A 535,828-nucleotide genomic window follows, 5' to 3' on the forward strand; every position below is an offset into this window, starting at 1 on the left:
CTCCTCTGACCCCTTCTTACTTCCCAACTGGTCCCCTCCCTACTTCCAGCTCTTATGATCTATCTACCAGGTTCTCTGTGCTGCCATATGGGCATTGGAAGTAACATATAGATGCCTCATTTAGGGCTGAGAGGTTTATTTGATTGGCTTTTTATTTTCTTTTGAGTCAGCTATGTAGTTCTGGCTTATCTAGCTAGAACTTGCTATGTAAGCCTATCTAAGGCTAAAATCAAACTCACAGCAATCCTCCTGCCTCTCCCTCCCAAGAACTAAGGTTACAGGCTTATCCCAGGATAGCTAAGCCTCCTTTTTTACAACTTCTTTACCAAGGGTCTATAAACATGGCTCAGCAGGTAAGAGCACTTGCTGCTCTTCCAAAGTACCCATGTTTCATTCCCAGATCCCACATGATGGTTCACAATTGTCTTTAACTCCAGTTCCAGAGGATCTGACACCTTCTTTTGGCCTCACTGGATACATGTATGTACTTGCTGCACAGCCAAAATGCCTAAACATACACACACACAGAGAAAGAGAGAGAGAGAGACACTAATAATAATAATAATAATAGTAATAGTAATAATAAATCTTTAAAAAAGAAAACAAAGACCTTTCTCATTAAAGTTTGTGGATATGTTCTTGTTTAAAGGCAGTTGAAGAGACCTGGTAGGCAATCGCGGTGTTGGGCATTTGACTTGATCCAACTACAGGGTAAATATGCCATAACATACTATTGCTTGGTCAATTGTCAAGTTAGAACAAAACAACACATTCAAAACAATATTGCAAAAGCTGTGCAGGCATTTCAGGCTTGTGACCTCCACTGAGCTGACCGATCCTACTGCCAGACATCTGGCTGTCTGCTTTTCTAACTTTGCACTCCTAGAGCTCTCTGTATAATATATATCACATGTCACAGAGATCTGGCCTCTAAAAAGTGTTCACTTTTACATAAAAATAAATAAAATATAGCTTCTGTGTTCAAGAGATTTATGGTTCTCCTGTAGGAAGCCTGGTTTAAATGCACAGCAATACAAAGGTACAGGAACTGTTCCTAAGTAGACTGCACCACCGGTTTTAAATTAAGGCCTGAAATAAGAATGTACAGGGAACAGTGGGCAAAGACTTGCTATGCTATACATCCAAGAGAGTGGATTACACCAACAGCTGCTGCATACCTCTTGTGGGTCTTGTGTGTGAAAGCCTTATTCCTTACCTGTAGCTTTCCAGGAGCATGGATGAACTAGGTACCTGAAAGGGATACTGGAGATGAAAAGGACTGGTGGGTGAGAGAGAGATGAAGCCAAGACAAGGTTTCTGATCAAGGCTCAAAGTGTAATTTTCAGCTCTGTATATATATAGGCAAACCCCACAGACCCATCATTTGTTTCAGCTGGATTGAGTTGCAAAGCAAGCCCATCAGGTGGTCAACTCCTCAAAGCAGGAAGTGGCAAATGCAGTGAGGCAAGGGCACAGACTCCAGCTAGGTTGTAAAATCATCTGGGATTTATTTGGTCTACTCAAGGCTGGGGAACGAGCACACTTACCCTACCTTATTCCTACAGGTGGAAGAAAGGAAGAGAAGGGCAAGCTCAGGAGACTCAAGCCTCTTCTGAAAAGAGAGGAAGCTACAGTAGAGCTGTAGCAGTTTCAGTTTGCCAAGCTCAGATAACTAAGTAAAATCCTTTGATATAGTCGGGGTATATGTACTGTCTGTGAGAGCGGAACATACTGTTAGAGGGTCATCCAGGGGTCACAGACCCAGAGTGTGGGTTGTGTGCCCTCTAATCAACTCAAGTTGATCATGATAAATGATGGGAAGGCTTAACCCAGACCCTTTCCATCACTCCAACAACTTTCATTTCAAAAGAAACACAATGGCTTTTATCTGAAGAAGAGAAACTGTAAGTTTTCATGCTTAGTCTGGGGAAGCAGAGTTGGAAGTATTTTCTCCAGCTTATTGTGCCATGGAGGTAAATGGTCCCACGACAACATGGCTTACTTGACAGCTATCTATGTGCTTGTGACCCTAAGCATCATGTCACAATTCTACTCAGAATTGTGTGTCCTATCTGGTGTGATGCGACATATACATTGACACCAAGAGAAATACAAAAGGTACACTTGCTCAATCTCAGAGCAAGGTACAAATGGGTCAAGAGCATTTCTCAAAGTTTGTGAGGTGTTATAGGAAAAAAGTCTTAAGGCTCAAACATCTAGAATAAAGACTGAAGTGCAGCAAACAGAATTTACTGCAGAATTTGCATGGTCTAGCACATGTTGCAAATGTATTAGAACAATGTGGCAGACAGATTTCCTAACATTTGACTCATAGAAGCCAGTCTTTCTCCTCTCTATGGCACCTCAGAGGATCCTGTTCACTATGTACTAAAGCTCTCAGATACCAGAGGAACAGAGCTATTAAGTGATCTTCAAAGTCCTTAAAGGAAAAGAAATAATGGTTAAGAAAGAGGAGACTATCAACCTCACTTCCTCTGACCATATTCAACCAAAGCAATTTGACCTCCCTCCCTCCCTCCCTCCCTCTCTCCCTCCCTCCCTCCTTCCCTCCCCTCTCTCCCTCCCTCCCTCTCTCCCTCCCTCTGTTCCTTCCTCTTGCTCTTTCTTTTTCTTCCTTTCTTTGTTTCTCTTTTTCTCTTTATTTTTTAACCCTTCTACAAAATAGTAATTTTTGGTCACTGTAAAATCAGTATTATCTTACCTCTTTGTCTCCCTCCAGAGCAGTGGTTCTCAACCTTCCTGATGCTGTGACCCTTAATACATGCAGTTCCTCATGTTATGGTAACCCGCAAGCATAAAATCATTTCATTGTTACTTCATAACTGTAATTTTGCTACTATTATAAATTGTAATGTAAACCTTTTGTATGCAGAATATCTGGTATGTAATCCCTAAAGAGATTGTGATATAGAGGTTTAGAAACACTGCTCTAGAACACCTGGTGGGAATAAGGGTCCTGTACTATTGATGTTCTAAGATAAAGGAGATTGAAGAACATTTTGAATGTACTGGATGTGGCTCTGAGCCTGAATTTGGTAGGTGGAGACAGGAGGACCAGGAGGAGTTTAAGACTATCTTCAACCTAGATACCTGAGCTAAGTAAGACCTTATCTCAGAAAATAATTGAAATAAAAAATAAAACCGTAAAGAACTTGGACATTTCTATTTAAAAGGAGAGAGATGAAGACCAAACCAGATGGAGATAGATGATTCCCTGGCTTTCTAAATGGTCCTCAAGGTTTTCAAAGTTACTATGTAAAGCCTTCCTGACCATAGTAACTACACCATGTGGATTGGTGTCTAATTCTCTTTCATGCCTCAGTGCCACAGGATTTACCAGGACTCCTCACACACTTAGGAATGTGTTTCCAGCCCTCTTGCTGTGTCCCCACTGAAATAGAGTTGCCCCTGTTTATCTGTCCAGCAGTCATGGATTAACTGGGTTACCTGAAGAGGGGGCTAGAAATGTAAAAGACAGGTGGGAGAGCTAGATAAAGCCAAGACAAAGTTTCTGATCAAGGCTCAAGGTTTAATATTCAGCACTGTGTATATATACATAAAGCCCACAGACCCATCCTTTGTTTCAGCTAGTTTGAGTTGCAAAGCAAGTTTGGCAGGTAGTCAACTCCTCAAAGCTCCTGTAGGAAACTCCAAATTTAGGAAGGCCAGGCGACTCCAGCTAGATGTTTGTTTAGCCTATCAAGGCTGGGGGATAGGCAGGAGCTCAAGATTTACTTGTTTTCTATAATTCTGTCTAGGGTATAGGGTGGCTAAGCAGCTGTGCCTGTCTTAGGTCAGTGTCTATATTGCTCCTTCTTACCCCTCAGAGAGAACTAACATAGTTTTTGATGTATGTCTCTGGCTTCAGTTGATAGCAGCTCACAAACAACCTGTCCCTAGCTCCTGGCCTTCAAAAGCACATGCTTTCCCATTCAGATCAAAGCCACGAAGGACATATGAATATGTCTGGGCATGTTCCACAATACCTTGTCCTTTAGGACAATAAGGAATCCCAGTAATATGGGTAATATTAAATTGTCTATAAAACATCTCAAATGCTTGACTGTAATAGCTAGTTTCATTATCTGTTTTAATCTGAATTGGAACACCAAGCATAGAAAAATAATGCAGGCAACAAATAATTACATTTTTAGTTGCTTTTTCTATTAAGGTAGTTGCAACTAGAAAGTCTGAAAAGTTATCAATAGTCACATGTGCCTATTTTAATTTTCTAAAATCAGAAGTATAAGTAACATTTACTTGCAATAATTGATTAGGTATAAGTCCTTGAGGATTAACACCATTATGTGGTACAGGTAGAAACTGAGGACATTGAGGACAAGTCTTTACAATTTGATGTGCACATTCTCTAGATATACCAAATTGTTGTCTCAAGCTATTACTATTTTGATGATGTAAATAATGAGATTGTATGGCCAATTGTTCCTGTGTAAGGCCTATAATCTGCCTGGTATACAAATCTTCTGTAGCATTGCCCTAAGAAGTCTGTCCAGGCAATCCACTATGAGCTTTTAAGTATCCAAAGACAATTCTTTAAAGGAACAGTACTTTCTCTTAACTTGAACCATATTTGCATATATAATTGCAAAATTTGAGAATTAGAAGTATCTAAAAAAGGTTCAATTTCAAGCAATTGTAAGCCATGAGCTATGTATTACCTAACAGTATACAAATTAAAACCTTGATTTTTCAACATTTCAAAAACAACAGCTACAGTACACAATTCAATTATCTGTGCTGAAGCAGGGAGAAGTCAAGAGAATAAACATGTGATCTAATTATGTATACTGCCTTCCCATTAGATAAGCCATCTCTAAGTACAGTAAGCATTATCTCTATTGATTATATACACAAACTTACAGGAAATACAAAAGCATTCATAGAAGCAAATTGTAACAACTTGTGTTTTAGACAATGATTATCAATTTTGCCTAAAAAGTTTTCTGTGCAATAACCAACTTAATTGCTGACATGGGGGGGAAGAGAACTTGATGTATCCATAACTATGGATGTGTCCAGTAGGAGACAGAGAGGAAGAAGGACATCTCCTGATTTCCTCCTGTCCCTAGGAGACTTCTGAAATTCGTTTTCTTTCTCTTTTGCTAACGAGTCCCAGACAGGTGACAACTGCTTTTCTGAAACCTATTCTCTCTCTCTTTCTTTTTCTTCCTCATGTCATTTGTATATTTACCATTCCTACTTGGGAACCATGCACAGCCTAAATCTACTTGAGCTAAGAATTGTTCTAACATTTGGTTTTGTTTTGGCTTGTTTTTTTTTTTTTTGTTGTTGTTGTTGTTATCATTTTCCTTTTTAAAAAAACAAAACAAAACAAACAAACTAACTAACTAACAAACAAACAAAACGCTCCTCTACTCTATGCAGCTTGTGGCAATGGACAAATGCCTATATGGAATTCCCCTGTCCCAATTGTGCTGTCTCCCCCTAGGTGAATTCAGCACACCTACTCAGCTTAGCCTGTTTCCTTTCTTTCTTCTTCTTTTTTTTTTTTGTAATTAGGTATTTTCTTTATTTACATTTCAAATGTTATCCCCTTTCCTAGTTTCCTCTCCAAAAATTCTCTATCCTCTCCCCCATCCCCCCTGCTCCCCAACCCACCTACTCCCACTTCCTGACCCAGGCATTCCCCTATACTGACTGGGGCACAGAACCTTCACAGAACAAAGGGCCTCTCCCCTCATCGATGACCGACTAGGCCATCCTCTGCTACATATGCAGGTAGAGCCACGAGTCCCACCATGTGTTTTCTTTGATTGGTGGTTTAGTCCCAGGGAGCTCTGGGGTTACTGGTTAGTTCATATTGTTGTTCCTCCTAGGGGGCTGCAAAGCCCATCAGCTCCTTGGGTACTTTCTCTAGCTCCTTCACTAGGGACCCTGTGCTCCATCTAATGGATGACTGTGAGTATCACTTCTGTATTAGTCAGGTACTGGTAGAACCTCTCAGGAGACAGTTATATCAGGCTCCTGTCAGCAAGCTCTTGTTGGCATCCACAATAGTGTCTGGGTTTGGTGGTTTTTTATGGTGTGAATCCCCAGGTGGGGCAGTTTCTGGATGGTCATTCCTTCAGTCTCTGCTCTGAATTTTGTTTCTGTAACTCCTTCCATGGGTATTTTGTTCCTCCTTGTAAGAAGGATCACACTTCCTGTAAAAACAGTCTCCAAAAAAATAAAATTTATTGCTAGCACTAACACTAATGCTGTAAGTTGCTTATCACAGTGCAGGATACTGTTACTTCTTCTGTTTTCTGCAGAGCCCCACCTAGTCAGTATTTCTCAGTTGATCCCTGCCCCCTGTTTTCAGTGCTCTGATTCAGGCACCACCTGTAGTTGTCCAGCAGCCATGGATTACTGGGTAACCTGAAATGGGGCTGGAAATGAAAAAGGACAGTGTGAGAGAAAGATGAAGCCAACACAAAGTGTCCGATCAAGGCTCAAGGTTTAATATTCAGCACTGAGTTTATATAGGGAAAGCCCACAGACCCATCCTTTGTTTCAGTTGGATTGAGTTTCAAAGCAAGATCAGCTGGTGGTCAACTCCTGTAGGAAATTGCAAATTCAACTCCAGCTAGGGTGTAAAACCACCTGGGGTTTGTATAGCCTACTCAAGGTTGGGGGAAGGGCATACCCCTGGATGGTTCAGGATGGAATCTCTCAGCTTACAAGTGAGACCACCACTGCTTTCACACACAGCTTATGCTAGTAATGTCAGCCCAAATCTATTCTATTTAAGATATCATTTTATGTGTATAGGTGTGCCCTCAAGTATATCTCTGAACCATGTGTGTGCAATGCCATCAGTGGCCAGAACAAGGCAATAAGTGCCGTGGAATTGAAGTAATGATAATTGTGAGCTGTCATGTGAGTGGTGGGAGTGGAGCTCAAATCCTCTGGAAGAGCAGCCAGTGCTCCTAACCTCTGAGCCATCTCTCCAGCCTCACTGCCCTCCATAAGAAGGAATACTAGAAATCAAAGGGGAAGTCAACGATGCAGACTCTTGTAGAAAATACTGAATTCAAAATAGAGAGTCACTGGATGTTATGATTACCAAGCAGTCATCCAAAAGCAATAAAAAGACATTTCCAACTATCCAAAGGTAGTGTGTGGCTATTCCTGGTTGTCAACATGCCTATATTTGGAATGAACTACAATCCAGAATTGGAAGGCTCACCAGTGACCCTTCTCTGGAGGCTGGGAGATAGAAGTTTCTGATCTGGATCTTGGTATGGAGATCTTGAGGCATAGTGGCTATGGATTCCAGAAGATTAAATCTCCGCATTCAAGGTCGTCTGGGATTAAAGGTGTGGTGGAACACAGCTTTAATCTGGGCTACACCTTCTGCTGGAGACCATATAAGGACATTGGAAGAAGGGAGTCTCGCTCTTGCTCCCTCGACTGCTTGCCATGTGGGACTGAGTAACTGCTAGATCCTTGGACTTCCATTCACAGATACTACTGAACCATTGTTGGTAATTGGACTGCAGACTGTAAGTCATCAATAAATTCCTTTACAATATAGAGACTACCCATAAGTTCTGTGACTCTAGAGAACCCTAACTAATACAGGTAGTGTCTTGTGAAAAAGAAGATGATTTCTTCAATTAAATAGGCAGACATTCTCTGAGGAAACTTTGGTATTTCTAAGGATCCTGGAAGAGCCCAGAACAATGAACAATCTGATACTGTTTGAGAAAGAAGTGACTCCCGGGGCTTCAAAGCACTGCAGGATATCTGACTTAAGAAGTTGACCATTTAGAGACTATTAATTTTTTAATTAGAGAAACAATATACATTCAATATTGACACTTTGAAAAATCAGAAAATAAATCACACTTTTAAATTTGTTTGTTTGTTTGTTTGTTTGTTTTTCAATATAGGGGTTCTCTCTGTAGTCCTGGCTGTCCTTGAACTCACTCTGCAGACCAGGCTGGCCTTGAATTTATAGATTTGCCTGTCTCTGCCTCCTGAGTGTTTAAAACATATTACCACCACTATGAGAGGAAAACACATGCTCTTTCCACTGAAGATCCTTATGTATTAGCCCACTGAAAGGCAGTGAAAGCAGCACAAACAATGAGTCACATTTCACACCTGAGAAACTCAAACAAGGGAAGGAACCTGATAGGGGACATTCTAGATTCACCTACCACAAATTATTTCTTTTATATAGCTTTAGTTGTCCTGAAACTCACTGTATAGACAAGGCTGGCCTCAAATTCATATATGTCTGCCTGCCTCTGCCTCCTGGGGCCTGGGATTATAGGCATGTACCATCACAGGCTGCACAAACTTTGTTCTAAATCTGTTATAAAGGTAAACATGAAATAAAGTAGATACATCTTTTCTGAATCTTCCTTTACCTCTTTTATAGAAATGCCATCGTCTTATTTCCTTCGAGCTTCCAAAACATGCCATTGTGCCTTCCTTTGTAGGAAATGCTCTTGGTAAGGGAATGTTCACTGTTCAATTTCTCCATCAGCAAGGCAAAGGACACACCTCTGTAAGCCACCAAAAACCTTCTAAAGGATTTCCTGTAAGCTGATGACTTGGAGCCAGTCCTTAAAGGAACCTGGCTATCCCAGGCTGTGCTCCTCACTGGGCAGAAAGACTTATTAAAAATAGGGTATTACCTGCAGCATTAAGGCACAATGAGAAAGGAGAGGGGGGGTCATTGTACATGATGTATGTGATGTGTCTGTTTGTAAAGCTCTCACTCCCCACAGAAGTGAATTTATTCCAGCAGTTTTCACTTGAGTTTGTGGATTGTTTCTCCAAGAGCATTCTGGTCTTAACACAAAGAGTGTGTTTCTACACAATAGTTTTTGAGATGATATCCTTAAAGCGAACATTGAGCATAATAACCATGAGGTTTTGGTGAGCTCTGATAGGAAGTACAGAAGAACTGGTTAAGAAGAACAGGCCACTGTAGTGACCCACAATTCCTAGCCAGAGTTTTAGCAGAAAATCCTGGGTATCTGTATCATCAGTGAACTCGGGGCTGGAACATCCCTCTAACGTGCAGTGCTGAACTACATCTCCTCACACTGAGACTCTCATTTTCTGTACTGGTGGCAGCTGTCTTGTATAAAAATGAGGAAGAAAAACTTGCAGATGGAAATTGTTAAAGAACTAGTGGGCTCGAGGGATTGGTCAGCATTTAAAAGCACTTGTTACATGGTCATGAGGACCAAAGTTCAGATCCCAGCACATACATAACAAGTCAGATATCTCCCCCACACCTGTCATCTCTGCTCTAAGCATCAAGGAGACAGGAGGGCCTTCAAGTTTGTTGGCTTCCAGCCTAGTCAAGAGACCATGAGTCTCAGGTTCAAGAGGCCTTGCCTCAGAGAAATAGGTAGAGTGATAGCAAAGGGTACCTGATTACTTCCTACACATGGACAGACATACACACTTGTATAGGCATGTGCTCACGCACACACACACACACACACACACACACACACACACACACACACTTGCACAGGCAAAGACACTCATCATTTTAAAAATTCACTGGACTAGAGACATGTCTCAGCAGTTAAGAACACTGACTGCTCTTCCAAGAGGACCTAGCACCTTTGATTTCTAGTATTCACTGTAGCTAACAACCATCTGTAATTTCAGGTCCAGGGATCCAAATCCCTCCTCTGCTATCTGTTGACCACATATATTGTGAATTTATAATATAGGAAAAACACTCATACATGTAAAATAAAGAATGAAAAAATATAAGAGACCAGCATATCAGAGAAAATATGGAAGTGTCTTTCTGAGTGTGGCTTATCTCAGTCAACACGATAATTTCCACTGTTCATCGCTTTCCTGAAAATGTCATCATTTCGTTTTCTTTTATGATTGCATAAAATTCTGCTGGTCATGTAGTGATCCACTGTATCCATCTGTTGTTGATAGACATCAGGCTGAACCCACTTCCTGGCTCTCCTGTATAGATCAGCAGTAAGTATGGCTGAGCAGGTATCTCTGCAGCGTGTCTTTAGAGCATAGACCCTTGCATGCTGTAGCTGGGGAATACAGTAGGCCTGTCTTCACTGCTTTCTATTTTCCACAGTGATTCCACAAGTTAGTATTGACACAGGTGGTGAATACAAGTTCCCCTTTCCATTCACCATTATCCTCAAATCCTTGACAGCATTAGTTTTTGTCACTTGTTTTCTTCATGACAGGCCTGCTGACTGGGAAAAGAAACAACTTTTATGACAGCCTTAGCTATCAGGGAAATGTAATTAAAACAACTTTTAGGATCTCTGAGTTGTATCCCACCCCCACTACTGAGTGAGTGCCAAGAGAGTCAGGACTACATAGAGACCCTGTCTCAAAAACAAAACAAGAAAACCCAAACAAATGAAACGCCCCCCCCCTCTCCCCCACTCAACAGCTTAAGACTGCATCTCACCCAGGTCACTGTGGCTAGCACCAAGAAAGCACGGACCACAAATGCTAGTGAGGATCCAGGGAAAGCCCAAGCCTTGTTTCCTACTGGCAGGAGTGTAAGCTGGCATGGCCACATTGAAATCAGTGTGGCAGTTTCTCCACAATCTACCATCTGATCCAGCTATCCCACTGTTGAGCACATTCCTGTTCATTCATAGATGACTGAATATGGGACACCTTTGCACAAAGGAGTTCCATTCAGATGGAAAGAAGTCAAGTTTTCCAGAAATTGTTGAAACTGGACAGAATCTTAAGTGAAGTACCCCAGGCTCAGTGAGACAAGGGTCATATGCTCTCTGACATGTAGACATTAGCTTCAAATGTTAAGTGTGAGGACTTGTGTTAGTGTATGTGAGTAGAGAACAAGAGACAGAAAATGGCCACCAGAAAAGAGGCTTTGAGGGAGAGAGTGCTAGAAAGGACTCTGTCCCAGGAGAGTGCTGTTGTCAACAGGGAACCTCTCTAGAGCATGGGGAGTCTGTGGTGCTGACTAGAAACCAATAGAAGTCTTAGATGACAGAGCCCTGTCATGGTGTTCTGATTGCACATAGGCCTCCATATTTGGCTGAGTCACCCTGCTCCCAGGCAGAAAAGCTGTGGCTATGTCTGGAGCATGTGACTGGAGAGGTTGGAAATGGCAGGGAGAAAGTGACCACAGAAAAGAGGGCAGGAACATGCAATGGCCCACAGGGTTGGTGGTGGTGTTTGGTTGGTTTGGTTTTTGCTTTTGTTTTTGGAGACAGGGTCTCAGATATTCAAGTTAGCCTCAAACTCACAGGGTAGCATAGGATGGTTTCACACTCTCCATCCTCTTGTCTCTACCTCAAGATACTAGGATTATGGGATGCTCTGTCCATGCAGTGCTAGGCACTGGACCCAGGATTCTGTACATGGTAGGCAAGCACTGCCAACTGAGCTACATTCCAAGCCCTCACATGCCTGTTGTAACTCTAGACCATCATGCCTGCTCTAATCTATTGCATGGATCCAAGTCTTATTAGGCTTGGAGAATGAGCTCCTGATTGGAACCCACAGTTCCAGTCCTGCCTCCCAACAGTCACATTCTGCACAACAGAGTGTGCATCTTAGGTTGTATCTGCCTCTGATCAACACTCTTCCTCTGAGCACTGCCAGGAAACCATTGCTTCTTAACCTCTCTAAGCAAGGGTCTGAACTTCATGGATTCCTGCCAGTTACACAGTTGGTTCTGTCTGATGACGGCCAGGGAGACACTGTCTGTAGAAAACACACATGGGTCCCCCTTGTGTTACTATTCTTTCTGTCCCCTGCAATTCTCTTCAGGAAGCTTGACTTCTGAATTTCCTTCTGGTTATGTTCTGCTGGTAATTAGATAATTTAGCACACATTGAGAGCCCTGTTCCTCCATTGTTAGGTTTGCTATGCTTGATGGTAAATCTAACCATGACCTACCGGGAGAGTTAAAGTAATTTTAAGATCTACACCAGACCTGAAAGTTTCTTGAGCAGACAAAAACTTGTTTCTTACCACGTCTTAAAAATAGCCTTAGGCAACGAAAGTATTAGTAAAAATGTAAAAGTTTTTTGTGAGTTCAAAACCAGCCTGGTCTACAAAGTAAGCTCCAGGACAGACAGAGCTACATAGTGAGACCCTTAGGCTGTACCCAATTTCACCTGAAATCAGTAGATTATGTCAACCTCTAAATTTTCCCAAATGTAGCATTCGTGTGAAAAGTGCAGATTCTGCCAAGGACCAGCCTCAGGTTGGTGATGGGTTCTGAGACAAGGAGTGTCTGAGAGCAGCAAAAACAAACCACTCGAAGTCAAATTGTGGGTCTAAGCTGGCATCCTATGTTCTGCTGGAGACATCTTTCTAGCCTGCTTTCTCTCTGTTCTGCTTTTTTTCTCTCAGATCTACTTTTTCTGAATATCTCTGGACAGCTCTCTAAGTTTCCTTTTGATTATACTATGATTCAGCATCCTGTGACCCCAGGACATTTATTCTTAGGAAACAGCAAGAACATATTTTCTTTTAACATTGCAAAAGAATTCAGACATCTGCCTGCCTCTGACAAGCAGAGATGGTAAACTAGCTAGGTGAGACCTGAAATTTCTAGTCCTAAAATTAACATTTCTACTCCCACTTAGGCCTTGACTTGTTGTGTCCCAGGCTGACCTTCAACTCAGGAATGTGCCTGCATTTGTTTCTTTCTGACAACCTGGTTTGTAGAGTAGTTGCCTCTGTTCCTTCACATTCATGAAGCCCCTCTTATAATCCATATCACATCCTTAATTTTCACATCGTTGAGAAATTATATATTTTCAAACTCATTTTTAAAAATTCTTTCCACAGTCTGTAAGGCTGTACTGAAGGTGCCAGACTGGACCATTCTGCTAAGACATTAGCCAAACCTTTGCCACCCGGACTCATGCTACCTCAGATCCTTATGCAGTCATTAAGGTTAATAGGGAGGACATTGCTTGAAGGAACATGAAAATATGTACATTATTATACAAACAAACCTTATGCCATGGCAGTCCACATCTGCTGGTCCTGTATCAGGGGCAGGAATCCTGTCATTCTGTCTCCACCAAGGCCATGCCAGACTCAGCAAGGTTCCACACCAACCCAGAATGGAAGATTCCACAACAAATCCATTTGCTGTTTCCAGTGGAGTGGCTTCCCTGCATCCCTGACTGTGGTCCATTGAGAGCAGGAAGAACCACCACTACCCAGTGGGGAGGAGAGACCAAGTATTGCATCTGGGAGCCCAGAAAGGAACAGCAAAATGGAAACTGGGGATCCAGACTGAAAGTCAGACATATGGAACTGAGGATGTCACCCCTCTGTTTCATTCTGCATCTGACACTGCAGGAAGGCTCACAGCCACATCTGGTGATACAGGGTTGCCCATGTCCTTAAAGGAATGGCACCTCCCTGTCTGAAACTAATTCCTGACTATAGTTCTGTCTCTGTCCACAGGAGTCAGGGCAGGACCTCTCATTATTCATCTCTTTTCTATATAGATTCAAGTTCCCCTATCTTGGAACCTGTCCTTGCTGGTTTGTGTTGAATGATCTCACAATTGACCTCTAAGGACAGCTATACAAGGAGAGGGCAAGGGATAGCCTCACTGAGAGATCCCAGTTCCCTGGTTTCCTCTGCCAGTCACTTCTTTCCCACAGAGAAACTTCAGGGAAGATGTTGTGTGGGAACATTCTGGAAAGATGCTGATCTCTTCTCAGATTCATTTGTTCCCAGGCACTGCGTAGATGCCTCAGTTGGTATGAGGTCATGCCTCTACACACACACACACACACACACACACACACACACACACACACACACACACACACACTTCTGTGTGTGTGTCTCTTCTGCTTCCTCTCTCTGTGACCCTGTCAGAAACAGAGATACCAGAGATCTAGATTTGTGTGCAAAAGTGTTTATTGATTAGAAACTTTTTGTTCAGCTAAATTAAAGGGAGTCAGCAACAGGTTTCATGAGGACAGATGCTGACATGCAGTGCAAACAGAGGACTCGGTTCTTCCCAACTATGATCTTGGCAGTAGCCGATGAATGAAGGTACAAAGTGCTGGCACTGGAGCTAAAATATCCCATCCAAGTGAACTGGAACCACTGGATACATGGGACTGTCCTGAGGAGTTCTGGGGTCACAGGCAACTGTGTAGTACTTCATTGATCTTGTTGTTCGGTATCTGCAGTTGGAATAATGACTGGCCGGAGTTGTGAGTATACAGATAGTTACTTGTACCCGATTTGAACTATCATGACAATTTCTACTTATCCCATTTTTGCAGATCTTACGTGGATTATGACACACACGGACAACATTAGCAAAAGTTGTATGAAGAAAAGTATTTATGTCTTTACACACTCCTGTGTAACTGTTAACGGCCCGCATTGCATCATCACATCGGGGATAGGCTCTGTTATAGATATGCTGGATGTCAAACCACCGGGAGGGGGTCAATGGCTGGCATGAGGCAAGCATTAGGACATGTCCCAGCAGCAGCAGGAGACAAAGTCGAGACTCAAGTTGCTCCAGACCCATGTTTCCTGTGAGAACAGAAGAGAAGCGGCTATTCCCACCCTAACTCTGTTTTCCCTATCTCTTCCTGAAGGCCCTCTGTTGTCACTTGGGTCCACAGTGTCACATTTTCTGGACACTGTCCCATCATTTGCCACCCTGTCCCAGACCTAGACAGTCAGTGTCTTACCCAGTCTGCTTTGTGGCTCCCGTGGAACTGAGCGCTGGCTGTCCTGGAAATCAGGGATAATGGGTGAGTTCCACTTGGGCCCATAGATATAGAGCAGGCTCTGTGGGTGGAGCTGGTGGCTCAGAGTCTTCAACATGCAGAACCCACACATTGGTACATTGCCTGCTGATGCAACCAGCCTTCTATTTCTTCACTTGGTCAAGCCATGGTGCTACTGTTTCCATTTTGAGGAATCAAATCCAAGTCCTTTTATGCAATGCAGTTTGAAGTCTGAATCTGAACTCTACATAGAAATCTCTGTATTGCCTGTTGATTGGCTGCACACTTATGACTGTTCTCGGTAATGGACAGACCAAGTTTTCTACTAGCCTGTCTACACATTTATTAACCAAGCCAGGATCATAAGAGATATTGACATTTCTATCCTTGATCTTTAAAATTTTATGATGTTGTAGTGTGCAGAGATGGCTAAGTGGATAAGAGCACTTGATGCTCTCCCAGAGGACCCAACGTTGGTTTCAGCACCTATGCTGGGTGGCTTACAACTGCCTGCAACTGCATTTCAGGACATCTGACGTCGTCTAATAGCATCTGTTGGCATGTTCACACACATGTGCACAGACACACAGAGACACATAGGTGAAAATAAGTCTTAGGGATCGGTGAGATGTCAGTGCTTAAGAGAGCTTCCCCTCTTCCAGATTCCTTCCCTTCGAGAGGACCCTAGTATGCCACCCAGAGGCCACACTGCATAGTATTTTTCTGATTGTTTCCTGTATAAGATTCATTTCTACATTTCCAACTACCCACATTTGCCTCCAGAACTAGTATTATTTTTTTTTTCCATTTTTTATTAGGTATTTAGCTCATTTACATTTCCAATGCTATACCAAAAGTCCCCCATATCCACCCACCCCCACTCCCCTGCCCACCCACTCCCCCTTTTTGGCCCTGGTGTTCCCCTGTACTGGGGCATATAAAGTTTGCAAGTCCAATGGGCCTCTCTTTCCAGTGATGGCTGACTAGGCCATCTTTTGATACATATGCAGCTAAAGACAAGAGCTCCGGGGTACTGCTTAGTACATATTATTGTTCCACCTATAGGGTTGCAGTTCCCTTTAGCTCCTTGGCTACTTTCTCTAGCTCCTCCATTGGGAGCCCTGTGATCCATCCATTAGCTGACTGTGAGCATCCACTTCTGTGTTTGCTAGGCTCCGGCATAGTATCAAAAGAGACAGCTACATCTGGGTCCTTTCGATAAAATCTTGCTAGGGTATGCAATGGTGTCAGCGTTTGGATGCTGATTATGGGGTGGATCCCTGGATATGGCAGTCTCTATGTGGTCCATCCTTTCATCTCAGCTCCAAACTTTGTCTCTGTAACTCCTTCCATGGGTGTTTTGTTCCCAATTCTAAGGAGGGGCATAGTGCCCACACTTCAGTCTTCATTCTTCTTGAGTTTCATGTGTTTAGCAAATTATAACTTATATCTTGGGTATCCTAGGTTTGGGGCTAATATCCACTTATCAGTGAGTACATATTGTGTGAGTTTCTTTGTGAATGTGATACCTCACTCAGGATGATGCCCTCCAGGTCCATCCATTTGGCTAGGAATTTCATAAATTCATTCTTTTTAATAGCTGAGTAGTACTCCATTGTGTAGATGTACCACATTTTCTGTATCCATTCCTCTGTTGAGGGGCATCTGGGTTCTTTCCAGCTTCTGGCTATTATAAATAAGGCTGCTATGAACATAGTGGAGCATGTGTCCTTCTTACCAGTTGGGGCATCTTCAATGCCCAGGAGAGGTATTGCTGGATCCTCCGCTAGTACTATGTCCAGTTTTCTGAGGAACCGCCAGACTGATTTCCAGAGTGGTTGTACAAGCCTGCACTCCCACCAACAATGGAGGAGTGTTCCTCTTTCTCCACATCCACGCCAGCGTCTGCTGTCACCTGAATTTTTGATCTTAGCCATTCTGACTGGTGTGAGGTGGAATCTCAGGGTTGTTTTGATTTGCATTTCCCTGATGATTAAGGATGTTGAACATTTTTTCAGGTGCTTCTCTGCCATTCGGTATTCCTCAGGTGAGAATTCTTTGTTCAGTTCTGAGCCCCATTTTTTAATGGGGTTATTTGATTTTCTGAAGTCCACCTTCTTGAGTTCTTTATATATGTTGGATATTAGTCCCCTATCTGATTTAGGATAGGTAAAGATCCTTTCCCAATCTGTTGGTGGTCTTTTTGTCTTATTGACGGTGTCTTTTGCCTTGCAGAAACTTTGGAGTTTCATTAGGTCCCATTTGTCAATTCTCGATCTTACAGCACAAGCCATTGCTGTTCTGTTCAGGAATTTTTCCCCTGTGCCCATATCTTCAAGGCTTTTCCCCACTTTCTCCTCTATAAGTTTCAGTGTCTCTGGTTTTATGTGAAGTTCCTTGATCCACTTAGATTTGACCTTAGTACAAGGAGATAAGTATGGATCGATTCGCATTCTTCTACATGATAACAACCAGTTGTGCCAGCACCAATTGTTGAAAATGCTGTCTTTCTTCCACTGGATGGTTTTAGCTCCCTTGTCGAAGATCAAGTGACCATAGGTGTGTGGGTTCATTTCTGGGTCTTCAATTCTATTCCATTGGTCTACTTGTCTGTCTTTATACCAGTACCATGCAGTTTTTATCACAATTGCTCTGTAGTAAAGCTTTAGGTCTGGCATGGTGATTCCGCCAGAAGTTCTTTTATCCTTGAGAAGACTTTTTGCTATCCTAGGTTTTTTGTTATTCCAGACAAATTTGCAAATTGCTCCTTCCAATTCGTTGAAGAATTGAGTTGGAATTTTGATGGGGATTGCATTGAATCTGTAGATTGCTTTTGGCAAGATAGCCATTTTTACAATGTTGATCCTGCCAATCCATGAGCATGGGAGATCTTTCCATCTTCTGAGATCTTCCTTAATTTCTTTCTTCAGAGATTTGAAGTTTTTATCATACAGATCTTTCACTTCCTTAGTTAGAGTCACGCCAAGATATTTTATATTATTTGTGACTATTGAGAAGGGTGTTGTTTCCCTAATTTCTTTCTCAGCCTGTTTATTCTTTGTATAGAGAAAGGCCATTGACTTGTTTGAGTTTATTTTATATCCAGCTACTTCACCGAAGCTGTTTATCAGGTTTAGGAGTTCTCTGGTAGAATTTTTAGGGTCACTTATATATACTATCATATCATCTGCAAAAAGTGATATTTTGACTTCCTCTTTTCCAATTTGTATCCCCTTGATCTCCTTTTGTTGTCGAATTGCTCTGGCTAATACTTCAAGTACTATGTTGAAAAGGTAGGGAGAAAGTGGGCAGCCTTGTCTAGTCCCTGATTTTAGTGGGATTGCTTCCAGCTTCTCTCCATTTACTTTGATGTTGGCTACTGGTTTGCTGTAGATTGCTTTTATCATGTTTAGGTATGGGCCTTGAATTCCTGATCTTTCCAAAACTTTTATCATGAATGGGTGTTGGATCTTGTCAAATGCTTTTTCTGCATCTAACGAGATGATCATGTGGTTTTTGTCTTTGAGTTTCAGAACTAGTGTTATTAGACTAGTTTTAAACCATGAACCTTTCGGAGAACACTACTTTATCTAAGATACCAGATTTATTATAAGACAATGTTGAAAAAGATATAAAAACATAATGGAATTTTTATTTCTGTTTTTCTTTGTGCTGGGGTTTGACTCTGGAGCTATGTGCATTCTAGAGAAATGATCTGCCACTGAGCTACATCCACAGTGACACATAGATAGAGAGTTTTGGCTTCAACGGGTTAAATGCCTCTCTAAGTTTTTTGTTATCACAACCTCCCTTGCATTCTGATATAGTGACACATCTCCAGACTTGCTCACACTTCTGTTGTTAAGTACAGCCAGAGTTATATCCTGTTGCATTCTGCCAGTGGCTCACATGCGTGGGTTCTAGTCTGGAAAGGCATCTTGGAAACCTGGAAAGGGGTCGGGGAGGGGGGGTCGACTTGGCGGTGCACGAGAGAGACGGAACCAAGACAACAGTCTGATCAAGGTTCAATTTTACTATTTCCAATACTCGGTTATGAAGCAGGGAAAGGGGCCCTTTCCTGCCAAATCATCCTGGAGTAAAGTTTCAGGTGACCAAGTGGTAGCTCCGAATAGCTAGGCCACAGGCAGTAGACGTGGGAGTGGCAGAGCGATAGGGTGGCAGGCTCCACCTATAAACCACAGTGAGTATTTTACTGTCCCAACTGATAGATGTCTTTTTGGGGCAGACTCCATTGGTGAGAGATTGTGTCCAAAACTTGGAATTTCTTCAACCCTGGGATCCTATTGCAATGACTACTCTTGACCTACTGACTGACAGATACCCAGTACCAATGTAGTATTTGACACAGCTCTGCCCAGTGCTCGGGCTGTCTATGGAAATGACTGCACAACTTTTATAAAATAGTAACAGGAACCTGTTTTTTAGGGACTGATCTTTTGGGGGTGCTAAGGAGTGTTGAGTAGGGTGTCACTCTGGAGCCTGGGTTTGGTTTGAACTTGCTTAGAAACCCAGATTAGATTCAAATTTTTCTGTCCTGCCACAGGCTCCAAGTTCTAGAGTCCCAGACTTGCACTTCCAGACCCAGCTTATGAGCCAGGTTGTAAGCAGCCTGTGCTGCTGTGAGTGGATGCTCAGTTTAGGAAGTAAGACTCAGCAGGAAGAAGCTAGGATGCTGTGGCCTTGTCCTTGAAGGATGTTTTGGGGCGCTGTGCCCTTTCCTATACTTCCTTCTGCCTTGAACAGTTTTGCTTTAGTGCACACTTCTCATCATGGGCTTTTCTCGACCACAGACCCCCAAAAGAAAGCTACCTGACAGGATGATATCTTTGGCACCAGAATCAAATGAATCTCTGTTTCTTTCAAACCATCTATTTGTCTCAGGTATTAATCACGTATTGGAAAGCTGATTTGTAGCAGGATACAAGTTAATTTAACTCTGATTTATATACAAAAGCTCAATGGCCATAGTTATGGGCAAGTCTCTGTCAGGGTTTTATTGTTGTGAAGAGACAGCATGACCAAGTCAATTCTTATAACAGAAAATATTTATTTTGGGCTGGCTTCCAGTTTCAGAAGTTCACTCCATTATCTTCCTGGAGGTAAACATTGCAGTGCACCAGAAGACATGGTGCTGGAGTTTTCAAATAGGAAAGGAATAATAACGGAATATACATGTATAGTCCATGATGTTCTCACTAATAACGGCATACACACTCATAGTCCATGGAGTTCTAATACGTTACAGATACCCAGTAACAAACAGTGTTTTGTTCAGTTGTTGTGGGGTAGACTAGGTAAACCAGAGAAGATTAGGACACTGAATTAATCTCAAAGAATGTTTTTATTAACCTGCCAGCAACTGCACTCGGTGTTGTGGGTCCCAGTGAAGTCCTGAGCCTTTCTCAGGATAAACTTTTAAGGATTTAAAAAAAAAAAAAGGAAAGAAAAAAAAAAAAAAGAAACTATCATCACAAGAGAGTTATAAGTGGGTATTAGCCATAAAGTACAGGGTACCCAAGCTACAATCCATAGACCCAAAGATGCTAAATGTCAAGGAGGGCAAAAGGGAGGATGCTTGAATCTTTCTCAAAAAGGAAAATAAAATAGATATTGGAAGTGGGAGCTAGGAAGGAAGTGGAGGCAGGCATATGTAGAGAGAGTAGGGGAAAGAGAAGGGAAGTCAGCAGTCTGGGGTGGGGGCAATCTCTAAGACATGCCAGAGACCTGGATTTGGAGCAAGGCCCCAGAAGGTCTATGGGGGCAAGAATCCTAGCAGTGGAGAATATGGATCCTGAAGTAGTCATTTCCTGTAGCCAGGCAGGACTCCCAGTGGAAGGATAAGGACAGCAATCCACCCACAAAACCTTTTTACCCAAATTCAATCCACCTACAATATGTATAGGGACAAAGATAGAGCAGAGACAGAGGAATGACCAAGCAATGACTGCCCCAAACTGAGACCCATCCCATGGGCAAGAACCAGTCCCTGACACTATTGATGATATTTTGTTATGTTTGCAGACAGGAGCCTGGCATAATTGTCCTCTGAGTGTCTCCACCTAGCAGCCAATGGAAAGAGATGCAGAGACCCACAGCCAAACATTAGATAGAGGTCAGGTAGTCTTGTAGGGGGAAGGACTGAGGGACCCAAAGAGGTAGGGGGAAGGACTGAGGGACCCAAAGAGGACAGCAACTCTACAGGAAGGCCAACAGAGTCAACTACCCTGGACCCTGGAGGGGTCCCAGAGACTGAATCAACAAAGGGTGAGCATGGACTGGACCTAGTTCCTCTGCACATATGTAGAAGATAAGAACTTGGTCTTGATGCAGGTCCCTTAAGTACAAGAGGGGGTGGCTCTTGCTAAATCTGTTGCCTGCCTGTTAGTGGGTCCTGTTCCCCTGAATGGACCTCCTACTCTGGCCTCAGTAGAAGAGGATGAACCTAGTCCTGCAGCAGCTTGATGTGCCAGGGAAAGGGATATGGGGAGTAGGGGAAGTGATAACTACAGGGGGCATCCCCTTCTCAAAGGAGAAGGGGAGGGTGGAGTGGGGGAGGATCCACATGAGAGGATACTAAGAGGAGAAGGGGGACTAATATTGAGATGTAAACCAAATAAACAACTTTAATAAAAATAAAAATTAAAAATTAAAAAGAAATTCTGAGTTGGCATTCTTCAGTTAAAAAGAACAGTTAGCCCGAGGTGAAACTACATAAGCAAAAAAGCAAGATTAGTGCACTTAGAGACTTCCCCAGAGCTGTGGGCTTTGATGGATTGTATCTTTGTTTTTGTTTTGGGAGGTGGTGCTGTCTATGTGCTGAGTTTTATGGCCTGAATGGTATTTCAAGTCATTCATGGCAAGGTCTGGGGTCTACCAAGTTCTGGCAGCCTGTTCCATAAAGACCTTTTCATTGTTGTGTGAAGACAATTAAAAAATCATCCTTAGATCACTGTCATGTTTAATTAGCATTCTGATTACCTTCAATACAAACACTGTGCTGCAATTTTTGTATAGTTTGGATATTTTTGGATAGTCTGCCACCCCCCCACACACACACCTTGCATCAAATAATATTGATGGATGACATGGCAAGTACTGTGTAGTAAATCTATAAAATAATTCTTGAATGAGGATGTTGTCTATTAACCAGAAGCATTAATGGTGATATTGAAAAGGTTAGTTCAGGACCTTTTTCAAAATTCCACCAGACCCTTCTCCTCAGGAAGGGGAAGGCTAATTAAACTTCTGCAGGAAGGACTGGTCCTGCAGGTGGGGGAGGCCTAGACCAGGTAAACACATTCCATTGGACAAATCCTGCCACCTCATTCCCCAGAAACCAATCAATTTAAAAGTCACACTGTTCTGCAAATCACATTTTGCTTAATGACTGCTGCTCTGAAAAACTGTATAAAGACTGACCAAACTGGCTGGAGGTGGAGGTGAGGGGTTGTCATCTCTCCTTTAGGTGTAGGATGGCCCCAATGAGTTGGAACAATAATAAATTCCTCTTGCTTTTTGCATCGATCCCAGGCTCTGTGTGGTTCACTCAGGGGGTCCTCGGTAAGCTAAGACCTGCCAGAATCTTACAGTATCACTATGGGTGTCACTATGGATCATAATGAGGAGTCTAGGGAGAGGGATGTAGCTCCACTGGTCCTTACCAGGTATGCACAATCTCCAGCATCCCACAAAGCTGACTGTGGTGGTCCACACCTCTAACCACAGGATTCATGATGTTGAGGGAGAAGAATCAAAGCTCAGGGTCACTCTCAACTACTCTTGGTTACACACTGACTTCCAGACCAATCTGGGCTGGAAGTGAGAGAGAACCAGTGGATACTTGAGAGGGAGAATGGATATGTCTCAAATTGGTTCCAAGTTGAATATTTTTAATAAGCAGAGAAAGCCCTTAGTCTTGCAACTGTCATGTATTCAAGGAAAGCCCATTATTCTCCCCAAAATAAGCAAGGACACCAACAGAAAGGATCATCTCTTCTTTGGCACCAAAAGATCAGGACCGCCATGTGGCATTGTATCTGTAGTTGGTATGAGTACAAATCTCTTAGCAAACCTGGGGAGATAAAAGACAAATATAAGATATATACACAATGCAGGTCACCAGATAACTGTGCTGGCCTGCGAAGTATTTGAAAGTCACAGAGATTCATCACCAGAAAAACTAGGCAAACTAACACACTCCATCAATCACAGTTCAGAAGAAGTTCCCTAACTTTCATATAAGCCATATAGGAAAGGCTATGGCAAGCAGCTAAGGGGTTTGTTGTTGTTGTTCTTGTTGTTTTCATTCTGTTTTGTTTTGTTTTGCAGATGGCCCATCGTTTGTGTGGCTGCCATGGGTGTGCTCTGTGAGACCAGGACCCCATAGACTTCATCCCAGGATTGCTTCTCACTGCTGTGATGCCTTTCCTGGCACTGTTACATAGCCTAATGATTCCTGGGCATCAGCCCACCCCACTGGGCAGATTTCCTGCAGATCACTGTGAAGATGTACTTTCATATAATAATACTGTTGAGATGAATTAATGACCTTATAGAATTCCAGATGTGATTCAAATAACTTTGGGAAGAAAATTTTAGGAGATGGTTTTAGTTGTTTTGCCAGAAAGGTACAATTATATCAGAATCATGAATATAATGTGCCCACTCCTCATAGAATAAGTAAAGACTGCATAATAAAGAGTACAATGAGCTTTCATAAATTGAACTAAGAAGAGAAATAGGATTAGAACAAGATAATGATCAAGGAAAAACATTCATTTAAGGTCAGGTTCAAGAATGAGGCCAGAGGTGTGCACCATAATAGAATGAGGTCATGTGAAACTGTTGCTTTAAACTTATAAAATGAAATTGCTTTAAACTTACTATCAGCATTCCTTTTGTATAATATTTTATCTGTGAATTAATTTTATAAAGAACTTTTGTCTAAGAAGCTATAAAAAGGCTGAGAGAAAACATAAAGTGTGGCTTTGGGGCTCTGCTCCATTTACCAAATGTATGGTGTAGTATGTATATGTAATATATATGTTTGTCTATATTCATGCACACATATACACATTTAGATATATGTTTATGTATATAAGTATGCATGTGCACTTGTGAAATTTATAAAACATGTGGTTGATCCCGACCAAGTGAGTGTGTGTGTGTGAGTGTGTGTGTGTGAGTGTGAGTGTGTGTGTGTGTGTGTGTGTGTGTGTGTGTATGTATGTGTGTGTGAGTGTGTATATGTGTGTGTATGTGTGCATGACCTTCTTACTATTCTTTTCTTTCGCGACAGTCACTTAAGAGTTACAAGAATTCAAAGTTTCTCCCTGGGCACTCTTGTCAGACCCAAATAATTAAATTCTGCTACCATTAGCACTATCAGTACAAAGCCTGTAAATTGCCTGCTGCTATCAGAGGCAGCAGGTGAGGGTATTGGCTGCTCTCAGAAACATCAGGGTGAGGGTATCAGCTGCTATTAGCACAGACCCCAATGGCCATTGCCATCCCTTGCTGCCTTCCTCACTTTACCTGGATGTCAAGCTGGCATTCAACATAATTTCTATTGTAACTACTTCACCTGTCTGTGGTTGAAACTAGAATGCTAAAAAGGAAGTGGCCATGTCCTAGAAATAGAAATACTAATAGAACAGATAACTAAGAATAGAAAAGTAGGCGAGCCACTTCAGCAGAGAGAGGTGTCAGGAGGTATCAAAAGTATAGCTGAAGCTGAAGGGGCAGTTTAAGGACCATACTCTGAAGTGAGGTTATCAAACCTTCCCATGTAGCCTATTTAGACAGGATCATGAATCTAGGAATGAAGGAGTATACGCAGTCTGTCCCACTTATCAGCTGCCCTGCTGCGGCTACAAGAACTTCATTCCCGGGAGAAGTTTGGTTGGATTCTTGATTCTTTATTCCAGAAAAGCTCTTTCCTGTGCAGCCAAACTGTAAAACTGGTTACACCAGCAAACACTCACAACCTACTCCTTCTCTGCCTTTGTACAGTGCCGCGGTGTAAGTCTGAAGGGAAAAAGATCAACACTAAAACGTCTGGGTTTGTGATGGCAATAATAAGCTCAGAAATCTGCTCTTTGGGAGTTAGAGCATGTTTATGCTTCTGTTCTGTACGCCATGTGGGCTGGAACCAGGTGAACGTGCGCCCCCTGCCGGCCAATGCAGAAACTCCTGGGAGGTGGAGTGGCCTGGTTCTCCTGCTGTCCCAGGCTGCATACTAAAGGTTTTGTTATGAGGGGCAGGGACATAGAAGCAGAAGGTAGGGCAGAAAGACCCTGAGAGCAGAACACAGACAGCACGACCAGAGCGGGGAGTGGAACTAGCATGGCCCCTGGTCATTCCCAGGAAAGACTTTCTAGATCATGTTATTTGAAGCAGGCAGACACCTTTGGCTTGAATCCAAATAAAAAGTCAGGGAAGAAAGAAACTCTTTCCTGCCTGCTTGTCCCCATGCTCACTGGCAAGGTCTTCTATCCTGTTGCTAAAACATTCCTTTGACACTCTAACAATCAACTTCTTACAGTTTCTAACGTAGACGGATCTCCAGGAATACTTTAGGCTTCCAGCTTCGATTGGGGCTGCTGAGACTGTTGTGGTTTATTTAAAAGAGAGCAGAATATGTCTGTAGAGCCAGGTATGGGGCCGTGGGAGGAGGTGCCTCTGTGGGCCCATGCTGAGGCATCCCTTCCCCCTGAGGGGCCAGCCATACAACAGGTATAGAGTAGAATAGAGTTTATTTGGGGAATGGGAGTTGAGAAAGGAGTACAGACAGAGAAAGACAGGGAGAGAGAGAGAGAGAGAGAGAGAGAGAGAGAGAGAGAGAGAGAGAGAGAGAGACAGACAGACAGACCCAGACCCAGACCCAGACCCAGACCCAGACCCAGACCCAGACCCAGACCCAGACCCAGACCCAGACACAGACACAGACACAGACACAGACCCAGACACAGATAGAGAGAGAAGAGTCGCAGCCAGCCAGGAACATGTGGAGAGAGGGGGTAAGGGGAAGCGGAGAGGAAAGAAAGGGTCAGGGAGAGAAGACAGTCAGAGAGAATAAGAGATCAAGGAGTGGACAAGCAGCCTCTTTTATAGTAAGCCAGGCCTATCATGCTATTTCCTGGTAACTTCTGGGCAGAGCCTAGAAGGAATGCTAACAGAGACATGCAGGCTTGTAGACTTGACCGTCTCTCGGGTTCTCTGCCTCTCCAATGCAAGACAGATATTTGTCGAAATACCCAGACTAATGTACCCTGTTAGCCAATAACTTGTGTTTGTGTGTGTGTGTGTCCTTTAGTGAACACTAGCAGAATACGTAGAAACCAACCTATCCACACATGGACTAATGCAATCAAAAAGATACTTAACGAGTGACCACAAGAAGACAGAGAACACTAGTGTTGAGGATTTGTCTACACATCCTCATTTTTGAAATGAGAGATAAAGGGCTGGAGGCCAGACTCAAACTCTGTCATGAGATACTGTCAGAGAGAGAGAGAGAGAGAGAGAGAGAGAGAGAGAGAGAGAGAGAGAGAGAGAGAGAGAGAGAGAGAGAGATTGAGAAAGAAACTGTTTCTTAAAGGCTTTAGCTTTTTGAACATTTGCCATTATCTCCTTCATAAATCCTTCCTAATACATTGATGAGAGAACTAAGACTGCTTGTTTCTCCTTAACTGCTTGTTAGCTCCCCTAATCAACAAGTTGTCAGAGTGGTCTCAGTTTGCCCCATGGTGCAATACCCAAGTTCTCTGCATCTCAAACAACAGATAGAAAATGATGCTTGTTATTGTGCAATAAGGGTTCCTTTCTACAGGTTGGTGGTCTCCCTAATAAAGGAATTTTAAAATATACTCAGAAGAATGCTTATTTTACTAGAATTTAGAAGAAAACCCACAGAGAAGGCTGTCAAGCTGGCCATCCCAACAGCCACTAAGAAAAAAATGAGGAAGACAAGAAAGTCTTGCCTTTAAATTACCAGAGAGCTGGAAAGAGCTGAGTTCTTGACCACCGCTGAAGTCCAGAGTCTTAGATGCTGATGAGGGACTGAGCTGCCCTCTTCCTGCAGCTTCTAGTTAGTTGGTCCTGGAGGATGACTTGAGGGAGTACCCTCTTCAGGATGGAAGCCTTAGGTGTGGAGCTCCACCTCATCTGTCCCTGCTGATCTCTGAAGGCAGTCTTTGTTCTCCAACCAATGAGAGCTGGGAGCTAGACATTCAGGCTTCCTCCTCTGCAGAAAGCAGGAGTTGGAGGGAGCGAAGGGCAAGCAAGCTCCTTCCCACTGGAATGCAGAGATTAGCTTTGAGATCTTCCTTCGTTGTGTTTTTTTTTTATTTCCTGATCTATCACATTATGTGTTCTGAGTTCCAAGCCCAGACCACCTGGGCTCTAATGGGCTCATTGTGAGGTACAAATAAGGTGGTTTTTTTTTTTAATGAAAAAAAATCAGAAAAGAGCTGTGGAGTCTCTTCTAGAAAAACACTGAGCCCACCCCAGTTATTGAAAGTTCACTGCCAGGTCAGCTAATCTGGTGGCAGGTCTGTTTCTCACAGGTAGGGGAGTTGGTAAGAAAGTTTCTGACCAGGCTCCAGGCTGAAGAGATGGTTCAACTTCTAAAAACACTGGCTGCTCCTCCAAAGGACCCAGATTTGAATCCTCTGCATCCACATGGCAGCTAGCAAGTCAGGGACTGTGGTTCCAGAAGGATCTATCATCCTCTTCTGGCTCTTATGGGCACTACACATGAGGAAGATAGATGCAAGCAAAACATACTCCCATATATATAAATATACATGTATATGTGTACATACATATATACATACTTTTAAAGTTTCTGTCTGTTCTAGTTGGCAGGTGAGTTTTGCAAGACTTTCATGCTTTCTTCCTCTGGGGGATTTCAGACGGGTGGGTGGGTTTCTTTTGCCTGCACCATTTGTGGCTCCTTTTCTCTGACACTTGAGTACAGCAGCTTTCAGAAAACTCAGTGTGGGATTGGTGAGGGAGGTGGCACCTACACTTAACAAACAAGTCTTACACCATCAGCACTTGTGGAGGCACACACCCTACTGACCCTGCTATAGCGACAGGAAGCACATCACATTGTCCCTTTCCTGGTGACCATGTTAGACATGGCAGCCAAATAAATATTTTCCATTATAAGAATTGACTTGGTCATAGTTGCTCTTTACAACAATAAAACCCTAAGACAGAGACTTGCCCGTAAGTATGGACATTGATGGATTAGGTCTTTGTTTTCATTTTTAGTAGCTGGTGCTGTCTGCATGCTGAATTTTACAGCCTGGAGGGAACTTTCTTTATGGAGTCAGTTATGCTAAGATCTGGAGGCCTACTAAGGTCTGTGGCCCTGTTGAATTATCAGCAAACTTGTGAGATGACTTTATGAGGTGCAACATGAGGCCTTTAGAGAATATTCCTAGAAACACTGAGGGCATCATTTTAGCCCTCAGTGGCAAAGCTGTGGGCATCACAGAAACCTGGGAAAGGGGTAATGATAATGAGAGACAGAACTCTGATGACTCTTCATGAAAGAACAACTTTTATTTGCCAACTGCTGTTGATAAATTATCTAGCTCGTTACTAGACAATCATTGCAAGCAGAGCTTGAGCAAACAGTATCTCTGTCTCCTTCTCTGAGATTTCCTTCTGCACTTCCCTGCCTTTTGTGGTCTTTTTGTGCTCTGCAGGATAACCTTCCAGGACTTAGATCTTGTACCTGCAGTGTCCCCTCAGTCAAGGGATCACATCTAGATTGCTGTTTGAGAAAGGCAGTACAGACCACTTGGACCCCAACAATTCTGGCTCTGGAAGAATTGAATGGAAGGTTCAGTGCTTATGTACATGGAATTGCATTTTTTACACTGACCTAAAGAGTCAATGTAATTCCAATTAAAATCCCAACCAAAGGGGCAGACTTCCAGGCTGAGGCCAGAGTATCACACCATCCATTCTATATGCAACCAGTACATGGGGTGTGACAGGCACCCCTCAATGAGTACTCCAAGAACACATTTAGTGGTGTCAATCATGGCTCCAGGAGTGAAGACATGCTATATCAGACCATAGACAACAACGTGGTTCCAATCATGCACAGCAAGTATGGAGTGGTAGGGGAGGTAGAGCTCCATAGTGTCCACCTGAAGTCACATACATGAGTCACTCTGCAGAATCCTAAGTGTGCAAAGGAGTTGCAGTGTTTTCTGCTATATGCATAAAGGAACATAAAGTGGAGTGGGGTTTATGAGTAGGTTTTCCTATTGGCTCAGTTTTTTGATGTTAGGGATGCTCTATTTCCATGGGGAAAAACTCCAGGTGTTTTCTTATGTGACTGACTCTTTGTGGTCATCTCAGTCAGATGTTGTGGTTACATGTTCTAGAGCAGGTACAGAAATAGGTAGGGAGTGGCTCAACTCCTGCCATTCTCAATGTCTCTGAGTTTCCCCAAGTCTGAGCTCACTCCGTCTTACCAGTTCTTCTGTCTGGTGGTATGGCCTACATGCCCTATACTGTATGGCCACATTGTCTGCATAGGAGGTCCCTCTACAGTTATGGTATATTTGCAGAAACCAGATCAAAAGCTTCAAGATTGGCTTTTGCTCAATAGCCTCTCAAAGAAATACACAGGAGTTACCATACCATGAAAGAGAAGACCTTAGAACCCCTATATCAAATATAATTTGAGCATTTGTAAATAAATCAGAGTTGATCTTGTGTGTGAACTCACTGGAGGGTCCCAAGGTTCCCAAAGGACTCTCCATGCTGCAGGCACCCTAGCACACCCAGGATCTTGAGATTACTGGTGAGTGGAACACAACATCTGTTCCAAAAAACCCAGAGGGTCTTCTACTAGCAGGAACAGGGACAAAGGAAACCTGTCCGACCAGTGGCTGGGGTTCATTCCGGTCTGCACCAGCCCTGCACCATATTGGGCATGAACTCAGTGGGCCCTAGCACACCCAGGATCTTGGGATCACTGGTGAGTGGAACACAACATCTGCTCCAAAAAATCCTGGAGGGTCTTGTGCCAGCAGGAAGAGGGACAAAGGAAACCTGTTGACCAGGGGCTGGGGTTCATTCTTGTTGGCACCAGCCCTTCGCCATCTTGGGCACAAACTCAGCAGGCCCTAGTACAACCAGGATCTTGGGATCACTGAGACAAGTCTACACAGGGGAGCACATGGGCAGCAGAAGCAACACAGCTTATTGGGCAGGGTCCCTTCGGGCCTTCATTCAGGCCAGGAGGTAGAGCTGAGACCCAAACTCCTGGGCACCTTCCCCACCAGAGGAGAGTTGGCCTCCAGAGAGGAATCTGATCTCAGGACTCAGGAGGTGAATCTGAGCTCCACACTTCTGTGCACACTTCAAGAGGAGAGCTTGCCTGCAGAGAGTGCTCTGACCACTGGGACTCAGGAAAGAGTTGGACTCTCAGGAATGCTGACAGAGGCTAAAGAATCACAGGAGTAACAACCTCTAGCCAGAGACAGCTAGACCATCTAACACCAGAGATTACCAGATGGTGAAAGGCAAATGTAAGAATCTTACTAACATAAACCAAGACCACACGGCATCATCAGAACCCAGTATGCTCACCACAGCGAGTCCTGGATACCCCAACACACCAAAAAGCAAGATTTGGATTTAAAATCACATCTCATGATGCTGGTAGAGGAGTTTAAGAAGGGCATTCATAACTCACTTAAAGAAATATAGGAGAACACTACTAAACAGGTAGAAGTCCTTAAAAAGGAAGCACAAAAATCCCCTAAAGAATTACAGAAAAACACAACCAAACAGGTGGTGGAATTGAACAAAACAATCCAGGATCTAGAAAGGGAAGTAGAAACAATGAAGAAAACCCAAAGGGAGACAACTCTGGAGATAGAAACCCTAGGAAAGAAATCAAGAACCATAGATGTGAGCATTAGCAACAGAATACAAGAGATGGAAGAGAGAATCTCAGGTACAGAAGATTCCTTAGAGAACATCGACACAACAATCAAAGAAAATGGAAAATGCAAAAGGATTCTAATCCAAAACATTCAGGAAATCCAGGACACAATAAGAAGACCAAACCTACAGATAATAGGAGTAGATGAGAATGAAGAATTTCAACTCAAAGGTCCAGCAAATATCTTCAACAAAATTATAGAAGAAAACTTCCTTAACCTAAAGAAAGAGATGCCCATGAATATACAAGAAACCTACAGAACTCCAAATAGACTGGACCAGAAAAGAAATTCCTCCTGATACATAATAATTAGAACAACAAATGCACTAAATAAAGACAGAATATCAAAAGCAGTAAGGGAAAAAGGTCAAGTAACATATAAAGGCAGCCCTATCAGAATTACACAAGACTTTTCACCAGAGACAATGAAAGCCAGAAGATCCTGGACAGATGTTATACAGACACTAAGAGAACACAAATGCCAGCCCAGGCTATTATACCCCGCAAAACTCTCAATTACCATAGATGGAGAAACCAAAGTATTCCATGACAAAACCAAATTCATACAATATCTTTCCACGAATCCAGGCCTTCAAAGAATAATAAAGGGAAAACACGAACACAAAGATGGAAACTACACCCTAGAAAAAGTAAGAAAGTAATCCTTCAACAAACCTAAAAGAAGACAGCCACAAGAAAAGAATCTCAACTTTAACAACAAAAATAACAGGAAGCAAGAATTTCTTCTCTTTAATATCTCTTAATATCAATGGACTCAACTTCCCAACAAAAAGACATAGACTAACAGACTGGCTACACAAACAGGACCCACCATTTTGCTGCTTACAGAAAACCCACCTCATGGAAAAAGACATACACTACCTTAGAGTGAAAGGTTGGAAGACAATTTTCCAAGCAAATGGTCCAAAGAAACAAATTGGAGTAGCCATTCAACTATTGAATAAAATTGACTTCCATCCCAAAGTTATAAAAAAGAGACAAGGAGGGGCACTTCATACTCATCAAAGGTAAAATCTTCCAAGATGAACTCTCAATTCTGAATATCTATGCTCCAAATACAAGGGCAGCCACATTCATTAAAGAAACTTTAGTAAAGCTCAAAGTACACATTGCACCTCACATAATAATAGTGGAAGACTTCAACACCCCACTCTCATCAATGGACAGATCCTGAAAATAGAAACTAAACAGAGACACAGTGAAACTAACAGAAGTTTTGAAAGAAATGGATTTAACAGATATCTACTGAACATTTTATCCTAAAACAATAGGATATACCTTCTTCTCAGCATCTCATGGTACCTCCTCCAAAATTGGCCATATAATCTGTCACAAAACAGGCCTCATGAGATACAAAAATATTGAAATTATCCATTGCATCCTATCAGATCACCACGGACTAAGGCTGATCTTCAATATAGCATAAATAATAGAAAGCTAAAAATACATGGAAATTGAGCAACACTCTACTCAATGAAACATTGATCAAGGATTAAATAAAGAAAGTAATGAAAGAGTTTGTAGAGTTTAATGAAAATGAAGCCACAACATACCCAAACTTATGGGACACAATGAAAGCAGTCTTAAGAGGAAAATTCATAGCACTGAGTGCCAAAAAACAACAACAGCAACAACAAAAAAACCCAAACCAACAACAACCCCCCCAAAACAAACAAACAAACAAACAAACAAAACCAGAGATAGCATACACTAGCAGTTTGAAGACAGCATACCTAGAAGCTCTAGAACGAAAGAAAGGAAGCAAATTCACCCAAGAGGAGTAGATTCTTGCAGGAAATAATCAAACTTAGGGCTGAAATCATCCAAGTGGAAACAAAAAGAACTATTCAAAAATCAACCAACCAGGAGCTGGTTATTTGAGAAAATCAACAAGATAGGTAGACCCTTAGCCAGACTAACTAGAGGCACAGGAACAGTATCCTAATTAACAAAATCAGAAATGAAAAAGGAGACATAACAACACAACCTGAGGAAGTCCAAAACATCATCAGCTCCTACTACAAAAGGCTATACTCAACAAAACTGGAAAACCTGGATGAAATGGACAATTTCCTAGACAAATACCAGGTACCAAAGTTAAATCAGGAACAGATTAACCATCTAAACAGTCCTATATTCCCTAAAGAAATAGAAGCAGTCATTAATAGTCTCCCAACCAAAAGAGCCCAGGACCAGATGGGTTTAGTGCAGAGTTCTATCAGACCTTCAAAGAAGACCTAATTCTAACTCTCCTCAAACTATTCCACAAAAGAGAAACAGAACACACTTTACCCAATTCATTCTATGAAGCCACAATTACTCTGATACCTAAACCACACAAAGATTCAACAAAGAAAGAGAACTTCAGACCAATTTCCCTTATGAATATCGATGCAGAAATACTCAATAAAAATCCTCGCAAACCGAATCCAAGAGCACATCAAAACAATCATCCATCATGACCAAGTAGGCTTCATCCCCAATATGCAGGGATGGTTTAATATACAGAAATCCATTAATGTAATCAACTATATAAACAAACTCAAAGACAAAAATCAAATGATCATCTCATTAGATGCTGAGAAAGCATTTGATAAAATCCCACACCCCTTCATGATAAAAGTCATGGAAAGATTAGGAATTCAGTGCCCATATCTAAACATAATAAAATCAATATACAGTAAACCAGTAGCCAACCTCAAAGTAAATGGAGAGAAACTCGAAGCAATCCCACTAAAATCAGGGACTAGACAAGGCTGCCCACTTTCTCCCTACCTATTCAATATAGTACTTGAACTCCTAGCCAGAGAAATTCGACAACAAAAGGAGGTCAAGGGGATACAAATTGGAAAGGAAGAAGTCAAAATATCACTATTTGCAGATGATATGATAGTATATATAAGTGACCCTAAAAACCCCACCAGAGAACTCCTAAACCTGATAAATAGCTTCAGTGAAGTAGCTGGATATAAAATTAAATAAAAAAAAAATCAATGGCTTTTCTCTACACAAAGAATAAACAGGCTGAGAAAGAAATTCGGGAAACAACACCCTTCAAGTCACAAGTAATATAAAAATACTTTGGCGTGACTCTAACTAAGGAAGGGAAAGATCTGTATGATAAGAACTTCAAATCTCTGAAGAGAGAAATCAAAAAAGATCTCAGAAGATGGAAAGATCTCTCATGCTCATGGATTGGCAGGATTAATATAGTCAAAATGGCTATCTTGCTGAAAGCAATCTACAGATTCAATGCAATGCCCATCAAAATTCCAACTCAATTCTCCAATGAGTTAGAAAGGGCAATTTGCAAATTCATCTGGAAAACAAAAAACCTAGGATAGGAAAAACTGTTCTCAACAATTAAAGAACCTATGGTGGAATCACCATTCCTGACCTGAAGCTGTACTACAGAGCAATTGTGAAAAAAACTGCATGGTACTGTTAAGCGACAGACAGGTAGATCAATGGAATAGAATTGAAGACCCAGAAATGAACCCAAATACCTATGGTCACTTGATCTTTGACAATGGAGCTAAAACCATCTAGTGGAAAAAAGATAGCACTTTTAACAAAATGTGCTGGCACAACTGGCGGTTATCATGTAGAAGAATGTGAATTGATTCATTCCTATCTCCTTGTACAAAGCTCAAGCCTAAGTGGATCAAGGAACTCCACATAAAACCAGAGACACTGAAACTTATAGAGGAGAAAGTGGGGAGAAGCCTCGAAGATATGGGCACAGGGGAAAAATTGCTGAATAGAACAGCAATGGCTTGTGCTGTAAGATCGAGAATCGACAAATGGGACCTCATAAAATTGCAAAGCTTCTGCAAGGCAAAAGACACCGTCAATAAGACAAAAAGGTCACCAACAGGTTGGGAAAGAATCTTTACCTATCCTAAATCAGATAGTGGACTAATATCCAATATATACAAAGAGCTCAAGAAGCTGGACCCCAGAAAAACAAATAACCCCATTAAAAATGGGGCTCAGAGCTAAACTAAGAATTCTCACCTGAGGAATACCAAATGGCAGAGAAGCACCTGAAAAAATGTTCAGCATCCTTAATCATCAGGGAAATGCAAATTGAAACAACCCTGAGATTCCACCTCACACCAGTCAGAGTGGCCAAGATAAAAAACTGAGGTGACAGCAGATGCTGATGAGGATGTAGAGAAAGAGGAACACTCCTCCATTGTTGGTGGGATTGCAAACTTGTACAACCACTCTGGAAATCAGTCTGGCGGTTCCTCAAAAAATTGGACATAGTACTACCGGAGGATCCTACAATACCTCTCCTGGGCATATATCCAGAAGATGTTCCACCCAGTAAGAAGGACACATGCTCCACTATGTTCATAGCAGCCTTATTTATAATAGCCGGAAGCTGGAAAGAACCCAGATGCCCCCTCAACAGAGGAATGGATACAGAAAATGTGGTATATTTAGACAATGGAGTACTACTCAGCTATTAAAAACAATGAATTTATGAAATTCTTAGTCAAATGTATGCATCTGGTGGATATCATCCTGAGTGAGGTAACCCAATCACAAAAGAACACACATGATATGCACTCACTGATAAGTGGATATTAGCCCAGAAACTTAGAATACCCAAGATACAAGTTGCAAAACACATGAAACTCAAGAAGAAGGCAGACCAAAGTGTGGACACTTCGTTCCTCCTTATAATAGGGAACAAAATACCCATGGAAGGAGTTACAGAGACAAAGTTTGGAGCAGAGCCTGAAGGAATGACCATCCAGGGACTGCCCCACCCCGGGATCCATTCCATAAACAATCACCAAGCCCAGACACTATTGCATATTCCAGAAAGATTTTGCTGACAGGACCCTGATATAGCTGTCTCTTTTGAGACTATGCCAGTGCCCTGCAAATACAGAAGTGGCTGCACACAGACATCCATTGGACAGAGCACAAGGTCCCCAATGAAGGAGCCAGAGAAATACCCAGGGAGCTGAAGGGGACTGAAGCCCAATAGGAGGAACATCAATATGAACTAACCAGTACCCCCAGAGCTCCTTGGAACTATACCATCAATCAAAGAAAACACATGGTGGAACTTGTGGCTCTAGCTATATATGTAGCAGAGGATGACCTAGTTGATCATCAATGGGAGGAGATGCCCTTGGTCCTGTGAAGGTTCTATGCCCCAGTATAGGCGAATACCAGGACCAGGAATGGGAGTAGGTGGGTGCTACACCCACTCCAGTAGTGACTTGAGTGACAGGCCTAGAAACCTGGACGCAGTCCTGAGGCGAAAAGTTCATGGAAATTTAGTCTCCAGTATAGGGGAATGCCAGGACCAGGAATGGGAGTGGTGGTGGGGGAGCAGGGGGAGAGGGAAGGGGATAGGAGGTTTTCGAAGGGGAAACTAGGAAAGGGGATAACATTTGAAATGTAAATAAAGAAAATATCTAATAAAAAATAAAAAAAAATAGCACATACCAAACTATGCAAGAAATTAAATTCTACACAGTTGCCTGTGAGAACAGAACTCCACAGGACACTCCCATCTATCCAGTGGTTCCAGTTCACTTGGATGGGACATTTTAGCTCCAGTGCCAGCACTTTGTACCTTCGCTCATCTGCTACTGCCAAGATCATAGTAGTGAAGAATCAATTCCTCTGCCTGAGCTACATATCAGCACCTGTCCTCATGAAACCTGTCCCTGACTCCCTTTAACTTAGCTGAACAGACCTTTTGTAGTCAATAAACACTTTTCCATACTCATGTAAATCTCTGTTTTCTCTGTGTCTGACAAGGGTGGGGAGAGAGGAAGGGGAAGAGACCCACACATGTGTGTGTGTGTGTGTGTGTGTGTGTGTGTGTGTGTGTGTGTGTGTGTGTTGAAGCAGGGCCTCATACAAATTGAGGCATCTTCTCTGTCCCTGGAAACAAATGGACCTGAGAAGAGTAGGGAATCTTTCCAGAAAGTTCCCACATGACATCTTCCCTGAAGTTTCGCTGTGGGAAAGAAGTGGCTGGCAGAGGAGACCAGGGAATTGGGATCTCTCTGTGAGGCTATCCCTTGCCCTCTCCCTGCATAGCTGTCCTTAGAGATCAATTGTGAGAACATTCAACACAAACCAGGACAGATTCCAAGATAAGGGAACTGGAATCTGCACAGGAAAGAGATGAATAATGAGAGAGCCTGCCCTGGGGTTACAGATGATCGTTAGCTACTTGGGAACTAGGAATGAAACAAGCAGGTCCTCTGCAAGAGCGGTCAGTGTTCTTAACTGCTGAGATATCTCTTCACCTCAATGAATTTTTAAAAGTGGTGTGTGTGTGTGTGTGTGTGCATGTGTGTGTACTTATATGTAACCATACATGGATTTAGATGAAAAGCAAAAATGAAATCTAAAGGAAAGTATAAAATAGGGGAGTAGAAGACATGGAATAGGAAAGCAGAAGTTGGGACTGTCTGAAACCAGAGAACCAGCCACACAGGGTGAGGAAGTGCAAGACAGGTCAGAGATGCAGAGGAATGAAGGAGAAATTATGATTACACAAGTGAGTGAAATGTCCATGATGAACACCACTACTTTACACAGACAAGAAGCAGGAAGTGGATCTTCAAACTGTGCTTTCTGGGGTGGCCCATCCGTCTGAGAAGACAGAGGCTCAGCATCCTGCTGCTGTGTCTTCCTGTCTCCTTTAGCTAACAGATTCCATAGGAAATGGAGACAGGGACATTTCATCTCATTTTATCCATGAGACCATTCTTGTCTCTGAGATAGGTGTTGGCACTTTTCTCTGTATAGCTAGCATGGCTTATGCTCTCCCACACTATCACCTCCCTGAGAAGATTATGTTACAGGCAATGATTGATTCTGGACAGGGGGTGATGGCGTTTCAGGGGGGTTGGAGGTTTGTTTGTTCATTTGTTTGTTTATTGTCCAGGCTTTTGTTTGATGTTTTATTTTAATGCTTTACATTTATTGTGTTGGTGGGGGCACACATACCATAGCACGTATGTGGAAGACATGGATGTGGTGGTCATGTATGTGGGTATCAAAGGAGAACTTACAGAATCTTGTTCCCTTCTTCCACCACATGGACTCTGCAGCTCAAACTCGGCTCATCAGCAGTGCTGTTATTTGCTGAGCCAATTCTCTGGTCCATTAAGAGAAGTTTGAGAGCCTTCCTTGGATCACAGGTGGGGGGTTATTCCTCTGTCTCCTCAAGTGGAATCTCTGCTTTGAGGCCGCTGAATTTAGCTTGAAACTATAACCCCAGCTGTTAACATCAGGCAATTAGACAATCATTGGGGTTCTCAGAACCACCTGGTAGGGTCCCTTCCACAGAGGATCCAACTGTTCTGTGGATTTTACCAGGAGAACCCAGATCCATTTAGACTGAGTGTGTACAACTTTGTTCCCATACTCTTGTAGGGTTATTGGACTTGCCCAACGTTCATAGTGTATTGTACTAAATCATCTGATTGACCTCAGAGTCTAACCCAGAACTCATGTGAGGAAAAGCTATACAACAACCAAGGACTATACTTGGTGTCAGTTTGTGGACTCTCCTGGGGGCAACAAGAACAGATTCACTCATTTATCAGAGGTGTCATGGCAAAGTTTTGCTAGAATCGATTTAAGAGCTTGGTTAATCCTTTCAATACCACCTGAGCTTTGGGTCTTTCAATCAGAGTTCAGGTAATATTTTATCCCAAGAGCTGTGAATATAAATTGAGTCACATGTGGTGTAAATTAAGGTTAATCTGTGAGTCTTAAATGACCAGGAGAGACCAAACCTTGGGACAATGTCCTTTAGGGAAACATATTTGACTCCTCTGTAATCGTTTCAACCCCAGTTGCTAAAGATTTTACCCAGTACAAGGTGTGTACAAACACTAACACATATTTGAAGCTGCCCCAAGGAGACAAAAGAGTACATTCTACCTCCCAGTCCTCACTGGGATAGGAGCACGTCCTCTGCGTTGCTCCAAGATGTGTAAAGAATGAGGGCAGCAGCATTGTGAAGACCATAGCCCTGATATTCTTGCTTTACTGTCGGTAAGTCTCTACCCAAGAACAGTCAAGTTACCTTTTACAAAGTGACATCCCTCCCTGGATGGAATGAATCATGTATTCCTTGATTTTTCTTAACGACAGGACCTAGAGAGGAAAGTTGTTTCCCACATTGATCCATGGCCAGTTTCTGTTGCCCCCTTTTCATGGCAGACTGATGTACATATAGGTTTTATATCATCTGTCTTTGGAAGAAGGATCAGTATTCTCATGAGGATCTATCTGCAATGCTGTCTTCTTTGCTTTTCTCTGGGCTGGAATATTTCCTTGGGAAACATTTCGACAGCGTCCAAAAGATTTAAAATCTTTTTTGTTTGTGTTTGCTTATGTTTTATAGGTCAGATGTTGGCTGATAACTGTTACATAGGTTCTAGGAATCAAATTCAGGTTGCCAGATATAAATAGCAAGGGCCTTTGCTGGCTGATCCACCACCTCACTCCACCCTCACCCTTATCTCCATATTCCTTAGTAGCAGGATTCACATTGTTAAGGCCTAGGCAAAATAGCAAGGCCAAGATGTAATGTTAAGGCCTGAGTAAAAATGTTAAGGGCTAGGTAACTGTTTCTTGGATAGCCTGTTATTTTGTGCTGTTACTAATATTATAAGGAAACTTTCTCATGTGTTGCTTCTGCTGTTATTAGGAAACTTTCTAATGCCAAGTTGATTACATATTCTTTTCTGTTCTGTGTCCTTGGAAATCATGATAAATTTCAATAGAACTGCATTGTCTAGGTACCCACAATAAGCTTGAACCTGAACCAACCACTCAACAACAGCACTTCCTGCACTTGTGTATAAATCCTTATGGTATTTGCTTTCATAAGTTGCCCCTGGGATGGACCCAATCATAAGAGAGACATCTGCATCTATTTAGATTAAAGCTTCCATTTTGAGTAAGGGTCAAGTAAAGTTTAAGTTGCCAGGACCTTCCTAGGAGCTGGCATCCTACTTGGTACAAAGAGATGTGTATATGGGTAACTGTCATCCTGGTTGGCAAGTTAAGACATGAAGGTAGACAAATCCCACCCTGGTTGACAAGTTAAGACATAAATGTTAGACAAGGCAAGTCCCTTGCCATAGTTGAATACTCCAACCAAGAGAAACAGGACAAGTATACAACAAAGACATGTTCTGCACAGGGTCCCCAATGGAGGAGCTAGAGAAAGTGTCCAAGGAGCTGAAGGGGTCTGTAACCCTATAGGAGGAACAGCAATATGAACTAACCAGTATCCCCTGAGCTCATGTCTCTAGCTGCATATATGTAGCAGAAGATGGCCTAATCGGCCATCATTGGGAGGAGAGGCCCGTGGTCTTGCAAAGATTATATGCCCCCAAAAAGGGGAATGCCAGGGTCAGGAAGCGGGAGTGGGTAGATTGGAGACCAGGGCGGGGGGGGGTGGTGGTGTTGGAGGGTATAAGGGACTCTCGGGATAGCATTTGAATTGTAAATGAAGAAAATATCTAATAAAAAATTGTTTAAATAAAAAAAGAAAGACCAAAAAAAAAAAAAAAAAGACACGATCCTAAGGGAAGCCCCATCCCTAAATCCTGATTGGTGAAAACTTTGGCACAGATACTTGTAATCTCAGGCTTAAAAAGCCCAACAGGATCTTGACTCAATGTCACAGTCTGCTCCCAAGTCCCACCTGAGTCTCTGATCTATCAGCCTTGGGGTGTGGTGTTCGATAAACCATTCCTGTTTGCTGAGATCCACCAGTGTTTGAGTGGTGTGTGTGACTATTCTCAGACCCCAACACAAACATTTGAGTCATGGTGTCATTTTACACTCTAAAACTTGCCATGACTTGTGGGGCAGTGAGCTGTGCACAGACAACCTGGTCCCAGAGTGAGCACAGGCCTTGAACCCTGGTGACCTGGTAGGTGATGACTTTCACCTACATGGGACAGCAATTGTTCAGCCACACCTCCTAGGCCCCTGGCTCCTACCACAGCCACAACCTCCCGCAGTCCTCCTGCAGGGAGGTGTGTGCCCATCAGTCACATAGGCAATGCCCCAAGCTCCTGGTATTCTGTATGAACTCCACCCCGACAGTTACCTGGCCATATCCAGGTATGCTCCTCTCCTCAATTACTTGGAAAGAGCCAGGTAGACCTGCCCACTCTAAAAGGGGATATTTGCCCCCTCCTCCCTCTCTTACCCTCTTACTCTTTTACTCTCCGCTCTCTCTTATTCTTGCTTTCTGCTTGCTCCTCTTCTTCCTATCCTCTTCAGCTTTCTCTCCACGTGGCCAGAGCCGGCCTCCCTGATTCCTTGCTCTCTTTCTCTCTCTGCCTTTCTAAAATAAATGCCTTAAAACCATGGACTGCCTCTTCTCATTGGGACCCGACTTGCTGTAGCAATGGAGAAGGGGAAAACCCTCATAGAAGCATGATAAAGGGGGATGACATGGGGGGTTGCAGAGGGGAAACCTGGAAAGAGGTTAAGATTTGAAAATCAAATAAATACAATATTTAATTTAAAAAAGGAGTAAATTGGTGATAGGGGGTAAAAAAAATAATTTGGAGTCATCTTAAGAACACACCTAAAATCTCTAGGATGAAAAGAAGCAAACACATTGAAGAGGAGTAAATAGCAGGAAATACTCAAACTCTGGGCTGAAACCAACCAAATAGAAACAAAGAGCAAGATACAAAGAAGCAAAGAATCCCAGAGTTGAAAACCAACAAGATAGATAAACAGTTAGCCAAACTAAATAAAGGGCACAAAGATAGTACCAAAATTAAGAAAATCAGAAATGGAAAGGAAGACATAACAACAGAAACTGAGGAGTTTAAAAACTCAGCCTGTCTGACTAGAAAAGCCTATGCTCAACCAACCTGGAAAATGTAGATGCAATTGATGATATTATTTTACTTTATTTTAAGATTATTTTTGAATATGAGTGCTCTGCTGCATATACACCCACATGCCAGAAGAGGGCATCAGACCCCATTATAGATATTTGTGAGCCACCCTGTGGTTGCTGGGAACTGGACTCGGGAGCTCTGGAGGAGAACCCAGATCTCCCAACTGCTGAGCCATCTTTCTAGCCCAATACCACATACCAAACTTAAATCAAGATAAGTAAACTATATAAAAGTCCCATAACCCCTACAGAAACAGTCATTAGATCCTCCCAACCCTCCCCCCCCCAAAAAAAAAAAACAGCAAAAATGAGAGCATTGACTCTCTAATCTGGAATGAGTCTGCACAATTATGTTTCAGATTTTAAAGATGGGTGCTTTAGCTTAAACCCCTAGCAATTCCAGATACCTCGAAACCTTTTCATCTACAGGTCCATGAAAGAAATGTTAGTGCAAGTAGTGTGGAACTACATATTTTAGGCTCATGGTAACACTGTGTAGAAGCCCTGTCCAGGTGACTGGATCCTGTTTCCTCAGGTTGTTCCACTGGTCTAAGAGCTATGTTGGCTACCACTATTTTAGCGAAAGAAGCAGGGAAGTTATGTCTGGGTCAGCATCTCATACTTACATCACCCCATGCAGTGAAGGTTCTTCTCAAAAGAACACCAGAACCCTGGCTGATAAAGGCATGTGTAGCAGGTCCATTTCCTGGACTATCCTGGAATCTAGATTGAAAACCCAGCTGTCATCAGTCCTGCTACATTCTTGCTAGATGATGACACACAGAAACTCATCAGTAATTGTTTGAGGAAACAAACATGATGAAACAGATATGTCTCTGTAACTCATGTACCCATGGAAGGAGTTACAGAGACAAAGTTCAGAGCTGAGATTTTGCTGACCGGACCCTGATATAGCTGACTCTTGTCAAGCTATGCCAGTGCCTGGCAAATACAGAAGTGGATGCTCACAGTCATCTATTGGAACACAGGTCCCCCAATGGAGGAGCTAGAGAAAGTACCCAAGGAGCTGAAGGGGTCTGCAGTCCTATAGGAGGAACAACAGTATGAATGAACCAATACCCTCAGAGCTCGTGTCTCCAGCTGCATATGTAGCAGAAGATGGACTAGTTGGCCATCATTGGGAGGAGAGGCCCTTGGTCTTGGGAAGGTTATATGTACAGGGCCATGAGGCAGGAGTGTGTGGGTTGGGGATCAGGGTAGGGGAGGTTATAGAGGACTTTCCAGATAGCATTTGTATTGTAAATTATGAAAATATCTTTAAAAAAATCAAAAAAAGAGAAAGAGATCTGTCTATACCTAACAGACACCCCCAAATCCCATGAAGTCTTTCAGTTCTGAGGCAATGCTCTACATGGTTGGAAACATCATCATTAAACATGGATCCAGGGACACAGGGGCTTCAGCAGAAATTGCAACTGAAATGATTTGGACCCAAGACATATAGAACAAATACGTGGTGAAAAAGAAGACCTGTTATCTCATACCAGGAATGTCACAATGCTTTAGTTACTGCACATGTGAATGTTATGATCTATAGAGAAGGAGGGCTCATCACTGCTGGCAGAAAGAACATTAAAAACAAAGAGGAATTCTTGGCTTTCCTGGAAACTCTTTGCCATCCTCCATGAGTTTCTTGGTTCCAATGCTTAGGACATCAACTTAAAAACTCCCTTGAGGCCATGAGTCACCAGGGAATTGACTTGGCTGCCCAAAAATTGGCCCAAAGACCAGTGAGGTCTACTGACATTCTGGTGAAATAATGTGACTCACTGCTGCCTGAGAATCCATAGTATAACCAAGGGGATGTAGGGGGTATAAAAATATCCAAAGGGTAGAAGATCCAAGATAATGGTGGTGGAAGCCAAAGGGAAGGATCATTCTGCCAGCAAATATTGGTAGGGTTCTGAAAAGTAACTTTCACCAGGCTGCCAGACCGGGGTCCAGTATACTTTCTAAGTTGCCCAGAAAAAGGTATGTTATAACTAGACTTGACAGCCTGGCCCAATTTATCTAAGCAATATGTCAGATTTATAGTAAAATAAATGTAAAGACAGTTACTTTTCTCAGAAGTGGGCACATATAACCGGCCAAACTATGGTAAATTGTGAGAAACTGACTTCACTGATATGTGGCCTGCTAGGGGAGGATAAGAGTCTATGCTTGTTTTTAGTGATGCCTTATTTGTGTAGGTATAAGTTTTATCCACTAGTCTAAAAAGTCTCAAAGAGTAGCTCAAAAGGTCTTCCAGGTACTGGACCAACAATTTTACCACTTGCTTGGAATTTTGTCAGACCATAGCAGAGCATTCATAGCCAAACCTTGTCAATTAACAATAAATGATTAAGAATAGATGAGATACTTCATTGTATATGCAGACCTCAGAGTTCTGGTCCTGTGCAAATGAAGAATAGTTCATTAATGGAAACAGTACAAATCTCTCAGTAGATTCCAGGGAAGGGTGGATGGGCCTCCTTCTTACTTTGGCCTTTTGTACCCAATACATGGAGGAATTCATCCCTATAGTATTTGTTTAGAATGCCTCCCCCATTGCTTCCCAATATCAAAGATGACCAGTTAACCAAACTATAACTATTTCTTTTTCATTGTCCAGGTCCTCCTGTTTCCATAAAGGCTATTCATCAACTCTTTGAGAGACATAGTGGACTTCTGACTTTTCCACCATCACCCTAGCCAACTCTGAGCCATGTCATAGTGATACTACTTGGCTGAAAAGGGTAGCCAATGACAACACAATGAATTTGAAAAAGACTTACATGATTTTTCCACTCTTACACCTGAGAGGTTAAATGCCATTTGACCATGCATTCAGCAGACCCACATCAAGAAGCTAGAAGCCACAGATGACAATGCCAAACAGAGACAGTCCTGAAATTTTGGCCCCATTAAAATTGAGGTTTCACCAGACCTGAGCCCTTTCCATTCCCTATCTGCTGTATTGAGCATTAGTTATCATGTGAATACAGAATCATAGAGCAACCCCCAACAGCCTCAGAGCTAGAACTAGGAATGGAAGAAGGTAGACATTGGAGAAGAGAGAGCTAATGGGACTACAGAGCAGCAATCCAAGACCCCTGTTGACCTTTGCTCACAGATGCCTACTTTGTCTGGTTGTTTTGGATAAAGGGAGAATGTGGGATTTTAGCTTTTGAAGAAGGGACATAAACTTTACAATTTGATATTCCCCCTGTATCTGAGTTCCTCTATTGCCAAGTACAAGGGAGTTTTCATTATAAAAAACATCAGATTGTAAAACAGAGATTTCTTGAAAGCAGATGTCTCAATATATTGAAACAATGTCTCCTCTCAAGATATGTGCACACAAAAAATATAATTCAACATGCAGAAAATTAAATGTGCAGTAGAATGAGTTTGGCCTTTGAGAAAAAGGGCAACCTGGGGAATTGGGACTGTATGTTACAGGAATAGACTCCAGAAGTAGATTTATATTGGAGAGCATGCAAGGATCCTAGAGCTTCAGGTCTTAACAAAGATGAGCTACCCATGCTTAGGCTCTAAGAAACTCTCCCCATCCTAACCACTTGACTTGTAGTGAAGCTGAGAGAAATCTCTAGCTTTGGAAGTAGAAGGTGCCAAGGGGTATCCCCTGGATAAAAATAGAGAGTCCCCCCTTTTTTGCAATGAAAACTCCCTTGTTCATGGCAATAGAGGAACTCAGGTACAAGGGGAATATCAAACTGTACAGGTACCTCAGAAACTGGTCTATATGGGGCAAGCTGGTAAGCAGGTGCACCATGGTAGTTCCCAGTGACATCATCAGTAGTAACATCTATGGACAATCTCTTGTATCCAGGAGGACCCTTAAACCTTCTGTGATGTCACCATTGTTGCGGTGACACCAACTGCCTGTGGTATATTCCTTTAGAGCCTATCGGATTCACAAGCAGGCATGTTGTCCATGCTGCTCACGCTATTTCAGAGGGAAGATACAATACACACAGAGACCAGACTAAGGCAGAAGGATGCCAGCCTTCTGACATGTTGGGAAATGGGAAGAAAGAAAAGATCCTGGGGAAGGCACAATGAGTACTGGGCAAGGGTTGGGGGGGGGCTACATTGAGGACGTGGGCTTGAGCTGGTCCTTCCAGGAATAGGGCTTATGGTCTGGATCCTCAACATTCTTCCTTGGCAGACCCAGAGACAAGAATTTATGATGATTAGTTTTGCTGAGAGCCAGGAATTGAGAGACCTGCACTTGCTTTGCTGAGAGATTTTAATTTCATCCCAAGTGGCAAAATATACCAGGATGAAGCTCTGTGAGGAGAACAAAGTGTTGACCTCAGGATAGAGTGTTGAAGCACTTCATCCTGTTAGAGTTTCCAGTAGGTTACATGAGGATGTGATGCCAAGAACAGAATGGGATATTCCCCTGCTCATGAATCAAGGTCTCTGACATTTTGGCATTAAACACACAGGATGTGGACTGATTCACAATCGGTGGTTAGTGTAGTAGTGTGTGAGTTCTCATTACACATTTTAAGAATCCTGGACAGATTTTGGCTTATGGGAGATGTTAGGTGCTGGTGTTTATGGTCAATCTTTTAGTGCTAAGTAATAAAGACTACATTGTTAGATAACAACTGACAGTGCCTTCCAATTCTTCTTGCATGGGAGAGCTTATGCATTTCAGGGCTAGGGGAGTTACAATAGGGATGGAGGTATATGGTTAATGATGGTGATTGGGGACAGGGATCTAGCTGAGGAGCACAGCTTGAAGATAGCTTTCCTGATCTTTCAGGGATTCTCGGTGTCTCTAGATTTTCCTCTTGCTCAGACTTCTGTGTGGGACTAAGCATGATATCTCCATTCCCTGCCCTATTATCTCTACAAGTTTACTAGTGTTTATCAACCTACATGGTCTTTTGGAAAGGCATCACCCCAACTCTCCACCACCAATAAGCAGGAGCAGAGAATGAAGAGGATGAAGAAGTTCAAAAGGATCTCCAGAAGATCAAAAATGAGAGAGCCGAACTCCAGGGAATCCTGGCCAATTACACTAACAAGGAGCCAGAGGTAGAGGAGCCGTAGGAGCCGTAGGAGCCGTAGGAGCCAGAGGAGCCAGAGGAGCCAGAGGAGCCAGAGGAGCCAGAGGAGCCAGAGGAGCCAGAGGAGCCAGAGGAGCCAGAGGAGCCAGAGGAGCCAGAGCAGCCAGAGCAGCCAGAGCAGCCAGAGCAGCCAGAGGAGCCAGAGGAGCCAGAGCAGCCAGAGCAGCCAGAGCAGCCAGAGGAGCCAGAGGAGCCAGAGGAGCCAGAGGAGCCAGAGGAGCCAGAGGAGCCAGAGGAGCCAGAGGAGCCAGAGCAGCCAGAGCAGCCAGAGCAGCCAGAGCAGCCAGAGCAGCCAGAGCAGCCAGAGCAGCCAGAGCAGCCAGAGCAGCCAGAGCAGCCAGAGCAGCCAGAGCAGCCAGAGCAGCCAGAGCAGCCAGAGCAGCCAGAGCAGCCAGAGGAGCCAGAGCAGCCAGAACTGGAGCCAGAGTCAGAGCCAGAGCCAGAGCCAGAGCTGAGTGGAGCAGTCAGACTTGGAAAGTCAAACTGCTTCTAGCCTATGCTCTCTGTTTTCATTCCTTTGTGTTTGCTGCCTTCTCTGCTCAAACATGTTTTCACCTCACTTTGCCACCTAAAACTCTTCTTTTGCTTAAATGGAACTTCAAAACTTTTATAAAGCCAGTTCCCAGCTTCTCTTTGGAAGCTAGTTCAAGGTTCCTTCTACTTGGCTCCAAATGCTTGCAACACACAGTCTTTAGAAAACAGCTATGGCTGTGTCACTGTTGAGCCTAGATTACAGTAAGAAGGCTTTTTCTATACACTAAGACAAATCATTGAAGAACAAAATCTAAACAGTCAACAGAACCACCATGAACCTTGATTGTCATTAGTCTGACACAGTATAATCCATGCCTTCAAATTTGTTAGTGTAAATACATCCCCAACACAAACTGAACCTTCCCTGTGCTTCTTGTTCTAAAGCTTCCTGAAGACCCTCAGATGTGTGTCACAGTGAGGGATCCCCTATTTGAGGGTTTGAAAAATGATGCACATGAAATCCTTGTTTTTTTACTCAGGCACCTGGAATGCTAAGGTGACTTGGCTTTTATATATTGAGGTCACAGGATGAGAAGCAAGTCTTGGTTACAGGATGTTCTAAAAAGAGTCCAAAGTAAATACCTAAGGTAGCCAACATATTCCAAACCAAAGGTCACCCAAGACTATTGAATGGTTTTGATGAGTGGTGACAACCACTTTTCACGACTAATGCACTAATGTGCATCTCAAGGCTGCCAAAAAGTGACTGGTTCAATGTGAGTGGGAAAGAGCAGGAATGGTGGGGCCACCTCTATGTAAACACTGGGGGCCATACAGCTGCAAAAGCATCTCCTGCAGGAGGATCTAACTGAGGACTGTCTGTAACACCAGCATTCCTGCATGAGGACCTAATTGAGAATTGCCTGAGAGACCAAGGATTGCTAGTGCAAACAGTGCCAGCCAATCAGGAATTGCTGTTTAAAAGAGATGCTTTCTTGGGCCCATTAGGGGTGTGGGTGGAGGGTATTAAAGAAGCTTACAGCAGTGCTCAAATAAACTTGCTGCGGCAGCGTTTCTCACTTGCTCCTGGAGTCTGTGTCGTTGACTCTGTGCCAACTCACCCCCAACCCCTAAAGTTGGGAGGAGAGCTGTCCAGGGCACAAGCAACAGAAGAGGACTCAAACTGAATGAATGAACGAGACAACGTTTTGGTGTTCAAGTTCATAGTATATGCCTAGGCTATCTCATTTAATCATTTGGAAACTCAGAGGCAAAGACACATGCTTTCATCACCCTCCCCATCCTTCCTATGTCCCCTCATTCCATCTGAATACCCTTATGCTCTGTCATGGTAGAGCTAACCTTGTGAGTGGATGCTGTGATGGTTAAATCACAACTCCCCCATTTCTCTGACTCACGCTCCTGCATTCAAAACCAACTTTCTAGGTGAGTTTGTTTATTGAAAAATGTTTTTTATTGCAATGTTTTTTATTGTATTTTTAAATGTGGTTGTTACACAGAATAAAAAATTCTAGCAACACTAAAAATAAAAGGACAAAAATAAGTGGAGTCCTGGCCACTGAACTGTTGACAATTAGTGTTTCTTCTTCATGAAGGTAGTATGGCTGATTGAATGACTCATGACCTTCCTACCTTGATATTGGCCATGACTATTGAGTGGCTGTGTGATCCACACGTTGCTATTGAACAGGAGATAGATGATGTATAAATGCACAAACCAGGATGGTTATGGGATGAGAAAAAGAGATCCAGGTCCCCAGGCTTTAAAGGATAAACAAAAGAAGCTGGGGAGCATTAGGATTTGAAGTAAAACTCACAGACTCCATCTGGCTTTGGATGTAGCTGGGCCAAGGTCCTGTAATAGTACTTTATTCTCTGACAGATTTTGGAAGATAACAGTAACTGAAGAATTTATGGATGAAGACAGACAAGAGGGATCTGTGGAGATATACCTCCCACATGATTAGAGAGGTAGTTTAATCCCATCAGGAAGAAGTTAAATGATTCTGTGACAGAGACTCCATCTTGTAGTCAGAAATGGTATCTTTTCTTCCTGATAGCCCATGGCTTTTCTTGAGTCACTGAGATGGGTAAACAAGATAGGCATTTGTTTCACAGGCCTAATGACGCATATTGTCTTGGCAGAGCCCACTGAACTGTGGAAGGAGGTAACCAACTCCTCATTTACCCTCTGACTTTAACAGGCGCACATTCACACATGCGCTTGTATTCACACATGAACACCACACACACACACACACACACACACACACACACACACACACACACACACACAAGCACAGAACAAAATAAAAATATGAACAATATCCAGATGTTTCAGTGGCCATATAGACTATGGACTATGACAAAAGCTGCTGTCTGGCCTCTCCAGTATGTCTGTGACAGAAACAGCTTGACTATAGGAATGACAGAGGACCATATCACATTTCATGAGCTCACTACACTCTGGATTTTCCAGCTCAAGCACTGTCTCCAAACCCTGTGCACACTGGGGACTGTAGAAGCATAAACGTCTATACTCAAACAATTGGCAATGGCCACTGTCCTTTAATTACCACCAGGAATGGTCCTGCTTCATCTTCTAACTACTAGTTATCTTTAAGGAGGTTCAGCCAGGAGAAAGCTGTTGAGATTAGCACTCACAGTCTGTGCCTCCATTGAGTGTGGGAGCAGCTATTCCAGCAGACAGCATCCAGCAGCAGCAGTGAGCAGTACTAGTTTTTTTCTGAGGGTAGATGCAGCCATTTGCCTGCTATCTGGAGTCCAGTTTTGATACAGTTGATGGAGTCTCCTAGTCAACAGGAGGCAAATTTGAAAGCTTCATTTTCCAATGGAAGAAATGGTTTTCTGAGGTGTCAAGTTCAAGGGTTTAAAAAAGTGCCTATCTATATTAGCTCATGCCCAGGTGGCAGGCCAGGAGTGTCCCTAGCTTTATAAATCCTGTTTTCACACAGGACACATTGCTTGAATTGGTTGCCAAACCTTGGGCTGGCATCAAGCCAGAACAGCACAGAAACAGATGGGAGCTGGGCCTTGGGCTGAAGGACAGCACAGAGATGGAACATTGCTACTTAGGAAGCTCTGAAGGAGTGCACACATGATGTCACCATAGCAACAGTAAGATAACCTTGTGGTTCTAGGTACTCATGCAATCAGAGGCTGTTGTGTCCTTGTCGTGGCATGCTTCTGTATGTAGACCCCCTCACTGACTGCCTGCTACCATGTTCCAGAATCGCATGAAATCCTGTCCCATCTATGGGGCAAAGAGCTAAAAGTCATGCTCAGATCCTGTTAAGAGAGATTTTGCATGAGAGGAACATGTCTTGTGGTACCTGAGTTGGAGGTTGTGACCTCAGTGGCCTTAGCTGCTAAATATGTTAACTAACATTGGACCTCAATAGCCTTGGCATGCTGGCCAGGAAAGTGTCTAGGGTATCATAAGTGTGGTGAGGGGACTTGGAGGGGTCTGGTCATAGCCTAGCATTGGTAGTAGGGGGGTATGGTTTCAAACCCTCACTCTGTCCACTGCTGGATGCATTATCTGGAATTGGGTTTTATCCTTCTCCATGAAGTGGGACTGGAAATTACAGGTTACCTTCCTGCTATTCACCTGCACAGAAACAGGTAGGAAATATATGATAGCCCTGACACAGGGTAAGCTGGGGACACAGGATACAGTATTGTCTGTCCTGACATTACATTGTACACATAAAGGACTGTATTTGGGGACATTTGGGCTGTAGGATGCCATTCAAAGCCTGTTTCAGTGCTCACTGACTCAATGAGTTGCATTGGAAAAGGCATTCCTGTGTATAGGATGTATCCTGGAATACAATGTGTTTGTCTTCCAGGGACCATAAGGATTGTGGGATAAATTGCTCATCGAAAATCTCCAATGATGCATTAAGCAATATCTTTCCCACGATAAGACATTCTATCCCCAATATGTGCTTATCTCTACTCATGAGAGCTTCCTGGTACTACTCTCCATAGCACTTTTGCTTTTCATAGCTGAATTACATTGTGCATATGTACCACAATTTCTTTATCCATTCTCCAGTTGAGAGACATCTAGGTTGTTTCCAGTTTCTGGATATTATGAATAAAATTGCTATGAAGATAGCTGAGCAAGTGTCTTTGTGGGATGGTGGAGAATCTATTGGGTATACACCCAGGAGTGGTATAGCTGGGTCTTGAAGTAGCACTATTCCCAGTCTTCTGCAAAATGACAAATTGTTTTCCAGAGTGTTTGTACAAGTGTTTATACCATTGCTGGTGGGAGTGTTCCTCTTGCTCCACATCCTCACCAACATGTGGTATGTCTTGAGATTTTGATCTTAGGCATTCTGACTGGTGTAAGAAGGAATCTCACAGTTGTTTTGATTTGCAATTCACTGATAACTAAGGATGTTGAACACTTCTTCAGGTACTTTGCAGCCAGTCAAGGTTCTTCTGTTGAGAATTCTCTGTTCAGTTCTGTGCCCCACTTTCTAATTAGATATTTTCTTTATTTACATTTCAAATGTTATCCTTTTTCCTGGTCACAGCCCAAATAAAAGGCAGAGAATCCAGACCCCTTACCCCTTCTTCTTCTCTTCCTCCCCCTCCTCCTTTTTCTTCACCCCTTCTTCCTTTTCTCTTCCCTGCCCCCCCCCCCAATAAACCCTATTCTCATGGAGCTGTGCTGGCCTGGTCTGCTCTGTCTGGGTATGAGCAGCCTTCTAATACAACATAGCCTTGGGTTGTTTTGGTTGGGAAACTTTTAAGAATGCTTCTAATTCCATAGGGGTTAAAGGGATGTTTAAACAGTTTACCTGATCTTGATTTAACTTTGGTAAGTCATATCTGTCTAGAAAATTGTCCATTATGTTAAGATTTTCCAATGTTGTAGAGTACAGTTGTTTGAAGCAAGACCTAATGATTCTTTGATTTCCTCAGAGTCCATTGTTCTGTCTCACGTCTCATTTCTGATTTTATTTATTTGGGTACTGTAGCTCAGTTGTTTAGTTTGTTTGGCTAGGAGATTGTCTATCTTGTTGACTTTCTCAAAGAACCAGCTCATGGTTTCCTTGCTTCTTTGTGTCATTTCTTTGTTTTTAAATAATAGATTTCAGCCCCAATTTTGATTATTTCCTGCCTTCTACTCCTCTTTGGTGTGCTTGTTTCTCTTTTTTTCCTAGAGCTTTCAGGTGTACTTTTAAATTGCTGGTATGAGAACTCTCTAATTTCTTTATGAAGGCACTTAGTGCTCCAAATTGGCCTCCTATCACTGCTTTCCTTGGGTCCCATTAGTTTGGGTGTGTTGTGCTTTCATTTTCATCGAATTCTAGAAAGTCTTTAATTAATTAATTACCGGTTCCAGAGATCATTGAGTAGAGAGTTGTTTAATTTCCATGAGTATGTAGGTTTCTGTTTTTTCTGTTGTTGTTAAAGTCCAGCTTTGATCCATGGTACTCTGACAAGATACAAGGCATTATTTCAATTTTCTTGTGTCTGTTGAGGCTTGCTTTGTGGCCAACAATATGGTTAATTTTGGAGCAGGATCTATAAGGTGCTGAGAAGAAAGCATATTCTTTTCTGTTTGGATGAAATATTCTGTAGATGTCTGTTAGGTCCATTTGATTCAATCTTTTAGTTTTATGTTTCTCTGTTTAGTTTTTGTCTGGATGTCCTGTCAGTTAGTGAGAGAGGGCTGTTGAAGTCTCCCACTATTACTGCTAGAGAGTCAAGGTGTGATTTAAGCTTTAGCAATGTTTCTTTTACAAATGTGGGTTCACTTGTGTTTGGGGTATAGATGCTCAGAATTGAGATATCATCTTGCTAGATTTTCCCTTTAAAGAGTATGAGCTGTCATTCCTTGTGTTTTTTATTTTGCTGGAAAGTCTATTTTATTTGATATTATAATGGCTATGCCAGCTTGCTTCTTTGGTCCATTTGCTTGGAAAATCTTTTTCAAACCTTTACTTTGAGGTAATGTCTATCTTTACTACTGAGCTGTATTTCTTGTATAAGCAGAATGATGGATCCTGTTTCCTCATCCATACTGTTAGGTTGTGTGTTTTTATTTGGGAATTGAGTCCATTTATGTTGAGAGATATTAATGTCCTGTTATTTTGATGGTGGTGGTGGTGGTGGTGGTGGTGGTGGTGGTGGTGGTGGTGGTGGTGGTGTGTGTGGTTCCCTTTATTTTGCTAGTATGGAATTACTTATTTCTTGTGTTTTCTTGGATGTAACTATCCTCCTTGGGCTGGACTTTCCTTCTAGTATTTTCTGTTGGACTGGACTTGTGGGTAGATATTGCTTAAATTTGAATTTGTCTTAAAATACCTTGTTTTCTCCATCTCTGGTGATTGAGAGTTTTGTTGAGTATAGTAGTCTAGGCTGGCACCTGTGGATTTTTAGAGGTTCCAAGATATCTGTCCAGACTCTTCTAGATTTTCTAGACAATGTTAAGATGTAGGGTTATTCTGATAAGTCTGCTTTTGTATGATACTTAGACTTTATCTCTTGCTACGTTTAATGTCCTGCCTTTGTTCTGTTGATTTTGTGTTTTGATTATTATGCAATGGGAGGTTTTTCTTTTCTGGTGCAATCTAATTGGTGTTCTATAAGCTTCTTGTGTGTTTATAAGCATCTCTTCTTCAGGTTGGGAAAATTTCTTCTAAGGTTTTGTTGAAATTATTTTCTGGGCCTTGAATCTGGAACTCTTCACCTTCTTCTATTCCTATTACTCTTAGGTTAGGTCTTTCCATGGTATCACAGATTTCCTGGATATATTGTTTCAGGAATTTTTTAGATTTAACATTTTCTTTGACTGATGTATCAATTTCTTTTACTGTATCTTTTATGCCTGAGATTCTCTATACAGTCTCCTGTGTTCTGTCAGTGATACTTTTGTCTGTGGTTCCTGTTCTTTTCCCTAAGTTTTCCATTTCCAGGATTCCTTCTATTTTCTTTTATTTTCTTTATGTTTGTACTTCCGTTTTCAGTTCTTGAACTGTTTAGTTACTTCTTTCACCTGTTCAATTGTATTTTTCTGTATATTTTTATGGGGGTTTAATTTGTTTCTTCTTTAGAGACCTTTTCCTGCTTGATTGTATTTTCCTGTATTTCTTTAAGCGATTCATTCATTTCTTCTTTAAAGGCCTCTGCCATCTTTATAAAATTGTATTTAAGATCATTTTCTTGTGCTTTGGTTGTGTTAGGATATCCAGGGCTTGCTGTAGTGGGGTAGCTGTACTCTGGAGGTGTCAAATGCCCTGGCTTTTGTTGACTGTATTCTTTTGAGGGCCTTTTGCTATCTGGATAGCTTTGGTCCCTGAATGTTCCTGTTGTAATAGGTATTGAGAGTAGACTTAACATCTATGGTTCTTGTATGGCAGGCTTCTGATGGGTGTCCTTGTGTTGTATGGTTCTGTGTGAGCAGATCTGTATGGTTCTGGTTCTGCAGGTCTTATGAAGGTGGGCATGGAAGTAGTGGGAGAATGGAGGTCTACTAGTGATAGCAGACTGCCCAAGGCAGCTTGCAGTGCTCCTGAGGACTCAATGAGCAGGGAAGGTGTGTGTGTGTGTGTGTGTGTGTGTGTTTGTGTATCTAACCTGTATGGTTCAGGATCTGCTTGTCTGATGAAGGTGGGTGGAGGGGTGGCAGGAGAGTGGAGGTCTGAAGGAGAGAGCAGAGTGCCCAGGGCAGCAGGTCAGGACCAGTTTTGGCATGCAAACTCAAAAGCCTGGGTTCTTTTGGACACTGTCCTGCCAAGAGCACCCTTGAAATTCATGTTTCTCTTCTGCTTTTGAATTTCCATGGCCATAACAATTCCCATGATATGTGTCTACCCTCACCCTTCTTTAAACACATTTCCTTTTATTCTGTGCCTTTAAGAAGCTCTTTCCTACCACAAGACAATTGCATAGGCATTTTGATTAGATAAAACACCTTTTTCCTTACTTCAACTCTGCCGAGAGCCACCTAGGAGAGGCTAAAAACTATCAGGTCAGTTTTCTGAAATGATTTCACTATGGCTTAAAATCCATGATGGATTTGCTTCTCTTGGCAAGGCTGCAAAGAATTTCCTTTTAGGAAAGATTCCTGCTATTGATATGATCTTCCTGTTATTATTAAATATATAACACACCACTTTGAGCAGATAACTGCAGATCCATGAAGATGTACTGTCTTGTAGTGATACTATTAAGACAAATAGATGATTCTATAGAATTTCTTTTTTTTGTGATATCCTTATTTTATTTACTCACTAAGTTAACAAAAGGATCATTTAAGATGATGAGTTAATGAAATATTGTAATTCCCTTTTCTTAGTTTCCATTTTTAATGTATCTACTAATGACCTTTAGGTTTTAAATGTAGGGATTTTCAGATTCAATGAAAATGAAGACACTTGTTCTCAAAAATGTCAAACTCCGGAGAAACGCCAGTTTTTAGGTCATAAAACACATCTGGCTTCTGGTCACTGGGAATTAAATGCACACAGCTGCACACTAGCACAAACTTTTGAAGCCACTGTGAAGGAGACTAACAAGCTTTTCATGTCTGTTTATGCCATCAGTATGCTTAATAAATAAGAAATAAATTTCACATGCTTTTGTGTGAAAATTATAAAAGAGACTTTAGTTCTGACACTAATTCTATACACTTCGCACTGTAACATATTAACTAAACTCAACAGAAGAGTGCCCTTCACCAATGTGCCTTCAACCATTTAATATGTCTGATATTGTTATACTTTTTTCCATTTTTTATTAGGTATTTAGCTCATTTACATTTCCAATGCTATACCAAAAGTCCCCCATACCTACCCACCCCCACTCCCCCTTTTTGGCCCTGGCATTACCCTGTACTGGGGCATATAAAGTTTGCGTGTCCAATGGGCCTCTCTTTGCATTGATGGCCGACTAGGCCATCTTTTGATACATATGCAGCTAGAGTCAAGAGCTCCAGGGTACTGGTTAGTTCATAATGTTGTTGCACCTATAAGGTTGCAGATCCCTTTAGTTCCTTGGCTACTTTCTCTAGCTCCTCCATTGGGAGCCCTGTGATCCATCCATTAGCTGACTGTGAGCATCCACTTCTGTGTTTATAGAATTTCTGACTTGATTCAAATAATTTTTAGAAAGCAAGTTTTTAGAGATGGTCTTAGTTGCTAGAAAGATGCATTAAAGCTAGAATCGAAAATAGAATGTGCCCACTCCTCATGATAATAAGTAAGTAAAGGCTACATAGTAAGAAATTCAATGAGCTTTCATAATCACACTAAAAAGAGAAATAGAGTTGGGACAATTTTGTGTTCAAGGGAAAAATTTAGGTCCAAGGATAAAGTCACAGGTATCACTATGATAAGACAAGGTCGTGTAAAAACTATTGCTCTGAACTTTCAATGAGTATATTATAATGAAACACTGCTTAGGACTTAATATTAACATTCTTTCCTAACTCCAATTCAATGTAGCATTTTATCTCTGAGGTAATTTCTAAAGAACGTTTTGTCTAAGAAGGTATAAAACAACCAGAGAAAAGAAATAAAGTTGTTGGTTGAATGGTTTGGCTTGGGGAGTTCTTCCCCATCCATCCATCCATCCATCCATCCATCCATCCATCCATCCATACAAATATGTATGTGTGTGTGTCTACATGTTAGTCTTACACGCGTTCTCGCGACCGGCTAGGAAGAACGCAACAAACTGGAATCTTCTGCGGCAAAGATTTATTGCTTACATCTTCAGGAGCCAGAGAGCAAGAGAGCAAGAGAGAGAATGGCGAAACCCTGTCCCTTTTTAAGGAGAATTATCCTCCGCCTAGGACGTGTCACTCCCTGATTGGCTGCAGCCCATCGGCCGAGTTGTCGTCACGGGGAAGGCAGAGCACATGGGGTGGAGAACTACCCTTGGCACATGCGCAGATTATTTGTTTACCACTTAGAACACAGGATGTCAGCGCCATCTTGTAACGGCGAATGTGAGGGCGGCTCCCCACAGATCCCCCTTTTCTTTTAATAAGAGCAATAGGCCACCCATATTAATGAGAGTGGAGATAGAGGTCAAATCCCCAGTGTGCAGGTAAAGGAGCCATACACATAACCTCCTCCCAGACTCATCACCCAGAGGGGTCCTGGTCTGGTCCCGTGTCGTTTTTCCTGGGGAGAAGGACACTTGAACACTCAACCTTCTTGAAAGATGACATGTCTCCCTAGAATAGGCTCATATATGCCGCAGAGCCCTTCTACTGCAGTGCTTAGCCGTGCAACTCTCTCGGGCTGCTGAAGCACACTCACTCTATCCCGTGCAATGAGACTAGCCTCGTGGGGTGCAAGAGCTGAATGGCCAGCGACCTATTGCTTAAGCATAGATATATCAGGGGAAGCACCATGTTCTAGTACTTCAAGTGCCTGGGCAATAACGACCTTGTCTCTCCTAGTTTGGGCCTTAAGCTTATAGACCAACCAAAGAAGCAACACTAATCCACAGCAAAGTGTATCTCCAAATAATCCCACCCATACCCATTCTTTAAAGAAGGAAAATGCTGAGGAGATCCAATTGGGTAATCCTTTGGTCAGGGACAGGTCCAAGCGCGTGGAGTTGACCTGAATGATGGCAAGTCTCAATTCCCAAAGGGTCTGTTCAAATTCAGCCGTCCAATTCTGTAACATATACTGAGAAAGACTTTTTGACAAATTAGCTGCCCTAGTAAATTTCTCATACTGAATGGAAGTAATGCACAATCCCGGAAACTTTTGTTCACATCCCAGCTGAGCTATTTGCCATAATACATCTAGTTGTTCCTGGACAAGATCTATGAGTTGATTAACCAGCATGAGACCTCCCTGTATCTTGACATTAGCTGAGGCCTGTTTATCTATGACTGTGGTCACCGAGGCTGACAATGTGTTAATGGTGTCAGTCGTCTGTCTAGACAGAGCCAAGGCTGTCTGAATCAAGGCCAAACCCAGTTCCTTGTTACTGGTAAAAAAGCAGGGGAATACTTGAGCATTATACATCACCGGCATTGGGAGTGGAAATGTCGACATTATCTCCCAACGCTGCTCTCTCTTTGTTATTGTCGCCCTGGACATCACCAAGACGAGGGACATCAGTATTCCCTTGGTCAGTCTGGATTTTTCGGGTGAGTCTTTCTGGTATCCAAAATGGGTTGTCTTCATTCTGTGGAAAAACACAAACAGCTCCCCTGGATCTTATCAAAATAGGATCCGGGCCATACCATTTATTATCAAGGACATGTTTCCATTTAACCATCTCATTGGGTCTATCTGGCTCTGAACAATGACGTTCAGTCGCAGTATGGCCATGAGCATCAAGATTTAAAAAATTGAGTGTAAAGAGTGCCATAGACACAGACACTCTTGGTACTCGGGGTAGAGCCTCGACTCCTCTTTTCTGTTTTATTAGATAGGATTTGAGGGTGCGATGTGCACGCTCAACAATACCCTGTCCTTGAGGGTTGTATGGAAGTCCAGTCAGGTGGGTCACGTCCATCTGACGGCAGAACTGCTGGAATTTTTGAGATGTATAAGCTGGTCCATTATCAGTCTTAAGGAGTTTGGATTTCCCCCAAGCACTCCATGCCTCAAGGCAATGTTGAATCACATGTGAGGCCTTTTCTCCAGTTAACGGAGAGGCAAACATGATGCCAGAACATGTGTCAATGGACACATGGAGATATTGAAGTTTTCCAAAGGAAGAAACATGTGTAACATCCATTTGCCAGACCTGTAGAGGTCGAATACCGCGTGGGTTAATTCCCACATGAGGAACTGGCAAGAACTCACAGCAGCTTTGACATTGAGTAACAATGTCACGGGCTTCTTTTCTTGTTAAGGAGAAACGACTGCGTAATGTTTCAGCCGTCACATGAAAATTGTTATGAAAATTTCTTGCAGCCTCTACCGGGGATGATAGGGCAGCAGCCACCACTTTAGTGGCCTTATCTGCCAAATCATTTCCCAGAGCCATGGGGCCAGGTAGGCCTGAATGGGCTCTAACATGAGTAATATAAACAGGAAATCTTCTAGATAACAAAACTAATTGTATCTGCTGAAAAATATTGGCAACTTTACTGGAAGGCTTAATCACTCCAGCCACTTCTAAAAGATTTACTGCATTAACCACATAACAGGAATCTGACACAATATTAAGGGGTTCTAAAAAGGTTTTTAAAACTTCTAAAACCACTAAACATTCTACCACTTGAGGTGAATTTTCATTATATTGTTTGGATACCACTTTACCATTAGCCACATAGGCACCTATGCCAGTTTTTGATCCATCAGTATATACCACAATCCCATTTTTAAGTGGGTTTCTTACCGTTATTTGTGGAAACACAACAGATTGATTTTGGGCAAACTGTAAAATTGGATGTTTTGGATAATGGTTATCTATTTGTCCTGAAAAGGAGGTAACTAAAACTGCCCAATCATTAGATGTGGCTGCCAAGGTTTGAACCTGTGCAGCGGTATAAGGTACAATTAAAAGATATGGACTTCGTCCAAAGTGGGTGATTGCTGCTTTTAGGCCTTTAAGGGCAAGCTGTGCAATTGCATCAGGATACCAATCTATTATTTTAGCTGGGGATACATTTGGATGGATCCACAACAATGGCCCATTCTGCCACAAAACTGCGGTTGGCAATTGTGCTGTCTTAAAGACACACAAACTGAAAGGCTGCGAATCCTCAATACGTTGTAATTGTGCATTCTGTAAGGCATTTCCCACTTTTTGTAAGGCCTGGTTAGCAGCTAGAGTAAGAGCCCTAGGGGAGGGGATATGAGGATCTCCTTCTAAAATACCAAACAAAGGCCTTAACTCAGCGGAAGGAATCTTCAAAAAAGGTCTGAGCCAATTAATATCTCCCAACAGCTTTTGAAAATCATTTAAGGTATGGAGGTGATCTCTTCTTATCTCTACCTTTTGGGGCACAATCTTATCTGGGGACACCACAGAGCCCAAGAATTGTCCTGTATCAGAAATTTGGACTTTTTCTGTGGCTATCTGTAAACCCCACTGACTTAAAGTTTTAAGTAGAAAAGGATATGCCTTTTGTAGCATGGTAAGGTTTTTATGGCACAGGAGGATGTCATCCATGTAAAGGAGCAAAATTAAAGAGGGGAATTGTTCCCTCACTGACAAAAGAGCTTCTTGCACATAAAGTTGGCACATTGTAGGACTATTGGACATTCCCTGTGTTAAGACCTTCCATTGATACCTCTTATCAGGTTCCATGTGATTAATAGAGGGGATGGTAAAGGCAAATCTGGGCCTATCCCTTGGACACAAAGGTATAGAAAAGAAACAATCTTTAATATCTATAATAATTAAATTCCAGTCACGTGGTAAGGCGGAAAGTACAGGGAGACCCCTCTGTACCGGGCCAAATAAGTTCATTTGCTCATTAATGGCTCTGAGGTCATGGAGCAGTCTCCACTTTCCTGACTTTTTCTTAATTACAAAAATTGGAGTATTGCAAGGTGAGGTAGATGGTTCAATATGGCCTAGTTTTAATTGTTCCTCTACCAGTTGAATCACAGCTTCCAGTTTTTCAGAGGATAGGGGCCATTGAGGAACCCACACTGGATCCCCTGTTTTCCATGGTATGGGTCGTGCTGCCCCAATGGCCCCTAGGGAAAACCCAGACCCTGTCTGTCTTGGTTTCCATTAGGTGAGATGGGCTCTATCCTTCCCTGTTCTTGATGTCCTAACCCTTTTCCTTCTTTATAACCCATCTTTGCCATGATATTTTTTTGCTTTAGCTGAATACCCTCTCGATGGGGCATTTTCATTGGACAAAACAAGGCCCAAATGCTGCATAAGATCCCTTCCCCAGAGGTTAACCGGGAGTGGGAGCACATAAGGTATGAATTTCCCTTGCTGCCCTTCAGAGGATTCCCACGTCAAGGCAATGGAGCTTATAGTGGGACATGATTGATATCCTAGGCCCTGTAATGAATGAGATGACTCTGTGGTGGGCCATGCTTTGGGCCACCAATGTATAGAGATTATACTTTTATCTGCTCCGGTATCAAGGATGCCTTCAAACTCTTTTCCGTTGATCTTAAGGTGGAGCTTAGGTCTATCATTCAAAGATACAACCAAATAGGCAGAATCATTTCCGGAGGTCCTGCTCCTTCAAAGACCGGAAATGCCTGTTGTATTTTCCTTTGTTCCTCCTTTGGAATGAATGAGTCTGTGCATTGCCTCTCTGTCCATTGCCTCTCTGCGCAGGGCTGACGCACTACACAGGGCGGGGGCTCCGCATAGGGCGGAAGTGCACTATGACCTAGAAGCCGACTGCCTGGAGGCTGAGCAGCATGCTGGCCTTCGCCAGCCGCTTTTGGCTTTTTCCTTAACTGATTAGCTAGCATTTTATCTGGCTGGTACCCTTTTCTCTCATAATGAGCTGCTTCCTCCTCCAAGTCTGTTTCTTCAGAGGAGAATTCTTCATCTGATTCAGAGCTACTAAGAGCTGGCTCCTTGAGCTCATCTAGTGATGAGTATAGGCTCCTTCTCCTAGAGACCTCCGCTAATTGATCTTTTTTCTTTTCTTTTTTCTTTTCCTTCCTTCTAATCTCTCCCCAGGTATTCTTACCTGACCTAAACTTTTCCTCGGGTTCAAGACCCGTGGAAAGGCCTGTATAGTTATTTTGTGTACCATATTTCCTCTTTGCTCCTACTCTCTCTCCCCGCTTTACTTCTGATAGATTGCCCTGAATTTCATCCAGAATTTTCAGCCCTTCCTTAACCACTTGATAACATGTGAAAAGGAACAAAAAGGTCCTAACACTAGAGAAAGTTCAAGGCCAAACATACCTTGTAAAGCTATTTCACACTTTACTTCTGATAGACTGTCTTGAATTTCGTTAGAAAGTTCAAGACCAGACTTACCTTGTAAAGCTATACTTATGGGTATCCTGTTCCCCAGCTGAAGAGTTCTGAATTCACGCAGTTGAATCCTTCTCAACAGTCTGTGTTGCGGGAACACTTCATTACCACCGTTCCCCAGCTGAGGAGTTCTGAATCCAGGCTGGATCCTTCTCAACAGTCTGTTTTACGGGAACACTTCATTACCATGACCCGCAGTTCTGGTTCCGGAATGAGGGATCTTCCTTGCACCGGTGATGGTAACCGTCCTGGGTTTTCTTGTCCCGGGTTTTCTCGTCCCAGGTCTTCTCGTCCCGGGTCTCAGCACCAACTCTTACATGCGTTCTCGAGACCAGCTAGGAAGAACGCAACAAACTGGAATCTTCTGCGGCAAAGCTTTATTGCTTACATCTTCAGGAGCCAGAGAGCAAGAGAGCAAGAGAGAGAATGGCGAAACCCCGTCCCTTTTTAAGGAGAATTATCCTCCGCCTAGGACGTGTCACTCCCTGATTGGTTGCAGCCCATCGGCCGAGTTGTCGTCACGGGGAAGGCAGAGCACATGGGGTGGAGAACTACCCTTGGCACATGCGCAGATTATTTGTTTACCACTTAGAACACAGGATGTCAGCGCCATCTTGTAACGGCGAATGTGAGGGCGGCTCCCCACATGTTAGCACTTGTCTCTGTTGTCACTTGTGGCATACATATTTTGAGACAGAATCTCACTGTACAGCTCTTGATTTTGCTTCAATCTGTCTCCCGAGGGCTTAGATCAAAGTGGATGACACCATGCCAGGTTTCACTATATATTTAATTGGATGTTTTCTTTGATTTCTTTTTTTGTGTTGGGAGATGGTGTGTTTGTGTGTGGCCATCATACACATGTCAGTGTCCTGGAACATACGGAGTAGGGGGAGCTGACTGAGGACTCTACCCAGTAGGACTCAATCCAGAACACTCTTTACAGTGTTCCGGATTCTAGTGTTTACTCTCACTCTCACCTGGCTTTCCCTACTTTCATTTTTAATGTGGGCATTAGAAATTACACTTGGGTCATTGTGCATACAAGGAAAACCATTTATGGACCAAGCTATCTCCTTGCCTACCTCTACTCATTCTTCTACTAAAAAAAAATCTGCTATGTGATACAGTTAGTTATTGCTCTAAGCTACGAGGAATGGTTTGGTTTTAAAACACCCATAGACTCTGTGTCTTCTAGAATATATCATGAGGATCAGAAAGGCAGAGGAGACCTTGGCTCATCAGTGTATTCAAGGAAAACGAGGAGTCTTGCACAGATCATCATACTTAGCAGTGCAGGAGAGCAAATGCTACATTCAGTGCACACTTAGGATGTGCGGGGCTGTGGGTGTGGGGGAAAAAGGGGGAGAGAACTCGATTCTCAACAGAGTTCCCCTGCTGTGGACGGGTGGAGGCAGGAGGACTGCTGCATGCTTTCCATGTGTCCCCAAGTGGGTTGTCTGGCTGTGTTAAGCCACTGACCCCAGCTCGGCGGGTGGTGGACAAAGGGCAGTCCTAGGCACCAGGTTCCCAGCATTGGGCATCTTATACATGGATGGACACCGCAGGCGGCACTGAGCCCTGGGGGAGGGCAGAGGGAGAGTGCTTGGTCCAGTCTGGTCAGGTCCGTGGCTGCAGTGTAGGAAGGCCTTCTGGAGGGAGGTTAGACATGGCTCATTAGGAGAAAGTCTATTCCATCATTCAAGCACGGCGGGTCTTGATGAGCGGAGACAGTTCATGGTTTTAGAGTTTTATTGTAGAAAGGCAGGGAGAAAGCGAGAAGCTAGAAAGAGAAAGACCGGCCATGGTCATGTGGAGAGAGGGGGAAAGGGAAAGAGAGAGAAGGAGGGCTAGAGAGTAAGAAAGGTGAGAGCTTAAAGAGAGCAAGGAGGGGCCAAGCAGCCCCCCTTGTAGTGGGCTGGGCTATCAGGTAACTGTGGGGAGGATCATACCTGGCTATAGTCAGGTAACTGGAGGTGGAGTCTAGCCAGAATGCCAGAAGCTTGGAACATTGTCTGCATGACTGATAGTCACAGGATTATGGAGTTGGGGGCTCTGTGGTGTCAGGCACCTGGCTCTGGGAATGTGGCTCACTTTTCTGTCCCTTGTAGAGTTCTCTACTGGGTCACTGGAACAAGCCCCATTCAACCAAAATAGGCTGCCTATCACAGTCCCACAAGGATGGGCTATGGGTTACAATGACTCAAGTAAAAGTAGTTTAAAAATCCAAATAACACCTGAGAGATATGCGTTCCTTTCATAATTTTGCAAACTAGGTTCAATACAACATGTTATTATTATAAAAATTAACGAAACAGTACATTCTACTTTGTAAGCTGCTCAGGCTTACATTTCATGTTCATTTAACTCTTGGGAAACACTTTCACTTAGTCATCTGCAGAGCTACCATCTGCTGTTCATCCTGATATATGAACAGTGAGACTCTAAAGTCATTTGATATCATTGGGCAGGCAACCTTTGAAAGGCTTAGGACATCTCACTTTACCCCCATTCCCTAAAAACACCAGCACATAATTAAGTTACGGTTTTGAGTTATAAGGCTCCTTGTTTGATTATATTCCTGTTTATATTGTTCCCTAAATAATTGCATTTCTGTATTCATGGTGTTCGCCATGATGTGGAGTAAATCTATGCTTCTTGATAGTGCGTGGAGTGCCTGGGCTGTTTTCTTGTTAATTTGCGGAATATTGTAGATTTCTGCCTTGATGGGAGCGACTACTGCTTCTGCTACTCCTCCTCCCATCAAGCCTCCGAATAATGCTCTGGCCATGAAACCTCCTACAGCCAGTTCCTGTAGGTGTCTTCTGTCGAATTTATTTGGGCTGCTGTATTGATATGATATGGTGTCTATTTCTCCACACTATAACTTAGGAGGTTTAAAGGCTTGTAATGAGATGGAAATCTGGATCTTCCTGATTCTAGGAGTCAATATTATTTCGACTGGTAAGGTTGTGTCCGGTATTACAAATGGGGCTTCTTTGACTGGAAGTGGTCCAGGTGATGGATTTAACTATCCTGGTAGGTAATGAACTGTCACGAATCTTATGCTGGTTTTATTAATACCTGCACAGCCTGTTGTAATGTTAAATCCTCCTCTGTCTACCAAGCCAGGAGTATTGTGTGAGTGGTTTGATTAGTGGGCAGTCTTGTAGTGACATGAGTAAGTATAAGATCTTTTGCCAGTCATCTGAGCCTGTCAGCATAGGGCTTGCTTTTTGGCTTTTGTGCTGTCCAATCTGACATTTGCCAGTCTTGATATTGGGGGTGTGGTAATATGTAGCTAAAATAATATGGTAAGCCTGAATGATATATGGTTCTTGCATTGTTATGTTTGATTCCCCAAGTTTTCCACCATTGTATAGTCCTTTCTGGTGCCTTGAAAGGCACTATTTGGGTGTTAGGCTGCTGAGGTTATAATAGCAGCCAACCGCTGGTATATTTGTTGCTGTTAAACTGGGTTTCTCCTATCCAATGTTATTAAACCCCATGTAGTTAAAACTAGGGATTGTTATGCTGTCCATCCTTAGAATACCAACTGGGGTGCTGCCCCAAACTTTGTGGATGCCTTCCTTTCTGGAAAATTAACTGTGGTTCTGTTTCCTATTGTATCCCATGGTATAGGGAAATCCATTTGTGTGCTGTTTACTGCTGTGTCACAGATATACCTGACTGTTTTATATTCTTCCTTCTTATCACACGTGGTCATATAGTGATTTTGATTGTAGTAGGTAATGTTTTGTAATACTACTGTAAAGTATGTTTCTACTGGATTTACGTTTATGTTTTCCAAAGTCTCCGCCTGTCATGGATATATTTCTCCTAATCATTGGTAGTCCCCCCAAATGGGTATTGGTTTCTTTATATTTCCATACTTCCTTTATTTGTACTATTCCTGTAATGCTAGCTCCTTGATCCCAGAGTGTCATGAGTGAGGTATGCTAATAACCTCTAGCCTCCTTAAATAACGGTAGGAATGCTGCCATATTTCATTTGAGGGGTGTGTGTAACATATGCCTTATGTATATGGAGTCCTACTTCTTCTGATTTCCTGTGCTTGGTTAATACTTTATGTCTTTCTTCCTCTGGTCTTGTAGACCAAGAGTTTCTGCTGAAACAGTTCCAGGTGATGCCTGGCATTCCGTTGGTGTCATTTTCTTTACTCCATCCTGATATCCATGAATATCCCTAGCTACCAAGAAGCATTCATGTGTTGACTTTGGCATTGTGCATAAGGGTGTTGGTGTTTGTTCATGTATCTGCCATGGTTGTGGTAGGATGCTGGTTAGTACTAGTGGTTGTCTATAATGTTCCATCTCCAGGGCCATGCATGATACCTAGTCTTCCCAAGTGGGCCATTGCTGTGTTTCTATTCTGGTGGCGGCTCATCTTTTTTTTTTTTTTTTTTTTTTTTTTGGTTTTTTGGTTTTTTGGTTTTTCGAGACAGGTTTTCTCTGTATAGCCCTGGCTGTCCTGGAACTCACTATGTAGACTAGGCTGCCTACCTCTGCCTCCCGAGTGCTGGGATTAAAAGCATGCGCCACCACGCCCAGCTCCTGGTGGCCCATCTTAATTCAGGGTAATAGCTTAGCTTGCCAAACCACAGTAGGTTCAGGAAGCCTGCTACACAGAGCCAATTTGTCTGGTTCCATGTCCTCTGGAGTTCTAGGTACAAATGGTCATATAATTCCCCAGGCATCTATTTCCCCATGGTTTAGGTAGAGGGGTTATGCCACACTTAAGTAGGTAAGGTGCAGCAAATTCTGTACATTGGGTCCAGCTCATATTTGGACCGGGTTTACAAGGTTGTGTTGTTGTAGGTGAGGAGGCCTCTTTTGCTTCTTCCTCTCCAGGCTCATATTCACCATATTCATAACCAGTTCTTCCCATGTTAATGTTGTAAGGTTAAACCACCTGCCCTCTGCTTCACCTTCTAACCCTGTGTGTATCAAAGTGCTTGTATATAATTTAGGAAAGGCTGAATTTATAGCTAAATCACAATCAAATGTAGACTCCATTCCTATAGTGGTTGTTCTGTAGACTCCTTTAACTCTGCCTAATGTTGGATGGACTATACCAGTAATTATTAAAGAGTGCTCTGACAGTAGAGGCATTGGAGCACACTTTGTTAAAGTGGCATTTTGTGGGGTTTTGTTCATATCTATTATAACTATCTTTTTGATCTAACATATAATTTTTGTTAGGGTGGTATGGTGCTACCTGATGTCTGTCTGAGGCTATCGCAGCCCTGGTAAAATTATACAGAGACTAGCACAAAATCTTGACATAATGTGGAATTCCACCTGGCCTATAACCCAACAGCAGCAGGCAGTATTGAAAGATTCAATGGATTAAAGTCAAATTAATGGCACAGAAAGACAATCCTCTCTTAGATTAAATGCACAAGTAATTCAAGCAGTAAGCATCCTTGGTCCATAATCTGTGTATCCTTAGTTGGTGTGTTGTCCATACCCTATCATCTGTCTACCATCTGGGTATTTTGTATAATGAGTCTAGAACTTTAGGTCTATAGGTGGGCCATGGTATTTGTGGTTTGGGGGTGATAGCAGGCATATTAATACTCCCAGTGCTGTTATCAGTGACTCTAGGTATACCAATTCTAGGGTGTTTAACATCAAATGAGAATGTGACATAGAGCATGGTAAGCATAGCCAATGGGTGCCCCATGGGTAGGAACATGCATAGCACTATTCCACCAACTGCTCCAAAAAGTGAATAGCCAACAATCCACTAATAAGAGATCATAGGGTTAGTAATAACAATGTTCTTTCCAATTTCTTCCTGCCACAGTATTTAGCCAGCAAATGGTAGAGTTGGCTATGAGGCTAGTAGTAGCATGATTGTGTATTTGGTCACAGAAGTGTCCACAGCTTTCCCAGTATGAAGATATTCACATGGGTTTCCCACCTCTTTTATCTGCACATGTATAGCACAGAAGTGAGGTGCAGTTCCCAGTCCCACTTCATGCACAAGGAAGAAGCCCCTTCCTACATCATGTTGCCATCAGTGGGAAGAGTGAGGATTTGAACCCATGTCCTCCCATTCATAGTGCCAAGCTCTGAACAGACACCTCCAAGTTCCTCACCATGTTCGTGATGCCTGTGACATTTCCCTGTCCTTCATGCCTATATATCCATGTACAAGGTGTTGGTTAGCCTATTTAGCAACCAAGAGAGCTGTGATTGGAGCTAAGCAATAGGCCCAAGGTTATCACCACCAACACCAGCACTCCCAGTCTGTGTTCTTCAGATGTGAAAACCCCTCCAAACAAGATTTCAGCACAGCCTTTGATTCTCTGTCCCATTTTGGAAAAGGCCTAGCAGATTTTTATGCCTGAGTTCACAAAATCACAAGGACACAATGCTTTTTGCTTTGGTCACTTCATGTTCAGGACAGGCCCTCAAAGTGAGCTAAATTGCAGTGTCCCATCTCCATGCTCTTCCCCAGCCTGAGGTGTAGCTCCCACCTGTTTTTGTGCTGTCCAGGCTTGGCATAGACCCAGGCCTTAGTGGCCAACTTAAACAATGGGGCCTGTGGAAAACAGGATTTATAAGCCTAGGGACAGCCTGTCCTGCTGGCTGACCTTTCCTGATGTAGGTGGAAAGACATAAGCTCTGGGTTTCTAACCTCTGTGACCATGCCAGCAACAGATTAGCATGAAGAAAACATATTTTCTGGATGCAAGATGAATTCTTTGTCACAGGTCGCTTTAACTCCTCGCTGATTGGCATAAATACCCCTCTACCCATGTAGGAGGTGGATCTTCACAGAATCCACTTGTTTGTCTTCATCTGTAAAATGTTCAGTTACAAAGTTCTGGCAAAGTCCATCAGAAAATGAAACTAATAAAATTTTTTTTCTATAAAACAGTGAAAAAAGTGAGGAAGTGAAAAAATTATCATTTCAGGACTTGTGTCTTGTATCCAGCCATACTCTAAGGCCTAAGGAGTCTATGAGTCATAATCTCAAATCCCAATTCACCTAAGCTCTTTGCTTTATTCTCTTATCCCAGGGGAACTGGATTCCACTGCTATCCTGGCATGTTCATTTGTACATCTCTTGCCCCTTGTCCAGTGGTAACACGTGGGTCACACAGTTGCACTGTAAACCTGGTTGATTTCACAGGAGGAAGGATGTGAGGCATTCAGCCAGCTCTGTAGGCTCCGTAAAGCAGCAGCACACCCCACAGCAGCACAGTGGCCGCGAACACTCTTATTTCCCTCCTTTTACTTTTAGTGTTGCTAGAATTCTCTACTCTGAGGAGAAAATAGCTTTTGTGGAGCATTAGCAAAATCATCTAGGAAGCTGGTTTAAAATAAAGGTGCTTGAGTCAGCAACATGTGGAGGGATGTCATGATTGCCCCCTCACTGCACCCCTCACAGAAGCTGGCTCTTCCCAGGAGTGGTGGCTAGGGCTCTTGGATACAAGGTGGGTGCATAGAAAGGGTGGTCAGAGTGACCTGAGAGCCACAACTCTACCCCACTTACTGCGTGACTATACCTGGTGTCTTCCCCTCTCTGAGTTTTCAAATGACTAATGGACTAACATAGGCACACACTAGCAGCCTTCCCAACACAACATTCTCTCATTCGTCCATTCTGGGTCTTCTTTGCAGACAATACTGAATTGACACATCTTGGCAGCCTCAGGTTTCTCAACTCAGGAATCAGTCTTGGCAGAAGTTCCTCTCCATCCACCACTGTAACTTAAGTATTCTGAGTGACCTTTGGGTTGGAATATCTTGGCTAACCTTAGATATTTTCTTTGGGTCTCTTTAGAACATCCCGGAAATGGGACTTGATTCTCATCCTGGGACCACAATATAAGGCCACAGTCACCCCAGAATCCCAGGAGATCGTGCAGAGAAACAAGGATCTCGTGTGCATCCTTCTTCAAAGCAGTGAGTAGTGACTCCACTAAACTGAGTTCCCATCTTTAGGCTTCAGGAGGCTTTGGGGCAAGAAGTAGAGGGAAGGCGCTGTTTGTGTTAGGAACGTTTTGACTGTTAACAAATTTGAAGACATAGATGATATTGAGTCAGACTAACAAGAACCAAGACTCACATGGGTTCTGTTTACAGTTCAGACTTTATATGTCAATGACTTGTCTTAGTGTGTAGAGAAAGGCTTCCTACTGGAATCTAGGCTCAAAAATGACATAAGACATAGCTCTAAGGACAGCGTTGTCCCAAGGTTGGGGGAGACAGTGGGGAACCTAGAATTGGTTTCTAGGGAGGGGTCTGAAGTTGGCTTCATGGAAGGCATGAAGTTTCACTGAGGCAAGAGAACAGATTTAGGTGGCAAAGCGAAGGGCAAACGTGTTTCAAGCACAGAAGGCAGCAAACACATAGGCCCTTAGCATAGAGAGCATAGGCTGGAGTCAGCTTGGCTTTCCACATCCCAGGTCCTTCTCTCCCTGGCTGTGTCTCTGCATTCCCTATCCTGCCTGCTCATCTCTAGAACAAGTTGACTGTTTCTTCTCAGTTACACTTGTATGTAGTTATTATGTTTACAATATATGCAATCTAATTATGCTTAAATTCACTGTAATCCTTAAGGTGTTTGATGTGGTATTTTCCTACATATTTAGTTCCTTTCTTTCTCCATCCCCTGCTGTTCTTCCCCCACTTCAACCATTTTCTAGTCTCTACTTCATTTATCTTACTTTCATGTCATATGTATTCTGTGCTCTCTCTCTCTCTCTCTCTCTCTCTCTCTCTCTCTCTCTCTCTCTCTCTCTGTGTGTGTGTGTGTGTGTTTCTTCCTATCTCTCCCTTAAAGTTTCTACTTCTTCTCTCATGGTCTCCTGAATTTATCCCCCCCCCATTCAGATAAGTAGGAACCTCTCATAAATGTATACATTCACATATATACATATTCACATTGCAGCTGTTTTGGACTTGTCAGAAAATAAGTTATTTTTTCTTTCTGGATGGGGTTAATTTTGCTAAAAACAATGAGTTCTACTTCAACTCATTTCTTGAAATATCATGCTTTTGATTTTCTTTACGGATGAATAAAATTCCATTGAGCACTTGGTCTTTCTTTCTTTCTTTATCCACTCCTGAGAGTGGGCATCTCTGCTGGCCCCATTCCTTACCTATTGTGAACAGAAGCACATGTGTAGGCAGGTGAGTGTGAAAGTGACGCATGTTAACTGTGTATTTTTGTTTCTTCTTCCTTCTATGACCCTCCAGGTGTCAGAATCAAACATGTTCCACCTTGGGCATCTTATTGTCTTATGCAGCTTGTGCGTTGGGACCTCAAGTCCACTTTCTGAGGCTATCCACAGTATCCTGAAGAACATGGACTCTCTGAATTCTCTCTTAGCAAGTGAGTCAATAAAGGTGCTGCTGGGTGATCACAGGAGTAACAAAGGAATTACTAAACCTGCAATTGCAGAGGCGGCTGCAAGGTGGCAATGTTGTCCTTTAAGGGTGGTTCCCTAAGAAATGTGCAGCTATTGAGTTTCTGCCTCACTCAGAATCACTTTAGATATAAACACTGCAATAAGGTTATATCCTAATAGAGACTTGCCAATACACACACAGGATACATCCATTAAACTGAGATTTAAAATTTTATTAACGTTTGGAACTTAAAATATGGTAGCTGTTGACAAGTATTTCCTTGTACCACTTCTTCTAGCAGTCTGTGGGAGCTTGTCTCCCAGTACTCCTTTCCTGCAAGCACTGCCCTGGACACCTTTAACAGCTTTGAGATTACCAGAGATGCGAGAGATGTAATTCCTTTTCCTTTGCCTTCCTCTGTCTACTCATTCTTCACATTGTCACTGATGCTTAATATAACTAAAGTGCTGTGTCAAAAATTCTTAACATATATTTCTGAAAGAATGTTTCTTTTTTTCTTCTTGATATGTGTTGACTCGTGGAAACGAAGGACATAAGTTCAGCTAGCTTGGATGTCCATAAACCCCACACTGTCTATTTAGTGGCTCCTATGTCCTATGTTATAGAGGAAGTGGGATAACTGAGAAGCAGTTGTTAGAGGAACAGGAAAGCTCTGTGCATGCTCCCTTCAAGCCTGGTCCATGTTAAGGAAACTTTCAAAGATGAAGAAAGGAGAAACCCACCATTCTATAGCCAGGGAAAAGAAGCAGAAAGAAAAGGATGGCAAGTTCAATGTTACCTAGGGAGTCATATAGTGAATGTAGTCATTTAAACAATGCTAGCTAAGTTGGCCTTCTCTGGATCATTATATTAAGTAGAGACTGTCCATCTCAGAGCCTAATTGCAATATTGTGACTACACATTTTTACTAAAAGTGTTTTAAATATTTTATTTTTATGTTTGTGCACATCTCTGTGCATATGTCTTTATGTGTGCCCCCAGACACCAGAAGATGGTGTCAGATTTTATGGAGTTACAGATCGTTGTGAGCTATCTTAAAGGGGTGATGGGAACTGAATTCTAGTCTTCTGTAAGAACAGCAAGCACTCTTAACTGCTAAACCATCTTGCCATTCTCACTACTGCCTTGAAACAAACAAACAAACAAACAAACAAACGTGTGTGTGTGTGTGTGTGCGCACGCGCCTGTATCAGCTTTAAAGGAAGAAATGAAATGATTTTGATATTAGTTAAAAATACTCAATATAGAGCAGGAAAGCAGTCTAAAAGAAACAAAGGCTAGTCTTTGCAGATTTATAATTTCAGCAGCCAAAGCTGGACAATGTATAAGATGTCACAATTCTGTTCGTCGCCTTTCCCACTGGCCCCATGAGCTGCAGTGGCTCCAGCATAGACCCTGAAGTGGTGCCGGCCTGCGCCCCCCGGTGTTGGCACCTGGACTGGAGTCCACTACTGTGGGCAGCACAGGCAGGGGAGGCAGCAGAGCTGTGTGGGCCAACTTCGGTGGCAGCAGGTGGCAAGGCTCCCCACACCCCCAGGGAGCAATGTTTAATGGGGTTTACACCCTACCCAGCACAGCCAACGAGAAGTGAAGCCCGTAGTGATCAGCACACCTCTAGTGGACTTCCTGATGCAGTTGGAGTATTACACACCTACAATCCCTGACGCAGTGACTGGTTACTACCTGAACCGCGCTGGCTTTGAAGCTTCAGACCCACGCGTAATTCGGCTCATCTCACTAACTCCCCAGAAATTCGTCTCAGATACTGTCAATGATGCCCTACAGCACTGCAAAATGAAGGGCACAGCCTCTGGCAGCTCCCAGAGCAATAGCAAGGATCGCAAGTACACACTAACCATGGAGGACTTGATCCCGCCTTCAGCGAGTGTGGCATCAATGTGAGGAAGCCGCACTACTTTACCTGAGCCATGCAACCCAGATGTAGTTGTCTTTCCGTCTGTCCCCACACAAGCCTATTTTCATAATAAACTTTATTGTGACAACAACAACAACAACAACAAAAGATACACAATTCTAATCTAAAATGTTTTACACCCAAAGAAATGAAACAAGTTACAAAACGTGGAGAAAAGAGCAGGCAGAACTGAGTTACAATCGATATTTTTAAAGGTTGACGCCTTTGGAAAATAAGAGATTATTGTACTGTTTCATTTTGTTTGGCCCTTAGTTGTAATTTCTTTGTTTCACAGTTGAGCTATTTTCTACACAAACACTCCTACAAATTCATACATGCTGTTTGGCACATGCCAATCATTCCCAGGTTGTTTTCCATGATCTTCTGTTGGGACAATTCCAATCTCCTACTTCAATGTAAATTATTGTTTTCTGGGACCTATTCCAAATCGTCATTTTGGGATCCTTATTTCCTACTTTCGTTGATTGGAGCAATATTTTACCTCTATGTTGTTTATCTTTGCTGCAGATTTTCTGATTTTAACATTACCTTCCCAACTCTTGATGGAGTTTCTCAAATTCACAGGAGATCAACAGACTCTCAAGTCGACACTGACACAGGTATACACAGTCAACTTCAACTGCTTGGCCAACTGATCATTTGTATTGTTGATAAATGCTCAACATATATTACTAAGAAGTCATCCTGGAAACTGTGCATGGACCCAGATGTGTAGACACATGTCCTAACCTTAAGAGTTTAGATTCCTCTTCTGTACAATGGAGACTGTGGCAATCCCCCCCACCCCCACCCCTGCTGACTGAGTTGTTGCAGAGACTGGATGACACAGTGAGGGAAATTGACTTCTCTAGAACTAGGAACATGAGAGGCCATTACCTAGTGGTTCAGGACACTATCTGATGACTGTTTTTTACAGATATCCTTCAAAACCGGAGTCTGACTATAAGGTCACTTCAGGAAACCATAGCTTGGTCATTAGCCAAGGACAGGATTCTAGAAGGTTTGAAAACACTGGATTTGGGTACATTAATCCCAAAGTTAAGGTGAGTCAGTGCTTCTTTGCTCTCAGAAAAGGGACTACTCCTCTGAGGAGATGAATTCAATTTCAGAGGTAGATGGATAAGCCTCTCGTTCCCCACAGAGATGAAGAGTTCTAAGACAAGGCTCATTAGAACTTGACTAAGACTGAGGCTGAGCTACAGGGCCAGTGTGAATACTTCATACATCTGGGTTCCGAGGTGAAAGCTCCATTTGTCCTCATCTACACCTGCATCTTGGTACCTAAAGCCTTCCTCTAAGAAAACACATTTCTTCTTCAAGTACAGCTCAGAGTAAAAGTCTAAGTTCCTTCAAGGGACAGAAAGCTGGAATTCTTACCCTTAAGCCCCAAGCTCTGGCTTCACAGACTTTTGAATCACACGGTCCTGGGTTCAAGGTCTATCTTTGCTGCTTTTTGTTTCCCTCCCTCAGTCCACTGCATCTGAGAGTGTAGAGGCTCACATTCTGAGTGTAGTGATGACACAGGGCAAGGTTGGAGAGGCATGGTTGCTCCAGAGTGAAATAACAAGGAGACAATTGTGTTTTTGGGCAGGTTGCAAATCAAGGAACCCAGAATTTTGGAGCCGAAACTTGACCTGTCTTCCAGTGGTGATGATATTACCCTAAGGATGCCTGTGGTTTTGGTTGTATCTGTAAGGGTGCTGTAAGTTGAGTCACTTGGACTTATGGGGTCGGGTGGAATATGGCCAGTATTGAGTAGTCACTTAATTTCTAGTAACTACCTGACTTCTGCCCTCAGTTTGCTAACATGTAAACGAGAGGGACCTCCAAGGCCTAAAATACCAATATTTAAAACATTCTAGTGAAGCCTGGCCATATTAAAGTCTCTTTCAAAAAATGTCCTATGCAAAATACATTTGTGTATGTGGTACACATGTGTACTCATGTGTATATAGTTTCACATGTATCTGTAGAGGTAAGAGGCCAACATTAAGTATTTGCCCCAATCACTTACCACACTATTTTTTTGAGATAGAGTCTCTCAAAGAATCTGGATATTGTAGATATCCATTTGACTTCCTAGATAATAAATACAAAAATTTAAAGTTGTTTTTATTTATTTAAAATGAGAGCTAGAGGTAAGTGACAGTCAAGAACCTGTAGCAAAATTATTTCTAGAGACAGGGAGTGCCATTCGGAGAGATCGCTTGCCCAGCATGTGTGACATTCAGGCTCCTATCATCCGCACTTGGTTGTGTAGGGAGTATTGTACAAATTGGATGGACTTTTGAAGGCATGTGTTGATACCTGGGGTAATTACTTAACCTCTCTATGCTGAGGATTTCTTGTGTATTTATCTTCTAGTACTGTTGCAATGATTAAACACATTAAACCAGGTACAATATTTTAAGTGACTGCCCACGGGTAATTTGTGTTACAAAATGTTAGAACTTATTTTCATTATTAGTATCTTCTCAAATAGCAATCTCACATGTGGTAAACATGTTTGCCCCAGAGAAGTCCTATACAAATATGTAACATGTTGACATTAACTAGACATTACTGATATTGCCCATGGATACCCTGCACAGTGTCCACACAAATAGATTACAATCAGTGCAACCGGAAACCTTCTGGACTTGTGTCTGGTGTGACTCTGTTTTCTTCAGGCCATCTCTTACCTCCATGGCTGAAATTACTATTTCCATGGAAATCATATCTTCATTCCTTACTCAAAATGATGCCAAGTCTGACCTTCCTGTCTTGGCCATGCAGCAATGTTCAAGTGATATGGACAAAATCTCCATTTCCATTTGGGGCAGGTAAGGCTCATCCATCCAAGAAGATCTGGGCTTTCAGGGAGGCTATAGGACCTCTGACATTTTTCCCATTCATATACCTGGGAAGTACCCTGCTGGAACACAGAATAAGATAAGCCCCAAGTATCCTCTCTGTTAACACTGTCAGCTCTCTCACTCTAAATCTTCATCTTTATCTCTTGAGTTTGCTCATCTATGCATTTGAGCAGTAGGGATCCAAATTCAAGGCACGAGGAAACACACAGGTAAGCTGAGAGCCTGGAATATGCTAAGGGCTCAAAACTGTAAGATCCACACTGACTCCAGGAACTATTCCTTTCCATTGCTGAGGTAGGAGAATGGACCTCTTCAGCCATAATCATGCATTTAGCTATGGTGCCTTTCAGCTGTGTCAGTGTGCCTAGTGCCTGTGAAGATGTTAACACTACATAGACATGGAGGTGGGAGGCACTCATAAAATTGAAAGGTAGTATGGACTCTGATGGTCTTTAATTACTGGCTGCTTTGGGGAAAATTCAGCAGTGGGATCTTGACATCCTTATCCTGTCATTTCCCTCGCTGAGCCCTGTTGATCCTCAACATTTGCCTCTTTAATTGTATGTTTAATAAAGCAGGTTTGGCTCAGGTGTAGGGTTGGGGAGGTGATACTACCAGTTTCTGGGAGAGGAAACATGGCCTACAAGTCCAGAATTGGGGCTGGGGAGCCTTAGGAATAGAGGGATAGAGTCTGTCTTGACAACCCATCTTAAGGCCACTCATCTTCCCTCTATCAAAAATCTGATCTAAAATCAAAGACAGGACCACAGGTTTGACATGCAAATTTAAAGGCCTCAGGTCCTGTAGATAATGCCCTGCCAACCTCAACCAGGAAATTAAGGCTTCTCCACTGAGCCTGAATCCTCATGGTCATGTAGACTCTTGTGATATAGCTCTGCCCTCACCCCTCAGTTAAACACATTGCTTATTTTTCTGTGCCTTAGCCAGGCTTTTCCTACCACAGAACCTCTTTTGGGTAGTATGATTACATAAGACACCTTTGTCCTTACTCCAACTCAATGTACCTTTCCGTCTTTCAAGCTCTTTGCTAGACGCTTTATCTTTTTAAATAAGAATGTACTCTTAAACATCAGAGTACTTGTCTCTGTTTGTAATAGTGTGTATCCATATTTTGAGACAGGGTGTCATTGTACAGCCCTGGTTAGCTTCAGTCTTAGAGATCTACTTGGGAAAGAGATCTCCTGAGGGCTGGGACCAAAGCATGTGACAGCATATCTGATATCACACTGGATATTTAATTGGACATTTTCTTTGCTTAGTTTGTGTTGGGGGATGGGGGTTTATGTGTGGGCACACAAGCACATGTGTCAGTGTTCTGGGACTCACTAAGTAGTCTAAGCTGGCTGCAGAGTCTACCCATCTAAGTCTACAGCACTATGGATTACAAGTGTTTACTCTTCACCTGAATTTCCCTTCTTGTTCTTTTTTTTTCATATTGGCACTAGAGATGAAACTCAGGTCTTCATGCTTATAAGGAATAAACTATCAGTTCAAAATTATCAGTTATAGACCAGATTATCTTCTTGCCCACAATGTTTCATCATTCTAGTCAAAAGTCTGCTATGTTCAGGCAGGTGTTGTTCTGAGGCCTGGGCAATGATTTGGTGAACATCACCACCACCACCACCACCACCAAGTCTTTCTGTCTCCTAAAACCTATCCTGAGACAAAAACAGGCAGAAAAGTATTTGGTCCATCAGTGAATACATGGAAAAATGAGAAGTCCTATCCAGATCATCATACTTAAAAGGACACTAGGAGAACAAACCCTCCCTTTAGTGTACACTCACACAGGAGGTGACAGCAGGATGAGAGTTGGAAGGGGGCCACCTCAGTGAGATTTGTTTATGAAGGAAGTTAAAATCTTAATGATTTTTTTTCCCAGTGCCTGGTGGTCAGCCTGGTGTATCAGGACTCTGTTGAGCACTGAGGCACCGAGGAAGCAGCTACTTAGGCATGAGATGCTGAGATGCCCAGAGATGGCTCGTCCTGTCACCCTGACAAGCTGGACTAAGATCGTAGAGCAGGGTCACTAACCTGCAGAGGACTCTCTGGCTCATACTTACCTCTTAACCACACTTTGCAAACCCCTTACCATTTCCAGACAAAACCCCACTATCATTGGATTTCTGAACTTTGTATCTAACTTGGTGAAAGAGGCAGTTGTGGGAAGCCGCCCTCACATTCGCCGTTACAAGATGGCGCTGACATCCTGTGTTCTAAGTGGTAAACAAATAATCTGCGCATGTGCCAAGGGTAGTTTTCCACCCCATGTGCTCTGCCTTCCCCGTGATGACAACTCGGCCGATGGGCTGCAGCCAATCAGGGAGCGACACATCCTAGGCAGAGGATGATTCTCCTTAAAAGGGACGGGGTTTCGCCATTCTCTCTCTTGCTCTGGCTCTTGCTTCTTGCTCCTGAAGGTGTAAGCAATAAAGCTTTGCTGCAGAAGATTCCGGTTTGTTGCGTTCTTCCTGGCCGGTCGTGAATGCGTGTAAGAGTTGGTGCCGAAACCCGGGATGAGAAGACCTGGGACGAGAAATCCTGGGACTAGAAAACCTGGGACGGTTACCACCACCGGCGCAAGGAAGATCCCTCATTCCGGAACCAGAACTGCGGGTCACGGTCATAAAGGTTCCCATAAAACAGACTGTTGAGAAGGATCCAGCCTGGATTCAGAACTCCTCAGCTGGGGAACGGTGGTAATGAAGTGTTCCCGTAAAACAGACTGTTGAGAAGGATTCAACTGCGTGAATTCAGAACTCTTCAGCTGGGGAATGGTGGTAATGAAGTGTTCCCGCAACACAGACTGTTGAGAAGGATTCAACTGCGTGAATTCAGAACTCTTCAGCTGGGGAACAGGGTACCCATAAGTATAGCTTTACAAGGTAAGTCTGGTCTTGAACTTTCTAACGAAATTCAAGACAGTCTATCAGAAGTAAAGTGGGAAATAGCTTTACAAGGTATGTCTGGCCTTGAACTTTCTAATGAAATTCAAGACAGTCTATCAGAAGTAAAGTGGGAAATAGCTTTACAAGGTATGTTTGGCCTTGAACTTTTTCTAGTGTTAGGAGCCTTTTTGTTCCTTTTCACATGTTATCAAGTGGTTAAGGCAGGGCTGAAAATTCTGGATGAAATTCAAGACAATCTATCAGAAGTAAAGCGGGGAGAGAGAGTAGGAGCAAAGAGGAAATATGGTACACAAAATAAGTATACAGGCCTTTCCAAGGGTCTTGAACCCAAGGAAAAGTTTAGGTCAGGTAAGAATACCTGGGGAGAGATTAGAAGGAAGGAGAAGGAAAAAGAAAAGAAAAAAGATCAATTAGCGGAGGTTTCTAGGAGAAGGAGCCTATACTCATCACTAGATGAGCTCAAGGAGCCAGTTCTTAATAGTTCTGAATCAGATGAAAAGGCTATTAGGGCCTGGAAGGCACTCTCCCGAGCAGGTGAGGCCACTGGACAACTAACAAAGATCGTCCAGGGACCTCAGGAGTCCTCAGATTTTGTGGCCTCTGACAGAGGCAGCAGAGCGTATTTTTGGAGATTCAGAGCAAGCCGCACCTCTGGTAGAATAGCTTATTTATGAGCAAGCCACGCAGGAATGCAGAACGGCCATAGCCCCAAGAAAGAACAAAGGTTTACAAGACTGGCTCAGGGTTTGTCGGGAGCTTGGGGGACCCCTCATTATGCGTTACTTCCATTCAGTATGAGAAATTTTACTAGGGCAGCTAATTTGTTAAAAAGTCTTTCTCAGTATATGTTACAGAATTGGACGGCTGAATTTGAACAGACCCTTCGGGAATTGAGAATTGCCATTATTCAGGTCAACTCCACGCGCTTGGACCTGTCCCTGATCAAAGGATTACCCAATTGGATCTCCTCAGCATTTTCCTTCTTTAAAGAATGGGTATGGGTGGGATTATTTGGAGATACACTTTGCTGTGGATTAGTGTTGCTTCTTTGGTTGGTCTGTAAGCTTAAGGCCCAAACTAGGAGAGACAAGGTGGTTATTGCCCAGGCACTTGCAGCTCTAGAATATGGTGTTTCCCCTGATATATCTATGCTTAAGCAATAGGTCGCTGGCCATTCAGCTCTTGCACCCCACGAGGCTAGTCTCATTGCACGGGATAGAGTGAGTGTGCTTCAGCAGCCCAAGAGAGTTGCACGGCTAAGCACTGCAGTAGAAGGGCTCTGCGGCATATATGAGCCTATTCTAGGGAGACATGTCATCTTTCAAGAAGGTTGAGTGTCCAAGTGTCCTTCTCCCCAGGTAAAACGACACGGGACCAGACCAGGACCCCTCTGGGTGATGAGCCTGGGAGGAGGTTATGTGTACGGCTCCTTTACCTGCACACTGGGGATTTGACCTCTATCTCCACTCTCATTAATATGGGTGGCCTATTGCTCTTATTAAAAGAAAAGGGGGATCTGTGGGAAGCCGCCCTCACATTCGCCGTTGCAAGATGGCGCTGACATCCTGTGTTCTAAGTGGTAAACAAATAATCTGCGCATGTGCCAAGGGTAGTTTTCCACCCCATGTGCTCTGCCTTCCCTGTGATGACAACTCGGCCGATGGGCTGCAGCCAATCAGGGAACGACACGTCCTAGGCAGAGGATGATTCTCCTTAAAAGGGACGGGGTTTCGCCATTCTCTCTCTTGCTCTGGCTCTTGCTTCTTGCTCCTGAAGATGTAAGCAATAAAGCTTTGCCGCAGAAGATTCCGGTTTGTTGTGTTCTTCCTGGCCGGTCGTGAATGCGTGTAAGAGGCAGTGTCCACCCTGGTGATATCCCAAGTAAGTTCACAGCCCTTGGCACACAGAGATAGGCCTGATGGAGGCAGGAGAGGTATCTGTAGGTGTGGCCATATACTCAGGATGCCTTTTCCTGTGAGGTGCAAATTTCAATTTGGGAGGTCTGCATGCTCCTCCTCTTCCTCAGTAGCTTCGCAGTACAGAGAGGAGGCAGCAATCACAGATAAGGCCTTGAGCTCCTTACCGTAAATGCAAAACGTGTACCCTTTAAGTCCATGTTTTCTGTCAACACACTGTTACTGCAATGACAGTGCTTAAGCATCTGTGAATGAGAACCCATCAGGAGCTTGGAATCTCACCCTTGCCCGAAGGCTTAAGACTTCTGAGGAGCTTAATGTTCCAAAGTCTAGGGTTTTTAAGAATCAGGGTTTTTAAGAGTCTCTGATGGTAGGGTTTTGGATGTGAGCTTTCCAGATTCTGAACTTGTGACATCCTTAGTTGCTGGGTTCTCAGTAGCCTGTTAAAGCTCTGATTCAGACTGCTACAACTCCACAGCTTTATTTTGCTAAGGTTAACTGTTCTGGGGTCCTGGAAATGAACCCCTCTGTCATGGGAGGGTGGGTAGTATATTGTCAGAGAAGTCTCATCTGTTTTCTTTCTCCCCCACCCCTTTCTCCTTCTCCCACCTACTCTCTGCCTCTCAGATATGTCCAGAGCTCCACAGTGTCCTCAGCAACTAGGGTGTAAATGATCCTCAGGACTTCCTCTGCAAGTCACAGCCTGGGGTTGGAGTGCCTTCTATTGGCCAAGACATCACTATGGGAGTGCCTCAGGTAGGGACTTTGCAAGCTGACCAAGGCAGGTCTCTGGCTGCTCCTCCTTCCATTAGGGGCATCATTTGAACCTTTAACTTCACATGCTTCCTGGGGCAACAGGACTCAGGCACATATGGTGTCAGGCCCTGGAGGTGGGCCCTTCTATGTATAAGTCCTTCTAATAGTCCTTCTGTCTTATTGGATCCCCACAAGTGTCTGCCTAGTTCAGAACTATCATTATCTACTTTCAGGTGAACAGCAATATACTTGAGGTCACACAGATGACAAAGTGACAGACTGCATGGAGATTATAGGTTGGATGGGCCTCTGTTATATTTCCTATGGCAAAGACTGAGGCTGTTCTTGACTTTGTCCTTTTAGCCAATCAGCTGGAGAAACCAGAGGCAATCTCTACCTGAAGAGGCCGGACAGAAGGAGGATGCCATTACGCCCCCTGCTGGTATGGAAAGTGTCTTAGTTACCTTTCCATTGTCATGAAAAACAAAACAAAAAACAAAAAACAAAAAAACAGCATGACCAAAGGAAATTATAAAAGGAAGCATTTCATGTCAGACTCACAGTCTCAGAGGGTTAGGGTCCATGACCATCAATGTAAAGAGTATGGCAGCAAGCAGGCATGTCACTGGGCAGGAACTGAGAGCTTGGACTTTTGAAAACTCTGAGTGAATCCCTAGTAACTCACCTCCTCCAACACAGCTCCCTAGTAACACATCTTCTCCAACACAGCTCCCTAGTAACACACCTCCTCCAACACAGTTCCCTAGTAACTCACCTCCTCCAACACAGCTCCCTAGTAACACACCTCCTCCAACACAGCTCCCTAGTAACTCACCTCCTCCAACACAGCTCCCTAGTAACACAGCTTCTCCAACACAGCCATACACGAGCTAATCCTCCCCCAAACAGTTCCTCTGACTGCAACCCAAGTATTCAATATTGGAGCCTATAGTGGCAGTTCTTATTTAAACCCCACATGTAGGCTCTTCACCCTGTGCACAGCAGCCTGTCAGGAAGCCAGGGCTTGTCTTCCTTCTGTCACCGAAAGTACCCGAGACCTGATTCTGACCCAAGGTAAAAGCTGATTTCACATCCACTCCAAACCCTGTACCTGGATATTTTTCCATTAATTATTTTATTCATTTTATACCCAGTTGCTGCCCACATTCTCTTTCCCTATCCCTCATCTCCGTCTCCTCTGAGAAGTTGGGGTTCCCCTATATATTCTCCCTCCCAAGCAAATCAAGTCTCTGCAGGCTAGGTGCACCCGCTCATAACAAGGCCTGACAAGGCATCTCAGTTAGGGGAACAAAGACAGGCAGCAGCTTTTGAGACAGCCCTCATTCCCATTGTTGTGGGACCCACGTGAAGACTCATCTTTATACCTCTGCTACACTTGTACTGGGAGCCTCACTAAATGACTTTACTGCGAGTGTTTGAATGAGACTTAAGTTTGTGCATAGACAGTTGACCATGAGCTGCACCCTCCTTTTGACTTGTGCATTGTTTCCACTCAATCTTTTCCTATCTAACATCGCTCCAGAAGAAGGGACAAGGAGGGGTCAGGGCCAAGTACCAGAGAAACACCACAAATCCAGAGATGCTTATTTTCATGCCCTAAGCCATTCTGTGCAATGTAGGAATGAGTGGAGACAATGGGGAAGAGAAGTCTCCGTCCCATCTGTCCAGTGAGGGCTAGGTCCGACTGCTTCAGTGACATCTAATATGCTGACCACTAGTGTTCTTATTACAGGTTGCTGCACACTGGTCCATCTTATTGCCTGTAGCATCTCCCTGTAGGATTCTTCTATCATCCATACAATCTGTGCCCAACCCCACATGAAGAGATTACACCGGACTCCCTTCTCTCAGCTATTCCCATACTTGTTATCTCCACCCCAGCAATAAAATCATAACAGCAACATTGGTGTGTAGCTGCCTCAATCCTTACATTGGGTGAGACTGCAACTGAGTGGCAGACAAAGATAAAACATTGAACAGTGTGTTAATAATATCTCACAAGTTTTCTTTTCTTTTTTTTTTTTGTTTTTTTGTTAGGTTCCTGTGGTTTCTTTTTTTTTTAATTAGGCATTTATTTCATTTACATTTCCAATGCTATTCCAAAAGTCCCCCAGACACTCCCCCACCCACTCCCACACCCTCCCACTCCCACTTCTTGGCCCTGGCGTTCCCCTGTACTGGGGCATATAAAGTTTGCATGACCAATGGGCCTCTCTTTCCAGTGATGGCCTACTAGGTCATCTTTTGTTACACATGCAGCTGGAGTCAAGAGCTCCAGGGTACTGATTAGTTCATAATGTTGTTGCACCTATAGGGTTGCAGATCCCTTTATCTCCTTGGATACTTTCTGTAGCTCCTTCACTGGGGGCTCTGTGATCCATCCAATAGCTGACTGTGAGTATCCACTTCTGTGTTTGCCAGGCCCCAGGATAGTCTCATAAGGGACAGCAATATCTGGGTCCTTTCAGCAAAATCTTGCTAGTGTATGCAATGGTGTCAGCGTTTGGAAGCTGATTATGGGATGGATCCCTGAATTTGGCAGTCTCTAAATGGTCAATCCTTTTGTCTCAGCTCCAAACTTTGTCTCTGTAACTCCTTCCATGGGTGTTTTGTTCCCAATTCTAAGAAGGGGCAAAGTGTCCACACTTTGGTCTTCATTCTTCTTCAGTTTCATGTGTTTTGCAAATTGTATCTTATATCTTGGGTATTCTAAGTTTCTGAGCTAATATCCATTTATCAGTGAGTACATATTGTGTGAGTTCTTTTGTGATTGGGTTACCTCACTCAGTATGATGCCCTCCAGGTCCATCCATTTGCCTATGAATTTCATAAATTCATTCTTTTTAATAGCTGAGTAGTACTCCATTGTGTAAATGTACCACATTTTCTGTATCCATTCCTCTGTTTAGGGGCATCTGGGATCTTTCCAGCTTCTGGCTATTATAAATAAGGCTGCTATGAACATAGTGGAACATGTGTCCTTCTTACTAGTTGGGACATCTGGATATATGCCCAGGAGAGGTATTGTGGGATCTTCCAGTAGTACTATGTCCAATTTTCTGAGGAAACACCAGACTGATTTCCAGAGTGGTTGTACAAGTTTGCAATCCCACCAACAGTGGAGGAGTGTTCCTCTTTCTCCACATCCTCGCCAGCATCTGATGTCACCTGAATTTTTGATCTTAGCCATTCTGACTGGTGTGAGGTGGAATCTCAGTGTTGTTTTGATTTGCATTTCCCTGATGATTAAGGATGTTGAACATTTTTTCAGGTGTTTCTCAGCCATTCGGTATTCCTCAGGTGAGAATTCTTTGTTTAGCTCTGAGCCCCATTTTTTAATGGGGTTATTTGATGTACTGGAGTCCACCTTATTGAGTTCTTTATATATATTGGATATTAGTCCCCTATCTGATTTAGAATAGATAAAGATCCTTTCCCAATCTGTTGGTGGCCTTTTTGTCTTATTGACAGTGTCTTTTGCCTTGCAGAAGCTTTCCAATTTTATGAGGTCCTATTTGTCAATTCTCGATCTTACAGCAAAAGCCATTGCTGTTCTATTCAGGAATTTTTTTCACCTGTACCCATATCTTCAAGGCTTTTCCCTACTTTTTCCTCTATAAGTTTCAGTGTCTCTGGTTTTATGTGGAGTTCCTTAACCCACTTAGATTTTACCTTAGAACAAGGAGATAGGAATGGATCAATTTGCATTCTTCTACATGATAACAGCCGTTGTGCCAGCACCATTTGTTGAAAATGCTGTCTTTATTCCACTGTATGGTTTTTGCTTCCTTGTCAAAGATCAAGTGACCTTAGGTGTGTGGGTTCATTTCTGGGTCTTCAATTCTATTCCATTGGCCTACTTGTCTGTCGTTATACCAGTACCATGCAGTTTTATCACAATTGCTCTGTAGTAAAGCTTTAGGTCAGGCATGGTGATTCCACCGAAGGTTTTTTTTTTTTCTTGAGCAGAGTTTTTGCTATCCTAGGTTTTTTGTTACCCCAGATGAATTTGCAGATTGCCCTTTCTAATTCATTGAAGAACTGAGTTGGAATTTTGATTGGGATTGCATTGAATCTGTAGATTGCTTTTGGCAAGATAGCCATTTTTACTATATTGATCCTGCCAATCCATGAACATTGGAGATCTTTCCATCTTTGGAGATCTTTAATTTCTTTCTTCAGAGACTTGAAGTTCTTATCATACAGATCTTTCACTTCCTTAGTTAGAGTCACACCAAGATATTTTATATTATTTGTGACTATTGAGAAGGGTGTTGTTTCCCTAATTTTTTTCTCAGCCTGTTTATCCTTTGTGTACAGAAAGGCCATTGACTTGTTTGAGTTAATTTTATATCCAGCTATTTCATTGAAGCTGTTTATCAGGTTTAGGCATTCTCTGGTGGAATTTTTAGGGTCACTTATATATACTATCATATCATCTGCAAAAAGTGATATTTTGACTTCTTCCTTTCCAATTTGCATCCCCTTGATATCCTTTTGTTGTCGAATTGCTCTGGCTAGGACTTCAAGTACAATGTTGAATAGGTAGAGAGAAATTAGGCAGCCTTGTCTAGTCCCTGATTTTAGTGGGATTGCTTCCAGCTTCTCTCCATTTACTTTGATGTTGACTACTGGTTTGCTGTAGATTGCTTTTATCATGTTTAGGTATGGGCCTTGAATTCCTGATCTTTCCAAGACTTTTATCATGAATGGGTGTTGGATTTTGACAAATGCTTTCTCATCATCTAACGAGATGATCATATGGTTTTTGTCTTTGAGTTTGTTTATATACTGGATTACGTTGATGGATTTCTGTATATTGAACCATCCCTGCATCACTGGGATGAAACCTACTTGGTCAGGATGGATGATTGTTTTGATGGGTTCTTGGATTCAGTTAGCAAGAACTTTATTGAGGACTTTTGCGTTGATATTCTTGAGGGAAATTGGTCTGAAGTTCTCTATCTTTGTTGGATCTTTTTGTGGTTTAGGTATCAGAGTAATTGTGGCTTCATAGAATGAGTTGGGTAGAGTACCTTCCGTTTCTACTTTGTGGAATAGTTTGTGAAGAACTAGAATTAAATCTTCTTTAAGGTCTGATAGAACTCTGTACTAAACCCATCTGGTCCTGGGCTTTTTTTTTTTTTTTGGTTGGGAGACTATTAATGACTGCTTCTATTTCTTTAGGAAATATAGGACTGTTTAGATCATTAACCTGATATTGATTTTACTTTGGTACCTGGTATCTGTCTAGTAATTTGTCCATTTCATCCAGGTTCTCCAGTTTTGTTGAGTATAGCCTTTTGTAGAAGGATCTGATGGTGTTTTGGATTTCTTCAGGATCTGTTGTTATGTCACCCTTTTCATTTCTGATTTTGTTAATTAGGATGCTTTCCCTGTGCCCTGTAGTGAGTCTGGCTAAGGGTTTATCTATCTTGTTGATTTTTCTCAAAGAACCAGCTCCACATTTGGTTCATTCTTTGAATAGTTCTTCTTGTTTCTACTTGGTTGATTTTGCCCCTGAGTTTGATTATTTCCTGCTGTCTACTCCTCTTGGGTGAATTTGCTTCCTTTTGTTCTAGAGCTTTTAGGTGTGTTGCCAAGCTGCTAATGTGTGCTCTCTAGTTTCTTTTTGGAGGCCCTCAGAGCTATGAGTTTTCCTCTTAGAAATGCTTTCATTGTGTCCCATAAGTTTGGGTATGTTGTGGCTTCATTTTCATTAAACTCTAAAAAGTCTTTAATTTCTTTCTTTATTCCTTCTTTAAACAAGGTATCATTGAGAAGAGTGTTGTTCAGTTTCCACGTGAATGTTGGCTTTCCATTATTTATGTTGTTATTGAAGATCATCCTTAGTCCATGGTGGTCTGATAGGATGCATGGAACAATTTCAATATTTTTGTATCTGTTGAGGAGGCCTGTTTTGTGACCAATTATATGGTCAATTTTGGAGAAGGTACCATTTGGTGCTGAGAAGAAGGTATATCCTTTTGTTTTAGGATAAAATGTTCTGTAGATATCTGTTAAGTCTATTTGTTTCATAACTTCTGTTAGTTTCACTGTGTCCCTGTTTAGTTTCTGTTTCCACCATCTGTCCATTGATGATAGTGGTGTTTTGAAGTCTCCCACTATTATTGTGCGAGGTGCAATGTGTGGTTTGAGCTTTACTAAAGTTTCTTTAAAGAATGTGGCTGCCCTTGTATTTGGAGCATAGATATTCAGAATTGAGAGTTTCTCTTGTAAGATTTTACCTTTGATGAGTATGAAGTGCCTCTCCTTGTCTTTTTTTTTGATGACTTTGTGTGTGAAGTCGATTTTATTCGATATTAGAATGGCTACTCCAGCTTGCTTCTTCAGACCATTTTCTTGGAAAATTGTATTCCAGCCTTTCACTCTGTGGTCATGTCTGCCTTTTTCCCTGAGATGTTTTTCCTGTAAGCAGCAAAATGGTGGGTCCTGTTTGGGTAGCCAGTCTGTTAGTCTATGTCTTTTTATTGGGGAGTTGAGTCCATTGATATTAAGAGATATTAAGGAAAAGTAATTGTTGCTTCCTATTATTTTTGTTGTTAAAGTTAGCATTCTGTTCTTGTGACTGTCTTATTTTAGGTTTGTTGAGGGATTACCTTTATGCTTTTTCTAGGACGTGGTTTCCGTCCTGGTATTGTTTTTTTTTTTTTTTTTCTGTTATTATCCTTTGAAGGGCGGGATTCGTGGAAAGATAATGTGTGAATTTGGTTCTTTCGTGGAATACTTTTGTTTCTCCATCTAAGGTAATTGAAAGTTTGACTGGATTCTGGGCTGGCATTTGTGTTCTCTTAGTGTCTGTATAATATTAGTCCAAGATCTTCTGGCTTTCATAGTCTCTGGTGAAAAATCTGGTGTAATTCTGATAGGCTTGCCTTTATATGTTACTTGACCTTTTTCCCTTACTGCTTTTAGTAGTCTATCTTTATTTTGTGCATTTGTTGTTCTGATTATTATGTGTCTGGAGGAATTTCTTTTTTGGTCCAGTCTATTTGGACTTCTGTAGGCTTCTTGTATGTTCATGGGCATCTCTTTCTTTAGGTTTGGGAAGTTTTCTTCTATAATTTTGTTGAAAATATTTGCTGGCTCTTTGAGTTGAAAATCTTCATTCTCATCTACTCCTATTATCCATAGGTTTTGGTCTTCTCATTGTGTCCTGGATTTCCTGAATGTTTTGAGTTAGGATCTTTTTGCATTTTCCATTTTCTTTGATTGTTGTGCCGATGTTCTCTATGGAACCTTCTGCACCTGAGATTCTCTCTTCCATCTCTTGTTGTCTGATGGTGATGCTTGCATCTATGGTTCCAGATTTCTTTCCTAGTATTTCTATCTCCACTGTTGCCTCACTTTGGGTTTTCTTTATTGTGTCTACTTCCCTTTTTAGGTCGTGGATGGTTTTATTCAATTCCATCACCTGTTTGGTCGTGTTTTCCTGAAATACTTTAAGGGATTTTTGTGCTTCCTCTTTAAGGTCTTCTACCTGTTTAGCAGTTTTCTCCTGTATTTCTTTAAGTGAGTTATTAAAGTCCTTCTTGATGTCTTCTACCATCATCATGAGATATGCTTTTAAATCCGGGTCTAGTTTCAGATGTGTTGGGGTGCCCTGGAGTGGGCCAGATGGGAATGTTGGGTTCTGATGATGGTGAGTGGCCTTGGTTTCTGTTAGTAAGATTCTTATGTTTATCTTTCGCCATCTGGTAATTTTTGGAGTTAGTTGTTATAGTTGTTTCTGGTTAGAGATTGTTCCTCTCATGATTCTGTTAACCTCTATCAGCAGACCTGGGAGACTAGATCTCTCCTCTGAGTTTCAGTGGTCAGAGCACTCTCTGCAGGCAAGCTTTCCTCTTACAGGGAAGGTGCACAGATATCTGGTATTCGGACCTCCCTCCTGGCCAAAGATGAAGGCCCAAAACAGGACCTGTCCCAGAAGCTGTGATGCTTCAGCCTGTCACAGAAGCTGTTAGCTTCTGTAGTCCACACTCTCACCTGTGCAGAGTAGTCTCGGTGGAGTCCAGGAACCAAGATGTCTCCCGCAGATGCTCAGGCAAAGCCCTCCTGGGCCGGGTGGACACCTATCCTCCTGCAGGGAAGGTGCCTGGATGTCTGGAGCCCAAAAAGGGGGCTGCCTCAGAAGCTCTGTGGCTCCCGCCTGTCCCAGAAGCTGTTAGCTTCTGTAGCCCACACTCTCACCTGTGCAAATTAGTCTTGCTGGAGTCCCAGAATCAAGATGTCTCCTGCAGATGCTCTTTCTTTTCTTTTATGGTTATATAATATAACAAAATAAAATATATAAGGTGATACCAAAACTTTAACTTTGAATTGGGACAGGAATAAGACAAAAGAAAAAGGGCCCAAGAAAAAGCATGTGATCATACACCCACTCACTCCCAAACTAGGGAATTTCAGAAAAACAATAAACTAGAAGCCATATGATACATCTAGAGTGTCTGGTGGTTACCTGTGCAGGCCTCTGTGAGTTCACAGGAGCTCTTCTGGTGATGATTTAGATTACATAGCTGGATTTTGATTCTTGGCAGGTTCCTCTTTCTCCCACCATTCTCCATGCTTTCCCTTTCATCTGTAGCTATTCTTTGCTACGTTGTGGGTTCTTCTTTCTTTTACCATTTTGCACACCTTCAAGCCCTTAACACTATACAGAATAGAAGAAAGGATAGAGGTGAGAGAGGAAAGGGAAGACATCCTTGAATCTAATTTCTTTTTGATTGTTTCCTCTTTGAGCACTACTGCTAAGAAACCTCAACCAAGCCCTGAGATTGACCAACAACAACCCACCCCATCTCTCAGGGACCTAGCATTTTTATACCCTCTGAAAAGTTCCCAGAATTCCAAATGTCTCCCAGTTATAGAAACTTTCTGCAGCTGGCAAAATCATGCCTCAGCCAGAGCACAAAGCAAATCATTGTCAGCTTCTGTGGTTAGTCTGAAACAGCCTCATATCACTTGGGATTAAAATGATAATATATTCTTATAATGTTTCTGTGTTTTTGTTTGTTTTTTGTTTTGCTTTTAAGAAACAAAATTTCTCACTACAGGAGGGCCTTGCTTTGCTGGTATACTTAATCACCTCTGGTTCTAAAATTCTTTCTGTCTCCTCTTCTGTGCTGATCCCTGAGCTCTGTTGGGAGAAATTTGATGGAGACATCCCATTTAAGGCTGAGTGTACAGCTTTTTTTTTCTGCACAGAGTTTTTTAAACAAGGGGAGAATGGCTAACAGCTAATGAACCCCACCACCAACCCACACAAATACAATTGTGTGTTGGCACCTACTGCTTGCCACACAGGCAGTGGAACAGGGTTATGCTGATACACAACCTCACTCAGAGCCTTGTCATGTGTCCTTAAGGGTCTGGAGGACTGGTGCAGAATGATGACCACCATATTGGATAAGATTCAGGAGAATAGACAGGCAGACTTGGGTCTGGACTACAGAAATCTTAGTCTTCATGGGGAGGTCAGGGCTACTGGTGATGTCGGTGAGTCCTATTTCTACGCTTGGCATGGAGGCTGCAACTGAAGAGGTCTTAATACTTCACTACTTTCTGATGCCAAGAGGAAGAAGCCATGGCTCATAGAGATAAAGTGATTCATCCAGGTCCTGTACTGAGCGAGGGTCTCAGCCAGGATTACACTGGCCCTCCTCTAACCTTTATGTGTTTGGTTTAAAAAGCTCGATCTGAGCTTCGCTGCCACGAGACTCCCAGGCATGAGCTCACTCTCAGTCACCGACCAAAACTACAGAAGGATTGCTCTCTTCATTGGCTTAAATAACATTGAGGTGTGTGACTTTCACTTGAATTATTTAATTTCTTATGTACACTATAAGAGACATGAGGAAGTTCTTTTGGGGCAAAATTTGAAGACAGTCTACCTTAGGTAGCCTTTTTCTGGAGAAGTTCATAATACAGAGACAATAACTGTTTTGCTAGTCCACAGTGTCCTGCCAGGGTTCCTATGTTTGATTCTGCGATTCTCCTGCCCCCATGGACTCAAAGGTTTGAACGTTGAGTCTCATCCTGGTAAGACTGCATTGGAAACTTAAACCATGAGACAGGAAGACCTAGTAGGAGAGGTTTGTAAACTAAAATAGAAAGGAACTGAGATTCGGGTGGGTTGTCTGATCTCATGGTCAGCAAGGGCAAAATAACTTTGGTGTTGGAACCTATCATAGTCCCAATTAACCTTGTATGACATTTGAATAAATTAGCTGTTGTCAGTCTTTTCCAAGAAAGCTGAACTTCTCAGATCCTTCATCAATGAAGGCTTAGCATCTTGGTGAGCTTCTCTCTCTACTGTGGGACCTATGACTAAGCCTCATACACACTGAAACACAGAATAAAAATGAAAATATAAGGAATACACAGATGTTTTGTAGGCCATATAGATTGTGGACTATGGCCAGTGCTGGTGTCTTGGCTATAGGCCTGACAGATGACTGTCTCACCCTGCTGAGCTCACCCCACTCAGAATTTTTGAGCCCAAGCTTTACCTCAAAGCACTGTGGCTCATGGGCACAACTCTTTACATGTAGACTGAAGAAGCATGAACTCCTGTAAGCAGACAATGAGCAATGACCACTGTGATGGTTTGTATCTGCTTGGCCCAGAGAGTGGCACTATTAGAAGGTGTGGCCATGTTAGAGTAGTTGTGGCCATGTTGGAGTAGCTGTGTCACTGTGAGTGTGGGGTTTAAGACCCTCATCCTAGCTGCCTGGAAGCTAGTATTCTGCTAGAAGCTTTTAGATAAAGATGTAGAACTCTCAGCTCTGCCTGTACCATGCCTGTCTAGATGCTGCCATGCTCCCACCTTGATGATAATGGACTAAACCTCTGAACTAGTAAGACAGCCTCAATTAAGTGTTGTCCTTATAATAGTTGCCTTGCTTACAGTGTCTGTTCACAGCAATAAAACCTTAACTAGGACAACCATTGTCCTTTGTTTACCACCAGGAACTGTCTTGCTTGATCTTGTTCATCTCCCAGTGACCTTGGAGGAAGTACAGACAGGAAGAAGCTTTGTTGAGGTGACAACACAGAGTCTATGTCCCCACTGGACATGAGAGCAGCTCTTCCAGCATACAGCTTCCAGGGGCACCAGTGAGCAGTATGATGGTCTTTCTGAGGGTGCCTACTGTCAGACCTTCAGGTTAGGTATACTTGGTTGAACCTGATAGTCTTCAAGAGACAGGTTTGAGAACCTAGTTTTCCAGTGGGATAAAACATACTTCTCAGAGGCTCACAACTGTCAAGGTCACACAGAGGGAGAACCTCAGTGCCTAGGTATTTCCATCTGTAGTAGGCCATGGCCAGCTTACAGACCAAGACTGTCCTTAGGCTTGTATATCCTGTTCTCCGCAGGCCCCATTGTTTGAAGTTATCACTGAGCCTAAGCCCCATGTCAAGTCAGAATGGCACAGAAACAGGTGGGAGCTGGGTTTTGGGTTGAGGGACAGCACAGAGATGGACTACGGCTTTGTAGGAAACCCTCAATGCCTGTCCTCAACACAAGGAAAGAATAGCAAAGGATGTTATGACCTTGTGATAGTGGGAGCCCATGCAGTCAGAGCCTGCTGCAGCTTTGTCACAAATTGGTGTTATGTTTAAACCCCTTAAGTGGCTCCTAACACCATGACTAACTAACCCATAACAATCTTAGTCCCAATTATTTGGCACAGAGTTAAGGGCCATGTTGAAATTTTGTTCAGAGGGGTTTTTACACCCCAGGGCAAAGCCTTGTGATGCCAAAGATGGAGGTGGTGACCTCACTTTCTTTTTTTTCTTTGTGTGTGTGTGTGTGTGTGTGTGTGTGTGTGTGTGTGTGTGTGTGTGTTGTAAAATGATGTGGGAGAGTCTCCGTTTTTACAATAAAATATCAGACAACTCGTTGTTACTAAACCTACATTCTCTGGTCTATTTTTGGATTGTAAAAAACTGATCTTTTGGTTTTCTTGGGTCTACTTGTTCATCTAACTCTTTTCAACTCAAAAGCTTACTTATTGGTAGCAAAGATCCCAATATTATTCACTAAAAATATTTCCAGTGGTGACTCCAGAAACTCCAGCAAATTATTTGATTCAAGAACAATCTATTGTCACTACATATTAGACTTTCCTGGATATTCATATCAATAATTATGTGTATGGCCTTTTGTGCCTAGTTTAATCTCATTTTAAGCCTAATTTTTTATTAGATATTTTCTTCATTTACATTTCAAATGCTACCCCCAAAGCCCCTTATACCTTCCTCCCCGCCCTGTTCCCCAATCTACCCACTCCCTCTTCTGGGCCCTGGCATTCCCCTGTACTGAGGAATATGATCTTCGCAAGACCAAGGGCCTCTTCTCTCATTGATGGCCGACTAGGCCATCCTCTGTTACATATGCAATTAGAGACACAGCTCTGCCTAATTTTTAAGTGTATTTATTCAATTACATACTTTACAAACATATTTCTTTTTTTTCCTTATTTTAAATTGGGTATTTATTTCATTTACATTTCCATTGCTATCCCAAAAGTCCCCCACACACTCCTCCACCCACTCCCTTACCCACCCACTCCCATTTCTTAGCCCTGGCGTTCCCCTGTACTGAGGCATATAAAGTTTGCACGACCAATGGGCCTCTCTTTCCAGTGATGGCCGACTAGGCCATCTTCTGATTCATATGCAGATAGAGACACGAGCTCTGGGGGGCAGGGGATATTGGTTAGTTCATATTGTTGTTCCACCTATAGGATTGCAGATCCCTTCAGCTGCTTGGTTACTTTCTCTAGCTCCTCCATTGGGGGCCCTGTGGTCCATCCAATAGATGACTGTGAGTATCCACTTCTGTGTTTGCCAGGCCCCGGCATAGTATCACAAGAGACAGCCATATCTGGGTCCTTTCAGCAAAATCTTGCTAGTGTATGCAATGGTGTCAGCTTTTGGAAGCTGATTATGGGATGGATCCCCGCATATGGCAGTCTCTAGATGGTCAATCCTTTCGTCTCAGCTCCAAACTTTGTCTCTGTAACTCCTTCCATGGGTGTTTTGTTCCCAATTCTAAGAAGGGGCAAAGTGTCCACACTTTGGTCTTCATTCTTCTTGAGTTTCATGCATTTAGCAAATTGTATGTTATATCTTGGGTATTCTAAATTTCTGGGCTAATATCCACTTATCAGTACATATTGTGTGAGTTCTTTTGTGATTGGGTTACCTCACTCAGGATGATGCCCTCCAGATCCGTCCATTTGGCTAGGAATTTCATAAATTCATTCTTTTCAATAGCTGAGTAGTACTCCATTGTGTAAATGTACCACATTTTCTGTATCCATTCCTCTGTTGAGGGGCATCTGGGTTCTTTCCAGCTTCCGGCTATTATAAATAAGGCTGGAATGAACATAGTGGAGCATGTGTCCTTCTTACCGGTTGGGACATCTTCTGGATATATGCCCAGGAGAGGTATTGCGGGATCCTCCGGTAGTACTATGTCCACCACTCTGGAAATCAGTCTGGTGGTTCCTCAAAAAAATTGGACGTCACTTTCTTAACCTGCCTAAAAGTTTAACTAACATCTTATACCTGGATAGTCTTTTCATGATGGGCAGGGAAGTGTTTGGTACAACATGAGGGTTGTGTCTAAATTTCGAGTAGTCAGGTAAAAGTCTGTCATTTGGGACTCCAGGAACACAATTTCAAATGCTCACCCCTCACACAGTTAACTGCATCACTTAGGATGTGATTGCTTCCTTCTTGGTGAAGCCAGACTGGGAAATGTACCTTATTTGCAATGTCACACACACAGAAAGCAGCTGGAAAACGCATGTGAATATCCTCACACTGTGCAGGCTGTGGAAGCAGGTGACAGTAATGTGTGCCATTATATTACATAGCAACACATCAAGGAATTTTTTTTGGGAGAGGTCGGGCTACCAGAAGCCATCCCAGGTCTGTGATAACTGCTCTAAGTGACCTTCGAGGGAGACTACCTCTCTATGCATAGTCAGTCATCTGGCATGGACAGTAACTGTCAGTCGGGGTCAAAGGTAGGGCCATAAGTGTCATGGGATGAATTTCTCATTGAAAATCTCCATTGAGGCATTAAGGATTAGTCCAAGGCTAGAACTTTCAATACAGAGCATGTGCTGATCCCCAGTCATGACAGCTTCCTGGTCTCACTGTCCTAAGCACTGAAGCAATGAGCTGGTATTTGTTCCCAAACACAACTCAGCTTCCTGTTTGGAAAAGGCTACTGAGACCAAACAGGCTCCGCAATGTGGATGAAGGTCAAACAGGAACCAGGCTGGGATGGAGCTTACATGCTGTGCTTCCTAGATTTCCCTTTCCCATAAGGTGAGAAGCAGTACCCAGAACTTACCCACAGTACAGCAATACAGGCTTGCATCAGATCCCACCAAAGGGAATGTTGTTTTTCACTTGGACAAGTTCCATATCACAGAGTTCCACCCTAAAGAGCAAAGTCTTTTTATTTATTTATTTATTTATTTATTTATTTATTTATTTATTTATTTAATTTTGGGGAAGAGGGAACAGTAGTGAGGGAGTGAGAGCTAAAGAGTAGGAGCTGTAGATGAGAGAGAGAGAGAGAGAGAGAGAGAGAGAGAGAGCCAGAGCCAGAGCCAGAGCCAGAGCCAGAGCCAGAGCCGGATTGAGAAAGCAATGGATTTACCCAGTTCTCACATTTAAACTACATGCTGCAAAAATTTTGAATATAAGAAGGGCAAAAGTAGGAAAACACATTGAAGCACCTGCCATGCTATTACAGCTAAAATAGCTATTAGCAAAAATGTGTAACCTTAATCTCTGAAGTTTCTATCTAACTTCCAGTAATATTGACTCTTTCAGGTGACATATTATTTGCATACTTAAAACAATGTCCCTTGAGGATGGGAAAAAGTCTCACAGTGAAAAGCCTTTACTTCTGCTCAGAGAGCAAGGATTTGATTCCCAGGCCCCAAATGGAAACTCATAATCTCCTATAACTCCAGCCCTAGGGGATTGAAAGCTACCTCTGAGCACTTTAGGGACAGAAACACACACAATACACATAAATTCATCCAAGCAAAGACATAACATTAATAAATATTAAAAAAAAAACAGAACACAAAACATTTGCTCTAAACACTGACATTGAAACTGGGTTACACACAACACTTCAGGCCTTGGCCTGGAAAATGGGAACTAAGAAAAAGTCTTGGCCACTCTCATTTGGGATTTGCTACTTCTCGTTCAGAGGAGTGTTCCTTGAGAATGTAGTGAAAGTTTTCAGAGAAACCAGAAAGTAAGTCTAGAAAGAGTTCTTGGTAGCTCTGGCTCCTGTATGCTGATGTGTCTTGCTTTTTCATCTTTGTCACTAGAACTGGCATGTGAACCACAGTTGGGGACAAGCATTTCTTCAAGAAAAGGAGCGTGAGAGAAAATAGAAAGCAAGGTGATGTGAAGGAGAGAGGAAGGAGATATAGAGAGGCAATGGAAGAATAAAGGAAGGGTATGAGGGAGAAAGGGGATTCTGAAGGAAGAACAAAGAGAAGGGACAATAGAATGGGAAAATGAGGAAGGAGAAATGAAGCAAGAGACAAGGGGACTGGGGACAGATGTATCCTGATAGTGTAGATACAGAAGTCTGGACCTCACCTTTCCTGGACTCCCCACTTCTACACAAGTCCCTGGTAGTTTATTGCCCTTGGCTGACTTCTTAGCTGCTGGCCACAGGGACAATGTGCTAGGCAACCCATAGTTAATTGAACTAATCTGTGTTCCTGGATGACTCCCAAGATTTGGCCTATAATCCGTGCTTTGTACCATGTCAACTCCCATGTCCTTCCTTTGTGCATCCAAATGTTCCTTTCTTTAGTTGTTCATCCCCATATGTCTTGCACTGGAACCTGATTGTTTTGGTATGTGTGTTCTCTTGATGCTGAATGCTGTGTTGGAGTCAATGATGATTTCATCTTCTTACACCTGGGGGCCTTATAGAACATCCAATAAGGCCTAATTATCAGCTCATCACTGAAGGGAAGCTTGTTAGCCATGACCTAGCACAATGCTTTAATGGAGAAGAAGCTGAATGGTTGAGAGAGGTGGTTGTCTAGAGGAAAACAGCCAGGCAGAAAGACAAATGCTATATAAAGTCACAGGCATATCTGAAAAGTGAAAGCACTCCAATACACAGAGAAGAAAATGGAGTTCACCAGGTATGATGAAAAAAATGATGCTCACTAGCATTCTGGCAACTTATGATTTTTCACTTGATTCTAAGATCTTTTTTTTACTTTGTCACAGAATGCACTATCCTGTCTCTCAGTATTTGGGTAGTTGATTTCTAATTTCCTTCAGTTCTGATGTGATAGGATGAGTGACATTAGTCCTATTATCTTATAAAGCCTCACCTTGCTGCTTAGAACACTGTCTATTTTAAAGAAGACTCTACGGACTTCGCAGAAAATATACATACTATGTCTCAGTTTATTAGAATATTATACAGCGACCCATTTGTTTTATTTGATTTATGGGGCAGTTTGGCTCTTCAGTTGCTTTGTTGATGTTTTACTTTTTGTGACCCAGTTAAAGGAAGAAGGAGGATATTGATATCACTCCATGTTTTCCTGTTAAAATACATCTAACATTTTGTGACCATTTATATTTATATAAAATTGAGAACCCCCACATTGGTGCACTTATATGAGCTAGATTGCCTAGTGAAATATTTCTTCATACATAGTATATTTGATTTATCCTTTATAAATAATTCTGACCTGAAGTGTACTTTGTCATATATCAGAGTACTATGCCATCTGTTTTAGCTTCCACTCACCTGAAAGGTTGATTCCACTCTTTGAGTCTTTGTCTATGGGTATATTCACTAGTGAGTGTGTTTTCTTTAAGAAAATAGACAATTTGATGTATACATGTTTTGTCCAGTCAACTAGTCTGTATCTCTTTCAGGGATTGAACTCAAAGATTAATTGATTTCACACTCTTACTGAGTAGGATGGAAACCATGGAACAGCCCTGCCTCTCCTGCCTATTTATCTTGGGGTAGCTGTATACTATCTTTGGTGCTGAACTACCCAGCCCAGGAAAATGTTTCTAGCAGCTGAACCAAGAAATGTCTTTAATCTTGGCCAGCTTCAAGACAAATATATGTGAAGCATTTCCCTGGTTCCATCCTGGCCACAAGGTGTTTCTTGCTTTTTTGTATTTAATTATATTTACTTACTCACTTCACATCCTGCTCACTGCCCGCTTCAGGTTACCCCTTCCAAATCCTTCCCCTATCTCCCTCCCCCTTTTCCTCTGTGTGGGTGGGCCCCTCTGGGTATACCCCAACCCTAGCACTTCAAGTCTCTGCTAGGCTAGGCACTTTCTCTCTCAGTGAGTCCAGAAAAGGCAGCCCAGCTAGAAGAACTTATCCCACACACAGGTAACAGCTTTTGGGATATCCCACTTTGCAGTTGTTCGGGACCCCCCAAAAGACCAAGTTGCACATCTGCTACATATGTGCAGGGAGGCCTAGATCCAGCCTCTGTATGTTCTTTGGTTGGTGGTTCAGACTCTGAGAGCCCCAAGGGTCCAGATTAGCTGACTTTTGGTTTTCCTGTGGAGTTCAAATCCCCTTCGAGAGCTTCAATCCTTCCTCCTACTCTTCCCTAAGAGTTCCCAAGCTTCATCCACTGTTTGGCTATGGGTTTCTGTATCTGTCTGAGTCATCTGCTGGGTAGAGCCTCTCAGAGAACAACATGCTCCTATCTGCATTCATAACAGAGTATCATTAATAGCATTAGGGACTGGTGCTTGCCCATGGGATGGGTCTCAAGTTGGACTGGTTATTGGTTGGCCATTCCCTCAGTCTCTGCTTCATTCCCCCAAGCCTGTATTTCTTGTAGACAGGATAAATTTTGGGTTAAAAGTGTTGTGAGCAGATTGGTGTCCTTATTGCTCCTTTGGGGTTCCATATCCCTGATGTAGTGAGTAACCGAAAAGTCACCCCCATTGATTCTTGGAAGGCTCTCTTATCCCAGGTCTCTATATCCTTGTGAAGAAGATCCAAACATCCCCTATCAGTTGCAGATTTCCATTAATTTTCATCGTTATCTAACCATCTCTACTGTCCATCCCCACACCTGATCCTGAATCTCCCATTCTCCTCACTATCTTCTATCCCTCCTAGTTCACTCCTTCTATCTCCCTCTTGTGACTATTTTATTCCTCCTTCTAAGTGAGATTCAAGAGTTTGTGTTTGGGCCTTCCTTCTTGTTTTCTTCTTTGGGTCTGTGGAGTGTAACATGGTACCTATGCTTTATGGCCAATACACACTTCTAAGTGAGTACATGCCATACATGTCCTTTTGGGACTGGGTTACCTCACTCAGGATGTTATTCTCAAGTTCCATTCACTTATCTGCAAAGAGCATGTCTTGGTTTTTAATAGCTGAATGGCATCCCATTCTGTAGATGTAACGCAATTTATCCATTCTTCAGTTAAGGGAATCTAAGCTGTTTCCAGTTTCTGGCCATTATGAATAAAGCTGATATGAACATAATTAAGCAAGTGTCTCTGTGGTATAGTGGGGCATCTTTGAGGTATATGCTCAGGGGTGGTATATCTGGGTCTTCAGGTAGAATTACTCCAAGTTTTCTGAGCAACTGTCAAATTGATTTCCAAAATGTTTGTACAAGTTTGCACTTCTACTTGAAGTGAAGAAGTGCTCCCCTTGTTTCACATCCTTGCCAGCATTTGCTATCTCTTGATGGGTATAAGATGGAACCTCAGAGTTGTTTTGATTTTTGTTTCCCTGCTGAGTAAGGATGTTGAACATTTCTTTAAGGTTCCTGTTGCGAATTCTCTGTTTAGTTCTGTACTCTATTTTTTAATTGGGTTAGCTGGGTTGCCGGTGTCTAAATTCTTGAGATCTTAGTAAAATTTTGATATTAGTCCTCTGTCAGATGTAAGGTTGGTGAATACCCTTTTCCAATCTGAGGCTGCTGATTCGTCCTATTGGCAGTGTCCTTTGCCTTACAGAAGCTTTGTAGTTTCATGATGTCCCATGTATAAACTGTTGTTCTTAGAGCCTGAGCCTTTGATGTTCTCAGGAATTTGTCTCCTGTACCAATGCATCCAAGGGTATTTCCAACTTTCTCTTCTATAAGATTTAGTGTATCCAGTTTTATGCTTAAGTTCTTGATCCACTTGGACTTGAGTTTCATACAGAGTGATAAATATCTATTTTCACTGTTCTACATGTAGATGTCCAGTTAGTCTAGCACCATTTATTGATGATGGTTTCCGTCTTTGTAATTTTTTTCTGTTATTATCCTTTGAAGGGCTGAATTCGTGGAAAGATAATGTGTGAATTTGCTTTTGTTGTGGAATACTTTGGTTTCTCCATCTATGGTAATTGAAAGTTTGGCTGGGCATAGTACCCTGGCATTTGTGTTCTCTTAGTGTCTGTATAACATCTGTCCAGGATCTTCTGGCTTTCATAGTCTCTGGTGAAAAATCTGGTGATGACTTTAAGAAGTAAAAATCCTAGAGCTTTGCTTTAAAGGACGCGGACCTCCTGTTTCAAGGCATACAGGATATAACTTGAGCCCTCACTTTGGTTCAAAAACAAGGACAGGCAGTCACATTCTGTGCCTACTGCTTGGGTCATGATCTTGTTAGTCACTCACCAGTAGAACTGATTTTCTTTAGTCAGCTCCTTGCACTTGTACAAGGCCTCACTGATACCCTGGGGCACTCTATTCAGGTCAGTCATCACCTGATCATGTTGCATCTTGATTATGAAAGTCTCAAAGTTGATCCTGTGAGAGGGAATGGCCCAAGGAGCAAATAATCCCATGAACTAAGGATACATGGATCATGTCAATTCAAGCTGAATCGTGGACTATCACAACCCATATATGCCACGACCTATCCCCTTGTTACTGGTTCCACTTGGAGCTTATTAAAATTATTACTCTTCTTATGGGGTCAGTAGAGCCAGGGAAGTAAAGGCAAAGAGCTGACCTGATTTATATCCCTGAAGGGACTTGAAAGAATAGACTATCTCTCCAAGAACTTTCCAGGAACCTGTACCACAGGCCTGGGTCCTCTTTAAGCTTGTGATGACACATCTGTTTGTAGGCAAGAAACTGTCAATCCTTGCTTCTATTGCTACATAAATTCCCAAAGGACATAATCAGTATCTACAGGGAAAAGCCTTTATAGCATACACCAGGAGTTTCCAGTGTGCACCTAAGGTGAGCACCAGAGGTCATGGGCTGAGCTGCTCAAAGTGAGGTACTATGGATTCATCAATACTATTGCCTGGAAATTGTTTCATGCAAAATCTCAGGCCCCATCATACTACACAGATCTCCAGTTCTTAAGTGGAACATATACACACATACACACAAACACAGAAATAGACACACACACACACACACCACATAATCAAAGATAATCAAAATGCCAAATAAACACACTGATATGGAATTATTTGAGAGTATAATGGATACAATTTGATAAAAGCAGTGATGAACTGATGCCAATCCAGTCATACTGAGAGGCAGTATGTGGAACCAGGTGTCTCCAACTGTTGACAGGATCAATTGAACCCAAATTACCTTCAGGACAATTGCAAACATGATTGGCCATAAACAAAGAGTACTTTGCATCTCCCACAAACCAACACCTGTAGAGGATTCTTTCAATGCAGGATTAGGATTCACACACTACTACCCTTATCCGCAGACTGTCTTTCATACCACAGGCTCTGGTTTACTTTTGGAGGAATCAAAAGTGTCTGAGTCACATATCACTACTATCAGAACTTGAAGTTCTGTGTTGAAAATCCAATCAGCAAAATTAATTTGGATATTCAGACAGCCTGGAGTTGTAGCCACCTGTGGTATGAGGGAATCTGGGCTTAACAGGGATGGCCCAAGATAGTCAGCAAAGAACTGGGCATAATGACTACCTGTTGTTCAAATCCTTGTTAGTGTAATTGGCCAGGGTTCCCTGGAATTAATCTCTCTCATTTTTGATCTTCTGGAGATCCCTTTGAGCTTCTTCATCCTCTTCATTCTCTGCTCCTGCTTACTGGTGGTGGAGGGTTGGGGTGATGTCTTTCCAACAGACCATGTAGGTTGATAAACACTGGTAAACTTGTAGAGATAATATAGTACAGGGAAAGTGAAACCATGCTTAGTCCACACAGAAGTCTGAGCAATTGGAAAATCTAGAGATACACAGAATCCCTGAAAGAGTAGGAAAGCTATCTTCAAGCTGGGCTCCTCAGGTAGATCCCTGTTCCCAACCACCATCATTAACCATTTTCCTCCCCCCTCCCTATTGCAATTTCCCTAGATCTGAAATGCATAAGCTCCCCCCTACAAGAAGAATTGGAGGGCATTGTCAGCTCTTATTGGACAATATAGTCCGTACTACTTAGCACAATAAAGAGTGACCATAAACACCAGCACCTAACATCTCCCGTTAGCCTGTCCATGCTTCTTAAAAGGCATGATGAGAGCTCACAGATTACTATACTAACCCCAGACTGTGAATCAGTCCACATCTTGTGTGTTCAATTCCAAAGTGTCTGGGACCTTGAGTCATGAGCATGGGAATATCCCACTCTGTTATTGGCATCACATCCTCATGTAACCTACTGGAAATTCTAACAGGACGAAGTGCTTCAACACTCTATCCTGAGAGAAACACTTTGTTATCCTCACAGAGATTCCTGGTATAATTTTCCAGTCAGGATAAAATTAAAAGCTCTCATCAAAGCAAGTGTTGTTTTCTCAAATCATAAGCCCTATTCCTGGAAGGACCAGCTCAAGCCAACGTCCTCCATGTACCTCCCCAACCTTTGCCCAGGACTCATTGTGACTTACCCATCAACATTTCTTTCTTCCCATTTCCCAACATGACAGAATGCTGGCCTCCTTCTGCCTAAGTCTTGACTCTGTGTGTATTATATTTTCCCTCTGAAATAGCATGAGAAGCATGGATAACCTGCCTGCTTGTGAACCCAATAGGCTCTGAAGGAATATACCACAGGCAGTTGGTGTCAAGCAACAATGGTGACATCACAGAAGATTCAAGGCTTCTCCTGGATACAAGAGATTGTCCATGGATGTGACTACTGATGATACCACTGGGAACTACTATGGCCCACGTTCTTACCAGCTTGCCCCATTTAGACGAGTTCCTGAGGTGCATGTACAATTAGATATTCCCCCTGTACCTGAGTTCCCCTTTTCCCAAGAACAAGGGGTTTTCATACATTAAAAAAAAGGGGGGGGACTCTCTTTTGACCCAGGTAAGACCAGTTGGCACCTTCTCCTTCCAAAGCTAGAGATTTCTCACTACTTTACTACAAGTCAAGTGCTTAGGATGGGGAGAGCTTGTTAGTGCCGTAGCATAGGTGGCTTATCTTTGGTAGGACCTGATACTCTAGGATCATTGCATGAGGTAGATTGTTATCCAATATACATCTACTTCTGGGGTCCATTCATGTAACATACAGTCCAATTCCCCAGATTGCCCTGTTTCCCAGAGGCCAAATTCATTCTTCTGTACCTTTAATGTTGCAAATGTTGTATTATATTTTTTAGTGTGCACATACCTTGAGAGGATATATTGTGTCAATGTATTGAGACATGTGCTTATACAAAATCTCTGATTTACAATCTGAATTTTTTGCAATGAAAACTCCCTTGCACTTGGCAATAGAGGAACTCAGATACTGGGGACTCACAAATATCTATATCAGGATCTGATGCCCTCTTCTGGCATGTGGGTGTATATGCAGCAGAGCACTCATACATTCAAAAATATTTTTAAAAAATAAAATAATATAATCCATTCCATCTACATTTTCCAGGTTTGTTGAGCATAGGCTTTTCTAGTCAGACAAGCTGAGCTTTTAATTTCCTTAGTTTCTTTTGTTATGTCTCCCTTTTCATTTCTGAACTTCTTAATTTTGGTACTTTGTGTCCTTTAGTTAGTTTGGCTAAGGGTTTATCTATCTTGTTGATTTTCTCAGAAAAACTAGCTCTAGGTTTCTTTGATTCTTTGTATCTTGCTTTTTGTTTCTATTTGGTTGACTTCAGCCCTGAGTTTGAGTATTTTCTGCCATTTATTCCTCTTAAATGTGTTTGCTTCTTTTCATCCTAGAGGTTTTAGGTGTGCTCTTAAGGTGCTGTTGACTCCTTATTAAGATGACCCCAAATTCTTCCTATCACCAATTTACTCTTTTTTCTTTAATTGGATATTTTATTTATTTGATTTTCAAATCGTATCCCCTTTCCAGGTTTCCCCTCTGCAAACAGCCTATGCCATTCCCCTTATCATGCTTCTATGAGGGTGTTCTCCCACCCAACTACCACTCCCGCCTCACTACCATTGTATTCCTCTACATTGGGGCATCAAGCCTCCATAATATGAAGTGCCTCCCCTCCCACTGATGCCAGATGAAGCCTCTTCAGCTATTTCCGTTCTTCCCCTAACTCCTCCATTGGGAGTCCCTGTGCTCAGTCTGATGGTTGATTGTGAGCATCGGCATCTGTATTGTTCAAGATCTGGCAGAGCATCTCAGGAGACAGCTGTATCACTCTATCTCCTCTCAGCAAGCAGTTCTTGGCATCTACAATAGTGACTGTCTTTGGTGACGGCATGTTAGATGGATGCCCAAGTTGGGTAGTCTCTTTATGGCCTTTCCTTCAGTCTCTGCTTCATTCTTTGTCTCTGTCTTTCTTTAGACAGGAGCAATTCTGGGTTACAATTTTAGAGATGGGTGGTTAGCCCTTTCCCTCAACTGGGGAACCATGCCTAACCTCTGGATATTGTCTCAACAGGTTTTTCCTTCAGTTTGTGTGGTATTTCAGCTAATGTCATTCCGGTGGAGGTACTGGTAAGCTTTTGCTTTCTTGTCATCTGGTACTTTCTGGTTGCTACCCCCAGTTCCCCAAGGCACTCAGTGCTGACAATTTTCCTGATAACACTGCTTTCCTTGTGTCCCAAATGATGGAGTATGCTGCTTCTTTGTTTTCATTGAATCATAGAAAGTCTTTCTTTCCTGACCAAGTTATCACTGAGTAGATAGTTTTTCTGTTTCCATGAATATGTGGGCTTTGTGTTGTTCTTGTTGTTATTGAAGACCAGTCTTAGTTCCTGGTGATATGATAAAATACATGCTATTCTCTCAATCTTCTTTTATCTGTTAAGGATTACTTTGGGTCTGATTATATAGTCAGTTTTATAGACTGTTCCACAGTGTTTTTATAAGAATCTATCCTTTTTAAAATTGGGAGTGAAATGTTCTGTGGATATCTGCTAAATTCAATTGGTTCACAATTTCTTTTACTTACACCGTGTCTGTCTTTAATTGCTGTTTGGGTCACATGTTCACTGGTGAGTGTAGAGAGTTGAAAAATGCCATTATTATGTGTGGTTCAACCTGTGTTTTGAGATTTAGCAATGTATCTTTTACAAATCTGGGTGCCGTTGCACTTAAGCATAGGAGTTCAGAATTGAGGCTTCCTTTCGGATGATGAGTATGAAGTGTCCTTTCTCATCTCTTTTGATAACTTTTGGTTGAAAGTCTACTTCTTGAACTTTAGAATGTCTTCTTCAACTTGGTTCTTTTAGACCATTTGCTTGCAAAAGTTTTTTGCAGCACTTTACTCTGAAGGAATGTATTGGTTTGACACTGAGGTGTGTTTCTTGCCTGCAGCAAAATGCTGGATATTGTTTATGCGGTGTGACAGGAGATGATGAACAGAGAGAATTCTATAAAATGCATTGTTTACATTTGTGACAATGTTGCAATGAGCACAAAATAGATGCTATAACAGCCTATGTAATAATATATGGCAGTACATAATATTATACAAAAGCTTGAGGCCTGAGTTCAGAGTCCTATCACACCTATCTAAAGCTTCTCATGGAGTCATGCACCTGTAATAACAGCAGTGGGGGGGGCACCTAGGCAAATCCCTGAGTACAGTGGGTAGTGTAGCCAATTGCTGAGGTCCCTGATCAGTGAGAGACCTCTTCTTGAAAATTACAATGTTAATGTGTTGGAGGCAGATACCCAGTAGCAACCTCTGACCTCAACTTGTATGCACAACCCCACACCTCCTAAAAGAAAATTGTCATGAAGCATTACTGACTAATGTATTGATGTCATCCCTTGTAAACTTAGTATGCTTCATCATGTCTTCGGCTTCCACTCTATTCAAACAACTTTCTGACAGTTCATTGCTTGGTGTCTTCTCTCCAAAAGTTGGATTCTGCAGAGAAAATTGAATTATTTCGTTATTTTTTTTAATCATCTTCTTACACTCCAGATTTAATCCCCTTCACGGTCTACTATCTGACTCTTCCCCACCCATACCTTCATCCAGACCCCGTCTCTACCTGGATGTTCCCACGCCATCCACAACTGTCACCCCACTAGCTCTACCCTCCCTTAGGCCTCCAGTCTTTTAAGGGTTAGGTGTATCTTCTCTGACTGAACTTCGACCTGGTAGTCCTTTGCTGTATATGTGTTTGTGTCATAAACGCTGATGTATGCTGCCTGGTTGGTGGTTCAGGGTCTGACAGGTCTCTGGGATCCAGGTTAATTGTGTCTGCTGGTCCTGCCACAGGGTCACCCTGGCCCTCAGCATACGTGTTCTTTTGGGTCCGTGTTACCTCATAGTCTGAGTAGTTCGACCCATGTACATGCAAATCTCAGGATGTCCTTGTGCTTAGTAGCTTAGTAGTATTCCACTGTGTAAATGAACCATATTTTCTATATCCATTCTTCTGTTGTTGGACATCTGTGTTTTCTCCAGCATCTGGGTATCACAAACAAGGCTTCTATGAACATAGTGGAATGTGTAGCCCCTTGGTATGGTGGGGCATATTTTGGGTTTATACCCAAGAGTGATAAAGCTGGATCTTCAGGCAGATATATTTTCAATTTTCTGAGGAAGCTCCAAATTGATTTTCTGAGTGGTTTTTTTTTTTACAAGTTTCCAATACCACCAGAAATGGAGCAATGTTTCTTTTTCTCCACATCCTTGCCAACATGTACTGTCAGTGTAGGTTAAGATCTTAGCATTTCAGATGGATGTAACCTGTAATCTTAGGGTCATTTTGATTTGCACTTCTCTGATCACTAAGGAGTTTGAATGATTTCTATAGTAATGTTTTTTTTTTTCATTTTGTTCACCCTTGTCAGGATTTTCTTTTTCCTTCTTTCAAAATTATTATGGATTTAAAAGTAAAGCAGGAAAAAATATAAAAGTAGACATATGTGTGTACATGCTTCACTCACTTTCTCCAGAGGTCAACTGCTTACAGTCATAGCAACGTGGTCCACACCAGGAAGTACAGACTGGCATGACACTTTTACTCAACCTCTTCTCACCTCACTCAATTGTCCACTCACCTTTCTTTTTTTCCTGTGTCTGCATCTAAGCCCTGTCTTACATCATATTGCTTCCTCCTGTTTTCCTCCCATCTGTGAATGCTTTAGACTCCTTCATTATTCTGACCTTAACTTTTGAAGAAGATTTAGAAAATAATAAATAACTTCAACCACAAATTAGACAGAAGTGGGGAGGATAACAAGAAAAATAATTTTTTTCAACAATTTGTAAGCTTGGAGACATAAACTAATACAATGAAAATGAAGGCTAAGTAGTGATATAAAGAGAAAAATCTTAGGAGGCATTTTGTTCCATATCTATAGTTCTACCAATTGGAAATCTTCGCCATAGTATTATTATGAGATTTATGTCAAAGTGAGCCATAGTGTGAGAAGCAGTCTCAAAAATGTTAACAAATTTAAATAGAGACAGAAATAATGAAATAAACCGAGATATAAAAAGAGACAAGAGCAAATGAAGAAGGGAATTAATAAACATGAATGAAAGGAAGGAACAATGTAAGAAAGGTAGGTAGGAAAGAAGGAAGAAAGTATGGCGGGAGAGAGGGAACATGGGAGGGCTAGAGGAAAGGAAGAAGGAACTCAGAAAAGGAGGAAGCACAGGATAATCTTTTAACTCTGGAGAGCCCAACGAGCTTAAATTCTAATCTCCCTATCTAGATTAAATGAACAATGGCTCCGGTCACTCTTACAATGAACTTCCACTATACTTTAAGGTATATATGATTTCTTAGAATCAGGCAGTAGGCATTTGTGGTGCATGATTTTACCTGAATCTCCCAAGGACAGCCTGGTGAGGTACAGACCAGCTAGGAATAAACACAGAAACACTGTCTCAAAACCACCACGAGAGAGAGAGAGACAGAGAGAAAAAGATAGACAGAGACAGAGAGACACGGAGGGACAGAGGCACACAGAAACATAATTAAGGGACACAGAGAGAGACAGAAAGAGAGACATAATCTCACTCTGGTCTAGACTATTCCCATGAGGAGAACACAGGAGGTATTCACCTACCTTGCATTACTAATAAGATCATACATTATTTGAACATAAACTGAGTCATGGACTGAGTTGGGAAAGTACAGCAGATCTCTGCTTTGCACACAGAAGCTTCAGTCTTGACAATATCTCTATGAAAAAAACCGATGTTCTTATCACACTCAGAAGAAACTTTTGATACAAGATGGTACCCATTTATGGGTTTCTAAAAAGGAAATCTAGTTTAGTTACTTAACTTGATAAGAGGCCTCAACCAGAAACACACACCACACTCTGTTCCTTAGTCTGGAATCAGGAGCATTTTCTTTAGAGAGGGAACTTTGACAGAAGATTTCCATCATTGGTTCCATTTAACCATTTAGGTCCAAAAAAAGAAAGCCACATTCTTTTTCTTGGTGGAAAAAATTAAATCATCGTTACACAATGATATCATTATTTACATACTAACTTAAGAGAAGGTAAAGGTAAATTATTTTAGTGAAGAAGTGGTTCTTAATTATTGATATTCAAATATTTAGGGTGGCTTTTGGGATCCAAAGTCAACCTTGACCACATTAGTGGGTTGTGTACAAGACCAGCCCTGGCTACTTAAGACTATCTAAAATCAGCTGCCTGTCTCCCACACACCATATTGCAAATACATAATCCGCATGCTATCCTGCTCTCTGGTTGGGAAACTATCCTAGGGAACCATTTGTTTAGAAGGCTTTTGCAAAAGGCAAGAATTTACTCTGATGACATTATCTAACCCACATTGCCTTCCAAAGGCCTCATCTGTAATGTCCTAAATTGTTTCCACTCTCTTGCTACCTCACAATGAGGCTGAAATTACAAGAAGAGATTTTCTGGCTGGTGAGGGGAGACTTTGTTGAGACCAAAACAGGTGAGAGGAAAAGCTTGCCAGTGTCCTGACAGCACAGAAGAGACAACCCTGAGAAGATCCTCCACCATGACAGATAGTAGCAGAGAGGGAAGTGCTGGGTGTAAAGGTTATGTAAGCATCTTATCAAGTGCAGTTGTTCTTACTGAATAATGGAGAGTTCATGAATGCCAGCTCAGTGTGGCCTGTCAGAACCTTTAGTGACTGAGTCATCTCCTCCTTTCCTGTATGAATGCACCAACTCTAAAAAATTTATTTTTTACTCAATTTTAGCAAAGGCTAACTTCAAGACCTGTCCAAGTACCTCTCTTCCCTGCTCCTTTCCTCAGTATTTGACAGGCACTGACAGAGTCTCTCAGGAGATAGCTATACCAGGCTCTGGTCAGCAAGCTCTTGTTGGCATCCACAATAGCACCTGGGTGTAATGACACTATAGGGAATGGTTAGACAGATGGGGCAGTCTCTGCTCCACACTTTGTCTCTCTGTCTCCACCCATGGGTATTTTGTTCCCCCTTCTAAGAAGGACCAACATATCTACACATTGGTCTTCCTTCTTTTTGAGCTTCCTGTGATCTGTTAATTATATCTTGGGTATTCCAAGCTTCAGGGCTAGTATCCACTTATAAGTGAGTGCATACCATGTGTGTTCTTTTGTGATTGAGTTACATCACTCAGGATGACATTTTCTAATTCTATCCATTACCTAAGAAGTTCATTAATTTACTCTTTTTAATAGCTGAATAGTACTCCATTTTGCAATTACATCACATTTTCTGCATCCATTCCTCTGCTGAGGGACATCTGGGTTCTTTCCAGCTACTGGCTATTATAATAAGGCTCCTATGAACATAGTGGAGTATGTGTCATTATTACATGTTGGAGCATCTTCTGGGTATATGCCCAGGAGTGGTATTGCTGGGTCCTCAGGTAGTACTATGTCCAGTTTTCTAAGGAACCTCGAAATTGATTTCTAGAGTGGTTTTCAATCATCAGTGGACTCAGTTCCCAAATAAAATGACATAGACTAAAAGACTGGAAAAGTAAACACGACCCAGTATTTTGCTGCAGACAAGATATGCACCTCACTGACAAAAACAGGTACTACCTCAGAATTAAAAGCTGAAAAACAATTTTCCAAACAAATGTTCCCAAGAAGTAAGATGAAGTATGCATTATAATATCGAATAAAATCGACTTTCAGACTAAAGTTTTCAAAAAAGATAAGGAAGGACACTTCATATTCATCAAAGGAAAAATCTACCAAGATAAACTCTCAATTCTGAACATCTATGCTACAATTGTAAAGGCAACCAAAGCCATAAAAGAAATTTTACTGAAGTTCAAAGCACACATTGTAACTCACACAATACTCGAGGGAGAATTCAGTACCCCACTCTCATCAATGGTCAGATAATGGATACAGATTCTAAACAGAGACACAGTGAAACTAACAGAAGCTATGAACTAAATCAATTTAACAGATATCTATACTACATTTCATCCTAAATCAAAAGTATATACCTTCTTCTCAGCACCTAAGGGTTCCTTTTGCAAAATTGACCATATGCTCGTTCACAAAGAAGGCCACAACTGATACAAAAAATTGAAATAATCTGATGCAACCGATCAGATCACCACTGTCTAATGCTGGTCTTCAATAACAACAAAAACAACAGAAAGCCCACATACACATGGATGCTGAACAATGCTCTCCTCAATTATGACTTGGCCAAGGAAGAAATAAAGAAAGAAATTAAAGACTTTTTAGAATTTAGTGAAAACAAAGTTACAACACACCCAAACTTATGGGACACAATGAAAACCATGTTAAATGGAAAACCCATAGCTCTGAGTACCTCCTAAAAGAAACTGGAGAGAGTATACACTAGCAGCTTGACAGAACATCTGAAAATTCTTGCAAAAAGAAGCAAATATACCCAAGAGGAGTAGATGGCAGGAAGTAATCAAACTCGAGGCTGAAATCAAGCAATAAATAAATAAATAAATAAATAAATAAATAAATAAATAAAAAGAACTATACAATGAATCAACAAAACCAGGAGCTGATTCTTTGACAAAATCAACAAGATAGAGAATCCCTTATCCAAACTAACCTGATGGCACAGAGACAGTATCCAAATTAACAAAATCAGAAATGAAAAGGGAGTCATAATGACAGGAACCAAGGTAATCAAAAAAAAAAAAAACATCAAATCCTACTACAAAGCTGTACTCAACAAAACTGGAAAATGTGAATGAAATGGACAATTTTCTTGACAGCTACAGGTACCAAAATTAAATCAGGATCAGATAAAACATGTGAGCTTTCCTATAACCTCTAAAGAAATAGAAGCAATGGGTAAAATCTCCAACCAACAGAAGCTTGAGACCAGATGTGTTTAGTGCAGATTTCTTTCAAACCTTCAATGAAGACCTAATACCAATTCCCTTCAAACTATTGCACAAAATAGAAACAGAAGAAATAATACCCAATGTGCTCTATGGAGCCACTGTTACACTGATACCAAAGCCACACAAAGACCCAACAAAGAAAAAACTTCTGAATTTCATTTATGGATACCACTGCAAAATTATGCAATTCACTTCTCAAAAACCAAATCCAAGAACAAATCATTAAAATCATTCGTCATTATCAAGTGGACTTCATCCCAGGGATGCAGGGATGGTTCAATATACAGAAATCTATCATAATCCACTATATAAACAATCTCAAAGAAAAACACTACATGATCATTTCACGCTGGGAAAGCATTTGACAAAATTCAACATCTATTTAAGATAAAAGTCTAGGGGACATCAGGAATTCATGGCCCATTCCTAAACACAGTAAAATCAATATACAACAAACCAGTAGCCAACATCAAACTACAGAGAGAGAAACTGGAAGCAATCACACTAAAATCAAGGAGTAAACAAGGCTGCCCTCCCAGTCCCTACCTATTCAATATTGTACTCAGAGTCCTAGCCAGAGCAATTAGACAACAGAAGGAGGACAAAGGGATACAAATTGGAAAGAAAGAAGTTAAAATACCACTATTTGCAGATGATAGGATCATATACTTAACTGACCATAAAAGTTCCACCAGAGAATTCCTTCCTTTTTTCTTTCTTCTATTTTTTGAAATTTTTTCCTTTATAATTTTAAACTCCAGATTTTTTCCTCTCCTGGTCCACCCCCATACCATATCCCATACCTTCACCCAACACCCCCTGTGTCCACAGGATATCCCCACCCCCACCAGACCTTTGAACTCTCTAGGGCCTCCATTCTCTTGAGGCTTGTGTGCATTTTCTCTGACTGAATCTACACCTGGCAGTCCTCTGTTGTATATATTTTGGGGGCCTCATAAAAGCTGTTGTATGCAGCCTGGTTGGTATTGCAGTGTCTGAGAGATCTCTAGGGTCCAGGTTTACTGAGTCTTCAGGTCCTCCAACAAGGTTACCCCCCCCCCCAGCTTCTTCCAGCTTTCCAAAAACAGGGGTTAGCAGCTTTCCATAATTCAACCACAGGGGTCAGCACACAACCAATGGTTAGAAGCACTGACCACCAGAGAACTGCTAAACCTGATATACAACTTCAGCAAAGTGGCTGGATATAAATTATGTCAAACAAATCAGTATCCTTCTTTTACTCAAAAAATAAACAGGCTGAGAAAGAAATTAGGAAAACCGCACCCTTCTCAATAGTCACAAACAAAAGAAAATACCTTGAAGGAGACTCTAACCAGGCAAGTGAAACATCTGTATGACAAAACTTCAAGTCTCTGAAGAAAGAAATCAAAGAACATGTCAGAAGGTAGAAAGATCTCCCCTTCTCATGGATTGGCAGGATTGATATAGTAAAAATGGCCTTTATGCATCTACATATTCAATGTACTCCTCATCAAAATTCAAAATAAATTGTTCTTGTACTTAGAAAAGCAATTTGTAAATTCATTTAGAATAACAAAAAAAATGCCTTAGAAGGGCAAACAAAATCTTCACAGGAGGAAATTTAGAGACAAGATGTGGAACAGAGACTGAAGCAAAGGCCATCATGAGTCTTTCCACCTGGGGATCCATCCCATATACAGACACCAAACTCAGACACTATGAAAGATGTCAAAAAGTGCTTGCTGACTGGTAAGAAGGACACATGCTCCACTATGTTCATAGCAGCCTTATTTATAATAGCCAGAAACTGGAAAGAACCTAGATGCCCCTCAACAGAGGAATGGATACAGAAAATGTGGTACATCTACACAATGGAGTACTACTCAGCTATTAAAAAGAATGAATTTATGAAATTCCTAGCCAAATGGATGGACCTGGAGGGCATCATCCTGAGTGAGGTAACACATTCACAAAGAAACTCACACAATATGTACTCACTGATAAGTGGATATTAGCCCCAAGCCTAGGATACCCAAGATATAAGATATAATTTGCTAAACACATGAAACTCAAGAAGAATGAAGACTGAAGTGTGGACACTATGCCCCTCCTTAGATTTGGGAACAAAACACCCATGGAAGGAGTTACAGAGACAAAGTTTGGAGCTGAGATGAAAGGATGGACCATGTAGAGACTGCCATATCCAGGGATCCACCCCATAATCAGCATCCAAACGCTGACACCATTGCATACACTAGCAAGATTTTATTGAAAGGACCCAGATGTAGCTGTCTCTTGTGAGACTATGCCGGGGCCTAGCAAACACAGAAGTGGATGCTCACAGTCAGCTAATGGATGGATCATAGGGCTCCCAATGGAGGAGCTAGAGAAAGTAGCCAAGGAGCTAAAGGGATCTGCAACCCTATAGGTGGAACAACATTATGAACTAACCAGTACCCCGGAGCTCTTGACTCTAGCTGCATATATATCAAAAGATGGCCTAGTCGGCCATCACTGCAAAGAGAGGCCCATTGGACTTGCAAACTTTATATGCCCCAGTACAGGGGAACACCAGGGCCAAAAAGGGGGAGTGGGTGGGCAGGGGAGTGGGGGTGGGTGGATATGGGGGACTTTTGGTATAGCATTGGAAATGTAAATGAGCTAAATACCTAATAAAAAATGGAAAAAAAAAGTGCTTGCTGACAGGAGCCTGCTACAGCTGTCTTCTCATAGGCTTTGCCTGAGCTGATAAATACAGAGGTAGATGCTTGCAGCCACCCTTTGCTCCTAGCCTAGAGTCCCCAATGGAGAAGTTAGAGAAAGGACTGAAAGAATTAATGGGTTTGCAAACATAGGAAGAACAACATCAACCAACCAGATAACCCAGAGCTCACGGGACTAAACCACCAATCAAAGAGTGCATATGGAGCAACCCATGGCTCTAGCTACATATGTAGCAGATTATGGCCTTGTCAGACATGAATGGGAAGAGACACCCTTGTTCCTTTGAAGGGTCGATGCCCAAGTGTAGGGAATGCCAGGGCAGGGAGACAGCAGTGGGTGTGAGAGTGGGGAACTCTCTCATAGATGCAGGTGGAGAGGGCATGAGATAATAGAACCAGAAACCAAGAAAGAGGATAAAATTTGAAAAGTAAGATTAAAATATTTTAAAATAGAAAAAAAAAAAAAGAATTGAAGTCCCAGACATTAAACCACGCGTATGGACACTTGATCTTTGACAAAGAAGACAAAAATATACAATGGAAAAAAGAAAGCATCTTCAATAAATGGTGCTGGTCCTACTGGCAGTAAGTATGTAGAAAAATGAAAGTAGATCCATATTTGTCACCAGGAATAAAACTCAAGTCCAAGTGGATCAAAGACCTCAACATAAAACCAGATTCACTGAATCTAATTCAAGAGAAATTGAGAAAGAGCTTCAAACTCACGGGAATAGGGACAATTTTTCTAAACACAGCTCTAATGGTTCAGCTTCTAACATCAAAAATTGATAAATGGGACCTCATTAAACTGAAAAACTTATGTAAGCCAAAGGGCATAGCCAATAGGACAAATTGGCAACATACATATTGGGGGAAAGTCTTCACTAACCTTACATCCTATAGAGGATTAATATGAAAAAATATCAAAAGAACTCAAGTAGCTAAACACCAAAAGATCAAAGAACCCAATCTGAAAATGGGGTATAGAACGATACAAAAAATTCACAACAAGGAACCTTGAATGGCTGAGAAGAACTTAAAGAAATGTGGAAAGTCCTTAGTGTTGAGGGAAATGAAAACCAAAGTGACTCAGAGAATGGTACAAGGCAGTATATTTTCCAGTGAAGAATGTCTAAGATCAAAAACTGGTGAAAGCTCATGTTGGTGAGAATGTGGAGAAAGAGGAACAATCCTCCATTTCTGGTGGGAGTGCAAAGTGCTATGACAACTATGGAAATCAATCTGGAGGTTCCTCAGAAAAATGGAAATAGCTCCTTCTCCTCCTCCTCTCTCGGGGGAGCTACCCGCTGCGTCGCTGGTCTGTCGGGGCGGATGGCAGCCTGAGTGTTTGTGAGTGCGTGTGGGAGAAGGTGGGGCGCGGATGTGCGTGGGCGAGGAGCAGAGTCAGCCGTGGCCGCCCCGCGTCGCACCCGCAGCAGCACGCGCGGCCAGCCGCGCGCGAGCCGGCGCCCCGGGAGCGCGGAGACAAGGGCGGGCGCTGCTCCCCGATCCCAGCGCGTCCCTCGGCTGTCGCGCGCCCGCGGGGACCGCCCGGCGCCCGCGCGGGGCCTCCTGAAGTCGCCGCGTGTGAGGCGGGCTGGTGCTGCGGCCGGCGGATGTAGCTCGGGGGTAGCGGCTGCTGCGAGGCCCGGTCCCCATCGAGGCCCGAGGCCCGAGGCCCCCGCCCCAGCACCCCGGCCTTGGCGGCTGTGACAATGGACTATGACTTTAAAGTGAAGCTGAGCAGCGAGCGGGAGCGGGTCGAGGACCTGTTTGAATAGGAGGGCTGCAAAGTTGGTGGAGGCACTTAAGGGCACGTCTACAAGGCGAAGAGGAACGATGGGAAGGACGATAAAGACTACGCTTTAAAACAAATAGAAGGAACTGGAATGTCTATGTCAGCATGCAGAGAGATAGCATTACTCCAAGAGCTTAAGCACCCAAACGTCATCTCCCTTCTGAAGGTGTTTCTGTCTCATGCTGATCGGAAAGTATGGCTTCTCTTTGACTATGCTGAGCATGACCTCTGGCATATAATTAAGTTTCCCAGAGCTTCGAAAGCCAACAAGAAGCCAGTTCAGTTACCTTGGGGAATGGTGAAGTCACTGTTGTACCAGATCCTATATGGGATTCACTATCTTCATGCCAGCTGGGTGTTGCACAGGGATTTGAAACCTGCTAATATTTTAGTTATGGGTGAAGGTCCTGAGCGAGGAAGAGTAAAAATTGCTGACATGGGCTTTGCCCGATTATTTAATTCACCTTTGAAGCCTTTAGCAGATTTGGATCCAGTGGTTGTAACATTCTGGTACCGAGCTCCAGAATTACTCCTCGGAGCGTGACATTATACCAAAGCAATTGAACTACTAACGTCAGAACCAATATTTTATTGTCGACAAGAGGACATCAAAACTAGTAATCCTTATCACCATGACCAGCTGGACAGAATATTCAATGTAATGGGATTCCCTGCAGATAAAGATTGGGAAGATATAAAAAAGATGCCTGAACATTCAACATTAATGAAAGATTTCAGAAGAAATACGTATACCAATTGCAGCCTTATCAAGTATATGGAAAAGCATAAAGTTAAACCCGATAGTAAAGCATTCCATTTGCTTCAGAAGTTGCTCACTATGGACCCAATACAGCGAATTACCTCAGAGCAGGCCATGCAGGACCCCTACTTCCTAGAAGACCCACTTCCCACGTCAGATGTTTTCGCCGGTTGTCAGATCCCGTATCCCAAATGAGAATTTTTAACAGAAGAAGAGCCTGATGAGAAAGGAGACAAAAAGACCCAGCAGCAGCAGCAGGGCAACAACCACACTAACGGAACTGGCCATCCAGGGAACCAGGACAGCGGCCACGCACAAGGGCCCCCCTTGAAAAAAGTGAGAGTTCTCCCTCCTACCACTACCTCAGGTGGACTCATCATGACCCCCGACTATCAGCGTTCCAATCCACATGCTGCTTATCCCAACCCTGGACCAAGCACATCACAGCCCCAGAGCAGCATGGGATACTCAGCTACCTCCCAGCAGCCTCCACAGTACTCACATCAGACATATCGGTACTGAGCTGTGCTGGAGTTTGTCAGTGCACTGTTGCTCATGCTGCAGGACTGGCTGAGGCACTCGCTGGAACCTGGTGTGGGCCATGCGAATGTATTGTACAACCACAACTTCACAATGTCCAGTAGCCGAGTTCCACCAGTTGTCACAGATTGGGGTGGTAGCTTCCAGGTTGTACCTAAGTTTGGAGTTAGATTTGAAATGAAAGTGCTAGCACAGTTGTGTTGTGGGTTTGCTACTTCCATAGTTTACTTGACATGGTTCAGACTGACCAAGCATAGTTTTCAGTGAGGGTCTGTAGCATCTGAAGCTGTGAAATGTGCTAGGGCGAGCATTTGTCCTCGTGTGTGGTGACTTTCAGTGTAACAGCGTGATCTGACTAATAGTACACACAGACACAAGGTTTAACTGGTACTTGAAACACAGATTATGTTAACAAAATAACCAAGATTTAAAGATTATTTTGGTACACCTTTCTTTTTAGTGTCTTATCGGTGAGTTGATTCATCTTCTACATAAATCAGTGTTTTATGACCAAGAATATTGCTTGGATTGTTTTTAAAGTACAAAAGAACCACATAGTTTCTACTGACAGGTTTCAGAACTCCCAAAGATTAATTTCCAACTTAGAGGTTTGTTTTTATTTTCAACCTATGACGACTTGACTGGTCTTAAAGCTGCTATTTGATAGTAATTAAATATGTTGTCATTGATATAAGCCTGTTGGTTCAGCAAACTGGAATGATTGTTGCAGACAGTGTTTTCTTTTCCTCATTGGTGTTGCTGATTTATGAGCATGCTTTCTGATTACAAAAGCATGAGTGGTGACCTCAGTGAGGCACGGTGACCTCTGCGAGGCACGGCGTCAGCCCGCACTCTTCTGTCCTGATTTGAAGCTGTCTAGTGTAGTGCTATTACAATTTTGTTCAGTTAACTTTTTTAAAAAAGGTTGTTCGCACATTTTTAGGGTGCCCTTACTTCAGCAAAGGAGAGGGAGTAGGAGAGCCTTAGAACTTTTGAGGGGAAAATAAAAAGCTATAACATACAACGTACTGTTTCAAACTATTTTACATGAATAATACAAGTATTCTGAATAAAAAAAATTGAACCTTGTTAAAAACAAGGTGTTATGTAATAAATTTATTTTTCATAAAAAAAAAAAGAAAAAGAAAATTGGAAATAGATCTGCCTGAAGGCCAAAGACTTACCTTCGTGGCCTATGGCCTCCTGCTTTCAAGTTTCACCCAATGGCTTATTATTTAGATTGTCCTATTGGGCTTCGACTTTCATCTTGGTAAGCATTTGGTCTCTTTTATTCTCAAACAGTTCTCTGTCCTCATACATTTTTTAGGTACTCCAGCGCCAGGGACTTATTTTTACCTTTAAATTTCTCCAAATTTGGGGACTTCTAATATTTGGGGAAACTGAGTGTAAAAGCAATGTATGTTGAGCACTTTAGTGTCCAGTGCGTACAAATCTACGAGTATTCAGATATGGTAAACCTCTAGAACATACTTTATGAAAGCATCAGTATACTCTTATGTCCCCTGTGTGACCTCACTTAACTTTGCCATGTATGTGGGCTGTTGTACTGCTAGGCTGAGAACAATCAGAAACTCCTGGAATAGATGTCTTTTGTCTCATTGCCTTTGCCAGGCTTAGGGTAATAGTGGGAATAGGTTTGGTGGAAATATACTCTCAAGAACATTAACAAAACCAGGGCTTCTTGTGGACCATCTGAATGAAGAACCAAGTTCCAGGACAGTTCTGTACGAAGTTCTCAAAGCCAGGGAAATGGAACAAGAGGAATGCCAAGCAGAAGGCATCCATTTCCAGCACCTTCAAATCCTTTCCACAGGACAGGGCAAGTTGGCTTTGGTAGAAGAAGAGATGTCCTGAGATAGTTGTCCCTGATCCGATCAGAGAATAAGAATTCTTGAATATCAGGAAAACACTGTGGGTGTGGGGTTGCAGTAAGCACTATGTAATGTGAATAAGTAAAATTTATATTAATACAAAAACAAAATTAAAGTATTTAACAAAATGGGGCAAAATGTATTGTTTTACTAACTCTAGTATGTATATATTCACTGGCAAACACTTCAACATCTAGAGTGACTAGATGTTGTAAAGTAGGGTGCCTTTGTCATTGACACATACTGTGTACATAGCAAAGATAAATAAAATGGAGAGCTTGCATCCCAAAGATCCATTATTCCCCTCATATCAAAGTGACTGTTCCACCTTTAACAGAAATCTGGAGGCTTCTTTTCATCCTGGTCTCAGGTCTCATCAATAATACAGTCTGGAACCAGCTCTGGCCATGTGTTCCTGTGTTGCTGGCAGACCTCTGCCTCAGGCTTCAGAGGCACTGAAGGGCCAACCTTGGCCTTCAGGGGCAGCCATTCTTTCAGCCATACCAGGCCCTCTGCCACCTAAATGGACACTTCCACACAGGCCTGTCATCTCAAAAACAAAAGCAAAGATAATCCATAATATTGGGATGCGTCTCTATAGTCATAATGAGTGGATACATGAGACCATACAAGGTAACTAATGTCTCTGTGAGTGTTTTCCTTCTTTGAAAGTGAGTAATGAGATCATCTGAGGAGTAACCACTCCTGACTAACATGAATGATAGGACTGTACAGAGCATGGGCTTAACGTTCTAGGTACAGTGCAAATTGCTGGAGGAGTTAACAACAAAAACCAAAGGAAACAACAGGAATACTAGCAACAACATTTTTTTAAAAAACCTTCTGAGTGCTGGGATTAAAGGCATGTACCAACTCTGGCTAGCTTTATTTGTAATAAAAAACAAACAACCCTATTACAGTTCTCGCAGTTGCCGTAGAGGGAGCTGTGTGATACTGTGTGCTGCTTCCTTTCCCCAGATACCTCAGGTCTTCAGTCTTCTACCAAGTGAGATGGATCTAAGAACAACTTAGTTGACCTCCCTGCTCCCATGGCATGATTCTGCAACAATCCTTTCCTTGATAATGAAAAAATAAATAAATAAAGAGCATGTATGGAGTAGGTTCCCTTTAGGCCAGGAAACAACCAAGCCACTTTTAGTGAAAAACCCAAGGAACATTCATGTTGGCAAAATATGGGCCCCATATTGTAAGAAAAGGCCCTCAATTTCTAAGGCATCAACAATCTCCTCCCCTCAATTTGGAGCTCTGTATTGTGTGGCTCCAGATGGTAGTCAAAGGCAGATGTCTTCCCACAAAAGACATACATGATTTTTCATCTTGCATCTGTGAGGACAGGTTGCATTATAGCACAGATTCAGCACACCCAGCTAAGAACGCAGAAGCCTCAGATGACAGAGCCAAAGGGACTCTATCCTGAACTTATGGACCCATTAAAATTGAGGTTTAACCTGGACTCAGGCCATTCCACTCCTTGCTCTACCTCCTGAGTCTTATGTTTGCTATGAGTAGAATATAATGTTACAACCCCCAGCATCCTCATGCCTAAACTTGGGAAGACAGATATTGAAGAAGTGATGGCTATGAGGCTACAATGCAGTAATTTGTAGAGTCCAGGTTAACCATTGCTCACTGATGCCCACTTTGTCTGGTTGTATTTTAGAAAGGGAGGGTGTGCAAGTTAATATTTTGAAGATGGGACAGAAAGTTTACGATTTTATATTTGCCCTGTCGTTGAGCCCCTATGTTCCAAAGAAAAGGGTTTTCCTGGCAAAAGATAGGATTGTAAACAGTGAAACACATGCATATGTATATAGAAATAATGCCCACTATCAAGGTATGCACAGTAAGAAAATATTATCCAGGTTTTATACAATTAAAGGTATAGGAGAAAGATATTGGCCTTTGTGAAACAGGGAAAACCTGGGGAAGTAGACTGTATGTCAAATGAATTCACTCAGGTGGTATATTTCTTATTGAGAAATAGCTCTTATATTCACTGTCCCTAGAGATTTGGGTGCTAACAAAAATCTCTTATGCATGTCAGTGTCCTAATCAATGCTTCCCATCGAAAGCACTTGTCTTCTAATGAAGCAGATGAGAAATCTCTGAATTTAGAAAGAGATTTTGCCATAGGGTATTTGCCAGGTCACAGGAGAGGCTCCAGGAAATGCACAACAGAAACTTGTCAATTTGGGGAAAACTAGTTATCAAATAGGCCTTAGCCTTTCCCAGTGACATCATCAGTAATGCCTTCCTTGGAAAATCTCCTGTATCTAGGAGAGAACTAGAATCTTCTGTGATGTCACTTGTGTTGTGGTTACAACAACTGCTTGTGGGATATTCCTTCAGTGTCTTTTGGGTTCTCAATCAGGCATGTTTTCCTGCTTGCTCAGGCAATTTCACAGGGAGAATGGCGATCAAGGAGAGACCAGACCAAGGCAGAAGGAATCTGGCATCCTTTCTTGTAAAAACAGAAGAATGAAATCATTCTGTGGAAGGCACAGTGAGTCCTGGGCAGAGTTGGGGAAATTCTGGAACAGGTAGGCTTGAGCTGAGCATTCCCTGAGTAGATATTAAGAGCTGGAGCCTTGGACTTTCTTTTTTTTGTTTTGTTTTGTTTTTCGAGACAGGGTTTCTCTGTATAGCCCTGGCTGTCCTGGAGCTCACTTTGTAGACCAGGCTGGCCTCGAACTCAGAAATCCGCCTGCCTCTGCCTCCCGAGTGCTGGGATTAAAGGCGTGTGCCACCACACCTGGCTCCTTGGACTTTCTTAATGACAGACCAAGAGATTAGAATTTCTGACAATTCATTTGACAGAGGCAGGAATTGACAAGCCTGCAGCTACTTTTCTGGGAACTATTTAATTTCATTTAGAGTGTCAAAGTCTTCCCTGAGAAGGCACTATGAGAATAACAATGTGTCACTTATTGGCAAGTAGTTGAAGCACTTCATCTTCTAGATTATTATAGGATACATGAGTCTCTGATGCAAAGAACAGAGGAGGATTCTAACCTGGTCATTTGTTGAGGTTTCAGCCACTTTGAGTTTGAACACACATGATTAGGTATTGATGGTGCTAAGCACTATGAACTTCAGGTTTTCTTGGCATAACATATGACATGAGCTGTAAATGTTCCCCAAATCTTTATGACTGAGGCAGCTTATGGATTTCAGGGCAAGGGGTATTGTACTAAAGAGTGTGTGTTAGTTGTGACCAAAGTGCTAGTTGGGAAGAAGAATATAGCATAGCAGACCAGCTCAAATATAGCCTTTCTGCTTTTTCAGTGATTAATCCTGTCTCTAGCTTTTCTCTTCCTCAACCTTCTCTTTGGGACTCAGAATGGTCTTCCCTACCCTGGTCCATCAACTATGGAAATGCATTTGTGTTTATCTATCTTCAGTGTCTGCTGAGAAAACATCATCCCAAAATTGCAACATCACTAATCATATGAAGAATATGAATAAACTAGAAGATATGAAATTTTATATCAGGAAGATACATGCTGAGAGGGTAGAACTTTTTCTAATCTTGGACATTGAAATGAATACTGATTTGAACTACAGGTAAAATCATGCCCTGTATCCTGTTGACTGTATTGTGCCCTCTCTGTTAACCCACATTTTCTCCCATGAATGGAGTGTGTCATCTCTCACATTCATTATAAGAAGTCTTGACAGTTGTTAAATTGCTGGATGAGATAAGAGCTGTGTGTTCTATGGTCAACCTCTTTTCTACTTGCCCTTGCAATGCTTGGCGTCTGATTGGTTCTGTCAACAGCTGGAAGGACCTGGTCACAATTTGTGTCTTACTGTGTAAGAATGCAATAGCTGCAGGCCATTACTGCTTTACTCTAATTTTGTTCATTGTACTCTGAGACTATGGAAAACTTGTTATAAAGCAGTTCCAGGGCCACCTTCAGCATGTGGTGATTCAGCATGGTAGGGAACTTCTCAGCAAGAACTTACTTCGAGTTAATGCCTGCAGACAGAGATCAGAAAAACAAGATAACTCAGATTTTACACTCTGACCAAGAGATATAAACAAAGGATGCAGTATATTCTTTGTGTTCAATGGTTTGTCAGTCAGGCTGTGAGATAAACATCTCACCAGACACTCCCCACCAGATGTGTATCCAAACTTGTCAACAAATCTTCAAATTCTACATGTCCAAAACAGTTCTTATCTGTACCTTAGCCACTTCCAAACTATTTTATGACCAAATTACCCACAGTATACCACAACTGACTGCCTCCAAATGGGGACTAGATGCCTAGAAACAAACAACAACACATTAGTTTACACAGATTGCAGGCCCTATTATCCAGGAGACAAGTGTTTTCTGGAGAGAGACAATGACCACCAAGACTGAGCATGGACACTGATTCCTAGAGTCCTTCCCTCTTTGGGAAGGATATAGCTGCTAAGAGCTATGGGGGCCATATAGTTATGTTTCATATTATCATAGAAAAGATAACTTTTTGCCCTTGATGATTAAAATCCTAATTACAACTTCAAAATTGATCATCTTAATATCAAGAATGGCACCTTTTGCCACGCACTCCGGTCGAGTCAGCTTGACAGGCCGAGAGACCTGGAAGCCACTCACGAGGCAGAGAGTTTCACGGAAATTCACCTCCTGGAGTCTGGCGTTCTCTTTAACCCATATACTCATACCCTATTCTCGAGTTAGTCTGATGTATGGATCCATGTACTCTCTTTTAGTATTATCTTATTATAAGTGCCTTTTAAGATTGAATTCTGACATAGCTAAGCCTTCACCAGTGTTCTACAACATCCTAGAAAGTCCTTGAGCAGACCACGGCCTTGGAATTCAGTAAGAATGTTGCCTATTCAGTGACATTCAGAATTGCCTCTGGTACTACACTATCACTTTGAATAAAAGCCAAGTCACTGCCCTACACAGGAATTTACCATCATCTAGGAAGAAGGAAGTTTGAGACCTAAGGAGGAACCAGAGTAGATACTTAGAACTATAGATAGCTGAGTTACACCCATACACACATATTTACAATGGCCTAGGGGGAAGGTGGACTATACAATAGACTAGAATAGGAACTATGGCAAGGGCACGAAGCCCTTGACCCTGGCTTCTAAGATTAAGTGGCATTAGGTGGAGCTCTTTTTGATCCCAGTTGTTAACAATGAATTCTATCCCAGGTAGTTCCTGTTAGACCTTCTGTGTTTGTATTCCTCTGTTTTGTGTAAGAATCCAGTAACCTCTTTGTACCTTGCTTATGTGTCACCCAACTTCCCTATTTTCTTCTGCATAAAAAGTTTGATGCTCGATTTGACAAATTACATTCAGATTCTACACAACCTCTCCTGTGTGCATCTGTCTGTCATTTCATCCAACGCTTTGCCTACCTGCGACTAGAGACCCGTTCCACGCAGACAAAGGGGCCCAGAAGGTCTGCGCCAACCTTTAGTAGACCCAATCATAAAATTAATTTTATTGTGTAAACTTGACCATAAAGGGAATATGTCCAGACAAACATGCCTTTTTGATGTGGTAGTGTTCTATGTTTCAGTGGGTGTGTATGTCTTCTCTACAGATGCCCAAATATTTTGGATTCATGAATGAAATACACACACATGTAGTCTTATTTTTAATATGCCTTAAACAGTGTATTGGCTGGGCATTTTTAGACCTTTGTGTAGCTCGCATACTCTCCCACCCAAATTTCTGAATTATTTTTAATCTACATTTCATCACTGTTATCTCAGACCCAATTGGAGGGGTAGCTCATGAGACCATTCTATCCCCATATTTATGTATAGTATGTTTTTTTCTCTTGTAGATGTAGGCTTGATTATCTTGATTTTCTGTCACAAGCATTTCCCTTTTATTTTATTTTTTTCTTCTCATAGTCCCTTTTTTGGGAAATTTAAATGTTCATCTGTATTTTTGTCTGTACATTGGCTGTTGGTCATTTTATTTACCAATGAGAGCCAATTAGGGACAGGGACACTCAGTCATGTACATGTAGATTCTCATGTGATTTTTGCAAGCTAAAATATAAAAAATAACATTTGAGTCAATCTATAACACATGCTGCTGTTTGCTCATTAAAATGGCCTTTTTTCTTAGATATACATTGAACATAGAACAATTATATGAAATTGAAGGTATGATATATACATACTAATAACGTGTTGTCTATCAAACTTGTCAATTTAGCTACACTGCTCTAACATCTCTCTTAAATTAAAAAGTTTACAGTTTTATATCTGAATTATGTTTTAATTTTAACTTGTATTAAAAATTTTGGTAAAATTGAGACATATTTAGAAAAAAATTGTGATAAAATTGAATATGTATATAGAACAAATTTCTCATAAAATTGAGGACATAAATAGAAATAAGTGCTGATAAAATTGAAGATATATAGAGAAAATTTTCTGAAAAATTGAAGATGCATTTTGAAAATATTTCTGATAATGATGAAGACATGTATAGAAAACATATCTGATAAAATTGAAGACAAATAAGGGGGAAATTTTTGAGAAAACTGTAAATGTAGAAGAAATTTGTAATAAAATTAAAGATGTATATATAAGAAATTCCCGATAAAAGTGAAGACCTATATAGAAAATATTTTTGATAAAATGGAAGATACATAAAGAATATGTTTCTGGTAAAACTGAATATATATATAGATAAAATTTGTGATAAAATTCTATATGTATATAGAAGAAAATTCTGGTAATATTGAGGACATTTATAGAAAAAAATTTTGGATAAAATTACAGATTTATATAGAAAAAATTCTGATAAAACTCATGTCATATTTAGAACAAATTTATAATAAAACTAAAGCCATACATAGAAAATTTTCTGATAAAATTGAATACATGTATAGCAGAAATTATATAGAAAAGATTCTGAAAAATTGAATCCATATTAGGAAAAAAATCTTCTGATTAAATTGAAGCCATATATAGCAAAAGATGTTGGTAAAATTAAGGACATCAAGAGAAAACATTTCTGATAAAATTGAACATGTATATAGATGAAATTTTTCGTCACATGTAGGACTTATATAGAAAAAGATTCTGATAAAACTGAATATATATAGAATAAATTTCAGATAAAATTGAAGACATATATAGAAGAAATTTGTAATAAAATTGAAGGTTTACATGTAAAAAATTCTGATAAAATTGAAGGCATATATTGAAAAAATTGTGGTAAAATTGAGGATATATATACAAAAATTCTGATTAACTTGAAGACATCTAAACAAAATATTTGGTAAAATGAAAGACATTTAAAGAAAAAATTCTAATAAATTGTAATGGTATTTAGCAAAAATATGTGATAAAATTGAAGTTGTACATAGAAGAGATTTCTGATAAAATTGAGGCCAAATATAGAAAAAATTACTGATAAAATGGCAGACATTGGTAAAATATACTTCTGATAAAATTGAAGACACATATAGAAAAATATTCTGATAAAACTGAACACATATGTATGTGAAATATGTGATAAAATTAAAGATGTGTACAGAAGAAATTTCTGGTAATATTGAAGCCATATATAGAAACTTTTTCTGATAAAATTTAAAATGGATACTTCCAGTATACATCTGCACCCTGATCTAACCCTGTGCCACAGTACTCCATACACAAATTCTGACCAGAGAGATCTGGTCTCCCAGGACTGCTAACACAGCTAAGATCACAGCTAAGAACTCCATTACTGCTCCAATACTTGGGTCAAGTGGGACTCACCTGGTGCCCACAAGATACAGGAACTGCTGAGCAGCCTATGACATGATCCTTATGGTTTCTATCTGTGTCCCAGAGATGACACACCTAACCAAGGATCAGTAGCTCACAGGAGTGTCAAGAATCAGGCAGAGACAGCAAGACCAGACAGCACCAGAGATGGCCAGATGGCAAAAGGCAAGCACAAGAACATAAGCAGCAGAAAACAAGGCAACCAGCCATCATCAGGACCCAGTTCATTCACCAAAGCAAGCCATTGATACCCCCAACACACCAGAAGAGCAAGACTCTGATTTTAAATCACATCTCATGATAATGACAAAGGACTTTAAGAAGGACATAAGTAACTCCCTTAAGAAATATAGGACAACACAGGTAAAAAGGTAGAAGCACATAAAGAGGAAATGCATAAGTCCCTTAAAGAAATACGGGAAAACAAAACCAAACAGGTGAAGGAAATGAATAAAACCATTCAAGATCTAAAAACCAAAGTAGAAACAATAAAGAAATAAAAAAGGGAGACAGCACTTGAGGTAGAAATCCTAGGAAAAAAAGTCAGAAGTCATAGATGCAAGCATCTCCAACAGAATACAAGAGATAGAAGAGAGAATCTCAGGTGTAGAATATACCAGAAAAAACATTGACACAGCAGTCAAAAAATCCAAAATGCAAAAAGATCCTAACCCAAAACGTCCAGGGAATCTAGGATGCAATGAGAAGACCAAACCCAAGGATAATAGGCATGAAAGGGGGCAAAGATTCTCAACTCAAAGGGCTAGTAAACATCTTTAACAAAATTATAGAAGAAAACTTCCCTAACCTAAAGAGAGAGATAACCATAAAAATACAGGAAGTCTACAGAAGACCAAAAAGATTGGACTAGGAAAGAAATTCCTCCTATCATATAACAATCAAAACACCAAAATGCAAAAAAAACAAAGAAAGAATATTTAAAGCAGTAAGGGAAAAAGGTCAAGTAACATATAGAAGCAAACCTATCAGAATCACAACACACTTTTCACCAGGGACTCTTAAAGCCTGAGCAGATGTCATACAGATGCTAAGAGAACACAAATGTCAGTACAGGCTACTATACCCAGCAAAATATTTGTTAATCATAGATAAAGAAAGAAAGATATTCCATGACAAAACCTAATTTAAAGAATTGATGTCCACAAAGCCAGCTCTACAAAGGATAATAGATGTAAAAGACCAACAGAAGGAGATAAACTACACTTAAGAAAAAGCAAAAAAGTAATCTTCTTTTAAGAAAACCAAAAGAAGATAGCCACACAAACATAATTCCAATTCTAACAACAAAAATAACAGAAAGCAACAATAACTTAATATCTATTAACAACAATGGACTCAATTCCCCAATAAAAATAAGTAGACTAACAGACTGTTTATGTAAACCAGACTCAGCATTTTTCTGCATACAGGAAATGTACCTCAGTGACAAAGACAGACACTACCTCAGAATACAAGGCTGGAAAACAATCTTCCTAGCAAATGGATGCATGAAACAAGCGGAAGTAGCCATTCTAATATCAGATAAAATTAATTTTCAACCTAAAGTTATCAAAAAGGTTAAAGAAAGAGACTTCTAACTCATTAAATGAAAAATCAACAAAGAACTCTCAATTCTGATCATCTATGCTCCTACTGCAAGGGTACCCACATTCACAAAAGAAATTTTACTAAAGCTCAAAACACACCCTACATCTCACACAATAATAGTAAAAAACTTCAACACCTGACTCTCATCAATGGACAGATTGGGGAAACAAAGTAAACAGAGACACAGTGAAACTAAGAGAAGTTTTGATCCAAATGGATCTAACAGATATTTATAAAACATTTCATCCTAAAATAAAAGAATATGACTTCTCTGGACCAAACAGTACCTTCTCCAAATTTGACCATCACAAAACAGTCTCAACAGATACAAGAAGATTGAAATAATTTCATGCATTCTATCAGATCACCACAGCCTAAGGTTGGTCTTTAATATCAACAAAAACAATAGAAAGCCCACATACATGAGGAAGTTGAACAACAGTCTACTCAACAATAACTTGGTCAAGGAAGATATAAAGAAAAAAAAAAGACTTTAACATTTAATGAAAATGAACCCACAACATACCAAAACTTATGAGACACAATGAAAGCAGTGCTAAGAGGAAAACTAATAGCTCTGAGTGCCTCCAAAAATAAATGGGAGAGAGCACACACTAGCAGTTTAACAGCACACCTGAAAGTTCTAGAACAAAAAGAAGCAAATGTACCCAAAAGTAGTAGACAGCAGGAAATAATCAAACTCATTCTGAAATCAACCAAGTAGAAACAAAAAAGAACTATACAATGAATCAATAATACCAGGAGCTGGTTCTTTGAGCAAATCAACGAGATAGATAACCTTTAGCCAAACTAACTAGAGGGCACAGGGAGTGTATCCAAATCAACAAAATCAGAAATGAAAAGGGAGCAATAACAAAGAAACAGGAAATCCAAAAACTCATCAGATCCTACTACAAAAGCCTATACTGGATACAACTGGAAAACCTGGATGAAATGAACAATTTTCTAGACAGATACCAGGCTACCAAGTTAAATCAGGATCACATTAATAACCTAAACAGTCCCATATCCCCTAAAGAAATAGGGCCTGTCACTAATAGTCTCCCAACCAAAAACAAAACAAAAACAAAAACAAAAAAAAACCTTTAGACCTGATGGATTTACTGCAGAGTTCTATCAGACCTTCAGAGAAGACCTAATACCAATTCCACAAAACAGAAACAGAAGGTACTCTACCCAGTTCGTTCTATGAAGCCACAGTTACTCTGATACCTTAACCACACAAAGACACAATAAAGAAAGAGAAGTTCAGACCAATTTCCCTCATGAATATTGATGTAAAAATACCCAATATAATTCCCACAAACTGAATCCAAGAACACATCAAAACGACCATCCATCATGATCAAGTAGGCTTCATCACAGGTATGCAGGAATGGTTCAATATACATATATACTTCAATATAATCCACTATATAAACAAACTCAAAGAAAAAAAACCCATATGATCACCTCATTAAATGCTGAGAAAGCATTTGACAAAATTCAGCATCTGTTCATGATAAAAGTCTTGGAAAGATCAGGAATTCAACATCAAACCAAATGGAGAGAAACTTGTAGTAATCCCACTGAAATCAGGGACCAGGCAAGGCTGCCCACACTCTCGAAACCTAGCCAGAGCAATTAGACAACAGAAGGGAGATCAAAGGGATATAAATTGGAAAGAAAGAAGTCAAAATATCACTATTTGCAGGTGATATGAGTGTATTCTTAAGTGACCCCAAAAATTCCACCAGAGAACTCCTAAACCTGATTTTAAAACTTCAGCAAAGTGACTGGATATAAAATTATTTCAAACAAATCAGTGTTGTCTTCCTCTACACAAAGGATAAACAGACTAAGAAATTAGGGTTTCTGATACCTTGCTCAATACCTTTTTTCAGAGACTTATCAATTCTTCATACATATCTTGTTTAAAGTAATATCAAGAAATTTGATATTATTGAATAAGCAATTTGTATGGTAAAAACATTTTGTCTAATTTCTACAAATCTTTTATATTTGGAAAAAGAAAGGCAGTGGTTTTTTTTTTTTTTTTGAGATGATTTTATACCCAGCATCTTTGATGAAGATGTTTTTCCACTAAAGGAATTCTCTGTTAGACATTTGGAATCACTCATGTACACAATCATACAATTTAATTTCAGGTATCATGAAATTGCTAATTGTAGCATATATGTTTCTCTCCATGTGTGTTTGGGTGTGTGCTTCCTTTTCTTTGATTCTACAAAACAAAAACAAAAACAAAGACCAAAAACCAAAAAAAACCAGTACTATGAAGAATCGTACCAAAATTCAAACATAAAAAACATTCCTTTTATTGATCAAGCAATAGTGTAAAAGAAGGAAAATGTGTGGACATTATAATATTTATGATTCATTATACCAGTTAATGAAAGCTCCTAGGACCATAGTTGAAGAGAGCCACAATGTTACCACTACAGTATGCAAAAATTTCAGTGAAGTAGTAAATGTATAATTTGATTTTGCAGCCATATCCAACTAAGTGTCAATGTAAGTCTCATAAACAGCCAAGAAACTGTATACAGCTGCTTTCCAAATGTTTTTGTTTACCATACATAAAGAACTATAATCTAAATTATATAAAGAATAAAAAAACTGAATATAAAGAAACAATTTGGCTTGATTTTCAAAGGATACGAGACTTGATATTCTCAGAAGTTGAAATTTAAACGACTGAACAACAAAACATGAGGAAGTTAAACATTAGCCACAAAGGAACAGAAAATTAAAACCAGTTTGAGGATGAACTGGAAAGAGGGGCAGAGACAAGGGGAAAAGGAGGAAATGTTTGTAGAAACAGCTAAAATTAAAGTTCACTTATTGGATATTATTTTTTTCCTTTTTCCCCCATTTTATTGGATATTTTCTTTATTTACATTTCAAACGGTTTCCCCTCTGAAACCCCCCCATCCCCTGCCCCCTCTCCCTACCCACCAGCCCACCCACTCCTGCTTCCTGGCCCTGGCATTTCCCTACACTGGGGCATAGAGCCTTCACTGGACCAAGGGCCTTTCCTCCCAATGACAACTGACTAGGCCATCCTCTGCTACCTATGCAACTGGAGCCATGGGTCCCACCCTGTGTACTCTTTGGTTGGTGATTTAGTCCTGGGAAACTCTGGGGTTACTAGTTGGTTCATATTGTTGTTCCTCCTATGGGACTGCAAACCCCTTTAGCTCCTTGGTTCCTTTCTCTAGCATTAGGGACCCTGTGATCAGACCAATGTATGGCTGTGAGCATCTGCTGCTGTATTTGTCAGGCACTGGTAGAGCCTCTCAGGGGACTGCTATATCAGGCTCTTGTCAGCAAGTACTTGTTGTCATCCACAGAAGTATCTGGCTTTGGTGACAGAATGTGTGATGGATCCCCAGGTGTGGTGGTCTCTGGATGGTCATTTCTTCAGTCTCTGCTCCACACTTTGTCTCTGTATCTCCTCTATGGTTATATTTCTTCCCCTTCTATGAATAACCAATGTATCCATACTTTGGTCTTCCTTCCTGAGCTTCATTTGGTCTGTAAATTGTATCTTGGGTATTCTGAGCTTCTGGGCAAGTATCAACTTATCAATGAGTGTATACCATGTGTGTACTTTTGTGATTGGGTTACCTCATTCATGACGATATTTTCTAGCTCCATCCATTTGCCTAAGCATGTCATGAATTCATCACTTTTAATAGCTGAGTTGTACTCCATTGTGTTAATGCACCACATTTTCTGTATCCATTTTTCTGTTGAAGGACATGTGTATTCTTTCCAGTTTCTGGCTATTACAAATAAGGCTGCTATGAACAGAATGGAACATGTATCTATATTGCATGTTGGAACATCTCCTGGGTTTATACCCAGGAGTGGTATTTCTGGGTCCTCAGTTAGTACTATGTCCAATTTTCTGAGGAACCACCAAATTGATTTCCAGAGTAGTTTACCAGCTTGCAATCCCACCAGCAATGGAGGAGTGTTCCTCTTTATCTACGTCCTCACTAGTATGTGCTGTACCCTGAGTGTTTGATCTTAGCCATTCTGACTGGTGTGAGTGGAATCTCAGGGTTGTATTGATTTGCATTTCCGTGATGATTAAGGATGTTGAGCTATGCTTCAGGTGCTTCTCAGCCATTCGGCATTCCTCAGTTGAGAATTTTTTGTTTACCTTTGTACTCAAATCTAAGCCCAACATTTATTCAGATTTCAAAGAAAAAAAACAAGTGATAGAAGAGAAGGAACACATATTGATGTGAAAACATTTTCTTTCACAAACCTATTGATAGTACTATATAATTCCTGTAGAGAAAGATATCCATGAAAACTAGAAGTGGTGTCAGGTGGTTTTGTTGGTTCACATTTTTATCCAAGCACTTTAGAGGCAGAGGCCTGAACATCTCTGTCTTTTTCTTGCCAGAGAGCCATATATTGTGAATACAAACCAGCCATGTGTGATATAGATAGGCTACCTTAAAATAAATTAACATAAAGTAGAAAAGTATGCCAATTTTCCTTAATCTAACTCAAAATAGCCTTTAAATTATTACAAAGTGTTAACATATTTAAAGAAAATGATGGGGGGAAAAGGAGAAAATGAATTCTGACCTTCATTGGAAACATTAATCTACTGATACTTCCTGGTGAGACCTTGTTTCAAAAATAACAAAAATGTAGGAACAATTCTCCAAATCTTCAGTTAACGTTAAACAATCTAATTTTACCGAGCTTTTCCACGGTATTTGCAGCCATTGCAGAACATTTGACCCCAGGAAACACTCTATATTCAAGGTCATTACATATCTATTTATCCTTTCCAACATTATACCAGTGCCTGCATATTCCACTGTTTTGTTTTGTTTTGTCTTTTTTGTAAACAGTTTTTCATGCTTTGCAACGCTAATTTATACAAGACCATATTTGTTATCTGATTCTTAAGGACATATTTTTTTTCCTATTTCAAATGTCTTCAAATATTAACTTGCTTCTCTGTTGCTTAAATTGAACTTTGATCATAAGAAAAGTGAGGAGGAAGGGGTGAATCGATGTATGGCTTACAGTCATAGAAAGACAACTATGGATATCTGGAGCCTTGAACTAAAGTACAGATCTTAAAAGAACACTAATTCCTGGCTCTAGTGTCCACAGGGGACTCCTATATTACTTAAAAATTAAGAAAATACTTCAAAGTTATGAGGAAAGGCTAGTGTTAGCTGAGGAAATATCTCGATTAAATTACCCTGTATCTCTTCACAGTACTTATTGACAAATTGAAAATGATTAGCTAAAAAAAAAAAAAATTAGGTTATAATCTCTGTAGTTTTGCATTCAGCTCACTATCAGCTTTTTTCCTGAATTACTAGGCATTGAGAATTTATCCAGCATTTTCTCAATGTATTCCTGTTGTGGATAGCCCTGGGGCTAATTATATTTTATGTTAATTCCATTCTTCTGTGAGTGGTTGTGAAGAAGGAATGAGTCAGCACTCAGGTGATTTCCTGTAAACCTGCTTCCCATCTTAATTTGTAAAATGAAGGAGATCTGAAGATTGGGCAAATAAAAGGGAACGTGGAGCTGAAGGTGAGGGTGAGAGAAGAAGGAGGAAATGGAAGAGGACACAGAGGAGTAGGATGAAGGAGAAAAGCAGAGCAGAAGCACATGGTCTGGAGAAACTGCAAGTTCTAAGGGGTCTCCCAAGCTGTGGAAGATGGTAATGTAGCGGTAGATCTGCACAATCTAGGTGCACTCCATGTAATCATATTAACTGTGTTGTGTTTTCATTCCCGGGGCATATTTGGGTTGGAGAACTTTACTGCAATATATTCCCAATATTCATAGCTGACCATTAAATAATGGACAGAGTGAAATGTCAATCACTTGGTGTACATAAAATAAGCTTATTGAAACCTTAATGTGCTAATATAAAAGACAGTGAAAATGCATTATCAGCATGTGTCTAATTTTTTTGAGATGCCAACCTCTGTGAGCAGTACAGATTGTGGTCTGGATTCAGAAGATTCTGGAAGAAGGGGATGGCAGCCTGCTGTTTTGTTTGTAGCCCCTGTCCTGAAAATGAAATTTCTAACGAGACAAGTGAGTATTTGCTGCTCTCATAAATCCTGCAAATATATATTGCTCTTGTACCACAATGGGATGATAAAGTCAATTAAAAGGGATCTGCAAATATAAAATATATTACATATCTAATTTACTAGCTATAGATTTAAAAACCATTAATAAAATCCTGACATAAACAAACAAACAAACAAACACACACACACATACACCTTGTGCCTTGTCCCACATATTGTCTCATTGCAAATTCAGATTCAGGGTAGATTAAATTTTTACAGGGAAATACTTTAGAAAATAAAACTGCAATTTAAATAAATTTTCCACAAGCTTTTCCCATTAATTAATCTATTGTAAAACTATATGTACGGTAGATTTTAAAAGAATTAATTTAATCATATTTCATGAATATGTTTGCGTTATATATAATTTTGCACACCATGATCCCATGAAGAACCAAAGATAATATCAAATCTAGTTGGTTAGGTCATGAGACTATTAGGTACACAATCCATGTTCTCTGTAAGATCAGTATAGAAGACAAAAGTATTTGCAATTTTATGAGAAACTGCTAAAGTATGTAAAATTCAGAGGGCCATGTTAAAACCAGATGTGATATGAATCCAGGAAGTAGGGGATAAGAGTTGACCCATGATGTAGAATATACAGTAAGACTCATCATCTGTATATTATCTTCCACATCTATTATTAAAAAATTTACTTAGGTTTGCAAAATGCAAAAATGTATGGTTAGCTTTTCAATCATTTTTCCTTTCATTCTATATAATGAATTAAAATTCTTAAAGGATTTATCATACCTGTGAGATGGTTCAACAGTTAAAACATTTGTTGCTAATGCTTATAATCTGAGGTTATTCTCATGATGAATGTTGTAGAACCAAGCAAATGTCTTTTGAAGTCATACATTCCAACATACACTATGCTTGAAAATAATATTTCAAACTATACTGAATTTTTTCTAAGATGTAAAATCAAATAATAATTAATATTTACATCAATGAATTCCACAAAACTTCCATAAAATATTTTGATTACATTAATTGCTTATGTGTGGATGGTGAGAAAAACATGTACAAGTACACATATGACCAAATAATACCCGTATAGTTACATTTACATGCACTTTTGAGACATTTGATATAGGTGCTGGGATATGAACTTGGGCTCTCTGGTAGAACAAAATATTCTACTTATATCTAACCCAACTTCTTAGGCTTTTATGCAAGTTATCAAACAATAGCTCTCCACAAATGCATTGTTGTAGCTAAGAATTCTGAATACCAAAAAATAACATCAACGTCCTCTGAAAACATAAAAATTAAGTGCAATTACGATTGCAGTTCATATTGTAGACATGATGGGAATTACAATTTAGGAATGGGGTATGATTGGTTAAGAAAAGCCGTCTGGTTTATCATTCTTCTTCTTTTATTTTTAAATTATTCTCTTTATTTACATTTCAAATGTTATCCCCTTTCCTAGTTTCCTCTCTGAAAATCCCCTATCTCCTCCCCCAACCCACCCACTCCCATTCCTGGTCCTGGCAATCCCCTATACTGGGGCATAGAACCTTCACAGGACGTAGGGCCTCTCCTCCCATTGATGACTGACATGGCCATCCTCTGCCAAATATACAGATAGAGCCACAAGTTCCACCATGTGTTTTCTTTGATTGGTGGTATAGTTCCAAGGAGCTCTGGAAGTACTGGTTAGTTCATATTGATGTTCTTTCTATAGGGCTTCAAATGCCTTCAACTCCTTGAGTTCTTCTTTTCCTCAAGCATTCCTCTGTTATATATCTCAATACTGATTGCATTCTTGAGTACATTCACACAGAGTCCCAAAAGAATGGAGATAAGGCAAGGAAGAAAGTGCTCAGCATTCTAAATGAAGAAGGAAGCAAGGTGGAGGACGTCTTAGTACAAAGTATCTACAGAAGTATTTTTTCCTTCAGTAGGAATAGTAGTCCTTCTCATGAACAATAATCAGAACTTTTGTTTCCTTTTCCCAGATGAAGATACATCTGAGGGCTTATTTCTTAAATGTTTTCTACATTTCAAACATTGTTGTTACATTTCCTCTCATTCTCCATGTTCTTCTCATGACTTATGGCAGGAATCACTTAAATTCAATAATGCAACTGTTACTTTTACATAAACCCATACATATAAATATATAGACATACACACAGATTATCTGTTCAATTTAGTGTCTTTTCTATGTCAGTGAGTTTGTGCTAGTTAATACTGGAGAAGCTATTATAGGACTTATCCCAGTAGATGTCAGAGCCTCACTGTGACATAGGGAATGAATTCATGATACAGTGAAAGATTTCAGGGAACACTGAGTGTAGGGTTATGTATTTATAAAATATCCAACAACACTGTGGTTTATGAATATATCTTCTCTAAATGTAATAATCTACTTTATATCAACATAGAACCAAAAAATGGTTTAGGAAATCGTTGCTTTTTGAAAAAATTACGAATGATAAAATCAACAAAGTTAAATAAACAAAGAAATAGATGCTTGGTTTTATTTTCCCTTAAATCTTTATGTAGATTACGAAACAAAAGTAATGTTGTACAGTGATGTCCTTCATATTTCATTCTCAGCAGCAGTGCAAGTCTTCTTCCAACACACTTGAAAACCTTGTCAATAGAATTTCTAAAGTAGCACTAACAAACCTTTCCTTTCGACGTCAGATACGGAGCAGTTTGTGAATTGTCCAGGAGACCAGTATGCAAACACAGAGCAGAACGAATGCATTCCAAAAGCCGTGATCATTCTAGGCTACGGAGACCCCTTGGGGATGGATACTTCCTTAATAGCCTCCGTTTCTTTGCATTCACAGCTGTGGTACTTTGGGTCTTTGTGAAGCACCATGGCACTCCTCTTGTGAAGGCCAATAACAGAATCCTCAGCTACCTATTACTCATGTCACTCATGTTCTGTTTTCTGTGCTCCTTTTTCTTCGTTGGTCATCCTAACAGAGCAACCTGTATCTTACAGCAAATCACATTTGGAATTGTATTCACGGTGGCTGTTTCCACAGTTCTGGCCAAAACAATCACTGTGTTTCTGGCTTTCAAATCACAGGACCTGGAAGAAGGTTGAGGAACTTCCTGGTATCAGGTGCACCCAACCACATTATCCCCATATGTTCCTTATTACAATGTATTCTGTGTGCAATCTGGCTAGCAGTTTCTCTTCCCTTTGTTGATATTGATGAACACTCTGAGCATGGCCACACCATCATTGTGTTCAACAAGGGCTCAGTTACTGCACTCTACTGTGTCCTGGGATACTTGGACTGCCTGGCCCTTGGAAGCTGCACTGTGGCTTTCTTGGCAAAGAATCTGCCCGACACATTCAATGAAGCCAAGTTCTTGACCTTCAGTATGCTAGTGTTCTGCAGTGTCTGGGTCACCTTCCTCCTTGTCTCCCATAGCACCAAGGGCTAGGTCATGGTTGCTGTGGAGATCTTCTCCATCTTGACATCCAGTGTAGGGATGCTCAAATGCATCTTTGCACCCAAGATCTACATCATTTTATTAAGACCAGACAGAAATTCTGTCCAAAGGGTCAGGGAGGATTCATATATCTGAACACATTGTTCAGGAATTCTGTCAAACATTAAGTTGGTACATACCTTCCAGTTATTGGGTTACAGTGGATGTATCTAGTTTTGGAATAACTCTCACTGATTCTGCTAGTGATGTAGAGAAATATCATATCTACCAATCTTGTGTTCATTCTCCATAAAATCTTTACTCATTTACTTGCTTTGTTTCCTCTGGATATAATAAAGTTCTCAAATTATTATTAAAAATTTATTCATCCTTTTTGCTTTCATGTAGATTTCTCCCCTGCTATCTTCCAATTAAAATGGAACAACAATATGAACTAACCAGTACCCCCAGAGCTCGTGTCTCTAGCTGCATATGTAGCAGAAGATGACCTAGTCGGCCATCAATGGGAAGAGAGGCCCCTTGGTATTGCAAACTTATATGCCTTAGTACAGGGGAATGCCAGGACCAAGAAGTGGGAGTGGGTGGGTAGGGGAGCAGGGCAGGGGGAGGGTATAGGGAATTTTCGGGATAGCTTTTGAAATGTAAATAAAGAAAATATCTAATTAAAAAATGTAAATAAATAAAAATGGATTAGGCAATTGAATCTATGACCTTGTATAGAGAGTAAGTCCCAGGATAGACAGGGTTACAAATAGAAACCATCAGCCGGGTGTGTTGGTGCACACCTTTAATCCCAGCACTCGGGAGGCAGAGGCAGGCAGATTTCTGAGTTTGAGGCCAGCCTAGTCTACAGAGTGAGTTCCAGGACAGCCAGGGCTACACAGAGAAACCCTGTTTCCAAAATCAAAATAATAAATAAATAAATAAATAAATAAACAAACAAACAAACAAACAAAACATAGAAACCCTGTCTCTAAAAACCAAAATGAATGAATAAATAAATAAATAAATATAAAATAAAATAAAAATTCTACCCAACAATGGACAGAAGCTGGAGGACCCTGCGGTTGAATGAGGGGATGGTTGGAAGAAGCTGAGGGAGTGTGACCAGCGGTCTTAGCTCTCTGGACAACCGAGATCTCTCAGACATTATGTCACTCACCAGGCAGCCACACCAGCTGACACTCATATAGACTCGGACTTCCTGGTCTGGCCTCCGTGGGAGAAGACACATCTAACTCCTGAGCAACTGAGGGCCCAGGAATTGGGAATTTCTGGGGGGTTGGGAGGTGTGGATGGATACCCTATTGGAAATGGTGGAGTAGGCATGGGATGAGGAAGAGTCAGGGGGCAGAGCAGGATGGGGACTGTCAAAATATGATTAAAGGATGAAGAAAAAAAACAATAAAATTTAAAAAGCTTGGAAAATCAGAATAAAATTACAAAAGCTTGGAGGTCTCTCAACACGCTATGATCATTTCGTTATGGAGGATGTAGGTGAAACGACTGAGATCGGCAGATACCTGATTTTTCTCAGAGACCGGCCTCGGTTTCTGGTTCTGACCTCATTCTGAACGCAGAGAATTCTGAACCGATGGAATGGGAGCCCAAGGCTTGGATGAGGCTGCGTCCTAGAAAATAACATTTCCAAAAAGACAAGAGAATGTTTCCAGCTTCACTAAATCCTTCCCATGTGACGATTCTCCGACCACAGTTCCATGCTGAATGGGGGGTCTCCGGGTGACATCAGAGGGCAGAGTCTCCAGATGACGGCAGGGGGCGGGGAATGGGTGTAAAACGCATCGTCTTTCACAAAAATTGTCCCTTCCCTAACGGAATCTTAACAGAAATATGACCTTTAACAATGTGGGGGGTGGGGTTTTCTGGTGACATCAGAGGGCTGGGTCTCCAGATAAGACCCCACCCTCTGACGTCACCTGCCCTCTGACGCAGAGGGCAGGGCCTGGGGCAGTCAAGTACAAGGACATATCAAGTCCTTGGGGGGGCGGGGCGAGTGTCTGCGTGTGAGGGGCGTGGTCACACGTGAGGGGCGTGTCCGCATGTGAGGGCCATGTTCGACAATGTGGGTGGCTGGCATGTAAATCGCATGTTTGTGACCACCCTGTGTTCTCTCGCATGCATGCAGGTTCTCCTGGCGAGCAGGTTCTCCTGGGGCTCAGGCCTGTGTAGCACACGGGGCAGGTCATGTGGGCGGGGTGTGTAGGCGCGACCCTGTGACCCCTGGCTCACATGTGACCCCTGACACATGTGTAACCCCTGACACACATGTGACCCCAGACACGTGTGAGACCCAAGACACGCGTGTATCCCCCCACATGCGTGTGACTGCTGTGATCCCTGGCACAAGTGTGCCCCCAACATGCACGTGACTCCTGACATGTGTGTGATCCCTGAAATGTGTGTGACCCCTGTCACGCATGTTATCCCCACACACGTGTGACCCCAGACACGCGTGTGCCTGCCCCGCAGCTTTGGGTCGATGGCGGCCTAACTGACAGCCTCCCCTTGCTGCCCATGGGTCACACAGTGTCCTTCTCTCCCTTGAGTGAACGGGCAGCTGTGTCGCCGCGGGTCGCGGGGTGGCCTGGCGTATGTGTGTGTGTGTGTGTGTGTGTGTGTGTGTGTGTGTGTGTGTGTGTGAGAGTCGCCAAGCAGGACATCACCGTGAGTCCTAGTGCGCGAGTTGTCAGGTGAGACCCATGAGTACCTGAGGCACAGGATGTCACGTGTGTGTCACCCATGTTACATGTGGTGCCTTGTTGGGTTCGTGACGGGGTTACTCAAGGATAGGTGTGTAATAGACAAGGTGATCCAGCACAGGACAACACACAACACTGAGTGTGTGTGTCCCATGTATGTTTGACATACAGCGTGAAAGGCATGTGCGCCAAGCATACCATGTGCATTGCATGTGTATGTACACGTTACATACTACAGCATGGGTCAGTGTGCGAGTAATCTACACACGTTCATGTAATGTGTGAATTTTTCATGTGACCGACAACACATGTGTGTTATCGACACACAAGTATGTAACATGCGCATCTTACATGTGACTAACAGCACATGCATGTTATCTACACACGTGCATGTAACATGTACATCTTACATGTGACAGACAACGCATGCAGTTTTCATCCATGACTCACATGTGTGCATGATGCATGTCATACGTGTAATTGTGTGTCACGTACTGTGAGCTGCGTGTTACACGTGACTTACTACACGCGTGTGTGTCATGTGTATTCTGCACATGAGTAATCACACATGTGTATCATGTGTGTCTCGCATGTGGCTAAAAGCATGTGTCATGTGTGTATCCAGCACAAGAGACATAGCACACCTGTGTGGCATGAGTGCCTCACATGTGACTAATCACATACGTGTGTCACACACATGTCACATGTCCATGCACATGACACACACACATCATGTGTGTGACACGGATGCACCCGCCTCAGTCAGCTGAGGCAGAGGGATTGAGCCAACCTGGGGGCCACTTGTCCCACACGCCTGCTCTTCCCGAGACACCCAGGTGTCGTGTCCACTCTGTCTCTCCCCACAGGTCTCAGTGGCTAACCTGGTGTGTGTGCAGCAGGCACTGTTCCCGCCAGGCCAGCAGACGCTGGAGGCGATCTATGGCAGGGGGATGACTGACACCGTGTGCTTCCTGCACAGGGAGCACTGGGCTCAGTAAACACACATGCGTGTAGTAGCCATGGCTGGCCCGAGACTCCACATGTGTTTGTGTAGTCCAGGCTGGCCCAGACGCCTGGCTGGGATAATCCCCCTGTCTCAGCTTCTGTTTCTGATGGACATATGTGAACTGATTGACATGTATAACCTCTGAGACATATGCACTCTAACTGACACGCGTGTCCTGAGTGACTGATGTTATATATTAAATGTATATCATATACGATTCATTTATATATTTAATATTATTTTGTTCTTCATTCATTAAATAATAATAATGTAAATATACATAATATATTTTGTATTAAATGATATTAATATACTGATGATAACATATAATTAATTTATTGCGAATTTAATATTTGGTTTTTTATTAATATTTTATATAATAAATATTCATATAATATAAATTATATAGCATATATTAAATGATATTAATATACTGATAATTATATATAATCAATTTATTACTTATTGAATATTTTGTTCCTCATTCATTAATAAGGTAAATAACATATATAATATATTGTGTATTAAATGATATTAGTACACTAATAATAATATATATCTAATTCATGTATTATGAATTTAAAATTTGGTTCTTTATTAATATTTTATTTACTAAATATTCATGTAACATAAATTATATATAATATATGTTAAATATTGATAAACTGATAATTGTAATGTGTATATAATCCATTTATTATTTATATAATATTATTTTGTTCTTTATCTATATTTAATGCATATTCATTAAGTAATGATGTAAATAATATATTATATGTTAAGTATTAGTAAATAATAAATATATATTTTTAAATAATATTAATATACTGATAATATATATAATTCATTTATAACTTTCTTAGCATTATTTTGTTCTTTTCTTATATATAATTTTTAACAAATATTCTTAAATAATATTAATGTAAATAAAACATATAATATATTAAATAGTATTAATATGCTTATAATAATATATAATGTATATATAGTGTATGTAGTATGATTTCTTTTCATCCATCATTAATCTCAACATGGCTTAAAATGATTATATTATCCTTACATCTTTCTCATTCATTTCTACATGAATCTCCATAAATATTCATAGGTCACTTGCATACACATTTGCATGGGCCCATGGAAGTTAATTCTTATCCTGTTGAGTTTACTCAGGTATGTTAATATCCCTAACCTCATCTGCATACTTGCTGTTCATTTGTATACATTTCATTTGCATATCCTTTGTGCTCACGAATATCCATACCTCATTTGCATACATACACATTGGCATCCCAGATATGTGTCTGTGTGCAGGCAGTGCTGTTTGCATATATTTGCATGTTTAATGACTCCATGATAATGAGGAACAGCATGCCCCACCTTGTGCAGATTCCCCACCACCCACCCTGTAAGGGGCAGATACCCCAAGGCAGGTAATAGAGGTCCATGTAAGTGACGTCAGGACTGTCACACTGTCGCCACTTCCTGTGACAACACAGTCACTTCCGGTCATGAGCAGACACTTTCTGTATTTTGTAGTCTCAATTCCAGTCACAGTATTGTCACTTCCTGACACGGTGAGGTCACTTCCTGTATCTATGTTATTAATATGAAATATGATTTATATACAAACTTAAATTTCCATATATATTTACACATGTTCCTTTATATATTAAATTATGTATATGTATATTTATCAATATTAATATACATACTGTATATATGTAAATACCTATATTATATATATATAAAACAAATAATATAAATAGTATAAATATATATTTATGTTTACATATGCATATATTATATATAATTATCTCATATATTAAATATATTTAATATATATAACAATGTATATGTAATATATTAAAATATTTATATATGTATTATATATGTATTTGTGTACCTTATATATTTATAAATATTTTATATAAATATTTATATATAAACATACATATTCTTCATATATTATATAAACGTATATTTTTATGATAAAAATAAAATATATAAAATATATATGAATGGATACATATATGTACTTTATATATGAGCTTGGTACCTGCCAGGTCAGTGTTTTGTGCATATGTATAATGTAAGGTATACATTGTATTTGATGAAATGTGTATATTATATATGATGTGATATATATATATATATGATATATATATGAGACCTGGTAAATAAATAAACGCACTCTGGGTCACTGTCCTGTACATAGATATTGTTGAATATATTGAATGAATGGAAAGTAATTCATGCTTAAGGAATGTATTGAATTTCTATGTAAGATGGACTTGAGTCAATTAATATTTCTGGGGACAGAAGGTATATATATATATATATATATATACATATGTACATATATGTGTGTGTGTATACATATATGTATTATATATACATTAAAGGTAAGGACAGGTATATATGTGTATATCCATGTATATATGTACATATATCTATGTATATATGCATATATATTTATACTTGTATATATGTGTACGCATATATATGTGTATATATGCATGTATACATACATATACATGAATATATGTATAGGCATATATGTATATATATGACTATGTATATATGTGTGTGTGTATATATATATATGTGTATATATATATATATACATATATATATAGTATGTGTAGATATAGCCATACCTGCATATATGTGTATTTGCATGTCTATATATGTGTATATATTATATACACGTGTATGCATATATATAGGTATATATTATAAAGATACCTATATATTTATATGTATATATAATATATGTATATATGTATGTATATACATGTATATGTCTTTATATGTACGTGTATGTATGTGTAGGTATATATATGTATATGCGTATAAATATGTTTGTATATACGACTATATATACACACACATCTACATGTATTTGTGTAACTATGTATAGGTATACATACATATATACATATAGGTATATATGTAGGTATATATTTAAATGTATAGATACATATGTATATATATGTGTGTATATATGACTATGTATACATATATATATGAATGTATGTGTGTGTATATATATATATGTGTGTGTGTGTGTGTGTATATGTATGTGTATATAAATGTATAGGTATATATGACAGGAGTCCCATATGACACCATCTTGACTTTTATGGATGGCTCCAAGGGACATCATCACAGATAAAATCCATGAACAGCCAGGAACTCGAGTTGAGTTGATTACTTATTGGGAACCTGATTGCCGCCCGGATCAATACCGAGATGCAGACCCACTGTGTGCATGTCCCATCCCAAGATGCAGACCCACTGAGCACACATCCCATACTGAGACGCAGCTGTATATACTCATGTCCCATACAATGATGCAGATGTATATATGTGCCTCCCATCCTGAGATAACGACCCACTGTGCGCATGTCCCATCCTGAGACACATACCCACTGTGCGCCCTTTGTCTCTGAATCCTCCTGAGGGTGGTGTGCAGACCCACTGTGTGTACATTATCTCTGAATGATCTGGAGGGCAATATGCAGACCCACTATGTGCACTTTATCTCTGAGTCATTTGAAGCATGGTGTGTAGAACCCCTGTGCGCACTTTTATCTCTGAATCCTCCCCAGGTTTGGTGTGCAGACCCACTGTGCACCCTTTATCCTCCCCTGGGGGCAGTGTGCAGACCCACTGTGCACCCTTTATCTCTGAGTAATTCAGAGCGCATTGTACAGACCCACTGTGCACATGTTATCTGTACATCCTCTCCCACGTATCAGCCCTCAGCGAGTTCCTCCCATGCCTGCTTCTGGATGATTTGCCCTGATGTTCACTGGGACACAGATTCTCTCAGCCCTTGGCCGCTGACCCCGCCGGGTCATGTGGGACGCATACGTTATGGAGGTGTCACATGTGAAGCATGCACTCAGCCTTCACATGTGAATCATACATATGCTGTGTGTTTACATAGTCACACCCAGATATTAAGTAGTAAAAATCCGTATGTAACCTGGGACCTGGGTTTTAGGGATTTTAGGGTCATTTGAGGGTCTTATGGGGTTTTGGGTTTTTCTTTTGGTTTCAGGGTCTTAGGGTTTTTTGGGATTCTTTTAGGGCTCTTCAGGGTTTGGTTTTTTTGTTTGTTGGTTTTTTTTTTTTTTTTTTAGAAATTTAGGGTTTTAGGTTTTTCTAGACTTTTTTTTTTTTTTTCGAATCAGTGTTTTTTTAAGGGTTTTAGGGATTTGTTTTAGGGTTTTAGGGATTTGTTTTAGGGGTTTTTTAAGGGTGTTTTTGGTTTTTTAGTATTTTAGATATTTTTTAGTATTTTAAGGTTTTCTTAGGCTTTTGGGTTTTGGGGGGTGTATGGGTTTTTTTTGAGGGTTTCAGGTTTTTTAGGGTTTTAGGTTATTTTAGGGTTTAGGGTTTTTTTAGGGTTTCTTTGGGTTTTAGCATCTTAGTTTTTTATTAGGGTTTTTAGGTTTTTTTTTTAGGTTTCTAGAATTTTTTTAGAATTTTAGGGTTTTTAAAGAGGGTTTTATGGTTATTTTAGGGTTTAGGGGTTTTATTAGTGTTTTTAAAAGGTTTTAGGGTCTTTGAGGTTTTTTAGGGTTTTTTGGGGGGTTAGAGTTCTAGAATTTCAGGTTATTTTAGAGTTTTTTAGAGTTTTTTTTTAAGATTTTAAGGTTTTTAATGTTTTAAGGTGTTTTTCAAAGGATTTTAGAGATATTTAGGGTTTTTGGGTTCTTTTTTTTAAGGGTTTAAGTTTTTTTTTAGGTTTTTTTTTTAAAGGGATTTTTTAGTTTTTTTCTTTAGAGTTCTAGATGTTTCCTAGAAATTTAGGGTCCTTTACGGTTTTAGGGTTTTGTTTTGGTTTTGTTTTTGTTTTTTGGTTGTTTGTTTGTTTTTTTAGGTTTTTAAAGCATTTTAGGGGATTTAGGTTTTAGGGGTTTTTTTTTAGAGTTTTTTTTTTTAATATTTTAGGGTTTTTCGCTGTTTAGGTTTTTCTTAAGGCTTTAGGGTTTTTGTTTTTTTCAGGGCTTAAATGTTTTAGGGTTTTTTTCTTGGTGGTTTAGGTTCTTAGGGTTTTTTTTTGAGTTTTGTAGGTTTTTGTAGGGTTCTACTGTTTGGGTTTTTGTTTTGTTTTGGGTTTTTTTTGGTTTTTTGTTTGTTTTAGAAATTTAGGGTTTTTAAACAGTTTTTTACAAAATGATTTTAGGGTTTTTAGTGTTTTAGGGTTTTTATGGTTTTTGGATTTTTTTTAAGGCTTTAGAGGTTTTTTTTAGAGTTTTACTTTTTTTAAGATATTAGTTTTTTTTTTTTTCTAGGCTTTTAGGGGTATTTTTAGGGTTTAAGAGTTTTATTTTTTTAAGGTTTTTAAAAAAAGGATTTTAGATTTTTTGTGTGTTTTAGGGTTGTACATATTTTTTAGGTTTTCTTTAGAGTTCTAGATTTCTAGAATTTTAGAGTTTTAGGGTTTTACGGTTTTTTTTTAGGGTTTTTTAGAGTTTTGCTTTTTTTTTTTTACTAATTTAAGGGTTTTTAGAATTTTGGGGGTTTTTAGGGTTTTTAATTTTTTCAGGATTTTTTTAGAGTTTTGAGGTTATTTTAAGACTAAAGTCTTTTAGGGTCTTAGGGTTTTATTTTTAGGGACTTTTAAGTGTTTTAAGGTTTTTTTTTTCAATTTTAGGGTCTTAGGTTTTTTTTACTTTTTTTTCGGGTTCTAGAGGTCTTTTTTTTTTTAGAAATTTAGGATTTTTTAGATTTTTTAAAAAGGATTTTAGAGGTTTTAGTGTTTTGGGTTTTTTAGGATTTTTTAAAAAAGGGTTTTAGTGTTTTTATGGTTTGTTGTTTTTTTTTTTTTTAGAGGCTTCAGGGTGTTTTTTTTCAGGTTTTTACAGTTTTTTAGGGTTTCAGTTCTTTTTAGGATTTTAGCTTATTTTTAGGGTCTTATGTTTTTTTTAGGGTTTTAGGATTTTTAGTTTTTTTTTTTTTTAAGGGTTTAGGGTTTGTTTGTTCTTTTAGTTTCAGGGTCTTAGTGGTTTTGTTTTTAGGGTTTTTTTTTTTTTTTTATTCTAGAGTGTTTTTAGAAACTTAGGGATTTTTAGAGTTTTTTATGGATTTGGGGGTTTTTAGGTTTTTTTTTTAGGGTTTTTAAGTTTTTTTTTAAGGCTTTAGGGTTTTTTTTTAAAGACTTACAGGTTTTTTTTTTTAAATGATTTTATTGGTTTCCTTTTTAGTTATTTAGGGTTCTAGATTTCTTCTAGTATTTTAGGGTACTTTACAGTTTTAGGAATTTTTTAAGATTAAAAAAACATTTTAGAGGTTTTTTTTTTTTTAGAGTTTTAGCGTATTTTTAGGGCTTTAAAATATTTTAGGGTTTTTAGTTTTTTAGGATTTTTAGGGTTTGGGTTTTTTTTTAACGGCTTTAGGGTAATTTTAGGGTTTTAGGGGGTTTTTTAGGGCTTCACGTGTTTTTAGGATTTTAGGGTTTTTTGTTTTGTTTTGTTTTGTTTTGTTTTTTTAAAAGTGTTTCAGGGTTTTTTTGGAGTTCAGGGCCTGTATTAGTCGGGGTTCTCTAGAATCACAGAACTTATGGGTAGTCTCTATATAGTAAAGGGATTTATGGATGACTTACAGTCAGCAGTCCAATTCCCAACAATGGTACAGTAGTAGCTGTGAATGGAAGTCCAAGGATTGAACTGCTGTTCAGTCCCACATGGCAAGCAGGCGAAAGAGCCACAGCAACCTTCCCTTCTTCGAATGTCCTTATATGGTCTCCAGCAAAAGGTGTAGCCCAGATTAAAGGTGTGTGTGTGTGTGGGGGGGTGCCACACATTTAATCCCAGATGACTTTGAACTCTGAGATCTCCCTGTCCTAATCTTCTGGAATCCATAGCCACTAGGCCTCAAGATCTCCATACCAAGATCCAGACCAGAAATTTCTATCTCCGAGCCTCCAGATTAGGGTCACTGCTGAGCCTTCCAATTCTGGTTTTGTAGTTCATTCCAAATATAATCAAGTTGACAACCAGGAATAGCCACTAAAAGGGCCATAGGGTTTTGTTGTTGTTGTTGTTGTTTTGTTTTTTAGGGTATTTTTCTAGTTCTAGAGATTTTTGTTTTGTTTAGAAATTTAGGGCTTTTTAAAAAGAGTTTTTAAAGGATTTTAGTGGTTTTTTTAGAGTTTTAGAGTTTTAGGGGGGATTTTTAAGTATCTTAGGGTTTTTACTGTTTTAGTTCTTTTTAGGGTTTTATTTTTAGGGCTTCAGATTTTTTTTAGGGTTTTTTAAGGGATTTAGTTTGTTTTTTGGGGGGGTTCAGGGTCTTAGGGATTTTTTAGGGTTTTTGAAGGGTCCTAGAGGGTTTTGTTTTGTTTTTAGTTTTTTATTTTGTTTTTTGTTTTTGTTTTTGTTTTTTGTTTTGTTTTGTTTAGAAATTTAGGGTTTTATAGATTATTTTAAGGATTTTAGGGTATTTAGTGCTTTAGGTTTTTTTTTTTAAGTGTCTTTTTGGGTTCTAGAAGGTTTTTCTTTTTTTAGAACTTTAGGATTTTTTTATAGGGTTGTAGAGGGTTTTTTTTAATGATTTAAAGTTGTTAGGTTTTTTTTTAAGGGTTTTTAAATGTGTGTGTGTGTGTGTGTGTGTGTGTGTGTGTGTGTGTGTGTGTGTGTGTGTTTTAGGGCTGTAGGGGTTTTTTAGGTTTTTTAAAGGGTTTGTGTGTGTGTGTGTGTGTGTGTGTTTTAAGGGTTCTAGAATTTTAAGGTATTTTAGGGTTTTAGGATTTTTTTAGGATTTTTTAAGGGTTTTAAGGTTTTTTTAGGGTTTTGGGATTTTTTAGGGTCTTGGGATTTTTAGGGTCTCTTTAGGGTTCTAAAGGTGTATTTTTTATTTTTTAGAATTGTATGGTTTTTATTTTTTGGTTTTTAGGTTTTTCTTATGATTTTAGGGTTTTAGTTTTGTCAAGGTCTTTTCAGGCTTCTAGAGGTTTTTTTGTTTTTTGGGTTTTTTTTTTAAAGAATTTTAGGCCCTTCCGCTCCACTCCAGCACTGGGGTGCCTTGCCCGCAGAGTCTCTGGTCACCCACAAGACCCACACAGGATCCCCCACGGGATCCTAAGACCTCTGGTGAGTCGAACACAGCATCTGCTCCAATCCAACCGCATAGGACCTGAGACTGCATTAACTAGGGAAGCAGATAACCCGGCCTGATCAGGGGCACAAGTCCCTTCCGGTCCACTCCAGCACTGGGGTGCCTTGCCCGCGGAGTCTCCGGACACGGGCAAGGACCCACACAGAATCCCCCACGGGATCCTAAGACCTCTGGTGAGTCAAACACAGCATATGCTCCAATCCAACCATGCGGGACCTGAGACTGCATTAACTAGGGAAGCAGATAACCCGGCCTGATCAGGGACAAAAGTCCCTTCTGGGCCACTCCAGCACCGGGGTTTCTTGCTTGCGGAGTTTCTGGACACCCCCAAGGTCCTCACAGGACCCTCTACGGGATCTTAAGACCTCTCGTGAGTGGAACACAACTTCTGCCAGGAGGCAGGTTCAAACACCAGATATCTGGGCACCTTCCCTGCAAGAAGAGATCTTGCGTGCAGAGAATACTCTGACCACTGAAACTAAGGAGAGATCTAGTCTCCGAGGTCTGCTGATAGAGGCTAACAGAATCACCTGAGGAACAAGCTCTAACAAGAGACAACTATAACAACTAGATTCAGAGATTACCAGATGGTGCAAGGCAAACTTAAGAATCCTACTAACAGAAATCAAGACCACTCACCATCATCAGAACGCAGCACTCCCACCCCACCTAGTCATGGGCACCCCAACACACCCGAAAAGCAAGACCCAGATTTAAAAACATATCTCATGATGATGGTAGAGGACATCAGGAAGGACTTTAATAACTCACTTAAAGAAATACAGGAAAACACAGCTAAACAGGTAGAAGACCTTAAAGAGGAAACACAAAAATTCCTTAAAGAATTGCAGGAAAACACGATCAAACAGGTGATGGAATTGAATAAAACCATCTAAGACATAAAAAGGGAAGTAGACACAATAAAGATAACCCAAAGTGAGGCAAGGCTGGAGATAGAAACCCTAGGAAAGAAATTTGGAACCATATATGCGAGCATCAGCCACAGAATACAAGAGATGGAAGAGAGAATCTCAGGTGCAAAAGATTCCATAGAGAACATTGGCACAACAATCAAAAAAAAAAAATACAAAACGCAAAAAGATCCTAACTCAAAACATCCAGGAAATCTAGGACACAATGAGAAGACCAAACTTACAGATAATAGGAGTTGATGAGAATGAAGATTTTCAACTTAAAGGGCCAGCAAATATCTTCAACAAAATTATAGAAGAAAACTTCTCAAACCTAAAGAATGACATGCCCATGAACATACAAGAAGCCTACAGAACTCCAAATAGACTGGACCAGAAAAGAAATTTTTCCCGACACATAATAATCAGAACAACAAATGCACTAAATAAAGAGAGAATATTAAAAGCAGTAGGGGAGAAAGGTCAAGTAACATATAAAGGCAGGACTATCAGAATTACACCAGAGTTTTCACCAGAGACTATGAAAGCCAGAAGAGCCTGGACAGATGTTATACAGACACTAAGAGAACACCAATGCTAGCCCAGGCTAGTATACCCGGCCACACTCTCAATTACCATAGATGGAAAAACCAAAGTATTCCATGACAAAACCAAATTCACACATTATCTTTCCATGAATCCAGCCCTTCAAAGGATAATAACAGAAAAAAGCCAATACAAGGACAGAAATCACGCCCTAGAAAAAAAGAAAGTAATCCATTAAGAAACCAAAAAGAAGACAGCCACAAGAACAGAATGCCAACTCTAACAACAAAAATAATATGAAGCAACAATTACTTTTCCTTAATATCTCTTAATATCAATGGACTCAATTCCCCAATAAAAAGACATAGACTAACAGACTGGCTACACAAACAGGACCCAACATTCTGCTGCTTACAGGAAACCCAACTAAGGGAAAAAGACAGACACTACCTCAGAGTGAAAGGCTGGAAAACAATTTTCCAAGCAAATGGTCTGAAGAAACAAGCTGGAGTAGCCATTCCAACATCGAATAAAATCAACTTCCAACCAAATTTATCAAAAAAGACAAGGAGGGACACTTCATACTCATCAAAGGTAAAATCCTCCAAGAGGAACTCTCAATTCTGAATATCTATGCTCCAAATGCAAGGGCAGCCACATTCATTAAAGACACTTTAGTAAAGCTCAAAGCACACATTGCACCTCACACAATAATAGTGGGAGACTTCAACACACCACTTTCATCAATGGACAGATCATGGAAACAGAAACTAAACAGGGACACAGTGAAACTAACAGAAGTTATGAAACAAGTGGACTTAACAGATATTTACAGAACATTTTATCCTAAAACATAAGGATATAACTTCTTCTCAGCACCTCATAGGATGTTCTCAAAAATTGACCATATAATTGGTCTTAAAACAGGCCTCAACAGATACAAAAATATTGAAATTGTCCCATGCATCCTATCAGACCAAAATGGACTAAGGCTGATCTTTAATAACAACATAAGTAATGGAAAGCCAACATTCACGTGGAAACTGAACAACACTCTTCTCAATGATATCTTGGTTAAGGAAGGAATAAAGAAAGAAATTAAAGACTTTTAAGAGTTTAATGAAAATGAAGCCACAACATACCCAAACCTATGGGACACAATGAAAGCATTTCTAAGAAGGAAACTCATAGCTCTGAGTGCCTCCCAAAAGAAACTAGAGAGAGCACACACTAGCAGTTTGACAACACATCTAAATGCTCTAGAAAAAAAGGAAGCAAATTCAGCCAAGAGGAGTAGATGGCAGGAAATAATCAAACTCAGGGGCGAAATCAACCAAGTAGAAACAAGAACTATTCAAAGAATTAACCCAACGAGGAGTTGGTTCTTTGAGAAAATCAACAGCATAGATAAACCCTTAGCTAGACTCACTAGAGGGCACAGGGACAGCATCCTAATTAACAAAATCAGAAATGAAAAGGGAGACATCACAACAGATCCTGAAGAAGTCCAAAACACAATCAGATCCTACTACAAAAGGCTATACTCAACAAAACTGGAAAACCTGGATGAAATGGACAAATTTCTAGACAGATACCAGGTACCAAAGTTAAATCAGGATCAAGTTAACGATCTAAACAGTCCCATATCCCCTAAAGAAATAAAAGCAGTCATTAATAGTCTCCCAGCCACAAAAAGCCCAGGACCAGATGGGTTTAGTTCAGAGTTCTATCACACCTTCAAAGAAGATATAATTCCAGTTCTGCACAAACTATTCCACAAAATAGAAGTAGAATGTACTCTACCCAACTCATTCTATGAAGCCACTATTACTCTGATCCCTAAAGCACAGAAAGATCCAACAAAGATAGAGAACTTCAGACCAATTTCCCTTATGAATATCGATGCAAAAATGATCAATAAAATTCTTGCCAACCGAATCCAAGAACACATTAAAGCAATCATCCATCCTGACCAACTAGGTTTTATTCCAGGGATGCAGGGATGGTTTAATATACGGAAATCCATCAACGTAATCCAGTATATAAACAAACTCAAAGAAAAAAACCACATGATCATCTCGTTAGATGCAGAGAAAGCATTTGACAAGATCCAACACCCATTCATGATAAAAGTCTTGGAAAGATCAGGAATTAAAGGCCCATACCTAAACATGATAAAAGCAATCTACAGCAAACCAATAGCCAACATCAAAGTAAATGGTGAGAAGCTGGAAGCAATCCCACTAAAATCAGGAACTAGACAAGGCTGCCCACTTTCTCCCTACCTCTTCAACATAGTACTTGAAGTCCTAGCCAGAGCACTTCGACAGCAAAAGGAGATCAAGGGGATACAAATTGGAAAAGATGAAGTCAAAACATCACTTTTTGCAGATGATATGATAGTATATATAAGTGACCCTGAAAATTTCACCAGAGAATGCCTAAACCTGATAAACAGCTTCAATGAAGTAGCTGGATATAAAATTAACTCAAACAAGTCAATGGCCTTTCTGTACACAAAGAATAAACAGGCTGAGAAAGAAATTAGGGAAACAGCACCCTTCTCAATAGTCAGAAATAATATAAAATATCTTGGCGTGACTCTAACTAAGGAAGTGAAAGATCTGTATGATAAGAACTTCAAGTCTCTGAAGAAAGAAATTAAAGATTTCAGAAGATGGAAAGATCTCCCATGCTCATGGATTGGCAGGATCAACATTGTAAAAATGGCTATCTTGCCAAAAGCAATCTACAGATTCAATGCAATCCCCATCAAAATTCCAACTCAATTCTTCAACGAATTAGAAAGAGCAATCTGCAAATTCATCTGGAATAACAAAAACCTAGGATAGCAAAAGCTCTTCTCAAGGATAAAAGAACCTCTGATGGAATCACCGTCCCTGACCTAAAGCTTTACTACAGAGCAATTGTGATAAAACTGCATGGTACTGGTATAGTGACAGACAAGTAGACCAATGGAATAGAATTGAAGACCCAGAAATGAACCCACACACCTATGGTCACTTGATCTTTGACAAGGGAGCTAAAACCATCCAGTGGAAGAAAGACAGCATTTTCAACAAATGGTGCTGGCACAACTGGTGGTTATCATGTAGAAGAATGCAAATTCATCCATTCCTATCTCCTTGTACTAAGGTCAAATCCAAGTGGATCAAGGAACTCCACATAAAACCAGAGACACTGAAACTTATAGAGGAGAAAGTGGGGAGAAGCCTCGAAGATATGGGCACAGGGGAAAAATTCCTGAATAGAACAGCAATGGCTTTTGCTGTAAGATCGGGAATTGACAAATGGGACCTCATGAAACTGCAAAGCTTCTGCAAGGCAAAAGATACTGTCAATAAGACAAAAAGGCCACCAACAGATTGGGAAAGGATCTTTACCTATCCTAAATCAGATAGGGGACTAATACCCAATATATATAAAGAACTCAAGAAGGTGGGCTCCAGAATATCAAATAACCCCTTTAAAAAATGGGGCTCAGAGCTAAACAAAGAATTCTCACCTGAGGAATACCGAATGGCTGAGAAGCACCTAAAAATGCTCAGCATCCTTTAATCATCAGGGAAATGCAAATCAAAACAACCCTGAGATTCCACCTCACACCAGTCAGAATGGCTAAGATCAAAAAATTCAGGTAACAGCAGATGTTGTCGAGGATGTGGAGAAAGAGGAACACTCTTTCATTGTTGGTGGGATTGCAAGCTTGTACAACCAGTCTGGAAATCAGTCTGGCGGTTCTTCAGAAAATTGGACATAGTACTACTGGAGGATCCCGCAATACCTCTCCTGGGCATATATACAGACGATGTCTCAACCAGTAAGAAGGACACATGCTGCACTATGTTCATAGCAGCCTTATTTATAATAGCCAGAAGCTGGAAAGAACCCAGATGCCCCTCAACAGAGGAATGGATACAGAAAATGTGGTACATCTACACAATGGAGTACTACTCAGCTATTAAAAAGAATGAATTTATGAAATTCCTAGGCAAATGGATGGACCTGGAGGGCATCATCCTGAGTGAGGTAACACAATCACAAAAGAACTCAAATAATATGTACTCACTGATAAGTGGATATTAGCCCAGAAACTTAGTATACCCATGATATAAGAGACAATTTGTAAAACACATGAAACTGAAGAAGAACAAAGACCAAAGTGTGAATTCTTTGCCCCTTCTTAGAATTGGAAACAATCACCCATGGAAGGAGTTACAGAGACAAAGTTTGGAGCTGAGACAAAAGGATGGACCATCTAGAGACTGCCATATCCAGGGATCCATCCCATAATTAGCCTCCAAACGATGACACCATTGCATACACTAGCAAGTGTTTGCTGAAAGGACCCTGATATAGCTGTCTCTTGTGAGACTAGGCCGGGCCTAGCAAACACATAGTGGATGCCCACTGTCAGCTCTGGGATGGATCACAGGGCCCCCAATGGAGGAGCTAGAGAAAGTATCCAAGGAGCTAAAGGGATCTGCAACCCTGTAGGTGCAACAACATTATGAACTAACCATTACCCTGGAGCACTTGACTCTAGCTGCATATGTATCAAAAGATGGCCTAGTCGGCCATCAATGCAAAGAGAGGCCCATTGGACAAGCAAACTTTATATGCCCCAGTAGAGGGGAATGCCAGGGCCAAAAAGTGGGAATGGGTGAGTAGGGGAGTGGGGGTAGGGTATGGGGGACTTTTGGGATAGCATCGGAAATGTAATTGAGGAAAATACGTTAAAAAAAAAGAATTTTAGGGTTTTTGGTTATTTTGAGAGTTTTAGGTTTTTTTAGGTTTTTAGGTGTTTTTAGGGTTTCTAAAGGTTTTTTGGTTTTGTGTGTTTTAGGGTCTTAGGGTGTTTTTAGTTTTTTTTTTTTTTTTAGTGTATTGTTAGTATTTTAGATTCTTCTAGAATTTTAAGGTATTTTAAAGGTATCTTAAGGTTTTATGTTTTTAAAAGTTTTTAAAGGATTTTAGAGTTTTTTTTTTTAGATTTTCTTTAAGGCTTTAGAATTATTATTTAGGGTTTTAGGGTTTATTTAACTGTTCTTTAAGAAGAATTTTAGGTATTTTAGGGGTTTTGGTTTTTTAAAAGGATTTAGGGTTTTTTTGGGTTTTAGAATTTTTTAGATTTTTTTTAAGGGTTTTAGGGTTTTTTTTTAGGGGGTATCAGGGTCTTAGTGTATTTTAAGGGTTTTTAAAGGATTTTAGGGCTTGGGGTCTGTAACCCTATAGGTAGAACTACATAATGAACTAACCAGTAACCCCCCCCCCCCCCCAGAGCTCCTGTCTCTAGCTGCATATGTAGCAGAAGATGGCCTAGTCGGCCATCACTGGAAAGAGAGGCCCCTTGGTATTGCAAACTTTATATGCCTCAGTACAGGGGAACGCCTGGGCCAAGAAGTGGGAGTGGGTGGGTAGGGGAGCAGGGCGGGGGCGGGTGTAAAGGGGAATTTTGGGATAGCATTTGAAATGTAAATGAAGAAAATTCCTAATTAAAAAATATTTTAAAAACAAAGAAATTTAGGGTTTTATAGAGTATTTTAAGGATTTTAGGGTATTTAATCTTTTATGATTTTTAAAGTGTCTTTTTGGGTTCTAGAGAGTTTTCTTCTTTAAGAATTTTAGGATTTTTTTTTATAGGGTTATAGAGGGTTTTTTATGATTTTAGGTTTTTATTTTTTACAGTTTTTTAACATGTGTGTGTGTGTGTGTTTTAGGGCCGTAGGGTTTTTTCAGGTTTTTAAAAGGTTTTTTTTTGTGTGTGTGTGTTTTTTAAGGGTTCTAGAATTTTAAGGTATTTTAGGGTTTTAGGATTTTTTTAGGATTTTTTAAGGTTTTTAAGTTTTTTTAGGGTTTTGGGATTTTTAGGGTCTCTTTAGGGTTCTAAAGGTGTATATCTTTTTTAAGAATTTTATGGTTTTTATTTTTTGGTGTTTAGGTTTTTCTTATGGTTTTAGGGTTTTAGTTTTTTTTCAAGGTCTTTTCAGGCTTCTTGAGTTTTTTTTTTTTTTTTTTAAAGAATTTTAGGGTTTTTGGTTATTATGAGAGTTTTAGTTTTTTAGGTTTTTAGGTGTTTTTAGGGTTTCTAAAGGGGTTTTGGGTTGTTTTGTGTGTTTTAGGGTCTTAGAGTTGGTTTTTTTTTTTTAGTGTATTTTTATTATTCTAGATTTCTTCTAGAATTTTAAGGTATCTTAAGGTTTTAGGGTTTTTTTAGGATTTTTAAAGGATTTTAGAGTTTTTTAGGGTTTTTTTTTAAGGCTTTAGAATTGTTATTTAGGGTTTTAGGGTTTATTTTACTGTTTTTTTAAGAAGAATTTTAGGATTTTTAGGGGTTTTGGTTTTTTAAAAGAATTTAGTTTTGGGGATTTTAGGATTTTTTAGATTTTAAGGGTTTTAGGGTTTTGGGGGGATGTCAGGGTCTTAGTATATTTTAAGGGTTTTTAAAGGGTTTTAGGGTTTTTTAAAAGGCTTTTTGGTTTTTAGGGTTTTTAAAAAAAGTATCTAGGATGTTTAAAGGTCTTTGCTTTTTATTTATTTATTTATTTTTAAGGCTTCAGGTTTTGTTTTTTTTTTTTTTTTTTTTTTTTGATTTTAGGGTTTTTGAGTGTCTTTTTTTGGGTTCTAAGAGTGTTTTTTATGAAGAGATTTAGGATTTTTTAAAATAGGGATTTAGGTTTTTTTTTTATAATTTTAGATTTTAGATTTTTTTTCATTCTTCCTTTTTAGGGTTTTTAAATGTTTGTGTGTGTGTGTGTGTGTGTGTGTTTTATGGCTGTAGGGATTTTTTGGGAATTTTAAAGGTTTTTTTGTGTATTTTTTAAGGGTTCTAGAATTTTAAGGAATTTTGGGGTTTTAGGATTTTCTAGGGTTTTAAAGGATTCTCAGATTTTTAGGGTTTTGGGGTTCTTAGGGTCTCTTTAGGGTTATAAAGTTTTTTTTTTAGAATTTTAGAGTGTTTTTTTAGGATTTTGTGGGTGCTTTTAGGGCTTCAGGTATTTCTTAGGGTTTAAGGGTTTTTTTTAAGGGTTTTATCCTTTTTGAGGTTTCAGGGTCTTAGTGGTTTTGGGTTTTTTTTTTTAATGGTTTTTGGACTTTTCGTGTGTTTTAGAGTCTTAGTTTTTTTATTTAGTTTTTTTTTTTTTTTTTTTTTTAGGTTCTTGGGTTCTGGAATTTTAGGGTATTTTAGTGTTTCTTTTAAGGTTTTAGGGTTTTTTAAATGTCTTTTTTTAAAATCGTTTTTTGGGCATTTATTTTTAAGGTTTTAGGGTTTTTTTTTTAAGTTTCTTTTTTAAAAGGATTTTACCTTTTTTGGGTTTTAAGTTTTTTTTTTAGGGTTATTTTGGAGGCTTTTTTCACATGCAGTGGCTATCTGACAGTAGTAACAGGGAGAGAAATGTGCTATTGGCTATGTGATCTCTTGATTTCAGAACTTTTCTGACTTTTCCCTGAGGGTGGCACCGTTGGTTTTCTGAATCTTCTTTTGTGGGTGAAAGGAATTTCTCTAGTGTAGCTAAACAACACTCAGACAAAATGGATCAATAGAGAGAATGGATCCTTTTGCCAGCTCTGAGGTGTTTAAGGTGCATTGATTACTCTGTTGACCATGATCTGCCCCTGCATGACTTTTTATCCCACAGTAATAAGCCTAGATTAATAAACCAGGAGACCTAGTCATCTACACAGCAGCTGAGTTCATCTTGACAACCATTTTTCTCCTGTTTTTTTTTTAAACCAGAGGCTGGAGTACTTTTTAGCCATTTTGCATACAGTGAAATTGTTAATAAGCAAGGAAATGTGATCTCTGTATTCAGCCTAGGCATGTGCAGAGAAGCAGAGAAACACCTTGCTTATTAGATACCCTCCCTTCTACACAGGCTTTAGTATCTCAAACAATGGACAAAACTCTTGGTTTTATTTAAATTTGGGGTCTAAGCATGCTCTCTTTCTATTTGGAAATCAGGGTGGTAGGTCCATCTTTTATGACTTCTCATTATGAAAGTTCACGTGTTTTCTTCTGCCTTCGGGGACTACAGAGAGCCAGGATGCCCTCCTGTACCTGACCCCAACATTCATTTGAAGAATGAAATGTAGATGCCGAGCTCATTGTAGCAGCTGATGGCAAGTAGGAGGAATAATATTTGAGATCAGATCATCATCACTAAAGGAAACTTGAACAGTAGATATCCATTGCTTCAGATACCATGTCTTTGTTAGTCCTTCAATGTCAGCCCCATCCTTTCCATGTACATCCTTGGGCTATACCTTCAGGGTGTCCCTGTAGCCATTCTCATATGCCTAAATGCTTCTCACACCAGAGAAAGAATCAGAATTTTGTGCTCCTGCACAAGTTAAATGTGAAATGGAATCTTTTGGTTCCTACAATGAAAATGACAGCCTGTAGTCTGAGTAACAGAAATCAAGGAAAGGCAGTGGAGAGGACATTCCCAAAATGTATTTGGAAAGGCTCTGAGGAATAGTGACTTGTTTGAGACTGCTGTGACTTAGGGGTGGTGCTTCATACTTCCCTATCAGGTGCTGTAAGCTCATCTTAGGAGATAGAAGGGCCTGGCCACATTTATTTCAATCTCAATGCTTAACTGGAATGACTCAGGTCATTGCTGATCCTCTTGTTTTTTATATCTTGTACTTTGAGGTAATACTGCTCTACACATTTTTTTCTGCACCACAGTGTGTTCTCCTTTCCTCTATGTGTTCCTCTGCTTCTGTCTTACTGCGTCTCTCTATGTCTCTTTCTCTCCTTCCCTCTCTCGGCTTCTCCTTTGTTTGTGTTTATATATACATATATGCATATATATATGCTGTGTTTCCCTCCAGCATCAGGGGCCAAGTGTCTATAGTTTGACCTGAGGATATGACTTCTCACTATTTCTAGCGCATGCTGATGCTGCAGTCTGGGAGCCCCACTTAACACAGAACAGCTCTTGGATTATGTGGTGACCGTGGAGGCACATTGAAATCAGTTGGGTAGGTTTTAAAACTGTTTTGCTTCTGCTCCTGGGTCTGATCCTCAGAATTATGTGCAATCTTTCACACTGCACTAATAGTAACCAAGGATATTGAACTGTTGTGAAACTTGTACAAATGAAATAACAGGCCTTTATTTTGCCAATACCTGTGTAATAGACTTCTACGAACATAATACTATGTACTCCCCCTCCAGACCTACTAGGGAGCTCATGCGTCCAGATACACTCTCCCTATAAATATATCCTCTGCTGGCCTTGGCAAAGGATAACCAGTTTAATAGCCATCAGAACATCTCAGTATATATAGTACAGAATATGACATCTCCTGGTATGGTATCACCAAGATCTTGAGAGTTTATTTCTTCTTCCTTGAATTGACTCTGGATTATTCATAGACTTGAGAACAGCCTGTCGTTATTGTACTGGGCCATTTCTTAGGTGTTCATGGGTTTCTTAGACTTGGGGGGATAATGCAGACTTGAAGAAGAGATGGAAGGGAGGAGTCTGGCACAGGTTACTATGCTGCGTGTATTTTTACCAACATCTACAGTTGGCAACTAATAGAGGGAACTCAGCTGAAGAATAATTTGGACATTCTCGGATAGGAAAATTTTCTGCTACACCAGAACTTTGAGGACTTGGAGTCAAACTGTAAAGATAAATAGTGAACAAGAGACCAATAGCAGAATGTAGAGCCAGGTAGCTGAGTCGAGCTAATATCTAGCACCATTTGCCCATTAGCCTTCCAGTTTGTGAGTTGAAAATTCACAAGCATGCAGAATTAAAAGCAATTAAATACCTTCCTCTCTCTTGATGCCACTGGCAAAATGAAAATTTTAACCATAAATCCCTGCCAGTTTTCTCATATTGTTCAGTGACAAAATGATATATATCTTAGCCTGGAACACACTTATAGAGAAGTATATGGGACCACACCAGAGTTGTTTTATTAGCTCAAAGAGATATCTATCTTTGGTTAAATTCTCACTAGTATGTAAATGAAGCTCTGAGAAAACTACCTGTCCTAGTATCATAGCCACTGGCAATTAGTATGTCCAAGTACAGACAAGAAAAGAAGTGGTGTGTGAATGGAGGCCCCTCTACAGCTGTAAATGTGGAGAGAAATTTTGAGTAAGCCTCTGCTTCTCAGAGAAGATACTTGCCATGTCCTGAGTACATCTCCATTCCCCACATGGCACAGCTACCCTCAGGGTCTTTACCCCTGGGCTAATTTAAATATGTTTGGTCCAGGGAATGCTTTTTGCCATTGTCCAGTCTGTCTGATGCTAATGTGATGAGATTTTTATTAATTGCTTTGACAAAGGAAGTCCTAAATCAGCCTGGTGCTCTCCAAAATCATTTCCCAGAAGATTTTGCCTCTGTGATGCTGGTTTCTTCTTAATTACCATGAACTTCTCTGCTCCAGTTAACCAGCATCAATTTTCCCAATAGTTGATTCTCTTCTGGACTCTAAAACCAGAGCCACATGTCCAAAGCTGCCAAGTAGGAATAGTGCTGCTTGCTAGGGCTGCAACATAGTCCCCTTATTTTATTACCAGCTTTCTCTTTTCTAACTCCCTTAATGCCTGTGCTTGGTAGTCCTGGAACTTGCTCTGTAGATTGACCTTGAACTCAGAGATGAGAATGTTTCATCTCCTGAATGCAGGTATTAAAAATATAGACCAAGATACCTGGACTTAAATTTTTCTCAACTTGGAACTTGCTCAATATGAGGCTAACCTCAAACTCAGAGATCAGCTTGCCTTTGTCTCCTGGCATTAAAATTGTGTACCACCATGTTTGAACCTAAGATTAGCTGGGTGGGATCTTGGCAAGGCACCACTCCCTTATTCTGTTTATCTCCTTGAACACAGGATTTAGCTCCATTCCACTTCCTGCTGCCCCTTTTTATTTAAACCAACATTTTACATTTTTCCTTTCTCAGCTTGATTCTTTTCATTAATGTGCTCTTCGTGTAATAGTGAACTTTAGTAACCACAACAGAATTTATACCAGGCTGTTTTGTGACTTGGGGCAACTTTCAAAGACTAAATGCATAGCTTCTATGACTGTACTCCTAACCCACATCCCACGTTGAGCACGTTTCAGGCACCTGTATATAATGAAGCAGGTCATCTTTCCTCCTTTGCATTCATCCCGGTGTTTGCACTCAGTAGTATTTAATTTCTTTTGTTGATAAATGGGGGCATTTTGAGGAATGGATGAGCCATTCCTTAGCAGGCTTTGGAAAATGAAGACTCAGTTCCCCATGTTGTAAGAGCTCAAGTGTTTCCATTCAAGCCAAGAGAATTATCTGGCTTTGGAAGGAGGAGATTCTCAATGGCTATGTCCCTGGAGAGTATCTTGGAAAGTGAACTTCAAATTCTCATCAACACAGCAAGGACATTAACAGAGAGTTGAAGGCCATTCCCCATGACATCAGCAGTACATTCTCAGTAGATACTGTTATATCCTGGAGAGCCATTAGCATCCTCTGCTATTTCAACAGTGTTATAGCTATAACAACAGCTTTTAGGATTTTCAAACAGTGCCTATTGGATACATTTATATACATGTTGGAAAAACTCTTGAGTCAAATTAGTAGAAAGGATTTTAAGTGTAGAGAGGTGATAGTGAATCATAAGTGAGCTTGCATTCATTGAGAATCGACAAATGGGACGTCATAAAATTGCAAAGCTTATGTAAGGCGAAAGATAATGTTAATAAGACAAAAAGGCAACTAACAGATTAGGAAAGGATCTTTTCTGATCCTAAATCAGATAGAGGACTAATATCAAATATATATAAAGAACTCAAGAAGATGGATGCCAGAAAATCAAATATTCCTATTAAAAAATGGGGTACAGAGCTAAACAAAGAATTTTCAACTGAGGAATACCAAATGGCTGAAAGCACCTGAAAAAAAAAGTTCAACATCCTTAATCATCGGGGAAATGCAAACCAAAACGACCCTGAGATTCCACCTCACACCAGTCAGAAAGGCTAAGATAAAAAATTCAGGTGACAGCAGATGCTGGTGTGGATGTGTAGAAAGAGGAACACTCCTCCATTGTTGGTGGGATTGTAAGCTGGTACAACTTCTCTGGAAATCTGTCTGGCAGTTTCTCAGATAATTGGACATAGAACTACCAGAAGATCCAGCAATACTTCTCCTGGGCATATACCCAAAAGATGTTCCAACTTGTAATAAGGACACATGCTCCACTATGTTCCTAGCAGCCCTATTTATAATAGCCAGAATCTGCAAAGAACCCAGATGCCCCTCAACAGAGGAACGGATACAGAAAATTTGGTACATCTACACAATGGAGTACTACTCAGCTATTAAAAACAATGAATTTATGAAATTCTTAGGCAAATAGATGAGATCCATCATCCTGTGTGAGGTAACCCAATCAAAAAAGAGTACACATGATATGTGGATATTAACCACTGATATGTGGATATTAACCCAGAAACTTAAAATGCCCTAGATACAATTTGTAAAACACATGAGACTCAAGAAGAAGGAAGACCAAAGTGTGGATATTTTGTTCCTTCCTAGAAGGGAACAAAATACCCATGGAAGTAGTTACAGAGACAAAAATTCAGAGCTGAGACAGAAGGAAGGACCATCCAGAGACTGTCCTACCTGGGGATCCATCCCATATACAACCACCAAACCCAGATAATATTGCATATGCCAGCAAAAAATTTTCTGACAGGACCCTGAAATAGCTATCTCTTCTGAGACTATGCCAGTGCTTGGCAAATACAGAAGTGGATGCTCACCATCTTCTTTTGGATGGAACACAGGGCCGCCAATGGAGGAGCTAGGGAAAGTACCCAAGGAGCTAACGGGACCTGAAACCCTATAGGAGGAGCAACAATATGAACTAACCATTACCCCCACACTCACCCTCAGAGCTTGTGTCTCTAGTAGCATATGTAGCAGTGGATGGCCTAGTAGGCCATCAATGGGAGGAGACGCCCTTGGTCTTGTGAAGATTATATGCCCCAGTACAGGGAGAATGCCAGGGTCAGGAAGCAGTAGTGGGTGGGTTGGAGAGCAAGGCAGTGGGAGTGTATAGGGGACTGTCAGGATAGCATTTGGAATGTAAATAAAGAAATATCTAATAAAAAAGAAAAGTAACAACAACAACCCCAACAACAACAAAATACGGTTTTCAGACCTCCAGTTCTTTATGTTTCAGGAGCCTTAGATCACATGAAGGTGACTCGAGAGTTAGTAGGGGAATGGATGCAGTCCTGGGCTCTCATACTGCTGAGTGAAACTAGGCTTTGTGGAGGGGTCTCAGAGATCAGGGAAGATGGGTGGTATAAGGGAAGCTTTCCTCTATGTGTCTGGAGTCTGATGAATGTGCAGAAGAGGTTTTGAACTTCTTTATTGTTTCTTTTCCCATTTTTCGGGGTTGGCCTGTTTTGTTCCATTCCAACACCTTTTAAATTGTATTTTCTTGCATGTCTTCAAGTGAATTATTTGTTTCCTCTCTAAGGGCTTCTACCTTTAGCCTGTGGTTTTCTGTATTTCTTTAAAGGTGTTATTTTATTTTCATTAAATGTATTTGTCATCTTCATGAGATGCAATTTTAGTTCAAAATCTTACTCTTCATGAGTGTTTAAATATCCAGGGTAGGAAAGCTGGGTTCTGATAATGCCAAATTACATTGGACTCTGTTGGTTATGTCCTTTTATTTTTCTTTCACCATCTGGCCATTTCTTTTGTTAAATTGTCTGGGTATCTGGGACTTTATCAGTGCTCTTTGGATACAAATAGTGTAGTGTGACCTGGATTCCAGAAGACCCCCTAGGAGTCAGGAAGTGCTGTATCTGGTTAGGGCATGCCTTCAGTGTCTATCCTTGGTACAACCATCGTATATCCCACTGTCTCTGGTTTAGGCATATCTAATAGGAGCCAAGCTGGCCTTGGGGTCTTGGGAAGGCATATTGATCTTCAATAGATTCAGTTGCAGATGCAAACTGGAAAGACAATAGTACTCAGGAAGAGCTTGATAGGTACCTCATGTGCTTATCTCTGTGGAGGTCCGAAATGATGTGGGTATTCAGCCAAAGGGCTCACCATGTTCCTAATTATGGAAGAGCTCCTGTTAGACAGGTAGGTTGGTAGGGCTGGGAGGTACACCCTGCTTTCATAAGTTCAGACTGCAGAGGTCCTTCAGGTGTAAAATTTTTATATAATATTGAAATTCTATTTTTGATATTCAATATTAGTATAGTTATGTATATGGGACAATGAAGATTGGAAGGGAAATTGGACCCTTTATTGTAAGCCAAGTTTTATGGATTAAGGGGTTTTAAGGGGACACCTTGGAAGAATCACCATCAACAATCCTGCATGTACATTGAGTGTTAGTGAAGTAATATGTCATGCCAATTATGATGCATTGGGTTAAAAATCCAGTGTGTAAACCAGATATAACATGTCAGATTTAGTCTCATTAGAATAAGTTGAGTTTTCTACAAAAATCATTTAAATTAAAATAAACTGAGATGTTATTTGTAATGAAACTGAAATTATATTTGTTGGAGCGTAGATGTATAATGGGCATCACATTGCCTTGCAAATATCTGTGGTTCATGAATAACATCTTTGCTATTGCATATATAATTCATGAAAGAGGAAGTCTTTCCATCCATATAGATTGATGAGTGCAGATATTCAAAAGTGCTTCAATGCTTTGTATAAATCATACTTCTGTGCCATATCAAACCTTGTTTCAAGTGATTGAAGAAATACAAATCAGTATCTGATTAATGGGGAAAAACAGGATAAGAATGGTTTACTAATAAATGACATCAAAATTTAATGAAAATACAACAACAACACTTCTAAGATTATTCTCTGACATGAAAATAGGATAGAAGCTATCACATGTTCCACATAGCATGACATGGAATCAGGTATCTGATTTCAAGAAGAAATAAAGGGACAAGCAACTGGAATGAAGTTATGGAATATTATCTGTGAAACATAGAAGAAAACTTTGTTTTATAAACCCACAAAGTATTGTAGTGGATATCTTACCCTACAGAATAACTTAAAGGAAGAAAAGAAACCAAAGATTCCCTTGATAATCATGAAGGACACGAAGTGTGCTCTGCCTTCTTTCCACCAAATCAAGTACATAACATGAGCTTTAGGCAAAAAGAAAAGAAATTTTAAGAAATACTATTTGTGTTCCAAGCCTCACGGAGGATGTCTCTGCAGAAAAGCACATGGAGCCTCACCTCTAAATCTGGGCAAACCCAAATTCAAGATTATTAAAGACCTGAATATTTGACCTGTAGTCTTGTTTTAATGAGTATGGTATGGATCCCAGTCCATTGCTCATGTGCACCAATGACTTCCAAAAGACTGCCACAGCCTAGGATGGCATTTCAATAGCAATCACACAGGAGTGAAGACTCAGCCTCCATGCACATTTCCGTTAATTTGACATGGTATTAGCACCAGGTATATAACAATTATAGAATATGACAACAGGACACTTAATTTACGCAATCTATAGGTTTGCAAAAGTACTGAAACAAATTTACACTGAAATAGTCATAATTCAACCAAAGAACGAAACAAATGTTTATTCATAGTAATAAAGATAGTAAAATAATTTCCGTAGCAGGATTTTATTATAATCCAGTGACATGCCAAGCATTCCAAAATAGAGTTTAAGACTCACTTAATTCAGTATGGATATTTTGAAAAAAAATATAAGGTAGTTAAAAAAATTACAAGTCAAACCAATGCTTCACTTCGTCACTCATTGGAATCTAAGCAAATTACATAAATTAGCTTAACAGCATACATCTGTGTTGTTCAAATGTAATCCAAGATAGAAATATTCCAAAACAAGTGCCAAGTAGAAGTAAATGAAAAGTATGGGGTATATGCTAACATTAGCAATAAAATTCTACCTCTTAAATGACACCTAAATTCTTTCCTTTGAGCAAAATATATGAAATTAGTCTCTAACTTCTTAATGAGGTGTGAACATACATCAACCAAAGACATGTTTCATCAAATGTTATTGACTCTCAGGGACTGATTCTCAGGAAAGAGATCAGCATATCAGTGAATGTCTGCATAGGTACTGACATTGGTACTGATGGGTGTTGAATCTTTAAAAACCCAGGCATTTTTGGATTTAGCATAACGTTGTGTTCTCCAGATGGCAGGAATTATAGGAAGTTTGAGGAGATTTTCTAAACATGAGTAGCATACAATAGTATATGAACAACAGAGAGTATGGTAACTCCAGGTTCAATGTTACATGTGAGACTGGCCTTCCCTAAACTAGACAATGTGTTACATAATGTTCCATGATTAAACACAACATTTGAATGATATGGAACTTTTATGATCTTTTCAACTTTTGTCACGGTAAAGAAGTTCTGATGAAATCCATTGTGTTCATACATAATGGTTGTTGACACATGGTCTGGTCTGAGCTATGCAGGAGAAAACTGTCCTTGGGATTTTTGCTATGCATATGAATGCAATCATGGCCCCTGAGGGTAGAAAAAATGATCTCAAGACATGTTTTCAAAAATATGTTGATAAAAACTTTTCAGACTTCAGATGTAGAGCCTGAGGCCAGAATTTTCCCTATGTATCTAGGGAGCATGACATAGGAGGAATGGAAAGGAACTGTGAATATAATAAGTGGATCTCCAGACAGCAGTAGCCTTAAAACAGACACATAGGTGTAACTGTGTGTGTGATGTCTTTCTACATCAGAAACAGATTTCACAACAGCTCCATCTTAGATGCTAGAAGACATGAAGCAGCTCTGTGCTTTCACTATTTCATTTTTGTTTCTGAAGTTTTCTCTCATCTTGTGCTGTTTGACTGAAGCAAGTTGCTTTTGGAGGATAAAGAATAGTGAAGATAATGATGGAGATTTGCAAAGGGAATGTCATTTTTACCTTGGGGCAGTTGATAAACCAATTGAAGATAATTTTTATAATTCACTTTTAAAGTTTAGGTAAGTCATTAACATTTTTTCCTGTGTCAATGTCATTAGTTAGAAACATTTAGCTGTATACACAAACTGTGGGTTCTGTTCTCTTTCTCACAATGTAACTTTAAGAACCCCTGGAAATTAATTATTATATAAATTACTATTTTAATACTTTGAAATGTGTCACAGTTTAATATAGTTTTAATACATTATGCTCCAGCTCACAATGCTGGACAATGAGAAAGTCTGGATTCTCTCTTTTGAGTCTTTGTTGACAGTATATGTTGAAAGATATCTTTTCATTTGCCTTGGATCCATAATCCCCATCTTTGTCAAGAACTCAATATGAAAGACTGCATCACTGCCTATATTCAATTGTCTGCCAATGCCACACGTAGATCATGCATCTAAATGCCTTCATAAAAGTGTTATCTGTTTCCAACAGATGAACATGCATTGTTTCATTGAAATATTTGTGTATGTGTTGGTCTACTATACCTGGTTAAATGTATAACATTACTTATATACTTGTGAATATACATATACTTTACTTTAAAATAGTCTTTAAATGAGCCTCATACTGCAATTCTGGATTTGATACTGAATGTGGAAAAAGAATGCTAGTCTCATATTCTGTTACCAGAATAATCTTTTTATCCAATTACACAAATGCACAGGCACAGATTAGGCTTATTATCACTATCAGATAGATGGTCAATAGTTCTATTACTTACTCAATAAATTTAACATTATTTAGTAGTTAATATATATTCACAATTCCTTTCCATTCATCCTATGTCACATGCCCTGGATACATAGGGAAAATTCAGGCCTTAATCTCTACATCTGAGGTCTGAAAACCTAAATCTAGGAGAATCATTGTACTTTTTGTGGAAAAGAACCTGCCCCCAATGTGGCTATTAGGTCTGACATCCAAAGTGTGAGATGTTATCATTTGTGGCTGCAGATCATGAGGAAAAGAGTGTTGAAACTTTTAGCTAATCAATATGCCTGTGACTTCTTTCTTTAATAAACCAAGGTTTCCTGTGCTTTTCTGTCTTTGGCTCTCATCCCATCTCTCATTAAATTTTTATGTCTGAGAATAAAGAAATACATTTTTCACTTGGTAGGCACAGTACACTGTACACTCTGACAGTGATGGTTGCTTCACATTATTACCCTTTTGTGTTAGGTGAGTAGGAATTTCATTTCTGATCTATTCTGAATTTTCCCACACCTCATTGCAAAAACTGTGGAAATTCTCATTGATGACCATTTTTAAGCCATAATAAGTTTTAAGATTACAAATATATGAACTGTGTCAATATACTTTTCTGGATTAGAAAAAAACTTCGCGCTGAACTCTTAAAAAATATAAATTTTAGCAAAAGACTATGTTTGGTGTCTTTACTCCTGATGAGAGGTAATAGCGAATAATAACAGATGAACTGCCAACTGTGCTGAGGCAGAGAAGATCCCTGTGCTCAGACAACACTTAAAGGACCTCAAAGTATTAGGAAGACTGAGGTATTTAAAGAAATCTCATAAAATTTTAACAAAATAGAAATAGTAAGAACACACTAAAAGGTAACATTAACTTGATATGTACAAGACCCTAAAGGATAATATTCCAGTCATATGGTATATTGTATCATTGTATATATCTTGAAATGGATAAATAAAATTAAATAAAATATATCTTAAAATAATTAGTCTGGCTGTGCGGTGGTGGCTCACACCTTTAATCCCCGCAGTTGGGAGGCAGACTTAGTATATGTCTATATTACAAACTTTACAGCATTTGAAATTTTATATTTCAAACATCTCCCTTAATCATCACTATGCCTTCTTTTAGAATTGCAGCAAGTGAATATGAGTTTCTTCTGGTAATGTTTTTTGCTACTGATGAGATCAACAAGAATCCTTATCTTTTACCCAACATAACTTTGATGTTCTCCATCATTGGTGGAAACTGTCATGATTTATTGAGAGGTTTGGATCAAGCATATACACAAATAAATGGACATATGAATTTTGTTAATTATTTCTGTTATTTAGATGATTCATGTGCCATAGGTCTTACAGGACCATCATGGAAAACATCCTTAAAACTGGCAATGCATTCTTCAATGCCACTGGTAAGAATTTGTGACAATGAATGGGTTAAGAACATTAAATTGCATTTATAGGTGCCTACAAGAAAAAGTGGAGAGAACACATTTGTGAGTGTGCTGCTACACAAACACACACACATACACACACATTATATATATATAATATATATATATATGCATATATAGAGATGAATTTTAAAATCACTTCGTAGATGTACACTGCAAACAGGTAAAACTGTGTTCTAGGAATTTCAGACTTGTCAGGAATAGTCTAGAATTAATAGGAATAATACATGATGTGTATAGTATAATCTTACTGTTAACAGTTATGGAAGGTGAGTAGCATTACCTGTATATGAGTCCGAGCATCCTAATAATCATATTTCTCACTGGAAGTTTCTTTCACTCTTCTACATCCTTTAGGTTTTCTTTGGATCATTTAATCCTAACCTACATGACCATGACCGGCTGCACCATGTCCATCAAGTAGCCACCAAGGACACACATTTGTCCCATGGCATTGTCTCCTTGATGTTTCATTTTAGATGGACTTGGATAGGACTGGTCATCTCAGATGATGACAAGGGTATTCAGTTTCTCTCAGATTTAAGAGAAGAAAGCCAAAGGCATGGGATCTGTTTAGCTTTTGTTAATATGATCCCAGAAAACATGCAGATATACATGACAAGGGCTACAATATATGATAAACAAATTATGACGTCTTTAGCAAAAGTTGTTATCATTTATGGTGAAATGAACTCTACACTAGAAGTAAGCTTTAGAAGATGGGAAAATTTAGGTGCTCGGAGAATCTGGATCACAACCTCACAATGGGATGTCATCACAAATAAAAAAGAATTCACCCTTAATCTCTTCCATGGGACTATTACTTTTGCACACCGCAGATTTGAGATTCCTAAATTTAAAAAATTTATGCAAACAATGAACACTGCCAAATACCCAGTAGATATTTCTCATACTATATTGGAGTGGAATTATTTTAATTGTTCAATCTCTAAGAACAGCAGTAAAATGGATCATATTACATTCAACAACACATTGGAATGGACAGCACTGCACAACTATGATATGGTGATGAGTGATGAAGGTTACAATTTGTATAATGCTGTTTATGCTGTGGCCCACACCTACCATGAACATATTTTTCAACAAGTAGAGTCTCAGAAAAAGGCAAAACCCAAAAGATTTTTCACTGTTTGTCAGCAGGTAAAGTTTCTTAGATTTCATTATGCTTAGATATATCAATGTGATCTTTAAATGAAATCAGAGAAACAACTGTACATTTGTTAGAGATTATTCTCTCAGAGCAACGATTTCTACACTGCAAAGTCCCTAATGATTCTTTTACATGGATGAATATCATGTACAAAGATAATATTTAATAGCAGACAATACAATTTTATGAATATCAGTGAGTTTTGTGAAAAGGTCTCTCAACATTTCACCAAATGAGTTCAAAATTAAAATAGGAGCCAAGAGTTTTATCATAAAAGTCTTAAGTGATGACTAGACTGAATATTTTTCTAAAAAATAGTGTCTCAAAAATTGATACATGGGCTGTGGTTAATAGTTATTCATTTAAATTAACAATTTACAAAAATATAAATGATTAAGACTTCCCATTTTATTAAGTTTATGTTCATTTTATATGTGTACACTGTATGTACATAAAATCCCACATTTTTATTTTCACAATTTTCAGATATTCAGACTTCCCCTTCATTCTCACATACATGGCTTCATTTTTTTAAAAGTATTTTTGACAAACATGTTCACAGAGGCACACACACACACACCATGTTACTTGTTATCTGGTAATCATTTTTTCTAGCACATTTTATCATCAAATATTAACATGAAGCATATAAATTTTCAATTATCAATGAGGTATACTGTTTTTTACTACATGGGTTTATTTCACTACAGCTGTCTATTCTGAAAAATCATTAAGAAAAAAGGGAAAATTCTCAACTTGGCATTACCTTTATTGATATGCTTATGTAAGCATGAATCTCTTCTAGGTGTCTTCCTTGATGAAAACCAGGGTATTTACTAACCCTGTTGGAGAACTGGTGAACATGAAGCATAGGGAAAATCAGTGTACAGAGTATGACATTTTCCTCATTTGGAACTTTCCACAAGGCCTTGGATTAAAAGTGAAAATAGGAAGCTATTTACCTTGTTTTCCACAGAGACAAGAACTTCATATATCTGATGATTTGGAATGGGCCATGGGAGGAACATCAGTGGGTATACCATAATTTTTATTTTTCAGGATATGTAGATTTTTAAATATGAGATTCTGTGGTTAAGACCAATTGCTACTCTTGCAAAAGACCATCCTTAGTTACAATCATCAGAATTTGATAACTCTCAACTGCATGTTAATCTGGGCATAGAAGGATCAATGTCCTCTGGATTGCATGTTCAATAGCACCCATATGACAATTCAACCACAATACAGGAATAAATTTGACAAATTTATAATATAGTATATATTTACATATAATTAATTAAAAATTTGTAACTATATATAACCCATGGAAATTTCTGATTCCCTGTGAACTAATGTTGTCTACTTAACTATAGCATGTATTCATTAGCATAAATGTTTCTCCAGATTCAAGGTTTTTTATGTATATATTTTGGATTTAAAAAAATTGTTTACATTTCAAATGTTATCCAACATCCTGTTTTCCCCTCCTCAGTGGAGGATTGCCTTATCTGGCATCATTAGGAGGGGAGTCCCTTAGTCCTGTGAAGGCTTCATGCCCCAGCACAGGGGAATGCTAGGGTGGTGAGGCAGGAGTGGGTGGGTGGGGAAGCTCCTTCATAGACGCATGGGAGAGAGGGGAAGGGATAGTGTGTTCAGCTTCTTTTTCACTTAGGAAAACTTTATTAAATTTATGGGAGTCTTACATAACACATTTTGGTCATAGTCATCAAACTACTCTTCCTAGATTTACCCATTTCCCCTAACTTCTCCCTCCATACAACTCAGTATTCTTTTGTATTTTTTATTTTTTTTTGTAATTTATAAATAATGAGAGAAAAGCAGGTGTCACACAAACATTCTTTTGGATTGATCAGTTTAGGAAGGAAAAAAATTAAATTGCTACAACCTGAATGTTACATATATAATATTACATATGTATATTAATATGTAAATATTGTGTGACATTCAGTGCATTGCAGGGAAATACAAAATAATAATGTGCCTGAAACCTTTAAGTAATACAGAAGAATAAGTCATATCAAAAGAATATGTATAATCATATCTGTTAGTGTCCATTGTATCAATCTATGGGTCATTATTCATTTGACAAATGTGTGACCTACACACACTCACTCACATGCATGTTATATAATATTTATTCACTGCCTCAGGTTCCCTCCTCTGTGTGTAGTGTGGCATGTACTGCAGGATTCAGGAAAATTCATCAGAAAGAAACAGCAGACTGCTGCTTTGATTGTGTTCAGTGCCCAGAAAATGAGGTTTCCAATGAAACAGGTACATGAGTGCATGCAGAAGAAAATTTGCTGAATTTGAATACCTTCTCTTTCAAAACTAGAAATATGAAATGGCCTAGATGCAAACTGAAGTTCTAAAATCTCCATGAATGAGAACTTAATCAGTTAAATAATGTCAACTTCTTTTGGACCCAGCAAATAACTTCCAATATCTTCTTCAATCAAGGCGTTTCTCCCACAATATGATGGTTACTGATTTTATATGATATAGAAAGTGTTTAGGGGGACATACCTGTGTAACAATTTTTTAAAGAAACATTTTAGATGTAATCTATGCATATGTTTATTTTTCTTTGATTTGTTGTCCATAGAAACTTGACTACCTGATCAGTCCATAATCTTTCCTTCCATCACACAGCTTAATCCCTGACAAAGACTAGATGCTCAGGGTAACAGTTGTTGTTTAATGAATTATATTTTAAGAACTTAGATGGCTTAATGGACTAATAACTTCCTGTTAAAGTGTTAGAACAAGAGTGAAGATTTGAAGAATGCAGCAACAGATGGGATACTGCTTATCGTCAATCACTCCTTCTCTAAGGAAAGAGGGATGAATATGGACAACCATAACCTTTATGACATAAAGCTCAGAATGTGTATTTGGGAAGAAAGAGATTGTAAAACAATGAGAGGGACATGCATATGTATATGAGGCATATAAGTTCAAGAATGAAAATATTCCTTTATGCAAATAGTATTTGCATGAGTAATTGTATGTTCTGGTTCCTATGTATACATACAGACAAAGGGCACACCCACAAAGCAAACAAAATACATGATGCACTTCATCAACTGGTATCAACAAAGATGTCTGCATACTACCCATGTCTGTGAATAGTGGATTTATGTTTGGAGGAATTAAATAATCTGAAATTGTTATTATTAGTCATCACTTGTTTTTATTTAATAAGTATTTTTTCTGTTCTACTTCCTATGATGGTGTTTTGTTTGATCAGAAACATAGGTTAATACAGAGCAATCTTAAGTTAGTGGTTCTACAGCAAAAAGGAATGGAATAGATGCTCAACACCAAATTATTTATTGATTTTTCCTATGAATAACAGAAATATAAAATTATTACATATGTAATTATGATATCTTATACGGGTTTATTTTCATTTGCCAGCAGATATGGAACAGTGTGTGAAGTGTCCATATGATAAGTATGCCAACATAGAGAAAACCCACTGCCTCTCAAGAGCTGTATCATTTCTGGCTTATGAAGATCCATTGGGGATAGCTCTAGGCTGCATAGCACTGTCCTTCTCAGCCATCACAATTCTAGTACTAATCACATTTTTGAAGTACAAGGATACTCCCATTGTGAAGGCCAATAACCGCATTCTCAGCTACATCCTGCTCATCTCTCTAGTCTTCTGCTTTCTCTGCTCCCTGCTCTTCATTGGACATCCAAACCAGGTCTCCTGCGTCTTGCAGCAGACCACATTTGGAGTATTTTTCACTGTGTCTGTTTCTACAGTGTTGGCCAAAACAATAACTGTGGTCATGGCTTTCAAGCTCACTACTCCAGGAAGAAGAATGAGAGAGATGTTGGTAACAGGGGCACCTAAGTTGGTCATTCCCATTTGTACCCTAATCCAATTTGTTCTCTGTGGAATCTGGTTGATAACATCTCCTCCATTTATTGACAGAGATATACAATCTGAGCATGGGAAGATTGTCATTCTTTGCAATAAAGGCTCTGTCATTGCCTTCCATGTTGTCCTGGGATACTTGGGCTCCTTGGCTCTGGGGAGCTTCACTTTGGCTTTCTTGGCTAGGAACCTTCCTGACACATTCAATGAAGCCAAATTCCTGACTTTCAGCATGCTGGTGTTCTGCAGTGTCTGGATCACCTTTCTCCCTGTCTACCATAGCACCAGGGGGAAGGTCATGGTGGTTGTGGAGGTTTTCTCAATCTTGGCTTCTAGTGCAGGGTTGCTAATGTGTATCTTTGTCCCAAAGTGTTATGTTATTTTAGTTAGACCAGATTCAAATTTTATACGGAAGTACAAAGATAAATTTCGTTATTGAAATATTCATACTATGAAAATGTTAGATTATACTCAACATATTTTTCTTTGTCTTAACAAAAGTAGTACTTAATCTTATAAAAATTTAAATAATATACAAATTTGAACTTACAAACAGGACAGAACTGTCTATTGTAATACCAATTACAAAACTTTGGTGAAAAATGGTCTCATTCATAAGGACACAATTCTGAAGATATTGAGAACCAGGAATCTCAACTGCGGAAACGCTACCATCATCCTGACCTGTGGTTTTGTGTGTAAAGCATGAACTTAATTAATGATTAATATAAGGTGACCATACTGACTGTGAACACTACCATCTCTGGGCAAGTTGTTCTTGTAGTTGTAAGAAAAAGCTCTGAAGACAACATGGAAGTAAAGCCAGTAATCACCATTATCCCTCATGCTTTCATGGAGTGGCTGCATCCAATTTCATGCCTTGGCTTCATTCAATATACTGTGACCAAGGTACATAAGTAAAGAAACACTTTTCTTACAAGCTTCTTCTGATCGTTGTGGGTTTTTTTGTTTTTTGTTTTTTGTTTTTTGTTTGTTTGTTTGTATTTTTACATCAACGGAATTTAAAATATCAACAAAATGGTAAATTGTTTCTGTTGAGATTTAGAATATCATCGATTCCTGATGCAATAAAAGGCACTTATTTGAAAAGAGAAACAAGAGTGAATATTAGCAGTGTGAAGTACAGTGACAGTATTGCCTATGACAGCACAGAAGCACTATACTTTGGAATAGCTTTAAAATGTACTAGGCAGATGTTAAGAATGTCAGATAACATACAAAGAAAGAAACATTTTATTAAAGGGACAATGCATAGCAGATTGTGCCTGCAATATAAGGCTCTTCACATTTATGTGAAAAGACACAATGAGCAATGTAGGGACCTGGGAAGGAAAGTGGACAGGGTGGGGGAAATTGGGGGGAGAGGGGAACCTGGTCTGGTATTGGCTGAGGGAAAGGACTGAAGCTCTGAGGGCCAGCAGAAAGAATGTAAACAGGCAACCACAGGAGAGAGGAGATTGTGGGAACCCCAGAATGCACCAGAGACCTGGGAGGTGAGAGAGTCCCAGGACTCAAAGGAAGGGACCTTAGATGAAATACCTGACAGTAGGGAGAGGAACTTATAGAACCCACCTCCAGCAGGAAGATAGGGCATCAAGTAAGTGATGGGGTTGCCACCCCACAGTCACAATTCTGACCCATATTGTTCCTGTCTGAAAGAAGTATAGGGATAGAAATGGAGATGTGCCTGAGGAAAGGAAGGTCCAGTGACAGGTCCAAAGTGGGGTCCAGCTCAGTGGGAGGCCCCAAGGCCTGACACTATTACTGAGGTTATAGACCGCTCACAAAAAGGGGCCCATCATGACTGCCCTCCAAAAGACCCAGCAACAGCTGAAAAAGTCAGGTGTAGATATTTGCTCCCAACCAATGGACAGAAACAGCTGACACCTTTTGCTGAATTAGGGAAGGCTGAAAGAAGTTGATGAGTAGGGCCATCATGTATGAGGACCAACAGTCTCAGGTAATATGGAACCCTGAGATCTCTCAAACACTGGAACACCAAACAGGCAGCATACACCAGCTGATATGAGGCCCCCAACACACATACAGTAGAGGACTTCCAGGTCTGTGTTCAGTCAGAGATAATGCACCTAATCCTCAAGGGACTGGAGGACCAAGGGCATTTGGAGGTCAGGTGAAGTGGGTGTTGGAGGTATCCACATGGAGACGGGGTGAGGTAGCGTGAAGGCATGAAATATGGAGCAGTCAGAGGGTGTATGGGGGTGTTGTGAAAGGAATATGAAGTGTAAAATATAAATGAAAAATAAAATTAAATTTAAAAAGAAATATAAAGAAATAAATAATATACGCAATGATAAATAAATGAAGAAAGAAAGGAGGGAGGGGGAGGGGGAGGGGAACATCCTGAGTTTTGCAATAAAATGGATGGAACTAGAAAATATTATCCTAAGTGAGGTAACTCAGACCCAAAAGGACATGCAGGGAATGTACTCAGTAATAAGTTGATGTTAGCAAAAAAGTACACAGCACCCATGATACAGTCCATAAAATTCAAAAAGTTTAACAAGACGGAGGAGGCCCCAAGTTAGAATGCCTCAATCCAACTTGGGAAGAAGAAGAAAGAAATCACGGGAGGGAGGCAGGGATGGAAGGAACTGGTTGGGAAATGGCACAGGGTGATAGAGAGAACATAAGGTATTGGGTGGAGGGAAAGGACTGAAGCCCTGAGGGCCAGCAAAAAGAATGGAAACAAGTAACCTTGGGAGGAAGGAGGGTGGGAGACCCTGCAAATTGTACCTGAGAACAGGGAGATGAGAGAATCTCATGACTCAAAGGGAGTGACAAAGAAATGTTGTGCAGTAGGTAGAGGGACCTAGTAGAGCCCACTTCCAGCAGAAAGATAGGGCATCAAGTGTTGAATGGGGTTACCATTCCACAGTCAAAACTCTAACCCATAATTGTTCCTGTCAAAAAGAACTGCAGTGAAAAAAATGGAGAGGAGACTGAGGAAAACGAGGTCCCACCACAGTCCCAAAGTGGTGTCCAACTCAAGGGAAGACCAAAGGCCTGACAATATTACAGAGGCCATGGTGTTCTCCCATCACTGCCCTCCTAAAGACCCAACATGCAGCTGAAAGAGTTAGATGCAGATATTTACACCCAACCAATGGAGAGAAGCTACTGACCCCTTTGGTTGAATTATGGAAAAACTGGAGGAAGCTGAGGAGGAGGGCTACCCTGTATGTGTACCAGCAAGTAGTCTCAATTAACCTGGACCCTGAGATCTTTTAGACATTGGATCACAAACCATGCAGCATACATCAGCTGATATGAGACTACCAACACATATACAGCAGAGGAGTGTGGGGTCTGTGTTCTGTTAGAGAACATGTAGACTCTCAAGAGACTTGAGGCCCAGGGAACGAGGAGGAGTAGTGAGGTGCAGTGTGGGGAGACATCCTCAGAGACAGGGGAGGGAGGTATGGGATATGAACAGTGAGAGGGTAGACCAGCAGGGTGATAAAGTCTGTAGTATAAGAAAAATTAAATAAATTTTTTAAAAAATGTGTATAAATTGCCTGATATAACTAGATATAGAACTCCAGTCCTCAACCAAAAGAAAACATAGCCATTTTCATTGATTTCTTTGCTTATTCCTTCATTTATTTATTCATTTTTCAAATTCACTTTATATCTCTTGTGTAGTGGTAGTTCTGTCTCTCCACCTAGTCTCCATTCAAACAGCCCCACACCTCATTTACCCACTTCTTCTCCTCTAAGAAAAGGGATTCCCGTTTTGGGTATGAACTTACCCTGGCCCATTAAGTAACTGCAGTACTAGGCTCATTCTCTTCACCATCTTCAAGTGTGTCTGGACAACACAGTCCAGTCAGGGTGAGCAGGATACAGAGACAGGCATAAGAGACAGGAACAATGCCCAAACCAGTTGTGTGACACACAAAGGCAAAGCTGTACATCGTTTAAACATGTTTGGAGGCCTATATCAAGCCCATGTTAGCATTTTGGTGGTTTGTTGTTCAATCACAGTGAGTCCTCAAAGGACCAGGTTAGTTGATTCTATTGGTCTTCTTGAGTCTCTATCTTCTTTGGGTCCAGGGATCCTTCCCCCAACTTTTAGAAGAGATGGCCTGCATCTGGCCTAATGTTAAATTGTGTGTGCACTTGTTTCCATTGTTGGATGGAGCCTCTCAAGCCCAGATATGCTAGGCTTCTGTCTCCAAGTATAACAGGTGTTATTAACAGCGCCAGGGATTGGTTTTTGTTTATTAGTTGGTTCATCAGTTGTGCCAGCCATTGTTTGGCCATTCTATCAGTTTCTGTTTCATTTTTTCCCTGAATGTCTTGTAGACAGGACACCTTTTGGGTTCTGTGCATGTTTTGGTGACTTCATTCATCCACTGGGAGTCCTGTCAGGTTATTTGAGGTGACCACATTAGGTTCCATATCTCCCAATACTAGGACTCTTATAGATTCACAGGAGACAACTTCAAGCATGGTCCCAGGCACATCCTAAAGATGCCACCATACCACGTGCCAATTATTTCCTTTCTCTTTACACTGCTCTCCTTCCATATGATGTCCCTACCACATCCAGTCTCATATCATGCACTCCTAACATATACCATCAAAACATATTTTATTTCCCCTTCTGAGTGAGATTCAAACATCTTCCCTTGGGCCCTCCTTTTTATTTGGCTTCTTTGGTTTGTGGACTACTTCATATTTATCCTGTATGTTGTGGGAAAGATGCACTAACAAGTGAAGACGTACAATGCTTCACTTTTTCAGTCTGGGTTACATCACACAGTATACTATTCATCAGTTTTCTCAATTTGCTTGCAAAATTAATAACGTTTTGTATTTAGTAGCTTAATAGTATTTTATTGTATAAGAGAGAAGCATCTTATTCACCCATTCTTCAGGCGAAGGACATGTGTGTTGTGCCAAGTTTCCAGTTATTAAGAACAAAGCTTCTAGAAATATAGTTGAGCAAGTGTCCTTGTGGGGTGGCAGAGCAAATTTTGGGTAAATATTCAGGTGTGGCAAAACTGGGTCTTGAGATAGAGCTAATCACAATTGTCTGAGAAACCACAATATGCTTTTCTGAATTAATTATAGAAGTTTGTATTCCCATGAGAAACTGATATGTGTTCCCCTCACTCCAAATCCATGGCACATTTGCTGTGATTTGTGGGTTTTACCTCAGCTATTCTTACAGGGGACAAACAGATTAATTGAATTCAGACACATTTTTGATTTGAAATTCCTTGATGAGTAAGAATTTTGAACTTTTCTTCAAGTGTTTCTAGGCCATTTGATCTTCCTGTTTTGACAATGCTCTGCTTAGCACTGAGACCTACTTACCCTACTATTAAATTGGGTTATTTCTTTTGTTGTCATCTAATTTTGTCTATCCTTTATATATTTTTTGATTATAACACTGTCAGGTGAAGGATTGGTGATGATATTTTTCTCGTTTATTGGTTTCAATTTTGTGGTTTTGAAGCTTAACTTTGCCTTACAGAAGGTTTTTCAATTCAATGAGGGCCATGTTTAGTAACTGTTAATCTCAATGCCTGAATTATTGGTGTGCTATTTACAAAGGTGTTTCCTGTGCCAAAGTGTTTGAGCAGTTATCCAGTTCCTTTTGTGACAGGTTTTATGTTGCAGTCTTTGATTCATGTTTTCCTGAGTTTTGTGCAGACTCATCTATTTGCTTTCCTCTACATGTAGACATCCAGTTTGTCCAGCATCATTTATTGAGGATGCTTTCTCTTTTGCACGGTGTAGTTTTGGTTTCTTCTTCAAAAATCAAATGTCTTTAGGTTAGATGGTTTGTTTCTCAGTTTTCAATTTGACTCCAAAATTTCAACTGTTCATTTTCATGGCAATATCGTGTAGTATTTAGTACTACTGGCCTGTACGATAGCTTGTTCATTATACTTCCAGAAATTCCTTTTTTATTTACTACTTTATTTTTTTGGTACGTGACAGTTTTAATATCCTGAGTGGTTTTTTTCATATGAAGTTGAGAATTGCTCTTTCAAGGACTAGAAAGGATAATGTTAGAATTTTGTTTGGATTTGCATTGAATCTGTAAATTACCTTCGGTAAGATGGCCATTTTTTACTATGTTAATGTACCAGGAACATTGGGAGTTTTCCAACTTCTGATACCTTCCTAAATATCTTTCTTCAGAGACTTATCAATTCTTCATATATACCTTTCACTTCCTTGTTTAGCGAAATACCAAGAAATCTGATATTATTGAATAAGCAATTTGTATTGTAAAAACATTTTGTCTAGCTTCTACAAACATTTTATATTTGGGAAAAGGACGGCCAGTGGTTTTTTGGAGACGATTTTATACCCAGCATCTTTGATGAAGATGTTTTTCAGCTAAAGGAATTCTCTGTTAGAAATTTGGAATCACTCATGTACACAATCATACAATTTAATTTCAGGTACCATGAAATTGCTAATGGTAGCATACATGATTTTCTCCATGTGTGTCTGTGTGTGTGCTTCCTTTTCTTTGATGCTACAAAAAAAACCAAAAAACAAACAAACAAACAAAAACCAAAAAACAAAAACAGAATTATGAAGAATCATACTAAAATTCAAACATAAAACAGTCCCTTTATTGATCAAGCAATAGTGTAAAAGAAGGAAAATGTGTGGACATTATAATATTTATGATTCATTATACCAGTTAATGAAAGCTCCTAGGACCATAGTTGAAGAGAGCCACAATGTTGCCATTACAGTATACAAAAATTTCAGTGAAGTAGTAAATGTATAATTTGATTTTGCAGCCATATCCAACTAAGTGTCAATTTAAGTCTCATAAACAGCCAAGAAACTATATACAGCTACTTACCAAATGTTTTTGTTTACCATACATAAAGAACTATAATCTAAATTATATAAAGAATAAAAAAACTGAATATAAAGAAACAATTTAGCTTGATTTTCAAAGGATACGAGACTTGATATTCTCAGAAGTTGAAATTTAAACGACTGAACAACAAAACATGAGGAAGTTAAACATTAGCCACAAAGGAACAGAAAATTAAAACCAGTTTGAGGATGAACTGGAAAGAGGGGCAGAGACAAGGGGAAAAGGAGGAAATGTTTGTAGAAACAGCTAAAATTAAAGTTCACTTATTGGATATTATTTTTTCCCTTTTCCCCTTTTTTTATTGGATATTTTCTTTATTTACATTTCTAATGGTTTCCCCTCTGAAAGCCCCCTCCCCCATACACCTGCCCCCTCTCCCTACCCACCAGCCCACCCACTCCTGCTTCCTGGACCTGGCATTTCCCTACACTGGGGCATAGAGTCTTCACAGGACCAAGGACCTTTCCTCCCAATGATGACTGACTAGGCCATCCTCTGCTACCTATGCAGCTGAAGCCATGGGTCCTACCCTGTGTACTCTTTGGTTGGTGATTTAGTCCTGGAGAGTTCTGGGGGTACTGGTTAGTTCATATTGTTGTTCCTCCTATGGGACTGCAAACCCCTTCAGCTTCTGGTTCTTTTCTCTAGCATTAGAGACCCTGTGATCAGACCAATGTATGGCTGTGAGCGTCTGCTGCTGTATTTGCCAGACACTGGTAGAGCCTCTCAGGGGACTGCTATATCAGGCTCTTGTCAGCAAGCACTTGTCATCCACAGTAGTATCTGGCTTTGGTGACAGTATGTGTGATTGATCCCCAGGTGTGGCCATCTTTGGATGGTCATTCCTTCAGTCTCTGCTCCACACTTTGTCTCTGTATCTCCTCTATGGTTATATAGCTCTCCCTTCTATGAAGGACCAACATATCCATACTTTGGTCTTCCTTCTTGAGCCTCATTTGGTCTGTGAATTGTATCTTGGGTATTCTGAGCTTCTGGGCAAGTATCCACTTATCAATGAGTGTATAACATGTGTGTACTTTTGTGATTGGTTAACTCACTCATGATGATATTTTCTAGTTCCATCCATTTGCCTAAGCATTTCATGAATTCATCACTTTTAATAGCTGAGTAGTACTCCATTGTGTAAATGCACCACATTTTCTGTATCCATTTTTCTGTTGAAGAACATGTGTATTCTTTCCAGTTTCTGGCTATTACAAATAAGGCTGCTATGAACAGAATGGGACAGGTGTCCTTACTGCATGTTGGAGGATCTTCTGGGTTTATGCCTAGCAGTGGTATTTCTGGGTCCTCAGTTAGTACTATGTCCAATTTTCTGAGGAACCACTAAATTGATTTCCAAAGTAGTTGTACCAGCTTGCAATCCCACCACCAATGGAGGAGTGTTTCTCTCTATCTACATCCTCACTAGTATGTGCTGTACCCTGAGTGTTTGATCTTAGCCATTCTGACTTGTGTGAGTGGAATCTCAGGGTTGTTTTGATTCGCATTTCCCTGATGGCTAAGGATGTTGAACTATGCTTTAGGTGCTTCTCAGCCATTCTCTATTCCTCAGTTGAGAATTTTTTGTTTAGCTTTGTACCCAAATCTAAGCCCAACATTCATTCAAATTTCAAGGAAAAAAAAAGTGATAGAAGAGAAGCAACACATATTGATGTGAGAACACTTTCTTTGACAAACCAATCGACAGTACTATAATACCTACAGAGAAAGTTATTATCCATGAAAACTAGAAGTGGTGTCAGGTGATTTTGTTGGTTCACGTTTTTATCCAAGCACTTTAGAAGCAGAGGCCTGAACCTCTCTGTCTGTTTCTTGCCAGGCAGTCCTATATTGTGAGTACATATCAGCCACGTGTAATATAGATAGGCTACCTTAAAATAAATTAACATAAATTATAAAAGTATGCCAATTTCCCTTAATCTAACTTAAAATAGCCTTTAAATTATTACAAACTGTTAACATATTTAAAGAAAATGATGGGGGAAAAAAGGAGAAAATGAATTCTGACCTTCATTGGAAACATTAATCTACTGATACTTCCTGGTGAGACCTTGTTTCAAAAATAACAAAAATGTAGGAATAATTCTCCAAATGTTCAATTAACATTAAACCATCTAATTTTATCGAGCTTTTCCCCAGTATTTATAGCCATTGTAGAACATTTGACCTCAGGAAATACTCTATATTCAAGGTCATTACATATCTATTTATCCTTTCCAACATTATACCAGTGCCTGCATATTCCGCTGAGTTTTTTTAATAAACAGTTTATCATGCTTTGCAATGCTAATTTATACAAGACCATATTTGTTATCTGATTCTTAAGGACATATTTTTTTTCCTATTTCAAATGTCTTCAAATATTAACTTGCTTCTCTGTTGCTTGAATTGAACTTTGATCATAAGAAAAGTGAGGAGGAAGGGGTGAATCGATGTATGGCGTATAGTCATAGAAAGACAACTATGGATATCTGGAGCCTTGAACTAAAGTACAGATCTTAAAAGAACACTAATTCCTGGCTTTAGTGTCCACAGTGAGACGGGGACTCCTATATTACTTACAAATTAAGAAAATATTTCAAAGTTATGAGGAAAGGCTAGTGTTAGCTGAGGAAATATCTCAATTAAAATACCCTGTATCTCTTCACAGTACTTATTGACAAATTGAAAATGATTAACTGAAAAAAAAAATTAGGTAGTAATTTCTGTAGTTTTGCACTCAGCTCACTATCAGCTTTTTTCCTGAATTACTAGGCATTCAGAATTTATCCAGCATTTTCTCAATGTATTCCTGTTTTGGATAGCCCTGGGGCTAATTATATTTGATGCTAATTCTATTCTTCTGTGAGGGGTTGTGAACAAGGAATGAGTCAGCACTCAGGTGATTTCCTGTAAACCTGCTTCCCACCTTAATTTGTAAAATAAAGGAGAGCTGGTGATTGGGCAGATAAAAGGGAAAGTAAGTGGAGCTAAAGGGGAAGGGGAGAGAAGGAGGAAATGGAAGAGGGAGAGGACACAGAGGAGTAGGATGAAGGAGAAAAGCAGAGCAGAAGCACATGGCCTGGAGAAACTGCAAGTTCTAAGGGGTCTCCTAAGCTGTGGACGATGGTAGTGTAGGGGTAGATGTGCCCAATATAGGAGCTCAGCATGTAATCATATTAACTGAGTTGTGTTTTCATTCCCGGGGCATATTTGAGTTGGAGAAATTTACTGCAATATATTCCCAATATTCATAGCTGACCATTAAATAATGGACAGAGTGAAATGTCAATCATTTGGTGTACATAAAATAAGCTTATTGAAACCTTAATGTGCTAATATAAAAGACAAAGTGAAAATGCATTATCAGCATGTGTCTAATTTTTTTGAGATGCCAACCTCTGTGAGCAGTACAGATTGTGGTCTGGATTCAGAAGATTCTGGAAGAAGGGGATGGCAGCCTGCTGTTTTGTTTGTAGCCCCTGTCCTGAAAATGAAATTTCTAATGAGACAAGTGAGTGTTTGCTGCTCTGATAAATCCTGCAAATATATATTACTCTTGTACCACAATGGGGTGATAAAGTCAATTAAGAGGGATCTGCAAATATAAAATATATTACATATCTAATTTACTAGTTATAGATTTAAAAACCATTAATAAAATCCTGACAGAAACAAACAAACAAACACAAACACCCACATACCTTGTACTTTCTCCCACATATTGTCTCATTGCAAATTCAGGGTAGACTAAATTTTCACAAAGAAATACTTTAGAAAATAGAACTGCAATTTAAATAAATTTTCCACAAGTTTTTCCAATTAATTAAACTATTGTAAAACTATATGTATGGTAGATTTTAAAAGAATTAATTTAATATATTTCATGAATATGTTTGCCTTATATATGACTTTGCACACCATAATCCCATGAAGAACCAAAGATAATATCAAATCTACTTGGTTAGGTCTTGAGACTATTAGGTACACAGTCCATGTTCTCTGTAAGTTCAGTATAGAAGACAAAAGTATTTGCAATTTTATGAGAAACTGCTAAGTATGTAAAATTCAGAGGGCCATGTTAAAACCAGATGTGATATGAATCCAGAAAGTAGGGGATAAGAGTTGACCCATGATGTAGAATATACAGTAAGACTCATCATCTGTATATTACCTTCCACATCTATTATTAAAATATTTACTTAGGTGTGGCAAAATGCAATAATGTATGGTTAGCTTTTCAATCATTTTTCCTTTCATTCTATATAATGAATTAAAATTCAGTTCAAATTGTAGCCATGATGGGAATTACAATTTAGGAATGGGGTACAATTGCTTAATAAAAGCAGTCTGGTTTACCACTCTTTTTTTTTTAATTATTCTCTTTATTTACATTTCAAATGTTATCCCCTTTCCTAGTTTCCTGTCCAAAAATCCCCTATCCCCTCCCCCAACCCAACCACTCCCATTCCTGGTCCTGGCATTCCCCTATACTGGGGTGTAGAACCTTCACAGGACCTAGGGCCTCTCCTCCCATTGATGATTGACTAGGCCATCCTCTGCCAAATATACAGATAGAGCCACAAGTTGACCATGTGTTTTCTTTGATTGGTGGTTTAGTTACAAGGGGCTCTGGAAGTACTGGTTAGTTCTGTTGTGTCCAGCCAGCAGTTCACATGTCTGGGTTCTGTTCTGAGAAAGCATCTTGGAATCTGGAAGTGAAGAGGGAGCTAGGCGGTGCGAGAGAAAGTGAAACCAAGACAGTCATTCTGATCAAGGTTTCATTTTAATGTCAGCAAACACACTTTATAAAGAAGAGGGGAGGCCCATCCCTAGACAAGTAAAGTTCTTTTGAAGTAGACAGATCAGCCTTTTAGTGGAAACTCAGGAAGATAACAGTGCTAACTCCTGGAAAATCTTGGAAGAGAACTGGTTTGGCCTCAGGCAGGTTGGGCCTCAGGCAGGTAGTGGCACATCAAAGGAGCAGCACAGCAGGTGGCTCTGCTTAGCTGCTTAGGCAGATGGTCACAGCCAGCCTTGCTAGATTGGAAGGAGGTAACATAGTTCATATTGATGTTCCTGCTATGGGGCTTCAAATGCCTTCAACTCCTTGAGTACTTGTCTTGCTCAAGGATTCCTCTGTTCTATTGCTCAATACTTATTTCATTCTTGAGTACATTCACACTGAGTCCCAAAAGAATGGAGATCAGGCAAGGAAGAAAGTGCTCAGCATTCTAAATGAAGAAGGAAGCAAGGTGGAGGATGTCTTAGTACAAAGTATCTACAGAAGTATTTTTTCCTTCAGTAGGAATAGTAGTCCTTCTCATGAACAATAATCAGAACTTTTGTTTCCTTTTCCCAGATGAAGATACATCTGAAGGCTTATTTCTTAAATGTTTTCTACATTTCAAACATTGTTATTACATTTCCTCTCATTCTCCATGTTCTTCTCATGACTTATGGCAGGAATCACTTAAATTCAATAATGCAACTGTTACTTTTACATAAACCCATACATATAAATATATAGTCATACACACAGACTACCTGTCCAATTTAGTGTCTTTTCTATGTCAGTGAGTTTGTGCTAGTTAATACTGGAGAAGCTATTATAGGACTTATCCCAGTAGATGTCAGAGCCTCAATGTGACATAGGGAATGAATTCATGATACAGTGAAAGATTTCAGGGAACACTGAGTGTAGGGTTATGTATTTATAAAATATCCAACAACACTGTGGTTTATGAATATATCTTCTCTAAATGTAATAATCTACTTTATATCAACATTGAACCAAAAATGGTTTAGGAAATCGTTGCTTTTTGAAAAAATTACGAATGATAAAATCAACAAAGTTAAATAAACAAAGAAATAGATGCTTGGTTTTATTTTCCCTTAAATCTTTATGTAGATTACAAAACAAAAGTAATGTTGTGCAGTGATGTTCTTCATATTTCATTCTCAGCAGCAGTGCAAGTCTTCTTCCAACACACTTGAAAACCTTGTCAATAGAATTTCTAAAGTAGCACTAACAAACCTTTCCTTTCGACGTCAGATACCGAGCAGTTTGTGAATTGTCCAGGAGACCAGTATGCAAACACAGAGCAGAACAAATGCATTCCAAAAGCCATGATCATTCTAGGCTACGGAGACCCCTTGGGGATGGATACTTCCTTAATAGCCTCCGTTTCTTTGCATTCACAGCTGTGGTACTTTGGGTCTTTGTGAAGCACCATGGCACTCCTCTTGTGAAGGCCAATAACAGAATCCTCAGCTACCTATTACTCATGTCACTCGTGTTCTGTTTTCTGTGCTCCTTTTTCTTCGTTGGTCATCCTAACAGAGCAACCTGTATCTTACAGCAAATCACATTTGGAATTGTATTCACGGTGGCTGTTTCCACAGTTCTGGCCAAAACAATCACTGTGTTTCTGGCTTTCAAATCACAGGACCTGGAAGAAGGTTGAGGAACTTCCTGGTATCAGGTGCACCCAACCACATTATCCCCATATGTTCCTTATTACAATGTATTCTGTGTGCAATCTGGCTAGCAGTTTCTCCTCCCTTTGTTGATATTGATGAACACTCTGAGCATGGCCACACCATCATTGTGTTCAACAAGGGCTCAGTTACTGCATTCTACTGTGTCCTGGGATACTTGGACTGCCTGGCCCTTGGAAGCTGCACTGTGGCTTTCTTGGTAAAGAATATGCCTGACACATTCAATGAAGCCAAGTTCTTGACCTTCAGTATGCTAGTGTTCTGCAGTGTCTGGGTCACCTTCCTCCTTGTCTCCCATAGCACCAAGGGCAAGGTCATGGTTGCTGTGGAGATCTTCTCCATCTTGACATCCAGTGTAGGGATGCTCAGATGCATCTTTGCGCCCAAGATCTACATCATTTTATTAAGACCAGACAGAAATTCTGTCCAAAGGGTCAGGGAGGATTTATATATCTGAACACATTGTTCAGGAATTTTGTCAAACATTAAGCTGGTACATACCTTCCAGTTATTGGGTTACAGTGCATGTATCCAGTTTTGGAATAACTCTCACTGATACCTCTAGTGATGTAGAGAAATATCATATCTACCAATCTTGTGTTCATTCTCCATAAAAATCTTTACTAATTAACTTGCTTTGTTTCCTCTGGATGAAATAAAGTTCTCAAATTATTATTAAAATTTTATTCATCATTTTTGCTTTCATGTAGATTTCTCCCCTGCTATCTTCCAATAAAAATGGAACAACAATATGAACTAACTAGTATCCCCAGAGCTCGTGTCTCTAGCTGTATATGTAGCAGAAGATGGCCTAGTCAGCCATCATTGGGAAGAGAGGCCCCTTGGTATTGCAAACTTTGTATCCCCCAGTACAGGGGAATGCCAGGACAAAGAAGTGGGAGTGGGTGCGTAGGGGAGCAGGGCAGGGGTGGGTATAGGGAATTTTCAGGATAGCATTTGAAATGTAAATAAAGAAAATATCTAATAAAAAAATAAAAATGGATTAGGCAATTGAATCTATGACCTTGTATAGAAAGTGAGTCCCAGGACAGACAGGGTTACAAATAGAAACCATCAGCTGGTCGAAGTGGTGCACGCCTTTAATCCTTGCACTTGGGAGGCAAAGGCAGAGGCAGGCAGATATCTGAGTTCTAGTCCAGCCTGGTCTACAAAGTGAGTTTCAGGACCACCAAGGCTACACAGAGAAACCCTGTCTTGAAAAACAAAAACAAAACAAAACAAAAACCAAACCAAAACAACAACAAAAAACAAACAAAAAAACCCAAAAATCAAAAAAAAAAATCCCTCCAAAAAACAAATAGAAACCATTTATCTAATCAAACAATCAATCAGCGAAACAACCTAAAGAATCAACAAATATGAAATCAGACCTCATTTTCTCATTTCCAGTAGGAGCCCATACAGGACAGAATACTCCCTGTTTTTTTCAGCTATTCTTCAAGGTATTGGTCTGTAGTCTAAGGTGGATTTTTTTTTTCTTCTCTCAAATTCAAAAATATTATACCCGCATGTGTAGCCAAGGATGACCTTGCTGGACGTCAATGGAGGAGAGGCCCTTGGTCCTGTGAAGGCTCGATGCCCCGGTGTAGGGGAATGCCAGGGCAGCGGATTGAGAGTGGGTGGGTGAGAGGTGAGCACCCGCAAAGAAGCAGGGGTGAGAAGAGATGGGACAGAGGGTTTTCAGGAGGGGACACTGGGAAAGGGAATAACATTTGAAACATAAATGAAGAAAATATCCAAGAAAATTAAAAAATTATAAACATATAAAAAATAAAATAAAAGAGGCAGGAGGATCTCTGAGTTCGAGGCCAGCCTGGTCTACAGAGTGAGTTCCAGGACAGCCAGGGCTACACAGAGAAACCTTGTCTCCAAAAATCAAAATAAATAAATAAATAAATAAATAAATAAATAAATAAATAAATAAATAAATAAATAAATAAATAAAATAAAAAAAAAATCCTACCCAACAATGGACAGAAGCTGGAGGACCCTGCGGTTGAATGAGGGGATGGTTGGAAGAAGCTGAGGGAGTGTGACCAGCGGTCCTAGCTCTCTGGACAACCGAGATCTCTCAGACATTATGTCACTCACCAGGCAGCCACACCAGCTGACATTCATACAGACTCGGACTTCCTGGTCTGGCCTCCGTGGGAGAAGACACATCTAACTCCTGAGCAACTGAGGGCCCAGGAATTGGGAATTTCTGGGGGGTTGGGAGGTGTGGATGGATACCCTATTGGAAATGGTGGAGTAGGCATGGGATGAGGAAGAGTCAGGGGGCAGAGCAGGATGGGGACTGTCAAAATATGATTAAAGGATGAAGAAAAAAAAACAGAATAAAATTTTAAAAGCTTGGAAAAACAGAATGAAATTTAAAAAGCTTGGAAAAACAGAATAAAATTACAAAAGCTTGGAGGTCTCTCAACATGCTATGATCATTTTGTTATGGAGGGCGTAGGTGAAACGACTGAGATCGGCAGGTACCTGATTTTTCTCAGAGACGGGCCTCGGTTTCCGGTTCTGACCTCATCCTGGACACAGAGAATTCTGAACCGATGGAATGGGAACCCAAGGCTTGGATGAGGCTGCGTCCTAGAAAATAACATTTCCAAAAAGACAAGGGAATGTTTCCAGCTTCACTAAATCCTTCCCATGTGAAGATTCTCGGACCACCATTCCATGCTGAATGGGTGGTTCTCCGGGTGATGTCAGAGGGCGGGGTCTCCAGATAATAGCAGGGGGCGGGGCCTGGGGCAGCCGGGTGTAAGGACATGTCAGTCATCAGGCTGATGGATGGATGGGGGCAGGGCCAGTATGCCTCAGGAAGGGGGGGTCTCCTGGTGACGTCGGAGGGCAGGGTCTCCAGATGACGATAGGGGCCAGGGCCTGGGGCAGCCCAGTACAAGGACATGCGTGGTGGGGCATGTCTGCGTGTGAGGGGCGTGGTCACCTGTGAGGGGCGTGGTCACACTTGAGGGGCATGTCCGCATGTGAGGACCCTGTTTGACAATGTTGGTAGCTGGCATGTAAGTTGCATGTGTGTGACCGACCCGTGTTCTCTCGCACGTAGATTCTCCTGGCGAGCTGCTGCGTTCCCGTGTACGCAGGGCTCAGGCCCCTGGAGCACGCAGGGCAGGTCAATTGGGCGGGGCGGGGCAGGGTGCTCAAGGGCGACCCTGAGACCCCTGACAAGCATGTTACCCAGACACACGTGAGACCCACAACACGCATGTGACCCCAGACACACGTGTGCCTGCCGCGCAGCTCTGGGACGATGGCGGCCTGACCGACAGCCTCTCCTTGCTGCCCACGGGTCGCACTGTGACGTGGTGACCTTCTCGCCCTTGAGTGGACGGGCAGACATGTCTCCGCAGGACGTGGGGTGGCCTGGTGTGTGTGTGAGAGTTGCCAAACAGGACCTCACCGTGACTCCTGGTGCGCACGTCCTTGGGTGAGACTCACGCGTATGTGAGTCATGGGAAGTCACTCGTGTGTCACCCATGTTACGTGTGGTGCCGTGTTGAGTTCGTGACAGGGTTACTCAAGGTTAGGGGTTTAATGGACACGGCGATCCAGCGCGTGACAACAGGCAACACTGTGTGTGTGTGTCCTGTGTATGTGTGACATACAGCGTGAAAGGCATGTGTGCCAAGCGTACTGTGTGCATTGCATGTGCGTGTACACGTTACATACTACAGCATGGGTCAGTGTGCGTGTAATCTACACGTGACCGACAACACATGTGTGTAATCTAAACACAAGAATGTAACATGTGCATCTTACATGTGACCTATAACAGTCATACATAGTCTACACACATGTATGTGACATGTGCATCTTACATGTGACTGACAACACATGGGTGTTATCTACACACATGCACAAATCATGTGAATCTTTCATGTGACCGACAACACATGGATGTAATCCACACACAAGTATGTAGCCTGTGTGTCTTACATGTGACCTATAACAGTCACACGTAGTCTACACATGTGCATGTAACATGTGACTCTTTCAAGTGACCGACAACAAATGCGTGTTATCTACACACAAGTATGTAACATGTACATCTTACATGTGACAAACAACACATGCGTGTTATCTACACATGTGCATGTAACATGTGCATCTTACACGTGACAGACAACGCATGCAGTTTTCATCCATGACTCACATGTGGGCATGACGCATGTCATACGTGTAATTGTGCTTTTCATACTGTAAGCTGCGTGTTACACGTGACTTACTACACACGTGTGTGTCGTGTGTATTCTGCACATGAGTAATCACGCGGGTGTATTGTGTGTGTCTCGCATGTGGCTACAAGCATGTGTCGTGTGTGTATCCAGCACAAGAGACACAACACACCTGTGTGGCAAGATTGCCTCACACGTGACTATTCACACACGTGTGTCACACGCATGTCACATGTCCATGCACACAGCACACATACATCGCGTGTGTGACATGGATGCACCCGCCTCAGTCAGTTGAGGCAGAGGGATTGACCCTACCTGTGGGCCACCTGTCCCACACGCCTGTTCTTCCCGTGACGCCCAGGTAGCGTGTCCACTCTATCTCTCCCACAGGTCCAACAGTGACAGGCGTTGTTCCCGCCAGGCCAGCAGAAGCTGGAGGCGATCTACTGCAGGGGGATGACTGACACCGTGTGCTTCCTGCGCAGGGAGCCCTGGGTTTTTGTTGTTGTTGTGCCTGAATATATATTTTTTTTAATTTTAGGATTTTAATTATGTTGTTTCGTAGTTTTAGGGTTGCCAGGCCATCGTGGCCCTTGCCTTTAAACCCAGCAAATGGGAGGAACAGGTAGTGGATTTTTGAGTTTGAGACCAGCCAGTTTTACAGAGTGATTTCCAGGACAGCCAGGGATACACAGAAAAAACCAGTCTCAAAAAAAGAAAGAAAGAAAGAAAGAAAGAAAGAAAGAAAGAAAGAAAGAAAGAAAGAAAGGAAAGGAAAGGAAAGGAAAGGAAAGGAAAGGAAAGGAAAGGAAAGGAAAGGAAAGGAAAGGAAAGGAAAGAAAAAAGAAAGCAAGAAAGAATAGAATTTTTGGGAAAATTTTATCTTCTTGTGTTTTTTTTTTTTTTTAATTTTAGGGTTTTTAACGGCTTTATGGTTTTTTAGACGAGTGTTTTAGAGGGTTTTTTTTTTTTTTGGCTTTACGGGTTTCTTTTTAGGGTTTTACAAATTTTTTTAGGTTATTTTTGGTGTTCTTAAGTATTTTTTTTTTTTAAGTTTTAGGGTTTCATTTTTGAAGTTTATGAGTTTTAGTCTTGCCAGGCAGTGGGGGCACAGCCTTTAATCCCAGCATTTGGGAGGCAGAGGCAGGTGGATTTCTGAGTTTGAGGCCAGCCTGGTCTACAGAGTGAGTTCCAGGACAGGCAAGGATACACAGAGAAACCCAGTCCCCAAAAACTCAAAAAAAAAAAAGTGAGAAGAAAGAAGAAAGAAAGAAAGAAAGAAAGAAAGAAAGAAAGAAAGAAAGAAAGAAAGAAAGAAAGGAAGGAAGGAAGGAAGGAAGGAAGGAAGGAAGGAAGGAAGGAAGGAAGGAAGGAAGGAAGGAAGGAAGGAAGAAAGAAAGAAAGAAAGAAAGAAAGAAAGAAAGAAAGAGAGAGAAAGGGAGAGGGAGAAAGAAAGAAAGGAAGGAAGGAAGGAAGGAAGGAAGGAAGGAAGAAAAGAAAGAAAGAAAGAAAGAAAGAAAGAAAGAAAGAAAGAAAGAAAGAAAGAAAGAAAGAAAGAAAGAAAGAAAGAAAGAAAGAAAGAAAGAAAGAAAGAGAATTTTAGACACATTTTTGGCTTCATGTGTATATTTTTTAGAAATTTAGGGGTTTTTTTTTGTTGTTTTTTTAAGGGTTTGAATGGTTTTTTAGAAGAGTGTTTTACAGCTTTGTTGTTGTTGTTTTCAGGCTTCTAATGTGTTTTTAGTGTTTCTTTTTTTCTTTTAAAAAAAATTTTTAGTGTGTTTTAGGGTTTTTTGATTTTATTTATGCTTCAGGGTAGTTTTTTTTTTTAAGTATTTAATATTTTGCTTAGGTTTTTTTTTTTGTTTGTTTGTTTGTTCTTGAATACTTATTGAAAATTTTAGGGTTTTCATTTTGGTGTTTCATAGTTTTAGGGTGGCCAGGCAATGGTGGCCCATGACTTTAAACCCAGCACTTGGTAGGAAAAGGTAGGGGGTTCTTGAGTTTGAGGCCAGCCTGGTCTACAGAGTGACTTTCAGGACAGCCAGGGCTACACAGAGAAACCCAGTCTGTAACAACTCAAAAAAAAAAGGGGGGGGGGGAGAAAAAAAGGAAAGGAAAGGAAAGGAAAGGAAAGGAAAGGAAAGGAAGAAAGAAAGAAAATTTTAGGGACATTTTTGGATTCTTGTGTACTTTTTTTAGAATTTTAGGGACTTTTAAAAGGTTTTTAGGGTTTTTAGACGAGTGTTTTAGAATTTTTTTGTTTTCATGGTTTTAGTGAGTGTTTTAGAATTTTTTTGTTTTCATGGTTTTAGTGCATGTTTAGTGTTTTTCTGTTTTTTTAAAAAGGATTTTAGGGTATTTTAGGGTTTTTAGGGTTCTTTTTTAGGCTTTCCGGGTTGACAGGCCGTGGTGGCACATGCCTTTAATCCCAGCACCTGGAAGGAAGAGGCAGGCAGATTTCTGAGTTTGAGGCCAGCCTGGTCTACAGAGTGACTTCCAGTACAGCAAGGGATACACAGAGAAACCCAGTCTCCAAAAACTCAAAAAACAAAACAAAACAACAACAACAAAAACATGTTTTAGGGTTATTTTTGGGCTTTCTGTATTTTTTTTAAAGAATTTTTTAAATATGGTTTTGTTGGGTTTTTGGAAGAATATTTTTTAAGTATTTTTAGTTTTCAGATGTTTAGTGTATGTTTAGAATTTTTTCTATATTTTTAAAAGTACTTTAGTGTGTTTTAATGAATTTTGGTTCTTACTAGGCTTAAGGGATTTTTTTTAGCGTTTTACTGTTCTATTTAGGGGTTTGTGTGTGTGTGTGTGTGTGTGTATGTTTGAGTTTATTTTATTTATTTATTTATTTATTTATTTATTTATTTATTTATTTATTTATTTATTTTAAATTTTGGGTTGTATTTTTTTAGTTTAAGAGTTTTAGTATTGCTGTAAGACTCCTGAAGCTGGGCCTCTGCTAGTCCTGGGATGAGCTGGCCGGCACCCCAATGACTGGAGAGAAAACCACACCTGATGCAAACTGCAAGAGGTTTTATCTTAGCTAGTTGAGGCCAAACTCCTTGTGCTTAGCAGGGCAAGGGAGTTCGACCCCTAGCCGTAACAGCAGGGGGCTTTTAAAGGAGAAGTGAGGAATTGGAAGGAGTTGGGAGGAGTTGGGAGGAGTCTGGCTGGGGTGCGGGGGTGGGGGTGGGGGGTGAGGGAGGGGTGTCCTTGGCACAGGGAGCCAGGCAAGTGCCTGGCCAGGTCTTTTTACAATTATTGCAACTCTGATTGTAAGGTATTGAAACAAAAAGGCTTTTTGCTGGCTATAGAGAACAAAGAGCTTTTTTCTAGCTCTATCCCCAGAGATCAGGGAAAACAGGCTTGGGGGAATGTTCAGGGGCTTTACCTCCCAGGGAGAAACGCTCTAAGTCAAAGTTGGGGTCTCACAACACCTAGATATTATGTAGTAAAAATACATATGTAACCTGGGACCTGGGTTTTAGGGATTTTAGGGTTATTTTAGGGTCTTATGGGGTTTGGGATTTTTCTTTTGGTTTCAGGGTCTTAGGGATTTTTAGGATTCTTTTAGGGTTCTAGAGGTTTTTTTTTTTTTTTTTTTAATAATTTTAGGTTATTTTTAGGGTGTTAAGTTTTTTTAGATTTTTATGTTTTTTTTTTCTGAATCAGTGTTTTTAAGGGTTTTAGGGATTTTTTTGGGTTTTAGGGGTTTGTTTTAGGGGATTTTAAAGGGTGTTATTGTTTTTTTTAGTATTTTACAGTTGTTTAGTGTTTTAAGGTTTTTTGTAAGCTTTTGGGTTTGGGGGGTTTTATGGTTTTTTGAGGGTTGCAGGTTTTTTAGGGTTTTAGGTTATTTTAGGGTCTTTTTAGGGTTTTTTTAGAGTTTCTTTGGGTTTTAGGGTCTTAGTTTTTTATTAGGGTTTTCTTAGGGTTCTAGAATTTTAGGGTTTATTTAAGGGTTTTATAGTTATTTTAGGGTTTAGGGGTTTTATTAGTGTTTTCAAAAGGTTTTAGGGTCTTTGAGTTTTTTTTAGTTTTTTTTTTGTTTGTTTATTTGTTTTTGTTTTTAGTGTTTTAGACTTCTAGAATTTCAGGGTATTTTAGGTTTTTATAAAGAGTTTTTTTTTTTTTAAAGGATTTTAGTGTTTTAATGTTTTAAAGTGTTTTTTTTTAGGGTTTTTAAAGATTTTAGAGATATTTAGAATTTGGGTTTTTTTTAATATCTTTAATTTTTTTAGGGTTTTACGGTTTTTTTTTAGGGTTTTAGGGTTATTTTTTAGGGTTTTAGGGTCTTAGGGCTTTTAAAGGGAATTTTTTTTAGTTGTTTTATTTTTGTTGTTTTGTTTTGTTTTAGATTCTTGAATTGTAGGGTCCTTTACAGTTTTAGGTTTTTTGTTTTTTTTGTTTTTGTTTTTTTTGTTTTTTGTTTTTGTTTTTGTTTTTTGTCTTTTTTTTGGTTTTGAAAGCACTTTAGGGTATTTAGTGTTTTATTGTTTTTTTATTTTTTTTGTATTTTTTATTTTTTCTAAGATTTTAGTGTTTTGGGGTTTTTAGGTTTTTCTCAAGGCTTTAGTTTTTTTTGTTTGTTTGTTTGTCTGTTTTTTGTTTTGTTTTGTTTTTTAGGGTTTTAAGGGCTTTTTATTTTTAGGGCTTCCAGTATTTTTTTTAAGGGTTTTAAGGTTTTTTATGGTTTTTGGATTTTTTTAAGACTTTAGAGTTTTTTGGGGGGGAGGTGGCTTTATGGGTTTTTTTTTTAGGATGTTAGATTTTTTTTTCTAGAATTTTAGGTTTTGATTTTTTTTTTAGGATTAAGGGGGTTTTTTTAGGGGTTTTTAAAGAATGTAAAGAATTTTAGATTTTTTTATAGGTTTTAGGGTCGTAGATTTTTTTTTTAGGTTTTCTTTATCTTTTTATTTATTTCTTTTTGGGGGGCTCTAGAATTTTAGGTTTTTTTTAGGTCTTAGGGTCTTTTTAGGATATTTTTTAGGGTTTTTTAGAGTTTTTAAAAATTCTTTTAGGGTCTTTTTAGGGTTCTAGAGGATTTTTTAAAGAGTTTTAGAGGTTTTTTAGTGTTTTAGAATTCTTTTAGATTTTTTAAAAGGATATTCGGGTTGTTTAATGATTTAGGCTTTTTAGGGTTTTAGGTTTTTTGTTTTTTTTTTAGGGCTTTAGGGTTTTTTTTTTTTAGTTTTTAAAAGGATTTTTGTGTTTCTTTAGTGTGTTTTGAAGATTCTAGAGTTTTTCTAGAATTTTAAGGTATTTTAGGGCCTTAGGGTTTTTATTTTTTAGGGTTTTTAGGGTCTTTTTAGGGTTCTAGAGGATTTTTAAATTTTAGGGATGTTTTAGGGTTTTAGATTTTTAGGGTCTTTTAGGGTTCTTGCGTTTTTGTCCAGAATTTTTGGTTTTTTTGAGGAGGGGGTTGTTTAGGTTTTTTAAAGGAATTTTAGGGATTTTAGAGGTTTGGGGTTTTTTTTTAGGGTCTTTTTAAGGTTCTTGAGGGTTTTTTTTTTCAAAATTTTGGAATATTGTAGGTTTTTTTTTTCAGGTTTAGGTTTCTTTTTAAATGTGTGATGGTTATTTTTGGTGTTCTTTAGGGTTTATTTAGGGCTCTAAATTTTTTTTAGAATTTTTTTAGAATTTGACGTTTTTTAGGGCTTAAGATTTTAGGATTCTTTATTCGTTTTTTAAAGGATTTTAGGCTTTCTTTTTGGATTTTAGGTGGTTTTTCGGATTCTTAGGGTTTTTTTAGGGTTTTAGTAGTTTTTAGGGTTTTTTTTTGTTTTTTAAAAGGGGTTTAGGGTTATTTTTGACTTTCAGGGTCTCAGTGTTTTTTATGAGATTTTTAAGATTCTAGGGTTTTGTTTTTTTGTTTTTTTGTTTTTTTCTAGAAATTTAGGGTTGTTTTTTTTCATTTTTTATTAAGTATTTAGCTCATTTACATTTCCAATGCTATACCAAAAGTCCCCCATAGCCACCCACCCCCACTCCCCTACCCACCCACTCCCCCTTTTTGGCCCTGGCATTCCCCTGTACTGGGGCATATAAAGTTTGCGTGTCCAATGGGCCTCTCTTTCCAGGGATGGCAGACTAGGCCATCTTTGGATACATAGGCAGCTAGAGTCAAGAGCTGAGGGTTGCTGGTTAGTTCATAATGTTGTTTGCTAAAGAGTTACAAGTCCTTAAAGAAAAACAGGAAAACACAACCAAACAGGTAGAAGTCCTTATAGAAAAACAGGAAAACACACCCAAACAGGTGATGGAAATGAACAAAACCATACTAGACTTAAAAAGGGAAGTAGACACAATAAAGAAAACCCAAAGTAAGGCAATGCTGGAGATAGAAACCCTAGGAAAGAAATCTGGAACCATAGATGTGAGCATCAGCAACAGAATACAAGAGATGGAAGAGAGAATCTCAGGTGCAAAAGATTCCATAGAGAACATCGGCACAACAATCAAAGATAATGCAAAATGCAAAAAGATCCTAACTAAAAAACATCCAGGAAATCCAGGACACAATGAGAAGACCAAACCTACGGATAATAGGAGTAGATGAGAATGAAGATTTTCAACTCAAAGGACCGGCAAATATCTTCAACAAAATTATAGAAGAAAACTTCCCAAACCTAAAGAAAGAGATGCCCATGAACAGACAAGAAGCCTACAGAACTCCAAATAGACTGGACCAGAAAAGAAATTCCTCCCGACACAAAATAATCAGAACATCAAATGCACTAAATAAAGAGAGAATACTAAAAGCAGTAAGGGAAAAAGGTCAAGTAACATATAAAGGCAAGCCTATTAGAATTACACCAGAGTTTTCAACAGAGACTATGAAAGCCAGAAGAGCCTGGACAGATGTTATACAGACACTAAGAGAACACCAATGCTAGCCCAGGCTAGTATACCCAGCCAAACTCTCAATTACCATAGATGGAAAAACCAAAGTATTCCATGACAAAACCAAATTTACACATTATCTTTCCACAAATCCAGCCCTTCTAAGGATAATAACAGAAAAAAACCAATACAAGGACAGAAATCACGCCCTAGAAAGCAAGAAAGTAATCCATCAAGAAACCAAAAAGAAGACAGCCACAAGAACAGAATGCCAACTCTAACAACAAAAATAATATGAAGCAACACTTACTTTTCCTTAATATCTCTTAATATCAACGGGCTCAACTCCCCAATAAAAAGACAAAGAGTAACAGACTGGCTACACAAATAGGACCCAACATTTTGCTGCTTACAGGAAACTCATCTCAGAGAAAAAGATAGATATTACCTCAGAATGAAAGGCTGGAAAACAATTTTCCAAGCAAATGGTCTGAAGAAACAAGCTGGAGTAGCAATTCTAATATCTAATAAAATCGACTTCCAACCCAAAGTCTTCAAAAAAGACAAGGAAGGGCACTTCATACTCATCAAAGGTAAATTCTTCCAAGAGGAAATATCAATTCTGAATATCTATGCTCCAAATACAAGGGCAGCCACATTCATTAAAGAAACTTTAGTAAAGCTCAAAGCACACATTGCACCTCACACAATAATAGTGGGAGTCTTCAACACTTCAACACACAATGGACAGATCATGGAAAGAGAAACTAAATAGGGACACAGTGAAACTAACAGAAGTTATGAAACAGATGGATCTGACAGATATCTACAGAACATTTTATCCTAAAACAAAAGGATATACCTTCTTCTCAGCACCTCATGGAACCTTCTCCAAAATTGACCACATAATTGGTCACAAAACAAGCCTCAACATATACAAAAATATTGAAATTGTCCCATGCATCCTGTCAGATCACCATGGACTAAGGCTGATCTTTAATAACAAAATAAATAATAGAAAGCCAACATTCACGTGGAAACTGAACAACACTCTTCTCAATGATACGTTGGTCAAGGAAGGAACAAAGAAAGAAATTAAGGACTTTTTGGAGTTTAATGAAAATGAAGCCATAACATAGCCAAACAATGGGACACAATGAAAGCATTTCTAAGAGGGAAACTCATAGCTCTGAGTGCCTCCAAAAAGAAATTATAGAGAGCACAAATTAGCAGGTTGACAACACACATAAAAGTTCTAGAACAAAAGGAAGCAAATTCACCCAAGAGGAGTAGAAGGCAGGAAATAATCAAACTCAGGGGTGAAATCAACCAAGTGGAAACAAGAAGAACTATTCAAAGAATCAACCAATCGAAGAGCTGGTTCTTTGAGAAAATCAACAAGATAGATAAACCCTTAGCCAGACCCATTAAAGGGCACAGGGAAAGCATTCTAATTAACAAAATCAGAAATGAAAAGGGAGACATAGCAACAGATCCTGAAGAAATCCAAAACACCATCAGATCCTTCTACAAAAGGCTATACTCAACAAAACTGGAGAACCTGGATGAAATGGAGAAGTTTCTAGACAGATACCAGGTACCAAAGTTAAATCAGGATCAGGTTAATGATCTAAACAGTCCTATATCCCCTAAAGAAATAGAAGCAGTAATCCTGGCAACAACACACTCAGGACAACCGGAATCTTCTGTGGCAAAAGCTTTATTGCTTAGTTCTTCAGGAGGAAGAGCACGAATGGCAAAACCCCGTCCCTTTTATGGAGAATTGTCCTCTGCCTCGGATGTGTCGCTCCCGGATTGGCTGCAGCCCATTGGCCGAGTTGTCGTCACGTGGAAGGGAGAGCACATGGAGTGGAAAACTACCCCAGTACATGCGCAGATTATTGTTTACTACTTAGAACACAGGATGTCAGTGCCATCTTATAATGGCGAATGTGAGGGTGGCTCCTCACAAGCAGTCATTAATTGTTTCCCAATCAAAAAAAGCCCAGGACCAGATGGGTTTAGTGCAGAGTTCAACCAGACCTTCAAAGAAGATCTAATCCCAGTTCTGCACAAACTACTCCACAAAATAGAAACTGAAGGTACTCTACCCACCTCATTCTATGAAGCCACAATTACTCTGATACCTAAACCACAAAAAGACCCAACTAAGATAGAGAACTTCAGAGCAATTTCCCTTATGAATATCGATTGAAAAATCCTCAATAAAGTTCTTGCTAACCGAATCCAAGAACACATCAAAACAATCATCCATCCTGACCAAGTAGGTTTTATCCCAGGGATGCAGGGATGGATCAATATACAGAAATCCATCAACATAATCCAGTATATAAACAAACTCAAAGACAAAAACCACATGATCATCTCGTTAGATGCTGAGAAAGCATTTGACAAAATCCAACACCCATTTATAAAAGTCTTGGAAAGATCAGGAATTCAAGGCCCATACCTAACCATGATAAAAGCAATCTACAGCAAAACAGTAGCCAACATCAAAGTAAATGGTGAGAAGCTGGAAGCAATCCCACTAAAATCAGGGACTAGACAAGGCTGTCCACTCTCTCCCTAACTATTCAACATTGTACTTGAAGTCCTAGCCAGAGCAATTAAACAACAAAATGAGATTAAGTGGATACAAATGGGAAAGGAAGAAGTCAAAATATCACTTTTTGCAGATGATATGATAGTATATATAAGTGACCCTAAAAATTCCACCAGAGAACTCCTAAGCCTGATAAACAGCTTCAGTTAAGTAGCTGGATATAAAATTAACTCAAACAAGTCCATGGCCTTTCTGTACACAAAGGATAAACAGGCTGAGAAAGAAATTAGTGAAACAACACCCTTCTCAATAGTCACAAGTAATATAAAATACCTTGGCATGACTCTAACTAAGGAAGTGAAAGATCTGTATGATAAGAACTTCAAGTTTCTGAAAAAAGAAATTAAAGAAGATCTCAGAAGATGGAAAGATCTCCCATGCTCATGGATTGGCAGGATCAATATTGTAAAAATGGCTATCTTGCCAAAAGCAATCTACAGATTCAATGCAATCCCCATCAAAATTCCAACTCAATTCTTCAACGAATTCGAAAGAGCAATCTGCAAATTCATCTGGAATTACAAAAAACCTAGGATAGCAAAAACTCTTCTCAAGGATAAAAGAACCTCTGATATAATCACCATGCCTGACCTAAAGCTGTACTACAGAGCAAAAATTGCATGGTACTGGTATAGTGACAGACAAGTAGACCAATGGAACAGAATTTAAGACCCAGAGATGAACCCACACACCTATGGTCATTTGATTTTGACAAGGGAGCTAAAACCATCCAGTGGAAAAAAGACAATGTTTTCAACAAATGGTGCTAGCACAACTGGCAGTTATCATGTAGAAGAATGCAAATTGATCCATTCATATCTCCTTGTACTACGGTCAAATCTAAGTGGATTAAGGAACTCCACATAAAACCAGAGACACTGAAACTTATAGAGGAAAAAGTAGGGAAAAGCCTTGAAGATATGGGCACAGGGAAAAAATTCCTGAATAGAACAGCAATGGCTTGTGCAGTAAGATCGAGAATCGATAAATGGGACCTCATAAAGTTGCAAAGCTTCTGCAAGGCAAAAGACACTGTCAACAAGACAAAAAGACCACCAACAGATTGGGAAAGGATCTTTACCTATACTAAATCAGATAGGTGACTAATGTCCAATATATATATATAAAGAACTCAAGAAGATAGACGCCAGAAAATCAAATAGCCCTATTAAAAATGGGGTACAGAGCTAAACAAAGAATTTTCAACTGAGGAATACCAAGTGACTGAGAAGCATGTGAAAAAAAAAAGGTCAACATTCAAATCAAAACGACCCTGAGATTCCACCTCACACCAGTCAGAATGGCTAAGATCAAAAATTCAGGTGACAGCAGATGCTGGCGAGGATGTGGAGAAAGAGGAACACTCCTCCATTGTTGGTGGGATTGCAAGCTTGTACAACCACTCTGGAAATCAGTCTGGCGGTTCCTCAGAAAATTGGACATGATACTACCAGAGGATCCTGCAATACCTCTCCTGGGCATATATCCAGAAGATGTTCCAACCGGTAATAAGGACACATGCTCCACTATGTTCATAGCAGCCTTATTTATAATAGCCAGAAGCTGGAAAGAAGCCAGATGCCCCTCAACAGAGGAATGAATACAGAAAATGTGGTACATTTACACAATGGAGTACTACTCAGCTATTAAAAACAATGAATTTATGAAATTCTTAGGAAAATAGATGTGATCCATCATCCTGTGTGAGGTAACCCAATCACAAAAGAGCACACACGATATGTACTCACTGATAAGTGGATATTAACCCAGAAACTTAAAATACCAAAGATACAATACGTAAAGCACATAAGACTAAAGAATAAGGAAGACCAAAGTGTGGATACTTCATTCCTTTCTAGAGGGGGAACAAAATACCCATGGAAGGAGTTACAGAGACAATGTTTGGTGCTGAGACAGAAGGAAGGACCATCCAGAGACTGCCCCCCAGGGATCCATCCCATAGTCAGCCACCAAACCCAGACACTATAGCATATGCCAGCAAGATTTTGGTGACAGGACCCTGATATGCCAGTGCCTGGCAAATACAGAAGTGGATGCTCACAGTCATCTATTGGATGGAACACAGGGCCCTTAATGAAGGAACTAGAGAAAGTACCTAAGGAGCTAAAGGGTCCTGCAACCCTATAGGAGGAACAACAATATGAACTAACCATTAACCCCACCCCACCCCTAGAGCTTGTGTCTCTAGTAGCATATGTAGCAGTGGATGACCTAGTAGGCCATCAATGGGAGGACACACCCTTTGTCTTGTAAAGATTATATGCCCCTGTACAGGGAGAATGCCAGGGCCAGGAAGCAGGAGTGGTTGGGTTGGGGAGCAAGGCAGTGGGAGGGTATAGGGGACTGTCAGGATAGCATTTGGAATGTAAATAAAGAAATATCTAATAAAAAAGAAAAATAACAACAACAACACCAACAACAAAATTCTGTTTTCAGAACTCCAGTTCTTTATGTTTCAGGAGCCTTAGATCACATGAAGGTGGGTGGAGAGTTCGTAGGGGAATAGATTTAGTCCTGGGCTCTCATGCTGCTAAGTGAAACTTGGCTTTGTGGAGGGGTCTCAGAGATCAGGGACGATGGGTGGTGTAAGGGAAGCTTTCCTCTATGTGTCTGGAGTCTGGTGAATGTGCAGAAGAGGTTTTGAACTTTTTCATTGTTTCTTTTCCCATTTTTCGGTGTTAGCCTATTTTGTTCCATTCCAATAACTTTTAAAATGTATTTTCTTGCATGTCTTCAAGTGAATTTTTGTTTCCTCTCCAAGGGCTTCTACCTGTTAGCCTGTGGTTTTCTGTATTTCTTTAAAGGTGTTATGTTACCCTCATTAAAGGTATTTGTCATCTTAATAAGATGCAATCTTAGCTCAAAATCTTGTTCTTCATGTGTGTTTAAATGTCCAGGGTAGGAAAACTGGGTTCTGATAATGCCAAATTACATTGGCCTCTGTTGGTTATGTCCTTTTATTTTTCTTTCACCATCTGGTCATTTCTGTGGTTAACTCATCTGGGTATCTGAGACTGGATCACTACTCTTTGGGTACAAATAGTGTAGTGTGACCTGGATTCTAGAAGGCTTCCTGGGAGTCAGGAAGTGCTGTATCTGGTTAGGGCATGCCTTCAGTGTCTTTGCTTTGTACAACCATCATATATCCCACTGTCTCTGGTTTAGGCAGATCTAATAGGAGCCACATTGGCTTTGAGGTCTGGGGAAGGCATATTGATCAATAGTTTCCGTTGGAGATTGTGCTGGCTAGTTTTGTGTCAACTTGACACAGTTGGAGTTATCACAGAGAAAGGAGCTTCAGTTGAGGAAATGCCTCCATGAGATCCAACTGTAAGGCATTTTCTCAATTAGTGACCAAGGGGGAAAGGCCCCTTGTGGGTGGGACCATCTCTGGGCTGGTAGTCTTGGGTTCTATAAGAGAGCAGGCTGAGCAAGCCAGGGGAAACAAGCCAGTAAAGAACATCCCTCCATGGCCTCTGCATCAGCTCCTGCTTTCTGACCTGTTTGAGTTCCAGTCCTGACTTCCTTTGGTGATGAACAGCAGCATGGAAGTGTAAGCCGAATAAACCCTTTCCTCACCAACTTGCTTCTTGGTCATGATGTTTGTGCAGGAATAGAAACCCTGACTAAGACAGAGATGCAAACTGGAAAGACAATAGTATGCAGGAAGAGCTCTATAGATACCTCTTGTGCTTAGCTCTCTGGAGATCCCAAACGATGTGGGTATTCAGCCAAAGGGCTCACCTATGTTCCTAACTATGGAAGAGCTCCTGTTAGACAGGTAGGTTGGTAGGGGTGGGAGGTGCACCCTGCTTTCATAAGTTCAGATTACAGAGGTCCTTCAGGTTAAAATTTTTATATAATATTGAAATTTTGTTTTGATATTCAATATTTGTATAGTTATGTATAAGTGACAATGAAGATTGAAAGGGAAATTAGACCCTTTACTGTAAGCTAAGTTCTATGGATTAAGGGTTTTTAGAGGACAACTTGGGAGAATCACCATCAGCAATCTTGCATGGACTTGAGTATTAGTGAAGTAATATGTCATGCCAATTATGATGCATTGGGTTAAAAATCCTGTGTGTAAACAAACTATAACATGTTAGATTTAGCCTCATTATCATATGTTTAATTTTCTACAAAAATCACTTAAATTATAATAGACTGAGATGTTATTTGTAATGAAGAAACTGAAATTATATTTGTTGGTGCATAGATGTATAATGGGCATCACATTGCCTTGTAAATATCTGTGATTCATGAATAACATCTTTGCTACTGCATATATAATTCATGAAAGAGGAAGTCTTTCCATCCATATAGATTGATGAGTGCAGATACTCAAAAGTACTTCAATGCTTTGTATAAATCATACTTCTGTGCCATATCAAACCTTGTTTCAAGTGATTCAAAAAATACAAATCGATATCTAATTAATGGGGAAAAACAGGATAAGAATGGTTTACTAAAAATGACATAAAAATTTCATGAAAATACAACAGCAACACTTCTAAGAATATTCACTGACATAAAATAGGATAGAGGCCATCACATGTTCCACATAACATGACATGGAATCACATATCTGATTTCAACATAAAATAAAGGAACAAGCAACTGGAAAGAAGCTATGGAATATTATCTGTGAAACATAGAAGAAAACTTTGTTTTATAAACCCATAAAGTACTGCAGTGGATAACTTAAGATTGCCCCACCTAACAGAATAAGTTAAAGGAAGAAAAGAAACCAAAGATTCCCTTGATAATCATGAAGGACACGAAGTGTGCTCTGCCTTCTTTCCTCCAAAACAAATACATAACATGAGCTATAGGCAAAAAGAAAAGAAATTTTAAGAAATACTATTTGTGTTCCAAGCAACATGGAGGATGTCTCTGCAGAAAAGCACATGGAGCCTCACCTCTAAATCTGGGCAAACCCAAATTCAAGATTACTAAAGACCTGAATGTTTGACCTGTAGTCTTATTTTAATGAGTATGGTATGGATCCCAGTCCATTGCTCATGTGCACCAAATGACTTCCAAAAGACTGCCACAGCCCAGGTTGGAATTTCAATAGGAGTCACAGCAGAGTGAAGAGTCAGCCTCTATGAATCTTCCCAGTTAATTTGGCATGGTATTAGCACCAGGTGTATAACAATTATAGAATATGACAACAGGACACTTAATTTACCCAATCTATAGGTTTGCAAAAGTACTGAAACAAATTTACACTGAAATAGTCATAATTCAACCAAAGAATGAAATAAATGTTTATTCATAGTAATAAAGATAGAAAAAATAATTCCATAACAGGATTTTATTATAATCCAGTGACATGCCAACCATTCCAAAAATGGAGTTTAAGACTCACTTAATTCAGTATGGATATTATGAACAAAAATATAAGGTAGTTCAAAAATTACAAATCAAATCAATACTTCATCTTCATCACTCATTGGAATCTAACCAAATTACATAAATTAGCTTAACAGCCATACATCTGTGTTGTTCAAATGTAATCCAAGATAGAAATATTTCAAAACAAATGACAAGTAGAAATTAATGAAAATATGAGGTATATTTTAACATTAGTAATAAAATTCTATCTCTTATTTGACACCTAAATTCTTTCCTTTGAGCAAAATATATGAAATTAGTCTCTAACTTCTTAATGAGGTGTGAACATACATCAACCAAAAACATGTTTCATCAAATGTTATTGACTCTCAGGGACTGATTATCAGGAAAGAGATCAGCATATCAGTGAATGTCTGCACAGGTACTGACGTTGGGTTTTGAATCTTTTAAAATCCAGGCATTTTTGGATTTAGCATAATGACATGTTCTCCAGATAGCAGGAATCACAGGAAGTTTGAGGAGATTTTGTAAACATGAGTAGCATATAATAGTATATGAACAACAGAGAGCATGGTCAACTCCAGGCTCCATGTTGTATGTGAGACTTGCCTTCCCTAAACTAGACAACGTGTTACATAATGTTCCATGATTAAACTCAACATCTGAATGATATGGAACTTTTATGACCTTCTCAACTTCTGTCATAGTATGGAACATCTGATGAAATCCACTGTGTTCATACATAATGGCTGTTGACACATGGTCTGGTCTGAGCAATGAAGGAGAAGATTTTCCTTGGGATTTACGCTATGCATATGAATACAGTCATGGCCCCCAAGGGTACAAAACATGATCTCAAAACATGTTTTCAAAAATATGTTGATGAAAACATTTCAGACCTCAGATGTAGAGCCTGAGGCCAGAATTTTCCCTATGTATCTAGGGAGCATGACATAGGAGGAATGGAAAGGAACTGTGAATATAATAAGTGGATCTCCAGACAGCAGTAGCCTTAAAACAGACACATAGTTGTAAATGTGTGTGTGATGTTTTTCTACATCAGAAACGGATTTCACAACAACTCCATCTTAGATCCTAGCAGACATGAAGAAGCTCTGTGCTTTCACTATTTCATTTTTGTCTCTGAAGTTTTCTCTCATCTTGTGCTGTTTGACTGAAGCAAGTTGCTTTTGGAGGATAAAGAATAGTGAAGATAGTGATGGAGATTTGCAAAGAGAATGTCATTTTTACCTTTGGGTAATTGATAAACCTATTGAAGATAATTTTTATAATTCAGTTTTAAATTTTAGGTAAGTCATTAACTTTATTTCCTGTGTCAATGTCATTAGTGAGAAATATTTAGCTGTATACACAAACTGGGTTCTGTTATCTTCCTCACCATGTAACTTTAAAAACCCCTGAAAATTTATTATATCAATCACTATTTTAGTACATCAAAATGTGTCACAGTTTATTTTAGTTTTAATGCATTATGCTCCAGTTCACAATGCTGGACAATGAGAAAGTCTGGATTCTCTCTTTTGAGTCTTTGTTGATAATATATGTTGAAAGATATCTTTTGATCTACCTTGAATTCACAATTCCCACCTTTGTCAAGAACTCAATATTAAGAGACTGCATCACTGCTTATATTCAATTGTCTGCCAATGCCTCATGTATGATCATGCATCTAAATGCCTTCATAAAAGTGTTTCCTAATTCTGTTTTCCAACAAATGAACATGCATTGTTTCATTTAAGAATTTGTGTATGTGTTGGTCTACTATACCTGGTTAAATGTATAACATCACTTATATACTTGTGAATATACATATACTTTGCTTTATAAAAGTCTTTAAATGAGCCTCATCCTGCAATTCTGGATTTGATACTGAATGTGGAAATAGCATGCCAGGTTTCATATTCTGTTTACCAGAATAAACTTTTGGTACAATTACACAAATGCCCAGGCACAGATTAGGCTTATTATCACTATCAGATAGATGGTTAATATTTCTATTAACTACTTAATAAATTTAACATTAGTCAGTAGTCAATATATATTCACATCTCCTTTCAATTCACCCTATGTCTTCTGCCCTGGATACATAGGGAGGATTCTGGCTTTAAGCTCTACATCTGAGGTCTGAAAAGATAAAATCTAGGAGAATCATGGTATTTCTTGTGGGAAAAAAAAACTGTTCTAAATGTTGCTACATAAGTCTGAGATCCAAACTGTGAGATGCTACCATTTGTGGCTTCAAATCATGAGGGAAGTCATGTTGAAATCACTCAACTTTTAGCCAATCAATGTGCCTGTGACATCTTTCTTTCATAAACCAAGGTTTTCTGTGCTTTTCTGTCTCTGCCTCTCATCCCATCTCTTATTCAATTTTCATGCCTTTGGGATTAAATGAATACATTTTTCAATTGGTAGCCACAGTACACTGTACGCTTTGATAATGATGGTTGCTTCACATTATTATCCTTCTGTGTTTGGTGAGTAAGAATTCAGTTCTGATGTATTCTGAATTTTCCACTCCTCATTGCAAAAATAGTGGAAACTCTCATTAGTGTCAATTTTAGAAACCATAATAAGTTTTACAATTACAAATATATGAACAGTGTCAATAAATGTTTCTAGATTAGAAAAAAAAAGTTAGTGCCAATCTCTCAATTGAAAAATGCAAATTTCAGCAAAAGACCATTTTTGGTGTTTTTACTTCTGATGAGAGGGAATAGCTAACAGGAACAGATGAACTGAAAACTATGCTGGGATAGAGAAGATCTCTGTGCTCAGACATCACATAAAGAATCTCAAAGAATTAGGAAGACTCAGGTATTAAAAGAATTCTGATACTATTTTTTACAGAATAGAAGTAGTAACAACACACTAAAAGGTTACATAATTGATATGCAAAAGGGCCTAACAGATAATATTCTGGTTATATGGTATATTAAATCATTTTGTATATTTTGAAATGGATAAATAAAATTAAATTAGATGTATCTTAAAATAATTAATTTGATTGATGATAGTAACAGTTGTAAATATTAAAAGCGTGATCTACAAATATAGAAAACAAATATAAAACATGTTCTAGAATATTATTCATAATTTTCTTACTGTGAATGAAATTAGCATTTTTTAGTGTTTAAGTTCAAAGAGCTTTTGTTATTTGGAACTATGTAAAATATTCTTACTCATAAAATAATTTTTCTACGAGAAACACTGATAATCTTCTTTAGGTAAACTGATTGTTAGACAGTCTACACAGATAATGTATTGTAATTTTGGATACTCTCAGACTATGTCAGGTGTTATCTAAGAAGGGCTGTTGAATATCGGGTGTTATCTAAGAAGGGCTGTTGAATATATTTCTTAATGATCCACTTTTTAAAATTTTGGGATCTTTTACTATGCTTAATTCCCAAAGAGTATTTTATATGGTTTGAAACAATTTACTAATCAACATTAGGCATAGGATCCTCAGTTATGGGTGTTATTAAATATGTATTAATGATACTTTCTGGTATAAAAGAATAGGAATATAAAAGTTGAACAAAATTTAGATATATTGTTTGAGTCTCAAAATATTCAATAATATTAAGATGTTGATGTATAAAATGCATTTAAATAATAAAAATGATAAGGAGAATCTGTTATGTAGTTCATATGTAGTTTAAGTCATGTTCTTTTATGTATCTGTGGAATTAAAACACCAAAGTTATTTTATAGCAGTCTTACTGAATAGAACTGTAATCTAGTTCAAGGATGGCATTGAGATAAAACAATATTTATTGATTTTGATGAATACAAAATGTATCATATCATAGTGCTCAATGTGTATGAATTCTTAAATTGTATTCGGCTCTAAAGATTCCTAATATATGAGGCTTATTTCAAGTCATTTAGACAGAAATTTTGTATATCTCCTATTACAAACTTTATTGCAGTTGAAATTTTATATTTCAAACATCTCGTTTAATCATCACTATGCCTTGTTTTAGAATATCAGCAAGTGAATATGAGTTTCTTCTGGTAATGTTTTTTGCTACTGATGAGATCAACAAGAATCCTTATCTTTTACCCAACATAACTTTGATATTCAGCATCGTTGGTGGTCACTGTCATGATTTATTGAGAGGTCTGGATCAATCATATACACAAATAAATGGACGTGTGAATTTTGTTAATTATTTCTGTTATTTAGATGATTCATGTAACATAGGCCTTACAGGACCATCATGGAAAAAATCCTTAAAACTGGCAATGGATTCTTCAATACCAATGGTAAGAACATGTGACACTGAATGGGTTAACAACATTAAATTGCATTTACAAGTACCTACAAGAAAATTTGGACAGAATGCATTTATGAGTGTGCTGCTACACACCACACACACACACACACACACACACACACACACACACACGCACGCACGCACGCACTATATATATGTATATATATGTATATGTGTGTGTGTGTGTATATATATATATATATATATATATGATCAGTTCATAGACGTACTGTATAAACAGGCAAAACTGTGTTCTAGGAAATTCAGACTTGTCAGGAATAGTCTAGAATCTAATAGGAATGATTCATGATATTTATAATACAGTCATACTATTCTTAACAGGAGTTCTGAAAGGTGAGTAGCATTACTTGTATATAATTCCAAATATCCTAATAATCATTTTTCTGACTGGAAGTTTCATCCTCTCTTCTACATCCTTTAGGTTTTCTTTGGACCATTTAATCCTAACCTACGCGACCATGACCGGCTGCCCCATGTCCATCAGGTAGCCCCCAAGGACACACATTTATCCCATGGCATGGTCTCCTTGATGTTTCATTTTAGATGGACTTGGATAGGACTGGTCATCTCAGATGATGACCAGGGTATTCAGTTTCTCTCAGATTTAAGAGAAGAAAGCCAAAGGCATGGGATCTGTTTAGCTTTTGTTAATATGATCCCAGAAAACATGCAGATATACATGACAAGGGCTACAATATATGATAAACAAATTATGACATCTTCAGCAAAGGTTGTTATCATTTATGGTGAAATGAACTCTACTCTAGAAGTAAGCTTCAGAAGATGGGAAGATTTAGGTGCTCGGAGAATCTGGATCACAACCTCACAATGGGATATCATATTAAATAAAAAAGAATTCACTCTTAATCTCTTCCATGGCCCTATCACTTTTGCACACCACAAAGTTGAGATTCCTAAATTAAGGAATTTTATGCAAACAATGAACACTGCCAAATACCCAGTAGATATTTCTCATACTATACTGGAGTGGAATTATTTTAATTGTTCAATCTCTAAGAACAGCAGTAAAATGGATCTTTTTACATCCAACAACACATTGGAATGGACAGCACTGCACAACTATGATATGGCCATGAGTGATGAAGGTTACAATTTGTATAATGCTGTTTATGTTGCGGCCCACACCTACCATGAACACATTCTTCAACAAGTAGAGTCTCAGAAAAAGGTAGAACACAACAGATATTTCACTGTTTGTCAGCAGGTAAAGTTTCTTATATTTCATTATGCTTAGATATATCAATATGATTTTTTAAATGGACCCAGAGGAACAACTGTACATTTGTTAGAGATTATTCTCTCAATGGAAAGATTTCTACACTGCAAAACTCCCTAATAAATCTTTTACATGGATGAATATCATGCACAAATATAATATTTAATAGGAGACAATACATTTTTATGAATATCAATGAGTTTTGTAAAAAGGTGTCTCACATTTCACTAAATGAGTTCAAAATTTAGAATAGGAGCCAAGAGTTTTATCATAAAAGCCTTAAGTGATAACTAGACTAGAATGTTTTACTGAAGAATAGTTTCTCAGAAGTTGATAATGTACTGTGGATATTATTTAGCCATTTAAATTAACAATTTACAAAACATAAATGACTAAGACTGCACATTTTATTAAGTTTATGTTTATTTTATGAGTATACTGTATGCACATGAAAATAATTTGTTTATTTTCACAATTTCTAGATATTCAGACTTCCCCTTCATTCTCTCATACATGGTTTCATTTTTTAAAAAGTATTTTTGACAAGCATGTTCACACAGACACACAGACAGACAGACAGACAGACAGACAGACAGACAGACACACACACACACACACACACACACACTGTGTTACTTGTTATCTGGTAATCATTTTTTCTAGCACATTTTATCATCTATCATTAATATGAAGTATATAAATTTTCAGTTATCAATGAGGTATACTGTATTTTTCTACACACGTTTATTTCAATACAGCTGTCTTTTCTGAAAGTCATTAAGAAATTGGGGAATTCTCAATTTTGCATTATCTTTATTGGTATGCTTTATTGATATTGTAAGCATGAATCTCTTCTAGGTATCTTCCTTGATGAAAACCAGGGTATTTACGAACCCGGTTGGAGAACTGGTGAACATGAAGCATAGGGAAAATCAGTGTACAGAGTATGATATTTTCATCATTTGGAATTTTCCACAAGGCCTTGGATTAAAATTGAAAATAGGAAGCTATATACCTTGTTTTCCAAAGAGTCAACAACTTCATATATCTGATGATTTGGAATGGGCCATGGGAGGAACATCAGTGGGTATACCATAAATTTTTTCAGGATATGTGGATTTTAAAATATGAGACTTTATGGTTAAGACCAATTGCTACTTTTGCAAAAGACCATCCTAAGTTACGATAATCAAATTTTGATAATGCTCAACTTCAAGTATATCTGGTCATAGATGGATCAATGGCCTCTGAATTCCATGTTCAATAGTACCCAAATGCCTATTACCTACAATACAGGAATATACATAATGGATTTATAGTATAATGTATATGTACATATGATTAATGAAAAATTTTTAACTATATATTACCCATGGGAATATTTTTTTAATTCTGTACAAATATATTTATAGCCTAATTAAGTATATCATGCATTCATTAACATAAATGTTTCTCCAGATTCAAGGTTTTCTCTTTTTAATTTATATATTTTGTATTGTTTTTTATTTATTTACATTTAAAATGTTATCTTCCTTCATGATTTTGCCTCCTCCATGGAGGATTGCCTTATCTGGCATCAGTGTGAGGAGAATCCCTTGGTCCTGTGAAGGCTTGATGCCCCAGCACTGGGGAATACTAGAGTGATGAGGCAGGAATGGGTGGGTGTGGAGCTCCCTCATAGATGCAGGGGAAAGAGAGAAAGGGATAGTGTGTTCAAGGTTTTCTTTTACACTTAGGAGTACTTCATTAATTTTATGGGAGTCTTATATAAAATATTTTGGTCATAGTCATCAAACTACTCTTTCTTGATTTACCCTACATTCTCCCTCCATATACCACAGTACTCTTTTTTGTTTTTTATAAATCATGAGAGAAAAACTTGCACCATCTAAACATTCTTTTTGGATTGATCAGTTTAGGAAGGACAAATTTTGAATTGCTACAACCTGAATGATACATAAATAATATTATATGATGTAGTAATTTTTGTGTGACACTCAGTGTATTGCAGGGTAATATGAATACAAATGTGCCTGATATTGTTAAGTGATACAGGTTATCAGAGGAATGTGTATAGCCATTTCTGTTAGTGCCCCATATATCAATCTATGGGTCATTATTCATATGATAAATACATGAAATACACACACTCACATGAATATTATGTATATAATATTTATGCACTGCCTCAGGTTCCCTCCTCCGTGTGTAGTGTGGCATGTACTGCTGGATTCAGGAAAATTTATCAAAAAGAAACAGCAGACTGCTGCTTTGATTGTGTTCAGTGCCCAGAAAATGAGGTTTCCAATGAAACAGGTACATGAGTGCATGCAGAAGAAAATTTGCTGAATTTGAATACCTTCTCTATCCAAACTAGAAATATGAAATGACCTAGATGCAAACTAAAGACCTAAAATCTACAGGAATGAAAACATAATCAGTTAAATAATGCCAACTTCTTTTGGACCCAGCAAATAACTTCCAATATCTTCTTGAAACAAGGCATTACTCTCACAATATGATGGTTACTGCTTTTATATTATATAGAAAGTGTTTAGGAGGACTTACCTGTATAACAATGTTTTAAAGAAACATTTTAGATGTAATCTATGCATATGTTTATTTTTCTTTGATTTGTTGTACATAGAAAGTTGACCACCTGATCAGTCCACAATCTTTCCCTCTATCACCCAGCTTACTCTGTGTAAAAGACCAGATGCTCAGGGTAACAGTTGTTGTTTACTGAAATATATTTTAAGAGGTCAGATGGACAAAGGATTAAGTGTTTCCTCTTAAAGAATTAGAACAAGAGTGAAGATTTCAAAAATGCAACAAGAGATGGCTTAGAGCTTAGCTAAGGAAACAGGGATAAGTGTGAACATCCATAAGCTTTATGCCATGTAGCATGGAATGTGTATTTGGCAAATAGAGATTGGAAAACAATGAAAGGGGCATGCATAGGTCTATGAGGCCTACAGATTCAAGAATGAAAATATTTCTTAATGCAAATAGGATTTCAATGAGGAATTGTATGTTCTGGTTCTTATGTGAAGATACAAAGGCACAAACCACAGAGCAAACAAAGTACGTGATGCATTTCATCAACTGGAACCAGTACGGATGTCTGCACACTACCCTTGTCTGTGAATAGTGAATTTATATTTAGAGGAATTAAATAATCTGAGATTATGCATATTGTTATTCATCATTTTTTTTGTTCAATAATAATTTTTTTCTGTTCCACTTCCCATGATGGTGTTTTTTTTTTCCATCACAATGCGTAGGTTAATACAGAGCAATCTTAATTTAGTGGTTCCTACAGCAAAAAGGAATGGAATAGATGCTCAACACCAAATTATTTATTGATATTTTCTATGAATAACACAAATATAAAATTATTACCTATGTAATTATGATATCTTATAAGGGTTCATTTTCATTTGCCAGCAGATATAGAACAGTGTGTGAAATGTCCAGATGATAAGTATGCCAACATAGAACAAACCTACTGCCTCTCAAGAGCTGTATCATTTCTGGCTTTTGAAGAACCACTGGGGATGGCTCTAGGCTGCATGGCACTATCCTTCTCGGCCATCACAATTCTAGTACTAGTCACATTTGTGAAGTACAAGAATACTCCCATTGTGAAGGCCAATAACCGCATTCTCAGCTACATCCTGCTCATCTCTCTAGTCTTCTGTTTTCTCTGCTCCCTGCTCTTCATTGGACATCCTGACCAGGTCACCTGCATCTTGCAGCAGACCACATTTGGAGTATTTTTCACTGTGTCTGTTTCTACAGTGTTGGCCAAAACAATAACTGTGGTCATGGCTTTCAAGTTCACTACTCCAGGAAGAAGGATGAGAGGGATGTTGGTAACAGGTGCACCTAAGTTGGTCATTCCCATTTGTACCCTAATCCAACTTGTTCTCTGTGGAATCTGGTTGGTAACATCTCCTCCATTTATTGACAGAGATATACAATCTGAACATGGGAAGGTAGTCATTCTTTGCAATAAAGGCTCTGTCATTGCCTTCCACATTGTCCTGGGATACTTGGGCTCCTTGGCTCTGGGGAGCTTCACTTTGGCTTTCTTGGCTAGGAACCTTCCTGACACATTCAATGAAGCCAAATTCCTAACTTTCAGCATGCTGGTGTTCTGCAGTGTCTGGATCACCTTCCTCCCTGTCTACCACAGCACCAGGGGGAAGGTCATGGTGGTTGTGGAGGTTTTCTCAATCTTGGCTTCTAGTGCAGGGTTGCTAATGTGTATCTTTGTCCCAAAGTGTTATGTTATTTTAGTTAGACCAGATTCAAATTTTACAAAGAACCGCAAAGGTAAATTGCTTTATTGAAATTTTCATGGTATGAAAATGTTAGATTATATTCAACTTATCTTATTCTTCATCTTAACAAAAGTAGTACTTCATCATATAAAAAATTAAGTAATATACAGATTTATACTTACAAACTGGACAGCAAACATGAATATGTTTAGAACTGGGAATCTCAATTGAGGAATGGGTATCATCATTTTGACCTGTGGTTATGTGTTTAAGCCATGTGTTTAATTAATGATTAACATGAGGTTGCCCTACTGTCTGTGAACCATACCACCTCTAGGCACACTGTCCTTGAGTTATAAGATAGGGTACTGCATACAAAATGGACATGAAACCAGTAATCAACATTATCCCTCTTGCTTTCATGGAGTTCTTGCATCCAATTTCATGCCTTGACTTCATTCAATGTACTATGACAAAGGTACATAAATAAATAAACACTTTCCCCACATGCTTCTTTTGGACATGGTGTTTTTGTCCAGCAGAAAAATCTAAGAAATCATTTAAATGGTAAATTGCCTCTGTTGGGATTTGGAAGATCATAGATTCCTGATGTGATAAAAGGCACTGATTTGAAAAGAGACACAACAGTGAACTTTAGCAGAGTATGAAGCACGGTGACACTATGCATATGACAGTGTAGAAGTGCTGAACTTTGGAATAGCTTTAAAATATACTAGGTAGATGTTAAGAATATGAGATAACATATAAAGGAAAGTTAATTTTATTAAAAGGATGATAAGGTTCTGATTGTGACTGCAATATAAGACTCTGAATTTTTGTGAAATGACACAATTTCATTATGAACTGGCTGTAGTTCATTAAGTGAGTAAATCACTAATGGAAATGTCCCACACAAGACCTTCACCATATTTAGATCAGTGAATTTGATAAACATATAAATCACTCTAGATAAAGGTTCTCATGATAAATTTTATCATAATATGAGTAATAAAGTTTATTTCAGTTTAATGTTACACACACAAACATGCACATATAAACACATACACATTATTATTTCTTTATATCAGGTGTTGATTACCAGTGTCATTTTTCTCTCAAAGTACTGTTTTCTGCTCTATGTTTAAAATATTATTTGGTTGTTTATTTTGACACTGTCATTTAGTTGCCATTTGTTTTTACTTCCTATCTCCAGAACACCCTTTGTACCTCTCCCTGCCCTCTTAAAATGCACATGGCCTCTTATTCCACTAATCCTTACTGAATGGGTAATATGTTTGCATATACAAATATATATTGAAATAGAAATTGTAGACACTGTGTAAAATTGCATATATTTATGTTCTGTTAAGGTTACACAGCAGTAAAATCACTCTTAATGACATTCTGCTATACATAAAATCAGCATCTTGATCACCTACCATCAGAGAGCTTTCCTTCTGTAAGAAATAAGATCAAATACAAATAGCCTTAGCCAGGCCATTTTTGAGAGGGTGGGGCCAAGGCAGGCTGTATGTGACTTCACAGGGTTACTGCAGGGAAGGGGAGATCCGGGGATTCCCGGATATCAGTGGTTACTGCCTCACAGGTGAATGTGACCCAGAAGAGGACTGAGGGTCAGGTGGGGTCACTTGGAGTCACCGGGTCACACTCACTGATTCAGCACCAAAACAACTTCTGCTGGTGAAGTCTAAAAATGCACACGCACTAATTGTATCTTGGGTATTCTAAGTTTCTCAAATAACTCAAGAAGAAGGAATACCAGTGTCGATACTTCATCCCTCCTTAGAATGGAGAACACAATACCCATGGAAGGAGTTACAGAGACAAAGCTTGGAGATGAGATGGAAGGAAGGACCATGCAGAGACTGCCCCATCCAGGGATCCTTCCCATAATCAACCACCAAACACAGACAAAACTACATATGCCAACAAGATTTTGCTGAAGGGACCCTGATATAGCTGACTCTTGTGAGGCTATGCCAGTGCCTGGCAAATACAGAAGTGGATGCTTAGAGTCATCTATTGGATGGAACATGTGGCCCCTAATGAAGGAACTAGAGAAAGTACCCAAAGAGCTGAAGGAATATGTAACCCTATAGGAGGAACAGCAATATGAACTAACCAGTACCCCCAGAGCTTGTGTCTCTAGCTGCATATGTAGCAGAGGATGGCCTAGTCAGCCATCAAAGAGAGGAGAGGCACTTGGTCTTGTGAAGATCAAATGTCCCAATACAGGGGAATGCCAGGGCCAGGAAGCAGGAGTTGGTGGGTTGGAGAGCAGGGTAGGGGGAGGGTATAGGGGACTTTTGGGATAACATTTGAATTGTAAATGAAGAAAATATCTAATAAAAAATGTGCACACTAATCTAGGGGGAATTGACAGGGTTGCGGCTGGTGCAGGGTGGGGCGGGTAGAGAGTGAAAGGGGAGGCCAGCCTCCAGCAACTGAGGGGTGGGGTGGAATGAGAGTGACCAGAGTGGCAGGCCCACAGCAAGTTAGAAGACAGAATACAGAAAATATTAACAAAATATTTTAGTTGTTTACTTATGTGTGTGTGTGTGTGTGTGTGTGTGTGTGTGTGCATTCAGTAGGTATATAAGTGCTTGTATGTCTATACAAATGAATCTGCAAGAAAGAGGCATCCAGTGACTCTGGAGTTAGACACACAGACAGCTGTGAAAAAGCTGACATGGGTATGAAAGAACCTAGTGGGGAAACCCCCACTCAATTCCCGATTCCACGTGCACCCAAGATTCACGAACAGATGACCATCTTGATGTAAAAACATGAGGTAGTTTAATGGCGGAGCTCTGGGTCGAAACGTATCTCATGCAGGAGACAGTGGATTCAACCATGAGGCTTGGAAGCTAGGGGTTTTTAAAGAAAAGGGGTGGGGCTTGGGGAAGAATTGGCTCGGTTTCACATGATTGGTTCATTTAAACATCAGCAGACTGTATATGCAGATAACATTTAACTTAGGTCAGAAAGGCGGGAGATAGGGAGGCACTGGGCCAGTCCGGCATGCCATTCTCTTTATCTCTCTTTATCTTTATGTCCAAGTAGCCTCAGGAATATCTTAACGATGGGCCTGCCAGGGCATGTCCCGGCCTTTTCTGCTATGTTCTTGGCCCCAGGTTTCAAAGCTCACAAACAACTCTTTGGGCTATTTGTCATAAATTACATGAATCACAGATCTCAAGTTTTTATTTTCTTTCAGGTAGAGGAGCAGAACTCAGATATTCAGCATGGGCAAGAAATTCTTTGCACAGTTGACACATAATTCCCAGCCCCTTAAAAATGTTAACTAATACTTGTTTTCCATGGCTGCATTTTTATAGAGAAAAGAAAATAAAACCCTGGAAGCACAACATCACTCTCTGCAAATATTCCATGATTCAGTGCAATTGCAACATTGTTTCTCTTTTATCTTTCTTTTTATTTATTTAACTGTTTTACATTCCAGATTTTATTCCACACCACTTACAACATCTAATCGGTCCACATCCCATACCTCCTCTCACCTGGCTGTCTCCACAAAGATGTCCCCACCCCTCACCTCCACCCTACCTGACCTTTAAATTCCCTGGGGCCTCCATTCTCTTGAGAGTTAGATAAATCATCTCAGGTTGAACACAGACGTAGCAGTTATCTACTGTATGTTTGTTGGGGGCCTCATATCAGCTGGTGTTTGCTGCCTGTTTGGTGGTTCACTGTTTCAGACATCTAGGGGGTCCAGATTAATTGAGACTGCTGATCCTCCTACCGGGATACCCTCCTCTTCAGCATCTTTCAGACTTCACTAATTCAACAACAGGGGTCAGCTCCTTCAGTCCATTGGTTGGGTGCAAATATCTGCATCTGACTCTTTCAGCTGCTTCTTGGGTCTTTTGGAACTATTCTTAAACTTGTTGCAGTGGGGATTTTACCTAATGAATAGGGTAAGATTGCTGAACACATACATTCTGTTTGATCATTCTTGCTTGATTGTTTTTGGTTCTTCTTGACATGGTAATTTACCAATATCATCTTCACTAAAGTGTGGGTCTCACAGAGATGGCAATTTGTGAATTAAAAAGTAGATGACTGATCCTAAAGTCAATAGAATCAGGATGTAGGATTTTCTAATTAAAAAAGTGGAGTGGAGAGTTTAGTGAGTTTCAAGACAGCCACAGCTACATGGTGAGACCCTCTTGCAAAAACACACACAAAAAAGTTGAACTACTTTTTTAAGTTAGAATAAGGCACCATTTCAGACTAATACCACAGAGGAAAGAAAATCCACAGGAACAGCTGAAAGATCATCAACTGTGAGTGAGGGACCAGGAAGGTCAAAAGCTAGTGGTGAGAGAGTGGAGATTTGAATCCTCTTCAGTCTGGGTCAAAGGTAACATTAAACACAGCAATCTCATGAGACTTGCTGCAAAGCCAACTGGTTACAATCCTGTCATTCCAGCACATTCCAGGAGTCAGAGGCAAGAGGATTAGGAGTTCAAGTCTATCATCCTTGGGTAAGTAGAAATTCTGAGGTAATGGGAGACTCTCAAGAAGGAGTGAATGAGGGGTGGTTAAGAACACTGATTACTCTTTCAGAGGTCCTGAGTGCAATTCCATTGTTCACAACCATCTATAATGGGATCGAATGCCCTCTTCTGGGTGTGTCCGAAGACAGCTATGGTGTACTTATATATATATAAATAAATAAATAAACCGTTTTTATAAAAAATAGGAGTGAATGAAAAACTGAAAAAGAGGCACCTGGGGATGATGAAGGAGAAGGTGTCTTGTGGGTATGAGGGAGGGCAGAGACAGAGGCAACAGAGGCATCCAGAACAATCCAGAGTAGTTATGACCAGCAGAGTGAACTGGGCCATGTGAGGAGACAGGGAAGGTGGCAAGGAGGTAAGAGAGCCAGAAGCCAAGAGCAGTGGCCATGAGCCAGAGACTGGCAGAGCCGAAATGGCTGGGTTATATAGGAATCGGAAAAGCTGGAGGAATAGCAGCCCAGGCCTTGAGCTGGAGAGTTCAGGGTAAGTGGCAGGATTTGCCAGCCATGAGAGCCCTGGAACAGGTAGGGACTGAAGAAGACTGGCAGCCGGAGCCCACTTTGATATTGAGTAGGCACCTCAGTTAGCCACTGTTTAAGACCCAACAGAAAGAGTTGGAGGACCAGAGTGTGGTCCCATCACCTACACTGGCTGGCTCACAACTTCCTGTGACCCCAGTTCCAGGGGATCAGTATGGTTTCTGCAGATAATGCACACATACACACATATGACCAAGCCAGCTCAGTCAATTATCAGGGTCTCGAGGGAGGGAGGATTTAAAAGAAAAAGACAATTAGACAAGATTATAATATGACTCCAGGCAGTGCTGAGCTAAAGAGGGTTTATTTTTTCCAGTCTGCTTTTATACCATTCTAGGTACATGCAAAGAATAAAGTCAGTTCTTAGATCAAAGACAAGGTAGTCAAGGAACAAACAAAACATAGACAAAGTAGTGAAGGAATAAACAAAGTCCTGCAGGCAATGTGTCTAGGGGTTTATCAGAAAGACCAAGATACCAGGAATACAATACATTCCTCGGCTCTATTCTTCTTGAGCCTTGTCCTAGACCAATGTAAATATTCTTATCTGAACCTACTCTCTTGTCCTTCAAGCCCAATGTAAATATTCTTGCCAATGTCCTTGAAGCAGCATAAAGGGCTCTCCGCACATCTACAAACAAGCAGGCACACACACATACCACACTAAAAAATAAATCAGCTGGGCTGGGGTGGAGAGGGGGCACTTTGCGGGGCAGAGGCAGGCAGATCTCTGAGTTTGAGGCTAGGGTCATCTACACAGTGTGTTCCAGGACAGCCAGGGCTATTCAGAGAAACCCTGTCTCAATACACCAAAAAGAAGTTAATGGATGAATAAATAGGGCTAGAGAGGTGGCTCAGTGGTTCAAAGCACATTCTGCTCTTCCAGAGGTCCTGGGTTCAAATCCCAGCACCCACAACCATCTGGAGCTCCAGTTTCACAGAATCCAACACCTAGCCTCTGCCGACACCTACAGTCACATCCATATGCCCACATACAGATAGGTCACACTAATACACATAATTAAAATAATAAAAATAATTTTAAATATTAAAAAAAGAGGAAGAGGGGCCAAAGAGATGGTTGAAGGGGTTGAGGATTAAGAGCTCTTGACATTAGAAACAGCAGTACATTCCTTTAATCCCAGCACTCGGGAGACTGAGGATGACAGAGCTCTGTAAGTTCGAGACAAGCCTGGTCCACAGAGTGCAATAATCAACATGAGAATGATACAAACAACAACAACAACAACAACACACTAAGCCAATTAAGAGAATGTGAGGGGCTGGTGAGATGGCTCAGTGGTTAAGAGTATGGGCTATTCTTGTAAAGGTCCTGAGTTCAATTCCCATCAGACACATGGTGGCCCACAACTATCTGTAAAGGGATCTTATGACCTCTTCTGGGATGCAAGTGTACATACAGATAGAATACTCATACTTGAAAAAAATACATAAATGAAAAGTTATTTAGGAAAAAAAGAATTTGCATGTCTGTATGCCTTAAAACTCAGCACTTGGGCCCTTCCGGTCGGTGCCAACACCGGGTCACCTTGGGCACAGAATCGGCAGACACCCCCAAGGTCCCCTAGAAGACTCTCCACACTATCTTAGGACCACTAGTGAGTGGAACAAAACTTCTGTTCCAATCAAATCGCTCGGGACCTGAGACAGCATTAGGGAAGCAGGAAACCCGGCCTACCAGGGTCACAAGTCCCTTCTGGTCAGCGCCAGCACGGGGTCACCTGGGCACAGAGTTGGCAGACACCCCCAAACACCCGAGAGGACAGCTTCTGAGGCAGACCCTGTTTCAGGCTCCAGAAATCCAGGCACCTTCCCTGCCAGAGGAGAGGTGTCCGCCCTGCCCTGGAGGGCTTTGCCGGAGCACCTGGAGTAGCCATCTTGGTTCCCGGATCCCTCTGAGACTAGTCTGCGCAGGTGAGAGTGTGGACTACAGAAGCTAACAGCTTCTGTGACAGGACAAAGCAAAAAAACTTCAGGGACAGGTCCTCTTTCGAGCCTTTATCTTCTGCCAGGAGGCAGGTAGGAATGCCAGCTATCTGTGCACCTTCCCTGTAAGAGCAGAGCATGCCTGCAGAGACAGCTCTGACCACTGAAACTCAGAGGAGAGATCTAGTCTCCCAGGTCTGCTGATAGAGGTTAGCAGAATCATGAGAGGAACAAGCTCTAACCATAGAAAACTATAACAACTAACTCCAGAGATTAGCAGATGGCGAAAGGCAAATGTAAGAATCTTACTAACAGAAACCAAGACCACTCACCATCATTACAATGCAACACTCCCAGCTCTCCCAATCCTGGGCACCCCAACACACCCAAAAAGCTACATCCGGATTTAAAAGAATATCTCATGATGATGGTAGAGGACATCAAGAAGGACTTTAATAACTCACTTAAAGAAATACAGGAGAATAGTGCTAAAGAGTTACATGTCTTTAAAGAAAAACAGGAAAACACAACCAAACAAGTAGAAGTCCCTAAAGAAAAACAGGAAAACACATCCAAACAGGTGATGGAAATGAACAAAACAATACTAGACCTAAAAAGGGAAGTAGACACAATAAAGAAAACCCAAAGTGAGGCAACGCTGGAGATAGAAACCCTAGGAAAGAAATCTGGACCCAGAGATGCCAGCATCAGCAACAGAATACAAGAGATAGAAGAGAGAATCTCAGGTGCAGAAGATTCCATAGAGAACATCGGCACAACAATCAAAGAAAGTGCAAAACGCAAAAAAATCTTAACTCAAAACATCCAGGAAATCCAGGATAAAATGAGAAGACCAGACCTATGGATAATAGTAGTAGATGAGAATGAAGATTTTCAACTCAAAGGACCAGCAAATATCTTCAACAAAATTATAGAAGAAAACTTCCCAAACTTAAAGAAAGAGACACCCATGAACATACAAGAAGCCTACAGAACTCCAAATAGACCAGACCAGAAGAGAAATTCCTCGAGACACATAATAATCAGAACAACAAATGCACTAAATAAAGAGAGAATATTAAAAGCAGTAAGGGAAAAGAGTCAAGTTACATATAAAGGCAGGCCTATCAGAATTACTCCAGACTTTTCACCAGAGACTGTGAAAGTCAGAAGATCTTAGACAGATGCTATACAGACACTAAGAGAACAGAAATTCCAGCCCAGGATACTATACCCAACGAAGCTTTCAATTACCATAGATGGAGAAATCAAAGTGTTCCATGACAAAAATAAATTCACACATTATCTTTCCACGAATCCACCCCTTCAAAGGATAATAACAGAAAAAAAAAACCAATACAAAGACAGAAACCACACCCTAGAAAAAGCAAGAAAGTAATCCTTCAACAAACCTAAAAGAAGACAGCCACAAGAACAGAATGCCAACTCTAACAACAAAAATAATAGAACGCAACAATTACTTTTCCTTAATATCTCTTAATATCAATGGACTCAATTCCCCAATAAAAAGACATAGACTAACAGAGTGGCTACACAAACAGGACTCAACATTTTGCTGCTTAAAGGAAACCCATCTCAGGGAAAAAGACAGACACTACCTCAGAGTGAAAGGCTGGAAAATTTTTTCAAAGCAAATGGTCTGAAGAAATAAGCTGGAGTAGCCATTCTAATATCGAATAAAATCAACTTCCAACCCAAAGATATCATAAAAGACAAGGAGGGACACTTCATACTCATCAAAGGTAAATTCTTCCAAGAGGAACTCTCAGTTCTGAATATCTATGCAGCAAATGCAAGGGCAGCCACATTCATTAAAGAAACTTTAGTAAATCTCAAAGCACACATTGCACCTCACACAATAGTAGTGGGAGACTTCAACACACCACTTTCATCAATGGACAAATCATGGAAACAGAAACTAAACAGGGACACCTTGAAACTAACAGAAGTTATGAAACAAATGGATTTAACAGATATCTACAGAACATTTTATCCTAAGACAAAAGGATATACCTTCTTCTCAGCACCTCATGGTACCTTCTCCAAAACTGACCATATAATTGGTCACAAAACAGGCCTCAACAGATACAAAAATATTGAAATTTTCCCATGCATCCTATCATTTCACCATGGACTAAGGCTGATTGATCTTCAGTAACAATATGAAAAATAGAAAGCCAATATTCACATGGAAACTGAACACAATCTTCTGAATGATACCTTGGTCAAGGAAGGAATAAAGAAAGAAATTAAAGACTTTTTGGAGTTTAATGAAAATGAAGGCACAACATACCCAAACTTATGGGACAGAATGAAAGCATTTCTAAGAGGAAAGCTCATAGCTCTGAGTGCCTCCAAAAAGAAACTAGAGAGAGCACACACTAGCAGCTTGACAAAACACCTAAAACCTCTAGCACAAAAGGAAGTAAATTCACCCAAGAGGAGTAGACAGCAGGAAATAATCAATTTCAGGGGTGAAATCAACCACATGGAAACAAAAACTATTCAAAGAATCAACCAAAAGAGGAGCTGTTTTGTTTGGTTTTTTTTTGTGTGTGTGTGTGTGTGTTTTTTTTTTTTTTTTTTTAGAAAATCAACAAGATAGATAAACCCTTAGCCAGACTCACTAGAGGGCACAGGGACAGCATCCTAATTAACAAAATCAGAAATGAAAAGGGAGGCATAACAAAAGATCCTGAAGGAATCCAAAACACCATTAGATCCTTCTACAAAAGGCTATACTCAACAAAACTGGAAAACCTGGATGAAATGGACAAATTTCTAGACAGATACCAGGTACCAAAGTTAAATCAGGATCAGGTTAATGATATAAAAAATCCTATATCACCTAAAGAAATAGAAGCAGTCATTAATAGTCTCCCAACCAAAAAAAAAAAAAAAAAAAAAAAAAAGCCCAGGACCAGATGGGTTTAGTGCAGAGTTTTATCAGACCTTCAAGAAGATCTAATTCCAGTTCTCCACAAACTATTCCACAAAATAGAAGCAGAAGGTACTCTACCCAATTCATTCTGTGAAGCCACAATTACTCTGATACCTAAACCACAGAAAGACCCAACAAAAATAGAGGACTTCAGAAAAATTTCCCTTATGAATATCGATGCAAAAATCCTCAATAAAGTTCTCGCTAACCGAATCCAAGAACACATCAAAACAATCATCCATCCTAACCAAGTAGGTTTCATTCCAGGGATGCAGGGATTGTTTAATATATGGAAATCCATCAACATAATCCAGTATATAAACTAACTGAAAGACAAACACCACATGATCATCTCGTTAGATGCTGAGAAAGCATTTGACAAAATCCAACACCCATTCATGATAATAGTCTTGGAAAGATCAGGAATTCGAGGCCCATACCTACACATAATAAAAGCAATCTACAGCAAACCACTAGCCAACATCAAAGTAAACAGTGAGGAGCTGGAAGCAATCCCACTAAAATCAGGGACTAGACAAGGCTGCCCACTTTCTTCATAACTATTCAACATAGTATTTGAATTCCTAGCCAGAGCAATTAGACAACAAAAGGAGATCAAGGGGATACAAATTGGAAAGGAAGAATTCAAAATATCACTTTTTGCAGATGATATGATATGATAGTATATATAAGTGACCCTAAATATTCCACCAGAGAACTCCTAAACCTGATAAACAGCTTCAATGAAGTAGCTGGATATAAAATTAACTAAAACAAGTCAATGGCTTTTCTGTACACAAAGGATAAGCAGGCTGAGAAAGAAATTAGGGAAACTACACCCTTCTCAATAGTCACAAATAATATAAAATACCTTGGTGTGACTCTAACTAAGGAAGTGAAAGACCTGTATGATAAGAACTTCAAGTCTCTGAAGAAAGAAATTAAAGAAGATCTCAGAAGATGGAAAGATCTCCCATGCTTATGGATTGGCAGGATCAATAAAGTAAACATGGCTATCTTGCCAAAAGCAATCTACAGATTCAATGCAATCCCCATCAAAATTCCAACTCAATTCTTCAACGAATTAGAAAGGGCAATCTGCAAATTCATCTGGAATAATAAAAAATCTAGGATAGCAAAAACTCTTCTCAAGGATAAAAGAACCTCTGGTGGAATCACCATGCCTCACATAAAGCTTTACTACAGAGCAATTGTGATAAAAACTACATGGTACTGGTATAGTGACAGACAAGTAGACCAATGGAATAGAATTGAAGACCCAGAAATGAACCCACACACCTATGTTCCATTGATCTTTGACAAGGGAGAAAAATCCATCCAGTGGAAGAAAGACAGCATTTTCAATAAATGGTGCTGGCACAACTGGTGGTTATCATGTAGAAGAATGCGAATTGATCCATTCCTATCTCCTTGTTCTAAGGTCAAATCTAAGTGGATTAAGGAACTCCACATGAAACCAGAGACACTGAAACTTGTAGAGGAGAAAGTGGGGTAAAGCCTCGAAGATATAGGCACAGGGGAAAAATTCCTGAATAGAACAGCAATGGCTTGTGCTGTAAGATCGAGAATCGACACATGGGACCTCATAAAACTGCAAAGCTTCTGTAAGGCAAAAGACACCGTCAATAAGACAAAAAGGCCACCAATAGATTGAGAAAGGATCTTTACCTATCCTAAATCAGATAGGGGACTAATATCCAATACATATAAAGAACTCAAGAAGGTGGGCTCCAGAAAATCTAATAACCCCATTAAAAATGGGGCTCAGAGCTAAACAAAGAATTCTCACCTGAGGAATACTGAATGGCTGAGAAGCACCTGAAAAAATGTTCAACATCCTTAATTATCAGGGAAATGCAAATCAAAACAACTCTGAGATTCTACCTCATACCAGTCAGAATGGCTAAGATCAAAAATTCAGGTGACAGCAGATGCTGGCGAGGATGTGGAGAAAGAGGAACACTCCTCCATTGTTGGTGGGATTGCAAGCTTGTACAACCACTCTGGAAATCAGTCTGGCGGTTCCTCAGAAAATTGGACATGGTACTACCGGAGGATCCAGCAATACCTCTCCTGGGCATATATCAGAAGATGTTCCAACCGGTAATAAGGACACATGCTCCACTATGCTCATAGCAGCCTTATTTATAATAGCCAGAAATTGGAAAGAACCCAGATGCCCCTCAACGGAGGAATGGATACAGAAAATGTGGTACATTTCCACAATAGAGTACCAGTCAGCTATTAAAAAGAATGAATTTATGAAATTCTTAGGGAAATGAGTGGATCTGGAGTATATCATCTGAGTTAGGTAACCCAATCACAAAAGAACTCACACAATATGTACTCACTTATAAGTGGATATTAGCCCAGAAGCTTGGAATACCCAAATAAAATTCACAAACCACATGAAACTCAAGAAGAAGGAAGATCAAAGTTTGGATACCTCCATCCTTTTAGAAGGGGGATGAAAATATCCATGGAAGGAGTCCCAGAGACAAAGTGTGGAGCAGAAACTGAAGGAATGACCATCTAGAGACTTCTCCACCTGGGGATCCATTCCATAGACAATCACTAAACCCAGACACTTTTGTGGATGCCAACAAGAGCTTGCTGACAGGAGCCTGATAGAGCTGCCTTCTGAGAGGCTCCACCAGTGCCTGGCAAATACAGAGGTCATCCTCCCATCCTCCCATTGGAATCCGCACAGGGTCCCCAAATAAGGAGCCAGAAAAAGGACCCAGGAGCTGAAGAGATTGGCAGCCCCATAAGAGAAACAACAATACGAACCAACCAGTACCTTCAGAGTTCCCAGGAACTAAACTGCCCACCAAAGAAAACACATTATGGGACTCATGGTTCTAGCTGCATAGGTATCAGAAGATGGCCTAGTTGGTCATCAATGGGAGGAGAGGGCCTTGGTCCTGTGAAGGCTCTATGCCCCAGTGTAGGGGAATGCCAGGGCCAGGAAGTGGGTGTGGGTTGGATGGTGAGCAGGGTGGGGGTGGGGGTATAGGAGGTTTTCAGAGGGGAAACCAGGAAAGGGGACAATATTTGAAATGGAAATAAAATTAATAACTAATACAAAAATTGGGAAGGTTTAATTCAGCAGTCCTTTCTAAAATCTAATGTTTTTCAGCAGCCATGTTGCCTGTCTCATTGACATTTAAAAAAGTTAAAGTCAATAAAGTATTATTTAATCTATCTCTGGGAGATCTTACATGCCCCTGCTGTTCAATGATCATTTCCTTTTAAGTCCTGGTAAATCTTTCCACAATTGCTTGTTTTGTAGGGTTGATTGCATGGTATACTACTAATGTGTTGTATGTTATCATATTTAAAGAATTGGTGCATTTTATTGGATACATGATGCCTGTGTTATCAGTTTTAATCTGTAAAGGTATTCCTATAATAGCCATCACTTGTAATAGGCATGTTAATACAAAGCAGCACTTTCAGAACTCAACACAGAGCTCACTGGAATCCTGAATAGTTGTCAATACTATGATTTACACAGGTTAGTTTTCTAAACACTGCAAAATGAAACTTATCTGTCTGACACATTTCATTTCTTTTGTAACCTTAAGGGTTACTTTTGGCAGGTAGTAGTAGAGATTGATTACATAAAGAACAATTAGAATAGATTTTAATTTTTCCTTGGTTTGTTGTAAAGTTATAGGAATTTTTTTCTCTAAGCTTTTATATATATATATATATATATATATATATATATATATATATATATATATGTATATATAAAGTTTTGACTCCCAACATCTCCCCTGTCTGTATTAATATAGTAAGGCCAAGTCCACTCAGGGTGATGGAATAGTTTGTTCATCTTGTGATGAATGGGCTTTGACCATTTGGCTGGGGGAGCATTGACCTGATTCCTCCCGTGGGTGCTGTCATGACCCACACTTGTGGTTCTTGGTACCTTTTGGGGAGGCGGGCAGAGCCATGGGAATTTAGAACTCCCGTTGTGTCGGCACAGAGGACCAGATCACAACCAAATTTAGATACCAACCCCTTTTTAATCAGGTATGACTCTCAGGGAACTCGGAAGTGATCAAATTGGACCTTCTCTTGTGGTGCTTAGCCTCGCACCCAGCTGGTGCTTATGCTGTGTTCGTGTCATTATGAACCAGCATGCACAGTTCTGAGTTCTGTGCAGCCCCTAAAGGGGGTCCTCATCAACCCTAGAGTTTAGCTAGGCCTGGAGGTAAAAACGCTAAAAGCCAAATCAAGGGGAGAGGGGTCTTAAGGTCAGCTCGAATTATTTTAAGAGGTTATGGAAGTTGAGCCTCTCTCCCCAAGGTGAGGGCTCACATGATGTGGTCACGGCTGGAGGCTCTTCTTTGTTGGTCTCAGTGTCCAGACGATGATAATGAACTGAAACAGATTTATTGGAAAGAGCAGAATCTATCTGTGATTTAACAAGACGAGTTAATCGTTGAAAAGCCCAAGAACCAAAAGAAATTAATAGTAGGAATCCCACAAGGGGTCCCAAAATGGAAGGCAATAAGGTGGATAGCCAGGGTGAGGTGGAGAACCAATTCTGATACCAAGACTCTTGTTGTTCTCGTTCTTGTTTTCCTTTTTCAAGGCTAGCCTTTACCTTGGTAAGGCTATCTTTCACTAATCCTGTCTTGTCTACATATACACAACACTCTTCTCTGAGACTGCACACAATCCTCCCTGCTGTAAAAGGAGCAAATCTAATCCCCTTCTATTTTGTAACACTACTTCAGAAAGGGATTCCAAAGAATCTGTTAACTGATCTATACCTTCTCTTAAATCTTCTAAATCTTGACTAATAGATGCATTAAGCTCATGATAGCGCTGCGCATTTTGCTGGGAAGTAACTAAGGAATCAATGCCAGTACCTGTCCCTGTAGCCCACAATCCCAAGAGGACTGTGAGGGTCACCACAGTGACAGGCTCTCTTTTTCTCCTGCGGGGCAATTCTGTGCCCTTTTCCCAAAATCCTAACAAATCATCTGAATCATGAATCCGAAGATTGGGAAACAATTGGATCAAAACACAATAATCTTTTCTCTTTTTAAAATCTCCTTTGACTAAATATCAGGTTAAGCCCAAGGAACATGCTAAAAAAAGTATCATTAGGTGCCAATAGATATTTATAGGTATTATTTACCACAATGGTATCATTGCATATATTTTGAAGTTGGAGGGGCGGGATCATATGAGGCCCCACAACACAACTTCCAATTCCAGAAACTTCAGTTAGGGTAATTTGTATGGGCTCAAAGAGTAATCGTTCTGCATCATTAAGAAGGGTAAAATTCTTGAACAGGGCTATACCCTCATAGAAGGGAGGGATGGCAGAGAAACACATCCAACACTCCTCAAAACCAGGGGAACCATCCTCCTGTCTTTTATCTATTAGGGCGAGGGCTGAGGCATTTAAAATGGGAAGCAATAATTCAGTAGACGGCTTAGGGCCAGGAAGCATGGTAGACTGATAAGGAGTGCTCATCTGAACATGCGGGGTAGTTGATTCCACTATGGAGGGGGCCAACCTAGCTGTTGGTTGCGGCTTGGCTGGGGGGTGATGTAGTTGGGGGTTGGCCCTATGGAAGCCTTATGTTTATTAGGAACTTCTTTTAATAATTTTATCTGAAAAATAAGGCCAGGATCTTTACATCCGACTTCCATAATGTCGCATCCCCATTGTAAAAGCCCCCATTCTCCTCCTATATTCCAATGGGTATATCGTTTTCCCGCCTCCGTAAATTTAATAAGGAGTGGGGCACACCAGTCATCTTTGCACAGGGTCTTAAGAGGCTAACTGGTGGTTATTCCTAGCCTCTGTTGTAAATATATGGGAAGGGACTTCAGTCTAACGGTGATAAGGTCCCAAGAGGAGGTGGGTTTCCAAGGTACATCTCCTGTAGTTTCACAGCCCCATGACTTACAAAAATATGAATCACAATAGCCACATATATACTGGAGGGATTTATCACGATGTTTTCCTGGACACACATAAAATCCACTGATATGATCAGCCATAGAAGCTCATTTAAAATACGAATTACAAGCCGAGGTATGTCTAATATGGTCAGGATCGGGGCTATTAATAGGCTTAGATTGAGGGAAAAAATATGAGGGTGTGCCCCAGGCAGCGTCTGTACCAAGTGCAAGGACACAGACACCTACTTGTAGATCGGGCCAATGGGGCTTGACATCAATTTTGGAGCTGGAATTAACTATGTCTCCAGCATAATTTTGAATAACCCAGGTGTAATTAAAAACTTGATAAGCCCGATTATTGGTGGTCTTCACGATGGAGAACAGGAATGGTATCCAGGCCAGAATCATCAGGTTCATCATGGTCACGGTCTGATACTTCCTCCTGTAAGAGAAAATAATTCTTTCTCAGGCATTACCCTGGAATTTATTATAAGGTTTTATTAATCTTTCAGGGAGCCATCTCGCTCCCCCTTCTTTTGTATTATAGATACAAGCTGAGCCCTTAGCCCAGATAATAACTGGATCCGGTCCATTCCACATTCCCGTTAAGGGATCTTTCCACAAGACTTGAGCATAGCTTGAACTTGTCTTAGGGTGGCACAAGCGATCAGATGCAGAGTGCCCTGACATATCAAGGGTCAAGAAAGTTAGCACAAAGAGTGCATGAGACAATAACAATTTTGAATTTCCTTTAAAGGAATAGATAGTTTCCTGAGTAGCCAGCTTGATTAAGGTATTTTTTAAAGTCTGATGTGCTCTTTCGACAATTCCGTGTCCTTGAGGATTATAAGGAAAGCCTGTAATATGCTTGATCTGTAATTGTGAGCAAAATTGTTTAAACTTTTGGCTATTATACCCAGGATCGTTGTCAGTTTTAATCATCTTTGGCTGTCCCATTACTGAAAATACATACAATAAATGATTGATGACATCTTTAGTGGCTTCTACCATAAATGATTGATGACATCTTTAGTGGCTTCTACCATATGGGCAGAGGCACAAATAAAACCACTGAAGGTACCAACAGTAACGTGTACAAATCTTAACTTTCCAAGGAATGGGACATGTTTCCAAGGAATGGGACATGTGTAACATCCATCTGCTACAATTCACCAGGTATAAGTCCCCTGGGGTTGACACCCAGATGAGGCTCTGGAAGAAGTGTAAGGCAGTTCTTACATTGTTTTACAATTTGTCTGGCTTGCTCTCTAGTTATCTTATATCTGAGTCTTAACGTATGAGCATTAAGGTGATGGAGGGCATGGGCTGTTTATGCTTCTGAGAGGGGATCAGAGAGGGAAGCAAGGCGCATCAGCCGAGTAGCTTGATCAGCTAAATCATTTCCTTCTGTTAATGGGTCAGGTAGACCGGAGTGTGCTCAAATATGACCTACAAAAAAGGAATGAGCACGAGGCCTGATAAGCATCTGACTCTTAAAAAACTTCTGAAAGGTGGCAGTTAAGGGTTGGATACTAGGGACCACCTCCAAAACTTGAAGGGCCCTAACCACATATTGGCTATCTGAATAAAGATTAAATGGTAATGCAACAAGCTCAAACACCTTTAACTCTCCACAAAGTTCAACTAATTGTGCAGAGGTATAGATAATATCAATGACTTGAATTTGCCCATGAATTACCACAGTGGCTTTTCCATTTTATGACCCATCTATAAACACAGTTAATGCCTCTGAAATAGGGTCTCAATGAGTAACTTTGAGAAACACAAAAGAAGTCACCTGTAAAAATTGTAACAACCTGTTACCGGGGAGATGGGTATCAAAAGTCCTTTGGTAGATGGACTGCAATATGGCCCAATCATTAAATCGGGACTGTAACCAAGCAAGGTGCTTGGAGGAATAAGGAGAAATAATTACATCAGGATCTCAGCCAAAATGGCAGGTGACCATTTTTAAACCTAAAAATATCACCTGGCACACCAAGAATGGAAAGGTAGGGAGAACCTTAGAGGGGGTGGCTGGTAAATGGATCCAGAAGAGGGGGTTGTCTTTTTGCCAGAGAAGGCCTGTGGGTGTAAAAGTGGTTGAAAAGATGATCAGGAATAAAAGGTGTGTGGGGTCAAAATAACCCATAACCTGTTGACTAATGGCCTGTTCAACTCAGGCCAGTGATCTTTGTGCTTCTATGGTCAGACTTCAGGGGGTGGTGTGATCAGAATCACCCCACAAGACATCAAACAAGGGCTTTAATTCTCCTGTTGTTAACTTTAAGTATGGACATAGCCAATTAATATCTCCCAATAATTTTTGAAAATCATTTAAGGTCTTCAGATGAGATGTTCGAATGGCCAACTTTTGTGACTGAACAGTTGCAGGTTCTAGTTGGAAGCCCAAGAACATGAAAGGGTATTGAACCTGTATCTTTTCTGGGGCTATTACAAAACCTCTCTTTTGTAAGGCAGAAACTACTATTTGGGCAATCTCATGGGTTTGTTGTAAATCTTTGGTAGCTATTAATAAATCATCCGTGTAATGTACAATATAGGCAGTGGGAAAACACCCTCTTATTGGATCAATGATCTGGGCCACATATTTTTTGCACAAGATGGGGCTATTAGCCATTCCTTGTGGCAAAACCCACCACTGACTGGAAGCGAGGATTTGGTCCCACATGATTTACAATTGGAATGGAAAAGGCAAAGCAGACACAATCTTGAGGATGAAGGGGAATAGAGAAAAAAACAATCTTTAATATCTATAACAATTTTGAAATAGCCCTTAGGTATGGCAATGGGAGAGGGTAGACCAGGCTGTAGGGCACCCATTGGCACCATAGTCTTATTAACAGCTCTGAGATCTTTTAACAACCTCCAAGTCCCATTTTTCTTTTTTACAACAAATATAGATGTATTTCACAGGGTGGTGGATGGTTCAAGGTGCGACAGCCTCAATTGTTCCTGCACTAACTGTAAGGCTGCCTGGATCTTTTCTTGAGGCATAGACCACTGGTCGACCCAGACTGGATCATTAGTTTTCCAAGATATTTTATCTGCCTGGAGTGCAGGAGGAGCAGTGGTCTCTAGAAAAAGAGGTCTGCTTCCAGACCCTTTTTGTCTCTTTTGGGTACAGGGACAAAGGGATGAACAATCCCTTGTTCATTTTTCCGTAGGCCTTTTCCAGGGAGATACCCTTTTTTTAGCATTAAATTTGTGACAGTCTCATTGGGACTGTACATTATAACTCCCATTTGAGAGAGTATGTCTCTTCCCCATAAATTAACAGGAAGGCCCCTGACTACAAAGGGCCGGACAGTTCCAGTATTATTTTCCTTATCTGACCATGTTAACAATTTTGAACTTTGTAAAGTATCCTGAGTTTGGCCTATCCCCTTTAAATGGGTGGCAGTAGGTTCTAAAGGCCACACAGTGGGCCAATTCAATGAAGAAATTACTGCTGCATCTGCCCCAGTATTTAAAAGTCCCTGAAATTGTTTGCCATCTAAAAACATCCCAACATGGGTTGGAAGTCAGTTAATTTTTGTGCCCAATAAACATCTGAGGACCCTGGGGAGGACGGCCCCCGATTTTTTCTAATATGTGGAAATTGTCCAATTAACGGGAGCGGAAGTGCTTGGGCGATGCACTCTCCTGCTCTCAATGTAAGGGGCCCTCTTGTGGCTGTAATCAGAATTTTTATTTCTCCTTGGTAGTCAGCATCGACCACAGCGGGGGTTACCACGAGTCCCTGTAGGGAACCTGATGGTCGGCCAATAATAAGAAAAAAACATATTTTGGGGTGGGGGTCCGAATTCCCCTGTCTCAATAACTAATGTCCCTTCCTCAGGAGTTATAATCCTGGTGGTGGAGGAACACAAGTACAATCCTGTGCTCCCTGCTGTAGCCCTGCACAATCCCCGTTGGGGAGATTGGAGGGAATCAACGATGGATTGTTTGGGGGTGCTATCAGGGGGAAGGGGCCCCGAGCAGGGGCCCTCTGGTAGTTTCCCTGGACCGCAGTAAGGGGGCAGCCATTTACATCAGTTTTGGATCTGTAATCTCGTGCCCAGTGGCGACCTCTCTTACAATTAGGGCAGAGGCCAGGAGGCATGGCTCCCTGTGTAACTTGGCCTGTGCCTGGTGTGGTGGCAGACTTGCCTGGTCTGGTGGACGGGCATTCGCGGGCAAAATATCCCAGGAGTCCACATCTCAAACACACTATCTGCTGAGGCTGGCTAGTTCCACCAGCTTTTTGGAAGACCGCTCCAATGGCCAGGTTAATAGATTTTGAGACTTGATGTGAAAATGTATCTACCTCACTGCAGAGCTTTATCATTCCTGTGAGGTCTAGCCTCTAGTCTTACCCCTCAGGGCAGCCTTGCAAGCGGAATTAGCATTCTCCTAGGCAAGTTGTCTAAACAAAAGCCCTTCATTTTCATGGGGGCCCATAATTCTTTCAGCAGCTTCTGGTAGTCTAGCAACAAATTGGGCATAGGATTCTTGGGAGCCCTGAATAATTTTAGTCAACGGGTGGTGAGGGCTCCTGTGGCCAGTAAGGCTCTCCAGGCTGCTAAGGCCGCCTGGGTGGTCTGCACAAGCACCCCAGGAGAAAGCCCCAATTGTTTCTTATCAGAGGCGAACAGACCCTTACCACATATTTTATCAGAGGTCCAAGAATAAGTTTCACTGAGGGGGCTTTTTCTATTAATAGTAGCTTGGGTTTCAGCTCTATCCACAAATTCAGATTTCCAAGTTAAATACTGCCCTCTAGTGAGGAATGACTGTACCACTTTGCTTCATTCATTGGGCGTTAAGTAACTGTCTCCTGCTAGTCCCTCTAAGATTGATACAGTAAAAGGGGCATTAACCCCATAATTTTTAACAGCCGAATGCAATTCTTTAATATGTTTGATCTTTAATTTCTTAAAAACAGGCTGTGAAGCCTCATAATCACTTTCATCTTTTATCGCCTCTTCTTCCTCGGAATCAGAGGCTAATTGCTCAAATTCGTCACCACTTTCATTTTCCTTTTCTCCCTTTGCCTGTCCCGAGGTATCTGGCACTCGTTCATCATTAGCTGGCTCAGGGTCATAACATATCTGTTTGGAGCGTGCCCGAGTCAGGACTGGGAAGGTCAATTTTTTATGTGCCTTGTCCTTGGCTGAATATTTATGTTTGATTTTCTCCGTGGAGACCAGAGGGGGAAACCTCCTTTATGGCTTTAGGGTGCTCTGACTGTTTCTTGACAATTGGGACTCCAGAGAAGCCCCTCTGTAAGTTTTGAATTTCTAAAGTGAGGTCTCCTAATTCTTTTTGCAAACATAAAACCTCCTTTAGACCAGAAATGTGAGCCACCAGAGCATCCTTTGTGTAGAGCAAATGATGAACAGTCGTCCCTGATAAGGGCGCAGGAGGAGGCAGGCTGAGGGAGGGATCGAGGTGCAGAGAGGGAAAGGGAGGGGGGTCCTGAGGCGGGTACCTAGGGCTGGATTTTTTTTGTTAAAAACACTCAGGAGCCAGGACCATATCTCTCCTCCTGATATTTGGCAGCCTCCTCCTCTAGTTCTGCCTCAGAGGATGGGTCAAGGGGAGCATTACAGTCTTTTAAGACTGGATAAATATTCTTTGGTCTAACAATTTTCTCTGATTCATCCAGGGGCCCCTTCAGGCTTTGTGGGGAGAGAGGAGCTGGCAAACTCCTTATAGGATCTGGCATGTTTATGATGGCTGAAGAGGAGCTTGAATGATAGGTTAAATCCTTTTTAGTTTCACTTTTACCGGACAGTAAGCAAGAATTCTCAGTGAGTGCCAGGAGTCTGGCTCCCTCCCCTCCTTGTTCTGTATCTTTAAGGAGGTCTCTAATGATTCCATAATAACTGAAAAAAGGTTCAGGGATATTTTCACCCTTCTTTATTAAATCATTAATATTTTTACCAACCTTATTCCACATAAGTGGATGAATCTCAGGTCCACTCAAAACTAACCATGGACATTTAGTGTCCACGAAGCAAAAAAAAAATTTAATCAAATCTTTTTTCTTAACTCTTATCCCTCTCTCCCTAAGTAAACCCTTTATCTCTTTTATAAACATTGTTTCCTTTGAAAGAGCTTTCCCCATGGCGAATGGGACAACCTTGTAGCTTCTAAACTTACCTCAAGACTCCCCTTGTTGCACGAGCGATGCGGTTCAGAGAGGTCTCTACCCTGGCTGGCAGTACCTTAATCTTATCATTGTCCAGAGGGTGATCGTACCTCAAGCTCCACGTGTGGGCGCCACTATGACCTATCCAGCAGGTCCAGTTATTCGTGGGTCTCGAGGGGACTCATCCTGAAACCAAATGGCAGTGAGAGAGAAACGGAGACCAAGCACAGAAACGACACAGAGCCAAATCTGAATCTTGTCAAGGTCTCATTGTGTTCAGCAAAACTTACAGTTTTTATGCAAAAAGGGGAAATAACCCTTACGCAGAAGGGCAGGGGGAGGGGGCAGTGGTAATTTTCCTTGGTGACTACAAGGGGAGGCATGGTATCTAAAAGTTCATCTTGTGGTTATGACGTCTGCTGTTTGCGTCAGTCAGGTCTGGTGTCATCTTGTGGTAATTGTTGGTGACCTTCATCTGGACTTAGTCAGCTTGAGGAGGGGGTCCATCTGGGAACAGTCTGTTGGTGACCTTTGTCTGGACTTAGTCACCTTGGGGAGGAGGTCCAACTTTATGTCCTAAGACTTGGTAGTTCACTTGGATTATTATAAAGAATTTAGTTTTGGCTCCCAACATTTTTTGATTTTTTTTTTTTTGAATTTTAGTGTTAAGGGTTTTGTAGGGTTTTTAGAAGAGTGTTTTACAGAGGTGTTTGTTTGTTTGTTTTTTGGTTTTCAGGATTTTAGTGTATTTTAGGGTTTTGGTGTTTAATTTAGGATTTATTTTATCTTTTTTGGTAGCATTTTACTGTATTTCTTAGGGTTTGTTGTTGTTGTTGTTCTTGATTTTCTAAAATAAATTTTAGGGTTTTATTTTTGGGGTTTAATTGTTTTAGGGTTGCTAGGCAGTGGTGGCCCATGCCTTTATTCCCAGTACTTGGGAGGCAGAAGTAGGTGGATTTTTGAGTTCGAGGCCAACATAGTCTACAGAGGGAGCTCCTGGACAGCCAGAGATACACAGAGAAACACAGTTTCCAGAAACTCATAAATAAATAAATAAATAAATAAATAAATAAATAAATAAATAAATAAATAAATAAATAAATAAAACAAAGAATTATAGGGTAATTTTGGGGTTCTTGTGGTTTTTTTTTTTTGTTTTTTTGTTTTGTTTTTTTGTTTTTTTTTTAAGAATTTTAGTGTTTTTTCTTTAAGGGTTTTGTAGGGTTTTTAGAAGAGTATTTTATTGCATTTTTATGGTTTTTTCTTGGTTTTTTAAAAAAAAAATTAGGGTGTTTTAGGTTTTGGGGTTTTTTTGTTGTTTGTTTGTTTTTGTTTGTTTGTTTGTTTGTTTAGGCTTTACAGGGATTTTCTTTTAGTGTTTTATCCTCTGAAGAGGTTTGTTTGGTTTTCTGGGTTTGTTGTTGTTGTTGTTGTATTTTTAGTGTTTTTTTCTTTCTTTTCTTTTTTTTTAAGGATTTTAGGGTGTTTTAGGGCTTTAGGGTTTTTTTAAGTTGTTGTTGTTGTTTTGTTTTGTTTTGTTTTTTAGGGTTTTATCTTGTTTTTTTTGTTTTTTTTTCCCTTGAATTTTCAGGTTTTATTTTTGGAGTTTAAGAGTTTTAGTGTTACCAGTAAGTGGTGGCCCTTGCCTTTAATCCCTGCACTTGGGAGGCAGAGGTAGCAGATTTCTGAGTTCGAGGCCAGCCTGGTCTACAGAGTGAGCTCTAGGACAGGTAAGGATACACAGAGAAACCCAGACACACACACACACACACACACACACACACACACACACAACTCAAAAAAAAAAAAGAAGAAGAAGAAAAGTACTTTATGGACATTTTTGGCTTCTTGTGTATTTTTTTTTTTAGAATACTATCGTTTTTTTTTCTTAAGAGTTTTTAGGGTTTTTAGACGAGTGTTTTAGAGTTCTTTTGTTTTTTTTTTTTCTTTTTTTTAGCATTTTATTTTATTTCTTAGATTTTTTGTTTTTGTTGTTGTTGTTCTTGGTTTCTTTTGTAAAAATTTTTAGGGCTTTATATTTGGGGTTTAATTGTTTTAGGGTTGCCAGGCAGTGGTGGCCCATGCCTTTAACCCCAGCAATTGGGAGGCAGAGGGAGGTGGATTTTTGTGTTTGAGGACATCATGGTCTACAGAGGGAGGTCTCCAAATCTCACAAAAAAAAAAAGAAAAAAAGAAAAAAAGAAAAGAAAAGAAAGAAAGAAAGAAAGAAAGAAGGAAGGAAGGAAGGAAGGAAAGAAAGAAAGAAAGAAAGAAAGAAAGAAAGAAAGAAAGAAAGAAAGAAAGAAAGAAAGAAAGAAAGAAAGAAGGAAGGAAGGAAGGAAGGAAGGAAGGAAGGAAGGAAGGAAGGAAAGAAAGAAAGAAAGAAAGAAAGAAAGAAAGAAAGAAAGAAAGAAAGAAAGAAAGAAAGAAAGAAAGAAAGAAAGAAAAGAGAGTTAGGGTCATTTTTGGATTCTTGTGTATTATTATTATTATTTTAGAATTTTAGGATTTTGTAGGGTTTTTAGAGGAGGGTTTTTTTCTGGATTTAAGTGCATTTTTTAGGGGTTTTTCTTGGTTTTTAAAAGATTTTAGGGTGTTTTAGATTTTGGTTTTTATTTGGTTTTTTCTTTTAGACTTTACAGGGTTTTTTTTTTTTTTAGTGTTTTATGCTCTTTTTCTTGTTTGTTTGTTTTGTTTGTTTTTTGTTTTAGTTTTTTAATTTTAAGGTTTTATTTTTAGAGTTTAAGAGTTTTAGGGTTGCCTGGAAGTGGTAGCCCTTGCCTTTAATCCTAGCAGGTGGGAAGCAGAGTTATCGGATTTCTTAGTTCCAGGCCCACCTAGTGTACAGAGGGAGCACAAGGAAAGGTAGGGATATACAGAGAAACCCAGTCACGAAAAACTCAAAAAAAAAAAAAAAGAAAGAAAGAAAGAAAGAAAGAAAGAAAGAAAGAAAGAAAGAAAGAAAGAAAGAAAGGAAAAGAAAAGAAAACAAACAAACAAACAAATAAGCAAACAAAAAATGAAAAAAGAAAGAAATTAAGAAAGAAAAGTACTTTATGGACACTGTTGGCTTCTTGTGTGTGTGTGTGTGTATTTTTGTTTTTTAGGATTTTAGGGTTTTTTTTTAAGCATTTTTAAGGTTTTTAAAAGAGTGTTTTAGATTGTTTTGGTTTTCAGGGATTTAGTTTATGTATAGCACATTTTTAAAGATTTTAGAGTGGCCTTTTTGGCTTTAGGGTTTTTCTTTAGGGTTTTACTATTTTTTTCTTTAGGGTTTTATTTGTGTTTGTGTTCTTCAGTATTTTTTCAAAATTTTTATGGTTTTATTTTTGGGGTTTAAGAGTTTTAGGGTTACCAGGCAGTAATGGCCCATGCCTTTTATCCCAGCACTTTGGAGGCAGAGGTCCTGGATTTCTGAGTTCACAGCCAGTCTAGTGTACAGAGTGAGTTCCAGGACAGCCAGGGATTCACAGAGAAACCCTGTCTCCAAAACCGAAGAAAATAAATAAATGAACCTTAAAACCCTAAATAAAAGCCTGAAACCCTAAAAACAACTCTAAGCCCCTTTAGAAAGAAAGAAAGAAAGAAAGAAAGAAAGAAAGAAAGAAAGAAAGAAAGAAAGAAAGAAAGAAAGAAAGAAAGAAAGGTTTAGACCCAAAAAATCCTAAAATAATTGGGGAAAAATAAAACCTGTAAGGCCTTAAAAAAATCGCCAAATTTTTTTTTTAAAAACTTAACATCATTTTAAAACTCTAAAAGAACCCAAAAACCTTAAAAAAAAACCTAAAACCTTTAAAAACCCTGAAATCCTTAAAGAAACCCTAAAACTGCTGTAAAAAGCTAAAAAAATTCAAAATAAATAAAAAAATTTTAAAACCCTGAAATTCTAAAACAAAGAAAACAAAAGAACTCTAAAAAGAACCTAAAAAAATTTAAAACCCTAAAAAAAATCCTAAAACTGTACATCTCTAGAACCCTAAAAATGCCCTAAAAACAATAACCCCCCCTTCCAAAAAAAAAAAAAAAAAACAACCCTATGGCCTTAAAAAAACGCCAAAAACAGTGAAAAAATCCGTAGAATAAATTAAAAACCCTAAAAGAACTCTGAAAATCTTTTTAGAAACCCCTAAAATCCTTAATAAAAACTAAAAAAGCCCTAAAATCCTAAAAAAAACCCCTACAATTCTAAAAAAAAAAAATCCCTAAAGTACCTTGAAAACCCTAAAAATACATCAAAACCCAGAAACAAATTAAAAACACCCTAAAACTGTCAAAAAACCCTACAAAACACTAAATCCCTAAATAAAAACCTGAAACCCTAAAAAGAACCCTAAACCTCTAAAAAAAAGCCTAAAATTCTAAAAAAAACTACAAAACCACAATAACCCTAAAAAGACCCTAAAAACCCTAAAACCCTAAAAAACGTAAAGCCTTAAAAACACACACACATAAAACCCCCAAAAAAATCCTAAAAAAATTTTAAAACCCTAAAAGACCCTAAAATACCTTAAAATTCTAAAAGAAATCAAGAACCTTCAAAAAACACTAAAAATAAACCTCAAAAACCCCTAACACCCTAAAACACAATAAACCCCTAAAATGTTAAAACCATAAAAAACACCCTAAAACCCTAAGTAAAACTCTAAGGCCATCAAAAATCCCCCCCCCAAAAAAACCTAAAAACTGTAAAAAAAGAAAACTAGAATCCATGAATAAACACAACAAGAGACCCAAAAAGCTAAAAAAATAAAAAACAAAAAAACCCTAAAATACTTAATAAACACTTTTTAAAAACACCTAAAATTCTAAAAAAAAAAAAAAAAAACAAGAGCTCTAAAAAGACCCTAAAATAATTCTAAAACCCTAATAAAAGCCCTAAAATTCTACAAAACTTCAAGAGCCCTAAAAAGTCCCTAAAAACCATAAAGCCATACACAAAAACAAAAAGAAACACAAAAACAAAAAACAAAAAAATATGGACTTAAAAAATCAGCCAAGGACTCAGCAGAACTTAGGAAATTGGTCTGAACAGGTTAGAGGGTGCACCAGAGAACCGGACAGCTTCTGGGATGGGCAGAAGCACGGAGCCGCTGAGGCAGCACCCTTGGCGGGCCACAGACAGCCGGCCACCATCCGGACCAGAGGACAGGTGTCCACCTGGCTTGGGAGGCGGCCTCAGCCTCAGCAGCAGCGGTTGCCATCTGGGTTCCAAAACTCCGCGGGACCTAGGAAATTAGTCTGAACAGGTTGGGGGGTGCGCCAGAGAACCGGACAGCTTCTGGGACAGGCAGAGGCACAGAGCCGCTGAGGCAGTACCCTTTGCAGGCTGCAGACAGCCGGCCACCGTCCGGACCAGAGAACAGGTGTCCGCCTGGCTCGGGAGGCGGCCTCAGCCTCAGGAGCAGTGGTCCCCATCTTGGTTCCAGGACTCCCTGGAACTTAGGAATTTAGTCTGCACAGGTGAGAGTCTGCGCCACAGAAGCTGACAGCTTCTGGGAACTGCCAAAGCAACACAGCTTCTGAGAGAGGCCCTGTTTTGGGCCTTCTTCTTCGGCCAGGAGGAGGTCCAAAAACAAGATATCTGCGCACCTTCCCTGTAAGAGAGCTTGCCAGCAGAGAGTGCTCTGAGCACTGAAACTCAGAGGAGAGAATCTGTCTCCCAGGTCTGCTGAGAGACGGTAACAGAATCACCAGAAGAACAATCTCTAAACAGAGTCAACTATAACAACTAACTACAGAGATTACCAGATGGCGAAAGGTAAACGTAGGAATCTTACTAACAGGAACCAAGACCACTCACCATCATCAGAACCCAGCACTCCCACTTCGCCCAGTCCAGGGCACCCCAACACACCCGAAAACCTAGACCTAGATTTAAAAGCATATTTCATGATGATGGTAGAGGACATCAAGAAAGACTTTAATAAATCACTTAAAGAAATACAGGAAAACACTGCTAAAGAGTTACAAGTCCATAAAGAAAAACAGGAAAACACAATCAAACAGGTAGAAGTCCTTACAGAAAAAGAGGAAAAAACATACAAACAGGTGATGGAAATGAACAAAACCATACTAGACCTAAAAAGGGAAGTAGACACAATAAAGAAAACTCAAAGTGAGGCAACACTGGAGATAGAAACCCTAGGAAAGAAATCTGGAACCATAGATTTGAGCATCAGCAACAGAATACAAGAGATGGAAGAGAGAATCTCAGGTGCAGAAGATTCCATAGAGAACATCGGCACAACAATCAAAGAAAATGGAAAATGCAAAAAGATCCTAACTCAAAATTTCCAGGAAATCCAGGACACAATGAGAAGACCAAACCTACGGATAATAGGAGTGGATGAGAATGAAGATTTTCAACTCAAAGGACCAGCAAACATCTTCAACAAAATTATTGAAGAAAACTTCCCAAATATAAAGAAAGAGATACCTATGAACATACAAGAAGCCTACAGAACTCCAAATAGACTGGACCAGAAAAGAAATTCCTCCCGACACATAATAATCAGAACAACAAATGCACTAAATAAAGATAGAATACTAAAAGCAGTAAGGGAAAAAGGTCAAGTAACATACAAAGGCAAGCCTATCAGAATTACACCAGATTTTTCACCAGAGACTATGAAAGCCAGAAGAGCCTGGACAGATGTTATACAGACACTAAGAGAACACAAATTCCAGCCCAGGCTACTATACCCAGCCAAACTCTCAATTACCATAGATGGAGAAACCAAAGTATTCCACGACAAAACCAAATTCACACATTATCTCTCCACGAATCCAGCCCTTCAAAGGTTAATAACAGAAAAAAAACAATACAAGAACGGAACAATGCCCTAGAAAAAACAAGAAGGTAATCCCTCAACAAACCTAAAAGAAGACAGCCACAAGAACAGAATGCCAACTTTAACAACAAAAATAACAGGAAGCAACAATTACTTTTCCTTAATATCTCTTAACATCAATGGTCTCAACTCCCCAATAAAAAGACATAGACTAACAAACTGGCTACACAAACAAGACCCAACATTTTGCTGTTTACAGGAGACACATCTCAGAGAAAAAGATAGACACTACCTCAGAATAAAAGGCTGGAAAACAATTTTCCAAGCAAATGGTATGAAGAAACAAGCTGGAGTAGCCATCCTAATATCTGATAAGATTGACTTCCAACCCAAAGTCATCAAAAAAGACAAGGAGGGGCACTTCGTTCTCATCAAAGGTAAAATCCTCCAAGAGGAACTCTTAATTCTGAATATCTATGCTCCAAATACAAGGGCAGCCACATTCATTAAAGAAACTTTAGTAAAGCTCAAAGCACACATTGCACCTCACACAATAATAGTGGGAGACTTCAACACACCACTTTCACCAATGGACAGATCATGGAAACAGAAACTAAACAGGGACACACTGAAACTAACAGAAGTGATGAAACAAATGGATCTGACAGATATCTACAGAACATTTTATCCTAAAACAAAAGGATATACCTTCTTCTCAGCACCTCATGGTACCTTCTCCAAAATCGACCACATAATAGGTCACAAAACAGGCCTCAACAGATTCAAAAATATTGAAATTGTCCCATGTATCCTATCAGATCACCATGCACTAAGGCTGATCTTCAATAACAAAAAAAATAACAGAAAGCCAACACTCACGTGGAAACTGAACAACACTCTTCTCAATGATACCTCGGTCAAGGAAGGAATAAAGAAAGAAATTAAAGACTTTTTAGAGTTTAATGAAAATGAAGCCACAACGTACCCAAACCTTTGGGACACAATGAAAGCATTTATAAGAGGGAAACTCATAGCTCTGAGTGCCTCCATGAAGAAACGGGAGAGAGCACATACTAGCAGCTTGACAACACATCTAAAAGCTCTAGAAAAAAAGGAAGCAAATTCACCCAAGAGGAGTAGACGGCAGGAAATAATCAAACTCAGGGGTGAAATCAACCAAGTGGAAATAAGAAGAACTATTCAAAGAATTAACCAAACGAGGAGTTGGTTCTTTGAGAAAATCAACAAGATAGATAAACCCTTAGCTAGACTCACTAGAGGGCACAGGGACAAAATCCTAATTAACAAAATCAGAAATGAAAAGGGAGACATCACAACAGATCCTGAAGAAATCCAAAACACCATCAGATCCTTCTACAAAAGGCTATACTCAACAAAACTGGAAAACCTGGACGAAATGGACAAATTTCTGGACAGATACCAGGTACCAAAGTTGAATCAGGATCAAGTTGACCTTCTAAACAGTCCCATATCCCCTAAAGAAATAGAAGCAGTTATAAATAGTCTCCCAGCCAAAAAAAAGCCCAGGACCATATGGGTTTAGTGCAGAGTTCTATCAGACCTTCAAAGAAGATCTAATTCCAGTTCTGCACAAACTTTTTCACAAGATAGAAGTAGAAAGTACTCTACCCAACTCATTTTATGAAGCCACTATTACTCTGATACCTAAACCACAGAAAGATCCAACAAAGATAGAGAACTTCAGACCAATTTCTCTTATGAATATCGATGCAAAAATCCTCAATAAAATTCTCGCTAACCGAATCCAAGAACACATTAAAGCAATCATCCATCCTGACCAAGTAGGTTTTATTCCAGGGATGCAGGGATGGTTTAATATACGAAAATCCATCAATGTAATCCACTATATAAACAAACTCAAAGACAAAAACCACATGATCATCTCGTTAGATGCAGAAAAAGCATTTGACAAGATCCAACACCCATTCATGATAAAAGTTCTGGAAAGATCAGGAATTCAAGGCCCATACCTAAAAATGATAAAAGCAATCTACAGCAAACCAGTAGCCAGCATCAAAGTAAATGGAGAGAAGCTGGAAGCAATCCCACTAAATTCAGGGACTAGACAAGGCTGCCCTCTTTCTCCCTACCTTTTTAACATAGTACTTGAAGTATTAGCCAGAGCAATTCGACAACAAAAGGAGATCAAGGGGATAAAAATTGGAAAGGAGGAAGTCAAAATATCACTTTTTGCAGATGATATGATAGTATATATAAGTGACCCTAAAAATTCCACCAGAGAACTCCTAAACCTGAAAAACAGCTTCGGTGAAGTAGCTGGATATAAAATTAACTCAAACAAGTCAATGGCCTTTCTCTACACAAAGAATAAACAGGCTGAGAAAGAAATTAGGGAAACAACACCCTTCTCAATAGTCACAAATAATATAAAATATCTCGGCGTGACTCTAACTAAGGAAGTGAAAGATCTGTATGATAAAAACTTCAAGTCTCTGAAGAAAGAAATTAAAGAAGATCTCAGAAGATGGAAAGATCTCCCATGCTCATGGATTGGCAGGATCAACATTGTAAAAATGGCTATCTTGCCAAAAGCAATCTACAGATTCAATGCAATCCCCATCAAAATTCCAACTCAATTCTTCAACGAATTAGAAGGAGCAATTTGCAAATTCATCTGGAATAACAAAAAACCTAGGCTAGCAAAAACTCTTCTCAAGGATAAAAGAACCTCTGGTGGAATCACCATGCCTGACCTAAAGCTTTACTACAGAGCAATTGTGGTAAAAACTGCATGGTACTGGTATAGAGACAGACAAGTAGACCAATGGAATAGAATTGAAGACCCAGAAATGAACCCACACACCTATGGTCACTTGATCTTCGACAAGGGAGCTAAAACCATCCAGTGGAAGAAAGACAGCATTTTCAACAATTGGTGCTGGCACAACTGGTTGTTATCATGTAGAAGAATGCGAATCGATCCATACTTATCTCCTTGTACTAAGGTCAAATCTAAGTGGATCAAAGAACTTCACATAAAACCAGAGACACTGAAACTTATAGAGGAGAAAGTGGGGAAAAGCCTCGAAGATATGGGCACAGGGGAAAAATTCCTGAACAGAACAGCAATGGCTTGTGCTGTAAGATTGAGAATTGACAAATGGGACCTAATGAAACTCCAAAGTTTCTGCAAAGCAAAAGACACCGTCAATAAGACAAAGAGACCACCAACAGATTGGGAAAGGATCTTTACCTATCCTAAATCAGATAGGGGACTAATATCCAACATATATAAAGAACTCAAGAAGGTGGACTTCAGAAAATCAAATAACCCCATTAAAAAATGGGGCTCAGAACTGAACAAAGAATTCTCACCTGAGGAATACCGAATGGCAGAGAAGCACCTGAAAAAATGTTCAACATCCTTAATCATCAGGGAAATGCAAATCAAAACAACCCTGAGATTCCACCTCACACCAGTCAGAATGGCTAAGATCAAAAATTCAGGTGACAGCAGATGCTGGCGAGGATGTGGAGAAAGAGGAACACTCCTCCATTGTTGGTGGGATTGCAGGCTTGTACAACCACTCTGGAAATCCGTCTGGCGGTTCCTCAGAAAATTGGACATAGTACTACCGGAGGATCCAGCAATACCTCTCCTGGGCATATATCCAGAAGATGCCCCAACTGGTAAGAAGGACACATGCTCCACTATGTTCATAGCAGCCTTATTTATAATAGCCAGAAGCTGGAAAGAACCCAGATGCCCCTCAACAGAGGAATGGATACAGAAAATGTGGTACATCTACACAAATGGAGTACTACTCAGCTATTAAAAAGAATGAATTTATGAAATTTCTAGCCAAATGGATGGACCTGGAGGGCATCATCCTGAGTGAGGTAACACATTCACAAAGGAACTCACACAATATGTACTCACTGATAAGTGGATATTAGCCCAAAACCTAGGATACCCAAGATATAAGATACAATTTCCCAAACACATGAAACTCAAGAAAAATGAAGACTGAAGTGTGGATACTATGCCCCTCTTTAGAAGTGGGAACAAAACACCCTTGGAAGGAGTTACAGAGACAAAGTTTGGAGCTGAGATTAAAGGATGGACCATGTAGAGACTGCCTTATCCAGGGATCCACCCCATAATCAGCATCCAAACGCTGACACCATATGCATACACTAGCAAGATTTTATCGAAAGGACCCAGATGTAGCTGTCTCTTGTGAGACTATGCCGGGGCCTAGCAAACACAGAAGTGGATGCCCACAGTCAGCTAATGGATGGATCACAGGGCTCCCAATGGAGGAGCTAGAGAAAGTAGCCAAGGAGCTAAAGGGATCTGCAACCCTATAGGTGGAACAACATTATGAACTAACCAGTACCCCGGAGCTCTTGACTCTAGCTGCATATGTATCAAAAGATGGCCTAGTCGGCCATCACTGGAAAGAGAGGCCCATTGGACACACAAACTTTATATGCCCCAGAACAGGGGAACGCCAGGGCCAAAAAGGGGGAGTGGGCGGGTAGGGGAGTGGGGGTGGGTGGGTATGGGGGACTTTTGGTATAGCATTGGAAATGTAAATGAGCTAAATACCTAATAAAAAATGGAAAGAAAAAATAAAAAAAAATAAAAAAAATATATAAATAGCCGGTGAAATTAGCTTTTGGAATAAAAAGATATTTTGCTGTTAAAAAAAAAAAAAAATCAGCCAAAACTCTGACAAAATGCTAAAATCATTTTTTAAATTAAAGAACACTTGAAAAAAAAACCCTAAAATCCTTAATAAAAACTTAAAAACCTTTTAAAAAAAATAAAATTCTAAAAAAAAACCAAAAACCTCAAGAACTCAGAATTTTTTTTAAAAAACCAAAAAGCCATAAAACAACCTAAAATAATAATAAAAAAAATCTCTAGAACCCTAAAATGACACTGAAAGCCCCTAAGACCCTTAAAAAACTCCGTAATTCTAAAAAGAACCCTTCTAGAACGCTAAAAATCCATAAAACTATAAAAAACAATAAAGCAAAAAAATGCCAAAAATATAAAAAAAATAAAATTCTTAAAAACATAAACCCTAAATTACTAAATCACCCTAAAAATCCATTTTTAAAAAACCTAAAAAAAAAACCCTATTGCTGAAAAACTCAAGAACTCAAAATAATCCCTAAAACCATAAAAAACCTAAAATCTTTAAAAAAAAAACCTAAAAATACATCAAAACCCTAAAAACCACAAAAAACTAAAAACCTCTCTAAAAAAAACACCTAGAAAACATTAAAGCCCTAAATAAAAACGTGAAACCCCCAAAAGAATCCTAAACCCCTAAAAAACCCTAAAATTCTAAAAAAAAACCCTCAAAAACCCTAAAAAGGCCCTAAAAACCCTAAAACCTTAAGAAGAACCTGAAACTGTTTAAAAAAAAAAAAAACTTAAAAACTTTAAAAAAAAAAACTTTGAAAATCCTTTAAAAAGAAACCTTAAAAGACACTAAAAACCCTTCAAACTTAAAAACAAAACAACAAAAAAAAAACGCTGAAGCTTAAAAAATCAAAAACCCTAAAAAGATCTCTAAAATTAAAAAAATAGAAAGCTAAAAGAGCCTAAAACACTAAACAAACAAACAAACAAACAAAAAAAACAAAAACAAAAAAAATCCTAAAATTCTAAAAACAAAAAACCTTCTAGAGCCCTAAAAAGACCCAGAAAATCCTATAACCCTAAAATAAATCCCTAAAGCCTTAAAAAAAAAGCACATAAAACCTAAAAAAAATACTAAAATCTTATTTAAAAAAAAAAAAACTATAAAAGACCCTAAAAAATCTAGAAGAAATCAAGAACCTTCAGAAAACCCTAAAAATAAACCTTTATGGACATTTTGGGCTTCCTGTGTATTTTTATTTTTTAATTTTAGGGTATTTTTAAAGTGTATTTAGGGCTTTTAAAAGATTTTTTTAGAGTTTTTTTTGTTTGTTTGTTTGTTTGTTTTCAAGGTTTTAGTGTATGTTTAGTTTTTTTTTTAAAGGATTTTACAGTGGTTTTTTTGGCTTTAGGGATATTCTTTAGGGTTTTTCTATGTTTTTAGGGTTTGTGTGTGTGTATGTGTGTGTGTTCTTGAGTATTTTTTAAAATTTTTTAAAGTTTATTTTTGAGATTTAATAATTTTAGGGTTTTCAGGCAGTGGTGACCCATGCCTTAAATCCCAGAACTTGGGAGGCAGAGGTAGGAGGATTTTTGAGTTTGAGGCCAACATGGTCAACAGAGGGAGATCCAGGACAGCCCGAGATACACAGAGAAACCCTGTCTACAAAAACTCAAAAAACAAACAAACAAAACCAACAACAACAACTAAAAGAAAATACCAAAAAACTAAAGCGTTTTACAGTCATTTTTGGGTTCTTGTGTAATTTTTTTTTTTAGAGTTTTTGAGTATTATATATATATATTTTTTTTTAATTTTAAGGTTTTATTTCTGCAGTTAAGAGTTTTAGGGTTGCCTGGAAGTGTGGCCCATGCCTTTTATCCCAGCACTTTGGAGGCAGAGGTCCTGGATTGCTGAGTTCATAGCATGGTCTACAGAGTGAGTTCTAGGACAGCCAGAGATACACAGAGAAAACCTGTCTCCAAAAACCAACCAACCAACCAAACAAACAAACCCAAAAAACAAGACAAAACAAAACCTTAAAACCCTAAAAAGAATCCTAGCCCTCCCAAGAAACCCTAAAATTCTAAAAAAACAACAAACAAAAAAAACAAAAAAAAAACATTTAGAACTCTAAAAAGACCCAGAAAACCCGAAAACCATTAAAAAAAAAAAAAAACCTAAAATCATTTAAAAACCCTAAAAGGACCCTAAAACTTAAACAAAACAAAACAAACAAACAAACAAACAAAAAAACCTAAAACCTTTCAAAACCCTAAAATCCTTAAACAAACCCTAAACGAGATTAAAAAAAACTTAAAAAATTAAAATACTTAATAAATATATTTTTAAAAACCCTAAAATTCTAAAGAAAAAAAAAAACAAAACAAAACCACAAGAACTCTAAAAAAATTCTAAAACCCTAAAAAAAAAAAATCCTAAAACTCTATAACAACTCTAGAACCTTAAAAAGACCCTAAATCATTTTAAAACAAAAACAAAAAACCAACCCTATGGCCTTAAAATATATTGCCCAAAACACTGAAAAAAACTTAAAATCATTTTTAAAATGCTAAAAAAAAACCCTAAAAACCTTTTTAAAAAAAAACCCTAAATTCCTTAATAAAAACTAAAAAAAACCCTAAGACCCTAAATAAAGGAAAAACCCTAAAATTCTAAAGCAACCTCAAGAACAGTAAAAAAAAAAAAAAAAAAAAAAAAAAGACAGAAAAAGAAAACCCCAAACCCTAAAATCCTAAAAAAAAAAAAAAAATCCCATGAATCCTGTAAAAACAAACAACAACAAAAAAAAAAAACACTAAAAATACATCAAAATTCTGAAAGCCAAAAAATAACCCCCATAAAATCCTCTTTAAAAAAATACCTACAAAACACTAAATAAAAACCTGAAACCCTAAAAAGGAGCCTAAACCCCTAAAAAGCCCTAAAATTCTAAAAAAAAAAAGAACAAAAATCCCCGAAAATCATTTAAAAACCCTAAACAACCCTAAAACCTTAAAGAAAACTAAAAATCTTTTTTTTAGTTTATGGTTTTTGGAGACTGGTTTTCTCTGTGTATCCCTGGCTGTCCTGGAACTCACTCTGTAGATCAGGCTGGCCTTGAACTCAGAAATCTGCCTGCCTCTGCCTCTCAACTGCTGGGATTAAACACTAAGAGCCGTAAAAAGCTAAGACAAAGCAAAACAAAAAACAAAACAAAACAAAAAAAACCTTTAAAATACTTAATAAACATTTTTTAAATAACCCTAAAATTCTAAAAAAAACAAAAACAAAAAACACAAGAACTCTAAAAAGATCCTAAAAAATTCTAAAACCCTAAAAAATAATCCTAAAACTCTACAACACTAGAACTGAAAAACAAAAACAAACAAACAAACAAAAAACCTAAAAACCATTAATTAAAAAAAAAACAACCAAAAAAAAACACCTAAGGCCTTAAAAAAAATCGCCAAAAACACTGAGAAAAACCTAAAAATCATTTAAAAACCCTAAGAGAACCCTAAAAATCTTTTTAAAAAAAACTAAAATCCTTAATAAAAACTTTTTTAAAAAACCCTAAAACCATAAAAAATCCTAAAGCCTAAAAAAAAACCACATAAAACCTAAAAGACATCCTAAAAACTTTTAAAAACCCTAAAAGACCCTAAAACCCTAAAATATCTTAAAATTCTAGAAGAAATCAAGAACCTTCAAAAAACACTAAAAAAAAAAAAACCTCAAAAACCCCAAAGACCCTAAAACACAAAAAAAACCCACAAAAATTATAAAACCATAAAAAACCCTAAAATCCTAAACAAAATTCCCTAACGCCTTCAAAAATCCACCCAAAACCCTGAAAACTCTAAAATACTTAAAAAACCGGAAAACAAGCCTAAAACCTTAAAAAAGTAAACACTAGAAAACCTTAGAATCTTTAAACAAACAATAAAATAGCCTTAAAAAGGTAAAAAAAAAAAAAAAATTTAAAAACCTAACACTTAATAAACACTTCAAAAACAAAAAACAAAAACAAAACAAAAAAAAACCCAGAAAATTCTTTTTTTTTTATTACGTATTTTCTTCAATTACATTTCCAATGCTATCCCAAAAGTCCCCCCCCCCCACTCCCCTACCCACCCATTCCCATTTTTTGGCCCTGGCGTTCCCCTGTACTGGGGCATATAAAGTTTGCCTGACCAATGGGCTTCTCTTTCCAGTGATGGCCGACTAGGCCATCTTTTGATACATATGCAGCTGAGTCAAGAGCTCTGGGGTACTGGTTAGTTCATAGTGTTGTTCCTCCGATAGGGTTGCAGATCCCTTTAGCTCCTTGGATATTTTCTCTAGCTCCTCCATTGGGGGCCCTGTGATCCATCCAATAGTTGACTGTGAGCATCCACTTCTTTGTTTGCTAGGCCCCGGCCTAGTCTCACAAGGGACAGCTATATCACCGTCCTTGCAACAAAATCTTGCTAGTGTATGCAATGGTGTCATCGCTTGGAGGCTAATTATGGGATGGATCCCTGGATATGGCAGTCTCTAGATGGACCATCCTTTTGTCTCAGCTCCAAACTTTGTCTCTGTAACTCCTTCCATGGGTGATTGTTTCCAATTCTAAGAATTAGCAAAGTGTCCACACTTTGGTCTTCATTCTTCTTCAGTTTCATATGTTTTACATATTGTACCTTATATCTCGCTATACTAAGTTTCTGGGTTAATATCCACTTATCAGTGAGTACATTTCATTTGAGTTCTTTTGTGATTGGGTTACCTCACTCAGGATGATGCCCTCCAGGTCCAACCATTTGCCTAGGAATTTCGTAAATTCATTCTTTTTAATAGCTGAGTAGTACTCCATTTTCTAAAAATTCTAAAAAAAAAAAAAAAAAAAAAAAAAAACCAACCCAAGAACCCTAAAGAGACCCTTGAAAAATTCTAACACCATTAAAAAAAAAATCCCTAAAATTTTACAAAGCCTCAAGAACCCTAAAAAGACCCTAAAAACCATAAAACCATAAAAACAAAACAAAACAACTATGGCCTTTAAAATTTACCAAAAACACTGAGAAAAAACTAAAATGATTTTTTAAATGAAAGAACCCTTAAAAAATTCATAAAATCCTTAATAAAAACTTAAAAAACTCTAAACAAAAACCTAAAATTCTAAAAAAAATCCTCAAGAACTCTAATTTAAAATATATATATATCCTAAAACCCTAAAAAAAAAAAACCCTATAATGTTAAAAATCCTTCTAGAACCCGAAAAAAACATAAAACTATTTTTAAAAACCCCGAAAGGCCAAAAAAAATTCCAAAGAGCCTAAAAAAATATAAAATTCTTAAAAAATAATTAACCCAAAATACTAAAACACCCTAAAATCTTTTTAAAAAACTATAAAAACCCTAAAACCCTAAAAAACAAAAACAAAAACAAAAACAAAACAAAAACAAAAAAAAACCCCATAATTCTGAAATACTCAAGAACACTAAAAAGACCCAGAAAACCCTAAAACTGTAAAAAAAAAAAAAAAAAAAAAAAAGAGGAACCTCAAGGCCTTAAAAAGATCCCCCCCAAAACATTGAAAAAAAAAGCCCTAAAAGCACCCTAAAACCTTAAAGAAACCTAAAAATCTTTTTCTTTTCTTTTGAGTTTTTGGTGACTGGGTTCCTCTGTGTATCCCTACCTGTCCTGGAGTTCACTCTGTAGACCATGCAGACCTCGAACTCAAAAATCTGCCTACCTCTGCCTCCCAAGTGTTGGGATGTAAGGCATGCCCCATACAAACCCTAAAAGAGTCGTAAAAAGCTGAAAAAAGGACTTTAAAATGCTTAATAAACATTATTTTTAAAACCCTAAAATTCTAAAAAAAAAAAAAAAAAAGAAAAAACAAGAATTCTAAAAAGACCCTAAAAAATTCTAAAACCCTAAAAAAATCCTAAAACTCTACAATGTTAGAACTGTGAGGAAAAAAAAAAAAAAAACCACAATACTAAATAAATAAATACCAAAACCCCCAAATCATATGGCCTTAAAAAGTCGCCAAAATCACTGAGAAAAAACTAAAATCATTTACAAACCCTAAAAGAACCCTAAAAATCTTTTTTAAAAAATCATAAAATCCTTAATGAAAACTTAAAAAAAAACCCTAAAACCATAAAAAAACCTAAAGTCTTTAAAAAAAAAACACGAAAAACTTTAAAAAGTCCTAAAAACTTTTTTAAAAATTGCAAAAGGACAAAAATCCTAAAATATCTTAAAATATAGAAGAAATCTTTTTTTTTTATGGTTTCAGGTTCCTTTTTTAGGGTTTTAGGGCGTTTAAGGTCTTTTTAGGGTTTTTGAGGTTTTTTTTTTTAGAATTTTCGGGGTTTTTTTTAAGGGGTTTAGGATTCTTTTTAGCGTTTCAGGTTTGTATTTACAGCTTTAAGGTTCTATAGGTATTTTTTTGGGTTTTAGGATTATTTGTGGTTTCAGGGTTGTGATGTATTTTTTTTTTTAATTTTTTTAAGGATTTTAGTTTATGGTTTTAGGGATTTTTTTTCGGTCGTTTTAGTGTTCTTGTGTGTTTCAGAATTTTAGGGTTTTTTATTTTTTTAGTTTTTTTAGGTTTTTTGTTCAATATTAGGATCTTTTAGTATTTTAAGGTTCATTTATTTTTTTAAGAATTTTATATTTTGTTAGGCTCTGGGATTTTCTTGGGCTTTCGGGATTTTTTTAATAGTTTTATGTTTTTTTAGGGTTCTAGAAGGTTTTTTTTTGCATTATAGGGTTTTTTAAAAATGATTTTAAGCTTTTTTTTTTAAGTTTACAGTTCTTGAGGGTTTTTTTTTCTTTTTAGAAATTTAGGGTTTTTGTTTTAGAGTTTTTAAGTTTTTATTAAGGATTTTACTGTTTTATTCCCCCCCCCGTGGGATTTTTTTCCCATTTTTTATTAGATATTTAGCTCATTTACATTTCCAATGCTATACCAAAAGTCCCCCATACCCTCCCCCCTCCACTCCCCTACCCACCCACTCCCCACTTTTGGCCCTGGTGTTCCCCTGTACTGGGGCATATAAAGTTTGCAAGTCCAATGGGCCTCTCTTTCAAGTGATGGCCCACTAGGCCATCTTTTGATACATATGCAGCTAGAGACAAGAGCTCCTGGGTACTGGTTAGTTCATATTGTTGTTCCACCTATAGGGTTGCAGTTCCCTTTAGTTCCTTGGGTGCTTTCTCTAGCTCCTCCATTGGGGGCCCTGTGATCCATCCAATAGCTGATTGTGAGCTTCTGTGTTTGCTAGGTCCTGGCATAGTCTCACAAGAGACAGCTATATCTGGGTCCTTTCAGCAAAATCTTGTTAGTGTATGCAATGGTGTCAGCGTTTGGAAGCTGACCATGGGATGGATCTCTGGATATGGCAATCACTAGATGGTCCATCCTTTCGTCACACTTCCAAATTTTGTCTCTGTAACTCCTTCCATGGGTGTTTTGTTTCCTATTCTAAGAAGGGGCAAAGTGTTCACACTTTGGTCTTCATTCTTCTTGAGTTTCATGTGTTTAGCAAATTGTATCTTATATCTTGGGTATCCTAAGTTTCTGGGCTAATATCCACTTATCAGTGAGTACATATTGTGAGAGTTCCTTTGTGATTGGGTTACCTAAATCAGGATGATGACGACCAGGTCCATCCATTTGCCTAGGAATTTCATAAATTCATTCTTTTTAATAGCTGAGTAGTACTCCATTGTGTAAATGTACCACATTTTCTGTATCCATTCCTCTGTTGAGGGGCATCTGGGTTCTTTCCAGCTTCTGGCTATTATAAATAAGGCTGCTATGAACATAGTGGAGCATGTGTCCTTCTTACTGTTGGGACATCTTCTGGATCTATGCCCAGGAGAGGTATTTCTGGATCCTCCGGTAGTACTATGTCCAATTTTCTGAGGAACCGCCAGACTGATTTCCAGAGTGGTTGTACAAGCTTGCAATCCCACCAACAGTGGAGGAATGTTCCTCTTTCTCCACATCCTCGCCAGCATCTGCTGTCACCTGAATTTTTCATCTTAGCCATTCTGACTGGTATGAGGTGGAATCTCAGGGTTGTTTTGATTTGCATTTCCCTGATGATTAAGGATGTTGAACATTTTTTCAGGTGCTTCTCTGCCATTCGGTATTCCTCATGTGAGAATTCTTTGTTCAGTTCTGAGCCCCATTTTTTAATGGGATTATTTGATTTTATGGAGTCCACCTTCTTGAGTTCTTTATATATATTGGATATTAGTCCCCTATCTGATTTGGGATAGGTAACGATCCTTTCCCAATCTGTTGGTGGTCTTTTTGTCTTATTGATGGTGTCTTTTGTCTTGCAGAATCTTTGCAATTTTATGAGGTCCCATTTATCGATTCTCGATCTTACAGCACAAGCCATTGCTGTTCTATTCAGGAACTTTTCCCCTGTACCCATATCTTCGAGGCTTTTCCCTAATTTCTCCTCTATAAGTTTCAGTGTCTCTGGTTTTATGTGGAGTTCCTTAATCCACTTAGATTTGACCTTAGTACAAGAAGATAGTAATGGATCAATTTGCAATTTTCTACATGATAACAGCCAGTTGTGCCACCACCATTTGTTGAAAATGCTGTCTTTTTTTCACTGGATGGTTTTAGCTCCCTTGTCAAAGATCAAGTGACCATAGGTGTGTGGGTTCATCTCTGGGTCTTCAATTCTGTTCCATTGGTCTACTTGTCTGTCACTATAATGGTACCATGCAGTTTTTATCACAATTGCTCTGTCGTATAGCTTTAGGTGGGGCATGGTGATTTCACCAGAGGTTCTTTTATCCTTGAGAAGAGTTTTTGCTATCCTAGGTTTTTTGTTATTCCCGAAGAATCTGCCGATTGCCCTTTCTAATTCGTTGAAGAATTGAGTTGGAATTTTGATGGGGATTGCATTGAATCTGTAGATTGCTTTTGGCAAGATAGCCATTTTTACTATATTGATCCTGCCAATCCATGAGCATGGGAGATCTTTCCATCTTCTGAGATCTTCTTTAATGTCTTTCTTCAGAGACATGAATTTCTTGTCATACAGATCTTTCACTTCCTTAGTTAGAGTCACTCCTAGGTATTTTATATTATTTGTGGCTATTGAGAAGGGTGTTGTTTCCCTAATTTCTTTCTCAGCCTGTTTGTCCTTTGCGTAGAGAAAGACTATTGACTTGTTTGAGTTAATTTTACATCCAGCTACTTCACTGAAGCTGTTTATCAGGCTTAGGTGTTCTCTGGTGGAATATTTAGGGTCACATATATATACTATCATATCATCTGCAAAAAGTGATATTTTGACTTCTTCCTTTCCAATTTGTATCCCCTTGATCTCCTTTTGTTGTCTAATTGCTCTGGCTAGGACTTCAAGTACAATGTTGAATAGGTAGGGAGAGAGTGGACTAGCCTTGTCTAGTCCCTGATTTTAGTGGGATTGCTTCAAGCTTCTCACCATTTACTTTGATGCTGGCTACTGGTTTGCTGTAGATTGCTTTTATCATGTTGAGGTATGGGCCTTGAATTCCTGATCTTTCCAAGACTTTTATCATGAATGAGTGTTGGATTTTGTCAAATGCTTTCTCAGCATCTAATGAGATGATCATGTGGTTTTCGTCTTTGAGTTTGTTTATATACTGTATTACGTTGATGGATTTCCATATATTGAACCATCCCTGAATCCCTGGGATGAAACCTACTTGGTCATGATGGATGATTGTTTTCATGTGTTCTTGGATTCAGTTAGAAAGAACTTTATTGAGGATTTTTGCATCGATATTCATAAGGGATATTGGTCTGAAGTTCTCTATCTTTGTGGGGTCTTTTTGTGGTTTAGGTATCAGAGTAATTGTGGCTTCATAGAATGAGTTGGGTAGAGTACCTTCAGTTTCTATTTTGTGGAATAGTTTGTGAAGCACTGGGATTAGAACTTCTTTGAAGGTCTGATAGAACTCTGCACTAAACCCATCTGGTCCTGGGCTTTTTTTGGTTGGGAGAGTATTAATGACTGCTTCTATTTCTTTGGGGGATATAGGGCTGTTTAGATTATTAACCTGATCTTGATTTAATTTTGGTACCTGGTATCTGTCTAGAAACTTCTCCATTTCATCCAGGTTCTCCAGTTTTGTTGAGTATAGCCTTTTGTAGAAGGATCTGATGGTGTTTTGGATTTCTTCAGGATCTGTTGTTATGACTCCCTTTTCATTTCTGATTTTGTTAATTAGAATGCTTTCCCTGTGCCCTCTAGTGAGTCTGGCTAAGGGTTTGTCTATCTTGTTGATTTTCTCAAAGAACCAGCTCCTCGATTGGTTGATTCTCTGAATAGTTCTTCTTCTTTCCACTTGGTTGATTTCACCCCTGAGTTTGATTATTTCCTGCCGTCTACTCCTCTTGGGTGAATTTGCTTCCTTTTGTTCTAAAGTTTTTAGGTGCGTTGTCAAGCTGCTCATGTGTGCTCTCTCTAGTTTCTTTTTGGAGGCACTCAGAGCTATGAGTTTTCCTCTTAGAAATGCTTTCATTGTGTCCCATAAGTTTGGGTATGTTGTGGCTTCATTTTCATTAATCTCCAAAAAGTCCTTAATTTCTTTCTTTATTCCTTCCTTGACCAACGTATCATTGAGAAGAGTGTTGTTCAGTTTCCACGTGAATGTTGGCTTTCTATTTTTTATTTTGTTATTGAAGATCAGCCTTAGTCCATGGTGATCTGATAGGATGCATGGGACAATTTCAATATTTTTGTATCTGTTGAGGCCTGTTTTGTGACCTATTATGTAGTCAATTTTGGACAAGGAACCATGAGGTGCTGAGAAGAAGGTATATCCTTTTGTTTTAGGATAAAATATTCTGTAGATATCTGTCAGATCCATTTGTTTCATAACTTCTCTTAGTTTCACTGTGTCCCTGTTTAGTTTCTGTTTCCATGATCTGTCCATTGGTGAAAGTGGTGTGTTGAAGTCTCCCACTATTATTGTGTGAGGTGCAATGTGTGCTTTGAGCTTTACTAAAGTTTCTTTAATGAATGTGGCTGCCCTTGTATTTGGAGCTTAGATATTCAGAATTGATAGTTCCTCTTGGAGGATTTTACCTTTGATGAGAATGAAGTGCCCCTCCTTGTCTTTTTTGATGACTTTGGGTTGGAATTCAACCTTATCAGATATTAGAATGGCTACTCTACCTTGTTTCTTCATACCATTTGCTTGGAAAATTGTTTTCCAGCCTTTCATTCTGAGTTAGTGTCTTTCTTTTTCTCTGAGATGAGTTTCCTGTAAGCAGCAAAATGTTGGGTCTTGTTTGTGTAGCCAGTTTGTTAGTCTATGTCTTTTTATTGGGGAGTTGAGACCATTGATATTAAGAGATATTAAGGAAAAGTAATTGTTGCTTCCTGTTGTTTTTGTTGTTAAAGTTGGCATTCTGTTCTTGTGGCTGTCTTCTTTTAGGTTTGTTGAGGGATTACCTTCTTGTTTTTTCTAGGGCGAGGTTCCTGTCCTTGTATTGGTTTTTTTCTGTTACTATCCTTTGAAGGGCTGGATTTGTGGAAAGATAATGTGTGAATTTGGTTTTGTCGTGGAATACTTTGGTTTCTCCATCTATGGTAATTGAGACTTTGGCTGGGCTAGTAGCCTTGGCTGGCATTTGTGTTCTCTTAGTGTCTGTATAACATCTGTCCAGGCTCTTCTGGCTTTCATAGTCTCTGGTGAAAAATCTGGTGTAATTCTGATAAGCTTGCCTTTATAAGTTACTTGACCTTTTTCCCTTACTGCTTTTAGTATTCTATCTTTATTTAGTGCATTTGATGTTCTGATTATTATGTGTCGGGAGGAATTTCTTTTCTGGTCCAGTCTATTTGGAGTTCTGTAGGCTTCTTGTATGTTCATGGGCTCCTATTTCTTTAGATTTGAGAAGATTTCTCCTATAATTTTGTTGAAGATGTTTGCTGGTCCTTAGAGTTGAAAATCTTCATTTTCATCCACTCCTATTATCCATAGGTTTGGTCTTCTCATTGTGTCCTGGATTTCCTGGATGTTTTGAGTTAGGATCCTTTTGCATTTTCCATTTTCTTTGATTGATGTGCCGATGTTCTCTATGGAATCTTCTGCACCTGAGATTCTCTCTTCCATCTCTTGTATTCTGTTGCTGATGCTCAAATCTATGGTTCCAGATTTCTTTCCTAGGGTTTCTATCTCCAGCGTTGCCTCACTTTGGGTTTTCTTTATTGTGTCTACTTCCCTTTTTAGGTCTAATATGGTTTTGTTCATTTCCATCACCTGTTTGGATTGTTTTCCTGTTTTTCTGTAAGGACTTCTACCTATTTGGTTGTGTTTTCCTGTTTTTCTTTAAGGACTTGTAACTCTTTAGCAGTGTTCTTTTGTATTTCTTTAAGTGAGTTTTTAAAGTCCTTCTTGATGTCCTCTACCATCATCATGAGATATGCTTTTAAATCCGGGTCTAGCTTTTCGAGTGTGTTGGGGTGCCCTGGACTGGGCAAAGTGGGAGTGCTGGATTCTGATGATGGTGAGTGGTCTTGGTTCCTGTTAGTAAGATTCCTACGTTTACCTTTCGCCATCTGGTAATCTCTGTAGTTAGTTGTTATAGTTGACTCTGTTTAGAGATTGTTCTTCTGTTTATTCTGTTACCGTCTATCAGCAGACCTGGGAGACTAGCTCTCTCCTCTGAGTTTCAGTGCTCAGAGCACTCTCTGCTGGCAAGCTCTCCTCTTACAGGGAAGGTACACAGATATCTTGAGTTTGGACCTCCTCCTGGCCGAAAAAGAAGGCGCAAAACAGGAACTTTCCCAGAAGCTGTGTTGCTTTGGCAGGTCCCAGAAGCTGTCCGCTTCTGTGGTGCATACTCTCACCTGTACAGACTAAGTTCCTAAGTTCGGCGGAGTCACAGAACCAAGATGGCGCCAGCTGTTCCTGAGGCAGAGGGCTCCTGAGCTGGGCAGACACCTGTCCTCTGGCCTAGAGGGTGGTAGGATGTGTGTGGCCTGAAAAGGGTGCTGCCTCAGAGGCCCTTTGGCTCCCGCCTGTCCCAGAAGCTGTCTGCTTCTGTGGTGCACACTCTCACCTGTGCAGACTAAGTTCCTAAGTTCGGCTGAGTCCCGGAACCAAGATGGTGTCTGCTGCTCCTGAGGCAGAGGGCTTCTGAGCCAGTCGGACACCTGTCCTCTGGTCGGGAGGGTGGCCAGATGTCTGCAGCCCAGAAAGGGTGCTGCCTCAGAGGCTCTGTAGCTCCCGCCTGTCCCAGAAGCTGTCCGCTTTTGTGGTGCACCCTCTCACCTGTACAGACTAAGTTCCTAAGTTCGGCGGAGTCCCTGTTTTATTTTTTAAGGGTTCTTTCATTTAAAAATTTATTTTAGGGTTTTCCCAGTGTTTTGGGTGATTTTTAAATGCCATAGTGTTATTTTTTTATGGTTTTATAATTTTTCAGGTCCTTTTAGGGTTCTTGAGGTTTTGTAGAATTTTAGGGATTTTTTTTAGGGTTTTAGTATTTTTAAGTGTTTTTTTAGAGTTCTTAGGTTTTGTTTTTTTTTTAGAATTTTAGTTTTTTTGTTAAGTATTATATTAATACGTAATACAAATATTTATTAAGTATTTTAGGTTTTTATTGTTTTTTTTTTAGCTTTTTAGGAATCTTTTAATGTTTGTTTAAAGATTCTAGGGTTTTTTAGGGTTTTCTTTTTTTAAGGTTTTAAGTTTCTTTTAGGTTTTTTTTGTTTGTTTGTTTTTATTTTTTATTTTTTAAAGTGTTTTAGAGTTTTCAGGCTTTGGGGGGGGGGACTTTGAAGCCCTTAGGGTTTTTATTTAGGGTTTTTGGGTTTATTTATGGTTTTAAATTTTTTTGAGATTTTTGTGTTTTAGGGTCTTTGGGGGTTTTGAGGCTTATTTTTAGTTTCTTTTGAAGACTCTTGATTCCTTCTAGAATTCTAAGGTATTTTAGGGTTTTATGGTCTTTTAGGTTTTTAAAGTATTTTAGGATTTTTTTAGGTTTTATGGGTTTTTTTTTCCAAGACTTTAAGGTTTTTTAGGGTCTTTTTAAGGTACTTGTGGGTTTTTTTAGAATTTTATGGTTTTTGGGGGTTTAGGATTCTTTTTAGGGTTTCAGGTTTTTATTTAGGGTTTTAGGGTTTTGTCGGTATTTTTTTAGAGGGATTTTTTTAGTTTCGCATTTTGAATTATTAGGATTTTAAAAAAGGATTTAAGTGATTGTTTAGTTTTTTTGAGGGAGGGTCTTTTTACTGTTCTTGAGATTGTTTTAGAATTTTAGTGTTTTTTCCTTTTTTAGGGGTTTAGGTTTTTTTTTAATTTTTATCAATGATTTTAGGGCTTTTTTTTAAGCTTTTAAGGTTTTTTTTTAGGGTTTTAAAAAATGATTTTAAGGATTTTTCATTGTTTTTAGAAATTTTTAAGGCCATAAGGTTTTTGTGTTTTTAGGTTTTTTTGTTTGTTTGTTTTTTGTTTTTCCGGGTTTCCTTTATTTTTATTTTATAGTTTTTAGGGTCATTTTAGGGTTCTTGTGTTGTTGTAGAGTTTTAGGATTTTTTTTTTAGGGTTTTATTTATTTATTTTTTTAGGGTCTTTTTAGAGTTCTTGTGGTTTCTTTTGTTTTTAGAATTTTAGGGGTTTTTAAAAATGTTTATTAATTATTTTAAAGTTTATTTCAGTTTTTTATAGCTCTTTTAGAGTTTGATTAAGGATTTTAGGCTTTTTAAGGTTTTATGGGTTTTTTTAAGGTTTATGATTTTTTTAGGGCTCTTATATGATTTTAGGGCTCTTTTCAGTGTTTTTGGTGATTTTTTAAAAAGGCCTTAGGGTTTTTTTTTAATGGTTTTAGATTTTTCAGGGTCTTTTTAGAGTTCAAGAAGTTTTTTTTTTCTAATTTTAGGATTTTTTTTTTAAGGTTTTAGGTTCTTTTCTGTTTGGGGGGGGCTTTTTTAGACTTTTAGAGGTTTTTTTTTAGGCTTTTTGATGATTTTTAAAATTTCAGGCTTTTCATTTTTTTAACGTTTTTAGGGTCTTTTCAGGTTTATTTTTAAAAGGATTTTTTCATGTTATTTTTTTAAGTATCAAAGGATTTTTTTTAAAACAATTTCGGGATCATTTTTTAGGGTTTTAGGGTTTTTAGGGTGTTGTTGTATTTTAGTGTTTTTTTTTAAAGAATTTTATATATTTTTTATGCTTTTGGGGATTTGGGGGGACTTTAGGTTTTTTATAGTTTTATGCATTTTTTAAGGGTTCTAGAAGGTGTTTTTAATTAGCTTTATACTTTTTTTAGGGTTTTAGTTTTTTTTTTAGATTTATAGTTCGTGAGGGTATTTTTAGAATTTTAGGGTTTTTTTTTTTTTTTTTAGAGTTTTTTAAGTTTTTAATTAAGGATTTTACTTTTTGTTAGGGTTCTTTCATTTAAAAATTATTTTAGGGTTTTCTTAGTGTTTTGGGCAATTTTTTAAGGACATAGCTTTTTTGTTTTTGTTTTTTTAATGGCTTTATGGTTTTTAGGGTCTTTTTAGGGTTATTGAGGTTTTGTAAAATTTTAGGGTTTTTGGGGAGTTTTAGAATTTTTTTAGTGTCTTTTTAGGGTTTTAGGTGTTTTTTTAGAATTTTAGGGACTTTTTAAATTGTTAAGTATTTTGGGTATTTTTTTTTAGGGTTTTAGGGTTCTTTCAGTGTTTGTTTAAATATTCTAGTGGTTTTTAGTGTTTACATTTTTAAGGTTTTAGAATTTTTGTATTTTTAAAGTATTTTATAGTTTTTAGGGTTTTAGGGGTCATTTTTTAAGGACTTAGGATTTTTATTTAGGGTTTTAGGAGTTTTTATGGTTTTAAAAAATTTAGGGTTTTTTAAAATTCTTGATTTCTTCTAGAATTTTAAGATATTTTAGGGTCTTTTAGGGTTTCTTGAAGGTTTTTAGGATGTTTTTAGGTTTTACGTGTTTTTTTTTTTTAAGTCCTTAGGGTTTTTTTTTTTTTTTTTTTTAGGGTTTAGGGTTTTTTAGTTTTTATTAAGGATTTTAGGGTTTTTTTAAAGGGTCTTAGGGTTATTTTTAGTTTTTTTTTTTAATTTTTTATTAGGTATTTAGCTATACCAAAAGTCCCCCATACCCACCCACCCCCACTCCCCTACCAACCCACTCCCCCTTTTTGGCCCTGGTGTTCCCCTGTACTGGGGCATATAAAATTTGCGTGTCCAATGGGCCTCTCTTTCCAGTGATGGCCGACTAGGCCATCTTTTGATACATATGCAGCTAGAGTCAAGAGCTCCGGGGTACTGGTTAGTTCATAATGTTGTTCCACCTATAGGGTTGCAGATCCCTTTAGCTCCTTGGGTACTTTCTCTAGCTCCTCCATTGGGAGCCCTGTGATCCATCCATTAGCTGACTGTGAGCATCCACTTCTGTGTTTGCTAGGCCCCGGCATAGTCTCACAAGAGACAGCTACATCTGGATCCTTTCGATAAAATCTTGCTAGTGTATGCAATGGTGTCAGCGTTTGGATGCTGATTATGGGGTGGATCCCTGGATATGGCAGTCTCTACATGGTCCATCCTTTCATCTCAGCTCCAAACTTTGTCTCTGTAACTCCTTCCAAGGGTGTTTTGTTCCCACTTCTAAGGAGGGGCATAGTGTCCACACTTCAGTCTTCATTTTTCTTGAGTTTCATGTGTTTAGGAAATTGTATCTTATATCTTGGGTATACTAGGTTTTGGGCTAATATCCACTTATCAGTGAGTACATATTGTGTGAGTTCCTTTGTGAATGTGTTACCTCACTCAGGATGATGCCCTCCAGGTCCATCCATTTGGCTAGGAATTTCATAAATTCATTCTTTTTAATAGCTGAGTAGTACTCCATTGTGTAGATGTACCACATTTTCTGTATCCATTCCTCTGTTGAGGGGCATCTGGGTTCTTTCCAGCTTCTTTTGATACATATGCAGCTAGAGTCAAGGGCTGCTATGAACATAGTGGAGCATGTGTCCTTCTTACCAGTTGGGGCATCTTCTGGATCTATGCCCAGGAGAGGTATTGCTGGATCCTCCGGTAGTACTATGTCCAATTTTCTGAGGAACCGCCAGACTGATTTCCAGAGTGGTTGTACAAGCCTGCAATCCCACCAACAATGGAGGAGTGTTCCTCTTTCTCCACATCCACGCCAGCATCTGCTGTCACCTGAATTTTTGATCTTAGCCATTCTGACTGGTGTGAGGTGGAATCTCAGGGTTGTTTTGATTTGCATTTCCCTGATGATTAAGGATGTTGAACATTTTTTCAGGTGCTTCTCTGCCATTCGGTATTCCTCAGGTGAGAATTCTTTGTTCAGTTCTGAGCCCCATTTTTTAATGGGGTTATTTGATTTTCTGAAGTCCACCTTCTTGACTTCTTTATATATGTTGGATATTAGTCCCCTATCTGATTTAGGATAGGTAAAGATCCTTTCCCAATCTGTTGGTGGTCTTTTTGTCTTATTGACGGTGTCTTTTGCCTTGCATAAACTTTGGAGTTTCATTAGGTCCTATTTGTCAACTCTCGATCTTACAGCAAAAGCCATTGCTGTTCTGTTCAGGAATTTTTTCCCCTGTGCCCATATCTTCAAGGCTTTTCCCCACTTTCTCCTCTATAAGTTTCAGTGTCTCTGGTTTTAATTGAAATTCCTTGATCCACTTAGATTTGACCTTGGTACAAGGAGATAAGTATGGATCGATTCGCATTCTTCTACATGATATCAACCAGTTGTGCCAGCACCAATTGTTGAAAATGCTGTCTTTCTTCCACTGGATGGTTTTAGCTCCCTTGTCGAAGATCAAGTGACCATAGGTGTGTGGGTTCATTTCTGGGTCTTCAATTCTATTCCATTGGTCTACTTGTCTGTCTCTATACCAGTACCATGCAGTTTTTATCACAATTGCTCTGTAGTAAAGCTTTAGGTCAGGCATGGTGATTCCACCAGAGGTTCTTTTATCCTTGAGAAGAGTTTTTGCTATCCTAGGTTTTTTGTTATTCCAGATGAATTTGGAAATTGCTCCTTCTAATTCGTTGAAGAATTGAGTTGGAATTTTGATGGGGATTGCATTGAATCTGTAGATTGCTTTTGGCAAGATAGCCATTTTTACAATGTTGATCCTGCCAATCCATGAGCATGGGAGATCCTTCCATCTTCTGAGATCTTCTTTAATTTCTTTCTTCAGAGACTTGAAGTTTTTATCATACAGATCTTTCACTTCCTTAGTTAGAGTCACGCCGAGATATTTTATATTATTTGTGACTATTGAGAAGGGTGTTGTTTCCCTAATTTCTTTCTCAGCCTGTTTATTCTTTGTATAGAGAAAGGCCATTTACTTATTTGAGTTTATTTTATATCCAGCTACTTCACCGAAGCTGTTTATCAGGTTTAGGAGTTCTCTGGTGGAATTTTTGGGGTCACTTATATATACTATCATATCATCTGCAAAAAGTGATATTTTGACTTCCTCTTTTCCAATTTGTATCCCCTTGATCTCCTTTTGTTGTCGAATTGCTCTGGCTAATACTTCAAGTACTATGTTGAAAAGGTAGGGAGAAAGTGGGCAGCCTTGTCTAGTTCCTGATTTTAGTGGGATTGCTTCCAGCTTCTCTCCATTTACTTTGATGTTGGCTACTGGTTTGCTGTAGATTGCTTTTATCATGTTTAAGTATGGGCCTTGAATTCCTGATCTTTCCAGAACTTTTATCATGAATGGGTGTTGGATCTTGTCAAATGCTTTTTCTGCATCTAACGAGATGATCATGTGGTTTTTGTCTTTGAGTTTGTTTATATAATGGATTACATTGATAGATTTTCATATATTAAACTATCCCTGCATCCCTGGAATAAAACCTACTTGGTCAGGATGGATGATTGCTTTAATGTGTTCTTGGATTCGGTTAGCGAGAATTTTATTGAGGATTTTTGCATCGATATTCATAAGAGAAATTGGTCTGAAGTTCTCTATCTTTGTTGGATCTTTCTGTGGTTTAGGTATCAGAGTAATAGTGGCTTCATAAAATGAGTTGGGTAGAGTACCTTCTACTTTTATCTTGTGAAAAAGTTTGTGCAGAACTGGAATTAGATCTTCTTTGAAGGTCTGATAGAACTCTGCACTAAACCCGTCTGGTCCTGGGCTTTTTTTTGGCTGGGAGACTATTTATAACTGCTTCTATTTCTTTAGGGGATATGGGACTGTTTAGAAGGTCAACTTGATCCTGATTCAACTTTGGTACCTGGTATCTGTCCAGAAATTTGTCCATTTCGTCCAGGTTTTCCAGTTTTGTTGAGTATAGCCTTTTGTAGAAGGATCTGATGGTGTTTTGGATTTCTTCAGGATCTGTTGTGATGTCTCCCTTTTCATTTCTGATTTTGTTAATTAGGATTTTGTCCCTGTGCCCTCTAGTGAGTCTAGCTAAGGGTTTATCTATCTTGTTGATTTTCTCAAAGAACCAACTCCTCGTTTGTTTAATTCTTTGAATAGTTCTTCTTGTTTCCACTTGGTTGATTTCACCCCTGAGTTTGATTATTTCCTGCCGTCTACTCCTCTTGGGTGAATTTGGTTCCTTTTTTTCTAGAGCTTTTAGATGTGTTGTCAAGCTGCTAGTATGTGCTCTCTCCCGTTTCTTCTTGGAGGCACTCAGAGCTATGAGTTTCCCTCTTATAAATGCTTTCATTGTGTCCCAAAGGTTTGGGTACGTTGTGGCTTCATTTTCATTAAACTCTAAAAAGTCTTTAATTTCTTTCTTTATTCCTTCCTTGACCAACGTATCATTGAGAAGAGTGTTGTTCAGTTTCCACGTGAATGTTGGTTTTCTATTATTTATTTTGTTATTGAAGATCAGCCTTAGTGCATGGTGATCTGATAGGATACATGGGACAATTTCAATATTTTTGAATCTGTTGAGGCCTGTTTTTTGACCTATTATGTGGTCAATTTTGGAGAAGGTACCATGAGGTGCTGAGAAGAAGGTATATCCTTTTGTTTTAGGATAAAATGTTCTGTAGATATCTGTCAGATCCATTTGTTTCATAACTTCTCTTAGTTTCACTGTGTCCCTGTTTAGTTTCTGTTTCCATGATCTGTCCATTGGTGAAAGTGGTGTGTTGAAGTCTCCCACTATTATTGTGTGAGGTGCAATGTGTGCTTTGAGCTTTACTAAAGTTTCTTTAATGAATGTGGCTGCCCTTGTATTTGGAGCATAGATATTCAGAATTGAGAGTTCCTCTTGGAGGATTTTACCTTTGATGAGAATGAAGTGCCCCTCCTTGTCTTTTTTGATGACCTTGGGTTGGAAGTCAATCTTATCAGATATTAGGATGGCTACTCCAGCTTGTTTCTTCATACCATTTGCTTGGAAAATTGTTTTCCAGCCTTTCATTCTGAGGTAGTGTCTATCTCTTTCTCTGAGATGTGTTTCCTGCAAGCAGCAAAATGTTGGGTCTTGTTTGTGTAGCCAGTTTGTTAGTCTATGTCTTTTTATTGGGGAGTTGAGACCATTGATGTTAAGAGATATTAAGGAAAAGTAATTATTGCTTCCTGTTATTTTTGTTGTTAAAGTTGGCATTCTGTTCTTGTGGCTGTCTTCTTTTAGGTTTGTTGAGGGATTACCTTCCTGTTTTTTCTAGGGCGTTGTTCCCGTTCTTGTATTGGTTTTTTTCTGTTATTATCCTTTGAAGGGCTGGATTCGTGGAGAGATAATGTGTGAATTTGGTTTTGTCGTGGAATACTTTGGTTTCTCCATCTATGGTAATTGAGAGTTTGGCTGGGTATAGTAGCCTGGGCTGGAATTTGTGTTCTCTTAGTGTCTGTATAACATCTGTCCAGGCTCTTCTGGCTTTCATAGTCTCTGGTGAAAAATCTGGTGTAATTCTGATAGGCTTGCCTTTATATGTTACTTGACCTTTTTTCCCTTACTGCTTTTAGTATTCTATCTTTATTTAGTGCATTTGTTGTTCTGATTATTATGTGTCGGGAGGAATTTCTTTTCTGGTCCAGTCTATTTGGAGTTCTGTAGGCTTCTTGTATGTTCATAGGCATCTCTTTCTTTAGATTTGGGAAGTTTTCTTCAATTAATTTTGTTGAAGATGTTTGCTGGTCCTTTGAGTTGAAAATCTTCATTCTCATCCACTCCTATTATCCGTAGGTTTGGTCTTCTCATTGTGTCCTGGATTTCCTGGATATTTTGAGTTAGGATCTTTTTGCATTTTCCATTTTCTTTGATTGTTGTGCTGATGTTCTCTATGGAATCTTCTGCACCTGAGATTCTCTCTTCCATCTCTTGTATTCTGTTGCTGATGCTCGCATCTATGGTTCCAGATTTCTTTCCTAGGGTTTCTATCTCCAGTGTTGCCTCACTTTGAGTTTTCTTTATTGTGTCTACTTCCCTTTTTAGGTCTAGTATGGTTTTGTTCATTTCCATCACCTGTTTGTATGTTTTTTCCTCTTTTTCTGTAAGGACTTCTACCTGTTTGATTGTGTTTTCCTGTTTTTCTTTAAGGACTTGTAACTCTTTACCAGTGTTCTCCTGTATTTCTTTAAGTGATTTATTAAATCCTTCTTGATGTCCTCTACCATCATCATGAGATATGCTATTAAATCTAGGTCTAGGTTTTCAGGTGTGTTGGGGTGTCCTGGACTGGACGAAGTGGGAGTGCTGGGTTCTGATGATGGTGAGTGGTCTTGGTTCCTGTTAGTAGGATTCCTACGTTTACCTTTCGCCATCTGGTAATCTCTGGAGTTAGTAGTTATAGTTGACTCTGTTTAGAGATTGTTTTTCTGGTGATTCTGTTACCATCTATCAGCAGACCTGGGAGACAGATTCTCTCCTCTGAGTTTCAGTGCTCAGAGCACTCTCTGCTGGCAAGCTCTCTTACAGGGAAGGTGCGCAAGCTCTCTTACAGGGAAGGTGCGCAGATATCTTGTTTTTGGACGTCCTCCTGGCAGAAAAAGAAGGCCCAAAACAGGGCCTTTCTCAGAAGCTGTGTTGCTTTGGCAGTTCCCAGAAGCTGTCAGCTTCTGTGGTGCAGACTCTCACCTGTGCAGACTAAATTCCTAAGTTCCAGGGAGTCCCGGAACCAAGGTGGCGACCGCTGCTCCTGAGGCTGAGGCCGCCTCCCAAGCCAGGCGGACACCTGTCCTCTGGTCCGGACGGTGGCCGGCTGTCTGCAGCCCGCCAAGGGTGCTGCCTCAGCAGCTCTGTGCTTCTGCCTGTTCCAGAAGCTGTCCGGTTCTCTGGCGCACCCTCTCACCTGTTCAGACTAATTTCCTAAGTTCTGCTGAGTCCCGGAACTAAGATGGCGACCGCTGCTGCTGAGGCTGAGGCCGCCTCCCAAGCCAGGCGGACACCTCTATTTTTAGTTTTGTATTAAGGATTTTAGGTTTTTTTTAAAAAGCTTTTTAGGGTTCTTTTAGGGTTTTTAAATGATTTTATGATTTTTCAGTGTTTTTAGCTATTTTTTAAAGGCCTTAGAATTCTTCCCTAATAATTTTCTTTTCTTTCTTTTTTCCCTTCTTTCTTTCTTTTTTCTTTCTTTCTTCTTTCTTTCTTTCTTTCTTTCTTTCTTTCTTTCTTTCTTTCTTCCTTCCTTCCTTCCTTCCTTCCTTCCTTCATCTCTCTCTCTCTCTCTCTCTCTCTCTCTCTCTCTCTCTTTTCGACTTTTTGGAGACTGGGTTTCTCTGTGTATCCCTGGCTGTCCTGGAACTCACTCTGTATACCAGGGGGGGGCCTCGAACTAAAAAAATCCACCTTCCTCTGCTTCCCAAGTGCTGGGAGTAAAGGCATGGGCCACCACTACCTGGCAACCCTAAAACTCTCAAACCCCAAAAATAAAACCTTTAAAAAAATTTAAAAAATACTCAAGAACACACATAAACACAAAAACCTAAAAATATAGTAAAAAACCCTAAAGAAAAACGCTAAAACCAAGAAAAAGAAACCACTCTAAAATATTTTACAAAAGTAAACTTACACTAAAACCTTGAAAACCAAACAAAACTCTAAAAAATTCTAAAAACCCTAAAAACGCTTAAAAAACCCTAATATTCTAAAACAAACAAACAAACAAAAAACCCACAAGAAACCAAAAATGTCCATGAAGTACTTTTCTCTCTCTCTCTCTCTCTCTCTCTCTCTCTCTCTCTCTCTCTCTCTCTCTCTCTCTTTTTAAGTTTTTTGTGACTGGGTTTCTGTGTATTCCTACCTAAACTTGAGCTCACTCTGTAGACCAGGCTGGCCTCGAACTAAGAAATCTACTACCTCTGCCTCCCAAGTGCAATGATTAAAGGCAAGGGTCACCCGTTACTGGCAACACTAAAACTCTTAAACTCTAAAAATAAAACCTGAAAATTAAAATAAAAAAAAACCCTAAAATTTTTTTAAAAAAACCCCAAAACCCTAAAACACCCTAAAATCCTTTTTAAAAATATCAGAAAAAAAATACCACTAAAAATATAATAAAAAACTGAAAAACTGTTGGTTTTGTTTTGTTTTGTTTTGTTTTGTTTTGTTTTGTTTTTGAGTTTTTCCTGACAGGGTTTCTCTGTGTATCCCTACCTGTCCTGGAGCTCACTTTGTAGACCAGGCTGGCATGGAACTAAGAAATCCACTCCCTCTGCCTCCTAAGTGCTGGGATTAAAGGCAAGGGCCAACACTTCTTGGCAAACCTAAAACTCTTAAACTCCAAAAATAAAACCTTAAAATTAAAAAAAAAAATTAAAAAACAGTAAAAAAAAATGCCGATAAACCTGAAAGAAAAAACCTATAAAGCCTAAAAAAAAAAAAAAAAAAAACCAAAAAACAAACAAACAAACAAACAAACAAAAACAAAACTCAAAGCCCTATAACACCCAAAAATCCTTTAAAAAACAAGAAAAAACTCTAAAAATACCTAAAATCCAGAAAATAAACAAACAAAAAAACTTCTAAAACACTCTTCTCAAAACCCTACAAAACCCTTAATACAAATACTAAAATTCTAAAACAAAACAAAACAAAACAAAAAAAACCACAAGAACCCAAAAATTACCTGTCTTAGTCAGGGTTTCTATTCCTGCACAAACATCATGACCAAGAAGCAAGTTGGGGAGGAAAGGGTTTATTCGGCTTACACTTCCATACTGCTGTTCATCACCAAGGAAGTCAGGACTGGAACTCATGCAGGTCAGGAAGCAGGAGCTGATGCAGAGGCCATGGAGGGATGTTTTTACTGGCTTGCCTCCCCTGGCTTGCTCAGCCTGCTTTCTTATAGAACCAAGACTACCAGCCCAGAGATGGTCCCACCCACAAGGGGCCTTTCCCCCTTGATCACTAATTGACAAAATGCCTTACAGTTGGATCTCATGGAGGCATTTCCTCAACTGAAGCTCCTTTCTCTGTGATAACTCCAGCTGTGTCAAGTTGACACAAAACTAGCCAGTACATTACCCTAAACATATATATATATATTGAGACTGAGGTTCTCTGTGTATCTCAAGCTATCCTGGAGCTCCCGCTGTAGACCATGCTGGCCTTGAACTAAAAAATCCACCTACCCTCTGCCTCCCAACTGCAGGGGTTAAAGGCATGAGCCACCACTGATTGGCAACCCTAAAACAATTAATCCCCAAATATAAAACCCTAATTTTTAAGAAGAAATCAAGAACAACAACAACAACAAATTTCCCTAAGAAATACAGTAAAATTATAAATATATATATGGCTAAATTAAACCCTAAAACCCTAAATACACTAGAAGCATTAAAACCAAACAAACAAACAAACAAAAACTCTAAAACACTCTTCTAAAAACTCTACATATACTTTAAGAAAACCCTAAAAATCTAAAAAAAAAAAAAAATACACAAGAAGCCAAAATGTCCCTAAAACTTTTCTTTCTTTCTTTTCTTTCTTTCTTTCTTTCTTTCTTTCTTTCTTTCTTTCTTTCTGTCTGTCTGTCTGTCTGTCTTTCTGTCTTTCTTTCTTTTGATTTTTTTGTTTCTTTTGAGTTTTTGGAGACTGGGTTTCTCTGTCTATCTCTGGATGTCCTGGAACTCACTGTGTAGACCAGGCTAGCCTCGAACTCAGAAATCTGTCTGCCTCTGCTTCCCTGATGCTGGGATTGAAGGCATGGGCCACCACCGCCTGTCAACACTAAAATACTTAATAAACACTTTATTTAAAAAAAAAAAACTAAAATTCTAAAAAAACAAACAAACAAAAAAACCCAAGAACTCTAATGACACCCTAAAAAATGCCCTAAAATTCTACAAAACCTCAAGAACCCTAAAGAGACCCAAAAATTATAAAACCCTGAAAAAAAAACCCCTATGGCATTATAAAAAAAATCACCCAAAACACTGAGAAAATCCTAAAATCATTTTAAATAGAAAAATCCTTAAAACAAAATCCTGAAATACTTAATAAAAACTTTTAAAACCCAAAAAGAAAATCGTAAAATTCTAAAAGAATATTTCAAGAATTCTGTTTAAAAAAAAAAACCCTAAAACAACATAAAATAATAATAAAAAAATCTCTAGAACTCTAAAAAGACATTAAAACCCCTAAAAGCCTAAAAAACCCTATAATGTTTCAAAAAATTCCTTCTAGAAACCGAAAAAGTTATAAAAGTTTAAAAAAAGAAACCCAAAAGCCTAAAATTCCCCCTAAAAACTAAAAAGACATAAAATTTAAAAAATAAACGAACCCTAAATTACTAAAACACCCTAAAATCCTTAAAACAATTGATTAAAAAAAATCCTAAAATAAAACACTAAATTGGTAAAAAAAAAATAATAATAATTTTGAAAAACTCAGGAACTCTGAAAAGAACCTCAAACAAATCCCTAAAACCATAAAAAAAGCTAAAATTTTTAAAAAACTTAAAAATACATCAAAACCCTGAAACCACCCACAAACCCTAAAACCCTCTTAAAAAATACCTACAAAACCTTAAAATCTAAATAAATACTTGAAACCCAAAAAAGAATACTAAGCCCCTAAAAACCCCTAAAATTATTTTTAAAAAGCTCAAAAACCCTAAAACGATAAAAATTAACCTGAAACCATTAAAACAAAAAATAAAAAAACTTGTAAAGACCCAAAGAACCTTAAAAACTTAAAATAATAAACCATAAAACTTTAAAAAATGAAAAACCATAAAAACTCTAAAATTGTAATTAAAACCTAACAGAACTTAAAACGCTAACAAAAATCTCTAAAATTCTAAAAAAAAAAAAAAACCTTCCAGAACCCTAAAAAGACACAGGAATCCCTAAAACTCTAAAAGAAACATAAAATCTTTAAAATAAAACATTAAACCTAAAAAAAAAAAATCCTAAAATCTTTTAAAAATCATAAAAGACCCCAAAACCCTAAAATACCTTAAATTTCTAGAAGAAATCAAGAACTTTCACAAAACCCTAAAAATAAACCTCAAAAAACCCTAAGACCATAAAACACAAAAAACCCAAAAACTTTAAAACCATAAAAAACCCCTAAAACCTTAAATAAAGACCCTAAGACCTTCAAAAATCCACACAAAAATCCTACAAACTCTAAAATACTTAAAACAGCCTAAAAGACACGTAAAACATTAAAAAAGAAAACCTAAAAACCTCTAGAATCTTTAAATAAACACTAACATATCCCTAAAAAGCAAAAACAAAAAACAAAAAACAAAAAACAAAAAAACAAAAACAAAAACAATCCTAAAAGACTTTCTTTTTGTTTGTTGATTTTCTTTTTTTTTTCAAGACATGGTTTCTCTGTGTAGCTCTGGCTGTCCTGTACTCACTCTGTACACCAGGCTAGCCTCAAACTCAGAAATCCACTACCTGGATTAACTGTCATTTTAATTTTTTGTGTGAGTGTGAATTTAGTTGTGTGTGTTTTGTTCAGGATCTGGGGTTCTGGGACCTTTGCTGGGGTCTGAGGATTTGTGTGATGCCCAGTTTGTAGGGCATGATAATGTTGAGTTCTTAGAGGCCCAAATTGATCATCAGGGTAGTTTGTTCCCTTTGTTTACCTTGGTGTCATATAGGAATCTCCTGGGGTAGGAGGTGTTATAAAACCTTTTTCCTTGTAAATACTAGTTATGTCCTCTGAGCATTTATGTAGCAATAGGATCCAAGGATTATCCCTGCCTTAAAACTAAGAGGAGAAAAAAGCCTTATATCTAAGAACCAAAGCCTGTGGGACAGTCTAGTTGAAACATCTCACAGAACTAGTATATTCCTTCAGGCTCACGTAAGAAGCTCTTGAAGGTCGGCCATCTCCATTTGGTCCCCTGGCTCTGCTGTCCTCTGCCCAAGATATTTAATCACTACCAATAAGACCCACTTTAAAGGAGCAAGGATATGGCATACAATTGGCTTGGGTAGTCCACATACAGCCTAACACATGATACTTGATTGCTTAGTTCAGAGGATTATTTGCTCTTTGGGCCATGCTCTACCACAGGATGAACATTGAATTCACCATCATTAAATCACAACATGAGAAGAAAATGTTGGATATGGAAAAAATGATGCAGTCAATAAGTGATACCATTGAGAAGTACAAGGAATTCATGGAAGATAACAATTCCTACAGGTGAGTCCCAGACACAGCTGAGACCCTGCACTAGGCAGGGAATGCTTGTGGCCTTCTAGGACTTTGAACAAAAGTAAGAGCCCTAGTTCTATACTATCTGTTTCGTAATAGGAGCCCTCCCTTGAGGCAAGGGTGTTGGATTTGTACCTCTTGGACTCAGTTTTCCTAAGTGTGAAGATTGTCCAAGACCCTCAGTCTTTATTCTTCCAAATTCAGGATCCTCTGTATAGAAATCATTTCCACCATGCTGGGAATCTCAAGCAACCTTGACCTCTAGGGTTCTGACAGCAGATTAAAAGATCTGGGTTCCATGACAAAAATGGAAAGAGTTTATACCTTTTGAGTCTCCTCTCCCCCTCAGAGGGGATTTGCACTCTTCCTACTGATGGTTTTCTGGTACCACAGACATATAAGCACCCATGAGGAACATTTCCTCTTCTGTGATGTACATGGGACACTCTTGGTGTCAGGGTTTTCAGAAGTCCTTTGATTCTTGTGGCATGTCGTTGGCCTCTGGATTTGACCTGCCTTTATTTCGTAATGATGGGTATAATGTGGTCTCTAGTCTGAGGCTGTCTGGGGATCAGGACCCTTGCAGGGATCATAGTACTTGGAGGAGTGGCAGGCAAATGGAAGCTAGCTGGGAATCACCATTTATTTATTTATTTATTTATTTATTTATTTATTTATTTATTTATTTATTTATTTTTGTGGTTCAGCTTCAGGCACACCTACCTCCTGAAAGAATGCAATCAATTGAAGGTAAAAGTAATTGATCAGTCCAATGGTTGGCTGAGAACATCCTCCTCAGTATTTGACAGGCACTGACAGAGTCTCTCAGGAGATAGCTATACCAGGCTCTGGTCACCAAGCTCTTGTTGGCATCCACAATAGCACCTGGGTGTAGTGACACTATAGGGGATGGTTAGACAGATGGGGTAGTCTCTCAATGACCTTTCATTCAGTCTGTGCTTCACACTTTGTCTCTCTGACTCCACCCATGGGTATTTTGTTTCCCCTTCTAAGAAGGACCAACATATCCACACTTTGGTCTTCCTTCTTTTTGAGCTTCATGTGGTCTGTTAATTTTATCTTGGGTATTCCAAACTTCGGGGCTAGTATCCACTTATAAGTGAGTGCATACCATGTGTGTTCTTTTGTGATTGAGTTACCTCACTCAGGATGATATTTTCTAGTTCTATTCATTTGCCTAAGAAGTTCATTAATTCACTGTTTTTAATAGCTGAATAGTACTCCATTGTGTAATTACATCACATTTTCTCCATCCATTCCTCTGTTGAGGGACATCTGGTTTCTTTCCAGCTACTAGTTATTATAATAAGGCTCCTATGAACACAGTGGAGTTCATGTCATTATTACATGTTGGAGCATCTTCTTGGTATATGCCCAGGAGTGGTATTGCTGGGTCCTCAGGTAGTACTATGTCCAGTTTTCTAAGGATGATGTGTATCAAAAGCAGATTGCCCTCATGGCTAACCATAAACATAGACAATCCAATGTAACAGTAAACCAACTTATCCAGGCACTCACCTGTGTCTCCTACAAGTGTTTATTTAGGTGATCATCTACAAGGATTTCTGTGGAGGTAGCCTTTTTAAAGAAACTGTATGTTTAGCAAGCAAAAATTTCTGCTCTGCTAGAATCTGCAGTTTACTAAGGGAGATTAGTTGATTACACATCACAACTCTACACGACATTAAGATTGAAGGGTGCTGGGCTGGAGACTTTCTTTAGAATAGTAGAGATGGAATAATAGAGAGCGTTGAAGGAAGAAGTAAAGTCCTGGAGCTCATTTGCTTTATGGGGATCAGGTGGGATTCCTGGTAGGAAATAGATTGCATGGATGAGAGCTTAGTGGAATAGACAAATAAGTGAATTTCACTGTTGCCTTTTGGAAGTTTTTGCTCACCACCCCAATCCTTCCCCGGAAGATCTTGATTCACACTGAGTGAGCCTGAGTAGCAGCTTGTCAGTCCTATTTTCTTTGGGTGCTGTTGGAATTGGAGTTCCTGGGCCTTGTGGTCTGGAGCTGGCTGAATGAGCAAGGATGTAGGAAAGGCTTCTCACAATCTCAGGTTTGCTGTGAGAGTTTTGAGGCTTCATGAAAAAAAATTTCTCTATATATACTCTTCATTCTGACCAAGAAGAATGTTGTCTATAGCTTTCTATTTCTCTAGTAAGAATACCAGAGTTGTGTTTCTCAGTTGAAACATCTGCTCTGCATAGTCTAAATTATTTGTTCCTCTAGCATGACAGATTCTTCATTGTTTTTTGCTCCCTTATGATTTTAGGTGTGTGTGTGTGTGTGTGTGTGTGTGTGTGTGTGTGTGTGTGTTTATGGATGCTTATGCCAATCTGTACCTTTGTGGGTATGTTTGAAAGGCCAGTTAAGGACACCTGATTTTGTGTAGTCATTCTCTAACTTAGTTCTTTGGGCCTACGTTTCTCAATAAACCTGATACTTCCTGTTTTTCGATGTCCAGTAGAGTTTTCATCTCCTTTCCACTACCAGGTGGAGATCTGTCTCTTATTTATATCAACAAATCATTAAACAATACTAATATTTTTAAAATTAGTATTACATTTCTTAATTTTTCCTGCTTTGAGTTATTGCCTGGAATATTCTGGCTTGTCTTACTGGCTTAACCATGGGCATACATAGAAGCCTACAGTGCATCACTCTGCTGACGTTGTTTTGCTAACTATATTTTGGGCATGGCTTTGTTTCAGGATAGATTCTCACTCAGAGTTGTGCAGAGTACTGCATTTCAGAAATGTCACAGTAGGCCATTTAACTAGATTTCTCCTGACTGATTTTGAGGATGATTTAATATCACATAATATGTAATGTGTTGAAAAGTTCCTGAGTAATGACCAAAAGTCACAGTCTTCCTCGGATGCTAAAAAGGACTCAGTGTAGGTTTAGTGAGAGGACCTTGATGAGTCAAAATGGGGCTTATTGGAGGCTATATGTAGAAATCTCTTTCTTGGCAATTTAGTGCTGTGTTGTTGAGGATATCTGTGTAGAGCTTGTAATTTCCTTGTAAGACCAGCAAGTATTTGCATAGGAAAAGTTCCTGAAGTGGAGATAAGTACAGGTCAGGGCTGCAAAGCCCCCTTGAGTCTAAGAGCCTTGTACACATCATAGGTCCAACTACGTGCTCATTCAACAGAAAATATGCTATATAAGAGCAAGAATTTCATTGATGTATGTGTGTTTTTGTCAGTCTTTGTGTGTTGGTGTGTGTGTGTGTGTGTGTGTGTGTGTGTGTGTACACCAGCTGTGACTCAGTGTGTTTATTCTAAGTTGTGTGTTTTTGTAATGAAAAAATGCCTTTGCAAGTTTTTGTGGTATGGATGCTTGAATATACAACAGTGTTTGTGTATGTATATGTGTTTGTGTGTGTGTTTGTGTAGACATGCAACCATGTCTCTAGAGGCCAAGCATGATGAGTAAAGGCCCTGAGATTTCAGATTGCATCCATGAAAAATCAAATACAGCAGTCCAATTAGTGTGCAACTCTAACTAGCTTCCAAGAAAAAAAAATGGACACAGAAACTCATGTAAAGGCAGACTCTCAACTAACTAGGGGCAATACTACTGATCCTTATTGAAATCCTTTGGAGAAAATCAATGGAATATGGTACATAGTGTTGAGCAGGAGGTTGGTGTATAAAATCCATGTGTTATGTCCCTTTTCTGCTCTGGAAGAATTAAGAAGGCCCACTGGAATATCAGGTGGCTTACTGTGTATTCTCAGCATCCAGGTTCTTTTCCTAGTTGCCTGCTACCATTGCCTTTCTAGCTACCTCTACTCAGTAAAACGTTGCCTTATCATATGGCTTAGATTCTAATCATTGAGAGATTGTGTTGCTTGTAGCTGTACCTGCATCCAGCAGAATTCCCATAGCTGTGGTGCAAAACAGGACTGTTTCAGGAGCCCCTTGAGGGTCATGATAATCCAAAGAACTCACACTATGTTATCTGTGTAGCATTCCACAATTGCTGTTATTCAAAATCACTTTCTCAGTGTCAAAATCAGCCTAAATGAGGGTTGGGAGAAATGATGACCTTCAGACAGGTCTGGTAGTATAAAATCAGGTAGGTGTTTGAGAAGCAAGGTTCAGAAAGTAGAAAAGAAGTCCCCTTAGACCCACTGATTCCAGAACAAGGAGTAGATATCCAGAGGGTTTCTAGGGCACATGAGGTACGTAGTGGTCCTCAGAGTAGCCCAGATGAAGATGATATCCTGATGTCCATCAGCTAAAGAGTGAAAATGTACTATGTGATACAGCCCTTTCATGAACTATTGCTCAGTGTTAGATAATCCATGCAAGTATTTGATCTTCAACTAGTTAGCCTCATCTTACTCAAAATATCCCTGACACAGTCACATTATTGGGAGAAAATTGTTCCATTGGATCTTATTTATAGTGACTTCCTATTTTTCTGGGATCATACCTTTGGACACCAAGTCAGTCAGGCAATGACAAAGGGAGCCTCCAATGAAAGGAACTGTGTACTTTGGGACAAGACTGAAACAGTGAAGGAGAGGCTAGTCCACCACCAACATGTGATCCTTTGCTGCAGAGAAGCCTACTCTACACAGCTTTTGGAACTTGCTAAGACAGATTGGATAATATGCCAAGAACCCTGATTCTGAGTCTGGTTTATGAGGGGAAAGCTTATCACTGACTGAGCTGTCTATATGCTTTGCCCATTACGTACCTATCCCATTCAAGATTTGTTTTTTATGACTTTAAAATATCCTGGGAGATTTTTATAATTGCATTAACTAGGAAACTAAACTAAACAGGTTACTGAGGTATACTGTGCTTGTGTTGTGTGAACACAAATAATTTGCATATTTAACAAAGTGCTCTACAACAGTCTTAGATGTACAGGTGTGTTGTTATGTTCCTTCATGACCATCACTTTTAAAATTCAGTTCCTAGCATTGGGAATATTTTCATTTAGCACATTCTTTCTGATTTTAGGACCCATGCAGTGCCTGTGGATTTCATGTGATATGTTTTCTCTGGTTATTTCCAGATATAGGGGTTGATGTGTGGTACTCTGTCAGGATCCTGCACTAGAGAAATAATCATAACCTTCACTTCAATTCTAGGCAGGTTCCCCATAAGGCATCCACATAGTTTTCTACGTTGTTCACATCTCTCTTGGACTCAGATTTGGACATTCCTACAATGTTATTATTCAATATATTATACCTGGACTATTGGAGTAATATAGTGTTTTTCTTTTAAACTCCAGTACAATGTGTAGTTCACAGCTCAGTTTCTAGCAGTTTTTAAAAGCTGAGAAATAATTCCAAGCCCTGGTGCTCTATGACACTTGGGGATGCAGGGAATGACCTCAGCCAATAATAGGTGATAATAGATTATCCAGCTGAATAGACCTAGTGTGGGATGGAGAGCTGAATTGACAAATCCTGATCAGGCTGTTGTTCCTTCCTACCCTAGGTGTGAAATACTCCAGCAGAAACTGGAACATGGAACAGACCAGGACAAGGTCTCCTTTGAAGATAACTTCTATAGGGGGATCTCTGTGTGTTCGAAGCAAATATTTCATCTCATTCCCAGTAATCATGGCTATTATCTGCTGCATTTTCTTCCTTTACTTTTGTTTCCTTGCAATGAATAGCCCTTAATTTCATCTGGGCTCTGGCTCAGCAAGAGTGAGCGTGTATCGGGATTCAGACATGTGCTGAGGCACATCAAGAGCTGCTGGGAAAACAGGAAGATTCTGAGAGTGTAAATTTTTCTTGTCCTGATAGGTCATCAAGGAAAATTACAAAATCGCAAAGACTTTGAGCCAAAGTCTGTAACATGTTTTCTGCTTAGTCTTGGGTGTCCATATTCTTCAAACCCATACTCCCAAAAAGGAGACCTACTTAAATTTGTCTTGTAAAGATTGTCACCAGAAGTAACTTATTTTCTACTGTGTTGCCAAAGACAGCCATGGGCTGTAAGTCTGTGTTGCAAAATAACAGCCAAAGAAGGCTCTTTAGCACAATTCTTGTTTTTAGATTTTGGTTTGAGCTTTGATTACTTTTGTTATTTGGTTTTCTTTTGTTTCATTAGAAGTTTTTTTGTTTGTTTCTTTGCTTTTGTTTTGTTTTGTAATTGATTTAATATTTTGATATGGCTATACACTGTATATATTGACTGCCCACTTTTAGTTACTATTGAGTAAATTGGATGTATTCTTGTGAATAAAACAGTGATCTCTAACTCTTCACACTTAAGAAACTTCTTTATTCAGCTGTGGTATCACCCTATTGAAATCCCAAACCTATCCGACACAGATGGATCTCTGTAAGGGGCTTGGGTTCCATAATGACTTCCCAGCCAGACTGAGCTACAAAAGTAATAGATTGTACATTCAGTGTGTCTAGTGTGTCCAACTCTGTGGATTCCAACTTCAAGATGGAAAAATTATCCATGCTGTATACTTGCATGTCAAATATTGAGCTGCTGCTAAAATACTGTGAATGATAGTGTTGAACAAATTAACGGGAAATATATCAGTATTTCTGAAATATCTTTCAAGAAATAAAAACAAATTCTAAGGGATATAAAAGCTGGTAGAAAACACAGACATGTATGCTTCTGCTTTCCTTCAAATGTTCTATCAGTGGTAACTACTACTACAGATATTCAATTTTAGGACCTTTTGAGATAGGGATGTATTATTTTTTTGTTATTTTGTTGTTTTTCTTTATTATGAGAGTGAATTTTGTGCTTGAAAATACATTTGGTTCCTTTTTGTGGTTTTAACACAAGCACAGTGTGTAGTTCAGTATTCAATATCCAGATATTTTTAAAAGCTGAGACAAAATCCAGGCCCATACGCTCTATGAGTTTTCTCCCTCGGGGTTTTTTTTTTTTTTTGCCACTGGCGATTCTGTTTTTTTGGATTTATTTTATATTTATGCATGATTTGCCTTCCGTGGGTCTGTGCAACACTTGCATGTCATTCCCCAAAGGCCAGAAGAATTTATTGGGTTTCAACTGGAACTAAAATGACAGAAGACTATTAGATGCCATGTAGGTCTTTTGAGAAACATATTTTCAAATGAAGAGGTATCTCTCCATCCCCTAATATGGACTTTTGTCCTTCTTGTGTGCTATATTAGTGGAATGGATCATACCTATAGAAAATGAATCTTGAGTTATGTTTACATTGTTGTAAAAAAGTAGAAGCACCCATTTCCTTTCAGAGCCAAAGCAGTTTAGAATGTGATTTGAAGTTTCTCTTTTGATCAGAGAAGCAGGTTTTGGGAGCAGCAACACCAGGTAACAGGGACTAATCATAGTGCAGAGCTCATCACTGACACTACCACAGGAAAGTGGGCAATGCAGAGAATACTGGCATAAGACAATGGAGCTGGTGCTAAGTTAAAATCCTGCAATTGAAGTAGCTCTGAAAATGAGATAGAGCCTTCCCAGATGGTGGCTGAATGGACTCTTCCATTTCTTTACAAAAGGAAACATGGTATCCATTTGAGTAGCTGGTGTGTACTGGAGATCCAACCCCTGCTTTGCAGGGTAGGGCTCTGATGGGAAAGCCTCTACCAAAGCACTGAATGGGTCAGAGGTGCTTAACCCTTAACTCAGTACTTCTGCTAGCTTTCTGATTCTGTACATTGCACACAATAGCCCTTGTAAGAGTCCCAGTGTTTTGACTTAGTTTGACTGGCATACAGTATGACATATTCTATACTTTACTATTTAGGACTACTCTCAAATGTTGTGTGAAACTAATTTTAGAACATCAATAACTTTTACATTTCTCGGGTACTAATGTTGTGTGTATTTCATTTTCTAATAATTTCTTCAAACTTTCTTTGAAAGTTATGCATTAATCTGGAACTACCACTACACAGTTATTACATTGTTCTCAAAATGACAACACACAGCATACACCTGGGACATTTTGAAGTGTGCTCTACTGAGTCCTTATATCTCAATTTTTCATAGTTTAATAATCATTACATCAAGCAACATTGAGGTTCACAGACTAAACCAGAGAAGAAGAAAGAAATAGGAAATTCAGATATAATAAGTAACTATACACATCAAGGCCAGTTGAAAAGCAGTCATGCACAATGAATTCTATACAGTGATTATACAGGGCTAAGGTTAAGATAAAGGGGAATTACGTTTTAGTATGAAGAGCTTCCACAGGCTATTGAGATGTTTCTATCACAGCCTATATCAGGCAGTCCCTTATTTCAAATGGCAGGTACCCAGGAGGAATGTGTCTCCTGCTTCTCAAGACCATAGACACCATCCTTTTTTACAAGTAGCTGCTGCAGGCTGCTGAGAAGTTTCCATTTTGACCTGTTCTGGGCAGTCCCTCTCAATGCATGCTCTCTCCATCACCCTTTAAATGTAAAATGCAGAGACCCACTGCCAAACATTAGGCTGTGGTCAGAGAGTCTTGTTGAAGTGTTGGTGGAAGGGTTGTAGTAGCCAGAAGGGTTAGGAAGCCACAAGAAGACCTACAGAGTCAACTAATAGGAACCCTTGGGGGTTCACAGAGACTGAACAATGAGCCAACACCATGTAGGGGCTTGAACTAGGACACTTACATAAATGAAACAGATGTGCAGTTTGGTCTTCATGTGGGCGACTAACAATTGCAGTGGGTGCTGTCTTGGATTCAGACTCTGTTACCTGCCTTTATATCTCTTTTCCCAAGCTGGGCTGCCCTGTCTGGGCTCAGTGAGAGAGGATGCACTTATTCCTGATGCATCTTGATGTGCCAGGGTGAGTTGGTAATGGGGAAAAAAGGGTCCCTTTCTCTTGGGAGAAGGGGATAGGGAATTATGGGGGGAGAGTGGGACATTGAGTCTGACTGGGAAAAGAGGTAGGGGCTGTGAGTCTGGGATGAATCTATGAGGAGGGTGAAAGACTTTAAAAGCCTCCATGGAACCTCACAGTTTCTTTGTCTCCAACAAGTCTGGATGAGATGGGGTAATTTTTCCTTCTCTTTGACCTCCCCGTCCTATGATTAAGCCTAATAAATGTCCATGCTCCCTGAGTTACATTCCAGGCCTATAACTTCATTCATCTGCTACAACAGCTACAAGGCAATTGGCAATTTGAGACTCCATAGTCAGTTTGGATGCTACAAGATTGGTCCTTGAGAATGGTTGACAGAATGCTTTCAAACCTAGGAATATCTATCTGAAAGAGAAAAGGAAGTGTCTCAGTCCACTCTGCATACTTGGGACAGTTGAGTTATTTAAAGACTGATGTCAAGCTGTTATCTACCTGCACAAATAGCATTACTAAGTATCAGGTTAAGCTACCGAACAGGTAGCATTTACCAAAACTGCCAAGCACTACACTGAAGACCTACAAGTAAATAAGGCTCAGGATCCACCAGAGAATAGAAAGGTGGACAAGAAGACCCATATCACTTGATGATGTTTGGTTTCCTGTGTGTTTACAGGTGTCCCTTTCTGTGTCAGTGTTAGCTTAGAAAGAGAAGGTGACCAAAGACAGTGAGCAACTTAACCCATCCCCCAATCCTTCTCAGGCTTCTGCTTAAAAGCCCTGGTTTGACAGCAGCAGTTTGGGGATCCAGGGAGTTAATTCCTTCACACATTAAGTGTGTGATTCACAGTCTCAGATATCAGATCTGTTCCAGGAGACTTTCACAAGAATGAAGCATCCACTGGAGGAAGTACTTCCTCAACAAACTCTGAGATCTGGTGTGGTTGAGATCAATATCAACCATTGCTCTCCCTTCCTAGCCTTGCACAGACATGCTCTCCACCATAGGCATGTGACCCCTATTTCAGGATCTATCCATGCAGGATAGTTTGAAGTTTCATCACAACACTGGTTAGCTGGCCTTAAATGGTTATTCCTTCCTCTACATCTACCCACTGAGGAACTTCTCAATTCTGCATTTCATCAATTAGGCATTTCATGCCTAGTCTACATGGTTATCCTACATGAGAAGTGACAGATCTACTCCAGCCTTGACAATTCTATTGCATTGTCTTGAACCCACAAGAGTTCTGCATGGGTGCTAGGTAACCTATGGAAATTAGCATTCCATCTTCAAGCACCTGAACCTATAGGTCTCCATAAACTTCTATCTTTGATTTTGGAGGATCTTGTTCAATTAAAAACCACACAATCCATCACATAGCTGACTGTGAGCATCCACTTCTGTGTTTGCTAGGCCCCGGCTTATTCTCACAAGAGACAGCTATATCAGGGTCCTTTCAGCAAAATCTTGCTAGTGTATGCAATGGTGTCAGCAATTGGAGGCTGATTATGGGATGGATTCCTGGATATGGCAGTCTCTAGATGGTCCATCCTTTTGTCTCAGCTCCAAACGTCATTGTCTCTGTAACTCCTTCCATGGGTGTTTTGTTCCCAATTCTAAGTAAAAAAAAAAATAGCAACTCTCCAAATTCAAACAAATAAACAAAATCCAGAAAGGTTCCAAATGTGTAGTCACACTAATATTACCTAAAAAGAAAGCCATTTCTCAACATGTCTGGGAAATCTCAACATGGGTAGTTGGGAAGTGTTTTTCTGGAAAGTCACCATTTCTGCTTTACAGTTATCACCAATGCTGCATTTCAAGGAAATGAGAGGCAGATAGCTCTGGATTTCCTGATTTCTTATGAAGCCCATATGAATATTCATATCCTAAGTAGCTTTAGAGCAATACAGTTGTGACTCTCACTAATTTGGTCAGCATTACTACTACAGGAACATGTGAATGCCATATACCATATTTTAGGGGTATCTAAATCAATGACCTAAAGGATATAGTATAGATCCATTTTCTATCATGAAGTGCTTATCCACAGAGTAGGCCATGACATCTATGCCCACTAAAATGTATCCTTGTGAGCCACTGGGAATTCCCAATTTAGACCATGATGCCTTGATGTTACAGAAAATCATCTCTGCCTGTGATTTCTGAAGCTCCAGGAGTGTCACACCATACCTGGCTAAAAATGCTGGGCTTAAGAGTGTAGGCTTTGAACTTGTTTTCTTTTTCTTTGTTTGTTTTTTTTTAAATATTTTTTATTACGTATTTTCCTCAATTACATTTCCAATGCTATCCCAAAAGTCCTCCATACCCTCCCCCCCCACTCCCCTACCCACCCATTCCCACTTTTAGGCCCTGGCGTTCCCCTGTACTGGGGCATATAAAGTTTGCAAGTCCAATGGGCCTCTCTTTCCAGTGATGTCCGACTAGGCCATCTTTTGATACATATGCAGCTAGAGTCAAGAGCTCCGGGGTAATGGTTAGTTCATAATGTTGTTGCACCTTCAGGGTTGCAGATCTCTTTAGCTCCTTGGATACTTTCTCTAGCTCCTCCATTGGGGGTCACTGTGATCCATCCAATAGCTGACTGTGAGCATCCACTTCTGTGTTTGCTAGGCCCCAGGCTAGTCTCACAAGAGACAGCTACATCTGGATCCTTTCGATAAAATCTTGCTAGTGTATGCAATGGTGTCATCGTTTGGAGGCTAATTATGGGATGGATCCCTGGATTTGGCAGTCTCTAGATATTCCATCCTTTTGTCTCAGCTCCAAACTTTGTCTCTATAACTCCTTCCATGGGTGATTGTTTCCAGTTCTAAGAAGGGGCAAAGTGTCCACACTTTGGTCTTCCTTCTTCTTCAGTTTCATGTGTTTTGCAAATTGTATCTTATATCTCGGGTATAATTTATAAAAATGCAGACATTTCACTCAGTACGGGTTCAAAAAGAAACTCTCTCTGCTAAGCTGGATCAGTATATGCAGTGTATATAGCTTTAGCAAAATATCAAAATAGTGACCAGAAAAAAGAAAGAGAAAATAAATATCAAATCCTCAAACTAATGCAACCAAAACCGCTCAGCCCCTAAGCAAACAAAACCCAAACCAACAGGGGCAGTTTAGTGGCACTGAATTATAACATGTGGTCAACTGTGAAGACAAGGTAGAAAGGCAGTTTCAGATGTAATAGCCTATCAAGGCAAGCATTGCCATGTTTCTTTGGGGGCTTTGTAGTTTAAGTCTTTGTAAGACCAAGGATGACACATGTTACAGGATTTTGCTCAAAGTCTTTTAAATTTACTTAACTCCATTAAATATTCTTGGTGGCGGGTGAGGACAAGTTTTAATTTACAGTCTTAGACATTTTCTCCTGAATGCTGAGCAGCTCTGGATGTGCTTCTGCCTTCTCTGAAGCCCTGCCTGGTGCAACCTCAGCAAGAGGGGAAGCCCACACACCTCTGTGTGGAAATACACTGCCCCTGCATACCCGGAACATCATCTAACCTCTGCTCATGTCTTTCAACTCCTAAGAAGATGAATGTCTTCTTGATGTACAACAATAATTTTGTAGCATAAATATAATATAATATAATATAATATAACATAAACAATATAGTATAGAATACAAATTCTAGCAACCTAAGAGTTCTTGATGCTTTGTCCTAGAAGCACATAGCTCCCCTCTCCCTTTTTCTGACCTGTACTACACACAGCAGCACAGACCTGAGTATGGTATTGCTCCCTTCTCTCTGAAATGGCTGTTGAGCCTAATGAACTTAAAGCTTTGTTCATCCCCAAGTCTATACATTTTACATTAGCTGCAAATAGTGAAGTTTTTTAGGTTCTCAGCTTGGAGCATGATAGAAACTTATTGTCCATAAACAGTTATTTCTTATAGTGACCTTGTCGAGCCCTACAACTTGGAGAAATGAATGACTGCAGTTATACACTACAACCAGTAGAATTCTCTGAAAAGCTCTTTTGCAACATGATTTACAGTTACACCTTTTCAGATAATCCGTCTGAATCTCTAAAAGGTATTCTATTGCTGCTACTCTGAGGATGAAATTTCCAGGGTTTGGACATGCCTCAACTGCCTCTTGCTCCAGGCCTGCTTCCCTCAGCCCCAGACTCTCTGGCCTCACAAAAATCAATAGTCTATAATTCATTAAGAGACTCTTGTAATCTCCGTACAAACACAGCAAAAGAATGTTTCCCATGCCTTATATTGGGATTTTTTTATTTGATAGCCTATGGCTCATGGGGGAGACTTTTTATACCAGTAGCATTACTAATAACTCTCTCTCTCCCTCCCTCTCCCTTTCCCTGTTTCTCTTTCTCTCTCTCCCTCCCTCTCCCTCCCCCCTCTCTCTCCCTGAAACTGTGTGTGAGTGTGTATGTGTGTGTTATACAATTTTTATATATGTAAAAATAAACCCCTTAAGTCTATTTCAAACAATTTAGTGTTAGTTATTCCTATAAATTCCCTCTCCTTCTGTATTGTCCCCTTATCCTTCTCAAATTAAACCTCTCCCTGTTTTATCCACTTTGCTTTTCATATCACCTTATCACCTGTATCCTGCTAGCCTATTCTACTCCCATGGTCTCCATTTATATTTTTGTTTTCTATGGTTACTGCAGATTAATACCAATTGAATAGTAGTGAGCTATTTTGCAGTATGCTACTCTCCAGGTCACAGACAAAAGATAGAGAAACATGAGAATTAAATGATATTACACATAAAATGGACAGATATATGCAGAATATTCTACCCAAGTATCAAAGAATAAACATTCTACTCAACAATCCAGGGACTCTTCTCTAAAATATTGAAGTTTGTGGATCACAAAACAAATTTGAGCAAAACTGAAATAAGTCCATATACCCTATTGCAACACAGTACAGAAACATTTAAAACCAACAGCAAACAAATCTCTAATAGGTACAAAATTCATTGTGATTAAACAACTCAGTGCTGGATAACATCAAAAACTCAAAAAAGAAAAAAAAAGTAGAAAATTTCCAGGAAAGAACAACACAACAGTATCTCCAACACATGTCAAAATCTGTTCTACAAGGGAAATTTATATCTCTAAGTTCTTCCATTTTAACAATATTTCTTCAATTATATGTCTGGGATTAAGGCCATAAAACTGTGCCACCAAACTGCAGGGTGGGTCTTTTGTATCCAGTTAATCCTCTTTGGAAATGTCCTCATACATATATCAGCAGGTTTTACCTTATTCAGATACTAGGTAGATCTTGTTTGTTTGTTTGTTTTTTGAGACAGGGTTTCTCTGTATAGCCCTTGTTGTCCTGCAACTCACTTTGTAGACCAGGCTGGCTTCGAACTCAGAAATCTGACTGCCTCTGCCTCCTGAGTGCCGGGATTAAAGGCATGTGCCACCACGCCTGGCCCACTAGGTAGTTCTTAATCCAGTAAATTTGCGAAATAAATTAATCATTAAATGTATATTTGGAGCTTAAAATTTCAGAAAATGTGTCTGTGGCCATCATGGCTAGAGAGTATGGCATCAGGCAGTCAGGCAGTCAGTCATTGTGCTAGAGCAGTAGCTGAGAGATTACAACTTCATCTTCAACTAGAGAATTAGAGGGACACTAGGAACGGCATGAGCCCAGTGAACACACACACACACACACACACACACACTCACACACACTAATGCCACATCTCTTAATCTTCCCCAGTTTCACCACAGGAGAACTGGTCCTGCCATTCATATGCAGTGAGGTAGCCAGAATGCAGGGTAGATGCCCTTCCTGCTCTTACCCTTTGCTACCTTAGGTAGACAGGAATGAAGCCTGAGGGACAAGAGAGAGGGACAGCTTACCCAACCCTCTCAAACTATAGCTGTTAGAGCAGCACACCCAGCATATCACCTGGGCTGCACACTAGAGCCAGGTTGCAGGAGCAACAGTGACCCTTCCCCAAGAATGTGAGTACAGCAGAGATGATTCTGCCACTTGTCAGCTGAGCTGTGGCATGGGCATGGGAGAGATGTTGTCCCCAATTTCTCAACCCTGTGACAGGTAGGGGAGCAGGACTTAGGTCCAAAAAAAAATGTTACACCTGGCCTGCTCCTCACCAGCCGAAGCACTCAGGAGAGCAGGCCCTGCAAATTGCCTGGGCAGCACAGAAAGCTGGCCCTTGTCTAAGGATATTATATCACAGCAACAGGAAAAGAAATGAAGTCACCATAGTTTTGAACTCCTGAATTTCAGAATTGAGGATAAAAATCCTGTATTGATTAAGGCATCCACTTTGTGGTACTTAGTAGTGATAGCTCCAGAAAATCAATGTGGGACTTTTCAAATGGCTATTCTTCAAACATTTGCTGAAGTTTATTTCAGGGAAAATGATGTCAGCCTCCACTGACATGGGATCTGTTTGTTTCCTGTAGAATGTACCAGACTTGCATCTTTGCTGCTTGTGCAAGGGCTTTTTAAAACCATGAACATCCCCTGAAGGGGCCTCAGATGCAAAATTCCTAATTCTGCCCTCTTCTCCCCAGACCAGCTATCTTAAAATCCTAATGACCTCTTATTAGTTTGCCAAGTGGGTTAACCAGGACCAAAGCCTTTCACTAAGTACTGAATGCCTTATGCATTTCTAAATTCGGATTCTGCTTATAGATCATCATTCTCTGAAGAATGGAAAGTCAGGGACAGGGCATGACATTCTTCAGTGGTTGTTAGATTAAGAATTTTTATAAAAATGTGTGTCTGTGTGTGTGTGTCTCATATATGTAGTACACATGAACATTTTAACATGGAGGGATACACACATTTGTGGCATGTCTAGGTCAGATAAGAACATCAAGTTGCCTGTTCTATTAGTTTCTGTCCTATTACTTGCAGTGAGTACTTACTGTCTGGATAATCTTCCCAGGTCTTCCTTTCTTTATATGTATTTTTCTCACCTCCATGTATCACCTCACTGTATATCCTCTTAGGATATAATTGGCCAAAAGAAATAAGCTATGGTTATGGTGTGGTTTGTGCATAGGTTGGGTGGCAAGCAGAGCAAGGATGTATGATGTTTGGTGTGATTTCAGAGTTGATGAGATGGTTCTTTGAGAGAATTGTTTAGAAGGAAGGAGATGGATATTGTTAGATAACAGATTTCTTCTCTAGAAATATACTCTAGTACTTAACACTGTAGAAGGGAACGTTCTGTTCCCAGAAACTTACTATATATTTCATAGAGAACTTAAGTAAATAGTTCAAAGTCTCCAAATGGAAAGATGTGACAGGGTGGACAAATGAAAAGTCTCATTAGAGGTGGTAGTTTCATTTCTCTTGCTGTGATGAAACATCCAAGACAAAAAGTGTCTTAGGGAAGAAGCAGTTCATTTAGCTTACAATTTCATGTGACTGTCCATCATTGCAGGAATAACAGCTGGTGCTCGAAAGTACTGGTCACGTCACACTGACAGTCCAAAGCAGAGAGAAATGAACACATATATGCTCACTATCTCACTTAAGGGCTTGCTTGTGTTCAGTTCAATTCTCCACCTTTATGCAGTTCAGGACCCCCTCTCTGCCTAGGGAATAGTGCCTCTGACAGTGGGCTGTGGTTTTTGACATCAATTAATTTGACTAAGAGAACCAACCCCAAAGATGTGCCCACAGGCCACCCATGGACAATCCCTTGATGAGACTCTCCTCCCAGATTACCCAAGGTTGGATCCAATTGACAATTAAAGCTAACCCTCACAGACAGCAAGTTTATGTTTACAACAAGTACTTGTTTAAGAAAAACATTTATATACTACTCACTATGTATTTAAGGCTATAGAGGTAATTTTTGTACCAGGTAGTCAGACACTTTCTCATTTTCAGTTTAATGAGACTGAGTCCTGCCATGTTGTCCATGCTGGCCATGAACTCTTGCCCTAGCATCCCAAGTACTAGGTTGAGAGGACTACACATCTCTGCTCAGGTAAGCTAGTCCTTTAAAATAAACAAGGTTCTAACTAAGACCTTTTATATTCTAACTATTTTGATGAAAATTATCTTAACACCCCCTGCCTATTTTCTCCACAATCAATAATTTTTTTTTTTTGCAAAAGAGATTTTTAGCAACGTTAAAGCTACCTGATAAGTTCAGTGTCTTCAGATTCATATGGTAATGGACATTATACCTGTCAGAATATAATTAAAGAATCAGAAGCTGATTCTACCATAAAGCAAATAAAGAAGAAAACATTAGGTCAGTCAAAAGTCAGAGTTCAAAACTCCCAATGAAAAGAAATGTTGAGTTTCTGGGGAAGGCAAGAGCCAGAGAGCTTCTGAGGCGGTGCCATCTTCGGCTCCAGACAACCAGCCACCTTCCTGGCCAAAGCAACACAGCTTCTGGGAAAGATCCGGTTTTGGGCCTTCATCTTCAGCCAGGAGGAGGTCCAAACACCAGATAACTGTGTACCTTCCCTGAAAGAGGAGAGCTTGCCTGCAGAGACTGCTCTGACCACTGAAACTCAGAGGAGAGAGCTAGTCTCCCACGTCTGCTGATAGAGGGTAACAAAATCACCAGAGGAACAATCTTTAAACAAAGACAACTATAACAACTAACTCCAGAGATTGCCAGATGACAAAGGTAAACGTAAGAATCCTACTAACAGAAACCAGGACCACTCACCATCATCAGAACCCAGAACGCCCACTTCGCCCAGTCCAGGACACCCTAACACACCTGAAAAGGTAGACCTGGATTTAAAAGCATATCTCATGACGATGGTAGAGGACATAAAGAAGGAATTTAATAACTCACTTAAAGAAATACAGGCGAACACTGGTAAAGAGTTACAAGCCCTTAAAGAAAAAACAGGAAAACACAACCAAACAGGTAGAAGTCCTTATAGAAAAACAGGAAAACACATCCAAACAGGTGATGGAAATGAACAAAACCATACTAGACCAAAAAAGGGAAGTAGACAAAATAAAGAAAACCCAAAGTGAGGCAATGCTGGAGATAGAAACCCTAGGAAAGAAATCTGGAACCATAGATGCGAGCATCAGCAACAGAATACAAGAGATGGAAGAGAGAAACTCAGGTGCAGAAGATTCCATAGAGAACATCGGCACATCAATCAAAGAAAATGGAAAATGCAAAAGGATCCTAACTCAAAATATCCAGGAAATCCAGGACACAGTGAGAAGACCAAACCTACGGATAATAGGAGTGGATGAGAATGAAGATTTTCAACTCTAAGGACCAGCAAACATCTTCAACAAAATTATTGAAGAAAACTTCCCAAATCTAAAGAAAGAGATGCCCATGAACATACAAGAAGCCTACAGAACTCCAAATAGACTGGACCAGAAAAGAAATTCCTCCCGACACATAATAATCAGAACATCAAATGCACAAAATAAAGATAGAATACTAAAAGCAGTAAGGGAAAATGGTCAAGTAACATATAAAGGCAAGCCTATCAGAATTACACCAGATTTTTCACCGGAGACTATGAAAGCCAGAAGAGCCTGGACAGATGTTATACAGACACTAGGAGAACACAAATTCCAGCCCAGGCTACTATACCCAGCCAAACTCTCAATTACCATAGATGGAGAAACCAAAGTATTCCACGACAAAACTAAATTCACACATTATCTCTCCACGAATCCAGCCCTTCAAAGGATAATAACAGAAAAAAAACAATACAAGGACAGGAACCACGCCCTAGAAAAAACAAGAAGATAATCCCTCAACAAAACTAAAAGAAGACAGCCACAAGAACAGAATGCCAACTTTAACAACAAAAATAACAGGAATCAACAATTACTTTTTCTTATTATCTCTTAATATCAATGGACTCAACTCTCCAATAAAAAGACATAGACTAACAAACTGGCTACACAAACAAGACCCAACATTTTGCTGCTTACAGGAAACTCATCTCAGAGAAAAAGATAGACACTACCTCAGAATAAAAGGCTGGAAAACAATTTTCCAAGCAAATGGTATGAAGAAACAAGCTGGAGTAGCCATTCTAATATCTAACAAAATCGACTTCCAACCCAAAATAATCAAAAAAGACAAGGAGGGGCACTTCATACTCATCAAAGGTAAAATCCTCCAAGAGGAACTCTCAATTCTGAATATCTATGCTCCAAATACAAGGGCAGCCACATTCATTAAAGAAACTTTAGTAAAGCTCAAGGCACACATTGCACCTCACACAATAATAGTGGGAGACTTCAACACACCACTTTCACCAATGGACAGATCATGGAAACAGAAACTAAACAGGGACACAGTGAAACTAACAGAAGTGATGAAAAAAATGGACTTAACAGATATCTACAGAACATTTTATCCTAAAACAAAAGGATAAACCTTCTTCTCAGCACCTCATGGTTCCTTGTCCAAAATTGACTACATAATAGGTCACAAAACAGGCCTCAACAGATACAAAAATATTGAAATTGTCCCATGCATCCTATCAGATCACCAAGGACTAAGGCTGATCTTCAATAACAAAATAAATAATAGAAAGCCAACATTCACGTGGAAAGTGAACAACACTCTTCTCAATGATACCTCGGTCAAGGATGGAATAAAGAAAGAAATTAAGGACTTTTTGGAGTTTAATGAAAATGAAGCCACAACAAACCCAAACTTATGGGACACAATGAAAGCATTTCTAAGAGGAAAACTCATAGCTCTGAGTGCCTCCAAAAAGAAACTAGAGAGAGCACACATGAGCAGCTTGACAACGCACCTAAAAACTTTAGAACAAAAGGAAGCAAATTCACCCAAGAGAAGTAGACAGCAGGAAATAATCAAACTCAGGGGTGAAATCAACCAAGTGGAAACAAGAAGAACTATTCAAAGAATCAACCAATCAAAGAGGTGGTTCTTGAGAAAATCAACAAGATAGAAAAACCCTTAGCCAGACTCACTAGAGGACACAGGGAAAGCATCCTAATTAACAAAATCAGAAATGAAAAGGGAGACATAACAACAGATCCTGAAGAAATCCAAAACACCATCAGATCCTTCTACAAAAGGCTATACTCAACAAAACTGACAACCTGAATGAAATGGAGAAGTTTCTAGACAGATACCAGGTACTAACGCTAAATCAAGATCAGGTAAATGATCTCAACAGTCCTATATCCCCCAAAGAAATAGAAGCAGTCATTAATATTCTCCCAGCCAAAAAGTGCCCAGGACCAGATGGGTTTAGTGCAGAGTTCTATCAGACCGTCAAAGAAGACCTAATTCCAGTTCTTCACAAACTATTCCACAAAATAGAAACGAAAGGTACTCTTCCCAACTCATTCTATGAAGCCACACTTACTCTGATACCTAAACCACAAAAAGACCCAACAAAGGTAGAGAACGTCAGACCAATTTCCCTTATGAATATTGATGCAAAAATCCTCAATAAAGTTCTTGCTAACCGAATCCAAGAACACATCAAAACAATCATCCATCCTGACCAAGTAGGTTTCATCCCAGGGATGCAGGGATGGTTCAATATACGGAAATCAATCAACATAATCCAGTATATAAACAAACTCAAAGACAAAAACCACATGATCATCTCTTTAGATGCTGAGAAAGCATTTGACAAAATCCAACACCCATTCATGATAAACGTCTTGGAAAGATCATGAATTCAAGGCCCATACCTAAACATGATAAAAGCAATCTACAGCAAACCAGTAGCCAGCATCAAAGTAAATGGTGAGAAGTTTGAAGCAATCCCACTAAAATCAGGGACTAGACAAGGCTAGTCCACTCTCTCCCTACCTATTCAACATTGTACTTGAAGTCCTAGCCAGAGCAATTAGACAACAAAAGGAGATCAAGGGTATACAAATTGGAAAGGAAGAAGTCAAAATATCACATTTTGCAGATGATATGATAGTATATATAAGTGAACCTAAAAATTCCACCAGAGAACTCCTAAGCCTGATAAACAGCTTCAATGAAGTAGCTGGATATAGAATTAACTCAAAGAAGTCAATGGCCTTTCTGTACACAAAGGATAAACAGGCTGAGAAAGAAATTAGGGAAACAACACCCTTCTCAATAGTCACAAATAATATAAAATACCTTGGCGTGACTCTAACTAAGAAAGTGAAAGATCTGTATGATAAAAAAAAAAAAGAAGAATTTCAAGTCTCTGAAGAAAGAAATTAAAGAAGATCTCAGAAGATGGAAAGATCTCCCATGCTCATGGATTGGCAGGAACAACATTGTAAAAATAGCTATCTTGCCAAAAGCAATCTACAGATTCAATGCAATCCCCATCAAAATTCCAACTCAATTCTTCAACGAATTAGAAAGGGCAATCGGCAGATTCATCTGGAATAACAAAAAACCGAGGATAGCAAAAACTCTTCTCAAGGATAAAAGAACCTCTGGTGGAATCACCATGCAGGACCTAAAACTGTACTACAGAGCAATTGTGATCAAAACTGCATGGTACTGGTATAGGGACAGACAAGTAGACCAATGGAACAGAATTGAAGACCCAGAGATGAATCCACACACCTATGGTCACTTGATCTTTGACAAGGGAGCTAAAATCATCCAGTGGAAAAAAGACAGCATTTTCAACAAATGGTGCTGGCACAACTGGCGGTTATCATGTAGAAGAATGCGAATTGATCCATTTCTATCTCCTTGTACTAAGGTCAAATCTAAGTGGATTAAGGAACTCCACATAAAACCAGAGACACTGAAACTTATAGAGGAGAAAGTAGGGAAAAACCTCGAAGATATGGGTACAGGGGGAAAATTCCTGAATAGAACAGCAATGGCTTGTGCTGTAAGATCAAGAATTGATAAATGGGACCTCATAAAATTGCAAAGCTTCTGCAAAGCAAAAGACACTGTCAATAAGACAAAAAGGCCACCAACAGATTGGGAAAGGATCTTTACCTGTCCCAAATCGGATAGGGGACTAATATCCAATATATATAAAGAACTCAAGAAGGTGGACTCCAGAAAATCAAATAACCCCATTAAAAAATGGGGCTCAGAGCTGAACAAAGAATTCTCACATGAGGAATACCGAATGGCAGAGAAGCACCTGAAAAAATGTTCAACATCCTTAATCATTAGGGAAATGCAAATCAAAACAACACTGAGATTCCACTTCACTCCAGTCAGAATGGCTAAGATCAAAAACTCAGGTGATAGCAGATGCTGGCGAGGATGTGGAGAAAGGAGAACACTCCTCCATTGTTGGTGGGATTGCAAGCTTGTACAACCACTCTGGAAATCAGTCTGGCGGTTCCTCAGAAAATTGGACATAGTACTACTGGAGGATCCAGCAATACCTCTCCTGGGCATATATCCAGAAGATGTCCCAACCGGTAAGAAGAACACATGCTCCACTATGTTCATAGCAGCCTTGTTTATAATAGCCAGAAGCTGGAAAGAACCCAGATGCCCCTCAATAGAGGAATGGATACAGAAAATGTGGTACATTTATACAATGGAATAATACTCAGCTATTTAAAAAATGAATTTATGAAATTCCTAGGCAAATGGATGGACCTGGAGGGTATCATCCTGAGTGAGGTAACCCAATCACAAAGGAACTCTCACAATATGTACTCACTGATAAGTGGATATTAGCCCAGAAACTTAGGATACCCAAGATATAAGATACAACTTGCCAAACGCATGAAATTCAAGAAGAACGAAGACCAAAACATGGACACCTTACCCTTTCTTAGAAATGGGAACAAAACACCCATTGAAGGAGTTATAGAGACAAAATTTGGAGCTGTGACGAAAGGATGGACCATCTAGTGATTGCCATATGCAGGGATCCATCCCATAATCAGCTTCCAAATGCTGACACCATTGCATACACTAGCAAGATTTTGCTGAAAGGACCCAGATATAGCTCTCTCTTGTGAGACTATGCCGGGGCCTAGCAAACACAGAAGTGGATGATCACAGTCACCTATTGGATGGGTCACATGGCCCCCAATGGAGGAGCTAGAGAAATTACCCAAGGAGCTAAAGGGAACTGCAACCTTATAGGTGGAACAACAATATGAACAAACCAGTACCCGGGAGCTCTTGTCTTTAGCTGCATATGTATCAAAAGATGGCCTAGTCAGCCATCACTGCAAAGAGAGGCCCATTGGACTTGCAAACTTTATATGCCCCAGTACAGGGGAACACCAGGGCCAAAAAGGGGGAGTGGTTGGGTAGGGGATTGGGGGGGTGGGTATGGGGGACCTTTGGGATAGCATTGAAAATATAAATGAGGAAAATACCTAATTTAAAAAAAAAAAAGAAAAAAGAAAAGAAATGTTAAATGATTTGATAGCTTTACATTGTGTTCTTGTATTGAATCTTCACAAAAGCATACATTTTCATGCCAGTTGGAAAACCTTAACATTGCCAACCATCCTGCTAGAAAAGGCCAAAATCAATTTTGGTTAAAACATATTTTTCTAAATCCAGTGCAGAAATATAAAAAAGACATGTTCCTACAGTGGAAAGTAAAAAGTTGATCTGAAAGAAACAGGAAGAGAGTGGGGTTGGCTAGTGTAGTGTAGTGTAGTGTAGTGAAGTGTAGTATAGTATACTGTAGTGTTTGCTACGTAGTGTGCCTGAGACCCTGCGCTCCCTTTCTAGTAATGCCCACTTAGAAAAGCTGAAATCAGAACAGCAGGTGACAGATCTTGGGACAGATGTTGAGAGGGTGATGGTAGGCAATGAGTGGCAATCTCAGCTACCAATGGATTAGCTCTTCTCTATAAGTACTGTAGTAGCAACAACTGGTCAAATATATCCAAGTAACTGCTAAAGTGGAATTGGTATGTTCTCAACACACACACACACACACACACACACACACAATAATGTGATAGATGCCTGACTTGATAGCTGTGCCAATTACCATTTTCTTCAGCAATGTGGTCTTACCATGGACTTTTGGAAACTATCCAAGAGCAATCACAAGGACATTTAATGTTTCCTGAGCGGGTATTAGACTTCAATGATGAACAACCCCAAACAAAATAACCTAAAACTGCCCCTGGGTTTTTCATTTGATAGTTTATGGGATTAAGGAGAAGCATTGTTAGAGCATAATAGGGTAATTCTATTTAAACATTGTTTATATGGATTTGTATATTATAAAGGTTCTACAGTTGTCAGTTTCCATGTAGCCTTTCAAAAGTCTTCAGTCAGTTATCCCACCTCCATACTACCTCCTTGTCTTAATGCGGTTTTGCTTTCTTCCCTGAAGTAAAGGTGTGGACAGCCACTGGGCAGATCAAATGCAGAGATTTAGACTATATTTACCATAAGCCCATTGTCTGTTATTGACCTGGATGGAAATGCAGATACACTACTTAGATGGTAGGAAAATATAGCCTTGGGTATGGGATGTTGAAACTGGGCTTATATTTTCAAAAATTTAGTACATTTTTGTCTTGGGAGAAGAATGGCATCACATGGGCAGACATGGTTCTGGGATTTCTGGATCTGGAACTCAAGGAAACAGGAATCTGTATCCTGAGCTAGGCTTTTGAAACTTTAAAGCTCACAATCATATCAAGCTACACCTTTGAATCCTATCAAATATTGCTATACCCTGGTGACCATGTGTTCAAATGTATGAGCCTATAAGGGTCTTTCTCATTCAAACCACCACAAATAGTACAGCTGGTTCATGTGGTAGATTTATTGCTACTAATATTTTCAGGAACATCTGTGTTGATTTTCATATTGAGTCTACATGTGAATACATGTTCTCCTACCCCACACCCATGCCAATACTTGTAGTCATTTAGTCTATTGATAATAACTATTCTGACTGGGGTAAGATAGAATGTTAAAATTATTTTAATTTGCATTTTCTCATGACTTAGTATATCAAACATTTAAAAATATATTATCCATTTTTAAATTTTTTTTGAAGATTCTCTTCAGTTTACAGAGCATTTGAGGGGAGTATGTTTGTGACAGGGAATCTCTACATATTCCATGATGCCCCAGAACCGATTTCACAGACCAGGCTGTCCACAAGTTCACAGAATTATTCTTGCATCTTCCTTCTGAGTGCTGGGATTAAAGGTGAACACAACTATGTACATCCATAGAACATTTTGAAACAGTTTTAATTTAAAATGCTTAGATGTTTAACAGGGCAAGTGTCTCGGTATTTAAATGTTCACACCATCATATAGGTTAGAAATGAACTCTCTGCTAGATGTACACATGGTGAAGATTCTCTCGCATCCTCTATGCTGACACTTCAATTGATGAAGTGGTTCTTTTGATGTCTTATTCAATGTTCTATTGCTGTGGGGAGACACCTCAAAGAGGATAATTTATAAATTAAGCATTTAGTTGGGGCTGACTTACAGTTCCAGAGGGTGATCCAGGATCATCATGGTGGGGAGCATCACAGCAGGCAGGCAGGCAGGCAGATATGGCACCAGAGAAGTAGATGAACGTACATCTGATCCTCAAGGGGGAGACAGGGTGTGGGGAGAGAGAGAGAGAGAGAGAGAGAGAGAGAGAGAGAGAGAGAGATAAAGAGAGAGACAGAGACAGAGAGACAGAGAGAGATAGAGACAGAGAGAGACAGAGACAGAGACACAGAGAGACACAGAGAGACACAGAGAGAGACAGAGAGACAGAGAGAGACAGAGACAGAGAGCAAGACACAGAGAGACAGAGAGAGAAACAGAGAGAGAGACAGAGAGAGAGAGCAGGATGAGACAAAGAGAGAGACACAGAGAGAAGCAGTGAGAGACACAGAGACATAGACACAGAGACAAAGACTGAGACAAAGACAGGGATAGGGACTGGCATGAGCTTTTGAAACCTCAGTGCCCACCTCCAGTGAAACAGATCCTCCAGCATGGCCATATTTCCTCGTCCTTTCTAAAACAGTTCCATGAAGTAGGTATCAAACATTCAAATATAAGAACCTTTGAGGGTCATTTTTACTCAAACTTCTTCATTTATAATACAGAAACTTTTTTAATTTCTCAAGGTGAATGTTTTTATTTTCTGCAATGTGTTAGAGAAATACTATTGTGTTTCTTGGTTGTTCGGTCAATGTGATCATCCACAGAGTCACATTATGACTGTAGCTAAATTTATGACTATAAAGATAGAGCAAGTATCCTTTTTTCATCATGTCACTGGGATCCACAGGGTTTGGAACACTATTCACATCAAAAGCACACTTCACTGTTCAAATCTGGATGACTAGGTATCAATTATGAAGACTTAGCTACATGGTACTTGAAGAGGCACATTCCTACCTGATACTTCTAGTATTACAGGCCTGTGAACCACACATGCATACAGGAGGTTCTTATGAGAGAAAAAGTAGAGATTATTTTTTTATTCATAAGCAAATGTTAATTTTATTCAATGTCATCTTAAAGTGGTGAGTCAATGTATACAGTATATAACATTAAGGTAACAGCAAATTAATTACAGTAAAAAAAGATAATAGATATATAACAAAACTTCAAATGAAAACAAATAAAACTAAATACCGACAGCAATCAAAACTTTAACCAAATCCAAATACAATAATTAAGCTAAGCTGCATTTTCTTGTTGCAAATGTTCAGAACAGACATACAGCATGTTTCTGGCCTTGAAAAAATAATGCAACAGCAGTCAATGACAGTAATAATATCTTCAAGACGAATGTAGGCATGCCTAGTTGGGTGGGGGAGGGGGGTTGCTGTCAGACAAGTTTTCCAAGGCTAATCATGAGATGTTACGGATGATACCTCAAAGTTTTTCAAATTCACTTCACTGATCACCATGGAGTAATTCTTGGTGACCCAAGAGAATCAGCAAAAATTGATATTCTCAGAGTCCTCCTGGATGCCCAGCAGATCATGATGTCCCTCTGCACTTCTCTTGATCCTTCCAACATGCACTCTTTCTCGACCAGAGGCTAGACAAAATAAATGCCTTGTCACCTATAGCAAATCAAAAAGAAAGAAAATGCAGCCCAAGATTGCCATGGAAACAAGGATTAGATGCAGTGGTGGTTCATTTGTTTTGCATACTCAGTGCTGCTGTGAAAAGTTGTGTTTGAGGGAGATCATGACCTGGTCCGTGTCCTGTTTGAGCTTCTGCAGAGTATTTCAGACCTAGGGGAGGAAGAGACCAAGGCCTGGTGATATTTGCCATATCATCTATCCAGCAAACCCCAGCTTTACTTAGCAGGAAAATTAAGTATTACCTTTCAGATGAGACCATTCCTGTATCCCCATAGGAGAAGGGCCAGAGAGCACCTGGCCCTGGATGTTTTTCTCATGAACAAAACAAAACAAACAAACAAAGGAACAAAAACAAAAACCAAAAAACCCTAAACAAACAAAAACCCAAAACCAAAAAAAAAAAAAAAAAAAAACCAACCAAACAAAAACAAAAACAAAAAAAAAACCAAAACACCCAAACCATTACCCCTGCTATGCTTCTGGATCCTTTAGGACTGTTTATGTGGAGACTTAGGGGACAAAAATCTCAGGTCTTACCAGAGAGCTCAGAAGGGAAGAATGAGTATAGAATCACCAATAGTGCGATGGATCACATTTAATTAATGGACAAAAGTTCTTTTAAACTGTATCAGAACAATGTTCTCAGGTGCTCCTTGCTGACTGAGACACAGAGCCATGAAGAAGGACAGAGACCCCCAAAAAGCTATTCACGTATAGGAAATCTACTTCCATCCTGTCATCCTATGCTCGTGCCTCATCTCAGAGATATCAAAACGATGCTGCATCTTTTCAGCAAAGCAATGAACACACACACAAACACACAGACAGACAGACAGACAAAGAGAGTAAGAGAGAGAGAGACAGAGAGACAGAGAGATACAGACATAGAGAGACAGGCAGACAGATACCCAGACACACAAATGTCTACATTGCTGAAAACACATGCATATGTCTTCCCACTAATAGTTTTAGTTCATTGCAGAAAGATGTTTGTTTTACCAGCTAATGATATGATAAGAGGATAATATAAAGGCATAAAATTAAAACAAACAAACAAACAACTTTAATTAAAAAAAAAAAAAAAGGTTTGGATAGATAGCTTTAGGATCCCTGACTGGTCTTCTGGACATCCTAAGTTGAATTCCCAGCAAAAACATGGTGTCTTACAACCATCTTTAGTAGGATCCAGTGCCCTCTTCTGGTGTGTCTGAAGAGAGCAACAGTGTACTCACATATGTAAAAGAAATATTCATTTTTTTCTAATAAAGAAAAAGAAAATAACCTAGAATGTCATAAGAACATAGTAGATATAACCTATAGACAGCTCAGTCAATAAAGAACTTTCCCTAACAAACAGATAATGGAAATATGGGATCTTGGCCTTGTTACTCAAGGCTGCTTTAGCAAGTTCCCAAGGCTATGCACACTAGGCTTGGTTCCCAACAAAGGAACACTGGATGGAGGTGGACCAGCCTGTTCCTGCCTCTTGCTCACTGTTTCTTAGTGGCTCCAAAATGAGCAGCATCTTCAAATAGGCCCTCCATTTACCATAGCCTGTGTGAATTTGGAACCAAGCTAGGAGCCGAGGCAACCAGTAAATCTCCATAATCAGGATTCAAAGTGAAACTTTTATTTCCCTGTAAGGAGATTCTGTCAGGGATCATTGAAGAACAAAGGTCTGACTAGTTCAACACCAAATGGGTGTATGCATGATTTCCATGATTCAGTGGAGTACTAGACAATACTCGATTGAAGGGCTGGACTACAGTGTAATTTTCATGCCTTGACTGAGTGACATTTGGATAGTTTTTAGTTTGGGGCTGCTATGAAGAATACCCCTACAACCATGATGTGCCCTAATTTCTCTGTGGATATCTACTTCTTGTTCTGGAATTGCCAGGTACCTGTGCACTGCAGTACAATTTTCTGAAGAGTTGGACATGGCGTCTCACATGGCTACACCATTTGACACCACCAGCAATGTCTGATGGTTTTCATGTCTTCGAATTCTCCTTGAGGATAATCTTAAAACAGAGTGAATGATTTTTAATAACAGCTGTTACAGAGGGCTACAGACAGATCATAGTGTTTGTGCTTCTGACTATCATGAGCCTAAGGGGCTGTCTGAGGCAGCCCTGTTCTTCCACTTCACCATACTTATGGCCCTTCAGCTTGGGACAGTCCCAACCCCAAGCAACTCAATCTTTCAAATCATAACACCCTGAACAAACTCCAAGGAAGGGAGACTGAGTGAAGCATAGGCAAAATTGGAAAGAAAATGGTAGCAGGCAAAGAGGAAAACTAACTAGGATGCCGAGAAGATGCAAGAAGCCCCCTGGTCTTCCAGTGTGAAGTTACTATTCACCAAGTGCAGAGAAGGAACACAAAGGCTTAGCCAGCCTTTTTCACTCTCAGCCAAATGGGTTTAACACAGCAGACTCATCGCTACTTCTAGGTTCCACCTTCCTTTCTTTTCTTACAAATGATTTCAATACAGATAAGCACTTTTCCCTCTACAAACCCTTCAAAATCTGACTTTACACCATGTTTGTCTCCATTTGTTCTAGTGAGCTAGGTGGAGAGGCATGATGAAGAGCTGTTTCCCCAATGCAAAATGAACTGACAGAGTACTTTTCTCTTTTAAGTTGTCCTCTATTATATCATTTAAGGTGTTTGCTCACAGAGTGACTATGTGAATATATACAAACAAATACATACATATGTGTACAGAGACACATGAATATGTGCTTTCACATATACATGCACACACACATAAAAGAAAAGAATACATGAATGAACAGTACTATATACTTGCACCTACAACAAGCACCTACCATTACACAAATATGACACATAAACATGCTCACAAACCCCTGGGCAAAAAAACAAAAACAAAAAAAATCATACACACACAAACATACACACACACACACACACACACACACACCAATGAAAACACTGCTATATTACAACACATTTCCTGACAACTGAGGAAGTATTGGGACCTGAGCTCTGTAATCGATTCTTAAATTAACCCAACCTGTGCTGCCTTGGCCTGTACTGATTTCCTTGTCAGGAACTTTTTCAATGCAGATATTTGCTGCTTCTACAAGTATGATATAAAACAGACAAATGGGTCCTCTGCACACACAAGTGGGTCCACACAAGATTCAAGGTTCTAAAAAAGAGGGTTCAAAAGAACATCCTCCAGCAAGCTCCAAGCTGAAATATATTCTGCTCCCTAAACCTAGCTTAGCTACTTCTCATAAGACTCTCTACCACCAATAAAAATAGTTAGCCATAGATATTATCCAGTAGCTGCTATTCAACACATTACAGTTCATGCGATATAATGCAGGGCCAGGAAGCAGGAGTGGGTAGGTTGGTAAGAAGGGGAGGGGAAAGGGAATTGTTTTTTTTGTTTGTTTGTTTGTTTGTTTTTTTAATGAGGGGAAACCAGGAATAGGGATAATGTGAGTAAAGAAAATACTCAATTTAAAAACACAGTTGTGTGCATGCACACACACACACACACACACACACACACACACACACAAGTTAGTCATGTCAGCCAAAAAGAGGTTAGTGACTTAACATGCCTTGATTTTTCTGAAATGCAGCACTCTGCAAAGCAATGAGGGGGAATCTGTACAGAAGCAAAGTCATGTCTATGATACACTCAGCAAAACAAAGTCAGCAAAGGGATGCACTGTAGGATTCCATGAATCCACTTGGTGAAGTCAGTAAGACACTCATTAAATTCCAGGGGGTTATCTTAGTGCAAGGAAGGAAAAGGAGTCTAATTTTTATTTTTATAATGCTTATATTTTAAACTTTTTATTACTAAAGAGTTTAATTAGAAAACAATAAAACTGGATACTGTTCTTCTGTCCTAGGAGTGGATCGGGCCCAAGGAGCTCTGCTCTGAGATAGCTGCCATAGAGAAGATCGGAGGACCTGGTTCCTAGATAATTCCGGAAGTGACATCCTGAGGCGCCTCTCAATACCACAGTGCTGGAAGGGGTTGCTGTCAGGAGTCCAGGAACTCCTCTGCCTAGAAAGGAAAGCTAGCCATGACCAACTGGGAGGGGGGCTAGAGCTTGTGGCTGGATTGGAAGTGGCCATGTAGGTCACATCTGGGCTGGTCTCCTGACCTCCTGACACCAAGGTCTGAGTACCTCCTGTGATCCCTGCCAGCATCCATGAGGCAGGCAAGAGAAAGAGTGCTTTGTGAAGGTCCTGCAGCAGAAGACAGACACAGAAGTGGAACTTCAGGAAGAAGCTTGATCCCCAGGGCCACTGGAGTCTGACGACCAGTGTATGGAGAGCCATGAGAATCCAGGTAAGTTGGCTTCTGTGGTCCCTCAACCAACCCCAATGCTTTCCCACCAGGCCAGGGAACCATCTTTTGTGACTCCAGGGTGCCTGGATTCCTGCCCCTTGGCCTCCAAGAGCCCCACACTCCCATCTTAGAATGACAGGCTGGTGTTTTAGGTTCCTAAGTGTTCTTTCAATAGGATCATACAGATCCTTGGAGCCCTGTTTTGTCTCGTTTCTTCAGCTAGCTGTTTTTGAGCACCTCTTTTGTGCCCCATATCATACTCATGTTCCATGGGTACCATGCCTGCTTTGTGTTTTTTTCTCACATGGGTGGGCCTCCAAACTCAAGGTCTGGAGGTCTTAATGAATGAAAGAGGGACTGGGAAGAGGATTCTGAGGTCACATGGTAAGATTAGGAAAAGGTGGGCTGGACTATCTATGTTTTCATTCACTTTTAAGTGTTGGCAACATGGTTTCTCTTGCCACAGACAATCTGGGTCCCTGGTCTGTGAAGAACGGGATTTCTTAGGCAGATGGACAAAGATTCCGGATGAAAATGACAGACAGATACACGAAAGATGTGTTGAATCTGAATGTAATGTTCTGGTTGAGCTTCAGACTTATATTACAACAAATTATCAGAGGATACAAATCACAAAAAGACAAGATACACTGAAATTCACCAGTTACAGCAGAAAGGAATTTACAAGGACTAATTAAATGTTTACATTAGGGATAACAAGCCCTGCCTAGGATCAGCCTAATGCCAGGCAAGAATTTCACACTTTAAGGTTAAAAGCATCAGGGGGTTGTTAACTCTTGACAGGCCTTAAGAGTAATGTGCTATCACAGAGCTCTAAATTCTTAGGTCTAATAAAACTTATCTTGTCTGGAGAGTTTCCCCTTATCAGGGTAGTATATCAACTTATACTTGACATGGAATGAAGCCTGTAGTAAAAGATTTCTATCTCAGTGAGACTTTTAGTCTCTATCTGTAAACAGCTGAGTAAAATGGCAAGTGCTTAATTGTTTACTGAATGGGTTAAGCTCCTTGCTGCTATCTGGAATCTAAGAACACTGGGAAAAGGCTTTAGCTATGTTAGAATACAATCTTAAAAGGCATTTACTATAAGGTGATGCTTAATAGAGTGCACGTGAATCTATACACTAGATTAATGTGGTGGAAATTTGAATATAATGGGTTAGGGAAAGAGATGCCATAACTCTGGGAGGAAAATTTCCCTGGACTCTTATCCTCGTGAAACAGCTTCCAGGCTTTTCGCCTGACAAACCGATCCAAACTGGAGAGTTGGCTTTCGCCAGAATATCTAGGAGGAGAGTCCTAGAAATTCATTTCTCATGAGCAGCTTTTTGGCATTTCTGCCTCACAAGCTGACTCCACCAGAGTCCGTGACATTCTCTTGGTTTAGTACGGCATTAATTGTTGAAATACTCAAATGTAGGTAACATGTAGCCCTGGTTTCTTGGGTAAGACCACCACTGGTCTACCCCCTCCCTACTACTACTTCCTGAAGCTTCCATCATGATGAGATAAAGCTCATGAGAAGGCACAGTGAGCCAAGTTGTGTGTCTGACACCTGAAGCAGACAGCGTTGTCTTCCTCTTTCTTAATGAATTGGCACTTACAAAAACAAACAAAGAAACAAAAACCCAAAACACTAAAATGTTTGTAAAATATTGTCAAAAATGACACCAGGATCTTCCTAGCTATGAGCAATTGAACCCCATAACAATTAATTGAGACCAAACCATACAAAGATCTCTGCCTGGGTGGGGGGGTGACAGAAGAATCAAAGATGCTGGTCAGACAGCTTAAACAAAACAGGGAGTCTCAGGTTGAGTGACAGACCTGGTTTCCAGGGAATATGTTACAGAAAGACTGAACAAAAAACAAACAAACAAGCAAATGCTGTCCCAAAAATAAATAAATAAATAGATAGATAAATAAATAAATTAAAAAAAAACTGAACAAACCCTTACATAAATAACTGGACTTTCAACACACCCACCAATATACACATTGGTACAGACATACTTATGCCACACACAATCAATCTGTGTGTGTGTGTGTGTGTGTGTGTGTGTGTGTGTCCCGATCTCTGTCCAAAAATCATAAGTGAGTAGAAAACTATGAGGAGATAACAATGGATGGTAGAGAAACAGTTGAATGGGGACTATGGAAGGCTTATGTTTAATGTGAGACACTGGACTCTGCTATCCATCCCTTGGGCACTGACATTTCTTAGGGGGCACATTTCTTAGACTAGGTTGAGAGTGTTAGTGAAATTTCATTCTTGAAGCCTCACATCTCTCACACCAACACTCAGCCTGAGAGAAGCCTGTTTCACATCCCTGTCAATCCAGTTGAAAGACCCACAATGTGAGGGCTCCCCCACGTTCTGACTCAGGAGAGGCGACACCCCAAAATCACCCACAAGAAACGGGTCTTGCTGCAAATTGCAAGAGGATTTTTATTCAAGAGCGCTCTCGGGCCCATGGTCATACACCACGCAGGGGTAGAGGACCGTGGCGCCCCGAGTAGCTGGGTAAGGGGGTATTTAAAGGAAGAAACTGAAACTCAAGGAAGTGGGGAGGGCGTTGTTGGAAGATACCAAAGATACCAGTTAAGAGTCACAAGGAAGTGTAAAGTTACAAGAGTCACAAGGAATACCTGGTAATTGTTAACTCTCAAGACAGCTTCTAAGAGCCTCTAACAATAGCACATTTGCATTGCAGGTTCTGGTAACGGCCAGGGTGACTTTCTTTGAATGAGCACTCTTTGAACCCAGGAAGCGGGTGGGTAGAGGAATGTCGCTATCTCTTTTATGATTAGCATACCTTTACAAAGGCCACATTCCCAAGCCTGGGCCTAAAGGCCTAGAATTCTGTTATTTTACGTTGTTATACTTTCACAGTCAGCTCCAGAATATAAGCTCTAGGAAAGAACTCTAGCAACACTGACAGAAAACAGGACTGACAAGTACCTACTCAGGCTCTTTCAATGTGAGCCAAGATCTAGGCAGAGTGATGAGACCATCTTGCAGTGCAGGAAAAGGGGAGAGAAAGCATACAAGCCCCCCCCAAGGCAATTATTTCCACTCATATGGCAATTCCACTGGGATCTAATACTTGCAAATTTTGTCCTGCCTGTGATCTCACATGACCCATAAGAAGCAAATGACTTCATCAATCAACATTCTGTGCTACTACAATGGAGGCAAGCACATAGAACCCATTTAGCATACTGGCATGTACTTGTGTACTGTGTGTTCAACCTATCTATCATAAGGAAGTGCAGCTTCTAGTTGAGCAGGATTGTTTACTTCCCAAACATGTAGTTTCTTTAAAGAGGATAACTGCACAGAAAGTCTTGGAAATGATCACAGAAATGAACAACTGGATGAGACATAGGAGAGAGCCTGGATAAGGTACAGGATGGTTGCTTAGGCTTGACTGTGTTTAAGGTTAGACATGACTGCAACCTGTTCCTCATGATTTATGCACCCTACCTGCTGCTGCTTGGTACATAGGTCATTAGTTTTCAGGCTGCCTTCTTTAGACAGCCTCTTTGATTCGTTGGAGCATTTTCTAATGCAATCTGCTCTTCTAGTAACTGTCTGTTCTCCTTCCACAACATCCTGACTTTGTGCTGGAGATGGTTAGATTCACTCTGGAGGTGGCAGTGCCTGATCCTGAGTCACAAACAAACAAATCCTCACACACGTCAGCATCCATCTTCCTCCCATTCCTCCAAGGACCATCTCTGTCACAATGGGCCCTGGTGCCCAGACAGCCCCAGACAACTGTCAAGATTGACCATGGAGTATTACATTGAGAGAGGTCAAATCCAGAGGACAGCCATATTTCAGAAGCCAAGGTACACCTGTAAACCCTGACACTAACAGGGACTTACGTATCTCTCAGAAGAGGACCTGGAACGAATGTGTGCCTATATGTCCATGTTATTTAAAAATCACCTGTAGGTAGAAGGCAGACCTTCTCTATGAGAAGAGAAGAGACCCAACCAACACACAGTCTTTTTAGGTGTCCCATGGAAACCTTATCTATGTATCTACTTTCACAGCCCAAAAGGCTCAAAGTTGATTGATATCTTCATCATGGTGTTAATCTTTTCTGTTTCAAATATACTTTGTTGGAAAGGACAATGATTTGAGTTGCTCACAGACTCTTCACACTTGGCCAAAATGACTTTAAGAGGTAAAAATCCTCCAGCCTTGCTTTGAAGGAGCCAGGCTTCTGGTTTAGAGGCAAACAGTATATAAACTGAGCCCCTACTTTGGTACAAAGACAAGGATGTGCAGACATATCCTGTGCCTAGTGCTTGGATCACGACCCTGTTAGTCACTCAACAGTAGAATTGATTTTCTTTAGTCAACTCCTTGCACTTGTACAAGGCCTCACTGATGTCCTGGGGCATTCTCTTCAGGTCAGTCATCACCTGGCCATGTTGCATCTTGAGCATGAATGTCCTAATTTTGATTCTGTGGGAGGGCATGACCCGAGCAGCAAATAATCCCATGAACTAAGGATACAATGATCATGTCAATTCAATCTGAATCGTGGACTACCCCAACACATCTATGCCATACATTGCTCCATGTTTCCAGTTCCACTTGGAGCTTATTAAACTTATTATCTTTGCTTGGGCTCAGTAGAGGCAAGGAAGTAAAGGCAGGGATTTGACCTACTTAATTTTCCTGAAGGGGCATGAAAGAATAGACTAGCTCTCCAAGAATTTCCAAGGAACCTGTGCCGTAGTCCTGGATCCACCTTAAACCTGTGATGACACATCTGTTTGTAGACAAGGAATTGTCAATCTTTGCTTCTATTGCTACATAAACTCCCAAAGGACACAATCAGTATCTACAGGATACTACATTTCCAGTGTGCACCTAAGGTGGACTCAGAGCTCATATGCTGTGCTCCTCAAAGTGAGGTTCCCTGTGTCTTCACTATTTTTGCCTGGAAACTGTGTCAAGCAAAATCTCAGGCCCAGCATACTATACAGACACTCCAGATCTTAAGTGGAACATACACACACACACACACACACACACACACACACACACACACACACACACACACACACACACACACACATACACACACACACTTACCCCATCATAATCAAACACAATCAGAATGCCAAATCAACACACATTATCTGTCTGAGTGTATAGTGAATAGAATTTGATAAAAGCAGTGATAAACTATGGCTAATCCAGTTATACTAAGTGCCTTAGTCGGGGTTTCTATTCCTGGACAAAACATTATGTCCAAGAAGCAAGTTGGGGAGGAAAGGGTTTATTCGGCTTACATTTCCATACTGCTGTTGATCACCCAAGGATGCAGGACTGGAACTCAGGCATGTCAGGAGGTAGGAGCTGATGCAGAGGCCATGGAGGGATGTTCTTTCCTGGCTTTCTTGTCCTGGCTTGCTCAGCCTGCTCTCTTATAAAACCCAAGACTACCAGCCCAGAGATGGTCCCACCCACAAGGGGCCTTCCCCAATGATCACTAATTGAGAAAATGCCTTACAGTTGGATCTCATGGAGGCATTTCCTCACCCGAAGCTCCTTTCTCTGTGATAACTCAAGCTGTGTCAAGTTGAAACAAAACTAACCAGTACACGGAGAGACAGGATGTGGGACCATGTCCCTACAGCTATTGACAGGACCAGTTGGACCCAAATTACTTTGAAATCAACTGCAAACGTGATTGGCCATAAACACAGTGTATCTTGCATCTCCCCAAAACTTATACCTGTATAGGATTCTAACAATGCAGGATTAGGGCTCACACACTACAACCCTTATCCCTAGACTGTAATTCATACCACAGGCTCTGATTTACTTTTGGGGAAATCAAATTGCCTGAGTCCCATTTCACTCCTATCTGAACTTGAAGTTCTGTGTCAAAAATCCATTTAGCAAAATGAATTTGGATGTGTGGACAGCTTGGTGTTATGGCCTCCTGTGATATGAGGGAATCTGAGGTTAATGGAGGGGCCCAAGACAGTCAGCAAAGAACTGGGCATAATGACTACCTGTTGTTCAAATCCTTGTTAGTGTAATTGGCTAGGATTCCCTGGAGTCCATCTCTCTCATTTTTGATCTTCTGGAGATCCCTTTTGAGCTTCGCCATCCTCTTCATTCTCTGCTCCTGCTTATTGGTGGTGGAGGCTTGGGGTGATGCCTTTCCAACAGACCATGTAGGTTGACAAACACTAGTAAACTCGTAGAGAAAATACGGCAGGGAATGGAGACAACATGCTTTTCCTTTTCTTTGCGGCTCTTGTGAGATTATTCATTTGTTGTGTTTTCTTGGGTATAATTACACTCATTCTGTTGGAATTTTGCTTCTAGTATCCTCTGTAGTGCTGGATTAGTGGAAAGATATGGTTTCAATTTGTTTTTGTTGCAGAATATCCTAGTTTCTCCAACTATGGTCATAAAGAGTTTTCTGGGTATATTAGCCAGGGCTGGCATTTGTGTTCTCTATAGAGTCTGCAAGACATTTGCCCAAGATCTTCTAGATATTATCATTTCTGGTGACAAGTCTGATGTAATTCTCACAGGTCTTCCTTTGTATGTTACTTGACTTTTTTCCCTTAGAGCTTGTAATATTTTCTTTCTTTATTCTGTACATTTATACTTTTGTTTAATATGTGACAGGATGATTTTCTGTATTGGTCCAATCGATTTGGTGTGTTGTAGGTTTCTTGTAAATTTAAGGCCATCTCTGTCTTTAGGTTAAGGACTTTTTAAAATGATATTGTTGAAGATGTTTTCTGGGTCTTTGAACTGTTAACCCTCACCCAATTCTGTTTCGATTATTCTTAGTTTTGTTCTTTTTATTGTGTCCTGCATTTGCTAGATGTTTTGAGTTAGAAGTTGTTTACTCTTTGTATTTTCTTTGAGTGACTTTTTAATATCATCTATGGTATTTCCTTTGCCTGCGATTCTCTTTTCTATGTTCTAGTGGTGAGGCTTGCATCTGTAAATCCTGATCTCTTTTATAAGTTGTCCTTCTCCAGGCTTGCTCCATTTGTGATTTTTATAACTTTATTTGTACATTTTCTTTATTGATTTTCTTATGTATTTCCATTCCAAATGTTATCCTCCTTCTCAGTTCCCCTCCAAAAACCCCATTCCCTCCACTTCTAGCATTGCCTCTATGTATGAGGGTGCTCCTATACCCCTTCCTCCCCACACTCCTGACTCAGTGCCCTAGCATTGCCCAACCCTGGATCATCATGCCTGTACCAGACCAAAGGCATTCCCTCCCATTGATGCCAGATAAGGCAGTCCTCTGCTACATATCCCCTGGAACTGTGGATACCCCCACATGTACTATGTGCTTGGTGGTTTAGTGCATGTGAGTTTTGCGGGGCTCTGTTTGGTTGATTTTGTTGTTCTCCTTATGGGGTTGCAAGCCACTTCTGTTCCTTCAGTCCTTGTCCTAACTTCACAATCTGGGTCCCCCTGCTCGGTCCCATGTTTGGCTGCATGCATAGCATTTCAAGAGACAGCAAATACCAAAAGTTACAGTTATGAAGTAGCATTGCAATAATTACATGGTATGGGGGTGGGAGTATCACCAAACATGAATAAGTTCATAAAAGATTTGCTGCAGCATTAGGAAGGTTGAGAACCATTGCTATATACTGATATACTGAATCATCTCCTGATTACCCACAATCCTAACTTGATACAAATGTTATCTATCATTGTTACACTGTGTTTAGGGAAAAGCAACAAAAATGTTCTTCCACCTGTGGGAAAAAAGTAGAGAGAGAAAGAGAGAGAGAGAGAGAGAGAGAGAGAGAGAGAGAGAGAGAGAGAGAGAGAGAGAGAGCAAGAAACATACCAGGCTTCTGACAGCATCAGATTTCTTGACATCAGCAATAGTGACTGGGTTTGGTGTCTCCAGATGGAATGGATCCCAAGTTGGGGCAGTCTCTGGATGGCCTTTCCTTCAAGCTCTGCTCCTCTCTTTATACCTGCATTTCCTTTTGAGAGAAGGAATTCTTGATTAATATTTTGAGGTGGTTGGGTGGCCCCACCCTTCAGAGGTTGCCATGCTTATCCAATAAATATGGTCTGTATAGTTCCTACTTTCCCTTTGTTTGGTATTTAGGCTAATGTCCTCCCTGTTGGGTTCTGGGAATCTCTTGGGTCCCTGGCATCTGAGACTTTATAGTGGCTACACACAGTTCCCCCTCCCCAATGGGTACAGACCTCCTTTCAAATGACTATCCCTCTGTAGTTCTTCCCCATCTCCTCCCATATCTGAACCAGAACCCCCTTTACCTCCTACTCTTCTCTTCCTCCCAGATCCTTCTCTCGTCCTACTTCCAAACATTCTTTGCTTCCCCCTTCTGAGCAGAACTGTAGCATTCACTCTGTGGTGTGATCTTCCTTCTTCTTCGGTTTCCCATGGTCTGTTAGTTGTGTTGTGGGCATTCCATGCATTTTTTGATCAATTTCCACTTATCAATAACTACATACTATGTGTATCCTTTTGTGACTAGGATACCACACTCAGGATGATATTTCAACTTCCAAACATTGGCCTTTGAATTTCATGAAGTAATGTTTTTAAAACCTGAGTAGTACTTCTGTACAATGTACCATATTTTCTGTATCCATTCCTCTTTTGAGGGACACCTGGGTGGTTTTCAGGGTCTGGTCATTATAAATAAGGCTGCTATGAACATAGTGGTGCATGTGTTCTTTTAATATATTGGAGAATCTTTTGGGTATATGTACCATGGTGGTATACCTGTATTTGAGGTAGAACTTTTTCCACCTTTCTCAGGAATTGCCAGATTGATTTCCAAAGTGGTTTTTCCAACTTGCAGTACCCGCAGGAATGGAGGAATGTTCTTCTTCTTCACATTCTTGCCAGAATCACCTGTCAGCTGACTTTTGTTCCTGGCCTATCTGAGTGCTGTGAAGTGGAATCTTAGGGTCATTTTGATTTGCATTTCCCTGATGACTAAAGGTGTTGAACATTTCTTTAAGTACATCTCAGCCATTCAAGAATCCTCAGTTGAGAATTTTCTGTTTAGCTTTGTACCCCATTCTTTAATAGGTTTATCAGGATCTCTGGAGTCTAACTTCTTGAGTTCTTTGTATATTTTGAATATTAGCCCTCTATCAGACGTAGGGTTGGTACAGATGTTTTTCCAATATGTGTGTGCAATTTTGTCCTTTTGACAGCATCCTTTGACTTACAAAGCTTTTCAGTTTTATGGGGTCCCATTTGACAATGTTTTTTGTCTTATAGCATGAGCCATTGGTGTCCTGTACAGGAACAATTCCCCTGTGACAATGTGTTCGAGGTTCTTTACTGCTCTCTCTTGTATTAGAGTCAGTGTATCTCATTTTATGTGGAGGTCCTTGAGTGACTTGGACTAGAGCTTTGTACAAGGAGATAGGAATACATCAATTTGCATTCTTCTATATGCAGACTGCCAGTTCAACAAGCACCAATTGTTGAAAATGCTGTCTTTTATCCACTGGATGGTTTTGGCTCCTTTCACAAAGATCAAGTGACCATATGAATGTAGGTTCATTTGTAGGTCTTCAATTCTCTTCCATCGGTCTACTTGTCTCTCTATACCAGTACCATGACATTTTTATCACTATAGCCCTGTGGTATATTTTGAGATCAGGGATGGTGATTTCCCCAGCCATTCTTTTATTGTTAAGAATATTTTTTGCTATACTGTGGTTTATGTTATTCCAGATAAATTTGAGAATTGCTTGTTCTATCTCTGTGAAGAAGTGAGTTGGAATTGTGATGGGGATTGCATTGAATCCGTAGATTGCTTTTGGCGAGATGGACCTTTTTTTAATATATTAATCCTCCTCATCAATGACCATGGGAGATCTTTCCATCTTCTACGGTCTTCTTTGATTTCTTTGTGCAGAGACTTAATTTCTCGTCATTCAGATCTTTCCCTTGCTTTGTTAGAGTCACACCAACATATTGTTTGTGACTATTGTGAAGTATGTAGTTTTAAAAAAATTTCTTCCTCAGCCTAATTATCCTTTGAGTAGAGGAAAGTTCCTGGATTGTTTGAGTTAATTTTATATCCATTGACTTTGCTGAAGTGGTTTATCAGCTGTAGGAGTTCTCTCCTGGATTTTTTAAGGCTCACTTATGTGAAATATCCCATACTCCTCAAATTGTAGTGTCTTGAATTCCTCCCTTCCAATTTGTATCACTTTGATCTGCTTTTTTTGCCTGATTGCTCTGGCTAAAATGTCACGGACTATGTTGAATACATAATGGAAGAGGGGAAAGTCTTTCCTTGTCTCTGATTTTAATGGGATGGCTTCAAAATTTTCTCTATATATTTTGATGTTGGCAACTGGATTGCTCTATGTTGCTCTTATTATATTCAGATATAGACCATGACTTTCTGATTCCTCCAATGCATTTATCTTGAAGTCGTATTGTATTTTGTCAAACACTTTTTCAGCATCTGATGAGATTATCCAATATATTTTAAGTTATTTTATATAGTGGATTACATTGATGGATGTCCATATATTGAATCATTCCTGCATCTGTGGGATGATACAGCTTCTAATGAGATGATCAAGTAATAGTTTCTTAAATTTATTATATAGTATATTACTTTGATGAATTCCAAAACATTGAATCATTCTTACATCCTATGCATGATGCCTATTGGATCATGGTGAATGATCATTAGCATGTGTTATTAGATTCAGTCTCCAAGAAGTTATTGAGTATTTTTGCATCAATATTTGTTATGATTTTTATATGCTCAGCCCACTGAGTTGCAATATAAGAAGGTGTGGCCAAGTTAGAGTATATGGGACACTGTGTGTGTGGTGAAGACCCTCACCCTAGCTGCCTGGACATTAATATTCTATTAGCAGCCTTCACATGAACATGTAGGACTTTCAGCTTCTCCTGTACCATGCCTTTCTGGATGCGGCCATGTGGTCACCTTGTTGGTACTTGACTGATCCTCTTAACCTGTAAGGCATCCACATTGAATTGTAGGAGAAGCTGCAGTGCAGCCAGATTTGGAGGAGTCCCAAAACCCTCCTGGGACAACTAGTTATGGAGTTTGTTCAGCAGCCATCCATCTGCAGCAGTTAGGGTGTTCTTCAGAGTCACATCTCTTCTCTAAAGCTTTGAAGAACCACCTGTCTGAGGGCCAGAAGCTCTTATGGGTATCTGCTGATGCAGAGTTAGAAACAGCTCTACTAAGTACTCAGCCTGATGTACAGAGTCCTAAGGGGAGACACAGCAAATACAGAGGTCTGAAGGAAAGGACAAAGTACCCAAAATCTGAATATCCAAGGCTGTATCCTCAGATTAGAAAAGAGAACAGAAAAAATGGAGAGGGAAGCCAGTAAGTGGCAATGGGGCTAAGGGAGGCCAGGTGTTCCTGGTGGTCATGAACTCTGCACAGTGTTCACAGCAAATTTCAATGTGGATTATGAAGGTAGAAAATGTTCACTTTGTTTTATTACATTTACCTTGTTTGGGTAGATAATCCATTCAGGAAGGCTGAGAAAGGGCTAAGAAACAAAGTTGATCTCAGAGAAACAGGAGGACTGGGGGTTCTCTAGTGTAGTATACTATAGTGAGGTGTGGTGCGGTTTGTTATGGTGAAGTGTAGTGTATTCTCTTGTACTGTTTGCTGCTTGGTGTGCATGAGGCCCTGGGCTCCCTCTCCAGTTTAGCCCACTCAGAGAAGCTGAAGTTAGAATATCAGTTGCCAGATTTTAGGAGGGTGATGGTGTTCTGGGAGATGCAATCTCAGCTACCAAGGGATTACCTCTTCTATAGAAATTTGGTGGGTTGCAATGGGCCAAATATCTCCAAGTAACTGCTAAAGAGTAATAGATATGTTCTCAACACACAGAAAATAATGAGATACATGCCTGAATTGATGGCTGTGCCAGATACCATCTTCTTCAGCAATGTGGTCTTACCATTGACATCCAGAAAGGAAGGAAGAGCAATGGCAGCAGTCTGTAATGATAGGGGAGTGTGTATGAGACTCAATATTGAGCAACCCCAAACAAGATAACCCAAACATGGCCCTGGGCTTTTCATTGGGTAGTATATTGTGTTCAGGGGAGGAATTGTCAGAGCATAATAGGGTATTTTCTTTTAAACCTCCTTTATATGGGTTTGTGTATTATAAAGTTTCTTCAATTGTAGGTTTCCACATGGCCTTTCAAAAGTCTTCAGTCAGTTATCCCACCTCTATACTACTTCCTTGTCTTAGTGTGGTTTTGCTTTCTGCCCTGAAGCACAGGTGTGGAAAAGCCACTGGGCAGATCAAATGCAGACATGGTAGATTGTATTTATCCTAAGCCCACTGTCTGATATTGACCTGGATGGAAATGCAATTACACTAAGTAGGGGGTGTAAGAATGTAGCCTTGCGCATGGGAGGTGGAAGCTGGGGTTCCCTGACTCCTTGGAGTCCATTTGAATATGAAATCCACAGGCAAGAGTGGAGAATGGAGGTTCTGAATTCCATGGGCCTATGTTAAGGAGTCTGGGGACAGGGACCCATGAAATCCTGGACATCCAGACAGTGCTGGGTTGCAGGGAGTTCACAGGAGGTTTGAGCTTGCTGGCCTGCAAGCAGACCAGGGCAAGGTGTTCTCAAGAATCTTGGACATGCAGGCACTTCTAGAAGTCTCAGAGGAGCTGAGCATGGAGGAGGCCAGCAGGCTGAGAACTAGCCCTGAAATCAGAGAATGGGGAATTCTGGATTAGCTCAAAGGTGACTAGCCCAGGAGTACTGAGGGGCCTTCTGTTGGAGACTTAGATGGCAAGGCTCTGTAGGCAAAGGCTTTTTCTCCATGTAACCCACAGTTGGTTTGATGAGAGAGACAGTCCTTGGTTCTAAACTGTTTATTGATTGTATTTCATGGAAATGAAAGCATAACACGTCTTGAGGTTAGACTAGAAGTTAAGTACCTTGTGAGGAAGGAATGTCCAGGAAGGGAAACTTATTGACTGAACCCTACCATCTTCTATTACCTCATTAGCAGGGCAAACCCTATTCGGTTCTAAATGACCACAGGCCATGTTCCTATGCAGAGATTTTGGTCCCATGAAAGAAGCCTTGTAGGAAGCAGGTGACACTTTTGCCATCTACTGTGGGTCTGGGACTTCCAACCCACTTAACTTTACCAAATTCTGGACATGGTGGTCTACTGTCCCAGGTGTTAGTCTGAGTTTTATTGATGTGAGGAGACACCAGGACATATGTTTAGTATACGGGTCTCAAAGCCTACCCTCCACACTGACACACTATTTCTAACAAGGCCACAACTCCTAAAAGTACCACTCCCATATTCAAGCCACCACACTCCTCTGCAATCTCCCAAGACATTTACCTCACTCTGTCCTACTGTTTCCCTTTTGTCCTTCACAAATTATGTGTCTTATTATTTTCTTGAAATATCCTCCTACAAGCCAACACTAGTGCATTATCTTCTATGGTTACTGCAGTTTAAATACACATCTCTAGACATTCACTGTTACCATCCTCACAAGACACATCATGTGGTATTTGTCCTTTTGGGTCTGGGTTATATCACTCAGAAAGTTTATTCATGTCTCCATCCAGTAACATGTAAATTTCATTTATATTTTCACAGTTCATTACCATTGTGTATATGAACCATATATTCATTATCCTTTCATCAGTTATATTACATCTGGGTTGTTTTGATGTCCTGACTATTGTAAATAAAGCAGCAAGTAACATGAGCACACCCGGTTCTCTGCCTTAGGATAATGCCTTTGGATATATGCTCTGATATAGTGTCTGAGTCTGTGTTCTCTTGCTAGAAAGAGAAACCAGGACCATGATAGGTCCTTTTATCGAGAGCATTTAAACGGGGGCCTGCTTACTTAAAGTTCTGAAATACTTTAGTACATTTTTGTCTTGACAGAATCATGCAGAGGCAGACATGGTGTTGGAGAAGTAGCTGAGAGTTCTAGATCTGGATCTGCAGGAAGCAGGGATGCTGGCCCTGAGCTGGGCTTTTGAAACTTTAAAGCCCACCCCCACAACAAGGCCATAGCTCTGAATACCATCAAAGAGTGCTATACCCTGTTGACCAAGTATTCAAATCTATGAGCCTATAAGGGTTCTTCTCATTCAGACCACCACAAATAGTACAGCTGGTTCATATAGAAGATCTATCTCTAGCAATGTTTTCCAGAACATTTCTCCTGTTTTTCATAATGACTGTACATGTGAATATATACTCTCTTACCCCACACTCATGTCAACAGTTGTGGTCATTAGTCTATTGGTAATAGCCATCCTGACTGCAGTAAGATACAAGGTTAAAACTATTTTAATTTTCATTTTGCTATGAGGAATGATATTAAACATTTAAATACATATCTATGATCCATTTCTTTCTCTTCTTTTGAAGATTCTGTTCAGTTCGCCAGAACATTAGAAGGGAGATAGTTTGAGACTGGGACTCTCTACTTATCCCTGCTGTCCCAGAATCTAGTACATAGACCAGGCTGTCCGGAGGCTCATGCAGTTCTTTTTGCCTCTGCCTTCTGATTGCTGGGATTACAGGTGTGCTCTACCATGTACAGCCATAGAACATTTTGAAATGTTTAAATTTAAAATGTTATAATGTTTAACAGGCAGGTTTCCTGGTGTTTAGTTTTTAACACCATCCTATGTCTAGAAATGAACTCTCTGTCATATGTACACTTGGTGAAGATCCTCTCCCATCTTGTAGCTGATCTTTCCATTGATTAAGAGTTTCTTTTGCTTTCTTATTCACTGTTTTATTGCTAGGACACACCTTGACCAGGATAACGAATGAAGAAAATATTCTACTAGGGCTGGCCAACAATATAAAAGGGTGATCCAGGATTGTCAAGGTTGGGAACATGGCAGCAGGCAGGCAGGAATGCATACAGTCATCATGGCACTAGAGGAGTAGATGAACTTGCATCTGATACATATAGAGGAGGCAAAGAGATAGATACAGACGGACAGACACACAGACAGACAGAGGCAGAGACAGAGACAGACTGAGACAGAGAGAGTATAGACTGAGATATAGAGAAAAAGAGAGAAACATAGTGAGATCAACAGAGACAGAGAGATAGTGACAAAGACAAATGCAGGGACTGGCATGAGCTTTTGAATCCTCAATGCAACCTCCAGTGTCACAACTCCTCCAGCAAGGCCATATATCTACTAGTCCTTCCTAAAACAGTTCTATGAAGTAAGTATCAAACATTCAATTATGAAATGACCTTTGAAGGTCATTTTTATCCAAATCACTTTATTTATAGTTCAGAAGATTTTAATTACTCAATGTGAATATTTTTATTTCCTGTGATATTAGAGAAATACTGTTGTGTTTCTTATTTGTTTGTCCGATGTGGTCATGCACAGGAGAGTGCATAATAACTGTAGCTAAATTTATGACTATAGAGATAGAGCATGGATACTTTTTTTCATCCTGACATTGGGATCCACATAGTTTGACACATTATCCACATCAAAAGCTCAATTATCTGTGGAGTTCTGGCTGGCTGGGTACTACTTATGAAGCCTAAACAACATGATACTTGAAGAGTCCCATTCCTGCCTGAAAGTTCTAGTGTTACAGGACTATGTATGAACCACACATAAATGCAGAATGTCCTTATGATAGAAATAATTAGAGATGATGTTTTATCCATAACAATACACTAATTTTATTCAATAACATCTTAAAGTGGGGAGTCAGTTTATACAGTATATAGACTTAGCAAAAAAAGCAAATTAATTACAGTAACAAAAAGATAATGACTATATAATGAAACTTCAAATGAAAACACAGGAAAACCAAAGATACAAAGAAATCAAAACTCTAACCAAAATCAAACAAAATAATTAAGCTAAGCATCATTCTCTTGCAGCAGATGTTCAGCACAGACCCACAGCCTGTTGCTTACCTTGGTGAAATAGTGCAAAGGCAGTCACTGATGGTAATAATCTGTTCAGGATGAATATAGGCATGCCTCATTGGGGTGGGTGTTCTGCTGATGGACTAGTCCTTCCAAGGCTAACACGAGAGATGTTACAGATGATACCTCAAAGTTTTTCAAATTCACTTGACTGATCACCATGAAATAATTCTAGATGACCCAACACGACCAGCCAAAATTGGCATTCTCAGAGCCCTTCTGGATTCCGAGCAGATCTTGATGTCATCTCAGCACTTCTCTGAAGCCTTTCAAACAGGCAGTCTTGCTGGACCAGACGCTAGACAAAATAAAGGCCTCATACCCATAGCAAACCAAAAAAGAAGAAAATGCAGCCCAAGATTGCCATGGGTACAAGGATTAGATACAATGGTGCTTAATTTGCTTTGCACACCCAGTGCTCCTGGTGAACAGTTGTGTCTGAGCAAGATCTTGACCTGGTCTCTGATCTGTTTGAGCTTCTGCAGAATATTTCAGACCTACGGGAGGAAGAGAAAAAAAAAGCCTGGTGAGATCTTTCCATGTCAGCGATCCAGCAAATACCAGCTTTACTCAGCAGGACAATCCAGTATGACCTTTCATCTGAGATCTTTCCGGTATCCACATAAGAGATGGGGAAGAAAGCACCTTGGCCTGGATGTTTTTCTCAAATGTAAAAAATTGCTTAACACTGAATTGTGAACTACACACTGTGCTGGAGTTAAAGTAAAACACCACATTTCTCCAATAGTCTAAATACTTGATATTGAAAAATAAGTGTGTATCAGTGTCTGAATCTAACATTAAACAGAGACCTTCTAGGGAGCCTAGCAAAATTTGAAGTGAAGGCTCTTATTATGTCTGGAGTGCTGAATCCTTCCTTGGCTCTCCTTGGGAACCCCTATATCTGGGAATCCCCAGAGAAACCATCTCACAGGAAATTCATGCACACTGAAAGGATACTGTAATCAGCAAGAGTGTGCTTCATGCAAATCTTCCCAAGGTTAATCATTGAACTCTAAAGGGGATACTCATGAAGGAAAACAAAAACAAAAACAAAAACAAAAACCAATAGCCCTGCTATGCTTATGGTTCATTAGGTACTGCCATCCTGTGCTAGTACCTCATCTTGGAGACAGTGAAAGGACGCTGCATCTTTTCAGCCAAGCCATGACACACACACACACACACACACACACACACACACACACACACACACACACACTAAAATTGGAGCCTGCCCATATGCCCTATGACAGGGGAGGCCCAAGCCCCTCAGGATGAGTTGCCATAGAGCAGAAAAGAGGACCTGGTTCCTAGATAATTCAGGAAGTGGCATCCGGAGGTACCTCTCATACCATAGAGCTTCAAGGGGTTGCATTCAGGGTTCCAGGATCTCCTCTGCCTAGAGTGGCAAGCTAGAGGTCGCCAACTGGGATGGGGAGGAGAGGGCATGGCAGAAATCCAATTTCTTCAAAAGAGGGTAACTCCACAGAAAGTCTTGGAAATTATCACAGAAGTGTAAAACTGGATGAGAAATAGGAGAGAGCCTGGATAAGGTGCAGGATGGTTACATAGGCTTGACTGTGTTCATGATCACACATTAGGGCATTCTGCCCCTGATGCTTCATTCATCCTACCTGCTGCTGCTTAGTATAGTGGTCTTTGATCCTCTGGCTGCCTTCCTTACATAGTATTTTTGTTTCTATGTTGCATTCTTCCAATGCAATCGGCTCCCTTAGCAGCTGTCTGTTCTCCTTCCACAACATCCTGACTTTGTGCTGGATGAGGTTAGATTCAATCAGGAGGTGGCAGTTCCTGAAGCTGAGCCACAAACAAAACATGGTGAATCCAGGAAGCATCCATCTTCCTCCCATTCCTCCAAGGACCATTCCTTCATCATTGGCCCTGATCCCCAGGCAGCCCCAAACAAGTATCCAGATTGGCCATAGAGGGAGATCAAATCCAGAGGACTGCCACTTTCCAGAAGACCCAAGGTACTTTTGAAAACCCTGACACCAACAGGGACTCATGTATCTCTCAGAAAAGAACATGGGGTCTATATGTGCTTATAAGTCCGTGGTATAAAAAAACCACCTGTAGGTATAGGGCAAAATTCTCTAGGAGTGAAGAGACCCAAGCATCACAGAATCTTTCTATGTTTCTCCTGGAAACCCCATCTATGAATCTACTTTTAGAGCCCAAGAGGCCCAAGGCTTATTGATCTCCATCATGGTGGAAACCTTTTCGATCTTGAGGATACTTAGTTGGAAAGGACAGTGACTTGAGGGGCTCCCAGACTCTTCACACTTGGCCAAAATGATCCAAGATGTTAAAATTTTAGTGCCTTGTTTGAAGGAGGCAGGCTTCCTGTTTAGAGACCCTGTTAGTCACTCATCAGTAGAACTGATTTTCTTTAGTCAACTGCTTGCACTTGGACAAGGCCTCACTGATGTCCTGGGGCATTCTCTTCAGGTCAGTCATCACCTGGTCATGTTGCATCTCAAGCATGAATGTCTCAAAGTTGATCCTGTGGGAGGACATGGCCCAAGGAACAAATTGTTTCATGAACTAAGGATACAAGGATCATTTCTATTCAAGCTGAATTATGCACTACCCCACCCCATATATGCCAGTCGACCTAGCTCCTTGTTACCGGTTCCACTTGGTGCTTATTAAACTTATTACTCTTCAGCTTGGGCCAGTAAGCCCAGGGAAGTAAAGGCAGGGTGCTGATCTGCCTCAACTCCCTGTAGGGGTTTTAAAGAATAGACTAGTTCTCCCAGAACTTTCCAGGAATCTGTGTCACAGGCCTGGGTCCACGTTAAATCTGTGTGATTCTCCTCCTGGTTTTAGACAAGGAATTGCCAATCCTTGGCTCTATTGCTACCTAAATTCCCAAAGGACATAATCATATCTACAGGGAAAAGCCTTTATAACCCACCAGGAGATTCCAGTGTGCATCCACAGTGAGCATAGAGGTCAAGTCCTGTGCTACTCAAAATGAACCTCCCTGGCTTCTTCACTATTATTGCCTGGAAATGGAGTCAGGCACAACCTCAGGATATATCACATGATACAGACTCTCTAGATCTTAAGCTACACACACAGGAGCACACACACACAGGAACACACACATCCACAAATGCACACACAAGCTCACATGCACCCAGTATTTCTCTGAGTCTCAGTCTCTTTCTATCTCTCTCTTTTACACAGACACAGACACAGACACAGACACACACACACACACACACACACACACACACTCAATTGGAATGCCAAATAAATTAATTGATTTGGCTTTATCTGAGAGTATAATAAACAAAATTTGACAAAAGCCGTTATGAATTGCAGCCAATCCAGTCATACTGAGAGGCAATATGTGGGACAGGCCCCTCCAGCTGTTGACAGGACCAATTGGACCCAAATTACCACCTGGTCAATTATGGAAAGGATTGGCTATAAAGAAACATTACGTAGCAACTCCCACCAACCAACACCTGTGTAACCTTCTTAAATGGCAGGATGAGAGCTCACACATTACTACCTTCATCCTCAGACTGTGATTCATGCCACAGGCTCTGAATTACTTTTGGAGGAACCAAAAGTGCCTGTGACCCCATCTCACTCCTATCTGAACTTGAAGTTCTGTGTCGAAAATCCAATCAGCAAAATTGATTTGGGTATGTAGACAGCCTGGAGTTGTAGCTCCCTGTGCTATGAGGGAATCTGGGCTTTAACAGGGATGGCCCAAAGATAGTCAGCAAAGAACTGGGCATAATGACTACCTGTCATTTAAATCCTTTCTAGTGTAGTAGGCCAGGATTCCCTGAAGTTTGTCTCTGGCATTTTTTATGTTCTGGAGCTCTCTTTTGAGCTTCTCCAACCTCTCCTGTCTCTTCTCCTGCTCATTGATGGTGGGGGCTTGGGGTGATACCTCCCCAGCAGACCCTGTAGGTAGAAAAACACTAGTAACCTTGTAGCAATAATAGGGCAGGGAAAGGGAAACCATGCTTTGTTCCACACAGAAGCCTGAGGAAGAGGAAAATCTACAAACACTGAGAATCCCTGATAGTGCATCATAGCTATCTTCAAGCTGGGCTCCTCAGCTAGGTCCCTGTTTGCAACCACCATCACCAAACATATGCCTGACTTCCTATTGTAATCTCCCTAGCCCTAAAATGCATAAGCTCGGCCAGGCAAGAATAAATGGAGGGCATTGTCGGCTCATAACTGTTCACCAAATCCATACCTCTTAGCATGCTAACCAAGTCTTTTCTAGTCTTCTTCAAATGCATGATGAGAGCTCATACACTGCTACAGTAACTCAGACTGTGAATCAGTCCACATCATGTGTGTTTAATACCAAAGTGTCTGAGACCTTGATTCATAGGTAGGGGAATGGCCCTCTCTGTTCTTGGCATCACATGCTCATGTAACCTAGAGGAAACTATATTAAGATGAAGTGCATGAACACTCTCTCCTGAGAACAACACTTTTCTCTTCTCACAGAGCTTGGTCTTTGCATAATTTGCCATTCAGTGGGAAATTAAGATCTCTCAGCAAACCACTGCAGGCTTGTCAATACAAGGCTGTCTGTAAAACTAATCATCAGACACTCTTGACTCTGGTTCTACCATTGAGGAATCTGAAGGATCCAGATCACAATCCCTATTCCTGGAAGGACCAGCTGAAGCCCACATCCCCCAGGGAGCTCCCCAAACCTTGCCCAGGACTCACTGTGCCTTCTCCATGACCAGTTGTTTCTTGCCCTTTCCCACCATGATGGGCGGCCGGCATCCTTCTGCCTTGGTCTGGTGTCTGTGTGTATTCTATTCTCTCTCCGAAATACCCTGAGGAGCATGGACAACATGCCTGCTTGGGAACCCATCAGGATCTGAAGGAATACCCCACAAGCCGCTCTGGTTACCACAACACTGGCAACATCACAGAAGATTCTAGGGTTCTCTAGGATACAAGAGATTGTCCAGGGAAATGACTACTGATGATGTCACCTGGAACTTCCATGGCCTACCAGCTTACCAGCTTGCCCCATCTTGACCAGTTTCTGAGGTGCCCTTTCCTGAAGTCTCTCTTTTGCCCTTGGGGATACCTCTTGGCAACTTCTCCTTCCAAAGCCAGAGATTTCTCTCTGCTTCAGTACAAGTCCAGTACTTTGAATGGAGTGAGTTTGTTAGTGTCATGGCCTGGCTAGCTCATCTTCATTAGGATCCCTATATGAGGGAGATTCTTCTCCAATATAAATCTACTTCTGGGGTCCATTCATGTAACAAACAGTTGATTTACCCAGGTGTCTCTGTTTCCTAGAGGACAAAAACCTACTCCTACACCTTTACTTTTACACAAGTTGGAGTATATGTGTTAGTGTGCAACTGCCTTGAGAGAAGACATTTTTTCAAATAGTGAGCCATGGGTTTTCACGAAATCTCTGATTTACAACCCCATTTCTTTGCAATGAAAACTCCCTTGTACTTGGCAATAGAAGAAGTCAGGGACAGGGGCAAGATCAAATTGTAAAGTTTATGTCCCTTTTTCAAAAGCCAAAATCCCACATTCTCTATATCTCCAAAACAACCAGACAAAATAGGCATCTGTGAACAAAGGCCAACAGGGACATTGAATTACTTCTTCATAGTCCCATTAGCTCTCATTTCTCCAGTTTCTACCTTTTTGAGTTCCCAGTTCTAGGCCTGAGTCTGTTGGGGGTTGGAATATGATCCTGTATTCATAATATACCTAAGACTCAATTGGCTGGATAGAGGAAGAAAAGGCCTTGGGTCCAGTGAAACCTCCGTTTTAACGGATCCATAATTTCAGAAGGTGCTCTCTTTGGCATTGACATCAGTGCCTTCTGCCTTTTTGACCTGGGTGTGCTGAGTGCATGGTAAAATGCCACCTAACCTTGCAGTTGTAAGAGTGGAGAAATCATGCAAAGGCTTTCCATATTGATTGTGTTGTCTTTGGCTACCACCTTCGGTTATGGAATATCACTACAACAACCAAAGGTGTCTGCGGAGATGGAGGGGTAGTAGGAAGTCCACTCTGTCTCTCTGGTAGTTGTATGAAGAGCCTTTATGGGGAACTGGAGAACATGGTTAATGAAAAAGAAATAGTTAATTTTGGCTAGCTGATGATATCTGAGCCTGGAAAGCAATGGTTCAGGCATTCCAATAAAAGAGTATAGTGATGAATCTCTCCTAGTATTGGGTACAATAGGCCCAAAGTAATTAGGAGGCCCATCAACCTTTCCCTGAACTCTACTGAGAGTTTTGTAGTGTTTCCCTTAGGTAACTCTTCTATACTTGCATGAGACCAAAACTCAGGTCTGCATGCACCATGAATTTTCCCATCTATTCATAAATCATTGTTGTGGTGTTTCTTTGAGAAGAAACTTAACTGCATGGGGTGATGTCAGTATAAGATGCTGACCCAGAGGTAACTTCTCTGCTTCTCTCAGTAGAATAGTGGTAGCCACCACAGCTCTTAGACAAGAGGACGAGTCTGAGGATAAAGGATTCAATATCTGGACAGGTTGCAATTATTTTGTGATTCCATGAGCCTGAAATATGTACTTCCACATTTCTTGCAAATTGAATCATTTCTGCATTCCTTGCATGATACCTAGTAGATCATCATGAATGATCATTGTGATGTTCTTAGATTCTATTTTCAAGAATTTTATTGAGCTATTTTTACATCAATATTTGTTATGGTTTGTCTATGCTCAATCCACTGAGTAGCACTAATAGACGCTGTGGCCCTGTTGGAGTAGATGTGTCACTGTTGGTATAGGCAGGACCCTAAGTAACCCTTACTACCTGGAAGTTAGTGTTCGATTAGCAGCCTTCAGGTGAAGATATAGGACACTCATATTCTCCTGAACCACTACCTCCTAGATGCCACCATGTTCCCACCTTGAAAATTTGGGACTGAACCTCTGAATCTGTAAGCCATCCCCCATTAAAATTGAAGGGGAAGCTACAGAGGAGCCTCAAATACCTCTTGGTACAACTAGGCATGAAGTTTGTTCAAATGAGTCGGAGTGTTTTTCACAGTCATATCTACTATCTGAGCTCTGGAGAACCACCTATCTGTGAGGGTTAGAAGCTCCTGTGGGTATCTGGTGATGCAGAGTTAGAAACAGCTCTGCTAAGTACTCAGCCTGATACACAGAGACATAAGAGGAGACACAGCTCATACACAGGACTTAAGGAAGGGCAAACTATCCTGAATCTGAGTACCCAAGGCTGTTTCTTCAGATTAGACAAGACAACAGAACCCAGTAAGAGCCAATGGGGAGAATGTGGCCAGGTGCTCCTGGCGGTCATGAACTCTTTTGAGATTTCTCACCAAATTTTTGTGGATTATGAAAATAGAAAATGTTCACTTTGTTTTATTACATTTACCCTGTTAAGGTTGATAATCCATGCAGGGAGGCTGAGAAAGGGCTAAGATTTCCACCATTCTTGAAAGCCACTACTCTTCTTTAGGTCCCTAGAAGGTGGAGATTAACAATGAGTTGAGAAAACAGCGTCCTTGAAACATTCAGAGATCTGCTTCGGGTGGCAGATCTTGGAAGCAGCAGAGTCAACCAGGAATCAGGAGTTTCTTAAGTATACCTGTCTGTTTCCATGGCTTGTTTCCCTATGAGGTAGAACAAATTTCACTGCCAGCTCTGTGTACACAGGAAAATCCAAGAGGTAATTTTGATTTGTTTGTCAGAAATCACAGTAACTGTGTAGGCAGCTTGACAGTTATGTGATGAATTGAACTGAGTGTGTCATCAAGTCTGGTACATGTTCTGGATCTGTTGGTAATCTTTGTGTGATTCACTCAGCCTCCGAAACAGTCTCATGTGTCCTGGTTGCTTGTTATCTTTGAAATAGGGAAGCCTGGCATAGACAATGCCTGAAAAGCCCTGAGTTTCCAGCCAAAGTCATCATCATCAGGGAAATGCAAATCTAAAGTACTCTGAGATCTTTCAACCCTCAGAATGGCTAAGGTGAAAAAACAAATGGGCAGCTCATGCTGATAAAATAGTGTGCCAAGGAGAACACAGTTGCTGGTGGCAGTGCAAATTTGCACTACCACATTGGAAATCAACTTGATAGTTTCTCTGAAAATTGGAAATATTTCTACCTCAGGACCCAGTTGAACCATTCCTGGTCATATATGTAAATGATGCTCCAGCATACTACAAGGATACTTGCACACCTCTCTTCATAGCAGTACCTGGATTGAAGGTGGGAGGCTCTCTAGGAAGAATTAGAAACCTAGGACAATGGAAATCCCCATGAATCTTTTAGGCTGGCTGTGGCTAAGACTCTTAGAAATGGGGGATGTGGAGTCTGAACTGGCGATCTCCTGTAACCAGGCAAGACTTCCAATGGAGGGACTGAAATAACAACCCAGCCACCAAACATTAGACCCACAATTTTTTCTGTTTTTAAGATGTTCAAGATAAAAGATGAAGTAGAATTTGTGGAAAGGACCAAAAAATGAGCGGCCCCGTTGAGACCCATTAAATGAGAGGGAACCCCCACCCCCACATAATTAACGATATTCTTCTATACTTGCAGACAGGGGTCTAGCATAACTATCATAAGAGAAAGACTTCACCCAGCAGCTCTGGAAACAGATAAAGAGACTTGGGGAATTTTGTAGAAGAGGCAGAGGAAGGGTTGAAGTAGCCACAGTGGTCAAGAGCACCACAAGATAACCTACAGATTCAACTAATCTGAGCCCGTAGTAATTCATAGAGACTGAACTGTGAACCAGAGAATATGTAAGGGATGGAACTAGGCCCTCTCCACATATGTAACAGTTTCATAGCTGGGTCTTCATGTGGCAGTCCTAAAGCGGGAGCAGAGACTGTCTCTGACTGTATTGCCTTCCTTGGCATCCCCTTCTCCTGACTATAATGCTTCATCTATCCTGAAAAGGGGAAGATGACCCTAGGCTTACTGCAACTTGATATGCCAAGGCTGGTTGTTATTCCTAGGAGGCCTCCTCTTTTCTGAGGGGAAGGATAGGAAGAGTGGCCAGCAGGGGGCCACTGGAAAGAGGGAATGTGAAGGGAGGAGGGTGAAGCTAAGATCTGCATATAAATAAATAAATAGTTAAACATTAAAACATTAATAATAATTTTAAAAACCTTACTTTTTATAGTGATGAGAAGTTAATAAATCTAATGGTAGTGAAGCAAATTGACTATAACATAGCAAACATGTTCAATTCCATTAGAAGATGGCATTTTTTTTAAGAAACATTCCCCCTAGATTCACACATTTCTTAAGTTGTTGTTTCTGATGTTATTGTGTTTTTTTTAATTAGATATTTTCTTTCTTTATATTTCAAATGCTATTCCTTTTCATCATTTTCCCTCTGAAAATTCCCCTATCTCCCTCACCAAACCCCTGCTTCCTATCCCACCCACTCCCATTCCTGGTCCTGGGATGCCTCCAGACTGGGGCATAGAAACTTCAAAGGACCAAGGGCCTATCCTCTGATTGATGACCAACTAGGCCATTCCCTGATACATATCTAGCTAGAGCCACAAGTTCTACCATGTATTTTCTTTGATTGGTGGTATAGTTCCAAGGAGCTCTGAAGTACTGGTTAGTTCATATTGATGTTCCTCCTATTGGGCTTCAGTCCCCTTCAGCTCCCTGGGTATTTCTCTGGCTCCTTCATTGGGGACCTTGTGCTCCATCCAATGGATGACTGTGAGCATCCACTTCTGTATTTTCCTGGCAGTGGTTGAGCCTCGCAGGAGACAGCTATATTAGGCTCCTGTAAGCAGGCTCTTGTTGGCATCTGCATAGTGACTGGGTTTGGTGATTGTTTATGGGGTGAGTCCCAGGAGGGGCAGTCTCTGGATGATTCTTCCTTCTGTCTTTGCTCCCAACTTTGTCTCTGTAACTCCCTGCATGGGTATTTTATTCCCCATTCTAAGGAGGAGTGAAGTATCCACAGTTTGGTTTTCCTTCTTTTTGGTCTCACGTGTTTTTCAAATTGTATCTTGAGTATTCTAAGTTTCTGGCTAATATCCACTTATCAATGAGTGTATATCATGGAAGCTTTTGTTGTTTTTAAGGAGTTATTTTTTTTCTACTAGCTATATCACTCATATCACCTGGATTTAAAAATTACAGGATTTAAAAATCCTAACTTGTTCTGCCTCTCTGCATGGTCCACACTTCTGCTTCTAACTATCTCTGTTTTGCTGACCTAGAGCCTAGTTCTTCCCTTGGCCAGGGAGGTGGGTGCAGCAAGGAGTGGTTAAGAGCAGCTGTGGGCTCCAAATAGGGCAGCAGGTGCTGGAGCAGAGGTGGTGCTTCCACCATCTCTCCCTGACTGCAGTGCCTGTGTTCAGCCCCTCATCCCTGGAAGAGCTCATCCTTGCCATCCTTGTGAGCACTGCCTATGCTCCTCCCAGTGGCACCAGAGCACTGTGATTTCCTTTGGCCCTACTTCCTGGCATAGTGGCATAGGCCTGGTCCCCACACTGGAGTCCTGAGCATAGGCAGCAAGAGCCCGGCTCTAGGATGAAGTTCAAGCCCAAGCAGACACTGACATAAACCCTGAAGGGCTTCAATAATGAACAGCCTGCCTGTGCTTCCACAGCAAGCAGGAGGAAGAGGGGCCTTTGGTGAGTAGCAGTAGTCCCCAGAGCAATGCATTGTCCCAGGAGGAGGGTTGGAGACAGAGTAGGAGCCTGGCTTTGCTGCTGTGAGGGAGGTTTATGAAGAGGCTGGAAGGAAAGAAAAATTAGGCAGACTCCTGGGAATATTTGAGCAGACTCAACACTGGAAGCACAGAACATATGTTCATGTTCTAACAGTCACTGAAATATTGGAAGGCTGGGAAGACTCTGTGACTATAGGAAGGAAGAGAGAATGGTTCAAAGGAGATGTAATCAAGGTTCTTCAGTGACATTAGCCTGTCCACACAGAGTATCCAAAAAACTAAAGCTGGGGTGTTCTCCAACCAATGGACAGTCCAGGGTCCCTTCCCTCCCAGATAGCAATGCCTTGTTTGTGACTGCTGTACAGCCCTCTGGGGTACCTTCCAGTATAAAGTAGAGAATGGAAGCCCCTCCCATCATGTCATACATATGTCACAAGGAGAGACTCCTTTCTCCTTTCTTCTAACACCTCTGAGTGCTGCTGGCAAACTCTGCATTTGCTAGGCAGGGATTTCAAGTAATTTACATGTATTTCATCTGTTTTCAAGTTTTTTAAACTGAATAATAAAATAGCAAAAATATTTTAAGATGGCAAAGCCATGTGGAAGTTTTTTAAAGCCTTCATTGTACTCCATTACTTTGTTTTTCATTTTAATGAACTTTTTAATATTATCACTTTGGTCTACTTAACATTGCATGGTTTATTATGACAGCTCACTTGGTTATTGTGTATATTATTTCCCTAAGTTTTTTCTTACAATATCAAATAGGCTCCAAATCTTTGTTGGGAATTAATGAAAAATTTTGGTATGTAAAGAAATATATCCACCCCAAAACGTAACAGAGTCCTGTTCTCCATTTATATACTGCAGATTTAGGTCGTTTTTATATGGGCCAGTAGCCTTTGACAAAGCATTTTAGCTTACTATTTCTGAGAACCTGTTCACAGGCAGAATTATGTTACAGTCAATGTACTAGGACCGGTTCCCCATTGACCCACTGATTTGATATGAAAGTGTGTGCTGTATTTAGGGAAAACTGTCAGTACTTGCATGTGACTCAGCACAGCTCATCCTCAATTTCCAAAATTGTGTGTGTGAGAGAGAGTGTGTGTGTGTGTGTGTGTGTGTGTTTCAGGATATATGTGTGAGTGTGTGTGTCCATGTGTTTGTGTGATATATATAGTATATGTGAACATGCTGACTCTGAGCAATACACACATGTGACATATCCAGACCAGAAAAGAATATTAAGTGTCCTGTTCTATTCCTCTCTGTCCTATTCCTTCCAGACTGTGTTAACTATCTGGGCCATTTTTCTGAGTCTTCCTCTCCTAAAATGTATTTTACTAAAAAAAAAAAAAATGTTTTTTACTGTCCTCATTGTATATCTTTTTAGGGTCTAATTCGTCCAAAAGAGAAGAGCTATGCTTATGGTGTGATTTGTGCATAGGTAGGGTGGGGAGCATAGCAAGGACGTATGATGCATGGTGTGATTGCAGAGTAGATGAGATAGTTCTTGCAGAGACCTGAGTGGAAGGAAGGAGATGGGGATTGTTAGATAACAGATGTCAAATTATAATAAGAATGAAGAAATTAATTCTAGTACTTAACATTGTAGAAGGGAAAGTGCAGTTCCCAGAAACTTATTATATTTGATGGAGAAATAAAGTAAAAAGTGTTCCAAGTCTCCAAATGAGAAGCTATGACAGGGTGGACCAATGAAAAGTCGCATCAGAGGTTCTCGTTTTATTTCTCTTGCTGTGATGAAATATCCAAGGGAAAAGCATCTTAGGAGAGAAACAGTTTGTTTAGCTTACAGTTTCATGTGGCTGCCCATCATTGCAGGAAGTCATAACAGCTGGTGCTTGAGAGTACTGGTCACATCACACTGACATTCCAATGCAGAGAGAAATGAACACATATATGCTCACTAGCTCGCTTGAGTGCTTACTTGTGTTCAGCTCAATTCTCCACCTTTATGCATTTCAGGGCCTCCTCCCTGCCTAGGGAATATTGCCTCTGAGAGTGGGCTGTGGTTTTTTGATAACAATTAATTTGACTAAGAGAACCAACCCCAAAGATATGCCCACAGGCCACCCAGGGAAAAATCCCTTGTTGAGACTCTCTTCCCAGATAGACTCCAGGTTGTTTCCAACTGACAATTAAAGCTAACCCTCCCAGACTTGTTTACAGCAAGTGCTTGTTTAAGAAAAACCTTTTTATACTACAGGTAAGCTGTTCCTTCAAAATAAACCAGAAACTAGTTAAGAGGTTTCATATTCTGACTATTTTGATGAAAGTATTTTAAAACCCAACCCCCAGAACTCCATAATCCATTATTTGTTGGCAAAAGAGTATTTAGCTACTTTAAAAGTATCTGATGAGATGAATATTTTCAGGGTCATATGGTAATGGTCATTATACCTAGGAGAAGAAAATCAAAGAATTTGGAACTGCTTCTACCACAGAACCAACCAACAAGAAAACATTAGGTCAAAATGAAAATGGGAGTTGAAAGCTCCCTATGAAAAGAAATGATAAATGACTTGATAGTTGTACATTGTGTTCCTGTATTGAATCTTCACAAAGGATCAAGTTGCATGCCAATTGAAAATCTTGAACATTGCCAACAAACTTGCTAGACAAACACCAAAGTGATATTAGTTAAAACATATTTTCCTATATCCAGGGCAGATATATAAAGAAGACATGTTCCCACAGTGGAGAGCCAAAGTTGATCTCAGAGAAACAGGAGGACTGGGGTTCTCTAGTGTAGTATACAATAGTGTGGTTTGGGGCAGTGTGTTGTGGTGAAGTGTAGTGTATTGTCATGTAGTGTTTGCTGCTTGGTGTGCATGAGGCCCTGGGCTCCCTCACCAGTTTAGCCCACTTAGAGAAGCTGAAGTTAGAATATCAGTTGCCAGATTTTAGGAGGTGATGGTGGACTGGGAGTTGCAGTCTCAGCTACCAAGGGATTACCTCTTCTATAGAAATTTGGTGGGTTGCAATGGGCCAAATATCTCCAAGTAACTGCTAAAGAGTAATAGATATGTTCTCAACACACAGAAAATAATGAGATACATGCCTGAATTGATGGCTGTGCCAGATACCATCTTCTTCAGCAATGTGATCTTACCATTGACATCCAGAAAGAAAGGAAGAGCAATGGCAACAGTCTTTAATGATTGGGGAGTGTGTATGAGACTCAGTGATGAGCAACCCGAAACAAGATAACCCAAACTTGGCCCTGGGCTTTTCATTGGGTAGTATATTGTATTCAGGGGAGGAATTGTCAGAGCATAATAGGGTATTTTCATTTAAACTTCCTTCATATGGGTTTGTGTATTATAAAACTTCTTCAATTGTAGGTTTCCACGTGGCCTTTCAAAAGTCTTCAGTCAGTTATCCCACCTCTATACTACTTCCTTGACTTAGTGTGGTTTTGCTTTCTGCTCTGCCTCACAGGTGTGGAAAACCCACTGGGCAGACCAAATGCAGATATGGTAGATTGTATGTATCCTAAGCCCATTGTCTGGTATTGACCTGGATGTAAATGCAATTATACTACTTAGGGGGTGGAAGAATGTAGCCTTGGTTATGGGGGGTGGAAGCTGGGCTTCCCTGACTCCTTGCAGTCCATTTGACAATGGAAACCACAGGCAATAGTGGAGAATGGAGGTTCTGAATTCCATGGGCCTATGTTAAGGAGTCTGGGGACAGGGACCCATGAAATCCTGGATATCCAGACAGTGCTGGATTGCAGGGAGTTCACAGCAGGTTTGAGCCTGCTGGCCTGCAAGCAGACCAGGGCAAGGATTCTCAGAATCTTAGACATGCAAGTACTGCTAGAAGTCACAGAGACGCTGAGCATGGAGGAGGCCAGCAGGCTGAGAACTAGCCCTGAAATCAGTGAATGGGGAATTCTGGGTTAGCTCAGAGGTGGCTAGTCCAGGAGTATTGAGGGGCCTTCTGTTGGAGACTTAGATGGCAAGGCTCTGTAGGCAAAGGCTTTTTCTCCGTGTAACCCACAATTGGTTTGATGAGAGAGACAGTCCTTGGTTGTAAACTGATTGTTTTTCATAGAAATGAACATGTCTTGAGGTTAGACTAGAAGTTAAGTACCTTGTGAGGAAGGAATGTCCAGGAAGGGAAGCTTATTGACTGAACCCTACCATCTTCTATTACCTCATGAGCATGGAGAACCCTATTCTGTTCTAAATGACCACAGGCCATGTTCCTATGTAGAGATTTTGGTCCCATGAAAGAGGCCTGGTAGGAAGCAGGTGACACTTTTGCCATCTACTGTGGGTCTGGGACATCCAATCCGCTCAACTTTACCAAATTCCTGACATGATGGTCTACTGTCCCAGGTCTTTGAGTTTTATTGATGTGAGGAGACACCAGACCAAGGCCACTTTTCATTGGGACTGGCTTATAGGTTCAGAGGCTCAGTCCATTGACTTCAAGGCAGGAAGCATGGCAGCATCTAGGCAGACATTACTTTGGAGAAGAAGCTAAGAGCTCTATATCTTATTCTGAAGGCACCAAGAAGACTGTCTAACCGGTGTTTAGTAGGAGGGTCTCAACGCCCACCCTCCAAACTGACACACTGTTTCTAACAAGCCACAACTCCTAAAGGTACCACTCCCATGATCAAGCATATTCAAGCCACCACACTCCTCTGCAATCTCCCAAGACATTTACCTCATTCTGTCCTTCTGTTTTCCCTTTTCTCCTTCACAAATTGTGTTCTATTATTTTCTTGAAATATCCTCCTATAACCCAACAATAGTGCATTACCTTCTATGGATACTGCAGTTTAAATGCACATATCTAGACATTCAATGTTACCATTCACATAAGACACATCATGTGGTATTTGTCTTCTTGGGTCTGGGTTATATCACTCAGAACGATTATTCATGTTTCCATCCATTAACCTGTAAATTTCATTTATATTGTCACAGTTCATTACCATTGTGTATATGAACCATATATTCATTATCCTTTCATCAGTTATATTTACATCTGGGTAGTTTTGATGTCCTGACTCTTGTGAATAAAGCAGCAGGGAACATGAGCACACCCAGGTCTCTGTCTTAGGATAATACCTTTGGCTATATGCCCTGGAATAGTGTCTGAGTCTGTGTTCTCTTGCTAGAAAGAGACACCAGGACCATGATAGGTCCTTTTAATGAGAGCATTTAAATGGGGGCCTGCTTTCCATTTCAGAAGTTTAGTACATTTTTGTCTTGACAGAATCATGCAGAGGCAGACATGGTGTTGGAGAAGTAGCTGAGAGTTCTGGATCTGGATGTGCAGGAAGCAGGGATGCTGGCCCTGAGCTGGGCTTTTGAAACTTTAAAGCCCTCCCCCACAACAAGGCCACAGCTCCGAATACCATCAAAGAGTGCTATACCCTGTTGACCAAGTATTCAAATCTATGAGCCTATAAGGGTTCTTCTCATTCAAACCACCACAAATAGTACAGCTGGTTCATATAGAAGATCTATCTCTAGCAATGTTTTCCAGAATATTTCTCCTGTTTTTCATAATGACTGTACATGTGAATATATATTCTCTTACCCCTCACTCATGCCAACAGTTGTGGTCATTTAGTCTACTGGTAATAGCCATTCTGACTGCAGTAAGATACAAGGTTAAAACTATTTTAATTTGCATTTTTCTGATGAGGAAGGATATTAAACATTTAAATACATATCTATGATCCATTTCTTTCTCTTCTTTTGAAGATTCTGTTTGGTTTGACAGAACATTAGAAGGGAGTGTGTTTGAAACTGAGACTCTACTTATCCCTGCTGTCCCAGAATCTAGTACATAGACCAGGCTGTCCGGAGGCTCATGCAGTTCTTCTTGCCTCTGCCTTCTGACTGCTGGGATTACAGGTGTGCTCTACCATGTACAGCCATAGAACATTTTGAAATGTTTAAATTTAAAATGTTTTAATGTTTAACAGGCAGGTTTCCTGGTGTTTAGTTTTTAACACCATCCGATTGTCTAGAAATGAACTCTGTCATATGTACACTTAGTGAAGTTCCTCTCCCATCTTGTAGCTGATCTTTCCATTGATTAAGAGTTTCTTTGCTTTCTTATTCACTGTTTTATTGCTAGGACACACCTTGACCAGGATAACATATAAAGAAAATATTCAACTGTGGCTGGCCAACAATATAAAAGGGTGATCCAGGATTGTCAAGGTGGGGAACATGCCAGCAGGCAGGCATGCATACAGGCATCATGGCACTAGAGGAGTAGATGAACTTGCATCTGATACATATAGAGGAGGTAGAGGAAAGAGATAGATACAGACGAACAGACACACAGACAGAGACAGAGACAGAGACAGAGACAGAGGCAGAGACAGAGACAGAGACAGAGACAGAGAGAGTGTAGACTGGATATAGAGAAAAAGAGAGAGAAACATATTGAGATCAAGAGAGACAGAGATATAGTGACAAAGACATTGACAAAGACAGAGGCAGGGACTGGCATGACCTTTTGAAACCTCAATGCCAACCTCCAGTGTCACAACTCCTCCAGCAAGGCCATATATCTACTAGTCCTTTCTAAAACAGTTCTATGAAGTAGGTATCAAACTTTCACTTATGAAATGACCTTTGAAGGTCATTTTTATCCAAATTACTTTATTTATAATTCAGAAGATTTTTTTACTCAATGTGAATATTTTTATTTACTGGGATGTATTAGAGAAATACTGTTGTGTTTCTTATTTGTTTGTCCGACGTGGTCATGCACAGGTTAGTACATTATAACTGTAGCTAAATTTATGACTCTAGAGATAGAGCATGGATACTTTTTTTCATCCTGACATTGGGATCCACATAGTTTGACACATTATCCACATCAAAAGCTCAATTATCTGTGGAGCTTTGGCTGGCTGGGCACTACTTATGAAGCCTAAACAACATGATACTTGAAGAGTCCCATTCCTGCCTGAAAGTTCTAGTGTTACAGGACTATGTATGAACCACACATAAATGCAGAATGTCCTTATGATAGAAATAATTAGAGATGATGTTTTATCCATAACAATACACTAATTTTATTCAATAACATCTTAAAGTGGGGAGTCAGTTTATACAGTATATAGACTTAGCAAAAAAAGCAAATTAATTACAGTAACAAAAAGATAATGACTATATAATGAAACTTCAAATGAAAACACAGGAAAACCAAAAACACAAAGAAATCAAAATTCTAACCAAAACCAAACAAAATAATTAAGCTAAGCATCATTCTCTTGCAGCAGATGTTCAGCACAGACCCACAGCCTGTAGCTGGCCTTGGTGAAATAGTGCAAAGGCAGTCACTGATGGTAATAATCTGTTCAGGATGAATATAGGCATGCCTCATTGGGGTGGGTGTTCTGCTGATGGAATAGGCCTTCCAAAGCTAACATGAGAGATGTTACAGATGATAACTCAAAGTTTTTCAAATTCACTTGACTGGTCACCATGAAATAATTCTAGATGACCCATCAGGACAAGATGTATCTCAGCACTTCTCTGAAGCCTTCCAAACAGGCAGTCTTGCTGGACCAGAGGCTAGACAAAATAAAGGCCTCATTACCCATAGCAAACCAAAAAAGAAGAAAATGCAGCCCAAGATTGCCATGGGTACAAGGATTAGATGCAATGGTGGTTAATTTGCTTTGCACACCCAGTGCTCCTGGTGAACAGTTGTGCCTGAGCAAGATCTTGACCTGGTCTCTGATCTGTTTGAGCTTCTGCAGAATATTTCAGACCTACGGGAGGAAGAGAAAAAAAGCCTGGTGAGATCTTGCCATGTCAGCGATCCAGCAAATACCAGCTTTACTCAGCAGGACAATCCAGTATGACCTCTCATCTGAGATCTTTCCTGTATCCCCATAGAAGAAAGGGCAGAGAGCACCTGGGCCTGGATGTTTTTCTCAAATGTAAAAAATTGCTTGACACTGAATTGTGAACTACACACTGTGCTGGAGTTACAGTAAAACACCACATTTCTCCAATATTCTAAATACTTGATAGTGAAAAATAAGTGTGTATCAGTGTCTGAATCTAACGTTAAACAGAGGTCTTGTAGGGAGCCTAGCAAACTTTGAAGTGAAGGCTCTTATTATGTCTGGAGTGCTTAATCCTTCCTTGGCTCTCCTTGGGAACCCCTATATCTGGGAATCCCCAGAGAAACCATCTCACAGGAAATTCATGCACACTGAAAAAATACTGTAATCAGCAAGAGTGTGCTTCATGCAATTCTTCCCAAGGTTAAGCATTGAACTCTAAAGGGGAATCTCATGAAGGAAAAAACAAAAAACAAAAACAACAACAACAAAACAAAAACCAATAGCCCTGCTATGCTTATGACTCCTTAGGTACTGCCATCCTGTGCTAGTACCTCATCTCGGAGACAGCGAAAGGATGCTGCATCTTTTCAGCCAAGCCATGACACACACACAAACACACACACACACACACACACACACACACACACACACACACACACACACACACACATATTAAAATTGGAGCCTGCCCTTCATAGAGCAGAACAGAGGACCTGGTTCCTAGATAATTCAGGAAGTGGCATCCTGAGGCACCTGTCCATACAATAGAGCCTCAAGGGGTTGCCTTCAGGGATCCTGGATCTCCTCTGCCTAGAGTGACAAACTAGAGGTGGCCGAATGGGATGGGGAAGAGAGGGCATGGCAGAAATCCAATTTCTTCAAAAGAGGGTAACTCCACAGAAAGTCTTGGAAATGATCAAAGAAGTGTAAAACTGGATGAGACATAGGAGAGAGCCTGGATAAGGTGCAGGATGGTTACATAGGCTTAACTGTGTTTATGATCACACATTAGGGCATTCTGCCCTTGATGCTTCATTCATCCTACCTGCTGCTGCTTAGTATAGTGGTCTTTGATCTTCTGGCTGCCTTCGTTACATAGTATTTTTGTTTCTATGTTGCATTTTTCCAATGCAATCTGCTCCCTTAGCAGCTGTCTGTTCTCCTTCCTCAACATCCTGACTTTGTGCTGGATGAGGTTAGATTCAATCAGGAGGTGGCAGTTCCTGAAGCTGAGCCACAAACAAAACATGGTGAATCCAGGAAGCATCCATCTTCCTCCCATTCCTCCAAAGACCATTCCTTCATCATTGGCCCTGATCCCCAGGCAGCCCCAAACAAGCATCCAGATTGGCCTTAGAGGGAGATCAAATCCAGAGGACTGCCACTTTCCAGAAGACCCAAGGTACTTTTGAAAACCCTGACACCAACAGGGACTCATGTATCTCTCAGAAAAGAACATGGGGTCTATATGTGCTTATAAGTCTGTGGTATTAAAAAACCACCTGTAGGTATAGGGCAAAATTCTCTAGGAGTGAAGAGATCCAAGCATCACAGAATCTTTCTATGTTTCTCCTGGAAACCCCATCTATGAATCTACTTTCAGAGCCCAAGAGGCCCAAGGCTGATTGATATCTCCATCATGGTGGAAACATTTTCGATCTTGAGGATACTTAGTTGGAAAGGACAGTGACTTGAGGGGCTCCCAGACTCTTCACACTTGGTCAAAATGATCCAAGATGTTAAAATCTTAGTGCCTTGTTTGAAGGAGGCCGGATTTTTGTTCAGAGACTAAGAGTATAAAACCTGAGTCCCCACTTTAGTTCAAAGACAAGGACTGGTAGACATATCCTGTGCCTTGGTCTTGGGTCAGGACCCTGTTAGTCACTCACCAATAGAACTGATTTTCTTTAGTCAACTGCTTGCACTTGGACAAGGCCTCACTGATATCCTGGGGCATTCTCTTCAGGTCAGTCATCACCTGGTCATGTTGCATCTCAAGCATGAATGTCTCATAGTTGATCCTGTGGGAGGGCATGGCCCAAGGAACAAATTGTTTCGTGAACTAAGGATACAAGGATCATTTCAATTCAAGCTGAATCATGCACTACCCCACCGCATATATGCCACTCGACCAAGTCCTTGTTACCGGTTTCACTTGGTCCTTATTAAATTATTACTCTTCAGCTTGGGTCAGTAATCCCAAGGAAGTAAATGCAGGGTGCTGATCTGCCTCAGCTCCCTGAAGGGATTTGAAAGAATAGACTAGTTCTCCCAGAACTTTCCAGGAATCTGTGTCACAGGCCTGGGTCTATGTTAAATCTGTATGATTCTCCTCCTGGTTTTAGACAAGGAATTGCCAATCCTTGGCTCTATTGCTACCTAAATTCCCAAAGGACATAATCATATCTACAGGGAAAAGCCTTTATAACACACCAGGAGATTCCAATGTGCATCCACGGTGAGCACAGAGGTCAAGTCCTGTGATACTCAAAATGAACCTCCCTGGCTTCCTCACTGTTATGGCCTGGAAATAGAGTCAGGCACAACCTAAGGATATATCACATGACACAGACTCTCTATATCTTAAGCTGCACACACAGGAACTCACACACACAGGAATACCCACATCCACAAATGCACACACAAGCTCACATGCACCCAGTATATCTCTCAGTCTCTGTTTCTGTCTATCTCTCTCTTTTACACACACGCACACAGACACACACAGACACACACACTTACACTCAATTGGAATGCCAAATAAATAAATTGATATGGCTTATATGAGAGTATAATAAACAAAATTTGAGGAAAGCCGTTGTGAATTGCAGCCAATCCAGTCATACTGAGAGTCAGTAAGTGGGACATGCCCCTCCAGCTGTTGACAGGACCAATTGGACCCAAATTACCGCCTGGTTAATTATGGAAAGGATTGGCTATAAACAAACATTACCTAGCAACTCCCACCAACCAACACCTGTGTAACCTTCTTAAATGGCAGGATGAGAGCTCACACATTACTACCTTCATCCCCAGACTGTGAATCATGCCACAGGCTCTGAATTACTTTTGGAGGAATCAAAAGTGCTTGTGACCCCATCTCACTCCTATCTTAACTTGAAGTTCTGTGTCGAAAATCCAATCAGCAAAATTGATTTGGATATGCAGACAGCCTGGAGTTGTAGCTCCCTGTGGTATGAGGGAATCTGGACTTAACAGGGATGGCCCAAAATTGTCAGCAAAGAACTGGGCATAATGACTACCTGTCATTTAAATCCTTGTTAGTGTAGTTGGCCAGGATTCCCTGAAGTTCGTCTCTGGCATTTTTTATGTTCTGGAGCTCTCTTTTGAGCTTCTCCAACCTCTCGTGTCTCTTCTCCTGCTCATTGATGGTGGGGGCTTGGGGTGATACCTCCCCAACAGACCCTGTAGGTAGAAAAACACTAGTAACCTTGTAGCGATAATAGGGCAGGGAAAGGGAAACCATGCTTTGTTCCACACAGAAGCCTGAGGAAGAGGAAAATCTACAAACACTGAGAATCCCTGATAGTGCATCATAGCTATCTTCAGGCTGGGCTCCTCAGCTAGGTCCCTGTTCACAACCACCATCACTAAACATATGCCCGACTTCCTATTGTAATCGCCCTAGCCCTGAAATGCATAAGCTGGGCCAGGCAAGAATAAATGGAGGGCATTGTCGGCTCATATCTGACAACCAAATCTGTACCTCTTAGCATACTAGCCAACACTTTTCTAGTTTTCTTCAAATGCATGATGAGAGCTTGTACACTACTACAGGAACCCCAGACTGTAAATCAGTCCACATCATGTGTGTTCAATAAATACCAAAGTGTCTGAGACCTTGATTCATAGGCAGGGGAATAGCCCTCTCTGTTCTTGGCATCACATGCTCATGTAACCTAGAGGAAACTATATTAAGATGAAGTGCATGAACACTCTATCCTGAGAACAACACTTTTCTATTCTCACAGAGCTTGGTCTTTGCATAATTTGCCATTCAGGGGCAAATTAAGATCTCTCAGCAAAGCCACTGCAGAGTTGTCAATAACAGGCTGTAAAACTCATCAGACACTCTTGACTCTGGCTCTACCATTGAGGAATCTGAAGGATCCAGATCACAATCCCTATTCCTGGAAGGACCAGCTGAAGCCCACAACCCCCAGGGAGCTCCCCAAACCTTGCCCAGGACTCACTGTGCCTTCTCCATGACCAGTTGTTTCTTGTTCTTTCCCACCATGACGGGCGGCCGGCCTCCTTCTGCCTTGGTCTGGTGTCTGTGTGTATTCTATTCTCTCTCCGAAATACCCTGAGGAGCATGGACAACATGCCTGCTTGGGAACCCATCAGGATCTGAAGGAATAACCCACAAGCCGCTCTGGTTACCACAACACTGGCGACATCACAGAAGATTCTAGGGTTCTCTTGGATACAAGAGATTGTCCAGGGAAGTGGCTACTGATGATGTCACCTGGAACTTCCATGGCCTACTGGCTTACCAGCTTGCCCGATCTTGACCAGTTTTTGAGGTGCCCTTTCCTGGAGTCTCTCTTTTGCCCCTGGGGATACCTCTTGGCAACTTCTTCTTCCAAAGCTAGAGATTTCTCTCTGCTTCACTACAAGTCCAGTGTTTTGAATGGGTAGAGATTGCTAGTGCTGTGGCATGGGTAGCTCATCTTCATTAGGATCCTTTTATGAGGGAGATTCTTTTCCAATATTAATTTACTTCTGGGGTCCATTCATGTAACAAACAGTCAATTTACCCAGGTGTCTCTGTTTCGCAGACTCCAAAAACCTACTCCTGCACCTTTACTTTTACACAAGTTGGAGTATATATTCTAGTGTGCAATTGCCTTGAGAGGAGACATTGTTTCAATATAGTGAGCCATGGGTTTTCACAAAATCTCTGATTTACAACCCCATTTCTTTCCAATGAAAACTCCCTTGTACTTGGCAATAGAAGAAGTCAGGGATAGGGGAAACATCAAATTGTAAAGTCTATGTCCCTTCTTCAAAAGCTCAAATCCCACATTCTCTCTCTCTCCAAAACAACCAGACCAAATAAGCATCTGTGAACAAAGGCCAACAGAGACATCGGATTGCTTCTTTGTAGTCCCATTAGCTCTCACTTCTCCAGTTTCTACCTTTTTGAGTTCCCAGATATAGGCCTGAGTCTGTTGGGGGTTGGAATATGATTCTGTATTCATAAGATACCTAAGACTCAATTGGATGGATAGGGATGAAAAGACCTCGGGTCCAGTGAAACCTCAATTTGAATGGATCCATAATTTCAGAAGGGGCTCTCTTTGGCATTGACATCAGTGCCTCCTGCCTTCTTGAACTGGGTGTGCTTAGTGCATGGTAAAATGCCACCTAACCTTCCAGGTGTAAGAGTGGAGAAATCATGCAAAGGCTTTCCACATTGATTGCGTTGTCTTTGGATACCACCTTCGGTTATGGAATATCACTACAACAAGGCCCAAAGTTGTCTGGGGAGATGGTGTGGTAGTAGGATGTCCACTCTGTATCTCTGGTAATCGTATGAAGAGCCTTTATGGGGAACTGGACAACATGGCTAATGAAAAAGAAATAGTTATATTTTGGTGAGCTGATGATATTTGAGCCTGGAAAGCAATGGGGCAGGCATTCCAATAAAATAGATAGGGATGAATCCCTCCCTGTATTGGGTACAATAGGCCCAAAGTAATTAGGAGGCCCATCCACCTTTCCCTGAACTCTTCTGAGAGATTTGTAGTGTTTCCTTAGGGAACTGTTCTTTACTTTCATGAGACCAGAACTCTGAGGTCTGCATGCACCATGAAGGTTCCCATCTAATCATAAATCATTCACTGTTTATTGACATCTTTTGGCTATGAATGCTCTGCTATAGTTTGACACAATTCAAAGGGTGTGGTGTAATTGTTGGTCAAGTACCTCAAAGAGCTTTTCAGCTACTCTTTTAGAAGTTTCAGACTAGTGGATAAACCCATAGAAGGTTTCATTAAAAACAAGCATGGACTCTTATCCTCCCCCAGCAGGACTCATATCAGTGTAATCAGTTTCCCACAATTGACCATAGTTTGGCCCCTCATATGTTCCCACTTCCGGCAGAAATATCTGTCTTTACATGTATTTTACTATAAAACTGACATATTGCTTAGGCGAACTGAGCCAAGCTGTTAAGTCCAGTTATACCATACCTTGTTATGAGCAACTTAGAAAGTAGTGTGGATGCCAGTCAGGTAGTTTGGTGAAGGTTTGTTTCAAGAAACCTGCCCATATTTACTGGCAGAGTGATCCTTCCCTCTGGTGTCCACCACCAACCTTTGGTTTCAGCTATTCTTTGGATATTTTTACATCCCCTATTTCCCCTTATTTATACTATAGAATCTCAGGCAGCAGTGGGTCACAGTATGTCAACAGAATGTCAGTAGAATCTACTGTTTTTTTTTTGTTTGTTTTTTTTGTTTGTTTGGAGACAGGGTTTTTCTATATCGCTTGGCTGTCCTGGAACTCACTCTGTAGACCTGGCTGGCCTCGAACTTAGAAATCTGCCTGCCTCTGCCTCCCAATTGCTGAGATTAAAGGCCTGTGCCACCATGCCCCGCATCCACTGTCCTTCTGGATAATTTTTGGCCAGCTAACTCAGTGCCCTGATAACTTGTGTCCTCAAGGAAGTAATTCTCTGCTGAAGACCCTGTGTACCTGGTTCCAGGTTTAATGAAGATGTTCCATTCATGTAGAGGTTTCCCTCAGAATCTGTCATGGGATGTGGGGGTGTCATTATGTCTAGTCAGATCTGTATCTTCATGTTTCTTTTGTCTTGCAATTATTAATAGGCTTCTGTGGGTCATCATCTGTCAAGATGGTAGCAGAATTGAAGACAATCTGTTTTTCAATCCAGACTCCAGGATGGTCCAAGAGTAGGCCCTTCACCCATGCATTGAACAGCCAGTGTTGTGGTGTTTCTTTGAGAAGAAACTTAACTGCATGGGGTGATGTCAGTATAAGATGCTGACCCAGAGGTAACTTCTCTGCTTCTCTCAGTAGAATAGTGGTAGCCACCACAGCTCTTAGACAAGAGGACGAGCCTGAGGATAAAGGATTCAATATCTGGACAGGTTGCAATTATTTTGTGATTCCATGAACCTGAAATATGTAGTTCCACATTTCTTGCAAATTGAATCATTTCTGCATTCCTTGCATGATACCTAGTAGATCATCATGAATGATCATTGTGATGTTCTTAGATTCTATTTTCGAGAATTTTATTGAGCTATTTTTACATCAATATTTGTTATGGTTTGTCTATGCTCAATCCACTTAGTAGCACTAATAGACGCTGTGGCCCTGTTGGAGTAGATGTGTCACTGTTGGTATAGGCAAGACCCTAAGTAACCCTTACTACCTGGAAGTTAGTGTTCGATTAGCAGCCTTCAGATGAAGATATAGGACACTCATATTCTCCTGTACCACTCTCTCCTAGATGCCACCATGTTCCCACCTTCATAATTTGGGACTGAACCTCGGAATCTGTAAGCCATCCCCATTAAAACGGAAGGGGAAGCTGCAGAGAAGCCTCAAGTACCTCTTGGTTCAAATAGGCATGAAGTTTGTTCAGCTGAATCAGAGTGTTGTTCACAGTCATATCTACTATCTGAGCTCTGGAGAACCACCTGTCTTTGAGGGTTAGAAGCTCCTGTGGGTATCTGGTGATGCAGAGTTAGAAACAGCTCTGCTAAGTACTCAGCCTGATACACAGAGACATAAGAGGAGACACAGCTCATACACAGGACTTAAGGGAAAGGCAAACTATCCAGAATCTGAGTACCCAAGGCTGTTTCTTCAGATTAGACAAGACAACAGAACCCAGTAAGAGCCAATGGGGAGAATGTGGCCAGGTGCTCTTGTTGGTCATGAACTCTTTTGAGATTTCCCACCAAATTTTAATGTGGATTATGAAAATAGAAAGTGTTCACTTTGTTTTATTACATTTACCCTGTTATGGTTGATAATCCATGCAGGGAGGCTGAGAAAGGGCTAAGATTTCCACCATTCTTGAAAGCCACTACTCTTCTTTAGGTCCCCAGAAGGTGGAGATTAACAATGAGTTGAGCAAACAGTGTCCTTGAAACATTCAGAGATCTGCTTCGGGTGGCAGATCTTGGAAGCAGCAGAGTCAACCAGGAATCAGGAGTTTCTTAAGTATACCTGTCTGTTTCCATGGCTTGTTTCCCTATGAAGTAGAACAAATTTCACTGCCAGCTCTGTGTACACAGGAAAATCCAAGAGGTAATTTTGATTTGTTTGTCAGAAATCACAGTAACTGTGTAGGCAGCATGACAGTTATGTGATGAATTGAACTGAGTGTGTCATCCAGCCTGGTACATGTTCTGGATCTGTTAATCTTTGTGTGATTCATTCAGCTTCCTAAACAGTCTCATGTGCCCTGGTTGCTTGGTGTCTTTGAAATAGGGAAGCCTGACATAGACAATGCCTGAAAATCCCTGCATTTCCAGCCAAAGTCATCATCATCAGGGAAATGCAAATCTAAAGTACTCTGAGATCTTTCAGCCCTCAGAATGGTTAAGGTCAAAAAACAAATGGGCAGCTCATGCTGATAAAATAGTGTGCCAGGGAGAACACAGTTGGTGGTGGCAGTGCAAATTTGCACTACCACATTGGAAATCAACTTGATGGTTTCTCTGAAAATTGGAAATATTTCTACCTCAGGACCCAGTTGAACCATTCCTGGGCATATATGTAAATGATGCTCCACCATACTACAAGGACACTTGCACACCTCTCTTCATAGCAGTACCTGGATTGAAGGTGGGAGGCTCTCTAGGAAGAATTAGAAACCTAGGACAATGGAAACCCCCATGAATCTTTTAGGCTGGCTGTGGCTAAGACTCTTAGAAATGGGGGATGTGGAGTCTGAACTGGCCATCTCCTGTAACCATGCAAGACTTCCAATGGAGGGACTGAAATAACAACCCAGCCACCAAACGTTAGACCCACAATTTTTTCTGTTTTTACGATGTTCAAGATAAAAGATGAAGTAGAATTTGTGGAAAGGACCAAATAATGAGCGGCCCAGTTGAGACCCATTCCATGAGAGGGAACCCCCACCCCCACATAATTAACGATATTCTTCTATACTTGCAGACAGGGGTCTAGCATAACTATCATAAGAGAAAGACTTCACCCAGCAGCTCTGGAAACAGATAAAGAGACTTGGGGAATTTTGTAGAAGAGGCAGAGGAAGGGTTGAAGTAGCCACAGTGGTCAAGAGCACCACAAGATAACCTACAGATTCAACTAATCTGAGCCCGTAGTAATTCATAGAGACTGAACTGTGAACCAGAGAATATGTAAGGGATGGAACTAGGCCCTCTCCACATATGTAACAGTTTCATAGCTGGGTCTTCATGTGGCAGTCCTAAAGCGGGAGCAGAGACTGTCTCTGACTGTATTGCCTTCCTTGGCATCCCCTTCTCCTGACTATAATGCTTCATCTATCCTGAAAAGGGGAAGATGACCCTAGGCTTACTGCAACTTGATATGCCAAGGCTGGTTGTTATTCCTAGGAGGCCTCCTCTTTTCTGAGGGGAAGGATAGGAAGAGTGGCCAGCAGGGGGCCACTGGAAAGAGGGATTGTGAAGGGAGGAGGGTGAAGCTAAGATCTGCATATAAATAAATAAATAGTTAAACATTAAAACATTAATAATAATTTTAAAAACCTTACTTTTTAATAGTGATGAGAAGTTAATAAATCTGATGGTAGTGAATCAAGTTGACTATAACATAGCAAACATGTTCCATTCCATTAGAAGATGCCATTTTCTTAAAGAAACATTCCCGCTAGATGCACACATTTCTTAAGTTGTTGTTTCTGATGTTATTGTTGTTTTTTTTAATTAGATATTTTCTTTCTTTATATTTTAAATGCTATTCCTTTTCATCATTTTCCCTCTGAAAATTCCCCTATCTCCCTCACCAAACCCCTGCTTCCTAACCGACCCACTCCCATTCCTGGTCCTGGGATGCCTCCAGACTGGGGCATAGAAACTTCAAAGGACCAAGGGCCTATCCTCTGATTGATGACCAACTAGGCCATTCCCTGATACATATCTAGCTAGAGCCACAAGTTCTACCATGTGTTTTCTTTGGTGGTATAGTTCCAAGGAGCTCTGAAGTACTGGTTAGTTCATATTGATGTTCCTCCTATTGGCCTTCAGTCCCCCTCAGCTCCCTGGGTATTTCTCTGGCTCCTTCATTGGGGACCTTGTGCTCCATCCAATGGATGACTGTGAGCATCCACTTCTGTATTTTCCTGGCAGTGGTTGAGCCTCGCAGGAGACAGCTATATTAGGCTCCTGTAAGCAGGCTCTTGTTGGCATCTGCATAGTGACTGGGTTTGGTGATTGTTTATGGGGTGAGTCCCAGGAGGGGCAGTCTCTGGATGATCCTTCCTTCTGTCTTTGCTCCCAACTTTGTCTCTGTAACTCCCTGCATGGGTATTTTATTCCCCATTCTAAGGAGGAGTGAAGTATCCACAGTTTGGTTTTCCTTCTTTTTGGTCTCACATGTTTTTCAAATTGTATCTTGAGTATTCTAAGTTTCTGGCTAATATCCACTTATCAATGAGTGTATATCATGGAAGCTTTTGTTGTTTTTAAGGAGTTATTTTTTTTCTACTAGCTATATCACTCATATCACCTGGATTTAAAAATTACAGGATTTTAAAATCCTAACTTGTTCTGCCTCTCTGCATGGTCCACACTTCTGCTTCTAACTATCTCTGTTTTGCTGACCTAGCAGCCTAGTTCTTCCCTTGGCCAGGGAGGTGGGTGCAGCAAGGAGTGATTAAGAGCAGCTGTGGGCTCCAAGTAGAGCAGCAGGTGCTGGAGCAGAGGTGGTGCTTCCACCATCTCTCCCTGACTGCAGTAGCCTGTGTTCAGCCCCTCATCCCTGGAAGAGCTCATCCTTGCCATCCTTGTGAGCACTGCCTATGCTCCTCCCAGTGGCACCAGAGCACTGTGATTTCCTTTGGCCCTACTTCCTGGCGAGGTGGCATAGGCCTGGTCCCCACACTGGAGTCCTTAGCATAGGCAGCAAGAGCCCGGCTCTAGGATGAAGTTCAAGCCCAAGCAGACACTGACATAAACCCTGAAGGGCTTCAATAATGAACAGCCTGCCTGTGCTTCCACAGCAAGCAGGAGGAAGAGGGGCCTTTGGTGAGTAGCAGTAGTCCCCAGAGCAATGCATTGTCCCAGGAGGAGGGTTGGAGACAGAGTAGGAGCCTGGCTTTGCTGCTGTGAGGGAGGTTTATGAAGAGGCTGGAGGGAAAGAAAAATTAGGCAGACTCCTGGGAATATTTGAGCAGACTCAACACTGGAAGCACAGAACATATGTTCATGTTCTAACAGTCACTGAAATATTAGAAGGCTGGGAAGACTCTGTGACTATAGGAAGGAAGAGAGAATGGTTCAAAGGAGATGTAATCAAGGTTCTTCAGTGACTAAATTAGCCTGTCCACACAGAGTATCCAAAAAACTAAAGCTGGGGTGTTCTCCAACCAATGGACAGTCCAGGGTCCCTTCCCTCCCAGATAGCAATGCCTTGTTTGTGACTGCGGTACAGCCCTCTGGGGTGCCTTCCAGTATAAAGTAGAGAATGGAAGCCCCTCCAATCATGCCATGCATATGTCACAAGGAGAGACTCCTTTCTCCTTTCTTCTAACACCTCTGAGTGCTGCTGGCAAACTCTGCATTTGCTAGGCAGGGATTTCAAGTAATTTACATGTATTTCATCTGTTTTCAAGTTTTTTAAACTGAATAATAAAATAGCAAAAATATTTTAAGATGGCAAAGCCATGTGGAAGTTTTTTAAAGCCTTCATTGTACTCTATTACTTTGTTTTTCATTTTAATGAACTTTTTAATATTATCACTTTGGTCTACTTAACATTGCATGGTTTATTATGACAGCTCACTTAGTTATTGTGTATATTATTTCCCTAAGTTTTTTCTTACAATATCAAATAGGCTCCAAATCTTTGTTGGGAATTAATGAAAAATTTTGGTATGTAAAGAAATATATCCACCCCAAAACGTAACAGAGTCCTGTTCTCCATTTATATACTGCAGATTTAGGTTGTTTTTATATGGGCCAGTAGCCTTTGACAAAGCATTTTAGCTTACTATTTCTGAGAACCTGTTCACAGGCAGAATTATGTTACAGTCAATGTACTAGGACCGGTTCCCCGTTGACCCACTGATTTGATAGGAAAGTGTGTGCTGTATTTAGGGAAAACTGTCAGTACTTGCATGTGACTCAGCACAGCTCATCCTCAATTTCCAAAATTGTGTGTGTGAGAGAGAGTGTGTGTGTGTGTGTGTGTGTGTGTTTCAGGATATATGTGTGAGTGTGTGTGTCCATGTGTTTGTGTGATATATATAGTATATGTGAACATGCTGACTCTGAGCAATACACACATGTGACATATCCAGACCAGAAAAGAATATTAAGTGTCCTGTTCTATTCCTCTCTGTCCTATTCCTTCCAGACTGTGTTAACTATCTGGGCCATTTTTCTGAGTCTTCCTCTCCTAAAATGTATTTTACTAAAAAAAAAAAAAATGTTTTTTACTGTCCTCATTGTATATCTTTTTAGGGTCTAATTCGTCCAAAAGAGAAGAGCTATGCTTATGGTGTGATTTGTGCATAGGTAGGGTGGGGAGCATAGCAAGGACGTATGATGCATGGTGTGATTGCAGAGTAGATGAGATAGTTCTTGCAGAGACCTGAGTGGAAGGAAGGAGATGGGGATTGTTAGATAACAGATGTCAAATTATAATAAGAATGAAGAAATTAATTCTAGTACTTAACATTGTAGAAGGGAAAGTGCAGTTCCCAGAAACTTATTATATTTGATGGAGAAATAAAGTAAAAAGTGTTCCAAGTCTCCAAATGAGAAGCTATGACAGGGTGGACCAATGAAAAGTCGCATCAGAGGTTCTCGTTTTATTTCTCTTGCTGTGATGAAATATCCAAGGGAAAAGCATCTTAGGAGAGAAACAGTTTGTTTAGCTTACAGTTTCATGTGGCTGCCCATCATTGCAGGAAGTCATAACAGCTGGTGCTTGAGAGTACTGGTCACATCACACTGACATTCCAATGCAGAGAGAAATGAACACATATATGCTCACTAGCTCGCTTGAGTGCTTACTTGTGTTCAGCTCAATTCTCCACCTTTATGCATTTCAGGGCCTCCTCCCTGCCTAGGGAATATTGCCTCTGAGAGTGGGCTGTGGTTTTTTGATAACAATTAATTTGACTAAGAGAACCAACCCCAAAGATATGCCCACAGGCCACCCAGGGAAAAATCCCTTGTTGAGACTCTCTTCCCAGATAGACTCCAGGTTGTTTCCAACTGACAATTAAAGCTAACCCTCCCAGACTTGTTTACAGCAAGTGCTTGTTTAAGAAAAACCTTTTTATACTACAGGTAAGCTGTTCCTTCAAAATAAACCAGAAACTAGTTAAGAGGTTTCATATTCTGACTATTTTGATGAAAGTATTTTAAAACCCAACCCCCGGAACTCCATAATCCATTATTTGTTGGCAAAAGAGTATTTAGCTACTTTAAAAGTATCTGATGAGATGAATATTTTCAGGGTCATATGGTAATGGTCATTATACCTAGGAGAAGAAAATCAAAGAATTTGGAACTGCTTCTACCACAGAACCAACCAACAAGAAAACATTAGGTCAAAATGAAAATGGGAGTTGAAAGCTCCCTATGAAAAGAAATGATAAATGACTTGATAGTTGTACATTGTGTTCCTGTATTGAATCTTCACAAAGGATCAAGTTGCATGCCAATTGAAAATCTTGAACATTGCCAACAAACTTGCTAGACAAACACCAAAGTGATATTAGTTAAAACATATTTTCCTATATCCAGGGCAGATATATAAAGAAGACATGTTCCCACAGTGGAGAGCCAAAGTTGATCTCAGAGAAACAGGAGGACTGGGGTTCTCTAGTGTAGTATACAATAGTGTGGTTTGGGGCAGTGTGTTGTGGTGAAGTGTAGTGTATTGTCATGTAGTGTTTGCTGCTTGGTGTGCATGAGGCCCTGGGCTCCCTCACCAGTTTAGCCCACTTAGAGAAGCTGAAGTTAGAATATCAGTTGCCAGATTTTAGGAGGTGATGGTGGACTGGGAGTTGCAGTCTCAGCTACCAAGGGATTACCTCTTCTATAGAAATTTGGTGGGTTGCAATGGGCCAAATATCTCCAAGTAACTGCTAAAGAGTAATAGATATGTTCTCAACACACAGAAAATAATGAGATACATGCCTGAATTGATGGCTGTGCCAGATACCATCTTCTTCAGCAATGTGATCTTACCATTGACATCCAGAAAGAAAGGAAGAGCAATGGCAACAGTCTTTAATGATTGGGGAGTGTGTATGAGACTCAGTGATGAGCAACCCGAAACAAGATAACCCAAACTTGGCCCTGGGCTTTTCATTGGGTAGTATATTGTATTCAGGGGAGGAATTGTCAGAGCATAATAGGGTATTTTCATTTAAACTTCCTTCATATGGGTTTGTGTATTATAAAACTTCTTCAATTGTAGGTTTCCACGTGGCCTTTCAAAAGTCTTCAGTCAGTTATCCCACCTCTATACTACTTCCTTGACTTAGTGTGGTTTTGCTTTCTGCTCTGCCTCACAGGTGTGGAAAACCCACTGGGCAGACCAAATGCAGATATGGTAGATTGTATGTATCCTAAGCCCATTGTCTGGTATTGACCTGGATGTAAATGCAATTATACTACTTAGGGGGTGGAAGAATGTAGCCTTGGTTATGGGGGGTGGAAGCTGGGCTTCCCTGACTCCTTGCAGTCCATTTGACAATGGAAACCACAGGCAATAGTGGAGAATGGAGGTTCTGAATTCCATGGGCCTATGTTAAGGAGTCTGGGGACAGGGACCCATGAAATCCTGGATATCCAGACAGTGCTGGATTGCAGGGAGTTCACAGCAGGTTTGAGCCTGCTGGCCTGCAAGCAGACCAGGGCAAGGATTCTCAGAATCTTAGACATGCAAGTACTGCTAGAAGTCACAGAGACGCTGAGCATGGAGGAGGCCAGCAGGCTGAGAACTAGCCCTGAAATCAGTGAATGGGGAATTCTGGGTTAGCTCAGAGGTGGCTAGTCCAGGAGTATTGAGGGGCCTTCTGTTGGAGACTTAGATGGCAAGGCTCTGTAGGCAAAGGCTTTTTCTCCGTGTAACCCACAATTGGTTTGATGAGAGAGACAGTCCTTGGTTGTAAACTGATTGTTTTTCATAGAAATGAACATGTCTTGAGGTTAGACTAGAAGTTAAGTACCTTGTGAGGAAGGAATGTCCAGGAAGGGAAGCTTATTGACTGAACCCTACCATCTTCTATTACCTCATGAGCATGGAGAACCCTATTCTGTTCTAAATGACCACAGGCCATGTTCCTATGTAGAGATTTTGGTCCCATGAAAGAGGCCTGGTAGGAAGCAGGTGACACTTTTGCCATCTACTGTGGGTCTGGGACATCCAATCCGCTCAACTTTACCAAATTCCTGACATGATGGTCTACTGTCCCAGGTCTTTGAGTTTTATTGATGTGAGGAGACACCAGACCAAGGCCACTTTTCATTGGGACTGGCTTATAGGTTCAGAGGCTCAGTCCATTGACTTCAAGGCAGGAAGCATGGCAGCATCTAGGCAGACATTACTTTGGAGAAGAAGCTAAGAGCTCTATATCTTATTCTGAAGGCACCAAGAAGACTGTCTAACCGGTGTTTAGTAGGAGGGTCTCAACGCCCACCCTCCAAACTGACACACTGTTTCTAACAAGCCACAACTCCTAAAGGTACCACTCCCATGATCAAGCATATTCAAGCCACCACACTCCTCTGCAATCTCCCAAGACATTTACCTCATTCTGTCCTTCTGTTTTCCCTTTTCTCCTTCACAAATTGTGTTCTATTATTTTCTTGAAATATCCTCCTATAACCCAACAATAGTGCATTACCTTCTATGGATACTGCAGTTTAAATGCACATATCTAGACATTCAATGTTACCATTCACATAAGACACATCATGTGGTATTTGTCTTCTTGGGTCTGGGTTATATCACTCAGAACGATTATTCATGTTTCCATCCATTAACCTGTAAATTTCATTTATATTGTCACAGTTCATTACCATTGTGTATATGAACCATATATTCATTATCCTTTCATCAGTTATATTTACATCTGGGTAGTTTTGATGTCCTGACTCTTGTGAATAAAGCAGCAGGGAACATGAGCACACCCAGGTCTCTGTCTTAGGATAATACCTTTGGCTATATGCCCTGGAATAGTGTCTGAGTCTGTGTTCTCTTGCTAGAAAGAGACACCAGGACCATGATAGGTCCTTTTAATGAGAGCATTTAAATGGGGGCCTGCTTTCCATTTCAGAAGTTTAGTACATTTTTGTCTTGACAGAATCATGCAGAGGCAGACATGGTGTTGGAGAAGTAGCTGAGAGTTCTGGATCTGGATGTGCAGGAAGCAGGGATGCTGGCCCTGAGCTGGGCTTTTGAAACTTTAAAGCCCTCCCCCACAACAAGGCCACAGCTCCGAATACCATCAAAGAGTGCTATACCCTGTTGACCAAGTATTCAAATCTATGAGCCTATAAGGGTTCTTCTCATTCAAACCACCACAAATAGTACAGCTGGTTCATATAGAAGATCTATCTCTAGCAATGTTTTCCAGAATATTTCTCCTGTTTTTCATAATGACTGTACATGTGAATATATATTCTCTTACCCCTCACTCATGCCAACAGTTGTGGTCATTTAGTCTACTGGTAATAGCCATTCTGACTGCAGTAAGATACAAGGTTAAAACTATTTTAATTTGCATTTTTCTGATGAGGAAGGATATTAAACATTTAAATACATATCTATGATCCATTTCTTTCTCTTCTTTTGAAGATTCTGTTTGGTTTGACAGAACATTAGAAGGGAGTGTGTTTGAAACTGAGACTCTACTTATCCCTGCTGTCCCAGAATCTAGTACATAGACCAGGCTGTCCGGAGGCTCATGCAGTTCTTCTTGCCTCTGCCTTCTGACTGCTGGGATTACAGGTGTGCTCTACCATGTACAGCCATAGAACATTTTGAAATGTTTAAATTTAAAATGTTTTAATGTTTAACAGGCAGGTTTCCTGGTGTTTAGTTTTTAACACCATCCGATTGTCTAGAAATGAACTCTGTCATATGTACACTTAGTGAAGTTCCTCTCCCATCTTGTAGCTGATCTTTCCATTGATTAAGAGTTTCTTTGCTTTCTTATTCACTGTTTTATTGCTAGGACACACCTTGACCAGGATAACATATAAAGAAAATATTCAACTGTGGCTGGCCAACAATATAAAAGGGTGATCCAGGATTGTCAAGGTGGGGAACATGCCAGCAGGCAGGCATGCATACAGGCATCATGGCACTAGAGGAGTAGATGAACTTGCATCTGATACATATAGAGGAGGTAGAGGAAAGAGATAGATACAGACGAACAGACACACAGACAGAGACAGAGACAGAGACAGAGACAGAGACAGAGACAGAGACAGAGAGAGTGTAGACTGGATATAGAGAAAAAGAGAGAGAAACATATTGAGATCAAGAGAGACAGAGATATAGTGACAAAGACATTGACAAAGACAGAGGCAGGGACTGGCATGACCTTTTGAAACCTCAATGCCAACCTCCAGTGTCACAACTCCTCCAGCAAGGCCATATATCTACTAGTCCTTTCTAAAACAGTTCTATGAAGTAGGTATCAAACTTTCACTTATGAAATGACCTTTGAAGGTCATTTTTATCCAAATTACTTTATTTATAATTCAGAAGATTTTTTTACTCAATGTGAATATTTTTATTTACTGGGATGTATTAGAGAAATACTGTTGTGTTTCTTATTTGTTTGTCCGACGTGGTCATGCACAGGTTAGTACATTATAACTGTAGCTAAATTTATGACTCTAGAGATAGAGCATGGATACTTTTTTTCATCCTGACATTGGGATCCACATAGTTTGACACATTATCCACATCAAAAGCTCAATTATCTGTGGAGCTTTGGCTGGCTGGGCACTACTTATGAAGCCTAAACAACATGATACTTGAAGAGTCCCATTCCTGCCTGAAAGTTCTAGTGTTACAGGACTATGTATGAACCACACATAAATGCAGAATGTCCTTATGATAGAAATAATTAGAGATGATGTTTTATCCATAACAATACACTAATTTTATTCAATAACATCTTAAAGTGGGGAGTCAGTTTATACAGTATATAGACTTAGCAAAAAAAGCAAATTAATTACAGTAACAAAAAGATAATGACTATATAATGAAACTTCAAATGAAAACACAGGAAAACCAAAAACACAAAGAAATCAAAATTCTAACCAAAACCAAACAAAATAATTAAGCTAAGCATCATTCTCTTGCAGCAGATGTTCAGCACAGACCCACAGCCTGTAGCTGGCCTTGGTGAAATAGTGCAAAGGCAGTCACTGATGGTAATAATCTGTTCAGGATGAATATAGGCATGCCTCATTGGGGTGGGTGTTCTGCTGATGGAATAGGCCTTCCAAAGCTAACATGAGAGATGTTACAGATGATAACTCAAAGTTTTTCAAATTCACTTGACTGGTCACCATGAAATAATTCTAGATGACCCATCAGGACAAGATGTATCTCAGCACTTCTCTGAAGCCTTCCAAACAGGCAGTCTTGCTGGACCAGAGGCTAGACAAAATAAAGGCCTCATTACCCATAGCAAACCAAAAAAGAAGAAAATGCAGCCCAAGATTGCCATGGGTACAAGGATTAGATGCAATGGTGGTTAATTTGCTTTGCACACCCAGTGCTCCTGGTGAACAGTTGTGCCTGAGCAAGATCTTGACCTGGTCTCTGATCTGTTTGAGCTTCTGCAGAATATTTCAGACCTACGGGAGGAAGAGAAAAAAAGCCTGGTGAGATCTTGCCATGTCAGCGATCCAGCAAATACCAGCTTTACTCAGCAGGACAATCCAGTATGACCTCTCATCTGAGATCTTTCCTGTATCCCCATAGAAGAAAGGGCAGAAAGCACCTTGGCCTGGATGTTTTTCTCAAATGTAAAAAATTGCTTGACACTGAATTGTGAACTACACACTGTGCTGGAGTTACAGTAAAACACCACATTTCTCCAATATTCTAAATACTTGATAGTGAAAAATAAGTGTGTATCAGTGTCTGAATCTAACGTTAAACAGAGGTCTTGTAGGGAGCCTAGCAAACTTTGAAGTGAAGGCTCTTATTATGTCTGGAGTGCTTAATCCTTCCTTGGCTCTCCTTGGGAACCCCTATATCTGGGAATCCCCAGAGAAACCATCTCACAGGAAATTCATGCACACTGAAAAAATACTGTAATCAGCAAGAGTGTGCTTCATGCAATTCTTCCCAAGGTTAAGCATTGAACTCTAAAGGGGAATCTCATGAAGGAAAAAACAAAAAACAAAAACAACAACAACAAAACAAAAACCAATAGCCCTGCTATGCTTATGACTCCTTAGGTACTGCCATCCTGTGCTAGTACCTCATCTCGGAGACAGCGAAAGGATGCTGCATCTTTTCAGCCAAGCCATGACACACACACAAACACATACACACACACACACACACACACACACACACACACACACACACACACACACACACACACACACACATATTAAAATTGGAGCCTGCCCTTCATAGAGCAGAACAGAGGACCTGGTTCCTAGATAATTCAGGAAGTGGCATCCTGAGGCACCTGTCCATACAATAGAGCCTCAAGGGGTTGCCTTCAGGGATCCTGGATCTCCTCTGCCTAGAGTGACAAACTAGAGGTGGCCGAATGGGATGGGGAAGAGAGGGCATGGCAGAAATCCAATTTCTTCAAAAGAGGGTAACTCCACAGAAAGTCTTGGAAATGATCACAGAAGTGTAAAACTGGATGAGACATATGAGAGAGCCTGGATAAGGTGCAGGATGGTTACATAGGCTTAACTGTGTTTATGATTACACGTTAGGGCATTCTGCCCTTGATGCTTCATTCATCCTACCTGCTGCTGCTTAGTATAGTGGTCTTTGATCTTCTGGCTGCCTTCGTTACATAGTATTTTTGTTTCTATGTTGCATTTTTCCAATGCAATCTGCTCCCTTAGCAGCTGTCTGTTCTCCTTCCTCAACATCCTGACTTTGTGCTGGATGAGGTTAGATTCAATCAGGAGGTGGCAGTTCCTGAAGCTGAGCCACAAACAAAACATGGTGAATCCAGGAAGCATCCATCTTCCTCCCATTCCTCCAAAGACCATTCCTTCATCATTGGCCCTGATCCCCAGGCAGCCCCAAACAAGCATCCAGATTGGCCTTAGAGGGAGATCAAATCCAGAGGACTGCCACTTTCCAGAAGACCCAAGGTACTTTTGAAAACCCTGACACCAACAGGGACTCATGTATCTCTCAGAAAAGAACATGGGGTCTATATGTGCTTATAAGTCTGTGGTATTAAAAAACCACCTGTAGGTATAGGGCAAAATTCTCTAGGAGTGAAGAGATCCAAGCATCACAGAATCTTTCTATGTTTCTCCTGGAAACCCCATCTATGAATCTACTTTCAGAGCCCAAGAGGCCCAAGGCTGATTGATATCTCCATCATGGTGGAAACATTTTCGATCTTGAGGATACTTAGTTGGAAAGGACAGTGACTTGAGGGGCTCCCAGACTCTTCACACTTGGTCAAAATGATCCAAGATGTTAAAATCTTAGTGCCTTGTTTGAAGGAGGCCGGATTTTTGTTCAGAGACTAAGAGTATAAAACCTGAGTCCCCACTTTAGTTCAAAGACAAGGACTGGTAGACATATCCTGTGCCTTGGTCTTGGGTCAGGACCCTGTTAGTCACTCACCAATAGAACTGATTTTCTTTAGTCAACTGCTTGCACTTGGACAAGGCCTCACTGATATCCTGGGGCATTCTCTTCAGGTCAGTCATCACCTGGTCATGTTGCATCTCAAGCATGAATGTCTCAAAGTTGATCCTGTGGGAGGGCATGGCCCAAGGAACAAATTGTTTCGTGAACTAAGGATACAAGGATCATTTCAATTCAAGCTGAATCATGCACTACCCCACCGCATATATGCCACTCGACCAAGTCCTTGTTACCGGTTTCACTTGGTCCTTATTAAATTATTACTCTTCAGCTTGGGTCAGTAATCCCAAGGAAGTAAATGCAGGGTGCTGATCTGCCTCAGCTCCCTGAAGGGATTTGAAAGAATAGACTAGTTCTCCCAGAACTTTCCAGGAATCTGTGTCACAGGCCTGGGTCTATGTTAAATCTGTATGATTCTCCTCCTGGTTTTAGACAAGGAATTGCCAATCCTTGGCTCTATTGCTACCTAAATTCCCAAAGGACATAATCATATCTACAGGGAAAAGCCTTTATAACACACCAGGAGATTCCAATGTGCATCCACGGTGAGCACAGAGGTCAAGTCCTGTGATACTCAAAATGAACCTCCCTGGCTTCCTCACTGTTATGGCCTGGAAATAGAGTCAGGCACAACCTAAGGATATATCACATGACACAGACTCTCTATATCTTAAGCTGCACACACAGGAACTCACACACACAGGAATACCCACATCCACAAATGCACACACAAGCTCACATGCACCCAGTATATCTCTCAGTCTCTGTTTCTGTCTATCTCTCTCTTTTACACACATGCACACAGACACACACACACACACACACTTACACTCAATTGGAATGCCAAATAAATAAATTGATATGGCTTATATGAGAGTATAATAAACAAAATTTGAGGAAAGCCGTTGTGAATTGCAGCCAATCCAGTCATACTGAGAGTCAGTAAGTGGGACATGCCCCTCCAGCTGTTGACAGGACCAATTGGACCCAAATTACCGCCTGGTTAATTATGGAAAGGATTGGCTATAAACAAACATTACCTAGCAACTCCCACCAACCAACACCTGTGTAACCTTCTTAAATGGCAGGATGAGAGCTCACACATTACTACCTTCATCCCCAGACTGTGAATCATGCCACAGGCTCTGAATTACTTTTGGAGGAATCAAAAGTGCTTGTGACCCCATCTCACTCCTATCTTAACTTGAAGTTCTGTGTCGAAAATCCAATCAGCAAAATTGATTTGGATATGCAGACAGCCTGGAGTTGTAGCTCCCTGTGGTATGAGGGAATCTGGACTTAACAGGGATGGCCCAAAATTGTCAGCAAAGAACTGGGCATAATGACTACCTGTCATTTAAATCCTTGTTAGTGTAGTTGGCCAGGATTCCCTGAAGTTCGTCTCTGGCATTTTTTATGTTCTGGAGCTCTCTTTTGAGCTTCTCCAACCTCTCGTGTCTCTTCTCCTGCTCATTGATGGTGGGGGCTTGGGGTGATACCTCCCCAACAGACCCTGTAGGTAGAAAAACACTAGTAACCTTGTAGCGATAATAGGGCAGGGAAAGGGAAACCATGCTTTGTTCCACACAGAAGCCTGAGGAAGAGGAAAATCTACAAACACTGAGAATCCCTGATAGTGCATCATAGCTATCTTCAGGCTGGGCTCCTCAGCTAGGTCCCTGTTCACAACCACCATCACTAAACATATGCCCGACTTCCTATTGTAATCGCCCTAGCCCTGAAATGCATAAGCTGGGCCAGGCAAGAATAAATGGAGGGCATTGTCGGCTCATATCTGACAACCAAAGCCATACCTCTCAGCATACTAGCCAACACTTTTCTAGTTTTCTTCAAATGCATGATGAGAGTTTGTACACTACTACAGGAACCCCAGACTGTAAATCAGTCCACATCATGTGTGTTCAAAAAATACCAAAGTGTCTGAGACCTTGATTCATAGGCAGGGGAATAGCCCTCTCTGTTCTTGGCATCACATGCTCATGTAACCTGGAGGAAACTATATTAAGATGAAGTGCATGAACACTCTATCCTGAGAACAACACTTTTCTATTCTCACAGAGCTTGGTCTTTGCATAATTTGCCATTCAGGGGGAAATTAAGATCTCTCAGCAAACCACTGCAGGCTTGTCAATACCAGGCTGTCTGTAAAACTAATCATCAGACACTCTTGAATCTGGCTCTACCATTGAGGAATCTGAAGGATCCAGATCACAATCCCTATTCCTGGAAGGACCAGCTGAAGCCCACATCCCCCAGGGAGCTCCCCAAACCTTGCCCAGGACTCACTGTGCCTTCTCCATGACCAGTTTTTTCTTGCCCTTTCCCACCATGACGGGCGGCCGGCCTCCTTCTGCCTTGGTCTGGTGTCTGTGTGTATTCTATTCTCTCTCTGAAATACCCTGAGGATCATGGACAGCATGCCTGCTTGGGAACCCATCAGGATCTGAAGGAATAACCCACAAGCCGCTCTGGTTACCCCAACACTGGCAACATCACAGAAGATTCTAGGGTTGTCTTGGATACAAGAGATTTTCCAGGGAAGTGACTCCTGATGATGTAACCTGGAACTTCCATGGCCTACTGGCTTACCAGCTTGCCCCATCTTGACCAGTTTCTGAGGTGCCCTTTCCTAGAGTCTCTCTTTTGTCCCTGGGGATACCTCTTGCAACTTCTCCTTCCAAAACTAGAGATTTCTCTCTGCTTCACTACAAGTCCAGTGCTTTGAATGGGGAGAGATTGTTAGTGCCATGGCATGGGTAGCTCATCTTCATTAGGATCCTTTTATGAGGGATATTCTTCTCCAATATTAATTTACTTCTGGGGTCCATTCATGTAACAAACAGTCAATTTACCCAGGTGTCTCTGTTTCCCAGACTCCAAAAACCTACTCCTGCACCTTTACTTTTACACAAGTTGGAGTATATATTCTAGTGTGCAATTGCCTTGAGAGGAGACATTGTTTCAATATAGTGAGCCATGGGTTTTCACAAAATCTCTGATTTACAACCCCATTTCTTTGCAATGAAAACTCCTTTGTACTTGGCAATAGAAGAAGTCAGGGATAGGGGAAACATCAAATTGTAAAGTCTATGTCCCTTCTTCAAAAGCTAAAATCCCACATTCTCTCTCTCTCCAAAACAACCAGACAAAATAGGCATCTGTGAACAAAGGCCAACAGAGACATCGGATTGCTTCTTCGTAGTCCCATTAGCTCTCACTTCTCCAGTTTCTACCTTTTTGAGTTCCCGCATCTAGGCCTGAGTCTGTTGGGGGTTGGAATATGATTCTGTATTCATAAGATACCTAAGACTTAATTGGATGGATAGGGGATGAAAAGGCCTCAGGTCCAGTGAAACCTCAATTTTAATGGCTCCATAATTTCAGAAGGGGCTCTCTTTGGCATTGACATCAGTGCCTCCTGCCTTCTTGACCTGGGTGTGCTGAGTGCATGGTAAAATGCCACCTAACCTTCCAGGTGTAAGAGTGGAGAAATCATGCAAAGGCTTTCCACATTGATTGCACTGTCTTTGGCTACCACCTTTGGTTATGGAATATCACTACAACAAGGCCCAAAGTTGTCTGGGTAGATGGTGTGGTAGTAAGATGTCCACTCTGTATCTCTGGTAATCGTATGAAGAGCCTTTATGGGGAACTGGACAACATGGCTAATGAAAAAGAAATAGTTTTATTTTGGTGAGCTGATGATATTTGAGCCTGGAAAGCAATGGGGCAGGCATTCCAATAAAATAGATAGGGATGCATCCCTCCCTGTATTGGGTACAATAGGCCCAAAGTAATTAGGAGGCCCATCCACCTTTCCCTGAACTCTTCTGAGAGATTTGTAGTGTTTCCTTTGGGAACTGTTCTTTACTTGCATGAGACCAGAACTCTGAGGTCTGCATGCACCATGAAGGTTCCCATCTAATCATAAATCATTCACTGTTTATTGACATCTTTTGGCTATGAATGCTCTGCTATAGTTTGACACAATTCAAAGGGTGTGGTGTAATTGTTGGTCAAGTACCTCAAAGAGCTTTTCAGCTACTCTTTTAGAAGTTTCAGACTAGTGGATAAACCCATAGAAGGTTTCATTAAAAACAAGCATGGACTCTTATCCTCCCCCAGCAGGACTCATATCAGTGTAATCAGTTTCCCACAATTGACCATAGTTTGGCCCCTCATATGTTCCCACTTCTGGCAGAAGTATCTGTCTTTACATGTATTTTACTATAAAACTGACATATTGCTTAGGCGAACTGAGCCAAGCTGTTAAGTCCAGTTATACCATACCTTGTTATGAGCAACTTAGTAAGTAGTGTGGATGCAAGTCAGGTAGTCTGGTGAAGGTTTGTTTCCAGAAACCTGCCAGTATTTCCTGGCAGAGTGATCCTTCCCTCTGGTGTCCACCACCAACCTTTGGTTTCAGCTACCCTTTGGATATTTTTACATGCCCTATTTCCCCTTATTTATACTATAGAATCTCAGGCAGCAGTGGGTCACAGTATGTTACCAGAATGTCAGTAGAATCTACTGTTTTTTTGTTTTTTTGTTTGTTTGGAGACAGGGTTTCTCTATATCGCTTGGCTGTCCTGGAACTCACTCTGTAGACCAGGCTGGACTCGAACTTAAAAATCTGCCTGCCTCTGCCTCCCAATTGCTGAGATTAAAGGCCTGTGCCACCATGCCCCGCATCCACTGTCCTTCTGGATAATTTTTGGCCAGCTAACTCAGTGCCCTGATAACTTGTGTCCTCAAGGAAGTAATTCTCTGCTGAAGACCCTGTGTACCTGGTTCCAGGTTTAATGAAGATGTTCCATTCATGTAGAGGTTTCCCTCAGAATCTTTCATGGGATGTGGGGGTGTCATTATGTCTAGTCAGATCTGTATCTTCATGTTTCTTTTGTCTTGCAATTATTAATAGGCTTCTGTGGGTCATCATCTGTCAAGATGGTAGCAGAATTGAAGACAATCTGTTTTTCAATCCAGACTCCAGGATGGTCCAAGAGTAGGCCCTTCACCCATGCATTGAACAGCCAGTGTTGTGGTGTTTCTTTGAGAAGAAACTTAACTGCATGGGGTGATGTCAGTATAAGATGCTGACCCAGAGGTAACTTCTCTGCTTCTCTCAGTAGAATAGTGGTAGCCACCACAGCTCTTAGACAAGAGGACGAGTCTGAGGATAAAGGATTCAATATCTGGACAGGTTGCAATTATTTTGTGATTCCATGAGCCTGAAATATGTAGTTCCACACTTCTTGCAAATTGAATCATTTCTGCATTCCTTGCATGATACCTAGTAGATCATCATGAATGATCATTGTGATGTTCTTAGATTCTATTTTCGAGAATTTTATTGAGCTATTTTTACATCAATATTTGTTATGGTTTGTCTATGCTCAATCCACTGAGTAGCACTAATAGACGCTGTGGCCCTGTTGGAGTAGATGTGTCACTGTTGGTATAGGCAAGACCCTAAGTAACCCTTACTACCTGGAAGTTAGTGTTCGATTAGCAGCCTTCAGGTGAAGATATAGGACACTCATATTCTCCTGAACCACTACCTCCTAGATGCCACCATGTTCCCACCTTCATAATTTGGGACTGAACCTCTGAATCTGTAAGCCATCCCCCATTAAAATTGAAGGGGAAGCTACAGAGGAGCCTCAAATACCTCTTGGTACAACTAGGCATGAAGTTTGTTCAAATGAGTCGGAGTGTTTTTCACAGTCATATCTACTATCTGAGCTCTGGAGAACCACCTGTCTGTGAGGGTTAGGAGCTCCTGTGGGTATCTGGTGATGCAGAGTTAGAAACAGCTCTGCTAAGTACTCAGCCTGATACACAGAGACATAAGAGGAGACACAGCTCATACACAGGACTTAAGGAAGGGCAAACTATCCTGAATCTTAGTACCCAAGGCTGTTTCTTCAGATTAGACAAGACAACAGAACCCAGTAAGAGCCAATGGGGAGAATGTGGCCAGGTGCTCCTGGCGGTCATGAACTCTTTTGAGGTTTCCCACCAAATTTTAATGTGGATTATGAAAATAGAAAATGTTCACTTTTTTTATTCCATTTACCCTGTTATTTTTGATAATCCATGCAGGGAGGCTGAGAAAGGGCTAAGATTTCCACCATTCTTGAAAGCCACTACTCTTCTTTAGTTCCCCAGAAGGTGGAGATTAACAATGAGTTGAGCAAGCAGTGTCCTTGAAACATTCAGAGATCTGCTTCGGGTGGCAGATCTTGGAAGCAGCAGAGTCAACCAGGAATCAGGAGTTTCTTAAGTATACCTGTCTGTTTCCATGGCTTGTTTCCCTATGAGGTAGAACAAATTTCAGAGCCAGCTCTGTGTACACAGGAAAATCCAAGAGGTAATTTTGATTTGTTTGTCAGAAATCACAGTAACTGTGTAGGCAGCTTGACAGTTATGTGATGAATTGAACTGAGTGTGTCATCAAGTCTGGTACATGTTCTGGATCTGTTGGTAATCTTTGTGTGATTCACTCAGCCTCCGAAACAGTCTCATGTGTCCTGGTTGCTTGTTATCTTTGAAATAGGGAAGCCTGGCATAGACAATGCCTGAAAAGCCCTGAGTTTCCAGCCAAAGTCATCATCATCAGGGAAATGCAAATCTAAAGTACTCTGAGATCTTTCAGCCCTCAGAATGGCAAAGGTCAAAAAACAAATGGGCAGCTCATGCTGATAAAATAGTGTGCCAAGGAGAACACAGTTGCTGGTGGCAGTGCAAATTTGCACTACTACATTGGAAATCAACTTCATAGTTTCTCTGAAAATTGGAAATATTTCTACCTCAGGATCCAGTTGAACCATTCCTGGGCATATATGTAAATGATGCTCCAGCATACTACAAGGATACTTGCATACCTCTCTTCATAGCAGTACCTGGATTGAAGGTGGGAGGCTCTCTAGGAAGAATTAGAAACCTAGGACAATGGAAACCCCCAGGAATATTTTAGGCTGGCTGTGGCTAAGACTCTTAGAAATGGGGGATGTGGAGTCTGAACTGGCAATCTCCTGTAATCAGGCAAGACTTCCAACGGAGGGACTGAAATAACAACCCAACCACCAAACGTTAGACCCACAATTTTTTCTGTTTTTAAGATGTTCAAGATAAACGATAAAGTAGAATTTGTGGAAAGGACCAAATAATGAGCGGCCCAGTTGAGACCCATTAAATGAGAGGGAACCCCCACCCCCACATAATTAACGATATTCTTCTATACTTGCAGACAGGGGTCTAGCATAACTATCATAAGAGAAAGACTTCACCCAGCAGCTCTGGAAACAGATAAAGAGACTTGGGGAATTTTGTAGAAGAGGCAGAGGAAGGGTTGAAGTAGCCACAGTGGTCAAGAACACCACAAGATAACCTACAGATTCAACTCATCTGAGCCCATAGTAATTCATAGAGACTGAACTATGAACCAGAGAATATGTAAGGGATGGAACTAGGCCCTCTCCACATATGTAACAGTTTCATAGCTGGGTCTTCATGTGGCAGTCCTAAAGCGGGAGCAGAGACTGTCTCTGATTGTATTGCCTTCCTTGGCATCCCCTTCTCCTAACTATAATGCTTCATCTAGCCTGAAAAGGGGAAGATGAACCTAGGCTTACAGCAACTTGATATGCCAAGGCTGGTTGTTATTCCTAGGAGGCCTCCTCTTTTCTGAGGGAAAGGGTAGGAAGAGTGGCCAGCAGGGGGCCACTGGAAAGAGGGAATGTGAAGGGAGGAGGGTGAAGCTAAGATCTGCATATAAATAAATAACTAGTTAAACATTAAAACATTAATAATAATTTTTAAAACCTTACTTTTTAATAGTGATGAGAAGTTAATAAATCTAATGGTAGTGAAGCAAATTGACTATAACATAGCAAACATGTTCAATTCCATTAGAAGATGGCATTTTTTTAAAGAAACATTCCCCCTAGATTCACACATTTCTTAAGTTGTTGTTTCTGATGTTATTGTTGTTTTTTTTAATTAGATATTTTCTTTCTTTATATTTCAAATGCTATTCCTTTTCATCATTTTCCCTCTGAAAATTCCCCTATCTCCCTCACCAAACCCCTGCTTCCTAACCCACCCACTCCCATTCCTGGTCCTGGGATGCCTCCAGACTGGGGCATAGAAACTTCAAAGGACCAAGGGCCTATCCTCTGATTGATGACCAACTAGGCCATTACTGATACATATATAGCTAGAGCCACAAGTTCTACCATGTGTTTTTTTGATTGGTGGTATAGTTCCAAGGAGCTCTGAAGTACTGGTTAGTTCATATTGATGTTCCTCCTATTGGGCTTCAGTCCCCTTCAGCTCCCTGGGTATTTCTCTGGCTCCTTCATTGGGGACCTTGTGCTCCATCCAATGGATGACTGTGAGCATCCACTTCTGTATTTTCCTGGCAGTGGCTGAGCCTCGCAGGAGACAGCTATATCAGCCTCCTGTAAGCAGGCTCTTGTTGGCATCTGCCTAGTGACTGGGTTTGGTGATTGTTTATGGGGTGAGTCCCGGGAGGGGCAATCTCTGGATGATCCTTCCTTCTGTCTTTGCTCCCAACTTTGTCTCTGTAACTCCCTGCATGGGTATTTTATTCCCCATTCTAAGGAGGAGTGAAGTATCCACACTTTCGTCTTTCTTCTTCTTGTATTTCATGTGTTTTTCAAATTGTATCTTGAGTGTTCTAAGTTTCTGGCTAATATCCACTTATCAATGAGTATATATCATGGAAGCTTTTGTTGTTTTTAAGAAGTTATTTTTTTTTCTACTAGCTATATCACTCATATCGCCTGGATTTAAAAATTACAGGATTTAAAAATCCTAACTTGTTCTGCCTCTCTGCATGGTCCACACTTCTGCTTCTAACTATCTCTGTTTTGCTGACCTAGAGCCTAGTTCTTCCCTTGGCCAGGGAGGTGGGTGCAGCAAGGAGTGATTAAGAGCAGCTGTGGGCTCCAAATAGAGCAGCAGGTGCTGGAGCAGAGGTGGTGCTTCCACCATCTCTCCCTGACTGCAGTGCCTGTGTTCAGCCCCTCATCCCTGGAAGAGCTCATCCTTGCCATCCTTGTGAGCACTGCCTATGCTCCTCCCAGTGGCACCAGAGCACTGTGATTTCCTTTGGCCCTACTTCCTGGCATAGTGGCATAGGCCTGGTCCCCACACTGGAGTCCTGAGCATAGGCAGCAAGAGCCCGGCTCTAGGATGAAGTTCAAGCCCAAGCAGACACTGACATAAACCCTGAAGGGCTTCAATAATGAACAGCCTGCCTGTGCTTCCACAGCAAGCAGGAGGAAGAGGGGCCTTTGGTGAGTAGCAGTAGTCCCCAGAGCAATGCATTGTCCCAGGAGGAGGGTTGGAGACAGGGTAGGAGCCTGGCTGTGGTGCTGTGAGGGAGGTTTATGAAGAGGCTGGAGGGAAAGAAAAATTAGGCAGACTCCTGGGAATATTTGAGCAGACTCAACACTGGAAGCACAGAACATATGTTCATGTTCTAACAGTCACTGAAATATTAGAAGGCTGGGAAGACTCTGTGACTATAGGAAGGAAGAGAGAATGGTTCAAAGGAGATGTAATCAAGGTTCTTCAGTGACATTAGCCTGTCCACACAGAGTATCCAAAAAACTAAAGCTGGGGTGTTCTCCAACCAATGGACAGTCCAAGGTCCCTTCCCTCCCAGATAGCAATGCCTTGCTTGTGACTACAGCACAGCCCTCTGGGGTGCCTTCCAGTATAAAGTAGAGAATGGAAGCCCTTCCCATCATATCATGCATATGTCACAAGGAGAGACTCCTTTCTCTTTTCTTCTAACACCACTGAGTGCTGCTGGCAAACTCTGCATTTGCTAGGCAGGGATTTCAAATAATTTTTATGTATTTCATCTGCTTTCAAGTCTTTTAAACTAAATAATAAAATAGCAAATACATTTTAAGACGTCAAAGCCATGTAGAAGTTTTTTAAAGCCTTCATTGTATTCCATTACTTTGTTTTTCATTTTAATAAACTTTTTAATATTATCACTTTGGTCTACTTAACATTGCATGGTTTATTATGACAGCTCACTTAGTTATTGTGTATATTATTTCCCTAAGTTTTTTCTTACAATATCAAATAGGCTCCAAATCTTTGTTGGGAATTAATGAAAAATTTTGGTATGTAAAGAAATATATCCACCCCAAAACGTAACAGAGTCCTGTTCTCCATTTGTATACTGCAGATTTAGGTTGTTTTTATATGGGCCAGTAGCCTTTGACAAAGCATTTTAGCTTACTATTTCTGAGAACCTGTTCACAGGCAGAATTATGTTACAGTCAATGTACTAGGACCGGTTCCCCATTGACCCACTGGTTTGATATGAAAGTGTGTGCTGTATTTAGGGAAAACTGTCAGTACTTGCATGTGACTCAGCACAGCTCATCCTCAATTTCCAAAATTGTGTGTGTGAGAGTGTGTGTGTGTGTGTGTGTTTCAGGATATATGTGTGAGTGTGTGTGTCCATGTGTTTGTGTGATATATATATATAGTATATGTGAACATGCTGACTCTGAGCAATACACAATACTGTCCTCCATATATTGCCCTCATTGTATATCTTCTTAGGATCTAATTGGTCCAAAAGAGAAGAGCTATGCTTACGGTGTGATTTGTGCATAGGTGGGGTGGGGAGCATAGCAAGGACGTATGATGCATGGTGTGATTGCAGAGTAGATGAGATAGTTTTTGCAGAGACCTGCGTGGAAGGAAGGAGATGGGGATTGTTAGATAACAGATGTCAAATTATAATAAGAACGAAGAAATTAATTCTAGTACTTAATATTGTAGAAGGGAAAGTGCAGTTCCCAGAAACTTATTATATTTGATGGAGAAATAAAGTAAAAAGTGTTCCAAATCTCCAAATGAGAAGATATGACAGGGCGGACCAATGAAAAGTCGCATCAGAGGTTCTCGTTTTATTTCTCTTGCTGTGATGAAATATCCAAGGGAAAAGCATCTTAGGAGAGAATCAGTTTGTTTAGCTTACAGTTTCATATGACTGTCCATCTTTGCAGGAAGTCATAACAGCTGGTGCTTGAGAGTACTGGTCACATCACACTGACATTCCAATGCAGAGAAAAATGAACACATATATGCTCACTAGCTCGCTTGAGTGCTTACTTGTGTTCAGCTCAATTCTCTACCTTTATGCATTTCAGGGCCTCCTCCCCCCCCTAGGGAATATTGCCTCTGAAAGTGGGCTGTGGTTTTTGATATCAATTAATTTGACTAAGAGAACCAACCCCAAAGATATGCCCACAGGCCACCCAGGGAAAAATCCCTTGTTGAGACTCTCCTCCCAGATTGACTCCAGGTTGTTTCCAACTGACAATTAAAGCTAACCCTCCCAGACTTGGTTACAGCAAGTACTTGTTTAAGAAAAACCTTTATATACTACAGGTAAGCTGTTCCTTCAAAATAAACCAGAAACTAGTTAAGAGGTTTCATATTCTGACTATTTTGATTGGATTGCTTCTTCGTAGTCCCATTAGAACTCACTTCTCCAGTTTCTACATTTTTGAGTTCCCAGTTCTAGGCCTGAGTCTGTTGGAGGTTGGAATATGATCCTGTATTCATAAGTTACTTAAGACTCAATTGGATGGATAGGGGATGAACAGGCCTCGGGTCCAGTGAAACCTCAATTTGAATGGATCCATAATTTCAGAAGGGGCTCTCTTTGGCGTTGACATCTATTCCTTCTGCCTTCTTGACCTGGGTTTGCTGAGTGCATGGTAAAATGCCACCTAACCTTGCAGGTATAAGAATGGAGAAATCATGCAAAGCCTTTTCACATTGATTGTGTTGTCTTTGGCTACCACCTTCGGTTATGGAATATCACTACAACAAGGTCCAAAGGTGTCTGGGAAGATGGTGGGGTAGTCAGAAGTGTACTCTGTCTCTCTGGTAGTCTTATGAAGACTCTTTATGGAGAACTGGACAACATGGCTAATGAAAAAGAAATAGTTATATTTTGTATAGCTGATGATATCTGAGCCTTGAAAGCAATGGGGAAGGCATTCAAATAAAATAGTATATGAATGAATCCCTCCCTGTATTGGGTACAATAGGCCCAAAGTAAGGAGGAGGCCCATCCACCTTTCCCTGAACTCTACTGAGAGTTTTGTAGAGTTTCCATTAAGGAACTGTTCTTTACTTTCATGAGACCAGAACTCTGAGGTCTGCATGCACCATGAAGGCTCCCATCTATTCATAAATCATTCAGTGTTTATTGACAACTTTTGGCTTTCAATGTTCTGCTATAATTTGACAGAATTCAAAGGGTATGGTGTAATTGTTGGTCAAGAACTGTGAAGAGCTCTTCAGCTACTCTTTTGAGGTTTAGACTAGTGGATAAACCCATAGAAGGTTTCATTAAAAACAAACATGGACTTTTTTTAAAAAATATTTTTAATTAGGTATTTTCTTCATTTACATTTCCAATGCTATCCCAAAAGTCGCCCATACCCCCCCACTCCCCTACCCATCCACTCCCCCTTTTGGCCCTGGTGTTCCCCTGTACTGGGGCATATAAAGTTTGCAAGTCCAATGGGCCTTTCTTTCCAGTGATGGCCGACTAGGTCATCTTTTGATACATATGCAGCTAGAGTCAAGAGCTCCAGGGTACTTGTTAGTTCATAATATTGTTCCACCTATAGGGTTGCAGATCCCTTTAACTCCTTGGGTACTTTCTCTAGCTCCTCCATTGGGGACCCTGTGATCCATCCAATAGCTGACTGTGAGCATCCACTTATGTGTTTGCTAAGCGCGGCATAGTCTCGAAAAAGACAGCTATATCTGGGTTCTTTCAGCAAAATATTTCTGGTGTATGCAATGGTATCAGCGTTTGGAAGCTGATTATGGGATGGGATCCCCGGATATGGCAGTCTCTAGATATTCTATCCTTTTGTCTCAGGTCCAAACTTTGTCTCTGTATCTCCTTCCATGGGTGTTTTGTTTTCCAATTCTAAGAAGGGGCAAAGTGTCCAAACTTTGGTCTTCGTTCTTCTTGAGTTTCATGCGTTTAGCAAATTGTATCTTATATCTTGGGTATCCTAAGTTTCTGGGCTAATATCCACTTATCAGTGAGTACATATTGTGTGAATTTCTTTGTGATTGGGTTACCTCACTCAGGATGATGCCCTCCAGGTCCATCCATTTGCCTAGGAATTTCATAAATTCATTCTTTTTAATAGCTGAGTAGTACTCCATTGTGTAAATGTACCACATTTTCTGTATCCATTCCTCTGTTGAGGGGCATCTGGGTTCTTTCCAGCTTCTAGCTATTATAAATAAGGCTGCTATGAACATAGTGGAGCATGTGTTCTTCTTACTGGTTGGGACATCTTCTGGATATATGCCCAGAAGAGGTATTGCAGGATCCTCCAGTAGTACTATGGCCAATTTTCTGTCTTTTTATGTATTTTACTATAAAGCTGACATATTGCTTAGAGGAATTGAGACAGGCTGTTAAGTCCAGTTATACTATACCTTGTTATTAGCAACTTAGAAAGTAGTGTGGATGCTAGTCAGGTAGTCTGGTGAAGGTTTGTTTCCAGAAACCTTCCAATATTTTCTGGCAGAGTGATCCTTCCCTCTGGTGTCCACCACAAACCTTTGGTTTCAGCTACCCTTTGGATATTTTTATGTCCCCTATTTCCCCTTGTTTATACTATGGAGGCTCAGGCAGCAGTGGGACACAGTATGTCACCAGAATGTCAGTAGAATCCACTCTTTTTTTTTCCATTTTTTATTAGGTATTTAACTCATTTACATTTCCAATGCTATACCAAAAGTCCCCCATATCCACTCACCCCCACTCCCCTGCCCACCCACTCCCCCTTTTTGGCCCTGGTGTTCCCCTGTACTGGGGCATATAAAGTTTGCAAGTCCAATGGGCCTCTCTTTCCAGTGATGGCCGACTAGGCCATCTTTTGATATATATGCAGCTAGAGTCAAGAGCTCCGGGGTACTGGTTAGTTCATAATGTTGTTCCACCTATAGGGTTGCAGATCCCTTTAGCTCCTTGGCTACTTTCTCTAGCTCCTCCATTGGGAGCCCTATGTCCATTATGTCTAGAATCCACTCTTGCTTGTTTGTTTGTTGGTTGGTTGGTTGGTTGGTTGGTTGGTTGGTTGGTTTTGAGACAGGGTTTCTCTGTATCTTCTGGCTGTCCTGGAACTCACTCTGTAGACCAGACTGGCCTCTACTTAGAAATCTGCCTGGCAATTGCTGGGATTAAAGGCGTGTGCCACCACACCCAGCTTCCACTGTTCTTTGGGACAATTTTTTGCCAGCCAACTCAGTGCCCTGATTACTTGTGACCTCAAGGGAGTCATTAAGTTGATGTGCTTAGCCTTTAAACCAAGAAACTCATGGAGGAAGTCAGAGTTTCCAGGAGAGCCAAGAATTCCTCTTTGTTTTTAATGTTCTTTCTGCCAGCAGTGATGAGCCCTCCTTCTCCATAGATCATAATATTCACATATTTAGTAAGTAAAGCATATTGACATTCCTGGTAAGTGATGACAGGTCTTTTCTTTCACCATAGTTTTCACCATAGTTTCACCATAGTATAAGTCTTGGGGCCAAAGAATTTCAGCTGCAATATCTGCTGAAGCCCCTGTTTACCTGGTTTCATGTTTAATTGAGGTGTTCCCATCCATGTAGAACATTCCCTCAGAATCTTTCATGGGATGTGGGGGTGTCCATTATGTCTAGACAGATCTGTTTCTTCATGTTTGTTTCCTCATACAATTATTGACGAGCTTCTGTGGATCCTCATCTGTCAAGATATTAGCTGAATTGATAACAGTGGGTTTTTCAGACTAGACTCCACAATGGTCAGAGTAGGACTTTGACCCTTACTTTGAACAGCCAGAATTGTGGTGTTGCTTTGAGAAGCACCTCAACTGCATGGGGTGATTTAAATATAAGATGCTGACCCAGAGAGAACTTCTCTGCTTCTTTCACTAGAATAATGGTAGCCACCACAGCTCTAAGACAAGAGGACCAGCCTGAGGATAAAGGACTCAATATCTTGACATTCCAATTAGAAACTTCTCACAGAACTAGTGTACTCCTTCGGGCTCACCTAAGGAGCTCTTGAGGGTATTCTCTCTTCCTTTGGACCCCAGGCTCTGTTGTCCTCTGGGCAAGATAATAAGTTTAATCAGTACCAATTGGACCCTCTTTGAAGGAACAAGGACGTGGCATACACTTGGCTTGAGTAGTCCAGATACAGCCTTTTTGAACATGATACTTGATTGCTTAGTTCAGAGGATTATTTGCTCTTTGGGCCATGCTCTACCACAGGATGAACATTGAATTCACCATCATTAAATCACAATATGAGAAGACAATTTTGAATATGAAAAAATAACCCTGTCAATAAGTGATATCATAGAGATACAAGGAAGTCATAGAAGATAACTATTCCTGCAGGTGACAGGTGAGCCCCTGACACAGCTAAGACGCAGCACTAGGCAGGGAATGCTTGTGGCCTTCTAGGACTTTGAACAAAAATAAGGGCTCTAGTTCTATACTACCTGTTTCTTTAAAAAAAAGATTTATTTACACCCGAGATTCTCTCTTCCATCTCTTGTAAAGCTTCATTGACTCAAACAAGTCAATGGCCTTTCTTTACACAAAGAATAAACAGGCTGTGAAAGAAATTAGGGAAACAACACCCTTATCAATAGTCACAAATAATATAAAATACCTTGGTGTGACTCTAACTAAGGAAGTGAAAGATCTGTATGATAAGAACTTCAAGTCTCTGAAGAAAGAAATTAAAGAAGATCTCAGAAGATAGAAAGATCTACCATGCTCATGGATTGGCAGGATCGATATAGTAAAAATGGCTATCTTGCCAAAAGCAATCTACAGATTCAATGCAATCCCCATCAAAATTCCAACTCAATTCTTCAACGAATTTGAAAGGACAATTTGCAAATTCATCTGTAATAACAAAAAACCTAGGATAGCAAAACCTTTTCTCAATGATAAAAGAACCTCTGGTGGAATCACCATGCCTGACCTAAAGCTTTACTACAGAGCAATTGTGATAAAAACTGCATGGTACTGGTATACTGACAGACAAGTAGACCAATGGAATAGAATTGAAGACCCAGAAATGAACCCACACACCTATGGTCACTTGACCTTCGACAAGGGAGCTAAAACCATCCAGTGGAATAAAGACAGCATTTTCAACAAATGGTGCTGGCACAACTGGTTGTTATCATGTAGAAGAATGTGAATCGATCCATACCTATCTCCTTGTACTAAGGTCAAATCTAAGTGGATCAAGAAACTTCACATAAAACCAGAGACACTGAAACTTATAGAGGAGAAAGTGGGGAAAAGCCTTGAAGATATGGGCACAGGGGAAAAATTCCTAAATAGAACAGCAATGGCCTGTGCTGTAAGATCGAGAATTGACAAATGGGACCTCATGAAACTGGAAAGCTTCTGTAAGGCAAAAGTCACTGTCAATAAGACAGAAAGGCCACCAACAGATTGGGAAAGGATCGTTACCTATCCTTAATCAGATAGAGGAATAATATCCAATGTATATAAAGAACTCAAGAAGGTGGACTCCAGAAAATCAAATAACCCCATTAAAAAATGGGGCTCAGAGCTGAACAGAGAATTCTCACCTGAGGAATACTGAATGGCTGAGAAACACCTGAAAATATGTTCAGCATCCTTAATCATTAGGGAAATGCAAATCAAAACAACCCTGAGATTCTATCTCACACCAGTCAGAATGGCTAAAATAAAAAATTCAGATGACAGCAGATGCTGGCGAGAATGTGGAGAAAGAGGAACACTCCTCCATTGTTGGTGGGATTGCAAGCTTGTACAACCACTCTGGGAATCAGTCTGGCAGTTCCTCAGAAAATTGGACATGGTACTACTGGAGGATCCCGCAATACCTCTCCTGGGCATATATCCAGAAGATGTTCCAACTAGTAAGAAAGAAACATGCATGCTCCACTATGTTCATAGCAACCTTATTTATGATAGCCAGAAGCTGGAAAGAACCCAGATGCCCCTCAACAGAGGAATGGATACAAAAAATGTGGTACATTTACACAATGGAGTACTACTCAGCTATTAAAAGAATGAATTTATGAAACTCCTAGGCAAATGGTTGGACCTGGAGGGCATTATCCTGAGTGAGATAACCCAATCACAAAAGAACTCAAATGATATGTACTCACTGATAAGTGGATATTAGCCCAGAAATTTAGGATACCCAAGATATAAGTTACAATTTGCAAAACAAATGAAACGCAAGAACAACAAAGACCAAAGTGTGGACACTTTGCCCCTTCTTAGAATTGGGAACAAAACACCCATGGAAGGAGTTACAGAGACAAACTTTGGAGCTGAGACAAAAGGATGGACCATCTAGAGACTGCCATGTCCTTGGATCCATCCCATAATCAGCCTCCAAACACTGACACCATTTCATACACTAGCAAGATTTTGCTGAAAGGACCCTGATATAGCTGTCTCTTGTGAGACTAAGCCAGGGCCTAGCAAACACATACGTGGATGCTCACAGTCAGCTATTGGATGGATCACAGTGACCCCCAATGGAGGAGCTAGAGAAATTACCCAAGGAGCTAAAGGGATCTACAACCCTATAGGTGGAACAATATTATGATCTAACCAGTACCCCGGAGCTCTTGACTCTAGCTGCATATGTATCAAAAGATGGCCTAGTCGGCCATCACTGGAAAGAGAGGTCCATTGGACTTGCAAACTTTATATGCCCCAGTACAGGGGAATTCCAGGGCCAAAAAGGGGGAGTGGGTGAGTAGGGGAGTTGGGGTTGGGTATGTTTGACATTTGGGATAGCATTGGAAATGTAAATGAGGAAAATACCTAATAAAAATAAAAAAAAAATACAACCCAAGAAAGAAGTAAAAAATAAAATAAAATAAAATAAAATAAAATAAAATAAAATAAAATAAAATAAAAAGAAGTTAAATTGTCCTTTCTGTAGGGTTTGGGGCTTCTTTAAACTCAGAATATTAATGTTAGCATGGGGAAGAAATCACATATTTAAAAGAGTGTAATTGCAGTAAAAACTAATTTTGAAGACTCTTTCTATGATGGTAAATCCTAAGCCTTTCAGGATGCATTGACTGCAAAGGCTCCTCATCAGATTAGCTCTGTGTCCTGTGGTTTCACTATAAACCCTATTTTCTAGCAAAAGATGATGAATTTAGGTGAGTTCTATTTGAGTATGTCAGAGTGGAAGGGGAAGGAGAAACTTGGCTAAGGACAGGAGAGTCTGATGAAGGCTACATAGTGCCCAATGTAATGTTTTCTATGGTATAACAATCCATAAATGGTGACATGTGCCCTCAGTTTTTATCATGATGGGCATTGTTTATACACTTATGAATTATTGAATCCATCCCTGTGCTTGTTGCCCCCACACTTGGGTGAAGCCTAAAAGACAATTTTGAGTCAATTTACTCTTGTCTTTCAGTTGTTGGAGATCAAACTCTTGTCCCCAGCTTGGTGTCAAGCACCTTCACTTGTTGTGCATCCCACCAGTTCTTTATATATATATTTTCTTTTACTGTTTTGAGGAAAGTGTCTATAGTCCTAGCTATAGGCCTGGAACACAAGGATACCGCTGCCTGAGCCTAGAGTTAAAGACACTCATTACCAAACAAAGTCTGTTGTGTCTTTCAAGGAAATGTATTAGATGTTTCCAATTAACAACTAGGTTTCCTCAGCATATGTATATAGCATTGAGCAAGTGGAACATCATAAAGATGCCTACCATCTATTGGAGTGAGAAAGAAATTAGGGAAACAACACCCTTCACAATGGCCACAAATAATATTAAATATCTTGGTGTAACTCTATCCAAGCAAATGTAAGACCTGTATGTCAGGAATTTTCACACCTGTAAGACAGAAATTGAAGAAAACATCACAAGATGAAATGATCTCCCATGCTCACGGATTAGTAGGATTTACATAGTAAGAGTGGACATCTTACCAAAGGCAATCTACAGACTCAGTGCAAAACATCCATTAAATTTCCAACACAATTCTTTTCAGATGTTGATTGGACATTACACAACTTAATATGGAAAAAAAAGAAATAAAATCACAAACAAAAAACAAAGAAACAAAAATCATACCACCACAATCACAACCACCAAAAACAAAAAACAAAACAAAAACCCTGTAAAACCAAAACAATCACCTACAGTAAAGGTATTTCTAGAGGCATCACCATCCCTTATTTAAGCTTTACTAGAGAGCAATAGTAATCGAAACAAAGTGCTATAGGCACGGATATAAAAAGATTGATCAATGGAATTGTATTGAAGACACAGAAGCAAATCCACTTACCTTGATGAGAACTTGATTTTTCACCAAGAAACTAAAACTGTACAGTGGGGTGGGAAAAAAAGAATCTTCAACAAATGGCTTAGGTCTAATTGAATGACTGCATGTCAAAGAATGAAAATAGACCCATATTATTCACCCTGCGCAAAACTCAAGTCCGACTGGGTCAAAGACCTCATCAAAAACATGATACACTAAATCTGATAGAAGAGAAATGGAGGAATAACCTTGAACACATTTACACGGGAGACAACTTCCTGTACAGAACGCCAACTGTTCTAACACTTATAGCAAAAATTTAATAAATGGGACTTCATAAAACTGAAAAGCTTCGCTATGGCACAGGTCATATCAAAAGGGCAAAACTGCAACCTACAGAATGGGAAAAGATCTTCACAAACTCTGCATCTGATAGAGTGCTGATACCCAAAGTGTGTGTGTGTGTGTGTGTGTGTGTGTGTGTGTGTGTGTGTACATATGAAACTATGTATCTACAAACTAAATAAAATTTTATCCCACTTTTAAAGTGGGGTACAGATCTAAAGAGAGTATTCTCAACAGAAGAATCTCACTAGACCTAGAAGCACTTAAAGATTTGTTCAATATTCTTAGTCATCATCATCATCAAGGAAATGCAAATCAAAAGTACTCTGAGATCTTACAGCCCTCAGAATGGAGAAAGTAGAAAACTCAACGGACAGCTCATGCTGATGAAAATGTGTGCCAAGTATGTATCAAAAGATGGCCTAGTCTGCCATCACTGGAAAGAGAGGCCCATTGGACACGCAAACTTTATATGCCCCAGTACAGGGGAACGCCAGACCCAAAAAGGGGGAGTGGGTGGGTAGGGGAGTGGGGGTGGGTGGGTATGGAGGAATTTTGGTATAGCATTGGAAATGTAAACGAGCTAAATACCTAATAAAAAATGGAAAAAAAAAAAAAAAGAAAATGTGTGCCAAGGATATCACTGCTGCTAGAGGGAGTACAAATTTGTCCTACCAGATCAGAAATCAACTTGATGCTTTCTCTGAAAATTGGAAATATTTCTACCTCAAGACCAAGTTGAACTTTTCCTGGGCATATATGTAAATGGTGCTCTACCATACCACAAGGACACTTACATACCTCTCTTTTTAGCAGCACCTGGATTGGGGATGGCAGGCTCTCTGGGAAGAGCTAGAATCCTAGGACAGTGGAAAACCCCAGGAATCTTTTGGGGTGGCTGTAACTAAGACTCTTAGAAATGGAGAATCTGGAGTCTGAACAGGCCATCTCCTGTAACCAGGCAAGATTTCAAATGGAGGGACTGAAACAACAACTCAGCCACCAAAACTTAGACCCACAATTTTGGACCAAATAATGGCTTGCCCAACTTGAGACCCATGCCAAGAAATGGAGACACACCCCCCGACATAGTTAATGATATTCTTCTATATGTGCAGCCATGGATCTAGCATTACTATCTTTAGAGAGAGAGCCGTCACTCAGCAGCTTCTGGAAACAGAGGCAGAGGATTGGGGAATTTTGTGGAAGAGGGAGAGGCAGGGTTGAAGGAGCCACAGTGGTCAAGGACACCACATGATAACCTACAGATATAACTAATCTGAGCTCAGAATAACTCATAGAGACTAAACTTTTAACCAGAGAGTATGTAAGGGATGGACCTAGGCCCTCTCCACATATGTAACAGTTTCATAGCTTGGTCTTTCTGTGGGAATCCTAAAACTAGAGAAGAGACTGTCTCTGACTATATTGCCTAACTTTGGACCCCCTTGTCTTGACTGTCATGATTTATCTAGCCTGAAAAGACGAAGATGCACCTAGGTATACTGCAACTTGATAATGCAAGGCTGGTTGTTATTCATAGGAGGCCTCCTCAATTCTGAGGAGAAGAGTAGGAAGGGTGGATAGCAGGGAGCCACTGGAAAGAGGGATTGTGAAGGGAGGAGGGTAAAGATGAGATCTGGATATAAATAAATAAATAATTAACATTAGTAATAACTTTTAAAACCTTAATTTTTATTGGTGATGAGATGTTAATAAATTCTTCCTCATACCTTTCTAATGCTAGTGAAACAAACTGACTAATACACAGCAAACATATTCAGTTCCATTAGAAGAAGACATTTTTTTCTTTTTAAGAGAGACATTCCCATTAGATTCACAAAAAGTCCATTATTTAAGTTGTTGTTTTTGGTCCTGTTGTTTCTCTTCCAGTGGGCAATCACTATTCACCAAGTGCAGAGAAGGAACACAAAGCCTTAGCCAGCCTTTTTGACTCTCAGGCACATGGATTTGACATAGCAGCCTCCTCCTTACTTCCAGGAACCACAATTATTTGTTTTCCTACAAATAAAATCAAAACAGATAAATATTTTTCAGTCTACAAATTTTGGAATATCAGACTTTACACCATTTTTTGTCTTCTTTAGTTCTAGTGACCTAGGTGGATAGGCATGATGATGGGCTACTATGTTTGAGGTTTTTCCAATGCGATATGAACAGACAGAGTACTATTCTCATTAAAGATTTCCTCTATTACCATTCAAGATGTTTAATGACCAAGCAAACATATGAATATATATATAGAGACACAATTACATACATATATGTACAGAGACACACAATTGCATCCCTTCAAAGACAAATGCACACACACATACAAAAAGAGTACATGAATACATACTTGTATAATGAAGCAACTACAACAAGCACCTACCATTACTGAATTACAAAACACACATGCTAAACACCTTTGGACAAAAGGACACACACACACAAATGTACACAGACACACACACACTCATACACACACGCACACACACACACATAGAGACACAAACTCCTCTATGAAATACTGCTATGTTTCAGAACATTTCCTGTCACTTGAGGAATTAGTGGGACCTAGGATGTGTAAAAAGCTCTCAGGCTAACCCAGCCTGTGTGCCCTGGCCCATACTGATTTCCTTGTCAGGAACATTTTCCATGCAAGTACTTGCTGATTCTACAAGTATGGTATAAGCCTTGCACAGACAAGCTGGCACACAAGATTCAAGGTCCTAAGAAAGAGGCTTCAAAGAACATCTTCCAGCCAGCTCAAACTTGAAATATATTCTGCTCCCTAAACCTACCCTGGCTATGTCTTAGAAGACCCTGGTAGCAGCAATAAAAACAGTTAACAACGGTTATTATACAGGAACATTTCAACATGTTGCAGTTCATGTGGCCTAAAAATCACCTCCAGTGTCAGTCAAAATGAGGCTAGAGAGTTGACATGCAATGATCGTTCTGAAATGCAGCACTCTGAAAAACTCTGAGGGGGAATCTGTACTGAAGGAAAGCCAGGGCCATGATATACTAAGGAAAGCTACATCAAGAGAGGGATGCAGAGTCAGATTCTATAAATCCTCTCGGTGAAGCCAATCAGACATACCTTGAATTTCTAGGTGGTTAATTTAGTGCAAGAAAGTAAAAGAAGTCTAATTTTTATTTTTAAAATATGTATATTGTGGAACTTACTCTTTTTTACTAAAGACTTTAATTATAAAACATTAAAATTGGAGGCTGCCCTATTATCCTAAAAGGGGACTAGGCACAAGCCCCTCTGAGTGAGTTGCCATAGATTAGAACAGAGGACCTGGTTCCTAGATAATTCAAGAAGTGGCATCCTGAGGCACTCTCCATACCATAGAGCAAGAACGAGATGCTATAAGGGGTCCAGGATCCCCTCTGCCTTATAGTGGCCAACTAGAGGTGTCTCACTAGGAGGTAGAGGGGGGGAGGAGGAGGAGGAGGAGGAGGAGGAGGTGGAGTAGGAGGAGGAGGAGGAGGAGGAGGAGGAGGAGGAGGAGGAGGAGGAGGAGGAGGAGGAGGAGGAGGAGGAGGAGAGGGCATGGCAGTAATTAAATTTCTTGAAAAAATGTCAACTCCACAGAAAGTCTTGGTAATGATCACAGAATTGTACAACTGGATGGGAGATAGGAGAGAGCCTGCATAAGTTTCAGGATGTTACATAGGCTTGACTGTGTTTATGCTTAGACATTAGGGCAGCCTGCCCCTGATGCTTCATTGAGCCTACCTGCTGCTTGCCTGCTATATTCGTCTTTGATCTTCTGGCTGCCTTCTTTACATAGTATTTTTGTTTTTATGTTGCATTCTTCCAATGCAATCTGCTTCCTTAGCAGCTGTCTGTTCTCCTTCCACAACATCCTGACTTTGTGCTGGATGAGGTTAGATTCAATCAGGAGGTGGCAGTTCCTGCAGCTGAGCCACAAACAAAATATGGTGACTCCAGGCAGCATCCATCTTCCTCCCACTCCCACCCATCATGGGCCTTGATCCCCAGACAGCCCCCAGACAAGTATCCAGATTGGCCATGGAGCATCACATAGAGGGAGGTCAAATCCAGAGGACAGCCACTTTCCAGAAAACCCAAGGTACTTCTGAAACCACTGACACCAACAGGGACTCATGTATCTCTCAGAAGAGAACATGGGGTCCATGTGTGCTTATATGTCTACAGTATTAAAAACCACCTGTAGGTATACGGCAAAACTTCTCTAGGAGAGAAGAGACCCAAGCAGCACACAGTCTTTCTATGTTCCTCATGGAAACCTCATCTATGAATCTAATTTCAGAGCCCAAGAGGCTCAAGGTTGATTAATATTTCTATCATGGTGTAAACCTTTTCTATCTCAAGGATACTTAGTTGTAAAGGATAATGACTTGAGTGGCTCACAGACTCTACACACTTTCCCAAAATGAGTACAAGATGTTAAAATCTTAGAGTCTTGCTTTAAAGGAGATAGGCTTCCTGTTAGAGAAAACAGTATAGAACCTGAGCCCTCACTTTGGTTCAAAGACACGGATGGGCAGACATATCCTCTGTCTAGTTCTTGAGTCATGACCATGTTAGTCACTCACCAGTATAATTCATTTTCTTTAGTCAAATGCTGGCACTTGTACAAGGCCTCACTGATGTCCTGGGGCATTCTCTTCAGGTCAGTCATCACCTGGTTATGTTGCATCTCAAGCATGAATGTCTCAAAGTTGATCCTGTGGGAGGACATGGCCCAAGTATTAAATAATCCCGTGAACTAATGATACAAGGATCATTTCAATTCAAGTTGAATCATGCACCACCCCAACCCATGTATGCCACGACCTAGCTCCTTATTACTGGTTCCACTTTGTGCTTATTAAATTTATTACCCTTGGCCTGGGGCCAGTAGAGACAGAAAAGTAATGGCAGGAAGCTCACCTGCTTCAGTTCACTGAAGGGGCTTGAAATAATAGATTAGCTCTCAAAGAACTTTCCTGGAACCTGGGCAACAGGCTTGGGACCACGTTAAATCTATATGACTCTCCTCCTGTTTTTAGACAAGGATTTGCCAATCCTTGGTTCTATTTTTACAAAAATTTGCAAAGGACATAATCATATCTACAGGGAAAAGCCTTCATAACACTTACCAGGAAATTCGAATGTAAGCACAGAAGTCAAGTCCTGTACTGCTCAAAATGATCCTTCCTTGCTTTCTCACTGTTATTTCCTAGAAACTGTGTCAGGCAAAACATAATGACCTGTCACATTACATAGATTCTTCAGATGATAAGCAAACACACACACACACACACACACACATACACACACACACATACACACACACACACTTACACTCAATCAGAATGCCAAATAAATATAATGATGTGGCATTATCTGAGAGTATAATGAATAAAATTTGAGAAAAGCAGTGATTAACTGGAGCCAATCCAGTCATACTGAGAGGTAATATGTGGGACCAGGCAACTCCAGCTGTTGACTGGGCCAATTGCACCCAAATTACCTCCAGATCAATTTTTAAAAAATAGGCCATAAACACACAATACCTAGCAACACCCCCAAACTAACACCTGCGCAAGCTTCTTAAAAGGCAGGATGAGAGCTCACATATTACTACCTTCATCCCCAGATGGTGATTCATGCCAAAGGCTCTGATTTACTTTTGGAGGCATCAAAATTCCTGTGACCCCCATCTCACTCCTATCTGAACTTCAAGTTCTCTGTTGAAACTCCAATCAGGCAGAAGAGTTTGGATATGTGGACAGCCTGGAGTTGTAGCGTCTTGTTGTATGAGGGAATCAGGGCTTAACAGGAAGGGCCCACGATAGTCAGTAAAGAAGTAGGCACAATGACTACCTGTCATTCAAATCGTTGTACTTGGCTAGGATTCCCTGGAGTTCGTCTCTCTCATTTTTAATGTTCTGGAGATCTCTTTTGAGCTTCTCCAACCTCTTGATTCTTTTCTCGTTCTCATTGATGTTGGGAGTTTGGGGTGATGCCTTCCTAAATGACCCTGTAGGTAGATAAACACTTAAACTTGTAGAGAAAATAAAGCAGGGAAAGCAGAAACCATGCATTGTCACACACAGAAGCCTGAGGAAGAAGAAAATCTAGAGACACTGTGAATCCCTGAAAGAGCAGGAAAGCTATCTTCAAGCTGGTATCCTCAGCTAGGTCCCTGTTCCCACCCACCATCACTAAACATATGCCTGACAACCTATTGCATTCTCCAAGGACTGAAATGCATAATAAACTGCTCCAGAAAGAAGAATTGGAGGGCATTTTCAGTTCACATCTTACAACTTATTCCATCCCTCGTAGCACAAAACAAACTGACCATAAACACCAGCCCCTAACATCCCATGAGCCAACACCATTCTAGACTTCTTATAGTGTGTGATGAGAGGTCACACACTACTACACTGACCACAGACTATGAATCAGCCCACATCATATGTGTTCAATACCAAAATTTCTGAAACCTTGATACATGAGCAGGGGAATATACCTTTCTGTTCTTGGCACCCCATCCTTATGTAACTTAGAGGAAACTATATTAGGTTGAAGTGCTTCAACACTCTTTCCTGAGAGCAACACTTTGTTATTCTCACAGAGCTGTTTCTTGAATAATTTGCCATTCCCAGGACAATAAAGATCTCTCAGCAAATCAATTGCAGGCTTGTCAATCCCACACTGTCTGTAAAACTAATCATCAGATATTCCTGACTCTGGTTTAACCATTGAGGAATCTGAAGGATCCAGATCAAAGGCCATATTCCTGCAAGGACCAGCTCAAGCCCACATCCCCCAGGTAGCTCCCCCAACCTTGCCCAGGTCTCACTGTGCCTTCTCCATGACCAGTTCTTTCTTGCCCTCTCCCAACATGATAGAGGGACAGTGTCCTTCTGCCTTGATCTGGTCTCTGTTTGTATTATATTCTCCCTCCAAAATACCCTGAGGAGCGTGGACAACATACCTGCTTGGGAACCCATTAGGATCTGATGGAATACCTCACAGGCAACTCTTGTTACCACAACACTGGTGACATCACTGAACATTCTAAGGTTCTCCTGGATACAAGAGATTGTCAAGGGAAATGACTATTGATGATGTCACTGGGAATGTCCATGGCTTACCTGCTTGCCAGCTTGTCCCATCTTGACCAGTTTTTGAAGTGCCCTTTCCTGGAGTCTCTCTTTTGACCCAGGGGTTAACTCTTGGCAACTTTTCCTTCCAAAACCAGACATTTCTCTCTGCTTCACTACAAGTCAAATGATTTGAATGGGGAGATTTTGTTAGAGCCATGGCATGGTTAGCTCATCTTTGATAGGATCTAAAGCTCTAGCATCATTGGATGAGGGAGATTCTTCTTCAATATAAATCTAGTTCTGGGGTGTATTCATGTAACAGACAATCCTATTCCCCAGGAGGCCCTGTTTCCCAGAGGCCAAAAACATCCTCCTGCACCTTTATTTTTATGCAAATTGGATTATATTTTTTAGTGAGCACATACCTTGGAAGCACACATTGTTTCACTATATTGAGCCATGTGTTTTCATTAAATCTCTGTTTTAAAACCCCATTTCTTTGCAAAGAAAACTCCCTTGTACTTGGCAATAGAGCAAGGCAGATACAGGGAGAGCATCAACTTGTAAAATTTACATCCATTCTTCAAAAGCTAAAATCCCACATTCTTCCTGTCTCCAAAACAACCACACAAAATAGGCATCTGTGAACAAAGGCCTACAGGGATATTGAATTGCTGCTCCATAGTCCCTTTACCTATCCCTTCTCCAGTTTCTACATTTTTGAGTCCTCAGTTCTAGGCCTGAGACTGTTCAGGATTGGATAATGATCCTGTATTCATAAGATGCTTAAGACTCAATATAATGGATAGACGATGGATAGGGGATGGAAATGCCTCTGGCCCAGTGAAAACTCAATTTTAATGGATCCACCATTTCAGGAGGGGATCTGTTTGGCATTGACATCTATTCCTTCTGCCTTATTGACCTGGGTGTGCTGAGTGCATGCTAAAATGATACTTAAACTCTCCTGTAAAATAGTGGAAAAATCATGTAAAGCCTTTCCAAATTGATTGTGTTGTCTTTGTCTACCATCTTGAGCTATGCAATATCACTATGACAAGGCGCCAAAGTGTCTGGGGGGATGGTGGGGTAGTCAAAAGCCCACTCTGTCTCTCAGGTAGTCAGATGAATAGCCTTTAGGGAGAACTGTAGAACATGGGTAATGAAAAAGTAATAGTTATAGTTTGGGAGGCTAATTATCACTGAGCCTGGAAAGCAATGCAGCAGGCATTCCAATCAAATAGTATAGGGTTGAATCCCTCCCTGTATTTGGGTACAATAGGTCCAAAGTAAGAATGAGGCCCATCCACCTTTCTCTGCACTCTACTGAGATTTTTGTAGTGTTTCCATTTAAGAAATCTTCTTTACTTCATGAGACCAGAACTCTTAAGTCTGCCTGCACCATGAAGTTTCCCATCTATCCATAAATCATTCACTGTTTATTGACAAGTTTTGTCTATGAATTCCTTGCTATGGTTTGACACAATTCAAAGCTACTGGTAAAACTGTTCGTCCAGTATCTGGAAGAGCTTTTCAGCTACTCTTTGAGAAGTTTCCTCTTCTGTTTTTTTAATTTTCTTTTTTAGATATTTTCTTCATTTACATTTAAAATGCTATCCCTAAAGTTCCCTATACCTTCCCCCCGCCCTGCTCCCCTACCCACTCCCTCCCACTTCTTGGCCTAAAATCAGGGCAGCTGTTCTCAAGATAGGATATTGTTCACAACCACTGTGGCTAGTCAGGTACCTCAGCACGTACTGCAGTCCTGCTGGCTCTGGATGGCATAAGCTAGCCAGCCATGCTGTGCTTGGAGGGCAATGTCAGCTAGAATCTGATGTGATGCAAGTAAGTCCTGGATTCCCTAGTGCTTAGCACCACCAAGCTGTGATTTCCTGTGTCCAAGACAAAAGCAGTGAATGTCTGAGAACTTGGTATGTGTCCAGTTTTATAGCCTTTCCTTGATTTTTGCTATCAAACTTCCATGGAACTTAAAGGAATACACCAAGGATACAGTGTAGCAAAAGCTTACAGACATAGACTCCTCATAGAGGACCAATTGTGTGTGTGTGTGTGTGTGTGTGTGTCTGTGTGTGTGTGTGTGTGTGTCTGTGTGTGTGTATGTCTGTGTGTCTGTGCTTATGTCCCCCATGGGTCTATGCATCCTTGGAATCTGGAGTCTACAGTGGGGCCTGTTGCAAGGTGATGCTGTCTCCATGCACAGGGAACCCCACCTTAGTCAGCACTGCTCTTTGTCTATATGTTCACCTTGATGGCACATTGAAATCCCATGAGGATTATATATAGCCATCCTGATATTGAGTCTCCTCCCTGCAAATACTGATTATTTTGCTCTGGGTAGCTGTGTAGCAATAAGAACCTACAACTGAAAATCTGTGTTCTGAAGATATATTTTTTTAAAAAAGTGGTAACAGGGTTGACATGGGCCAGGACTTGTGGCACAGACTTCCTGGGAACTTTTTAGAAGGGTAGTCTTTCCTTTCAGGCCCATGAGGTAGATCTTGAAGCCCTTGATCCCTTACTAAGGAACCCCAACCTGTGTTGTCCTGGCATCAGGATACTTAGTTTAATAAGCAACAGAAGGTCTCAGTATATAGGAGGCAGAATGTGGCAGCCACTGCATGAGGGTAGTCCAGGACATAGCCTGAATTCACATGATCCTCGAGGCCTGTGTCATGGAGAAGCTTCAGTGACTAGAAGAATGGGTCAGATTTATTTCCTATACTCAAAGCAGGCAGAAAAGGACAAAAGTCCTCCATGTAATATCAAATATATCCAGAGGAGGGTGCTAGATTGCCATCCAGTACCAAAGACATCAAGAGAGCATCTTAAGATCAAAGTCAGCTTGTGTTGTAGCCCTAAGAGCAAGGAGGAGGAGTCTGCATCCTGATGCCCTCTTCTGACAGTCGGAATGAAATTAAGGAACTCTTGCAGAGCAGCTGCAGCCTTGACATTTCCTGCTCTCTGTCAAACCAACTGCTTCCCAGAATCTCCAAGCTCCTGATTCCCATTACTGGAAGTCCAAGCTCAAGCCCACCTTCTCTAGGAAGTTCCCTCTTTCATGCCCAGGATTCACAGTGACTTCCCCCAGGACCATTAATTCTTGCTACTTAACACTAAGACCAAAGGCCATCTTGTGGCTGCCTCTTTCTGGTTTCTGTATGTTCATTGTTCTCTCCTCCAAGAGGCCTGCTCAGTTTTGTCAGCATGTCTAAGGGTGAACCATAAAGGTAGTTAATGAATGCTCCAATAGCAGTTGGAGTCACCACACATTAGTAACATCACAGAAAATGCCAGCGCTCTCCAGGTTACAACACAACATCTAGGGAATGGACTTCTGATGTCTCTCACAGGACAGCTCTTACCTTCCTGCTCAGTACCTCACCCAAATTTACCTGAAGTCAAAGTGCCTTTTCCAGAGAGTGGGATAGATTGCCTTTTGGTACTCAAATTATTAAAAGGTGGCTATCAATCACCTTCCAATGACAAACGTATCCAGAAGAGATCCTTTGGATCCCCATGCAAATCCTCATGAAATACCCAGACTCCAGAATAAGACACTAGACAATACACAACACATCTAGATAAAGTGTGATAGATCCCCTTGCAGTACTGAAACTATCCAGGAGAGGTTAATACACGTCCAGCCAGTTTCTATGCTGTGACGACTGACCTGGACAGAATGGAAAATGTCACCACTAATGACCAAAGTATGGTTATGTTGGCCAGGTGTTCTGGAAGATTTTATGTGAGAATTGCAGCCCAGCTTGTTATTGCAGGAAAACAAAAACTGGAGCAAGGATTTGGTTCATGTCCTGAATCTTATTCTACAGAAAAAATTTAACAACACTAATACATATTAGCAATGACCAATAGCTATAAGGGAAGTAGTATTATACTCTAAGCATACATCAGTGAAATATAATAGTGTGTTAGCTTTTTCAATATGGAAAAGAAAATGCAGATGAAGGGGGAATTATGTAGAATTGGAGAGATGAAAATAAGGCATCTATTTTGAGGCATTTTCTAGAGATGCCTGAAGTAGCTGAGATCTGGGAGTTCTCATACTACACTGATTAGTGTATCATATCTAATTTTGTCAGAGATTGGAGAGGGTTTTACATAAATATTTTAACATAACTTTGTACATGCCCTACTGAATGTCATGCTCTATGTAATCTTTCGAGTCTGGTATCTTTTACTTAGCTTTCTTTTTTAAATAATATTCATGTTAGTGAAATATCAAAACCCTACAGACTACATACTATGAACTCTGCTGTGAAAAAGTGATCAACAGTCTTACCTAACTAAGAAGCCTGTGAACCCTCAGATAATATTATGTACCTCTACTTCAAAATAGAACCGTAGTAGATGTAGATAGCTTCACACTCAGGTGTATGTAAATGGTAACATATTTATGTATATTTATATGTATTAAACATAAATTTTATATATTTATAATTATCATATAATGAAATAAATATTTATGTAATATAATATAAATTATATAATTAAAATATATTAATAATATAATGTATAAGTAATATTTAAAATTATATATATATATATACACACAGGTGAATTTGTGAATATATATATATATACACAGCACATGAATTTTGTCAGAAAGAGTGGTGTGGGCAGATATAGATGATTGTGAGGGGAGTAAAGTGTCAATCTGATCAACATATATGTGTGTGTAATATTTTCAAACAGTAAAATAAATAAATTAGCCCAGAAACTTAGTATGCCCGAGATATAAGATACAATTTGCAAAACACATTAAACTGAAGAAGAACTAAGACCAAAGTGTGGGCACTTTGCCCCTTCTTAGAATTGGAAACAATCACCCATGGAAGGAGTTACAGAGACAAAGTTTGGAGCTGAGACAAAAGGATGGACCATCTTGAGACTGCCATATCCAGGGATCCATCCCATAATTAGCCTCCAAACAATGACACCATTGCATACACTAGCAAGCGTTGGTTGAAAGGACCCTGATATAGCTGCCTCTTGTGAGACTAGGCCGGGGCCTAGCAAACACAGAAGTGGATGCTCACAGTCAGCTATTGGATGGAGCACAGGGCCCCCGATGGAGGAGCTAGAGAACGTGTCCAAGGAGCTAAAGAGATCTGCAACCTTGTAGGTGCAACAACATTATGAATTTATCAGTACCCCGGAGCTCTTGACTCTAGCTGCATATGTATCAAAAGATGGCCTGGTCGGCCATCACTGGAAAGAGAGGCCCATTGGACATGCCAACTTTATATGCCCCAGTACAGGGGAATGCCAGGGCCAAAAAATGGGAATGAGTGGGTAGGGAAGTGGGGGGGAGGGTATGGGGGACTTTTGGGATAGCATTCTAAATGTAACTGAGGAAAATACATAATAATAAAAATATTTAATAAATAAATAAATAAATATATTCTCCGTATCAATAGAGACAGGGCACAAACACAGAGTTTAATGACTGGGCTATGAAGAGTAAATGTTGGCATGCAACCACCCATCAGTATTTCTATACAGTTTATCATCTGATATTAACTATGATGCAAACAGCAGCTGACAGAATAGAATAGTATCCAGACAAGTATCAGCGAATTATCTTCAGCTTGCCATGTGGAATGTGAGGCTCCAGGTAGTATCAGAAGAAACAACTAACTTAACAGAATAGGTTGAGGTTGATTAATTGGGAAAAGTATATGGATTCAAGAAAGTGAACATTTACAAAGAACACTTCAAAATGTAATCCTACACAGAATCTGAAATATTTCATTGACAACACCAGAGGCAGAAGAAGAGTCAGTGGATCAAGTTATCCCATAATGTAAGGCTTTTCAATATAACCACATGCTGTTTTATAATCACATGATTTACTTATTGAATTATGGGAACCTCTGCTCTTCCAGTTTATTAGACTGAGGTACACGTGTAATATAGCCTTTCTGGCTAATTAAGTTTTGGTTTAAAATGTCTGATTTGCATATTAAACATACTAGTTTGCTTCATTTCACTATATCTTTTAAAAAAAACTTTTAACATCATTCCCACTATTATTATTATTATTATTATTATTATTATTATTATTACTTTAAGAATTGTCATTTGTGTAAACAGCTTGCTAATTTCTGGTTTATTATATTCAGAGTCTAATTTATATACCTTAGAGCTTTAATGATCAATGAGAAGGACATAGAAAGAACTGAGGGTGTGAAGAAGATGCAGGACATGCACAGAGCTGAGATCCTGTTGTCTAGACATTCGTAAGCACTGCAGATGTGGGCTCACACATGCATCTTTGCACTCAAATGACATATACTGTTATTAAAATTAGAATTACCTTTAATCTTGCTTTTTTCCTTAGAGAAATGAGGTAGGTTTTCTTCCTTGGGGAAACAATATTTCCATGTTTTTAAGCACTTCACTTTTACTTTGAAATCTTTTAAAATGATGTCCTTAAGATGCACCAACTGTGATTCACTAGGCTCATGCTGAATCTCCTTCGAAGCCTTGGCAGCAGGTTGATCTAAGAGTAGGGACCTGCTGTCATATTTCTGTTTAGTTTTGCTGTTTAGACAGTTGCTGAAGATGTGCAGGTAGAATGTTTTATGTTTGGGGGGGGCTTGTTGTCAAAATAACTCTGTTTATGTATTACAGTGTATGAATGAAGAAACAGGAGCAACCACTTTCTATTTATCAGTTAAATATCTATGTATGTTCTCGGCTACTCACACTGTTAAAATCATTTATAAAAACATGAACCAGTACACTTAATTTACTACTGATTACTGTGCTGACTACAATAAACACAGCTTACTTGTTAAATCTTCCAAAATGAATTACATGACATTTAACATCGCAACAGGTGCTTCATGTAAAAAATATTGCCTTACCCTGTCTAAAAATCTTCAGATTTAAGATTATGTTAAAGCCCATTTATCAGTAAATAGCTAGTTGGAAAGCTTACCTTCATAACAGGCACCTCTGCAAACACCATCCTAGATTACAATTGCTACCATTCTGCTCTTTCAGGTCATTTAAACGTCCATAGGTTTTCCTATCTCCGGAGCTCAAAGATCTTCATTTTGCTGTCAGGCTAATGAAGTGACCTCCCACTCACATTATTAGAACTACGGCTGCCAGGGGCAGCAGGTACATAGGTGCATGCTCTCCAATTCAAATCCAACTCTGCAGAGAAATCAGCTTAAATGCCCTGTGGTTGAGGAATGTCAGTTGGTGGAAATATTTAGGCAAGTGTCAGCCAGTATTCTGTTAAGAGGAGAAAAGTCACTCAGAAATATAAATTCACACCTGAATGGCCTCCTGACCCTAGTTTTATTGATTGTTATCCCATCAGTTTCCCAGCTCCCCTGCCTAACCTAATTGAGTATAGGTTTTAAATACCCACGAGCTTCAATTACTTCTGTCCCCTTTCTTCTCTGTAAATGGTAATGGGACTCTTAAGATTACAGAACAATTCCTCACTATAAAAAGAATTCAAAATATCCACAGCCTTCTACCTTTCTATTTTTGAGTCTATTTTTGGACCACCTAATGCTCCTTGAAGAGAGGCATGGTGGCAAGTACTAATTTTGGGTAGTGTTTATGGAGATTCTTTGCAATGTCCCTTCGTGTTACACCAGTTCAAGTCCTTCCCATACCATTCAATACTCAGAAATCTCAAATACACACAGAATGATAAGCCATGATAGTGTCTTCCAAGCAATAAAAGCCCAAAACAAAACAGATACACAATCATATTTTGCCACAGATCTTTCAAGGAGAGCAAATGTTTGTATGAGTCAGAAATGGAAGAAACACTATCAGATTCCACAAAATCATGGTTGCCTCCCCCTCGTATAAACTGGATAATAGTACAACACCATCACCGCAGTTCGCAACAACTGCAATACCTATATCCCTGAAAGTTATATGAGCTTTACAAGCAGTTGAAAATTGAATTCCAGAACAAATTTAAAAGCATGGTGGTGTGCTGGGCATGGTGGTGCATGCCTGTAATCTCAACACTCAGGAGGTAGAGACAGGTTAATTTCTGCATTCAGTTCAAGGTAATCCTGGTCTACAAAGTGAGCTCCAGGACAGCCAGAGCTATGCAGGGAAACCCTGTCTTAAAAAACAAACAAACAAACAAAGAAATGCCTGGTGTAGTAGAATAAGAATACTTTAATCTCTGCACTTGAAAGGCAGCACTTGCAGGCAGATATCTGTGAGTTTAAGGACAATATGGTCCCATGAGTCCCAAAACAGGCAGGGTTTCATAGAGAGACCCTATCTCAAAGAATAAATAAATTTAAAAATAAAGTTCTATACACACAATGAAAATGTGATATAGTTATGCAAGGATAATACAATAGATGTAAATCAAATAAATGTATCTCAGCACAAAAATAGTCTCAAAAATTAATAGTTGAATTGTCATCTCAGTACCTGCAGAAAATGCATTGGACATGGCCATCATCACCTCATGATAAAATTCCTGAAGAAACTAGGAATAGGAGAAACATGCCTCACCCTAATAAATCTTCTATTCAACAAACATAGTCAACATTATAGTAATGGGAGAGAGAAAAAGTCTGTATAAAATAAGAAACAGGACCAGGGTATACATTCTTTCTACCTCATTCAACAAAATACCTGAGACTTAGAAGCAATGAGCAAGTATAAAGAAACAAGATAGAAAGAGAAAATGAACATGTAGATCCCTGCAAACTCTACTTTCATTAGGGAAGTGCTCTTGGTGAGGTAAGAAGAAAAGTAAGGTCACTTCAAATTAGTCAGCAAGGCTGGTTCAAACTTCTGGAGCTTGGTGCCTAGTGGATGAATTTTTACAAATCTGAACTCAGTAAAACTTTGGAAAATGTTTCCTGTTGACAGGTACTACAAGAAAACTTCAGGCATGACTAGATCAGAACTCCTCTTTACAGTATATGACTTCAACCAAGTACCCATGACCTTTTCACCCAGAATGAGTTGTCCTGACATAGAAAAGGCATGTGAGTTCTAGTAAGGAAGTCAAACTTACATTGAAGAAAGGAAACCCTTACCAAATGGTGCCTGGCCATGTGGGTCTTCATATGTGTGAACAGAAATCAGATTCCAAGATGTGACACTGGACTAAAGTCATATCACTATTAATTAAAGATCTTATTATAATAGGTAGAAATTCCTAAGAGAAGCCACAGCAAGATGTAGGTAAGGACACAGGTTTCTGGGTAGAATTCTAGTAATACAGGGGTTCACAGTAAATGAGATGAACAGATGATTCCAAAAAGGAGTGAAATGGTGAATAAATAATGAACCATATTCAATATTTTCAGGCATATAAGGAATGAAAATTTAAAGAAAACCACACCAACGTGCAATCTCATTCCAGAGAGCATGTGCACAATTAAGGGAACAAACAACAAATGGTGTGGAGGATGTGAGGAAAGGAGCACTATTCACTAAGACTGGAAACTAGCAAAGCCGCTGGAGAAAACCTTGGTTTAGAGAATGCTCAAAGTCCTGAAATAGAACTGCCATTCTATGCTGCAATCCTACATTTAAACATTTAGCTGGAAGATTGATGTCAGTAGAGGTGCTTGCATACAAGGATGTGCACTGCAGCACTGTACAAAAAAGCCACATTATAGAATCTGCTTGGAAACACATTACTAGACCAAAACATTGGGAAATGGGAAGTGTTATTCAGAATGCACTTATGTCATCTGCTGAAGAATGGAGTCGAATGGAAGACAGTGAAAGAGATGAAACGAACCAAAATCGAAAGGACAAATGCCGCACATTTTCTCTAATCATGCTGAATCTAAACTTAAATTAAGATGATATCAAAGGTTTACTGGGAATATTCTGAGAAATGGTCAGTATAAAGGATGCGGTGTGATGGGAGATGATGAACAGAGAGAATTCTATGAACTGCATTGTTTGCATTTGTGACAATGTTGCAAGGTGCACATAATAGATGCTATAACAGCCTATGTAATAATACATGGCAGTACATAATATTATACAAAAGCTTGAGGCCTGAGTTCAGAGTCCTATCACCCCTATCTTAAGCTTCTCATGGAGTCATGCACCTGTAATAACAGCAGTGGGCGACACCTAGGCAAATCCCTGAGTACACTGGGTAGTGTAGCCAATTGCTGAGGTCCCTGATCAGTGAGAGACCTATTCTTGAAAATTACAATGTTAATGTATTTGAGGCAGATTCCCAGTAGCGACCTCTGACCTCAACTTCTATGCACAACTCCAACCCCCCTAAAAGAACATTGTCATGAAGCACTACTGACTAATGTATTGATGTCATCTCTTGTAAACGTAGTATGCTTCATCATGTCTGCGGCTTCCACTCTGTTCAAGCAACTTTCTGACAGTTCATTGCTTGGTGTCTTCTCTCTAAAAGTTGGTTTCTGTAGAGTAAATTGAATTATTTCATTATGTTTTTTTTTATCATCTTCTTACACTCCAGGTTTTATCCTCCTCCAGGTCTACTATCTGACTCTTCCCCACCCCATACCTCTATCCAGACACCATCTCTACCTGGAAGTTCCCACGCTATCCATAACTGTCACCCCACTAGCCCTATCCTTCCTTGGGCTTCCAGTCTTTTAAGGGTTAGGTGCATCTTCTCTGACTGAACTTTGACCTGGTAGTCCTTTGCTGTATGTGTGTTTGAAGCCTCATAAATGCTGATGAATGCTGCCTGGTTGGTGGTTCAGGGTCTGACAGGTCTCTGGGATCCAGGTTAATTGTGTCTGCTGGTCCTGCTACAGGGTCATCCTGCCCCTCAGCATACATGTCTTTTGGGTCCGAGTTACATCACTCAGTATGATAGTTTGTAGTTCCACCCATGTACATGCAAATCTCAGGATGTCCTTGTGCTTAGTAGCTTAGTAGTATTCCACTGTGTAAATGAACCATATTTTCTATATCCATTCTTCTGTTGTGGGATATCTGGGTTTTCTCCAGCATCTGGATATCACAAACAAGGCTTCTATGAACATAGTGGACTATGTAGCCCCTTGGTATGGTGGGGCATCCTTTGGGTTTATACCCAAGAGTGGTAAAGCTGGATCTTCAGGCAGATATATTTTCAATTTTCTGAGGAACCTCCAAATTGATTTCCTGAGTGGTTTTTACAAGTTTCCAATCCCACCAGCAATGGAGGAATGTTCCTTTTTCTCCACATCCTTGCCAACATGTACTGTCAGTGTAGGTTTAGATCTTAGCATTTCAGATGGATGTAACCTGGAATCTCCGGGTCATTTTGATTTGCACTTCTCCAATCACTAAGGACTTTGAATGATTTCTATAGTAATGCTTTTTCATTTTGTTCACCCTTGTTAGGTTTTTCTTTTTTCTTCTTTCAAAATTACTATGGGTTTAAAAGAAAAGCAGGAAAAAATATAAAAGTAGACATATGTGTGTACATGCTTCACTCACTTTCTCCAGAGGTCAACTGCTTACAGTCATAGCAACGTGGTCCACACCAGGAAGTACAGACTGGCATGACACTTTTACTCAACCTCTTCTCACCTCACTCAATTGTCCACTCACCTTTCTTTTTTTCCTGTGTCTGCATCTAAGCCCTGTCTTACATCATATTGCTTCCTCCTGTTTTCCTCCCATCTGTGAATGCTGTAGACTTCTTCATCATTCTGACCTTAACTTTTGAAGAAGATTCAGAAAGTAATAAATAACTTCAACCACAAATTAGACAGAAGTGGGGAGGAGACAAAGAAAAGTAATTTTTTCAATAATTTGTAAGCCTGGACACATAAACTAATACTATGAAAATGAAAGCCAAGTAGTGATCCAAAGAGAAAAATCTTATGAGGCATTTTGTCCCTTATCTATAATTCTACCAATTGGAAATCTTAGGCATAGTTTTATTATGAGATTTATGCCAACTTGAGCCATAGTGTGAGAAGCAGTCTCAAAATTTTTCACAAATTTAATTAGAGGAAGAAATAATGAAATAAACAGAGATATAAAAAGAAACAAGAGCAAATGAAGAAGGAAATTAATAAACGTGGTGAAAGGAAGGAAGGATGTAAGGAAGGTGGGTAGGAAAGAAGGAAGAAAGTATGGCTGGAGAGAGGGAACATGGGAGGGATACAGGAAAGGAAGAAGGAACTCAGAAAAGGAGGAAGCACAGGATAATCCTTTTTAACTCTGGAGATACCAAAGAGCGTAATTTCTAATCTCCCTATCTAGATTAAATGAACAAAGGCTCCAGTCACTGTTACAATGAACTTCCACTATACTTTAAGGTATATATGATTTCTTAGAACCAGGCAGTAGGCATTTATGGTGCATGATTTTACCTGAATCTCCCAAGGACAGCCTGGTGTATAGAGTGAGGTAGAGACCAGCTTGGAATAAACACAGAAACACTGTCTCAAAAACACCATGAGAGAGAGATAGAGACAGAGATAGACAGAGAAAGAGAGAAACAGAGAGACAGAGGCACACAGAAACATCAGGGACACAGAGAGAGACAGAAAGAGAAAAATAATCTCACTCTGGTCTAGACTCTTCCCATGAGGAGAACACAGGAGGTATTCATCCACCTTGCATCACTAATAAGGTCATACATTATTTGAACATAAACTGAGTCATGGATTGAGATGGTAAAGGTACAGCAGTTCTCTGCTTTGCACACAGAAGCTTCAGTCTTGACAATATCTCTGTGGAAAAAAAAAACCGTTGTTCTCATCACACTCAGAAGAAACTTTTGATACAAGATGGCACACTTTTATGGGTTTCTATACAGGAAATCTAGTTTAGTTCCTTAACTTGATAAGAGGCCTCAACCAGAAACACACACCACACTCTGTTCCTTAGTCAGGAATCAAAAGAATTTTCTTTAGGGAGGGAACTCTGACAGAAGATTTCCATCATTAGTTCCATTTAACCATTTAGGTCAAAGAAAAAGAAAGCAACATTCTATTTCTTGGTGGGAAAAATTAAATCATCGTTACACAATGATACCATTATTTACATACTGACTTAAGAGAAGGTAAAGGTAAACTATTTTAGACTTGAAGCACTTACTAATTTTAGAAATAAAGAAGTGGTTCTTAATTATTGATACTCAAATATTTAGGTGGCTATTGGGATCCAAATCAACCTTGACCACATTAGTGGGTTTTGTACAAGACCAGCCCTGGCTACTTAAGACTATCTAAAATCAGCTGCCTGTCTCCCACACACCATCTTGCAAACACATAAGCCGCATGCTATCCTGCTCTCTGGGTGGGAAACTATCCTAGGGAACCATTTGTTTAGAAGGGTTTTGCAAAAGGCAAGAATTTACTCTGATGACATTATCTAACCCACATTGCCTTCCAAAGGTCTCATCTGTACTGTCATAGATTGTTTCCACTCTCTTGCTACTTCACAATGAGGCTGAAATTTCAAGAAGAGATTTTCTGGCTGGTGAGGGGAGACTTTGTTGAGACCAAAACATGCCAGAGGAAAAGCCTGCTTTTGTCCTGACAGCTCAGAAGAGACAACCCTGAGAAAATCCTCCACCATGGCAGATAGTAGCAAAGAGGGAAGTGCTCGGTGTTAAGGTCATGTAAGCATCTTAATCAAGTGCAGTTGTTCTTACTGAATAATGGAGAGTTCATGAATGCCAACTCAGTGTGGCCTTTCAGGACCTTTAGTGGCTGAGTCATCTCCCCCTTTCCTGTATGAATGCACTGACTGTGAAAAATTAATTTTTACTCATTTTTACCAAAGGCTAACTTCAAGACCTGTCCAAGTACCTCTCCTCCCTGCTCCTTTCCTTTCAAGTACTTTCCTACTTGAAAGGAAAGGAACAGGGAGGCCATTGTTCAGAGCCAATGTTCTCTGAATTGTTAATTGACTCACCAGCATCAGTTGGACTCAATATATTTTGTCCTATCTGTCTTCTAAGCTTTTTCAACATTTGATATCTGTGCCCTTTGACCTTGTACTAAGTCTCACTTCATATTCCAATTCCTAGGGATTTCCACAGTCTTTCACTATCATAGAAGTTTGCAAAGAATTCATTCACTGGTTTTTAAGCTTTTCCCATGTTATTTTATTTCTGGATTATCAAATTGACTCCTTTTCTTTGTTTTCTGGAGATCATGTGCAGATTTTGAAATGATAATCCCACTCAATCTTATATAAAAGCACTAATATTAGTTGTCCTGAAAATACTTAAGCAGTTACTCAACATCCTGTAGGAAGACAGAACACAAAATTAAGTACATATAATGGGGGACAATTTACTCCAAAAGAGAGCAGGGTTTGTAGAGAAGAGCAAATAGCCAATAAGGCTCAGAAACCAGTGGGGCTCTGCAGCCTGGAAACAGGACAACAATGTATGGTTCGGTGCCATTCCTGACAGACAAGGTCAGAATTCATCCTCATCCTTAGGGAATAAGCCACCTCCAGATGAAAATTAAAATTGTTTCCTTCAACTACCCTCCCCAGCACACAAAGAAACCTATCTTGATTTATACAATGACACACAGGTTAGGAAGATTAGCCAAGATCTTGTCAAGTCTCATAATCTCTGGATAATTTAGAAGTTCATTTTATTTATTATTTTTAAAATATTTTTAGTTAATTATTTTCTTTATTTACATTTCAAATGTTTTCCCATTTCCTGGTTTCTCATATGAAAACCCTCTATCCCCTACTCACTCCCACTGCTCACTGACCAACCTACTCCAGCTACCTGGTCCTGACATTCCCCTACATTAGGGCATTGAGCCTTCACAGGACTAAGGACATCTTCTCTCATTGATAACCAACAAAGCCATCCTCTGCTAAATATGCAGCTAGAGAAATGGTTCCCTCCATGTGTACTCTTGGACTAGTGCTTTAGTCCCTAGGATCATTGGGGGTACTGGTTGGTTCATATTGTTCCTCATATGGGGCTGCAAAACCCTTCACTACCTTGGGTCCTTTCTCTATCTCCTCCATTGTGGTCCCTGTGATCAGTCCAATGGTTGGTTGAGAGCATCCTCCTCAGTATTTGCAAGCACTGACAAAGTCTCTCAGGAGATAGCTATACCAGGCTCTGGTCAGCAAGCCCTTGTTGGCATCCACAATAGCACCTGGGTGTAGTGACACTATAGGGAATGGTTAGTCAGATAGGACATCCTCTAAATGACCTTTCATTCAGTCTCTGCTCCATACTTTGTCTCTCTGTCTCCACCCATGGGTATTTTGTTCCCCCTTCTAAGAAAGACCAATGTATCCCCACTTTGGTTTTTCCTGCTTGTTTGTTAATCCGTTGTTTTTAATAGCTGAACAGTACTCCATTGTGTAATTACATCATATTTTTTGCATCCATTCCCAGTTGAGGGACATCTGGGTTCTTTCCAGCTACTGGCTATTATAATAAGGCTGCTATGAACATAGCGGAGCATGTGTCATTATTACATGTTGGAGCAGCTTCTCAGTACATGCCCAGGAGTGGTATTGCTGGGTCATCAGGTAGTACTATGTCTACTCTTCTGAAGAACCACCAAACTGATTTCCAGAGTGTTTTTCAATCATCAGTGGACTCAGTTCCCAAATAAAGTGACATAGAGTAAAAGAGTGGAAAAGTAAACAGGACCTAATATTTTACTGCATACAGGATATGCAGCTCACTGACAAAGACACATACTACCTCAGAATTAAAATCTGGAAAACAATTTTTCAAACAAATGTTCCCAAGAAATAAGCTGAAGTAGGCATTCTAATATCAAATAAAATCGACTTTCAGCCTAAAGTTTTCAAAAAAAATAAGGAAGGACACTTCATATTCATCAAAGGAAACATCTACCAAGATAAACTCTCAATTCTGAACATCTATGCTCCAATTGCAAAGGAAATCAAAGCCATAAAATAAATTTTACTGAAGTTCAAAGCACATATTGTAACTCACACAATACTGGAGGGAGACTTCAGTAAGCCACTCTCATCAATGGTCAGATCATGGATAAAGAATCTAAACAGAGACACAGTGAAACTAACAGAAGTTATGATCTAAATCGATTTATCAGATATCTATAGAACATTTCATCCTAAATGCAAAGAATATACCGTCTTCTCAGCACCTCATGGCACCTTTTACAAAATTGACCATATAATCATTCACAAAACAGGCCACAACAGATACAAAAAATTGAAGTAATCTCATGCAACCTATTAGGTCACCACAGACTAAGGCTGGTCTTTAATAACAACCAAAACAACAGAAAGCCCACATACACATGGAAGCTGAACAATGCTCTCCTCAATTATAACTAGGCCAAGGAAGAAATGAAGAAAGAAATTAAAGACTTTTTAAAATTCAGTGAAAACAATGTTACAACACACCCAAACTTATGGGACACAAAGAAAACTATGTTAAATGGAAAACTCATAGCTCTGAGTACCTCCTAAAAGAAACTGGGGAGTGTATACACTAGCAGTTTGACAGAACATCTGAAAATTCTAGAACAAAAAGAAGCAAATATATCCAAGAAGAGTAGATGGCAGGAAGTAATCAAACTCGGGGCTGAAATCAACCAAAGAAACAAAAAAACTATACAATGATTCAACAAAACCAGATGATTCTTTGAGAAAATCTACAAGATAGAAAATCCCTTAGCCAGACTAACCTAATGGCACAGAGACAGTATCCAAATTAACAAAATCAGAAATGAAAAGGGAGACATAATGACAGAAACCAAGCTAATAAAAAGAAAGAAAGAAAGAAAGAAAGAAAGAAAGAAAGAAAGAAAGAAAGAAAGAAAGAAAGAAAGAAAGAAAGAAAGAAAGAAAGAAAGAAGACCCTCAAATCCTACTACAAAACTGTACTCAAAACTGGAAAATCTGGATGCAATGGACAATTTTTTTGACAGTACCAGGTACCATAATTAAATCAGGATCAGATAAACCATGTGAACTGTCTCATAACCCCTAAAGAAATAGAAGCAATGGGTAAAATCTCCCAACCAACAAAAGCTCGGGACCAGATGGGTTTAGTGCAGAATTCTTTCAAACCTTCAAAGAAGACCTAATACCTATTCCCTTTAATCTATTCCACAAAATAGAAACAAAAGGAATGATACCCAATGTGCTCTATGGAGCCACAGTTACACTGATACCAGAGCCACACAAAGACCCAACGAGGAAAGAACTTCTGAATTTCACTTATGGATACCAGTGCAAAATTATGCAATTCACTTCTCATGATGGGTTGGTTACATGAGACCATACAAGGTAACTAATGTCTCTGTGACTGTTTTCCTTCTTTGAAAGTGAGTAATGAGATCATCTGAGGAGTAACCACTCCTGACTAACATGAATGATAGGACTGTACAGAGCATGGGCTTAACGTTCTAGGTACAGTGCAAATACCTGGGGGAGTTAACAACAAAAATCAAAGGAAATAATAGGAATACTAACATTTTTAAAAATACCTTCTGAGTGCTGGGATTAAAGGCATGCCTCTGGCTAGCTTTATATGTATTTATAATAAAAAAACAACAGAATACCCTATTACAGTTCTAGCAGTTGCCGTAGAGGGAGCTGTGTGATTCTGTGTGTTGCTTCCTTTCCCCAGATACCTCAGGTCTTCAGTCCTGTACCAGGTGAGCTGGACCTAAGAGCAGCCTAGTTGACCTTCCTGTTGCCTGTAATGATTCTGCAACAATCCTTTTCTTGATAAAAAAAAAAAAAAAAAAAAAGAGCATGTAAGGAGTAGGCCCCTTCTTGGTGGGTCCAAAATCCTTTAGGCCAGGAAACAACCAAGCCACCATTAGTGAAAAATCAAAGGAAAAATCACATTGGCACAATATGGGCCCCATTTTGTAAGAAAACGCCCTCAAATTCTAAGGCATCAACAATCCCCCCCCCCGATTTTGAGCTCTGCATATTGGTATTGTGTGGCTCCAGATGGTAGTCAAAGGCAGATGTCTTCCCGTAAAAGACATATATGATTTTGCATCCCTGAGGGCAGGTTGCATTATAGCACACATTCAGCACACCCAGCATAAGAATGCAGAAGCCTCAGCTGACAAAGCCAAAGGGACTCCATCCTGAACTTATGGACCCATTAAAATTGAAGTTTAAACTGAACTCAGGCCATTCCACTCCCTGCCCTACCTCCTGAGTAGGGAGTAACTCATGTTTGCTATGAGTAAAGTATTATGGTACAACCCCCAGCATCCTCATGCCTGAACTTGGGAATTCAGGAAGACAGATATTAGAGAAGTGATGGCTAGGAGGCTACAATGCAGTAATTTGTATAGTCCAGGTTGAACTTTGCTCACTGATGCCCACTTTAATTGTCTGGTTGTATTTGAGAAAGGGAGGGTGTGCAAGTTAATATTTTGAAGATAGGACAGAAAGATTACCATTTTATATTTGTCCTGATGTTGAGCCCCTATATTCCAAATAAAGGGGAGTTTTCCTTGCAAAAGATGGGATTGTAAACAGGAGATTTTGTGAATCACATGGACATGTATGTGGGAACAATGCCCACTATCAAGATAAGCACAGTAAGAAAATATTATCCAGGTTTTATACAATTAAAGGTGTAGGAGAAAGATATTGGCCTTTGTGAAACAGGGAAATCCTGGGGAAGTAGACTGTATGTCACATGAATTTACTCAGGTGGTATATTTCTTATTGAGAAATAGCTCTTATATTCACTGTCCCTAGAGATTTGGGTGCTAACAAAAACTTCTTATGCATTTCAGGGTCCTAATCAATGCTTTTCATCGAAAGCACTTGTCTTCTAATGAAGCAGATGAGAAATCTCTTAAATTTGGAAGGAGAGGTTGCTAAGGGTATTTCCCAAGTCACAGGAGAGGCTCTAGGAAATGCACAACAGAAACTGGTCAATTTGGGGAGAACTAGTTATCAAATAGGCCTTAGCCTTTCCCAGTGACATCATAAGTAATGCCTTCCTTGGACCATCTGTTGTATCTATGAGAGAACTAGAATCTTCTGTGACGTCACCTGTGTTGTGGTTACAAAAGCTGCTTGTGGGATATTCCTTCAGTGCCTTTTTTATTCTCTATCAGGCATGTTTTCCCGGCTGCTCAGGTTATTTCACAGGGAGAATGGCGATCAAGGAGAGACCAGACCAAGGCAGAAGGAATTTGGCATCCTTTCTTATGAAAAAGGAAGAATGAAATCATTCTGGGGAAGACACGGTGAGTCCTTGGCAGAGTTGGGGAAATTTCTGGAACAGGTAGGCTTGAGCTAGCCTTCCCTGAGTAGATCTTACAAGCTGGAGCCTTGGACTTTCTTAATGACAGACCAAGAGTCTAGAATTTCTGATAATTCATTTGACAGAGCCAGGAATTGACAAGCCTGCAGCTATTTTTCTGGGAGCTACTTAATTTCATTTAGTGTCAAAGACTGCCCTGAGAAGGCACTATGAGAATAACAATGTATCACTTATTGGTAGGGAGTTGAAGCACTTCATCTTCTAGATTATTGTAGGATACATGAGTCTCTGATGCAGAGAACAGAGAAGGATTCTAACCTGGTCATGTGTTGAGGTCTCAGACACTTTGAGTTTGAACACACATGATTAGGTATTGATGAGTAAAGTATTATGGTACAACCGCCAGCATCCTCATGCCTGCACTTGGGAATTCAGGAAGACAGATATTAGAGAAGTGATGGCCAGGAGTCTACAATGCAGTAATTTGTACAGTCCAGGTTGACCTTTGCTAAGCACTATGAACTTCAGGTTTTCTTGGCATAACATATGACATGAGCTGGAAATGTTCCCCAAACCTTTATGTCTGAGGCAGCTTTTGGATTTCAAGGCAAGGGGGAATGCTATAAGGACTGTGGTGGTAGTTGGGACCAACAGTGGTGGTTGGGAAGAGGAATATAGCTTAGCAGACCAGCTCAAATATAGCCTTTCTGCTTTTTCAGTGATTAATCCTGTCTCTAGCTTTTCTCTTCCTCAACCTTTTCTTTGGGACTCAGAATGGTCTCCCCTGCCCTGGGCCATCAACTATGCAAATGCATTTGTGTTTATCTATCTTCAGTGTCTGCTGGGAAAACATCATCCCAAAGTTGCAACATCACTAATCATATGAAGAATATGAATAAACTAGAAGATATGAAATTTTATATCAGGAAGATAAATGCTGAGCGGGAAGAACTTTTTCGAATCTTGGACATTGACATGAATACTGATTTGAACTACAGGTAAAATTATGCCCAGTATCTTGTTGACTGTATTGTGCCCTCTCTGTTGACCCACATTTTCTCCCATGAATGGAGTGTGTCATCTCTCACATTCATTGTAAGAAGTCTTGACAGTTGTTTAATTGTTGGATGAGATAAGTGCTGTGGGTTCTATGGTCATCCTCTTTTGTACTTGGCCTTGAGGTGCTTGGAGTCTGATTGGTTCTGTCAACAGCTGGAAGGACCTGGTCACAATAGCTGCCTTACTGTGTAAGAATGCAATGTCTGCAGGCCATTACTGCTTTACTCTTGTTTTATTCATTGTACTCTGAGACTATGGAACCTACCTGGATTTATTTGGCATTTTAATTTTTTTTCTGTGTGTGAAGTTAGTTGTGTGTGTATTGTTCAGGATCTGGGGTTGTGGGTCCTTTGATGGGGTCTGAGGATTTGTGTGATGGACAGTTTGTAGGGCATGATAGTGTTGAGCCCTTAGAGGCCCAAATTGATCATCAGGGTTCTTTATTCCCTGTGTTTAACTTGGTGTCACATAGGATTCTCCTGGAGTAGGAAGTGTTATAAAGCCTTTTCCTTTATATACTAGTTATGCCCTCTGAGAACTCATGTAGCAATATGAACAAAGGATTATCCCTGCCTTAAAACTAAGAGGGAAAAAAGCCTTAAAACTGAGGACCAAAGCCTGTGGGACAGTCTAGTAGAAACATTTCACAGAACTAGTGTATTCCTTTAGGCTCACCTAAGAGTTCTTGAGAGTCAACTATCTCCATTTGGTCCCCTGGCTCTGCTGTCCTCTGCCCAAGATAATAAGTTTAATCAGTACCAATAGGACCCAGTTGGAAGGAGCAAGGATGTGGCATACAATTTCCTTGGGAATTCCAGATACAGCCTTTTTGCACATGATACTTGATTGCTTAGTTCAGAGGATATTTGCTCTTTGAGCCATGCTCTACCACAGGATGAACACTGAATTCACCATCATTAAATCACAACATGAGAAGACAATGTTGGATATGGAAAAAATTACTCAGTCAATAAGTGATTTTATTGACAAGTACAAGGAATTCATAGAAGATAACGATTCCTACAGGTGAGTCCCAGACACAGCTGAGACCCAGCACTAGACAGGGAATGGTTGTGGCCTTCTAGGACTTTGTACAAAAGTAAGAGCTCTAGTTCTATACTCTCTGTTTCTTAATAGGAGCCCTCCATTGAGACATGGGTCTTGGATTTGTACCTCTTGGACTCAGTTTTCCTAAGTGTGAATATTGTCCAAGACCCTCCAGTCTTTATTCTTCCAAATTCAGGATCTTCTGCATAGAAACCATTTCCACCATGCTGGGAAACTCAAGCAACCCTGAACTTCTAGGGTTCTGACAGCAGATTACAAGATCTGGGATCCATGACAAAAAATGGAAAGAGTTTATACCTTTTGGGTCTTCTCTCTCCCTAAGAGGGCATTGGCCTCTCCCTACTGATGGTTTTCTGGTACTACACACATATGAGCAACCATGAGGAAGTTTTCCTCTTCTGTGATGTATATGGAACACTCTTGGTGTACGGTTATCAGAAATATTTTGAGTCTTGTTACATGTGGCTGGTCTCTGGATTTGACCTGCCTCTTATTGGTACTTATGGATATACTGTGGACTCTAGTCTCGGGCTGTCTGGGGATCAGAGCCCTTGCAGGGATCATAATATTTGGAAGAGTGGCAGGCAAATCGAAGATAGCTGGGAATCAACATTTATGTTTTATTTGTTTGTGGTTCAGCATCAGGCACACCCACCTCCTGAAAAAATGCAATCAATTGAAGAAAAAAGTAAGGATGTTGCTGAATGAGAACAGAAAGCTGCTGGTAGAGCAGGCTGACCAGGAGGCATCCTTTGGTGAAGAAAAGAGTTCTGTGATGAGACCAGCAAGAACATACATCCCAAGTGCAAAGCAGCAGCAGGTAGGATGATGTGTATCAGAGGCAGATTGCCCTCATGGCTAACCATACATATAGACAATCCAATGTAACAGTCCACCAACTTATCCAGGCACTCACCTCTGTCTCCTCCAAGTGTTTATTTAGGTGATCATCTACAAGGCTTTCTCTGGAGGTAGCCTTTTTCAAGAAACTGCATGTTTAGCAAACAAGTTTTTCTGCCCTGCTATAATCTGCAGTTCACTAGGGGAGATTAGTTGATTACACATCACAACTCTACATGCTATTAAGTTTGAACGGTGCTGGGCTGGAGCCTTTCTTTAGAATAGTAGAGAGCTTTGAAGGAAGATGTAAAGGCTTGTAGCCCATTTGCTTTATGGAGATCATGTGAGATTCCAGGTAGGAAGTAATTTGCAGGGATGATAGCTTAGTGGAATTGACAAATAAGTGGATTTCATTGTTGCCTTTTGGAAGTTTTTGTCCTCCACCCCCACCCCCACCGTTTCCCATGTAGATTTTGATTCACACTGACTGACTAGCAGCTTGCCAATCCTATTTTCTTTGAGTGCTGTTATAGTAGAAGTTGCTGGGCCTTGTGGTCTGGAGCTGGCTGAATGAGCAGGGATGTAGGAAAGGCTTCTCACAATCTCAGGTTTGATGTGAGAGTTTTGAGGCTTCATGAAAAAATTTTTCCATATATACCCCTCATTCTGACCAAGAAGAATGTTCTCTAGAGGTTTCTATTTCTCTACTAAGAATACTAGAGTTGACTTTCTCAGTCGAAACATCTGCTCTGCATGTTCTAAATTATTTGGTCTTCTAGCATGACAGATTCTTCATTGTTTTTTGCTCCCTTATGATTTTGCATGTGTGAGTGTTTGTGTATGTGTGTTTATGGATGTTTATGCTTTCTGTACCTTTGTGGGTATTTAGTAAGGCCAGTTAATGACACCTGATTTTGTGTAGTCATTCTCTAACTTAGTTCTTTGAGCCTAGGTCTCTCAATAAACCTGATACTTCCTGTTGTTCGATGTCCAGTAGACTTTTCATCTCCTGTCCCCTACCAGGTGGAGATCTTTCTCTTATTTATATCAACAAATCGTTAAACAATACTACTATTTTTAAAATAAGTATTAGATTTCTTAATTTTACCTGCTTAGAGTTATTGCCTGGGAGATTCTGGCTTGTCTTATTTATTGGCTTAACCATGGGCATACTTAGAAGCCTACACTACATCACTATGATGACATTGTTTTGCTAAATATATTTTGGGCATGGCTTTGTGTCTGGATAGATTCTCAATCAGAGTTGTGCAGAGTGCTGCATTTCAGAAATGTCACAGCAGGTCATTAATCTAGATTTTCCCTGACTGATATTGAGGATGATTTAATATCACATAATAAGTAATATGTTGAACAGTTCCTGAGTAATGATCAAAAGTCACAGTCTTTCTCTGATGCTAAAAAGGACTCAGTGTAGGTTTAGTGAGGGGACCGTGCTAAGTCAAAACGTGGCTTACTGGAGACTATAGGTAGAAATCTCTTTCTTGGCAATTTAGTGCTGTGTTGTCAAGGATATCTGTGTAGAGCTTGTAATGTCCTTATAGGACCAGCAAGTATTTGCATAGAAAAAGTTCCTGAAGAGGAGATAAGTACCGGTCAGGGCTACAAAGCTGCCTTGAGTCTAAGAGCATTGTACACGTCATAGGTTCCACTACATGCTCATACAACAGAAAATATGCTAGATAAGAGCAAGAATTTCATTGATGTATGTGTTTTTGTGTCAGTCTTTGTGTGGTATGTGGTGTGTGTGTTGGTGTATCTCTCTCTCTCTCTCTGTCTCTCTCTCTCTCTGTCTCTCTCTCTATATCTGTGTGTGTGTGTGTGTGTGTGTGTGTGTGTGTGTGTGTGTGTGTGTGTACCAGCTGTGACTCAGTGTGTTTATTCTAAATTGTGTGCTTGTGTAATGCAAAATGCCTTTGCAAGTGTTTATGGTATGGATGCCTGAATATACAACAATGTTTGTGTGTGTATATGTGTTTTTGTGCGTATTTGTGTAGACATGCAACCATGTCTGTCTCTAGAGGCCAAGCATGATGAGTAAAGCCCCTGATATTTCAGATTGCACCCATGAAAAATCAAGTACAGCAGAACAATTAGTATGCAACTCTACCTAGCTCCCAAGGGGGAAAAAAAGGATGCAAAACTCATATAAAGTCAGACTTTCAACTGGCTAGGGGCAATACTACTTATCCTCGTTGAAATCCTTTGGAGAAAATCAATGGAATATGGTACATAGTGTTGAGGAGGAGGTTGGTGTATAAAATCCATGTGTTCTGTCCCTTTTCTCCTCTGGAAGAATTATGAAGGCCCACTGAAATATCAGGTGGCTTACTGTGTCTTCTCAGCATCCCAGATTCTTTTCCTCATTGCCTGCTACCATTGCTTTTCCAGCTACCTTTACTCAGGAAAACTTTGCCTTATAGTTTGTCTTGGATTCTAATTATTGAGAGATAGAGTTGCATGTAGCTGTACCTACATCCAGCAGAATTTCAGTAGCTGTGGTGCAAAAGAGGGCTGTTTCAGGAGCCCCTTGAGGGTCATGATAACCTAAAGAACTCACACTATGTTATCTGTGTAGCATTCTGCAATTGCTGTTATTCAAAATCATTTTCTCAGAATTAAATCAGCCTAAATGGGGGTTGGGAGAAATGAGGACCTTCAGACGGGTCTGGTAGTATAAAATCAGGTAGGTATTTGAGAAGCAAGGTTCAGAAAGTAGAAAAGAAGTCCCCTTTGACCCAGAGATTCCAGAACAATGAGTAGATATCCAGAGAGTCTCTAGGGCACATGAGGGCTGTAGTGGTCCTCAGAGTAGTCCAGAAGAAGATGATATCCTGATGTTCATCAGCTAAAGAGTGAAAATATACTGTGTGATACAGCCCTTTCATGAAATATTGCTCAGTGTTAGATAGTCCGTGCAAGTATTTGACCTTCAACTAGTTAGCATCATCTTACTCAAAATATTCCTGACACAGACATATTATTGGGAGAAAATTGTTCCATTGGATCTTATTTATAGTGACTTCCTATTTTTCTGGGATCATACCTTTGGACATCAAGTGAGTCAGGCAATGGCAAAGGGAACCTCTACTGGAAGGAACTGTTTACTTTGGGACAAAACTGAAATGGTGAAGGTGAGGCTAGTCCACCACCAACATGTGATCCTTTGCTGGCAAAGAAACCTCCTCTACACAGCTTTTGGAACTTGCTAAGATGGATTGGATAGTATGCCAAGAACCCTGATTCAGAGTCTGGTTTATGAGAGGAAAGCTTATCACTGACTGAGCTGTGTATATGCTTTGCCCATTACGTACCTATCACATTCAAGATTTGTTTTTTATGACTCCAAAATATCCCCGGGAGATTTTTATAATAGCATTAACTAGGATACTAAACTAAACATGTTACTGAGGTATACTGTGCTTGTGTTGTATGAACACAAGTAATTTGCATAATTGACAGAGTGCTATACAACAGTCTTAGATTTACAGGTGTGTTGTTATTTTCCTTCATGACCATCGCTTTTAAAATTCAGTTCCTAGCCTTGGGGATATTTTCTTTTTTTTTAAGATTTATTTATTTTATTTATATGAGTACACTGTAGTGGTCTTCAGACACCCCAGAAGAGGGCATCGGATCCCATTATAGATGGTTATGAGCCACCATGTGGTTGCTGGGATTTGAACTCAGGACCTCTGGGAGCACAGTCAGTGCTCTTACCCACTGAGCCATCTCTCCAGCCCGGGGATATTTTCAGTTAGCACATTCTTTCTGATTTTAGGACCCATGCAGTGCCTGTGGATTTCATGTGATATGTTTTCTCTGGTTATTTCAAGATATAGGGGTTGAAGAGTGGAACCCTGTCAGGTTCATGCACTAAAGAAATAATCATAGCCTTCACTTCAATTCTAGGCAGGTTCCCCATAAGGCATCCACATGGTTTTCTAGGTTGTTCACAACTCCCTTGAACTCAGATTCGGACATTGCTACAATGTTATTATTCAATATATTATACCTGGACTATTGGAGTAATATAGTGTTTTTCTTTTAAACGCTAGTACAGTGTGTAGTTCACAGTTAAGTTTCTAGCACTTTTTAAAAACTGAGAAATAATTCCAAGCCCAGGTGCTCTATGACACTTGGGGATGCAGGGAATGACCTCAGCCAATGATAAGTCATAATAGATTATCCAGCTGAATAAATCTCATGTGGGACGGAGAGCTGAATTGACAAATCCTAATCAGGCCATTCTTCCTTCCTTCCCTAGGTGTGAAATACTCCAGCAGAAACTGGATCATGGAAGAGATCAGGACAAGGTCTCCTTTGAAGAGAACTTCTATAGTGGGATCCCTGCGTGTGCGAAGCAAATATTTCATCTCATCCCCAGTAATCATGGCTATCATCTGCTGCATTTTCTTCCTTTACTTTTGTTTCCTTGCAATGAATAGCACTTATTTTCATCTATGCTCTGGATCAGCAAGAGTGAGACATGTGCTGAGGCACATCAAGAGCTACTGGGGAAACAGGAAGATTCTGAGAGTGTAAATTTTTCTTGTCCTTATAGGTCATCAAGGAAAATTACAAAATCATTCTACAAAATTGCAAAGACTTTGAGCCAAAGTCTGTAACATGTTTTCTGCTTAGTCTTGGGTGTCCATATTTTTCAAACCCATACTCCCAAAAAGGAGACCTACTTAAATTTCTCTTGTAAAGATTGTTACCAGAGTAACTTATTTTCTACTGTGTTGCCAAGGACAGTCATGGGCTGTAAGTCTGTGCTCCTAAATGACAGCCAAAGAAGGCTCTTTAGCACAATTCTTGTTTTTAGATTTTGGTTTGAGCTTTGATTACTTTTGTTATTTGGTTTCCTTTTGTTTCATTAGACGTTTTTTGTTTGTTTCTTTGCTGTTGTTTTGTTTTGTAATTGATTTAATATTTTGATAAGGCTATACACTTTACTTATTGACTGCCCACTTTTAGTTACTATTGAGTAAATTGGATGTATTCTTATGAATAAAACAGTGATGTCTAACTCTTCACTCTTAAGAAACTTCTTTATTCAGCTGTGGTATCACCCTATTCAAATCCCACACCTATCCGACACAGATGGATCTCTGTAAGGGGCTTGGGTTCCATAATGACTTCCCAGCCAGACTGAGCTACAAAAGCGATTGATTGTACATTCAGTGTGGATAGTGTGTCCAACTCTGTGGATACCGACTTCATGATGGAAAAAATATCCATGCTGTTTCCTTGTATGTCAAATATTTAGCTGCTGCTAAAATACTGTGAATGATAGTGTTGAAAAAATTAATGGGAAATATAACAGTATCTCTGAAATGTCTTTCAGGAAATAAAAACATATTCTAAGGGAATATAAAAGCTGGTAGAAAACACAGACATGTATGCTTCTGCTTTCCTTCAAATGTTCCATCAGTGGTAAATACTACTAGAGATATTCAATTTTAGGTCCTTTTGAGATAGGGATTTTTGGGGGGTTATTTTGTTGTTTTTCTTGTGTTTCACAATACATTTGGTTCCTTTTTGGGGTTTTAACACAAGCACAGTGTGTAGTTCAGTATTCAGTATCCAGATGTTTTTAAAAGCTGAGACAAAATCCAGGCCCATATGCTCTATGAGTTTTCTCCCTCTGTTTTTTCCCCCCCAGTGGTGATTCTGTTTGTTATTTTGATTTATTTTATATTGATGCATGATTTGCCTTCTGTAGGACTGTGCAACACTTGCATGCCTTTCCCCAAAGGCCAGAAGAAGTTATTAGGTTTCACCTGGAACTAAAATGACAGAGGACTGTTAGATGCCATGTGGGTCTTTCAGAAACATATTCTCAAATGAAGAGCTATCTCTCCATCCCCTGATATGCACTTTTGTTCTTCTTTGTGTGCTATATTAGTGGAATGGATCATACCTATAGAAAGTGTTTCTTGAGGTATGTTTACTTTGTTATAAAAAAGTAGAAGCACCCATTTCCTTTCAGAGCCAAAGCAGTTTAGAATGTGATTTGAAGTTTCTCTTTTGATCAGAGAACTAGGTTTTGGGAGCAGCAACACCAGGTAACAGGGACAAATCATAGTGCAGAGCTCATCACTGACACTACCACAGAAAAGTGGGAAATGAAGGGAACACTGGCATAAGACAATGGAGCTGGTGCCAAGTTAAAATCCTGCAAATGAATTGGCTCTGAAAATGAAATAGAGCCTTCCCAGATGGTGGCTGAATGGACTCTTCCGTTTCTTTACAAAAGGAAACATGGTATCCATTTGAGTAGCTGGTGTGTATTGGAGATCCAACCCCTGCTTTGCAGGGTAGGGCTCTGCTGGGAAAGCCTCTACCAAAGCACTGAATGGGTCAGAGATGCTTAACCCTTAACTCAGTACTTCTGCTAGCTTTCTGATTCTGTACATTGCACACAATAACCCTTGTAAGAGTCCCAGCGTTTTGACTTAGTTTGACTGACATATATTATGACATATTCTATATTTTATTATTCAGGACTATTCTAAAATGTTTTGTGAAAGTAATTTCATAACATCAATAACTTTTACATTTCTCTGGTCCCAATGTTGTCTCTATTTCATTTTCTAATAATTTCTTCAAACATTTTTTATAAGTTATGCATTCATCTAGAACTACCATTACACAGTTATTACATTGTTTCCAATATGACAACATACAGCATACACCTTCATTTTGAAGTATGCTGTACTGAGCCCTTATATCTCAATTTTTCATAGTTTAAGAATCATTACATCAAGAAACATCAAGTTTCATAGACTACACAAGAGCAAAATAAGAAAGAAATAGGAAATTCAGATATAATAGAATAATTATACATATCAAAGCCAACTGGAAAGCAGTCATGCATAGTGAATTCTATACAGTGATTATACAGGGCTAAGGTTAAGATAAAGGGGAATTACGTTTTAGTAGGAAGAGCTTCCACAGGCTATTGAGATGTTTCTATCACAGCCTTATTTCAATTATTTCTATCACAGTCCCTTATTTCAAATGGCAGGTACTCAGGAGCAATGTGTTTCCTGCTTCTCAAGACCACAGACACCATCCTTTTTAGAAGTAGCTGCTGCAGGCTCCTGAGAGGTTTCCATTTTGACCTGTTGTGGGCCATCCCTCTAATTGCATGCCCTCTCCATCACCCTGTACATGTAAAAATGCAGAGACCCACAGCCAAACATTAGGCTGTGGACAGAGAGTCTTGTGGACCTGTTGGTGGAAGGGTTGTCGGAGCCAGAATGGTTAGGAAGCCACAAGAGGAACAACAGAGTCAACTAATCTGGGCCTTTGGGGTCTCACAGAGACTCAACCAAGAGCCAACACCATGTAGGGGTTTGAACTAGGACCCTTACATATAAGAAACAGTGCATCTTGGTCTTCATGTGAGTGACGAACAATTGGAGTGGGTGCTGTCTCAGATTTAGACTCTGTTACCTGCCTGTAGATCTCTTTTCCCTAGCTTGGCTGCCCTGTCTGGGCTCAGTGAGAGAGGATACACTTATTCCTGATGCAACTATGTGGCAGGGTGAGTTGGTACTGGGGGGAAAAAGAGGGTCCCTTTCTCTGGGGAGAAGGGGATAGAGAATTGGGGGAGGGGGAGGAGTGGGACATTGAGTCTGACTGGGAAGAGAGGGAGGGGCTGTGATCAGATGGAAATAAATAATTCAATGAAAAAGTGTACATCCTTTGGCTTTTGGAGACTTTCTGTTCAAGTATGACTTTGACCATTTTCTCCATGGTCTTCCCTCCCCTCCCCTCAAGGCAATGCTCTTCTCCTTCCCCAGAACTTTCTGTATTGAGACAAAGTTTTAGTAGAACCAATTTAATCTCATTCCGACTTGTTTCCAAACAAATGACTCAGACTATGCTTATAACATTTGGCTTTGACAATTACAGTGAGCTGGGGGTGCACACTTTTATTCCCAGCACTCGGGAGGAAGAGGCAGGAGGATTTGAGGCCAGCCTGATCTACAAAAATGAGTTCCAGGACAGCCACGGATGTACAGAGAAACCCTGTCTTAAAAAACAAAAACAGAGATAATTACATTGGGTGGGGTGACCCCTAATCTGCTTTTCTGACAGCTCACCTGGCTGCCTCCCCAGTGGTGGACCCCAAATACTTGCTGTTTCTCCTGCATATGTGCTCATGGTACCTCTCCTCCATGGTGCCTTTACTCTGTGGCACTTGCTGCTGTGGGCTAAGACCTGGTTCCCCCACCTACATGAAAGTCAGAGGACAACTCATGGAGCTTTTTCTCCTATGATGTGGGTCACAGGGAAGGAACTCAGGTCTCTATGCTTGGTCGCATTACCTTTATCCACTGAGCCATCTCATCAGCCAGTCAACACAGACACAGAATTTAATGATCTATGTATTTGTATTTATATTGTGGGTTATACCCCAACTATGAAAGCTTTCCCCAGAGAATATATGTACTCAATTAAGGGCAATAAATGGAGTCTGAGAGGGATCTATGAGGAGGGTGGCAGACTTTAAAAGCCTCCATGGAGCCTCACAGTTTTTTTGTCTCCAACAAGTCTAGGTGAGATGGGGTAATTTTTCCTTTTCTTTGACCTCCCAGAGCTATGATTGAACCTAATAAAAGTCCATGCTCCCTGAGTTACATTCCAGGTCTGCAACTTCATTCATCATCTACAACAGCTACAAGGCAAGTGTCAATTTGAGACTCCATAGTCAGTTTGGATGCTCCAAGATTTGTCCTTGAGAGTGGCTGACAGAATGCTTTCAAGCCTAGGAATATCTATCTGAAAGAGAAAAGGAAGTGTCTCAGTCCACTCTGCATACTCAGGACAGTTTAGTCATTTAAAGACTGATGTCAAGCTGTTATCTACCTGCACAAATAGCATCACTAGATATCAGGTTAAGCTACCAGACAGGCAGCATTTACCAAAACAGCCAAGCACTACACTGAAGACCTACAAGTAAATAAGGCTCAGGGTCCACCAGAGAATTGAAAGATGGACAAGAAGACCCACATCACTTGATGATGATTGGTTTCCTGTGTGTTTACAGGTGTCCCTTTCTGTGTCAGAGTCAGCTTAGAAAGAGAAGGTGTCCAAAGACAGTGAGCAACTTAACACATCCCCCAGTCCTTCTCAGGCTTCTGCTTAAAAGCCCTGGTTTGACAGCAGCCGTTTGGGGATCCAGAGGGTTAATTCCTTCACACATTAAGTGTGTGATTCATACTTGGTCTCAGAAATGAGATCTGTTCCAGGAGACCTTCACAAGCATGAAGCATCCACTGGAAGAAGTACTTCCTCAATAAACTCTGAGATCTAGTGTGGTTAAGATCAATATCAACCATCACTCTCCCTTCCTAGCCTTGCACAGACATGCTGTCCACCATAGGCATGTGACCTCTATTTCAGGATCCATCCATGCAGGACAGTTTGAAGTTTCATCCCAACACTGGTGAGCTGCCCTTAAATGGTTATTCCTTCCTCTACCTCTACCCACTGAGGAACTTCTCAATTCTGCATTTCATCAATTAGGCATTTCATGCCTAGTCTGCATGGTTATCCTACATGAGAGGTGACAGATTTGCTCCAAACTTGACAATTCTATGGCCTTATCTTGAACCCACAAGAGCTCTGGATGGGTGCCAGGTAACCTAGGAAAATTAGCATTTCATCTTCAAGCACCTGAACCACTCCATAAACTTCTATCTTTGATTGTGGATGATCTTGTTCAATTAAAAACCACACAATCTGGAAAGACAAAGAAGAAGTGTAGAGTAGGGACAAGAAAGAAGGTTCTTCCATTAAGAACATTTTTCTTTTTTTTTAATTTTTTTTATTTTTAATATTTTTTATTATTACGTATTTTCCTCAATTACATTTACAATGCTCTCCCAAAAGCCCCCCATACCCACCCCCCCACTTCCCTACCCATCCATTCCCATTTTTTGGCCCTGGCATTCCCCTGTACTGGGGCATATAAAGTTTGCGTGTCCAATGGGCCTCTCTTTGCAGTGATGGCCGACTAGGCCATCTTTTGATACATATGCAGCTGAGTCAAGAGCTCCGGGGTACTGGTTAGTTCATGATGTTGTTGCACCTACAGGCTTGCAGAGGACCCAGAGTGCATCTAACAATCCTTTAATGAGTCTCTGGTTGAATACCATGCCCTCTTCTGGCCTCTGGGGGAATTGCATGCATTTGGTGCACAGATGTGGTGCTGGGGGGATTTCTAGAGCCCCCTCTGGGCACCCCTAGGTTGCTGCCCTGCAAGCCTGGCTTGCTTGCTTTTTGCTGGTTTTCCTGGTACCAGGTGCGGGTTGTGGCAGGCAAAAAATACATATAAAGAATAATAATAATAATAATAATAATAATAATAATAATAATAATAATGATAATAATAATAATAAAAACAATGCTCCAAATTCAAACAAATAAACAAAACCCAAAAAGGCTCCAAATGTGTAGTCACACTAATATTACCTAAAAAGAAAGCCATGTCCCAACATGTCTGGGAAATCTCAACATGGGTAGATGGAGGTACTTTTCTGGAAATTCAGTATTTCTGCTTTACAGTTATCACCAATGCTGTATATCAAGGAAATGAGAGGCAGATAGCTCTGGGTTTCCTGATTTCTTATGAACCCCAAATGAATATTCATTTCATAACAAGCTTTAGAGCAATACAGTTGTGACTCTCATAATTTGGTCAGCATGCCTATTACAGGAACACGTGCATGCCATATACCATATTTTAGGGGTACCTAAATATATGACCTAAAGGATACAGTATATATCAATTTTCTATCATGAAGTGCTTATACACAGAGTAGGCCATGACATCCATGCCCCCCAAAATGTACCCTTGTGAAGCACTGGCTGTCTGGGAATTCTCAATTTAGACCATGATGCCTGGAGGTTACAGAAAACCATCCCTGCCTGTGAATTCTGGAGCTCCAGGAGTGTGACACCATACCTGGCTAAAAACGCTGGGCTTGAGACTGTAGGCTTTGAACTTGTTTTCTTTTTGTTTGTTTGTTTTTTAATTCATAAAAGTGCAGACTTTTCATTCAGTATGGATTTAAAAGGAACCTCTCTGTACTCAGTTGGATCAGTATATGCAGTGTATATAGCTTCAGCAAAATATCAAAATAGTGACCAGAAAAAAGAAAGAGAAAATAAAAATCAAATCTGCACACTAATGTAACCAAAAACGCTAATCCCCTAAGCAAACAAAACCCAAACCAACAGGGGCAGTTTAGTGGCACTGAATTACAACATGTGGTCAACAGTGAAGACAAGGTAGAAAGGCAGTTTCAGATGTAATAGCCTATCAAGGCAAGCGTTGCCATGTTTCTTTCGGGGCTTTGTAGTTTAAGTCTTTGTAAGAACAAGGATGAGACATATTACAGGATTTTGCTCAAAGTCTTTTAACTTTACTTACCTCACCTCCATTAAATATTCTTGGTGGCGGGTGAGGACAAGTTTTAATTTACAGTCTTAGACATTTTCTGCTCTATGCTGAGCAGCTCTGGATGTGCTTCTGCCTTCTCTGAAGCCCTGCCTGGTGCAACCTCAGCAAGAGGGGAATCCCATACACCTCTGTGTGGAAATGCACTGCCCCTGCATACCCGGAACATCATCTAACCTCTGCTCATGTCTTTCAACTCCTAAGAAGATGAATGTCTTCTTGATGTACAACAATAATTTTGTAGCATAAATATAATATAATATACCATAAACAATATAGTATAGAATACAAATTCTAGCAACCTAAGTGTTCTTGATGCTTTGTCCTAGAAGCACATAGCTCCCTTCCCCCTTTTTCTGACATGTACTACACACAGCAGCACAGACCTGAGTATGGTATTGCTCCCTTCTCTCTGAAATGGCTGTTGAGCCTAATGAACTTAAATCTTTATTCATCCCCAAGTCTACACATTTTACATTAGCTGCAAATAGTTAAGTTTCTTAGGTTCTCAGCTTGGAGCATGATAGAAGCTCTTATTGTCCATAAACAATTGTTTCTTATAGTGACCTTGTCCAACCCTACAACTTGGAGAAATGAATGACTGAAGTTATACACTACATCCAGTAGAATTCTCTGAAAAGCTCTTTTGCAACATGATTTACAGTTACACCTTTTCAGATAATCCGTCTGACTCTCTAAAAGGTATTCTATTGCTGTGACTCTGAAGATGAAATTTCCAGGGTTTGGACATGCCTCAATTGCCTCTTGCCCCAGGCCTGCTTATCTGAGCCCCTAGCTCTCTGGCCTCACAAAAATCGATAGTCTATAATTCATTAAGATCATTAAGAAACTCTTGGAGTCTCCTGACAAACACAGCCAAAGGATGTCTCCCATGCCTTATATTGGGACTTTTTATTCGATATCCTATGGCTCTTGGGGAAGACTTTTTTCCCAGTAGCATAACTCTCTCTCTCTCTCTCTCTCTCTCTCTCTCTCTCTCTCTCTCTCTCTCTCTCTCTCTCTCTCTCTCTCTCACATCCTTCTCAAATTAAACCTCTCCCTGTTTTATCCATTTTGCTTTTCATATCACCTTATCACCTGTATCCTGCTAGCCTATTCTACTCCCCTGGTCTCCATTTACATTTTTGTTTTCTATGGTTACTGCAGATTAATACCAATTGAATAGTAGTGAGCTTTTTTTTTTTTTTTTGCAGTATTCTACTCTCCAGAACATAGACAAAAGATAGAGAAACATGAGAATTAAATGATACTACACATCAAATGGACAGATATGTGCAGAACACTCTACCTAAGTACCAAAGAATAAACATTCTACTCAACAATCCAGGGACTCATCTCTAAAATAGACAAGTTTGTGGGCCATAAAACAAATTTGAGCAAAACTGAAATAAGTCCATATACCCTATTGCAACACAGTACAGTAACATTTAAAACCAACAGCAAACAAATCTCTAATAGGTAGAAAACTCATTGTGATCAAACAACCCAGTGCTGGATAATGATATATCAAAGAAGAAATTTAAAAAGAAAAAAAAAAGTAGAAAATTTCCAGGAAAGAACAACACAAAAGTATCTCCAGCACATGTCAAAATCTATTCTACAGGGGAAATTAATATCTCTAAGTTCTTCCATTTTAATAATATTTCTTCAATTATATGCCTGGTATTGAAGGCCATAAAACTGTACCACCAAACTGCAGGGTGGGTCTTTTGTACCCAGTTAATCCTCTTTGGAAATGTCCCCATATACATATATATATATATATATGGGGACAATGAGGTAAAACCTACATATATATATATGTAGGTTTTACCTCATTCAGATACTACGTAGATCTTGTTTGTTTGTTTGTTTGTGTGTTTGTTTTTTGAGACAGGGTTTCTCTGTATAGCCCTGGCTGTCCTGGAACTCACTTTGTAGATCAGGCTGGCTTCAAACTCAGAACTCTGCCTCCCAAGTGCTGGGATTAAAGGCATGTGCCACCACGCCTGGCCCACTAGGTAGTTCTTACTCCAGTAAATTTGCGAAAGAAATTAACCATTAAATGTATATTTGGAACCTAAAATTTCAGAAAATGTGTCTGTAGCCATCATGGCTGGAGAGTATGGCATCAGGCAGTCAGGCAGTCAGTCGTTGTGCTAGAGCAGTAGCTGAGAGATTACAACTTTATCCTCAACCTGAGAATTAGAGGGACACTAGGAATGGCATGAGCCCAGTGAACACACACACACACACACACACACACACACACACACACACACACTAATGCCACATATCTTAATCTTCCCCAGTTTGACCACAGGAGAGCTGGTCCTGCCACTCATCTGCAGTGAGGTAGCCAGAATGCAGGGGAGATACCCTTTCTGCCCTTATCCTTTGCTACCTTAGGTAGACAAGAATCAAGCCCAGGGAACAAGAGAGAGGGACAGCTCACCCACCCCTCACAAACTGTAGCTGTTAGAGCAGCAGACCCACCATATCACCTGGGCTGCACACTAGAGCTGAGCCAGGTTGCAGGAGCAACAGTGACCCAGCCCCAAGAATGTGAGTACAGCAGAGATGACTCTGCCGCTTGTCAGTTGAGCTGTGGCATGGGCATGGGAGAGATGTTGTCCCCAATTTCCCAACCCTGTGCCAGGTAGGGGAGCAGGACTTAGGGCCATACAAGTGTCACAGCTGGCCCTGCTCCTCACCAGCTGAAGCACTCAGGAGAGCAGGCCCTGCAAATTGCCTGGGCAGCAAAGAAAGCTGGTCCTTGTCTAAGGATATTATATTACAGCAACAGGAAAAGAAATGAAGTCACCACAGTTTTGAACTCCTGTATCTCAGAATTGAGGATAAAAATCCTGTATTGATTAAGGCATCCACTTTGTGGTACTTAGTAATGATAGCTCCAGAAAATCAATGTGGGACTTTTCAAATGGCTATTCTTCAAACATTTGCTGAAGTTTATTTCAGGGAAAATGATGTCAGCCTCCACTCACATGGGATCTGTTTGTTTCCTGTAGAATGTACCAGACTTACATCTTTGCTGTTTATGCAGGGGCTTTTTAAAAACATGAACACCTCCTGAAGGGGCCTCAGATGCAAAATTTCTAATCTTGCCCTTTCCTCCCCAGACCAACTGTCTCAAAGTCCCGATGACCTCTTATTAGTTTGCTCCAAATCTCTCCTTCTTGGGATTGCAGAATACTGCTCTAATGAGGGAGAAGGTAACATTGTGGCTTAGAGCAGTGCCTGAGTATTAGAATAGCCATTAGAGCTTCCTGGAAGACACCTGTGCCTGATCCCATTCCTGCTGTTTAGAGTCAAAGACTGTAGAGACTGTAGGGGTGAGCCTTTAGTAGAAAGACACCTCCAGAGGTCAGCATGCATTACCAGGGTTGACATCCACTGAAGCTCAAGGGCATTGCCCCTGGTTTTTCCCAGCAGGAATAATAGAGAAGAAACTGGAGATATTCCCATCACAAGTTTGTTGTGGATAGCCCTGGGGCTAATTATATAAGTTGTTAATTCTGTTCTCCTGTGAGTGGTTGTGAACAAGGAATGAGTCAGCACTAAGGTGATTTCCTGTAAACCTGATTCCTATTTTAATTTGTAAAATAGAGGAGAGCTGATGATTGGGCAGGTAAAAGGGAAGGTGGAGCAGAAGGAGGGGGGAGGAGAAGGAGAAAATGGAAGACAGAGAGGACACAGAGGAGGAGGAGGAGGAAGAAGGAGAAAAGTGGAGCAGAAGTACATGGTTTGGAGAAACTGCAAGTTCGAAGGGTTCTCATAAGCTCTGAAAGATGGTAATGTAGCAGTAGATCTGCCCTTCTAGGTGCACTGCATGTAATCATATTGTATTGTTCCTTGCTGGGACATATTTGGGTTGGAGAGATTTACGGCAACACAGGTTTTATTCTAGTCTACTTTCCTTTGATTATTAACACAAAAAAAAGACAAAACTTTCAACAAATCTCAGTAGGTCTTTCAAGTCTGTGGAGACGACAGTACTATAGCTGTACAGAGTAGAAGAAAGTCACCATGATAGCGAGGAGTAGATGACATGCAATGAAAACAGTAGGGGCAGCCTAGGGGGTTACCCAGGACCAAAGCCTTTCACTAAGTACTGAATGCCTTATGCATTTATTTCTGTAAGTACTGAATGCCTTATGCATTTCTAACTTTTGGCTCTGCTTACAGATCATCGTTCTCTGAAGAATGGAAAGTCAGTGACAGGGCATGACATTCTTCAGTGGTTGTTAGATAAAAAATTTTTTATAAAAATGTGTGTGTGTGTGTGTGTGTGTCTGATATATGTAGTAAACATGAACATTTTAACATGGAGGGATACACACATCTGTGCCATGTCTAGGTCAGATAAGAACATCAAGTGTCCTGTTCTATCACTTTCTGTCCTATTCCTTGCAGTGAGTACTTGCTGTCTGGGTCATCTTTCCAGGTCTTCCTTTCTTTAAATGTATTTTTCTCTCCTCCATGTATCACCCCACTGTATATCCTCCTGGGATCTAATTTGGCCAAAAGACATAGGCTGTGGTTATGGTGTGGTTAGTGCATAGGTTGTGTGGGGAGCAGAGCAAGGATGTATGATGTGTGGTGTGATTTCAGAGTTGATGAGATGGTTGTTGCAGAGATTTGTTTAGAAGGAAGGAGGTGGATACTGTTAGGTAAGAGATTTCAAACTACAATATACTCTAGAAATATACTCTAGTACTTAACACTGTAGAAGGGAAAGTTCACTCCCCAGAAACTTACTATATATTTTATGGAGAACTTAAGTAAATAGTTCAAAGTCTCTGAATGAAAAGATGTGACAGGGTGGACAAATGAAACGGCCCATTAGAGGTGGTAGTTTCATTTCTCTTGATGTGATGAAATATCCAAGACAAAAAGTGTCTTAGGGAATAAACAGTTCATTTAGCTTACAATTTCATGGGACTGTCTATCATTGCAGGAAGTCATAACAGCTGGTGGTTCATATTATAGGTCTCATCACACTGACAGTCCAAAGCAGAGAGAAATGAACACATATATGCTCACTAGCTCACTTGAGTGCTTGCTTGTTGTCAGCTCAATTCTCCACAGGAAGACTGGGGTTGGCTAGTGTAGTGTAGTGAAGTGTAGTATAATGCAATGCTTACTGTTTAGTGTGCCTCAGACCCTGGGCTCCCTCTCTAGTAATGCCCACTTAGAAAAGCTGAAATCAGAAGAGCAGGTGACAGATCTTGGGACAAATATTGAGAGGGAGATGGTAGGCAATGAGTTGCAAACTCAGGTACCAATGGATTACCTCTTCTGTAGAAGTACTGTGGTGGGCAGAAATTGGCCAAATATCTCCAAGTAACTGCTAAAGAGAAATTGGTATTTTCTCAACACACCACACACACACACACACACACACACACACACACACACACACACACACACTAATGTGATAGACGGCTGACTTGATGGATGTGCCAATTACCATCTTCTTCAGCAATGTGGTCTTACCACTGACTTCTGGAAAGTATCCAAGAGCAATCACAATGGGCTTTAATGTTTCCTGAGTGGGTATTAGACTTCAATGATGAACAACCCAAAACAAAATAACCTAAAACTGCCCCTGGTTTTTTCATTTGATAGTTTATTGGATTTAGGGGAGGCATTGTCAGAGCATAAGAGATTAATTCTATGTAAACATGGTTTGTATGGATTTGCATATTATACTGGTTCTACAATTGTTGGTTTCCATGTAGCCTTTCAAAAGTCTTCAGTCAGTTATCCCACCCCCATACTACCTCCTTGTCTTAGTGTGGTTTTGCTTTTTTGCCCTGCAGTAAAGGTGTGGAAAAGCCACTGGGCAGACCAAATGCAGAGATTTTAGACTATATTTGCCATAATCCCACTGTCTGGTATTGACCTGGATGGAAATGCAGATATACTACTTAGACGGTAGGAAAATGTAGCCTTGGATGTGGGAGGTTGAAACTGGGCTTATATTTTCAAACTTTTAGTGCATTTTTGTCTTGGCAAAAGCATGGCATCATATGGGCAGACATGGTGCTGGGAGTTCTGTATCTGGAACTCCAGGAAGCAAAAATACCTGTCCTGAGCTGGTGAAACTTTAAAACTGTTTTTAATAACAGGAATTACAGAGGGCTACACATAGAACATAGTGTTTGCGCTTCTGACTATCATGAGCCTAAGGGGCTGTCTGAGGCAGCCCTGTTCTTACACTTCCCCATACTTATGGCCCTTCAGCTTGGGACAGTCTCAACTCCAAACAACTCAATCTTTCAAATCATAACACCCTGAACAAACTCCAAGGAAGGACAACTGAATGAAGCATAGACAAAGTTGGAATGAAAATGGTATCAGGCAAGGAGGAAAATAAACTAGGATGCCAAGAACATGCAAGAAGTCCCCTGGTCTTCCACTGTGCAGTCACTATCCATGATGTGCAGAGAAGGAACACAAAGGCTTAGCCAGCAATTTTGACTCTCAGCAAAATGGGTTTAACACAGCAGGCTCATTGCTAATTCCAGGTTCCACCTTCCTTTCTTTTCTTACAAATGATTTCAATACAGATAAGCACTTTTCCTTCTACAAACCCTTCAAAATCTGACTTTATACCATGTTTGTCTCCATTTGTTCTAGTGAGCTAGGTGGACAGGCATGATGAAGAGCTGTTTCCCCAATGCAAAATGAACTGACAGAGTACTTTTCTCTTTAAGTTGTCCTCTATTATATCATTTAAGGTGTTTGCTCACCAAGTGACTATGTGAATATATACAAACAAATACATACGTATGTGTACAGAGACAAATGAATATGTGCCTTCACATATACATGCACACACACATAAAAGAAAAGAATACATGAATGAACAGTACTATATACTTGCACCTACAACAAGCACCTACCATTACACAAATATGACACATAAACATGCTCACAAACACCTGAGCAAAAACACATACACACACAAACATACACACACACACACACACACACACACCAATGAAAACACTGCTATATTACAGCACATTTCCTGACAACTGAGGAAGTATTGGGACCTGAGCTGTGTAATAGATTATTAAATTAACCCAACTTGTGCTGCCTGGGCCTGTACTGATTTCCTTGTCAGGAACTTTTTCCATGCAGATATTTGCTGCTTCTACAAGTATGATATAAACAGACAAATGGGTCCTCTGCACACACAAGTGGGTCCACACAAGATTCAAGGTTCTATAAAAGAGGGTTCAAAAGAACATCCTCCAGCAAGCTCCAAGCTGAAATATATTCTGCTCTCTAAACCTAACTTAGCTACTTCTCATAAGACTCTGGTAGCACCAATAAAAACAGTTAGCCATAGATATTATCCAGTAGCTGCAATTCAACACATTATAGTTCATGTGATATAATGCCAGGGCCAGGAAGCAGGAGTGGGTAGGTTGGTAAGAAGGGGAGTGGAAAGGGAATTGGGGGAGGGTTTTTTTTATGACGGGAAACCAGGAAACGGGATGATGTGAGTAAAGAAAATACCCAATTTAAAAACACAGTTAATGTGCGTGTGCGCGCGTGCGTGTGCGCGCGTGCACACACACACACACACACACACACACAAGTTAGTAATGTCAGCCAAAAAGAGGTTAGTGACTTAACATGCCTTGATTCTTCTGAAATACAGCACTCTGCAAAACAATGAGAGGGAATCTGTACAGAAGCAAAGTCATGTCTATGATACACTCAGCAAAACAACATCAGCAAAGGGATGCAGTGTAGGATTCCATGAATCCATTTGGTGAAGCCAGTAAGACACTCATTAGATTCCAGGGGTTTATCTTAGTGCAATGAAGGCAAAGGAGTCTAAGTTTTACTTTTAAAATGCTTACATGTTTAACTTTTTATTACTAAAGAGTTTAATTAGAAAACAATAAAACTGGAGACTGACCTTCTGTCCTAAGAGTGTATTGGGCCCGAGGAGCTCTGGTCTGTGATAGCTGACATAGAGAAGATCGGAGGACCTGGTTCCTAGATAATACCGGAAGTGAAATCCTGAGTCACCTCTCCATACCATAGAGCTGGAAGGGGTTGCTGTCAGTGGTCCAGGAACTCTTCTGCCTAGAAAGGAAAGCTAGCAGTGACCAACTGGAAGGGGGACAAGAGCGTGTGGCTGGATTAGAAGTGGCCATGAAGGTCACATCTGGGCTGGTCTTCTGACCTCCTGACACCGGGGTCTGGGTATCTCCTGTGATCCCTGCCAGCATCCATGAGGCAGGCAAGAGAAAGAGAATTTTGTGAAGGCCCAGCAGCAGAAAACAGACACAGAAGTGGAGCTTCAAAAAGAAGCTTGATCCCAGGGCCACTGGAGTCTGAGGACCAGTGGATGGAGAGCCATGATAATCCAGGTAAGTTGGGTTCTGTGGTTCCTCAACCAACACCAATGCTTTCCCACCAGGCCAGGGAACCATCTTTTGCGACTTCGGGGTGACTGGATTCCTGCCCCTTGACCTCCAAGGGAGGCACACTCCCATCTTAGAATGATAGGCTGGTGTTTTAGGTTCCTAAGTGTTCTTTCAATAGGAACATTGAGATCCTTGGAGCCCCGTTTTGTCTCATTTCTTCAGCTAGCTGTTTTTGAGCACCCCTTTTGTGCCCCATATCATACTCGTATTCCAAGGGTACCATGCCTGCTTTGTGGTTTTTTTCTCACACGGGTGGGCCTCCAAACCCAGGGTCTGAAAGTCGTAATGAATGAGGGAAGGACTGGGAAGGGGAATCTGAGGTCACATGGTAAGATTCGGAAAAGGTGGGCTGAACTATCTATGTTTTCATTCATTTTTAAGTGTTGGCAACATGGTTTCTCTTGGTTTAGTAAGGCATTAATTGTTGAAACACTCAACTGTGGGTAACATGTAGCCCAGGTTTCTTGGGTAAGACCACCCCCTCCCTACTACTTCTTTCTGAAGTTTCCATCATGATGAGATAAAACTGATGAGAAGGCACAGTGAGCCAAGTTGTGTGTCTGACACCTGAAGCAGACAGCATTGTCTTCCTCCTTGTTAATGAATTGGCACTTACAAAAACAAGCAAATTAAAAAAAACCCAAAACACTAAAATGTTTGTATAAAATTATAGAAAATAACACCATGATCTTTCTAGCTATGAGCAATTGAACCTTGTAACGATTAATTGAGACCAAACCCTACAAAGATCTCTGCTTGGGAGGTGACAGAAGATTCAGATCCTGGTCAGACAGCTTGAACAAAACAGGAAGTCTCAGGTTCAGTGACAGACCTGGTTTCTAGGGAATATGTTACAGAAAGGCTGAATAAAAAACGAACAAAAAGATGCTGTCCCAATAAATAAATAAATAAAAATAAATAAATAAATAAAACAAAACAAGAAAAACTGAACAAAACCTTACATAAATAACTGGACTTTCAACACACCCACCAATATACATATTGGTACAGACATGCTTATGCCACAGACAAACATATACTCTCTCTCTCTCTTTCTCTGTGAGTGTGTGTGTATGTGTGTATGTATGTATATGTATATATATATATATAATATATATGTATGTATGTCACTCTCTCTGTCCAAAAATCATAAGTGAGTAGAAAACTATGAGGAGATAACAATGGATGGTATGCAAACAGTTGAATGGGGACTATGGAAGGCTATGTTTAATGTGAGACACTGGACTCTGCTATCCATCCCTTGGGCACTAATATTTCTTAGGGGGCACATTTCTTAGACTAGGTTGAGAGTGTTAGTGAAATTTCATTCTTGAAGCCTCACATCTCTCACACCAACACTCAGCCTGAGAGAAGCCTGTCTCCCATCCCTGTTGATCCAGTCAGCTCCAGAATATAAGCTCTAGGAAAGAACTCTAGCAACACTGAGAGAAAACAGTCCTGACAAGTACCTGCTCAGGCTCTTTCAGTGTCAGCCAAGATGTAGGCAGAGTGATGAGACCATCTTGCAATGCAGGGAAAGGGGAGAGAAAGCATACAAGCCCCCCACCCCAAAGGCAATGATTTCCACTCATATGGCAATTCCACTGGGATCTAATACTTGCAAATTTTGTCCTGCCTGTGATCTCACATGACCCCTAAGAAGCAAATGACTTCATCAATCAACATTCTGTGCTACTACAATGGAGGCAAGCACATAGAACACATTTAGCATACTGGCATGTACTTGTGTAATATGTGTTCAACCTATCTATCATAAGGAAATGCAGCTTTTAGTTGAGCAGGATTGTTTACTTCCCAAATATGTAGTTTCTTGAAAGAGGATAACTGCACATAAAGTCTTGGAAATGATCACAGAAATGAGCAAATGGATGAGACATAGGAGAGAGCCTGGATAAGGAACAGGATGGTTGCTTAGGCTTGTCTGTGTTTAAGGTTAGAGATGACTGCAAACTTCTCCTCATGATTTATGCACCCTACCTGCTGCTGCTTGGTACACAGGTCATTGGTTTTCAGGCTGCCTTCTTTACACAGTCTCTTTGATTCGTTGGAGCATTTTCTAATGCAATCTGCTCCTCTAGCAACTGTCTGTTCTCCTTCCACAACATCCTGACTTTGTGCTGGAGATGGTTAGATTCACTCTGGAGGTGGCAGTGCCCGATGCCGAGTCACAAACAAACAACTGATTACACAAGTCAGCATCCATCTTCCTCCCACTCCTCCAAGGACCATCCCTGCCACAATGGGCCCTGGTGCCCAGACAGCCCCAGACAACTGTCCAGATTGGCCATGGAGCATCACATTGAGAGAGGTCAAATCCAGAGGACAGCAATATTTCAGAAACCGAGGTACATCTGTAAACTGTGAAACTAACAGGGACTTAAGTATCTCTCAAGAGGACCTGGAACACATGTGTGCTTATATGTCCATGTTATTTAAAAATCACCTGTAGGTAGAAGGCAGACCTTCTCTAGGAGAAGAGAAGAGACCCAACCAACATACAGTCTTTCTAGGTGTCCCATGGAAACCTTATCTATATATCTACATTCAAATATACTTTGTTGGAAAGGACAATGATTTGAGTTGCTCACAGACACTTCACACTTGGCCAAAATGACTTTAAGAGGTAAAAATCCTAGAGCCTTGCTTTGAAGGAGCCAGGCTTCTGGTTTAGAGGCAAACAGTATATAAACTGAGCCCCTACTTTGGTACAAAGACAAGGATGGGCAGACATAACCTGTGCCTAGTGCTTGGATCACGACCCTGTTAGTCACTCAACAGTAGAACTGATTTTCTTTAGTCAACTCCTTGTACTTGTACAAGGCCTCACTGATGTCCTGGGGCATTCTCCTCAGGTAAGTCATCACCTGGTCATGTTGCATCTTGAGCATGAATGTCCTAATTTTGATTCTGTGGGAGGGCATGGCCCAAGGAGCAAATAATCCCATGAACTAAGGATACAAGGATCATGTTAATTCACGCTGAATCGTGGACTACCCCAACACATATATGCCACGACATTGCTCCATGTTACCAGTTCCACTTGGAGCTTATTAAACTTATTACTCTTTGCCTGGGGTCAGTAGAGGCAGGGAAGTAAAGGCAGGGATTTGACCTACTTTACCTCCCTGAAGGGGCATGAAAGAATAGACTAGCTCTCCAAGAACTTTCCAGGAACCTGTGCCGTAGTCCTGGGTCCACCTAAAACCTGTGATGCCACATCTGTTTGTAGACAAGGAATTGTCAATCCTTGCTTCTGTTGCTACATAAACTCCCAAAGGACATAATCAGTTTCTACAGGATACTACATTTCCAGTGTGCACTTAAGGTGAGCACAGAGGTCATGTGCTGTGCTGCTCAAAGTGAGGCTCCCTATGTCTTCACTATTTTTGGCTGGAAACTGTGTCAGGCAAAATCTCAGGCCCCAGCACACTATAGAGACACTCTAGCTCTTAAACGGAACGAACACACACACACATACACACACACTGACCCCCCCCCATAATCAAACACAATGAGAATGCCAAATGAACACACATTATCTGATAGTATAGTGAATAAAATTTGATAAAAGCAATGATGAACTATGGCCAATATAGTTATACTGAGAGACAGTATGTGGGACCAGGCCCCTCCAGCTGTTGACAGGACCAGTTGAACCCAAGTTACTTCCAGGTCAACTGCAAACGTGACTGGCCATAAACACAGTGTACTTTTCATCTCCCTAAAACTTATACCTGAATAGGATTCTTACAATGCAGGATTAGGGCTCACACACTACAACCCTTATGCCCAGACTGTAATTCATACCACAGGCTCTGATTTACCTTTGGAAAAATCAAATTGCCTGAGACCCATTTCACGACTATCTGAACTTGAAGTTCTGTGTCAAAAATCCATTCAGCAAAATGAATTTGGATGTGTGGACAGGCTGGTGTGGACAGGCTGTGATATGAGGGAATCTGAGGTTAACAGAGAGCTCCCAAGACAGTCAGCAAATAACTGGGCATAATGACTACCTGTTGTTCAAATCAATGTTAGTGTAATTGGCTAGGATTCCCTGGAGTCCATCTCTCTCATTTTTGATCTTCTGGAGATCCCTTTTGAGCTTTTCCATCCTCTTCATTCTCTGATCCTGCTTATTGGTGGTGGAGGCTTGGGGTGATGCCTTTCCAACAGACCATGTAGGTTGACAAACACTAGTAAACTCGTAGAGATAATAGGGCAGGGAATGGAGACAACATGCTTTTCTTTTCTTTAGGGTTCTTGTAAGATTATTCATTTCTTCTGTTTTCTTGAGTATAATTACACTCATTCTGTTGGAATTTTGCTTCTAGTATCCTCTGTAGTGCTGCATTAGTGGAAAGATATTGTTTGAATTTGTTTTTGTCGCAGAATATCTTAGTTTCTCCAACTATGGTCATAAAGAGTTTTCTGGGTATAGTAGCCAAGGCTGGCATTTGTGTTCTCTTAGAGTCTGCAAGACATTTGCCCAAGATCTTCTAGATATTATTATTTCTGGTGACAGGTTTGATGTAATTCTCATAGGTCTTCCTTTGTATGTTACTTGACTTTTTCCCCTTAGAGCTTGTAATATTTTCTTTCTTTATTCTGTGCATTTATACTTTTGTTTAATATGTGACAGGATGATTTTCTGTATTGGTCCAATTGATTTGGTGTGTTGTAGGTTTCTTGTAAATTTAAGGCCATCTCTGTCTTTAGGTTAAGGACTTTTAAAAATGATATTGTTTAAGATGCTTTCTGGGTCTTTGAACGGTTAACCCTCACCCACTTCTGGTTCTATTATTCTTAGTTTTGTTCTTTTTATTGTGTCCTGCATTTGCTAGATGTTTTGAGTTATGAGTTTTTTACTCTTTGTATTTTCTTTGAGTGACTTTTTAATATCATCTATGGTATTTCCTTTGCCTGTGATTCTCTTTTCTATGTTCTGTTGGTGTGGTTTGCATCTGTAGATCCTGATCTCTTTTGTAGGTTGTCCTTCTCCAAGGTTGCCCCATTTGTGATTTTTATACCTTTATTTGTACTTTTTCTTTATTGATTTTCTTATGTATTCCGTTACATATGTTATCCTTCTTCTCAGTTCCCCCTCCAAAAACCCCATCCCCTCTACTTCTAGCGTTGCCTCTATGTATGAGGGTGCTCCTATACCTCCTTGTCCAAACACTCCTGCCTCAGTGCACTAGCGTTGCCCAACCCTGGATCATCATGCCTGTACAGGACCAAGGGCACTCCCTCCCATTGATGCCAGATAAGGCATTCCTCTACTACGTATCCAGCTGGAACTCTGGATATCCCCTCATGTACTATGTGCTTGGTGGTTTAGTGCATGTGAGTTTTGCGAGGCTCTGTTTGGTTGATTTTGTTGTTCTCCTTATGGGGTTGCAAGCCCCTTCTGTTCCTTCAGTCCTTGTCCTAACTTCACAATCTGGGTCCCCTCGCTCTGTCCCATGATTGGCTGCATGCATAGCATTGCAAGAGACACCAAATACCAAAAGTTACAGTTATGAAGTAGCATTGCAATAATTACATGGTATGGGGGTGGGAGTATCACCAAAACATGAAGAAGTTCATAAAAGATTTGCTGCAGCATTAGGAAGGTTGAGAACCATTGCTATATACTGATATACTGAATCATCTCCTGATTACCCATAATCCTAACTTGATACAAATGTTATCTATCACTGTTATACTGTTTTAGGGAAAAGCAACAAAAACGTTCCTCCATCTGTGGGAAAAAAAGGAGAGAGAGAGAGAAAGAGAGAAAGAGAGAAAGAAGGAAGGAAAGATAGATAGATAGATAGATAGATAGATAGATAGATAGATAGATAGATAGATAGATAGATAGATAGATAGATAGAGATAGGTAGGTAGATAGATAGGTAGATAGGTAGATAGATAGATAGATAGATAGATAGATAGATAGATAGATAGATAGATAGATAGATAGATAGATAGATACCAGGCTCCTAACAGCATCAGATTCTTGACATCAGCAATAGTGACTGGGTTTGGTGTCTCCAGATGGAATGGATCCCAAGTTGGGGCAGTCTCTGAATGGCCTTTCCTTCAAGCTCTGCTCCTCTCTTTATCCCTGCATTTCCTTTTGAGAGAAGGAATTCTGGATTATCAGTTTGAGGTAGTTGGGTGGCCCCACCCTTCAAAGGTTGCCATGCTTATCCAATAAATATGGTCTGTATAGTTCCTACTTCTCCTTTTTTTTTTTTTTTTTTTTGGTATTTAGGCTAATGTCCTCCCTGTTGGGTTCTGGGAATCTCTTGGGTCCCTGGCATCTGAGACTTTATAGTGGCTACGCACAGTTCCCCCTCCCCAATGTGTACAGACCTCCTTTCAAATGACTTTCCCTCTGTAGTTCTTCCCCATCTCCTCCCATATCTGAACCAGAACCCCCTTTACCTCCTACTCTTCTCTCCCTCCCAGATCCTTCTCTCCTCCTACTTCCAAACATTCTTTTCTTCCCCCTTCTGAGTAGAACTGTAGCATTCACATGTTGGTGTGATCTTCCTTCTTCTTCGGTTTCCTGTGGTCTGTTAGTTGTATTGTGGGCATTCCATACATTTTTTTGACCAATTTCCACTTATCAATAACTACATACCATGTGTATCCTTTTGTGACTAGGATACCACACTCAGGATGATATTTCAATTTCCAAACATTGGCCTTTGAATTTCATGAAGTAATGTTTTTAAATGCTGAGTAGTACTGCTGTACAATGTACCATATTTTCTGTATCCATTCCTCTGTTGAGGGATATCTGGGTTGTTCTCAGCATCTGGTCATTATAAATAAGGCAGCTATGAACATAGAAGTGCATGTTTCCTTTTAATATATTAGAGAATCTTTTGGGTACATGTACCATGGTGGTATAGCTGCATTTGAGGTAGAACTATTTCCAACTTTCTCAGGAATTGCCAGATTGATCTCCAAAGTAGTTTTTCCAACTTGAAATCCCAGCAGGAATGGAGGAACGTTCTTCTTTCTTCACACTCTTGCCAGAATCACCTGTCAGCTGAGTTTTGTTTTTGGCCCATCTGGGTGCTGTGAAGTGGAATCTTAGGGTCATTTTGATTTGCATTTCCCTAATGACTAAAGATGTTGAACATTTCTTTAAGTACATCTCAGCCATTCAAGATTCGTCAGTTGAGAATTTTTTGTTTAGCTCTGTACCCCATTCTTTAATAGGTTTATTAGGATCTCTCGAGTGTAACTTCTTGAGTTCTTTGTATATTTTGGATATTAGCCCTCTATCAGACGTAGGGTTGGTACAGATGTTTTCCCAAAATGTGTGTGCAATTTTGTCCTTTTGACAGCATCCTTTGACTTACAAAGCTTTTCAATTTTATGGGGTCCCATTTGACACTGTTTTGGTCCTACCGCATGAGTCATTGGTGTCCTGTACAGGAACATTTCCCCTGTGACAATGTGTTCGAGGTTCTTTACTGCTCTCTCTTGTATTAGATTCAATGTATCTTGTTTTATGTGGAGGTCCTTGAGTGACTTGGACTTGAGCTTTGTACAAGGAGATAAGAACACATCAGTTTGCATTCTTCTATATGCAGACTGCCAGTTCAACAAGCACCAATTGTTGAAAATGCTGTCTTTTATCCACTGGATGGTTTTGGCTCCTTTGACAAAGATCAAGTGACCATATGAGTGTAGGTTCATTTCTAGGTCTTCAATTCTCTTCCATCAGTCTACTTGTCTCTCTATACCTGTACCATAACATTTTTATCACTATTTCCCTGTCGTATATCTTGAGATCAGGGATGGTGATTTCCCCAGCCATTCTTTTATTGTTAAGAATAGCTTTTGCTATACTGGGGTTTATGTTATTCCAGATAATTTTGAGAATTGCTTTTTCTATCTCTGTGAAGAAATGAGTTGGAATTGTGATGGGAATTGCATTGAATCCATAGATTGCTTTTGGCGAGATAGACCTTTTTTACTATATTAATCCTGCTCATCAATGACCATGGGAGATCTTTCCATCTTCTACAGTCTTCTTTGATTTCTTTGTTCAGAGACTTAATGTTCTTGTCATTCAGATCTTTCCCTTGCTTTGTTAGAGTCACACCAAGATATTGTTTGTGACTATTGTGAAGTATGTAGTCTTTTAAAATTTCTTCCTCAGCCTAATTATCCTTTGAGTAGATGAAAGTTCCTGGATTGTTTGAGTTAATTTTATATCCATTGACTTTACTGAAGTGGTTTATCAGCCATAGGAGTCTCTCCTGGATTTTTTGGGTCTCATTTATGTGTAATATCCCATACTCCTCAAATTGTAGTGTCTTGAATTCCTCCCTTCCAATTTGTATCACTTTGATCTGCTTTTTTTTTTTTTTTTTTTTTTTTTTTTTTTGCCTGATTGCTCTGGCTAAAATGTCAAAGACTATGTTGAATACATAGGGGAAGAGGGGGAAGTCTTTCCTTATCTCTGATTTTAATGGGATTGCTTCAAATTTTTCTGCATATATTTTGATGTTGGCAACTGGATTGCTCTATGTTGCTCTTATTATATTCAGATATAGACCATGACTTTCTGATTCCTCCAATGCATTTATCTTGAAGTAGTATTGTATTTTGTCAAACACTTTTTCAGCATCTGATGAGATTATCCAATAATATGTTTTAAGTTATTTTATATAGTGGATTACATTGATGGATGTCCATATATTGAATCATTCCTACATCCGTGGGATGATACATCTAATGAGATGATCAAGTAATAATTTCTGCTGATGCAGAGTTAGAAAAAGCTCTACTAAGTACTCAGCCTGATGCACAGAGTCCTAAGGGGAGACACAGCAAATACAGAGGTCTGAAGGAAAGGACAAAGTACCCAAAATCTGAGTATCTAAGGCTTTATCCTCAGATTAGAAAGAGAAAAGAAAAAATGGAGAGGGAACCCAGTAAGTGACAATGGGGAGAAGGGAGGCCAGGTGGTCCTGGTGGTCATGAACTCTGCACAGAGTTCACAGCAAATTTCAATGTGGATTATGAAAGTAGAAAATATTCACTTTCTTTTATTACGTTCACCTTGTTTAGACAGATAATCCATGCAGGAAGGCTGAGAAAGGGCTAAGAAAGAAAGTTGATCTCAGAGAAACAGGAGGACTGGGGGTTCTCTAGTGTAGTATACTGTAGTTTGGTGTGGTGCTGTGTGTTGTGGTGAAGTGTAGTGTATTCTCGAGTAGTGTTTGCTGCTTGGTATGCATGAGGCCCTGGGCTCCCTCTCCAGTTTATCCCACTTAGAGAAGCTGAAATTAGAATATCAGTTGCCAGATCTTAAGACAGATTTTAGGAGGGTGATGGCAGACTGGGAGTTGCAATCTCAGCTACCAAGGGATTACCTCTTCTATAGAAATTTGGTGGGTTGCCATGGGCCAAGTATCTCCAAGTAACTGCTAAAGAGTAATAGATATGTTCTCAACACACAGAAAATAATGAGATCGATGTCTGATCTTCTTCAGCAATGTGGTCTTACCATTGACTTTCAGAAAGGAAGGAAGAGCAATGGCAGAAGTCTTTAATGATTGGGGAGTGTGTATGAGATGCAATGATGAGCAACCCCAAACAAGATAACCCATACTTGGCCCTGTGATTTTCATTGGGTACTATATTGTGTTCAGGGGAGGAATTGTCAGAGCATAATAGGGTATTTTCTTTTAAACCTCCTTTATATGTGTTTGTGTATTATAAAGCTTCTTCAATTGTAGGTTTACACATGGCCTTTCAAAAGTCTTCAGTCAGTTATTCCTCCTCTATACTACTTCCTTGACTTAGTGTGGTTTTGCTTTCTGCCCTGAAGCACAAGTGTGGAAACCCCACTGGGCAGATCAAATGCAGACATGGTAGATTGTATGTATCCTAAGCCCACTGTCTGATATTGACCTGGATGGAAATGAAATTACACTACTTAGGGGGTGGAAGAATGTAGCCTTGGGCATGGGTGGTGGAAGCTGGGGTTCCCTGACTCCTTGGAGTCCATTTGACAATGAAAACCACAGGCAATAGTGGAGAATGGAGGTTCTGAATTCCATGGGCCTATGTTAAGGAGTCTGGGGACAGGGACCCATGAAATCCTGGACATCCAGACAATGCTGGGTTGCAGGGAGTTCATAGCAGGTTTGAGCCTGCTGGCCTGCAAGGAGACCAGGACAAGGGGTTTCTCAGAATCTTGGACATGCAGGTACTGCTAGAAGTCTCAGAGGAGCTGAGCATGGAGGAGTCCAACAGGCTGAGAACTAGCCCTGAAATCAGTGAATGGGGAATTCTGGATTAGCTCAGAGGTGACTAGCCCAGGAGTATTGAGGGGTTCATATACCATTGTGTATATGAACCATATATTCATTATCCTTTAATCAGTTATATTTATGTCTGGGTAGTTTTGATGTCCTGACTATTGTGAATAAAGCAGCAAGGAACATGAGCACACCTGGGTCTCTGTCGTAGGATGCCTTTGGCTATATGCTCTGAAATAGTGTCTGAGTCTGTGTTCTCTTGCTAGAAAGAGACACCAGGACCATGATGGACCTTTTAATGAGAGCATTTAAATGGGGGCCTGCTTCCCATTTCAGAACTTTAGTACATTTTTGTCTTGACAGAATCATGCAGAGGCAGACATGGTGTTGGAGAAGTAGCTGAGAGTTCTGGATCTGGATGTGCAGGAAGCAGGGATGCTGGCCCTGAGCTGGGCTTTTGAAACTTTAAAGCCCACCCCCAAACAGGGCCACAGCTCCAAATTCCATCAAAGAGTGCTATACCCTGTTGACCAAGTATTCAAATCTATGAGCCTATAAGGGTTCTTTTCATTCAAACCACCACAAATAGTACAGCTGGTTCTTATGGAAGATCTATCTCTAGCAATGTTTTCCAGAACATTTCTCCTGTTTTTCATAATGACTGTACATGTGAATATATATTCTCTTACCCCACACTCATGCCAACAGTTGTGGTCATTTAGTCTACTGGTAATAGCCATCCTGACTGCAGTAAGATACAAGGTTAAAACTATTTTAATTTCAATTTTTCTGATGAGGAAGGATATTAAACATTAAAATACTATCTATGATCCATTTCTTTCTCTTCTTTTAAAGATTCTCTTCAGTTCACCAGAACATTAGAAGAGAGTGTGACTGGGACTCTCTACTTATCCCTGCTGTCCTAGAATCTAGTACATAGACCAGGCTGTCCGGAGGCTCATGCAGTTCTTCTTGCCTCTGCCTTCTGACTGCTGGGATTACAGGTGTGCACTACCATGTACAGCCATAGAACATTTTGAAATGTTTAATTTTAAAATGTTTTAGTGTTTAAGAGGCAGCTTTCCTGGTGTTTAGTTTTTAACACCATCAGATTGTCTAGAAATGAGCTCTCTGTCATATGTACACTTAGTGAAGATCCTCTCCCATCTCGTAGCTGATCTTTCCATTGATTAAGAGTTTCTTTACTTTCTTATTCACTGTTTTATTGCTAGGACACACCTTGACCAGGATAACATATAAAGAAAATATTCAACTGTGGCTGGCCAACAATATAAAAGGGTGATCCAGGATTGTCAAGGTGGGGAACATGCCAGCAGGCAGGCATGCATACAAGCATCATGGCACTAGAGGAGTAGATAAACTTGCATCTGATACATATAGAGGAGGCAGAGGAAAGAGATAGATACAGACGAACAGACACACAGACAGAGACAGAGACAGAGACAGAGACAGAGAGAGTGTAGACTGGATATAGAGAAAAAGAGAGAGAAACATATTGAGATCAAGAGAGACAGAGATATAGTGACAAAGACATTGACAAAGACAGAGGCAGGGACTGGCATGACCTTTTGAAACCTCAATGCCAACCTCCAGTGTCACAACTCCTCCAGGAAGGCCATATATCTACTAGTCCTTTCTAAAACAGTTCTATGAAGTAGGTATCAAACATTCAATTATGAAATGACCTTTGAAGGTCATTTTTATCCAAATTACTTTATTTATAATTCAGAAGATTTTTTTACTCAATGTGAATATTTTTATTTACTGGGATGTATTAGAGAAATACTGTTGTGTTTCTTATTTGTTTGTCCGACGTGGTCATGCACAGGTTAGTACATTATAACTGTAGCTAAATTTATGACTCTAGAGATAGAGCATGGATACATTTTTTCATCCTAACATTGGGATCCACATAGTTTGACACATTATCCACATCAAAAGCTCAATTATCTGTGGAGCTTTGGCTGGCTGGGCACTACTTATGAAGCCTAAACAACATGATACTTGAAGAGTCCCATTCCTGTCTGAAAGTTCTAGTGTTACAGGACTATGTATGAACCACACATAAATGCAGAATGTCCTTATGATAGAAATAATTAGAGATGATGTTTTATCCATAACAATACACTAATTTTATTCAATAACATCTTAAAGTGGGGAGTCAGTTTATACAGTATATAGACTTAGCAAAAAAAGCTAATTACAGTAACAAAAAGATAATGACTATATAATGAAACTTCAAATGAAAACACAGGAAAACCAAAGGCACAAAGAAATCAAAATTCTAACCAAAACCAAACAAAATAATTAAGCTAAGCATCATTCTCTTGCAGCAGATGTTCAGCAAAGACCTACAGCCTGTAGCTGGCCTTGGTGAAATAGTGCAAAGGCAGTCACTGATGGTAATAATCTGTTCAGGATGAATATAGGCATGCCTCATTGGGGTGGGTGTTCTGCTGATGGAATAGGCCTTCCAAAGCTAACATGAGAGATGTTACAGATTATAACTCAAAGTTTTTCAAATTCACTTGACTGGTCACCATGAAATAATTCTAGATGACCCATCAGGACAAGATGTATCTCAGCACTTCTCTGAAGCCTTCCAAACAGGCAGTCTTGCTGGACCAGAGGCTAGACAAAATAAAGACCTCATTACCCATAGCAAACCAAAAAAGAAGAAAATGCAGCCCAAGATTGCCATGGGTACAAGGATTAGATGCAATGGTGGTTAATTTGCTTTGCACACCCAGTGCTCCTGGTGAACAGTTGTGCCTGAGCAAGATCTTGACCTGGTCTCTGATCTGTTTGAGCTTCTGCAGAATATTTCAGACCTACGGGAGGAAGAGAAAAAAAGCCTGGTGAGATCTTGCCATGTCAGCGATCCAGCAAATACCAGCTTTACTCAGCAGGACAATCCAGTATGACCTCTCATCTGAGATCTTTCCTGTATCCCCATAGAAGAAAGGGCAGAGAGCACCTGGGCCTGGATGTTTTTCTCAAATGTAAAAAATTGCTTGACACTGAATTGTGAACTATACACTGTGCTGGAGTTACAGTAAAACACCACATTTCTCCAATAGTCTAAATACTTGATAGTGAAAAATAAGTGTGTATCAGTGTCTGAATCTAACGTTAAACAGAGGTCTTCTAGGGAGCCTAGCAAACTTTGAAGTGAAGGCTCTTATTATGTCTGGAGTGCTTAATCCTTCCTTAGCTCTCCTTGGGAACCCCTATATCTGGGAATCCCCAGAGAAACCATCTCACAGGAAATTCATGCACACTGAAAAAATACTGTAATCAGCAAGAGTGTGCTTCATGCAATTCTTCCCAAGGTTAAGCATTGAACTCTAAAGGGGATACTCATGAAGGAAACAACAAAAAACAAAAACAAAAACCAATAGCCCTGCTATGCTTATGGCTCCTTAGGTACTGCCATCCTGTGCTAGTACCTCATCTCGGAGACAGCGAAAAGATGCTGCATCTTTTCAGCCAAGCCATCACACACACACACACACACACACACACACACGTATTAAAATTGGAGCCTGCCCTTCATAGAGCAGAACAGAGGACCTGGTTCCTAGATAATTCAGGAAGTGGCATCCTGAGGCACCTTTCCATACAATAGAGCCTCAAGAGGTTGCATTCAGGGTTCCTGGATCTCCTCTGCCTAGAGTGACAAACTAGAGGTGGCCGAATGGGATGGGGAAGAGAGGGCATGGCAGAAATCCAATTTCTTCAAAGGAGCATAACTCCACACAAAGTCTTGGAAATGATCACAAAAGTGTAAAACTGGATGAGACATAGGAGAGAGCCTGGATAAGGTGCAGGATGGTTACACAGGCTTGACTGTGTTTATGATTACACATTAGGGCATTCTGCCCCTGATGCTTCATTCATCCTACCTGCTGCTGCTTAGTATAGTGGTCTTTGATCTTCTGGCTGCCTTCGTTACATAGTATTTTTGTTTCTATGTTGCATTTTTCCAATGCAATCTGCTCCCTTAGCAGCTGTCTGTTCTCCTTCCTCAACATCCTGACTTTGTGCTGGATGAGGTTAGATTCAATCAGGAGGTGGCAGTTCCTGAAGCTGAGCCACAAACAAAACATGGTGAATCCAGGAAGCATCCATCTTCCTCCCATTCCTCCAAGGACCATTCCTTTATCATTGGCCCTGATCCCCAGGCAGCCCCAAACAAGTATCCAGATTGGCCATAGAGGGAGAAAAAATCCAGAGGACTGCCACTTTCCAGAAGACCCAAGGTACTTTTGAAAACCCTGACACCAACAGTAACTCATGTATCTCTCAGAAAAGAACATGGGGTCTATATGTGCTTCTAAGTCCGTGGTATAAAAAAACCATCTGTAGGTATAGGGAAAAATTCTCTAGGAGTGAAGAGACCCAAGCATCACAGAATCTTTCTATATTTCTCCTGGAAACCCCATCTATGAATCTACTTTTAGAGCCCAAGAGGCCCAAGGCTTATTGATCTCCATCATGGTGGAAACCTTTTCGATCTTGAGGATACTTAGTTGGAAAGGACAGTTACTTGAGGGGCTCCCAGACTCTTCACACTTGGTCAAAATGATCCAAGATGTTAAAATCTTAGTGCCTTGTTTGAAGGAGGCCGGATTCCTGTTCAGAGACTAAGAGTATAGAACCTGAGTCCCCACTTTAGTTCAAAGACAAGGACTGGCAGACATATCCTGTGCCTAGGTCTTGGGTCAGGACCCTGTTAGTCACTCACCAATAGAACTGATTTTCTTTAGTCAACTGCTTGCACTTGGACAAGGCCTCACTGATGTCCTGGGGCATTCTCTTCAGGTCAGTCATCACCTGGTCATGTTGCATCTCAAGCATGAATGTCTCAAAGTTGATCCTGTGGGAGGGCATGGACAAGGAACAAATTGTCCCATGAACTAAGGATACAAGGATCATTTCAATTCAAGCTGAATCATGCACTACCCCGCCGCATATATGCCACTCGACCAAGTCCTTGTTACCGGTTTCACTTGGTCCTTATTAAATTATTAAATTATTACTCTTCAGCTTGGGCCAGTAAGCCCAGGGAAGTAAAGGCAGGATGCTGATCTGCCTCAGCTCCCTGAAGGGATTTGAAAGAATAGACTAGTTCTCCCAGAACTTTCCAGGAATCTGTGTCACAGGCCTGGGTCCACGTTAAATCTGTATGATTCTCCTCCTGGTTTTAGACAAGGAATTGCCAATCCTTGGCTCTATTGCTACCTAAATTCCCAAAGGACATAATCATATCTACAGGAAAAAGCCTTTATAACACACCAGGAGATTCCAATGTGCATCCACGGTGAGCACAGAGGTCAAGTCCTGTGATACTCAAAATGAACCTCCCTGGCTTCCTCACTGTTATGGCCTGGAAATAGAGTCAGGCACAACCTAAGGATATATCACATGACACAGACTCTCTATATCTTAAGCTGCACACACAGGAACTCACACACACAGGAATACCCACATCCACAAATGCACACACAAGCTCACATGCACCCAGTATATCTCTCAGTCTCTGTTTCTGTCTATCTCTCTCTTTTACACACACACACACACACACACACACACACACACACACACACACACACTTACACTCAATTGGAATGCCAAATAAATAAATTGATATGGCTTATATGAGAGTATAATAAACAAAATTTGAGGAAAGCCGTTGTGAATTGCAGCCAATCCAGTCATACTGAGAGTCAGTAAGTGGGACATGCCCCTCCAGCTGTTGACAGGACCAATTGGACCCAAATTACCGCCTGGCTAATTATGGAAAGGATTGGCTATAAACAAACATTACCTAGCAACTCCCACCAACCAACACCTGTGTAACCTTCTTAAATGGCAGGATGAGAGCTCACACATTACTACCTTCATCCCCAGACTGTGAATCATGCCACAGGCTCTGAATTACTTTTGGAGGAATCAAAAGTGCTTGTGACCCCATCTCACTCCTATCTTAACTTGAAGTTCTGTGTCGAAAATCCAATCAGCAAAATTGATTTGGATATGCAGACAGCCTGGAGTTGTAGCTCCCTGTGGTATGAGGGAATCTGGGCTTAACAAGGATGGCCCAAAATTGTCAGCAAAGAACTGGGCATAATGACTACCTGTCATTTAAATCCTTGTTAGTGTAGTTGGCCAGGATTCCCTGAAGTTCGTCTCTGGCATTTTTTATGTTCTGGAGCTCTCTTTTGAGCTTCTCCAACCTCTCGTGTCTCTTCTCCTGCTCATTGATGGTTGGGGCTTGGGGTAATACCTCCCCAACAGACCCTGTAGGTAGAAAAACACTAGTAACCTTGTAGCGATAATAGGGCAGGGAAAGGGAAACCATGCTTTGTTCCACACAGAAGCCTGAGGAAGAGGAAAATCTACAAACACTGAGAATCCCTGATAGTGCATCATAGCTATCTTCAGGCTGGGCTCCTCAGCTAGGTCCCTGTTCACAACCACCATCACTAAACATATGCCCGACTTCCTATTGTAATCGCCCTAGCCCTGAAATGCATAAGCTGGGCCAGGCAAGAATAAATGGAGGGCATTGTCGGCTCATATCTGACAACCAAATCTGTACCTCTTAGCATACTAGCCAACACTTTTCTAGTTTTCTTCAAATGCATGATGAGAGATCGTACACTACTTCAGAAACCCCAGACTGTAAATCAGTCCACATCATGTGTGTTCAATACCAAAGTGTCTGAGACCTTGATTCATAGGCAGGGGAATAGCCCTCTCTGTTCTTGGCATCACATACTCATGTAACCTAGAGGAAACTATATTAAGATGAAGGGCATGAACACTCTATCCTGAGGACAACACTTTTCTCTTCTCACAGAGCTTGGTCTTTGCATAATTTGCCATTCAGGGGGAAATTAAGATCTCTCAGCAAAGCCATTGCAGGCTTGTTTATACCAGGCTGTCTGTAAAACTAATCATCAGACACTCTTGACTCTGGCTCTACCATTGAGGAATCTGAAGGATCCAGATCACAATCCCTATTCCTGGAAGGACCAGCTGAAGCCCACATCCCCCAGGGAGCTCCCCAAACCTTGCCCAGGACTCACTGTGCCTTCTCCATGACCAGTTGTTTCTTGCCCTTTCCCACCATGATGGGCGGCCGGCCTCCTTCTGCCTTGGTCTGGTGTCTGTGTGTATTCTATTCTCTCTCCGAAATACCCTGAGGAGCATGGACAACATGCCTGCTTGGGAACCCATGAGGATCTGAAGGAATACCCCACAAGCTGCCCTGGTTACCACAACACTGGCGACATCACAGAAGATTCTAGGGTTCTCTTGGATACAAGAGATTGTCCAGGGAAGTGGCTACTGATGATGTCACATGGAACTTCCATGGCCTACTACCTACCAGCTTGCCCTATCTTGACCAGTTTCTGAGGTGCCCTTTCCTGGAGTCTCTCTTTTGCCCCTGGGGATACCTCTTGGCAACTTCTCCTTCCAAAGCTAGATATTTCTCTCTGCTTCACTACAAGTCCAGTGTTTGAATGGGTAGAGATTGTTAGTGCTGTGGCATGGGTAGCACATCTTCATTAGGATCCTTTTATGAGGGAGATTCTTCTCAAATATTAATCTACTTCTGGGGTCCATTCATGTAACAAACAGTCAATTTACCCAGGTGTCTCTGTTTCCCAGACTCCAAAAACCAACTCCTGCACCTTTACTTTTACACAAGTTGGAGTATATGTTTTAGTGTGCAACTTCCTTGAGAGGAGACATTGTTTAAATATAGTGAGCCATGGGTTTTCACAAAATCTCTGATTTACAACCCCATTTCTTTGCAATGAAAACTCCCTTGTACTTGGCAATAGAAGAAGTCAGGGATAGGGGAAACATCAAATTTTAAAGTCTATGTCCCTTCCTCAAAAGCTAAAATCCCACATTCTCTCTATCTCCAAAAAAACCAGACAAAATAGGCATCTGTGAACAAAGGCCAACAGGGACATTGGATTACTTCTTCGTAGTCCCATTAGCTCTCACTTCTCCAGTTTCTACCTTTTTGAGTTCCCAGTTCTAGGCCTGAGTCTATTGGGGGTTGGAATATGATTCTGTATTCATAAGATACCTAAGACCCAATTGGATGGATAGGGGATGAAAAGGCCTCAGGTCCAATGAAACCTCCATTTTAATGGATCCATAATTTCAGAAGGGGCTCTCTTTAGCATTGACATCAGTGCCTTCTGCCTTCTTGACCTGGGTGTGCTGAGTGCATGGTAAAATGCCACCTAACCTTGCAGGTGTAAGAATGGAGAAATCATGCAAAGGCTTTCCACATTGATTGTGTTGTCTTTGGCTACCACCTTTGGTTATGGAATATCACTACAACAAGATCCAAAGGTGTCCGGGGACATGGTGGGGTAGTCAGAAGTGTACTCTGTCTCTCTGGTAATCGTATGAAGACTCTTTATGGAGAACTGGACAGCATGGCTAATGAAAAAGAAATAGTTATATTTTGTATAGCTGATGATATCTGAGCCTTGAAAGCAATGGGGAAGGTATTCAAATAAAATAGTATATGAATGAATCCCTCCCTGTATTGGGTACAATAGGCCCAAAGTAAGGAGGAGGCCCATCCACCTTTCCCTGATCTCTACTGAGAGTTTTGTAGAGTTTCCATTAAGGAACTCTTCTTTACTTTCATGAGACCAGAACTCTGAGGTTTGCATGCACCATGAAGGTTCCCATCTATTCATAAATCATTCAGTGTTTATTGACAGCTTTTGGCTATGAATGTTCTGCTATAATTTGACAGAATTCAAAGGGTGTGGTGTAATTGTTGGTCAAGTACTGTGAAGAGCTTTTCAGCTACTCTTTTCGAAGTTTAGACTAGTGGATAAACCCATAGAAGGTTTCACTAAAAACAAACATGGACTTTTTTAAAAAATATTTCTTATTAGGTATTTTCCTCATTTACATTTCCAATGCTATCCCAAAACTCCCCCATACCTCCCCACTCTCCTACCCACCCACTCCCCCTTTTTGGCTCTGGAATTCCCCTGTACTGGGGCATATAAAATTTGTAAGTCTAATGGGCCTCTCTCTCCAGTGATGGCCAACTAGGCCATCTTTTGATACATATGCAGCTAGAGTCAAGAGCTCCGGGGTACTTGTTAGTTCATAATATTGTTCCACCTAAAGGGTTGCAGATCCCTTTAACTCCTTGGGTACTTTCTCTAGCTCCTCCATTGGGGACCCTGTGATCCATCCAATAGCTGACTGTGAGTATCCACTTATGTATTTGCTAAGCCCCAGTATAGTCTCGAAAAAGACAGCTATATCTGGGTTCTTTCAGCAAAATCTTGCTAGTGTATGCAATAGTGTCAGCGTTTGGAAGCTGAAAATGGGATGAGATCCCCAGATATGGCAGTCTCTAGATGGTCTATCCTTTTGTCTCAGGTCCAAACTTTGTCTCTGTATCTCCTTCCATAGGTGTTTTGTTTTCCAATTCTAAGAAGGGGCAAAGTGTCCACACTTTGGTTTTCGATCTTCTTGAGTTTCATGTGTTTAGCAAATTGTATCTTATATCTTGGGTATCCTAAGTTTCTGGGCTAATATCCACTTATCAGTGAGTACATATTGTGTGAGTTTCTTTGTGATTGGGTTACCTCACTCAGGATGATGCCCTCCACGTCCATCCATTTGCCTAGGAATTTCATAAATTCATTCCTTTTAATAGCTGAGTAGTACTCCATTGTGTAAATGTACCACATTTTCTGTATCCATTCCTCTGTTTAGGAACATCTGGGTTCTTTCCAGCTTCTGGCTATTATAAATAAGGCTGCTATGAACATAGTGGAGCATGTGTCCTTCTTACCGGTTGGGACATCTTCTGGATATATGCCCAGAAGAGGTATTGCGGGATCCTCCGGTAGTACTACGGCCAATTTTCTGTCTTTACATGTATTTTACTATAAAGCTGACATATTGCTTAGAGGAATTGAGCAATATGTTAAGTCCAGTTACACCATATCTTGTTATTAGCAACTTAGAAAGTAGTATGGATGCTAGTCAGGTAGTCTGGTGAAGGTTTGTTTCCAGAAACCTTCCAATATTTCCTGGCAGAGTGATCCTTCCCTCTGGTGTCCACCACCAACCTTTGGTTTCAGCTACCCTTTGGATATTTTTACATCCCCTATTTCCCCTTGTTTATACTATAGAGTCTCAGGCAGCAGTGGGTCACAGTATGTCACCAGAATGTCAGTAGAATCCACTCTTGCTTGTTTGTTTGTTGGTTGGTTGGTTGGTTGGTTTTGAGACAGGGTTTCTCTGTATCTTCTGGCTGTCCTGGAACTCACTCTGTAGACCAGACTGGCCTCTACTTAGAAATCTGCCTGCCTCTGCCTGCCAATTGCTGGGATTAAAGGAGTGTGCCACCACACCCAGCTTCCACTGTTCTTTGGGACAATTTTTTGCCAGCCAACTCAGTGCCCTGATTACTTGTGACCTCAAGGGAGTCATTAAGTTGATGTGCTTAGCCTTTAAACCAAGAAACTCATGGAGGAAGTCAGAGTTTCCAGGAGAGCCAAGAATTCCTCTTTGTTTTTAATGTTCTTTCTGCCAGCAGTGATGAGCCCTCCTTCTCCATAGATCATAATATTCACATATTTAGTAAGTAAAGCATATTGACATTCCTGGTAAGTGATGACAGGTCTTTTCTTTCACCATAGTTTATACCATAGTTTCACCATAGTATAAGTCTTGGGGCCAAAGAATTTCAGCTGCAATATCCGCTGAAGCCCCTGTTTACCTGGTTTCATGTTTAATTGAGGTGTTCCCATCCATGTAGAACATTCCCTCAGAATCTTTCATGGGATGTGGGGGTGTCCATTATGTCTAGACAGATCTGTTTCTTCATGTTTGTTTCCTCATACAATTATTGACTAGCTTCTGTGGATCCTCATCTGTCAAGATATTAGCTGAATTGATAACAGTGGGTTTTTCAGACTAGACTCCAGAATGGTCAGAGTAGGACTTTGACCCTTACTTTGAACAGCCAGAATTGTGGTATTGCTTTGAGAAGCACCTCAACTGCATGGGGTGATTGAAATATAAGATGCTGACCCAGAGAGAACTTCTCTGCTTCTTTCACTAGAATAATGGTAGCCACCACAGCTCTTAAGACAAGAGGACCAGCCTGAGGATAAAGGACTCAATATCTTGATATTCCAATTAGAAACTTCTCACAGAACTAGTGTACTCCTTCAGGCTCACCTAAGGAGCTCTTGAGGGTCTTCTCTCTTCCTTGGGACCCCAGGCTCTGCTGTCCTCTGGGCAAGATAATAAGTTTAATCAGTACCAATTGGACCCTCTTTGAAGGAACAAGGACGTGGCATACACTTGGCTAGAGTAGTCCAGATACAGCCTTTTTGAACATGATACTTGATTGCTTAGTTCAGAGGATTATTTGCTCTTTGGGCCATGCTCTACCACAGGATGAACATTGAATTCACCATCATTAAATCACAATATGAGAAGACAATTTTGAATATGAAAAAATAACCCTGTCAATAAGTGATATCATAGAGATACAAGGAAGTCATAGAAGATAACTATTCCTGCAGGTGACAGGTGAGCCCCTGACACAGCTAAGACGCAGCACTAGGCAGGGAATGCTGTGGCCTTCTAGGACTTTGAACAAAAATAAGGGCTCTAGTTCTATACTACCTGTTTCTTTAAAAAAAAGATTTATTTACACCCGAGATTCTCTCTTCCATCTCTTGTAAAGCTTCAGTGAAGTAGCTGGATATAAAATTAACTCAAACAAGTCAATGGCCTTTCTCTACACAAAGAATAAACAGGCTGTGAAAGAAATTAGGGAAACAACACCCTTCTCAATAGTCACAAATAATATAAAATACCTTGGTGTGACTCTAACTAAGGAAGTGAAAGATCTGTATGATTAGAACTTCAAGTCTCTGAAGAAAGAAATTAAAGAAGATCTCAGAAGATAGAAAGATCTACCATGCTCATGGATTGGCAGGATCGATATAGTAAAAATGGCTATCTTGCCAAAAGCAATCTACAGATTCAATGCAATCCCCATCAAAATTCCAACTCAATTCTTCAACGAATTTGAAAGGACAATTTGCAAATTCATCTGTAATAACAAAAAACCTAGGATAGCAAAACCTTTTCTCAATGATAAAAGAACCTCTGGTGGAATCACCATGCCTGACCTAAAGCTTTACTACAGAGCAATTGTGATAAAAACTGCATGGTACTGGTATACTGACAGACAAGTAGACCAATGGAATAGAATTGAAGACCCAGAAATGAACCCACACACCTATGGTCACTTGATCTTCGACAAGGGAGCTAAAACTATCCAGTGGAATAAAGACATCATTTTCAACAAATGGTGCTGGCACAACTGGTTGTTATCATGTAGAAGAATGTGAATCGATCCATACCTATCTCCTTGTACTAAGGTCAAATCTAAGTGGATCAAGGAACTTCACATAAAACCAGAGACACTGAAACTTATAGAGGAGAAAGTGGGGAAAAGCCTTGAAGATATGGGCACAGGGGAAAAATTCCTAAATAGAACAGCAATGGCCTGTGCTGTAAGATCGAGAATTGACAAATGGGACCTCATGAAACTGGAAAGCTTCTGTAAGGCAAAAGACACTGTCAATAAGACAGAAAGGCCACCAACAGATTGGTAAAGGATCATTACCTATCCTTAATCAGATAGAGGAATAATATCCAATGTATATAAAGAACTCAAAAAGGTGGACTCCAGAAAATCAAATAACCCCATTAAAAAATGGGGCTCAGAGCTGAACAGAGAATTCTCACCTGAGGAATGCTGAATGGCTGAGAAACACCTGAAAAAATGTTCAGCATCCTTAATCATTAGGGAAATGCAAATCAAAACAACCCTGAGATTCTATCTCACACCAGACAGAATGGCTAAAATAAAAAATTCAGGTGACAGCAGATGCTGGCGAGAATGTGGAGAAAGAGGAACACTCCTCCATTGTTGGTGGGATTGCAAGCTTGTACAACCACTCTGGGAATCAGTCTGGCAGTTCCTCAGAAAATTGGACATGGTACTACTGGAGGATCCCGCAATACCTCTCCTGGGAATATATCCAGAAGATGTTCCAACTAGTAAGAAAGAAACATGCATGCTCCACTATGTTCATAGCAACCTTATTTATAATAGCCAGAAGCTGGAAAGAACCCAGATGCCCCTCAACAGAGGAATGGATACAAAAAATGTGGTACATCTATACAATGGAGTACTACTCAGCTATTAAAAGAATGAATTTATGAAACTCCTAGGCAAATGGTTGGACCTGGAGGGCATTATCCTGAGTGAGATAACCCAATCACAAAAGAACTCAAATGATATGTACTCACTGATAAGTGGATATTAGCCCAGAAATTTAGGATACCCAAGATAAAAGTTACAATTTGCAAAACAAATGAAACTCAAGAAGAACGAAGACCAAAGTGTGGACACTTTGCCCCTTCTTAGAATTGGGAACAAAACACCCATGGAAGGAGTTACAGAGACAAACTTTGGAGCTGAGACAAAAGGATGGATCATCTAGAGACTGCCATGTCCTTGGATCCATCCCATAATCAGCCTCCAAACACTGACACCATTTCATACACTGGCAAGATTTTGCTGAAAGGACCCTGATATAGCTGTCTCTTGTGAGACTAAGCCAGGGCCTAGCAAACACTTACGTGGATGCTCACAGTCAGCTATTGGATGGATCACAGTGACCCCCAATGGAGGAGCTAGAGAAATTACCCAAGGAGCTAAAGGGATCTGCAACCCTATAGGTGGAACAATATTATGAACTAACCAGTACCCCGGAGCTCTTGACTCTAGCTGCATATATATCAAAAGATGGCCTAGTCGGCCATCACTGGAAAGAGAGGTCCATTGGACTTGCAAACTTTATATGCCCCAGTACAGGGGAATTCCAGGGCCAAAAAGGGGGAGTGGGTGAGTAGGGGAGTTGGGGTTGGGTATGTTCGACTTTTGGTATAGCATTGGAAATGTAAATGAGGAAAATACCTAATAAAAATTTAAAAAAAAAATACAACCCAAGAAAGAAGTAAAAAATAAAATAAAATAAAATAAAATAAAAAGAAGTTAAATTGTCCTTTCTGTCGGGTGTGGGGCTTCTTTAAACTCAGAATATTAATGTTAGCATGGGGAAGAAATCACATATTTAAAAGAGTGTAATTGCAGTAAAAACTAATTTTGAAGACTCTTTCTATGATGGTAAATCCTAAGCCTTTCAGGATGCATTGACTGCAAAGGCTCCTCATCAGATTAGCTCTGTGTCCTGTGGTTTCACTTTAAACTCTATTTTCTAGCAAAAGATGATGAATTTAGGTGAGTTCTATTTGAGTATGTCAGAGTGGAAGGGGAAGGAGAAACTTGGCTAAGGACAGGAGAGTCTGATGAAGGCTACATAGTGCCCAATGTAATGTTTTCTATGGTATAACAATCCATAAATGGTGACATGTGCCCTCAGTTTTTATCATGATGGGCATTGTTTATACACTTATGAATTATTGAATCCATCCCTGTGCTTGTTGCCCCCACACTTGGGTGAAGCCTAAAAGACAATTTTGAGTCAATTTACTCTTGTCTTTCAGTTGTTGGAGATCAAACTCTTGTCCCCAGCTTGGTGTCAAGCACCTTCACTTGTTGTGCATCCCACCAGTTCTTTATATATATATTTTCTTTTACTGTTTTGAGGAAAGTGTCTATAGTCCTAGCTATAGGCCTGGAACACAAGGATACCGCTGCCTGAGCCTAGAGTTAAAGACACTCATTACCAAACAAAGTCTGTTGTGTCTTTCAAGGAAATGTATTAGATGTTTCCAATTAACAACTAGGTTTCCTCAGCATATGTATATAGCATTGAGCAAGTGGAACATCATAAAGATGCCTACCATCTATTGGAGTGAGAAAGAAATTAGGGAAACAACACCCTTCACAATGGCCACAAATAATATTAAATATCTTGGTGTAACTCTATCCAAGCAAATGTAAGACCTGTATGTCAGAAATTTTCACACCTGTAAGACAGAAATTGAAGAAAATATCACAAGATGAAATGATCTCCCATGCTCACGGATTAGTAGGATTTACATAATAAGAGTGGACATCTTCAGAAGCACAGAGCCGCTGAGGCAGCAGCCTGGGCGGGCCGCAGACAACCGGCCACCATCCGGACCAGAGGACAGGTGTCCGCCTGGCTCGGGAGAGGGCCTCAGCCTCAGGAGCAGCGGTCACCATCTTGGTTCCAGGACTCCCTGGAACTTAGGATTTTAGTCTGCACAGGTGAGAGTCTGCACCACAGAAGCTGACAGCTTCTGGGAACTGCCAAAGCAACACAGCTTCTGAGAGAGGCCCTGTTTTGGGCCTTCTTCTTCGACCAGGAGGAGGTCCAAAAACAAGATATCTGCGCACCTTCCCTGTAAGAGAGCTTGCCAGCAGAGAGTGCTCTGAGCACTGAAACTCAGAGGAGAGAATCTGTCTCCCAGGTCTGCTGAGAGACGGTAACAGAATCACCAGAAGAACAATCTCTAAACAGAGTCAAATATAACTACTAACTCCAGAGAGTACCAGATGGCGAAAGGTAAACGTAGGAATCCTACTAACAGGAACCAAGACCACTCACCATCATCAGAACCCAGCACTCCCACTTCACCCAGTCCAGGGCACCCCAACACACCCGAAAACCTAGACCTAGATTTAAAAGCATATCTCATGATGATGGTAGAGGACATCAAGAAGGACTTTAATAAATCACTTAAAGAAATACAGGAGAACACTGCTAAAGAGTTACAAGTCCTTAAAGAAAAACAGGAAAACACAATCAAACAGGTAGAAGTCCTTACAGAAAAAGAGGAAAAAACATACAAACAGGTGATGGAAATGAACAAAACCATACTAGACCTAAAAAGGGAAGTAGAAACAATAAAGAAAACTCAAAGTGAGGCAACACTGGAGATAGAAACCCTAGGAAAGAAATCTGGAACCATAGATTTGAGCATCAGCAACAGAATACAAGAGATGGAAGAGAGAATCTCAGGTGCAGAAGATTCCATAGAGAACATCGGCACAACAATCAAAGAAAATGGAAAATGCAAAAAGATCCTAACTCAAAATATCCAGGAAATCCAGGACACAATGAGAAGACCAAACCTACGGATCATAGGAGTGGATGAGAATGAAGATTTTCAACTCAAAGGACCAGCAAACATCTTCAACAAAATTATTGAAGAAAACTTCCCAAATATAAAGAAAGAGATACCTATGAACATACAAGAAGCCTACAGAACTCCAAATAGACTGGACCAGAAAAGAAATTCCTCCCGACACATAATAATCAGAACAACAAATGCACTAAATAAAGATAGAATACTAAAAGCGGTAAGGGAAAAAGGTCAAGTAACATACAAAGGCAAGCCTATCAGAATTACACCAGATTTTTCACCAGAGACTATGAAAGCCAGAAGAGCCTGGACAGATGTTATACAGACACTAAGAGAACACAAATTCCAGCCCAGGCTACTATACCCAGCCAAACTCTCAATTGCCATAGATGGAGAAACCAAAGTATTCCACGACAAAACCAAATTCTCACATTATCTCTCCACGAATCCAGCCCTTCAAAGGTTAATAACAGAAAAAAACCAATACAAGAACGGGAACAATGCCCTAGAAAAAACAAGAAGGTAATCCCTCAACAAACCTAAAAGAAGACAGCCACAAGAACAGAATGCCAACTTTAACAACAAAAATAACAGGAAGCAACAATTACTTTTCCTTAATATCTCTTAACATCAATGGTCTCAACTCCCCAATAAAAAGACATAGACTAACAAACTGGCTACACAAACAAGACCCAACATTTTGCTGTTTACAGGAGACACATCTCAGAGAAAAAGATAGACACTACCTCAGAATAAAAGGCTGGAAAACAATTTTCCAAGCAAATGGTATGAAGAAACAAGCTGGAGTAGCCATCCTAATATCTGATAAGATTGACTTTCAACCCAAAGTCATCAAAAAAGACAAGGAGGGGCACTTTGTTCTCATCAAAGGTAAAATCCTCCAAGAGGAACTCTCAATTCTGAATATCTATGCGCCAAATACAAGGGCAGCCACATTCATTAAAGAAACTTTAGTAAAGCTCAAAGCACACATTGCACCCCACACAATAATAGTGGGAGACTTCAACACACCACTTTCACCAATGGACAGATCATGGAAACAGAAACTAAACAGGGACACACTGAAACTAACAGAAGTGATGAAACAAATGGATCTGACAGATATCTACAGAACATTTTATCCTAAAACAAAAGGATATACCTTCTTCTCAGCACCTCATGGTACCTTCTCCAAAATTGACCACATAATAGGTCACAAAACAGGCCTCAACAGATTCAAAAATATTGAAATTGTCCCATGTATCCTATCAGATCACCATGCACTAAGGCTGATCTTCAATAACAAAAAAAAATAACAGAAAGCCAACACTCACGTGGAAACTGAACAACACTCTTCTCAATGATACCTTGGTCAAGGAAGGAATAAAGAAAGAAATTAAAGACTTTTTAGAGTTTAATGAAAATGAAGCCACAACGTACCCAAACCTTTGGGACACAATGAAAGCATTTCTAAGAGGGAAACTCATAGCTCTGAGTGCCTCCATGAAGAAACGGGAGAGAGCACATACTAGCAGCTTGACAACACATCTAAAAGCTCTAGAAAAAAAGGAAGCAAATTCACCCAAGAGGAGTAGACGGCAGGAAATAATCAAACTCAGGGGTGAAATCAACCAAGTGGAAACAAGAAGAACTATTCAAAGAATTAACCAAACGAGGAGTTGGTTCTTTGAGAAAATCAACAAGATAGATAAACCCTTAGCTAGACTCACTAAAGGGCAAAGGGACAAAATCCTAATCAACAAAATCAGAAATGAAAAGGGAGACATAACAACAGATCCTGAAGAAATCCAAAACACCATCAGATCATTCTACAAAAGGCTATACTCAATAAAACTGGAAAACCTGGACGAAATGGACAAATTTCTGGACAGATACCAGGTACCAAAGTTGAATCAGGATCAAGTTGACCTTCTAAACAGTCCCATATCCCCTAAAGAAATAGAAGCAGTTATTATAGTCTCCCAGCCAAAAAAAGCCCAGGACCAGACGGGTTTAGTGCAGAGTTCTATCAGACCTTCAAAGAAGATCTAATTCCAGTTCTGCACAAACTTTTTCACAAGATAGAAGTAGAAAGTACTCTACCCAACTCATTTTATAAAGCCACTATTACTCTGATACCTAAACCACAGAAAGATCCAACAAAGATAGAGAACTTCAGACCAATTTCTCTTATGAATATCGATGCAAAAATCCTCAATAAAATTCTCGCTAACCGAATCCAAGAACACATTAAAGCAATCATCCATCCTGACCAAGTAGGTTTTATTCCAGGAATGCAGGGATGGTTTAATATACGAAAATCCATCAATGTAATCCACTATATAAACAAACTCAAAGACAAAAACCACATGATCATCTCGTTGGATGCAGAAAAAGCATTTGACAAGATCCAACACCCATTCATGATAAAAGTTCTGGAAAGATCAGGAATTCAAGGCCCATACCTAAACATGATAAAAGCAATCTACAGCAAACCAGTAGCCAACATCAAAGTAAATGGAGAGAAGCTGGAAGCAATCCCACTAAAATCAGGGACTAGACAAGGCTGCCCACTTTCTCCCTACCTTTTCAACATAGTACTTGAAGTATTAGCCAGAGCAATTCGACAACAAAAGGAGATCAAGGGGATACAAATTGGAAAGGAGGAAGTCAAAATATCACTTTTTGCAGATGATATGATAGTATATAAGTGACCCTAAAAATTCCACCAGAGAACTCCTAAACCTGATAAACAGCTTCGGTGAAGTAGCTGGATATAAAATTAACTCAAACAAGTCAATGGCCTTTCTCTACACAAAGAATAAACAGGCTGAGAAAGAAATTAGGGAAACAACACCCTTCTCAATAGTCACAAATAATATAAAGTATCTCGGCGTGACTCTAACTAAGGAAGTGAAAGATCTGTATGATAAAAACTTCAAGTCTCTGAAGAAAGAAATTAAAGAAGATATCAGAAGATGGAAAGATCTCCCACGCTCATGGATTGGCAGGATCAACATTGTAAAAATAGCTATCTTGCCAAAAGCAATCTACAGATTCAATGCAATCCCCATTAAAATTCCAACTCAATTCTTCAACGAATTAGAAGGAGCAATTTGCAAATTCATCTGGAATAACAAAAAACCTAGGATAGCAAAAACTCTTCTCAAGGATAAAAGAACCTCTGGTGGAATCACCATGCCTGACCTAAAGCTTTACTACAGAGCAATTGTGGTAAAAACTGCATGGTACTGGTATAGAGACAGACAAGTAGACCAATGGAATAGAATTGAAGACCCAGAAATGAACCCACACACCTATGGTCACTTGATCTTCGACAAGGGAGCTAAAACCATCCAGTGGAAGAAAGACAGCATTTTCAACAAATGGTGCTGGCACAACTGGTTGTTATCATGTAGAAGAATGCGAATCGATCCATACTTATCTCCTTGTACTAAGGTCAAATCTAAATGGATCAAAGAACTTCACATAAAACCAGAGACACTGAAACTTATAGAGGAGAAAGTGGGGAAAAGCCTTGAAGATATGGGCACAGGGGAACAATTCCTGAACAGAACAGCAATGGCTTGTGCTGTAAGATCGAGAATTGACAAATGGGACCTAATGAAACTTCAAAGTTTCTGCAAGGCAAAAGACACCGTCAATAAGACAAAGAGACCACCAACAGATTGGGAAAGGATCTTTACCTATCCTAAATCAGATAGGGGACTAATATCCAACATATATAAAGAACTCAAGAAGGTGGACTTCAGAAAATCAAACAACCCCATTAAAAAATGGGGCTCAGAACTGAACAAAGAATTCTCACCTGAGGAATACCGAATGGCAGAGAAGCACCTGAAAAAATGTTCAACATCCTTAATCATCAGGGAAATGCAAATCAAAACAACCCTGAGATTCCACCTCACACCAGTCAGAATGTCTAAGATCAAAAATTCAGGTGACAGCAGATGCTGGCGAGGATGTGGAGAAAGAGGAACACTCCTCCATTGTTGGTGGGATTGCAGGCTTGTACAACCACTCTGGAAATCCGTCTGGTGGTTCCTCAGAAAATTGGACATAGTACTACCGGAGGATCCAGCAATACCTCTCCTGGGCATATATCCAGAAGATGCCCCAACTGGTAAGAAGGACACATGCTCCACTATGTTCATAGCAGCCTTATTTATAATAGCCAGAAGCTGGAAAGAACCCAGATGCCCCTCAACAGAGGAATGGATACAGAAAATGTGGTACATCTACACAATGGAGTACTACTCAGCTATTAAAAAGAATGAATTTATGAAATTCCTAGCCAAATGGATGGACCTGGAGGGCATCATCCTGAGTGAGGTAACACATTCACAAAGGAACTCACACAATATGTACTCACTGATAAGTGGATATTAGCCCAAAACCTAGGATACCCAAGATATAAGATACAATTTCCTAAACACATGAAACTCAAAAAAAATGAAGACTGAAGTGTGGACACTATGCCCCTCCTTAGAAGTGGGAACAAAACACCCATGGAAGGAGTTACAGAGACAAAGTTTGGAGCTGAGATGAAAGGATGGACCATGTAGAGTCTGCCTTATCCAGGGATCCACCCCATAATCAGCATCCAAACGCTGACACCATTGCATACACTAGCAAGATTTTATCGAAAGGACCCAGATGTAGCTGTCTCTTGTGAGACTATGCCGGGGCCTAGCAAACACAGAAGTGGATGCCCACAGTCAGCTAATGGATGTATCACAGGGCTCCCAATGGAGGAGCTAGAGAAAGTACCCAAAGAGCTAAAGGGATCTGCAACCCTATAGGTGGATCAACATTATGAACTAACCAGTACCCCGGAGCTCTTGACTCTAGCTGCATATGTATCAAAAGATGGCCTAGTCGGCCATCACTGGAAAGAGAGGCCCATTGGACACACAAACTTTATATGCCCCAGAACAGGGGAACCCCAGGGCCAAAAAGGGGGAGTGGGCGGGTAGGGGAGTGGGGGTGGGTGGGTATGGGGGACTTTTGGTATAGCATTGGAAATGTAAATGAGCTAAATACCTAATAAATAATGGAAAGAAAAAAAAAAAAGAGTGGACATCTTACCAAAGGCAATCTACAGACTCAGTGCAAAACATCCATTAAATTTCCAACACAATTCTTTTCAGACTTTGATAGGACATTACACAACTTAATATGGAAAGCCAAAAAAATAAAAATAAAAATAAAATCGCAAATAAAAAACAAAGAAACAAAAATCATACCACCACAATTACAACTACCAAAAACAAACAAACAAACAAAAAAAAAACCCTGTAGAACCAAAACAATCACCTACAGTAAAGGTGTTTCTAGAGGCATCACCATCCCTGATTTAAGCTTTACTAGAGAGCAATAGTAATCGAAACAAAGTGCTACAGGCACGGATATAAAAAGGTTGATCAATGGAATTGTATTAAAGACCCAGAAGCAAATCCACTTACCTTGATGAGAACTTGATTTTTCACCAAGAAACTAAAACTGTACAGTGGGGTGGGAAAAAAAGCATCTTCAACAAATGGTTCAGGTCTAATTGAATGACTGCATGTCAAAGAATGAAAATACACCAGTATTATTCACCCTGCACAAAACGCAACTCCGACTGGGTCAAAGACCTATCAAAAACATGATACACTAAATCTGATAGAAGAGAAAGGGAGGAATAACCTTGAACACATTCACACAGGAGACAGTTTCCTGTACAGAACGCCAACAGGTCTAACACTTATAGCAAAAATTTAATAAATGGGACTTCATAAAACTGAAAAGCTTCGCTATGGCACAGGTCATATCAAAAGGGCAAAACTGCAACCTACAGAATGGGAACAGATCTTCACCAACTCTGCATCTGACAGAGTGCTGATACCCAAACTATATAATAAAAAACTCAAGAACCTATGTATCTACAAACTAAATAAAATTTTATCCCAATTTTAAAGTGGGGTACAGATCTAAAGAGAGTATTCTCAACAGAAGAATCTCACTAGGCCTAGAAGCACTTAAAAATATGTTCAATATTCTTAGTCATCATCATCAGGGAAATGCAAATCAAAAGTACTCTGAGATCTTACAGCCCTCAGAATGGATAAAGTCAAAAACTCAACGGACAGCTCATGCTGATGAAAATGTGTGCCAAGAATAACACTGCTGCTAGAGGGAGTACAAATTTGTACTACCAGATTGGAAATCAACCTGATGCTTTCTCTGAAAATTGGAAATATTTCTACCTCAAGACCCAGTTGAACCTTTCCTGGGCATATATGTAAATGATGCTCTACCATACCACACGGACACTTGCATACCTCTCTTCATAGCAGCACCTGGATTGGGGGTGGGAGGCTCTCTGGGAAGAGCTAGAGTCCTAGGACAGAATCCCAGGAATCTTTTAGGGTGGCTGTAACTAAGACTCTTAGAAATGGAGAATCTGGAGTCTGAACTGGCCATCTCCTGTAACCGGGCAAGACTTCCAGAGGAGGGATTGAAATAACAACTCAGCCACCAAAACTTAGACCCACAATTTAGGACCAAATAATGGCTTGCCCAACTTGACACCCATGCCAAGAAATGGACCCCCCCCAACATAGTTAATGATATTCTTCTATATGTGCAGCCATGAATCTAGCACAAGAATCGTTAGAGAGAAAGCCTTCACTCAGCAGCTTCTGGAAACAGATGCAGAGGCTTGGGGAATTCTGTGGAAGAGGGAGAGGCAGGGTTGAAGGAGCCACAGTGGTCAAGGACACCACATGATAACCTACAGATTCAGCTAATCTGAGCTCTGAATAACTCATGGAGACTAAACTTTTAACCAGAGAATATGTGTGTGATGGACATAGGCCCTCTCCACATAAATAACAGTTTCATAGCTTGGTCTTCCTGTGGGAATCCTAAAACTAGAGAAGAGACTGTCTCTGACTATATTGCCTAACTTTGGACCCCCTTGTCTTGACTGTCATGATTTATCTAGCCTGAAAAGACAAAGATGTTTTGTACCTAGGTATACTGCAACTTGATAATGCAAGGCTGGTTGTTATTCATAGGAGGCCTCCTCAATTCTGAGGAGAAGAGTAGGAAGGGTGGATAGCAGGGAGCCACTGGAAAGAGGGATTGTGAAAGGAGGAGGGTGAAGATGAGATCTGGATATAAATAAATAAATAATTAACAGTAATAACTTTTAAAACCTTAATTTTTATTGGTGATGAGATGTTAATAAATTCTTCCTCATACCTTTCTAATGCTAGTGAAACAAACCGACTAATACATAGCAAACATATTTAGTTCCATTAGAAGATGCCATTTTTTTCTTTTTAAGAGAGACATTCCCCTTATATTCACACAAAGCCTATTATTTAAGTTGTTGTTTTTGCTGCTGTTGTTGATCTTCCAGTGGACAATTACGATTCACCAAGTGCAGAGAAGGATCAGAAAGCCTTAGCCAGTGTTTTTGAATCTCAGGCACATGGATTTGACACAGCAGCCTTCTCCCTACTTCCAGGTACCACAATTATTTGTTTTCCTACAAATAAAATCAAAACAGATAAGTATTTTTCAATCTACAGATTTTGGAATATCACACTTTACACCATTTTTTGTCTTCTTTAGTTCTAGTGACCTAGGTGGATAGGCATGATGATGGGCTACTATGTTTGAGGTTTTTCCAATGCAATATGAACAGAGTATAATTCTCATTAAAGATTTCCTCTATTACCATTTAAGATGTTTAATGACCAAGCAAACGTATGAATATATATAGACACAATTACATACATATATGTACAGAGACACACAATTGCATCCCTTCAAAGACACATGCACACACACATACAAGAAGAGTACATGAATACATATTGTATAATGAAGCAACTACAACAAGCACCTACCATTACTGAAATACAAGACACATATGCTAAACACCCTTAGACAAAAGGACACACACACACACACACACACACACAAACTCCTCTATGAAAAGGCTGCTATGTTTCAGAAACATTTCCTGTCACTTGAGGAATTAGTGGGACCTAAGATGTGTAAAAGGCTCTTAGAATAACCCAGCCTGTACAGCCCTGGCCTGTACTGATTTCCTTGTCAGGAACATTTTTCCATGCAGATACTTACTGATTCTACAAGTATGGTATAAGCCTTGCACAGACAAGCTGACACATAAGATTCAAGGTCCTAAGAAAGAGGCTTCAAAGAACATCTTCCAGCCAGCTCAAACTTGAAATATATTCTGCTCTCTAAACCTACCTTGGCTACTTCTCAGAAGACCCTGGTAGCAGCAATAAAAACAATTAAGAACGGTTATTATACAGGAACATTTCAACATGTTGCAGTTCATGTGACATAAAAATCATCTCCAATGTCAGTCAAAATGAAGCTAGTGAATTGACATGCAATGATTGTTCTGAAATGCAGCACTCTGAAAAACTCTGAGGGGGAATCTGTACTGAAGCAAAGCCAGGGCCATGATATACTAAGGAAGACTACATCAAGAGAGGGATGCAGAGTCAGATTCTATGAATCCTCTTGGTAAAGCCAGTAAGACATACCTTGAATTTCTAGGGTGTTAACTTAGTGCAAGAAAGTCAAAGAAGTCTAATTTTTATTTTTAAAATATGTATATTATGTAACATGCTCTTTTTTACTAAAGACTTTAATTATAAAACATTGATATTGGAGGCTATTCTACTGTCCTAGGAGGGGATTGGGCACAAGCCCGTCTCAGTGAGTTGCCATAGATCAGAACAGAGGACCTGGTTCCTAGATAATTCAGGAAGTGGCATCCTGAGGCACCTCTGCATACCATAGAGCCGGAACAAGATGCTGTAAGGGGTCCAGGATCTCCTCTGCCTTAGAGTGGCCAGCTGTGAGGAGGAGGAGGAAGAGGAGGAGGAGGAGGAGGAAGAGGAATAAGAGGAGGAGGAGGAGGAGGAAGAGGAGGAGGAAGAGGAGGAGGAGGAAGAAGAGGAAGAGGAAAGGGCATGACAGTAATTAAATTTCATGAAAAAAGGATAACTCTACAGAAAGTCTCAGTAATGATCACAGAATTGTACAATGGGATGAGACATAGGAGAGAACCTGCATAAGTTTCAGGATGTTACATAGGCTTGACTGTGTTTATGCTTAGACATTAGGGCAGCCTACCCCTGATGCTTCATTCATCCTACCTGCTGATTGCCTGCTATATTTGTTTTTGTTCTTCTGGCTGTCTTCTTTACATAGTATTTTTCTTAGTATGTTGCATTCTTCTAATGCTTTTTGCTCTGCAAACAGCTGTCTGTTCTCTTTCCTCAGCATCCTGACTTTCTGCTTGATGTGGTTACATTCAGTCAGGAGGTGACAGGTCCTGAAGCTGAGCCACAAACAAAATATGGTGACTCCAGGCAGCATCCATCTTTCTCCCACTCCTCCAAGGATCATTCCCCCATCATGGGCCTTGATCCCCAGACAGCCCCAGACAAATATCCATATTGGCCATGGAGTATCACATAGAGGGAAGTCAAGTCCAGAGGACAGCCACTTTCCAGAAAACCCAAGGTACTTCTGAAACCACTGACACCAACAGTGACTCTCGTATCTCTCAGAAAAGAACATTGGGTCCATGTGTGCTTATATGTCCATAGTATTAAAAAACCAACTGTAGCTATAGGGCAAAAGTTCTCTAGGAGTGAAGAGACCCAAGCAGCACACAGTCTTTCTGTTTCTCATGGAAACCTCATCTATGAATCTACTTTCAGAGCCCAAGAGGTTCAAGGTTGATTAATATTTTCATCATGGTGTAAACCTTTTCTATCTCGAGGACACTTAGTTGTAAAGGACAATGACTTGAGGGGATCACAGACTCTACACACTTTGCCAATGTGATTACATGATGTTAAAATCTTAGAGGCTTGCTTTAAATGAGGTAGGCTTCCTGTTTAATATAGAACCTGAGCCCTCACTTTAGTTCAAAGACACGGATGGGCAGACATAAACTGTGTCTAGTTCTTGGGTCATGACCATGTTAGTCACTCACTAGTATAATTGATTTTCTGTAGTCAACTCCTTGTACTTGGACAAGGCCTCACTGATTTCCTGGGTCATTCTCTTCAAGTCAGTCATCACTTGGTCATGTTGCATCGTGAGCATGAATGTCTCAAAGTTGATCCTGTGGGAAGACATGGCCCAAGGAACAAATAATCTCGTGAACTAAGGATATAAGGATCATTTTGATTCAAGCTGAATCGTGCACTACCCCAATCCATGTATGCCACGACCTAGCTCCTTGTTCCCGGTTCCACTTGGTGCTTATTAAATTTATTACCCTTGGCCTGGGGCCAGTAGAGACAGGGAAGTAATGGCAGGGAGCTGACCTGCTTCAGTTCACTGAAGGGCTTGAAATAACAGATTAGCTCTCAACAAACTTTCCTGAGACCTCTGCAACAGGCCTGGGACCAATTTAAATCTCTATGACTCTCCTCCTGTTTTTAGACAAGGATTTGCCAATCCTTGGCATATCTACAGGGAAAAGCCTTCATAACATTTACCAGGAAATTCAAATGTAAGCACAGAAGTCAAATCCTGTGCTGCTCAAAATGATCCTTCCTTGCTTCCTTACTTTTATTTCCTAGAAACCGTGTCAGGCAAAACATTATGACCTAAACACTACATAGATTCTCCAGATGATAAGCAAATATACACATACATTCTCTCTCTCTCTCTCTCTCTCTCTCTCTCTCTCTCTCTCTCTCTCTCTCTCTCTCTCTCTCTCTCTCTCTCTCTCTCTCTTCCTCTATGTCTAACACAAACACACAACACACACGCACACACTTAAACTCAATCAAAATGCCAAATAAATTTAATGATGTGGTATTGTCTGAGAGCATAATGAATAAAATTTGAGAATAGCAGTGATGAACTGGAGCCAATACAGTGATACTGAGAGGTAATATGTGGGACCAGGCCACTCCAGCTGTTGACAGGGTCAATTGTATCCAGATTACCTCCAGATCAATTTTAAAAGGATAGGCCGTAAACACACAATAATTAGCAACTCCCCCAAACTAACACCTGTGCAAACTTCTTAAAAGGCAGGATGAGCAGGGTGTGGTGGCACACACCTTTAATCCCAGCACTCGGGAGGCAGAGGCAGGCAGATTTCTGAGTTTGAGGCCAACCTGGTCTACAAAGTGAGTTTCAAGACAGCTAAGGCTATACAGAGAAACCCTGTCTCAAAAAACAAACAAACAAACAAACAAAAAGGCAGGATGAGAGCTCACACATTACTACCCCAGGCTGTGATTCATGCTACAGGCTCTGGTTTCCTTTTGAAGGCATCAAAATTCCTGTGACCCCCATCTCACTCCTATCTGAACTTCAAGTTCTGTGTTGAAACTCCAATCAGGCAAATGAGTTTGGATATGTGGACAGTCTGGAGCTGTTGCATCCTGTTGTATGAGGGCATCTGGGCTTAACAGGAAGGGCCCAAGATAGTCAGTAAAGAAGTAGGCACAATGACTACCTGTCATTCAAATTCTTGTTACAATAATTGGCCAAGATTCCCTGGAGTTCGTCTCTCTCATTTTTTATGTTCTGGAGATCTCTTTTGAGCTTCTCCAACCTCTTGATTCTTTTCTCCTGCTCATTGATGTTGGGAGTTTCAGGTGATGCCTTCCTAAAAGACCCTGTAGGTAGATAAACACTAGTTAACTTGTAGAGAAAATAGGGCAGGGAAAGCAGAAACTGAGCTTTGTCACACACAGAAGCCTGAGGAAGAAGAAAATCTAGAAACACTGTGAATACCTGAAAGAGCAGGAAAGCTATCTTCAAGCTTGTCTCCTCAGCTAGGTCCCTGTTCCTACCCACCATCACTAAACATATGACTGACCACCTATTGCAATCTCCCATGCCTGAAACGCATATTAAGATATTCCAGAAAGAAGAATTGGAGGGCATTTTCAGTTCATATCTTACAACATATTCCATCCCTCTTAACATAAAAAAAAAAATTGACCATAAACACCAGCCCCTAACATCCCATGAGCCAACACCTTTCTAGGCTTCTTATAATGTGTGATGAGAGCTCATACACTACTACACTGACCCCAGACTGTGAATCAGTCAACATCATACGTGTTCAGTACCAAAGTGTCTGAAACCTTGATACATGAGCAGGGGAATATACCTCTCTGTTCTTGGCATCATATGCTTATGTAACCTAGAGAAACTATATCAGGATGAAGTGCTTCAACACTCTTTCCTGAGAGTAACACTTTGTTATTCTCACAGAGCTGGTTCTTTGAATAATTTGTCCTTCACAGAAAAATAAAGATCTCTCAGCAAATCAACTGAAGGCTTATCAATTCCACACTGTCTATAAAACTAATCATCAGATATTCTTGACTCTGATTCAACCATTGAGGAATCTGAAGGATCCAGATCAAACACCATATTCCTGCAAGGACCAGCTCAAGCCCACATCCTCCAGTTAGCTCCCCCAACCTTGCCCAGGTCTCACTGTGCCTTCTCTATGACCAGTTCTTTCTGGCCCTCTCCCAACATGATAGAGGGACAGTGTCCTTCTGCCTTGGTCTGGTCTCTGTTTGTATTATATTCTTCCTCAAAAATACCCTGAGGAGCATGGACAACATACCTGCTTGGGAACCCATTAGGATCTGATGGAATGCCTCACAGGCAACTCTTGTTACCACAACACTGGTGACATCACCAAAGATTCTAGGGTTCCCTGGATACAAGGGATTGTCTAGGGAAGTGACTACTGATAATGTCACTGGGAACATCCATGACTTACCTGCTTACCAGCTTGCCCCATCTTGACGAATTTTTGAATTGCCCTTTCCTGGAGTCTCTCTTTTGACCCAGGGTTTACCTCTTGGCAACTTCCCATTATTGGAAGTCCAAGCTCAAGCCCACCTTTTCTAGGAAGCTCCCTCTTTCATGGCCAGGATTCACAATGACTTCCCCAGGACCATTAATTCTTGCTCTTTAACTCTAAGACCAAAGGCCATCTTGTTGCTGCCTCTTTCTGTTCTCTGTATGTTCATTGTTCCCTCCTCCAAGAAGCCTGCTCAGTTTTGTCAGCATCTGTAAGGGTGAACCATAAAGGTAGTTAATGAATGCTCCAAGAGCAGTTGGAGTCACCACACATTAGTAACATCACAGACAATGCCAGGGCTCTCCAGGTTACAATACATCTAGGGAAGGGACTTCTGATGTCACACAGAACAGCTCTTGCCTTCCTGATAAGTACCTCACCCAAATTTACATGAATTCAAAGTGCCTTTTCCAGAGAGTGGGATAGATTGCCTTTTGGTACTCAAAGTATTAAAAGGTGGCTATCATTCCCCTTCCAATGCCAAACGTATCCAGAAGAAATCCTTTGAATCCCCATGCAAATACACATGAAATACCCAGACTCCAGAATAAGACACTAGGCGATACACAGCACACCTAGATAAAGTGTGATAGATCCCCTAGCAGTACTGAAACTATCCAGAAGAGGTTAATACACGTCCAGCCAGTTTCTATGCTGTGAGGACTGACTTGGACAGAATGTAAGATGTTACCACTAAAGACCAAAGTATGGTTATTTTGGCCAGGTGTTCTGGAAGATTTTATGTGAGAATTGCAGCCCAGCTGGTTATTGCAGGAAAAAAATTGGAGCAAGGATTTGGTTCATGTCCTGAGTCTTATTCTACAGAAAAATTTTAACAGCACTAATACATGTTAGCAATGACCAATAGCTATAAGGGAAGTAGTGTTATACTCTAAGCATACATCAGTGAACTATAATAGTGTGTTAGCTTTTTAAATGTGGAAAAGAAAAAGCAGATGAAAAGGGAATTACATAGAATCGGAGAGATGAAAATAAGGCATCTATTTTGAGGCATTTTCTAGAGATACCTGAAATAGCTGAGTTCTGTGAGTTCTCATACTACACCGATTAGTGTATCATATCTAATTGTGTCAAAGATTGGAGAGGTTTTTTTACATAAATATTTTAACATAACTATGTACATGCCCTACTGAATGTCATGGTCTATGTAATCTTTCAAGTCTGGTATCTTTTACTTAGCTTTCTTTTTTTAAATAATATTCATGTTAATGAAATATCAAAACCCTGCAGACTATGTACAATGAAATCTGCTGTGAAAAAGTGATCAACAGTCTTACCTAACCAAGAAGCCTGTGAACCCTCAGATTATATTATGTACCTCTACTTCAAAATAGAACCATACTATAGTAGATGTAGATGGCTTCACACTCAGGTGTATGTAAATGGTAACATATTTATGTATATTTATATGTATTAAACATAAATTTTATATATTTATAATTATCTTATAATGAAATAAATATTTTATGTAATATAAATTATATAATTAAAGTATATTTATAATATAATGTATAAGTAATATTTAAAAATAATTATATATAAAATACATCACATATATATATATTCTTGTGTGTGTGTGTGTGTCTATGTGTGTGTGTACCTGTGTGTGTGTACTTCAATGTTGTTACTCTATAACAGAGTGCAGATTCTATGCCACATACCACAGTTTATTAAAAAGTGCAGCTCTAGGCATATGTTATCCTTCTTTTGAGTATATATATTACACACACATATATGTTGATCAGATTAACACTTTACCCCCTGTGTCTTAGGACATGGAGAAATCAATTTCGTGCTAATCTGCAATCCCTTCCTGTTAGTATTCATGTTATGAGAATATGGCTAAAATGCTAACATGGGAGAAAATAATCAACATTCTTACCCAACTCTGAACCCTAAGATATACAAAGATTGTCAGCCTGGCAAGACATGCTCCCTGGTGAAACAGTGGTATGATGGTGTGAGCACAACCAACCACTTTCTCACTGGATATAAAGTCTGACAAGTCTTTATTGAACCAAGTACCCATGAATGCTCAGAGCACAGGACCTGAAGGAGTTCTTACTAGTATTATCCTGCTATATGGAGATAGCATAAAACTGTCTCTTACTTTTACTTTTACATATGAAGAGGAGTATACCTTTCACATCATCAGAGAAAATTCTCTTTATAGTGGACAATGATTATTAGAGACCCATAGCACCAGTTTGTAATTGTACATGGAATAAGAGGCAGTTGAGTGCTCAGAGCTCCATGACACGGCTATACATCAACCATAAATCCCAGGCCTAGGGAACGCATCAGAAGAAAAAGAAGAAAATATTGTAAGATCTACACATAGTGGGTAGTATAATAAAACAGTTTTCCTGGCTATGACAGGGATGTTGCACACATGAAAACACAGTAACTGTAACTGTATGCACAAGACATACACAAGATTTTTTTCCAAGTAACACAGGCATTAATGAGGGAGGGACTCATGAAGTCCTATTCTTTTTTTTTAATTAGGTATTTTCCTCGTTTACATTTTCAATGCTATCCCAAAAGTCCCCCATACCCACCCACCACCAATCCCCTACCCACCCACTCCCCCTTTTTGGCCCAGGCATTCCCCTGTATTGGGGCATATAAAGTTTGCAAGTCCAATGGGCCTCTCTTTGCAGTGATGGCCAACTAGGCCATCTTTTGATACATATGCAGCTAGAGACAAGAGCTCCAGGGTACTAGTTAGTTCATATTGTTGTTCCACCTATAGGGTTGCAGTTCCCTTTAGCTCCTTGGGTAATTTCTCTAGCTCCTCCATTGGGGGCCGTGTGATCCATCCAATAGCTGACTGTGATCATCCACTTCTGTGTTTGCTAGGCCCCAGAATAGTCTCACAAGAGACAGCTATATCTGGGTCCTTTCAGCAAAATCTTGCTAGTGTATGAAGTCCTATTCTTAAGTGAGGTGCTATTGGTCACTGACAGCTGCTGAGGAGAGGAGAGTCCGTTTTCTTCAGGGATTGTGGGGAGCCGCCCTCACATTCGCCCTTGCAAGATGGCGCTGACATCCTGTGTTCTAAGTGGTAAACAAATAATCTGTGCATGTGCCAAGGGTAGTTCTCCACCCCATGTGCTCTGCCTTCCCCGCGACAACAACTCGGCCGATGGGCTGCAGCCAATCAGGGAGTGACACATCCTAGGCGGAGGATAATTCTCCTTAAAAGGGACGGGGTTTTGCCATTCTCGCTCTCTTGCTCTCTTGCTCTCTTGCTCTCTTTCGCTCTGGCTCCTAAAGATGTAAGCAATAGAGCTCTTGCTCTCTTGCTCTCTGGCTCCTGAAGATGTAAGCAATAAAGCTTTGCCGCAGAAGATTCCGGTTTGTTGCATCTTTCCTGGCCGGTCGCAAACGCGTGTAAGAAGGGATGAATAAATAGGCTCTGTTTTATTTTCAACAGCATATAAATTTGGTCAGAAAGAGTGGTGTGGGCATATATGGATGATTGGTAGGGGGTAAAGTGTTAATCTGATCAACATATATGTGTGTGTAATATTTTCAAACAGTAAAATAAATAAATTAAAAATAAATATGTTCTCCCTATCAATAGAGACAGGGCACAAATACAGAGTTTTATGACTGGGCTATAAAGAGTAAATGTTGGCATGCCACCACCCATCAGTATTTCTATACAGTTTATCAGCTGATATTAACTATGATGCAAACAGCACAGAATAGAATAATAGCCAGACAAGTATCAGGGAATTATCTTCAGCTTGTCATGTGGAATGTGAGGCTCCAGGTAGTATCAGAAGAAACAACTAACTTAACAGAATAGGTTGAGGTTGACTAATTGGGAAAAGTATATGGATTCAAGAAAGTAAACATTTACAAAGAACACTTCAAAATGTAATCCTACATAGAATTCTGAAATATTTTATTGACAACACCAGAGGCAGAAGAGTCAGTGGATCAAGTTATCCCATAATGTAAGGCTTTTCAATATAACCACATGCTCTTTTATAATCACATGGTTTACTTATTTGAATTATGGGAACCACTGCTCTTCCAGTTTATTAGACTGAGGCACACATGTAATATAGCATTTCTGGTTAATTAAGGTTTGGTTTAAAATGTCTGATTTGCATATTAAACATGATAGTTTCTTTCATTTCACTGTATCTTTTAAAAAAATTTTAACATCATCCCCACTATTATTATTATTATTATTACTTTAAGAATTGTCATTTGTGTAAACAGCTTGCTAATTTCTGGTTTATTATATTCAGAGTCTAATTTATATACCTTAGAGCTTTAATGATCAATGAGAAGGATATAGAAGGAACTGAGGGTGTGAAGAAGATGCAGGACATGCACAGAGCTGAGATCCTGTTGTCTAGACATTCTTAAGCACTGCAGATGTGGGCTCACACATGCATCTTTGCACTCAAATGACATATACTGTTATTAAAATTAGAATTACCTTTAATCTTGTCTTTTCCTTAGATAAATGAGGTAGGTTTTCTTCCTTGGGGAAACAATATTTCCATGTTTTTAAGCACTTAACTTTTACTTTGAAATCTTTTAAAATGACTTCCTTAAGATGCACAAACTGGGGGCTGGTGAGATGGCTCTGTGGGTAAGAGCACCTGACTGCTCTTCCGAAGGTCCGAAGTTCAAATCCCAGCAACCACATGGTGGCTCACAACCACCCATAATGAGATCTGACTCACTCTTCTGGAGTGTCTGAAGACAGCTACACTGTACTTACATATTAAAAAAAAAAAAAAAGATGCACAAACTGTGATTCACTAGGCTCATGCTGAATCTCCTTCAGAGCCTTGGCAGCAGGTTGCTCTAAGAGTAGGGACCTGCTGTCATATTTCTGTTTAGTTTTGATGTTTAGACAGTTGCTGAAGATGTGCAGTTAGAATGTTTTATGTTTGGGGGGGGCTTGTTGTCAAAATAACTCTGTGTTTATGTATTACAGTGTATGAATGAAGAAACAGGAGCAACCACTTAGTATTTATCAGTTAAATATCTTTGTATGTGCTCGGCTACTCACATTGTGAAAATCATTTATAAAAACATGAACCAGTACACTTAATTTACTACTGATTACTGTGCTGACTACAATAAACACAGCTTACTTGTTAAATCTTCCAAAATGAATCACATGACATTTAACATCACAACAGATGCTTCATGTGATAAATATTGCCTTACCCTATCTAAAAATCTTCAGATTTAAGAATATGTTCAAGCCCATTTATCAGTAAATAGCTAGTTGGAAAGCTTACCTTCATAAAAGGCACCTCTGCAAACACCAACCTATATTACAATTGCTACCATTCTGCTCTTTCAGGTCATTTAAAGGCCCATAGGTTTTTTATATCTCCTAAGCTCAAAGATCTTCATTTTGCTGTCAGGCTAAGGAAGTGACTTCCCACTCACATTATTAGAACCACGGCTGCCAGGGGCAGCAGGTACATAGGTGCATGCTCTCCAATTCAAATCCAACACTGCAGAGAAATCAGCTTAAATGCCCTGTAGTTGAGGAATGTCAGTTGGTGGAAATATTTAGGCAAGTGTCAGCCAGTGTTCTGTTAAGAGGAGAAAAGTCACTCAGAAATATAAATTCACACCTGAATGACCTCCTGACCCTAGCTTTATTGATTGTTATCCCATCAGTTTCCTAACTCCTCTCCCTAACCTAATTGAGTATAGATTTTAAATACCCACGTGCTTCAATTACTTCTGTCCCCTTTCTTCTCTGTAAAAGGTAATGGGACTCTTAAGATTACAGAACAATTCCTCACTATAAAAAAGAATTCACAATATCCCCAGCCTTCTACCTTTCTATTTATGAGTCTATTTTTGGACCTTCTAATGCTCCTTGAAGAGAGGCATGGTGGCAAGTACTAATTTTGGGTAGTTTTTATGGAGGTTCTTTGCAATACCATTTTGCGCTACACCAGTTCAAGTCTTTCCCATACCATTCAATACTCACAAATCTCAGATACAACCGGAATGATAAGCCATGATGATGTCTTCCAAGCAATAAAAGCCCAAAACAAAACAGATACACAATCATATTTTGCTACAGATCTTTCAAGGAGAGCAAATGTTTGTATGAGTCAGAAATGGAAGAAACACTATCAGATTCTACGAAATCATTGTTGCCTCCCCCTCGTATAAACTGGATAACAGTACACCACCATCACCACAACTCGAAACAACCACAATACCTATATCCCCGAGAGTCATATAAGCTTAACAAGCACTTGAAAATTGAATTCAAGAACAAATTTAAAAGCATGGTGGTGTGCCGGGTATGGTGGTACACGCCTTTAATCCCAGCACTCAGAAGGCAGAGGCAGGTGGATTTCTGCGTTCAGTTCTAGGCCATCCTGGTCTACAAAGTGATTTCCAGGACAGCCAGAGCTATACAGAGAAACCCTGTCTTGAAAAAACAAACAAAGAAACGTCTGGTGTAGTAGCATAAAAATACTTTAATCTCTGCACTTGAATGGCAGCACATGCAGGCAGATATCTGTGAGTTTGAGGAAAATATGGTCCCATGAACCCCAAAACAGTCAGGGCTTCATAGAGAGACCCTATCTCAAAGAATGAATGAATTTAAAAATAAAATTCTATACACACAATGAAAATGTGATGTAGTTATACAAGGATAACACAATAGATGTAAATCAAATAAATGTATCTCAGCACAAAAATAGTCTCAAAATTAATAGTTGAATTGTCATCTCGGTACATGCAGAAAATGCATTGAACACGTCCATCATCACCTCATGATAAAATTCCTAAAGAAACTAGGAATAGGAGAAACATGCCTCACCCGAATAAATCTTCTATTCAACAAACATAGTCAACATTATAGTAATGGGAGAGAGAAAAAGTCTGTATAAAATAAGAAACAAGACCAGGGTATACACTCTCCCTACCTTATTTAACATAGTATCTGAGACTTGGAAGCAATGAGCAAGTATAAAGAAACAAGATAGAAAGAGAAAATGAACGTGTGGATCCCTGCAAACTCTACTTTCATTAGGGAAGTGGTCTTGGTGAGGTAAGAAGAAAAGTAAGGTCAGTTCAAATTAGTCAGCAAGGCTGGTTCAAACTTCTGGAGCTTGAAGCCTAGTGGATGAATTTTTACAAATCTGAACTCAGTAAAACTTTGGAAAATGTTTCCTGTTGACAGTTACTACAAGAAAACTTTAGTTATGACTAGGTCAGAAGTCTTCTTTACAGTATATGACTTCAACCAAGCACCCATGACCTTTTCACCCAGAATGAGTTGTCCTGACAGAGAAAAGGCATGTGAGTTCTAGTAAGGAAGTCAAACTTACATTGAAGAAAGGAAACCCTTACCAAATGGTGCCTGGCTGTGTGGGTCCTCATATGTGTGAACAGAAATCTGATTCCAAGATGTGCCACTGGGCTAAAGTCATATCACTATTAATTAAAGATCTTATTATAATAGATAGAAATTCCTAAGAGAAGCGACACCAAGATGCTATAAGAGTCTATGTAATAATATATGGCAGTACATAATATTATAGAAAGGCTTGAAGCCTGAGTTCAAAGTCCTATCACCCCTATGTAAAGCTTCTCATAGAGTCATGCACCTGTAATAACAGCAGGGGGGCGACACCTAGGTAAATCCCTGAGTACACTGGGTAGTGTAGCCAATTGCTGTGGTCCCTGATCAGTGAGAGACCTCTTCTTGAAAATTACAGTGTTAATGTGTTTGAGGCAGACACCCAGTAGTGACCTCTGACCTCAACTTGTATGCACAACCCCACAGCCCTTAAAAGAATATTGTCATGAAGCATTACTGACTAATGTATTGATGTCATCCCTTGTAAACTTAGTATGCTTCATCATGTCTTCGGCTTCCACTCTGTTCAAACAACTTTCTGACAGTTCATTGCTTGGTGTCTTCTCTCTAAAAGTTGGTTTCTGCAGAGTAAATTGAATTATTTCGTTATGTTTTTTTTTTATCATCTTCTTACACTCCAGATTTTTTCCCCCTCACGGTCTACTATCTGACTCTTCCTCACCCCATACCTCTATCCAGATCCTGTCTCCACCTGGATGCTCCCACACCATCCACAACTGTCACCACACTAGCCCTACCCTCCCTTGGGCTTCCAGTCTTTTAAGGGTTAGGTGCATCTTCTCTGACTGAACTTAGACCTCGTAGTCCTTTGCTGTATATGTGTTTGAAGCCTCATAAACGCTGATGAATGCTGCCTGGTTGGTGGTTCAGGGTCTGAGAGGTCTCTGGGATCCAGGTTAATTGTGTCTGCTGGTCCTGCCACAGGGTAGCCCTGCCCCTCAGCATACGTGTTCTTTTGGGTCCGTGTTACCTCACTCAGGGTGATAGTTTGTAGTTCCACCCATGTGCATGCAAATCTCAGGATGTCCTTGTGCTTAGTAGCTTAGTAGTATTTCACTGGGTAAATAAACCATATTTTCTATATCCATTCTTCTGTTGTGGGACATCTGGGTTTTCTCCAGCATCTGGATATCACAAACAAGGCTTCTATGAACATAGTGGAATATGTAGCCCCTTGGAATGGCGGGACATCTTTTGAGTTTATACCCAAGAATGGTAAAGCTAGATCTTCAGGCAGATATATTTTCAATTTTCTGAGGAACCTCTAAATTGATTTCCTGAGTGGTTTTTACAAGTTTCCAATCCCACAGCAATGGAGCAATGTTCCTTTTTCTCTACATCCTTGCCAACATGTACTGTCAGTTTAGGTTTAGATCTTAGCATTTCAGATGGATGTAACCTGGAATCTCAGGGTCATTTTGATTTACACTCCTCTGATCACTAAGGACTTTGAATGATTTCAATAGTAATGCTTTTTTATTTTGTTCACCCTTGTCAGGTTTTTCTTTTCTCTTCTTTCAAAATTATTATGGATTTAAAAGAAAAGCAGGAAAAAATATAAAAGTAGACATATGTGTGTACATGCTTCACTCACTTTCTCCAGAGGCCAACTGCTTACAGTCATAGCAATGTGGTCCACACCAGGAAGTACAGACTGGCATGACACGTTTAGTCAACCTCTTCTCACCCCACTCAATTGTCCACTCACCTTCTCTTTTGTCCTGAGTCTGCATCTAAGCCCTGTCTTACATCATGTTGCTTCCTCCTGTTTTCCTCCCATCTGTGAATGCTTTAGACTTCTTCATCATTCTGACCTTAACTTTTGAAGAAGATTCAGAAAGTAATAAATAACTTCAACCACAAATTAGACAGAAGTGGGGAGGAAAACAAGAAAAGTAATTTTTTTCAATAATTTGTAAGCCTGGAGACATAAACTAATACAATGAAAATGAAAGCCGCTTGCCAGCAGAGTTGCCTGACACCCGCAAGGGCCCACACAGGATTCCCCACGGGATCCTAAGACCTCTGGTGAGTGGAACACAGCACCGGCCCCAATCCAATCGCGCGGAACCTGAGACTGCGGTACATAGGGAAGCAGACTACCCGGGCCTGACCCGGGGCAAAAGCCCCTTCCTCTCCACTCGAGCCCCAGGCTTCCTTGCCAGCGGAGTTGCCTGACACCCACAAGGTCCCACACAGGATTCCACAAGAGATCCTAAGACCTCTAGTGAGTGGAACACAACTTCTGCCAGGAGTCCGGTTCGAACACCAGATATCTGGGTACCTTCCCTGCAAGAAGAGAGCTTTCCTGCAGAGAATACTCTACCCACTGAAACTAAGGAGAGTGCTACCCTCCCAGGTCTGCTTATAGAGGCTAACAGAGTCACCTGAAGAACAAGCTCTTAACAGAGACAACTATAACAGCTAGCTTCAGAGATTACCAGATGGCGAAAGGCAAACGTAAGAATCCTACTAACAGAAATCAAGACCACTCACCATCATCAGAACCCAGCACTCCCACCCCACCTAGTCCTGGGTACCCCAACACAACCGAAAATCTAGACCCAGATTTGAAAACATTTCTCATGATGATGATAGAGGACATCAAGAAGGACTTTCATAAGTCACTTAAAGAATTACAGGAGAGCACTGCTAAAGAGTTACAGGCCCTTAAAGAAAAGCAGGAAAACACAGCCAAACAGGTAGATGTCCTTACAGAAAAACAGGAAAACACATCCAAATAGGTAATGGAAATGAACAAAACCATACTAGAACTAAAAAGGGAAGTAGACACAGTAAAGAAAACCCAAAGGGGGCAACACTGGAGATAGAAACCCTAGGAAAGAGATCTGGAACCATAGATGCGAGCATCAGCAACAGAATACAAGAAATGGAAGAGAGAATCTCAGGTGCAGAAGATTCCATAGAGAACATTGACACAACAGTCAAAGAAAATACAAAATGCAAAAGGATCCTAACTCAAAACATCCAGGAAATCCAGGACACAATGAGAAGACCAAACCTACGGATAATAGGAATTGATGAGAATGAAGACTTTCAACTTAAAGGGCCAGCTAATATCTTCAACAAAATAATTGAAGAAAACTTCCCAAACATAAAGAAAGAAATGCCCATGATCTTACAAGAAGCCTACAGAACTCCAAATAGACTGGACCAGAAAAGAAATTCCTCCCGACACATAATAATCAGAACAACAAATGCACTAAATAAAGATAGAATATTAAAAGCAGTAAGGGAGAAAAGTCAAGTAACATATAAAGGAAGGCCTATTAGAATTACACCAGATTTTTCACCAGAGACTATGAAAGCCAGAAGAGCCTGGACAGATGTTATACAGACACTAAGAGAACACAAATGCCAGCCCAGGTTACTATACCCTGCCAAACTCTCAATTACCATAGATAGAGAAACCAAAGTATTCCATGACAAAACCAAATTCACACAATATCTTTCCACGAATCCAGCCCTTCAAAGGATAATAACAGAAAAGAAGCAATACAAGGACGGAAATCACGCCCTAGAACAAGCAAGAAAGTAATCCCTCAACAAACCAAAAAGAAGACAGCCACAAGAACAGAATGCCAACTCTAACAACAAAAATAAAAGGAAGCAACAACTACTTTTCCTTAATATCTCTTAATATTAATGGACTCAATTCCCCAATAAAAAGACATAGACTAACAGACTGGCTACACAAACAGGACCCAACATTTTGCTGCTTACAGGAAACACATCTCAGGGAAAAAGACAGAAACTACCTCAGAGTAAAGGCTGGAAAACAATTTTCCAAGCAAATGGTCTGAAGAAACAAGCTGGAGTAGCCATTCTAATATCGGATAAAATTGACTTCCAACCCAAAGTTATCAAAAAAGACAAGGAGGGACACTTCATACTCATCAAAGGTAAAATCCTCCAAGAGGAACTCTCAATTCTGAATATCTACACTCCAAATACAAGGGCAGCCACATTCATTAAAGACACTTTAGTAAAGCTCAAAGCACACATTGCACCTCACACAATAATAGTGGGAGACTTCAACACACCACTTTCACCAATGGACAGATCATGGAAACAGAAACTAAACAGGGACACAGTGAAACTAACAGAAGTGATGAAAAAAAATGGACTTAACAGATATCTACAGAACATTTTATCCTAAAACAAAAGGATATACCTTCTTCTCAGCACCTCACGGGACCGTCTCCAAAATTGACCATATAATTGGTCACAAAACAGGCCTCAACAGATACAAAAATATTGAAATTGTCCCATGTATCCTATCAGACCACCATGGCCTAAGACTGATCTTCAATAACAACATAAATAATGGAAAGCCAACATTCATGTGGAAACTGAACAACACTCTTCTCAATGATACCTTGGTCAAGGAAGGAATAAAGAAAGAAATTAAAGACTTTTTAGAGTTTAATGAAAATGAAGCCACAACGTACCCAAACCTTTGGGACACAATGAAAGCATTTCTAAGAGGGAAACTCATAGCTCTGAGTGCCTCCAAGAAGAAACGGGAGAGAGCAAATACTAGCAGCTTGACAACACATCTAAAAGCTCTAGAAAAAAAGGAAGCAAATTCACCCAAGATGAGTAGACGGCAGGAAATAATCAAACTCAGGGGTGAAATCAACCAAGTGGAAACAAGAAGAACTATTCAAAGAATTACCAAACGAGGAGTTGGTTCTTTGAGAAAATCAACAAGATAGATAAACCCTTAGCTAGACTCACTAAAGGGCACAGGGACAAAATCCTAATTAACAAAATCAGAAATGAAAAGGGAGACATAACAACAGATCCTGAAGAAATAAAAACACCATCAGATCCTTCTACAAAAGGATATACTCAACAAAACTGGAAAACCTGGATGAAATGGACAAATTTCTGGACAGATACCAGGTACCAAAGTTGAGTCAGGATCAAGTTGACCATCTAAACAGTCCCATATCACCTATAGAAATAGAAGCAGTTATTAATAGTCTCCCAGCCAAAAAAAAGCCCAGGACCAGATGGGTTTAGTGCAGAGTTCTATCAGACCTTCAAAGAAGATCTAATTCCAGTTCTGCGCAAACTATTTCACAAAATAGAAGTAGAAGGTACTCTACCCAACTCATTTTATGAAGCCACTATTACTCTGATACCTAAACCACAGAAAGACTCAACAAAGATAGAGAACTTCAGACCAAATTCTCTTATGAATATCGATGCAAAAATCATCAATAAAATTCTTGCTAACCGAATCCAAGAACACATTAAAGCAATCATCCATCCTGACCAAGTAGGTTTTATTCCAGGAATGCAGGGATGGTTTAATATACGAAAATCCATCAATGTAATCCATTATATAAACAAACTCAAAGACAAAAACCACATGATCATCTCGTTAGATGCAGAAAAAGCATTTGACAAGATTCAACACCCATTCATGATAAAAGTTTTGGAAAGATCAGGAATTCAAGGCCCATACCTAAACATGATAAAAGCAATCTACAGCAAACCAGTAGCCAACATCAAAGTAAATGGAGAGAAGCTGGAAGCAATCCCACTAAAATCAGGGACTAGACAAGGCTGCCCACTTTCTCCCTACCTTTTCAACATAGTACTTGAAGTATTAGCCAGAGCAATTCGACTACAAAAGGAGATCAAGGGGATACAAATTGGAAAAGAGGAAGTCAAAATATCACTTTTTGCAGATGATATGATAGTATATATAAGTGACCCTAAAAATTCTACCAGAGAACTCCTAAACCTGATAAACAGCTTCGGTGAATTAGCTGGATATTAAATAAACTCAAACAAGTCAATGGCCTTTCTCTATACAAAGAATAAACAGGCTGAGAAAGAAATTAGGGAAACAACACCCTTCTCAATAGTCACAAATAGGATAAAATATCTTGGCGTGACTCTAACTAAGAAGGTGAAAGATCTGTATGATAAAAACTTCAAATTTCTGAAGAAAGAAATTAAAGAAGATCTCAGAAGATGGAAAGATCTCCCATGCTCATGGATTGGCAGGATCAACATTGTAAAAATGGCTATCTTGCCAAAAGAAATCTACAGATTCAATGCAATCCCCATCAAAATTCCAACTCAATTCTTCAACGACTTAGATGGAGCAATTTGCAAATTCATCTGGAATAACAAAAAACCTAGGATAGCAAAAAGTCTTCTCAAGGATAAAAGAACCTCTGGTGGAATCACCATGCCTGACCTAAAGCTTTACTACAGAGCAATTGTGATAAAAACTGCATGGTACTGGTATAGAAACAGACAAGTAGACCAATGGAATAGAATTGAAGACCCAGAAATGAACCCACACACCTATGGTCACTTGATCTTCGACAAGGGAGCTAAAACCATCCAGTGGAAGAAAAACAGCATTTTCAACAATTGGTGCTGGCACAACTGGTTGTTATCATGTAGAAGAATGCGAATCGATCCATACTTATCTCCTTGTACTAAGGTCAAATCTAAGTGGATCAAGGAACTTCACATAAAACCAGAGACACTGAAACTTATAGAGGAGAAAGTGGGGAAAAGCCTTGAAGATATGGGCACAGGGGAAAAATTCCTAAATAGAACAGCAATGGCATGTGCTGTAAGATCGAGAATTGATAAATGGGACCTAATGAAACTCCAAAGTTTCTGCAAGGCAAAAGACACCGTCAATAAGACAAAAAGACCACCAACAGATTGGGAAAGGATCTTTACCTATCCTAAATCAGATAGGGGACTAATATCTAACATATATAAAGAACTCAAGAAGGTGGACTCCAGAAAATCGAACAACCCCATTAAAAAATGGGGCTCAGAACTGAACAAAGAATTCTCACCTGAGGAATACCGAATGGCAGAGAAGCACCTGAAAAAATGTTCAACATCCTTAATCATCAGGGAAATGCAAATCAAAACAACCCTGAGATTCCACCTCACACCAGTCAGAATGGCTAAGATCAAAAATTCAGGTGACAGCAGATGCTGGCGTGGATGCGGAGAAAGAGGAACACTCCTCCATTGTTGGTGGGATTGCAGGCTTGTACAACCACTCTGGAAATCAGTCTGGCAGTTCCTCAGAAAATTGGACATAGTACTACTGGAGTATCCAGCAATACCTCTCCTGGGCATATATCCAGAAGATGCCCCAACTGGTAAGGAGGACACATGCTCCACTATGTTCATAGCAGCCTTATTTATAATAGCCAGAAGCTGGAAAGAACCCAGATGCCCCTTAACAGAGGAATGGATACAGAAAATGTGGTATATCTACACAATGGAGTACTACTCAGCTATTAAAAAAAATGAATTTATGAAATTCCTAGCCAAGTGGATGGACCTGGAGGGCATCATCCTGAGTGAGGTAACACATTCACAAAGGAACTCACACAATATGTACTCACTGATAAGTGGATATTAGCCCCAAACCTAGGATTCCCAAGATATAAGGTACAATTTGCTAAACACATGAAACTCAAGAAGAATGAAGACTGAAGTGTGGACACTATGCCCCTCCTTAGAATTGGGAACAAAACACCCATGGAAGGAGTTACAGAGACAAAGTTTGGAGCTGAGATGAAAGGATGGACCATGTAGAGACTGCCATATTCAGGGATCCACCCCATAATCAGCTTCCAAACGCTGACACCAGTGCATACCCTAGCAAGATTTTATCGAAAGGACCCAGATGTAGCTATCTCTTGTGAGACTATGCCGGGGCCTAGCAAACACAGAAGTGGATGCTCATAGTCAGCTAATGGATGGATCACAGGGCTCCCAATGGAGGAGCTAGAGAAAGAACCCAAGGAGCTAAAGGGATCTGCAACCCTATAGGTGGAACAACATTATGAACTAACCAGTACCCTGGAGCTCTTGACTCTAGCTGCATATGTATCAAAAGATGGCCTAGTCGGCCATCACTGGAAAAAGAGGCCCATTGGACATGCAAACTTTGTATGCCCCAGTACAGGGGAACGCCAGGGCCAAAAAGGGGGAGTGGGTGGGTAGGGGATTGGGGGTGGGTGGGTATGGGGGACTTTTGGTATAGCATTGGAAATGTAAATGAGCTAAATACCTAATAAAAATGGAAAAAAAAAAGAAATACAAAAAAAAAAAAGAAAGAAAATGAAAGCCAAGTAGTGATCCAAAGAGAAAAATCTTATGAGGCATTTCTTCCTTCCTTTAATTCTACCAATTGGAAATCTTAGGCATAGTTTTATTATGAGATTTATGCCAACGTGGGCCATAGTGTGAGAAGCAGTCTCAAAAATTTTCACATTTAAATAGAGACAGAAATAATGAAATAAACCGAGATATAAAAAGAAACAAGAGCAAATGAAGAAGGGAATTAATAAACTTGGATGAAAGGAAGAATGGATCTAAGGAAGATAGGCAGGAAAGAAGGAAGAAAGTATGGCGGGAGAGAGGGAACATGGGAGGGATAGAGGAAAGGAAGAAGGAACTCAGAAAAGAATGAAGCACAAGATAATCTCTTTTAATTTTGGAAAGCCCAAATAACAAAAATTCTAATCTCCCTATCTAGATTAAATGAACAACTGCTCCAGACACTGTTACAATGAACTTCCACTATACTTTAAGATATATATGATTTCTTAAAATCAGACAGTAGGCATTTGTGGTGCATGGTTTTACCTGAAACTCCCAAGGACAGCCTGGTATATGGAGTGAGGTACAGACCAGCTAGGAATAAACACAGAAACACTGTCTCAAAACCACCATGAGAGAGAGAGAGACAGACAAAGAGTGACAGAGATAGACAAAGACAGAGAGACACAGAGAGTCAGAGGCACACAGAAACATAATTAAAGGACACAGAGAGAGACAGAAAGAGAGACATAGTCTCACTCTGGTCTAGACTATTCCCATGAGGAGAACACAGGAGGTATTCACCTACCTTGCATCACTAATAAGGTCATACATTACTTGAACATAAACTGAGTCATGGACTGAGTTAGGAAAGGTACAGCAGATCTCTGCTTTGCACACAGAAGCTTCAGTCTTGACAATATCTCTGTGGAAAAAAATTGTTCTTATCACACTCAGAAGAAACTTTTGATACAAGATGGCACCCATGTCTTAGTCAGGGTTTCTATTCCTGCACAAACATCATGACCATGAAACAAGTTGGGGAGGAAAGGGTTTATTCGGCTTACACTTCCATACTGCTGTTCATCACCAAGGAAGCCAGGACTGGAACTCAAGCAGGTCAGGAAGCAGGAGCTGATGCAGAGGCCATGGAGGGATGTTCTTTACTGGCTTGCCTCCCCTGGCTTGCTCAGCCTGCTCTCTTATAGAACCCAAGACTACCAGCCCAGAGATGGTCCCACCCACAAGGGGCCTTTCCCCCTTGATCACTAACTGAGAAAATGCCTTACAGTTGGATCTCATGGAGGCATTTCCTCAACTGAAGCTCCTTTCTCTGTGATAACCCCAGCTGTGTCAAGTTGACACAAAACTAGCCAGTACAACCCATTTATGGGTTTCTAAAAAGGAAATCTAGTTTAGTTCCTTAACTTGATAAGAGGCCTCAACCAGAAACACACACCACACTCTGTTCCTTAGTCAGGAATCAGGAGCATTTTCTTTAGAGAGGGAACTTTGTCAGAAGATTTCCATCATTGGTTCCATTTAACCATTTAGGTCCAAGAAAAAGAAATCAACATTCTTTTTCTTGGTGGGAAAAATTAAATCATTGTTACACAATTATATCATTATTTACATACTAACTTAAGAGAAGGTAAAGGTAAACTATTTTAGACTTGAATCACTTACTAATTTTAGAAATGAAGAAGTGGTTCTTAATTATTGATATTCAAATATTTAGGGTGGCTTTTGGGATCCAAGGTCAACCTTGACCACATTAGTGGGTTGTGTACAAGACCAGCCCTGGCTACTTAAGATTATCTAAAATCAACTGCCTGTCTCCCACACACCATATTGCAAATACATAAGCCACATGCTATCCTGTTCTCTGGTTGGGAAACTATCCTAGGGAACCATTTGTTTAGAAGGCTTTTGCAAAAGGCAAGAATTTACTCTGATGACATTATCTAACCCACATTGCCTTCCAAAGGCCACATCTGTAATGTCATAGATTGTTTCCACTCTCTTGCTACCTCACAATGAGGCTCAAATTTCAAGAAGAGATTTTCTGGCTGGTGAGGGGAGACTTTGTTGAGACCATAACAGGTGAGAGGAAAAGCCTGCCAGTGTCCTGACAGCTCAGAAGAGACAACCCTGAGAAAATCCTCCACCATGACAGATAGTAGCAGAGAGGGAAGTGCTGGGTGTAAAGGTCATGTAAGCATCTTAATCAAGTGCAGTTGTTCTTACTAAATAATGGAGAGTTCATGAATGCCAGCTCAGTGTGGCCTCTCAGGACCTTTAATGGCTAAGTCATCTCCTCCTTTCCTGTATGAATACACCGACTGTGAAAAATTGATTTTTTTTTACTCATTTTTAGCAAAGGCTAACTTCAAGACCTGTCCAAGTACCTCTCCTCCCTGCTCCTTTCCTACTGAGCCAATGTTCTCTGGATTGTTCATTGACTCCCCAGCATCAGTCTGGACTCAATATTTTGTCCTGATCTGTCTTCTACGCTGTTTCAACATTTATTTTCTGTGCCCATAGACCTTGTACTAAGTCTCACTTCACAATCCAATTCCTAGGGATTCCCCAGTCTTTCACTGTCATAGAAGTATGCAAAGAAATCATTCACTTTTTTTTTTACATTAGAACTTCATAAGTTTTAATTTTTATTCAAGGGAAAACAAAAAGTTACACAATTTGACATAAAATTCCTCCCGCATGACACATATCCTTTATGTAACACTAAACTCCCAGTTTAGAGATAAATTCATGAATTCTAAGAAATTCACAAAGATAATTTTGATTTACAACTGTGGAATATGACAGACAGTATAAGTATAAAAACACTGGGTCCAGCCATGAGTCTTGAATGCTGTGTTTTCATGTGAAGGACAGTCAACAAAGGAGTCAGACTTTGGTTCAGTTTGTAAACTTTGCACAAATTTGGTTATGATAGCCTGCTGCCCACAGAGGAAGTTATCCATAAACAAAAACAACCTTATAGTTTATTATTTTGTTTTGTTTTGGTTTGGTTTTGGTTTTGGTTTTTTGTTCTTTTGTTTTTTCCAGAGCTGAGGACTAAACCCAGAGCCTTGTGCTTGCTATGCAAGCACTCTACCACTGAGCTAAATCCCCAACACCTAGTTTATTATTTTAATGCAAGCCATTGTAACTCTTCTTTGGGTCTGAATTTTTAACCAGCTGGTACTTAATGTGAACCATAACCAGGGAAAGTACACAATGCTAAATTAATATAATACATAAGTTTTAGCAGAAGAAAAAACAGGACACCAAGAGAGGTCAAATCTGGTACAGTCAGCTTCATTGGTTTGTGGGGTTGTTTTTGACATTGCCCAAGTGATTTTGTAATCTAAACCATGACATTTCTCATCTGCTTGGTAACAGTTGTTTTCTAACACTATAATTAAAAATACTACACAGTATAGAATAAACACACTTGTGTTTTAAGCTATTTGCCACTTACTATTTTTTGAATAAATTGTTTACTTAAATGAATGCATGACACCACGTGCTTGTTCCTGCAGCTATTTATTGACTATTGTTTTCAGATAAGATAAGCATATTAATTACCAGCAAATAAATTGTTTTAAAAAGCATTGCTAAGTGTGAACAGTCATCAAAATGGGGGAGGCTCTCACTTGTATCTTCAACTAAGAGCCTAGTGATTGGTAGTGATGCTTTTATAAGTATACAATCTAATAATTTGCTTTGTGTATGTGATATATCTGAAACCATAAATAAAATTTGTTCAGAAACTGGGTTTTATTTTAGAAGATGCACTCAAACACAAAATGTGTTTTATAAGTTAAGTTTAAAGGCACATCATTACTCTGTTTTATTATTTTAAAAAATTATTACAATGCATCTGTAGTAAAAAAGCAGTTTGCAGTTTTCTATAGCAACTTTTATTCCTTTAACCTTGCTTCATATTGCAACAGAATTAATTTTAAAAAGGAAAAAAAAACTATGGTGAAATTAGTAACATGCTCTAATATAAAAAAATTCTTACAAGCAATATTTCCAATTTAAACACAATTTTGTTAATTTTTCTACAAAGTATAGAAATTGCCCCTCCTATACTTTTTTCTCTCTCCGTCTTTAAGAAGTTTATAATTTTTGAGATCTACAGATATAGATTCGGGGAAACATCGAAATATTTTCAAAGACAACTATTTTCTTTTACTCCTTGTAGAAAGTCTTGAAGACCTTTCCTCCTCTTCACCAAAATTCTCATTCTCACCTAAAGTAGCTGCATCCATTTTTTTCCTCAGGTAAAAGAGACATTCTTACAAAGGTTCAAATTTCAAAGTCCCCCAATAAAGCACTTAAATTAAGCACTCTTCTTTGTGTGTGCACGTGTCTGTTATTTTGCAGTAATTTTTAATACTGAAATTGAATCTTTTTAGCTTTCCAGAAATACCTTGGTGAGCCCTCAACTGTTTCTAACCACTTAATAATTATGACCCTGGCCGGCCCCTTCAAATAGATCCTTAACCACAAGTGTGCTTGACCATTCCCAAACCATAGCCTCTGTCCAAAAAGAAAAGACAGGGCTTTGTGAGGCAGAAAGGAAGTGAGAGAAAACAAAACAAACGAAGCTCAAGCTGAAAGTGAAAAGCTCTTGGACAGATTAGTATTTTCTTTTCTGCACTGCATCCTGCCAACCCTCTTCCCCCCACACCCCACTCCTCAATAAGGTCCGGATTTTGCGTGTAGGAAAATGTTGTTACCTACCACCCCATGGAACCCCCATAAGTACTGTTGCTTTATTTTGCTTTCATCTGTCCTCATCAGACTGATATGCCCCCCTGCCTCACCCTGTCAACACCCCAACTCTGGGGGACCTTAGTTTTTGAAACCCTGCAGACCCCTGACACTGCATCCCACTGGATCCCTTTCATGCCACTTATTTTCAGTCGCGAGATTCCCCCACTAGAGTGTTTGCAGTGAGAACTGGAAATTTTCATTTAACTTTCCCCTGCCCTCGTTCCCCCCTGCAGTTAGGAGTTGATCATTGGGGAGCACAGCCAGGGCCAGGCCTGGCCTTGCTCACTTGCTCCAAAAGGCTTTAACTTGCACACTTGCCTCCAGGTGTTTCTCAGGCCCCGCATTCATCCACCTGGGCACCCAGCTTGGACCAAAGCCCTGAGGCCCCCTAGCCTCCTCAGCTGCCCCGCGGGTGGCACCCTCCGCTGTCCCTCCGCCCTCCGCCATCCCTAAGACCTCCGACCTCCGCCTCAGTGCCCAACCCCTGCCAGCAGAGCACTGCTAGCCTGGGCAGCAGTAGTCAGTTACCTGCTCCAAGGGGCGAACACAAGCAGGGGCAAACAGACACTCCTGCTTCCCAGGAGGCCAGCGCCCCTGAACCGCAGGTAAGGGACCAGGGTCACATAGATGGGCTGAGGGGTGGGGGTCTCAGGCAAGGATCGGAGTGGGTGAGAGTAATGGGGTGTAGGGGGCTGTGTGGCCCCTTGGAATCCGCTTGGGTTAAAGTTGAGACTGGGTAGGTTATGGGGGCCAGCTGGGGGGAGCTAGAGGAACCTCCCACATCAGGGACACCCGGACACCAGGGTCCTATGCCAGCTTGAACAGATTTCGTGCTTAAAATACCCATATGTTCACTTTTCATCGTGCTTCCCCAAACTGACTCTACTTGGACAGTCACATTTAAAATTGAACGTGCACCATCTGGGTGGGATTCCGTGCTGGAGAATGTGTTTCCGCGCCCCCACGTTTATTTCCCCTGTGCAAGTTCCCTCTGTAGCCTCCAGAGGGGTGTGGGTATGGGCCCCATCTTCCCAACTAAGGAGTAAAACGTTCGCGCAGGATTCCTGCTGGTAACCCCTCAGGTGCTTTATGCATGGAGTAGTGCACACAGCCCACCAGGGTTGAAGCCCCACAAGCAGGGACTCTTGCTTCACGCCCCAAATTTACTTTTCTTATTTAAAGCTTTGCAGTTCAAATGCACACCCTGGGCAGGAGCATCCCGGGGCTGGGCGGCGCACTCGTCCTGTGCACGTGGGCGTTATCTGCGCGGGCGCATCTGCGTTTGCGCACACACAAGGGTTGCGGTCCCGCGGGCGGCCTCCCCTCGCTGCGCTGGTGGCAACCCTTGCAGTGTTTGGCAAGATTTGGGGAGAGGCTCAGAAAGGATTTCATTGAGTATGAAGACAGCAGAGACAGAAAGCAGAAGGAGGTGGCTGCAGCCTTTGTAGTTGCAGAGGAATGCAGAAAGGTTGAAGCACTATGTCAAACTTTTTGGGAATGGGGTCAAGTCACATTCAGCCAGCGTGGGAAAGCAACAACAACAACAAAGTGGAGGAGGGGAGGGGCTAGGCACCGCTGCTCTGGTCCCAGGGGTGTAGGCCCGCAGGGGTGGGACGGCTGCCCCCTCCAGGAGCCTGGGCTGGAAATGGGCAGAGGGTGATGGCAGGAGCCAAGGCCATTGCTCCTGCTACCTGGAGGGTCCTTTCCGCAGCTTTTTAGGAAAGCTCTCAAAGGAGCCAGGAGTGGACCTGCCTTGGCCAGGTGGTGCTATGCTTGCACCCAGTGGGGGTCGCGCCTTGTATTCTTTAATTCCAGGCAGAAGGGTGAGCGGGGGAGGAGGGGTGCTGGGCAGGTAAAGGCATGCGGACCATTCCGGACACGCGGCTGTGGTGGAACAAGGTCCAGCCCAGACTAAGGTCGCCATGGGACTTGAAGGCTCACTTGGTCATCCCTTAACAACAGAACGGGGAGGGGGCGCCCGACCGCGTTTGGGAACTTGCCTCCAGCCTTTGGAGAACAGAGCAACTGTCTTGGCTACAGACATTCAGCCACCCAGGATACCAGGGGGTGGTTCAGATGTCGCGACACAAGGGACGCCTCTTCTCACACCTGGGAGACCTACATTTACTGCCCCCCCCCCCACTGTCATAAGGGTGGTTGCTTTTGCACGGGTTAAAAACTTAAGGACCATTCTCGGTTTGCTAGCTGAGTCCTGAAGTTACTTTTTCAGGACAGGACAAGCAAAAGTGTGATGGACCTGCCTTTCCCACACTCTTGGCATCTTAATGTGCATGCGTGTGTGTGTGTGTGTGTGTGTGTGTGTGTGTGTGTGTGTGTGTGTGTGTGTGTGTGCGCGCGCGGGGGGGGGGGGAGTGGGGCAGGACACTTCTCCCCTTCCAGAGCCCCTTGCTCTCCCACCTTTTGTAGCCCCAGCCCTCCCCTACCAGATGTTCTGTCCTCCCTGAGTTTCCACCAGGGAGGTCCTCCAAGTCGGAGGCAGAATTTCCTCTTCCACTAAGGTTGCCATACCCGAAAGACCATTTGTGAGAGCGAGTCCCTTTCAAATGTCTCCCTGTAGAAAAACTGAAAGTAGAAAGAAAGGAAGCAATCTCCAAGCAGATGTCTGACCACCCTTACTGGCATACTAGCAGCACTGGGTTAGAAAGTCCTAGGAGCCCCAACACCATTTTGCTGCCCAACTCGGGTGAACACCTGGTGCTTTCACGCCAGCTTCTTAACTCCCTCAGGTCGCCCTGTACCCCGCACGACCAGGCCCCCAGAGTCAGGGAGGACAGCGGAGAACAACAATATAGGTATAAATATTGAGCCATGATATTGAAGCGCCCGGCTCCTCCCCTCCCCCGCTCTGTGGGCATACTCTGGGCTGCTCGGCATGCCCCCTCTGGTCCCATTGCTTCCCGCGCGGCGCTCATCCCCGAGGGGCCCCAGCAACTTTTCCTCGTGAAGACTGTACGAGCCCTGCTGAGGAAAAAAAAGTAACTTGGTTTTTCTCCGAGAAACCTGGCCGGATTAGGAAGCCAGGGCAAGTAGAGGGGAGGAAAGGGGAGCTGGTGGAACCTGGTGGAAGTCTCCTGGGCAGTCTGATCACACTTTCTCCTTGTCCTCCGGTCTCCTCCTCCTAAGTGCAGAGATTGTGGGCAGACTTTGTAATCGCTGAGGAGGGGGAAGAGGAGGGATCGGCGCTCTCCTGCAGGGGCGACATGGCGCATTGCTGCAACTTGGCTAGGTGGAGTTTCACTGAGGCTGCGCCCGGTTTGCGCCCGAGGGCGAGGAGTTCGGTCAGTCTAGCCCTGTGGCCGCGAGTCCGACTCCGTGCCTCCCCGAGGTTTGTAAGGCAGCGAGTGCGCACCCCGGTTCCACTGTGCTGCCAAGGCAGCCTGTGGTCAGCTTGGAGAAGGACAGCCTGAGTCGCGCCTATCAGCAGTATGAGTTCGTGGCAGATTGGTGAAGGTGCCTACAGGAAGGTGTTCAAGGCCTGCGACCTGAAAAATGGTGGCTGCTTCCTGACTCTGAAGAGCTTGGGAGTGCAGACCAGTGAGGAGGGCATATGACTCTCCACCATCCGCAAGGTAGCAGTGCTGAGACACCTGGAGAATTGGAGCACCCCAAAGGGGTCAGTTGAGCCAGGAGCCCTGGCTATGGGGTCCAGGAAGGTGCTGGGCAAGGGCAGCTGGTGGCCCAACTAAAGTTAAGAGTTGAGTTTCCTCAGATAAAACCGGTGACCCTGCTAGACAGGGCAGAAAAAAGCTTCCCAGCCGCCAAGCTTTTCTGAAGAGCTTTTGCTCTGCCTGTCCCAAGGGGTCAAGGGCATTGGGTGTCTTTTAGGGACAAAACTAGACAACCCCAGAAATGTCGCTCCAGCCCTTACATAACTTTTCCTGTCCTTGGGAGAATTTTTGGGAGACAGAGTGAGATAGTTATCCAGCTTGCAGATAATTAGAAGGAAACTTTAAGGGTGGAGCATAATGTAAATATAGTTTAAGAAAATGCAGAAATGTGCAAGAATGTGTTTGCCAATCACACCCAAGGTGGTGCCTTTTTTATATAGTTGTAAATTGGCTTCTGATAGATAGTCTTAGAAGTTTAAAAGTTTAGACTCTAACGCCTAGTGTTAAACATTGTTTGAAAAATGTCTCTCAAGGCTGGGTACTGGGAACACTGAACCAGGAAGAGCCAGAGTTCAAGACCCTCCTGAGCTACGAAAGACCCTGTCTGAGAAAAGAAAGGGAGGGGGAGTGGGTGATAGGGTGGAGAGGATTGCATCTCAAAAGGTTTTCTGATTGTATCATTTAGTGTCTGTGGACTGGTATGATCTGACTTAGAATGCCTCTCTCATTGGTTAGATGTGAGTCTGTGCTTTAGATTCTAAAGCCTGTTTTCCCTGGAAGAGTTGTGCAGGTGGGTGGGGGAGGCATTCCTAACCCACTCTCCTGTGATTGAAGAGAATGGTGTTTTCTTGAAGATGCTGGGACTTCCCCATTGTGCCTTTTCTCATTCTCTTTTTTAAACACATGCATAGCTGGAAGTTAAAAGGGAATGCACAGACTTTTCTAAAAATTAGGTGATGAGTTAAGATTCTCAGCTCTCCTTTTTAGAGGGATGATCTTGGCGTCTTCATCCTGTCTTCTCATTATTGTAGGGATTCCTTAGAGCAAATATGTGCCTACTGTATGCCCTGGTGCATCCCAGGCTTGATGAGCCAATAGTGTCCTACACACAGATTTGCTCTAGTTTTACGGATCGTAATCTTGAATTCTGGAGCCTTTGTCAGAATAAGATCTGTAAGGCCAGAGTGTTCCCATTCCACAGGTCAGTTCTGTTCGTCATCCTTGTAGACTGTCAGAATCTATCTCTGGAGAAAGTATTCCATGGCCACTGTGTGCTCCCTGAGATTCGTGTTTACTCCTTCAGGTTAGTCCAACCTTGAGTAGACTTTGAAGGTACAGATAGAACCAGAGGCTGATGAACACCTCTTCCAAATGGCTAACTTGTCCAGTCACTGGTTTTTAAGCTTTCCCCGTGTTATTTTATTTCTGGATTATCAAATTGACTCCTTTTCTTTGTATTCTGAGCTCATATTCAGATTTTGAAATGATAATCCCACTCAATCTTATATAAAAGCACTAAGATTAGTGGTTCTGAAACTACTTAAGCAGCTACTCAACATCCTGTAGGAAGATAAAACACAAAATTAAGTACATATAATAGGGGACAATTTACTCCAAAAGAGAGAGCAGGGTTTGTAGAGAAGAGCAAGCAGCCAGTAAGGCTCAGAAACCAGTGGGGCTCTGCAGTCTGGAAACGGGACAACAATGTATGGTTCGGTGCCATTCCTGACAGACAAGGTCAGAATTCATGCTCATCCTTAGGGAATAAGCCACCTCCAGATGAAAATTAAAATTGTTTCCTTCAACTACCCTCCCAGCACAGAAAGAAACCTGTCTTAATCACACAAGGACACACAGGTTAGGAAGATTAGCCAAGACCTTCTCAAGTCTCATAATCTCTGGATAATTTAGAAGTTCAGTTTATTTATTATTTTTAAATTAATTATTTTCATTATTTACATTTCAAATGTTATTCCATTTCCTGCTTTCCCCTCTGAAAACCCAGTCGCCTCCCCCTGCTCACTAACCCACCTACTCCAGCTCCCTGGTCCTGACATTCCCCTACATTAGGACATTGAGCCTTCACAAGACTAAGGACATCTCTCATTGATAACCAACAAAGCCATCCTCTGCTAAATATGCAGCTAGAGAAATAGTTCCCTCCATGTGTACTCTTGGGCAGTGCTTTAGTCCCTAAGATCACTGGGGTACTGGTTGGTTCATATTGTTCCTCCTATGGGGCTGCAAAACCCCTCAGTACCTTGGGTCCTTTCTCTATCTCCTCCATTATGGCCCCTGTGATCAGTCCAATGGTTGGCTGAGAGCATCCTCTTCAGTATTTGACAGGCACTGACAGAGTCTCTCAGGAGATAGCTATACCAGGCTCTGGTCAGCAAGCTCTTGTTGGCATCCACAATGGCACCTGGGTGTAGTGACACTATAGGGAATGGTTAGACAGATGGGGCAGCCTCTCAATGACCTTTCATTTAGTCACTGCTCCACACTTTGTCTCTCTGTCTCCACCCATGGGTATTTTGTTCCCCCTTCTAAGAAGGACAAACGTACCCACACTTTGGTCTTCCTTCTTTTTGAGCTTCATGTGGTCTGTTAATTGTATCTTGGGTATTCCAAACTTCAGGGCTAGTATCCACTTATAAGTGAGTGCATACCATGTGTGTTCTTTTGTGATTGAGTTACCTCACTCAAGATGATATTTTTCTAGTTCTATTCATTTGCCTAAGAAGTTCATTAATTCACTGTTTTTAATAGCTGAGTAGTACTCCATTGTGTAATTACATCACATTTCCTTCATCCATTCCTCTGTTGAGGGACATCTGGTTTCTTTCCAGCTACTAGCTATTATAATAAGGCTCCTATGAACACAATGTGTCATTATTACATGTTGGAGCATCTTCTCGGTATATGCCCAGGAGTGGTATTGCTGGGTCCTCAGGTAGTACTATGTCCAGTTTTTCAAGGAACCACAAAACTGACTCCTAGAGTGGTTTTCAATCATCAGTGGACTCAGTTCCCAAATAAAAGGACATAGACTAAAAGACTGGAAAAGTAAACAGGACCCAGTATTTTGCTGCATACAGGATATACACCTCACTGACAAAGACAGATACTACCTCAGAATTAAAAGCTGAAAAACAATTTTCCAAACAAATGTTCCCAAGAAATAAGCTGAAGTAGGCATTCTAATATCGAATAAAATCTACTTTCAGCCTAAAATTTTCAAAGAAGGTAAGGAAGGGCACTTCATATTCTTAAATGGAAAAAAATCTACCAAGATAAACTCTCAATTCTGAACATCTATGCTCCAACTGCAAAGGCAACCAAAGCCATAAAAGAAATTTTACTGAAGTTCAAAATACACATTGTAACTCACACAATACTCTCATCAATGGTCAGATAATGGATACCGATTCTAAACAGACACAAAGTGAACCTAACAGAAGTTATGAACTAAATCAGTTTAACAGATATCTATACAACATTTCATCCTAAATCAAAAGAATATACCTTTTTCCCAGTACCTCAGGGCACCTTCTACAAAATTGACCATATAATCGTTCACAAAACAGGCCACAACTGATAAAAAACAATTGAAATAATCTGATACAACCGATCAGATCACCACAGACTAAGGCTGGTCTTCAATAACAACAAAAACAACAGAAAGCCCACATACACATGGAAGCTGAACAATGCTCTCCTCAATTATAACTAGGCCAAGGAAGAAATGAAGAAAGAAATTAAAGACTTTTTAGAATTTAGTGAAAACAATGTTACAACACACCCAAACTTATGGGACACAATGAAAACCATGTTAAGTGGAAAACTCATAGCTCTGAGTACCTCCTAAAAGAAACTGGGGAGTGTATACACTAGCAGCTTGACAGAACATCTGAAAATTCTTGAGCAAAAAGAAGCAAATATTCCCAAGAGGAGTAGATGGCTGGAGATAATCAAACTTGGGGCTGAAATCAAGCAAAGAAATAAAAAGAACTATGCATGAATCAACAAAACCAGGAGCTGATTCTTTGACAAAATCAACAAGATAGAAAATCCCTTATCCAGACTAACCTGATGGCACAGAGACAGTATCCAAATTAACAAAATCAGAAATGAAAAAGGAGACATAATGTCAGAAACAAAGGTAATCAAAAAAAAATCATCAAATCCTACTACAAATTTGTACTCAACAAAACTGGAAAATATGGATGAAATGTACTATTTTCTTGACAGATACAGGTATCAAAATTAAATCATTATCAGATAAACCATGTGAACTGTCCCATAACCCCTAAAGAAATAGAAGCAATGGGTAAAATCTCCCAATCAACAAAAGCTTGGGACCAGGTTTTTTTAGTGCAGATTTCTTTCAAACCTTCAATAATACCAATTCCCTTCAAACTATTCCCCAAAATAGAAACAAAAGGAATAATACCCAATGTGCTCTATGGAGTCACAGTTACACTGATACCAGAGCCACACAAAGACCCAACGAGGAAAGAACTTCTGAATTTCACTTATGGATACCAGTGCAAAATTATGCAATTCACTTCTCAAAAACCAAATCCAAGAACAAATCATTAAGACCATTTGTCATTATCAAGTGGACTTCATCCCAGGGATGCAGGGATGGTTCAATATACAGAAATCTATCAGCATAATCCACTATCTAAACAATCTCAAAGAAAAACACTACATGATCATTTCATGCTGAGAAAGCATTTGACAAAATTCAACATCTATTTATAATCAAAGTTTAGGGAAGATCAGGAATTCATGGCCCATACCTAAACATAGTAAAATCAATATACAACAAACCAGTAGCCAACATCAAAATAAAGAGAAACTGGAAGCAATCCCACTAAAATCAATGAGTAAACAAGGCTGCCCTCTCAGTCCCTACATATTCAGAGTCCTAGCAAGATTAATTAGACAAGAGAAGGAGGACAAAGAGATACAAATTGTAAAGAAAGAAGTTAAAATACCACTATTTGCAGATGATAGGATCATATACTTAAATGACCACAAAAGTTCCACCAGAGAATTCCTTCTTTTTTCCTTTCTTTTATATTTCTAAATATTTTCCTTTATAATTTTAAACTCCAGATTTTATTCCTCTCCTGGTCCACTCCCATACCATATCCCATACCTTCAACCCACACCCCTGTGTCCACAGGATGACCCCACACCCGCGCCCACCCCACCAGACCTTTGAACTCTCTAGGGCCTCCATTCTCTTGAGGCTTATGTGTATTTTCTCTGACTGAATCCAGACCTGGCAGTCCTCTGCTGTATATATTTTGGGGACCTCATAACAGCTGTTGTATGCAGCCTGGTTGGTATTGCTGTGTCTGAGAGATCTCCAGGGTCCAGGTTTACTGAGTGTTCTGGTCCTCCAACAGAGCTGCCCCCCTCCTCAGCTTCTTCCAGCTTTCCAACAACAGGGGTAGCAGCTTTCCATAATTCAACCACAGGGGTCAGCATACAACCAATGGTTAGAAGCACTGACCACCAAAGAACTGCTAAACCTGATATACAACTTCAGCAAAGTGGCTAGATATAAATTACATCAAACCAATCAGTATCCTTCTTTTACTCAAAAAATAAACAGTCTGAGAAAGAAATTAGGGAAACCACATCCTTCTCAATAGTCACAAACAAAAGAAAATACCTTGAAGGTGACTCTAACAAGCAAGTGAAAGATCTGTATGACAAGAACTTCAAGTCTCTGAAGAAAGAAATCGAAGAACATCTCAGAAGATGGAAAGATCTCCCGTTTTCATGGATTGTCAGGATTGATATAGTAAAAATGGCCTTTATGCATCTATAGATTCCATGCAATCCTCATCAAAATTCCAAATTAATTGTTCTTGTACTTAGAAAAGCAATTTGCAAATTCATTTAGAATAACAAAAAATGATTAGAAGGGTAAACAAAAGCTTCACAGGAGGAAATTTAGAGAAAGGGAGGGTGTGCAAGTTAATATTTTGAAGATGGAACAGAAAGTTTACCATTTTATATTAGCCCTATCATTGAGCCCCTTCGTTCCAAAGAAAAGGGAGTTTTCCTGGCAAAAGATAGGATTTTAAACAGTGAAACACATGGATATGTATATAGGAACAATGCCCACTATCAAGATAAGCACAGTAAGAAAATATTATCCAGGTTTTATACAATTAAAGGTATAGGAGAAAGATATTGGCCTTTGTGAAACAGGGAAATCCTGGGGAATTAGACCGTGTGTCACATGAATTCACTCAGAGAGTATATTTATTATTGAGAAATATCTCTTACATTCACCGTTCCCTAGAGATTTGGATGCTAACAAAAATCTCTTATGCATGTCAGGGTCCTAATCAATGCTTCCCATCGAAAGCACTTGTCTTCTAATGAAGCAGATGAGAAAGCTCTGAATTTAGAAAGAGATTTTTGCCATAGGGTATTTGCCAGGTCACACGAGAGGCTCCAGGAAATGCACAACAGAAACTGGTCAATTTGGGGAGAACTGGATATCAAATAGGCCTTAGCCTTTCCCAGTGACATCATCAGTAATGCCTTCCTTGGACAATCTCCTGTATCTAGGAGAGAACTCGAATCTTCTGTGATGTCACTTGTGTTGTGGTTACAACAACTGCTTGTGGGACATTACTTCAGTGCCTTTTGGGATCTCAGTCAGGCATGTTTTCCTGGCTGCTCAGGCTATTTCACAAGAGGAATGGCGATCAAGGAGAGACCAGACCAAGACAGAAGGAAGCTGGCATCCTTTCTTGTAAAAACAAAAGAAGGAAATTATTCTGGGGAAGGCACAGTGAGTCCTGGGCAGAGTTGGAGAAATTTCTGGAACAGGTAGGCTTGAGCTGAGCCTTCACTGAGAAGATATTAAGAGCTCGAACCTTGGACTTTCCTTTCTGTTTTGTTTTGTTTTGTTTTGTTTTGTTTTTTGTTTCTTGTTTTTTGTTTTTTAATATTTTTATTACGTATTTTCCTCAATTACATTTCCAATGCTATCCCAAAAGTCCCCCATACCCTCCCCCCCCCACTTCCCTACCCACCCATTCCCATTTTTTTGGCCCTGGCGTTCCCCTGTACTGGGGCACATACAGTTTGCGTGTCCAGTGGGGCTCTCTTTCCAGTGATGGCTGACTAGGCCATCTTTTGATACACATGCAGCTAGAGTCAAGAGCTCCAGGGTACTGGTTAGTTCATAATGTTGTTCCACCTATAGGGTTGCAGATCCCTTTAGATCCTTGGGTACTTTCTCTAGCTCCTCCATTGGGAGCCCTGTGATCCATCCAATAGCTGACTGTGAGCATCCACTTCTGTGTTTGCTAGGCCCCGGCATAGTCTCACAAGAGACAACTACATCTGTGTCCTTTCGATAAAATCTTGCTAGTGTATGCAATGGTGTCAGCATTTGGAAGCTGATTATGGGGTGGATCCCTGGATATGGCAGTCTCTAGATGGTCCATCCTTTCGTCTCAGCTCCAAACTTTGTCTCTGTAACTCCTTCCATGGGTGTTTTGTTCCCAATTCTGAGGAGGGGCATAGTGTCCACACTTCAGTCTTCATTCTTTTGAGTTTCATGTGTTTAGCAAATTGTATCTTATATCTTGGAACTCCAAAGCTTCTGCAAGGCAAAAGACACCGTCAATAAGACAAAAAGACCACCAACAGATTGAAAAAGGATCTTTACCTATCTTAAATCAGATAGGAGACTAATATCCAACATATATAAAGAACTCAAGAAGGTGGACTTCAGAAAATCAAATTACCCCATTAAAAAATGGGGCTCAGAACTGAACAAAGAATTCTCACCTGAGGAATACCGAATGGCAGAGAAGCACCTGAAAAAATGTTCAACATCCTTAATCATCAGGGAAATGCAAATCAAAACAACCCTGAGATTCCACCTCACACCAGTCAGAATGGCTAAGATCAAAAATTCAGGTGACAGCAGATGCTGGCGTGGATGTGGAGAAAGAGGAACACTCCTCCATTGTTGGTGGGATTGCAGGCTTGTACAACCACTCTGGAAATCAGTCTGGCAGTTCCTCAGAAAATTGGACATAGTACTACCGGAGGATCCAGCAATACCTCTCCTGGGCATATATCCAGAACATGCCCCAACTGGTAAGGAGGACACATGCTCCACTATGTTCATAGCAGCCTTATTTATAATAGCCAGAAGCTGGAAAGAACCCAGATGCCCCTTAACAGAGGAATGGATACAGAAAATGTGGTACATCTACACAATGGAGTACTACTCAGCTATTAAAAAGAATGAATTTATGAAATTCCTAGCCAAGTGGATGGACCTGGAGGGCATCATCCTGAGTGAGGTAACACATTCACAAAGGAACTCGCACAATATGTACTCACTGATAAGTGGATATTAGCCCAAAACCTAGTATACCCAAGATATAAGATGCAATTTCCTAAACACATGAAACTCAAGAAAAATGAAGACTGAAGTGTGGACACTATGCCCCTCCTTAGAAGCCATATCCAGGGATCCACCCCATAATCAGCATCCAAACGCTGACACCATTGCATACACTAGCAAGATTTTATCGAAAGGACTCAGATGTAGCTGTCTCTTGTGAGACTATGCCGGGGCCTAGCAAACACAGAAGTGGATGCTCACAGTCAGCTAATGGATGGATCACAGGGCTCCCAATGGAGGAGCTAGAGAAAGTACCCAAGGATCTAAAGGGATCTGCAACCCTATAGGTGGAACAACATTATGAACTAACCAGTACCCCGGAGCTCTTGACTCTAGCTGCATATGTATCAAAATATAGGCGGCCATCACTGGAAAGAGAGGCCCATTGGACACGCAAACTTTATATGCCCCAGTACAGGGGAACGCCAGGGCCAAAAAAGGGGAGTGGGTGGGTAGGGGAGTGGGGGTGGGTGGCTATGAGGGACTTTTGGTATAGCATTGGAAATGTAAATGAGCTAAATACCTAATAAAAAATGGAAAAAAAAAAGTTCAGATTCAGACTTCAAACTGCCCTGCACAAGAGGACTTGGAATTTGATTCCTAACAATGGAGCCAGCAGTGCCATGGCTTGGCAAAGTGATGAAACAGAAGGCTGGTTGTTCAAGCAGACAGTGTACTAATTGGTGTGTTCTGCATGTTGAAGACTCTGAGCACCAGCTCCACCCACAGAGCCTGATCTGTGTCTATAGGCCAAGTGGGGCTCACCAATTATCCTTCATTTCTAGGACAATCAGCGCTCAGTTCCACAGGAGCCACAACTCAGACTGGGTAAGACACTGACTGTCTAAGCCTGGGACAGGGTGGGCAGATGATGGGACAGTGTCCAGGAAATGTGGCACTGTGGGGAGCGGGTGTGGCGGCAGTCCCAAAGGCGCCAGAGACTGCAGCTAAGTCATATGACTTGCACCTGACTTCCTCATATAAGACACAAACATCTTGAGTGCTGCGCAGGTGTACCAGGATACAGGTGAATCCATTTTGGTGGAGATTTGCCCCTGCTGCCCTGATTAGCTGAAGCTGTGTGCCTGGTGAGGTGGCGTGGCCTGCTGTGCGTGGATGGGAACTGAGAGTATATAAGAGTGAGAGGCCCGGGTTAGAGGGAGGATTATTATTCGAGAGAGGATTACTATTCGGGGGGAGATATAAACAAGAAGAAACAGGACTGAATAAACGTGTGCAGAAGGATCCTGTAGCAGCGTCGTTCTTGCTGGAGAGTTGGGGGCGCGCTCGAGAAGTGGTGCCGAAACCCGGGAAAAGAAACATCTTCAGGCACGAGCGAAGACCCCCTGCTACAGGGAGGATTTAGAACTGCATCACGGGGAAGGAGTGGTTAATAAAGTGTTCCCGTAAAACAGACTGTTGAGAAGGATCCGGCGTGGATTCAGAACTCTTCAGCTGGGGAACGGTATTGATGAAGAGAAAGAAGAAGAATCAGGACTGAATAAGCTGCTGTTAGAAGGACTGGTGGTCGCATCGTTCTTGCTGGTCGAGAGCAGACGCGACAATTGGTGGCCCGTACGGGGAACCGACTCCCCCGCCGAGTTCAGAACTTTCAGCAGTCAGTGGTTGCCAGCAGGGTAAGTTCACGGTGTGAAACTTGTGACCCCAGGAGTTTGGGAAGGACCTCCGATAAAATAGAGGTGAGCATAAAGTTGCCAGGAAGTAGGCACAAAGTAACCCAGGAGTTTGGGAAGGACCTCGGATAAAATAGAGGCAAATATAAAGTTGCCAGGAAGCAGGCTTTGGAACAAGTTAAGGTTCCTGGTTTGGGGACAAGTTAAGGAACTATGATAACCTCAGTGTAGTGATCAATAGATCCTCGCTGTGTAGTTATGCTTTTTTCTTCCATTGACCCTTTGTGGGTAGGTCTGATAGTTTTGGTCTTGTTTGTTCTGATATATGGACTCTGTTACTGTTTGAAACTGTGTGTAGAGGCAGTCAAGACAGGTCAGAAAATCCTTAAAGAGCAACAAGAAAGTATGTCAGAAGAGGAAAAGGGCTTAAAAAGAAAAAGGAAAAAGAAAGGAGACACGGTGTTATCAGGTGGACAGAAAGGACAGGACAACAGAGCTGAGGCGGAGGAGGAAGGTGAATTAGCTTTTGCGCCGCCTCCCTATGCCTCCTCAGCAGCCACCTGTAGGTGGACCTTCTGTCTGGATATTTGGAGAGGATCGACCAGATCCGGTATTGACATGGGCGAGAGGGTCTGTTTGTGTGTTTCCACAGGACCAGACGGAACCTCTTTGGGTGCCGGAGAGATTGGTGAGACGCTGCAAGAATGAGGCTCCTGATCCAGTTGCCCCTGTGGATGTGGTGGATGATCCCACAAGCACAAAGGATGGAGCCGAGATGAGAGATCCTTTCGGTATTCCAGAAGCCGATACCAGCTCGACATGACATTCAAATTTTTCCATGCTTTTTGATCCCTGAATTCCCTTTAAAGAGATAGCCCCTCTGGCCATCTATCCCTTGCTTCAGGGAAGATGAGCGGGGATGAGAGCCCTGGGATGTATGCTTGTTATAGTGCGTGTGCGTTGTGTGTTTGGTACATGTGTTAGGTGCAGCGTGTGCAGGCCCGCACTTTCGCCATGGTAGCGTAGGCTTTTGCTGCAGTGGAGGCGGGACAATCTCCTCAGATTCGGTTTGCCGCTCTAAAAGAAATTATGCTGCGTTATGCCGTGGGGTGCGAGGCTAAGCACTGCACAGAGGATAGCTTGCTGTTGGCATCCTGTGGAAGGTATGTCTGATTGCATGAAGGTTCAGTGTCCTAGTTCCCTTCCCCCAGGAAAAACGACACGGGAGCTGGCCAAGACCTCTCTGGGTGATGAGCCTAAGGGATGGTTTTGTGTAGGGCCCCTATGCTTGCACACTGGGGATCAGACCTCTACCTTCACCCATGAGGCTTGCTTGCAGCAATTAAGATCTGGCCATAAGTTAATTAACATCCTGGCCTTTTGATGCACCTGCTGCAAGCAAAACACAATCTCCCCAGGAGTGGCTTGGCATGATTGAGAGATAGTCAGTGATAAGACTCCCTGGGCATGTCACCAACCTAAGACAGGGATCAAACCAATGCTGTTTGTCACCCAAGGACGGGTAAGGGGCATGGCTGCTGGGGGCTATCTACAGACATTCTCTCTGCCAAAAAAGAAAAAAGGGGGAATTGTGGGGAGCGGGTGTGGCGGCAGTCCCAAAGGCGCCAGAGACTGCAGCTAAGTCATATGACTTGCACCTGACTTCCTCATATAAGACACAAACATCTTGAGTGCTGCGCAGGTGTACCAGGATACAGGTGAATCCATTTTGGTGGAGATTTGCCCCTGCTGCCCTGATTAGCTGAAGCTGTGTGCCTGGTGAGGTGGCGTGGCCTGCTGTGCGTGGATGGGAACTGAGAGTATATAAGAGTGAGAGGCCCGGGTTAGAGGGAGGATTATTATTCGAGAGAGGATTACTATTCAGGGGGAGATATAAACAAGAAGAAACAGGACTGAATAAACGTGTGCAGAAGGATCCTGTAGCAGCGTCGTTCTTGCTGGCGAGTTGGGGGCGCGCTCGAGATGGCACTGTGGACCCACAGTGACAGCAGAGGGCCTTCAGGAAGAGATAGGGAAAACTGAGGTAGAGTGGAAGTAGTCACTTCTCTTCTGTTCTCACAGAAATCGTGGGTCTGAAGCTGCTTGAGTCCCGAATTTGTCTCCTGCTGCTTCTGGGACTTGTCCTAATGCTTGCCTCATGCCAGCCACCAACCCCTTCAAATCTAGCATTTCTATAATAGCGCCTATCCCCGATGTGATGATGCAATGAGGGTCATTAACACTTATACAAGAATGTGTAAAGACACGAATACTTTTCTTCATACAACTTTGGCTGATGTTGTTGGTGTGTGTGGCAATCCAAATTCCACCTGCAAAGACGAGATAAGTAGAGATTGTCATGATAGTTCATCTCGGGTATCTGTAAATTTCCTCACAACTCCAGCAAGCCATTATATGGAATGGAGATACCAAGCGACACGATCAGTGAAGTAATACAGAGTGGCCTGTGAGAACAGAACTTCATTGGACACTCCCACCTACCCAGTATTTCTGGTTCACTTGGATGGGATATTTTTGCTCCAGTGCCAGCACTTTCTGTCTTTGCTCATCTGCTACTGCCAAGATCATAGTATTGAAGAACCAATTCCTCTGTCTGCACTGCATATCAGTACCTGTCCTCATGAAACCTGTACCTGACTTTAATTTAGCTGAATAGATCTTTTCTAGTCAATAAACACTTCTGCATACAAATCTAGATCTCTGGTATCTCTGTGTCTGACAGGGTTGGGGAGAGAGTAAAGGGGAGAGACATACAAACAGAGAGAAGTGTGTGTGTGTGTGTGTGTGTGTGTGTGTGTGTGTGTGTGTGTGTGTGGAGACAGGACCTCATACCAATTGAGGCATCTACCCAGTGCCTGGAAACAAATGAATCTAAGAAGAGAAGGACATCCTTCCAGGACATCTTCCCTGAAGTTTCTCTGTGGGAATGAAGTGGCTGGCAGAGGAAGTCAGGGAATTGGGATCTCTCAGTGAGGCTATCCCTTGCCCTCTCCCTGAATCTGTCCTTAGAGGTCAATTGTGAGATCATTCAACATAAACCAGGAAGGACAGATTCCAAGATAGAATCCACACAGAAGAGAGATGAATAATGAGAGGTCCTGCCCTGACTCATGAGGACAGAACTGTAGTCAGGAATCAGTTTCAGACAGGGAGGTGCCATCCCTTAAAAAACATGGTGAGCCTGGCATCACCAGATGTGGCAGTGAGCCTTCCTGGAGTGTCAGATGCAGAATGGATTAGCGGGGTGACATCCTAAGTTCCACACCTCTGGCTTTCAGTCTGGATCCCCAGCTTCCATTTTTCTCTTCCTTTCTGTGCTCCCAGATGCAACACTTGGCCTCTCCTCCCCACTGGACAGTGGTGGTACTTCTTGCTCTCAGTGGACCACAGTCAGGGCTGCAGGGAAGCCATTCCTCTTGAGCAGCAAATGGATTTGTTGTGGAATCTGCCTTTCTGGGTTGGTGTGGAATCTGGTTGACTTTGCCATGGCCTTAATGTGGACCAGCTGATATGGACTGCCATGGTATAAGGCTTATTTTTATAATAATGTACATATTTTCATATTCCCTTGACCAATGTCCTCCCTGTTAACCTTAATGATTCCATAAGTATCAGAGACAGCATGAGATAGTGAAGGTGTGGCTAATGTCTTAGCATAATGGTACAAGCTGGGACATTTAGTACAACCTTTTAGGCTGTAAAAAAGAATTCTTTAAAAAAATGAGTATGATAATATATGATTTCTCAACAATGTGAAAATTAAGGATGCAATATGAATTAAGGGCTTCATGAATGTGAATGAACAAAGGCAGCTGTACTATAGACCAGGTTGTCAGAAAGACACAAATGCAGGCACATTCCTGAGTTCAAGGTCATCCTGGGACACAGTCTAGGCCCACGTGGGGTAGAAATGGTAATTTTAGGACTAGAAATTTCAGGTCCCACCCAGCTAGTTTACCATCTCTGCTTGTCAGAGGCAGGCAGATCTCTGAATTCTTTTGCAATGTTAAAAGAAAATTTGTTCTTACAGTTTCCTAAGAATTAAGATCCTGGAGTCACAAGATCCTGATTCATGATATAATTGAAAGGAAACTTAGAGAGCTGTCTAGAGATTTCCAGAGAAAGAAGATCTGAGAGAGAGAGAAAAAAATCAGAACAGAGAGGAAGCAGGCTGAAAAACTGTCTCCAGCAGAACACAGGTGGCCAGCTGAAACCCACGATTTGACATCAAGTGGTTGGTTTTTGCTGCTCTCAGACACTCCTTGTCTCAGAAAATGCTCACTGACCTGAGGCTGGTCCTTGGCAGAGTCTGAACTTTTCACAGGAACTTCAGGGTTTGACATAATCTACTGACTTCAGATGAAATTTGATACAGCCTAAGGGTCTCACTATGTAGCTCTGGCTGTCCTGGAACTTACTTTGTAGACTAGGCTGGTATTGAACTAAAAAAACAATTGTTTTTTTAAATTTTTTACTAATAATGTTGGTACCTAAGACTATTTTAAGACCTGGTAAGAAACAAGTTTTTGTCTGCTCAAGAATCGTTCAGGTCTGGTGTAGATCTTAAAATTACTTTAACTCTCCCTGTAGGTCATGGTTAGATTTACCATTAAGCATAGAAAACTAGCCATGGAAGAACAGGGCACTCAATGTGTGTTAAATTATCTAATTACCAGCAGAACTTAAACATCAGGCAAGTCAGAAGTCAAGCTTCCTGCAGAGTGTACAGGGGCCAGAAAAAATAGTAACACAAAAGGGAATCCCTGTGTTTTGTGCAGACAGTGTCTCCCGGGCCTTCATCAGACAGAACCAACTGTGTAAATGACAGGAATCCATGAAGTTCAGACCCTTGCTTAGGGAGGTTAAGTAGGATTTCCTGGCAGTGCTCAGAGGAAGAGTGTTGATCAGAGGCAGATACAACCTAAGATCCACACTCTGTTGTGCAGAATGTGACTGTTGGGAGGCAGGACTGGAACTGTGGGTTCCAATCAGGAGCTCACTCTCCAAGCCTAATAAGACTTGGATCCATGCAATGGATTAGAGCAGGCATGGTGGTCCAGAGTTACAACAGGCATGTGGGGGCTGGGGGTGTAGCTCAGTTGGCAGTGCTTGCCTACCATGTACAGAATCCTGGGTCCAGTGCCTAGCACTGCATAGACAGAGCATCCCATAATCCTAGTATCTTGAGGTACAGATAAGAGGATGAGAAGTGTGAAGCCAGCCTGCCCTATACTGTGAATTTGAGGCTAGTTTGAATCCCTGAGACCCTGTCAAAAGCAAAAGCAAAATACAAACCAACCAAACACCACCACCAACCCTGTGGGCCATGGCATTTTCCTGTTCTGTAATCTGTGGTCACTTTGTCCCTGCCATTTCCAACCTCTCCAGTCACATGTTCCAGCCATAGCCACAGCTTTTCTGCCTGGGAGCAGGGTGACTCAGACAAACAAGGAGATCACTGAGGGGATGACCACAGGGAGTCCTTAAAATTACCTCAGCTTCTTGCTTCTCCCTCTGTTTCCTGAGACCATGAGGCAAGCAGCTGCTCTGCCATGCTCTCCTGTGTTAACTCAATGCCCCTCCATAGGTACCACAGTGATGGACCAAAACGAAACCTTTCCCTTTTTTTTTTTAAAGTGGATTAGTTCCAACGTTTTGTCACAATAATGGGAAGAATACTAGCACAGTGTGTAGTTGGGGAAATTCCTTAACCTCGCTTAGTGGATCGCCATGTAAGCTACAGAAGTATAGCAGCACCTTTTTTGAAATATTTTACGGAGTAGATTTTTAAAATTTTATCAGAGGGTCTTATCAGAGGGCCTCCCCTGATGTAAGTGGTCAGTAAAGGCTGACAATTGTTTCCCATTTGTCCATTTTATCCTTGAGCATGTACCTATGAGGAAAGGCTTTGAAAGCAGTGTCACACTGAGCTGAAGAGAGGCAGGTCTCCTTCTCCCAGAAGGCAGCATTACTAACAGTGCGTAGGAGAAGGAGAAGAATCAGGCAGTGCTGAAGCACGCAGGGGTTGACTCTTACAGAAAGAGGAAGGCATGGTCGTCAGAGCACCTCGCCTTGGAAGCTGCTCACCACATTTATTTTTCTTGTTTTCCTTCTTGTTTTCCTCTACTTTCTTCATAGCAAATGACTGCAATGTGTTGCATTCAGTATTGCAGCTGACTCTCTTTATTTTGTAGAGTTAATTACTCTCTCAAAAGTAGGAGGTCCACGGGACCTTCTCCAAAATTGACCATATAATTGGTCACAAAACAGGCCTCAACAGATACAAAAATATTGAAATTGTCCCATGTATCCTATCAGATCACCATGGCCTAAGACTGATCTTCAATAACAACATAAATAATGGAAAGCCAACATTCATGTGGAAACTGAACAACACTCTTCTCAATGATACCTTGGTCAAGGAAGGAATAAAGAAAGAAATTAAAGACTTTTTAGAGTTTAATGAAAATGAAGCCACAACGTACCCAAACCTATGGGACACAATGAAAGCATTTCTAAGAGGGAAACTCATAGCTCTGAGTGCCTCCAAGAAGAAACGGGAGAGAGCACATACTAGCAGCTTGACAACACATCTAACAGCTCTAGAAAAAAAGGAAGCAAATTCACCCAAGAGGAGTAGATGGCAGGAAATAATCAAACTCAGGGGTGAAATCAACCAAGTGGAAACAAGAACTATTCAAAGAATTAACCAAACGAGGAGTTGGTTCTTTGAGAAAATCAACAAGATAGATAAACCCTTAGCTAGACTCACTAAAGGGCACAGGGACAAAATCCTAATTAACAAAATCAGAACTGAAAAGGGAGACATAACAACAGATCCTGAAGAAATCCAAAACACCATCAGATCCTTCTACAAAAGGATATACTCAACAAAACTGGAAAACCTGGATGAAATGGACAAATTTCTGGAAAGATACCAGGTACCAAAGTTGAATCAGGATCAAGTTGACCATCTAAACAGTCCCATATCACCTATAGAAATAGAAGCAGTTATTAATAGTCTCCCAGCCAAAAAAAGCCCAGGATTTAGTGCAGAGTTCTATCAGACCTTCAAAGAAGATCTAATTCCAGTTCTGCACAAACTATTTCACAAAATAGAAGTAGAAGGTACTCTACCCAACTCATTTTATGAAGCCACTATTACTCTGATACCTAAACCACAGAAAGACCCAACAAAGATAGAGAACTTCAGACCAATTTCTCTTATGAATATCGATGCAAAAATCCTCAATAAAATTCTCGCTAACCGAATCCAAGAACATATTAAAGCAATCATCCATCCTGACCAAGTAGGTTTTATTCCAGGGATGCAGGGATGGTTTAATATACGAAAATCCATCAATGTAATCCATTATATAAACAAACTCAAAGACAAAAACCACATGATCATCTCGTTACATACAGAAAAAGCATTTGAAAAGATCCAACACCCATTCATGATAAAAGTTTTGGAAAGATCAGGAATTCAAGGCCCATACCTAAACATGATAAAAGCAATCTACAGCAAACCAGCAGCCAACATCAAAGTAAATGGAGAGAAGCTGGAAGCAATCCCACTAAAATCAGGGACTAGAAAAGGCTGCCCACTTTCTCCCTACCTCTTCAACATAGTACTTGAAGTATTAGCCAGAGCAATTCGACAACAAAAGGAGATCAAGGGGATACAAATTGGAAAAGAGGAAGTCAAAATATCACTTTTTGCAGATGATATGATAGTATATATAAGTGACCCTAAAATTCTACCAGAGAACTCCTAAACCTGATAAACAGCTTCGGTGAAGTAGCTGGATATAAAATTAACTCAAACAAGTCAATGGCCTTTCTCTATACAAAGAATAAACAGGCTGAGAAAGAAATTAGGGAAACAACACCCTTCTCAATAGTCACAAATAATATAAAATATCTTGGCATGACTCTAACTAAGGAAGTGAAAGATCTATATGATAAAAACTTCAAATCTCTGAAGAAAGAAATTAAAGAAGATCTCAGAAGATGGAAAGATCTACCATGCTCATGGATTGGCAGGATCAACATTGTAAAAATGGCTATCTTGCCAAAAGCAATCTACAGATTCAATGCAATCCCCATCAAAATTCCAACACAATTCTTAAACGAATTAGAAGGAGCAATTTGCAAATTCATCTGGAATAACAAAAAACCTAGGATAGCAAAAACTCTTCTCAAGGATAAAAGAACCTCTGGTGGAATCACCATGCCTGACCTAAAGCTTTACTACAGAGCAATTGTGATAAAAACTGCATGGTACTGGTATAGAGACAGACAAGTAGACCAATGGAATAGAATTGAAGACCCAGAAATGAACCCACACACCTATGGTCACTTGATCTTCGACAAGGGAGCTAAAACCATCCAGTGGAAGAAAGACAGCATTTTCAACAATTGGTGCTGGCACAACTGGTTGTTATCATGTAGAAGAATGTGCATCGATCCATACTTATCTCCTTGTACTAAGGTCAAATCTAAGTGGATCAAGGAACTTCACATAAAACCAGAGACACTGAAACTTATAGAGGAGAAAGTGGGGAAAAGCCTTGAAGATATGGGCACAGGGGAAAAATTCCTGAACAGAACAGCAATGGCTTGTGCTGTAAGATCGAGAATTGACAAATGGGACCTAATGAAACTCCAAAGTTTCTGCAAGGCAAAAGACACCGTCAATAAGACAAAAAGACCACCAACAGATTGGGAAAGGATCTTTACCTATCCTAAATCAGATAGGGGACTAATATCCAACATATATAAAGAACTCAAGAAGGTGGACTTCAGAAAATCAAATAACCCCATTAAAAAATGGGGCTCAGAACTGAACAAAGAATTCTCACCTGATGAATACCGAATGGCAGAGAAGCACCTGAAAAAATGTTCAACATCCTTAATCATCAGGGAAATGCAAATCAAAACAACCCTGAGATTCCACCTCACACCAGTCAGAATGGCTAAGATCAAAAACTCAGGTGACAGCAGATGCTGGCGTGGATGTGGAGAAAGAGGAACACTCCTCCATTGTTGGTGGGATTGCAGGCTTGTACAACCACTCTGGAAATCAGTCTGGCAGTTCCTCAGAAAATTGGACATAGTACTACCGGAGGATCCAGCAATACCTCTCCTGGGCATATATCCAGAACATGCCCCAACTGGTAAGGAGGACACATGCTCCACTATGTTCATAGCAGCCTTATTTATAATAGCCAGAAGCTGGAAAGAACCCAGATGCCCCTTAACAGAGGAATGGATACAGAAAATGTGGTACATCTACACAATGGAGTACTACTCAGCTATTAAAAAGAATGAATTTATGAAATTCCTAGCCAAGTGGATGGACCTGGAGAGCATCATCCTGAGTGAGGTAACACATTCACAAAGGAACTCACACAATATGTACTCACTGATAAGTGGATATTAGCCCAAAACATAGGATACCCAAGATATAAGATACAATTTCCTAAACACATGAAACTCAAGAAAAATGAAGACTGAAGTGTGGACACTATGCCCCTCCTTAGAAGTGGGAACAAAACACCCTTGGAAGGAGTTACAGAGACAAAGTTTGGAGCTGAGATGAAAGGATGGTCCATGTAGAGACTTCCATATCCAGGGATCCACCCCATAATCAGCATCCAAACGCTGACCCCATTGCATACACTAGCAAGATTTTATTGAAAGGACCCAGATGTAGCTGTCTCTTGTGAGACTATGCCGGGGCCTAGCAAACACAGAAGTGGATGCTCACAGTCAGCTATTGGATGGATCACAGGGCTCCCAATGGAGGAGCTAGAGAAAGTAGTCAAGGAGCTAAAGGGATCTGCAACCCTATAGGTGGAACAACATTATGAACTAACCAGTACCCCGTAGCTCTTGACTCTAGCTGCATATGTATCAAAAGATGGCCTAGTCGGCCATCACTGGAAAGAGAGGCCCATTGGACACGCAAATTTTATATGCCCCAGTACAGGGGAACGCCAGGGCCAAAAAGGCGGAGTGGGTGGGTAGGAGAGTGGGGGTGGGTGGGTATGGGGGACTTTTGGTATAGCATTGGAATTGTAAATGAGCTAAATACCTAATTAAAAAAAAAAAGAAAGTAGGAAGTCTGTGTTCCAGGGGGAGTTTCCTCTCTACTTGCCTGTCCTGTTCTTCCTCACATGCCACCATGCCATGAAATCTGGGAGATTTTCTTGTCTTTCCCTTGCACAGTCAGCAATCACAGATGGCTTTGTCTTCAACTTCTCAAATGGTTTATTCCTGAGACACAAGTCCTTAACTGTAATTTGTTGTTTCACTCTAAACAGCTTTGTGTTATGACAGAGCAAAAAGACTTGGTACAGAAAATACCAGGACTGAATTCAAACCGCTGCCCCATCCACTCATGTGATTGATTGATTGATTGATGATTGATAGATGATTGATTTGTAGGAGTAGTTTGTCTCCTTCTACCCTGTGAGTCCCCAGATAAAACTTAGGTCATCGGTCTTGGTGGCAAGCATCTTAGGGAAACTTTTCTAATGAGGGGCATTTGAAAAACCTCTACCTGTTTTCTGAAGTAAAGATGGCTCTTCCTATGCCGAGAATGGACCCGCAGCCCACTTTTCAAACCCTTCCTAAATCTGAATACTCAGGAAGGCTGGGCTCACTCGGGTACTGGCTATGGCTTGAGCACAGGGAAAGCAGGGCTTTGGTAATTTTGCATCTTGCAATTGTTTTCTAAATAAAATACCTAGGCATGTGTTCATAAACCTTTGCTAACAGGGCATTACCTACTGAGCCTAGCATCTGACAGCACCCAGCAAGCTAGGTTTATACATAGCTCTTATACTTGAAACAAATCTGGCTGAAGAATGGAAAGAAAATAATCTTTCTATAACTTCTTTAAAACCCCACAGTTGTCAAATAGCACTCGATAAACTAAAAGATTAATGAGAGAATAACATAAAATAGACAAGTTTTAAATTTTTAAATAAAATAGCTATGACAAATGAATGACTTGAGAGTATCCCATGAGAACTAATGCTTGCTTAAGACCAGAGGGATACACTCAATGAATAAAAAGGGAAATTTGAGGGGCAATGAGAAGGGGAAGAAACCCCTTACTTGGCAATCTGGCAAGGAAATATTCCATCATAATGAACAACTGCTTAAGGCCTTCACCCCTTGCCAGTAGTAAGCCTGCATTTTTCAGGAATGAAGAAGAAACCTTCTTTTCAAAAAGATGTGTACTAAACCCCTTATGCAACCCTGGTGAGCCTTGATTCTACCTTTGCAAATTATAATTCCACACAAGACACTCCCCGAGCCACCCTATGATCGCACATAGGGATCAAAAGATAAAAAGGGCTCGTGAGGTGGCTCAGCACTTAGGACACTTACTGTTCTTGCAGAAGACCTAGGTATGGACTCCAGCATTCACCATGACCATCTGTAACTCCAGGTCAGGGGACCCAATACCTCTTCTGACATCCCTGGGCCCCAGGCACACATGTGGTGCCCATACATACATGAAGACAAAACACATATAGTAAAACAAAATGCACATAAAATAAAATAAGTAAGATTTTGGACAGAGAGTAAGAAGAAAGGAGGGATATCCTTATGACATTTTAATGTGTGGCTTGAGTGTCATTGTGCATATGACCAGTATTAAGACAATTATATATGACTCTCTGTTGGGGAACCCATACCCACATTTGTGTATGCCTTGTTTACAACCTTTTTGTTGACAGCCCATGTCAGAATTATCGCTGATAAAAGTCTCCAACTCAGAGCTGGTGAGATGGCTCAGTGGGTAAGAGCACCCGACTACTCTTCCGAAGGTCCAGAGTTCAAATCCCAGCAACCACATGGTGGCTCACAACCATCCGTAACAAGATCTGACTCCCTCTTCTGGTGTGTCTGAAGACAGCTACAGTGTACTTACATATAATAATAAATAAATCTAAAAAAAAAAAAGTCTCCAACTCTGCTTCATGAAGTCTGGTCCTGAAATTTTTTTCTGTGTGAAACTATAAATTGGGTTTGGCCAGAGTTGAGGTCCTTAAAAACATTAAGGGGATGCATTAGGTTGCTGAGGATGACAGCTGTCCCCTGGGTGCTGACGGTCTCAGGCCATACAGGAGGAGAAGGCAGGGGGATACCCTTGGTGTGCTGGCTCTTGATCCTAAACTCCTTTCCAAAGGGCTCCTTTAGTGACCTATTACTTAATAGACAACTTGGCTCTTTTGAAAATTCCCTGTCCTGTCTGTAAATCAATTTAGCATCCACAGCACCATAAAAAGATGAAATCTACCCTCCCCATGACTAGCAGGTAAGGAAGAATATCTCTCTGTGTGCCAGCCCCTTTCCCCTGGGATACAGCAAGAAGAGAAAACAGGAAAAGCTAAATTTACTGGGAACTAGTGATCTTCCAGACTGACTCTTAATGGTTTTTGAGATATCTTTATTTCTGTGCATTATAAATCAGGAGAAGTATATTTCAGATAATTCATTTTCTGGCCCATGACAGTGAACGCTGAACCAGTGATCATGGCTGTGAGGGGAGATAAAAAGAAAACAGACCTAGGTTTGTGCCAGGGGCCTGCTGTCTACGGACTGATAAAAGACTCATCGAAGTGGACAGGCCAGCCATCTTCACAGGCAATAACAATATATCTGAAATCTTTAAAGGCTCGGTACCCGCATGGAGGCCTGGGAGACGCTCCTGAGTGCGTACAAGTGGTGATCTGGAAGGGAGAATTGCTTATTCTGAAGTTTTCTCCATAAGGGCTTCCTTTCTTTCCACAGATGGCCCTGATGTTTTTCTTGGTGCCATGGATAAAGGTGTTGACATCTTTGCAAGGCGAGGTTAGCTTTCTTTCCTTCATCATACTTTCACAGTATCTGTCGTCCCGGCCATTTGGCTTGGCATCATAGTGCTGACGTAGGAATTTTTCGTACCTTTCATTCTGAGCCAGAGTTGGAGGAATCACAACCAGACCCAGCACGAAGACCAACAACAAAGGACATGGGCTCATTGTCATCTCTTCCAACAGTGATTCCTGCCAAGGGAAAAAAGGCAGGAGTGGTCAGGCCATAGAATTACATTCTAACTGAGACTAAGTGGGTGGAGAGTTTTCTCTTTGAAAGAACATGATAAAGCCGTGTCCTCAGCTACCTAATTCCATCTTGGCCTTGGCCTTCCTAACTGACTCAATGGCGCAGCCATCTTCCTCTATTCCTTAGGTTCACCATCATCCATAGTATAACAAAATCTATTTATATTCTTAATTCACCTATTACTTAACTTAATAACAAAGATTACCCAAGTTCCTACTGGGCCCAGAAACTGTGCTAGCTCCTAAGGCACAAAGACATTTAATATATATACCTAGGGCAGGTGCAGTATGTGTCAGTAAGGCCCAGCAACTTAGGAAACAGAAACAGGAGGATTGTTTGAATCTTGGAGTTCTACCCTAGCTTGATAATGTAGAAGACACTTTTTTTGTTGTTTTTTGGTTTTGGTTTTGTTTTTTTTTGGGGGGGGGTAGTGTGGGGTGGGGGGAGTGGTCAAGGAAGAAGAAAGAAAAACAGAAAGGCACAAAACAGAAATATGACATCCATGGGGAGTCATGGGTGTTCCTGAGGCAAGATGGATGATAACACGGGAGCTGGGAGCCATGAAAAATGACTTGTGGGGATTGAGAACACAGGACAGCCCATGCCCCAAGGCTATTGAGATGGGATTCCATGTGGGAAGCCGTTGCAGAGTGGCAGTTACAGAGTGGCAGTTGCAGAGTGGCAGTTACAGAGTGGCAGTTACAGAGTGGCAGTTACAGAGTGGCAGTTGCAGAGTGGCAGTTGGCTACAGCTGGCCACCACACATACATAGCCAGTAAAGGTTCTTTTGGCAAGGTGAGGTTTTGAGAATTGACAAAAGTTAACCAATCAGATGAGAGACAAGTTAACCAATCAGATGAGAGAGAACACCTGTCCTAGGCCTATAAAAGCAGCACCAGTTCTGGGCTCGAGGTCTTTCTTTTCTCCTCTACAATCAAGCTCTCCCAATAAACGTGTGCAGAAGGATCCTGTTGCAGCGTCGTTCTTCCTGGCCAGTCGAGCGCGCGCTAGAAGTGGTGCCGAAAACCCGGGACAAGAAACATCTTCAGGCACGAGCGAAGACCCTCTGCTACAGGGAGGATTCAGAACTGCATCACGGGGAAGGAGCGGTTAATAAAGTGTTCCCGTAAAACAGACTGCTGAGAAGGATCCGGCATGGATTCAGAACTCTTCAGCTGGGGAATGGTGGTAATAAAGTGTTCCTGTAAAACAGACTGCTGAGAAGGATCCAGCGTGGATTCAGAACTCTTCAGCTGAGGAACGGTGGTACCGGTAAGTCTCCCAAATTGATCCCTGGGTTAAAGGGGGATAAAAAGGAAAAGAAAAGGGAGGAAAAATAAAAGGAATCAATGATAAAGAAAAGGAAATAGTGAAGAAAAGGAAAGGGAAAAAAAGGAAAGGAAAGGAAGGAAAGAAAGGATTGAGACAATAAGGTTCCCGGCTTTGGGACAAGTTAAGGTTCATGAATTATGCTTTTTTCTCCTATTGACCCTTTGTGGGTAGGTCTGATAATTTTGGTCTTGTTTGTTCTGATATATGGACTCTGTTACTGTTTGAAACTGTGTGTAGAGGCAGTCAAGACAGGTCAGAAAATCCTTACAGAGCAACAAGAAAGTATGTCGGAAGAGGAGAAGGGCTTTAAAAGAAAAAGGAAAAAGAAAGGAGAGACAGTGTTATCAGGTGGACAGAAAGGACAAAATAAAAGAGCCGAGGCGGAGGAGGAGGAAGGCATGCCTTTCACCTGGGCAGTATTTAGATTAGAGAGCCTTCCTTATTGAATTTGCAAATGAACAGGCAGTGGCTAACTCTGCTGCAGGAAATCCAGCATGGGATAGGGATATGCTGCTTGGTCAAGGTCGCTTTGCACAGCAACAGACAGGATATCCAGTGTAGGTTTTTGAGCAGGTGAATCAGATTGCCATAAGGGCATGAAAATCATTGCTCACCAGTGTTGATGTGGGCGAGAGGGTCTGTTTGTTTGTTTCCCCAGGATCATTGACAACAGCTGTGGGTCCCAGAACTACTGATAAGGACCGTGAAAGATCAAGATGATCCTGCTCCTGATGATTGAGACCGGGATAAGTATACCTTTGTGGGCCATAGTAAGATCATGGCCAGTACCTTTACCAGTACATTCCAATTCTTCTACCTAGCCTTTGTTTTTTGCAAAGGAATGTTTTTTGGATGTGCCTTATGCACGACAAACTCCTCAAGAACCATGGGTGTATAAGAATACTAGTTTTCATTTAAATTATACATTATGCTTTGTGCATAATGTGGATAAACCTTTTACACCCTGTATATTTTTTAAAGAAAAAGATTATCTCTAATTGGGCAGATCAAATTAATACTGCTGACACTATAAGTCAGATAGCAAAAACAAGACAAAACAAAACAAAACAAAACAAAACAAAACAAAAAATACATGTGAGGCATTGCTTACCCTGCGAAGGGCGGATTCTCATATCACCTCAGGGTTAATGTTAGTGAATCAGAGTGGATATTTTACAACATGACATGGAACAGATGATGGATGTCATACAAATGAGTTGTGTGGCATCCACTTTGCATGTGTGCATTACTCCCAATAGGTATATTAATAATTCTTTTATTAAAAGTACAGACCTATCGAATTACCTGAAGGGGAACTGGTCGCAGGAGCTGGAAAGGTTGCAGACAAGGCTGCAGATACAGATCCTGAACCTCAATGGGACCAGAGTGGAACCAGTGACCCTCGGAGACTTTACCTCTTGGCTTACCTCTGCTTTTTCTTACTTTAAGGAATGGGTGGGAGTGATTTTGTTTGGTGCTGCCATATGCTGTGGACTGGTGTTCATGCTCTGGTTGGTATGCAAATTCAGAACCCAACAAAAACGTGACAAAGTGATTATAACTCAGGCACTTTTAGCTATTGAAAACGGCACCTCCCCTGAAGGTTGGTTATCTATGCTCAAGAATTAGTCAGCATCTGAGTTCTCTGCTCTTGCACCCCACGACACTGGGATGAGAGAGACTCAACGATCATTGATCAGCCCTTGCAAATCAATAGGGTGATCATGATTTCCCCACTAATTCATTTTTTGGCTGGCCTCTTTTGCAGAGTTCGCCCTAGGTCATTTAGCAGTTACTGTCACACAGCACTGCGGTATCCAGAGACGGGCAACTTTCCTCATGCACAGACCAACCTAAGACATGGGGCCCAGTGGTGATAGGGTTACCTTATGACGGGAAAGGCTGTGACATTAGAGGAATGACCTAAAACAGGAGCCATGGCGGATGGACATAATTGCACAGGCCTAGACCAGCCTCATTTTATTAAAACAAAAAGGAGGAGATGTGGGAAGCCGTTGCAGAGTGACAGTTACAGAGTGGCAGTTGCAGAGTGGCAGTTACAGAGTGGCAGTTGCAGAGTGGCAGTTGCAGAGTGGCAGTTACAGAGTGGCAGTTACAGAGTGGCAGTTGGCTACAGCTGGCCACCACACATACATAGCCAGTAAAGGTTCTTTTGGCAAGGTGAGGTTTTGAGAATTGACAAAAGTTAACCAATCAGATGAGAGACAAGTTAACCAATCAGATGAGAGAGAACACCTGTCCTAGGCCTATAAAAGTAGCACCAGTTCTGGGCTCGAGGTCTTTTCTCCTCTACAATCAAGCTCTCCCAATAAACGTGTGCAGAAGGATCCTGTTGCAGCGTCGTTCTTCCTGGCCAGTGGAGCGCGCGCAAGAATTCCAGGCAGTCACTCAGTTCCACATCAATGAAGAAAGCTGTAGAGATCACCTTGGGATGAAGGGTGCAGGTCTACTTCTCCCAGAGGGCAGAGTTGCTATGCAGTGCATAGGGAGAATGGAACACGTTATGTGCTACCTGAAGTGGGTCTAGAAGAAGCTCTTAGAGAGCAAAATGGGGAACTCAGGCTTCATCTTCAGAGTGGTCTTCTTCAGAGGCTCTTTGCATTATCTGAGAGAATATTTTCTTGTGTCTCCTACATTTGTAATACTGCTAGCATAGACAAATGATCGATCTTACAGTGTGGTAAAACGAAACACAAAACAAAACAAAACAAAACAGAGATCTCTTTATGAAGGCAAGGGACTTAAAAACCCCTGTAAGATCTTTCTGAAGAGGAGAAGAGAGAAGATTCCTACCATCACCTCCCCAGAGTTCTCAGCTTACCCTGTGCATCACACATCTGCCACTCATAAGCCATAGGGCCAAGGTGTCTTCTTCTGGAATTTGACTTTCTTATAGACTTTTTACTATTATTATTTTTTATTAGATATTTTCTTTATTTACATTTCAAATGTTATCCCTTTTCCTAGTTTCCTCTCTGAAAATCCCCTACCCCCTCCCACCTCCCCCTGCTCCCCAACTCACCCACTTCTTGCCCCTGGAATTCCCCTATACTGGGGCATTGAACCTTCACAAGACCACGGGCCTCTTCTCCCATTGATGACCGACTGGGCCTCTCAAGAGACAGCTATATCAGGCTTCTGTCAGCAAAATCTTGTTGGCATCGGCAATAGTGTCCGGGTTTGGTGGTTGTATATGGACTGGATCTCCAGGTGGGGCAGTCTCTAGACACTCATTCCTTCAGTCTCTGCTCTGAACTTTGTCTCTGTACCTCCTTCCATGGCTATTTTGTTCCCCCTTTTAAGAAGGATCGAAGTATCCACGTTTTGGTCTTCCTTCTTCTTGAGTTTCATGTGTTTTGCAAATTTTATCTTCGGTATTTTGAGTTTCTGGGCTAATATCCAGTTATCACTGAGTGCAAATCATATGTGTTCTTTTGTGATTGGGTTGCCTCACTCAAGATGATATCCTCCAGATCCATCCATTTGTCTAAGAATTTCATAAATTCATTGTTTTTAATAGCTAAGTAGTACTCCATTGTATAAATGTACCACATTTTCTGTATCCATTTCTCTGTTGTGGGGCATCTGGGTTCTTTCCCGATTCTGGCTGTTATAAATAAGGCTGCTATGAACACAGTGGGGCGTTACAAGTGTCCTTATTACAAGATGGAGCATCTTCTGGGTATATGCCCAGAAGTGGTATTGCTGGATCTTCTCTTATGGACTTTTAAAATGTTATTTCTTAGGAAATTTGAAATTTTGAGAACTGGGAGATAATAGATATTGAGCAATTTCTGATCATATCCTTAATTCTTTGGAGAAAAAATATAAAAAGATCATCCTGAGACATAAAACCCTCCTCGTGGTGGGGCTACAGAGATGGCTCAGCAGTTAAAAGTGTATATTACTCTTCTGAGAGCCTGAGTTTCAGTCCCTGCACCCACACTAAGCTGCTCACATCCACTGGCAACCCAGGCTCCAAGGGATCCAATGCTCTGACCTCTGTGGACACCAGGAACTCTCTTACACATACCTGCCCACACACACACACTCATACACTTAACTTAAAATGATAAAAATAAAACTTAAAAAAGGTCACTACAGGGAGGAAATGGTCAAGTAAGTAAAAAATTGGACTCCATGACAAGCACTTGTATTCCTGGTGCTGTGGAGGTAGAAACACGAGGATCCCTACCAGCCAGCATTGTAATTGGTGAGGTTCAGGTCCCAGAAAACATGGTACATGGTACACGGCTTCTGAGAAACACACAAACCTGCACCTCCACACAGAACCCCATCATATCAGATGACCATGAGTGCCCCCACACTTAGCAGGAGAAATCAACTTTTATGTTTTGATTTTTTTGTTGTTTTGTTTTACTTTGAGACAGGGTCTTGCTATGTAGCCCAGGCTGGGCCCAAACTCTTGATCTTCCTTAAGAACTACCACACCTAGTTTATGTGGTTCTAGGGAGGTGGAGCCAGAAGAATTGGAAGTTCAAGATCATCTTGGTCTCTATAGCCAAATCAAGGACAGCCTGGGATACAGGAGACCTTGTCGTAAATAAATAAATGCAAGGAATGTTGCATCTTCAGCCAGCCTAAGGGAATGTCAGTTAAAGAGAAAATCAGCTCCAAGTAAGTTTTATTTTGTTTGTACCCTGCATTTTGTTTCTCAGCTGCATTAAGTTAACCATTAATTTTATTTTGTGTTTCCCTCATGCGTAGGTCTGAACACTTTTACTTTTACTGTGTGTGTGTGTGTGTGAGCATGTGCACATATGTGCATGTGTGGGTGTGTGTGCATGTATGTGCATGTGCGGGTGTGTACATGCATGTGTGTTTGGGTGTATGTGCATGTGCGAGTGTGTGTGTGTGTGTGTGTGTGTGTGTGTGTGTGTGTGTGTGTGTGTGTGTGTGCTTGTATGTGATGTGTGTAGAAGGCTGAGGTCCTGGACCTCAGCCTATAATCTGCTCAGTAGTGCAGAGTCAGGAGTATAGCTTGGAATCTAGGAGGTCAGGGGTTGAAGGCTCTACTGAGCATGTGTAAGATGGGTGATGGAGTGGGAAGTGAACTGCCCTTCTAATTAGCATCTCACTCTAGCCCACCGTTTCTATTTCATGATAACCAAAGACTCAGTATAAGGCTATAAAGAACACCAAATTCTTGGTCATTTCACAGCGCTAAAATAACAAACTTCCATAAAGAATAGCAGATTATGATCTGTAACAGAATCAAATGTGTGTGGTTTTTTTGTTTGTTGTTTCGTTTATTGAGAAGAGATGGTGCACACGTGCAGAAGGCACGACCACCCCTAAAGAGTTACCAGCATTTACTTGTGTCGACTACTTCACCAGAGCTGCCGGGCGCCATGACACCCACTTGCTGAGCTCTTTATGTTTGTCTTGGGATGCTCTTTCTTGGATGTAATTTCTCTTTTAAAATGAGGAAGATCTGGGTGTGATGCTGCAATCATGCCTGCAATCTCAGAGCAGGCAAGGAGGACTGGGTCATGTTTTGGGACTAGCCTGGCTACCTCCAACCTAAACAACAAAAAAAATAAAAAAATAAAAAAAAAAAATAACAAGAGCTGGTAATACTCAAAAGGATCAGCAGGTGGCAGCAGTGGATAGGGATGTTGCCATTCAGTAGCAGGACTGTTGGCTCTTGTGAAGATGCCAACCTATACTTAAAACCCAGATTGTGGGGAATGGGTATTGGTAGGCTCAGTCAGAGTGCCTAAAGTTGCCAGGTTCTGGGTATTTAGGACACCAAAGCAAAAGCAATAATGTGGAGGATCCAAATGCTATGGATACCATAAAGCAAGCAGTTACCAGCTATCGTGACTGCTCTTTCCAAACACACCATGTGATCTTAGGGAAACAACCATTTATCTATCCATACTTCCTGCTGCTCTATAATCTACAGCCGAGAGGGATCTGTATTCTTTACCTTGAATCATAGTGCTGGCTTCACAGCAGACTCTCAATATCTCTCTGGTAGTTACCTTCCTGTTTCTCTTTAGGCCTATGCTTTACCATCCATAAATGAGAGGGGGTTCCAGCTTTGAAAGTCTGTGGTTCTTACTAAACTAATGGATTCTTTACCGGTTTCATCTAGCAACACTGGAATTGCAGCAGCAAATTTAGATAATCTCAGTTGATGGTAGAAGGTAGCAACTGATAGATATCAGTGATGGGGTGACCTTGGTCCAGTTTCACTGAAACACATCTTCCCTGAAGTATCTCTGCGTAAGGCAAGGCTCTGTACCATGAACACTACATAGGGGGGGTCTTCATCCTAAAAAGATACTTGCTATTTAGGCTTTGGAAACTCTCAGGCCTATGTGGGCAGAAAAGGGGTTACTTGCTTCTAATTTGCAGAAATTCCACATTAATTTTTACCAACCCACCCAATGCAGTCTCTCATAATGGTTTCTCTAAAACACCCAGGAAGCAACTTCCAGCAGGACACCTCAACCACCAGTGTCTACTGTCCACTCCCTTGAAACTGTCTCACTGTGTGTTTAACTCTAAAACTCCCCTCAAAGCCAGGCAAGGTATAACTGTGAGAAAACAAGCAAGAGTGTTATTGTTAGGGAGTGCAGATGTAAATCTGCCATGGCTAAAGGTGCTGAACCTTAGTCACCTACACAATGACTGTCATTCGTATTTCTGCAGTGGAATAGTTCCAACTCTTGTGCAGACTCAGTTTACCCATTCTTAACCAGGTAGTGCTCACAGGAATGGACCTCCTCTGTTTCTCTGGGTTGGCAGTGCTTTGTAGCCTATACATGTATAGCAAACTACCTGCATCAGGGGTGGCAATGTGATAAACACCCTTTTCCTAGGTATACTCTTGCTACTTTGTGTATTCTCTGTGTATCCTCTCAACAGTCCAGCTGATGGAACACCTGATGCCTGGTCTTCCTCCTCCTCTCTCCTCCTTACTTCCGTCAACCTACCATCTTATGATCTTGGTTCATGTTCTACTTTGTTTTTAAAGAGCATCCATAATTTTTTTAAGGAAAGAAGCAAGGAGAAAGTACTGCTGAAAACACTTCCTGGCTTGGGGTTTTCTTTTTCTTTTTGGAGACAGGGTTTCTCTGTGTAGCCCTGGATGTACTGGAACTCACTCTGTAGACCAGGCTGGCCTTGACTTCAGAGATCTGCCTGCCTCTACCACCCCAGTGCTGAGATTAAAGGTGTGGGCCACCATCACCAGACTTGGGGTTTTTCTTATTATTCCTGCCAAGCCATATGCTTGTTATGGAAGAAAACACGGCAGGTCACATGCCCTTCTGCAAATGGCTTCCTAAGCGTCTGGGGGCTTTTAATCACAATTGAAGAAACCCTCCTATATCTCCATCTCCTTGCTCAAAATCCCATTAATTGCTTCCCAGATACAAACCACACCAAAGGAACCTGTTTTCATTTTAAATTTTGACTCTCAATTTTTTTCTTTTTAATGCGAGAGTTTGGGTCCAGAAAGCGTAAGGGGGGATAATCGGTTTCACTAAAATAGATGAACTGCTAGAAAGAGCACAGAGGAAAAGAAGCAGAGAGTTGAACACCCACAAGGAAGAATCTTACCAAAGCTGGCCAGCTTTCCTCCAACTGGGGACGAGTCTAGCTGTGTGCTCCTGGAGACAGGGTCCTTCGGTGTCAAGCTAGAGACTCCTCACAGGCTGGTAATATATAGTGCTCGTGTGACGGGGTGGGGAAACCTATGTATCTCTACTTTGGCAGAGACTTGTAAACCAAGGACACTAATCACGGACAAAGAATGAGTCACTCACCTTTCCCTGAGCATGCCTGGGACAGATAGTAACCACCTGGTGGACCACACATTTTTTTCAGGGAAGAGAATGAGTACTTCCTGAGTTCCTCTTCCCTCCATCCATCTGCAGGAAAAAAATATGGCTACTCAAACTCCTGTTCTTTAAAGCACAGTTGTAAAACCAGCTGTCTACATCTAAGCATTATGGGGACCATGTACAGAAGGAATTATGCATGTCTGCTCTGCTTATGAGGAAATGCCAAGATCGAACAGTAGACAAGCCACGGGGTCAGACTTCGAATACCCAGACACTACACAGCAGGGAAGTGAAGAAGTCTATGAGAATTGTTCTAACATATACATCTTCAGGGCTGGACAGATAGCTCAGTGGTTGCGGGCACTTACTCAGGCTCAGTTCTCAGACCCACATGGCAGTTCACCACCATCTGTAGTGATGCCTTGGTCTGGCCTCCCCAGGCATTGCATATGCGTGGTACACAGACATATATATATATATATATATATATATATATACATATATATATATATATATATGCAATTTTAAAAATTGTTATACGTTTATCTTATATCTAGGGCATGATTGCATTATTTTAGCTCTTTGTCAATTTCTAGATTTTCCTTCATCATTGTATAGATATTTGCATGTGATTTTGTGAGACCCCAACTTAGAGCATTTCTCCCTGGAAGGTAAAGCCCATGAACGTCCCCCCAAGCCTGTTTTCCCCCATCTCTGGGGATACAGCCAGAAAGAAGCTCTTTGCTCTCTATAGCCAGCAAAAAGCCTTTGTTTGTTTGTTTGTTTGTTTGTTTCTGTGCCTGACAACCAGAGATGCGATAATTGTAAAAAGACCTAGCCAGGCACTTGCCTGGCTCCCTGTGCCAAGGACACGGAGATAAAAATTCACTCTGATACCTAAACCACAAAAAGACCCAACAAAGATAGAGAACTTCAGACCAATTTCCCTTATGAATATCGATGCAAAAATACTCAATAAAGTTCTTGCTAACCGAATCCAAGAACACATCAAAACAATTATCCATCCTGACCAAGTAGGTTTCATCCCAGGGATGCAGGGATGGTTCAATATACGGAAATCCATCAATGTAATCCAGTATATAAACAAACTCAAAGACAAAAACCACATGATCATCTCGTTAGATGCTGAGAAAGCTTTTGACAAAATCCAACATCCATTCATTATAAAAGTCTTGGAAAGATCAGGAATTCAAGGCCCATACCTAAATATGATAAAAGCAATCTACAGCAAACCAATAGCCAACATCAAAGTAAATGGTGAGAAGCTGGAAGCAATCCCACTAAAATCAGGGACTAGACAAGGCTGTCCACTCTCGCCCTACCTATTCAACATTGTACTTGAAGTCCTAGCCAGAGCAATTAGAAAACAAAAGGGGATACAAATTGGAAAGGAAGAAGTCAAAATATCACTTTTTGCAGATGATATGATAGTATATATAAGTGACCCTAAAAATTCCACCAGAGAACTCCTAAGCCTGATAAACAGCTTCGGTGAAGTAGCTGGATATAAAATAAACTCAAACAAGTCAATGGCCTTTCTCTACACAAAGAATAAACAGGCTGAGAAAAAATTCACAAAGAAGAGCTATAACTCACTCCCCACTCCTCATTCCTTGTAATTTTACCAAGGACACCTGGCAGAGAAGAGCTATAGCCCAACTCTTCCCAACTCTCTTCCCAACTCTCTTCCCAACTATTCCCAACTCCTCCCAATTCCTCAGCTAGCTGTTAAAAGCCCCCTACTGTTACTGCTTAGGGTCGAACTCCCCTGCCCTGCACAGCTGAAGGAGTTCATCCTCAGCTAGCTGATAATAAAGCCTCTTGCAGTTTGCATCAGGTGTGGTTTTCTCTCGAGTTATTGGACTGCTGGACAGCTCATCCCGGGACTTGAGCAGAGGCCCAGCTTCGGGGGTCTTACAATTTAAGCTGTACTAATTTCTAAAAGCAAAAGAGGAAGGAAAAAAAAGACCTACAGGTTGTCAGAGGAGTAAAGGTGGAGGCAGGGGCAAAGCATCTCTCACTGTGGGAACCATGCTGGGGATGTCTGAGGTGAGTCTGGGCACATGAACTAGAGCATCAGTTGACTCACTGTAGCAGGAGGAGGAATACAGCACTCGAGCATCTTCAAACTCCCTCAGCAAGGCTGGTCCTCTGTGTGGAAGGAATAGGGAACCCTCAGAAAGCAGCAAAGATGCAAGCAGGCAGCTTTGGGGCACTGAGTTGCAGACATGTTCACACCCGGACTTGGGAACACTTGGGGAAGACTACACTGGTATAAAGGACCCAAAATATAGATAGGATAAATATGGATTTATTTCTGTTGGTGTAACTGAATAAATGGGCTGTCAACATTCCTTTGGGTTCGTTAACCTCAATGTCTCTCCATAGGGTGGATCCTTTCCAGAGAAGAATATTTGCTTACTCATTTCTATATTCTCAGTGACTGACACATAAGTCCTCATCAATTGATCTAGAGCCTCTAACCACAAAAAACATTCTGGGCTTCTCTTTAAAGGTTCAGAGATGCAAGATTTGGTAGCAGTTATTAAATAAACTTGATTGCTAAGTTTATAGGAGATATGGGAGCTGGCTGATACTTCTTCTGGGGTATGATGAGGTTATCAGGGTGTTCCAATGCACCCTAAAGTGTTCTACTCTTGCCTGCAAAAAGTTCTAAAATCAGCTGATTTGCCTTCACCAATGAGCTTTTGTTCCTGACCACAGAGTAGACTCTAGGAGTGTAACATCTTTAAAAAACAAACACTTGAACCCAGATGCCCCTCAACAGAGGAATGGATACAGAAAATGTGTTACATATACACAATGGAATACTACTCAGCTATTTAAAAATTGAATTTATGAAATTCCTAGGCAGATGGATGGACCTGGAGGGCATCATCCTGAGTGAGGTAACCCAATCACAAAGGAACTCGCACAATATGTACTCACTGATAAGTGGATATTAGCCCAGAAACTTAGGATACCCAAGATATAATATACAACTTGCTAAACGCATGAAATTCCAGAAGGAAGACCAAAGTGTGGACACTTTACCCCTTCCTAGAAATGGGAACAAAACACCCATGGAAGGAGTTACAGAGACAAAATTTGGAGCTGTGACAAAAAGATGGACCATCTAGTGATTGCCATATGCAGGGATCCATCCCATAATCAGCTTCCAAACGCTGAGACCATTGCACACACTAGCAAAATTTTGCTGAAAGGACCCAGATATAGCTCTCTCTTGTGAGACTATGCCGGGGCCTAGCAAATACAGAAGTGGATGATCACAGTCAGCTATTGGATGGGTCACACGGCCCCCAATGCAGGAGCTAGAGATATTACCCAAGGAGCTAAAGGGAACTGCAACCCTATAGGTGGAACAACAATATGAACTAACCAGTATCCCGGA

General features: G+C 40.4%; 8 protein-coding genes, 4 long non-coding RNA genes and 9 pseudogenes across 24 annotated transcripts; 14 read left to right on the forward strand and 7 right to left on the reverse strand.

The window, feature by feature from the left end:
- Positions 1–13,920: 13,920 nt before the first annotated feature.
- Positions 13,921–14,772, reverse strand: Rnase2a (ribonuclease, RNase A family, 2A (liver, eosinophil-derived neurotoxin)). Its single transcript, NM_053113.2, has 2 exons — positions 14,733–14,772; positions 13,921–14,571 (listed from the first exon to the last, which is right to left on the reverse strand). Exon 2 carries the CDS (start codon positions 14,564–14,566, stop codon positions 14,099–14,101), a length of 468 nt encoding a protein of 155 aa, NP_444343.2. The 5' UTR covers positions 14,567–14,571; positions 14,733–14,772; the 3' UTR covers positions 13,921–14,098.
- Positions 14,773–73,033: 58,261 nt separating this feature from the next.
- Positions 73,034–73,591, forward strand: Gm7106 (annotated as a pseudogene).
- A 2,403-nt stretch (positions 73,592–75,994) lies between these two features.
- 4930597G03Rik (RIKEN cDNA 4930597G03 gene) lies at positions 75,995–104,149 on the reverse strand. The gene is made up of 5 exons (NR_045736.1): positions 104,001–104,149; positions 103,079–103,265; positions 96,476–96,565; positions 90,563–90,754; positions 75,995–76,516 (listed from the first exon to the last, which is right to left on the reverse strand). It is a non-coding gene; the product is annotated as an RIKEN cDNA 4930597G03 gene (long non-coding RNA).
- Gm36641 lies at positions 81,935–83,955 on the forward strand. Of its 2 annotated transcripts, none has more exons than XR_383424.2 (3): positions 81,935–82,062; positions 82,426–82,504; positions 83,816–83,955. It is a non-coding gene; the product is annotated as a predicted gene, 36641 (long non-coding RNA). The 2 variants fall into 2 exon arrangements; XR_383425.2 differs by lacking the exon at positions 83,816–83,955 and adding an exon at positions 83,045–83,087.
- Gm7107 (predicted gene 7107) lies at positions 117,390–118,824 on the forward strand (annotated as a pseudogene).
- A 905-nt stretch (positions 118,825–119,729) lies between these two features.
- Gm7247 (predicted gene 7247) lies at positions 119,730–328,642 on the forward strand. The gene is made up of 8 exons (XM_030248214.1): positions 119,730–120,489; positions 122,791–123,022; positions 123,960–124,122; positions 280,480–280,611; positions 281,331–281,379; positions 282,071–282,189; positions 307,533–307,567; positions 328,290–328,642. The coding sequence occupies exons 2-7, from the start codon at positions 122,932–122,934 to the stop codon at positions 307,540–307,542; spliced, it is 564 nt and encodes a 187-aa protein (XP_030104074.1). The 5' UTR covers positions 119,730–120,489; positions 122,791–122,931; the 3' UTR covers positions 307,543–307,567; positions 328,290–328,642.
- Positions 135,958–139,647, forward strand: Vmn2r-ps110 (vomeronasal 2, receptor, pseudogene 110; annotated as a pseudogene).
- On the forward strand, positions 169,661–178,187 carry Vmn2r88 (vomeronasal 2, receptor 88). Of its 6 annotated transcripts, none has more exons than NM_001368932.1 (6): positions 169,661–169,866; positions 171,698–171,980; positions 172,380–173,183; positions 173,999–174,223; positions 175,365–175,488; positions 176,638–178,187. In NM_001368932.1, the coding sequence occupies exons 1-6, from the start codon at positions 169,661–169,663 to the stop codon at positions 177,540–177,542; spliced, it is 2,547 nt and encodes an 848-aa protein (NP_001355861.1). In that variant the 3' UTR covers positions 177,543–178,187. The 6 variants fall into 6 exon arrangements, with proteins under 6 accessions (NP_001355861.1, XP_006519463.1, XP_030103820.1 ...); XM_006519400.1 differs by having other exon boundaries at positions 173,999–174,227; positions 175,366–175,488; positions 176,638–178,037; XM_030247960.1 differs by having other exon boundaries at positions 176,635–177,542.
- Positions 187,437–190,953, forward strand: Vmn2r-ps111 (vomeronasal 2, receptor, pseudogene 111; annotated as a pseudogene).
- Positions 210,622–219,953, forward strand: Vmn2r89 (vomeronasal 2, receptor 89). Of its 6 annotated transcripts, none has more exons than NM_001378723.1 (6): positions 210,622–210,907; positions 213,608–213,890; positions 214,344–215,147; positions 216,018–216,242; positions 217,352–217,475; positions 218,610–219,953. In NM_001378723.1, exons 1-6 carry the CDS (start codon positions 210,702–210,704, stop codon positions 219,512–219,514), a joined length of 2,547 nt encoding a protein of 848 aa, NP_001365652.1. In that variant the 5' UTR covers positions 210,622–210,701; the 3' UTR covers positions 219,515–219,953. The 6 variants fall into 6 exon arrangements, 5 of the variants coding, with proteins under 5 accessions (NP_001365652.1, NP_033513.1, NP_033512.1 ...); XM_017315985.1 differs by having other exon boundaries at positions 210,702–210,907; positions 218,607–219,514; XM_017315984.1 differs by having other exon boundaries at positions 210,702–210,907; positions 216,018–216,241; positions 217,345–217,475; positions 218,610–219,514.
- Positions 311,450–421,613, forward strand: Gm5622 (predicted gene 5622). 2 transcript variants are annotated; one of them, XM_006519216.2, is made up of 6 exons: positions 311,450–311,789; positions 413,448–413,579; positions 414,432–414,594; positions 415,550–415,681; positions 416,363–416,543; positions 420,849–421,452. In XM_006519216.2, the coding sequence occupies exons 1-6, from the start codon at positions 311,768–311,770 to the stop codon at positions 420,852–420,854; spliced, it is 636 nt and encodes a 211-aa protein (XP_006519279.1). In that variant the 5' UTR covers positions 311,450–311,767; the 3' UTR covers positions 420,855–421,452. The 2 variants fall into 2 exon arrangements, with proteins under 2 accessions (XP_006519279.1, NP_001013838.1); NM_001013816.1 differs by lacking the exon at positions 415,550–415,681 and having other exon boundaries at positions 420,849–421,613.
- On the reverse strand, positions 322,620–332,713 carry Gm17175 (predicted gene 17175). The gene is made up of 6 exons (XM_017316274.1): positions 332,698–332,713; positions 331,611–331,773; positions 330,219–330,349; positions 329,460–329,644; positions 327,811–328,319; positions 322,620–323,836 (listed from the first exon to the last, which is right to left on the reverse strand). Exons 1-5 carry the CDS (start codon positions 332,711–332,713, stop codon positions 328,314–328,316), a joined length of 501 nt encoding a protein of 166 aa, XP_017171763.1. The 3' UTR covers positions 322,620–323,836; positions 327,811–328,313.
- Gm19156 (predicted gene, 19156) lies at positions 338,194–339,124 on the forward strand (annotated as a pseudogene).
- On the forward strand, positions 357,356–358,290 carry Gm19157 (predicted gene, 19157; annotated as a pseudogene).
- Gm17078 lies at positions 367,552–369,808 on the reverse strand. Its single transcript, XR_874618.1, has 3 exons — positions 369,788–369,808; positions 368,831–368,993; positions 367,552–367,588 (listed from the first exon to the last, which is right to left on the reverse strand). It is a non-coding gene; the product is annotated as a predicted gene 17078 (long non-coding RNA).
- On the forward strand, positions 376,527–377,457 carry Gm19158 (predicted gene, 19158; annotated as a pseudogene).
- Positions 421,614–451,695: 30,082 nt separating the features above from the next.
- On the reverse strand, positions 451,696–453,979 carry Gm17079. The gene is made up of 3 exons (XR_874617.1): positions 453,948–453,979; positions 452,994–453,156; positions 451,696–451,732 (listed from the first exon to the last, which is right to left on the reverse strand). It is a non-coding gene; the product is annotated as a predicted gene 17079 (long non-coding RNA).
- A 16,324-nt stretch (positions 453,980–470,303) lies between these two features.
- On the reverse strand, positions 470,304–475,792 carry Gm5800 (predicted gene 5800). The gene is made up of 5 exons (NM_001034102.3): positions 475,769–475,792; positions 474,638–474,800; positions 473,153–473,284; positions 472,305–472,489; positions 470,304–470,650 (listed from the first exon to the last, which is right to left on the reverse strand). The coding sequence occupies exons 1-5, from the start codon at positions 475,782–475,784 to the stop codon at positions 470,586–470,588; spliced, it is 561 nt and encodes a 186-aa protein (NP_001029274.1). The 5' UTR covers positions 475,785–475,792; the 3' UTR covers positions 470,304–470,585.
- A 23,392-nt stretch (positions 475,793–499,184) lies between these two features.
- Gm49261 lies at positions 499,185–500,062 on the forward strand (annotated as a pseudogene).
- Ear-ps3 (eosinophil-associated, ribonuclease A family, pseudogene 3) lies at positions 512,167–512,617 on the forward strand (annotated as a pseudogene).
- Ang4 (angiogenin, ribonuclease A family, member 4) lies at positions 522,552–532,250 on the reverse strand. The gene is made up of 2 exons (NM_177544.4): positions 532,172–532,250; positions 522,552–523,167 (listed from the first exon to the last, which is right to left on the reverse strand). The coding sequence occupies exon 2, from the start codon at positions 523,147–523,149 to the stop codon at positions 522,715–522,717; it is 435 nt and encodes a 144-aa protein (NP_808212.2). The 5' UTR covers positions 523,150–523,167; positions 532,172–532,250; the 3' UTR covers positions 522,552–522,714.
- Between the last annotated feature and the right edge of the window lie 3,578 nt (positions 532,251–535,828).

This window comes from Mus musculus, chromosome 14 (assembly GCF_000001635.26).
Source record: "Mus musculus strain C57BL/6J chromosome 14, GRCm38.p6 C57BL/6J".
Lineage (NCBI taxonomy): Eukaryota > Metazoa > Chordata > Mammalia > Rodentia > Muridae > Mus > Mus musculus.

Coding starts and splice junctions, on each gene's coding strand:
- Rnase2a (NM_053113.2), bottom strand. CDS start 14,566: ATGGGTCTGGAGCAACTTGAGTCTCGACTTTGTCTCCTGCTGCTGCTG.
- Gm7247 (XM_030248214.1), top strand. CDS start 122,932: ATGTTTTCCTGCTTGCTCAGGCAATTTCACAGGGAGAATGGCGATCAA. Junction 124,123..280,479: donor AATACTGATTTGAACTACAG/GTAAAATCATGC, acceptor GCTCTACCACAG/GATGAACATTGAATTCACCA. Junction 281,380..282,070: donor GCAATCAATTGAAGGTAAAA/GTAATTGATCAG, acceptor CAGTTTTCTAAG/GATGATGTGTATCAAAAGCA.
- Vmn2r88 (XM_030247959.1), top strand. CDS start 169,661: ATGAAGCAGCTCTGTGCTTTCACTATTTCATTTTTGTTTCTGAAGTTT. Junction 169,867..171,697: donor AATTCACTTTTAAAGTTTAG/GTAAGTCATTAA, acceptor GCCTTCTTTTAG/AATTGCAGCAAGTGAATATG. Junction 173,184..173,998: donor TTTTCACTGTTTGTCAGCAG/GTAAAGTTTCTT, acceptor AATCTCTTCTAG/GTGTCTTCCTTGATGAAAAC.
- Vmn2r89 (XM_017315984.1), top strand. CDS start 210,702: ATGAAGAAGCTCTGTGCTTTCACTATTTCATTTTTGTCTCTGAAGTTT. Junction 210,908..213,607: donor AATTCAGTTTTAAATTTTAG/GTAAGTCATTAA, acceptor GCCTTGTTTTAG/AATATCAGCAAGTGAATATG. Junction 217,476..218,609: donor TGAGGTTTCCAATGAAACAG/GTACATGAGTGC, acceptor ATTTGCCAGCAG/ATATAGAACAGTGTGTGAAA.
- Gm5622 (XM_006519216.2), top strand. CDS start 311,768: ATGGAGAGCCATGAGAATCCAG. Junction 311,790..413,447: donor GGAGAGCCATGAGAATCCAG/GTAAGTTGGCTT, acceptor ATTCTCTATCAG/GCATGTTTTCCCGGCTGCTC. Junction 415,682..416,362: donor GAAGATAACGATTCCTACAG/GTGAGTCCCAGA, acceptor TTTGTGGTTCAG/CATCAGGCACACCCACCTCC.
- Gm17175 (XM_017316274.1), bottom strand. Junction 330,350..331,610: donor AGAAAGGATTTAAATGACAG/GTAGTCATTATG, acceptor GTCCTCCCACAG/GATCAACTTTGAGACATTCA. Junction 329,645..330,218: donor TAAAGAAAATCAGTTCTACT/GATGAGTGACTA, acceptor GTTTGTGGCTCA/GCTTCAGGAACTGCCACCTC.
- Gm5800 (NM_001034102.3), bottom strand. Junction 472,490..473,152: donor ACAGAAAATCAATTATACTA/GTGAGTGACTAA, acceptor TTTGTGGCTCAG/CTTCAGGACCTGTCACCTCC. Junction 470,651..472,304: donor ATATAGCAGGCAATCAGCAG/GTAGGATGAATG, acceptor TTTTATTTGTAG/GAAAACAAATAATTGTGGTA.
- Ang4 (NM_177544.4), bottom strand. CDS start 523,149: ATGACAATGAGCCCATGTCCTTTGTTGTTGGTCTTCGTGCTGGGTCTG.